At 40.1% G+C, this 576,716-nt stretch overlaps 6 protein-coding genes and 3 long non-coding RNA genes across 21 annotated transcripts; 6 read left to right on the top strand and 3 right to left on the bottom strand.

Moving 5' to 3' along the window:
* The first annotated feature begins 11,364 nt into the window (after nt 1-11,364).
* GABRP (gamma-aminobutyric acid type A receptor subunit pi) lies at nt 11,365-39,185 on the top strand. The gene is made up of 10 exons (XM_082378784.1): nt 11,365-13,321; nt 15,990-16,085; nt 16,555-16,673; nt 20,909-20,976; nt 21,749-21,966; nt 23,598-23,680; nt 27,077-27,214; nt 27,697-27,849; nt 28,678-28,865; nt 37,406-39,185. Exons 2-10 carry the CDS (start codon nt 16,033-16,035, stop codon nt 37,706-37,708), a joined length of 1,323 nt encoding a protein of 440 aa, XP_082234910.1. The 5' UTR covers nt 11,365-13,321; nt 15,990-16,032; the 3' UTR covers nt 37,709-39,185.
* A 21,248-nt stretch (nt 39,186-60,433) lies between these two features.
* On the top strand, nt 60,434-81,231 carry LOC309623500 (kazal-type serine protease inhibitor domain-containing protein 1-like; the record flags this gene model as incomplete). The annotated part of the gene is made up of 3 exons (XM_082380448.1): nt 60,434-60,639; nt 62,304-62,391; nt 67,697-81,231. Coding segments are annotated over 3 exons (510 nt in total), but the record flags the coding sequence as incomplete, so codon positions are not given.
* Nucleotides 81,232-81,389: 158 nt separating this feature from the next.
* Nucleotides 81,390-397,168, top strand: RANBP17 (RAN binding protein 17). 8 transcript variants are annotated; one of them, XM_082380852.1, is made up of 29 exons: nt 81,390-81,563; nt 91,305-91,451; nt 96,174-96,264; nt 104,227-104,393; nt 107,824-107,889; nt 112,919-113,023; nt 114,403-114,568; nt 117,320-117,393; nt 119,618-119,737; nt 121,528-121,674; nt 122,207-122,379; nt 124,413-124,606; nt 152,698-152,803; nt 161,869-162,004; nt 290,508-290,567; nt 298,522-298,595; nt 299,625-299,705; nt 308,900-308,963; nt 309,055-309,163; nt 322,464-322,567; nt 328,292-328,380; nt 335,706-335,813; nt 338,373-338,455; nt 353,449-353,663; nt 355,812-355,950; nt 367,783-367,949; nt 391,169-391,267; nt 393,167-393,294; nt 395,316-397,168. In XM_082380852.1, the coding sequence occupies exons 1-29, from the start codon at nt 81,546-81,548 to the stop codon at nt 395,410-395,412; spliced, it is 3,327 nt and encodes a 1,108-aa protein (XP_082236978.1). In that variant the 5' UTR covers nt 81,390-81,545; the 3' UTR covers nt 395,413-397,168. The 8 variants fall into 8 exon arrangements, 7 of the variants coding, with proteins under 7 accessions (XP_082236978.1, XP_082236981.1, XP_082236980.1 ...); XM_082380855.1 differs by lacking the exon at nt 96,174-96,264; XM_082380854.1 differs by lacking the exon at nt 290,508-290,567 and having other exon boundaries at nt 81,392-81,563.
* On the bottom strand, nt 225,676-247,000 carry LOC309623746. Its single transcript, XR_014241520.1, has 2 exons — nt 229,507-247,000; nt 225,676-229,132 (listed from the first exon to the last, which is right to left on the bottom strand). It is a non-coding gene; the product is annotated as an uncharacterized lncRNA (long non-coding RNA).
* Nucleotides 276,461-290,498, bottom strand: LOC309623747. The gene is made up of 2 exons (XR_014241521.1): nt 277,264-290,498; nt 276,461-276,965 (listed from the first exon to the last, which is right to left on the bottom strand). It is a non-coding gene; the product is annotated as an uncharacterized lncRNA (long non-coding RNA).
* Nucleotides 397,169-404,860: 7,692 nt separating the features above from the next.
* TLX3 (T cell leukemia homeobox 3) lies at nt 404,861-411,886 on the top strand. Its single transcript, XM_082380877.1, has 3 exons — nt 404,861-406,137; nt 406,493-406,736; nt 407,666-411,886. The coding sequence occupies exons 1-3, from the start codon at nt 405,576-405,578 to the stop codon at nt 407,874-407,876; spliced, it is 1,017 nt and encodes a 338-aa protein (XP_082237003.1). The 5' UTR covers nt 404,861-405,575; the 3' UTR covers nt 407,877-411,886.
* Nucleotides 411,887-413,842: 1,956 nt separating this feature from the next.
* LOC309623745 lies at nt 413,843-459,952 on the bottom strand. The gene is made up of 3 exons (XR_014241519.1): nt 454,211-459,952; nt 416,365-416,991; nt 413,843-415,201 (listed from the first exon to the last, which is right to left on the bottom strand). It is a non-coding gene; the product is annotated as an uncharacterized lncRNA (long non-coding RNA).
* Nucleotides 459,953-467,150: 7,198 nt separating this feature from the next.
* On the top strand, nt 467,151-482,590 carry NPM1 (nucleophosmin 1). 6 transcript variants are annotated; one of them, XM_082380880.1, is made up of 11 exons: nt 467,157-467,354; nt 469,330-469,409; nt 469,907-470,026; nt 470,363-470,456; nt 470,800-470,906; nt 470,982-471,073; nt 475,427-475,484; nt 475,834-475,917; nt 476,769-476,870; nt 479,158-479,232; nt 482,234-482,590. In XM_082380880.1, exons 1-11 carry the CDS (start codon nt 467,297-467,299, stop codon nt 482,270-482,272), a joined length of 909 nt encoding a protein of 302 aa, XP_082237006.1. In that variant the 5' UTR covers nt 467,157-467,296; the 3' UTR covers nt 482,273-482,590. The 6 variants fall into 6 exon arrangements, with proteins under 6 accessions (XP_082237004.1, XP_082237006.1, XP_082237005.1 ...); XM_082380881.1 differs by having other exon boundaries at nt 467,160-467,354; nt 471,006-471,073; XM_082380878.1 differs by lacking the exon at nt 482,234-482,590 and having other exon boundaries at nt 467,151-467,354; nt 479,158-479,319.
* A 7,880-nt stretch (nt 482,591-490,470) lies between these two features.
* On the top strand, nt 490,471-525,548 carry FGF18 (fibroblast growth factor 18). Its single transcript, XM_082380887.1, has 5 exons — nt 490,471-491,155; nt 491,327-491,363; nt 505,669-505,849; nt 517,385-517,491; nt 524,397-525,548. The coding sequence occupies exons 1-5, from the start codon at nt 491,124-491,126 to the stop codon at nt 524,661-524,663; spliced, it is 624 nt and encodes a 207-aa protein (XP_082237013.1). The 5' UTR covers nt 490,471-491,123; the 3' UTR covers nt 524,664-525,548.
* Nucleotides 525,549-576,716: the final 51,168 nt, after the last annotated feature.

Genomic DNA, 576,716 nt, shown 5'->3' on the forward strand with positions numbered 1-576,716 from the left:
GTCATCCATGGAATATAGGGGAGAAGTGACAACCCTGAGACTGTATCCTCAGGGAGGCGGGGAAGGGGTTAAGAAAAGAAATAAGGAAAGTTGATTGGAAGGCCTTGGGGAACAAATCTAATGGGAATTTATATTAAAGAAAGAGGGAACAGTTGTTGATTTGGTGGGGAGAGTCGCAGAAATGAATTCAGTTTTCAAACGCTTAATTTCAAAGGAACACAATCACCGCAAGTGGGCAGAGCTCCAGGCACATGCTCGGGTTCATGACTCATCACCAGTCTAGAGACGAGGTCCGCAAATTGCAGGCCGTGGGCCAAATCCTGCCCAGCGCCTGTTTTTGTAAATAAGGTTTCATTGGAACGTCACCTCGCCCATTCATTTCCCTAATACCTGTGACTGTTTCTGTGCTACAACATCAGGGTTGAGTAGTCACAGCATGTCTCAAAGCCTTAAATAATGCACTACCTGACCCTTCACAGAAAACATTTGCTGACTTCTGACCTAGAACCTAGCAAGGGGCCCAACCCAATCAAGGAATGTGAAATAATTGAAAGCAAGCAGCAAGATGTGGTCATTGAGAGAATGACCAGAGGTCAGACAGTCTGGTCACCATGTTCAAGGCAAAATAATGAATTAAGCAAATATCAGGTCAGAATGTTCCTGAAGTTCAAGACCAGAATGGATACCAGTGGAAAATAGAGCAGGGCCATGTATTTAAGGTGGTGGCCAGGGAATCCCCAAGGCCAAGTCTGGTCTTCAGTCAATGTGGTCCACATAGATGATCCTTTAGGATCTAGGTAGCAGCAATATGGACAGCTCCGATGCCTGCCTTTGTCCTCGGATCTGGGTGGCCTCCAGGTGGGCTCCACCTGGCTTGGCAAATGCCCTCTAACTTAATATGGTCTCAGTTCTAGCCAACCAGGACCCACAGCACATCTCAAATTGGGTCATCAGGAAAAAGGTCTCGGTCAGCTGGGAGGGGTTTGAACAGAGCTGCAGATGTGCAGGCCCAGGCCCCAGACCTTCACCTGGAGACATAGGTCTGCAGAGGAGACTCAGGAAGGGAGACAGACAGCATTAGACAGGAGAACAAGGAGAAAACAGAGGAAAGAAAACCTAAGAAGACAGTGGAGAGAAAGAGACATTGCTTGGGAGAAAAAGGCTGGATCTAGTTTTCCTGCTGAATAAAATAAGCCATGCTGGACGGGCTCAATAAGGTGACAGAGAACAAATTCTTTTCTCCCTTCATTAATTCATTCAGCACCTACTGAGTATCTGGTTCTATGCTGGGCATTAAAGGTGAAGAGTTTCTCTAGAAGCTCATAGTCTGGTGTGGGGGCCAGGCAAGAATACAAGCGATGTATTCTTTGGTTTATGGTGTGGTACCTGCTATGAGAGAGGTCAGCACAGAGGGTGGGGAGAAAACCAGGTAGAACAGGAAGGACTCTGAGGGATTTCTTGGGGTTGGCCTGATGGGTAGGAGGGAGAAGACAAAGGATGTTCCAGGCAGGGGAACAGTATGTGCAAAGATGGATAAGGGAAGGAAGGGGAGAGGGAAAGAGTGCAAGAGACCTCCTGGGGGCATTTGGATGCCTGTAAGCCAGTCAGTGTGGAAGGACAATTGCAGAATAAGGGAGTGATGGAGGGTGAGTATCTTGGAGGCCAGATCCTGAAGGCATTTGAATGCTATGCCAAAAGGGCTTTTTGTTTTTGTTTTTTTTTAACTTTTTATTTTATATTGGAGTATAGCCGATTAACAATGCTGTGATAGTTTCAGCTTTATCTAGAAAAAAATCCACTGAAGGATTTTTAAACAGGGAAGACATCTGATTGTAATAGAATTTCAGAAAGAGTATTGACAAGAGGGAATTGACCAGAGGTTGGAGGAGGGAAGCTGGAATGGGGCAGCATCCCTTCCTTTAGGGGCTCCCTCTAACATCACCTCCTCAGAGAGGCCTTCCTTGATCACCCCATATAAAATAGAACCCTTACCACCCCCATCCCCTTTAGCATCTACATATGGGTTTATTTATTTTCTGTTTGTGTCCCCCTCATTAGAACAGAAGTTTCATGAAAGCAAGGACTTTGCCTGTTTGTTCACAGCTGCATCCCCAACACCTAGAAGAGCATCTGACACATTGTAGGCTCTCAAATTCTGTTGGAAGGATGAAGGAAAAGTAATAAAAGTCCTATCTTTCTAAGAATTAGGAAACTTAGCTGTGGGCCTGCTTTTATCTGAAGCAGTGAGCTGACTAGACTTGGGCTGGCCTTGAGGGTAGTAATGAGCTGCTCTGCAGGTCACTGAAGTAAATCCCAAGCATGTGAGAGCTGTATCCCAAGGCCTCAGACATGCCCTGGCAGGCCACTGTCACTGCAGAACTCTGAGAACCAGGTCCTGCAAAGATCCCTTCCATGTATGCTGATCCTAGTGCTTCAGGCTGGGAGGCTTCTGGCACTAGGCAGGGAGGCTGCCACTGGCCACTCAGGGTCTTGGGTCTGAAATGACAGCTAAAAAATGTTTATTAAGCACCACCTGTGTGCCAGGCATAGGGCAAGGTATTCTACATATGCTAATGCCACAAAGTAGGTACTATTATCCCCATTTCACAGATGAAAAACTAAAGCTCAAAATGATTAGGTGATCGACCAAGATCACAGAGTAGGAAGCGTCGGAGCCAAGATATCGGAATCCAGGTTTGACTCTAATACCTGGGCTCTGTTCTACAAAGCCATGTAAACTGAAACTTCTAATCCCAAACCAGACCCAGTGCCCCAAGCTCTGCTGGCCTCACCCCAGAGACTTTTCATCCCCTTGTGATAAACAGACCCTCGAGCCCTTCTCAAATTCCTCATGACTTCTGGGGAAGATGCCAGGGATCCAGGGTGGGCAGGGGCAAGTTGGTAAATGAAATAGAGTTGCCGGATAGAAAAAAACTTTTCCTCTATCCTCTTATGTTAGTGTTTGGGGGCCTGTGAATTAAACTGACAAAAGACAGATTAACAAGAGAAAAGACAGATTTTTTTTTATTCACATACATATGGGAGTTCACAAAGAAATAGGACTCAAAGAGGCAGTTAGAACTGGGGGTTTATATAACATCTTAATAGGGGAAGGGGAGGAGGAGAAGGGCATTTACAGAAAAAGAGTGACTTCTTAGAAGTGTGGAGGACAGGGAGAAAAGGCACTTATGGGAAAACAAATGACTTTTAGGAAAGATAAATAGCCCTTAGGAGAATAGATGGGAGACGTAATAGTTTTTATAACAATGCCTGTTTAGGTGTGATGTGAAACTTCTTATATCTGGCGGTAAGAATTAATCTCCCTGGTTGTTCTGAGGGAAGGGCTTTAGGATAATTAAGTTTTTTGAATTGTTTTGGGAAGCAATGCTTTTAGGCAGATAAGACACTTTTTATCAGGAACCCAAATGCCTTCTGCTGAAAATAACTTTTATGCCATTGTGCCATATTCTGGACCCCTTTACAGCAATGAGAGGCCCCACTGGGCTCTGGAACATGGGCAATGTTGCAGGGAATGCAGATGAATATTTGGGTTCAAGGACCCCCAGAAACTGACCAGGGACTCATATTGACAAACAAAGGTAATGTACTATATATACAGCCTGACCCTCTGGCAATGACATTAAGGTTTTGTCTGCGTTTTCTTGGTTTCATTTTTTGTGTGGAGGGAATATGGTAAGGCTGGGTGCACTGGGCATGAGCTCTTTACAATAAAGTGATGGCAGAGGCTTGGTGAGACAGCTTGCCCTCTTCTGGCTCTGAAGCTCCATTGCCATGGCACACACTGTCTGCAACAAATCTTTCCTCCAGCCACTTTCCCAGGGGGAGCAGCTTCCCAGGGTGCACAGTAACGGGCGTGGATGGTCCCCTCACTGGGACTGCTTCCTGGTCAGTCCAGCCCACCTTTCTCCACCTGCCCTATAGCCAACAGTGCCAGTGATTGTGTTTGTGGCTTGGGAGTGATTTCTAAGGTCTTTAATACTCTCAACTTCTGGCACAGTCTTCTAAAGGTGTCGGTGACCTAGCCACTCAGAAGAAAAGGCTGATTGAGGGAACAAGAACAAAGAAGCCAGGGGTGGAGAGAGGGAGTGGAACATCCCCCTGGCTTCTGGGATTATTGGACAATGGGAGTCTGGCTGAACCCCAGGAGATGTGAAGGATCAAAGTCAAAGCTAGTGTGTATGTTACTGCAGATATTACAGTTTCCAAGAGTTGAGATGGGAAGGTGCCTGAGGAGGTGTGAGGCCAGCCCTCAGCTTCTCCAGTCCAAACTCATTTCCCTGGACCAGGCGCTCCCACAGGTATCCTCCCAGCCCCCACCCTGCCTCCTGTGCCCTCCCAACTCCTTCCCATCCTCTGGGGATCAGCTTAAATGTCAAACTCTCAAAGGGACATTTCCTCCTTAATCCCTATTATTACAGCCTGTTTATTTCCTTCACAGCTTTTATCACAAGTTGTAGTGAATATGTTCCTTTACTTCTTTATTGTCTGTCTCCATCTCTAAACTGTGAGCTTTAAAAGAGGAAGGAGCAGGTGTGATTGAGTCAGCAAGCAATATTCCACCCGCACTTAGCACAGTGCCTGGCACAGGCTTAGTAGGTATTGAGTAATACCGAATCAATGAGTGAATGAGATGGGAGCTCTACCTGACAGCAGTAGTCTTCAAATTTTAGAATGAATAAGAATTACCTGGGGAGCTTATTAAAATTCAGATTCCTTGGCCTTATTTCTTGAGATTCCAATTCAGCAGATCTGGGGAGAGGCCCGGGAAGGTGTGTTTTTAACCCCTGTTAAAACGTGTTGTAATCACCCCTGGTGATTCTGACACAGGAACCACTGATACAGGAACCACTGTCTTGGATTCAAGCTTTGTCTCCACTGCAGAGACAATGCCGAGAAAGGAACTTTCACCACTTGCCTTTTTGCTTTTTTCCAGTCCTTTAAGCATATAAAGTCTGAAAGTTTATACCTTGGAGATGAGGGGGGTTGCAGGGAGAGGGTGAAAGGGTGAAAGGGTGAAAGAAGAAGGTATGTATTTATTATTATTAGAAATTAGAAGTACTACAAAGCTACAGTAATCAAGACAGTAAGGTACTGGCACAAAAACAGAAACATAGATCAATGGAACAGGATAGAAAGCCCAGAGATAAACCCACGCACATATGGTCACCTTATCTTTGATAAAGGAGGCAAGCATATACAGTGGAGAAAAGACAGCCTCTTCAATAAGTGGTGCTGGGAAAACTGGACAGGTACCTGTAGAAGTATGAAATTAGAACACACCCTAACACCACACACAAAAATAAACTCAAAATGGATTAAAGACCTAAATGTAAGGCCAGACACTATCAAACTGTTAGAGGAAAACATAGGCAGAACACTGTATGACATAAATCACAGCAAGATCCTTTTTGACCCAGCTCCTAGAGAAATGGAAATAAAAACAAAAATAAACAAATGGGACCTAATGAAACTTAAAAGCTTTTGCACAGCAAAGGAAACCATAAACAAGACCAAAAGACAACCCTCAGAATGGGAGAAAATATTTGCAAATGAAGCAACTGACAAAGGATTAATCTCCAAGATTTACAAGCAGCTCATGCAGCTCAACAACAAAAAAACAAACAACCCAATCCAAAAATGGGCAGAAGACCTAAATAGACATTTCTCCAAAGGAGATATACAGATTGCCAACAAACACATGAAAGAATGCTCAACATCATTAATCATTAGAGAAATGCAAATCAAAACTACAATGAGATATCATCTCACACCGGTCAGAATGGCCATCATCAAAAAATCTAGAAACAATAAATGCTGGAGAGGGCGTGGAGAAAAGGGAACACTCTTGCACTGTTGGTGGGAATGTAAATTGATACAGCCACTATGGAGAACAGTATGGAGGTTCCTTAAAAAACTAAAAATAGAACTACCATACGACCCAGCAATCCCACTACTGGGCATATACCCTGAGAAAACCATAATTCAAAAAGAGTCATGTACCAAAATGTTCATTGCAGCTCTATTTACAATAGCCAGGACATGGAAGCAACCTAAATGTCCAACATCGGATGAATGGATAAAGAAGATGTGGCACATATATACAATGGAATATTACTCAGCCATAAAAAGAAACGAAATGGAGTTATTTGTAGTGAGGTGGATGGAGTTAGAGTCTGTCCTACAGAGTGAAGTAAGTCAGAAAGAGAAAAACAAATACAGTATGCTAACACATATATATGGAATCTAAGGGAAAAAAAAAAAAAAGGTCATGAAGAACCTAGTGGCAAGATGGGAATAAAGACACAGACCTACTAGAGAATGGACTTGAGGATATGGGGAGGGGGAAGGGTAAGATGTGACAAAGTGAGAGAGTGGCATGGACATATATACACCACCAAACGTGAAATAGATAGCTAGTGGGAAGCAACCGCATGGCACAGGGAGATCAGCTCTGTGCTTTGTGACCGCCTAGAGGGGTGGGATAGGGAGGGTGGGAGGGAGGGAGATGCAAGAGGGAAGAGATATGGGAACATATGTATATGTATAACTGATTCACTTTGTTATAAAGCAGAAACTAACACACCATTGTAAAGCAGTTTTACTCCAATAAAGATGTTAAAAAAAAAAAAGAAATTAGAAGTAAATATTAAAGCTGATAATACATTGCTGTTACCCAGTATACAGGTGCCATTGTTTGCATTCATTCATTGGCTCAGCAGACTTTTCGAGAACCCACTATGTGACCAAGGCACTGGCCTTGATATTGGGGATGCACCAGTTAAGAAGACAAAGAACCTGACCTTAGGGAGCACCAACTTAGTGATGGAGACAGGCAGGTTATCGACATGTTGAGAACAATAAACCCCAACAAAAGTAACCTGTGAGGGCAGCTCCAGGGAGGAAAAGTCAAGGAGCTCCAAAGAGGAGATGGAATCAGGCTTATTTAACTAAAGCTTACTTGGCCAGGAGGAGGGAATAGCACAGGGCAAAGATCAGCACGAATTAGCAATGACCACAATGTAGAAAGCATCTGGGAGGATGCAGCAAGAGACGGACAGCATTTTCCAAGGTCAGCCTTCACCTGTTCAGGGGGTCACAATTCTCTTGTCTGTCCAATTTTTTAAGTTGAAATGTCTTTAGGCAAAGAACTCTCCTGCTCACCATGGTTCCCACCATGCCTTACACTCAGCCTGTCTTCTTACATCAAGTTACCTGCCCAGCCCCTGAAGGTATGCAGGGCTGCCACTCTTTCTAGGAGAGGGAGGCTCAACAGAGAGCAGAAATCAGAGTAGTAATTTGATCTCTTCTGGGTTTTTATGAAGACCAGTCTGGTGATATGTGGTAGACAAAACTCAATTAGAAGCTGAAAGAATAGCCTGGCCCAACTGTCTCCATACCTTCTTGATCCTATACCCTCCATATACATACACTTAGTTACTTAGAAACCATATACACATCTTACTTCCTAATATACTAATATATGTTACATATGTTTAAGTAATGACTGCACCCAATTCCTGTGAGTGGGTTTTTTCCCCCACACCAACGAGCAAATTTCTGACACCAACTAGGTATCCTACAATTCAACTCAATTTTGATATTATCTGCCTGGAGATAGCATCACATCCCACAGGTTAAGGACTCAGTCCCACAAGACTGCCCACCCTCCCCTGCCTTCAGATGCCAATCTCAAGTCCAGATTGTCACCTGTGCTTCTGACCAACCAGCTATAGATCAGAGGTTCCAATGGGCTCCCTCCCATTCGGTTAATTTGCTAGAACAGCTCACAGAACTCAGAGAAATATTTTACTTACTAGATTACTGGTTTATTATAAAAGGATATAACTAGTAACAGCCAGATAGAAGAGATGCATAGGGCAAGGCATGGGGAAAGGATGGGAAGCTTCCCTCTCCTCTCCTAGCATGCCACTCTCCCCAATCTCCAAGTGTTCACCAACCCAGCTTTCTGAACCCTGTCCCTTTGAGGTTTTATGGAGGCTTCATTACTTAAATATGATTGACTAAATCTTTAGCTACTGGTGACTGATTCAACCTCCAGCCTCTTTTCCCTCCCTGGAAGTCCAGGGTGGGACTGAAAGTTCCAAATCTCTAATCACATAGTTGTCTCCTCTGGCAACCAGCCCTCATCCCTAGGTGACCTAGGGTCAGTCCAAAAGTCACCTCATAACAAAAGATACCATTTATAGCTCTTATCACTTAAGGAATTCCAACGCTTTTAGGAGCTCCGTGCCAGGAACGGGATGAAGACCAAATACATATTTCTTATTATAAATCACAATATCACAGTAAGACATAGAAAGGTATTTAAATGGATGTGCTAGAGATGAAATTACACTACTTTTTAGGCTCTGATTTTGTTAACCATACAGAAAAACTTTTCACTGAAAGGAATTATTATGAATACTAATATTTGCAGTGAGTGCAACGTGGTTGATATGTTTTATTATGTTTGTTTTATCTTCATATTAACATTCTGCCATTCGATATTTAGACCATCTGGTTTTAAGCTCAAATTATTTTAAATATTTATTTATTTATTTATTTTTGGCTGCGTTGGGTCTTCATTGCTGCTCACGGGCTTTCTCTAGTTGCGGCGAGCGGGGGCTACTCTTTGTTGAGGTGCACGGGCTTCTCATTGCGGGGGCTTCTCTTGTTGCAGAGCACGGGCTCTAGAGTGCAGGCTCAGTAGTTGTGGTGCATAGGCTTAGTTGCTCCGCGGCATGTGGGATCTTCCCAGACCAGGGCTCGAACCCGTGTCCCCTGCATTGGCAGGCGGATTCTTAACCACTGTGCCACCAGGGAAGCCTTAAGCTCAAATTATTTTGATACTTGGCTCTCATAGTTTTCAGAATTGAAAAAAGATATCTCACTAAGGTTCAGAGAGGTATCACAAATGGAAATGTGATAACGTATCGCAGTAATGGCTGTGCTTACTAACATACAAAATTTTCAGTCTTACCAACTATGCAAAGGCTTTTGTTTAAATTCAGCTGGTAACTTCCTATCTTCTCTGAGGTTGATCAATCGTTCTTGCAAACTGATTATTGCATTTTTTATATTTTTAACAAAAGGCTTGAAAACCACTAAAACTCTTCATTTGTTTTTTTTTTAATTTTTATTGGAGTACAGTTGATTTACCATGTTGTGTTAGTTTCAGGTGTGCAGCACAGTGAATCAGTTATACATATACATATATCCACTCTTTTTTAGATTATTTTCCCATATAGGTCATTACAGAGTACTGAATACAGTTCTCTGTGCAATTAGCTTGTTCTTCATTCCCACACTCAAGAGCACAATAACCACTTAGAGTGTTCAGGAGTATGTAGGACATCCCCTTGTCCATACAAGGGCAGCCTTGGGCATCCAGGAGTCTCCCTGGATGCACAAATAAAATTGGGTGCTAATTATTCACACATATAAAATTCACACATGTAAAATGAGGCGGTAAGCACCTTGCGGCTTTTTATCCTCCAAGCAAGAACTTTCAGGAATACGAACCTTGGACCACGTGTGAGGAGGTGGGTCTATTGTGAATGTAAGAGTATGGGTCCTGGAGTCAGACAGCTTGGTGTGGACCTGCTGACTGTGACCTAGGACAGGGGTCAGCAAAGTCCTTAAAGGGCCAGGCAGTGAAAAGAATTGCAGGCCACCTGGACTCACAACTACTCACTCTGTCCTTGTGCAAAAGCAGCCACAGACAACATGTAAACAAACGTGCAAGCTGTATGCGAACAAAACTTTACTTATAGAAAAAGGTATTTCTTGAAACTCATAAAACTTCATTTGCAAGATGTTTAATTAGGGTAGGCATTAGGTAGGCGAAGTGTCAACACTACCATTTTCTTGCCGTTTGCTTCTGTTTGCGTTATTAATGCTATCTTCTTTCAGTAGTTTCTTTTTGCAGGACTCATTTTTAAGCCACGTGTCCATTTCTTTAGGGTTAATTTAGTGAAAACAAATCGTAAATCCATTTAACCTGGCCGACATATACTGCAGAAGGTCAAGTTATGCTGAAAGAAAAGGAGTGATGGATAAGCACTCCATATTTAGAGACCCTGCCCCATCCTCAGGCTTGTGTGACCTTGGTATGTGACCTCAGACAGTCTGACCAACAGAGCAGTGAGAGGGCAGTATCCATCTACATAGTAAATATTTACTAAAGTGCAATGTTTTTCCCATTGTTTGAAGCCATAGAAGTTCTAAAATCTTCTCCCTACACCTCAGAGGCTTGTTTTGCACAGGACCTGGTACATGGAGGCCTCGTTTTGGAGACCACAGTCTCCAAGGTAAGGCAATCCTGAGCCAGGCACTGGCAGATGAGACCTTTTCAAAACGAAAAGGTGCCTGGGGTAGGGATCAATCAGGTGTTGACAAGGGGGAGGCGAGAGGGAAACTAAAGGGGTGAAGGTTGCCTAGAGTTTCCAGCTGGGGCTGCAGGTCACTGGGGTATTCAGTCTGACAAGCAAGTGCAAGGTAGCCTTGTCCCACCATGGCCTCCTAGGCCAGGGGAAGATGCAAAGGCTGTTTGCATCCCAAGCTTCACTTGAACTCTGCCCCTCTGTACTCCCCATCATCATTGAACAGATGTGTGAGGTAAGCAGCTGACTCAGAATCCTAAGACCTGGGTTCTAGTCCAAGTTGGCCTACTGCTTAGTAGCTGCGTGGCTCTTGGGCACAGATTCCTCATCTGCAAATTGAGAATAAGGGAACATATCCTGTCTGCTTCACCGAATTATAATGTGGCTGGAATAAGATAAGGCGCAGGCATGTGAAAAGGCTCTGAAAACTGCAAAGCACTATATAAACGCACAGCATTATTATGACTTATTAGTATCCTATGTGCATAGTGATCAAGGTCCCAGGCAAGGCACTCTGGCCTTTGTTTTTCTGGGACACGTTCTAGGAGGGTGTATAGCCAGGTGATGTAAGAGGTGGACACCAGGATGAGTAACCCATGGGCAATGTGTCTGCATAGCTGGACATACTGAAATACCACTGACCTCAGGCATCCGGAGACTAGAGGTCACACTTGGAAACTAGGAGGCCTGGATGGTGAAGAGGATGCTGGCTCTTCTGCAGACCCAGCAGAAGACCCCAGAACTTGGCTTTCCTGGAAACTCCCCACTCTAAGCATTTCTTCAGTTGATCTGAAAGAAATCAAAGAAAGAAGCTGGCACTAGATTGAAGCATTGTTTGAAGCTGCGAGATAAGAAGCCTTATCATACCTACTTTATTAACTTGAGGTCTGGCTTGCCCTGACCCTGATATAATCAGTCTATTAAAATACTTACTGAATGCTTACATAGAAGTACAATATAAGCCCATGCAATGAAAGCATTAACAATCTGATTGGGAAGATTAAATACTGGATGGTTGGGTAAATGATAGATAGATAGATAGATACTTAGATGGATGGAGGATTAAATAGGTAAGTACAAACATGAGAAGATACTAACAACATCAGATAAAAAGAACAACTTATTGAGTATCTACAATGTGCCAGGTACAAAATGCCAGGTGATTTCGGATATGATATCAAACCTATCATTGCTGAATGATAGGCAATGATATCATCCCCATTTGTCAGATAAGGAAACTGAGGTACAGAGAGGTTAAGTAACTTGGCAAAGCCACCCAGCTAGCTGCCCAATGTTCTTTTGTCTCACTGTTCCTGAGCCAGAGGATACCCACTCCTCCCATCCCCATCTCCCAGCCCCAAACTGTCTTTGTTACTTTTGAGCCTTTGTTTTATGTAAGAACATCTTGGAAATTCTGAGAAAAGCCCCAAACTACTTTCCATTCATTGAGAACCTGAAACTGGATCCTCAGCCATTCCTTTTCCAGATGCCTTCAAGTTTCTCAGGTGAAAGTGAGGCCTCTCAGGAGAAATCAAAGAGCTTTCTCTTCAGGCACCTACTCCCCACCAACCAGCACAGAAATGTTTGTGAGGCTGGCCGGGCTCCAGGGGCACACTAAGGAAACTAGTTTGGAGCCAAAGGCATCTATGGGGCATTGTACATGGAGGCCCACTTCATCCTTCCTACCTCCTTTCACTTCCTGAAGCTCCATTTGCTCCCTCTTCTACTGTCTCCCTATCTCCCCACCTTCCCATCTCCAGGACAGGCAGGGGTCTGGGCAGGAGCTCAGCAATGATGTCAAGAGGGTAGGAGGTGCTGCAGGGCCTCTTGCCACAAACTCAGCTCTCTCCTGGGCCTCTCCATCTGACTCCCTTCCTGGCTCCCAGCTCTCTCAGGGTGCAAGGCCAAGCCTCCAGGGAATTCCTTGTGCCTTCCCACAGGGCTGGAGCCAAGAGTGAGTTTTGAGGCCACTGGCTATAGTGACAGGGAGGACTCAGGGCTCATAGAACACTGTGAAGCACTTCTGTTAGGAGGTTCAACTGGCCATGGAAGAAGGATGCTCCTAAAATGGACTTTGTGGGGAATAGAAAATCCTCTGTGTGAGGGGTAGGGATGGGGAAGGGGGAGCAACCTAGAAATCTAGCCAAATTTCTCCCAGAGTCTCTCCTACCTCTTCCTGGGTTGGCCTCCTCAGCCTCTATCCCCCATTCTCTTGACCCCTATGTCTCTTTTTGAAACTTCCCAGAGTGGAAAGCACGAGGTCCTGGCATTTGCAAGTCTCCTTTTACATAGACAAGGCTCTCTATTGATCCCAAAGAAGCTTTTCAAATACGTAACCAGGAATCAGAATTTTAGAAATGGTCAAGTTCTATTTTATGGATGGGAAGCTGAGGACTAGGGAGGTGGAGTGGCTTGTCCAAGGTCATACGCACTGCAAACCCCCATTCCATTATACCAGGACAGAGGGGTGTCCTCCAAATTCAGAACTGGAGACTCATCTTCCAGACATGATGGGTGGTATTACCCATTTTATTTGACTTTCATGGGTCTTTGATCTTAAGAGTCTTTTCTGGCTGTGGTCCAGGAGTATGGCTGAGACACAACTCAGAATCAAACGCTTGGCAGCCAGCAGCCCTAGCCGGAGCTGAGGATTCCCACAGACACCCAGAACCTGGTCAGAGCTCCACCCAGAGGAGGAGCTGGCAGAGGCTCCACCCACCTGTCTGCCTGGCTGGTCTTGCAGCTCTGTCTTTCCCACAGAGAGATCCACTCCATCAGAGAGTGACTGTGTGCCTGCATCCAGGGGGTCAGGGCTGATGATGGGGAGAATCTCGGGGACCCAGAAGACCATGCCCTACCTGAAAGCCCAGCGTGAAGACCTGAAGGACCTGTCCTAACAGAGCCTTGGCAGCTGTCTGGTAAGGGAACTGCTGGCCCCTCCCGGTGCCTGAAGGGAGGCAAGGGAAGGGGATCCAAATATAAGCCCTGCTGGGACTGAGGGAAGGGGGCCGGGTCTGGAATTTGCTGAGCACCTACTTTGTATCAGGTCTCACCATCATCTGAAGAACTATTGATTCCTATCCCTTTTACAGTGGAGGGAACTGAACCTCAGGGAGAAGTAATACAATCTCAGAGCAAGCGCAGAGTAAGAGTAGAGCACCTTCTGTCTGATACTCGAGCCACAGGTGCCCCTGTCTGTGTTGCCACCCAGGACACACACCGCACACCTTCACCTTCTGTGATTTTCTCAAGGTGGACGCATGGTAATAATGCCTTTCCTCACCTCAACCTAATTCAGGCTCCACTCCTGCTTCCCCGTAAGTGTTTTTGTCTATACTGAAGAGACTGATGACAGGGGAACAGTGCCTGTGTAGAAAGGAGGCTAATATGACAAGTTTGGAGCTCACAGTATTTATGTGATGGCGATTCTGGGAATGGGAGTGGAAACCTGCACATGTCGGAACTACCTCTGCTTCTTAAACTCGATGCTGGGGATAATGGGAAGGACAAGGGTTGAGGAAATGAACTAAAGGGAGAAAGTTTGATTAAGACCATTGGTGGATTGAAAATGGTATTGTTGATGCGTGAGAAGGAAAAGACTGAGGTAGAGAAACATGACAGAGTGCAGAATTACAGGAGCTTACATATGTGCAAAGATGTTCATTACTGATTTTGTAACAGTAAAAAATTTGGAAATAACTTAGTGTCTATATAGGACATGTGTTATATAAATGTTAGTACATTGATCTTATGAAATACCTTGCTGCCATCAGAAAGAATGAGGCAGATCTATAGGAACTGACATGGAAAGGTCCCACTGACATTGGGAAAGAGCATGTGTCAGGTGCAGTGATTAAAAGTACTTGTAAATCAAGTATACTTCAATTTTTTTAAAAAAAGGTGCAAGTGAAATAAACAAAACCATTAAAATGCTAAAAAAAAAAAAAAAAAAGCTCTTGGCTCAGCTTACCTGGATTCACTTCTGCCCCTCACGTGCTATGTAACCTTGGGACTTTTCTTATTCTCTCTAAGCCTCAGTTTCTTCATCTGTAAAATGAGAATGGTAGTTACTACTTCAAAAATTTGTTGTGAGGACAGGAGAGGTTCTTGGCACAGTACAAGCATGCATTCAATATTCAATAAAGATTTGCTTTTATTATTAAGTGAAAATGTAAATAGCAAAAAAATATGCAGGCTATCATCCCAATTTTGCTGTTAAATATTTTTCTTCCTGCAAAGGTATATGTGTATATATAAACATAGTGGATGTTTGGATAAAACAACTGTTAACAGTGATCATCTCGGAGGTATGAGACTAGAGAGAAGTGAGGGAGGGATTTACACTGTTTTTTTTAAGAGAGTTTACTTTTCAGAGAAGTTTTAAGTTCACAGCAAAACTGAGTCCCATACACGTGCGCGGCCTCCTGCACCATCAACGTGCCCCACCAGAGTGTACGTTCGTTAAATTGATAACCCTACAATGACACATCACTGAGATTTACACTTCTGACTGTATACACCTCTACCTCATTTCCATTTCTACAATAAGCATGTGTATGTTTTGTAAGTAAAATAATGTTAATTAATGGCTGAATTGCACCCTAAGCCCCAGAATGGCAAGACTCCAGAAAGTGGCCTGGTTCACAGAAGCTACCAAAGCGGAGGGGATGACCCAACCTGGATCTGCCTGGGAATGGGACCTGAGCCCTCACCCCCACCCTGAGAACCTCCACTCTGCTGTCACCAGCATGACGGGTCACAGGCTCGCCTGCCTGGCTGTCTGGTGCTCTCTCAGAGACATCTGACAGCAGCTCCCAAACCTGAGGAGGCCATGCCCCTGGGCCATGCCTACCCTGACAGTCCGCACGCATACAGTGCTCACCCACAGCAGCTGAACTGCTTCAAAGCACCCAGGGAGCAGGTCCAGGAGGCTGGGAGAGCAGCCAGTGTGACTGGGTCTTGAGGCGGCCAGCCCTGGCTTCAGAGTCTCCTCTGACATTCACTGGCACAGTGACCTTTCCGTGAGTTCTGTTTCCTCAACACAATGCAGGGGTTAACCTGCCCATCTCACAAGGCCGTTGTGAGGATAGAGCAAGAAGATCTGTGGGAAAGTACCTAACACATTCCTTGGCACATGGAGGTCCTTGGGAAGTTTTCATTTCCTGTCTACGTGACCTGCTTAACAGGCCTAGACCCTCAGATACATGGCATGGTCGGGGGGAGTGTGTAGTCGAGGATGTCCTTCCTGGCAAAGTCAGGACAAGGACAGGGTGAGGACAGTCCTGGGGCTCCCCAGATATGCAGCTCAGGATGGACCAGCTACATTTCTGCTCTGGTGAACCACTCTCTAAACAAGTCCTCAGCCTTTATTTGGGCTAGATTTAAAATATGATCCTTCAAAATGAAGTCACTCCTTGATGACACTCAGTGGGCAGGAGCTGAAACGGAAAGGTGTGGGAAGAGGCTGCTCCCCACAGACGTGGAGAAAATGCTGTAACTGACACCCCACAGGACAGAGAAGCTGGGCTGGGAGGAGGTGAGCCTTTTGGGTTGTCTGCCTCTCACCTACCCCATCTGTTTCCCCAGGTATTTCTACTTCAGCCCCTCTCTGCATAAGCAGCTCCTCAACATGAGGCACAGTCTCCACTTGACCTTCATGTGTCTGAGTCTCCTCACTGGAAGGTGAGCTTTGCTACCCCACGGTGGCTTTGAGCTGAACTGCTTTGGGTTTTGCATGTGGTGGGAGGGGCAGCAGCGCTTTCTACTTAGCAACGGTGAGACAGAACGTCAGGCCTTCACCTCCCTGACGCACCAGGACAAATGCAACTTCTTGCCAGTTATTCTATCTGGAGAAGTCAAGCTTCCAAAACGGTCATAGATGGATGAACCCCTTGGGTTTGGGGAGAAGGTGCTTGGAGTGTTCCCAAATTAGCACGACACTGTGATATATAGTAAATGGGTAATAAAATGAAGTGGGATAGGGACATGTTAATTCAGCAGCTGAAAATCAGAGATTTCTCTTTGGGGAAGTTACTGCTCGTATCTGAGTACAACCACACACAGACATGCAAACACAAGCTCAAGTCTGTGTGTAGGCATGTTTATCCACACGTAAACAAGCATGTGCACCGAAACCCGTTTTCTTTTACAGGATGTGCATCCAGGGGAATCAGTTTAACATCAAGGCCAGCAGAAGTGACAAGCTGTCCCTGCCTGGCTTTGAGAATCTCACAGCAGGATATAACAAGTTTCTCAGGCCCAACTTTGGTGGTAGGTCATTCTTTTTGCCCAGGACATCAATTCAAAAAGATAGGAACAGAGACAATATGCAGACGAGGGTTTCAGGAGGTCTTAGTCGACTGCGTTTTCTGACCTGCAACCTGTTAAGGAGTGGCAGTGATGGATACAAACAGCTGCCAATGATTTTTCACGCTACCTTGGAGAAAGCACTTTCTCTGGTCTCTCCACCTGCAGGATACAGAAATACTCCTCCCCACTGAGGAGGTTACTAGAGCCTCCTCACAACCTCACACAAGCTGTCCGCCTTCTGCCCACACCTCCAGTGTCATTATTCAAGGAACCCACCATGCCTCACCAGGACTACTCCACCTGGTCCTCCTGCCTCAGCCTGCTTCCTCAAGGCTAACCCTCTACTCTGCCACCTGGATGACCCCCTGGGTCCTTTGCCTGCTCAGAATACCTGCCTGCTTCCCAGCATCCTCAGCCTACAGTCCAGAGCCCTTTGCATGGCACACCAGGCGCTTCCCAGCCCAGCCTCTATCTGTCTGTCAGTCTCATCTCCCCAACTTCTCCCCACTATGCCCTGCTACAAATGCGCCCCCTGACCTCCTTGGCCTCCCTGGTCTCCATGCTTTTTGCTGAGACTGTTAACCTGTTAAGAATGGCTTGTTCCAATTTGACTCCCTGGTGAAATGCCAGTTTTCCTCATGTCTTAGATCAAAGGCTTCCTCTTCTGAGCAGCCCACCCAGATTCCTCCAGGCCCCATCCCCTTTCGTCACACTTTGTTTTGAACATATCTCCAAATCATAGCCATTACCGGGTGATACTGTCACTGGCTTTATGTCTGTCTCAGCTCTAGGCTGCAGTCCCCTGGGGAAGTCTTGCTTTATTTACCTCACCAACCCCAGCAGCATCTCGGTACTTAACAGATAGCAAGTTATCAATTAATATTTGTTGAAAGAATGAGGCAAGGAGGGAAAGAATGAGGCCACCACATACCTTCTCACAGGGTCTCAGCCTCTCTGTCTGTAAAATGCAAGACTGAACCCACATGGTCACTAACGTCTTAATTACCTCGAGCAGAAACTAGTAGAAAGAGCCTTGGAGTGGAACAAACCTAAGTTTGGCTCCTGGCTTTACTGCTGGGCAAGCATCTTAGCTTTCTGAGCCTCAGTTTCCCTTTCTGTAATTGGGGGGCATATCATCTGCCTCACAGGGAGGACTGAATGAAATGAAGTGTGTAAATACAGCATCAGGATGCAGTCTATTTTAATCCCTTTCCTTCTTGCTCCTCCCTTCACATGATAAAATTCTCTGGTCAGATCTAGGATTAGTGGGTCAGTCCAGGTCCTCTGAGGAACAGACACTGGGAGGGGATTATCTGTGCAAGATATTTATTGGGGCCATATCTATGACAAAATATGGGGCAGGAAGAGAAGGAAGCTGGAGAGCTGTCAGACCGCAATGCAGGTCTGACCCCAGTGGAAGGAGGGAGGGAGGGAAGGAAGGCTGGTGGAGGAGTCTTAGACTACAGTGTAATTCTAAGTGTGTTTGGAAAGGCCACCAGGGAGTTCTTGAGCTAAAGTTCCCATCAGAGGAGTCTCCCATCTCTGTGCCTCCCAGGAACAGGCCTGCCTTAGTATTGCTGCCACACTCAGTCCCTGGTGGGATGCAGCCCATGGGAAGCATGGCCTCCGAACCAGTGTGGTGGAAGATTTCAGAGCACAGCATCTGGGGCCAATCACACCCCCTTCGGTTGGAGATCTGAGAGATGCATCTTCCTGGCCACACAATTAGGATTTGAGGTCCTTATGTTAAGGGACCTTGGGGGGCTTCAACCTCCTCTGGTTTTCCCAGGACCAACTGAACACTAATGACAAGCACATGAGTCTCCACATCTGGTTGGGTCCACCCAACAATTTCTCTGCCTCCCAGATCCCAAACAATTAGGCCAGGACACTGCCCTTTTTGTTGCTTGCTCACGGGCCAACAAGGTGCAGAGTCCTAGGGCAAGGTGCCCATTCTGAGCCTGGAATGGACCTAAGGGGACGTGAGGCCCAGATCCACCTGGGGCAAAAATGGGGCAAGGGGTCGTCAGTCAAAAGGAGGGGAAGGCACAACCCCCACCCCTTGTCACGAGCCTGTGGCACTCTGCCTTCTACAGAACCTACATTTACAAGGCAGCCTTGAGGCCCACGGAGGGAGTGTTGCTCTCCGTAATGTCTGTCCACCCAGTTCTCGGACCCTGATGTCCTTGAGCGACAAGACCTCTATAGGGTTTTTCAGGGACTGAGCTGGACAGCACAGGTTTGCAAACAGGCCCTCCTGAACTCTGCCCAGAACCTGGCTTTGACCTCTTTCCTAGGAGAAAGCTGCCCTCTGGTGGCACAGCTAACTTTTATAACTCAAGGGAAAGAAGGAGCAAACTCCGGTCCATAAAAAAGCCAACTGAAGCAAGGCCTAGACTAGACTACCTAGAAACAAACTAAACAAACAAACAAAAACCCACACTGAGGCTGGAGCTCTTGTGTGTTTTCCATTCTCCATGTTTCTCAAGGGGCGGGGAGGGGGGCAACCAGCACTGACCCATTGCCCACTGTGTTCCAGGCACATAAAATAGATCCTGTAACCTTCCCAACCCAACCCTTGATGGCTAGCATTAGTAGCTCTATTTTACAGGTAAGAAACTGTAGAACAGAGAGGTTTAGCAATTTGTTCAAGGTCACACTGCTATGATGTGGCCAGCAGAGGTTTCAAACACTCTGACTCTAAGCTCCTCTTCTTAACGCTGCACCTTGCTGCCTTGAGGGGCAGAAAGCCACTTAGCACCATAACTCCTTCAGCACCTGCCAGGGTCTGCCCTCAAAGATCTCCCCCTTTCCCACCAAGTATTAACACTAAGTATTAAGTTAATTATTGTTAATTGCATTGGCTTTAAAACTCCCCTTCCAAATTCTTACCTATATCCTGTGGCTTGGTTTCCTTCAATCGATAATTAGGCTGCTCTGTCTGATTCCCCCCAGTTTGCTGTTTCTAAGTGTCCTTTGAATTTGGCCTCTCCTTTTCCTGGTTAATGCGTTGTCGGAGTTCCCTGAGGCGCCCCCAGTTATCTTGCAAGTGAATGCTACTCCATCTGTTAACCTGGTGAGGAAAGTTTTTCCTTTTCCAGAATTAGCTAAGATCACAGAGGAGAGGGGAAGGGAAGGGAAATGCTGTTTACTGAGTGCCTGGAAGGATGTGACAGGAACAATGCTGGGGGCTTTGTACAGATAATTATTTTTGAGCACCTTCTAGATGTCCAGCTAGGCAGGCACTTCATGTCCATTCTCGCTTGCCACCACCCTGCAAAGAAGCTGTCACACACCTAGTCTCATTTAACCCTGTCCGTGACCCTCTGAGGTCATTAGCATTATATTCAAACCTGCAGGTGAGAAAACTGCAGTTCTGAAGGATCTGGTAACTTTTCCCAGATCGACGAAACTCACATCTTTCTGACTCCTGGGCTTTTGTTCCACATGTCCAGTCTAAGGAGGAGTAAACGTCCCTGGCCTGGCCTGGCCGCCGAGAATGGAGGCTCCCAAACCTCAGTCCTGAGAGCTAAGACAGGCACTCTCAGGAGTTTGGCCCATCTGCTGGGACTCCAGGATTGAGGCCCAACATCTGCACACCAGACGAAACGTGGACAGCTCTGCAGTTCTAAATAGTTTAGGGTTCCTGGAGAATAAAGGAAGAGGAGGGAAGTGTCAGGAGGTGAGCGGGAGCTCAACCATGAGCAGTCTTGAATGCCACCTTGTGGTAAATTTACTTGGTTGGGGAGGGGGGGGAAATATATTTGTGTACAAATTCCCAAATCTCTACTACATTTCTAATGAGTCCCTTGCAAGCACCATAGGAAAAAATCCTCCAAGTAAGAAGTAGCAAAAAAACCAAAAAAACAAAAAGAAGTAGCAAATACCGCTACATTCTTTAAAATACACACTAATTAATACAGTGTGGTCTCTCTCTTATGTATTTAGCTAACTACATATTTGTGCATTTTTTTCATACAAAAGGGAGGCACACTCTACGTAGTGGTTCCTCCTGAGATGGGGAGGATAGAAATTAACCTTTTATTTAGAAGTATTTTATATACTTCTAAATTGTTTAAAAGTTTCCAATAGGCATAATTTTCTAATATATGCATATTTTTAAATTGTGCTAATGTAGGGTTAGGAAATCTGTTTGTGTTTCTATGGAGGTCTTTCTGGTTTTTCTTCATTCTTAGGAGAACCTGTTCAGATAGCACTGACTCTGGACATTGCAAGTATTTCCAGTATTTCAGAGAGTAACATGGTAAGTGTGGCCCCCTCGTCTTCCACCCAAGGAGCCCCTCTCCTGTGTTTTATGAGGATACATGTTCTAGCTACTCAAAGCAGAACAGAGACTTACTTGGAATGGCAGAAGCTGGAGACCTATCCTGAAACCCAAGACAGTGGAAGATGCTTGTAAAACAGATCTTCTGAGTATCAGAAGGAAAGTGGATTCAAAGGCTAGGAGGGGAGAAATGAGGGAGTGGAGTGGGTGTATTTGGTGAGGGATAAAAGTGGGGGAAAAGAATAAAAGTGCAGGGGGGAAGCCTGAATGTCACATGGTCCCTCACAGAGTGGGAGACAAGCTGATGAAAACCAACAATCACATAACTGCTTTCAACCATCCTCTCACTTAAGACAACACATTATAGATAAGGTGACACTAAAGGCAGTTTGCCAAGAGGGTCCACTGTGGACTCTGGGTAAATCCTGGACAACCGAAGCACCTTGCTCACCAAAACCTTCAACAATTTGGTGTGGCCTTTGTGATGGAGGGCAAGTAAGTTAAGACCCTGAACATGCTCCTGTGGGGCCCCCTTTTGGCAGTGGGCGTTACTATCCAGAATCAATGAGGTGCTTTGTTCTCCTATAGCTACAGGCCACCACCTCAAGACAAACTTTATTTACCCATGTCTACTGTAGTATGTGCTCTTGACCTCAGTGGAGGGGGGTAGGGGAGTAATACTTGACCCTTCTCCTTCCCTTTTCTGAGCTTTCTCCCTCCATCCATTTCCTCCCCCTGGCTGCCCCCTCAGGACTACACAGCCACCATATACCTCAGACAGCGCTGGACGGACAAGCGGCTGGTGTTCGAAGGCAACAAGAGCTTCACTCTGGATGCACGCCTAGTGGAGTTCCTCTGGGTGCCCGACACTTACATCGTGGAGTCCAAAAAGTCCTTCCTCCATGAAGTGACTGTGGGAAATAGGCTCATCCGCCTCTTCTCCAACGGCACAGTCCTGTATGCTCTCAGGTAATTGGGCACCTGCGACCTCAGGGCTGGAGGGAAAGAGCTGGGAGGAAAGGCAAAGGTATTCTGAACAGCGCTCGAATAACCACCTACCCTTCTCACGTGCCTGCCTTCTTAGATCCCTGTCCCCAGAGCAGAAGGGCCCTTTCTCAGTCCAGTTTGGCTCAACAAGAATCTACTGAGAATGTGTGCTCTGTGCCAGGCCCGTGCTGGACACTGAGGATATGGAGCCGAATAAGACGTTGTCCTGACACAGACACATAAGGAAAGGAAGTCAGGGCGCTGGGGCCCCAAGGTGGAGAGTAGGTTAGTGATTTGGGGTGATGTTAGAGGATGCTTTCACAGGACTCTGAGCTGAATCTTAAAGAGTTAAAGGAAGTTAGCCAAGAAGAGGTAAGGGGAACAGCAAGAGCAAACAGAGAGGTAATACAAAGAACTTTCCTTTCATGGGGCTCAGCGGGGTGGCGGTGGCTCCAGAATACATCTTTACTTAGCTGAGTCATTCTTGTACAGACGGAGAAGCAAAGCATAGTCCTCCAAGCCTCACCACCTGTAGTCACAGGCTCCCCTTTGCCCCTTCTACAAATCCCTGAGGCCAAAACTTCCTCCCACCCAATTGTTCATCAAGCCGCTGGTTGGCAGGAACAGGAAAGATGCCCCCAAAGTGCTATGTAAGGCAGCCCACAGGCGGAGGACTCATCGCTGCCTGTGCCAGGGCTGGACCAGGACTGCAAACACTGCTAGAGGCCTTCAGCAGAAGGCCAGGAACCAAATATTCATGAGGCTGATCTTAAATCCCAAGTGAGAGGCTGAAGTTATAAAACAAGGACTGAGCTAAGCAATGAACTGAACTTTTGGACCGCTTATCTGACACTCCTCAGCTGCACTGAATTTTGCAAAGTACAGCCAGAACCCCAGCACCTCTTTCAAGAAGTCCAACAGACCTCTCCTTTGACCCCAACTCCAGTCAATATTAAGGTGCCCTTTCCTTGTATTCCCACAGCACGTGTGTGTGTGTGTGCATGTGCATGTGCGTGTGTGTCTGTCTGTATTATGGCACATAACACAGTATCCTGTACAAGGATTACAAATGATGGATGATGACTAATAGCCTGGCTCTAGAGTCAGACAGATTTGGGGGCAAGTTCTTGCTCTGTGACCTTAGGCAAGTTACTTGACTCTCTGAGCTCCAGTTTCCTCAGCAGCAAAAGGAGAATAATAATATTTCCTACCTAGTAAAGCTACTTTAAAAATTCAAAGGGATAATTCATGTGAAGCATTTTGCATAGGGACGGACTCCTCATGGGTCTCTCCTGAAGAATAAATTTAAAAACTGGATGCAAAAGCATCTCAAACAAGCCAGTGAATGATTCTGTTCTGCAATGTTGTTGCAAGTTTGCCTCTGAATTGCCAACATTCCAACTTCCTCCACTCTGGACCCCAAGCTTTAACTGAGTCTCACAAATGTCACTTAGCACAGGAAAACTCAGGACTGCTTTGAACGCAGGCATCAAGTCACACATTCACTGTAAGAGTCAAGGTGAAAGTTCTCTTGGAGTGGCCCTTAAGAGGGAGTGTATACTTTCTATAGCATCCTCATAACACTCTCTATGAATCCATTTTTCCTTTCTTAGAATCACAACAACCGTTGCATGTAACATGGACCTGTCTAAATACCCCATGGACACACAGACATGCAAGTTGCAACTTGAAAGCTGTGAGTATACATCATGTGGGCCCCTTAGATGATTTTCTGGGGTGACTTAGATCTGTGCTTTCATGAAGAGTGTCCTATACATAGTGGCCTTTCTCTCCTTGATGTTGATTACAATGGGTTCAGACCTTCTGGGTGTACATCCAGAGAGATTTGGAGACTGCTCAAAAACAAACCTTACAGTATTACATCTTTGGGAGAGGACCACTGTGCATTGGCACCAAATATTTCCACCTAAAAGTGGATAAGACAGCCAAGCAAACAGGGGTCAATAGGACTAGGAGGGGGCCTCAGAATCTGCTAACTCATGGAAGCCAGAAAGAACACAGCAGAAGTTAGAAATGGCAAGTATACAAAACAATCATTGACATTTATTGCAAGACTGCTTCCAACTTCTAAAAGAAATTGTTTGATATATATATAAAGCTTAATCTAGTAATGTCAGCAAGTGGGCATCTAAACTGCAATCTGGGGGTTTGCTTGTGATGAGGAAGGAGGATTTACTCTAAGTTGATGTGTGTCAAATGAACTCCTGGCACCGTGAGTGATCTCCATGATTCCTTAGTAAACCACTGTGAAATGCCCACCATGGGGAGGTGGCACCTGTCATACGTGTTCTGGGAAGAAAATGCCACGTGTAGGAGTTATCAAGGTATCAAGGCATGGCTCGTGCAAGAAGGAAAACCTACAGTCAAGCGCTGGAAACCACTGGGCACTTCTTACATAAGGACACAAGTGGCTAACATCCAAGAAACACAACCATTATGAGGCAGCATTTTTCAGAGGTAGACATTTAATTAAAGACTCAGGCAGGCAGATTAATTACCTTATTGATTAAATGCATGCAAAACCTTCTTGAAGCAATACAGCTGTTTGGGGGCAGACTAAAACTTGAGGTTATCAAAAAGAGAACTCATTTTCAGCCCCACATAGAAAAAGAAATTGCCCTCCATGGGTGGCTGTGCTCATCTCAAATCCCAGGAGTGAGATTCTTCTGGAAACTTCAGCACTCTGCTTGCACAAATATCGTCCCCAGTGAGCAGGGGAAGCTTTCATTGAATGTTTATCAGAAGTTATTTGGGTACAGAAACCTCACCAAGGGCATTTTTCCTGAACACCATCCCTAGACAAGAATTGATACCATCCCACAATTCCCCATATCCACTCAGGGACAGAGCAGTGAGAATGTAATGACTGTGAACATTTACCAGTTGTAATAGCAAAGTATCTAAGTAGAGGCTTGTACAACTCACTTTTTTAGATATATTTCTTTTGGGATTCTAGGCCTATTTGGACAGCTGGCTTCAGTAAATGAGGGGGTGCTTCCAAGGGAAAGCGCACAGACAATTTTTACCTGGAAATCCTCTAAGAGCTCATGACTACTTCTCCCCGCTATGGAGGGGGAGATAACCACAGACAGACAGTGGATACCATAGGTTAAGACTTAACAAAATGTTAGTCCCAACACTGGCATCCCATTTCCCAGTAGCCTTGGAAAATGAAGTTCCAGGTTTAAGATCACAGGTACCAGAACCACTGGGCTTTTCCATTCACTGGCTGGGTGACTTTGGGTGAGTAGAATTAACCTCAGTTTCCTCATCAGTGAAGTAGGAAAAATAATAGTATTTGACTCGAAGAGTTATTTTTAACAGCTTTATTGAGGTATAAATTACATACCATAAAATCCAACCATTTTAAGTGTACAATTCAAAGGTTTTTAGTAAATTTTCTGAGTTGTGCAACCGTTGCCACATTCCATTGTTAGAACATTTCCATCACCCCAAAGAGACTCCTAGTGCCCATTTACAGTCACTCCCCATTGCCACCACCAGCTCCCAGACCACCACTAATACACCTTTTGTCTCTATGAATATGTCTTTTCTAGATGCATATAAATGGAATCATACCACATGTGGTCTTTTGCATCCAGCTTCTTTCACTTAGCATAATGTTTTTTAGTTCATATATGATGAAGCATATATCAGTACTTTATTCCTTTTTACTGCTTTATTCCTTTTTATTCCAGGCAAAAGAATACAAGTAGAACAAGTCTCTTTGGCTTGTTTCCGCCTTTCAGCTGTTATGAATAACGCTGCTGTAACATTTGTGTACAGGTCCTTTTGTGGACATGATTTGATTCTGTTGGACAGATACTTAGGACTGAAATGCTGGGTTAAATTTATGTTTAAGTCTTCAAGAAACTGCCAAACTGTTTTCCAAAGTGGTTGCACCGTTTTACATTTCCACCAGCAATGTTCCAGCTTCTCCACATTCTCACCATCTGTTGCTGTCTGTCTTTTTAATTACAGCCATTCTAGTGGATGTGAAGTGGTATCTTACTGTGGTTTCGATTTGCATTTCCCTAATGACTAATGATTTTGAGCATCTTTTCATGTGCTTATTAACCATTCATCTATCTTCTCAAAGGTATCATTGGAGGATTAAATGATATGATAATGTTGTAAAGCACTTAGAAAGGTAATTGCTTACTAAATGATAGATATTATTATTATCATCATCTATGGGCTTTGGTATTAAACTTTCTTGAGGTACAATCCTGGTTTGTTTTTCATTTGCACTGGTATCCTGAGAAACTTATGCAACCTCTCAGAATCTGATAATTTTCATGTATAAAATGGGCAAAACATTATAGTTCCTCAATCCTAAGGCACAGCATTTATTGAATAATAACATTTGAGGAAAAATGTAAGCTCTACTTTACATATATCAAGTATAAGATTCATTTCTATTTTATTTTTTAAAAAAGCTTTAAATAATGAAGAAATATGCAGGTCTACCTTGCAAGCTCACGAGAACCTTAGAGACATAATGTGTAAAGGACATAAATGTTTAATAAAAGGTAGCTATTATTACTATCATCAGCTATATTGGTAAAACTGCTTTGGGATTTATCAAGCACCTATGTTTACATACATCAATAAAGTGGCTGGCTTAAGGTTTTTTGTTTTTGTTTTTGCATTTATGCCAATATGAAAATATGAATAGACCAACTGTAAAGTCCCTGAGAACCCCCTCCGAGGTGTTAGACTGTCCTGAAAAGCAATGTCTAGCACAGGCCTTTGTGGGTTCACAGATACGTGTTCAAAAATATCATTTAAATAATGATAGAGGCCATTTCTAGTTGCTTATCATCTACCAGGTCTATTCGATGCTTAGCATAGAAACGGTTCTCAGTTGATGGTGAAAAGCCCTAGCAGGTCATCTCATTCTGAGTAGACACTGCAATTACACTTGAGAAATCATGCCAAATTTTGCATGGGATCATCCTTGGACTTAGCACCATCAAGACAGAGCTTCTGTTTCCTCCATATCACAGCATTTTCCAGACCAGTTCAATCTGCTACCTTCTGCTGATCAGGACACTGTTTCACTTGCCAGGGGGCTATGATGGGAATGACGTGGAGTTCAGCTGGCTGAGAGGGAACGACTCTGTGCGCGGGCTGGAGAACCTGCGGCTTGCTCAGTACACCATACAACAATATTTCACATTAGTTACCAGATCGCAGCAGGAAACAGGTAACTCATGGGACAAACTGCACAAAAGCAAAATAGCTGAGTTGTTTTCTGAGTCAGAAATATCATCTTTTTTCCTCTTGGTCCCTTTGGGGCCCAGGAACCCCTCTGAGGTGCGGTGGGGCAGTAGGGTTTGGGCTTGGCACTTTTACCTGCTCCACACCTACTACCGAAAAGGTCCCTAAGGGGCTCACAGTCTAGTGAAGTAGATGTCAAGGAAACCAGCAGTTACGATGCTGCAGGAATACTATGACAGAGAAAGGCACAAGAAGAGGATCCTGGGTGGGGGCATCAGCACTCCCATAAATCCCATTCTCTACAACTGCAATTTCTTTCATTGAAACTATAATGACAGTTCATGATTAACTATGTTTTGGTGAACAACAGATGGCTTAATGTGAATATAGTGAAGTTAAACATTCCACAGGGAAACCACTCTGCTAGGTGAGCAGGCATGATTTCCTATCCCTTGTTCACCCTATCAGGAAATTACACACGATTGGTCTTGCAATTTGAGCTTCAGAGGAATGTCCTGTATTTCATTCTGGAAACCTATGTTCCTTCCACTTTCCTGGTGGTGTTATCCTGGGTTTCGTTTTGGATCTCCCTTGATTCAGTTCCTGCAAGAACCTGCATTGGTAAGTAGCTCCAACGGGAGATTTCTAAGAACTGGGTTATTAGGTCCTTATTTTTTTTTACCTTCTACCATTGTTTTCATTGATATTCCCAGGGCAGTTCCAGGAGCTGGTTTCTTGAGAGACTTTTACAGAGAGAGAAAGAGAGATGGAGAGACTACTTTAGGAATAATGCATTTTTTTTTTTAAAGGGAAGTCTTTTTTTTTTCTTTTTTATTTATTTATTTATTTATTTTATGGCTGTGTTAGGTCTTCGTTTCTGTGCGAGGGCTTTCTCTAGTTGTGGCAAGCGGGGGCCACTCTTCATCGCGGTGCGCGGGCTTCCCACTATCGCAGCCTCCCCCGTTGCGGAGCACAGGCTCCAGACGCGCAGGCTCAGTAGTTGTGGCTCACGGGCCCAGTCGCTCCGCAGCATGTGGGATCCTCCCAGACCAGGGCTCGAACCCGTGTCCCCTGCATTGGCAGGCAGATTCTCAACCACTGCGCCACCAGGGAAGCCCAGGAATAATGCATTTTTAAACTTGTGCTTGACAGTGACAGATAAGGGAGAATTGTGATTCGATGGTCTATTGTCTGTTATTTGTTTACTGAACTCCTCCCTCCAGTGAGAAGACAGAAGGCGAAACATTTAGAAAATCATATCACTCATATCTGTACAAAATAGACAAATCAACCCTTTTCCAGAAGGCCACAGACTTTTCAGAATGAGCTATGCTCTATTTCTGAGTCCTGTCCTCACCTTGCCAAGTCTTGAAGGGAGACAGTCTGCCAGTGGGTGATGGAAGGTTCACTGCCCACTGACGTGGGTACATTGCTTACTTTTTTTCCCAGGAGTGACCACTGTATTGTCAATGACCACACTGATGATTGGGTCCCGCACTTCTCTTCCGAACACCAACTGCTTCATAAAGGCCATTGACGTGTACCTGGGGATCTGCTTTAGCTTCGTGTTTGGGGCCCTCCTGGAATATGCAGTTGCCCACTACAGCTCCCTACAGCAGATGGCAGCCAAAGATAGGGTAAGAATTTTGAGGGCCCTATATGTGATTCATCACCTGTGCCTGGTCTGTAGAGATGACCTGGACCTGGTTCCTGACCCCCAGTGATTCAGTTTGCACCAGTGATTGTCATCCTTGTTCAGTTGGGGGAATCTGGAAGTCATGACACCTTTTAAAAAAGACTGCTCTTTTCACCAAATACAGTGAGATATTAATATGTTTAAATTTCCAGCAGAAAATAATGGTGTTATCTGTATGCAACATAAAATCACAACCGCAAGAACAAGCATCCAGGAAAAACCCAGTATCAAACCTAACATGATCAGCTGCTTATGTTGCAGATTAATATGTATTTAATATTTATTCTTTTGTCGCATTTTTGTTTTCCTAAGTTATACAAGTAATGGTTTACTGAAAAATGTATGGAAAAATTAAATTGTGGCAAATTTTGTAATTAGCATATTTTTCTGCTAACAGGGAAAGACTTATTATCTGACTTAGCTGTGAAACACCATGGTCCAGCTCTCAGAATAATAATAATGATTATTATCAATTGAGCATGTATGTGCCAGACACAGTCACAAGCTCTTTGAAAATATTATATCATTTAAAATGCCCATAACCACCCAGTAAGGCTATCTCCATTTTTATAGTTGTGGGATCCGAGTATGGGAAGATAAGTGACTTATCCAAGGGGACACAGGCCGTAAGAGGCAGAGCTGGGATTCGCACCAGCCAAATCTGCTTGGCTCCAAAGCCTGACACTTACCTGTTATTCCCACTTGAAGTGGGCAACGGGCCATGCCCTTAACTATTATTCTCTGCAGGCCTACGGAACCCTGGGATTCTCTGGAAGCCCAATTTGATAGATGTTAGCATACTAAAGCTCCTGCTAAAAAAATGATAGGGATCCAGTGCAGAAGAGCTGCCCTACTTCAGCAAAGTGCCAGGACTGCACAGGGTCCAGTGGTGAGGAAATGAGGATTCAGAATAGCCCAAAGATCCAGTTGCCTTTTCTCTTGTGTTTAACTATTGTGAACAAGGTTTCACAGTTATATTACTCAAGTACCAAAGGCAAATGATCATATGTGCCAGCCAAAGAATATGTATTTCATTTATTTTACTCCCTGTAGGCTTCCTTTTTTTAAAAAGTATTTATTTTTTAAATTAAATTTATTTTTTAATTGAAGTAGAGTTGATTTACAATATTATATTAGTTTCAGGTGTACAGCATAATGATTCGGTATTTTTATACATTATACTCCATTAAAAGTTATTACAAAATAATGGCTAATATTCCCTGTTCTGTACAATATATCCTCGCTGCTTATCTATTTTATACACAGTAGTTTATATCACTTTATCCCATACTCCTATCTTGCCCCTTCCCCTTTCTTTCTCCCCTCTCATAACCACTAATTTGTTTTCTATATCTGTGAATCTGTTTCTGTTTTGCTATTTACATTCGTTTGTTTTATTTTTTAGATTCCACATATAAGTGATATCACACAGTATTTGTCTCTCTGTCTGACTTATTCCACTAAGCATAATATTCTCTAGATCCATCCACATTACTGCAAATGACAAAATTTCATTCATTTTTATGGCTGGCTAATATTTCATATATATATATATATATCTCACATATTCTTTATCCATTTGTCTGTTGAGGGACACTTGGGTTGCTTCCATATCTTGGCTATTGTAAATAGTGCATCTGTGAACATTGGAATACATGTATCTTTTTGAATTAGTGCTTTCATTTTTACCTGGATATATACCCAGGAGTGCAACTGCTAGATCATATGGTAGTTCTATTTTCAGTTTTTTGAGGAACCTCCATACTGTTTTCCATAATGGCTGCACCAACTTACATTCCCACCAACAGTGTACAAGGATTCCCTTTTCTCCATATCCTAGCCAATATTTGTTATTTGTAGACTTTTTGATGATAGCTGTTTTGACAGATGTGAGGTGATATCTCATTGTTGTTTTGATTTGCATTTTTCTAATAATTAGATATGTTGAGTATCTTTTCATTTTCCTGTTAGTCATCTTTTTGTCTTCTTTGGAAAAATGTCTGTTCAGGTCCTCTGCCCATTTTTTTGATTGGGTTGTTTGTTTTTTTTGATATTGAGTTGTATGAGCTGTTTATATATTTTGGGTTTTTTTGTTGTTGTTTTATTTTGGTTTTTTAGCTTACTTTTTTAAAAAATTTATTTATTTATTTATTTATTTTAGGCTGTATTGGGTCTTCATTGCTGCGTGCAGGCTTTCTCTAGTTGTGGCGAGGAGGGGCTGTTCTTCATTGCGGTGCGTGGGCTTCTCATTGCCGTGGCTTCTCTTGTTGCAGAGCATGGGCTCTAGGTGTGTGGGCTTCAGTAGCTGTGGCTCGCAGACTCTAGAGCGCAGCTCAGTAGTTGTGGCACACGGGCTTAGTTGCTCCGCGGCATGTGGGATCTTCCTGGACCAGGGTTTGAACCCGTGTCCCCTGCATTGGCAGGTGGATTCTTAACCACTGTGCCACCAGGGAAGTCCCTGTTTATGTATTTTGGATACTAACCCCTTGTTGTTCATATCATTTGGAAATATTATCTCCCATTCAGTAAGTTATCTTTTCATTTTATTGATAGCTTCCTTTGCTGTGCAAAAGCTTTTAATTTCAGGCCCCACTTGTTTAATTTTTGCTTTTGTTTCTTTTTGTCTTAGGAAAGTGATCCAAAAAATATTGCTATGATTTATGTCAAAGAGTTTTCTGCCTATGTTCTCTTCTAGGAGTTTTATGGTTTCAGGTCTTACATTTAGGTCTTTAATCCATTTTGAGTTTATTTTTGTGTATGGTGTGACAAAATGTTCTAATTTCATTCTTTTAAATGTAGTGGTACAGTTTTCCCAGCACCACTTATTGAAGTAACTGTCTTTTCTCCATTATATATTCTTTTCTCCTTTGTCATAGATTAATTAACCATAGGTAAGTGGGTTTATTCCTGGGGTCTCTGTTCTGGTCTATTGATCTGTGTGTCTGTTTTTGTGCCAGTGCTATTTTGATTACTGTAGCTTTATAATAGTATAGTCTAAAGTCAGAGAGGGTGATACCTCAAGCTTTGTTCATTTTTCTCAAGATTGCTTTGGCAATTTGGGGTCTTTTTTGTTCCATATGAATTTTAGGATTATTTGTTCTAGTTCTGTGAAAAACGTCATGGGTATTTTGATAGGGATTGCATTAAATACGTAGATTGCTTTAGGTAATATGGACATTTTAGCAATATTATGTCTTCCAATTCATGAACATGGGATATTTTTCCATTTCTTTGTATCATATTTAGTTTTCTTCATCAGTGTTTTATAGTTTTCAGAGTATAGGTCTTTCACCTCCTTGGTTAAGTTTATTCCTAGGTATTTTACTCTTTTTGATGCCATTTTAAATGGGATGGCTTTCTTGCTTTCTCTTTCTGATAGTTCATTATTAGTGCATAGAAAAGCAACAAATTTCTGTGTATTAATCTTGTATCCTGCAACTTTACTAAATTCATTAGTTCTAATAATTTTTTGGTGGAGATTTTAGGGTTTTCTATATAAAGTATCATGACATCTGCAAGTAGTGACAGTTTTACTTCTTCTCTTCCAATTTGGATGTCTTTTATTTATGTTAAATAGAAGTGGTAAGAGTGGGCATCCTTATCTTGTTCCTAAATTTAGAGGAAAGTCTTTCAGCTTTTCATCATTGAGTATGATGTTAGCTGTAGGTTTGTAAAAATTGGCCTTTATTATTTTGAAATATGTTCCTTCTATACCAACTTTGATGAGAGTTTTTATCATGAATGGATGTTTTATCACATGATTTTTCTGCATCTATTGAGATGATCATGTGATATTTATCATTCTTTTTATTAATGTGGTGTATTACATTGATTGATTTGCAAACACTGAACCATCGTTGCATCCCTGGAATAAATCCCACTTGATCATGGTATATGATCCTTTTTATATATTGTTGGATTTGGTTTGCTAATATTTTCTTGAGGATTTTTGCATCTATATTCATCAGAGATATTGGACTGTAATTTTTTTTGTAGTGTCTTTGCCTGGTTTTGGTATCAGGGTAATGGTGGCCTCATAAAATAAAATAGGGGGTGTTCTGTCCTCTTCAGTTTATTTGGAATAGTTTGTAAAGGATAGGTATTAGCTCTTCTTTATATGTTTGGTAGAATTCCCCTGTGAAGCAGTCTGATCCTGGACTGTTGTTTGCTGGGAGGTTTTTTAGTTTAGTTTTGTTTGTTTGTTTTTTACAAATTCAATTTCACTACTAGTGATTGGTCTGTTCAAATTATCTGTTTCTTCTTGATTCAGTCTTGGCAGGCTGGATGTTTCTAGAAATTTGTCCATTTCTTCTAGGTTGTCCAATTTGTTGGCATATAACTGTTTGTAGTATTCTCTTACGATTTTTTGTATCTCTGTGCTATCAGTTATTATTTCTCCTCTTTCATTTATTTTATTTGGGTTCTCTCTCTTTTCTTTTTGGTGAGCTTGGCTAAAAGGTTTATATCAATTTTGTTTATCTTTTTAAAAAAAAACAGCTCTTGGTTTCATTGATCTTTCCTATTATTTTTTTGGCCTCTATTTTATTTATTTCCTCTCTGATCTTTATTATCTCCTTCCTTCTGCTAACTTTAGGCTTTGCTTGTTCATCTTTTTCTAATTCCTTTAGATGGTAGGTTAGATTGTTTATCTGAGACTTTTCTTGTATCTTGAGAAAGGCCTGTATTGCTATAAACTTCATTCTTAGAACTGCTTTTGCTGCATCCCATAGATTTTGGAAAGTTTTGTTTCCATTTTCATTTGTCTTGAGGTATTTTCTGACTTCTTCTTAAATGTATCCATTGACCCATTGGTTTTCTAGTGGCATTTTGTTTAGTCTTCAAATGTTTTTGTTTTTTTCCAATTTTCTTCCTGTAATTAGTTTCTAGTTTCATACTGTTGCGGTTGGAAAAACTGCTTGATATAAGTTCTGTCCTCTTAAATTTACTGAGACTTGTTTTGTGGCCTAGCATATGATCTATCCTGGAGAATGTTCCATGTGCACATGAAAAGAAGGTTTATTGTCCTGTTTTTGGATGGAATGTCCCGTAGATATCTATTAAGTCTAACTGTTCTAATGTGTCATTTAAGACCACTGTTTCCTTACTGATTTTCTGTCTGGATGATTTGTCCATTGGTGTAAATGGGGTGTTAAAGTCCCCCATTATTATTGTATTACTGTCAATTTCTCCCTTTATGTCTGTTAGTATTTGCTTTATATATTTTGGTGCTTCTGTATTAGGTGCATTTATGCTAACGAGTGTAATATCCTCTTCTTGTATTGATCCCTTTATCATTATATAATATCCTTCTTTGTCTTTCGTTATGGACTTTGTTTTAAAGTCTATTTTGTTTGATATGAGTATTGCTACCCTGGCTTTCTTGTCATTTCTGTGTGCATGAAATATCTTTTTCCATTCCTTCACTTTCAGTCTGTCTGTATTTAGCTCGTTTGTAGGCAGCATATAGGTGGGTCTTGTTTTTTAATCCAATCAGCCACCTTATGTCTTTTGATTGAAGCATTTAGTCCACTGACATTTAAAGTAACTACTGATAGGTATGTACTTATTACCATTTTATTACTTCTTTTCCAGTTGTTTTTCTAGTTCTTCTCAGTTCTTCTTTTTGTTTCTTCCCTTGTGGTTTGATGATTTCCTTTAATAATATGCTTATGTTCCTTTCTTTTTAGTTTTTGTGTATCTATTGTAGGTTTTTGACTTGTAGCAACCATGGGGTTCATATATATTGACCTATAACTATACCTACTTGTTTTAAACTGGTAGTCACTTAAGTTCAAACACATTGTAAAAGATCTACATTTTTTACTCCCCTCCCCCACATTTTGTGTTTCTGATGTCATATTTTACATCTCATGTTTATCCTTCAACTGTTTTTTGCAGTTATAGTTGCTTTTACAATTTTTTGTCTTTTAATCTTCGCACTGGCTTAAGTGGTTGATCCTCAATTCTTACTATATATTTGCCTTTCCTAGTGGGATTTTCCCTTTCCTGTAGATTCTTCTTTTTCACTTAGAGAAGACCCTTTAACATTTCCTCTAGGGTAGGCTTATTATTAATTGTTTTAGTTTTTGCTTGTCTTAGAAGTTCTTTATCTCTTCTTCAATTCTAAATAATAATCCTGCTGGGTAATATAACCTAAGTTGCAGGTTTTTCCCTTTCAGCACATTGACTATATTATACCACACCCTTCTGGCCTGCAAAGTTTCTGCAGAGAAATCAGCTGATAGCCTTATGTGGGTTCCATTGTATATGATTCTTTGTTTTTCTCGTTGCCTTTAGAATTCTCTCTTTAACATTTGGAATTTTAATTATGTCTTGGTGTGAGTTTGTTTGAGTTCAGTTTGCTTGGGACCCTCTGTATTCCCTGTACCTGGATATTTGGTCCTTCTTTGGGTTTGGGAAGTTTTTAGTCATAATTTCATCAAATACATTTTCCATCCCCTTCTCTTTTTCTCTTCTCCTTCTGGGACCCCTATAATGTGAACATTGATACACTTGATGTTATCCCAGAGATCTCTCAAAGTATTCTAATTTTTTTTTAATTTGTTTTTCTTTTTGCTGTTCTGATCGGGTAATTTCCATTTTCTATCTTCTAGACCACTTCTGCATTTTTCTGTATCATTTAGTCTGCTTCATTCCTTCTAGTGTGAGTTTTATTTCAGTATTGAATTCTTCATTTCTGATTGGGTCTTTTTTTGGCCATGCCATGTGGCCTGTGGGATCTTAGTTCCCTGACCAGGGATTGAATCTGGGCCCCCAGCAGTGGAAGCATGGACTCTTAACCACTGGACCACCAGGAAATTCCCAAGATTGGGTCTTTCTTTACATTTTTTAAGTTCCTTGTTAAAATTCTCACCACGTTCATCTATTCTTTTCCCTAATTCAGTTAACATTCTTATTACCAACGTTATGAATTCTTTATCTGGTATTGTTTATTTCTGTTTCATTATTTATTTTTTCAGGGGGTTTCTCTTGCTCTTTCAACAGAGACCAGTTCCTTTGCCTTTTCATTTTGCTTAAATTTCTCTGCCTCTATGAGTTTAGGTGAAACAGTTACCTACTGCAGTCTTGCATGGGCGTCCTTATGTGGATGTGTCCCTATACAGAGTGCATGCACCCACTGCTTTTGCTGGATTTGGTGTTGATGCATGTCATGTCTTTCCTCAGGGTGTGCTGGCAGCTATCACCTTGGCAGAAGGTGGGACTGGAAATGGAGGGGCTAAAAGCTAGAGCTTGTTGTGAAGTGTGACTTCCCTTCTGCTCAGTGGCCATCACCACCCTATTGGTGGTGGAATCTGATCCCAAGTTGCTGGAGCAGAAGCCCTGAGGGTTGGGCCCATGCTGGTTCTGTCCCCTTTAAATGTATGTTTTCCCCTCTCCCAGCACTGGGGAAGTCCTGAAGCAAGGGAGGCCTGTGGGGGCTCTCGGCTTGGGTAGGCTGCAGAGAGAGGGCCGAGTGTACTGCCCTCCGATGTACTTGCCTGTGCAGGCACCAGCAATTGTTGGCCTTACTCTGCTCAGATGAAGCCTTGAGTCCAAGTTCCCTCTGTCCTTCATAGCTGATCATTCCCCCAGCCTGCCACCCCCGCCCTGTCGGGGAGCCAAACAACAGGGCAAGCAGGACTTGTGTGGACTCTCTGTGTGTATGGGGTATGGTGGTGAGCTATGGTGGATCAGCCACTGTCAGAGTCCTGGGCTGCTTCTGATGTGCTGCTTGAGTAAGAGTCAACAATGGCTGCCGCCACCCCACCCAGACTCTGCCCTGGCACCAGGTTGCCTCTGTGTCCCATGGAGTTTTCTTCCCAGACCAGGTTGTCTCTGCGTACTGTGGAGTTTTCTTCCAAGTCTATGTTGTCCCAGCCATGGTGGAGAATGGCAACTCCATGGGATTGCAAGGAGCATCACTATTTCTGTTTGTGTGGCAAAGACCTGAAGACACTGCTGATTTCTATTAACTCTCATAATCAATAACTCCCTCCTCCCAGGAATAGAATGGAATTCATCAAACACCTACTAAACGCTCTACATAATTTATGCCATTTAATCTTCCCATCAGTCTCAAGAGGTAGTATTAATGTCATCAACATTTTGCAGGCAAGGAAATTGAGTTCTAAAGGGATTAAGGTGACTAAAATTTCACAATAGTGAGAGGCAGAATGGGATTTGAACCCAGGTCAGCTAGCTTCAAGGTCTGAGCAATTAACATTTACCACACGGCTCTGCACACCTAGAATGGGCAATGGTTATTCTTCCCATTATACAAGCTGATGACCTAGGGACAGGTGCCTATAAACAGGATAATAGGACTACCAAATCTTGCTTACCAGCCAATTTATGAGGCACTCAGTACTGGTCTCTCCTAAACCTAATTATTCAATACTAAGGCCTCTAAGTATATAAATACCCACTTATTTATTTTGCTGAGTCAAGTCTATCAATCTAACTGCCCTGTTTATGAACTAGGGGAAGGCGAAGGAAGTGGAAGAAGTCAACATCACTAACATCATCAACAGCTCCATCTCCAGCTTTAAACGGAAGATCAGCTTTGCCAGCATTGAAATTTCCAGCGATAACGCTGACTACAGTGACCTGACAATGAAAACTAGTGACAAGTTCAAGTTTATCTTCCGAGATAAGATGGGCAGGATTGTTGATTATTTCACAATTCAAAACCCCAGTAATGTTGATCGATATTCCAAACTACTATTTCCTTTGATTTTTATGCTAGCCAATGTATTTTACTGGGCATACTACATGTATTTTTAAGAGTATGCTGAATTGTTTGCATGCCATAGGTCTTCAACAGAACAAAGTAATGATGTAAACGATATTCTAAGCCAAGTGTGCACCCTAATCCAATGGTGCCACAAGTGACTAAAATAACATTTGAGCATTTCTCCTCAAACAATGAACCCCCCTCCAACCATTATTTAAGCTGTGTAGAAGTCCTAGCATTACAGAATCTTTTAATAGAAACATCAACCCATTCCTTTTTTATTTTTATGAAAGATATTCCCATGGAGCCCAAGATTACAAACCTACTCAGGACTGACTGCCCAGTGGCTCCCTGGTCTGCATTTAACTCATATAAAAAATGAAAAGGAAGCTATTACATGTATTGAGTCAAGTGTCAGAGGTTGTTTCTAAATTAATCACACATGCTATTTACTAAATCTCTACAGTGCTTGTAAAATAAAATACATTGTTGCCTATTTAGGGAATAACATTTTCTAGTTTTTGGTTTTGATTAAAATGAAATGTGGGCTTATAAAAAGAAACAAAATTGAGTTATTTGTAGTGAGGTGGATGGACCTAGAGTCTGTCATACAGAGTGAAGTAAGTCAGAAAGAGAAAAACAAATACCATATGCTAACACATATATATGGAATCTAAAAAAAAAGAAAAAAAGTGGTTCTCATGAACCTAGGGACAGGACAGGAATAAAGATGCAGACGTAGAGAATGGACTTGAGGACATGGGGAGGGGGAAGGGTAAGCTGGGATGAAGTGAGAGAGTGGCAAGGACATATATACACTACCAAATGTAAAACAGATAGCTAGTGGGAAGCAGCCGCATAGCACAGGGAGATCAGCTCGGTGCTTTGTGACCACCTAGAGGGGTGGGATAGGGAGGGTGGGAGGGAGATGCAAGAGGGAGGGGATATGGGGATATATGTATAAGTATAGCTGATTCACTTTGTTATAAAGCAGAAACTAACACACCATTGTGAAGCAGTTATACTCCAATAAAGATGTTTAAAAAAATAAAATAAAATAAAATGAAATGTGGGCTTAAGTAAATTCCCTGGAAGTCAGTGCACTAAATACCAAGGTGAGTTTTTAATATAGTATTTAATGTCACAGCAGAACTGTCCCCATTTCCCAATAAGTCCAACCTTTGAAAAATCAAATGTAAGTGAAGAAAAATTTAGTGGATCAGTAATCTTAAACATAAATCTCTTGTTTCTAAGATATAATGGATTCCCCAAACTGGGAGAGCTCTGGGGTTTATTCCCCCATTTGACATGTCTTATCATTTTACTATTATATGCAAGCCAGTCCTAAACAATGCTGAAGCCCTTTCCCCATAACATGGGAAGAAATGGAGGAACTTTTTAAAAAACTTATTCTAAGAGTCTTTATACTGACTATTGTCATGAAGCCTTGCAGAATCAAGTCCAATTCTATCTGCTACTCTGACACTGAGCAACACTTTGCCAGCAGCAGATCCCCTGGATCCTTCCAAGAGGAGCTTTTATCCCTATGCTTTAATGATCAGGAATGATGCTTATTAGATAATGAGCTGTATTACCCAGAAACAAGTGGCTTATCACAAGTCAACTTGGCCTTGCTCAGATACCTGATCTTTCTAGCTGGACTACTTTGAGTGACTTATCCTGCATGAGTAGGAGAATGTTGATCCTGGGTCCTGAGCTTTCTGAGTAACAGTGGGACTTCTTACAGAATTTACATTCAGGCTGCAGGCGAGCTATCTTTTCCAAGTCCAGCCACTCTCACCCTAACATAAGAAGCACCTTATGTGCATCCCTGTCACTTGGCCAAGCTCAGCCTACAGTACCATAAATGGCAATTGGTGAGAGTGCCATGATAAAGGCTTTCAGTTCAGGCTCAATCTTTTAAAAGAATCTTGCCATCTTTATTCTTTAGCTTCCTTTTCTAATAAATGTATCCCTTTACCCTTCCTTTCAGAAGTAAACTATGGCTTTCTATAATCCCCTATACCATAGGCTCTCATTCTTTTCCCCTTATGATACTTCTCACAATTCAGTTTCTATGGGTTTGATCACCTAAGCTTTTAACAAAATGTTTCTGGTGGGAATGGGAGAATTAAGAGCTGGAATGTGACTCTATGGTTCAATCATATTTGTGATTCTTTTTAAAAAGGATTGAAAGGAAATATCTGCCCTGAAACTCCATTCAAGAATTATATTTTTTAAAAAACTATAAAGATGTGAAACTGTGAAATAAATATACCATATTAGCTGCCCAAATCAAGTGGTCATCTATAGGATATGTGTTTTAAGATCCCATTTGGAAAAGGTATACATCATAACATAAACTCAGTGGGCTCACACTCTTCCATCCTCATGTTCCACTCACCCCAGACAGTATACATATATATTCACAGACACACACACACACACACGTACCCCTACTATTCCCAACTGAGGAAGATAAACACTGGTGACATAATGTCATTCTTTGACACCACTGTACCACAATACTTGCCTTGCAATTAAACAGCTAGGCCTGGTGGTATTGAAAGATCCACTTTTCAAAAAACGTCCCAGATTCCCTTTCAAGCCTTCTTCATTGTTTTGGAATTCTCTTTTGTTTTTGTTGAATGATATTTTTATAGTTTGAGAATATACTTTGGGGAAAAAAAATCTCGGATTTTTGTATCACTCTGAAATTTATGTAGGCTACAACACTAGACTTCTCAGTAGAAACTCCTAATACTCTAGATCTGTCCCATGTATCCTACCTACCCAGATCAGTCCCTGACTCGCTTTATTCAAAATATTTATTTCTTGGGTGAAAATATCAAGACCTACCTCACCAAATTTCTCAAAGTCGTGAAACTAGGTAAAGTTGAGAACATCCTTAGTTATGGAAATACAATTTTAAATTATTTTGATTTTGAGAATATCAATATTTAATATCAATATCAATATTCTCAATATAGGAAGGAAGATATATAGATATATTCAATAACAAGCTGATGACAGAGGGTTTTCAAATGAAAGACAGGGAGAAATGGAGAAATGAGCATAGCAAAAAAGAGCTAGAGATTACAGTGGACCAAGCTGAAAATAAGTTGGCAACGCAAAGGAGTACTATTAGGAGAAAAAACACAGTATGGGCTTTCAGTGACAGGCAAGTATAGTGACAATCTGTAGTTAGGGAAAGTTTGACAACCGGGATTGAGGTGTGGTCTTTCCTCAGTGCTGTGCATTACTCTTACACATACAGAGCTGTTCTTCTCAGCTACTTGCTTATAGTTAATTTTGACCAGTTAGTAATGTATTTACTGCCAAAGACCCTTGCTTCTTAATATACATTTTTAAAATTGAGTCCTAACAGACAGGGAATTATGCCCCAATATATGGTCAATATAATTTATGTGTTTTACCAATGAATTTAAAGAAGGAAAGAACATATGAATACATGTTTCATGTTTTTAAAATAATTTTAAAAATATATAATATACATCTTTTTCAAGTTTTTGTAGAGAATTTATATATATCAGACTGTAGTATATTTGTGTTGAAAAACATTGAGTCCAATTTTGGCCACCACACTTTTAAGAAGGATGTACAGAAATGGAAAAAGAGTCAGAGAAAAGTGGTTAAAATCATGGAAGTGATTAAAATCATGGAAAACAGGTCCAATAAGAAGGAGCTTTTGCACCTTGAAAAGCAAGGCTGAATAATGACTGTCATTAGGTTCAAGAAGGTTTTGTACATGAGACATGCTGTGCCACTATTCACCTGAATAAGTGAACTGAATAAAATAAATAGACAGAAACGAACTTAAAAGAAAGTTTAATTGTTTTGAAGAAAGAAAATGTGCAAATTGAATAATGAAATACCGTTGAATAATGAAATGCTCGGATAAACATCTAGTCTCCATCTGGAAATTTCCCATGAGAATAAATAATCTTGTCTCCCCTTTGATTTTGCCATCCACCTACCTGAAAGCAGAAGGTTCTGATAGGTAATCTTGGGAGGTTGTAGATACCGGGAGATGCCCCTGGCTGCACAAAACTAAAGTGTCATACCAAGTATTGCTAACAAAGAATGTATGCCTAAGAATATTCCTGGTGGCCCACAAGGTTGAGTTCCAAAATTACGGTTTCTCTGGGGGCATTTGAAGGGGAGTCATGTGACCCACAGCTTTCAGTGACTTGGATGTGAGATAGGCTTTGATCACCCAATCTCATTACTTAAAATTGTGCCTTTCCAGAAATTAGAGAAGAAGCAATCCCATTTGGAAAACTGGAAAGGGGAATAGAACATAAAAAGTGAGTGAATAGCTGCATGTTGATCCAATGTCTCTGTGATCTTTGAGGACATCTGCACCTACAAGCCAGCTATCTCTTCTTTAATAAGCCCAGACTAGAGCCATGGCCTAACTGGTCTTGGAGAGTCAAGTGGTCCATACCCTGCATTCATGATGGCCTGCTTCCTATTCAAGTCAGGGCATGAATTTTACTAAAATCCTTAAGGAATAGGATATCACACTTCATCACCATGAAAATCTCCATTCTCATCTGGACGTTTTTCCTCCTACCCAATACAGAAACTTGGTTCACTTACTGTGTAGAAAATCATTAACATAAGAGGCCCGAGACTGCTATCCTTAAGAATGGTCTCCGGATGAATGGATAAAGAAGATGTGGCACATATATACAATGGAATATTACTCAGCCATAAAAAGAAATGAAATGGAGGTATTTGTAATGAGGTGGATGGAGTTAGAGTCTGTCATACAGAGTGAAGTAAGTCAGAAAGAGAAAAACAAATACAGTATGCTAACACATATATATGGAATCTAAGGAAAAAAAAAAAAGGTCATGAAGAACCTAGTGGCAAGATGGGAATAAAGACACAGACCTACTAAAGAATGGACTTGAGGATATGGGGAGGGGGAGGGGTGAGATGTGACAGGGTGAGAGAGTGTCATGGACATATATACACTACCAAATGTAAAAATAGATAGCTAGTGGGAAGCAGCCACATAGCACAGGGAGATCAGCTCGGTGCTTTGTGACCACCTGGGGGAGTGGGATGGGGAGGGTGGGAGGGAGGGAGATGCGGGAGGGAGGAGATATGGGAACGTGTGTATATGTGTAGCTGATTCACTTTGTTATAAAGCAGAAACTAACACACCATTGTGAAGCAATTATACTTCAATAAAGATGTTAAAAAAAAAAAAAAAAAAAAGAATGGTCTCTTTGCAAGGTTGGCCCTTAGCCAGCATCTGGGAATTTGGATTTGGGGAGAGTTCCCATCATTCCCTAATTGCTAAGGGTGGCTCATTGGGCCTAACCTATTTGCACAAACAATGTGGTTTATGCTGAACACCTGCTTCTCTTCTGGGAGTCTGCAATTTTGGATCATGCTAAGCAGGGGGTGCCTATGTGACCAGCCCCCAATAAAAATCTTGGACACTGAGTCTCTGGTGAGCTTCTTGGTAGACAGCATTCCGCACTTGTCTCAATTCCATGCTAGGAAAAATTAAGCATGGCCTAGGGAGGACACAGGGAGAATACTCTTGCAAGTCCATGCCTGGTTTCCTCCAGACTTCACGCCACGTGCTTTTCTTTTCCCTTAGCTGATTGTTCTTTATATCCTTTCCCTATAATATATCATAGTCATGAGTACCACTGTATGCTGAGTCCTGTGAGTTCTCCTAGAGAATCACTGAACCTGTGAGTGGTTTTAGGGACTCCCAACACACATGCTTTGGAACAGTGGTTCCTAAATCTGGCTGATCATAAGATTCACTGGTAGAGCTTTATAAACAAAAGATTCCAGAGTCTCACCCTAGACCTATGGACTCAAGATCTATATTTTTCAAAACTCTCCAGATGTTTTCGATGTCAAGTCAGAAGGGAAAACAGATGCCAAATTCCTTGGTGGAAAAGATAACAGCTGCATTAAAGCTATATTTTCTAGGAAAAAAAATAATACAGTGTGTTTGCCACATGGAAAGGAAAAGTCCAACTCAATATGATTACTGAATATGAATAATGTATACAGCGGACAGAAAGCAAAATTTTTCTTTTGTTGCATTGAATCTTCTACGTTGGTGCCAAGAAGGAACAGGACAGCTATTCTTTCTGATATGGCCGCAACATGACAAAAAGGCATCTAATAAAAAACATGTGGTTGAAGAGTTAGGAAGGTGTATGGGGATGCAGCAGTTCTTCATTGCAATTCCTGGTTTGTGAAACACTAAACTTTAACAGGCATTGAAATGAACTAAAAACCTTCACAGGAAAGCAGAAAGTTATACTCTATGCAACCAAAGACTTTGGCTTCTGCAGTGGGTAGGAGGGGCAGTTGGCTTGAATGAGGCTTGAAGGTAGCTCTCAAGGAGGCTAGGGGTATGACCCCAAAGTTTCATTAAGAACTCTCAGAATGACAAAAGGAGAAGATTCAGTTGAGAAGTATGAGATTATCAAAGTTGTGACATAAAATGGCATCTCCAAATTCAAATTTCTTTCTCATTCTTAGGGCCTCTTTCAGTCTGGCTCACCAACTTATTCTGCAACTGCACAAAAAGCAGGCCTTGCAAGTTTAGCCAGAATCCAAATTACAGCTGTACTTATTATCTTATGGAGTAAGACACTTGTTTAATTTCCAAATTTTAGAAGTAGTCTTGAAAGCTGGCTTTTTAGGTTGAAACTTTTATGGACATATTCAACAAACAAAAAATGTGGGTATGTCCTCATAACATACAGAAATGTGGCATGACTGATGAATAACAGTTGATTTTGATGAGAGATTTCTCTTTAGGGGAAGTAGGCAAATACGTCCCTGATGGGTTTTGCTTTTCAATAACAAGTTATTGAACCAATTCGCCAAAATATATCTTGAAGCATCTAAAGCTTTCATTCATATATCAAATCGTATCTATGGAACAAAACAAAGGAAATGGGAGAGGATGACAGTGGAAAGTGATAAACACAGATATCACCAATAAAAGTTAGACTCAGATGCCGTGGCATTTAAAGGCACAAACCTTAGAATGTAATAATAAAGTGAATTTTCAGAACGTAAAGGAGTCCCAGGAGAAACTATCCATTTAAAAGAATATGAGATGTACCTTTCCTGGGTTTGTATATTTCTTACATCCTAACAGAACATTCTAATCCATTTCACAGAGGGAATCAAAGGCAAATTCTCAACAAGGGAAATAGAACTTTGTTTTATCTGCTCCTGTAGTAATTTAACATAACTTATCCAGTTATTTTTTTTCCACAAAGAATCCAATTGCATACTCTTTTATACGTATCATAAAAGACTAACCCAGTTTCATTTGGTGTAAGAGTCCAGGAATGAAAGTCAAGAGATCTGGGCTCTGCCATTACCTTAATCTCTATTTGCCGAAATTCACTAATATGTCAAGTGGAACAAAAATATTTGCCCTTCCTATCTCACAGGTTTGTGATAGGGTTAAAAATGAGATTATAAATATGAAAGTGTTTTGGAAATGTGTAATAGAAGTGGGTCCTAATTAATTTGACATATGATTATGCATGCATACATACCCCTAGAAAATCAGAACTGGGATGCAGCTGGGACATCAAGACATTCAACCAGCTTATATGCCATTTTAGTAGATAAGGATCAAAGGCATCAGAGAATGCGTCAGAGATCAAACACAGTACACAGCCAAGACTAGAAGCCATGTCTTCTAAGCCCAGTGTTCTCTTTGCTGATTCTATTACCTCCTCCAATGGTTCTGTGCACGCAACTTCATGCTCTGCTTGTGCAGAAGCAGCACAGCAAGATTACAACATCTACAGCATTGTTATAAAAAGCCACAACCCTGTTCAGATTTAAAGTCATTATCTGTGGCCTATGTTTTGAAGATCTCTCTCAAACTGCCAGGACTGTTCCACCCCCAGAAATTTTAGGCAGAGTATCTCTGGAATCTTTGCTGCCAAATACGATCATTCTTCCCCAGAAAAGACTTTTGAAGCCATTTTTTAGCACATAGGACCCAGCTTTTCACCAATTCCTTCTCGAAGCCCCCTGCAGGGAAGATCACAAAAGCTGGCATCCTGCCCACACAACATATCTGACCTGGCTAGCTGCTCCCCGAATGCAGTTAGCAAGAAAATCCTATTTCATTTCTGCAAAGGTGAAAGATCTCAGATCATGAATCCTCTCAGCACTACACAGGTGAATTGTTTTAAAAATGCATTTGTGTGTATAAGCCATACCTTTCATTGCAATCAATCTTTTGCATTTTTAAAGGTAAGTTGTATGTTCTGACACTATAAATGGTAGAAAAGGTATTTCAAATTATCTCCCATTTGCTTACTTTATTAATCAAGAGAGTACATAAAGGGCAATAAAGTTATATCTTTATCAAAAAAGCATACGGTGCTTTGGTAAGCACTGTGCTATAACCACTGTTGTCTACTCAAAGTTTTATAATGTTTTCCAAATAGGACAGAGGCATAAAATAACTCTAATTCAATCTTCTTGGAAAAATTAAGAATAATTACCACAATGCAGTCCATCAGTGGTTTTCTCATTTCTCATTTTTGTCATTTCTCTTCTTCACAGATACTTTAGATAGACTTGATGTTATGAGTCACATAAAAGGACAGGAGCTCATGGTGTGTAAATGAGAGTCAATAGCCACAATTTATTAAGTGTCAGTCATATACTAAGCACCTGACCTACCCTGTCTCTCATCCTGACAATAGTCCTATGAGGTAAATGCTGTTAACCCATTTTGCAGATAAGAAAAACAATGATTCAATGAGATTGTCTGCCTGGCTCAATGTTACACAGTTGGTAAGTGGCAGAGCTGAGGTCTGAATCCAAGGTCTATTTGGTCTCAGGACCATGCTTTATCCATTACACCATACTGCCTCCCTCTTACAATGAGCTATTAGAAGTATCGAGAATCTGGATCTAAGTTAGATGATACTGTGGAATGAAACAAATGCAAACAGTGAGAACATGTCTCCTTCATCCACTGAATATCCACTGAAATTTCCATCTCCAAAGCCAGTAACTCACAAGGGTGAGAAAAAGCAAACTGACCCTGTGAGAAATCCAAGCAGTGCACTGGATAGGTTAGGAGCTACAGCTTTGTACTGAGTCAACTTGGGTTTGAGCCCTAGCTCTGCCTGTTTCCAGCTACTTGTGTGACCCCACCCACTTAACCTCTTTGAACCTATTTCCTTCTCTGTAAAACAGGAAAACATCCTTGTGGGCTTCAATGACACAAAGTGTACAGCATACTTAACACCATAACTGGCATATATTGTTGCATGCTCAATAAACGCCATCTATATTTTATTAGAACTTTTAGCTGTTAGGTTGCTGTATAAAAATAAAAGACACATTATTGGTTAAAAAAATTACAGTTTCTGGTTTAACTGGTTTTTGTTGGCACCTAATGGTTCTACACTTATTGATTTAAGAGAGACTTAAAAACAAAGAGTGGGTATCAAGCACTGGGTTTCTACTTTCAAGAACAGATGCTCTTGTTTAGGCTCAGCTAACACTGAAGTTTAGTTGGATAGCTCAAAATAGAACCCACTTGATTTCTCCTGCCAGTTTATGTAGGAAACTGGTGCTCCTAAGAGTGTGAAGATAGAGTCTCTAGAATTTCTGATTAATATGTCAGACCCTAAAATGCACATCCTGTCCTTTCTTATTTCTACATAATAAAGTTTTAGCTCTTATTTCCACCATTCCCACACTCTTTTTAAAAAAAAAATTGGCCTAAATAGGATTACGTACTGAAAATAAAGTAGCAGCCTGGCTATATGTCATGCTGAAATGAAGACCACCTCTCAATAGGGCTCCTGCCCAAGGAAGCTCTCTCTACTAGACCTGCAGTCTTTTCGCTTATGACTTAATCCAAGAGAAAATGTACCTGTCTCCTTGGAAAGATAACCCTTAAAACATTTAACTCAGGATGAATGAAGAATGGGAGACACTTAAACAGGGAAGTGGGAAGGAGCATGAGGCTGCTGGGAACCTTGGGATCTGGAAGTGACAATTTGACCAAGGGCTGGCACCACATAAAGTTTCATTTTAAGGTTAAAACCCATAGTTTCAGATAAGCAAAAGTAAAACAAGTCTTTATGGGAGTTTTCACCAAATATCACCCACAGGGCTGGGTCCTTATAGAATTACTTTTAGGCTTAATTTTCACCTCCCTCTCTCTCTGAACAGCTCAAGTCTCCATATATTGTAGCAGTATATGCCTTTCATTAAAAAGCCCCGTAACTTGATCACAACTGAAATTTTACACCTATTTGAAACATTCGTTGGTTACTGTCATTCCATGAGATATAAACTTCCTACAGGCAAGAACTCTCTCTGCTTTTATTCGCTGAGCATCCACAGTGTCTAGCAGAGTGGCTCCCACATAAAAAGTGTCCTGTGAACACTTGTTGAGTGAATGAATACATTCATTGAATCCAAGAATACTGAAACAAATTCTGTCCCTGTAGATTAGGGCAGTTTCCCCAAGCATCCCTCCCTGGAGTCAGAATGCCTGGTTTTGAGACTTGGCTGAGGTTTATTAGCTGTGTGATCTTAGTCAGATTAATCCCTCTCTCTGTGCCTCATCTGTCAATTGGGGATAATAAAGTCCAAGATCAAGGGGACCACAGGGTTGGTTTCTTCTGAGATCTCTCTCCTTGGCTTATAGGTGGCTGTCTTCTCCCTACGTCTGCACATGGTCTTCCCTCTGTACATGTCTGTGTTGTGATTTCCTCTTCTTATAAGGATACCCATCATATTGGATTTGGGACCACCCAAATGACCTCATTTTAACTAAATCACCTCTCTAAAGACCTTATCTCCAAAGACAGTGCTACTCTGAGGTAGTAGGGGTTAGGGATTCAACTAATGAATTTTGGGTTGGGATTGGGGGGATGACCCAACGCATCCCGTAACACCGGCATAACTCCCCTCACAGGCCTTCTAAAAATGTAAGGGGTTACTATGTGTGTCCTGTTCAATTTCCTGTATTACAAATACAAAAAGGAAAAAATGTAACCACTCTGCTAAATCTATCACCCTCATTAACTGCCCAGTTTTTCTCCAACCATCTAGCTATTAGTCCGCTTCCCCCAAACCAAGAGAGCCCCTGTGAATGGGGCCCTTGTGTGTCATCCAGTGTCCCTTTGAGAACAGCTACAGTGATATGATGTTTCCCTGATGATTCCCAGCACGCATCCTTAAAGAGTTTTTGTACCACCCTACCCACTCATCTTTTCCAGACCCAACTGCCGAGGATCTCCCATCACATTGCAAGGATTTAAAACCCTTAGACTCTGGAAGATATGCCCAGGTGGTGTTAAAATGGGGTAGTATTCTTTTACAACCGAGGAAACAGAGGACACTCATGATTCGATGACAGTTTCTAGGTCTGAGAACAGCACTATGTCAGCAGAAGCCTCAGTTCCTAACACAGCAAAGACCATTGTCTTGAAAGGGTGCAGAATGGACTTCACCAGCTCACCTCAGAGCTGGGACCTGGATGGAGGGCATGGCAAGGTGTTTGGTTTCTGTAATGGAAAGCAGAAAACTTTTTTTCCTTTTTAATTACCTTGTTATGTGATAGAGGTCATAAGGTAAAAGAAAAGTATGAAAAGTTGCTTTTTTTATACCTGACTTTCTGATAGCCTATATGTTTTAGGGACAGATAACTTCCTAATGAGACTTTTTATAATAAAGCTTTCATTGCTTTGAAAAATATTAACTTTTCCAGTTCTTCCGGGTAGATCAAACAGACCCTGCAGTTATAGTTACAATATCCTAAAGATTTAGCTTCTCAGTAATAATGGGTAACAGCCTTCGCATTGCCACGGGCCAAAACTATATTATTTGAAATGAAACCTCTCATAAATATCCAACTATGAAGTCACTATCTATCAACTGCTGTTATATAAACAGGACAGAGCTAAATCCCCCATCTGCCAATATCAGAGCTGCCACAGAGAATGATTTTGTGTCCAGAACTCACATATGAAACAGGCTCTTGCTCTGTCAGCCAATTCGAGGAAGCCAGTTTTGGTTTGGGTAGCCACAGTGTAGGACGGCCTGAAAGTGTCTGAATTCTTCATGCATTTCCTTTTTTCCAAGAGCTTGGACCACCCTCAGCCCCAGTTGCTCTCTTCTGGGTGGTATAAAAGATGTGACCAATTCTTTAGAAAGAATACTGCAGTTCCCAGCGTCCCACTTACTACCGCTCTTTTTCTATACCTTTCTCCATACCCTTGTGATAGTGTCGAGCCCTAGACTTCTGCCCTCACTCTATTCTGAACACTAATAATGGGAAGTCTGTGGACCAAGTTCTGAGAAACACTGCTAGAAACAATGTGAAGCCATCAATAGAAGGCGCTGCTGCATTTACCTTTTCACAACTTCTGTTCCAGAGCCTGGAACATGACAGTCACATGATATACGTGTGATAATCTGAACTCAAGCCAAGAATTTTTTTGAAGCCTAAGATTTTTAAGCAGGGAAGTAATATGATTTAGGTTTTAGAAACTGAATAAGAGTAGCTTAGGAGCTGGAGAAAAAGGAGTAGAGATCAGAATCAAGGGGATTAATTGTGCTTCCTCTAATTAAAATTTTAAAACACATAATAATAATAGCCAAGACTGACATAACACTTATGATGTACCAGACCCTATTATAAAAGTTTTCCTTATATTAACTCATTTAATCCTCACTACAACCAAAAGGTAGGAACTATCATTATCCTCATTTCAAGACGAGGAAATGCAGATCCAGAGAGGGTAAGCCACTTTCCCAGGGTCACACAGACAGCGACTGGCAGAGGTGTGATTCCAACTGGCCATGTAGCTTCCTAGTCCAGTGTGCAAATCACCTCCATGTGCATTATCTCAGTTAGTCCTCATCTCCCACCCACCCAGCCCGCCAGCGACAGACCTAAGTGAGGTAGTGGCCAGTGCACTGGCTCCTCCCACTGGCCTGTCCTACCTAACTTCACCTAGGTCTGGCTTACACTTCTCTGCTTACAGCCACCAAAACTTATCTGATCTCTGTCTTATTCCAGGGGCTCTGGGTCAATTTACTGTCTTTAATAGCTTAATGTGTTGTTCATGCCAGGATGACTCATTCACTCTTTCAGCAAATATGTATTGAGCAACCACTATATGCCAGGCTCTGTGCTAGATGCAGAGGAAATACAGTGAACAGACCATCAAAGAAATAACTACACACAAAAAATTCAATAATTATAGATCCTGATTAATGCCATCAAGAAAATAAATAGGATTGCATCTATAGGACAATGACCCACAGGAGTGCTTCTTTGGTATTGAGAATTTCAGGTACTGTGGCAAATCACATAGGGAAGATATTTTAGGACATTGGTGATCTTTCTATTGGGCCCCTAAATATACCACCTTGTTTGTAAGAAATAAAATGGATCTCACCATTCCCCAGCCTAGAATCCTTCAGTGGTTCCTTTGAGCCTTTAGGATAAAGTCCAAATCCCTTAGCATGACTCATATGGCCCTCCAACATTGGCCTCCTGCTCACCTTCCAGATTCAACATTGTGTCAATCCATTCCCCGACCCATTTCACACTCAGGTCCGGCCATACTCAAGACTAATCATCACATGTTGCCCTATCCATCTAGATTGCCTATCCTCCTTCCCCATACATCATCTGAGTGACCCCTATTTATCTTTCAACACTCGGACTTCAAGAAGCCTTCCCTGGGCTTCCCTGGTGGTGCCAGGGAAGTGGTTGAGAATCTACCTGCCAATGCAGGGGCCACGGGTTCGAGCCCTGGTCTGGGAAGATCCCACATGCCGCGGAGCAACTAGGCCCGTGTGCCACAACTACTGAGCCTGCGCGTCTGGAGCCTGTGCTCCGCAACAAGAGAGGCCGCGATAGTGAGAGGCCCGCGCACCGCGATGAAGAGTGGCCCCCGCTTGCCGCAACTAGAGAAAGCCCTCGCACAGAAACGAAGACCCAACACAGCCAAAAATAAATAACTCTAGGCTGAGCTGGGTAATGGTGATCCCTTAGTGTTACTGACTGAATTGTGTCCCTCCCCCAAAATCATATGTTGAAGTCTTAACTCGCAGTACATCAGATTGGGATGATATTTGGGGACAGGAGTCTTTAAAGAGGTAATTAAGTTAAAATGAAGTCATTCTGGTGGGCCCTATCCAGTATGACTGGAGTTCTTATAAGAAGAGATTAGAACACAGACACACACAGAGGAAAGACTATGTGAAGAAACAGCAAGAAGGTGGCCATTAGCAAGCCACCTTGCTGACCACCTGAGTAAGGTCTCAGAAGAAATCAACCCTGCGGTCACCTTGATTTTGGACTTCCAGCCTCCAGATTTCCAGAAAATAAATTTCTGTTGATTAAGTAACCCAGTCTGTGGCAACTTATGATAGCCCTAACAAACTAATACACTGTGTAAGCCTTGGTGATACGCTTGATTCACAGACCTAAGTCAAGAAGTCTCATCTTTTTAAGTCCTTATACCCCGAGTGTTAAGCTCAGGGCTGGGAATGTGGTAAACTCTCAATAAGGGTTTGCTGAATGAATGAACCTCTCATTCTTCTTGTGTGGAGGGCATCTTCAATGCAATGTTACTTCTAAAAACTGGAAAACCAGCTGGAACAGGGAAACCATCTGAGAAAGGTTGGTTCCCTCTGAGGGAGAATAAAGGAAAGCAGCACTACAGTTCCCACTGCAACAATCAGGATTTGGAAAACCAGAAGGTTACAGAGGCACCCCCCGAGGCACAGATCTGTGGTATTTCCCAGGTCTTTCAAACACATTTAATTGTGCACAAGGAAAAGAATGGCACCATTATTTAATCCAAAATATAATAACAATAGATTGCTCATGTAGGCGCATAAGTCCCCTGCAGAGAATTTAATGTGCATGTTGCCTTACCCACGCATACAGCCAAGGCAGTGAGAATGGAAGCCAGCCCATTCTGGGAAGAGAGAACATGGATGCCTGTGGTTGTTATAACAGCAAAAGGGGGGAAAACAAAAGAAAGCCCAAGGGTATAGCTGCAACTCCACTTAAGACTAATGCACATCTTCATTTTCGTCCTCAGCAATAATCCAAAGAAATATCTGATGCTTCTGAAAGACTACTGTCATCCCTGGTAGATACTCATCAATTATTATTAAGCATTGCACGGTTCAGGTCTAGATATAATATGTCTGAGAAAAACCGTGGCACCTCCTTTTAATCTTGCGTAGAAAACAATTAAAGTATCTAAAGCGCATTATTAAAATATGTAAAATTTATAATTTAATTATAAGATTGCAAAGCTTTATGATCTAATAGTTCTGCTGTATTTTGCATATTAGTGAACAATTGCTTTCTTAAAGCACACAGTAGAATCATTTACTTGATGCTGGAGAATAAGTTAATTATGGATTCCCTGTATATGACTAATGGATTTAATAATCACTTTACTGTAGAATTAACTTATACTTCCCTGTGCTTATAGCACTAATGATGATATTCATAAAAGTTATATTTTTTAAAAACTGTAAGATTGGCACAAAAAGAGAAACCAATGTACAACTTGGTTTTAGAACCAGCAGTTCTAATAGATAGTTCAGAGCCATCAAGGCCCTCTCCTTGCTCCATAATAAATCATACACACCCTCTCCGCCCCCCACCCCTGCCACCAACCCTGCCTCCATTGGCTTTATTAAGGGAATTTATTTTATTTAAGGGAAGACGAAATGCTTGCCAGATGCATTTAGTGGAGCTCCTGATTTTTTTAACCTCGGTCGTGGGTTACAATAAGGATTATTCACTTACAGCCACTTCACAGAGCTCTGGGAAGCCCCATATATGCTGAGATCACATTGGGATGTCCAAGTCCCTCTTTTCGTCCTCAGTTTTAGTCCCTTGAAGCCACTCATTTTTCTCCTTCAGCCAGAACAAACAACATTGGTGGCAAAAGTAACAGGAATGCCTTTTGTTTAAGAAGGAGAGTCTTTAGCAATGCTTTTCTCAACTTTTATATCCTTCCTTACCACTAAGAACAGAACTAACACCATATTGAAACTGCCTCCCTCGTTCTTTAGCTTATATATTCTATTATTTTAGCCCTGCACGGCAAGAGTTAAACATTAGAGAAATGTTGCTTGTGCCCAAATGGCTCACTAGGTTCCCTGAAGAAAGTTCTCATCCCACTTTCCGGGTTGTAGATAAGTTCACTTTCAGCCTAGAAACCTTGCAAATAATCAGAGATAAGAATGGTAAAGTAAAAATAACTGCTAACGACTTGAGGTTTTGCAGGAGCCTTGTGATTGAGCCTACGTGAGCAAGCAGAAAGACAAAGAAATGTTATGATTTCCTTGAAGGCCAGGTGGCTCCAAGAAGTCTGCAATCCACCTTTACTCTTTAACCTTGAACGCTCCTGCTTCCCCTTTTCCCGTAGCATAAAAGAAGCCTGAATTCTACGCTGAGATAAAATGGTTCTTTAAGACATTAGTCTGCCATCTTCCCAGTTTGCTGGCTTTCCGAATAAAGTCACTATTCCTTGTCGTAACACCTTGTCTCTCGACCTACTGGCTTGTAGAGCTGCAAGCGGTACGAGCTTGGACTCGGTGACACCACCATCACCATCATCACCATTATCATCATCATCAACACTACCATCATCACCATCATCACCACCACCACCACTACCGTCATCATCATCATTACCATCACCATCATCACCATCATCCTCTGGGTTATTCTTCCTCATGGAATTAGCAATGGAAGATCTGGATTTTATTTCCAGCTCTGTCAGCTTGCAGATGACCTTGGATGGGTCACTAAACCTCTTCAAACGTGTTTGCATAGCTCTAAAAAGTGAAAACTGACTACTACTGACTCTGAATGCGCTTTGTCTACTGTCAAGTCCTAAATACAGGCCTAAATACGGTGCCCCCTCCTAACCAAATGCACATCACCCACCCCTCCATGAATTACTTTGCCAATTCTGTCATGGAAATTTGAAGATTCTGGAAGAAAAGAACTATGGCTTATACTTTGATATACTGCGCAGAGCTGTTCACAAAGTATGTGCTTACTAAATACCTGTTAATGAATTGATTGAAGGAGTGTAAATTCTTAATTTGCTCCCTGAGGACTTGAGGGATTGTAATTTCCTTTAGGTCAGATACCTGAAGCTATAACGGTGAATCCTTGAATCTCTGTCCCCCTGCCTCACGTCTCCACCAATCTCTTCCAGTATAATGCTCTGCTGAGAGTGCAGAGTCATAAATGGTAATGACAGGCTGCCAGGAAATGTGACCTATCCCCTAGTGGGGACTCAGGAGATCTAAGCGTACCACTTCCTGCTCCATTCCTGGGTTCTTCACAAAGTGCCAGATACCTTTTCCCTCCTCCTTAGCACACTATGGGAGTAAACTAAACTTCTTTAGGAAATGCTGAATTGCTTTGACAAGCAAGAAATCCAGGAAGTTTTGCTTTTATTTTACTCATAACATATATAACATTATTAGAGGTAAATTTTTAAGCTAAATTTTCAAGATTTCATTTAAGTTCTTCTCAGCTCATTAAAACGTAGCTGGTAAATGGTAGGCTGAATTAAATGTTCCAATCCCTTTTCATACCCAAACATTTTGTTTGTTTGTTTAATGAACTTTATTTACACTATAACTTCCCTCCATACCACCACTCCCCAGCCACAGTCATTTTTGTGGCAATTGGAGTGATTTGTTTATACTGATTAGTCATAAAAAATACTCAAGATACTCCCTGAAATTCATTTTTCTCACAAAAAATATGTAACCCTACAAACTCCTTGCCCAAATTTATACCCTTTTCTCTTCATCCACAGTCTTTGGCTTTTGACCTGAAGCAATGCTTCTGAGACTGAAATGTGCACACATATCACCTGGGGGTCTCGGTGATCAGATGGGCCCAGATTCTGCATTTCTAACAAACTCCCAGGTGAGGTAGGTGAGCTGCCAGTCCCGAGATACACTTTAAGTAGCAAGGACCTAACAGTTTTGTGGATCAGCCTTGGAAAAACAACCTTTTTAATTTTATACCCAGAAAATTCATACTATGTAATTTTTTATGCAAGAAACAAATGTTTAAATTGAGCAATTTCTACTACTCGGAAATAATTGTATTATTCTTTTTCTCTTGAAATACTAAAATGTACCACCTTTCATCTCTATCTCCACTTCCTCTCCATTTTGGCCTCATATTCCCATCTCTTTTTACAACCTGCTCCACAAACTAAAATACACCAAGCGCTACACAAGTACAAACTGCTTCTCTGGTTTCCAGGTGTCTTTTGCCTTCCATATGTTAAATAATATTTAAAATATATTGGATTTATATAATACTTTATGCCTTACAAAAGGCTTGCATGTACTTATTTCATAAAAATAACTTCATATCTAGAGAGAGAGAGAATGACAGAATGAAAAAAGTAGATGGACTTTGAAGTGAGATTCACCTGGGTACAGATCCTGGCTCTGCTAAATATTCAGTGTTGGGCAAATTATTTAACCTCTTTGCTTAAGTTTTCTCATTTGTCAAAGTGGGGGAGGGGAGTATAAATAGCCACATCATGAGCTAGTTATTTGGGTTAAGGTTGGGGTTATGAGATTTCAAAGGAAGCTGACTAGCCAAGACTGGAAACACAAAGGACACTTCGTATGTGTCCCCTCCACACTCACATCCAGCTGCCCCTCTAATCCTACTTCGTTGTTTAGGGATCTCTCAATGCCCCCTGTCCTGTGATAGCTGTCCTTCTCTAGGATGGCAACTGGCATCAGACACTATCTCCTCCTTTCCTCTTTACTTCCTAAACCTTTCAGATTCTTCTATAAAACCTGATGCTTTTGTAAAGCATGCAGCTGGTATTTGACACCTAGATTTCAAGTGATCAAACAAGACATGATGACAAATCTAAGAAAAATGACACCAGCCCTTCGAACAAAACCAAAATCAATTCCCTTCCCACCCCCCTTCCTTTTCCAGCTGCTATCTTGCCTCATCTATCATACTTAGACAAAAATCCATATGTCTAGTTTAAATGACTGTTTCTCAGGCAACAGCCAGGCCACTTAGCAAGAGTCTAAAGCAAGCCAATATAATATTCTGCCCAGAGTGATATTCGGCCAGAGGTTACTGTGCCAGAGTAGGTTAATTATTCTAAGAAGACTTACTTTTACTATAATTATTGATTGCCATGAACTAATGAAAAAAGAAAAGCTGCTATTTATTAAGTGCCTCTGTATCCCCTAGAAGTTTTTACATATGTATCTTATTTTCTCTTCAACACAACTCTGAAAAATGTTTTCCAATTTTAAGAAAATTTTAGGACCAAGTTGGTGAAATAACTTGCCCAAGGTCATGAGCTGGTGATGGGCAGAGCCAAGATTCAAAGCCATAAGCGATTATCTGACTGTGTTCTGTTACTATTACCTTTAATTTAAACTTCACGTTTAGCCAAGAATATTGAAGAGTTCCACAAGACTTCAAACAAACAGCAACAGTTCCTTGCACCATCCCTCCCCAACTCTAATTCTCATTCCCCAGAGCAAACCTCTTTCGACTACTTCTTCTGCTATTTACCTCCTACCACATTTTCTTTTAAAATATGCTTAATTGCTCTTTCTTGATTTAAAAATTTTTGAATTATAATTGACTACTATGAAAGATGAGGATTAACTCTCAATCACCTCCCCAACTCTCAATGTCCTCCCCACAACTCCCCTCTTCTTCCTTCTAATATAAAAATATAAGAATTTTTGGCTAAACCAATAGTCAATATTTACATTGATTTAGACATAGAAATATTATTCACAGATGAGCAACAGTAATAGCATATCTTGATAATGTTTCTTTTCTCGTATAACAGTTTTCCCTGGAATTAATAATTGCATTACCTTTCCATTTCTTTAGTATTTTATGTTTCTATTACTAATCCATCCTTAGCTCTCTGCCAGAACCATAAAACTCTCAGTATGGTCAGTCAAATGTATCAAGTGATTTATCATTTTTCTGTGAGTGCATGCTTTGTTTTGTTTTTCCCCAACATTCATCCTGGAACCACAAACTGCCCCAAACCACACTGATCACTCTTGAAGCTGGCCTCATTTGTTGTGCTGGGATCTTAGGAGGCCATTTGACCTAGAGATGCATGGCATTCAGTTCTGGAAAGTTTTCCTGTATGGTTCTTACATAATTTCCTTCCCTGTGATAATTCTCTGTTCTCTATTTCTGTAACTCTTACTAGTTAGATATTGGAACTCAAGAATTAAGATCCTTGGGGAAGCTGGGACAAAGTGAGAGAGTAGCATTGACATATACACACTACCAAATGTAAAACAGATAGCTAGTGGGAAGCAGCTGCATAGCACAGGGAGATCAGCTTGGTGCTTTGTGACCACCTAGAGGGGTGGGATAGGGAGGGTCGGAGGGAGGCTCAAGAGGCAGGGGATATGGGGATATGTGTATACATATAGCTGATTCACTTTGTTATACAGCAGAAACTAACACACAATTGTAAAGCAATTATACTCCAACAAAGAAGTAAAAAAAAAAAAAAGAATTAAGATCCTCTATCTCATCTTTTCTTGCCTATTTTTTTTTTTTTTTGCCTTTTTAATTTTGATTTTGGATGATTTCTTCAACTTTTCCTTCAAACTAGTGGGTTTTTTATTTTTGGCATTTTATTTTTCATTTCTGAGGTCTATTTCTTCTTCTCTGAATGTTTATTATGGCATCTTGTGCTTGTTCCAGGGATGCAAAATTTCCTTTTCTCTCTCTAAAGATACAGTTTAAAAAGAAAAAATTTTCTTCTACTCCCTAAATTGTCGATTTCCTACAAGTAGTATTTTTCTATTTGCTTATTTGATTCTCATCTTTCTTATCAGAGGCTTTTCCTCTTGCCTGCATCACTCTGAAGCACTCTTAAATATGACACAGGAAGTTCTGTATGTGGACAGAACATCCAACTGGTAAGCTTTTAAAGAGAGTGATAAAAGGGTGATGAGATGGTGGGTCAGCTTTTTCATTGGTTAGTACCCAAAGACATCACCCAAAGGTTATATTTCCCATAGATCAGCTTCCCCATAGAAGGACCCTCCCATTTCTTCCTCGGAAGGTATAAACCTGGCTGCCAGCATCCTGGGAGCCCAGAGGGAAAATGGGCATGAGGTGTTGCTGTTCAGTAAACTGACTTTCAGTAAGTCTCCTGGCCACAGCTGAGCAAGCCTTACAAGATTTAACTCCTGGATTTTTTTTAACCAGCTACCCTGGAAGGGATCTTACTGTCCTATAGACCAGCAGTCCCCAACCTTTTTGGCACCAGGGACCAGTTCCATGGAAGAAAATTTTTCCACAGACTGGGGGGGGGGGGAGGGGAAAGGTCCAGGCGGTAATGCGAGCTATGGGACGTGGCAGATGAAGCTTCACTCGCCCGCCACTCACCTCCTGCTGTGTGGCCCGGTTCCTAACAGGCCTGGGGGTTGGGGGCCCCTGCTATAGACTAATTTTCAAAACATCCCGTTTTCAGCCCCACTCTACAACTTGGTCTCCAGAGGTTCCTACTGCTTTCAAGTCTTGACATTCTGGAGTTCTGCAGTACAACATGGCTGGCTTCTTGTCACCTTCTCCCACTACAGATATCTAGGGTTCTATTCCCTCTGATGTGCTAAATCAGTTACCACCTGTTCATTTGCTTCCCAGCTTCCAACATTGTGTTGATTTTCTCATTTGCTATGGAGTCCTCTCCTGTTTTTCTTGGTCCTTGTTAGTGTGTGTTTTCCAAATTTCTTCACTGTCATTTTAGTGGGATTGGAGGAGGGAACATGTGAGAACTAATTTACCATGTTTAACTAGAACGCACATGCTTTATTCTTGTTTAGCAGTTATTTTAGAATCAGAGTGTGTTAAATAACGGCCTAAAACCTCACTTGACCCTCAAATAAACAGAGACCAATTAGGTTGGGCCACAGATATTCTCTAGTATTTTATAAAATAGTAGCCTAGGTGTATTGAATGTTAGTCTAACTCTTATGACGAGAACAGAAGGAAGAAAAGAAAGGAGGAAGGCAGGGAGGGAGGGAGGGAAAAAGGGAGGGAGGGAGAGAGAAAAGAAGGAAGGAAAGTAAGGAGAGAAAAAAGAAAGAAATTCCTTAAATTTAAAAAAAAATCACACATGATAATAAACTTTATACTTTACATAATTTTTCTTCATTAATACTTCTTGGGCTTTACCATTAAGTGGTATAAAACAATTCTATTCTCATACAATAACTGTCTCAGGATTTGGCTTCCAGAACCAACAGGAAGCAAAACTACACTTCTATTGCCAAGAGTGTAGTTTGTTTTAAACCCAAAAACTGCTCTTATAAAAATTGCATCCCAGAAGAGCATTTGTGGATGTTTAAATACCCTATTTATCTTCTCTAGACTTGGAATCTGATGTCAATATTGGCTTGAAACCATCTGTGGCAGATTTGTGATTTTTTGGTTTTTTGGAGGGGAAAGAGGAAAAAGAAAAAGAAGAAATGGGTACATTTTTCCCCCTCTTGGCTTAAAACTAAACATTCAAGGCTCATGTTCATTGCCTGGAATGAAGCCTCTGGTAAGCATAGTGATGTTTGCAGCCCGACTACATGTTTTGCAAAGTCTCCCCACTTTGCATCATGAGAGCTGACTGAGATTATTCAGGGGAGGTGGTGACTGAGGAAAATATGATTTAGAACTCTGCTCCCAGCCTGCAAACTGCTTGTCTGGGACTGTGTGGGATCAATGTGGCTTCTTCTCAGAAAGTGGGAATGTAGAAGGTCAGCTCTGTGACTTGGACAGAAATAGTTATCTCTATGGTCAGTGTAGGCACTACCTGGCATGTGTCCTGGATGAAGAGGTGCTGATGGATGGAAAAATCCCCAAGCCATGATGCATCTGTGTGACCTAGGGAAGCACTGGTGGGCTGAAAGGAAAGACCTATGAGAATGTTTGCCAGTTCAGGAAGCTAAACTCTCAGCAGAGCACCAATATTAGCACGAAACACAAAGGACCTTGTGAATCAGGTAACACAGAATCCCCATACCATTCAGTAGAATTTTTAAAGAATAAAGGATATAGGACTCTGCGTATGTTTTTCTATTTCTAACATTGACAAATGATATAAGAGCCTGGTATCTATTTGTGGTCATAATCTGACTTAATTTCTGGGTAATGTGACCTCCAGGCATGTGGAGTTAGTTGTCCAGGGCTTGATTTAGTGGTGCTCTGTAGATAAAATTACACAAGAATCAAAAAATTAACTATAATAGAATTCCACTATGTGACTTCACCAAGTAATAGCAAATGTTTCTGTTTATATATTTCATTAACAATAATAGTATTTTCTTTGTCTTTTCTATAGTTATCATGCAAAATTAACTAAATTTTAATTTAGTGATATCTACATGGAGTTAAAATAAGATAAATGCAAAAAGGTAAATGCCTTGATAATTATGAATTATATCTGTGCTGGATTCAATAATTTTTAAAAGTAAGGACATGGCACATAATCAGTTGGATGAAATTTCATTTTAGTGTGAGAGTCAAAACCTACATCATTTGAAAGAACTACATGTAAATAGACTATAAATCTACATTACTTGATAAGTAAGTAGAAAAGACTTCCTATGTCAATGGGAAATCATTTGCTTTTATTTCAGTGCTCTTAAGAGCCATAATAAGACAAAGTTCTTATAAGGCTGCATTTTCCTTGCTAGGAGAAAGAAACCAATGTAAACATAAAACTACTATACTCATTGGGAAAGATGAAGAAAAATAAAGCAACTACAACAGTAACTTTCACAGAGATAGTTTTGCAGCCCCATATTAATATAATTCATTCTTCAAAAATGAGTCATTGCAATTTCTTATAGATTTTCAAATGTCCTAATGCATGCTCTCCAGAGCTCTAAATTGCTCACTAAACACTTCAAAATATAGTTCTGGAAATAGCTATTAATGAAATAGGGCAAGTTCAACAGTTATCTCAGTACCTAGAATCCACTGTGTTATCATATGCTCACACTATAAACACTTGCATTTCAGAATATGATCATTCCACTTAGTTTTCAAAAGTCCATAGGTACAGTTTTCTTTACTACATTTGTTTCTGACAGGTAAAACCTTGAGATCTCAAGAAGCAGATTCCTAGAATGAAATAAAGCTTAACCAGCAATGCCCCTACTGTAATAATGTCAACCCATTCTAACACAGTATTAGAATTGCAGATACAGATGCAGTTTGCAGAGTGCTGCAGTACTGGATGTGCTGAAACTCAAAACTCCTGAGAATTACATAGCTTAGCAAAGAGAATATTTTTGCCTCAGATCCACGTGTTCAAAATAATTTCTCCAATCAGCTCTAACCTATTATTGTGAAAGTATTCTGTTGTAAATGAGAAACAATAGTTGTTTTCTTCAGAGTACTAGAACCACAGCGACACGTGAAGTGTAGTGATCCTGATATCATTATCATATTTATTATTAATGGGTATTCATAAGACTAAGCTTTCCAGAGTCCACTTAAAATTTTTTTTTTACTTAGGGTAGCTCTTCTAGTATCATTCTTCAGGTCATCAAAGCTAGTTTTCAGGAATCTTCTACATCATTTCTAATCACTGATTCACAACTTTTCAGGGTAATTTGTGGGTTCCTGAGGCTGAGAATATGAGTCTAAAAGGACTGGTAATGTCAGTGATTTGGGCATATAAAATCTTCCATTCTTGATTTGGTTACTCCCTCCACATTCTAATTTCTACATGAATAATAGCACTATTTGAAGGTAAAGTATAAGAAAATTAATTCAGCAAGTAGGATTCTTTCAGAATCTTGTGACAAGCCTTTAACAATTCACCACATTTACAAAAACAGAGTTAACCGTTACTGTTAATTTATGTTAATACCGTCCTGTAATGGTCTGAATTCACATGCTTTGCAAAATGACCAATTTGCCAACATAATTATGATTTTCTTACATTCATAAGAAACAATTTGCACTTATTTTAACATACTGATATATACACTTACCAGAAACAACAAGCCAATCCTTTAACATACTTTCAAAGCTGTATTTTACTTAACTCTGACTCAATGTTCTTGAGCTAAATAATACAAACCTAATGTGGTTTAACAGTCCATTGGGTACGATTTTCTTTGGGGTTTTGGCAGATAATATGATAGATTGAGTTTGAACTTTGATCGTGCTTGGGCTATGGAAAGTCTGTGAGACCTTTTGCGGACAAGACAGGTAGATTTATCATGAGTGATATTAGCACAGGTTATTGTGAGTAGATTAAGTTTGTAATACACAGGAAAATTAAAGGGCCAACTTCGCTGATTAATATGTGGCATTAGCTGGAACAGTGAAGTCATATTAGAGTTTCCTTTAGCCAAGAATGGAGTAATTGATTTGTGGACAATTCAAGGATTAAAACTAAATATGTTTGATTCATTTAAGTCCAAGAAAAGGTTACTATTGTTAGCAATCATAAAGTACTCCCAAAAGAGAAAAAACAAAAATGAAAAGTATTACCAAATATTGGAAGCTTTCAGCACAAGCTAGGACAGAAAATTTGGTGGTTAGGAGAGCTAAGCTAAATCATCTATTCTTTATGAGTTTCTTGATATAAGATGTACTCCCTAATGCTGAGAAGCAACAATTTAACACTAGTTCACTTTTTGTTTTATTTCTTATCTCATTTATTTTTGATTGGATGTTCACAAGCTAATACTTCCAAGGGCCACATAGAGTAGTTTTGCCTGTGATTTATGTGATTTCTGGTTTTTTATTCTGGTGCTCTTGGCATTGACATTCTTGCCTTCTCAGAACAAAAAAGAAAAACTACTTTAATGTTAAATTGACTGATAGCCCATTCTGATTCCCTGAGATTACTCTAATGAAAAAATACTTCAAATTAAGAAATAGAAGCTACAGAATATAAAATTTATAAAAGCTATCTGCCTTTATAGGACTATATCAGCCATTAAATAACCATACAATGTCGGCTTGTTCAACTGCTATAGATACTAAAAACAAACAGTTAAATAAGGGGGCAAGAAAATTCACACAGCTGGACTAAAGATGACTCAATTTTTGTACCCTGGGCCATAAAAGTCAATTTTCAAGATGCTGTATCACTTATGCAACGATGATATTTCATTATGTTTCAGAAAGAATTTTTAGCACACATAATTTAGTAATACAAATATTAATACATATATTTAAAATTTTATCCTCTAAATGGATAAAAATGTCCTCTGAGGCAACTCGTACAAGTTTAGGATATTTTTATGTGATTTTTAAAAAAGAAAAATAACACCACAATAGAATTTACCATATTCTTAATTGTTTTACTTCTTTTCTGAATAAAGAGTCTATTTTAGATTTAGTTCCATTGTTGAAATAAAATTATAAAGCTAGTTATGGTATAATGGGGCAAATGGTGTAATGGGAAAAACAGTTACTTTGCAGACAGACAAACCTTATTTAATTCTGGGCTCTGTCACTTAACTATGTAACTGACCTTGGGCAAGGTGCTTAAAATCTTTGAAGTCGCCTATAAACTAAGAAAATACCTACCTTGCCAACTGGTAGTGTTAAATAAGAATTGTACAAAGCTTGGTATGTAAGCATTCAAATATATTTTTTTTCTTTTCCCAACCACAAAGTGAAAATGAGATCCTGGAGTAATGACTACTTTTATCCCTTATATTATAAAAAACGGCTTTTGTATTTTTTGACATGGTGCTTTTTTTTTAAACAGTTTTAATTGAGATATAATTCCCATACTGTACAATTCACCCATCTAAAGTATACAACGTAATGGCTTTTAGTATATTCACAGAGCTGTGCATCCATCACCACAATCAATTTTATTCACCACAATCAATTTTATATGTTCATTGCCCCAAAGAAGAAGCCCCCCTCCTCTTAGTCATCACCCTCCAATCATCCCATCCTGTCCAGACCTAGACAATCGCTAATGTCCTTTCAGTCCCTATAGGCTTTCTTATTCTAGACAGTTTATGTAAATGGAATCATGCAATATGTGGTCCTTTGTGAATGACTTCTTTCCTTAACATGATATTTTCAAGGTTCATCCATGTTGGAGCATGTGTTAGTACTTCATTCCTTTCTATTGCTGACTATTATTCCATTGTATGTATATACTGCATTTTAAAAATCATTCTTCAGTTGATGGGCGTTTGGGCTGTTTCCACTTTTTGGTTATTAGGAATAATGCTACTATGAACACTAGTGTACAAGTTTTTGTAGGGACGTGCTTTCATTCCTCTTGGGTATGTGCCTACAGATAGAAATCCTGCATCATATGGCAACTCTTTGTTTAACGACTTGAGGAATTTCTAGACTGTTCTCCAAAGCACCTGCAACATTTTACATTCCTACCAGAAGGTTGTAAGGGTTCCAGTTGCTCAACATCCTCACCAACACTTGTTATTATCTTTTAATTGTTTAAATTATAGCCCTTCTAGTGTATTTGAAAATGGTATCTCATAGTAGTTTTTTTTTTTAATTAATTAATTAATTTATTTATTTTTGGCTGCATTGGGTCTTCGTTGCTGCACGCGGGCTTTCTCTAGTTGTGGCGAGCGGGGGCTACCCTTCGTTGAGGTGCGTGGACTTCTCATTGCGGTGGCTTCTCTTGTTGCGGGGCACAGGCTCTAGGCGCATGGGCTTCAGTAGTTGTGGTTTGCAGTGTCTAGAGCACAGGCTCAGTAGTTGTGGTGTACGGGCTTAGCTGCTCCACAGCATGTGGGATCTTCTCAGACCAGGGATCGAACCCATGTCCCCTGCATTGGCAGGCAGATTCTTAACCACTGTGCCACCAGGGAAGTCCTCATAGTAGTTTGGACTTGCATTTCCCAATGGCCCATGATACTGAGCATCTTTTCATGTGCCTATTGGCCACTTGCCTTTCTTCTCTGAAGGAATGTCTGTCTATTCAGATTCTTTGTCCATTTTTAATTGGATTGTCCTTCATTATTGAATTGTAATAGTTCTTTATATATTCTAGATAGAAGTGCCTTATCAGATATTTGGGCCCTTTTCCTCCATTATTTTCCTATTTTTCTCCTCCTCAGCATCCCCCACCCGACTTAGTACAACACTCTTCACAGTTTTCATGTTTACCAAGTCTTTTTAGAAATTTAGGCAAAAATTTTTCCCATCCTAAGTAGTCCATATTCATTTAAATGACAAGCATCTCTGAATAAGTTTATAATGCAAGGTTTCTTTGTCATTGCAGTTCCCCTTTCCATGCTGCATAAACACCATGCATATTTTTTTAAATTGCAGTATAGTTGATTTACAATGTTGTGTTAGTTTCAGGTGTATAGCAAAATGATTCAGTTTTACACATACATACATATGTACATATATATATATTCTAGTTATATATATATTCTTATTCAGATTCTTTTCCTTTATAGGTTATTACAAGATTTTGAATACAGTTCCCTGTGCTATACAGTAGGTCCTTGTTGTTTATCTATTTTATATATAGCAATATGCATATGTTAATCCCAAACTCCTAATTTGTCCGTCCCCCCTTTCCCCTTTGGTAACAATAAGTTTATTTTCTACATCTGTGAGTCCATTTCTGTTTTGTAAATAGTTCATTTTTATCATTTTTTTTTTTAGATTCCATGTATAAGTGATATCATATGATGCTTGTCTTTGTCTCACTTCACTTAATATGATAATCTCTAGGTCCATCCATGTTGCTGCAAATGGTACTATTTTATTCTTTTTTATGGCTCAGTAATATTTCATTATATATATTCATATATATATATATATACACATACACACACACACATATATATACCACATCTTTATCCATACATCTGTCCATGAATAGACATTTAGGTTGCTTCCGTGTCTTGGCTATTAGACACTTAGGTTGCTTCCATGTCTTAGCTATTGCACATAGTGCTGCTATGAACATTGGGGTGCATGTATCTTTTTGAATTAGAGTTTTCTCTGGATATATGCCCAGGAATGGGATTGCTGGATCATGCAATAACTCTATTTTCAGTTTTTTAAGGAAATTCTATACCATTCTCCATAGTGGCTGCACCAATTTACATTCCCACCAACAGTGTAGGAGGGTTCCTTTTTCTCCACACCCTCTCCAGCATTTATTATTTGTAGTGATGATGGCCATGCTGACTGGTATGAGGTGATACCTCACTGTAGTTTTGATTTGCATTTCTCTAATAATTAGCGATACTGAGCACCTCTTCATGTGCCTGTTGGCCATCTGCATGTCTTCTTTTGGAGAAATGTCTATTTAGATCTTCTGCCCATTTTTTGATTGGGTTGTTTGTTTTTTTGATACTGACCTGTATGAGCTGTTTGTATATTTTTGGAAATTAAGCCCATGTCAGTCGCATCATTTGCAAATATTTTCTCCCATTCCATAGGTTGTCTTTTCGTCTTGTTTATGGTTTCCTTTGCTGTGCAAACCCTTTTAAGTTTCATTAGGTCCCATTTGTTTATTTTTGTTTTTATTTCCATTACTCTAGGAGAGAGACCCAAAAAAATATTGCTGCGATTTATGTCAAAGAGTGTTCTGCCTATGATTTCCTCTAGGACTTTTAGAGTATCTGGTCTTACATGTAGGTCTTTAATGCATTTTGAATTTATTTTTGTATATGGTGTTAGAGAATGTTCTAATTTCATTCTTTTACATGTAGCTATCCAGCTTTCCCAGCACCACTTATTGAAGAGACTGTCTTTTCTCCATTGTATATTCTTGCCTCCTTTGTCATAGATTAATTGACCATAAGCGCACCACATGTATTTTTGTAGCAATTTTGGCTGAAAGACTACTGACTATTTATATGATTTTTAAAAGCCCTCAATTATTTTGTGCCAATTGAATTTATACATGCACAAATTATTTCCAAAAACATTTTAGATACTAGAGCCATTTTTTAACACAAATTTCTCACTTAATTATTTTTTTCTTGTAGGTCCTATTATTTCTTTGCCTCCTCAAAATACAGAGAACTTCACTCAAAATGATGTCACTTTTGCTTGTGAAGTTTCAGCCTATCCAATACCACATCTGGAGTGGAGGAAAAAGGCAGACAAAATGATCCTTCATGTTGATAATTTCAATGCAAGTATGTGAATTATTTGCACAGTTCACACATTCAGTATATTTGTTGATAATGTTAATGAATTCTCTCCTTCAGATTACATTTTAAAATGCAGGTTTGAAATATTAAAACATTTTCATTGTAATCATGTCAAGCAAAACAATAATACCTTACATATTTAATGTGTTAGAAGATTTACAAAACCGTTTCATGTGTATGATCTCATCAATATGACTTAGAGGTCTGCACATAGTGATAGAGAAAAAGGATGGTGCTGCAGTGTTTCTCAAAGTGTGCCTCAAAGACCACAAGTTATAGAATCATCTTGACACCCTGGTGAAACAACAAACTGCAGGACCCAAATGTAGTCAAAAATGATCAGGATACAGGGGGTGTGCCTCATGAACCTGCACTTTTTAAAAATAATTGTTCCAGATGACCTCAATTCATTCTAAAGTTTGACAATCACTGGTATAGTTAAATAAATAGATAACTAGCATAATACGCTTCAGAATGAAAAAGACTGTGAGCAAATTACTTCACTTCTTTGGTCCTGTTGCCTTACCTTCTCAGGAATATCACAGCATAGTTTAATAATGAATATATGTCAATCACCCAGCACACTGCCTTGCTCAGAGTAGGCACTCAATAAATACAAGCATACCTCCTTCTGTTGAGCTTTGCTTCAGTGCACTTCACACATAGTGTGTTGTTTACAAATTGAAGGTTTGTGGTAAGTCTGTGCCCAACATCTTATCAGCACCATTTTTCCGATAGCATTTGCTCACTTTATGTCTCTGTGTCACACAGATTCAAAATCTGTATACAAAAATCAGTTGTATTTCTAAATATTTACAAGAAACTATAAGAAAAAGAAGTTGCAAAAACAATCCCACTTACAGTAGCATCAAAAAGAATAAAATACTTAGGAGTAAATTTAACCAAGGAGGTGAAAGATCTGTACACTGACAACTACAAAACACTGATGAAAGAAACTAAAGAAGACACAAATAAGTGGGAAAATATTCCAATAGTCCATGTTCATGGGTTGGAAGAATTAATATTGTTTAAATGTCCAAATTACCCAAAGCAATCTACAGATTCAATGCAATTCCTATCAAACTTCCAATGGAATTTTTCACAGAAATAGAAAAAAAAATCCTAAAATTTGTGTGGAGCCACAAAAGAACCCAAATTAACCAAAGCATTATTGAAAAAGAAAAACAAAGCTGGAAGCATCACACATCCTGATTCAAGCTATATTACAAAACTATAGTAATCAAAATGGTATGGTATTGGCACAAAAAGAGACACATAGATCAATGGAACAGAATAGAGCACCCAGAAATAAAGCCACGTATGTATGGTCAATTAATTTTTGACAAACCAAGAATATTCAGTGGGGAAAGGATAGTTTCTTCAGTAAATGATTCTGGGAAAATGGATATCCACAAACAAAAGAATGAAACTGGACCTCTATCGCCCACCACACACAAAAATCAATTCAAAATGGATTAAAGACTCAAATTTAAGACCTGTAATGGTAAAATTCCTAGAAGAAAAATAGGGAGTAAGTTCATTGACTTCAGTCTTGGCGATGATGTTTTGGATCTGACACCAAAAGCAAAGGCAACAAAAGCAAAAATAAACAAGTGCAACTACATCAAGCTAAAAAGCTTCTACACAGCAAAGGAAACCATCAACAAAATAAAAAAACAACCTACAGAATCAGAGAAAATATTTGCAAATCACATATCTGATAAGGGGGTTAATATCCAAAATATATAAGGAACTCATACAACTCAACAGCAAAAACCCCCAAACAATCCAACTAATAAATGGGGAGAAGATCTGAATAGACATTTTTTCAAAAAAGACATACAGATGGACAACAAGTACATTAAAGGTGCTCAATACCACTAATTATCAGGCAAATGCAAATCAAAACCACGATGAGATATTACCTTACACCTGGTATAATGGCTGTCATCAAAAAGACAAGAGGTAAGTGTTGGGAGGATGTGGAGAAAAAGGCACTGTTGGTGGGAATGTAAATTGGTGCAGCCACCTTGGAAAACAGTATGGAGGTTCCTCAAAAAAATAAAAACAGAACTATTATGTGATCCAGCAATCTCACTTCTGGATATATACCCAAAGGAAAGAATATCACTATCTTAAAGGTATATCTGCACTCCCATGTTCACTGCAGCATTATTTACAATAGCCAAGATATGGAAACAACCTAAGTATCCATCAATGCATGAATGGATAAATAAGATACATATATGAATATAATACATATGAATATTATTCAACCATGAGAAAGAAGAAAATCCTGTCATTTGTGACAGCATGGATGGACCTTGAGGGCATTATGCTAAGTGACATAAGCCAGACAGAGACAAATACTACATGGTATTACTTATCTGTAGAATCTTTTAAAAAAAGCCAAACTCACAGAAATAGAGAGTGGAAAAGTGGTTGCCAGGGGCTTGTGGGGTGGAGGAAGTAGGAAGTAGTCGGTAAAAGGATACAAACTTTCAGTTATAAGGTGAATAATGCCCTTAACAGATTCTAAACTGAAAAGACAGAGTAGAACTTGGCCACTTAGGAGCACAGTTCTTTGTATATCAAATAAAAATAAATAATATTATTATGTGTGGCGCATATTTAATTCAAATACTTTGCGAGATCTAGTAATAATATAAAGTAATCCAAGCTTGCACGTGGTTGAATTCTGGGCTTGATGAGTACCAGTATATATGGAGAAGAGTGTATATTGGGAGGAAGGGCGGAACAGGGGTGTCTAAGTCTGCTCAGGCTGTCATAATAAAATACCATGGACAGTGTGGCTTAAATAACAGAAATTTGTTTTCTCATAGATCTGGAGGCTGTAAAGTCCATGATCAAGGTCTGGCAGGGTTCAGTTTCTGGATTAGGGCTCTCTTCGCAGTTTGCAGATGGCCCTCTTCTGTGTCCTCACGTGGTTGAAAGGAGAGAGAGCTCTGGTGTCTCTTACTTTTCTCATAACGGCACCTGCCCTATCAGATTAGAGCACTACCCTTATGACTTCATTTAACCTTTATCACCTCCTCACAGGCCCTGTTCCAAATACAGTTATGTTGGGGTTAGGGTTTCAACATATGAATTTTTGCAGAACACAAAGAGTCCATAACAAGGGGTAAAGAGACGGGGGTGTGTGGGTAAGTATAGCACTGAAAGGTCTACTCGCACTGAAAGGTCTACTTGCAGGCCAACAGTTATTAAATACATTGCATTTTTCACTTATGTAAACTCTAACTTGTTGCCTCTATAGGTTCTTCATTTACATATCAAATTCCTGCAAGGAACCAAATCACAAAAAATAATACGAATTATGGAGACTACACTGAAGAAGATGAAGAATATGAATCCAGTGACTATGAGAAAGGAAACATATTTATATAGGAATGTAGACGTTTCACATAAAATGTCACCTATATTTACTTGTATAATTACAAAGCATTTTGAAAGTCAAATTTTCTGTCAAAATTTCAGGTATAATGAATCACTCTTTCCAGACAAACTAGGATCTAGTTTGTTTTTTTTTTTAACAGTATTCTCCTACCTTAAGAGCTTGCCTTATTCATATAATGACCAAATATCATCTCAGTTGACAAGAATAATCAAATGATACTGTAAGCATTTCTCTGTACTAAACTTTCTGATAGGCATCATGGAGGAAGTAAAAGAGGCTGAATGCATGATTCATGCACTGAAGAAGATTAAAATTTTAAACGAATTTAACCTTCTATTTCACAAAGAGATAACTTAGCATAACATTCCTTACATATTCTAAGAATCAATAAAATCATTTGCAATTGGATACTATTTGCAAAAAAAATTGCCTACAGGTAACCATCAGCCAAAGATCAGGAGTTGGTGAACCAGTTTGAGAAATGACTAAGGCTTTTCCATCTATGATTGCATTGCAGCAGACAGCTGTAAAATGGCATACACCATCCCAGTTTTAAACAGATTGTCTAAGTATGTGTTTGAGGATGAATGTAGAGCAGTAGAAAGAAAGGAAGAAAGCTTGATTAGGATAGCTCATTTAAGATATGCCTTGGCTTGGCGCATTTTCAAAATTCTGGTGTCTCTTGAAAATGGTCATCACCAGGCTGTTTGGAGGTGAGGTAGTCCAAGAGGGCCTGTGTATGAAATGTCCAATGCTACGAACACACAAAGGGCTCGTTTACAAAATGGCCAATTCTGGGCCATTGCTGAAGGTGCTAAGCCTGTGGCAGTCCCTTTGTGAAGTGTCTCTGGTATAGTCCATGTTCAAATTATCTGGTTTCAAGTTGGGCTTTTGGACATGCCATATGTTCTTTTCCAGTTTCAAATATGCTAGTTCTATCTCGAAATAGAAACCACTAGCCAAATATATACTCTGATCATTTTGTAAGTGGGCTTCTCCAGAGGTTTTTAGTATCACTCTATAGAGTGGTGGCCCACTATACTTTGGTCCAGAAAGTGGTTCAATGTTGTTTTTAGCGCTATGATTACGTGACCTCTCTTCTTAGGCAGGGTGACCGATGCTTTACCCAGCCATTGTCTCCTTTTAACACTCTAAAATTTAGTTGTACATCCATCATTCAGACAGATCCCCCTGGACTCCTGAGGCCAACATATTGACTTCTCAGATTACCACCCAATGAGATCTTATTAGTGAATTCACGGCAAGTGTTACTGGCATGTGCCTAGAATGTATTTTCATTTTTTCCACAGTAAAACAGGAACCCAAGTATGTTCCTAGTGATGCAGACATGGTGGGCTCTGCTTTAGGCCTTCTAGGTAAAGACAGTCTCTCAGAAGATTTATTTTCTCAGAATGATTTCTGCCATTACAAGGAACCAGTCCTAGGGGTCTTGGAATATTTTACAGATTATTGTCTGTATGGATAGAACATGCAACTATTTAAGTGATGTTGCCTCAAGGATAATAAAAATTGTCATTGACTGAACTTCCTCAAACCTAAGACACATATCAATTGTAAGAAGCACAATTATCTTATCCCCGGATACACCATGTTGATTTTCTGTAACCAAGGGCATTCTCTTGCATAACTGCAATACAACCATGAAATCGGGAAATTAACATTGATATATTATTACCTTCTAATTCTTAGATCTCATTCAAGTTTTGCCAAGTATCCCCAAAATGTCCTTTATTGTAAAATTATACAGTTCAAATCATGCATTGCATTTAAATTATTGTTTCTCTTTTAGTTTTCTTAGTGGATCAGCCTTTCCTTGACTTTCACTACCCTGGTATTTGTAGAATGTCTCTCAATTTGAGTTTGTATGATGTTAATCATAGTGTTTCAAGGTTAGATTCAGCATATGCATCTTCTGTGAGACTATCACAGAGATGATGCTGTGTTATTACTGCATTCTGTCAAATGGCACATGATTTACATTTGTCCCATTACTAATATTACCTACATTAATCACACAATCAAGGTGGTGAATGACATTTTTGCACTGAAAAGTTACTCTTTTTTGCTTTCTTTAAGTAGTATTTTATGAGGAACTACAATGAGACTATGTAAATATTCCATTCTTCATCAAATTTTCAATTTATTCATTTATTTACTTATATTAGCATGGACTAATATTAGTATATTATTAAGGTTTCTTATTTTATTCAATGAGCTATAATCTATTACTATCATTATTTATTATGATGCCCAACTCTTCCTAGATTTGGCAAGTGGGAGTCCGTTCAAGCTGGCTCCTATGTCCTTTTGACTGGCCCCCTTCATTCTTTGAAGATTTCCTTACTTTCTGGCGCCCCAAAATGTTCCAAACATATTCTGTACTTACATACCCCAACTTGGAATCAGCTGTTTCTCCAAGTGGCTGGTTCCTATAAGTGGAAAATAATATTTAGAGGCCAAGTTCTGGATGTTAGGTGTTCTCATTATTATTGGGGTGTTGCTGAACTCAGGAACTCTCAGTAGGGCATATATGTAGGCATACACACACACCTAAACTTATTTCTATATTTATCTCTACATTCTGAAAACCATGAATTTTCACTGATACTTCTAATTCCAATCCAACACCACAGGGTTCATTCTAGTTTTCCCCCCTTTCCATATTTGTAACTCCCTTTTCCCACAGTGAAAAATCTGGCTTCCAGTATTATTAATGTATTTATTTCCTCAATTTCCCAGTATGCAATCAGTTTCCCAACTCCACTGCCAACTCCTCCCCTGCACTGATATCCTCTTTCCCTACTTGTGCTCTGACACCCCTTATAGAACACCACTCCATATGAACACCCTCTCCTCACCCTACTCAGGTTCTGACTCCCCATGCCTAGCTAGCCCCTAACCCACCCCTGTATAGATGCCTTTCTCGGGCCTGTTGAACTTCAAAATCCTGCACTGTGCCCCCAACCCATGCCCTCAATGCACAGATACCCTTGGTATCTGGGCTCCAAACCCCCACAAGAGGCCAAAACTCTGTATGGATACTGTCCTCCCCTGCTAGTCTCTGACACTCCAAGAAGGACCACTCTCATGACGGGATGCTCTCCTCACCCCATTCAGGCTCTGACAGGCTTGCCAACTAGCCCTCTACACAGAAGTCCTCTTCACCCTGCTGGGCCCACAGTGGCTCCCCCAACATTCTTTTGCCACAGCTGGTATAAACCTTGCTTTACCCTACTGGATGGCTTCAGGACTAGCACAGAGTATGCATTAATAGTTCCCCCTTTTATTCTCAGAAGTGTTCTTGGTGAACAATGAACTATATGTATAAGTCAACATACAACATAAGACTCTACGTATAATCAACTTATGTACAAGTCAACCTGGGAAGGCTTTTTTGGAGCAGTGTTTTTAGATGTCCTGAGGGCAAAATTTTGTCTTTTCTGCCTCTCCTAGTTATAAAGAATATTGATAGTTCACTTAACATTGCTACTATATGCTTTAGTTATGATAGTAAAAAGAATCATACAAACCTAAATTTCTCTCAGTAGAGGACTGATTAAATAAATCATAGTATATACATATGGAGGAATACAGAGTTGTTAAAAAAGAAATGAGGTTGATCTATAATACTGACATTGAAAAATACCTAAAATGCATATATTGTTAAGCAGAAAAATCAAGGTACAAACCAGTTTTATAGCATGATCTCAGAAATTTTTTTTGCCCACATATCTATGTGTAGAGACAGAGGCATGGAAGGACATATGCTGCTATATTAAGATAGGTTATTTCTGAGAGGCTGCTATTCTTGGTAATTTTTACTTTTGATTTTATACAATTCTGTACCATGATATTTTATACAAAAATCATGGATTTCTTCTATAGTCAGGAGAAAATGATAGAAATACTCTTTTAAAATAAATTTCGGCAATTTGAAAGGATTTAATATGGGTATCATCTTTCCTAAGCTCCTCAGTATGACATATGCTGCTCATGCGGAAGGTGTTAATGTGTGTTGGAGCAGGGGAGATGGGAGGCAGAAAAAGAAAGGAGAAAGAAGAAAGTTCACAACTTGGTTTTCCTTGAGATATTCTTAGGTGTTTTTGTTTTTCCTTATAGTAAGAGACTTGCCTGCTCAGCTTGGTATCCTCACAGTAAATTTAAAACATAACTCTTAGCAAAAGGAAAATGTTGACCCTTAAGGAAGGGGCTTGGGTTGTAAGAAATGGTATAGCTTTTGCCTGCTCAAAGTAATATTAGTATGTGAAGGACCTAATTTTATATTTTAGTCCAAATTAATTTTACTCTAAAAACAATTAAAACAGTATTGCTCTCATTGATACAGCCTTAAACGTATTTTATGGATATCTTTTAGAAAAAATCACTTGAAATGGGGACATGCCTATTTCTGGGAAGTAGCTATGTGCATAAAATGGGCTATGACTGGTGATAGCTCTTTTTTTCTGCCCTATTCCCCTAGGATTTACACATTTTATATTTTCCATTTCAATTTAAGATTGCATTATTTAAAAAAAAGTTACATGCACACACATACCACATCCACACTTTGCCTTATTCCAAAAAAGATTTGTGGCAGTAGTGCCTGGTCAACTTCAGCTTTTCTGATTGGTCTTTCTTCCAAATATATACACCTGCCGTCAACACTTCTTTAGTAAGTACTTCCTTAATGAGATTAACAGTCATCTATTTTGGTGTCACTTTTTGTTATACCATAAGTTTTCCTCTCATTATAAAAATGAATAATGTACCTTTTAGAAAATCTTGAAAACACAGAAACATGATGAAGAAGAAAAAAAATCACCTGTTAATTCTACCATTTGTAAGATAGCACTGTTAATATTTGTTTGTATTCTGTTCCATTCATTTTTTTCTATGCCTTTTTTCATTTGATTGAAATGATAAATTGTTCCATTTTTCCTTTTACACTTAACCTTGTAAGACAGCATTTTCCATATTTTTTTTATAAAACTCTCCATAAATATAATTCTTCATGACTGTATAGGATTCTGCCATATGATGTACCATAGTTTACTTAAGCTTTTCTGCTTTTTCCTATTGTAAATCATGCTATAATAAATATCTTGGCATATAAAACTTTAAAAAAATTTAGGCTTTTTTGTTAGAATCACTTTCTAGAAGTTGGGTGAAGATGAACATGTTCAAGGTTCTTGATACATATTGCAAAATTGCTTTTCAGAAAGGTTATACTGCTTTATTAATCCAATAGCACTGCATATCAGGTCACATTTTATCATGATCCTGCTTAGCAGTAACTTTAAGATGCATATTAAGTAATGCTACTATCTTGCTTACATAATCAATGCCTTAAACTCCTTATTATTATGTGGAGGAATTAATATGCAAGTAATATAAGGCAATGTACAGAATGAGAAACATTAATTTTTATTTGTCAAAATAATGGCATTATTAATACACAGCAGTATACCCTTATTATTGGCAGTGAGTTAAAAGTAAAAATCATTTAAAGAAAAAGTATGTATAGTTTTTAATATATATGTAGTAGTCAAGATTATAAAATAACTCATATCCATATCATTAGTGAAGAAAAAAATTATTTTTGTTACTCTGGTTTCACACTGGCTATTTAAATAAATGGAGTTTAAAGTTAATGACTTAACAAAACAAAAATATAGTTGAAATCAACCAACATGAAATAAATATACACAGGTAAATATTTTATATAACTGTTGTCTTTGAAGGGGTTTTACGTAAATTTGAATTTATTGGATTCATTCTCCTCCTATTTCTCTTACCTGCCTGCCCTCTGCTGGATTCCCCAAACTTATTGACGTATTAAGTAATCTTACTCAGTGTATTTAGTAAAATTACATTTGTAGAATAAGTTAAGGGAAATGTGTACTAATGCTTCCTATATTTTGTTTATATGTTACTAAAGTAAATGATTGATCATAGGCTTTACATTTTAAGTATTCATAAAGTGAGAATTTTAGTTGGATATTTGGAAGTTTCAGTCGCACCATTTATGAAAACATGAGATAGAAATGCTGTTAATGTAGGTAATGTCAGAGCCTTCAAAAATTTTCAGGATTGAGAAGCTGGGTGGGGCAAGAGGGACAATGAGGAAATATCCAATTTGATAGTAAATTCACAAAGTAAAAAAGTGTAGAATAATTTACTCTGTTTGATTAAAATTATAATGCTACTCCATTAAAAATATTGATTTAAATATGATATTCAGAGAATATGAATTTACTTGATAATAAAATTAGTATTTATGTAGCACTTATTATTTACCACACACTAAGTACTTTATATATATTAACTCATGTAGTCATCACAGCAATCTATGAGATATATACTATTAGTCTCCATTTTACAGTTGAGGAAATGAAGGCATGGCGAGGTTAAGTAACTTCACCAAGTTTACCAGCTAGTAAGTGAGGCAGCTGGTATCCTAACCCAGGCTGTTTGGCTCCATGTTCTTTTCCTAACTGCTATGCTTGACTGTCTCATCTCAATATTACTTCTTGTAAAATTTTTGAATTATAGACTTACTGTTATCCTGACCTTAGAAATAACAAATCAAAACTCAGAGTTGTTAGGTGAATTTCCTAAAGCACCAGAATTACAAATGCTAATTGAATCACCTAAAAAGATACAAAGATTAAAGACCCATCTGTCTTTTTTAGAAGGCTAGTTGCTATAAAGGAAGATAATTTTGTAATTCCTAAGGGCTCTAAATGTCCCTCCATTAATTGAGTTTTGTGACAGAAATGAATTATTTGACATCCTGGAGCATCTTCTGTGCTAATTTTAATAGCTGTAGTGACACAATTCTATCTTAAATTTTGTTAATTGACAAAAAAAGATATGGAGTTGTGTGCATATTCTGCTGATAGAAAATCATGGAAGGGAGTGTTAATTAAACAGAAATCTTATGTGGTCACTCAAATTTAAAAGGAAAAAAATAATTGGCTTCTCATTTCCAGAATTACCTGGTGAATCCACAGAGCAGTCAGCCGCTGTTCCTGTCACAATCTCATATTTGCCCCAAGGATATTCTGGAGTGGGAAAAAATGCCAAATGATCAAATCTCAAGTAATTGTTCCTCTCTTAATGACCTAAAAATTGAGGTAACAGAAGTGCTACTTTAAAACTATAGCTTTAAAATGTGGTTGGGATCTAGAAGTTAGGCAAAGGCAATAGTCAGTTAAAATAATGGGGTATTTATTGTGTGGCAGGTGCAGTAGGGAGGTCAGAAATTAACACTGGTGCTTTGGATGTGAGAGTCGGAAATGTTGGAATGTGAAAATCACAAACGAGATTGGATATCAAAAGTCTTGGGACATGGAAATGAAAGTTAAAATATAGGAATCAAAATCTTTAGGAATTAGGAGCACAAAATGGCAGGATGAAGGTATCAAAGATTTTAAAGTTTAGGAGTTGAGCTGTGGGGATGAGGATTCATGGGCTGTGGATGAGCTATGAAAATCAAGGGTGAAGAATGGAAGATGCAAAGAGCCTGGTCATAATGAATTAGGTTATGCTGGATTAGACCTCCCACTGAAAACAATTATAAAAACAGGACAAATAAATATAAATATACATACATATTTAACAACTATATTACATATATAACAACTATAAAGAAATAAATATGTATTTAACAATAATTTAACATATATAAACAACCATATCACACAACAAATATATATGTGTGTGTATATATATATATATATATATATTTAACAACTGCTTGAAGGTACTAGAGAACAACCAACAAAGGCAGGACTTAATTGGCTTCAATCCTTGAGAGCATGAAAGCACTAAGGGCAAGATCCACATTTACTTCAGCTTTTCCCATCCCTTCCCCTCCCACCCCAAAAGCATTTTCCAGTTGGCACAAGGAGTAACAGAGCTAAATAGACAGCAGCGATCTCAATAGTCCAGGAGCAGACATGGGAGTCTGGGAACAAAAGCAGCTGAGATTCCAGGGACAAAATTCTAGAGAGGAGCAAACCGCAGAGATGTGAGCCCCAAAATCTGTGTACAGATTTCCCCCAAATCATCAGTCAGTTCTTAAGATGTATACCTGTAGGGAGAGACTTTAAGAAACTCAGCAGAAGAGCAGCATCTAAAGAGTCGAACAGAGATTTTAGCAGCTGCACAGTGATGGGGAGACAGGGATTAAGAGTTCAAGCCAACAGGGTGAAGGTGTCTTAGTAAACATCCCAGGCTTTTAGTTGTAAGATCTATTGAGGACCATGACCCAGGAATAAGGGTAAAACGGAAATAATCCTGAATTTAAAAGCCTAAAGCCAAGTCTTATAGGATTGAAGTTATCCTCTGGTATTCTATCTGCCAACTACAATAGAAATTTTTAAAAAACCTTCTTTGGAGAAAGCTGATATCGTCCTCTACAGTTTTTCTTCCACACTGCCTGATATTCAATAAGAAATTATTGAGGCACACTTGAAAAAAATAGGACCAAATACTAAAAGCCAGGAGGACCCACAGCTGATTCAGATATTGGAGTTATGAGTCACAGGCTTTACATAATATAATTAAAATGTTCAAGAAAATAGAGGAATGATAAAGAATTTCACCAGAGCCTTGGAATCTATTCAAAGAATGGAAAGGGAGGAGTCAAATGAAAATTCTGGAACTGAAAATATTATAACTAAAATTAAGAATTCAACAGAGGGGTTGTATACCAGCTCAGACACAGCAGAAGAGAGTTTCTACTGACTTGGGTGAAAGGTCAGTAAAAAATATGTGGATTAAAGCATGACAAGAAAAAAAGACAAAATATACAGAAAAGAGTATGAGACATATGGAAAACTCTAAAAGGTTTAACACACATGTACTTGGGGTTTCAGAAGGAGAAGAGAGAGAGAAAGGGACAGAAGCAGTATTTAAAGAAATACTGACTGGGAATTTTCAGACATTGATTAAAAAAACCATTAGATCTCATATTTAAGAAGCTTTATGAACCCCAAGCAGGAACACACACACACACACACACACACACACACACACACACACACAGAGTTATATCACACTCAAACTGCTAAAGACCAAAGGAAAGAGAAAAATTTTAAAGCAGCCAGGGGTGGGAGAAGGAGACATATTACCTTCAGAGGAGCAGCAATCAAACTGATGGCTAACTTCTGAACAGAAACAATGGTAACCAGAAATCAAGAGAAAGGCATCTTTTAAATGCTGAAAAAAAAATTTAAAAAGCCAAAATAGAATTCTATACCCAACAAAACTATCCTTTAAAAATGTAAGTGAAATAAAGACGTTTTCATGTTAACAAAAGCTGAGAGAATCTGCCACTAGTAAACATGAACTCTAAGAGGTATTAAAGGAATTTTTCACACTAAAGTACAATGACCCCAACTGGAAGTGTCAAACTTCAAGAGGAACTCCTTCAGAAAGGAGTGACTTTGACCTACTTCTCCTCAAATAAATTCTCATTCCAATGGAATCATTCAGTGTAAAATATAAGTTCATGTTAAGTGAAATCTAGACAAGAAGTGAACTAGAATTTTATAACTTAACGATATGTAGTAGATACTGTCAGTTTAATTTTAACCAAAATAAAGTTTTTAAAAAAGTGAAAGCTGGGTTCTGGGAGTCAGGGATCAAGGACAGCAGCTGGCATGTAGGAGTCAAAGGTTATGGCTTATCTGTCATTGGCAAGTGGGTGTTGGGGGACAAGAAATGTTGTGGAGATGGGGGAGTTAGAAGGCGTGGGCAATAGCTATGCTCTAGGGGTTAGAGGTCAAGAGAGTCTGTGGGAGATGTAAGGCCAGGGGTCATGGCTGACAGTTGGGTGGTGGTGGTTGCCTCAAGGGCCGGAGGTCTGAAGTCACGACTCACCTGTGGCAGTTGAAGCATGAGAACGGGGAGGGGTGGTGGGGGTGGTGGCGGTTGAGATTCCTGGCCCCCGGCCCCGCCCCTCTTGGGCCCGCCCCGCGCGCGCCGCCTCCGTCACCCCGTCCCGCCCCGTCAGCCCCGCCCAGTCCGGAGCTTCGAACGCGACAGCAGCTGGGCCGAGGCGACGAGCGAGCTAGCGAGTGGCGCAGGGACCCAGCGGGCTGCTGGGGCTTCTGCGGCGCCCGCCTACGCTCCCTCCCCTCGGGCGCTCGGGGCGCCGACTGGCGCCGCCTCCCGGGAAGATGGCGCTGCACTTTCAGGTCAGTGCGCTCTGCGCCGCGGGTTCTCGCTCCTCCGGTCAGCCGCCCCGGGAACCCGGCGGGACGCTGGGGTCTGGAGACTGAGGGCCGAGGCTGGTGGCGGAGGCCGCGGGGTCGCGGGCCGGTGCCTCGGAGCCCCAACCCCCGTCCCCGGCCAGGGACCCACGCACTGGCTTGGGCTGAACACCCCGGGCCCGGGCCCGAAGAAGGGGCAGGCAGAGCTTGGGGTTGACGGGTGGAGGGGCAGGGGCCAGGCTGGAGCTCGCTCCTCGGGGGAGGTGCGGATGCTGAGGACCGGCGGCGTGGGAGCCCGCTCTCCCCGGTGCCGCCGCACGGCGCGCACGGAGGCTTCGGCGGCGCCCTAGCAGGTGGGAGCCCGGCCGGACCAGCCTTCCCGCCGCGTCGTGGGCCGCGGTTCCATCGTCTGCCTCCACACAGTTCGTACGGAGCTCGAGAAGGGGGCCTGGGTCCGCCGATGGAGGGCGCAGCAGTTGGACTTTAATTGGCCAGAGCGGCCAGGGGCTGTGTATATGGGGAGTTGCGAAGGAGGGCTCTGCAGCAGCTTCATTGGAGGAGGAAACGGGGGCAGGACGCGCGCTAGGAGCGCAGAGATGGTCTGGATGGGACGCGGGCTGGAGGAAGGCTAACGTATTCTCGGGCACTCTAGCATATGCATCCAGTTATTCATACAACAAACATTTATAGAGCTTCCCCCCGCCCCCCACGTGTCTCATGCCCGGTGCAAAGTTCTGGGATAAAGGATTACGTCATCTTACCATACTTGCCCTCATGGAATTCACGGATAATTATAGTACATGTGAAAAATGATATGATAGAATTAATCACAGGATATCATAGGAACATTGAAAAGGGGCAGTCAACCGTGTGTGTGTGTGTTGGGAAGGAGTGAGGCAGAGCTGCTGTGCTTCTCAGGCAAGCTTTTTTGAGCTTCTCTTCATCCACTAATTTATTGTAGTTCCTACTTTGCTAGGCCCTTAAGATATAGCTCTAGCAAAACTTTATGATTTGTACACTCAGGAAACTTGCAGTCTAGTGGATACTGAAAGAATTGTAGGAGTTGGCCAGGCGAAGAGGAAGGGAAGGGTATAGAGGCAAAACGGCAGTGTGAGCCAAGTCAAAGAATTGTGGAAGAACATGGCACACTGCAGGAAGTTCGGTTTGGCTGGAGCTTAAGGTTCATATAAAAGGGAAGGGAGCAGGGAAGCCTGTGGAGGCAGGAGATGACCTTGGAGAGGTAGGCAATCTCATAATATGGTGACAGTGTATCTAAGTGTCCCAACGCTTTGTAGATTTCTTTGGATCCCCTGTGACTACAGTGACTCATTACTTAATTATTGATTCTTCCAAAGGGTCTTTTCTTTTCAACCAGCCACTCTCCTATCAAGTAATTGACAACTCAGGAGGTAGTAAGCCTGACACATTACCTTTTGACTCCTTGCCATTTCTAAGGGTCTCCAGGTCAAAATAATGTTATTTATTACCACTTTAGTAAATATGCCCTTTGGAAATCTTCACAGGAGGAATTTCACAGGGAGGACTTTGGGATTGTAAATAGGTAAACAGATGTTCATAATTCAGGTGTAAATCTTGAGGGCAATTAAAAACTGTGGTGGAAGTTTTGGGGATTTCCCTGACGGTCCAGTGGTTAAGATCTGCCTTCCAATGCAGGGGATGCAGGTTTGATCCCTGGTTAGGGAACGAAGATCCCACATGCAACTAAGCCCGTGCACCGCATCAAAGACCCAGCGCAGCCAAAAAAAAAAAAAACTATGGTGGAAGTTTGGAACGGTTTCAGACTTGGAAAGATGATGCATAATAGTAAATTACCCAGCCTGGAAGATTTCTTCATACTTAGGTAGTGGTGGAAAAATTAGCTGCTAATGCCAAAACTACCTAAATCGGTTTGCTAGGAATGTATTTCACAGCAGTTCTGGGAAGCTTAAAAGTGGAGTTGGACAAATAAAAGACCTGATGATTGGGGGGCCAGAATTAAGCTCTGAACCTTCTCAGTTTGAATTGTTTTCAGCATATGGATCATATTGTTACCTAGTTAACTCAAGGAGCATTTATTACTAATGATTACTGGTACCTAGCATTTTGAATTTTCACATGCTCTTTGTAGATGTTCAGCCCCACAACTAGCTTGAGAGGTGTGCATATACAGTCGGCTTGCTGTATCCCTGAGTTTTGCATCTGTGGATTCAACTAACTGTAGATTGAAAATATTTTAAAAATTCCAGAAAGCTCCAAAAAACTTCCATTTGCTGCACACTGACAACTATTTGCATAGCATTTACATTGAATTTACAATTATTTACATAGCATTTACATTGTATTAGGTATTATAAGTAATCTAGAGATGATTTAAAGTATTTGAGAAGATGTATAGAGGTTATAGGCAAATACTATGCCATTTTATATAAGGTACATGAACATCTTTGGGGTTTGGTATCTGCAGGGTGTCCTGGAGCCAGTCCCCCTACTTATGTGCATATATACATTTTATCCCTGAAGACACTGAGTCTTAGAACAATTGTGACTTGCCCAAGGCTACAGAATTAGAGTAGTCTTAATAACTCATGATTCCACATTCTTTCATACCAATATCTTACTGTCATCTACCCAACAGGGTAGTTAGTGAAAAATTATACCATTTTGATAAGTAAATAAGTGGATTTATGTAAGGGGAAGTTAGGTCACTGCTTCACAATCTTTTTCACATCATGGCATACATAAAAAATGGTAATTGTGTGGTTCATTGACGTAAACTGCTCATAACCAAAAGCCTGACTGCCTGGAGGACAAGGGGATCAATGTCCCTGACGTACTATAACCCATTCAAGGCACACGCATTCTGGTTAGGAAGCTGTGGGTTAGGGTACTCTGTCCCAAAGGAAGAAATGGGTCTGGATTATCTGAGAGGAGACAGTCCAGATTAGAGGGTAGGGGACAGAGTGAGGAAAGATATTTCTGGGACCAAGTAGGAGGTAGGCACTTTAGATTTAACAGAAGGACCTTGATGAGAATCAAGAGATAACATTAGGAAAAATTTAGGAGATGCAGTTTGGTCGATCTTTTTAGCTTTCAGGATTATTCCAGAACCTGGGACTATAGTCATGCTTAATAGCCAGCCAGGCTACCTGATATGATCTAGATGTGATTGTGAACTATTCTAGTTGAATACGATGGTAACATGATGAGAAAGGGGTTTGGAAAAGATCATCCTGTATGGAGTTGAATGGGAGAAACTATAGACGGTAGACCAATGTGGTGTTTTATAATTAACTGAAGAGATTATTTACAATTTGTGTAGATCTGCTGTGTGCCAGGAGCTGGATTAAGCTTTCTCTCGTCTTTTCTGTCTTAATCTTCACAATTATTTTAGATGGTGGATATTACTACCTGCAGTTTCAAAAGTGAGGTTTAGAAAACTTAAGTAATTTGCTTGAGGTCACTTAATAAGTAATTGGACAGATTCCAAAGCTTCCACTCTGATTCCCAAAGAAGCCCCTAAAGAAATCCTGGGCACTGTAGCCCACAGTTGGAAAATACTCTTCTATTGGTCTACTGTCTATGAATATCATGTAAAGGTGTTGAGTCTGAGTCTTTTTTTAAAAGAATTGGTAGGACTTTGTGATAAATTAGGTAGGTACCTGGAATTAGCCAAACCGCGAGGTTTGAGGGCACAGTTCGCAAGACTGTTCTCACTTCTGACACCACCTGCATATTTGGGGGGTTCCCAGTACCACTCTCAGGTTTGATAGTTTAACAGAAGAACTCACAGAATTCACTGAAAGCTACCATACTCAGTTTATTATCAGGAAAGTACGAAGATTAAAACTGATTAAAGAAGAGATACATAAGGCAGAATCTGGGAAGGTTCTCAAACAAAGCTTTTGTTGTCCTCAGGACATGTTAGTCTCCCAGCATATATGTGTGGTAGTAAGCACCAAGTATTGCAAACCAGGGAAGTGCACCTGAGCTTTGAGTTCTGGAGTTTTTATTGGGGCTTCTTTATGTAGTCATTGATAGACTGGTCAGTTGCCACATGATTGAGCTCAGTCTTTAGGTCAGATGATACTGAGCAATCTAAAGTCCCCACCCTAAAACACACGGTTGGTCTTTGGTGTGGCCAGCCACCAATTTACGACTATGGGGTGTGGTCTGCTACACCCCCCCCCACCCCCGGCCCCGCCCTGAACAAAAACATTCCTATCATAGACGTAGATTACCTCCCAGAATCTGAGGGCAAAGACCAGACTTTTTCTTTGGGCAAGGCCAAACTCTTAACTATATAGGAGGGACTAAGGAGAAGGAAAAGTAAAAGATAACATCAAGATTGTAAGTCTAGATTCTGGTCTACACCTCTGAAACCACTGAAAACAAAGGGACACTTGATGTGAAAATCTGTGGGAAATATGTTCAATTCAGTTCCTGACATTTTGGGGCTGTTTTCAACATCTTTCTGGATTTCCAAGAAGAAGAAGTTTGTAGATAAATATAAAGGTGGTGAATAGACAGTTGAAAGTGTGGACTAGGACATCACCTGCAGGTACATGATGACTGAAGTAAAGGGTGGTAAGATGGCAAGGTGCTGAGGAGACAACATGTGCTTGGGGCCCACAGATTTGTATGTGGCTCAGAATTGACCATTTACTCTTATCTTGAGCAACATATGTGTGTGTGTGTGTAAATATATATATGTGTGTATATATATGTATTTGATCTCTCAGCCTCAGTTCTTTTTTTTGTCTATAAAACGGGTGTGCTAAAAATATGTACTTTACAGGAGTCTACTTTTTAGAATTGGTTTAAAAAATAGAAGATGGAAATACTTTTGTAAACCTATAAAGCACTAAAACAAATATCCAATTCATTGTAGAAGGAAGAGTACTAAGAGGCCCAGAAATAAGCCCTCAGGTATGCTCAGGAAAAGGTAGTAAAGGGAGGAAAAAACAAAGAGTTTATGGAAAATGAGTAACTTTAAGATAAAGACACTTTCTATTAATGGTAGTCAAGAAGCTTAATTCCAGAAGGCAGGAAAGATACAGGGAAGTAGTAGAAAGGAGTTTAAATTTAATTGAGCTGGGAATTTTTTGTGGTTCATCGATTTATTGTTTTATTATTAGGGGACATTTTTCCCTAGGACAAAAAACCTTCATTTTTTCCCAGCTTTCTTGAGGTATAATTGACAAATAATAAACTGTACATACTTAAAATGTCCTTTTGGATGAATTTTGACATAAGTATATTAACTGTGAAACCATCTCAGAAAACAAGATAATGACCATATCTATCAGCCCCCAAAGTTTCCTTATGCTCCTTTGTAATCCCCCCTTGCTGCTTCCCTGTCCTTTCCTCCCACTCTCTCCTCCCCCCGCAGCCTGAAACCGCTGATCTGCTTTCTTTTACTATAGAACCATACAATATATACTCTTTTTGTCTTGCTTATTTTACTAGGCATTTACCTGTTGATGGATACATGATGGGAATTACTGTATAGAAAGAAGTCACATCATTTACTGGTTAATTGTATGTCAAGTGCAAAGTGCAGAAATGAGTCCAGAATAACTTGGAAGATATTTAGACTGTAGGCAGGATTATGTCATTGTCTCCTAGGCTATGGAAGTTGGGTGCTGTCTGTTTATGTTTGGTTTATCGATGGGAGTTAGGTGATATCCAATTCTACTTGTTTTACCTGTTATTTATTTATATGGGCTTCTTATGGTGATATGAAGCCATGTAGAAGCTTTAATAACTCAAACCCTATTTGTCAACAAGTTGAGAAGGGATCCATTTCTCTGAGGCATTCTTATGTTAACCATATTCTCAGACATCAGTTTATAAAACTAAGATGCAGTTTATCAGTTCACTATGAAAAATAGTCTCTCTTTATAGACAGATTTTCTGGAAAATCAAATGCTAATCAGAAGATTGCTTGGTCACTCAGCAGTCATCACAAGTTTAACTACTTGAAGTGTTTAGATAATGCTTTTCCAACAGGGTAAGGATCTTTGTGTATGTATCCTTTTCTCTAAAAAGATTTATCAATAGTATGCCAGGCATTTATTTAATAGTTATCATTACAGTGAAAGAATAACTTAATTTTTTCCACTTTGTTTCAGTCTTTCTTAAGAGAAAGTTCAAACCTTTTTTGTCTTGCACTGCCTTTCGGTGGTTAATAATTTGAAAGACATTTGGGACATTGTTGTAAACAAATACTTTTTAAATACATTTCAGACTTGTTCTCTGTTGGAGTTCACTAAATCAGTATAGCAAAAAAGACAAAATTCCAGAACTTTTTCAGAATCTTTCCAAATAGATTTACTTAGGTACCACTGAATTGATTAATATTAATGTTTGTGTTAGTTTCTTGGGGCTGTTGTGACAAATTACCACAAACTGGGTGGGTTAAAACAACGAAAATTTATTCTTTTTTTTTTTAGAAGCTATTTTAGTTTTATATTTTTATTTTATTTTATTTATTATTATTTTCTTTATTTTTGGGGGCTGCGTCGGGCCTTAGTTGCAGCATGCGGGATCTCATTGCAGCTTGCAGGCTTCTCTCTAGTTGTGGCGTGCAGGTTTTCTCTCTCTAGTTGTGGTGTGCAAGCTCCAGGGTGCGTGGGCTCTGTAGTTGTGGTGCTCGGGCTTAGTTGACCCGCAGCCTGTGGGATCTTAGTTCCCCGACCAGGGATCAAACCCATGTCCCCTGCATTGGAAGGTGGATTCTTTACTACTGGACCACCAGGGAAGTCCCAGAAAATTTATTCTTTTATACTTAATGGAGGCCAGAGTCTGAAATTAATGTGCTGACAGGGTTAGTCTCTTCTTGGAGGCCTTGAGGGAGAAACTGTTCTATGCTTTGTCCCTGGTTTCTGATAGCTGCTTGCAGTCCATGGTCCATTGGCTTGTAGATGCATCACTCCAATCTTTGCCTCCTTTGTATGACCTTTTCTCTTGTGTCGCTGCATCTCAAATGTCCCTCTCTCTTATCAATCATTAGATTTAGAGCCCACCCTAAATCCAGGATGATCTCATCCCTAGATCCTTAATTAAGGATTTGCAAAGACGCTATTTCCAAATAATTCAAAGGTACTGGTGGTTAGGACTTGGATATATCTTTTAGGAGGATACAATTCCACCTATTACAATATTCTTATTAGGTGATACTAATAATAAACAACTAACGTTTATAGTGTGTAATGTGTGCCAGAAGTTATGTGGCCCTAACTCATTTAATCCTCCCAGCTGACCTTTTGTTTTTCAGCAGTTAGGTTTTCTCAGTATTTCTGGCTTTGTTCTTTTTTATACTCAAAAAGTCTACTTCTTCAGAGACTCGTAGGCCTAGATGAATGCATGACAGCAGGATCAGTTTATCATTAAATTATTCTGGGTATTATCAGCTCTAAAATTTAGCCCTTCAAATTTATTAGATGAAGGAAAAGATTTCTGAGGTTGATCATGAGTCACGAGAGGGAAAAAGGTAACTCTTTTCATTTTTGTGTTTCTTACCCTTGGAGGAAATATGGGAATTCATATGTATTCATGATCCATAAATTTTCTATGCATTTTAATATGATGAACAGTATGTAGTAGCACTCCGAGGGCTTCTTGGGCCAATCTAGGTAGAGGAAATGTTTAAAATGTGGTTCATTTTTGCCGTCCTTTATCCTACTTTATCCTTTTGAAACCTTTCTTTTGTACTTTTATTTTTGCTCTAGCAAAAAATTCCCTAGTCTGAGATGTTGGGCTCTGAGCTGGATAGAGAAGTGGAAAATGCCATAAAGAAACTAAGGAGAGAGAAGTAGAAAGAATAAAGGGAGCTAGAGGAGGTTTCATTTCAGTGTTTCTTATGTATTCCTGTTAGGCAAAGATATATGCATTTCACGGAATGTTTAGACTAGTGTAGCTGTAAGGCTGCCACATAAAAATTCAGGTCAGAAAAGGATAAAAAATAGTATTTCTTTATGAATATCCCATTACCTTCATATGCCCACCTGACGTTGAAATCTGTGCCAGTTTTTTTTTGTCCTCCAAAGAATAATTCTCTTAAGTTCAAACTGAAGTAGTTTTAGTAAGATACCTTTAACAAAAATTCTCTGAAGCTGAGAGGAATACTGAACTCATTTAGAATTTTTTCTTTCACGTTTTATCCACGTGTCCTATATCTTCAGATTAGATTATATTTATAAACAGAATGAATTATTCTTTTTTATTTTTATTTTTAAAATTGGCTTGTTTGTCCTCCCTATATATTTTTAATACAATTTTTTAAAGATTACACTTCGCTTACAGTTATTATAAAATATTGGCTATATTCCCTGTGTTGTACAACATACCATTGTAGCCTATCTTACACCCAAGAATTTGTACCTCCCACTCCCCCACCCCTATATTACCTCTCTCCACGCCACAGGTAACCACTGCTTTGTTCTCTGTATCTGTGAGTCTGTTTCTTTTTTGTTATATTCACTAGTATGTTGTATTTTTTAGATTCCACATATAAGTGATATCATACAGTATTTGTCTTTCTCTGTATGACTTATTTCACTTAGCGTATTGCCCTCCAAGTCCATCCATGTTACTGCAAGTGGCAAAATTTCATTCTTTTTTATGGTTGAGGGATATTCCATTGTATATATATACCACATCTTCTTGATCCATTCATCTGTTGATGGACACTTAGGTTTCTTCCATATCTTGGCAATTGTAAATAATGTTGCTGTGACTATTGGGGCACATGTATCTTTTTGAATTAGTGTTTTTGGTGGTTTTTTTTTTTTTGGATATATACCCAGGAGTGGAATTGCTGGGTCGTAAGGTAGTTCTCCTTTTAGTTTTTTGAGGAACCTCCATACTGTTTTCCACAGTGGCTGCACCACTTTACATTCCCACCAACAGTGTATGAGAGTTCCCTTTTCTCCACATCCTTGCCAACATTTGTTATTTGTGTTCTTTCTGATGATAGCCAGAATGAATTATTCTTTATATCTGTAAAATATACAGCCTACAAGATGATAGCTAGTCATTACACTGCTGTAAGTAACATGGGGTCAAGTCATAGTTCCTGAGAATCATGCCATAGTTCACCTGCAGCACTATGAGTCATTAGTTCTGAAGACCCACATCAGCATATATTTATATCTTTTCTTTTATATAGATGGAACCATTGAAGTTCTTATAATCTGAAAAAGAATGTAAATTGGCATAATGTCTGCAACTTGCACATGATAATTCCCCTTACCCATCTCTTTAGCTTCTTTTGGCAACTCCTCCTGGCTGTCTGTCTACCATTCATACTGACCTTTTAATGCCTTGAAATGTGTAAGCTCTATTCTGGCCTCTGGTAAATGCTGTTTCTTTGCCTGAACTGCTGTCTAGTCTTTTTCATATGGCTTACCCTTTCAGGTCAGCATAAATGTTACTATATACTTTAGGCCAGCCTTTTTAAACCCCTTGGATTAGACAAGTCCTCCTCTTTCTGTACTCTTACTTTTCCATCACAGAACTATCAATTTAAATAATTTAGAGGTAGGAGATTTGCCTTTTTTTGTTCACCACTGTGACCCCTAGTAAGTAGTTGTAGCTCAATAAGCATTTATTGATTTGATGAATACACACATGATATTTGCATCCCTTGTTTCCTGTGATTAATATATTTACCTTATTTTTTTTCACTCAAGTAAAATGTTAATTTTTTTTTTTTTTCTTCTTAAGAGTTTGGCTGAATTGGAAGTATTATGTACTCATCTCTACATAGGGACTGATCTTACACAAAGAATAGAGGCTGAGAAAGCACTCCTGGAACTTATTGACAGCCCAGAATGTCTCAGCAAGTGTCAACTTTTATTAGAACAAGGAACAGTAAGTATCTGATAACAGCAATTAACAATGAAAGATCGGTAGGTATATGTCAGTGTTAATGAATGCATGTAGGTTAGCAATATAGGTTAACTGATAGGTATTACCATATGTCTTTTTACTGTAGTTTATTTCACTGTTAAAGAATTGGAAAGCCTGGAAAGAAAACTTAGGGAAGAGGCCAGGAGGTGAAAATAGGCATGAATCAAAATACATTCTTGATTCCTCTTGGCCCCTTTTTATGTCTTCTACCAGTGGCAAAAGTTATATTTTTAGAAAGTTGGAATTAAAAATCTAGGTGGGAGAGGCAGATTGTAATTAACTTTGAAATGTGAAGGAATGATTCAGAGGAATGCTGATTACTTCTTGCCTGCCTCTCTTCTAGAGATTCATTTGCCTGCCTCTCTTCTAGAGATTCATAGCCATTCATTCAACATCATTTAGCAAGTATTTAAATGTAAAACCAGGCACTGTACTACCTACCTGCTTTATTTACAAGCATTAAAGTAACTCATAGTTTAGTTGGGAAGGCATAGATGTATCACTATAAATAAAGAGCTATGGAATGATATGGTAAGCACTACAGTAGGGAACTGTAGGATCTATAGAGCAGAGGTGGACAAACTTTTTCTGTAAAGGGCCAGATTGTAAATATTTTAGACTTTGTGGGCCAAGAGGCAAAATCAAGGATGTTTTGTAAATATACCTATTAGAAGAGAGAAAACAAATTTCCACAAAGTTTTATTTATGAATTTTAAAATATAATAATTGAGTACAGTTTTTCTGTAGTATAAGTCTACTGATGAAAAGAATGGAATTATTCTTTTGGGGATGACATTTTGCTTAACTGGGGTTCAGAGTTAGTATTTCCTATCATTAGCATTGATTACAAATGTTCATATGTTAATACTGATCGGTAATGAGATTTAACAAATTTCATCTTTGGAAATGTCTCTTCACACAGATAGGTACTACCAAATGTTGATATCAGCTGATGAGCATATGATTTTAATTAAGCATATTCATCACTTAGAAGGCATGTATAGAGTTCTATTAAAACTTCTCTTGATATTTGTCTTTTAGGATATCATTACGTTCTAGATTAATCACTTCCAATTGAAGGTTAGGTGGAGGCTCCTCAATTGCTCAGTTAAATGGATTTTGAAATATGGAGATTTCCTTTGCATTTGCAACAAGGTCTGAAAAAAAGTGCTGCTGGAACATAGTTTGAGCTCAGAAAATATACTCAGCAATAGAGATCTTGCTACTTGTTTTAATATTTGACGTGTGGAAAGTATATAAAGCAGCTTGATATTACTTGTGATTCAATCAGTATTAGTTGTGATTAGATTAACTTTATTGCATTATAAGTTTCACATTAGTACTAAGCACTGTTTGCCTTTTAGACAATTTTGTAACTTTAGGTTGAATTCATTAAGAGACATTATCAAGTTTGAAGCAAAAACTAACTTCAAAAGCTATTTAATGTTCAACAATAGTGGATAAAAATGGTTCTTCTCATTCAGAAAAATTTCCGTCTCAGTCCTGAGCAAGAAAAAATTGCAGTAAAACTTTACCACTGCCAAGCTATTGAACTACTGTGCAGTGGGGCAAGTCAGAATTTTCAGCTTCTATTTCTAACAGAAATTTCCAGAACTGAAGATGAATTCATGAAAGTGAATTGAAGTCCACTGTTTTTTTGTTTTGTTTTTAGATTTTTTTTTTTGATGTGGACCATTTTTAAAGTCTTTATTGAAGTTGTTACAATATTGTTTCTGTTTTATGTTCTGGGTTTTTGGCCGCAAGGCATGTGGGATCTTAGCTCCCCGACCAGGGATCGAACCCGCACCCCCTGCATTGGAAGGCGAAGTCTTTTTTTTTTTTTTAAATTAATTAATTAATTTAGTTTTGGCTGCATTGGGTCTTCGTTGCTGCGCACGGGCTTTGTCTAGTTGCGGCGAGTGGGGGCTATTCTTCATTGTGGTGCGCAGGCTTCTCATTGCGGTGGCTTCTCTTCTTGCGGAGCATGGGCTCTAGGTGCGCGGGCTTCAGTAGTTGTGGCACGTGGGCTCAGTAGTTGTGGCTCGCGGGCTCTAGAGCACAGGTTCAGTAGTTGTGGTGCACGGGCTTAGTTGCTCTGTGGCATGTGGGATCTTCCCAGACCAGGACTTGAACCCTGTCCCCTGCATTGGCAGGTGGATTCATAACCACTGCACCACCAGGGAAGTCCCTGGAAGGCGAAGTCTTAAGCACTGGACCGCCAGGGAAGTCCCTGAAGTCCACTGTTAACACTACTGATTCATTAACACATGATAAATTCAAATATTTACTACAAAGTACCTACTGATGAATAATAAAATGAATAACCACAGACTTTAGTCTCTTACATTTTTACAAGCTTTGTAAATTTGTCCACTTAAGTCTTTTCTTTTTACCACCACTTGTGGCACATTTTAGCAACTACTTCAGGTTGTACAGAATTAGTATTTTCTCAACTTCTTTCAAAATATTCTGACCAGTAATTGCGTGCAGACTCTTCATAGAGATTAATTCTTTTTTTTTTTTTAATTATTTATTTATTTATTTATGGCTGTGTTGGGTCTTCGTTTCTGCGCGAGGGCTTTCTCCAGTTGCGGCAAGCGAGGGCCACTCCCCATCGCGGTGCGCGGGCCTCTCACTATCGTGGCCTCTCTTGTTGCGGAGCACAGGCTCCAGATGCGCAGGCTCAGCATTTGTGGCTCACGGGCCTAGTTGCTCCACGGCATGCGGGATCCCCCCAGACCAGGGCTCGAACCCGTGTCCCCCGCACCGGCAGGCAGACTCTCAACCACTGCGCCACCAAGGAAGCCCGAGATTAATTCTTTATTCACTTCAAATTTAGCATTGACTTCTGGAATAAACAGATAATGTCGGTAACAGTATGAGCAGTACATGTTGGTAACATCTGTAACTCATCAAGAACTAGGGAGAACCTCCAGATCATTCGCCTGGTTTGAAATTGAATTTTGATGTTGCTCTAGTATCTTCAACTATCTGGGCCTTATTCTCTCTGAAAGGCTAGTAGTCTGAAGTTTATGTTCTCTGCATGTGTAACTTTGGCTACTGCAATAAAATAATGGTGATTTAATTAACTCTCTGTTGGTAAGTGATTTTCCTTACTTGGCTAACAAATGAGCTATTTCAAAACCTAACTTCGGTTGCAGCCTCACTTTATTTTTTTTGTGGAGAAATTTCACTGTTATAGATATTCTGTCTTAAATTTTCTCCTTTTTTCTGACTATTGATTACCTGTGAGTTAGGAATACTGACATGAGTGCTTGGTATGATATGGTCAACATATGTTGTATTCTTTTAGGACAGCTATAGTACACTTGCATAAAAAGCACATTGCTTTGCTATCTGATTCAATAACAAAATGATCCACATTCCACTGTGCCTTAAAAGTTAGACATTTGAAGTGCCTTTCTATCTTTTCTTGTTTTGACATAACAGATATGCACTGGTAATAATATAAGGTGCGTGTCATGTCGTGGTGATACTTATGGCACTCGGTGCTGTGAAGTTAGTAAGTACATCACTGCGGTTTATAGTGCACTGAGCAGCAGTAGGAGGCAGTGAGTGCCATATGCTGTTTTAACTATTTGACTCTGCTCTCATAGTCTGAAAGCAGACTATGTGCATGTGGCTGTGTTCTAATAAACTTTATTTATGGACACTGAAATTTGGATTTCATGTACTTTTCACATGTCACAAAATATTATTATTTTGATTTTTTTCCCAACTGTTTAAAATAGTAAAATCCATACATAGCTCATGGGCCTTGCAAAAACAGGCTGGATTTGGTCCACAGGCCTTAGTTTGCTGACCTCTGGTCTAGAGAAAAAAAAATAGGACTATCTTTACAAGAGATTGCTAGGGGTAGAGTGAATAACTGAATCAGATTTTGAAGGATTGAGTACGCTATTAAGTTAAGACAATTGGTGGTCAGAGTGAATACAACCAGCATGGATCTGAAGGAGTGGGGAGATCAGGGTGGGAAAGGCATTGAAAGGAACTGAAAGAGGGCTGTTGTGGTCAGAGGATAGCAAAGAGTGGAACCAGATGAATTTGAAGAGATAATCAGAGGGCAGAACATGCAGGACTATGTAGACATGGTAACTGTATTTTATTTGGACTTGCTCATAATCATTTTTTTCCTCTCGACTGCTTGCCGTTTGAAAAGGCTACCTATACCTTCCTCAACTGCCCCACCCTCATGAGAGATTTTATGTGAGTGTGTGTGTGTGTATTTTATCCCTTGTAAATCTGCCAGTTTGGAAAACCAGAAAAATTCCCAATATTGCTTAGGAAAAGTTCCTATCATAGTATTTTTTTTTGGCTGCATTGGGTCTTTGTTGTTGCGTGCGGGCTTTCTCTAGTTGCGGCGAGCTGGGTGGCTTCTCATGTTGTGGAGCACGGGCTCTAGGTGCGCGGGCTTCAGTAGCGGCGGCACGTGGGCCCTGGAGCGTGCAGGCTTACTAGTTGTGGCTCGCTGGCTCTAGGGCGCAGGCTCAGTAGTTGTGGCACATGGACTTAGTTGCTCCGCGGCATGTGGGATCTTCCCGTACCAGGGATCGAACCCATGTCCCCTGCATTGGCAGGCAGATTCTTAACCACTCCTCCACCAGGGAAGTCCCCTTATCATAGTATTTTGATTAATCTATTAAAATTTATATTTCTTTACAGACATCCTATGCTCAACTCCTTGCAGCAACATGTCTTTCAAAACTTATTAGCCGAGTCAGTCCTTTGCCGATTGAACAAAGAATAGATATCAGTAAGTGGTTTATTATGCTTTTTATCAAACTGCACTTTAAAAATAATTTTTGCTTTTAAATATGCTAAACTGTTAACAGGCATGCAAGTTATTTTATTGTCATTTTTAAAGATGAATAGTCAAGTCTCCTTTACACATGTAGTGATAAACAACGATGTGTTATACAAAAATGTGTTGTCAGAAAAACATTTGTTTAGTTTGATAATAAATAATAACTAGCATTTTATTGTCTATACTATTTACTAAGATTTGCACTATCTCATTTTATCTACCAAACTTCTGAGATGGGCACTATTGTTATCCTCATTTTATAAATGAGGAAATTAGATTTGATAGGCTCTATATTGTGCCCAAGATCATCACACATCTAGCAAGAAGTAGAGCTGTGATTCAAACTTACACAATTTTTGTGGAGTCTATGCTCTTAGCAATTATCTTAACTTCATATACAACTAAATGATGGGAAAGAAGTCTACTCTCCAGCATTTCTCAGGATCCTATATCAAAATCATATGGGATGCATACAAAATCAAAAGCAGATTCCTACTTATTAGGAAAATAATGTGTATATGGATGAACAGTGCTTGGAACTTAGTGTAGTTGGAAAATTGATTCTATAAAGTACCAATATGCTTTCAGAAGTAATGTATTTTCAGATTTTAAGTGTGTGAGTTTGTTTTTCATATGGACAAAACTCTTGATAGTTGAGGTATGGGAATTTTTTTGTTATCTTTGTTGATAATAGACTGTTGACTCATTTCTGCTGTCCAGCCTCAAGGTTTACATGATTCATATTTGTGTAACAGAAAAGTTAAAGTGTAGTATTATATTTGATGGTTCTTTAAGCTCAGTTTTTGAATGGTCAGATCCCACAGTGATTTGTCATTTGCCTCATATGTTTGACTGATATTTCTCTTAAGTACCTAATAACAGAGGGGAACTCCTTCAACTTGATAAAGAACATCTACCAAAAAAAAAACCTACCAGGCTGAAGAAAATCTAGAGGAGAATTTATCCATGTTCTCATGGACTTGTGTGCTTCAGAAAGCAAAAGAGAAATTTACAGTTTAAAAAATAAGGGTTCAAACATTAATAAACCTGTCATAAAACATTGTGATTTTGTTTGTTTGACTTTTATACACATAAACACACATATTTTATTTTATTTTTTATTTTATTTTTTTTTAAACACACATATTTTAGATAGACTTTATTTTTTTAGAGCACTTTTAGGTTCACAGCAAAATTGAGCAAAAAGTACAGAGAATTCCCATATACCCCCTGGCCCCGCACATGAATACCCTTCCCCAGTATTAGCATACTGCACCAGAGTGGGTACATTTGTAACAGTTGATTAACCTACATTGACACATCATCATCACCCGAAGTCCATAGTTTATATTAGAGTTCACTCTTGGTGTTGTGCATTCCGTGGGTTTGGATAAATGTATAAATGACACATATCCCCCGTTACAGTATTATACAGAATAGTTTCACTGCCCTAAAAAGCCACTGTGTTGCAACTATTCATCCCTCCCTCCCCTCTAACTCCTGGCGACCACTGATCTTTTTTACTGTTTCCATAGTTTTGCCTTTTCCAGAATGCATGTAGTTGAAATTATACAGTGTGTAGCCTTTTCAGATTGGCTTCTTTTACTTAGTAATATGCATTTAAGGTTCTCCATGTTTTATCATGGCTTGGTAGATGATTTCTTTTCTTTCTTTTTTTTAAAAAATTTATTTATTTTATTTATTTTATTTTTGGCTGCACTGGGTCTTTGTTGCTGCACCTGGGCTTTTCTCTTTTTGCGGCGAGCGGTGGCTACTCTTTGCTGTGGTGCCCAGGCTTCTCATCACGGTGGCTTCTCTTGTTGCGGAGCGCAAGCTCTAGGCACGTGAGCTCTAGAGTGCAGGCTCAGTAGTTGTGGCACACAGACTTAGTTGTTTGCAGCATGTGGGATCTTCCCGGGCTAGGGCTCGAACCCGTGTACCCTGCATTGGCAGGCGGATTCTTAACCACTGCGCCACCAGGGAAGCCCGATCATTTCTTTTTTAATGCTGACCGATGTGCCATTGTCTGGATGTACCACAGTTTATCTGTTCACCTTTTGAAGTACGCCTTCATTGCTTCCAAGTTTTGGCAATTACGAATAAAGCTGCTATAAAGCCGGTTTTTTGTGTGGACATAAGTTCTCATTTGGGTAAATACCAAGGAGAGTGATTGCTGGATTGTATGGTAAGAGTATGTTTAGATTTGTAAGAAATCACCAAACTGCCTTCCAAAGGGGCTGTACCAGTTTTGCATTCCCATCAGCAATGAATGAGAGTTCCTGTTCTTCCACATCCTTGCTAACATTTGGTGTTTCCATTGTTTTGGATTTTGACCATTCTTATAGGTGTGTAGTAGAATCTTACTGTTTTTAATTTGCAGTTTCCTAATGACATATGGTGTTGAACATCTTTTCATATGCTTATTTGTTGTCTGTATATTTTCTTTAATGAGGTGTCTGTTTAGGTCTTTTGCTTATTTTTAAATCAGGTTGTTTGTTTTCTTATTCTCTGTATATTTTAGTAAATGGTCCTTTATCAGATAGGTCTTTTGCAAAGATTTTCTGCCAGTTTGTGGCTTGTCTTCTCATTCTCTTGGGCAGAAGCTTTTAATTGTAATGAAGTCCACCTTATCAAGTATTTCTTTCATGGATTGTGCCTTCGTTGTTGTTTGTAAAAAGTCATCACCAAACCCAAGGTCATCTAGATTTTATTCCTGTTGTCTTTTAGGAGTTTTTATAGTTTTGCATTTTATATTTAGAGCTGTGATCATTTTGAATTAATTTTTGTGAAGAGTGTAAGTTCTGTGTTTAGATTCATTTTTTTGCATGTGGAGGTCCAGTTCTGCCACCATTTGTTGAAAAGACTATCTTTACTCTGTTTTATTACCTTTGCTCCTTTGTCAAAGATCAGTTGACTGGATATATGGGAGTCTCTTTCTGGGTTCTCTATTCTGTTCCATTGATCTATTTGTTCTTTCACCAGTACCACACTGTCTTGATTATTATAGTTTTATAAAAATTAAAGTTAGGTAGTGTCAGACCTCCAACTTTGTCCTTCTCCTTTAGTATTATGTAGGCTATTCTGGGTCTTTTGCCTCTCTATATAAACTTTAGAATCAATTAGTCAACATCCAAAAAATAACTTTCTGGGATTTTGGTTGGGATTGCATTGAATCTATAGATCAGTTCTGGAAGAACTGACATCTCAACAACATTGAGTCTTCCTATCCATGCACATGGAATATCTCTCCATTTATTTATTTCTTTGATTTTATTCATCAGCTGTGGTTTTTTTGTAGATGTTCTTTATGAAGTTGAGGAAGTTCCCCTCTGTTCCTTGTTTGTTGAGAGTTTTTGTCATGAATGGCTGTTGGATTTTTGAAATCCTTTTTTTGTATCTATTATGATCATGTGATTTTTCTTCTTTAGCCTATTGATGTGATGGACTACATTAATTGATTTTAAAATGTTGAACAATGCTTGCATACCTGGGATAAATGCCACTTGGTTGTGGTATATAACTTTTTATACATTGTTGGATTTGCTTTGCTAATAATTTGTTGAGGATTTTTGTTTCTATATTGATGAGAGATATTGGCTCAACTACAAGTTTTCTTGTAATGTTTTTGTCTGGTTTTGGTGTTAAGGTAATGCTGACCTCATAGAATGAGTTAGGAGGAATTCCCTCTCCTTCTTTTTCCTGGAAGAGATTGTAGAGAATTGGTAGAATTTCTTTCTTAAATGTTTGGTAGAAATCATCAGTGAACCCATCTGGGCCTGGTGCTTGCTGTTTTGGAAGGTTATTAATTATTGACTCAATTAATTTAATAGATATGGGCCTATTCAGATTGTCTCTTTCACTTATCTTTTTTAAATGGATACTTAAAAAAAAAGACGTACACTCATTAAAGGAAATTCGGAAAAAAGAGAAAAGTAGAAACCTACCGCACAATTTCAAGCAACGAATGATGTGTTTCCTTTATGAGTTTCTTGGGTTTGACTTACTACTCTTGCTTCTGCAAGTAGATTAGAATGTTATGACATGTCTGACATGTGTCAGTAGAATAATTGGTATGTCAGTTAAAATGGAAAATGTGAAGATTGCCTCAAAGTCACATTGCATTTATTACATCAACTCCAAAATTCTCATTCTTTCATGATATGGTCCCAAACTACATGTTTCATTATTTCCCAACATTAACTCTGTTGCCTGTTCTCTGTGTCCAGTACACTGTTTTCTACCTTTATTAGCATAATTAATGATGGCTTACCATTGCTCATCAATTAAATACCATTTCCTCAGCCTGGCATTCGAGTCCTTTCATGAGCTTGTAATTGATGGATCGTCCCATCCTTGTAGTCTTATATCTCGTTGGTACTAGCCTGTTTGTACCAGAAGGTATTTTCCTCATGCCATGTTATTTCTGCCTTGGTGCCTTTTCTTATGTTGTTTCTCTAGCCTGGAATGCTGTCCTTTTAATCTTCTATTCAAATAAAAGTGTAGCTTAAGTTTAATTACCTATATAAATCAATCAATTCTCCTTCCCTTTCTCTGTCCTTCACTCCATCCCTCCCTCTCTCTTTCCTTCCTTGCTAACTCCCCTTCAGAAAGCTTTATTGAGATATAATTTATATACCATTAAGTTAACTTGTTTTAAGTGTACAATTTTTGATTTTTAGTAAATTTACAGAGTTGTGTGAACATTTCCATCATCCCTCCCAAAATCCCCATGCTGATTTACAGTTAGTCCTGCTCCCATACCACCAACCTCTAAGATGTTTTCTGCCTGTATAGATGGACCTTCTGTGGATATTTCATATAAATAAAATCTTATCATGTGTAGTTTTTTTACGTCTGACTTCTTTCACTTAGCAAAATGTTTTTGAGGTTCATCCATGTTGTAGCATGTGTCAGTATTTCATTTTTTTAATTATAGAATAATATTCCCTTGTATAGATGTGTGACATTTTGTTATCCATTCACCACCTGATGGACATATGGGTTGTTTTTGCTTTTTGGCCACTGTGAATAATGCTACCATGAACATTGACTTACAAGTCTTTGTGTGGATATACGTTTTCATTTCTCTTGAGTAGATACCTAGGAGTGAAATTGCTGGGTCATAGGTAAGTTTATGCTTAACTTTTAAAAAAACTGCCCAACTATGTTTCAAAGTGCCTATACCATTTTGCGTTCTCAGCAGCAATGTGTGAACGTTGCAGTTTCTCCACATCTTCACCTCATAAGTCTTACCTTGATCTTCTTGTGGTAGTTTCTTTTTGTCTGTCTCTCCAAATATTTTATAAGCTAGCTCTCAAGGCATAGATTATAGCTCAAATTTTTGTGTTCACAGCATTTGGAATTGTTTCCATCAAAGCATTTGTAGTTAAATGTTGAGGTATTTACCTTCTCTTCACTTTTTTCCCGAATAACATGCTAGTCTTTGGGACCAAAGTAGAGATTGAGTCTTTCCCCTTTTCTTTTATATTCTTTTTGTATGTTTTCTGATAGACTTTGCGGCATATTTTTACTTGACTTCAATTAATCAGCCAAAAATATTTCATATTAAATTTCTATAATGTGTAATACCTAAAGTTTCAGTCTAATGATAGTAAACTCCAAAAGACTGTCTACAAGTTTGGACTTAGTAGAGTTTTTGAATTACTAATTATTACTAAAATATATGGTTTGACCGGTATTTGAAAGCAGGAAACAAACAAACTCAAACAAAAACAACCTGACTCAAAGTCCCAGTTTGGCCACTGTGACAAGTTGTTTCACCTCTTTGACCTTGATATTTTTTTGCCTAGGAAACAGAATAATAGTGATAGTAATATAGTAGCAATATCTTCATATTGCTGTGAGAGCTGCATAAAGCTTTTTTTCTGGGAAGCACTTTTAATTTCTAACTTGTTTAATAAATGCTAAATATTGTTGTTATCATATGGGCATTTGACACTCAAAGAGCCTCTAGTGCATAGCTTTCCAAGTTTCTGTTAACTTTTGTCGGGGACTTTTTGCAGCTGTTTATTTCATTCTCCCATGTGTCTTTCTGAACATTTCATTTTCTTCTTGGTATGGCTTTTCCCTATTATCTTGGGCTGGTGATGATGAGATTGCTGTTGTTTTACTTGATTGTTATCATTGGCTCTTGCTTATTAAACTGGAACACTATTATAGGTCATGTAATAAGCATAACGTGAGAATATTTTATGTAAAACATTCAACTAAAGTAACAGGAATACAGTCTGTTAAATTTTTTTGCCTTAGATAATAAACTTATTAGCTAGTATCTTTGCTCAGGGAGTTTGGGAAGGTGTGCTTAAGGTACCTAGCTTAAATGTGAAACTTGGTTTTTCTCCTGTTTTGTTGTTTTATTATTTTTGAGATTACCCTCCCAGTGGTTACCACTACCTACATATAGATTCCTCACATTCCCTCCAGGTTAAAATTTTTCAAGATACTAAAAATAAAAATAATAGAAGTAAATAAACCAGATTTTCTTTTATGTTCAGGAGGCAGTGTCATTTTCATAAGTTTTGTTATTGAAATAAAAGATTACATGTAATGAAGCTTAAGAGAACCATATTACTTTAATCCATAGCAGAAACCTCTTTCAGATTTATCTTAATGCTAGGAAAATCTGTGCTTTTTAATATTATTTTTATTTGTATAACTGTGTATTTTTAATGTTAATAAAAATTAAGGTTGAAATGTGCTAGTCGTGAGAACTTTTCTTTTTTATATCAAGGTTCTCATTACAGTTGTCAAGAACAGCTGTTGAAAGTGTTCTTGGATTTTGGGATTGTTTCCATTAAAGCTATTTTTAGTTAAATAGTGAAGTATTAATATTTACTTTTTCTTCACTCTTTTCCCAAATGGTATGCTGACCTTCGGGGCCAAAGTAGAAATGGAATCTTTTCCCTTTAAAACATTTTTTTCTTCTGTTTTTCTGATAGACTTTTGTGGCCCATTTGTTACCTCAGTCACTCCTCCATTGGGAAGCTCATAGCTGAATTTGCTACCCACTTTTAATGATTTGGGTATATTAACTTTATTCCAGGCTTTACTCTTCTGTTCGTACTTTCTTTAACTTATGTACTTATTTTATCACATTATATTATTTGTATTTTTTTCTGCCACTTAAACAGCCATATAGTGTGTAGTCAGTTTTGCTATAACATGACATATGTATTCCTAAAAGTGACTATGCTGTGCAGTGATATGTAGTAAAACCACAGGGCTTATGAGAGAAGTGGGATTATGGAAATAAAATTGAAACATTTTGTCAGTGACACATTAAAAAAAGGATAGAAATCTAATAAAAGACATGGTAGAGTTTTACACATGTTAAATGGTTAAGAAATACTAAATAGTAGAATAAATACAGCATTTTATGTTGAAGAAGACCTGAAGTTTGTGGAAGGGGACCCACTTCAACAAATAACTCACAAATAACTCATTGTGTTGAAATTTGTGAGTTACTATGAAGGTAGAAGGAAGGTGATCGGAAATAGGATGGAAATTGTAACACCAAAAGGGATGAGTCTGATAACACATGAGATGAACTGAAATAGCTAGTAGATATATGCATTTTGAGTATGGCTTGGTTCGTTTGGCTTGGTTGCCATTTTCCTTATTCACCTAGTGTTTCTTTCTAAATGAAATTATGCAAAAATGAAAGTGACATTCGCATTATACTCATATTATCCCCTAATATATCAATTGAATTGGAACAAATTTGCTTTTTTCAAATAACCCTTATAGGAGAACTGATTGTATAAATAAGTACATATCTTGGAGAAAGGGATTAACTTTTTGTCAAAGAATGTGTTGTCATCACTACCTGTTTTTACATTATTCACTTTAAGTTACTGAAAAGTCCAAATGATCACAATATTTTTTTTACAGGAAACTACATTCTTAATTATGTGGCATCACAACCCAAGCTGGCTCCCTTTGTCATCCAAGCTCTACTTCAAGTCATTGCTAAAATTACTAAATTGGGGTGGTTTGAGGTTCAGAAAGACCAGTTTGTCTTCAGAGAAATTATTGCTGATGTGAAGAAGTTTCTTCAGGTAAGAAGGCATTATTACATTATAAGAATATCAGTAGTTGTTTTTTTGGTTTAGAAAACTGCTTTTCTTAAAGTTGTATGGTTTGTTTTGTGGCTATCAGAACCATATTAATTATGGTTTATTATTTATCCTCTGGAGCCTGTATTTTTTATTGCCAGGAAAAGAGGATCATGTCATATAACTTCCAAACCAGAAGAATGCAAATTATAATGTTTTATAATTTCAAAAATATATGTTGTCATTTCTAACCACGTGTGTCTATGTATTGCATATATGCAAAACATGTATATAATGTTTTTCATGTATTATCTAATTTAATGCTAATTACATCTCTGTGAAGGGAATTACATTTTGTAAATGAGAAGACTGAGGCTTAGAAAAGTTAGGTAATTTGTATAGGATTGCATAGTGATCTAGTAAAGCATAGCACTCGTACTTCAACAGGTTTTCTAACTTAAGATATATATATTTAAAAATTTTTTTACATTATACCACATTGAGTCATACTAAATTCTCAAGAATGTTTTTAACCTAAATGATTAAAGTTATAACATACTCACATTTAACTTACACAAATTCAGGTATTTGGACTAAAAAAAAAAAAAAGAAAGAAAAGAAAAAAGAAAAGCAAGAGGACACTAATTTAAACTGTGCCAGTGATTCCACTTGCCATTCCACATAGTATTTTGTGTTGTGGGGTGTGATATGGGAAACTTAAATCTGCTCTTTTCTGTTCCTGTATGCCTCTTAGGATGACCACCATGCCCTGCTCAGTATGATTCAGATATTTAAAGATACATACTTTTTCATGCAAGTGTTATCCCTAATCGCAGGAAAAGTACTTTAGTTGGTGCTCTGCTGAAGAAGCAGTGATCTGTTACAGTTCTCAAGGAAAAACTGGCAGTTTGGATTAATAGATGTTCAGTGTTGGTTTATTGGCAATTAGGGGGCTATTTGGACTTTCTGAGATGTTATTGCTTATACAGTAACTGTCAGATTTAATCCCTATGTAAGATGTAACTCCATCATACATTGTAATGCTAGAAACCTCAGAATATGAAACACTAGACTATACTGCTTCTCTTTTATTCGTATTGTTAAAATCCTGGTTAACAAATATTTGATTATCTAAAATATCACAAGAATAAGTGTATTTTTAGCCCTGAGGAGATCTGCTGTGGGACAGAGGGATAGTTTATTCAGTGACATATGAGTTTCTCACTTTATAGTTGTGCATATAATTTTGACTAACACAATAGCACCCCTCTCTTGTCATTTACTAAGATTGTACACAGCTCATCAAGAATCATTAGTGTAAATAAGAATAGATTTCAGAGTTCTTTTAAAATAAAATCAAGGTTGAAAACTGAATGAAATGAAATCATTCTTGTTGGCTAAGATTTCTCAAGCTCCCTTTTCAATGGCTGATAAGTTGAGCTTAAGTTGGGCTTTAGTGTGCTTTTGTCAGTTTTGGAAGACCAGAAGAAACAGAAAATGTTTTATCTTCAAAGTTTATTACAGTATCACAAAAAAAGCACTTGCTTTCTGGGTATATGACTTAACCTAACCTTGAGTCATGAGAAAGACAGCTGACTTAGTGTTTTAGTACTCTAAAATAGTACCGCATGGTTCCTTTGGGTAATAACAGCTTCTGTGAATTTTGTACTAAAAATTATTTTAAGTTTGTTAAATTTTTAATGGCCTGAAATTTTGTATATCTTCTTTTCTCTGTTATTGTAACCTTATTGCTGCCACACTTCTAACATTTACATGCCTCGTTTCTACATACATACCCAGGAGATACTACTATCATCTAGGACAGTGCTATTCAGATTGCTGGTTCACAGCAAGATAAGGAGTTTATGTCAGAATGTAAATCAACATGGTGCTTCCATCATCAAGAGAGACTTGCTATGAAAAAAATGCCAGCTGAACTAAACAGTGTACTTAGTGACTTATCTGTTTTATATTTTGGTGCAATCTCTTGTCATGGACCAGTATCAAACCATTCTCAGATTAGAATCAAATTTGCAGACTACCAGCAGATTCATGGACTAACAGTTGGTCAGGGAATGACACGTTAAGGAGCATTGGTCTGGTTTACACAGAAGATGGATGCTTCAGTAATGTGAAATCTGTAGTTTATCATAGAGTTCCGATTGTCCTAAAGGGCCATAAAGAGTTAAAATGCAAAAATTGGACTTCCCTGTTGGGGCAGTGGTTAAGAATCTGCCTGCCAACGCAGGGGATATGGGTTCGATCCCTGGTCTGGGAAGATCCCACATGCCACGGAGCAACTAAGCCCGTGCACCACAACTACTGAGCCTGTGCTCTAGAGTCCACGTGCTGCAACTACTGAGCCCACGTGCCGCAACCACTGAAGCCCGCGCGCCTAGAGCCCATGCTGCACAACAAGAGGAGCCACCGCAATGAAAAGCCCGCACACCGCAACGAAGAGTAGCCCCTGCTCGGCGCAGCTAGAGAAAGCCCACGCACAGCAACGAAGACCCAGTGCAGTCAAAAAAAAAAAAGCAAAAATTATGGATGTTTCTTTTATTTTTTTATTCTGAGATAATTTGAATTTAATTACACCTAGTGACCCATTGTTAGTGGAATTCTGTGATAGTTAGAAGGAATGACCAGCTATAAAATTAAGGCTTGAAAAGTGTATCATCTGTATTCCTTTTTAAAAATTATTATACTGTAATTGGATGTTAGATTTTTTTATTTTCATACTTCCAGTGTGATTTTGCAGTTGGGTAATTTGTTAGTAATGTGCATATAAAATCTGAATTTTGATTTGAAGGAAGTTATTGAGATTAAATTGGAAGCTGATTACATTAAAGCATCATACTGTATTGATAGTCATGTATTTACCCAGTGCATTGGGCAGTTCACAAGCCTTCATTACAGATCCATAGTAAATGCATATACATGCACTATTAAATAATATTAAAAAAGCCTAAGTGATCTTATCTGGTGTTAGGTTGAGGGATTTAAATTAGTTCCTAAGTTATTAATTATTTACTGAATGCATCTATCTTCAAGCAAATTTACAGAGCTAAAAATTGTTTTTTGTTCTTTCTTATTTGTGGTCTTATGAAAAGGATTAAACTACACTCCTGTATTTTGAGGTTTAGTTTATTGTAAGTCCTACGTGCTGAAAACATTTTATAGGGTATCATGAAGTTCTAAGGTAGGTGAGCTTTTTTCCCACTCAACTCTATACCTAAATTTATCCTTCAAAAAAATGAACTTGACATTATTTTTATTTGTGGACCTCATAGTGATTTTTCTATATATTTTAATAGATCTATTTTAAGAAAATGTGATGTTTCAGTATTTAATTACTTGTAAATGTTACCTGGTTTACACATTAAGAACCAATCATTTGTCTCCATTTAGGCTAAACTTGGTTTTTTCTCCAAAGGGTACTGTGGAACACTGCATAATTGGAGTAATAATCCTCTCAGAATTGACTCAGGAAATGAACCTGGTAAGCCTTTCCATCTAATGGTGACATGAAGTTTGCTAAGTAATGTCATTTCTTTGATGTAAAATCTTTGTGTGGCTTAAAACTCTGAATAAGCAAGTCTTTTTTTTGGGGGGGGGTGTCTATTTTATTGGTGGGATAATTAAGTATTGGAATACTTTTATTGTTACTGAAAATGACAGTAACAATATAAAGTACTGCAAAGAACAAGAAATTAGACATGGTCCTCTCTCCATGGCAATTGGAGAACCATCCTTTTATCCTCTGTATATATAGTAATATACTAATCATAAAAATAAATTATATGCAAAAGTGGAACAAGCCTTTATTTGCTTACACATAAAAGACAAGCAGTTTAGCAGTTTGGTGAATTGATTCTCAATAATGGATACACAGCATGACTCAACAAAGAACAGGCTACTTGTTAGCATGGGTTTCACCCATACAAGGAGAGTTTGCAGAAGCTATGCTTCCCCCCAACCAGCGCCTTTAGGAACTCAGCAGCTGAGCACATCCTCACCTGCTCCTGTTCATTTTTGTATTTAACATGGTTCTAAACAGAACAAAAGCAGAAGTTGGGTTTTACATGGAGTAATGTTATAATAAAGGGGAATGTATTGTTTATATTTAAGAACTTTTATCTTTTTTTAAAAATTGAAGTACAGTTGGCATACAATATTATATTAGTTTCAAGTGTATAACATAATGATTTGACATTTATACATATATATATATGAATTGATCACCACGTAAGTCTAGTAACCATCTGTCACCATACAAAGTTATTAAAATATTATTGACTATATTCCTCATGCTGTACATTATATCCCCGAGACTTATTTATTTTATAACTGGAAGTTTGTACCCCTTAATCCTCTTCACCTATTTCATCCAGCCCCCATCCCCCTCCTCTCTGGCAACCACCAGTTTGTTCTCTGTATCTGTGAGTCTTTCTGTTTTGTTTTCTAGATTTCACATATAAGTGAAATCAGATGGTATTTGTCTTTCTCTATCTGACTTATTTCATTTAGCATAATACCTTCTAGGTCCACCCATGTTATTGCAGACAGCATGATTTCATTCTTTTTTAATGCCTGAGTAATTCCATTGTGTGTATTTATACTACATACTCTATTCATTGATCTATTGATAGACACTTAGGTAGCTTCCATATCTTGGCTATTGTAATTGATGTTGCAGTGAACATAGGGGTGCATATATCTTTTTGAATTAGTGTTTTTGTTTTCTTTGGGTAAATACCCAGAAGTGGAATTGCTGGACCATATGGTAGTGCTATTGGGTTCGCCAAAAAGTTCGTTCGGGTTTTTCCACGGAAAAACCCGAACGAACTTTTTGCCCCAAAAAAAAAAATCTTACGGAAAAACCCAAACAAACTTTTTGCCCAACCCAATATTTTTAATTTTTTGAGGACCTTCCATACTATTTTCCATAGCAGCCATACTAATTTACATTCCCACCAACAGTGCACAAGGGTTCCCTTTTTGCCACGTCCTTGCCAATACTTATTTGTTGTCTATTTAATAATAGCCATTCTGAAAGATGTGAGGTGATATCTCACTGTGGTTTTGAGTTGCATTTCCCTGAGGATTAGTGATTTTGAACATCTTTTCATGCATCTGTTGGCCATCCGTGTGTCTTCCTTAGAAAAATGTCTATTCAGGTCCTCTGCCTATTTTTTATTCAGATTTTTTTTTGATACTGAGGGTAGGGAAGTTTTCAGCAATTATGGCTTCAAATACATTCTGTGCTCTTTTCTTTCTCTCTTCTCCTTCTGGGACCCCTATAATAATGCAAATGTTAGTACGCTTGTTGTTGTCTTAGAGGTCCCTTAAGCTATCCTCATTTTTTAAAAATTCTTTTTTCTTTTTGCAGTTACAGTTGGGTTATTTTGACTACCCTGTCTTCCAGATTGCTGATCCATTCCTTTGCTTCCTCTAGTCTGCTGTTGATTCCCTCTAGTATATTTTTCATTTCAGTTATTGTATTCTTCAGTTCTGATTGGTTCTTTTTTATATTTTCTATTTCTTTGTTGAATTTCTCACTGAGTTCATCCATTTGTCTCCCGATTTTGGTGAGCATCTTTATCACTTACTTTGAACTCTTTATCTGGTAAGTTGCTTATCTGCATTTTGTTTAGTTCCTTTCCTGGGGTTTTGTCTCATTCTTTCAATTGGAAGGTATTCCTTTGCCTCCTCATTTTGTCTGACTCTCTGTGTTTGTTTCTGTGTAGTAGGTGTATCAGCTACATCTCCTGGTCTTCAAACAGTGGTCTTAACATAAAAGGTGTTCTGTGGGGCCCGGTGGTACCATCTCCCTGGTCACCAGAGCCGGGTGCTCCAGGTGCTCCTCCTCCTTTGTGTGGGCTGCCTGTGCCCTCCTGTTGTGGTTGGGCCAAGATTGCTGCAGGCGTACTGGTTGTCGGGGCTGGTCCTCGCCCAGCTGGCTGAGAGGTCTGGCTCTGAGTGCTGCAGGTGGGCTGATGTGCTGATCTGTGGTTTTCTCGTTGCCTCCTCTCAGGAAGCACATGATTTGATTTGTTACGTCACTAATGATGTTCACTTTGGTCACTTGACTAAGATGGTCTCTACCAGGCTTCTCCAACTGTACATTGATTCTTTCCCCCTTTGTAAATAATGAGTATTTTGTGGGCAGGTAGTTTAAGACTCTGAAAATACCTTATTCCTCATTAAACTTTTAATTTATTCATTTATTATTTCTATCAGTTTGGATTCCTGGTTTCTAACTTTGTTTAATAGGTTATAGTTTGTTACTTACAGTATATTTTGATGCCCAAATTTTCCCAAATTTGGCCATTAGGAACCCTTTCAGGCTAGCATCTCTGTTCATTTGACATTTATTCACCATCCTTTGAATATTTTCTTACTTTTCTGTCACAAGATGTTCCACGCTTATCTTGTGTAGAACTAGGTACCTTTTGAAAAAAGCTTCAAGCTCTGAAGTGTGATTTTGACTTTGTATGGTAAAAAATACATGGCTTCTGTGGAGACATTTTTACTTAGCCTAATTTTAGAGCATTAACAATTTCAACTAGCATTTCTTAAGTACTTCTGAACCAGGCAATAGGGAGATCTACAATGCATAATGAAAATCAAACATTATAATTGTCAAATGTGAGCCAGGTAAATTCATGTAGGGTCAACAACAGGATGTATCTTCTAAGAAAAAGATCTAAACTTGAGGTTTCTTAAAAGTTTAGAATTACATGTTATCATGCTTTTGTAGAAGCTAAGTCTAGTGTTCCTGCAGTATATTCAATATATAATCATCAAGAAGTAAAATATTCTTTGCCTACATGGTAGAGACATAGTTATGCAGTAGAAAATGGATGTATAATCCCTCTTCTCAAAAAAATTGGATATCTAAATAAGTAACCCAAGTAGAATAAGCATGTATGCCTTGAAGATAACTCTGAAATAAGACCTGGATTTGTGTTTTAGCTCTAATGCCTACTGCTTTGTCCAAACTTCTTAATGTCTTTAAACTTACATATCACTATCTGTAAAGCAATCATGACACTTTCCTTGGGTCTTATTAAGATTAGATAAGTTACTAGCACAGGTCCTAGTACATACAAGTGCTCAATAAACCCAAGGTTCTTCCCTCAGTGTTATAGATATGGTGTGCCTGTGAGCTTTAATTTTCTCTTATGTGAAAAGAGAATAATATATATCTCACAGGTTAGTTTTGAGGATTTAGTGAAATAATATGTGAATATTATTATTATTAATTAATATATATTAATATATAATAATAATATATATGTAATATGTATTATTATATATTAATATATATAAGTTGAGATTATAATGCTATATGCTATTATTAATTTGTATTAAGGAGAAATTTTTATATATTGAGGGAAACTGAAGAGACAGACCAATTGAAGGAGAGAGAGATGGCCGTTTGATTTAAAAGAAGGGGAGAATGCTGGAAATGCTAACTTGGATCTTACATAGTAGGTAGAGATTCCAGTAACTGCTTTCTGTAATCACTTTGGGCTTCTGTTATGTTTCATGTTTCTATAACTAAATGTGGCATTTAAGTATAATATGATGGAGCTTAGGAAGTATCAGATAATTTTGATCTCACTACTTTTTTCAAGTCTATAAATATCAGGAAGGAAAATGGTTTATTTTCATCTTTCAGATACCAAAAGGAATGCTATAGCCGCTGTAGCCTGTGGTATTAATAATTGTTTGGGTATCAGATTTCAGCTTTGTTTGCTGTTTCCTAGTGATAAATGGAAATATTAATGGTACTAATAGTATAGTTTTTGCCATATTGTATTTTAGATTAGAGGCTCAAGGACTAGTCTTAGTAAACTTATTCTTAAAAATTATTTATTATTAACTAATAAAATATTCGGGGGAATATACTATTGCTTATGTAATAAATCAAATTTCTGATTATTTATAATTTCTGCCTTGGTTTTTTTTTTTTTTAGAATATCAAAATACATGAATCAGTGACATATCTGATATATATATAGAAATATCACTTTCATATAGAAGAATCTTCTGTAACTGATTCAGTTTGCTGATTCACAGAAAGTTAGAATTTGAGGATTATCTCAGAGATTTCCCATTTTATAGGTGGAGCCTGAGGAACAAGGAAGCTATTACTTGCCTAATGCGAAATGTGATGCATGACTCAGGAGTTGACAGTATCTATCTATTATTTTATAATCTGTGTTTATATTGCCTCTGAAAGTATGATCAATTCTGCTTTTCAATTTTGGCATCAGTATAGTTTGTAGAGAGAGCACTGAATTAAAACAGTACAGAAACTTGGGTTCTAGTCATGGCTCTGCCATTATTAGCTCTTTGAGTAACCGTAAACAAATCACTTATACTAGTAGATTTTTAAAAGCTGTTTTAGCTCTATACTTTATGATTCTTTAATCATTATTTTCATTCCTTTTCTTACATAGTAAATTTTTGCTTTGCTGTTTGGTAAGTCTGGTTAAATAAATTCATCTTGAACTTTCTAGGTCGATTATTCTAGACCTTCAGCAAAACACAGGAAAATAGCTACCTCATTTCGTGACACTTCTCTTAAAGACATTTTAGTGCTAGCATGCTCTCTTCTAAAAGAGGTAAGTTACTTAATAATTCAGCATCCTGTTTCAGAAGAATTTCAGATGAATTCCCCTGTGCCCATTTAATTTAAGTACAAATTAATTTGCACAAATCTGTAAGCGGTTCCAAAAAATTCACTTTTATTTAGTCGGGATATAATAAAGTAAGATCCAAAGGGAATTTAGTAACTTGTCTTTAGACAGTAGTTTCATTATCTTCCTACTGTAGATTACTTATTGCAGAAGCTAATTAAGAATTTCTATATTGCCCTGCCCATATTTTAATGGGGTGCAGATGAACAATGAAATGATGGCAAGTTTTCCTAATTCATCATTGATCAATATTTTTTCAGAGTTGAGCCAAGATAGTTGACTTTAATAATTTCTTTAGGAAATAATATTTTCCCGTTTGCTACTTAGTGCCCTATTGAACATTAGGGATAGTATGATTCATAATTATATTGTGTTCTCTTGTAATATAGGGACTCCCTCATTCTGCTCAAGCTTGTTAATTGGTGTAGTAGAGCATTTCCCAAAGTATGTTCCACTAATCACTAGTTTCTACTTATTTAAGTTCTGTGGTATAGTAACATGGTAACTGCCACACTAGGCCAAACTAAAAGTTCCTCTATTATTTAAACATTTTTCTTTTAGTATGAAAAATTTTAACATATACACAAGAAGATGGAATAGTATAATAAACTCCCTTAGACCCAGCAACCAGTTAAGCATTAACAACTCGTGACCAATCTTGTTTCATCTCTATCCTTAACTAACCACTTTATTTCTTTCTGTGTTTTTCTTGAAGCAGAATCCCAAGCTTCTTATCATTTCCTCCACAAATATTTCACATTGTATCTCTAGGAGATATAATCTATTCTGGTTGTGTCAGAATGAACATTTTGAGGGGGTCGGGATTGTTCTCCAGGAGCTTGTGAGTGTCCTTCCACATTCAAACAGCTCTGAGAACCTTTGTTAGCTGAATGTGTATCGTTTATGCATGAAGCTCCCCTACTTTTTCTTGAAGAATATTATATTTTCAGCTTGTTCCAATTGCTCCTTGAGCTAACGAATCCTGTACATTTATACATTTGTGCTGTGTAAAGTATTTGTCCTAAAGTTACTTCTTACAACTTTAGAAGGTGACCTCCAGTTTGCATTTAAATGTGAAAGGTTTTAACCCCATTTTACAAGATTAAATTTGAAAATTTAATCTACTATTGTAGATTTTTGTTGATAGTGATATTACAGTTTTTTTCTAATATATACAACATAACTTTGCAAATTTTTTTTAACTTATTTTAATTTGTCACTGAAGAATTATTTAAATTAGCTGAGTAAAATTCTTTTAATTGACATATGTCATAATGTTTCATTTGACTCTGAACCTCTTTCAGGTGTTGGCCAAGCCTTTAAACCTTCAGGACCAAGGTCAGCAAAACCTAGTAATGCAAGTCTTGAAACTGGTCCTCAACTGCCTTAACTTTGACTTCATTGGCAGTTCAGCAGATGAATCTGCAGATGATCTTTGTACAGTACAGATTCCAACAACTTGGAGAACAAGTAAGAAAAAAGTTTAGTGTAAGGAATGGTCAACATAAAATACACAGGATTAGCAGTATAGTTGCTTTATGTGCAATTATCTCTGTTTTTTACTTGGCAATCAAAAAGTTCAAAAAAATTTGTAACCTAATGTAGCTGCTGATACCCAATGTTGAAATCTGTTTTCCTCAGTTCATATCATAGTAACCTCTATATTTTGATTTTGGAAAAAAGAAAAGACAACTCTAGATTTGGAGGACGACCAGTTTAGGTGGGGAAATGAAGAGCTCTGTTTTGAAATTTTCAGATAAACAGTAGGAGAGGATATAAACTTGGCAGGAGATATCAACATATTTTTCAAAGTTATAAAGAGAATGAATTAGAGTAGCTAACTTAGCAGAGCAGAATTGCAATTTACTTTCTTACAGAGAAGGACACCAAAAAAGAGCAAACTCACTTGCTCTCACACATCCCAGAAAGATGATGGCAATAGGGCTTTCCTATTGAAGTCAGAGGTAGGGAATTGGGCTGAAAGGACTTGGTAAAAAGTCTATGTTCTGCACAAACACCCCCGGGATCTTCTCTACCACCTCTGTGCAGCTCTGTGACTGCCCTTTTCCCTTCCTTCCCTATGTGTACTTCCCCCTCCATTCCCAAGACCAGAGCTTTTTTCCCTTGAGAAATTAAACTGGAGAGGTTTCGCATTCAGGGGTATCAGATATAGTAGAGAAACACCATACATTTGGTGAAAACTTCTAATATGGAAGTCAGAGACTAAAAGAAACAATTAAAAGGGACTTTGTATCTTGATAGTAGTGATGAATGCGTGAACCAACACATGTAGTAAAAATTGCACAGACTAAATACACATACACACACACACACACGAGTACATGTAAAACTGGGAAAGCCAAATAAGATTGGTGGATTGGATTTTATCAGTGTGCCTTCTTGATTGTGATATTGTGCTTTAGTTTTGCAAGAACTTACCATTTGTGGAAATGGGGTCAACAATACATGGGATCTCTCTGTATTATTTCTTGCAACTGCATATAAATCTGATTATCTCAAGAAATCTTTTTTTAAAAAGAGAGAGTTAGTAGAAACAGAGACAAAGTGAAGAGTCGAAGTAAATTTCAAAAAGGTTTAATTACTATCCTCAGAGAGATAAGAAAAGGTAATGCACTCCTGAAACATGAATAGGATATTGTTTCAAAAACGAAAGTTAAGACAGTGTTCCAAATATACAGGTTGCCCAGATAAGACATTCAGTAAAAGAGTTGGAAGATAAAGTTAAGGAAATATCCCAGAAAGTAGAACAAAAAAAGCAAGAAGAGATTTGATAGGAGAAAAAAATGCAAGAATATTGAAGCATGAAACTAGGAGGCTTGGCATCTGACTATTAGGAGTTCAAGAAAGGACAGGAAAAAACAGAAGGCAATTTGCAAACAATACCAAAAAAAATTCTCAGCAATGAGACACATAAATTTTCAGATTGAAAGATCCCATAAGTACCCAACATAATGAAAAAAAATACACTAAGCTTCATAATCATGACATTTCAGAATAACAAGGACAAAGAGAACCTAAAATCTACCAGAAGGAAAGTCACCTACAAAGCACTGGGATCAAGAATGGTATTAGATTTCTCAACAGTAGTACTGGAAGCTAGAGAACAATGGAGTAATATCCTCAGACTTCGCTGAGTGAAAATAATTTTCAAACTAGACTGAAATTACCAAGTATAAAAGAATAAAGATATTTTCAGACATGTAAATCGTTCTGAAATTTATCCCTTATGTACTTGCTCTTATGAAGCTACTTGACATACAAGCAAGAAAATAGAGGATATGGAGTTCAGGAAAGCTTTAACACAAGATGACTATCAGCAGACATTAAAAGGAGATAATTATGTAACACATTTTGGAACAGCCAGTCTAAGTTGAAGAAGGCTTCAGGAGGAAGGGGTGGGAAGATGGAAGTGATACGTTATTTGATGCTATTGACCAGGTGGAAAATGGCATGAAGAACATTTTGCAAATCTGTCAGAGCATTTGGAAAGAATTAGTGACAGATATCGATCTACACAACTAAGCACAGAAAAGATGCTGTGATTAAATCCAGGGAGTGTTGGAAATGTGATATAGTATACTTGGCTTAGCTGTTAACATTATTTACATAGTCATAATAAGGTAAACACTTAGAATTGATTTAATTCCAAATTGTTACAACAGTGGATAGATTTTTGAGAGAGGATGGATTGTAGAAAGAGTGGTGGGAGTAGAGGGGAGAGTGTACCGTAACAAGGTCATTTGAGACCTAAAATAAAACAGTCAAAGACATGTAATACAGCATGTAATTTGGAAACATGTATTTAAATATAGCTAAGAGTTGAAAGGCAGTTGGAATGGAGTAGGGTACAGCTGTTTTTTACTATATACTTTTTAGTACTATTTACTTTTTGATACTATTTGAATTTTTAAATGTTTTTATTACCTTAATGTAAATGAAAATAATGAGAAGGTTCTCTAGGTAAGAACTGTAGGTGCTACATGGAAATAAGGAACATCTTAGCTAATTAATTTCTATCTTTGTATTATTTCATATTTCAAAGGAAAATAGCTAGGAATTAAAAAGGAATTAAGCCTAACTGCAAAGAAAGATTGGCCACATGCAGAGGTCTTGGAGTTTTTGGTTTGTATGATAATGTCTTACTATGTGAAGATCACTGAATTGAAAGTAATGGTGTTAGAATTTTTTTTTTTTTTCCAGTTTTCCTGGAACCAGAAACATTGGATCTTTTCTTTAATTTGTATCATTCACTTCCACCACTCCTATCTCAGTTAGTAAGTAAAACTCATTCATTATTTCATTAAAAAGTACCTGTGATATTTATATAAGGGTGGTACATATTTACTTTATTTATATTCTTGATTAGGTTTACCTCTTATAAGAGATTCTTACATCATCTGGGATTTGTATTATGTAAGCTATTTTTCAGTTTCTATTTATAGTCCATAGTTCCCGTCATTTCACTGGTGAGCCCAAAACCCATAACTGGTGATTTAGTTCCTGCCTGTAGCCAAGACAACCTATCAACCTCTACGTATCTTTTTTCCTACTCAGTCCCCAGCTCTTCTTCTGGGCCTCAGTCCAGTAGTTTGCCACCCCACCTGTTACCTTCCCTTTTCTTAACCTCTCTAACTCTTTCTCCACTTTGCTTGGCTGCATGTCAGGCTTGCCGTGTGGCCCCCCATCAGATGTCTCCAAATGAGAAACAAAGGGGATCTGCTCACTTGATTTTGTGCTCATCACTCCAGTTGTTCATTTACTTTTTGAATCAAATTCTGTTGTGTGCTAAAAGATTCTTGAAACTCTTTGGTTATAGTATGGAACTTTGAGACTCTGTATCCCATCTTTGTGGAATCTAAAACAGAGACCAGGCAAGATTGAAAAAAAAAAGAAAGTTGTTAGTTTAATATCTAAGCTTGTAGAAGTGAAGTTGGGGAATTCTTATATTGTCATTTCCTGAAAAAAAGATGTTCCACATTTAAAGTACATATCAGCAGTATGTTTGTTTAGATATGTTATCACCTAGAAGGGAGGAATAGGTTCACAAAAATACTCCCTCCCTTTCTTAGAAAACATGTTTGCTCTCAAATCGAGGGTTTTAAGGTGGTGGTTTTTAAACTGGGTTTCACAGGACACTCATGTTTCCAGGTGGTGCCACAGAACTTCAGCCTTCTGTCTTTTAACCAGAAGAGTCTTGTCTTTAGTTATTTAAAAACCATGGTTTCATGTACAGTTATGTTTTGGGATAAAACAAACAAGCTACTGGTGCTTAAAAAGTAGAGTGGAAAGCAACTGCTTTAAGAGAATGTAACTGACATTTATTGGGCATGCCCTATCCTATGATGCTTATCTCACTTCATCCTCACAGTGGCCCTGCAAGGTAACTATTGTTATCTTCCCTATGTAGACAAGGAAACAGATCCAGAATGGCCTAAGTGACTTTCTTCAGGGCAGTGAACTAAATTTTGGAGTTGAGATTCAAACGCAGGTGGTTTTGACCCCAAACCCCTGGATATTTTTATTACGCTAATGGTTCCTGAACCTTCTACACATCAGAAGGGAGTTTTGTTTTTTGGGTTGTTTGCTTGTTTTTTGTTTTTAACATTAAGGACTGTGGCCAACTGAGTAACATCTAAAAAGGCTATCCTCTGATTTTTGTCCCTATTCTCACCCTTGCCAAGAGAGCCAGACATTTTGTGTGAAATCTCCTAACTGGAATATTTAAATATTGACAGATAATTCTTTTTTTTTTTTTTTTTTTTTAAAGTGGGCAAGTTTACATATGTGGGCCAGTTTGGCCTAAAAGTTGCCAGTTTTGGGCCTCTCAGTTAATGAACAAACAGGCTTCAGTGGGTTCCAGTAGTAGAATTAAGAACCCAAGAAGTGAAATTGGCTGATTAAGTATTAACTTCAGAAAGATAACTAGGCCACAGACACTTTGCAGGAATTTTTATACTGTATCTAACTTTTTCAGTAGCATTTTCCAAATTGTTCCTCAAGATATTAATAAATGGTGTGGGCAAGATGTTTTATCACCAGATAAATTTGGGACATGCTGGATTAAGTAAAGTTAAAGGATTTTTCCCACTTGTAGGATAGCGCAGTGCATATTGTACAGTAGTTTCCAAATGTATTCTACAACAAAACCATATTTTCTTTTTGATGAAACACCTGGTTCGTTGGTTTACAAACAGATTAGGCATCAAAAGCAATTGGGAGCCTTTGAGTGTATGCAGGTCCCGGCTCTGCTCTGGTGTATTTAATATATACAAAAATATTAGAGGAATTTTACACAGAAATAGGAATTCTAGTGGTGGGATTGACGGGTTATGGGTGGTGGTAATTATTGATGATGTTTAGCTTTCATTGTTTTTGGATTCTATAACACTATTTTATCATTAAAATTTTTAAAAATTTAAATGTAAAGAGTAGTGTTCCTTACATGTGGCCTTACATTAATTTTAAAGTTGAAATGAATTTTGTTGTTCCTGTTTTTAGGCACTTTCATGTTTAGTTCAGTTTGCTTCTACAAGAAGGTCCTTATTTAGCAGTCCTGAACGTGCCAAGTACCTTGGTAATTTAATCAAGGGAGTAAAAAGGATACTTGAAAACCCTCAGGTATTTTTGAAATAATTTAATTAATACTTACCATATTTAAATACAGTTTTTCTGCTGAAAGGTGCATAATAAACTTATGACTTTATTACGATTCTGGAAGAAAATAAGTATCATATTCTACTTTCTTGGATCTCATTTGTAGTATAAATGGGAAGTTTTTAAAAGTGAATGTTTTCCTGACTGACTGCTGTGTTGTTCTTTTTATTTTTCCTGTTCTTTTAGGTAAATATGAATAGAGGTTGTATATCTTATTATGCTTCTGCTTTTTACCATTGTACTTTGCTTGCACGTCTTAAATTACTGAAGTAATTAATTCAGAGTCATATCTACCTTCTAAACTAGAAGACAGTATAAATCTGGATGTTAATATTGGAATAAGTGGTTTTAAATTATGAAATAATATCTTTTTTGCCCTCTTGTGGACAATAAAAGTTTGTAGATTTTTAAATCTACTCTCTAACTGCAAATCTTCAGTGGCTGTGTTCATTTCAGAGAATTGCACAGCCATTATAAATTAGTGATTTTGGATGCCTAGATAAAATTTGTTTCACTTTTGGTTTTGGTTTAAAATATCTGTAATGAAAGTACAAATTGTAAAAGGTTAAATGATGATTTAAGGAGGTTTATCTAAGTCTCTTGGTTATTAATAACTTAGGGGGGACATATAATATCTATACCTAAAGAAAACATTCTTACTCTTTAAAGAACAGTCGTTTTTGCACATTAAGAGGTATTTTATGTGTTGTGCATTCGTTTTATCTTTTCACTGTTGGCATATCTGAAATTTTTGTGTTTTGCTGATAAATGGGATTTTTACCAATATATCGATACTTTAAAATTTTTAGTTGTTCAGCTCACTATCATCAGTCAGTATGTGGAAGATAATATGCTAATATCAGATAATTCTCTTAATTGATTTTCCAATATCCTCATGTCGATGTTTTATGGCTCTAAAAGTTAATTTGAATATTATATATATTTTTAGAATTATAAGTATGTATTAAAAGACCCATGAATACAAAATATATTTTTAAATTAGTCCTTAATAATTAGAAACTATGTGATATTTTTTCATGGGTTGAAATTTTTTACAAACTCTTTCAGTATTAAACAGATACTGAAAGATACTTGAATTCTGTTTCATGCCAGCTATAGTGCAGAGTTCTCAAACTATAAAGATAATAACACACATGTCCTATCTTCAAGGAGCTCACTGGGGGCGCCTTTCTTGGTCTTTCCTTTTAACCTGTCCTCCCCACAAAGTTACCTCTGTGTCTTGTAGTACTTTTTTTAAACTTTCTGCTCTACATTGCAGCAGTTTATTTGAGTGTCTTAAGAGACAAGGAGTTGCTTGAGGACATAATGCCTCTAGGTACTCAATAAATATTTGTTGAATTAAAAGATGTTTCTGTTGTTTGTGGGTACACATTTAATGTAAGTCTAGTGGTATTGCTCTTTTCCAGGATTTCAAGAGCCAATTCTTACTTTCCATCTTAAATATTTTTCAGGTCTTGTGTTGACTTCTGTTTAAGTCACAAGATACACTCTCTCTCTCTCTCTCTCCCCACCCTTTTCTCCTCTCTTTTCTGTCTCTCATGCAAATTTTTTTGGGCTAATATAATGGTTCCCAAACGTTATGATTTAGTCATCATGGTCAAAGCTTCCTCCAAAGCCTCTAGTTCGGATTCCTTATTATTAATCATTTAGGACAACATTAAGTCGAGTAGGAATCATTTGGTTTTTTGTTTTTAAGATTTTTAAAAAGCCTTTCTTTTTGTCTCATAATTTAGGGTTTGTCCAATCCAGGTAATTATCATGAATTTTGTCGATTTTTGGCTCGTTTAAAGACAAATTACCAGCTGGGAGAATTAGTTATGGTGAAGGAGTATCCTGAAGTTATCAGATTGATTGCTAATTTTACCATTACTAGCCTACAGGTAAATAAAAATATATAGTTGATGTTAAACTGTAGATAGTTTTAAAACCCTTTCTTGGTAAGATTTGGTAGGGATTTTTAAAAACATTTATTAGAGCACTTTGCTAAAAATGTTCATTGCAAGATTTTAGGTAAAAAACTTCTTTGTAACAAATTTTATAATAATAAAAATTTAGAGGCCATCTAAATATCTAATAATTAAAGACCGAATTGAGACGCTGTAGCAAAATCTATGTGGAGAAATGAAATAAAGTTTTACAGATTAGTTTTTGGAAAAATTCTTTTTATAAGTTTGGGGGAAAGTTTTAAAACCATATTTTCCACATGATATCAACTCTGTGAAAAAATATTCCTGGAAAGATTAGAAGGAAGTTCACAAACATTTAACAGAATTTGCTATTTTAAATGTTCATTGGTTATAATCGGAATAAGAGTTTATTTTGAACTGTATGTTTACTAATTTTGCCTCTGCATTTCTTATTCTAGGAAGACATAATGTCATTTTAAATAACGTTTGCTTTATTTTTTTGTAGCATTGGGAATTTGCTCCCAACAGTGTTCATTATTTATTAACTCTCTGGCAAAGGATGGTAGCATCAGTTCCTTTTGTGAAATCAACTGAACCCCACTTATTAGACACTTATGCACCAGAAATCACGAAGGCCTTTATCACTTCTCGGTTGGAATCTGTTGCCATAGTTGTGAGGTATTGAAAACTAAATGTTTTTGTTGTATTTTCATCTTCTGCATCTTGGAATTTTTTTTAAATGGAGGTATAATTTACCTATGGTAAAATTCACCTTTTTTAGTATACAGTTCTCTGAGCTCTGACAAGTGTATGCCGTTGTGTTTAACAACACAATCAAGATATAAAATAATTCCATCACCCCAAAAAGTTTTTTTAGGTTCCTTTGTAGTCAGACCTTTCCCCATCCTCAGCATCTGGCAATTATTGATGTTTTGTTCCCTAAAATTTTTGTCTTTTTTGGATGTTATTACATAAATGAAATCATACAGTATGTAGCCCTTTAGTCTGGCTTCTGTCACTTAGCATAATGCATTTGAGATTCTTCCATTTTGTGTCAGTAGTTCTTTACTTTTTATTGCTGAATAGTATACCATTTTATGGATATATCACAGTTATTAGTCCACTCACCTATTGGTGGACATTTGGGTTCTTTCTGTTTTTGCCTTTATGAGTAAAATAGCTGTAAGTGTTCCTATACAGATTTTTGTATGAATTTAAGTTTTTATTTCTCTTGGATAAATTCCTAGGTGTGAGATTTCTGGGTTGCCTGGTAAGTGTATATTTTACTTTATAAGAAATTGCCAAACTGTTTTCCAAAGTGGCTGTATCATTTCATGTTCCCACCAGCAGTGTATGAAAAATCCAATTGCTCTGCATCCTCACCAGCACTTGATATTGTCAGTTTTAAAAAATTTTAGTCATTCTAATAGGTGTGGTGCCTCATTGTGGTTTCAAATTGCATTCCCTTAATAACTAACAATGTTGAGGATCTTTTTATGTGCTTATTTACCATTTGTATATACTCTTTGGTAAAATGCCTGTCAAATATGTTCCCATTTTTTTATTGGGTTGTTTATTTTCTTATATTGAGATTAGAGAGGTCTGTATATTCTGGTCACAAGTCTTTTTATCATATGTGTTTTGCAAATATTTTTTCCCAGTCCTTTGCTTGCCTCTTCATTTCCTTAACAGAGTGTTTCAAAGAGCAGGAGTTTTAAAGTTTAATGAAGTCCAATTTATCCTTTATTTTTTTCTTCTAGAAGTTTTATAATTTAAATTTAGGTCCATAATCCATTTTGAGTTAATTTTTATATGATATGAGGTTTAGACTCAATGTTCTTTTTCTTTCCTTTTTTTCTTTTTTGCATAGGGAAGACCAGTTATCCCCAACACCATTTGTGGAAAAGACTGTCCTTTCTCCATTGAATTGTCTTTACTCTGTTTTCAAAAATTAATTGACCACATATGTATGGTTCTATTTTTGGACTCTATTCTCATTAGTCTATGTGTTTCTCCTTCTGCCAGTAGCCCCTGCCTTGAGTACTGTAGCCTTATAATAAGCTTTGAAATCAGGTAGTGTGAATTTTCATCTTGGTTTTCCCTTTTTAAAGGGCTCTTTTGTTTTGGCTCTTTTACTTCCTTTGCTTTTCTGTATAAATGTTAGAATCATCTTGTCAGTATCTACAAAAAAAAGTCCTGCTGGAATTTTGACTAGAATTGCATTGAATTTGTAGATTAATTTGGAGGAAGAATTGACATCTCAGCAATATTGAGTCTTTTAGCCAATGAGCATGTTTATCTTTTAATTTATTTAGTTCTTCTGTGATTCCTTTCATCACTGTTTTGTATTATTCAGTCTTTAGATCTTACATATATTTAAGATTTAATTAGTGTTTTATGTTTTCTGGTGCCTTTGGAGATACTGTTTTTTAAATTTAAATTTCCAATTCATGTTAGTATATAGTAATGAATTCTATACATTGACCTGTATTGCTAGCACCTTGGAAATACACTCAGCTGTTAGTACTAGTAGCTTTCTTGTGGTTCACATTTTCAAATATAGACATTTTATTTCTTACCTTCCAGTCTATGTCTTTTATTTCTTTATCCATGATAGAATTTTTATTTAACATAAATAAAGCTTATTTGTGGTGAATAAAAGTACATCTCATTCTAATGTCATCTGCAATCCTTTTCTTATATATTTGCAGAGATAATTTAGATGATCCACTGGATGATACCGCCACTGTGTTTCAGCAGTTGGAGCAGTTGTGCACTGTTAGCAGATGTGAATATGAGAAGACATGCACTCTTCTTGTACAGTTGTTTGATCAAAATGCACAGAATTACCAAAAGCTTCTGCATTCAGCTTCTGGAATAACTGTGGACATGGCAATTCAGGAAGGTCAGTAAATTTTATATGACCATATAAATAATATAATAATATGGTAGTATGTTGAATTTTAAGTAGCTTCATTAATCAATTTATTTAATAATTTTACTGCAACGTATTTTTGTTTATTTCCCCCAATTCTATTCCTCTAATAATCCATTAATTTTATTAACCTTCTGGGTATTTTGGTGGCTTGATGGTTTTAGTTCTTTATAAGATTCACAGGGAATATTTCTCTCTGGCTTCAGTATCAAAAAAAGCTGATAATGATCTTTGAGTAGAGTTTATTAACTTATAACTATCCTTTAACTAATCATGTTTCCTTCTTTGCTATATCTGACTGCAAATTCAGAGCCCAGTTTTAGCCAGTAAAAATTTACTGAAGACCTCATTGTGGTTTTGCATTTGTTCACTTGCCTTCACCATGGCTTTATTTTATTATTATATTTTAATTTCTCAATTTCCTCTTTATTTTTCATTCTTTACTGTAGGAGAATTTATCTATTTCTGTATATTTCCTTAATACGAAAGGATTTTCAGGAACATAGGGAATTAAATACACTTTTCAGATTTTAAGTGGGATAACTTATGAGAATGGAACTGGCTATATACATTTCTAATAGGAGGCAGTTTAATTACAGTTCCAGGATGTTTTTTTCTTTCATATTTGTTTGGAAAGTGAGTGGTAAGGGATGATAGTCAAACTTTGAGTGATTTTCCATTTAAACTCTTTTAAAAAATTTCTTTAAAAATTATCCTATACATTTACGTACTGTCTTCTAAAAATACCTTTTATTCATTATCTGTTTTTTTGGTTTTTGTTTGTTTTCTGAGTCACACAATACTGCTCAGCGGCGGGTAGAGGAATAGTTAACCTTCTTGAAATGTTCTCTTTTATTAGTATCTCATTATTTATAAGTTAGATGGAGGAGAACTAACATTTTGCTTGGTAGCATCTTGTTGTCATGACTGATTTCTTTCTTTAGCACAAAAGGGTATTTATATGTTTTGAGACATAGTAACTAGCAGTAACAAACACCGTCACATAGCAGCTTAAAGAACAGGTCAATACCAATATCTTTGCTGTTCCCTTTTTCCTACCAGCAAAAAATTCTTGATGTTTGTTTGTTAATTGATGCCTCTTCTTCACAGTTTTACTGCATATGTATGTACTCTGAAAATAATGCATGGTTTTGCATATTTTTGAACTTTATACAAATAGAATCAAATTATTTATTCTTTTACAACTTGCTTCATTATTTTTTCTCAATGTTGCCTTCGTGAGAGTTTGTGTTGATGCTGTAGCTATAGTTCCTTCATTTGTACTGCTGCAGTTCTGTTGTTTGAATACACTGCAATTTATTGATGAATTTTCTTGTCAATGGGTATTTGTGTTTTCTGTTTTCTGCTAATGCAATGAATGCTGCTGTAAAGATTGTTATATATATTAATTACATAGTCAGCTTCAGTAGACAATGCCAAACTATATTTTACAAAGTGATTGTACTACTTTATATCCCAACCACTCTGATCTAGATCCTCACCAATGGCTCATAATGTTAGACTTTTTGTCAGGCTAGTTGAGGTAATATACCTCATGCATATTTTACTTTTCACTCTCATGATTATTAATGAAGTTTAGTGTTTATGTTTATGTTCTTTCATCATCAGTGATATATATGTTCATGACTTTTGTTCATTTCCTCCTCGCCATTTGGATTATTTTGTTCTTTTTTTTTTTTTACTAATGGAGCTCTTTATAATATTTTAACACTAATCCTTTAGTTGTTTGAATTGTAAATATTGTCCTCAAGTTTGTGACCTGTTTTTACATGTAACTTTAATGTGTCTGTTCTCTTAGTTTTCATATCAAATTTTATTTTAATTAATTCACCCAATCTTTTGAAGAGGTATTATATTTACGTTGTCCAGAAAAGAGAAATTAAAATGTGTTCTGTTCCAGTCCTATAATCTGTCCTACTATTCTTCACTCTAACAAATAACGATTCTTATTGGTTTTGCATCTTTCCAAATTTTCTGTATGCATGTACAATTAGGAATATATAAGTTCTTATCCCCTTTTATTTACATGGAATGTGGCATACCACACTCACATTCTACTCCTTGCTTTTTCTCATTTAACAATGTATTTTATAGCTATTCTCAAATCAGTATACAAAGAATACTTAATTTTTATAGATGAATAATATTTATTTTTTGAATGTATCATAATTTATTTAACTATTCTCTCCATTGTTGAGAGTCATTTGAGTTGTTTGCCATCTTCTGCTATTAAAAGTAATGCTGTACAGATTAACCTTGTACTTGTCATTTTATATTTATGCAAGTATATCTGTAGGATACATTTCCAGAAGCAGAATTACTGTTGGGTAGAAGGGTTAATGTGTTTGTAATTTTTATAAATATTTCCAAATTACTCTCTGTAAGGACTGCACCAATTTACTTGTCCACCAGCAGTCTATGAGAGTTCCATGTTATTGCCTTCACAGGACAGTATTACCAAGCTTTTGAATTTTTGGCAATCCTATAGGTGAAAAATGATTTCTCAGTATAATTTAACATTCTCATATCAGTGAGGTTAAGCATTGTTTATTTAAGAGCTATTTGGTCTTCTTTTTATGTAAAAGAATTACTCATTTTTTTGGCTTATTTTTTTGTTGTTGGGTTTATTGGTTCTTTTTTTCTCATTGATTTTTTTTTTCTTATTGACTTTTAAGAACCCTTTATATGAGCCCCTTGTCTGTGTTGAGTTGCAAATATCTTTTTTCTTTTTTTTGAGTGTACAGTTTGAATTTAGTAGATACATAGCCATGTAACTACCACCACATTCAAGACAGAGAACCTTATAAATAATTTTCTCATGCCCTTTGATCCATTTTCCTAACTCTTTATCCAGGTAACCACTGGTTTTTGTCACTATGGTTCATCTCTTTTGGGTTTCTGTGTAAATGAAATCATACAATAACTAGTCTTTTGTGTTTGACTTTGTTTGCTTAGGATAATGTTTTTGAGAGTCAAACATACTGTATATATAAATATTTTGTTCCTTTTTATTGCTATGTAGTATTCCATAGTATGGCTTTTTCTTTAGTTTGTCTAGCTGTTTACCACTTAATGGACATTTGAGTTATACTTGCAGTTTTTACCTGTTATGAATAATGATGTTGTGAATATTTGCAGACAAATCTCTGTATGTACTTAAATTGTCATTTCTCTTGGGTAAATACCTGTGACAGTTTGCTGGGTCATATGAGAAATGTGTGTATAATATTATAAGATACTACTACGCTATTTTACAAAGTGTACCATTTTTCATTCCCATTAAGAATGATCCACATCTTCATCATCATTTGATATTGTCTTGTTAACTTTAGCCATTCTACTGGGTATCTAGTAGTAGTATCACATTGTGGTTATACTTTGAATTTCCTTGATAATTAATGAAGTTGTGCTTTTTTGGCCATTCTTATATCTTCCTTTGTGAAATGTCTGTTCACATTTTTTGCCCATTTTTATATTGGGTTGTTTGTTCTTTTGTACATAGTCTTATTATTGAAATTGTAAGTGTTTTATATATTCTGTATACAGTCCCTTTTTCACATACATGTTGCAGATATTTTCTTCCTGTCTGTTGTTTGTCTTTTCAACTGTCTTTCAAAGGGCAGAGTTTTAAATTTTGATGATCTGCCTTTTCAATTTTTTCTTCATGGCTTATGCTTTTTATATTTAAGAAATCTTCTGTAACTGAAGTCACGAATATGTTCTATATTTTTCTTCTAGAAGTTTAATAGTTTTAGCTATTATGTTTAAGTCTGTGATCCACTTTGGGTTAATTTTTGTGAATGATGTGAGGTAAGGATAAGGTCCCCTCCCCAACATGTACAGTTACCAAGTTGTTCTAGCACTGTTTGCTGAAAAGACTATCTTTTTTCCTATTGAATTATCATGTACCTTTGTCAAAAATCGGTTGACCGTAAAAGGCTAAGGTCTGTTACTAGACTCTATTCTGTACCATTGATCTAAATGTCTATCCTTATGCCAATGTTATACTGTCTTGGTTACTATAACTTTATAAGTCTTGAAATCAGGTAATTTAAGTCTTTCAGTCTTGTTCTTCTTTCTCAAAATAGTTTTGTGTTCTACATCTTTTGCTTTTCTGTATTAATTTTAGCAGCAACTTGTCAGTTTCTTTAAAAAAAAAAACTCATTAGAGTTTTGATTGAGGTTGCCTCAATCTATATATCAGTATGGTCCATCTTAATATCCAGTTGATGGACATGATATATTGCTCCACTTATGTAGGTGTTTTAAAGTTTTCTTTGCAATGTTTTATTGTTTTCAGTTCATAGGTATTAAAACTCTTTCACAAAATTTATTCCTATATAGTTTGGTGCTGTTGTAAATTTTGATTACTCTTTGCTATTTTATATAAGACCAGAATTGATTTTTGTCTTTGTGTCCTGTGATTTTGCTAAATTTACTGATTAGTTCTAATAGCTTTTTTTGTAGATTCTTTAGGATTGTTTTATATGATCATGTCACCTAAAATACAGTTTTATGTCTTGTCTTCATGCCTTTTATTTCTTTTTCTTTCCTTATTCCACTGGTAGGACCTTTAGTACAATGTTGAACAAAAGCGATAAGAATGGATATTCTGGCCTTGTTTCTGTTTGTACATAGAAAGCATTGAGCCTTTTACCATTGGTAATACATTTGATGAAGTTCCCTTCTGTTTCTCAGGCTATTTATAATGAGTGGGGCATTGATTTCTTTGAATGCTTTTTTATGTACCTACTCAAATGACCTTTGTTTTCTTTTTTATTTTACTAATATAATGAATTATATTGGTTGATTTTTCTGTTAAACCAGCTTTCCATTCCTAGGATAAATCCTGCTTGGTTACGATACTGTTCCTTTATATAGTGTTAGAGTCAGTTTGCAGAAGTTTTATTTTACATTGATGTTCATGAAGGATATTTTTCTGTAGTTTTCTTTTTTTGTGATGACTTTGGTTTTGGTAACAGGATAATACTGGCCTCATAAAATGAGTCAAGAAGTGTTTCTTCCTCCTTCTTTACACTCTGAAAGAGTTTGTGTTGTATTGGTATTATTTCTTTCTTAAGAGTTTGATAGGATTCATCAGTGAAGCCAGTGGGCCTGCAGGGTTTATTGTTATGAATGAAATTTTGTTAATTGGTATAGGACTATTCAAATGTTCTCTTTCACCTGGGGTCAAATTTAGTCATTTGTGTCTTTCAAGGAATTGGTCCTATTTTTAAATTTACTGGAATAAAGTTATTTCTAATATTTCATTATTATTCTTTTAATGTCTGTAGGATCTGAAGTGATGTCTTTTCTTTTATTCTTCCTATTTTAAAAATTGAAGTATACTTGCCACATAATATTATTTTCAGATGTACAACAATAATTTGGTATTTGTATATATTAGGAAATGATCACCACAAAAAGTCTAGTTAACATCCATCACTATACATAGTTAAACATTTTTTTTCTTGTGATGAGGACTTTTGAGATCTACTATCTTAGCAACTTTCAAATAATGCAATACAGCATTATTAACTATAGTCACCATGCTGTACATTACATCTCCATGACGTTTATTTTATAACTGGAAGTTTGTACCTTTTGACCCCCCTTCATCCATTTGATAATTTTTGCCCTTTTTCTTTTTTCCCCTGATAGACTAACTAGATATTTATCAACTTTGTTAATCTTTTCAAGAAATCAACTTTTAGTTTCACTGATTTTCTTTCTTTTTTTTTGGTTTGTTCATTTTTTATTTCATAAGTTTTTTGGGGGGGCTTTATTATGTTCTGCCTTATACTTGATTTTATTTGGTCTTTTTTTCTAATTTTGGATGGAGGCATCACATCTTTAATTTTTAGATTTTTTTGTATTCTAATAAAAACATTTAAAGCTATAAATTCATGAATTTTGGTCTTTTATTTTCATTATGATTTAGTTAAAAATATTTTCTAGTCTGTTATTTCTTTGTTAGTTTATGGATTATTCGAAGTATGCTTTTATTTCCAAATATTTGGGGTTTTCCTAGTTGTCTTATTGTTTCTGATTTCTAATTTAATTCTACCTTCGGCAAATATCATTTTGTATGATTTCAGACTTTAAGTTTATTGAGACTTGTTTTATGACCCAGCATATGGTCTTTCGTGACAAACAGACCATGTACGCTTGAAAAGAATATGTATTTTACCATAGCCATAGTTGGGTATAGTAGTATGTAAATAGAAATTAAGTCAAGATGATTAATAGTATTGTGCAGATATTCTTTGTTTTTACTGATTTTTTTCTGTTTTTTTTGGGGGGGGCCTATTTCTAGTATTTACAGAGAAAGAGGTATTAAATCTCCAAATATGATTGTGGAATAGTCTGTACTACTTTTTATTTTTTTAATTAAAAAATTTTTTTTTCTTTTTGCCTGTGTTGGGTCTTCGTTGCTGTGCGTGGGCTTTCTCTGGTTGTGGTGGCTTCTCTTGTTGCGGAGCACAGGCTCTAGGCACACGGGCTTCAGTAGTTGCAGCACACGGGCTCAGTAGTTGCAGCACACAGGCCCTAGAGCGCACGGGTTTCAGTAGTTGTGGCACGCGGGCTCAATAGTCGTGGCTCGCAGGCTCTAGAGCACAGGCTCGGTAGTTGTGGCACACAGGCTTAGTTGCTCCGCGGCATGTGGGATCTTCCCGGGCCAGGGATCGAACCCGTGTCCCCTGCACTGGCAGGTGGATTCTTAACCACTGCACCACCAGGGAAGTCCCATATACTACTTTTAATTTTCAATTTTTGCTTCATTTAGACATTTATAATTTTTTGTTTTCCTTGTTAATTGATCCTTTTATCTTAAAATCCACCACATTTGATATTACTGTAGCCAGTGCCATCTTATGCTTTCTGTTTACATGGGATATCCTTCACCATCCATTTACTTCCAGTCTGTCTGTGTCTTTGTTTTTAAAGTGTGTCTCTTGTAGACAGTGTATAGTTCTTCCTTTAAAAAAAAAATCACTGCTGACCATCTCTGTCCTTTAATTGAAATGTTTGGTCCATCTACTAAATGGGGTGGAGGAGGACTATCAACTCAATACCATTTAAACTGCTTCCTTAGAATAAGGTTTTTCATATCACATTGGTAGTCTGTATTTAGGCCACTCGCTGTGTGAGGTCTGAATTGAGGGATTTTTCCTTCTTTCCTGTGACTAACATGGAAATCAAGTTAGACAATTTTCTGTTTTGTCTTTCTTTGTCTAGGGCAGACAGTTCACTTTCTTGCTAAGGGTGTAAGAGTTTCTTGTTGGAGTCCTCTTATTGGGCATGCCCTAGGCTTTGTCCTTTGTCCTTCAAACAAGAAGCTCAAGTTCTCTAGTTGTTTCTATGCATATATCTCTCAGTTTCAGCCCAGACATCTATTTGGGCCTTTGCGGATTTATTTTACTTTCTTACCAACTCAGTAATATATTTGGTGCCTTTGTGCAAATTAGAAAAAGCACCCAGGCAGGTATAATATGCTAGTATGGTGAGTAGAGTACAGGCTGGATTTCAGTCCCCGCTTGTCCCTTCAGTTCTTTTTGTAGATATGTGGCTGCCCTGTAAGCCTGTCTTATAGTGTTTTGGGTTTTGTTTTTTTGTTTTTTTTTGTTTTTCCTGATGACACAATGGCAGCCTTATATAATATCTTTTCTGATTCATTTTTTATATTAATTCAGATTATGTTATAATTTGGTTCATGTTTAACCAACTACCTATAAAAATCACATTTTTTGTTTTTGGTTTTATATCACAATTAGTGTTTGCTTCTTAAAAGTAAAGAATTAGTAGTAACTTTCACTTCAATGTGGTCAACTACATGCTCTGAAAGGCCTTTGAGCTGCAAACAGTCAGATCCTGCATTGCTTGGCTTGAAATAAGTATATGAAATTTCTGAGGTTCCTACTCCTCCAGTCTGCTCTCCTCCACTTCTCTGTCCCTCTCTCTTCTGACTACTTCCCCCTCAAAAAATGAACTTTAACCAGAATGAACTGATGGGTAGCAAACAAGGGCAAAAAAGGCAGTGTTGCCTTTAAAGGCAAATTATCAATGATTAAATTGGTGACAAAACCTTAGCCTAGTAGCAAAGTCAGCGTACTGAACTTGGGATTCTTATATTAAGTTGAGCCCTTGAGAGGGGATATACTGGTCTGAAACTGGTAGATCCCCTTGCCTTCCAGCAAAAAAGTAAATTAAAATCTTCTGTAAAGAATAGCAACCATACTTTAGTGCCATAAGAATCCTGCAGATTAAGAGCAGTCAATTAACTCTTCATGATTTCAAAAATAACCAGCACACAAACAACAAAACAAGGTACCATGACTGAGCACTAACAAAAACAGTGAATGGTTTATTTGATTCAGATCTCCTCAAGGACTTAAGATACTGGAATTTTATAGGAATATAAAATAATTATGTATGAAATGTTTAAAGGAAAAAGAACTACAGATGAGCAAACAAGAGAATGAAAAATGACCAGGCAGATTGAAGAAGACTCAAATGAAACTTTTATTATTGAAAAAAATATTTTTTGTGATCTAAAATTTAATGAATTTTTTAAACAGTAAATTAGAGCCTGCTGAGGAAAGAATTAGAAAATTGGCAGTTAGATTTGAAGAAATTTTTAAGAATGTGGGGAAACAAGGAAAGTAACTTTTTTTTTTTTTTAAACTGGTGAAGGATTTATTTTTCTATTTTTTATTAAAAAAAATTTTTTTGGCCGCACCTCACGTTACGTGGGAATCTTTCTTCCCCGACCAGGCATCAAACCCGTGCTCTCTGGAAGTGGAAGTGTGGAATCTTAACCACTGGACCACCAGGCAAGTCAAAAGTAGCTATTAAAAGAGAAGTTAAAGGATGGAATGAAAAGGTCAGATATGTCAAATTGGATCCCAGAAGATGGAATAGAGAGAATGGAACAGAAGCAATAACGGAAAACATTCTTTCTCAGAATTCTTTAGAATTAATGAAAGATGACATGCATCTGTCAATAACAGCAAATCCAAAATGTACCAGTCAAAAAAAAACAGCACTTTAGTCAAACTGTGTAGCTCCAAAGACAGAAAATCTCAAAAGCAGCTTAAAGAGTGTAAAATAGAGTGAAAAACTCACTTCTCAACAGTAAAAATGTAAGCCAGAAGATTGTGGAATATTATTCTCAAAAAATTGAGTCAAAGTAATGGCCATCGTATAACTGTATGTCAGCAAAAGTATCTTTCATGAACAAAGATACTGAAACCACTTTTGGACAAGTGAAAACAGAATTTTTACTACCAGTAGATCTTTACTGAGGTTCTTTATTAAAAGTTTTCATTAAATGTTCTAAAGATTATTTTTCAGGAAGAAGGGACATGATTCCAGAAGGAAGGAAAGGAACACACAGAAATTGGTAAACACACAAATCTTAACAAACATAGCCTTATATTTTTAAAAAAGTTATTGTTTTTAACTTGTGAAATTAAAAAAGAAACTACCATAAACAGTAGTACATGAGAGAGGGATGTGATAAGAATTAAAATTGTCTTAATGCTTTGTTTTATTTTGGAAGAGAATTAAGATGGTAAAATTTCAAGAGTAACAAAAGTGTAAGATATGTGATTAACTTCCATCACACAGTAGAGGAAAAGTAATGAAATAGGTAAACATGCAAACTCAGTGTTTTAAAAAGCCAAGAAAAGAAAAGAGAGACAAAAAGAAAGACAATAATAGAAAATAAAATAGTAGGAGCATTCCACATACATTATTAATCTAATAAACATAAATGAATTAAATTTACAATCAAGCCAGATTATAAAGTTGAATATTTAAAGAATTATTCCAGTGAGCCAAATGCCCATTATAAGAGACATACTCAAAACTTTAAAACATAGAAAGTTGAAAGTAAAAGGATAAAAAAAATGTGCTGTGTAAATACGAACCTAAAAGAAGTTGGGGTAGTTATATTAATATCAAACAAGACTGTAAGATAAAAAGCATTACTAGAACTGGAGATAATCGTTTGTATACTAAGAAGGTATAACAATTTCAAATATCTAGTACCTTGAAATAGTCTCAAAACGTCAAGCAAAGGATGGTAATCCTATGGGAGAAATTGGCATATGTACCATTATAATGAGGAGTTGCAGTACTTTTCTGCAAATTGTTGATAAATCAAATATGGAAGTCAAAAGGATTTGAACAATATGATTAACAGACTTTATTGAATTGATGTATATAAAATGCTGGAACCAACAATTAGAAAATATTAATAGGACACGTGGCATGTTTTTAAAAAAATTGACCAAGAAGAACAAAGCTGGAGGCATCACGCTTCTTGACTCTGAACTATATTACAAAGCTATAGTGATCAAAACAGTATGGCATTGGCATAGAAACAGATACATAAATCAGTGGAACAGTATAGAGAGCCGAGAAATAAACCCATGTCCACATGGTCAGTTAATTTATGACATAGAGCTAAGAATATACAATGGGGAAAGGACAGTCTCTTCAATAAATGGTGTTGGGAAAACTATATAGCCACATGCAAAAGAATGAAACTCTACCCCTATCTTGCACTACACACAAACATAACTCAAATCGATAAAAGACTTGAACATAAGACCTGAAACCATAAAACACCTAGAAGAAAACATAGGTAGTAAGCTTCTAGACATTGGTCTTTGCTGTGATTTTTTGGATTTGACACCAAAAGCAAAGGCAACAAAAGCAAAAATAGGTAAGTGGTAAGTAGGACTATATCAATAAAAAGTTTCTGCACAGCAAAGGAAACCATCAACAACATGAAACGGCAACCTACCAAATGGGAGAAAATATTTGTAAGTCACATATTGATAAAGGGCTAATATCTAAAATATGTAAAGAACTCACAGAGCTCAATAGCAAAAAAATAAACAACCCAATTAAAAAATGACCAGGGGATCTGAATAGATATGTTTCCAAAGAAGACATGTGAATGGCTTTCAGGTACGTGAAAAGGTGCTGAACATCACTGATTCTCAGGGAAATGCAAATCAAAAACACCATGATATATCACCTCACACCTATTAGAATGTCTTAAAGACAAGATATAACAACTGTTTGCAAGGATGTGGAGAAAAGGGAACCCTGTGCACTGTTGGTGGGAATGTAAATTGGTACAACCAATATGGAAAACAATATGGAGGGTCCTCAAAAAGTTAAAAACAGAACTACCATATCATCTAGCAATTCCACTTCTGAGTATTTGAAGAAAATGAAAATACTAACTCAAAAGGATATCTACACCCCCATGTTCATTGCAGCCTTGTTTACAATAGTCAAGACATTGAAGCAACCTAAGTATCCATTGCTGGAGGAGTGGATAAGAAAGTGTGGGGTGTGTGTGTGTACACAAAAACATATATATGTAAAATTATTATACATTATATAGTATATAAGGAATATTATTCAGTCATAAAAAAGAATGACATCTTGCCATTTCTGACAACACGGATTGACCTTGAGAGCATTTTAAGTGAACTAAGACAGAGAAAGACAAATACTGTATGATTTCATTGTATGTGGAATCTGAAAAACAAAGCAAAACAAACTCGTAGATACAGAGAACAGATTGGTGGTTGCTATGGTGGGGTTGGGGAGTGGGTGAAATGGGTAAAGGTGGTCAAAAGGTATAAACTTCCAGTTATAAAATAAATAAATCATGGAGATGTAATATACAGCATGGAAACTATAGTTAATAATACTGTATTGCATATTTGAAAGTTGCTGAGAGAGTAGATTTTGAAAGTTCTCACCACAAGAAAATAAAATTTGTGACTGTGTGGTGGTGGATGTTAACTAGACTTATTGTGGTGATCATTTCCCAATATATACAAATATCAAATCATTTTGTTGTACACCTGAAACTAATATGTTATATGTCAATTATATCTCAGTTTTAAAAAGTTTACCAAGTATTAGTACATAAAGCGAGTCTCAACAAATTTCAATGACAGTATCATAGAGTCCAGATTTTCTTACCAATTTGTGATTAAATTAAAACTAACCTGTAAAAATAACAAAATCCATAAAGTTGGTAATTTTATAAACATACTTCTAAGTAATTATGGAGTAAACGAAGAAGTCTTAGGGAAATTAAAAAACAAAGAAAAGTGGAAATACAACATGTTTGGAATTCAGTAGGAAATTTATTTCACAACAACAAGAAAGGCTGAAATGTTGTGACTTAAGCATCCAAGTTGAGAGGTTAGAATGAGAGGAGCAGATCAAACCCAAAGAAAGGAGAAAGAAGGAAACAAAGAGCAGAAATTAAGGAACTAAAAGACAAAGATTCAGTAATATCAAAAAAATCAAAAGTTAATTCTTTAAAAGTACTAATAAAATTGACAAACCTCTCATGAGATAAGAAGAAAAGAGAATTCACAGATAACATTAGGATCAAGAGGGGAAATACAGTTACAGATACAGCAAAGGTTTAAAATATAAAATTATGCGTAGTATTTTTTGAAGTCAACAAATTAGACAACTCAAAATCAGTAAATTCCTAGAAAAATAACTTAAAAACACAAGATTAAAAAAAAAAAATACCAGAAGTCGAAGAAGATATTTGCAACACATACACACACACTAACCCAAGCAAGGATCACCATCTAGAAGAACCTGGAAATAAATCCTAGAAATCAATAAAACAAGCAATTCTTTAGGGAAATGATCAATACCTACAAATAAGCATGTCACTGCTCATAAGAGAAAGGGAAATCAAGGCACATGAGATACCATTTTACTTCCAGTAGATTGGCAAAAGTAAATCTTCCAGGAGAATGTAGATCAAAGGGAATTTTTACATCCTTCTGGTAGGAGTATAAAGTATAGTCATTTGGAAATAGAATGGAAATCACTTTGGTGTTATCTTGAAAAGTGGGACATTTGAATACCTTCTGACCTGGCACTTCCACTCTTAGATATGTCCTTTAGAAAAGCTCTTCTAAACAAGGGGACATGGCATGAGAATGTTCATAGCCTTAGTGTTATTAAAGGCAAAAAAATGGAAAAAGTTCAAGTGTCCATCAACATGAAAATGGATAAACAGATCATAATATAATTATACAATGGAATATTATATAACATTTAAAAATGAACTACAGGTATACTTAAAGATGAATTTCAGAAATAATTAGTGGAAAAAAAACCAATTTTCAGAAAACTATATATAGTATGAAACGCTTAATTAAAGCCCCGAAACAAGTGAGACTAAAAATATATTGTTTAAGAATATATCTGTAAGTGATAAAAAGATGTCAAGAAGATAGTAAGCGTCAAATACAGTCATGGTTACTTCTAGGGTGCAAGGTAAGGGGAGAAGCTAGGTTCGGGTTATGGAGGTAGGTGTGACAGTATTGGTAATGCCTTGGTTGTTAAATTGGATAGGGGGTTCACAGGAGTTTGTTTTATTATACAGTCATCCCCCTGTATCTGAGGTTTCTGCACTTGTTAATTCAACCAACCACAGAAAATACTCCCCGCAAAATAAAATTCCAGAAAGTTCCAAAAAGCCAGACTTGAATTTGCCATGTGCCAGCAACTGTTTACTTAGCATTTACATTGTATTTACAACTCTTTACCTAGACTTTACATTGTATTAGGTTTATAAGTAATCTAGAGATGATTTAAAGCATATGGAGGTTACGAATAGGTTATATGCAAGTACTGTGCCATTTTATATAAGGGACTTGAGCATCTGCAGATTTTTGTATCCATAGGGATCCTGGAAATAATCCCCTGTGGATACTGAGAGAAGACTGTACTTTATATACATTACATATATTCTTTCATATGTATCAAATATTAGTTACAGTGTAAAAAGATTCAGTTGTAAAATCAAAGACTTGTTTTCCTACAAAAGGGTACTGAAAGAAAGTATAGCTGTTCTAAGATACATGAATGGAATTAACTGAAATGTAATAGTTTATTGGTATTAAATAGGTCTATCTATTGAATAAAATGTCAGACCCGATTTTTTTTTTTTTTTTTTTTGACTGTGTTGGGTTTTTGTTGCTGCGCGCGGGCTTTCTCTAGTTGTGGCGAGTGGGGGCTACTCTTCGTTGCGGTGTGTGGGCTTCTCATTGGGGTGGCCTCTCGTTGTGGAGCATGGGCTCTAGGCATGCGGGCTTCAGTAGTTGTGGCGTGCAGGCTTCAGTAGTTGTGGTGCGTGGGCCCAGCAGCTGTGGCTCACAGGCTCTAGAGCGCAGGCTCAGTAATTGTGGCGCACGGGCTCAGTTGCCCCGTGGCATGTGGGATCTTCCTGGACCAGGGCTTGAACCCATGTACCCTGCATTGGCAGGCAGATTCTTAACCACTGCGCCACCAGGGAAGCCCCAGACCTGGTTCTTGATTAATACAAATTCAGGGAGTTTTTGTAGTTGTAGTTTTAATAAAACATCATTTCAAAGTTTCTAATATAATGCCTGATACATAGAAATGTTTAATAGATATGTTTTTTTCCTTTCTTCTAGTCAGAAGGTTAGTGAGAAGGAGTCTGTCTGCCCTTTAAAAATATCTGTGGTCTATTCAAAAATAATTGTTTTATATTATGAAAAATGCCTAGTTGGTTCTAGTTTGTACTGCTGTATATGGTAGTGTTCAATTTCTTTTGTGTGAAGACTTCAGTTGGTGTTGAACAAAGAAAATTATATGCTCTCGTTATGTGTGCTTTAATTTAGATGCTTAATGGCTTTTAATGTTACAAAATAAGTTTATTATTATATTATGATCTCATTTGTATTATATTGTCTTGCTCTTCCATATTTGTGGTGATATGGTCATGGTTTACGAAAACAATAATCCCTAAGAAATAGGTCATTAACAGTAGTTAACAATTACTTGTGATCTAGGGTAATGACTGATTTCTTTGGGATTATTGCAGTTATAAACCATAATTACAGATTATTACAGCAATAATTATTTTGTTAAAGGAAAAATTGTTCTGTTCTTGAACAGCTGCTAAAACAAGTGCCTTGAACGTTTCAGAATAAATCGAAAAATGAAAAACTATAGTGGAAATGTAATCTAAGATGAGATTTAAAAAAAAATTATAGATAGGAAACTCATGTATAGGATATTTAAATTTCTAAATGCAATTTAGATTTATGGATTTACATGGTTCTTTAAACTTTGTGGATATAATTCCGTAACCAATGTAACTTTTTAACATCTATTATTCTGAACGCTGTAACTCTAATATTCTAGAGTTTTAGGGTAAGGTTTAATGTGTATGAGAAATATCACTCATTCAGTGAAATAGGAAAATTGTATTTGATAGATTAATTTAAATGCCTTTATATTTCATTGCATTGTTCATTTCTAACACTAATCCTAATTTATTCAGTTAGTAGTTGTTAATTTTTAGAGTTAAAAATTCATGCTTTTCTGTCTCGTACAATAGAAATCACTGCTTTCTAAAACAGAACAGGGAAAGAGTAAATATACATCCTACTTCTCTCTGAATAAACTTCCTTCAAAATTTACCATAATTTTAGAAAAAATGCTCACAATTGATCACATGCTATCTTTGCATAGCATTCTTTGATATCAAAGCCTTAATTTCAAGGTCACAAAATAAAATGAATTAAAGAATAAAAAATTAAAATTTGAGAAATTCTTGTCCTATATTTAATATTTATTATTAGACAGTGATACTCATCACACTGCATTGAAAAATCATTTTTTCACTTTTCTCTCTCTCACCAGGTTCAATCTGTTGGGCATAGGGTCTCTTTCTCCCTTCTCACCCTGCCTCATACATGTTTAGTTATATCCCAGTGGATGGAACATGGCACATAGCAGATATTCAGCAAATGAATTTTCTGAAAATTCTTGAGAGTTTTTTTCAGTTCAGGGTTTTTGTTTGTAGACACAGCTAACTGTAAGTAGCTTTAATTGCGACAAGCCTCTTTGGTAGAGAGGGAAGAACTTAAAAATTCTTAAATATTGTGTGACTTCATTTTCTTGAGCAGCTTTAAAGTAAAACTTAGAATGGACATATAAATATTCCATATTGATATGTTTTATGGCTTTTGTAGCTATGATATAGAAGAACTAAAAACGGTATAGCTATTTAATAATAATAATAATAGCCAACATTTAGTCAGCCCTTGTAGCAGGAATTATTATGAGTACTTTACGTGCAGAATACCATTCAGTGCTGTCAGAAGCCTATGAGCCAATTATTATTATCATCTTCATATTTATAAATGAGGAAATTAAAGCCAAAAAGATTGAGTAACAAGCATAATAAATAGTAGAGGCAGAATTTGAATCCAAGTTGTGCTCTTGGTAGCTAAATTGTACTGCCTCCATTTTTAAATATTGATCTTCCAACAGAGAAATATAAAAGTTTCATGTATAATCAGTGTCTGTTTTCAAGATGGCTTGTTTTATGAAGAGCTAGTAGACAGGTGTTTCTACATTTACATTAGTTATAAACTCCAAAAGTAAGTTTGCTTATTTTAAATTCAGCTATTCAACAAATGTTAATTTCATGTGTCACATATACTTGGTTTTAGGGTGGCTGGTTTGGGAATCGAAAGAAGTATGAATGCCCTAGAAATGATCCCAAAGGGAGATGCAGTCTCATCTGTAGTAAAAATCTGGGAGACAGGTAGAGAACAGTCAGGATTAGGAATTAAAATGTATTAAATAAACACTTAAGAGGTTGTTGGATCATCAAGGTCTGTCTAGCTGATTGACCACTGTGTTGTTCAAATACTTCCTTTAATCAGTCTTGAGAGGAAGTGGTACATATCTCATAATGGTATGAGAATGGACTCTTGGAAATCCATTGCCTATATTTGAATCATATACTTCTTAATAGGGATTTGTGACACTAAATAAATATAGGTACAGATAATACATATAATGTTTAAAATAGTACTTAGTGCATGGTAAGTACTATTTAAATGTTTGCTATTATTTTTAGTAATAAATAGTGAAGCTTACTTTAAGCAAAATTAGTATCTAAGAATCTAAATAGATAAAATATATAAAGAAGGTTATTATTTAGATTTAAATAATATTTTTCATTTTGAGAAATAATTTGCAGTAAGATATTTTAAAAATAATGACTCTTATAGGGCAGGTAAGTTATTATACTACATTCACCAAAGATTATGGTCACAATGTTTTAGATTCGTATCAATTATATAAAATGTGTATGCCCCACACACATTGGAGCACAATCTATTAATGATAACCTTTGTAAGATTCTGAGAAATACAGTCGATTCTCCTTATTTGGTATTTAATGTTCTATAAAGTTTCTGTGAACACTGAATTAGCAAATATTAAACCATTGCTCCTAGGGGAAATACAGGTTGGGTTCCTGCAGGCTTCTGGTCACATTTTCATCGACTGATCAACATATAACCTTGTGTTATGTGTTCCTGCTTAAAGACACTTTACATTAATATATATCATTGATTCGTTAACATTGAACTCACAGCCAACAGCACTACAACCCATGCCTGGACGAAGCTTAACACGTGTATTTTCTCTACAAGGTACATAATAGCTTTTTTTTTCACTTAGGAACACTAGGCAACACATTAGCACTACTCTTGTTGACTATTTTAAACAGTGAAATTATAAACAAGGAGCACAAAAGTGCAAAAACAATGTGATACCAAAAAGATACCAAAAAGGGATACTTAGCTGTTTATAGTATGAGAGATGAAACAAGAAAGCAGATTGTTGCTTTGTTGTACCTAATCGTGGAATGTGAACATTGGGCAACTTAAATTATTTGCTGTTCTGCATCTGTCCATGAATGATCACAAGTATTGATTTGGGGGATTACAAATAAATTTTACCAAGTAGATGAATTTGCAAATAGCGGGATAGACTAGATCATACCTTGTATTGAATGTGCGTTAAGAAGCTGCTTTTATATAAGCAATAGAAATGTAACTACCATTAACATTCATTTTTAATAACGGCTCTACATTTTAATGTTTACTAAATTGATAATAAGCTGTTAACTTCTTCTTGCCTGTTTCATGCTGTATTTTCTATGTAGTGATTTCTTTTTTTTTTTTTTTTTTTTTTAGAAATTTCATGTAATGTCTGAAACATTTATATTAACATATTTCCATACAAATAACCCAATGAAAGTTTAGTATTAGTTGTTTTGTTTGTTTTTTTATACTGCAGGTTCTTATTAGGCATCAATTTTATACACATCAGTGTATACATGTCAATCCTAATCGCCCAATTCAGCACACCACCATCCCCACCCCACCGCAGTTTTCCCCCCTTGGTGTCCATATGTCCATTCTCTACATCTGTGTCTCAACTTCTGCCCTGCAAACTGGCTCATCTGTACCATTTTTCTAGGTTCCACATACATGCATTAATATACGATATTTGTTTTTCTCTTTCTGACTTACTTCACTCTGTATGACAGTCTCTAGATCCATCCACGTCTCAACAAATGACTCAATTTCGTTCCTTTTTATGGCTGAGTAATATTCCATTGTATATATGTACCACATCTTCTTTATCCATTCGTCTGTTGATGGGCATTTAGGTTGCTTCCATGACCTGGCTATTGTAAATAGTGCTGCAATGAACATTCGGGTGCATGTGTCTTTTTGAATTACGGTTTTCTCTGGGTATATGTCCAGTAGTGGGATTGCTGGGTCATATGGTAATTCTATTTTTAGTTTTTTTAAGGAACCTCCATATTGTTCTCCATAGTGGCTGTATCAATTTACATTCCCACCAACAGTGCAAGAGGGTTCCCTTTTCTCCACACCCTCTCCAGCATTTGTTGTTTGTAGATTTTCTGATGATGCCCATTCTAACAGGAGTGAGGTGATACCTCATTGTAGTTTTGATTTGCATTTCTCTAATAATTAGTGATGTTGAGCATCTTTTCATGTGCTTCGTGGCCGTCTGTATGTCTTCTTTGGAGAAATGTCTATTTAGGTCTTCTGCCCATTTTTGGATTGGGGTGTTTGTTTCTTTAATAATGAGCTGAATGAGCTGTTTATATATTTTGGAGATTAATCCTTTGTCCGTTGATTTGTTTGCAAATATTTTCTCCCATTCTGAGGGTTGTCTTTTCGTCTTGTTTATGGTTTCCTTTGCTGTGCAAAAGCTTTGAAGTTTCATTAGGTCCCACTTGTTTATTTTTGTTTTTATTTCCATTACTCTAGGAGGTGGATCAAAAAAGATCTTGCTGTGATTTATGTCAAAGAGTGTTCTTCCTATGTTTTCCTCTAAGAGTTTTATAGTGTCCAGTCTTAGATTTAGGTCTCGAATCCATTTTGAGTTTATTTTTGTGTATGGTGTTAGGGAGTATTCTAATTTCATTCTTTTACATGTAGCTGTCCAGTTTTCCCAGCACCACTTATTGAAGAGACTGTCTTTTCTCCATTGTATATCTTTGCCTCCTTTGTCATAGATTAGTTGACCATAGGTGCGTGGGTTAATCTCTGGGCTTTCTATCTTGTTCCATTGATCTATGTTTCTGTTTTTGTGCCAGTACCATATTGTCTTGATTACTGTAGCTTTGTAGTATAGTCTGAAGTCAGGGAGTCTGATTCCTCCAGCTCCATTTTTTTCCCTCAAGACTGCTTTGGCTATTCGGGGTCTTTTGTGTCTCCATACAAATTTTAAGATGATTTGTTCTAGCTCCGTAAAAAATGCCATTGGTAATTTGATAGGGATTGCATTGAATCTGTAGATTGCTTTGGGTAGTATACTCATTTTCACAATGTTGATTCTTCCAATCCAAGAACATGGTATATCTCTCCATCTGTTGGTATCATCTTTAATTTCTTTCATCAGTGTCTTATAGTTTTCTGCATACAGGTCTTTTGTCTCCCTAGGTAGGTTTATTCCTAGGTATTTTATTCATTTTGTTGCAATGGTAAATGGGAGTGTTTCCTTAATTTCTCTTTCAGATTTTTCATCATTAGTGTATAGGAATGCAAGAGATTTCTGTGCATTAATTTTGTATCCTGCAACTTTACCATATTCATTGATTAGCTTTAGCAGTTTTCTGGTGGCAGTTTTAGGATTCTCTATGTATAGTATCATGTCATCCGCAAACAGTGACAGTTTTACTTCTTCTTTTCCAATTTGTATTCCTTTTATTTCTTTTTCTTCTCTGATTGCCGTGGCTAGGACTTCCAGAACTATGTTGAATAATAGTGGTGAGAGTGGACATCCTTGTCTCATTCCTGATCTTAGAGGAAATGCTTTCAGTTTTTCACCATTGAGAATGATGTTTGCTGTGGGTTTGTCATATATGGCCTTTATTATGTTGAGATAGGTTCCCTCTATGCCCACTTTCTGGAGAGTTTTTATCAGAAATGGGTGTTGAATTTTGTCAAAAGCTTTTTCTGCATCTATTGAGATGATCATATGGTTTTTATTCTTCAATTTGTTAATATGGTGTATCACATTGATTGATTTGCGTATATTGAAGAATCCTTGCATCCCTGGGATAAATCCCACTTGATCGTGGTGTATGATCCTTTTAATGTGTTGTTGGATTCTGTTTGCTAGTATTTTGTTGAGGATTTTTGCATCTATATTCATCAGTGATATTGGTCTGTAATTTTCTTTTTTTGTAGTGTCTTTGTCTGGTTTTGGTATCAGGGTGATGGTGGCCTCATAGAATGAGTTTGGGAGTGTTCCTTCCTCTGCAATTTTTTGGAAGCGTTTGAGAAGGATGGGTGTTAGCTCTTCTCTAAATGTTTGATAGAATTCACCTGTGAAGCCATCTGGTCCTGGACTTTTGTTTGTTGGAAGATTTTTAATCACAGTTTCAATTTCATTACTTGTGATTGGTCTGTTCATATTTTCTGTTTCTTCCTGGTTCAGTCTTGGAAGGTTATACCTTTCTAAGAATTTGTCCATTTCTTCCAGGTTGTCCATTTTATTGGCATAAAGTTGCTTGTAGTAGTCTCTTAGGATGCTTTGTATTTCTGCGGTGTCTGTTGTAACTTCTCCTTTTTCATTTCTGATTTTATTGATTTGAGTCCTCTCCCTCTTTTTCTTGATGAGTCTGGCTAATGGCTTATCAATTTTGTTTATCTTCTCAAAGAACCAGCTTTTAGTTTTATTGATCTTTGCTATTGTTTTCTTTGTTTCTATTTCATTTATTTCTGCTCTGATCTTTATGATTTCTTTCCTTCTGCTAACTTTGGGTTTTGTTTGTTCTTCTTTCTCTAGTTTCTTTAGGTGTAAGGTTAGATTGTTTACTTGAGATTTTTCTTGTTTCTTTAGGTAGGCTTGTATAGCTATAAACTTCCCTCTTAGAACTGCTTTTGCTGCATCCCATAGGTTTTGGGTCATCGTGTTTTCATTGCCATTTGTCTCTAGGTATTTTTTGATTTCCTCTTTGATTTCTTCAGTGATCTCTTGGTTATTTAGTAACGTATTGTTTAGCCTCCATGTGTTTGTCTTTTTTACGTTTTTTTCCCTGTAATTCATTTCTAATCTCATAGCGTTGTGGTCAGAAAAGATGCTTGATATGATTTCAATTTTCTTAAATTTACTGAGGCTTGATTTGTGACCCAAGATGTGATCTATCCTGGAGAATGTTCCGTGCGCACTTGAGAAGAACGTGTAATCTGCTGTTTTTGGATGGAATGTCCTATATATATCAATTAAATCTATCTGGTCTATTGTGTCATTTAAAGCTTCTGTTTCCTTATTTATTTTCATTTTGGATGATCTGTCCATTGGTGTAAGTGAGGTGTTAAAGTCCCCCACTATTACTGTGTTACTGTCGATTTCCTCTTTTATAGCTGTTAGCAGTTGCCTTATGTATTGAGGTGCTCCTATGTTGGGTGCATATATATTTATAATTGTTATATCTTCTTCTTGGATTGATCCCTGGGTCATTATGTAGTGTCCTTCCTTGTCTCTTGTAACATTCTTTATTTTAAAGTCTATTTTATCTGATATGAGTATAGCTACTCCAGCTTTCTTTTGATTTCCATTTGCATGGAATATCTTTTTCCATCCCCTCACTTTCAGTCTGTATGTGTCCCTAGGTCTAAAGTGGGTCTCTTGTAGACAGCATATATATGGGTCTTGTTTTTGTATCCATTCAGCCAGTCTATGTCTTTTGGTTGGGGCATTTAATCCATTCACGTTTAAGGTAATTATCGATATGTATGTTCCTATGACCATTTTCTTAATTGTTTTGGGTTTGTTTTTGTAGGTCCTTTTCTTCTCTTGTGTTTCCCACTTAGAGAAGTTCCTTTAGCATTTGTTGTAGAGCTGTTTTGGTGGTGCTGAATTCTCTTAGCTTTTGCTTGTCTGTAAAGCTTTTGATTTCTCCATCAAATCTAAATGAGATCCTTGCTGGGTAGAGTAATCTTGGTTGTAGGTTCTTCCCTTTCATCACTTTAAGTATATCATGCCACTCCCTTCTGGCTTGCAGAGTTTCTGCTGAGAAATCAGCTGTTAACCTTATGGGAGTTCCCTTGTATGTTATTTGTCGTTTTTCCCTTGCTGCTTTCAATAATTTTTCTTTGTCTTTAATTTTTGCCACTTTGATTACTATGTGTCTCGGCGTGTTTCTCCTTGGGTTTATTCTGTATGGGACTCTCTGCGCTTCCTGGACTTGGGTGGCTATTTCCCTTCCCATGTTAGGGAAGTTTTCGACTATAATCTCTTCAAATATTTTCTCTGGTCCTTTCTCTCTCTCTCTTCTCCTTCTGGGACCCCTATAATGCGAATGTTGTTGCGTTTCATGTTGTCCCAGAGGTCTCTTAGGCTGTCTTCATTTCTTTTCATTCTTTTTTCTGTAGTCTGTTCCGCAGCAGTGAATTCCACCATTCTGTCTTCCAGGTCACTTATCCGTTCTTCTGCCTCAGTTATTCTGCTATTGATTCCTTCTAGTGTAGTTTTCATTTCAGTTATTGTATTGGTCATCTCTGTTTGTTTGTTCTTTAATTCTTCTAGGTCTTTGTTAATCATTTCTTGCATCTTCTCAATCTTTGCCTCCATTCTTATTCCGAGGTCCTGGATCATCTTCACTATCATTATTCTGAATTCTTTTTCTGGAAGGTTGCCTATCTCCACTTCATTTAGTTGTTTTTCTGGGGTTTTTTCTTGTTCCTTCATCTGGTACATAGCCCTCTGCCTTTTCATCTTCTCTATCTTTCTGTAACTGTGGTTTTTGGTCCACAGGCTGCAGGATTGTAGTTTTTCTTGCTTCTGCTGTCTGCCCTCTGGTGGTTCTGTAATGATTTCTTAATAACCCATGTCTATTTGATAACTTATGTATGCCAGGCACTGTTTCAGGCTCTGGATATGCACTAGACAACCAAACAGAAAAAATAACAGCTATCATGCAGTTTACATTCTATTGGAATAGACAAGTAACAAAGCAAGATAAATAATAAAATATATATTATGTTAGAAAGTGATAAGTGCTAAAATTTAAAAAAATAATGAATCAGGAAAGGTGGATATGAAATGTTGGCAGATTGTATTCTGGTTATCTTTTGCCCAAAACTTAGTGGTTTATCAAATAACAATTTTATTCTTATCTCTCAGTGTTCTCTGGGATTGATAAGTTTCAACTGGATGGTTCTCCTTTGGAGCCTTTCAGGTGCTGTAATCAGGTGACAGCTGCAGCTGGCATCACCTGAATGATTCTTTACTCACAAGTCTGTTCTCTTTGCTGGAATGTTTGATGAATGGGCTATAGTTGGGCATTTCTCTCTCCATGTAGTCTCTCTACATGGCTAGCCTTTAGGTCCCAGGGTATGTGGTCTTCTTACATGGTGAATGGCTTCCCCTAAGTGAACATTCCCTGAGAGACTGGAGGAAGCTGCCAGTTCTCTTAAAGGCTAAGCCCAGTACTGGAATAAATGTCACTTCTACCATATTCTTTTAGTCAAAGCAGTCACAGTCCAGCCCAGACTTACAAAGGATTGGAAAAATAAACTCTACTTCCTGATGGCAATTTCATACATGGAGGGAAGGAATTGATGGGTGTCTTGAAGACACGCTACCATACTCTAGGTATTGAAAATTGATAGGATAGCTGTGTAAGACCTGACTGAGAAGGTGCATTCAAAGTGAGACTAGTCAACATGGTTGTATCTTTTTGCAGGTACATTAAGCTGTGTGAGGATAGGCAAAGAGTAGGTGGGGATTTGGATTTAAACAATTACGGTTTCGTAAGATGGGTATGTCGGAGGAAGAGAGAAATTGACATTGTATGCAAGACAGAGATTATAATGATTGACAGTAGAACTGGAGGTAGGTAAGCAGGGTAGAGAAGACATGAAGGGTGTAAGAAAGTGAAAAAAATGACAGATCCCAAAAAACTATTAGAACTGATAAAAGAGTAACAAAGTTGCAGGATACAAGATCAATAGACAGAAATCAACAGTGGGTTTATATATTATCAATGAACAATCAAAAATGAAGTGAAGATAGCAAGTCCACTTACAATAGCATTAAAAAGAATAAACTACTTAGGTAAAAACTTTACAAAAGAAGTGTTAAGTCTTGTACACTGACACTGTAAAACATTATTAAATCAAAGATCTAAATAAATTGGAAGACATCATGGTCATGGTTCAGAAGACTTAATATTGTTAAGAAGACAGTATTCCTCAAATTGACTTAATGGATTCAGTGTAATCTCTGTCAAAATCCCAACTGGCTTCTTCTCAGGAATTGACAAGCTGATCCTTAAATTAATGTGGAAATCCAGAAGACCCAGGATATCCAAAATAATCTTGAAAAAAAAAACAAAGTTGAAAGACTCACACTTCCTGATTTCAAAATATACGACAGAGCAATAGTAATCAAGACAGTGTGGTATTGGTGTAAAGGTAGATACTAGATCAGTGAGATGTAGTTGAGAGTTAAGGTATAAACCCTCCAATTTGTAATCAGTTGATTTTTGACTGTGGTAGGAAGACAGTTCAATGACAGAAGGATTGTGTTTTCAACAAATGATGCTGGGACAGCTGGATGTCCACATGCAAAAGAATGAAGTTGGAACCCTATATTTACACAAAAATTAAATCAAAATGAATCATAGACCTAAATGTAAGAGTTAAAGCTATGAAACTCTTAGAAGAAAACATAGGACTAAATCTTCATGACTTTGATTTGGGCAATGGTTTCTTAGATTTGACAGCAAAAGCTGAAATAACAAAGGAAAAATTAGCAATATGTACCACATGAGAATTAAACATTTCTGTGCATCAGAGGACACCATGAAGAAAATGAAAACAACCCACAGAATGGGAGAAAATATTTGCTAATCATATGTCTGACAAGAGACTTGTATCTAGAATATATAAAGAACTCTTACAACTCAATAATAAAAAAGATAAATAACCCAATTTTAAACTGAGCCAAGGATTTAAATAGACATTTCTCCAAAGAAGACATACAAATGGCCAATAAGCACATGGAAAATGCTCAACATTGTTGGTCATTAGGGAAAGACATGTCAGAATTACAACATACCACTTCATACCCACTAGGACAGATACATTAAAAAGATAATAACAAGTGTTGGCAAGGATTTGGAGAAGTTGGGCTTTCATACATAGCTGGTTGGAATGTATTGATAAAATGGTACAGCTGCTTTTGGAAAGCAGTTTGGCAGTTCCTCAAAATGTTAAAATATAGGTATCATATGACCCACCAATTCCAATTCTAGGTATATCTGAGAGAAATGAAAACATACCTGCATTAAAAACTGTACACAAATGTTCATAGAAGCACTATTTACAAAGCCAAAGGGTGGAAACAGCCCAAATGCCCATCAACTTTGGAGTAGATAAACAAAACGTGATATACCCAAACAATGGAATGTTATTTGGCCATAAAAACGAATGAAGTACCAATACAGGCTATAACATGGATGATCTTTACACATTACACTAAGTGAAAGAAGACAGTCACAAAGATCACATATTTTATGATTCTATTCATATGAAATAGAATGGGAAAAATCTAAGGAGACATAAAGTAGATTAGTGGTTGCTTAGGGCTGGAGAGAGTGGGTACAGAGTAGGATTTCTTTTGAGAGGGATGAATATGTTCTAAAACTAGAATGTGGTGGTGGTTGTACAACCCTGTGAATTTATTAGAAAATGTTGAATTGTATACTTTAAGTGAGTGAATCGTATGGTATGTGAATTATATTTCAGTAAAGTTGTTTAGGTGATAGGTTCAAGTGACTGGAGGTTCCCAGTAGAACAAAGAAGGATTGTTGGAGTTGGAAGATTCATTTTTGTAGATATTGAAATCATTACTGGTTATGATAAAAAAAAAATACTGTTGGAAAGAGTGGCAGTGAACCAGCAGCCAACACGGTCAAAAAAATAAGGAGTAACAACCTGAAGGAGAGTAGATAATTGCAATAAGAAAGAGAATTTGGTAGTATGATGACATAGGATGTAAAGCTGAGTGCTTTTACAATGGAGAGAGAGGAGACTGTTCTGGAGGTAAAAATGAGGAACATCAAGTGAACATCTGGGTTCAAGGCCCAAGTTACAAGAGGTGTGGAAGAGAAATCAGCTACCACTTGAGAGGGTCCACAGAAGGAAGCGGGGTCATCAGGGGAGAGCATTATGTTATTAATAGGCGTTTATATTGATCATAAAATACATTTCAACTGCATATGGTAACTTAATATTGCTATCTTCAGTTTCCTACATGGGCCTTTTTTTGTGTTACTTTTTTCACTAATTATACATGTCTTGAAGCTTGAGTCTGTTTTATGAATTACTTGATCAAATTAGTGTTCTGTTTTACATTGGTAATGTAGAAGGCTACATACTTAAGTCAGTTCTGATTTATTTATGGCTTTGTGATAGGTTAAGGGATGTGGATACTTACCAGGTTATATTTCTGCCTTACAGGAAGTTTGTCACCTCAAGAGACTTATGTCTCTCCAGAAGTTTGAAGGAATTGTTGATTAGTTGTAGTGACTGGTAGAATCCACAGGAATATAGGAAGAATGTGTTTTTCTTCCCACATTTATTTATCCTTCCTAGGTCTTCTAACAAGCATGGGCAGTCTCTTTTCAATACCTTGTAAAAAACACTTCAGTTCACTTGAAAAAGTTTCCCAATACAGAAACATAGTTGATTTTAGTATTATAAAATAGCCGGCTCATCTTTGAAAAGTCAGTCCCCAAGATTAGCACAAAGTTTCTTTTTAGAAAAATAATTGGTTTGTTGTTAATTATTCATAAATGTCTCAAAAATCCTGGAGAATTTGATACATAGATCAATGAATCTAGAGAAGTAAAGTAATGTACCTAAACAAAAATTATTCAATAAATACCTCCATTTCTAAATTAGTCAATTTTGGCTGCCCCCAAAGTAAGATTTCTGAAAACTATAAGGCGTTGCCATTTGTGCCACTGTTATAAAGTTATTTAGTCCTTTGCTACTACTGCCTGTGAGGTTAATCTGGTTGTCAAACAATGTAATTTGCATAGTGAAAATTTTGGATTTTTAAAAAATTATGCATAAACATGTAAAGGGAGTAAATGTATACCATCCATTATCTTCCAAGCCTGGGCAATTTAAAAAATGATCAGACTGGTACTACCATGATATTGACTATTCAGAGAAGGTACTGGTCATTGGATCATACTGGTACTTAATAACAGCCCTTGATGTTGACATAACATTTGGTGTTTTGTTATCAAATTTATGTTAATCAAACCTTCATGGTAGATATTATTTTCTCCATTTTGCAAATGAAAATCCTAAGCCCTAAAGAGGTAAGTAACTTATGCAAGATCACATAGCAGATTGGTAGAGCTGGGATTCATAGTTGTATCAGACTCTAAAATGTGTCATTTTCACTATTATACTACCTTGGTGAACTTACAATCCAACTCTTCACGCTGTCAAGAACTGAGTTCACAGTAGTTTATCACTTGTTTGGAAGAACTTTTGCTAATTTTAGAATATTGTGAAAAATAAGCTTTGTTTCTATCAATACTTTCTAAACGATTTTTTCCTTGTTATATATTAGGACGTCTTGCCTGGCTGGTATACTTGGTTGGGACAGTTGTTGGAGGAAGATTAACATATACCAGTACAGATGAACATGATGCTATGGATGGAGAATTATCCTGTCGGTAAGTAGTAGCCATATAATTTACAGAAATTTATGAAGTACTTAGAAATTTAGTTACTGAGCTGCTATTATGAGCTAAAGCATTTTGTACTTGGCCTTTTGGAGAAGGTATTATTTTCCTTTTTACTGATGAGAAAACCAAGGCTTAAGTGATTTGTAAAAGTTATATCTCTAATAAGTAGTATAGTCAAATATATTCATATGAATAATATGAGCTGGTTTTCCATATATTTTAATTCATTTTTAATAACATCTTTATAACAAAGTAATACATGTTTTTGTTGAACACTAAAGATTCAAATGAAAACAAAGTTATATATTAATTTGGAAATAACTACTTTCATTTGGTAAAGATCTTTGAGTCTTTTTAATTAATGTTTGAGAGTATATGTACATTACATGTGTATTTTTCAACTTTTTTTCAACAAAAGGTATACTGTAATATTGTTTTGTAAACTAAAATGGGGATACTAGTACTATATCTAATTCATTTTGGGCTGTTATAAGGATTAAATGAGTTAATAATTTTAAAATAATTTTAAAGTGCTTAGGACAATGCCTGGCAAATAGTAACACTATATTACCAGAAAAAAACCCCAAATAATTCTTTTTTAAAAACTCAAACATAACAATTATATAAACATCTTATCTAGACATGAAATATTCTAAGCTATACCATAATTTAAATAGATCCTTGCTTTGGGAATTTTAGGTTGTTTCTCAATTTTTCCTTATTATAAAGGTGAATATTCTTTTAGCTGTATCTTTGTGTAGATCAAAATAATTTTATTAGAGTTAAGTCCTAAAAGCTGAATAGCTGGTTGAATAGTATATAGCACTTTAAAGACTTTCAATACACATTACCAAATGGCCTTCTGGAAAAGTTGTACCAGTTTATCCTCTGAACCCAAAGGCCATGAGAAGCTATTGTTGTTGTTTTTTTTCTTTTTGATTGATTGATTGATTGCTATGTTGGGTCTTCGTTTCTGTGCGAGGGCTTTCTCTAGTTGCGGCAAGCGGGGGCCACTCTTCATCGCGGTGCGTGGGCCTCTCACTATCATGGCTTCTCTTGTTGCGGAGCACAGGCTCCAGACGCGCAGGCTCAGTAGTTGTGGCTCACGGGCCTAGTTGCTCCGTGGCATGTGGGATCTTCCCAGACCAGGGCTCGAACCCGTGTCCCCTGCATTAGCAGGCAGATTCTCAACCACTGCGCCACCAGGGAAGCCCCTGTTGTTTTTTTTTTTTGCAATTGAACACTAGGTGGTAGGATTCTTATCTTTGCCAGTTCATAGGTAACTAATGTCTCATTTTAATTTGTATTTCTTTGTTTACAAGTGGTGTCAAACATTCTTTTCCATTCCTTTTCTTGCCCTTTCTGTTTTCTCTTTGTGATTTTTTATTATATATAGATTGTATCATTCACCCGGTTTTCTTTTATGATTATCTTTCCTAATCCGTAAGAACTCAGTATATATCAAAGATTGTAATATTTTGCTATTCATTTTGAATACGTTTTCTCCATATGTTTTAATTTGTTTTAGAAATTGCTTTTTTACTGGCTTTAAATATTTATATATTAAGATCTATGAATTTTTTCTTTCATATTTTTTTCAATGCTCATGTTTAGGGAGGTTGTTCCACACCTGGATAATAAAAATATTCTGCTATATTTTCTCCTGGATCTTTTATGGTTTCAGCTTCTTATATTTAATTTTTAATATATCCAACATTTATTTTGTTATGTACTTTTTCGACAGTTTCCACGTGTTAACCAGTTAATGTCAAACCCCACCCTCTACTGATTTGAAATGCTGCATATATCTTACACAAAATTCTCATGTCTTTTTCTAGGCCTTTCATTCTTCTCCACTGATCTTGGAAGTCTATTTGTACACCACTGTCACCCTACTGAAGTCTTTAGTGTGATATTCTCCCTCATTATTATTCTTAAATATATTCCTAACTGTTTAATAAATTTGTTGCCATTTTGAATAGAAATTTCTCTCATTTCATACCCTTTTCAACCTTTAAACTACCTCATTTCAATGAAATTTGAATCTGAATGGAACATAAATATTTTTAGTTTTTCCTAAGATTTATTATTTCCAATATCAAACCACTTTAAAATATGACTGGGGCATTCTCAAAATGCTTTGATTAATTTTAAACCAAGTGAACAATGTGCTTCTGTACCATCTTTTAATATAACATTACATATTTAGTAAAGTGGGAATTAAGAATAATTTTTGCTATAGTTAGTCTGATTTTTTTTTTAATGTTTTCATCATCAAGTAGAGAATTACCCACTGGCACTATTTTCCTGAAAAATATATATAACAGGAAATAAACAAAAGTGGTGTGTATTTGCCAAGTAGAAAATTTTAATTTTTTCTTTAAGCGGCAAACATATTTAGCTCTAAGTAAGATTTGTTTTGTGTTTAGCCTGTTTTCCCTAGGAAACAAAGTCTTAGTTGAAGTTTATGGGCTAAGATTTTTTTGTGGGGTGGGAAAAAGGATACATTTTCAGGGAAGAAAGAATGAAGGAAAAGTGAGTAAAAGATAAAACAGGTTATGTGTTGATTAGTTGATGAAAATATTGTGACCAGAGTTCCTCGGGAACCTATTCCTGTATTACCTCTAGGAGCAGTGGTTCAGTATTTGCTAATTCAGTTTTTATGGCCATTTTGCAGCACATAACTACCATAAATAATGAGAATCAACTATAGAAGGTGGTGTATTACACACCTGGTTGCTCACTTTTACAGTTTTCCCCAGAAACCACATGGAACAGCTGTGCTTCAAAGCAGTCCATCTTGGTGGTGGGGGGGAATGGGGACTGAGGGCAAGTGGTTTATCTGTTCACTTATTTCTGCGTCCCATTTTTTTAGTGGTTGAAATCTACTCCCGGAGTGTATAACTTTTCCATACTTCTTAGTTGTGTCCCCTGGCCTCTTTGAGGAGCTGCTGGGGAAGCCAGAGCTACTATTGGTCCTGTTGGTTGGAGGTAGGGGCTGGCTGGAGCTATGGTAGGCCTTTCCTCCCCCTGAGTGAGGATTTATAACTGCAGGAGCTGTGCGAGTCTTTACTGGGACTACAAGGCAAGTGGTTGAGCCCAGGGACAGGAGGAGAGGTGGTGGGGTTGGTGGGGGGTTAAACAGGGCCGAGTAGATTCAAGGTGGGGTATGTACCAGGACTTACATAATTTGCCTAGAAAAAACATAAATATATGTGTTTTAACATACTGAGATTTTAAATTAAATAAGAATGATGTTTTATGTAAAATTTTAAAATATCAATTTCACATGGAGAAATTCTAGGTAACTGGAACTGTCATACTAGTGCCGTCTGGTGTTGTTATATGATAACCTTTTTAACTCCTGGGAGGATGCTACCAAATTAGAAGTTGAGAAGCTCCTGCCAAAAATCTATGTGTTATTTTATCAGAAAAAGGTTGATATTCATAAAAACTTCCAATATTGTGATAATGATATTTAAAACATGTTACTTTAACATTTTTAAATATGCTGCTTTAACTTAGCAAATAAGTATATTTGTGCTCGGGCCACACAATTCTGATTAAATAAAGATAATTTTATAGTCATTTCAGTTTCATTCATCATGACCAGAATGTAAACCTCTTGAGAGATTTCCCAGGGATTTTGTCTTATCCTGTATCCTCTCTAATTTGCTGGTGGCTGCTTCTTTTCGGCTCATTCCTCTCAGTTAGGCCACCCTCTGTTTCTGTTTCTTCATGTTGCTCTCACCTGGTCATCTCCCAATCATTCCTCATTATTCATTGAAGACTTTTGCAGCTAGCTCAGTGTTTTGCTCTCTGCCCCAAACCCTGCTGTGATATAGATGACTTCAACTTCTTTCCCATCCGGTAGTGTTGCTTCCTCTTCTCTACACAAGAAACTTCCAGTGGCTTCCTGTCACACGTGAAACAAATTCCAAATTCTTGCCATAGCCCAAAGTGTACTGTGCTACTTCTCAGACCTTATTTCCTATCCCTTTTCATTCACCTCAGCTACATACACTGACCTCCTTGCTACTGAGTATTACCAATATGTTTTCGCTTTAGGGCCTTCGCGCTTCTCTTCTGCTAGGCGTGCTTTCTCCCAGATGTTTGTGTAGTACTCCGTCACTTCAGTCAGGTCTGTACCCAGATGTCTCTACCTCTTTTGACCTCCCTATCCAAAATAACATCCTTATCCTACTTTATTTTTCTTCATAGTACTTATTACCTCTTGATGTTTGTTTGTTTATTCCACTAGAATAGGGAAGGAATAAGCTTTATCTGCTTTGTTCACTGCTGTATCTTTATCTCATCTGCCTGGCAAAACCTAAACTCTGAAGGAATTCAGAGTTTTCTCTTAATTTGTCGAGTGATAAAAGAAATTGCACACTTCTTTAGATAGGTACCATTGCCAACTAAGATATCTTTTTTTTTTTTTAACCTTAACTGAGCCCTCAGCATGGCTCAGTGATTTGTGTTATTTTAGTAATTCTTATCTTCTGACTTCCAAACACTTACTGAACTGTTTTCCTTGCATGTTTTGTCCCACATGTACCTCTAATTCAGTGACTAAACTTAAACTCGTCTCTTCCATCTACTCCCAACCCTGACTCTCTTTGTGTGTCTCATCACTGTCAACTCAATTGCCTAGGCTTGAATCCTGGGACTTCTCCTTAACTTTTTCTTTTTACTCTCACCAACATCCGTATAGTCATCAAATTCTGTCACTTCTACCTTCTGCTTATCCCAATTAGTCCAGTTATTTCTGTTACCCTTGCTGTTTTAACTCCTGTCATCATTTGCCCGGATTCATGCTACAGTTTTACTTGGGCACCTTGTTTCCTCTCTGGCTTTCTAAAATAAAGATGTGATTATGTCTGTGCTTTGCTTAAAGTCTGCAATGACTTTCATTGCTATTGGGATTAAAATCAGCGTGATTTATCAGGCTCTTCGTAATCTGGGTCCTGCCTGTTTCAGTAGCCTCATCTCGTGCCACTGTCTTATAGCCATATAGAACTTTTTTCAGCTCTTAAATGAGCCGTGCTTTCCCCGCCCCCCTCGCCCCACCCTGTCTAGAAAGCTGCACATGCTTTCCCCTTTCTCTTGACATTCTCTGCTCTGTTCCATCCTAGAATATTAGGAACTCTCGCTAATTTCTTTGTAGTGTTTATTATAGCACTTGTCATTCCTTATTCTAATTGCTTGTTTTACTGCCTTTCCCTGCGTAGGCTATAGATTTCTGGAGGACTGGGAATATATATGTTTCGCTCAGTATTGTATTCTGAACTCCTAATATCTACCTGCCATATTATAGGCCTTCAAATATTTGTTGACTGAATAAATACGTATGGAATTGGATATTAAGGGGAATATAAAAGAACTGATTATCCAAAAATTCATTTCTTTATACTTGAAATGGTGTACTTATACTTGGATCAAAATTATTTAATATTTATCTTTTTATTCCCTCCATGCTCCAAAGATAATTTAAGATAAAGGTAAAAATAAATGTAAGCCAATAAATTGAAACACAAGTGAATATTGTATATACAATATAAGCTTTGGTCTTATGCACTTATTAGAGGTGACCACAGATCTTTGAAGGGCACTGTGGCAGAGACTACTAGTTGTCCTGTATCTCTTCTTTCCTTCTTTTGCAGTAATAGCATACCTGAAATGTTTTGCTGGGCATTGGCCACCTGAATAAGACTAGATTTACTAGAATCTCTTGCAGCTAGGTATGGTTAAGTGATTATGTTCTGGGCAATTGAATGTGAGTGAATGTGGTATGTGTAACATATATGCACATGGGTGGAGCTGAAGAAGCCATCTTAGACCATAAAGTGATTGGGTGAGTGGAGGCAAGTGTAACAACAAGATGGAAGGAACCTGAGTCCCTGATACACCGTGGAACACCAACTAGTCCTAGAGCATTGCCTTGAATTTTTGCTTGAGAGAAAAATAAACATCTATATTGTTTAAGCCATTGTTTTTGGATTTCAGTCACTTGCAGCTGAACTTCTTTTACAACTATCAAAGCTTATTTGACAGATGGATCATGTATCCTTCTGGGAACTCTTTCTTACTCTCCTGCTGGGGATTGTTGGGATGCCTTTGCAATTCATATCAAGCTGGTGATTTGCATTGCCTCTTAAGCAAATGCAAATCACCAGCTTGATATGAGTTGTAAAGGCACCCCAACAAACTTGGCTATTGGTTTCATGTCTTCCTCAGATTTTTGGAATGTATGTTATTAAAAGGAAATAAAAGTAAACAAGCAATTGCATAGAATCAACAAAGAACCAGAGTAGGAAAAAGTAGGTCCTACTCATAAAGAATTTAAAAGCAGGATATGCTTTAAGTCACTTAAGAGGATCCAGAGATGAAGTTTGGTGTGTGTGTCTATTTATTTAACTAAAAATTACTTCAGGAGTCTGTGCGTTCACAAATACACAGACTTTAAAAGTGAGCTTTGTCCCTCCTTTCAAAATCAGAGAATAAACACATCTTTTTAGGAAAAACAAACAAACCTGGTTGACTGATTCTTAAATTTGATCTTTATAAGCTTTCCTTCATGAATTTTAATAGCATTAAAGATATTTAGTAAGTGAAGGTACTTTTAAATAAGTAGCTTAATTTAGGAATTAATAACTATAAAAATGGTTACCAAAATATTATCTCATAACACTTTGGCAATAAATACCAAGTTTTTTAAAGAAGTTCATTCGCTGTAACATAGACATTTTGTTCCTAGAACTCTTTGCTGGTAGGGAATAGGACAGTAATTATATTTCACTGAAATGTGAGTTTGTATTCAAAATGGGATTATTAAAATTTGGTGTAGCCTTAATTTTATACAATGTTTTGGAAAGTTATTTAATAATATGAAAAAAATAATTGGGCAAGATATGTTTAGTGAGACAGTTCAATGGAATAAAATAAAAGGTCCAGGAAGTAATATGAATGCATAAATGGACCTAATGTATGTGATAAGGGGTAATTCAAAATAGTGGGCAAAAGACAGACTATACAAGAAAGAAATGGTGTTGAAGCAGCTTGGGTAGCCATCTGCGAAAAAATGTTGATCCATATCTCACCAGATAGGTTCAAGATTAATTTCACTGTATCATACAGGTGAATGTAAAAAGATGGAACAAACACACCTCAAATTTGGGTAAGACCTTGTTATTATATAAAATCCATAAGAGAAAAATTGGTAAGGTTTTCTGCAGAAGAAAAAGAAGAAAAACATGCATGATATTAAAAAAACACCATAATCAAAGTCAAGAGACAAATGAAAAAGTGGAGAAAAATATTTACATCTCAATCACAGGCAAAGGGCTCAGTTTTGTAATATATAAAGAATTCGTAGAAATTAGCAATAAAAAAATAACCCAACAGAAAAATCAAAAAAGGATATGAGCAAAAAGGGCACACAGAAGGACATATGTATGACTTAAAAATATGGAAAATTTTGACTTTACATTCATGAGAGAAAAACAAATTAAAACTTCACTGAGATACCATTTTTCAGATTCCAGTAAATTGTAAAGTTTAATATCACCCTGAATTATCTATATGTATATAGACACTCATTTACTGATGATGGGAGTATAAATTGTTTCAATTTCATTGGGAGGCAATTTTGTAATAGCTATCAACATTGTAAATTCATATTCTTTAGTAATTTGATTTATATTGGTGTATATTATAACTGAACATGTGTGCAGTGATGTGTACAAGATTGTTAATTGCAGCATTTTTGTAACAGCAAAAAATTATAAACAACCTTAGTGTCCATCAGTGGGGGAAAGTATGAAAATAATGTGGTATGTTCATATAATGATGTTCAGCAGCTGTAAAAAGAGAATAAGGAAGCTCTTTATATCTGACATGAAAAGATCTATAAGGTATATTATTAAATGAAAACAGCTAGGTTTAACAATATAACAGTGTAGTATGCTCCATATGTGTAAAAGAGTTGGGAGGAGAATGTATAGTCATACATACATTTAAAAAGTCTCTGGAATGACACAAACTGTTAACAGCGTGTGTGTGTATGTTATTGTGTGCATACATGGAAGAGTTGGGAGGAGAATGTATAGTCATACATACATTTAAAAGTCTCTGGAATGACACAAACTTAACAGCGTGTGTGTGTGGGTGGGTTAGGGCTAGGCATAGCCGCCTTTGCACAATGAGAAAAAAGAGGAATAGGTGCTGTTTCCTCCAGAACTTCTACTTCTGTTTCTTAAAAATTTTATTATGATATGGTAATTTTGTTAGCACCAGGCAGTTGGCAACCATTCACTGGAAAATTTTAATGAAAATAGATAGATAACAGAAGGATTTGGGGGTGGGGGGAAATTCTAGACTAAGCTTTTTATTCTATTAAGCTTTTTCTCTAGGAAATTTAATTTAACCTTTAGTTCATTTATGATTTTTTGATAATAATAGTTGCATACTTGTATTAAAAATATTTGATTTTGTTAAGATCATCTTGTAATTTATTTCAGGTAAAATTTTATTACTCATTAAGAAAGTGATACAGCTTGATGGGTGTACCTCTTTTTTTTGTATTTTGAACCATATGACCCCATATGAAAATATGTTGTAATGAAAAAGTAAAATACAAAACTACACATTCAATATCATTCTTCTTTTACTAAAATATTCTATATACATAAATATATAAGTTAATACCTGTGTTTATAAAACAGTTATAATTGTAGATATTTACTATATCTATATATATTATATATGTATATGTCATATATCTATATATAAATGTTTAGTAAAATAATAAATGTATGTCCATGTAGGTTTGTATGCATGTATATGAAGTGCATGTGTTAGGAAAAAGAGCTAGAAGGAGTTAGACCAAATTGTAGTATCTCTTCGTGGTAGGATTTCAGATGATTTTTAAAAATATTTTCTTTATAAGCATTTGTATTTTTCCACTTTTTATATTATGTAAAATTGATGATAAATGTTTTAATGGTATTTCTCTAAGAATTTTTACTGAAGCTTCTTTTTTCCTTCATGAAAAGAGTTTTTCAGCTTATATCTTTAATGGATACCGGATTGCCTCAGTGTTCTAATGAGAAAATAGAACTTGCAATTCTGTGGTTCTTGGATCAGTTTCGTAAAACATATGTTGGTGATCAACTTCAACGAACCTCAAAGGTAGGTTTTTACTAGAGATTAAAATTAATGTTATTGAAGATGAATAAAGGTGTTCACATATAACAGCTTTAAGCTGAATGATATATTTGGGCAATTTCTACATAAGAAATTTAGTTGATCAATTGAAGTCAATTGATTAATTGGTATTGAAAGCAATGTGAGATTGCTTGTTTTATGCCTAGATTTACCGTTGTCTTTGAAGATTGATTGGCAGAGTTAGTGAATGTTTTTTTATGTGGTTAGTCAAGGTTTAAAACATACGATTTACTCTTTTAGTAGTTCTGAGGGTTTTGTGGGTTTTTTTGATACTTATTTATGTGGTTTCCAGTGTATTTTCCACTCATTCCTTGGCATTTTTACATGATAAAGGATGAGGACAAGAAGAGTAAGACATGCCTTTGAGAGGCTGCAGTTAACTTAGTGAAGGGAGCACTTCTACTATGGTAATTGAAAGTTTAGCATTAGCAAGTTCAGGTGAATTGATCTTAAGGCATTAAGGTATTATTGAGGGCATTTATGTGAACCCTAATCAGATATTTAGTAGTACTTGGACACTGAGTAAGATCTATGAGGTTTTTTTTTTTTCTTTTCTTCCTAGAATAATAACTCTTTCCAAAACCTTCTCTGTTGGAAGTCCTAAGGATATTCTTGTCTCCTTTGGATTTATAGTTTGTATTAGTAATGTTAAGAGATTAAGTTCTAGAATAAGCTTTTTATATTGAACTGAGCTTTTTTTTCCCTGGGAAATTTAGCTTAACCTTCAGTTCATTTATGGTTTTCTGTTAATAGTAGTTGTATAGTAGTATGAAAAGTATTTGATTTTGTTAAGATCATCCTTTAGTTTACTTCAGGTAAAATTTTCTCTGCTTTTTAAGAAGGTGATATAGTTTGATGCCTTCTTTGTGAAATACATTGTGATATTTTATTGCCATTTAGGATTTTTTTTCATTCAGGATTAATATCAAAAAAATTTTCTTAGAATTAAGCGGACATTGAATGAGACCACTAGGGAGAAAAAGGAGTAGCTAGATATAACTGTTTTAGGTTGACAGTAAGACAAATTAGAATCAGACAAAAATTACATGGTATAAAATTTATACAGGATACACACTGAATTATGATAAACTGTCTTGTTTTAAATGTACCCAGAGAGTTTATTTTGCTTTTGCAAAAGTGAATACTCTTGAAACATTGCTTATCTAATACCCATTTGGTCTGGGTCCTAAATCAGAACAGTGTAATATGGAGTGGAAAAGCCTTAAAATTATTGTGGTTAAAGCACTTGGAAATAATTATGTAAAATGAAATCAATTGTTTTAGGGCAGTGGGTTTGAGAAGTTTTTTTTCTGAAGATTCTTGTATGTATATAACTTTTAATATAAGGTAATTGTGAAAAAAGTGAATTATAAAAGATAAGTTTTTCTTTTTTTAAATTGCTTACATATTAGGAAAAAATAAACACATCATCAGACTGGTGTTGATTCTTTTTATTTTAATTTTGCTCTAACATTTTTGGTGCATCTTATCCTATATTCAAAGAGAATAACGTGATTTTATTTCTGAGGCATTCCTACTGCATAACCTTGAAGTGAAGCCAAAGCTTTCCACTTTTCTTTTCTTTTTTTTTGGCTTGTCTGCTGATCTGCCTTAGTAGGAACTGTTTTGGGGGTCCTTATTGTGTGCCCTGGCACTCTTCTAGGAACTCTTCACATTCTCTCTAGGTCTTATAACAAGCCTGCAAGTTTGGTATTATTGTTCCCATTTTACAAATGAAAGAACAGACTGTCTAAGACATTTATAAGTTCTCTACATACTGTTTTTCTGTCAACCAACTAAGGAGGACTAGATGGAAAATATTTTTTGGTGAGAGCATTCCGGATTATGGCAAAAAAAGGTAGAGCATTAGGTTAAAGTAAGCGAATAATGTTCAGTGTGTACTTATTTTGTACCAGGAACTTTCCTAAGCTCTCCTAAGCATTATGTCATTTAATTGGATCATATAGAGTATGACTTAAAGTTCTTCCCAGTCTCTTTTCTATGTATGTCATCAGTTTCATGCTTCACTACTCCATACTTGTATTGCATACTTTTATGTGTACTAAATTTTTTTCAGCTCCTTTAACAGTCTACATTCTCTTTCAATTCTGGACCTTTGAAAAAAAAATGTTTCCTTTGCCTGGGACACTATTTTTTTAAATTCAGCTTCCACTTCCCTACCTTACTTAGCTAACTTCTACTTTTCTTTCACATCAGATACCCCATCCTTTAGGATGCTCTTCTTAACTTAAATTCTGGGAGAGTTCCTTTTCTCCTACTTTCCTTTCACATCAGATACCCCATCCTTTAGGATGCTCTTCTTAACTTAAATTCTGGGAGAGTTCCTTTTTTCTGTCCCCTATTTTAGGATTATTATACTGCATTGTAATTATTTCTTAGCAAAACATATAGAGACTATAATTTGGGTTAGGACTGTTCTGTCTTCTTTATTATCACCTCCACATGCTTGGCATATTGCTTGTATGCTTTCTACTAGATAATGGTTGAATGTATATATTTAGTAGAATTTCATAGGAATTGGGTCTAGATATCATGTATAATACTTTCAGGTAACAAAGGGTATGTTCTTGAGTTGGAAAATGATGCTGACTTTAGTGAAATTGTTTGACAGGTTTTTTTAAAGATATATTAATTTATTTATTTTTAATTTATTTATTTTATTTATTTATTTTTGGCTGCATTGGGTCTTTGTTGCTGCACACGGGCCTTCTCTAGTTGCGGTGAGTGGGGGCTACTCTTTGTTGTGCTTTGCGGCCTTCTCATTATGGTGGCTCCTCTAGGCACGGGCTCTAGGCACGTGGGCTTCAGTAGTTGTGGCTCATGGGCTCTAGAGCACAGGCTCAGTAGTTGTGGCGCACGGGCTTAGTTGCTCCCCGGCATGTGGGATCTTCCCGGACCAGGGCTCGAACCCGTGTCCCCTGCATTGGCAGGCGGATTCTTAACCACTGCGCCACCAGGGAAGCCCTGTTTGACAATTTTAAGTAAGGTATACAATTAATAAGCATCTTAAAAATTCTATAAAAGCCTTCATATGCAAAATAATATAATTTATAGAAATAAATGCTCCAGGAACCAAGGTGGGAATCATTGAAGTGATTGTATAGAAGTATGTCCTATAAGTGAGAAAGAGAAATCATAAATAGTGTCTGTAGACATTAATTGAGCAATTAGTCTGTGCCAAAGACGTTGCTCAGCACTTGACAGGCATCTAATTTCATCTCACAAAAACTCCATGGAAATAGTTATCTTTATTAACATCCCCACCACTTTTTACAGATATGGAAACTGAGGCTTGGAATAGTTAATTAATGTGATTAAGTGGTTGAATCTGGATTTGAACCCAGGACATCTGATAGAGCCTTTGCTGCTAACCACTTTGCTGTATTGCCTCCTGTTGGATCTTTGACTGGGATATTGAATGGACCTTTCAAGCTCAACAGGTTCTAAAAAGAAACATTGTCTTCTAAAATGCTTTCTACCTACTTTTCTATTTTGAGGAAGAATGACTTTGAACCCAAAATTTCCACTTGGTTCTTATTTCTTATGTCTAATCTGTCACCTATTCTTGCTGATTTTATTTCCTAAATATCTCTCAGTTCCACTCTTTTCTCAGGGCCCTTCCTTTTTATTCTTGTTACTGCTTACATTTCACTAGATTTCAGAAGTCTTCTGGTTGTACTTTTGTTTCCTTTTTGCCTTCTTCCAGCCCATTTTCCATACTGCCACCAGAGTAATCTTTTCTTCGGTAGAAAACCAGAGAGGATAGTGTAATGAATAGTCACACATCCATCTTCCAGCTTTGTCAAATCTGAATGCTTTGCCATATTTACTTCAGATCTGTATATTTTAAAATTAAATATTGAAAACATATTGCTCTGATTCTATTTGCCTCACTTCTTGCCCAAAAGTAACTACTACCCTAAATTTAGTGTGATTTTCATGTACGATATTGTTCTTTCCCACATTTCTATATATTTATTAACAAAACATAGTATTATTAACTTTATAGAAAATTATTAGGTAGAAACTTGCCTTTTTTGATCAACATTGTTTTTGAGATTTATCCATGATGATACATATAGTTTTTGTTTGTTTGTTTGTTTGTTTTAAAGAACAGGTGTCATTCTTTTTTTTTTAATTAATTTATTTTATTTAGTCATTTTTGCCTACATTGGGTCTTCGTTGCTGCACACAGGCTTTCTCTAGTTGCGGTGAGTGGGGGCTACCCTTCGTTGCGGTGCATGGACTTCTCATTGCAGTGGCTTCTCTTGTTGCAGAGCACAGGCTCTAGGCGCACGAGCTTCAGTAGTTGCAGTGCATGGGCTCAGTAATTGTGGCTCGCAGGCTCTAGAGCACAGGCTCAGTAGTTGTGGCGCACGGGCTTAGTTGCTCTGTTGCATGTGGCATATTCCTGGACCAGGGCTCGAACCCGTGTGCCCTGCGTTGGCAGGCAGATTCTTAACCACTGCGCCACTAGGGAAGCCCTGATACATATAGTTTTAAGTATTTTAATTATTTAATGGTATTACAATATATTACTGTGCCATTATATATTCTTTTTTTTTTAAATATAGATTAGGTGTTTCCAGTTTTAACATTTACAAAAAATACTGCAGTATGTATACTAATACCTATTTCCTCATGCATATGTATGAGTTTCTTGAAGGTAAATACTAGGAGTGGAATTGCTGGGTTGTGGAATGTTCATATCTTCAGCTTTACAAGATATTATCAGGTTGCCCTCCTAAGTGTTGTAACAGTTTATTCTTCTTCCCCCAGCAGAGTAGGTGTGTGTTGCTGTATATTGTCATAATACTTGCTTTTGTCAGTCTTTAAATTTTGCCAGTCTTCAGGGAACACATTTCTTCCTGTGCCATTTCTCTGCTTAAAATTATTATTGATTTCCCATTATTTACAAAATAAATTTCTTCTTATGGTCAAACTTCACCTACCTTTGCAACTTTTTCTTTTGATACTGCATTCTATTCTATGACATGATGTATATGTGCTGCTGTGTATTTATTTCCTGCTTGCATATTTCAGTTATCCAATGAATATTAATAAGTAACTACTATATATTAAGGCCAGGGATACAAAGGCAAATAGGATGGTCCATCTCCCCAGTAAGTTTATTAATTAAAGAGGGAAGATAGCAAATAAAGAAAAAAAATAGAAAATTTATCCATGTTTATATTGAAACAGTATATAAATAAGGAAAAGACAAACTTTTAAATAAATGCTGCTGGGATATTTTGTTATATCTATGTAAAAATTGTATTATTCATAGCATATAAATATCAAATCCAACTAAGTTAGAGGACTCTTAGTGTGAAAAGTAGAAGATTATGATTTAGGGATAGGGAAGGATTTTTTTAAGACATAAAAAGCCCAAAGTGTAGATACAAAGGTTGATAAATTCTACCCATTTTAAAAGTAAAAACTTCTGTGGATAAAAAAGATACAATAAATAAAGTAAAAAGACAACCTGTAGACAGGTTGTAAGATATTTGTAATACATGTAACTTAAAGAGAGTCAATATTCAGTTATATAAACAATTTCTATGAATCAACAAGAGAAAAACAACTCAGTAGAAAAATGGGCAAAAGATGTGAATTCACAGAAGAGGAAATCACAATTGCCGATAAATATGAAGAAATGTTCATCCTTTTGCGGACTCGGGAATGCAAATTAAAGCTACAGTGAGTTACCATATTATACCTGTTAGCTGGAAACAGTTACAAAGTCTGACAAGTGTTAAGTATTTGTCAGGAAGTAAAATAGCAAACACTCTACACTGCTGGTGGAATCCAAATCGGTAAAATTGCTTTGGAAAACAGTTTAGCAATATTTAAGAAAGTTAAAAATGCATATACTCTTGGATCAGGGAACAGAAGTTCTAAGAACATACTTTAAAGATGCTCACATGTGTATGGATGACATATTTAAGAATATTTTGGATACAACATTGTAAATCAACTGTACTTCAATAAAATTAAAAAAAAAATATTTCAGGTATACAAACAATTGGAAAACTTAATTTTAAAAATACCACCTACTTTAATACCCCAAAAGCCCTTCATAAAATAGGAATAAATCTAATGAAAGATGTACAAGACCTGTACAGTGTAAACTCTAAAACATTGTTGAAAAAAATTAAATGAGGCCCAAATAAATGGACATATATGTACTATGTTTATGAATTGGAGACTCAGTATCATTAAGGTCACTTAAGTAAAGTAAGTGGTAACAATGTTTCATGAAATAGAGAATATCGGTAAAGAAATGGAAATTTTTTAAAAAAGAAACAAATAGAAATTCTGTAGTTGAAAAGTACAATAATTGGTATGAAAAGTATACTAGAGGGGCTCAACAATATATTTAAACTCGCAGAAGAAAGAGTTAGCAAACTTGAAGATTGACTATGTCTTAGTTTGGGCTACTATAATAAATACCATTGACTGGGTGGCTTAAACAACAAAATATTATTTCTCACAGTTTTGGGGGCTGGTAGCCGAGATTAGGGTGCCAGTGTGGTTAGGTTCTTGGTGAGGGCCCTCTTCCTGATAGTGTACTCACATGTCCTTCCTTGCTCCATGCCAAAAATGAGAGAGTGGTTCTTTGTCTGCTCCTCTTTTTATAAGGGCATTAATCTCACCATGAGGGCCCCACCCTCATGACCTCACCTAACCTTCGTTACTTCCCCCAAACCCCACTTACTAATACCATTCCTTTGGGAGTTAAAGATTTAACATATGAATCTGGGGGGAACACAAACATGTAGCCCATAACAGATGGCTAGAGATTGTAGTATTCAAAAAACAGACAAAAAAGAATGAAGGAAAATGAACAGAGCCTGAGAGAACTGTAGATCACCGTTAAGTACACCAACAAACATATGGAGTACCTGGTAGGAGGAGTAACAAAGAGGACAACAAGAAAGGAGCAGAAAAATATATTTAAAGCAATAATGGCTTAAAAATTACCACATTTGTTGAAAAACATTACCCATCAAAGAAGTGTAACAAAAAAGGTCCACACTAAAATCACACCATAGTAAAAATGCTGAAAGACAGACAAAGAGAAAAATTTGAAAGCAACGAGAGAAAAACTACTCCTCACATACAAGGGAACTCCAATAAGATTAATAGCTGACTTCTTTTTAGAAACAGTGAAGGCCAGAAGACATTTGGATGTCATATTCAAAATGCTGAAAGAAACTGGTAACCAAGAATTCCATATCCAGCAAAACTATCTTTAGAAATGAAAGGAGAATTAAAGACATTTTCAGATAAACAAAAACTGAGAGAATGCATTGCTATCAGAGCTGCCTTATAAGAAATGCTAAATGAGGTACTGCAGGCTGAAAGCAAGTGATGTCAGACAAATTCGTACAGATCCACGGAAAAAGCCAAGAGCACTAATGAAGCTAATTAAGCAATTAAAAAATAGAGTACTTCTTCTCTTAACTGATTGAAAAGCAATTGTATATAACAGTTACATATTTTATATACATATACACTGTATCGATAGCATATAACATGTAGAGATGTCGATAGCAGCACACAGAAGGTGGGTGGGGAACAAAGAAAAAAGAAGGTGGGTGGAAGCAAAGTTGTGGAAATGACACAAGATGGTAACTCAAATATAAGAATCAATAAAGAGAACTAGAAATGGTAAATAAGAATGTTTATCTAGCAAACACTTTAAACATTTTCTTGCTTTTTTTTCTCTCAACTTCTTTAAGAGACAAAATTATGTAAAGAAATAATTACCATAATTTATTGTTGGGTTTGTAATATGTAGTTGTAATATGTTATAACATACAATAACAATATTACAAAAGGGGAGCAAAAAGAATAGAGCTATGTAGGAGCAACATTTCTTTATCTCATTGGAACTAAGTTAGTATAAATCTGAGGTAGATTCTATTAAGATGTATATATTGAGCCCAAAGGCAACCACCCAGAAAGTTACCAAAAAAATGTATAGTGAAAAGAGTCATTAAAGTTTTTTAAATGTTACATTAGAAAATATTCGCTTAATGCAAAAGCAAGCAGTACAGGAAAGCTAGAGGAACAAAAAAGACAGTAGACATTTTTTAAAAAGTAAAACGGCTGACATAAATCTAACAATATCAATAATAGCATTACATTTAGAATGGATTATATAATCTAACCAATAGGCAGAGATTGTCAGATTAAAAAAAAAAACAATGTCCAACATGCTATTTACAGAACACACTTTTTTAAATTCAAAGATACAAGTAGATTGAAAGTAAAGGGATGGCAAAAGATATACAGACAGCAACCATAAAAAAGCTGGAATGACTATACTAATATCGAACAAAATAGACTTTAAAACAAAAAATGTCACTAAGGATGAAGAGGGACATTTTATAATGATAAAATAATCAACCCATGAGGAAGATATAACAGTTACAAACATATTACTACCTAAGAACAGAGGCAAAAACTGAAGTTTCTGTTTTTTACATGAAGCAGAAACTGACAGAAATAACAACATTAGTTGAAGAATATAATGCCCTAGCTTCAATAATGAATGGAACAACTAGACAGAAGATCTATAAGGAAGTAGTAGACTTGAACAGCACTATAAACTAACTGGACCACAGACAACTATAGAACACTCCACCCAACAACAACAGAATATACTTTCTTCCCATGTACACACAGAACATTGTCCAGGATGGACTATGTGCTTTACCATAGAACAAAACTCAGTAAATTTAAGAGGATTGAAATAATACAAAGTATGTTCTCCAACCACAGTGGAATGAATAGAATTCAGTAAAAGAGAAATTTGGGAAACACATATATGTGGAAATTAAACAACACTTCTAAATAACAAATGAGTCAAAGAAGAAATAAGAAGGGAAATTAGGAAATACTTCTAGGTGAAAGAAAATGAAGACACAATATACCCTAACTTATAAGATTCATTTAAAGTAGTACTTAGGGCTAGCTTTATAGCTATAAACACCTACATTAAAAAAGAAGAAACATCTTGAATAGCCTAACCTTCTACCTTAACACACTGGAAAAAGAAGAAGCTAAACCTAAAGTAAGCAGAAGGAAGGATATAATAAAGTAAGAATAGAAATTAATGTAATAGAAATTATAATTCATCAGAAATTAAATCACTATAATTCAGGAAAATTCATTTCAATACTATAATGACATACCACTTCACTCACCCCTAGGATGGATATAATCATAAAGACAGATAATAACATATTGGTAAAGATGTGGAGAAATTCGACCTTCATACACTGTTGGAATGTAAAATGGTGCAACTAGTTGGGAAAACAGACTGGAAGTTCTTCAAAAAGTTGAACATAGAGTTGCCATATGATCCAGTAATTCCAGTCCTCTGTATATATCCAAGAGAAATGAAAGCACACATCCACATAAAAACTTTACACACTATTCATAGAAGCATTCCTAGTAGTCATTAAGTCAAAAAAAATCCAAATAACCATCAACTGAAGAGAGGATAAATAAAATGTGGTATATCCCTAAATGGAATATTATTCAGTCATAAAAAGGAGTGAAATATTGATACATGCTACACCATGGATCATCCTTGAAAACATTACACTAAGTGAAAGAAGCCAGTCACAGAAGAACAAATATTGTGTGATTCTACTTACAGGAAATTTCCAGAATAGACATATCTATAGAAACAGAATGTAGATTATTGTCTAGTAAAGGTTTCTTTTTGTGGTGTTGAAAATATTCAAAAATTGATAGTGGTGATGGTTGCAAATATCTGTTAATATACTAAAAACCAATTAATTGTACACTTTAAATGTGTGATTGTATGAATGTCTCAACTACTACCAAAAAAGGACTAAAGCTCACTTTTAAAATGGGGAAAAGATTTAAACAAGTGCAACTAAAGAAGATATCTAAATGGCCAATAATCACATAAAAAAATGCTCAACATTGTTAATCATCAGAGAAATATGAAAGAAGTATCATTTCACACCTGCCAAAATGGCTAAAAATGAAGACTGATAAACCCAAGCCTTGACGATGATGTGGAATATATGAAACTATGGTATGTTGCTGATGGCAGTGTAAATTGATGTATCCATTTTGGAAAACTATTTGATGAGTCTACTAAAGCTGAACAGAGCTTACCCTATAGTTCATCAGTTTCACTCTTAGGTATTTACCCAGAAGAAATAAGTTTATATATCCAAGTGACTTATATAGGAATGTTCATAGTAGCTTCATTTATAATGTCCCCAAACTGGAAACCTGTGTTCACTAACAGTCTAATGGATAGATAAATTAATGTGTACCACATGGCAGTAAAAGAAAAGAAAAATATTATGATACATGCAAAAATGTGGGTAAATTGATGATAATCAATTTAGGCATGATGATGAATGAAAAATTAGACACAAAGTATACATTATGATTCTGTTTAACAATTTAATGTGCTATTGATTGATTTGTGAATATCAGTCCATCCTTAAGTCCCTGGAATAAATCCCACTTGATCATGGTGTATGATCCTTTTTATATATTGTTGGATTCAGTTTGCTAAAATTTTGTTGAGGATTTTTACACCTGTATTCATCAGAGATATTGGCCTGTAAAAAAATTTTTTTGTAGTGTCTTTGACTGGTTTTGGTATTAGAGTAATGGTGGCTTTATAGAATGAATTTGGGAGTGTTCTGTCCAGTTCAGTCGTTTGGAGTAGTTTATGAAGGATCAGTATTAGCTCTTTGGTAGAATTCCCCTGTGAAGCCATTCGGTCTTGGACTTTTGTTTGCTGGGATTTTTTTTATTACAAATTCAATTTCACTTCTAGTGATTAATCTGTTCAGATTATCTGTTTCTGATTCAGTCATGGAAGGTTGTATGTTTCTAGAAATTTGTCCATTTCTTCTAGGTTGTCCAGTTTGTTGACATATAACTATAGAATTCTCTTAAAAGTTTTGTATCTCTGTGGTATTGTTTATTTCTCCTCTTTCATTTCTTATTTTGTTTATTTGTGTCCTCGTTTTTTCTTGAGGAGTCTGGCTAAAGGCTTATCAATTTTGTTTATCTTTTCAAAAACCAGCCCTTTGTTTCATTGATTTTTTTTCTATTGTTATTTTTGTCTCTATTTTATTTTTTTCCTCTCTGATTTTTATTATTTTCTTTCTTCTGCTGACTTTGGGCTTTGTTTGTTCTTCATTTTCTAATTCCTGTAGGTGGTAGGTTAGGTTGTTTATTTGAGATTTTTCTTGTTTCTTGAGGAAGCCCTGTGTTTCTATAAACTTCCCTATTAGAACTGCTTTTGTTGGTATCTTATAGATTTTGGAAAGTTGTGTTTCCACTTTCATTTGTCTTGATGTATTTTCTGATTTCCTCTTTCATTTCTTTATTGACCCATTGGTTTTTTAGTAGCATGTTGTTTAGTCTCCATGTGTTTGTTTTTCCCAATTTTCTTCCCATAATTGGTTTCTAGTTTCATACTGTTTTGGTTGGAAAAAGTGCTTGATGTAATTTCTGTTTTCTTAAATTTGTAGAGACTTGTTTTGTGGCCAGCATGTGATCTATCCTGGAGAACATCCCATGCGCACTTGAAAAGAACGTATTTTCTGCTGTTTTGGGATGGAATGTCCTGTAGATATCTGCTAATTAAGTCCGACTGATCTAATGTGTCATTTAAGACCACTGTTGCCTTACTGATTTTCTGTCTGGATGATTGTCCATTGATGTAATGGGGCATTAAAATTTCCTACAATTATTGTGTTATTGTCACCTTCTCCTTGTATGTCTATTAATATTCACTTTATATATTTAGGTGCTCCTGTCTTAGTTGCATATATGTTAACGAGTGTTATATCTGCTTCTTATATTGATCTGTTTATCATTTTATAATGCCCTTCTTTGTCTTTTGGTATAGTCTTTGTTTTAAAGTGTATTTTGTCTGCTGTGAGTATTGCTACCCTGGCTTTCTTGCTTTTATTTGCATGAAATATCTTTTTTCCATCCCCTCATGCTCAGTCTGTGTGTGTCTGTAGCTCTGAAGTGAGTCTCTTATAAGCAGCATAGAGATGGGTCTTATTTTTTTATGTAGTCAGCTACCCTGTGTCTTTTTTTTTTTTTTTTTTAATTTATTTATTTATTTATTTTTGGCTATGTTGGGTCTTCGTTTCTGTGCGAGGGCTTTCTCCCGTTGTGGAGAGCGGGGGCCACTCTTCATCGCAGTGCGCGGGCCTCTCACTGTCGTGGCCTCTCTTGTTGCGGAGCACAGGCTCCAGACGCGCAGGCTCAGTAGTTGTGGCTCACGGGCTTAGTTGCTCCGCAGCATGTGGGCTCTTCCCAGACCAGGGCTCGAACCCGTTTCCCCTGCATTGGCAGGCAGATTCTTAACCACTGCGCCACCAGGGAAGCCCTACCCTGTGTCTTTTGATTGGAGCATTTAGTTCTTTGACAAAGTGATTATTGATAGGTATGTACTTATTGCCAGTTTGTTACTTGTTTTCTGGTTGTTTTTGTAGTTCTCTTTTCTTTTTTTCTGTTCTTTTCTGGTTTGATGATTTTTTTTGTTTGTTTGTTTTAGTGGTATGCCTGTATCCCTTTCTCTCTAGTTTTTGTTTATCTATTGGAGGTTTTTGACTCGTGGTCATCGTGGGGTTCATATGTGTTGGCCTATAACTATATCTACTTGTTTTAAACTGGTATTCATATAAGTTCAAACTCATTCTAAAAGATCTATATTTCTTTACTCTCCTCTCCCATATTTTGTGCTTGTGATGTTGTATTTTACAGCTTCATGTTTATCCCTTTAATGTTTATTGTAGTTATAGTTGATTTTACAATATTTTGTCCTTTGATCTTTGTACTAGCTTATTTAAGTTGTTGATCTCCAGCCTTTACTGTATATTTGCCTTTACTAGTGAGTTTTTTTTTTTTCCTATCCTATAGATACTTAATTCTTGTTATATCCTTTTCTTTGCACTTTAGAGAAGACCCTTTACATTTCTTTTATGGGAGGTTTAGTATTGTTGGTGATGGGGTCTTTTAGGGTTTTTTTTCTCCTCTGCTCAGTGGCTGTCACCACCCTACTGGGGGCAGGGGCAGGTTTCAAGTTGCTGAAATAGAAGCCCTGAGGATCAGGTCTGAGCTGGCTCTGTTCCCTCTGTGTGTGTGCTCTCCCTCCTCCCAGCACTGGCACCCTTGCCCTAGAGGGGAGCAGTGCTGGAGCAGCAGGGGCTGGAGCAGGCGCTTGGTGTGGATCTGGGCACAGGATTGTGGCAGTCCCAGCTGTAGTCAGAGTCCTAGACCACTTATGTCAAGCTGCTTCCGTAAATGCCAGTAATGCCTGCCCATGTCCCATTCGGGTTTTGTTCAGGGTTCAAGCCACCTTTGTCCCTCACAACTGAGCACTCCCCTTAGCCACTGCAGCCCTAGCCCTAGTGTGGAACCATGTCGCAAAGCAAGCAGGGCCAACATGGGCGCTTAACTGAGGTTGGGCCTTGCGTTGGGACGATCACAGGAAATTTGTAGGCGTCTAGGGCAGTTTCACTCTGCTTTCTCCACTTTATTTCAAGAGTAACCAAGTGTGTGCATGCCCTTCACCAGCAGAATCTAGGTTTCTTACAACCTTCCTGTTATTCCCACTGGTTTTCTAACCAGCTAAGGGAACTTGTATTGGTGGTGTCAGACTGCAGGGCTGGAGCACCCAGTATGTGACTTGAACCTCTCACTCCCTAGAGAGGATCCCCCTCCTATTCTTTGTCCCCTCCCAGGGACCCAGGTCCTGACCTGATCGTTTCTCTTTCCTTCCTACTGGATCCCATGTGGATCTTTCTTACAGCCTTGGTTGTACAAGAGTCAGCAACTCTCCAGTTATTTTAGTTTTCAGTGAGAATTTCTCGAATGTAGATGTATTTTTTATGTGTTCGTAAGTCCCATGTCCTCCTGCTCCACCATCTTGATCTGAATCCCCCATTGTAATTTTTAATCCAGTTAAAATTGAATTGTAAATTTTAAAATGGGATATGGAAGAACCTTTTTTATAGACACATACACACACAGAGAGATCTTGGCTTCTGAATATTTATCAGTAGGTGGAAATTTTGAACTTTGTTTTTAATTCCCTTTATTTATTCAAGCCAACCCTACCCATAAACATCAGTTTTGCTTTTGTTGGTTACAGAAATCTCACCAGTAAGTTGAATTGCAAAAGTTAGTTAAATTGTGGTTGTTTAGATCTTGGAATGTACTTTCCTTTAAAAATAGATCTACAAAGAACTATTTAATCAATGACACTGATAAGTCATAGTATTAATAGAAGTTTCCTGAATTTTGGCCTCCTAAACTAGCACACCAGAAGTTGAGGAGGAAGCAAGTTCCCTTTCCCTTTTAGGATTTAAATTTTCAAATAGACAAGTTAGTCTTAGAGTTTTTCTCTCCTTTTCTTCACTCCCAGTTTTGACATCCTATACAGTCAGTCACCACCAGAGGGATTTCATTCTTTGAAATGATCTGTAACTCTCTTTTCTCCATCACCACACTACGCACAGCAACACACATGCGCACAGCAACACACAAACACACACCTCACAAATTTCATTTTTTTCTAAACACTTGGCATCTGCTAGGTGTCAAAAGGGAAGACTCCCAATTAATGGATGAATGAATTATCCTAGGAAGGATTTGCCTTTTCTAAAGAAGATATTTATTAGTGCCAAAGAATTTCAAATAGTATAACAAAGTGAAGTAAGTAAAAAAATCACTCTGTTTGAGGTAGTTACTTAGATTGAGGCATTATATGGTCTGGGAATGCACTCTCATCTTATTTCTACTTCCATCTCCCCTTTTTTTGCCTTCATCCTCCTGAATTAGCTATTTTCTAAAAATTTGCAAATTGCTTTTCAGGAAGGGTCTCAGGGCATTGTTATGAAGCCAAAGGGAATAAAGGCAACATAGTAATTTATAAATAGGTGACCATGCATTCAGATTTGCCTAGGATTGTCCCAGTTCACACTTGTTGTGCTAGCATAATTGATAGTTAATTGCTCCATCTTTTGTTCTCAGAAGTGTCCCTGTTTGGATAATAAGTTATATGGTCCCTTTATGTACAAGCCATATGCTCATAAATAGGATATTGTAGTAATTCATAAATGGGAAATAACTTTATTAAGGTCAGGCAAAGTGATCCTTTTCTTTTGCTTCTCTGGCTCTCCATACCTGAGTAAAAGCCTTATTTATAATCATCATGAACTAGTGATATATAAGCACATTGTATCCTTGTAATTCTGTGGAACACTTGGAATTTGTACTAAGACAGTAAATGACTGTTGATTGTATTTTCAAGTTATCCAAAATAGAAATGGGAATATTTCAACTTTCAAGTATCATCTTTGTATATGGATTTCTAAATTGTGTTTTGTAATTACTTTACCTGTTATCCAGCTTTTCTCCTGTTGAGTACCACATGAAGCAGCAGATGGCATTCTCTCTCTACAACTGTTAGATCCTCCTGTGTAGAATGTTAGTAACAGTTACTGGTAAATTGAGTAGGGAAGCACGTAAATAAAAGAAAAACATAATCATAACGGTAACTGAAGTAGACTGCTGTAACTATAATTGCAATCCAATGTTGAAATAACGTACTTGCTGCTTTTCCAGGTAACTTGGATATATTTCAACTTTTGGCAAAACAATTTTTGTATATGTATTTAATAACAGTTTTAGGAGAAAGTATTTAAGAAATCACATGAAAACTGTTTTGTGCATAGGATTTTCACTTTGGTGAAAAATAGGTAACAGCTTTAAAACATTTAAACAGTAAACATTTAACATTAAAAAAATATTCTAGTATAACAAGTATATCATGCAGGTTGTAGGGGGAAGAAAGTACCTTCAAAAGTCGATTGTTTTTTTTGAAGTTTGAGTAGAGAGAATAATGATCATTGACTTTGGGATTTTTAGAGAATAATGATCATTGACTTGGGGATTTTTTTTTCTGTTAAGTGTTTTAAAACTTTTTAAAAAGTTTCGAACTTTCATTTTGAGTTGCTTTCACATTTCCTGTGTAAATGTATCATAATTTGTCTCTGTGATAGAGTGTTTTCAGAGCTAACTACGTTTTCCTTCTTGGAGAATGGTTAGTGCTTATAGTCCTAGTTAATGCTTATAGTGCTGGATTGTTTTATTGCTCAAGGATTTTTTCTTTCAATTGTCATATAATACATCTAATACCTATATAATACATCAGAATTCAGACAGACCCTTTTTTAAAAAACATGATTTCTCTACCCCCATTCCCATGTAATTCATCTTACTTGATAATATTTATTAACTATTGAAAAAACACATTCTATGTCTCTGCTTAATAGAAAGTTGAGCAAAGCAGCCTAAGGCCTAATTTTTTTTTTTAATGTTTTTGCTTTATAAATGGATTTGCCAAGTTATGCTTGGCACTCCACTCCCTAAGTGCATTTAAGTGTTCATTCAAGAGCATTAAGTACTAGACAAGGAGGTTTGCAGCAGAAAAATCTAAAGTTAAAATCTTAGCAGCTGTTAATAATTGAAATTATGATGTAATTTGGAGAAATACAGGATTTAAATTGGAAAAATAATGGGCTTAGTTTATTATTTTTAAACTGACTCCTATGTATTATTTATCTTACCAAATCAAATATACCATTATTTGGCATATGTAATCATGTAATTCTTTATACATGTATTCCTTAAACACTTATTGTCTTCCTTGTGCTTAGCACTATGCCAAATCCTGGAATACAAAGATAATGATTATTTGTAAAAACTTGATAAAGTATATGCTTATACACAGAGTATTTTAAATCTATATTTTCTTATTTTTTCCATTTATTTTAAATGATTATAAATTCTGAAGCATTTATAGAATTTGACATTTGTGGACAAAATGCACAAAGTAAAACTACATGTGCATTTGGATTATGAATGACATATTTTGGATTGTTCTCTTCATTAATTTTTTAAAAGGCAGAAGATAATACTTTCTTTTGGTGGTGATTTTTTTGCCTCAGATACATTTATCTGGACATCTTTTGATGTTTGAAGTTTTCCTAATGATTCTAAGAAATTGTTGTGATAAAAATAATAAATGAAATAGTATGTGGATGTGACTAAGATGTATCTTTGAAGCGTTTTCAGCACTAAAAAACACTCAGTTTAAAGAGGTTTTAGTTTTTAAATTTTACAACTAAAAAATTTCTTTTCTCCCCACATTGGTCTGTAGTTTTTCTGAATAGGCATTGGGTCTTGTGGAAATCATACACAAGATGATCTTTCCCTACAAATCAAAAGGTGAGGCATGCAAATCTACTGAATTTACACTAGAAATGTGTTCACCTGTGATGGTGTTGCTAAAATTGGTTATGTTCTTTATTATTTAGTGTCAAAGTAGTTATCAGTGAGAATCTCCTACTTCATTCCAGAAAGTATTTTCTTTTCTTCTGTTGATAATTGCTTTAAGTGGCTTGCTTGAAGGGAATCCGGATGAGAGAGGATCCATCCTACTTCTGCTGCAGAAACCCTGAAGCTACGTAATATTTGTAAATAATCCATCCCACATCTTTGTTTCTTTTAGCTTCAAGGAATGCTTAACACCTATTATATATTATAATGACTGGACGATCAACTGGAATGATAAGAAAAGTTATCTTAGCTACAAGTTTGTAACTAAATATGGTTAAAATATTTCCAAAAGAGTTTTAGGCTTTAAGATGGTGATTCTGTCGCATCAAATGTTTTCTACAAATCTGAATGAGGAATATCGTGGATCATTCTTTAATCGTGTATTTAATAATTCTTTAAAAGTTCTCTATATTAATTATGTAATCATTTATTTACTGATATGTTATTCTTTTTTGGTAGTATAAGAAAGTAATCGTATTATTTCCAAGGCATGTTAGTATTTGGAGAATAGGTATGTTTAGCCTGAGAGCGAGCCTGATATTAAGTAGTTAAACATTTTAATAATATATTCGTGTGTATGTTTGTATTTTTCTTCCTCAAATATATATTGTTCGTTGCTAATTCATGTTCTTATCTGATAACTAGGAAGAAAAATTAACAAGGTAAGCTTATTGAAATATATACATGAATGACAATCCAGAATTGCAGGCTATTTATTAACTTAATAGTGTGATTACAATGATGTAAAACAAACAAAAAACAAGTATTAGAAAAGACAGAAGAAATGTAATTAAAAATTGCTGTCTCTTAATATTTAAATGGCAAGCAGTGTTTTCTTTTTGTTTTTTTTTTGATAGTTTTGAATGTTTCCTACTGGTTATGTTATATATATTTGGAAAATCTAGTAAAGTCCAATTAAACATGCTTAACTATGTTTGTCTAAGTCTGAATGACACTGTCTTTGTTCAAATGATACTTTTAGGCAATAATTTAATGCAGAACATAGTAGGCGGTTTATTGGATGAATTTGTTTAAATGTGTTGTCAAAACTTATCCATTTATACTGTATTCTAAATAATATAAATTTAGTTTCTACTATATATAGATGGATGCAGTGTGCATTTATTAGATTCCTACTGATTTTAGAGAATGTTGTGTGCTTATTATATTCCCGCTTAGTTCTATCAAACTAGCTATCTGCAAGTTATGTAATGTTAAGCCTCTTACCACCATGTGGCTGTAAACCAGATAAATAGAAATGTCAGTAGCATGGATTATAATAGCTAATGTTTATATTCCATCTGGTACATTTATTTTTTTCTCTCTGTGGAAAGGCCAAAAAAATTTTTTTAGCTTAAACAAAGGATAAATGAGCATTCTGAATAAGGCTCCTTTACTGTCCTCATGATTAATGATCACTGAACACTTTTGAAAGATTAGCATTTTTTTAGAGCTGCTAAAAAAATATACTGTTTTATTTAATTACAAGAAAGTAAAGGCTCTTCACACTGACAGGTGGTGGAAATTAGCAGGCAGTTTTGAAATTGTGCTGTGCACGAGAAATTAGATCTCATTTTAATTCTGCTTTTCTCAACTAGCAAATGAGGTTAATGCCATACATATTCAGCTGATATGGATGAAGAAATTGATATAAAGTAGATCAACATAGCTACAGGGCTAGATTAATTTATAGGTAAAGAGGCAGTGATAAATGAAAGTAATGTAGTAGTGGTCACTAAACTCCTCTGCCATGAGGGATTCAATAGTGTTAGTTGCTCATTAAAGGCATTGTTGGGGTGCATCAAGTAGAAATTTGAAAAGGAATAACCAACTAACCTCTAATTATCAAAATACAGAAAATACTAATTATACCTTAATTAGCTTTTCTTTTAATGTACTGAAATTTGTTACTTTTTGTGTGGCACAAATGGATAGTTATATCAACAATAAATAGGTTGTTTTAATAACTTTCTTTTACCTCTGGGAAAACTACACTCCAATTTTTAATATGCAATAATGCTTCTCTCTAGCCTGTAGGAGATGAAAATTATTAAGTAGCTTTATTTTTTTGAAGATTTTACAGCAGCTTTGGGAAAAATTATTTCACTATGCATCAATTACTTTTAATTGAACTGAATATTTTTCAGATTGCACCGAATGCCTCTCATTTAAGTTTAGCAGTTAGAGTTTAAGAAAGCATCATAATGAGAACTGCATATATCCTCTGTCATGTGTTATAATAAGATAAAGATGATTATTTATTTTGAATTTTTAAAAAGCGTCCCAATTAGAAATTATCAAGGTAGTCACGTTATTTTTTTCTGGTAGGCAGTGTTAGAGAAATAGAGCTATGTATTTTAGACACTTAACTTTTGTGATTTTTTTTTTTTCTTCCCCAAAATAAGGTAGCTATCAAACAATCCAGTTGAGAAAGGATTTATCTATTTAGAATAAAGATGCAGTGCTGGAGTGGGAAGCAGCTTGGGCTTTTAGTCAAATAGGCCTCAGACCTGATCTGTGCTCCTCCTGCTATCTCTTAACTACCCTTGGAAAATCCATTAACTTTTCTACGTATCAGTTTCCTCATCTATCAGCAGGAGAGATACCTTTTACAGAGAATTGTGAAGATGAAGTAAGATATGTGAGAAGTATTTAGCATAGAATTTAATACAATGCAGATACTTGAAAGAAAAAAATTTGTTATTGATAAGAAGATAGGGCTAAATTTTAAAAAATTATCTCTATAAATTCATGTAATGGGGAAATTCTCCATGAAAGAATTTAATGTAATCAAATCTTTAGAATATATAACATAATTTCTGACCTTTTTCAGAATATGACTGACGTATCACAGATTGATTTTTTTGTATGTGGAGAATTTGGAAATAGTTTGGCTTTGGGGCACATAGTTACAGTCATTGTAATATTGGCAGATAATCTAAGTTCATGTTTTTTTCCTAACACCAGGCAGAACTGGGAATTAAAACCACACAGTCTGATTCTGAAATCCCTCTAGAAGGAGACAAAGGTGTGACTTCTGGCCTAAATCAAATCTATAATTTGTTCAAAATCTCTATTTTTCTATCCTCTTTTGCTTTTGATACTTGTGTTGGATTTGTGTTTCTCCCTCCCTCTTTTGCTTTTCCTCCACTATCCTTTTTGGGTCATAGTCATTCAATACACTGACCATTAACTAGGTCTGTGACACTAAGCTTCTCCAACTTTGTTCTCCCTGTTAGTAAAATAAGAATAATAGTATTCATTGGTCTTTTTGGTAATGAATTATATCAATATGTTATGCCAATATCAATTATATTGTATCTTTTGTCAGAAAAATCAAATAAACAATTCAAATAGGCATAAAAGAATGGATCACCAGAAGAGAAGAGAGCCGGAGGAGCATTTTACAATTTATCAAGATATGGATTCTAGTACTGCCTTAAAACATAAGCACTGTCAGCCTACATTTTAGAATTATGAGCGCTAACTAAATTAATATATATGAAAGTAAGTTGTAAACTATGAAGCGTTCTGTATATCTCCATATTACATGAAAAATGACAATACTACCTTTCACCTGCTTACCTGCTCTCAAACTAACCAAAAAGAACAATTCAAGTGTGATTGTGATGAGAAGGAAAATGAATGGGTTTGTTTTCATGGAGGGTTAGGGGAGTGAGAGAAAATGTCAGAATGGAACAAAGGAGGTGAGATTTTTATGTTCATCAAAAGAGGAAAGGATTTTAAAGGTTAGAAATAGAGAATTACAGCAGTGGTCTCAAACTGAGACCCCAAATCAGGAGCAATAGTCCACCTGAAAACATGTTAGAAATGCAAATTCTTGGGCCCTACTGTACCTGACCTAATGAATCTGAAGCTCTGAGCGTGGGCCCAAGCAATCTTCGTTGTAACAAGCTCTTTAGGTGATTCTGATGTTCACTAGTTTGAGAACCACTGAATTATTTGCTTGAAGACAGATGCTCTCTTAATTTCTATTTTTAATCATCATAAGGACCTAGGTTTGTTTGCAACTCATCCCCACCCCTGCCTCTTTTAACCTGAATATGTGGTCTTTTCTTGCTTTTATTTTAACCTAAGCTCTAAAGAAGGGTAAGGGGGAAATGACCGCTAGTCCATTATCTGTTAAACGTTGTGCTAAAATAATCTAGGGGAATGTATAAGTCAATAGGATCTACGTTCTCCTCTCCCAAGAACTAAAATATATACTTATACATTGTTATACAAGGTACATATGTAATAAACCATGAGTATTCCTAATCTTATCCCTATTTTCAACATTTCTTTTAATATTATAATTAATGCTAAAATGAACATTTTTTAAAATATATTTTTGAAGATAAAATTATTTTTAAATAAAATTTCTCTTAATATATTGATTTTTTTTTTTTTTAAAGAAAACTACAGTCTGAACTAATGCCTTGAACATAGTTCTCAAATGTTGTGACTCTTCCCTCTTGGCATTTTATGTATATTATATTGCTGGTGATCTATGGGCTCATTAAATTTTTAAAATTAATACGTTTTAAGAAAAGTCCTTCAGACACTAGCCAGATTAGGTCAGAAGTCACACTCTTTTCTGCTTCTAGAATCAGATAGTTTGGATTTAATTCACAGTCCTGTCTCTTAATAGCCTTGTAATTTTTGATGAATATATAATCTCTCTAAGCCATTCTTTCTTCATCTGGAAAATGATAATAATAGTACCTACCTCTTAGGAAAGTTTTGAGATTAAATGAGAGTGTGTATAAAATAGTTGGCACAGTGCCTGATACATAGTGCCCAGTAAATAGTAACTGCTATGATAATGATGATGATGGCAACTACAACAGCAATGTGACTCTCACTTTTCTGCTCCAATTTGAACGGTACACAGTGTTTTTAGAGTTACAAAATGTTAGAGTCTGGAAGAGACTACAGATATAATTTAAATGAGCACTTTCTAAGATGTTTTCTACAGATCACAAGGGTCTTGATAAAAGAATTTAACAAGTTAATAGCACTTAAAAGGATTTTTTGCCATAGAAATTTGGAAAAGCCCATGTACTATATATTTCTCTCAGAAATTTATAATACATGTTAGCATATTAAAGGTTCTAAGAAGGCCTTGCCTTAAATGATCCTTAGCATTTATCAGAATTACTTAACCATAGAAACCTTTTCTATGGGGAATACCTACTTAGGTTTTACAGAATACATTCTGGGAAATGCTTTCTAGACCAACCACTTTTATAGATAAAGAAGCATCTCCTCGACCCCATTCTATAGGAATTGATGACTTACCTAAGGTCACACAGCTATAGACTGAGTTTGGAACCCAAAACTCTTTCTAGTCATGTTCACTTGTTTTTCTAATCCGGTTTGGATGTAGAAAGGAAAGTGTTTTGAGTAGAAAATTGGAAATGATTTTGTTATATGGGATGGCAAGGAAAGAGGAATGGGAGATAATTCTAATATAGTGCCTCTCATGTGTCTCTGATTTTAAGAGAATTCAGGATACTTGTTAAAAATACAGATTCTCATACTCCCGGGCACTTTGATTTATAGGTATGAGGTAGGTTATCATTACTAGGTCATATGTTAATAGATTTAGGATTTCCAGACATGAAAATTTCCAGATTGGTAAGTGTTATCTTTCTATATTGGCAGAAAGATGATTAAAAATAGACCAGATTCTGTGACAAGAAAGGCACATAAACCTCACTTCCTGTCCACTTACATCTTAAAGTCATGTATGTTTGGGAAGAATGTTATTGGTTTATTTATTGCTTTCCCCTTAAATACTCTCTAGTAGTCATTTCATTAAGGAGTTATAGAAATCTGTTTCTTAAGGTAGCTGTGGAGTCATTCAAAGCCTAGCAGATTATCGGTAAACTATATTAAGTTCTCTATAATAAATTAGTGATTCATTAAATTTATTTACTTTTTGACCACAACCCTGTTGGATTCACCTCCAAGGGACAGACTATAATTTAAAGTTAAACCTAGGCCTTCTTATGTCAGAAAACATCTAAAAATTTCTACATGGAAAATTTTGGGAAAATACGGATAATATTTGGAGTAATAGCACAGCCTTTATAGCTGATACCTAGACATGTCCTATAAAGACACTAAGAATTCTCAGTGAAATAAGAATTAGTTCTGGTATGTCTGCTTTCCAATAAATATTCATAGTTAAATCAGCCAATTTCAGGAAGTCAGACATTATTTGGAATAAATATATATAAACTGTATATTGTCATAAACAAAGATTTTGATGATCTTCTTTGGGGATTTTATGTATTACAGGTGAAATGTTTCTGAAATTTGTTATATGCATACCTTTTCTTTAAGACCTTGAAGTTTATGACCAAGTTACATAAACATGTTTGCATTTAGCATTTTTATTATCAATACAAGTTGTCAATTAGAATAGATTCTCGAGGTATTAAAGTGAAGGTATGTTTGTGAAATTTGACTTTCAGAGTAATAATGCTGTTACCTGTTGTTCTCCAGCTTATTTTGCAACCTACTTTTCCTTCATGTTCTGCTTCAGAGAAACCAAATAAAATATAATTACAATATCAAGGTCCTTAAAAATGTTCACATCTGTTGACCCAGTGTTTTATGTACAGAAGTGTAGCCTGAGGAAATAATCTGAAATGCAGGCAAAACTTTGTGTACCAAGGTATTGATCCCAGTAATGTTTGAAAGAGTAGAAGATTGATTAAATAAGTTATGATACAGCATTTGATAAAATATTGATCAGACAATGGAATTTGTTTAGACTGAAAGTTAAAAGTTTTTGTAGACCCCTGTACTCCCTCTTTCTAGGCATAACCACTGTATCATTCCATACTTTTTTCTTTTCTGAAAAATTTTATTGACATGATATGCTTTTGATAAAATGTTACACTTTTTATAGGACAACAAATTATAAATACATAAATATTTTAAAAATTCATCCAAAAAGAGTAGAAGAAAATATATTAAAATGTTAATTAATAATGCTTGTCTCTGGGTCTGTATACTTTCTTTTTTTTTTAAATAAATTTATTTATTTATTTATGGCTGCATTGGGTGTTTGCTGCATGCAGGCTTTCTCTAGTTGAGACGAGCGGGGGCTACTTTTCATTGTGGTGCACAGGCTTCTCATTGCGGTGGCTTCTCTTGTTGCGGAACACGGGCTCTAGGCACGCAGGCTTCAGTAGTTGTGGCATACGGGCTCAGTAGTTGTGGCTCGCAGGCTCTAGAGCTCAGACTCAGTAGCTGTGGCGCACGGGCTTAGTTGCTCCATGGCATATGGAATCTTCCCAGACCAGGGCTCGAACCCGTGTCCCCTGCATTGGCAGGCAGATTCTCAACCACTGCACCACCAGGGAAGCCTCTGTATACTTTCAATTACCCTCCACAGCCCCTCAAGTAATTTAAAAAAGCTTATGGATAAAAATAATCTTTCTATGTCAGAAGCGCTGGGAATCTAAAAGTCTGAAAGATAGGGTGCTTGAAGGACCCTCTTTCTCATTCTTACTAAATTAAGATGATAGTTGAAGTTATTTTCTCCTAAAAAGCAAGGCAATGAGTGAAAAGATAAGGGCACTACTAGTAGACATGATGACAGTGAAAGAAAAGAGGAGTGGAAAAATCTTTTATGGAAATGTGAATTCATAGAGTGGTTGTAATAATACCTGAACTTCAGAGAAAGCAAAAGTGATCTTCATGAGATTGGTTAGTTTGGTCATTTGAAATCAGGAATTTATTTCATTCATGCTCTGCTAAACAACTTTCAACCACTATACTAAGTGAATATGAAGAAAAGTTTCTTTTCTGGAGGATTTTGATGTCATAATTATATTGGGTTGGCCAAAAAGTTCGTTCAGTTAGTGACTACGTTGTTCAATAAAGTTCTTCGTGAAAATGAAAAATGTCTTTTATTTTTACTTAAAACCGAACAAACTTTTTGGCTAACCCAATAACATGCCAAAGGTTTTCACAAATAGAAAGTGGTGAAGCCAGAATTCAGACCTAGGTTGGTCAACCCCCAAATTACTTGCTCTATATGTAGATGTATCATGTTTAGGATTCTAATTTCCACCTAGGACATACTGTCTGATTGTGGAACTAAAAATATGTATCCAGGCTTCCCTGGTTGGGCAGTGGTTAAGGCTCTGCGCTTCCACTGCAGGGGTATGGGTTTGATCCCTGGTCAGGGAAGTTCCTTCCGCATGCCACGAAGTGCGGCCAAAAAGAAAAAAAGAGAAAAAATAAAAGATGTATCTCAAGTTACATTGTCATTATTACTACTCTTCTGATTGGAAAGGGATACTTTATCTTTTGCTAGCTTTACTAAAGAGAATAAGATTTCTCTGTGTTCCTATTTATTCAGTAGCTTCTAAAAAATGGAAAAGTTAGTTGCTAAGCAAAAGAAAAAAAGAACAATTTGATTTAAGTCCAAAAATCCTCAATATGATGTTTCTGGAAAGGTAGTTCCTCAAATTGTGGTGTACATAAGAATCCTGTTGTGTGAGTTTGTTAAATGCAGATTCCTCTACCTCTCAAAGATTCTGATACAGTAAATTTGGGGCAGGATCCAGAAATCTCTATTTTAATAAGTACTCCTACTAATTTTGATGTAGGTGATCCATGAACTACACTTTAAACAACTGTCGTTCAGAAGTTCTACCTCCTAGTCCTTACTCTGGATATACTTTTTATGTCTTTACAATTAACTTGATTAGTACAGATGAAAGTTGAGGGTTTTCACATTACTTTCTTATTTGCAGTATGCTATGAAGTCTGCCAAATGCACATAAATTTGCTGTATTAAATCTTATGCTGTTTATCATTTCTTAGTTCTTCATTGACTTTGGAGAATTTTATTGCTGTGTGCATACATTTTTGAATATAGCATTTTGAACATAATTGTCAGGTTGGAGGAACTGCCATTTCAAATAATTAGGAACACTCAGACCATTTTGGGGTGGAGCCCATTTATAAACCTTGGGCTTTTGGCTTTTTAAAAAACTATTTCATTCTTAGGCATATCCATGTAAAATTACCAAAATGATTATGATTAGACTTTACATTGTCATGGTATTTAAATGTGTGTGTTCATATAATGTGAAAAGTGTATATTCACATAAAAATAGCATCAGTACTAAAAGTAGTATAGGTCTTTGATAGCAATATTAATTTAGTTTTAAGCCCTTCTCGTTCAACAGTTTAATAGTCTTCTTGAGGTCCTTGAGGCAGTTTAACTACTACTAATTAAAAATGGACCTCCTGACTGGTCTGTTTTATTGTGCTTTTACTTGTGTCTTAGATGTCTATCCAGATGCTTTTGCTGATGGGAAATTAAATCATCTATTACAGTTTTCAATGAAAAAAAATGTCAGTGGGGCACAGGTCTTGGAGCTGTGGTTTTTAATTTGTATAAAATATTTTTTTATTTTGGATTGGAAATTCCAAGTTTTTTAAAAAAAATTATCATTTGTGAGTATTTTTTTAGATACAGAAATGTTCATGAACCTAGATAGAATATAACATATTAGAATACTTTCAGGTTTTTATTTAATATTTATATACTGTAATGGCATTGTAAAGTTTAGAACTGGAAAGGCTCTTGATAAATCATCTGCTACCTTGAGGCAGTTAAATTTTGTTTAACCCTATTTTAATAGTGAGGCCCTGTGAGAGTAAATGACTTGCCCAACGTCTCATAGCTAGCAAGTGTTAGAGAGAAAACTAGCATCTAGGCTTTTATTTTTCGAATGTAATGATTTTATCTAATTATTTTCTTGGATCATTACATTAATACATTTTCACAACTTCAGCTTATGTCAATGTTCACCATCATTAAGTTTTTAAAGATATTTCTATAATTGTAAATAAAATGCTAGTATTTATTGTAGGTTTCACTTTTTGCCATTTGATAATATTCTTCAATAAAATTAAGTAATTATAAAAATAGCCTGTTTTGTCAGTTGGATAAGCTGGCTTTATTTTATACTGCTGGTAAAGGCACATTACATTCAAGCATTGCAATTATCACTGAAATGCGCATCCATTAACTGAAACATTAGGCTGAGTATATAATTACTGTCCAGAGCCAATATCTTTGAAGCTGCATCTACACAATGCTATTAAGCTATAAGCAATATTTGTAAACTAATATTTAAATGATTCAGAACTGATACCATCTTTTTCAAACATAAAAATGAAAACTGTATATTCAGTTTGGTTTCTCATGTGCTTAGAAAAATATGATGGGAATTCTTAAAGGTGATTGAAATATGTGACTTGAGGTAGATGAATTTTAATACAGTTGCTATAACCTAATACATATTAATGTTACTGACATCATCTTTTTCCCAAGTTTTTTTATTGTGATAAAATATACATAACATAAAATTTACTATCTTAACCATTTTAAGTGTACAGTGGTATTAGATACATTCATATTGTTGTGCAAACGTCACCGCAGTCTGTCTCCAGAACTTTTTTCAGCTTGCAAAACTGAAATTCTGTACCCATTAAACAGTAACTCTTCATTCTCCCCTACCCCTAGCCCTGGCAACATCTGTTCCACTTTCTGTCCATGTGATTTTGACTAGTCTAAGTACTTCATATAAGTGGAGTCATACATTTGTTTTTCTGTGACTGGCTTATTTCACTTAGTTAATGTCCTCAAGGTTCATCGATGTTGTAGCGTGTGTCAGAATTTCCTTCCTTTTTAAAACTGAATAATATTCCATTGTGAGTGTGAACCACATTTTGCTTATCCATTCATCTGTTGATGGACACTTGGATTGCTTCCACATTTTAGCTATTGTGAATAATGCTGCTATGACCATGGGTATACTAATATCTCTTCTAGACCCTGCTTTGAATTCTTTTGAGTGTATACTCAGAAGTGCAATGGCTGGATCATATGGTAATTCTATTTTTAATTTTTCGAGGAACTGCCATACTGTTTTCCACAGTGGCTCTACCATTTTAGACAAGATCGGGCACGTTCAGGGTGGTATGGCCGTAGACTGATTCTGCCGTTTTACAGTCCCAGCATCAGTGGACAAGGGTTTCAGTTTCTCCATATCCTTGCCAACATTTGTTATTTTTTTAAATTGAAGTCTTTTATCCATATAAAATAAAATATATGTATATTCTATTCACAGTAAAACTGAAGTGGCTATGTAATCAAGCTTTTTAACTCAGAAGGTCTTTTTGGGGCTTATCATTGCAAAATTGCTTTTAAATCTGAATATTTATGTTTACTATTGAAATCTATCTGAACTTGTATTTCCAACAATAAGTACCACTTTTCTTTACTGTTACAACATTTAGAAGGGTGTTTTGACAACTGTTGCATATAGATGCTTGACAGTATCCTACAATGTACCTTTACAATTTGTGTAATTTGTATGTTGCAGTATGACATTACTTAATTTATTTGGCCCTACTAAATTCTCTTGTCAGCATCTTGGCTTAGACATACATATCTAAACCATATGACGAGGAGGACAGAGTCAAGAGACTTGCTGTCTAGTTTTGTCTCTACCATTAATGCCACATTTTGTGGTGAAAAATATTGTAGTTTTAAAATCTGGTTAACTTGGTTTTAATGCCTGTCTTTATCATTTAGTAGGTCTGTGGCCTTAGGCAATTTACCTAACTTCTTTAGATACCAGTTTTCCTAAATAAAACACTATAAAGCGCTCTGCAGGGTTGTTTTGAGGGTTAGAGATAATAAGTATAGAGATTCACACAGAATTGGCGTTCCCTAAATCATACCTATTAACATTGGTTTAGTTGGGTAAGTTATAGTCTAAATCTCAAATTTAGCCCATGTGAAATGAAACAATTAAACTGGACAAAGAGAAATGAGTCTGAAGATCCTTGAAATAATATGCTAATATTTTCATTTTGTATACTTCTGTGAAAAGATTTGTAGTGTTCATCAGATTATTAAAGCAGTTTATGAATCTCCCAAAAGGATAAATATTAAAGTAGGTGATCTCCAAATTATCTTCTAGTGATAAAATTTTGATTATATGCTACACAGCCCACCTCAGTGTGGCGAGAGTTAGGGAAATTCTTTCTAAAAAATTTTTTTTACTCAAGACCTTTGTTGTCAGAGGTAATTATTGTAGTTTACCTTAGATTAGCAAATTATACCCAAAGTAAGTAGAGAAAAGGAAATCATTAAAATATGAGTAGAAATCAATGAAATATAAAACAGGCAATCAATGGGGAGCACCAATGACATGACAAGATGGTTATTTGAAAAGACTAATAAAATATATTAAATTCTGCAAGACAGATTAAGGAACAAAAAAAGAGAACCCCCCCCCCCCGACACACACACGAAGTACCAATATCAGGAATGAAAACGGGCATCATTATAGATCCTACACACATTAAAAGGATAATTATGGAACCTTACAAGTAAGTTTATGCCAATAAATTTGACAGCTGAGAGACAATGACAAATTCTTTTAAAAACAGAACTTACCAAAACTAACAAAAGAAGAAATGTGAAATCTAAATAGCTTAATATCTAATAAAGTGAATAAAATTTATAATTAAAAATCTATTCACAGAGGACATTCCAGGCACAGATGGTGACCTCCATGAAACACTGGGGAAGGAAATAAAACCACTCTAACACAAACTTTCAGGAAAGAGAGGAGGAGAATAAATTCCCCATTTCTTTTATGAGTCTCATATAGCCTTAATATCAAAATCCAGCAAGGAAATTTCAGAAAAAGAAGATTGCAGACCAACATGCCTCATGAATATGGACACAAAAGCCCCCAGTAATTTCTAACTTTATACCAGTTACTGTACCTAAAAAGGGTTTAATCAATTTAAGGTTAATTCAATTAATAGTAGATAATATATTTCATATATTTGTTTATTTAATTTGCCATTACATAGGAATGTGAATAACTATTGATGTTATTACCCAGTTGGTAATCAGAAATGACCAGGGTGTTATATGAGGATAGTTACTTAGTATAGTTTTTGGCTTCTGTTGTCTCCCTTAGTACTGTTCTAATAGGCAACTACTTCTGTTTCTTTTTATATTATTCATCAAAAAGGAATTGAATAGATAGCTAGTGGGAAGCAGTCGCATAGCACAGGGAGATCAGCTCGGTGCTTTGTGGCCAGCTGGAAGGGTGGGATAGGGAGGGGGGGAGGGAGACGCAAGAGGGAGGAGATATGGAGATGTATGTATATGTATAACTGATTCACTTCGTTATAAAGCAGAAACTAACACCCCATTGTAAAGCAATTATACTCCGATAAAAACGTTAAAAAATTTTTTTTTAATTTTAAAAAAAGGAATTGAATTTTAAAAAAGTTTTTCATGATAATTATGGGAAATTATTTTTTAATTACACATTTAACAAAATTTCAAATCTACAGAAAAGTTTAAAGAATATTATAACAAATGCCTTTATACCATACATTTTGCCACATTTGTTTTATCTCTCGTTCTATGTCTGTATGACACATTTATGTACACATTACATATAAACTTTTTTCTGAACCATTTGAATATGTTACACACATCAGGACCATGAACCCTTAAGAATACTTTTCATGTATCTCCTGAGAAGAGGGATGTTCTCATATATGAAAATACCATTATCACACTCAAATATAATAATGATATAAGAACATTTAATATATGGTCCATATTTAAGTTTTTCCACTTGTCTCAATAATGTCCTGTATAGCTTTTTTCTAATGCTAGAAACAATGATCATGTGTTGAATTTACTTTTTTCTCTTTAATATAAAATCTTTTTGCCACCTTTCTTTTTTCATGATATTGACATTTTTGAGAACTTCAAGCCAGCTGTTTTGTAAAAATTCCTGCAGTTTGTATTTTTCTGGTTATTGCCTTAGTGTTAGATTTGTTTAAACAATATTGCCAAGAATACTACACAGCTGAAGAAATAAAATTCTTAGTAGAATATTTGCAAAAAGAGCACTTTAGACCAACAGTGAACTATGGAACAAATAGATAAAATGACAGAAATGGCAAAGTTTACAAGATTATACTGCAGACACCAATTCTGCATTACAGTGTTCTTGCCTGCCTTCACTTACCTTATGAATGTTCCAGTTACTCCACATCTTTGCCAACATTGTCAATCTGGTATTGTCAGCCTTTTAAATTTTAACCATTATAGTGTATGGTGGGATTTTACTATAGTACTAATTTGTATTTTCCTAATGACTAATGATATGGAGCATCTTTTCATGGACTTGTTGGCCTTTCATATATCTCACTTTGTGAAGTGTCTCTTCACCTCTTTTGCCTATTTCTTATTGAGATATTTATTTCTTATCATAGAGTGTTGTTTATAAATTCTGTATTCCAGTCCTTTGTCAGACATATTTATTGCATTTTCTCCCCCTCTGTGATTTGTGTTTGTGATTTACTATTTGCTTTCTTAATGATGTTCTTTGAATAAATATTTTTAATTTTGATGAAGTCCAGTTTATCTTTTTTTTTTCTTTTTTGTTTCTTACTTTTTGTGTCCTAAGAAATCTTTACCTTTGCAAGGTCACAACTCTTCTCTCCTATGTTTTCTTCTAGAAGTATTATATTTTTAGTTTGTACATTTGTATCTATGATCCATTTCAAGTTAATTTTTGTCTGTGGTGTGAGATAGAGTAGAGGTTCATTTTTTTTCCCATATGGATATCAGGTTGTTTCAGCACCAGTTTCTGAAAAGACTGTCCTTTCTTCCATTGAATTATCTTGAGCCCTTAGTAGAAAATTAATTGGTTATATATCTTTACATCTATTTCTGAAGTCTCTATTCTGTCCTATGGTGATCTATAAGACTATTCTATGCCAGTATTATAGTGTTTTGATTACTGTAGCTTTTATTGTCTTAAAATCACATAGTGTAAGTCCTCTAAATTTGATATTGTTTTAAAACATTGCCTTGGCTATTCTGGTTTTTGTCTCTCTTTACAAATTTTACAATCGGCTTATCCATCACTAAAATATAACACTATGTTTTGGAATTGCATTAAATGTATAGATCTATTCAAGGAGAACTGACGTTTTAATAGTATTGAGATTTTCTATATTCTTCCTGATTTTCTGGCTCCTTGGTTTTATTGGTTATTGAGAGAGAACTGTTGAAATCACTGACATATATTTATTTCCTCTTGCAGTTCTAGCTGTTCTGGCTTCATGTATTTTGAAACTCTGTTATTAGGTCCATAAACTTTTAGGATTGTTATGTCCTCTTTTTTTTTTTTTTGACTCTTCTATTTATTTTTGTTGTTGTTGTTGAAGTATAGTTGATTTAAAATGTTGTTTAAAAGGAATGTGTATATATATGTATATGTATAACTGAATCACTTTTCTGTACTACAGAAACAGAAATTAACACAACATTGTTATGTCCTCTTGATGAATTGACCCCTTTATCATTATAAAATGACCCTCATTCATGGCAATATTCTTTGCTTTGAAATCTACTTAGTTTGATATTGATATGGCTACTTTTACTTTCTTTTGATTACTGATACCATTCTTTTACTTTTAACCTTACTATGTCTTTATTTTTTATATAAATAAGTTTGTAGGCAGCATATGGTTCAATTTTTTTTTTAATCCTAGATGGTAATCTCTACCACTTAATTGAGCTGTTTAGACCATTTACATTTAATGTAGTTATTGATATGGTTGGATTTAATGCATTATCTTGCTTTTTTTCCTGTTTGCTTCAACTGGTTTTGTTCCCCTTTTTTCTTTGTTTTACTTTTTTGGCCTTCTTTTGGATTGCTTTTTATTATTCCATGTTATCTCCTGTTTTGACTTATTAGCTATAACTTCTGTTTAGTAGTCATTGATCAGGATTTTATAGAACAAATAGAATGCATCTTTAGTTCATCATAGTTCCCTTTCAAGTTATAGCACACAACAGTGTACTTCCATTTTCCCCCTTTTGGCCTTATGCTATTGTTGTCATACATTTTACTTCTACTTATATTATAAGCCCCACAATACCTTGATACTATTTTTGCTTTGAGCAGTCAATTATCTTTTCAAGAGATTTAAATAATAAGAAAACAAGTCTTTTATATTTATCCATGTAGTTACCATTTCCAATGCTTTTGATTCCTTTGTGTAAATCCAGATTTCCATGTGACATCATTTTCTTTCTGTCTGAAAGATTTCTCATAAAATTTTATGTAGCACAGAAATCCTGATAAAAGATTCTTTCAGCTTTTGTATGTCTGAAAAAGCATGTATTTTGTTTTCTGTTTTGAAGGATATTTCCACTGGAAATATCATTCTAGGTTGACAGTTTTTTTCTTTTTAATACATTGAAGAAGTTGTGCCACTGCCATCTCACTTGTCATGTTTATAATGAATAATCTGCTGTAATTCTTTTCTCTTCCTGTGTATGCAATTTGTCCTTTTTCTTGCCTTCTTTTAAGATTTTATCTTTATCACTGGTTTTAAGCAATTTGATTATCATGTGCCTTGCTGTTGCTTTCTTCATGTTTCTGTGTTTGGGATTTGTTGAGCTTCTTAAATCTGTGAAATTTTAGTTTCTTAGAATTGGGAAAACTTTAGACTTTTATTTCTTCAGGTATATTTTTCTGTCCCTCCCTTTTCTCTCTTTTGAGGACTCCAGTTATACATGTTTTAGGCCACTTAGAGTTGTCCAACAGCTTACTGATGTCTTTTTTTCTCTATTTTATTTTGGATTATTTCTATTGCTGTCTTCAAGTTCACTAATATTTTCTTCCACAATGTCTGATATGTTATTAATCACAGACAGTGTATTTTTCAGCTCAGACATTTTAGTTTTCTTCTCTGTACAGTTTGGGACTTCTGTGTATTTTTTTATGTCTCTGCTTAACATCTTTAACTTTTTGAACATATTATATATGTTATCGTAACTCTTTTTTGTCTTTGTCTACTGATTCTGCGTTTATAGAATTTTTTTCTTTGCATTCCTAATAATTTTTTTTATTGGATGGCAGACATTTTTGTGTTTCTATAAATACTGTTGAATTTGGTCTGGGAAGCAATTAAAGTACTTGGAAACAGTGTGATTCTTTCAGATCTTGCTTTTAAGCTTTGTTATGCAGAGCCAGAAAAGCATGTTGTCTAGGACTAATTTTGCCTCAATGCTAAAACAAAACCTTTCTGAGTAGTCTACTCAATGTACCATGAATTATAAGGTTTTCAACTGTGGCTGTTGGGTATAGGACCTATTTTGGGGCCCTCTGTGAACCCCAGGTACTATTCTCTCTAGTCCTTTTAGTGTTGTGTTTTTTTTTTCTTTGACATCAGATAGTTTCCTCAAATGCATATATGGATTGATAAGTACTCAGTTGAAGATTCAGTCCTCTACACATCTCTGAAGTTCTTTCTCTTTATAGCTCTCTCTTTTCCAGTACTCTTTCCTGCAAACTCAAAACTCTAGCTGCTCTGGCCTTTTGGACTATCATTTTCTCCCTCAACCTGGGGAGTCTTCTGGGCTGCACCAAGCTTCCACCTCCCTGGGCCAATCCCAGGGATCCCTGTTTTTTGCTTCCTGACTCTAATGTCTTGAAAATTATTGTTCCATATATTTAAATTGTCTGGATTTTTAGTTATTTCAGGCAGGGGGGTGAATATAATCCCCATTACTCCATGTTGGCAGAAGTCCTGGATTTTATTTTTTCTGTATTTTTTTTCTTTTAATCTATCTGTTTCTTTATATTTAAAGTGGTTTTCTCACAGGCAGTATCCTATCTCACAGTCACTGCATTATACTTAATGTGTTTAGACTAGATATCAGTAAACCTTTTCTGTAAAGGGCCAGATAGTAAATATTTTAGGCCTTACAGGCAGTTTGTGTCACAACTGCTCCACTATGCTATTTAGTAAAAAGCAGCCATAGACAATATGTAAATGATTTGACATGGTTGTGTTCCAATAAAGCTATACTTATGGATATTGAAATTTGAATTCCAGAAATTGTCATGTGTCATGAAATACTATTATTAAATTTTTTTTCAACCATTTATAAGTGTAAATGCCATTTCTAGCTCATAGGCCGTAAAAAAATAGGTGGCAAGCTGGATTTGGCCTGTGATCTGTAGATCACTGACCCTGGTTTAGACTATTTCTCTTTAATATAATTATCGATATTACTGTTATCTTGCTGCTTGTTCCATCTTTTTTTTGTCCCTTTTTTCCCCCTTTCCTGACAGTTTTGGATTAATTGAGTATTTTAAAATTATTCCACTTTATCTTTACTATTGGTGTGTTAGCTATACCTCTTTGTTTTATTTAACAGTTTTTCTGTGGTTTATAAAATGCATTTCTAATTTACCTACCCTGAAATGATATTATAACACTTCATATATAATATAAGAACTTTATAACAATATACTTACATTTAAACCCTTCTGTTCTTTAACTTCTACATTTATAAACCTCTCAATACATTGTTATTATTTTTCAGTTGTTGTCTTTCAGAGAAATTGAAGAATGAAGGGGAAAGTTTTTATATATACCTACATATGTGCTATTTGACACTTTTTTTCTGTAGTTCTAGATTTCTTTATGGTATCTTCTTTATTTTCCATGTGAAAAACTTTTTTTTTTTTTTTAACATTTCTTGTAGTTCAGGTCTGATGGAAACTAATTCTCTCAGCTTCTTTTCTTTTGCCTGAAAAATTCTTTGCCTTTACCTTTAAAAGATATTTTTACTGGGTATAGAATTCTGGTTTGACATTTTCTTTCCTTCTGCTATTTAAAAATGTGTTTCATTGCCTTCTGGCTGTTGTGGTCTCTGACATGAAGTCTGTGAACATTCTGAAACTTCTTCTGGAACTCTGCCCTGAAGGTTCAAGTTACTTCAGATTCTGAACTCTTGTATTTGCCTCCTCAACTCAGTGAGACTGTTGTACTATACTTACAATCCCCCCTCCTTCTCTACAGTCCAGAACGCTTGTTTGTTTCCTTCTTATAGGAATCCAAGTCCTGTACTGCCTGTTTTCCATTTTCTCAAAACTGTTGCTTATTATATTTAATCTAGTTCTCTTGCTGCTTAAGGTAGAAGGGTGAGCCGGGTGCCTGTTACTGCATCATGGCTAGAAGAGCAAGTTCATTCTTTTGGGAGGAAAAAAAAAAAAAATTCATTGAACTGGGAACAACATCTCTGCTTTAGATACTAGAGATTTAAAAATGTGAACTGTACAGGCTTGATCTCTAGTCTCATGAAACTTACATTCCAGAGGAAGCAGAGAGAAATATTTAATAACTAAGCAAATCCGAAAGGTAATTTAAGATACTAGATAAGCACTGTGAAGACAGTAATGCAGGATGGTATGATAGAAAGATGGAAAGAAGAGTCTACTTTAGATTGGAAGAACATGAAAGGCCTTGCTGAAGTAGTTAATGTTTGACATGAGGCTTGATTGATAATAAGAATTGTCAAACTATGGTCTGAGAGCCAGTGCCTGTTTTGTAAATAAAGTTTTATTGGAAAACAGCCACACCTATTCCTTTATGTATTGGCTGTGGTTGCTTTTGGGCAACAATGGCAAAGGTAGTAGTTGGCCCATAAGCCTAAAATATTTATTATCTGATCTTTTAAGAAAAAGTTTGCCACACCTGACCTAAAAGAACTACCCATTTATTGCTTGAGCTGAGATCACCAATGACAGTAGTATTTATAAAGCTGGTATATACTTTTTTAGCCTTATCTTAATGAACTTTAAATGAATGAGCATTCAACATAAGTGACCACTTTCTCCTTCTTGAAACAATTTTTCTTTTTCCTTAGCTTCTCTGACACCGTGCTTTCTTGTTTTAATCTCTCTCATAATTCCTTCTCAGCTTCTTTGTATACTAACTTTCCTAAATCTGACCTTTAAACATTGTTTCTTAGGGCTGGGCTTAGGTCTTCATATCTGTCTTCTCCGTTCTCTCCCTAGTCTCATCGCCTGTGTCTTTAATTACCATTTATTTACTGAAGAGCCCAAATACATATCTCTAGCTGGGCCTGTCCTCTGAACTTTAGACTTGCGCATCCAGCTGTCTACTTGACATCTGTTTATCATCTTAAATTCAGGAGCCTCTAAACAGAATTCATGACATCCCCTGAAAAAGCTGCTTTACTTTTAGATTTCTCTATTCAGTAAATGGCATCTGATGCTCACGTCTGTAACCTAGAACTCACTGTAGCCATTAAAACCTTTCAGTTCTCTGTCCTAAGTATTTGATTTTATATAATTTTATATGTATTAGCATGTTACTAGTCAAGGCCACATCTCCATGACCTCTGTGGCGATTTTCTAATGGTCTGCCCATATCTATTCTTGCATCCCCCAAAATTATTCATCATATACGTTAGCCAAAGTGATTGTTTTACAATGAAAATTAGTGTTTCCCATTGTTACTAGGATAAAGACCAAATCTTTTACATGGCTTATAGCATCTGCTGAAGAAACTCTCTGTCTCCCTCTCCAGTCCTATCCTATACCAGTTTCCTTTTCTTTTTTAATTTCTTTTCTCTAGGTACTCTGGCATTTTTTCAGTTCCAAAATTCTCCAGATACTTTACCAGGGCCTTTGCACGTATTGTTTCTTCTCCCTGGAATGATCTTTCTCTGTTCTTTGCCTTGCTAATTCCTACACTGTTTTCTCTGGACTGCCTTCCCTCATCCTTCCTTCCTATCTTAGGGCCTCCAGTTATATGAAGTCATATTACTTAGTCTTTAGTCTTCAACGCACTTATCACACTGTGATTATTCACAGCTAAAATTAATGTAATTATGTGTCTGTCTTGTTCACCATTGTGTTCTCAGCACCAAGCATATTTTGTGACAGTCAGTAAATATTTGTGAAATGAAATAATAAATGTGTATATTATGTCTTTCAATTATCACAAAACCCCTGAAATTTATAATTTCTCTTTGAGAGGCTATTAAATTCCTTGGGAAAAATTTAGTAAAGAATAATGATAATAGTTGCCATTTATTGAGCAACTTTCATGTGTTTCCTATTCACTATGCTACCCTACAATGTAGAGGTAGACTTATCCTAATTTTTATGTGGGGAAACTGAGGCTCACAAGGGTTATTTCACTTGCCAAGAGTCATACAGCTAGTACATGGGAGAGCCATGATTCAGACCCAATTGATCTTTCTCTAGAGGCTCTTATGTTCTTACACTTTGTGTTACAGCCTCCTAACCAGATTATTACTGGGAAAACTGCAATTTGTAACTTTACCACAGGCTTCCAACTAATTTTTCCTTTTTACTCCAAAGGGATTAAAGTTAGTATCTATACATACTAGCTCATATATTCATTATTTGTTAATATTTACATAATGATTGTGAAAATACATGTACTTCTTGGATTAACAAACATCTATAAAATACTGAATGCTGAAATTTAGTAATTTGGTTTGGATCTTTGAAGGCATGCTCTAGAATAGTTATGCAAAAATTACACCAAGGCTACAAATGAACTTACTCCATTTGGCATTCAATTTTTTTCTTAGTTGTCGTAGTTTTGATCCTAAGTTGAGAAATTACTCACATATTCGAATTAAATTATGGAATGTTTCACATTTTCTCTACCTTAGAACATGTAGTAAAATTTGGATGGATCTTTAAGAGTCTGTTTCTTAAAGAGTTTATCATATAGGGCAAGGCACTGCTTTGAGAAACTGCAGCTTAGCTTCATTCTGTTATTACTGCATGGTTTAGGAGTCTTAAAGATTCTGCTATTTCTATGATAAATCAGTATCATGAAAAATTGATTTTTGTCTTTTCTTTCAACATTGGTAAACTCATTTCTGCCATGAAGCATCTTATCTCCTTGTAATGCTCTTAAAGGGAATTACCCTTGATATTTTGGTAGATCTAAACACTTTCCCCCTTCTCCTATTTGTGAGCTTTGCAGAGAGTATTATAGCTCTTTTCTGGAATTTTCTACATTTTAAAAATCCCCTTTATAAAAAACTCATCTACTTGTACATACAATATAAATCTGTAACAGAAAGACAAATATCACATTATATCACTTATATGTGGGGTCAAAAAAAGATACAAATGAACTTATTTACAAAACAGAAATAGACCCACAGACATAGAAAACAAACTTATGGTTACCAAAGGGAAAAGGGGGGAGGGATAAATTAAGAGGTTGGGATTAACACATACACACTACTATATATAAAATAGATACCCAACAAGGACCTACTGTATACCACAGGGAACTATACTCACTATTTTGTAATAACCTATAAAGGAAAAGAATCTAAAAAAGAATATATATATGTTCATATATATATATGTATTACTGAATCACTGTGCTGTACACCTGGAACTGATGTGACATTGTAAATCAACTACACTTCAGTAATGTTTTTTAAAAATAAAAAATAAGAAAAACAACAAAAAAAAAACCTAGAATCTGAAAAAAAAGAGTCTGTAAAGCATTTGAACTAACCCCAGTAAGATCATATTATAATTAATAATAATAATAATATTTTGGTCATCAAGCCTTGCTTCATAATAATTTCACACTTAAGTTTAAGTGCTAAACTTTGTAGCTTCATATAGTGATTTTCATTACAGAGATCATTTTTATTATTTGCCATTTGAGCTATATAGAAATATAGACTACTAGACCTAGTAATTCCTGTTTATTTTGTAGAATGGGAGGTGAGAACTAGAATTGAGGAAGGGATTTTGATTTCATATAAATTTATCAGCTATTAATTAGTTAGCCTATAGATTTTTATAGTAGCTATTGAACTTTTGCAGCCAGTCTTATTTTGAGTATATTTTTAAGGTAGCATTTATTAGCTTCTATATCATCTCACCCTATCATCTCATTCATGTGAAATGGAGTTTTTTGCTTATTGATTTTTTAAAAATAAAAACTAAGTGATACCCATACATACAGAACATTGAAATTCTAGTCTTGCCCATGAAGAAAAACAGTTAAATTAATATTAGACATATATGGCACTGCAAATAAAGCTAAACAAATTTTTATAAATAAAAAACAAAAATTTACTGTGTTTATTTAGTAGGGCAAAATAGACATCATGAAATCCTGGAGTTTGCTAATTATCTAAAATAAAACTTTGTGTATCTATAAAAAAGACTAACATGATATTTTTGAGTATAGATTCTTAAAAGAAGTAAATCAGTCTTGGAGAAAATAGTATTTTTAGAATTCTTTTTTGAAAACATCAATAAAGATATTTTATACCTATGGAAAACTTGATTGGAACATGTTAGAGACGTATCAAATACTGGTCTTTGGAATGCCAGATAATTTGGGCTCCAGAAAGATATATTCTTTTAAATCACCATTAGAGTAGCTATAATATCTGAAAATAATTTAATGATTTGGATTGACACTGCATTGTTGACATCCTCCTTATCTACTCTTAAGCATTTTTAGAAATATTCTAGAACTAACTACTTTGCCCATGAAAACAAACTTTTGATCATTGATCTTCCCCAAATCAAATTCAGCGGGGCCATGAAAATAATCAGTTGTAATTAGCATCTTTATTATTATAATATCTATTCCAAAATGATTTAGACTTTTGATACCTTTGTCTCTCCCACTTTTGCAGAGACTTTCTTTGCCTTGTGTACAGAAAAGAGGTAGCTAAGTGGAGAATATGCATACCTGACTTTTTTTCCTCTCCTAAGAAAGGAGAATTCATCCACTGCCACTGTACCTTTTTTTTCTTTTCTTTTTTGTCTTGCACAGAAGACTGACATCTTCCTGTGAAGGGCTTGTGGCAAACCTATCCAAGTCGGGTTTCTTCCTCCTTGAGAACGATCTGACCCATCATCATCTGAACCAGGGATCACACTCTAAGGGTCCAGGTGAGGGCAAGTCAGTCTATATGTTAAGCCAATTTCTTTTCTGGTCAGGTAAGTCACACTCAGGCATTATCTCACTCAGCATCAGTCAGCCTTAGTTTTTTGAAGCTTCCTAGACCTCAGAGAGATATACAACTCATCTATCCATTAATTCTAGGACCCACCTAAACTATTAATGATTAATCACATCATTTAAAAATTCTCTTTGCTGAATAATGTAATCATTTCAGGATACTTACTCATTTTAAATTCCAGAAATCTTAAAAGGAGTATGTGTGTATGGTGAGAGAGAAAGACATATTGAAACAGGTATTTCTAGTTGCAGTTTTAGTGCTGATCCTTGTTTCCATTTTTATTGAACTTGTAAGAGTTTAGAGCAACTTAAAATCAATCTAGCAGATATAATCTTGTACCTTTGTAATTTTAATAGCTTTTAACTGTGTTTGTAGATGTCTTGAATCCAGCGGCGGATTCAGAATATTAGAGCTAACCTTTACATGCATGGTCATCATGAAAGTCTTCATTGGTTTGCCATGGATTCTTTCACTTAATGTCAGAACGATTAAGGGCAAAGACAAGAATTTCCCTGTTCTGTATCCAATTTCCATAAGCTAGTTATAAGCAGAAATTTATGATTGCTCCTCAGGCAAGTGGTCTTAGCTAATTGAAGTCTGACTTTGCACCTTGATGCTATATTTTAAGCTGGGAGGTGAATTAGGTCTGTGGCTATGAGGCTATTTTCAAGACAACTCATTTTTCAAAAGCTTTTTTTAATTGGGGGGAAAAGATCTTCCTTGTATTCTGACACTGATAATCTATCCTTCAAAATGCACTTGTAGGGACTTCACTGGTAGTCCAGTGAGACTTCGCCTTCCAGTGCAGGGGGCGTGGGTTTGATCCCTGCTCGGGGAGCTAAGATCCCACATGCCTCATGGCCAAAAAAAAACCCAAAACATAAAATGGAAGCAATATTGTAACAAATTCATAAAGACTTTAAAAATGGTCCACATCAAAAAAATCTTTTAAAAAAAAAAAGAATACAATTAAAATAAAAATCTAAAAAACAAAATGCACTTGTACATTATATATAATTTGTTTTATAGGTGACCCTTTATATACTATAATAAATTACTTGTCAATCTTATAAAACATTAATTTGTTGCATCTTGATAATGACACTCTGTGCATTTAATTGTGAGGAAAACAGAAGTAGTTCTACTCTGATATACCTTGTCTCTGCCGTTTGCCAACACAAAGATAGGAATAAATTGGGCTTTTATTTCCTTCCATTGGCTAACTCTCCAGGTGACTCATAAGTTATAAACTGAAGTTAATATACTTCAGTGAAGTTAATACACTTCAGTTTGCTACAGTAAAGAATGATTCCTACTTAGTGGGAAAAAGCAGTTGTCTTCCTCTCTGAAATTTTGTCAGCCAAGAAGCTAAATGGTTGTATTACCCTTTAATATTGGCTTTTTGAGATGCATTTTTTGGTGTTTATTACTCAAAAATGTCAGTACTAGTTTTGAGCAAGAGAACTTTTCTTTGGCTGGGAAAGCAACTTTTTCAAGCATTTATTATTCAGAACCACCTGATATTTTATGACTGGAACCTAAATAAAGTAGTTGTTTACTTGATTCTATAGCAGTACAATTAAATTAGTATGGGCTTACACACAGAATTTGTTGAATACAGATCCTCTGTTTTTTAATCCCCTTATGTTTAGTGTAACGTGTGCGGAAGAACTGAAAATATTCACTGGTGTTAAAAAATATTTCCAAGATAATCTGTCTTGAACAGGAAAGTTATTTATTTAACTCTGCTTCAGATGCTAACAAAAAGTTATTTCCCACTAGATCGTAAATGTTAATATGATTAGGTTCCTATATGTGCACTATATGAGTACATGAACATATCCTAACCCAATCCTATAAATCCATAAATTAACTTAAATATTTAGAAATCTGAATTACCTTACTTAACCAGGAATGTCATACACATTAAAATGTTTATTAAGTCTTAGAATCTGCATTGTAATGAAGTCAGTGGCCATGTTTCAAAAGGTTAGGGAGTAACACAGATTTCCCATGCTGCTCTTGGGCTGGGATAATCAACTACATTGTTGAGGAATTGTAATTTTGAAGAAATAGCAAACTATGAATGAAACTTGAGTATTTGACTGCCTTTAGAAGTATGTATATATCTAAAGAGTATAAGTTTTAAAATAATACCTTATATTTACCCTTCTCTTACTCTTTTACTTATGTAACCAGTAGTTTTTTATGTAGATGCATATGTGAATTTTAGACATTTCCATATTTATATCAGTGAAATCATTGCAACATCTGTTTTAATAAACAAATGAACTGAGATTTAGAGATTTAAAAGACCAGTTTTTAGTCTTTAAAATATCATAATGGTGTCAGCTCTTAATTATCTACACAGAGATTTAAAGAATTAAATGTATAGATTTAGATTACCCATGATAACATTTCCATTCTACACCAGTTAACATATTTCAGACACCTGGTATGTGTAATAAGGGACATGCTAGCTCATTTCCCTTACTATAAGCAAAACAAAATTAGAAAGGCAAATGTGCTATGAAAAATAAGTAATTGATGAATTCCAGAACCACATAATGTGACTTTTAGATTCTTCCGTGCATTGATAGGATTGTTCTGCCCTTTCTAAGAAGAAGGCATGCTACTGACCCCACTATAAGCTTCAAGTTATCTTTTAAGTAAAGTATGTTAAGTTTGGAACAAAGCATAGCTTAGACATAGGCATTATAGAGATTACATACTGAAATTGGGGGTTCCTTTCCTTATTCTCCCTTCCCAGTTAAGATTTGATTGCATTACTCAAATAAGTTTTAACAGTAAAATCATGTTTTGTGTTTCTTTGTTTCCATTTTCTGTGTCCTCTGTAGGACCAAAAAACAAAAACAAAACAAACAAAAAACAATGAATGTCATTCTTCTAAGAAACCCTTTTAATGCATCCAAGATGTCAGAAATAGTCCTTTCATGCCTCCTGAAGAGTGGCAGCATGAAATTGTATAGGAATATTCTACCTAGCTTTTCTTTTGGTGATGTCTTGCCATTAACTCATAGAAATATGTATTGTACTATTATCCCTACTGTACCTTCAAGTAATTGATTGGATTGCCTGTTGGCTACTAATGTCTTACATTAATAACCAGAGAATATTTCAGAAAGGTGGTGCCTGCTTCATAAAATGTATCTGTGGTTGCTAAAATCTTATTTGGCTTGAAACAACTAAATTTAGTAGACTCTAAAATTGTATATTGTTAGAATATGATACTTCAAAAAACTATGATTTACTTTCAGTTCTGAAAATATTCAGAAGGGTTTGTTATCTCTTGCAGACCTTTCTGCAAACTACTAATGGGATGAACACAATATATCACTTTTATAATAGTGAGCTATTAAAGGCAAGCATAAAGCAGTCTGAAGCCCATAAGTGCTGCCAACAGCTCCTGCTTTAATGAATTCCCTTTTAGATGTCCATTAAATGCTCGTGGCAAATGTACTCATAATGGAAATGGCAAATCTAAATGGGTAGATATGAATAATCCATGGAGTTTAAATTCTGTTTATGATCATCTTCACATTTAGTTTTCAAGACAACGCAGTTTAGTTTTCATTACAGTTTGGAATAAAGAGGACAGGGAGTAATTGATTGCTTCAAGCAGATTAAAACCAATGGTTTTCTTTTCAAAGAACCAGTTCAATGCAGTAATTCCAACTTTAAACATTGATTTAGGGTACTCAACACAAAATGTTTTGTGCTGTGTGAACTTTTATATAGAAAGACTAGTATTACTTTTATTTCCCTATATATCTATACAGTGAAATATAGAGGTTGTTAGTAGCATGTGCATGACTTAATAGTGATCTATATTAAGTCATTTTGATATTATTGCAGTCATATAATGAATCAATGAGATTCCCGTCATCACTGTAATATTGTTTGTAACCCATTAGCACAGAGAAATTACAGCCCATCGTACATCATTACTGTGATTGAGGCTTTAGTACCATATTCTCAAATTGCTTGCTTGCTATAAAACTAAATAGACACAAGACAACTATAGGTGGGTATAGGCTACGCGTTATTGTGCTACAGTAATGAGGGATTATTGTACAATAAATGGGTGAAACTTATGAGGAAAATAAACTTAGTAGTAATAGAAAACTGGAGACTCTTTTTGCTTTTTTTATTACTTAAAAGGTCAAATATATTTGTTACGCTCACGTTATTGTTTATATATTACATGAATCGTAGCCTTTAAATGTTTTGTAAAGATTTTTTTTTCCAAATGTATCTTTTCGAAGTCTGTAGTCTAACGCACTTCCAGCGCTCAGGGCTGGACTTGGAATCTGCCTTTTGTCACTTGCGAGATTAGAAATTTTACTGCTGCTAAGCTTGACATTTTTGTGGGTGGGTAATACCCTTTAAACTTCAGACTATTTTTCAGTACTCTATATATTTTATTAATAGTGTGAATAGGTCAGTAGTCTTCTGACTCTTCAGTTGAAATAATAAATGTATGAATGCAACAATATTCTAAGCAATGAAGAGAGGTAAAATATGGAACAATTGCCTGGGGCCTGATTGTAAAAGACCTTTGATGTCTCAAAGAGGGAAATGGAAGAAATATATTGTCTCTATATTAAAGAAAAAAAATCCCACGACACTAAAACTTGTTAGTTAAATTGTGCATATGTTCATCCTCTCTCTGTTGAGTCTTGTTTATGAGTTATAACATTGAGACCATTATTTAGAACAGTAAAAAGCCCAGTGCATTGACTTTTGGGCTAAGATCATTGCTTGGATTGAAAGTTTTGCTCAATGCAGAGTGGCTTTCTGATCTCAGCTTCATTGTGATTTGGCACCATGACAATTTAAATAACAAATAACAGTATAAAACAAAAAACAGAAGCTGGCATAAATATATTCATGATTATAAAGCACTATACCTATAAATTCTTAGCTAAATCAATAATAACCACCTGCAAAGTTAGAAATGACAACATATTCTTCCAAGAGAGATAACTCTGTTCTTAGGTTATAATATTCTCACAAGCCACTTAGGCATTACTCTAATGCCTATCATTATGTAATTACCACCCTCTTTGTAAGTCATAGTTTTTATTTATAACACATATAGTGGTTGTGGTGGTATAAAAACTGAACACTTGTCAAAGTATGTCTTAACTGCAGTGAGACATACTCCGTGAAACGAGAGTTCAGAATTGGCTGAGGGGACATAGGCCTAAACTGTGCCTCACCTAACTCTAGTATATTCTTAAAATGTAAGAAACTGAAAAGCCTCCTAAATAACTGACTTCATTCCCTGCTTGCCAGGTTACACAGCCATTTTGAACTATATGAATATTTTTGTGACTTTCTCTTGATTCACGTCATCACTTCTTGGGAGCACTTTCTATGTTAAAAACAAAGCGAAGAAGCAATACAAAAGCAAAATGCCAGAAATAAGAGAGAGGTAACGTTTAGAGACGTTAGAAAGATGTATTTTAAATCTTTGAAATCATCTATCTGTGACTCATTTTACACTTAACATAATTTCAAGCAGGATTTGAAGTTGTATTAAATTTGTTACCTGCTTCCAAATCTTTTGGGGAACATGGGAGAACATGAATAAAATAACTTTTGTTGGTTTTAATAGTCTAGTTGGAGAGATACTAATAAATAAAAAATTACAAAAATAATAGTAAACAATAAAAATAAGCATTAAGAGCTAAGAAGAAAAAGTGAGATATGGGAGATAGGGAGTGCTAGGTGGGGTTGTTTTAATATAGGATATTTATAGAAGGCCTTTTTTTTTTAATTAACTTATTTTTTTGGCTGTGTTGGGTCTTCGTTGCTGTGCGCGGGCTTTCTCTAGTTGTGGAGAGCGAGGGCTACCCTTCGTCGCGGTGCACGGGCTTCTCATTGCAGTGGCTTCTCTTTGTTGCGGAGCATGGGCTCTAGGCGGCACGGGCTCAGTAGTTGTGGCTCATGGGCTCAGTAGTTGTGGCTTGCGGGCTCTAGAGCACAGGCTCGGTATTTGTGGCACACTGGCTTAGTTGCTCAGCGGCATGTGGGATCTTCCTGGACCAGGGCTCGAGCCCGTGTCCCCTGCATTGGCAGGCAGATTCTTAACCACTGTGCCACCAGGGAGGTCCCCAGAAGGCCTTTCTAATGAAGTGACGTTTTAGCAAAAATCTCAATAAATTGCAGAACTACCATAATGGTATCTGTGATAAAATACCCCAGAACAGTGAATACAAAGTTCTAAGACAGAAGCATGTTTGGTGTGTTTGCACAACAGCAAGGCCAGTGTGGCTCAGCGAAGTAAGTAAGGGACAAACAATGAGAAATTAAAAACAATGCCTTAGTAATTTTTAAGATTTATAATAATGAATTTAATACCATTAAAGATTTTTTCTTTGGCTAGGTTTTTGCTCTTAGAGAGGTAGTTCAGACTCAAATGATGCTTTCAATAGCTTTCTTAATATATTGTAAATGACTTACTTTTTAACTGTTTAAATATACTTTTAACATATTCAGTCTATCACATATATCTTCTGTGGGGATCTAGATATTTTTGATAAGTTATGTCAGACTCTCAGAGTGTGAGCCATGGACTACCCTATATATTTAAGAGCTTATAATTTGGGAATATTTGTACTTTTCATGCTGGTATAGATAGGTTTTCAATTTATTTCTAGCACTCAGTAAAAACAAACATTATTTAATGGCCCTTCCAAAGTAGTCCAGAGCTCCATTAAAGCTTGTGAAGTCTTGCTATTTTATTTATTTGAGTTATAGACAAATTGAAATAGATGAGATGTAGAGTTTGGGGGATCTTTAATCCTGTAAAAGGGGTCCTTGAATTGAAAAAAGTTTTGAGAATCATTTGCCTTTTTCTAAGGCAGAAGGTGTGGAAGAAAAGGAACCAAACATGGGAAAACTGAGGTAAAAAGAAGACTCTAAGAGAAGTCTGAGGTTCCAAGAGAGAGAAGAAGCTAAAGATGTATATAAGTTAAGTTTTGACACAGAGAAGAGGAAGCTGCTAAGAATTTTTCTAGTTGTATCCTGCATTAGTTATGGGTTGCTGTGTAACAGATTACACATGTAATTACTAAAAACTTTTATGAATCTAAGGACTTAAAAATCCCTTCTAACTGATGGATTAATGGATGGATAGAAGGATGGCAAGGTATGTAATAATGCAAAATACAGCAACTCTTTAATTATAAAATCTAGAATGTGGATATATGGCTGTTTATTGTACAGTTCTTTCAACTTTTCTATATGTTACAAATTCTCATAATAAAATGTTATCCTTATAATACTACTTCTAGCTACTGCTTTTCCAAATGCAAAGTGACATTTTGTAGTGGCAAAGAATTGGTAACTTTTTCTCCCCAGCCTAAACAACATGCACAAGTTATTGTTAGTAGTTAGCATCTTAGCAAGCCTAATAGCATCTAGCTCTTTCTGTCCGTATAATATGCTTCCTTTTATAGGGAAGCAATGATTATACCTCTGGCATACTCCTGTATATGACAAGAGCCTGAATCACAAAACATATTTAAACAAAATATTTGTTATGTAACAGCAGCTACCAATTACTTAGTGTCTGCAGTGTTTCAGGCGCTGTGCTAGGTACTTCTGTTCTCACTTTAATCCATATAAAAATCCAAAACTGTAGGAAATTACGGATGAGGAAACTCTGCTGTAATATTTTTGCTTCTTAGTGGTGGTTCTTGTAAAAGTCTGTTTAGTATTGAAAATCAGTATATATAGTTTTGGATTCTAGTGTATTATCATCATTAATTAGTATAGTCTATGAAAAATGCCTATCATTTTTGCTTAGACCATTTGAAAAGGCCATTTTGCAGTGATCTTTCATAGGGTCTTATAATTTCTTGAACCTCCCATGACTCATGTGTAATTGAAAGAGCCATATCATTTGGAATCAGAAAGCTATGTTTTAGGTCCCAGCCACATCTCTTAAAAGCTTTGTGACCATATAGAGAATGTGAGTGAAGAATATATACAAATTCTTTTTAACTATTTTTGCAGTTATTCTGTAAATCTGAAATTATTTGTAGATAAAACAGAAAATAAATAGCTTTGTCACTCCTCTAAGCCTTAGTATACTATTTTTGAAAGTAGGAAGACCTGTACCTAATAATACCAGAGGAACCTAAAGAGAGCCTGAAGTGTGAATGCAGATACAGATATCTCAAACAATTTTCAGCCCTATTGTAGGTGTTCAGTAATTTTCACACATAGTTAAATGCACAGCACGTGTTCATTGAGAGCGGCAATATGATCTTGTAAGAATATCCTCAGTCTTGAAAAGCCAGCTAATTAGATTCGGATATTAATTCTCTCACTGGATGACATTGAGCAATTGACTCAATCCTGTCATTCCTCAATTCTTCCTACAATGGTATGAAATAGTGGAAAATATTCAATATCTAAAGGCATTCAAGCTATCCCCTAGAAAGCTACTGTAAAAATTCAGGGTAATATATTACATAATATTTACTAAGCAGCGAGCCATTTCAGTAATTGTTGTCACCCATTTGCTTCATTTATGTACTGTGATTTCTCAGTTTTTTTAATCATCACTGGGCACAAAGCAGCATCTCCCAGAAACAAATAAAGAAGCCAAACTACCACCCCGCCTTTCACAATCTAACTTGTGATAAAATATGAGAACATATTTTTATTTGTTGAAGGAAGTCTTATATATCCCAATTGAAATCATTTTTGAAGTACATCATCACATACAGATGCTATACTTAAATACATTTGTTGTTTTCAGTATTATTGAAATATTTGTGGTGAAAGAGATGATTGATTAATGCTGGTGAGTTGTTTGGATCAAAGAGGAGTTCTCCCTTTGCTAATATTTTGAGGATGAGCAGGAACATCAAGAATGATTTTAGTACAGTAGCACTCACATTTGAATCATCTTTGGATTAAAAGGTTCTAACTAGTGTCTTTTTTGCATTGCTTTTCTTAATTGTAACTATAAATCAAAACCATATAAAATTACAGAGAGCTAAATGTTTTGTAAGAACCATTTAATGACTGTAATAACCAATCTAGAGGGAGGCATCATCTTTTTGTCAGGGAAACCAAAGTCACAGAAAGACCCCTACTCTTAAATTTTTGCTTTGTCTGAAGGGAGTATATATTAAGATGTTTGGAGAAATAGTTACATAAAGTCTTTTCTGCAATATTTTACAAGAGGATATAGTACTTTGCTTAATATAAACTAATAATAAGACTGTAGCTAATGGACACAAAAGTGGATAAATATGGGATGACTTCAAAAAAGAGATATAGTTGATGTTATATATTGACTGGTGACTGCTTTCCTGTACTTAGCATTAAACAGTTTGTACCATGCAAATATCGACCTCTATCAAATGAGTGACTACAGTATTTTCATACAGATGTTCCTATAATTACTTTGTAATAAGTAAATCTTTTTGAGGCAAATACATAAAATGAAGTATTCTTCTTAAAAACCAAAAAACCTAAGGTCACTCTTTTCTTAAAACATTTTATTCTGAAGATTTCAGGAATATACATAGGATAAGATAATGGTTTCAAACTGGTTTATAATTAACTGTTTCTTAAATAAATCTTACACAGAAGTAAATAGTTCTGATGGAAATGAGGATACAGTGATTGCAGGGAGCCAGATGTTCCAGTGGCTCATTTCTTACTGTTTCTGTGGTGACCCTGACGTGTCTCTCTGGCATCCTAAGCCTCTGAAGAGTGCATTTTGAGAACTGTGGACATATGTAGGAATTTGTAATTCTTAGGCCATATGCTATTCCTTGGGCTATTGAACAACTCTGCCTTGCTGTCACTGTTAGATTACATAGGCTAGCCACTAGCAGCTATAGTTGTTCAACAGGAATATGTATATTGCATAAACAAGTTATTGTTAGTCAGCATGTTTGTCTAATCAGTACTAGTAATTAGGTATGTCATATGGGCTCAGACACTTCTGATTCTCAATTTCTTTATTGTATGTAGTGAGAGAGGATTGGGTTAGGACAAATCAGAAGCTCCTTCCAAGCACCTACCATTCTGTCATTCGATAGAGAGTCTAGAACTTCCCTTACATGAGGTAGAGAATAAGTCTTAGCCATAGACCATAACTCTGAGGGATTTAAACTCAAATTGGCGAGATAAACCTATCTGACATAAAATGAACAGAGACAATCTAGTAACAAAATGTTAATAAATTGTTTTGGACTTTAAGAGCCAAAATTATAAAGAGACAAATGTATGTAGAAAGGATCTATTTTTAAATTCTTAGATTAAAAAAAAATCCTGTTTGAGGATTAAGTTAAATAAGTTATCTAAGTTAGATAAACCAGCAAATTATGCACTTACGTATTTCCTACTAAGAATTAGAAATCAGTGCTGTTGCTCTGTTTTGATCTTAAACATGGTCTTCCAAGCAGGTGTAGGAAGGTGTTATTTTTTCTCATGCTGTCTATGAATATTAATATTATGACATTTTTACTTTAATGCCTGCTGTGAAACCTGTATTCTTACACATCTGATGAGCCAAACTATAGCTTTAATAGCTCATATAAATTCAATTGGCATATGGCTTGAACATCAAGATTATAGAGTGACAAATTTTTCCTAGTTGTTTGTGAGTACAAATTAGTATTTTCTTAAGTCCATTCTTAAAATGTATTTTTAATATAGCTATAAGGTCATATAGATATATTTCAGCATATTAAAGAAATATTTTAGTAATTTTTATGTTGAAATTTTATTTTACTTTACTAGCAGTTTTAATTCATTAACTCTTATTTTTCCTTGCAATAATAATGTATTTCCAAACCATTATAAAATTTATAGAGAATCTTATATTTAATATTTGACTGTAATACCCAATTTGGGTTTTGCTTTGCTCACAAAGGTAGAGAGAAATCCAAATTTACTCATAATAAAAGTATTAGAGAAACTGTCAATAAATTTACTGTTATAATTGAATCATACGATATCCAAATTGTTGATAATATGATCTGCTCGTTAAACAATAGTGTCTGGAGAAAATGATGGATTAATTGACTGATGGCTAAAGTTTCCCTCAAATATAATGGTTTACCCAGTTTGATTTGATTTGTGTAAAATAACTTTCTCTAATAAACAATTTGCTCAGAGGCAATAGAAGAAATGAATGGTTATCAAACCAAACTTAATTAGTCTATCCTAGATTGATATTACTTGGGGAGTCTTCGTTTTAATTGTGGAGGGCTGGATACAAAGAGTTTGGTTCATTATTTTTTCCTGTATAAACACTATTGTGTAACTACCTATGGAATAATAACATGTGAATTCATTTTAATAAATGCTTGTAAAGTGAATTAGCTAATTATGCCAGGCTAAAAATGATTCCTTTAATTATTTTGGATATTTAACTGGTACTTCAATTTTATTATTGTTAGTCTGTAAATGTGATTTGTATTAGCTCTGCCAAACTAATTATAATGTATAACTTAACAATTTAAACAGTTTTATAATGCTTATAATGTTCTCTTGTGCAAGAGAAAACATTATTTCTAGTTTGCATGAAGACAAAGGTCTGACACAAATTTAGACCAAAAGAATGGCTGTTTGTGTTTAAATAGAGAATTTTTAAAAACCCTAAATATCCAATATAGTGACTGACATCATTATATGTATGAGAAGAAAGAACATAGTTCATTCAGGAGAAGATAAAACCAGTGAAACCAGTGACTCGGTTTATCTTAAGATGGTATTAGTTTGGCACTTGAAGACATGATATAGCATAAGAGATTTGATTATTATTTTACAAGGTAGAAGCATTTTCTTCATGACTTTACCATAGACAGAAAGAAGAACTCTATCCACATTCTCAGAAAGATTTATACTAACAACTCATTATGAATGTTAAAAACAATATACTTCTTTTTTTAATTTAATTTTTATTTTATATTGGAGTATATAGTTGATTTACAATGTTGTGTTAGTTTCAGGTGTACAGCAAAGTGATTCAGTTATATATATTACATATATCCATTCTTTTTCAGATTCTTTTCCCATATAGGTTATTTATTACAGAATATTGAGTAGAGTTCCCTGTGCTATACATTAGGTCCTTGTCGATTATCTATTTTATATATAGTAGTGTGTATATGTTAGTCCCAAACTCCTAATTTATCCCTGTCCCCACCTTTCCCCTTTGGTAACCATAAGCTTGTTTTCGAAAAGTCAATATACTTTGTAATCACTTCCACTTAGCAAGCTAATTCTAATTGTCTTTGAATCAGAAGTGAATCAGAATTTTTAAAAAGGCCTTAGTAGTGAAAAATATAGCATTTTTATTTAGTTTTTCTGGGAAAAAAGCAACTACCATGATCAGGACACAGAATAGTTCCATCACCTAAGAAAAACTTTCCTCATGCTGCCATACCCTCTCCCATTCCTAACCCCTGGCAACCACTGATGTGTTCTCACTCACTATAGTTTTACCTTTTTCCAGAATGTCATATAAATGGAATCATATAGTGTTTGACCTTTTGAAACTGGCTTCTTTCACTCAGCATAATGCCTTTGAGATTCATGCATGTTTTTGTAGTATCAGTAATTTGTTTCCTTTCTGCCCCTCCCCAAATTAGCAACACTAATATCAGGTTGTCAGGTTAATATAAATGATCTACCCATATGGAAACTTAGTTTCTCCTTCAGCATATCCCCATCATAACTAGAATTTGATTTTTGCCCTTATTCATGCATATAGTTCTGTCTTTTTTAATGTCTGTATTGTAATTTTATGGATGCATTATAGTTTGTTTAACCTGTCTCCAACACAGATGCATAGATTTTTTAAGATATTATATTCAAGGCTACAGTAGGCATTCTTGTGCATGTCTTTTCTGCATGTATATCTTCCAGTAATTCCTAGAAATGAAATTTCTGGGTAAAAGAATGAACACAAAAATTTGTATGGATTAACAGTTTGCCTTCCCAAAAATGTTGAACCTATTTGTACACGCTCTTATTTTGCTCTGTCGTTATCCTTCTTTGTAATCTTTGCAAGTCTAGTAATTGAAAATATCTCACTTTTAAATTGTATTTCATTAAATATTAGTGCATTTGAACTCAATATTGTTTAAATGTCAGTTGTCTCCAATTTGATCTCTATATTCAGTCCAATACTAATTTAAAAAAAAAAATCCCAGCAAGGTTTTTTTGTTTGGTAGTTTTTTTGTTTTGGGTGGTTTTGTGGGGGTGTTTTTAGGGTCTGTTGTTATTTGCCATTTTAATAGGATTATAGTGTATCTCACTTTAGTTTTAATTTGTATTTTCTTAATGGGTAATGATGCTGAACATTATTTCTTGTACTTAATTGTCTTCCATGTGTCCTCTTTGGAAAAATGTCTGTTCAAGTCTTTTGCCCATTTTAAAATCAGGTCATTTGTTTTCATACTGTTAAATTTTGAGGGTACTTTATAGATTTTGGATACAAGTTCTTTGCTGGATATGTGATTAACAAATGTTTTCCCTCAATGTATAGCTTGTCTTTTCATTTTTTAAGTGTCCATTAAAGAGCAACTGCTTTTAATTTTGGTGAAATCTAATTTACCTTTTTTTTTTTTTATGGATTATGTTTTTAGTGTCATGCATAGTTAAATGAGCAATGTGAAAGAATTCTTTGCCTAATCCCAGGACATGAAAATAGTCTCCTAAAAGTTGTATAGTTTTGGGATACAAAACTTTTGGGATATCTTTTTTCCATCTTTTGCTTTAACCTGTATTTAAATGTAAATGCATTTTACCTTAATATGGGTTTCTAGTAGACAGCATATCATTGAGTCCTGATTTTTTTGTCCATTTTCAGAAGCTCTGTCTTTTAATAGGTATATTTAAACCATTTACACTTATTGATATTTGGATTTAGGTCTACCCTTTTCTTGTTTTATGTTTGTTTCCTCTACTTTTAATTCTGTTTCTTCTTTCCTGCCTACTTTCAGATTATTTAAATATTTATAGTATTCCATTTTATTTTATCTATTGAGTTTTTTATTATAGCTTTTCAAATTTGTTTTCATGATTACTCTAAGGATTATAATATGCATATTTAACTTTTCACAATCTATTTAGAATTAATATTTTACCACTTAAAGTGGAACGTAGGTCCTTTTATCCTCCACTGTTTGTGTTGTAGTTGCATTACGTATTACATCTACATACATTGAAAACCCCTAAGATAATGTTATAATTTTTGCTTTGAACCATTAAACATATTTTATAGAATATAAGAGGAAAATTCTGTTTATCTTGATATTTACTCTCTCTTCTTTCGTTCGTGATGTTCCAGGTCTCTCTCATATCATTTCCCTTCTATCTGAAAAACTTCCTTTTACTTTTCTTACAGAGCAGTTCTACTGACAATGAATTCTCTTAGTTTTCTATCATCTGAGAATGTCATTTTCACCTTTTTTCATAAAGAAATTTTTTTTCTGGACATAGAATTCTAGGTTGGCAGTTTTAGCACTTTAAAAATGTTTCACTTTCATCAGACTGCATGGTTTCTGATGAAAATTCCACAGTCATTTAAATTGCTATTCCCCATCATTTTATGTGCTATTTTTCTCTGGCTGCTTTCAGAATTTTTTTCTTGGCCTTCAGTTTTCGCAGTTTGGTTATAATTGTATAGGCGTGAATTTCTTTATGTTTATTCTTCATAAATGTGTAGGTCTGTGTTTTTTGCCAAATTTGGGAAGTTGTCAACCATTACTTTCATTTTTTTCTTTCTTTTTTCATTGAGGTAAAATTCACATGACGTACAATTGAGCGTTTTAAAGTGTACAATTCAGTGGCATTTAGTGCATTCAGAATGTGCAAATACTACCTCTCTTTAGTTTCAAATATTTTTCATTGCCTCAGAAGAATATTCTGTACCCATTAACTCACTCTCCATTCTCCCCTCTCCCATCCTGTGGCGATAACTCTAATCTGGTTTCTGTCTCTGGATTTGACTATTCTGGTTATTTCATATGAAAAGAACCATGCAATATGTGTGACCTTTTATGACCGGCTTCTTTCCCTTAGCATAATGTTTTCAAGGATCATCCAAGTTGTAGGATGTGTCAGTACTTTGTTTCTTTTTATGACTGAATAATACTCTGTTTTATGGATATGTATATACACCACATTTTATTTATCTCTTTATCAGTTGACAGACATTTGTGTTTCCTTCTTTTGACTGTTATGAATAGTGCTGCTATAAACATTTATGTACAAGTTTCTGTGTGGATATCTCAGAGAGAAATAAAATGTATATATAAAATATAAAATAAAATTATATATATATATATATATATATATGGAGTTGCTAAGTCATATGGTAATTTTTATGTTTAACTTTTTGAGTTACTGCCAAATTGTTTTGCACAATGGCTGCACCATTTTACATTTCCACCAGCAATGTGCGAGGGTTTCTTTTTCTCCATATCCTCATTAACACTTTTAATTTTCTGGTTTTTTTATGTATACATGTATATTTGGATTATATATTATGTATGTAAGTAATTATAACCATCTGGTGTGTGTGAAGTGATCTCACTGTGGTTTTGATTTTCATTTTCTTAGTGACAAATCATGTTGGACATAGTTTCTTGTGCTTGTTTATCTTCCTTGGATAAGTACATTCAAGTCTTTGCCCACTTTTTAATTGGGTGGTCTTTTTCTTGTTGAGTTGCAAGAATTCTTTAAATAATCTTGATACTAAACCCTTATCAGGTACATGATTTGCAAATATTTTCTCCTTTTCTGTAGGTTGTCTTTTCACTTTCTTGATGATGTCCTTTGAAGCACAAGTTCTTAATTTTGTTGATGTTCAGTTTATCTATTTCTTCTTTTGTTGCTCTTGCTTTTGTGTGAAATCTAACAATTCATTGCCAAATTCTGAGGTCATTAATATTCTGTGTTTTCTTCTAATAATTTTATAGTTTTAGCTCTTATATTTAGCTTATTGCTCCATTTTGACATAATGGTGTAATCCAACTTCATTCTTTTGCATGTGGTTAACCATTTATCCCAGCACTATTTGTTGCAGATATTATTTTTTCCCCTTTGAATGACCTTAGCACCCTTGTCAAAAATCATCTATCCATAGATTTTTGGGTTTATTTCTAACTCTAAATTCTATACCCTTGGTCTATGCTATGGTCTGAATGTTTGTGTCCCCCCAAAATTCATATGTTGAAATCCTCATCTCCAAAGGTGGTAGTATTGGCAGGTGGGACTTTTAGAAAATACTTAAGTTCTGAAGACAGAGCCATCATGCATGGGATTAGTGCATTCTAAAACAGCCTCCACAGAGATCCGTAACCACTGCTGCCATATGAGGATCTGGAAGAGAGCCCTCATCAACCCATGCTTGCACACTGATCTTGGACTCCTCCCTGGAAGCCTCCAGAACGGTGAGAAATAAATTTCTGTTGATTATAAGCTACCCAGCCTGTGATAAAAGCCCAAACAGACTAAGACAGTCTATACGTCTCTCCTTGTGCCAGTACTGTACTGTTTTGATTATTGTGGCTTTGGGGTAAGTTGTGAGATTGGGAAGTGTGAGTCCTCCAACTTTGTTTTTCAATATTGTTTTTGCTATTCAGAGGCCCTTGCAATCTTATATGAATTTAAAGATCATCTTTTCCATTTCTGCAAATGAAGGCAATTGGAAATTGTATTGAATCTGTTTCTTAACAATATTAAATCTTTTAATCCATTAGCATGGAATGGCTTTCCATTTAATTAGGTATGTAATCTCTTTCAGCATTGTCTTGTGATTTTCAGTGTACACATCTTTCACCTCCTTGGTTAAATCTATTCCAAGATATTTTATTCTTTTGGATGCTATTGTAAATGGAATTATTATCTTTATTTCCTCTTTGCATTGTTCATTGCTGGTGTATAGAAACCTAACTGATTTTTGTGTATTGATTGTGTACCCTGCAACTTTGTTGAATTTGTTTAGTAGCTAGTATATGTTTTCTGAACACTGTAGTATGTTCTCTTTATAGAATCATGTCATCTAAAAATAGAGATAGTTTTATTTTTTCCCTTTGCAATTTGGATGTCTTATATTTCTTTCTCTTACCTAATTTCTGTAGGTAAAACTTTCAGTACAGTGTTGAATAGTAGTGGTAAAAGTGGGATCCTTGTCTCATTCCTGATCTTAGGGGGAAAGCTTTTAGCCTTTCACCATTGAGTATGATGCTAACTATTTTCCCCTTTGATTCTGTCAGTGTTTGCTTCATATATTTTGAAGCTGTTGTATGGTGCATATGTGTTTATAGTTTTTATATCTTCTTGTTGATTTGACCCTTTAATCAATATATAATGTCTGTCTTTGTCTCTTGTAGCAATATTTTGATTTAAAATCTATTTTATCTGATATTGGTATAGCCACTCCAGCTATCTTTTGATTATTGTTTGTATGGAATATCTTTTTCCATCCTTTCACTTTCAATCTATTTGTGTCTTTGGGTCTAAAGTGAATTGCCTGTAGGCAGCATGTAGTTGGATCATTTAAAGTCATTCTGGCAGTCTCTGTCTTTTAATAGGTGAGTTTAATCTATTTACGTTTAAAGTTGTTACTAATAATGAAAGACTTAGTTCTGCCACTTTGCTGTTTGTTTTCTATATATCTTATACCTTTTTTGTTCCTTAATTCCTTCCATACTGCCTTCTTATGCATTTTATTGATTTTTTCTAGTGTCAGTTTTGACTCCCTCTTCAATTCTTTTTCTGTAAATTTTTTATTTTCTTAGTGATTGTCATGAGGATTACAGTTAACATCCTGAATTTATAACAATCTAGTTTGAATTGATACCAAGTTAACTTCAATACCATACATGAACTCTTCTCTTATTCAGCAGCTCATGCCTTTTATGTTGCTGTTGTCACAAAATACACAAAATCTGTATAGAATATGCCCATTCACATAGATTTATAATTATTTTTTAGGCTTGTTTCTTTTAAATCATATAGACAATAAAAAAGAAGAGTTACAAACTGAAAATAAAATAATATTAGCTTTTATGTATATACCTATGTGATTAACTTTACCAGGGATCTCTATTTCTTTATATAGCTTTGAGTTGTGGTCTAGTATCCTTTCAGTTAAGCCTGGAGGAATTTCTTTAGTATTTCTTGTAGGGCAGGTCTACTAGTGATGGCTTTTTATTTTTTTTAAATCTGGGAATGTCTTAATTCCTCCTGAATTTTTGGAGGACAGTTTTGCTAGATATAGAATTCTTGGTTGACAGCTTTTTTTTTTTTTTTGCTGCATTGGGTCTTTGTTGCTGTGCTTGGGCTTTCTCTAGTTGCGGCAAGCGGGAGCTACTCTTCATTGCAGGGCACAGGCTTCTCATTGCGGTGGCTTCTTTTGTTGTGGAACACGGGCTCTAGGCATGCTGGCTTCAGTAGTTGGCAGCACACAGGCTCAGTTGTTGCAGCACGTGGGCCCTAGAGCATGCAGGCTTCACTAGTTGCAGCATGCAGGCTCAGTAGTTGCAGCTCACAGGCTCTAGAGCGCAGGCTCAGTAGTTGTGGTACGCGGGTTTAGTTGGTCCATGGCATGCGGGATCTTCCTGGACCAGGGATTGAACCCGAGTCCCCTGCATTGGCAGGCAGATTCTTAATCACTGCGCCACCAGGGAAGTCCCTGTTTGACAGCTTTTTTCTTTCAACATTTTAAATACATAATCCCAGTGTCTTCTGGCCTCCATGGTTTTTGATGAGAGATCAGATGTTAATCTTACTGAGGATGTCTCATACTTGACAAGTTATTTTCTCTTACTGCTTTCAGGATTTTTTTCTTTGTCATTGTCTTTTGACAGTTTGACATAATAATGTGTCTCATGGTGAATCTCTGTTAGTTTATCCTGCTTCAAGTTCATTGAGCTTCTTGGATATATAGATTTGTGTGTTTCATCAAATGTTGGAAGTTTGGGGCCATTATTTTTTCCAGTATTTTTTCTGCCCTTTTCTCTTTCTCTCTTCCTTCAGAGACTTCTATAATGTGTATGTTGATATGCTTAATGGTTTCTCATAGGTCCCTTAGGTGTTGTTCATCTTTCTGTGTTCTTTTTCTTTCTGCTCCTTAGACTGAGTACTTTCCAATTGCCCTATTCTCAAGTTTACTGAGTCTTTCTTCTGCCTGCTCAGATCTGCTATTGAACCTCTACTGAATTTTTTCATTTCAGTATTGTACTTCTCAGCTCCAGAATTTCTATTTGGTTCCATTTTACAATCTCCCTTTTCTAAATTAACAGTCCCTACCTAAGTGTTTATATAGTGTTCTCCTGATTTCTTTTAGTTTTTTATCCATGCTTTCTTTTAGCACTTTGAGCATATTTTAAGACAGTTAATTTAAGTCTTCATCAAATAAGACCAATGAATGGGCTTTCCTCATGGATTGTTTCTGTCAGTTTATCTTTTTCCTATGAATGGATCATACTTTCCTGTTTGTGTGTTTTGTGGTTTTGGTTTGCTAGTACTTTGAATACTGGTCTACTTCTCTAATCTGCCCACTATCCTTTACTTTGCAAAGTCTTCAAATAGCTTCTCCATGCTTTCTGTGCAGGATTTATATTTGTACTCAGTGGGAGAGACAGGTTATAGTTTGCTTATTTCATCTTGCCAGGATCCAGAACCTCTCTAAACCATTCTTTTTTTTTTTTTATAAAGATGAGTATTTAATAGTGATGAAAGGTACAATCCACAAAGAAGATAAAATCATCATAAACATTTACATTTCAAAAATATCAGAGAAATTTATAAAGTAAAATCTATTATATAAACACAAAGACGCACTGAGAAAGCCTCAATAATAGTGGAGATTTCCCCTTGCCCTTCAAAAAATCAGTAGGTGAAATAGATAACAAATAGATAGGGATATGGCAGATATGAAAAACCATTGCAAGTCCAATTTAATAAATGTGCTTTGAACTTTTAAAAATATAGAACGTATTGCATATTTTGAATTACATATTTGAAATTCTTTTTAAACCATTCTTATTGTAAGCTATATGTCTGCCTGCTCTAGAAAAAGCATACTTGATTTTTACAGACTGTTTGGAATATAGTATGTGCCCAACTAAGTATTTACTGATTGATTATACCACCCAGTTGTTAAGGGCATGTGATGTTAATAAAGAGATTTATCTGCAGTTTTAGGTAAATGTGCATTAACAAAAGCAGGTAGCTTTCTGAGCTTCCATTTGAAATGAACATCATACTTGCATGTGTATGTATCTTTGTATATCTCTATGTCTTTGTAATGATATGTACCATCTTGTAGCATCTAGATTTATAAGTATCTTATTATTATTTGTATACATTTTCTTCTAAAAACTAAAAAGCCATCATAAGATTTTTTTTATGAATAATGACTAATGGAAATATCATTTGATGTTTAGTAAAAATGAATCGTCTTGAAATTTATATGCTCACAATAAACATGACCATTTAAGCTTCATTTCATTTGAATAAGCACTTTAAAAGTTTGAGTGCTTATTCTATTAAAGAAATCATGTATATATATTTATATCCCAGGGACAGAGAATAGTGAAAGTATTTTATGACCATTTTTAAAGAATTACGTGATTTTTTTTTTTTTTGGTAGAGCATAGAAAAGTTTATCTTATCCACTAGAACATAAGTACAAGTTGTAAATTGATGTTAAAATTAAAAGCTCATTAGATTACAGATTTAGGTATTCATGGCCCCATTAATGGAACTTTGGGATCAAGAAAGAAATATATGCTCTAGTCCCATTGCATAAAAAGTGGGACACATTTTATACAGTCTGATATTCCTTTTTTTGGGGGGGGGCTCTGTTGGGTCTTCGTTGCTGTGTGTGGGCTTTCTCTAGTTGCGGCAAGTGAGGGCTACTCTTCGTTGTGGTATGCGGGCTCCTCAATGTGGTGGCTTCTCTTGTTGCGGAGCACAGGCTCTAGGCATGTGGACTTCAGTAGTTGCAGCACATGGGCTCAATAGTTGTGGCCCACAGGCTCTAGAGCACAGGCTCAGTAGTTGTGGCGCACGGGCTTAGTTGCTCCGTGGCTTGTAGAATCTTCCCGGACCAGGGATCGAACCCATGTCCGCTGCATTGGAAGGCGGATTCTTAACCACTTCGCCACCAGGGAAGTCCCTATACAGTCTGATATTCTAAAAGGCTTTACAAATTTCAATACTATCTCTAATCTTAAAATTAGTTTGATTATGTTGGATGTATAGTCATGAGGAAATGGTTCAGATAGTCATAGAAACTTGAGGTGGAATCTTCCTTAAAAATCCCCTAGGATATGGTACCAAGCCAGGGGTCTTCCCTTAGTCTGCAATTCCATTAATGTTTGAATTTAGCATTTTGATGTTCTAAGTGATGGCATTTCTTCAACTTCCCCAGATGATTTCTCATAACTTAATATATTTTCCTGGCATCTAGCTTTCTCTAGTAAATCAACTCTTGACTATTTAGAAAACAAATTTATTTAAACTTTTTTCTTTCTCCTCTAGCTCTAGAATTACTGTTGAGCTGTTGCACAGTTTCTTAGCACACCATTAAACATGCAGTTCAAACCACTGTATTCCAATATTCAGTTTGGTTTAATTCATTCTTTATTGGGCACTAATATTGTGTCAAGCCCTATGTTCTAGATACCAGTGAAATAGGAAATGCGATTTCATACCAGATCCTGAGAAATTCTGGTTAATAAGTGAGACATACACACAAATAGTTATAAACATTCCATGCAACACATACAGTGGCATCAAGATTGGATGTTGTACAGAGGAGATGGTTTATTCTGTCTGGGTCAGGAATGGGGGATGGATTCGTGATCTAAATTCTGAAAAGCCACAGAAGAAAATGGAAATAAAGCCAAATATAAAGTAATTTTGAAAAAGCATCATGGTGATAGAGTGATTAAATAGAAAAGGAGATAAGAATAGGCAGATTTACCATGATGCTGTTGAAGCTTAAGCTTTGCAAAAGGGCCTACCAAACCTGCTCTGCCCCTCCTTATAAGAGATAAGTAACAATATTTTTGTCAGGGATATAAAATAAAAGAGAGGAAAAATCTTACAACTTAGTAGATAGACAAAATTTCTAAAAGATGACTTGAAAAGCTGAAGCATATTGGTATTTCTCCTTTCTGTCTTTACCAAAAAAAAAAAAAAAAATAGCCCTTATGTATGCCAAAGCAAGCAAATTCTATTTATTAGAAAACCAAATTTCAATAAGATAGATTATCTTAGAATGTTCATATTTGTAGGGGACTTTAAATGAAATTTGGTTAGTTCAGTCCTATCATTTTACGGGTGAGGAAACCAAGATCCAACAAGATTAATTAAAGAAAACAAATCTGTTTGCCATTTTTGTTCTTTTTTCAGTATACTCAGCATCCCTCTCTCTTGGGTATTTCAAAAGAAACTGTTAGGGCAAATATATTCTCTTTTTTGGAATTACCTCTACTGTTTGCTTGTATCTGTAATCTGAATAAATATAATGTTGAAGCTGGAAAAAGTCATGGAGATCAGCTGTTCTTAAACTTTTGAGGAGCAGAAATCATTTTGAAGATTGGATAAAGTTCATTCCCTATGCCCCATTCATTGCCCCCGGACTTAGGTGAGTAAATAATTCCTGCCATAGATGGAGAAACCTAAGATTCAGAAACAGAGAGAATGATTTTTTTTCAAAATCCCAAAGTGGCCAATAGCAGACAAAATTAGAATGGTCTACTTATACATTACCCCTAACAGTTAACTTTTTCAAATTGTAATAAATTGATAAAATAGTAGTTTGTTTCCTGTTTGTCTCACCTCTCCCCTCCCCCACAAATTGAATGTAGAAATACTAGTATACCTATCTGGAGAGTTAGTTTCTTCTTCAGAATATCGCCAACATAATTAGAACTTGATTTTCACTCTTATTCACACATGTATTTTTGCCTTTTTAATGGCTACATTTTATTCCAGTTTACGGATGCATCATACAGTTTAACCTGTCTCTAATATAGATACTTAGATTTTTAAAAATATTATATTCAGTGCTGCAATAAACATTTTTGTGCTTATCTGTTCTATAAGTATATCTCCAACAATTTCTAAAAATTAAATTGCTAGATGAAAGAATAAACATGAAAAAATTTTTATGGACTGCAATTTGCCTTCCAAAAAGATATAACCAATTTGTACCTCACCAAAAAAATAAACAGTTGTTATTTTTCTGTAACTTTGCAATTTTTATAGTTCTTTGTAATCTTTGCCAATCTAGTAATTGAAAAGATTTTACTTTTATTTAATTTATATTTTATTAATTATTAATGCACTTGAACTTAATATATTTCAAACAGCACAGTGTGACATTTAGATTCAATGCAGTCATGGTCCAAATCTTAGCAAGGTTTTTTTGTCGTTATTGACAAGCTGATTCAAAAATTTTGTGGAAAGGCAAATGAACCCTTTCAGTTTCAGAAAAAATTGAAAAAGAAAAAGTTGAAAACTGATACTACCCAATTTTAAGACTTAATATAAAGCTACAGATGGCAAGCCAGTGTATACTGGCTAAAGGATAAGCATGTAGTTCAATGGGATAAAGAGCCCAGAAATTGACCCACTGATAGGTCAACTGATTTTTGGCAGAGGTTAAAGAGAAATTTAATAGCAAAAGGATAGTCTTTTCAATAAAATGGTGCTGGAACAGCTGGACATCCATACGCAAAAAGAACCTTGACACATACCTCACACCTTATACAAAAATCAATTCAGAATGGATCATAGACCTAAATGTAAAATGTAAAACTATAAAACTTCTAGAAGAAAACATAGGAGGAAATTTGTGTAACCTTGAATTAGGTGATGAATGCTTAAAACTGACACCAAAAACACAATCCATAAAATAAGAAAAAGTTGATAAATTGTACTTTAAAATGTTTACTCTGTGAAAGACACTGTTCTAACAAGAGAGAGCCACAGAATGGGAGAAAATATTTGGAAATTGAATGTCAGACAAAGAACTTGTATTCAGAATATACATAGAACTCTAAAAATTCAACAGTAAGTGTAGTAGGCAGAATAACGGCCACCCCAACCATGATCTACGTTCCTAATTCCTGAAACTTGTGAATATGTTGCTTTATATGGCAAAGAATTATGGTTGCAGATGGAAATAAGTTTGATCATCTGACTATAAGATAGGGAGAAGACCCTGGGTTATCTGACTGGGCCCAATATAATCACAAGTGTTCCTAGGTTCTTAAAAATGGAATGATGATGCAGAAGAAGCAGTCAGAGTGATGTGATGTGGAAAGGACTCAATCCACTGTTGCTAGTTTTGAAAATGAGGGGTGAGGGCTATGAGCCAAGGACCACTTGCAGTCCTTGAAATCTATAGAAGGCAAGAAAATAAATTTTTCCCTAGAATCTCCAGAAAGAAATGTAGGCCTGCTGATTCCTTGACTTTAGCCCAGTGAGACCTGATTTGGACTTCTAACCTACAGAAATGTAAGATAGTAAGTTTGTGTTGTTTTAAGCCATTACATTTGTGATATTTTGATACAGCAGTAAAAAACTAATACAGTAAAATAATAATAATAATAATAATAAAATGGGCAGTAGATCTGAATAGATAATTCACCAGAGAAGATATGTGGATGGCAGATAATGATATGAAAATATACTCAACATCATTTATCATTAGAGAATGCAAATTAAAACTAATGAGATACCACTACAAACTTGTTAGAATTGTTAAAAGCAAACAAAAAATTTGACAGTACTAAATACTGACAAGAATCTGGAGCAACAGAGACTCATTCATTGCCAGTGGGATTGCAAAATGATATGGCCACTTTTGGAAGATAGTTTGACAGTTTCTTATACATCACTCCTAGGTATTTATCCAAGTGAATTGAAAACTTATGTTCACATAGAAACCAGTATGCTAATATTTATAGCAGCTTTATTCATAATCACCATAATGCAGGAACGAACAAGATGTCCTTCAGTACGTGAATGGATAAACAACAGGTGAGTCGTACATCATACAATGGAATAGTACTCAACAATAAAATGGAGTGAACTGCTTATTCTTACAACAACATGGATGAATATTGGATGCATTTTGCTGAAAACAAAGCCATAACTTAAAGGCTATGTATTGTATGAGTCCATTCATATGACTTCTGGAAAATGCAAAGCTAATAAATGGAAAACAGATCAGTGGGTTACCCAGGGGGCAGGGAAAAGGAGGAATGGTTGACTACAAAAGGGGCACACAGAGGAATTTTTAAAGTGATGGAACTGTTGTATATGGTACTAAGATGTTGGATGTGTGACTCTATGCATTTGTTAAAAGCCACTGAACTTCAACTGATATAGATTAAAAAGTCAGCCAAGATGTCAGGGGATCCCAGGCTAGAATTGAGACTTTCTAGTGAACTTTACAGTGAAGAAACTGGGTCAAACTCTACCTTACTCAAATAATCAAGGTTAAAATCAACAATGATAAGTCAAGTGGTAGTACATCTGTAGTGTTCTTCCCATAACCCATAACCCCTGTCTGATCATAAGAAAACATCAGATAAACCCAAAATGAAGGAAATTCTGCAAAATACCTGACTAGTGGGCTTCCCTGGTGGCGCAGTGGTTAAGAATCCGCCTGCCAATGCAGGGGACACGGGTTCAAGCCCTGGTCCGGGAAGATCCCACATGCCGCGGAGCAACTAAGCCCGTGCGCCACAACTACTGAGCCTGCACTCTAGAGCCTGCGAGCCACAACTACTGAGCCCACGAGCCACAACTACTGAAGCCCGCACGCCTAGGGCCCGTGCTCTGCAACAAGAGAAGCCACTGCAGTGAGAAGCCCGCGCACCGCAACGAAGAGTAGCCCCCGCTCTCCACAACTAGAGAAAGCCCTCGGGCAGCAACAAAGATCCAACCCAGCCAAAAATGAATAAATAAATAAATTAATTAAAAAAAAAAAAAATACCTGACTAGTGCTCTTCAAAAGTATCAAGGACATGAAAAGCAAAGGAAGTCTGAGAAACTGTCACATACCGGAGAGACCAAGGAAATATAATGACTCAGTACAAGTGAAGTCGACTGATTCCTTCCTATAGCAAATAAAAGTCATTAGTGGGAAAACTCGTGAAATACAAATCAAGTCTGTAGTTCAGTTGATAGTGTTACTGTAACAATGGTAATTTTTTAATTTTGACAAATGTACCTTGATTATATCAGATGCTACCATTTGAAGCTGGATGAAGGATATCTGAGAACTCTGTACTATATTTGCAACTTTCCTATAATCTTAAAATTATTCCGAGATAGGGCTTCCCTGGTGGCGCAGTGGTTAGAAATCCGCCTGCCAATGCAGGGGACACGGGTTCGTGCCCCGGTCCGGGAAGATCCCACATGCCGCGGAGCGGCTAGGCCCGTGAGCCACAACTACTGAGCCTGCGCGTCTGGAGCCTGTGCTCCGCAACGGGAGAGGCCGCGACAGTGAGAGGCCCGTGCACCACGATGAAGAGTGGCCCCCGCTCGCCGCAACTGGAGAAAGCCCTTGCACAGAAACTAAGACCCAACACATCCAAAAATAAATAAATAAATAAATTTATAAAAAAAAAAAATTATTCCGAGATAAAGATGTTTGTTTACAAAGTATACATTCTTTCAAAATATATATTTATGCAGGTGAACATCTCTTTGTTTGTTGATCATTTTTTTGGTGAGTTGCCTATTATAATCTTTGCCCACGTTTTGTTTAGGTACACTTTTTATATGTGATTGCAATTGCTACATCGACTTGTTTTAGGCTCTGTATAAATTTTATCAGTAACTAAAAAAGCTTGTGTTTTTATTCATTTTCACACTTTTTTTGAGACTGTGTTCTAATAGGAAGACTGATTGTAAATGTTTCCTTTTGTTGTCTTCTCTGCCTTAGATGCTGGAAGCTTTTTCATACACTGTCATTTAATCCTTGTTAAATAATATCCTTGTTAAAAAAAATACCTACTTTTCAGGTAAGAAAACCAAGGCTTGGAGGTTAATAACTGGTCAAAAATTAAAAGCGAGGTGGAGATTTAAATTTAGGTCTTGCTCTAGTTCCCTTTCTTTCCCATATGATAAATTGCCTTTTCTGCAGTATAGTAGGAAAACTTCAGGAAAAAATGTTTTGACTTCTTAAAATCAAATAACATACATTACAAAATGTAAAACCAAAACCCATATCTTCTATTCTACTTGTAAATATGGGTATTTTGTTAAAGAAGGTATATTAGAGAAAATTACAAACTAGATTGGTCAAATGAACAAATTGTTCATGTATCAGAAAATCCACTGTAGTCTTTACTTTTCATTAGGAAGCAAAATACCAGTAAAATAATATACCTCTGGGTTTTAAGGAGTTTGAACAGCATGATCATTCATTGCAGTTTGTTGAATTTCAGGAAAGACTGTAATAATGCTTCTAAATTTGGACATAGACTTTTAAGACTGTGATTATACTTATTTTATCAGTTCAAGTAAAGCCACCCTTGAGTTTAAGATATTTTCTTTGCTAAAAGGCAGTTTGGGTAGGCTTCAGAACCAGCCATTTGGTTTGAGTACCAGCTCTGCTTTTTATTTAATTGTGTTATTTTAATCTCCATGTATATAGCATATTATGTATCTCATCCTTATAAGTTATGTTAGTATATCTGCATAAACTACCATGTTGAAAATCTGATAACATAAATGCCTTTATATACTTTAATCCTTTGTCTGCGACTCCAAAGGAAAAAAAAGACTTTCAATCTCAATGTAATATAATGAAATAATCTCTAAGAATCTCTCCTTGATACCTAGAATCTGTTTCCACTGATAAAAGACAATCTTTACTGTTGAAAACCCATAGTCAGAGAGGAGCTTCATATGCTCATACAATAATATCAACTAAATATAGATCACATTTTTAAAACTTAAAGAAATAAACATCAGAGTATCTAACATAGAGATTACTGGTTCAATAGTATTTTCTTATTTTGGCAGCTGCAAAAATTCACTTAACTGTCTTGGATCCTAAATATCTTCCTATGGATAAAGTATAGCACTGCCTTCCCTGGGATACACTAAATAGCTTTTTCCTTCTATTAATTATTAAGGACTGACTTAAGCGTCAGCTTCAAATAATCAGGATAATCTGGTGTCCTAGATGCCAAAGGAGATTGCAAGAAGAGTGTTAAAGATGGGGTGTCAGGTAGCCTTGAATATCAAAATAAAATGAAACCTGAGATTAAGGTTGTTAAATCTGCCTGTGAGGGGTTCTTTGAAGTGATGGTGCAGACAGCAAATGACATATTACATTGTAATTGTTTGTTCACATCTGTCTACCCTTACAGACTGAGTTCTATTATAGAATGGCCTGTTTCTTTTAAATCTGTATTGGCAGCACCTAATATTGGGCCTAAGCTTAAGTGTAACATTAATTTTTGAGAAGGGAAAGTGTCTTGGAAAAGCTCCATTTTTTTCTTTACTCTTACGTTACACTTCACTTCATCCTTACAGTTCAATTCAGTTCTGACACTATCTACTTGGAGTTAGCATCAGATTCCCCAAGTTAAGGGCTCAGTCCCACAAGACTGCCCCCTCCCTTCAGACGCCAATGGCAAGTCCCATGTAATCACCTGTACTTCTGACTGAAATGGAGGTTCCCATGACCCCTTCTTTGGGTTTGATAATTTGCCAGAATGGCTTACAGAACTCAGAGAAGCACTTAGGTTTACCAGTTTATTATAAAGGATATAATAAAGAATACAGATGAAGAGACACCATATGGCAGGGTATCGGAAAGCAGGGTGGAGCTTCCATGCCCTCTTTGGCCATGCCACCCTCCCAGAACCTCCATGTGTTTGGCATCCTGGAAGCTCTCCAAACCCCGTGTTTTTGGTACTTTTATGGAGACTTCATCACTTCGACATGACTAATCATTAACTCAGTAACTCAATATCCACCCTCTCATTCCTGGAGGATGGGGAGTAGGGCTGAAAGTTGCAAGCTTTTAATCACGTCTTGATCTTTCTGGTGACCGGCAGCCATTCTGAAGCTCTCCAGAAACCTAGCAAGATTTGCCCAATTAAAACAAAAGACATCCCTATCACCCAGGAAATTCCAAGGGATTTAGGAGCTCTGTGTCAGGAACCAGGGTCAAAGGCCAAATATTAGAACAAAAGATGCCCCTAGTGCTCTTATCATCTAGGAAACTTCAAGGGTTTTAGGAGCTCAGTTCCAGGAACTTGGGGCAGAGACCAATATGTATGTATTTTCTGTTATTTCACAAGAGAGGAAGGAAAGAAAACGGATAGTAGCTTGTGGGGAACTAAGGTCATCACAAAGATTTTTGTTTCTTTATTTGTTTTTATAATAGGTGACAGGATATTGAGAGGGGGAAGGGAGAGATGAAGAAAAGTCATAGGGCCTTGATTATCTCAGCCAAGTGGGAGGCATTCAGTCCTCCACTGAAAATAAAGGGCACCAGACTGGAGTGAGGACATTGAAGAAAGTGGAGAAAGGTTAGAACAGAAAGTAAATTATGGTTTAAAAAATAAATAAATTGCAGGTAGCTGTAAGGACCCAGCTGAGGTGAGAGCACTAATGAAACACTCAAGCCCATTTTAGAGCTGAGTGTCTAAATAATAATGTGAGAATAATATTAGAATAACTATTATTGCTGTACCTCAGGAGATTCTGTGTCTTTTACTCTCCAGCATAATATTTCATATTTTATAAATTATATTAATTTTATAAAAAATTATATATTTTTTTATTTTTATAAGTTGCTGTCTTCTTTCCTCGAAAGTAATCCTACTGATAGTTGTGCTATCTCTGTGAAGGTATGACTGATGAGGTCATATCTAAGCAACATTACCCATGTGGTCCATAAAGCTCACCTGTGGATTATTTTCTGCTTTATGACTATGGAGCCTTTAGTGTGATTTAGGGTTCATTTCACTCAGCATATACTACCTAGACACTATGTGTCTGGCACTGCCTTAGTCACACAATGCTAAACCTCCAGAACTGACAGTCTAGTGAGGAAGAGAAAATATATACACAGTTGCAATGTTATCTAAGGAGTGCCTTCAGGTAGTATTTTATTTTAAAAGCATGTGATGGGTAACCCAAGGCACTGAATTTCTAATGCTGGAATACCAAGGAGTTCAGGAAGTGCTACTGGACAACTTGGAGGAGGTGGGGAAAGCTGTAACAAATGATACTTAATTTGCATCTTCAAAGCCTAGTTTACCGGGGTAACCTGGGAGAGAAGGGATTACATACTAGTATTTCTCAACCTTTTTAAATCCATGACCCTCCTTTGATTAAAAAAAAAGTTCATGTCTGTCTTCCACATTATTTTGAAATTTCAACTCAAATGAAATATAGCTAAAAATAAATCAAAACAAGGACTAAACAATTGAACAAAAATGTTCAAACTATAAATTCACTTCCCCTCTCCCTACTCTTCCTGTGTCACCCATCATGCTTTAGATGGGAGGGAGTTTATTGATGCATCTATAATTACTTGATAAGCAGGTATGGCACCTCTGTGGTATATATACCACTACTACATGATCATAAGGTTTCTCTCAGAAGGCAGAGGTTTAAACACCATAATTGGCATTTATGAAGGCCAATTGTATATATGAGTTCCTTGTGCAATATGCCTCTAATACAGGATCACAGAGTATTGCTTTCCATTCTGCTTTTGACCTCTAAGTTGGTTTTCCGTAGACTGACATTTTACATTAAGCCTTCCTTGACTACTCCTTCCTGTGCCCAGAGTGGTTCAGCTTCCTTTAATGTGCCTTCTTAGAAACCTGTGCTACAGATTTGGGCACTTATCATTTTTACTAATAATTGCCCTTTTCATCTGTGTCCCTAAAAGCTTGTAAACTAATAGAGAGCAGAAATTGTGTTTTTCCTACCACCGTTTATTTCCCAGAATACTGTCATTGCCAAGTAGGCAATGAATATATATTTGTTAAATGAGTAAATATAATTAAAAGTCATATTAGCATTAAACAAAATTATACAATGAGACAAGTTTATCTGTAGTTTTTCTTGCCCACCTCTATCACTCTAGCATCTCTAAGTTTTTCCTCCCGCTTTTTTTTTCCTTCAGGGAACCTACGTCTACATATTGCCTTGAGCCCCCGGGTATCAAGGCGATGGTGGAAGGGTGAGGATCTGATTAACATTCTAGTACAGAATAAAAGTTTGCTTCTGTATTTTACATGTGTCATTATAGTGTTTTCAGGTGTCTTTTTAAAAATGTTTGTTTATAGAAAAAGTAATATAGTCATTTGGTACAAAAATGCAAAATACAGAGAGGAATGCACTGTGACAAGTGATTTCCCTGTCCCCTCCATCCCTCAGCCATCAAATTCTGGCTCCTAGAAACCATACTTACCAGTTTCTTGTGTATTTTTATGGAGCTATTCTATACATATTCATATTGTATGTCTTCTAACTTGTAATATCTTCTTTTAAAGGTGTTTCAAATATGTATGTAATCAAAAAGCCAGGTGGTTTGTCCTGTAAAATTTCTCACAGTCTAGATATTGCTGATTATATTTTGGTATATTCTTCTGTCCCTGTATTTCTTGTATATTAGTAGTAAGATACAGAGACCTCAGGCTTGATTTTTTCTTTGTTTTGTTTTGTTTTTGGTCAAGACTGCTTCATAAGTTAGGTTGTATACTTACCATACTTACTTTGCCTATTCTGGATGTTTCATATAAATGGAGTCTACACAATATGTAATCCTTTGTAACTGACCTGTTTCATTTAGTATATTTTCAAGGTTCATCTGTGTTATAGCATGTATCAATATTTCGTCTCTCTTTATTGTTGAATAATACTCCTTTGTATGAATACACCACATTTTATTTGTTCGTTCATTCATGGAGGGACATTAGGATTGTTCCTAATTTTGGCTATTAGGAATAATGCCATGAACATTCATGTACAAGTTTTTGTGTGGATATATATTTTAATTTCTCTTGGGTACATACCTAGGAGTAGAATTACTCAGTCAGATTGTAGCTCTATGTTTAACATTTTAAGGAACTGCCAAACTGTTTTCCAAAGTAGCTGCACCATTTTACATTCCCACCAGAGGTGTATGAGGGCTCCTGTTTGTCCAAAACCTTGCCAACATGTGTTGTTACCTGCCTTTTTTATTCTATTCATCCTAGTGGATTTGGAGAGGTATCTCATTGTGGTTTTGACTTACATTTTCCTGATGGCTGATGATATTGAGCATCTTTTCATATGCTCATTGTCCGCTTTTATATCGTCAGAGAAATATGTTTTCAGATCCTTTGCCCATTTTAAAATTGGGTTATTTGCTTTTTTATTATTGGGTGTTAAGTGTTCTTTATATAACCAGGTACAGGTCTCTTTTCAGATATATAACTGTGTAGATATTTTCCTTCATTCTTTGAGTTGTCGTTTCACTTTCTTGGTGGTGTCCTTTGAAGCATAATAGTTTTTAATTTTGATGATGACCAGTTTTAATTTTTCTTTTGTTGCGTGATCTTTTGATGTTGTAACTAAGAAGTCACTGCCTAATCCAAGGTATTGAAGATTTACTCCTATGTTTTCTTCTAAGATTTTTGTAGTTTTAACTCTTACATTTAGGTCTTTGATTCATTTTGACTTAATTTTTGTGTATAGTATGAGGTGTAAGGGTCCACTTTCATTCATTCATTTTTCCTAATACCACTTGTTGAAAAGAGTATTTTTTTGCCCACTGGATGGTCTTGGCACTCTTGTTGACAATCAGTTGATTGTAAATATGAGGACTTATTTCTAGAATCTAAATTTTGTTCCACTGACCTATATGTCTGTTCTTATACCAGTACCAAACTGTCTTGACTGCTGTAGCTTTGTCATAAGCTTTGAAATCAGGAAGGAATTGTTATTCTTTTTCAAGATTATTTTGACTATTCTAGATCCCTTGGATTTTCATGTGATTTTTAGGACAACTTGTCAATTTCTGCAAAGAAGTCAGCTGTGATTTTGAGAGCGACTGCACTGAATCTGTAGATTAATTAGGGGATTATTGCCATCTTAACAATATTGTCTTCCAGTCTGTGAACATGGAATGTCTTTTCATTTATTTAGGTCATTTATTAGTTCTAATAGCTTTCAGTGGATTCCTTTTCTACATGCAAGATCTTGTCATCAGCATGAAGCGATTTAATCTTTGTGTTAACAGTGTCTGTCAGTAATAGTCAAGGACAGTTTCATTCCCTTAAGCCCCTTCTCCTTCATGTTTTCTTTCTAGTTCTTTTTTCTCCTTACAATACTGTCTGCCTTCTTTCTTTGTAGCTCCTTCTTAGTCCATCTCCTTTCTGCATTTGGGCTTTTCTCTAATAATCCGAATTCACCTCTTCTTTCCTCCTTTGTGTTCTCTCTGCTGGAATCCTTATCCTTATGGCTTTTCCTCTTCTCCTCTACTTAACCTCTTTTTCTTGCACTTGGCACTTTTTTTCTCTCTAGTGTCTATCTTTATTGCCTGCCTGATGGACATTGACACTGTTCTCTCAGGAGAGGTGATTGGAGTTATTTCTGAGGTCTAGACTATGTTTACCAGAGTTATTTTCTTATGGAAGTAGTTGTAGCAGCTATTTTTAGCTTTATTGAGATATATGTTACTTACAATAAAATAAACAGATTTTAAGCATTCAATCTGGTGAGTTTTAACAAATGTATACATCAGTGTTTACATGGTTTTAACACCAAGGAAATTTCCTCATTTCTCTTTCTAGTTAATGTCCCTCTTCCGCCAGCCCATGAGAGGAACACTTTCTAATTTTTATCACCATAGATTGTTACCTGTTTTTAGATTTTATATGAATGAAAACATACAGTATGTGCTCTTTCAAATCTGACGTTTTTTCACTCAATAAGGATTCATCCGTGTTGACATGCATGTAGTAGTTCGTTCCTTCCTTTTAATTACTGAGTAGTATTCTGTTATATGAATATAACACAATTTGTTTATTCATTCTCCTGCTGATGGACACTTGAGTTGTTTTCACTGGTTATGTTTTTAAAAATAATAGTAATGTTTTAAAATTTGTTTTTAAAAAGACAAAGGAAAAATATCGAAAAGTGAAAGCTCAGCTCCCTCCCTGCAGAGGTAACCTCAACATACAGTTTCATATTTTCTTTCAGACAGTCATATGTATATCCGAGTATTTTTATATGTCTTTGTACTTATTTTCATACAAATGGAATCATCTGTGTATATAGTCCTGAACCTCAATTTTTTTCCCACGTAATATTTCTTAAACATCATTCTGTATTAACACATGTGTATTACTTCATTCATATTCTTAATTGTCAAATAGTATATATGTAATATACTTCTTTCCCATTGTACAGATATACAATAAATTCTTTAACCAGTCATATTTAACTAATGGATAATCAAGTTGTTTCTTTTTTTGCTCTTACAAATATTTCTACATTGAACATCCTTATATTTATATATTTGTGCTATTTGCTCAGTACATAAATGCTGTAAGATAACTATTACATAAGAGGAATTGCTATGTCAAACAATATGTACATTTAAAATTTTGATAGAAATTGCCAAATTGCTCTCCAAAAGTGTTGTATTAAATCTCAGCAACATTGCCCTTTCTATACAACACTTAAGGACTGTTTTTCATATGTGATTATGGAGACTTTCATCTGTTTACAGTTTATTTAACAATTATTGAAGACCACCAACCGTGTCTGACAGTTTTTGTTCCCACACAACTTGTAAATATCAGGTCATGTTTATCTTGCCAATCTTACCGATGAAAAATATTATCTTACAGATACTTTAATTGCATTTCTATACTTATGAATATTCTTTCATATCTTTATTCTTCATGTAGTTTTCTTTTGTCTGTAAACTACCTAGTTTGTATTGTTTGCCCATTTTTCTATCTCATTTTTGTCCTTTTTCATGCTGATCTATAAGAGCTCTTTGTCATGTGTTATAGTTTTTCCTAGTTTGTTGTTAGGGTCTTGAATTTGTTTATGGTGGTTTTTTTAAAAAAGAAAATATCCTCTGTTCCTTGATGGTGTTTATATTTTTAAAGTAAACTGTTGTTTAACCCAAAAGAATAATTCTAAAGAATTAATGGGATCCTAGCAGTTGAGTGAGAAAATTATTTTGGTTGGCAGAAGGGATACCGAGAAATCTGGGAATTTCATCTCTCTAAATGAACTCTTCCTTCAAAGACCTGTCTCTACAATAGTGGAATATTTGATATACTGTCAGTTTTTATGCTGTGAGGATAAAGTTTGTCTTCACTTTATTTCTAAATATATAACAATATGTTATATGTAAATGTCAGCATATATACATTTTTTTCTGTAATGGTGCAATTGGTTATTTTGTCATTTGTGATACTGCAGATCCATCACTCACGTCTACTGAGTTTATTCTTCATTTGGGTAATGACTTCAGAGAATTTTTTTTTTTTAATTAATTTATTTATTTATTTTTGGCTGTGTTGGGTCTTCGTTTTCTATGCGAGGGCTTTCTCTAGTTGCGGCAAGCGGGGACCACTCCTCATCGCGGTGTGCGTGCCTCTCACTGTCGCGGCCTCTCCCGTTGCGGAGCACAGGCTCCAGACGCGCAGCCTCAGCAGTTGTGGCTCACGGGCCCAGCCGCTCCGCGGCATGTGGGATCCTCCCAGACCAGGGCTCAAACCCGTGTCCCCTGCACTGGCAGGCGGACTCTCAACCACTGCGCCACCAGGGAAGCCCTCAAAGAATTTTAATATCCTAGAACTGTAGCATTGGAAGGATTCTCATCATAAATTTCAGGACAACTAAGAAGTTGTCTGCATTCACCCATCAAGGCACATAAATAGAGACTTTTGCTTAATTCATAAGTAAAATAAACTCAAGTATTGTCAATGCTTTATTTTCTTCTCTTGAATATTTATTGAGACTCCGGCTAAGATCTTATCTGAAGGAATGTGAAAATAAAAAACCTGAAAGACCTGCTTAATGGATACTCATCGCGTAACAGACATGACACTGAGTTGCTAATATTACCACATCTTCTAGTTGGTCCAGTTCTACATAGAAGGTGAATGCTTTCTATGAGTTAGACACAAAACTAAGTGCTTTACCTATGCATTTAAATCTCTGAAAGTAGGTCCTATCATCTCTATTTGAAAGTTGAAGAATCTGAGGCTCCAAGAAGTAAAATATCTTGCCAAAGTAACAAATGATAACTATAACCTCCTGTTGGTCCCATCAGAAACTTTAGAGTTATGCACTGGCTTCTTTTATCAAGTAAATTCCACGCTGTGTCTACTACTCTTAGTCCATGGGGAACTGACCCCATTTCCTGGCCTCAGGAATGCAGACTTGACATAGCCCTGGCCAGTCAGATCACTGTATTCCCCTGGCCACGATTATTGGTTTAATATGAGCATATGAAACAAGCCAAGTCCAAGGTCAGTGAGGTTTAATTTCTGAGACCTTTTGAAACTATTTGGAAAAAGAAGCTCTCTTTCCACTGAATTTGTAGCTAGGAAAATTTAAGTCTTAAGATGTTAAGGGCTACTATGTTCAAAAAGCCAGTTTGAGAGTGAATGAAAGGAGTGAAAAGAAACACTGAGTTATGAAGAGAGACCAGATTCTGACACTATTTCTTTAGCCCCTGGATCCAAGGATTCAAATACGCTTACAAGAAGATCTAGCAATGTTTATTTCAGATACTGAGCAAATACTCCCTCCATCCATGCTCCCTGCTTTAAAACCAAAGACCATGCTGAAGTTGTAGAACCAATTGGCTCCTAAAGATTTGAAGTGATATTGGTAATATTCTCTCTCTGTCTCTGTCACTGTCTCTCTCTCCCCTATTCCTCCTCCTTTTTTCTCTCTCTTCCCCTCTCCCCCTCTTTCCCTCCCTCCTTTTCCCCCTTCTCATTTCTCCTCTCTTCCATTCCCCCTCCTTTTTCCCCTCCTTCCCTTCCTCCCTCCTTCCTGCCTTCTCTCTGTCTCTCTTTGCCTCTCTCTGTCTCTCTCTCTCTCTCTCTCACACACACATACACACACACACACACACACAGACTTATGTCCAGCTTGACCACTAATTCTAAAATAGGAAATGACAACGAATATGCCAGGAGGAAGGGGGAGTGTTCTGACCTGTTGCCAAACCTTTTTTTTTGCACCTCTACACTGCACCTGTATTCTGTAATGGTCACTGCAACCCTTTTTTAAAAACTGTTTACATGTCTGACTTCTTGTTTGGATTTTACTTGGTGATTTGATATGAATTTTTAATGTAAAAGCACTTAGCATTAGGAGTTTGACATTTTGTCTGACCTTAATCACCAGGAGGATCATGAGAGGTTTATTCAGTGGGAAGAGAACTGTTACAGCCCTGACAGAAATGATGGGAAATAAGTAAACAGACTTTTAAATCTTCACCAGAAATCAATAGGGTTTAAAGATGATGGACGTTGGTGTTTTTTGCTGCTTAAGGACTTCAGCCTTTTACGGGAAGATATCCTCTCAACGTGTCAGCAGTTTTTTCCCTGTACACAATGAATCACTGCTGCAAATAGAGCATTCTGCATAGCACACTCTTCATCATTATTATATGGAAGAAACTGTATATTCCTGCCCATGGTAACATAGAGCCTTTTGGGGCATTTTTGTATGAAAAAAGAGGGCCGTTTCTCACCATTTTGTTTTTTGTCTTATGTGTAATTCATGCTCCAAACTTTTTTCCTCAACACAATAATAGCAGTTTTTATTTATTGAGTACCTTTTAGCTATGTGATATGAAGGTAGATGATATGATTCCATTTTATAGATGATGAAATTGAGGCCCAGAGGCTCTGCGTAAGGTCATCCAACTAGTGATATAACTGGTATTTAAAATCTTGGTCCATAGTATTTGAAGCTTATGTTTTTACCACTCTTTGAACTGCATCTCTGAAGACACTCAGTAGGTATTCTCACCTTTGACTCTAATTCTTTAGCAGTGGTATCTCTTATTTCTTTCTTTCATCTTTTCCCTCAGTCAGTAAAACTGACTTAAGTGACAGATCTCCGCATCATTTAATAAGATGGTAAGAGCTATACCATGGTCATTGAATAAAGAGATATGGGTTGAGAACTGCTTCCCAATATACTCTGCAGATCTGTTTTTCATGAATGATTTACAAGATATTAGATTGATATAGCATTTAGCAGTATACTCACAATAAACAGAATCCGATGAAAGTGTTCAAATATTAACAAAACATGTCATGCAGTGTCCTTTTTTTCAAGGTATAGAATTATATATTTCATTTTTAAAATGTTTTTATTCTAAATACTTTAAAACATGGAAAACTTGCCATTATAGAACAGCTGACTTTCCAGGTATTTGAGAAACTAAGATATTTATTTTGTAATTTGGAAATATTCTTTCTAATTCAAACTAAGAATACTAACTCAATTTTTTAATAATAAGTAATCATGAAATATATATTGGTACATAAAAATTTTTACATAACATTTCCTGATTTGATGTGAATTTAGCTTTAAAGACACATTACTTTAGTTAATTGGAATTTTAAAAAGAAAAGATGAGATAGCTCTTTACCAGTTCATTGTAATACATGTTAGATATGTTGAATGCAAATACCGTCTTATGAAACGTGCAACAGTCTCTTAACTTTTGGAATCCTCCATTTCCTTATTTAGAAGCTGAAATAAACTAAAATTTTTGAGGATCCTTCTAACTCTAAAGTTCTATAACTCCTTAGGTTTAGAATATTGGTTTGAAGTCATTTTTTTTCTATCACATAAAGTAATGTATGATTTTTCACAATGTTCGAAGTAATTTTTGCTGTAGCATTTTAAAATGTTCCACCCTCACCCCTTAAAAGCTGATCTTTTTCTAATATCTAATTATCTTCTCTGAATTGGTATAGTGTGTTGCTCCCCTGACTTGTTCTTACCTCAAGAAGAGTGACTTGAAACCTTTGTTTCTCATATGAAAAAAAGATAAACTATTGTTACTCCAGGCCTTCTAAAGGTGCTGATCAAGGAATAACTGATCAACCATTTTCTTATGTTCTCTTTACACTGACTTGGGACCTCATAAAAGAGTGTTAGTAGAAATCAAGAACGCTTCGTTCTAGTCTGACCCTTATCCCTAATTTTTTGGTCATATAACCTCTTGAGGCCCCAGTTTTCTTGTCTGCAAAATGGGGATAATAGGACCTACTAAACAGGATTATTGTGAAAATTATTTGAATTAACATATATGGAAGCATTTGAACTCCTAAATAAGCTGCTTTGTCAGACAACAGTTTATTTAGGTGTTTTGCTAGTACAAGTTCTTGTTACCTGGGTTTGATATATAACCTCAAATTCTTATACTGCAATTTTTTGGGTGTGACCAGATGTAACTTCTAAAAATAAAAAGTACTGCTGAGTTTATTTATTCACTTAAATAAACTCTCATGGTTTTTATCCTTGCCCCTGTTATTAAGTAAGCATGTCCATTTTTTAAAAGGCTATAGCTTCCTCAACATGACAGGGATTACAGATTAAACAAATGAAGAGAGGGCTTTTCAGTATAGGGTGTTCTGTTTATCAAGTTCCTTTTCTTGTTTGTCTTTGAACTTTTAATCCTCTCATTAAATATAAAGTCATTTCCTAGTTACTTTGCATTTAAATTTTGCATTGGTTACTATAGGTTTGTATGTTTAAATATTTGATTTTGATGAGGTCATCTTTAATCATTCATTTTATTAACATCTGTTTTGGGGACCAGAAATTTTGCCAAAGAACGTGCTTTAAATTTATTGAAGTCAGTGGGAAAATATGATTTGATACCTAAAAAAGTAAAGCAAAACCAATTTTTTTTGCTCCAAAATCTTACTGAATGTTAAGTCATGGTCAACCATGATTATGCCTGTGTTGGTCCTACCTACATACATTTGTTCCTTTTAAAGAACACATATGTTTCCTCTTTTCTAATACTTCATTCTTAAGTTATGTAAAATAGTTTTCATCCCTAATTAAATGACTTAATAACAGTCATCAATTCCTATCAAAACAGAAGTTATTTTCCCCAGAATTATTATCAATTTTTTTCTCTTTTCATGACTCTTTGTACATTCTTTTATTGCAACAATTATATTGCACATTTATGTGTCCGACCTACACACCATCAGGAGTTTCTTACGTTGTGAAATCTTATTTACCTTTGATATCTAGTCCTTAAGCTCTGTGTTGGGCATTTAGTGAACTCCCAATAATATATTGAATGATACTTCAAATTTTGTTGAAGATCCAAAAATGCTTAGCCAAATTGATCTATGACTATATAGACAAGTTCTGTTACCATGATTCTTAAAACAAAAATGTTCCCAATTTGTGACTGATGGTCTATAATGTCATATTTACTTCCATAATAAATAGTCACCTTTCATAATAGTGTCACCATAATAAACTAAGATTAAAAGGATCTGTTGAGACTTCTCTCCCAACCATTAGGATAAACCAGGTATAAGGTTCTACCTCGGGTTAGCTACGTGACCTTATCCTGTTAAGGTTTTATTTATAAAATGACGGCTTATACTGGATTATTGCTAAGGTCTGTCGAGCTAAAGAAATTCTCAACCAGAAGAGCTTAACAGTATCTGTCACCTACACTTATTTTTGCTAAGAGGCTTTTTTCCATCATAGTGACACAGTTATTCTGAAACTCATCTAGCTTCTGAAAAAACCTAGGAAGCCCAGCTTGTTCTTAGCCCCACAGTAGGAGTGCTTGAGGAACCTCAACTGCATACTACCAGGTGCTTTTTACATCCTGAGAAAAATTGTTATTCACTTTTGATCTCTAGTCCTTAAACTCAGTGCTTGGCATTTAGTGAATGCCTAGTAATGCTTAGTTTGTTTTGGTTCCATATAATGGAAAGTACTTATCTGTATGTAATGTATACGTTTCTGTCTTTGAATTTGTGGGAAGGCACGTGTATTGTAAAGTCAGCTTCCTGCCATCCCTACTCTCAGCCAACATCTAAATCCCTGCCACTGTGGTTTAGTCCCCAAAATTTGTTACAGAAGGTATAAACACTTTTTTAATATATCATAGACAGCTAATATGTGTTTATATATGGCCTTGTCCCTGAAAGACTATAAGCTACTTGAGGTCAGAAGCTCTACTTTATTAATTTTTTATCTCCTTCTAGTGTTTATTACTATTTAGTACATATTGGTCAATTTTGTTTACTAATTTGATGATTATACAGAATTGCAGAATTATACAGAATTTTCAGAATTATTACTGAAAAAAGATCACTGCCTTTATAATGATCCCTCCCTACAAGAAGGAACATCCACAACTCAGTTTTGTGTGATAGCTTTTGTAAGAGGGGAACTTCTGGAGAAGCACCTGATGATTGTCATTGTCTATTATGTTATTTCAGGGATAAAGGACAAATATAGTCATAATTGCTATAATTTTCATGAACCCTAAACAGTTCTATATTTTTTAAATGACTGTAGAAATTTATTGGTTATTTTCAGTTTAGTTTTTATGCAGTCTAGCAATGTGATCAGATTAAGTGTGTATGTGTCATGCATTTTTTCACTTGTAGCAATAATCCCCTATCTGCATCAGTCTAATTTAGTGCTTTGGGCAATGAAGTAATGCAGACTAAATCAAAGCTGAGCTTGAGCCAAGATGATGAGTTGGAAAGATTCCTGGTTTTGTAATTATATAGACCTGAATCTCCACTAATTGAGGTATAACATACATAAAACCCTAAACATGGTACTTGATTATGGTAAGTTGCTGCATAAAAGGTAGCTAATGTTATTTTAGTTTAGCAAGTATATTGCTAAAAATAGTCATTAGGTGTGAAAAGTATTTTAAAGACGTGAAGTTCACTGCCTTCAAAGTACAGATTACCAGCATATAACATATCTTGGCATATGTTAGCTCCATAGTAGGTTCTGAAACAGACCAAGGAATGAAAGAACCAACTAACTTTGTTGCAAGGCTGTGTGCTTTTTTATTTAATGGGAGATGATGGTCATCAGATGCCAATCTAGATGGTGGCAGCCAGCATGTGTGTGATTTTTAATTGTGTATGTTAGGTGATTAGAGATTTCTGCCTTAGGCAAGTCACTGAGTACTAGATGAATTCAACTTCTGTTAAATTTTCTCTAGTGAAAATAAGGCCAATAATGACTATGTTGCAACGTTATTATGAGGATTAGTGATTATATCTAAAAAATAACTACAAGTGGCTAGCATTTTGTAAATTTTTCTATAAATTGAACGTTTTATTTTTATTCTCATTATTGCTGACATTGCTGTTGCCATCATCATCATCTTTATGTAATGATCTGTGTGTTTAAGGTGGGTTTCTGCCTTTGTGGATCCTCCCACTATTTCTCTGTTCCTTAGAAACAGATCCTTTAAATAATCACAGAAACTCTAGGCATCTGAGAGCAAAAATACTTCATCAGATTCTGAAGGCTCTTAACTTTATACCATTCTACCTAAGCCTGCCTTCTAACACTGATTCTTCTGATCTTTCAGAACTATGCTCTCTTGACATAGAGGAATTACAGAAGTTTACTATCTGGCTGATCTTGGTATATGGTACTAGCTGCAATTTACCCAAGAGAAATACATTCACTTTTGCAGTCTTTATCTGATTGTCAATCCTACTTTACTCATATTGGCGATTTTCTTTGTATTCTGTCCCTACTTTTCTTTTCCTCATGATAATTTCATTTAATTTCACATTCTTTTATTATTTTTTCAAAATTCATTAACCCCTAGTAAGGTCAGTTATGTGAATTACAAATTCTCACTAAGTTGTTCATAATGCTGTGGAGGTGTGTTATTTACTCCATCTTGTTTTCTTTACTCTCTGTCCTCTTGATGTACTTGTTGTGATGACCTTAATCATGTTTAGAATGGCTCATGGAAAAGAGAAGGTTGTGACTGGAACTGACATGGGCCATAGACTTTATTTATATGCTTGTGTAAGTCTTTTCTATTTTATCATCTTGAAGCTGAACTTATTTAAGACATTGCTAGCTATAAATAAAAAGCACAGTTCTTTTCATCTGGTAGGTGTATAGTGCACCAAAGGAAATCCATTGTGGATACTGATAAGGAAATACATAGAAATTGAGAAGGGTTTTGGTAGTCCAGTTACCTTTGACAAGTCATAAGCTTTCTGGGCCTTAGTTTTCTCCAGTCCAAAATGGACATGTTAACTGCCTTTTCTATTTCAGTGGATTGTGTAAAGATCAGATGAAATAATGTGAAGTGCATGTAAAAGGACTTTCTTTGTCATTCATGAAAAGTGTTAAGCTCTTTATGATTATACAGTGTTGTTGTCTTGAATACTTTGAGGAAAGAGAATAAGTGTTGGTATATTTATTAACTTTTTTTTTTTTAATATTTATTTATTTATTTTTGCCTGTGTTGGGTCTTCGTTTCTGTGCGAGTGCTTTCTCCAGTTGCGGCGAGCGGGGGCCACTCTTCATCGCGGTGCGCGGGCCTCTCACTGTCGCGGCCTCTCCCGTTGCAGAGCACGGGCTCCAGACGCGCAGGCTCAGTAGTTGTGGCTCACGGGCTTAGTTGCTCCGTGGCATGTGGAATCCTCCCAGACCAGGGCTCGAACCCGTGTCCCTTGCATTGGCAGGCAGACTCCCAACCACTGCGCCACCAGGGAAGCCCTATTAACTTGTTTTTGCCTCTCTTCTTCCAAAAAAGATTTGAAGCAGAGGTCACTAATGAAGTCGTTGAATTGAAGATACTATTATTGGCAAGAGGAATGAAGTGAAAGGAAATCTGAGGAGGAAAATATTTTGTAAAGGTGTTGAATTAGTTTGCTGCATAGGCAATAAATATTTAGGAGGCACATCCTCAGAGATAGAATTAAAGTACAAATTGGATTGTTATTGTTGGCAGATAGGAGTGGTTTTTAAAAGAGTAGTAATATGTTGTAGATCTGGAGCAATATTTTCTATAAAATGGTAAGATCTTAAAAAGAAGAAGTAAAGATTAGATATGATGAGAAATTGTTAGTTAATTTCAATTTGAGTACTTGGAGGAAATGCTTCAACTTAACAGGGAAAGAGTAATTTTAGGAAAATAATAATGTGACCAGGATAGGGCCTGAATTTTGAATCTGTAAAGAGGCTAAGTTCTTATTAACTTTTTTTTTTTTTTTTCTTATTAACATTTTTACAGGTCAGTGTCTACCTTAAAACGCTAGTTTACCAACAAAAAAAAGTTACGGGTGGAGGAGAGCGAAGAGGGATATTTATGAATTATTTCTGAGATCTAGTGAAAATTCTAAGTATGTGGTAGAACTTTTTGAGATTCATACCGTAGCACAAAAGGAATTATGATGGTTTTAGATAATGTTTTGAAACATTAATTGTGACCATGTAATTAAAGTTTATGATTCTTGACCTCGTATCTTATTTTGTAAACTGATGTTTTATAAAAGACTATATTACTTTCTGCTTCAAGTTGCTACTGAATCATGTTAACTCCTTTTTTATCAATAGTTTCTCTCTCTTTAGTTCTTTCCTCCCAAACTATGTTAAACAGAGTACCTATACCACTACTTCCTAGCTCTTTTTCTTTAGGCAAGTTCCTAAGCTCTCTGAGCTTTAGTTTTGTCATAAAATGTGGATAATAATACGTACTTTTTATAGAGTTGAAGCAAGGATTGAGATAATATTCTTAGCATGATAAACTGACACATAGAAAGTACTCATTAAGAATTAGATGCTTCTACTGTTGTTGGTGGTGGTATTGCTATAATTATTACAACTGTTCTTATTATCATCGTTGAATACAGTTATTTTTTCCCTAGTGGTCTACTAAATCAAAGAAAAATCATTGGGAAATAATCACAGGGGATGTGTTTATATAAGTGGTGGCCACGTATTATATTTTACAGGTTAGTAAACTTTGCTTCTTAGCATGTTATGAATATCTTTGAACTAAAACGTTCGGAGAGGAAAGAAAGATTTTCTTTATTTGAAAACATCCTTCTGTTTTACATCTTAGAATAGCAAAAACCTGTATGTACTTTTTAGAATCAGTCTCTCTAAATGATAGCCCGATACAGAAACCAGGGTTCTTTACAGCAGGCCATTCTGAGGTTGGAGGTATCGTTGGAAAAAAATGTAATTAGGATTCACCACAAATTCTTACATTTCTCAGTATTTTATCTATTAAGCAGTCATCCCCTGCTTGTTGCCCTTTAGGCATTCAGTTGAGGTGCATTAGTAAGCTGGGTGAGCAAACTGTTGAGCATATCTAATTGGGCTCCTAGAGAAAATGGCTGACCAACGGTTTTGAATACTCAAGAATTCACATATTGAATGCCTGTCGAGGACCAAATCTGTTGTGAAATCATCATTACCCTTAGAATCTTGTATTTAATGATGAGACTGGTAAGAAATGGTACAGGGAGATAAACCTGTGACCGAGGTAAAGACAGGCCTGTAGCAGCCCTTAAGAGGGACACCTGCCTTGGGCTTGAGGAGAGCAGGACTCGGGAGAGAGGAACCAGAGGACTTAATGATGGTAATATCTGGGCTTTGAGGCCAAATGGGAGGTGGCTGGGTAGGGAGGTGGTAAGGGTCCAGGAGGGGATAAATTTTCCATTTGGGGAACTATTAGATGGCAGAGTAAAGATGAAAATATAGGCCATGAAGGGAGAAATGAGATTTTTCTGCTGTGACCTTGGAGGGTCTCTTTTGTGCAAGAACTAGTCAGTTCAAAGGAGGAAATGATTAAAATGGAATTCACTAAACTATTTTATTCTGTTGACTTGATCAGTCAGTTTCAGTAAAAATGCTTGCGCCTCATAATCCATTTGGGCATGGATTTGTTTTTGTTACTCTTTTATAATGTGGAAGATACTTTCAAATTTCTCATGTGGTTCTCGATAGTGGTTGTACAATATAATCACATGGGGATTTTTTTTTTAAATGCCAGTGTAGATTTGTTGTAATGATTCCAACAGAAATTTTTAAATGTTGGGGGATGGGGAAATAGATTATATAAGACTAGCAAAATATTGATAATCATTGAAGCTTGGTAATGGATACCTGAGGTTTATTAAAGTATTCATTATGTTTGTGTATGTTTGAATATTTCCATACTAAAATAATTTTTAAGTAAATTTAGAAGAAGTTTTTCTCAACAACCACCACCAAAAAAATACTCGTGCCTGGGCTGCTCCCTAAACCAATTAAATAAGAATTTCTTGAGATAGGACTAAGGTATCTTTTTTCTTTTTTATTGAAGTATAGTTGATTTACAATATTGTGTTAGTTTCAGGCGTACAGAAAAGTGCTTCGGTTATAATATATATATATATATGTATGTATATATCTATATTCTTTTTTTCAATTCTTTTCCATTATAGGTTATTACAGAATACTGAATATAGTTCCCTGTGCTATACAGTAACTTCTTGTTATTTATCTATTTTATATAAAGTAGTGTGTATCTGTTAATCCCATACTCCTAATTTATCCCTTCCTCCCCTTCCCCTTTGGTAACCATAAGTTTGTTTTCTATGTCTGTGAGTCTGTGAGTCTGTTTCTGTTTTGTAAATAAGTTCATTTATACTATTTCTTTTAGATTCCACATATAAGTGATATCATATGTTTGTATTTCTCTGTCTGACTTACTTCACTTAATATGATAATCTCTAGGTCCATCCATGTTGCTGCAAATGGCATTATTTCATTCTTTTGTTTTTTTAAGTTCAACATGATCCTCGTATGTAGCTATGGTTGAAAAACCTCTGCTTTATGAGATAAACTAAGCAGGAATTATTGTTCTTATTTTACAGGTAGAGAAACTGAGACCCAGAAAGGCTAAATGTTTTGTTACAAGGCCACATAGATAGTAAAGAGCACAGCAATTGCATTGTCAACCTCATATATTCTAGTGCTCATTTTATTATACCACTCTGCTTCTACATTGCCCATCGAAGGAATGATTTCATTGCTAGTAATTGTCATATGGTCTGTTCAAACCTATGCTGTATTGAAGATATCTTAGTCCTACCACTCTGTTTTAGAACACACTAGCTCCTCTTCCTCACACTGGCAATGAGTATTGGGTGCAAGCAGTGACGGTTGCTAAATTGGTTTTATTTGTGAGTAGGTGCTCATAATTCAGCCTGCCATTTTCTTTTCTTTTCCTGCAAATATGGGGACAGTGTAAGTACCTCTTGGAAAGAAAAGATGCTGATAGTTTTCTAACGCCCTGTGCACTGGGGCAGTAAATCTACATACAAATTAAAGATTTTGGTGACAAATGATAACTCTCATCATCACTCTAATCTCTTCTTAACTTTCCTGGGTATTGTTAATTCATAACGTAGTTTGAATTGACTTACTACTATTGATTTCATATTCATTAGAATGAAAAGAGAAATCTTGCCTTTGCAAGGGAAATACAGTTATCAGACACTTTTTTTCTCAGAGAATAAAAGGACCTGGCGGGATATAAACTGTGAGAATGACAGTTAAATTGACGTGAAGGTTAATGCTTGCTTGCTACATTGATGTTGGAGGATCAGTCGCTTGTCAGTATGCTGCTATAATACATGCAGTACATCTTCATTAGGAAGGCATATAGCAATCAGTTTCAGGTTTCCGGATGAGCCTGTGGCCAGGCCATAATTAACCTTTTGAACCTGGAATTGTAACAGAATGTACTATTGGCTTGGGTTATCAATTATGGTCAGAGTCAATTGATACTTACTCAAAGAAGGCTTATTGGTGATGGATATTATAATCTACTCATTTTCCATTGTTTGATTAAAAAATAAAATTGACATGACAGAATATTCCATTTTTTACTTTTGGAGAGACCAATTTTTGTAAGCCAGATGCTTTGCCAAACAAACAGTTATATTAGTAACAGTTTGGATTTTCTTGGTTTTGATTTGGTTTTCGGTCTCAATTTTCAGTATTGTTTTCAATTTCTTAAGCATGAAGCAGTGTAACTGCTAAGGAGGACTTTTTAAATACCTTATCTGTCAAAGTATAATAGAAAAGACTCAGATCGCATTTCATCATACTTTAAACATAAGTTTAAAAGATTAAAGTTCAGGTGCAATCATGTTATTAAGTTTTTTGTGTCTTGTACTTCTTTTTCAATATTTCACTCAAATTAAATAGTATTATCAGAAAAATGGCTGACCAAGTTTCACTTATTTTGGAAAAACTTAACAGAATATTTGTTAATCAAATAAAACTGAAAATAATATTTGCCAATCCAAATCAAGGGAATGTTGCTATTTTAATGTATTTCAAATTGCCTATTACAGTTTAAATATAACTGCTCAAATTTAAAAGCTATGTGCTTTTTAGCTATATTTCCATTTATTATATGTTATTTTTATTGTCTAAGTTTTCAAAATAATTTTCAATTAAAGTTATGCAGTGCTAATATGTTTGAGAAGTTATTTCTAGAAAAAAGTTACACTTAGGTTTTACTTGTAGTTGCTGCTGTCTATGCATATTGTTTTGAAATTGTCATCTGTGAATCTGTCTTGAGACAATTTATTTTTATTTATTTATTTATTAACATCTTTATTGGACTATAATTGCTTTACAATCGTGTGTTAGTTTCTGCTTTGTAACAAAGTGAATCAGCTATACATATACATATATCCCCATATCTCCTCCCTCTTGGCATCTCCCTCCCACCCTCCCTATCCCACCCCTCTAGGTGGTCACAAAGCACCGAGCTGATCTCCCTGTGCTACGTGGCTGCTTCCCACTAGCTATCTGTTGCACACAATGCTCTTTCTGCCCATAATTAATTTTAAAATAAATTGTCTCGTAGAGAATGGAATTGAGGACACAGGGAGGGGGAAGGGTAAACTGGGACGAAGTGAGAGAGTGGCATGGGCTTATATATGTAGTATATATAAGTAGTATATATAAGTAGTATATATGTAGTATGTATAAGTAGTATGTATGTAGTATATATATGTAGTATATATAATTAGTATATATGTAGTATGTATAAGTAGTATATATGTAGTATGTACAAGTAGTATGTATGTAGTATATATATGTAGTATATATAATTAGTATATATGTAGTATGTATAAGTAGTATATATGTAGTATGTACAAGTAGTATGTATGTAGTATATATATGTAGTATATATAAGTAGTATATATGTAGTATATATAAGTAGTATATATGTAGTATGTATAAATAGTGTATATGTAGTATGTACAAGTAGTATATATGTAGTATATATAAGTCCATGCCACTCTCTCACTTCGTCCCAGTTTACCCTTCCCCCTCCCCGTGTCCTCAGTTCCATTTTCTATGAGACAGTTTATTTTAAAATTAATTATGGGCAGAAAGAGCATTGTGTGCAAAGGTGTTTTTTGCAATATTTTTATAATAGTGAGAAATTGAGAAAAACATAAATGTCCAATACTAAGACATTGGTTGAGCACATTGTGTATATCCGTTTGAAGAATTAACATAATCATAGGGTAGAAATTTTAATATTCTGAGGAAATAGTTATGTTATCTTAAATTTTTAAAAGTAGGCTAAAAAAATTGTGTCCCTAAGGGTAACAGGAGGGTTTTTTTATCCTGGAAAGAAATATACTAAAATGTGAAGAGTAGTTGCCTTGAGGTGGTAGTATTACACGCCTTTTTTCTTATTTATATATTTTATTATATAAAATATTTATTATAGTATTTATATAAATTATATTTTAAAGTAAATTATATTTTTATAAGTAGAACTGTTTCTGAGTATTATTATTCTTATCTATCAGGAAAACAATAGTTTAAAAATTAATTATAGGTCTCTAAAATTAATGTTTTTGTAATCTGTTCGTCTGTAGCACAAGATAGTATGTAAGGCCTGACTGCCTGGTTCAAATTCCAACTCTTACTTTCAAGCTGCGTGACTTTGGATAAATTTTTAATACGTCTTTATGCTTCAATGTCCTCATCTATAATAGGATAATAAAGTACCTATCTTGTAGGGTTTCTATAAGATTAAATTAGTTACTGTATGTGAAGTTAAAATAAGTAAACACAGTCTTCTGGGCACTGACCCTCTAGTGCTATACACACAGCCTGCTGCTTTACTAATAGCTGATCGCTAGCTCTTTAGCTTTCATATCTATCTTCCTTCTGTAAATCTCTACTTATTTATGTCTCATGGGCTCTTTCAAACTCACCATTCACCTTCTCCCCAAACATCTGTCACTCCTGCTAGTGAATCATTGTCACCTCAGTCACAATATGAAAGATGTGAAAGTCATTTGGACTCTTCTTCTCTCTTCCTAAATTTTCTTGAATATTTTTGCTTTTTTTCTTTCCCTTCTGCCACATTCAGACCATCTTTACTTCTCATCTGCTAATTCCAGTCTTGACTTTCCTATCCCCAAACATCCTAGACAACACTGCTAGGGCATTCTTTCTGAAGTGTCAGTCTTCCGTAATTCCCCAAGCTTTCAAGGTGAAATCTAGAGCCCTAGGGACCTAACCTCTCCTCTGGACTATATTCATTTCACCTCACACTGGCTTTCCTGAATTATTTGCAATTCTTTGAACATGCTTTGCTCCTTCAGTACTTCTGTGTCCTCATGCATGCGCTTCCCTTTCTATGGAATGCTCTCCAACCTTCTATAATAACTCTGGATTAGATATTCCTCCAAATGGACTTAGCACATGGCACAAAGCAGTAAAAGCATTTATCATACTTTATGTGAATTGTCTGTGTCCTTTTCTCTGATACCCTTTAGATTGTGAGCCTCTTACATTTAGGGACCAAGCCTTATTCTATATGTCTTTTTAATATGCATGGACCTAGAGATTATCATACTAGGTGAAGTAAGTCAGACAGAGAAAGACAAATACCATATGATATCATTTGTATGTGGAATCTAAAATATGATACAAATGAACTTACTTGTAAAAGAGAAACAGACTCACAGACATAGAAAACAAACTTAACGGTTTCCAAATGGGAAAGTGGGTAAGGGAGGGATAAATTAGGAGTTTAGAAATAGCAGATACAAACTACTATCTATAAAATAGATGAACAACAAGGTCCTACTGTATAACACAAGGAACTATATATTCAGTATTCTGTAATAAGCCATAACGGAAAAGAATATGAAGAAGAATATGTATATGCCTAAAACTGAATTGGATTTCTCCTCAGTAGTTTTTAAAAGTGTACAAGAGTCTAGAGATCAAAAAGTTTGAGAAATATTATCCTATACTGTTATCCCCAGATTTCAGAAGAACCTTCCTTTTAGTATACATTTGGGGCCTTTTAAATTGACCTCCCAATTTCAGAGAATCCTACAATTCTGTATAAGAATAATACTTTCTTATAAGTTGTCAAAATTGTTAGCAGTAATACTTGAGACCTTTGTTTATTCTTTGACCCTGTTTGCCTTCTCAAACAGCTTACAGAACAAAATACCAGGATATCATGATTCTGGTGTACTTGAATCAGATTTCCAAAGTTAGCTTTTATGAAATATGGAGAATAATTACATTATAATTAAAGCAGATTGTGTTTTAATGTTAACCATTAAATTTTAGTATATGACTGGTATTGCAACTAGAATGTTACCACTTCCAGAAGTTTATCCAACCACAAAAAGCAAATATCCTCTTTTTTATCTTATATAATGAAATTGCTGAATGTTTTAAATAGGATTTATCTATTGTGTATTTTCCAGTATTTTAGAAGCATGATAGAGTACAGACACACTAAATGGTTTCTAAAAGAACTGTTTATTTCTTTCATTTAACAGTTATTAAGCATGTATCAACTCTGTGTTTAAATACTAGGGGAAAGACTAGCTGTAGTCTTGGTTCTTAAGTTAGATGGGGGAGGTAGAAAAGAGAACAAATGAAAGATATTTTTGCCAAGCTAGTGTGAAACTTCTCAAAAATAACATCTTTTTTTATTCTTGATGAATGATGTTTGTCATTGATTTTATGTAAATTGAAGGTTGTAGCCTATTTTATGAGTATAATTTAATCAGTAATAAAATCTTACTTCCACTATGAAATAGAATTTGAAATTTAATACAATATTAAAGTATTTTTAAAACAATGATTAAATGTTCTTTATCTAATCTCCCTCAAGTTACAAAGAGGTAGTATTGCTTACTTTATTTATATAGTGGAGCCGGAAAATGTTTGCCAGAAGACAAAATTGATTGCCAGGTTGAGCTGTACATATGATCATCAAAAGAGAACAATATCCTAAATATCCCAGAAAGTTGAAAAACATTTAGGTATAGATTTTACATATCCATGTATTACAGTGAGTACCCCACTTATGCTGGGAGAAGTGGTTTCAGTTTTCATTTTTGCAGCTAGGAATGTTTTATAGGTCTACCTACTTACATACTTACTGCTCAACCTAACAGTATTCCAACAAGCCTTACTAGTGTTTCATGGTCAGAGGGACGTGGGACTCCTGTATGGCAAATACCATTTGCCTAAACATAGGTGACAGTTTGCCTAGGAACAAAATTCAAAATCTTTTAAAACCTGCTAGTTTTTACTATTACAAATTTTATTCTAATGAAATGAGAGCTAAGACTAGCTAACATCTTTTGAGGTACACAGAGTCAAGCTAACCTAGGACAGCATCTGAACCCTGGCATTATCATCCAGGATATATAGAGTTTCTAGAGCCCAGTAAAAATGAACAGAGGTACCTTTTAATGAAATCATGGCTTTAATATGAATTTTTTAATGCCATGTGGATTTATAGTTTAACTTCTTACAGAGAGTATTAAAGGCAAGTAAACTTAAAATTTCTTGGCTTGGTGTCACTGTTACAGGAGGAGATACAGTTAGAAAAGTATTCCATATCATATTGCTAATTGTGGGGAAATTTTCTTTTAGAAAAGAACATTTGTTTTCTATAACGCCATCTACTACTGAAAGAAAGCTCAATAAAATCTTGACTCATAAAAATAGTGTTATCCCCCCCCCAACCCCAACCTTGGAAGAATGGCAAGTTCTCCCCCACCCCCTTCTACTAAACAGAGAGTGTCTGGGGTGACTTGAGAACTTATGTTTATCAAAATGGTAATGGAAGGTGGAAGGAGGGGGAGAAGTGTGACAAGCATGAGAATGATAGCTAACACTAGTGTAATGGCCAGAATGGATTCCAGTCCTGAACACTGTCACTAACTGGCCTGTGAATTTTAAGAAAAACTTAGAAAGTGAATCGCAATGATGAGAACTCTGCCTTCTAAACTCATAAATGTAGCAGTGAATATCATGTTTGCTGACTTATTGTTTCAGCAGGTGTTTTTTGATTCTTTAATTAGCCCTGGCCCTGCCTTCAGTGAGTTTATAATCTAGTTTGAAGAGATTAGATTTTTACACTAGTGGATAGTCTCAAAAACAGATGTCTCTGTCTCTCTATCCCTCTTCTCTAGCACAGAGCCTATTCTGTGTCATAAAGGTGTTTCTTTTGTTTTTTAAATCACTCACCACATGGTGATGGAAAGGGGGAAGAGGGAGGAATAGATAGAGAAACATAAAGCGAAAAGCCTAGCAGTCCTTGTTTCTGAAAAGTAATCAAAGCGAAAATGCAATTTATCAACCTCACCTCTGAAATTACAATGTAAGTCAGTAGAAATCAATGCATAATTCTCTTGCCACACATTTCTTGCAAAAATGAGATATAGCTCTGCTTGTGCCTGGCTCACATAGCTGGGTCATAATTAAGGAAACCTGTGTGGGCTTAAAACCTAGAGGAGAGTTTCCCTTCCTTCTACTTCAACCTCCTCTTGCCCCAAACCTGTCTCCACCAGTTACTTCAGTCTGGCACTGCTGTTGAACCCATAGCACCATCTAGGGGTCAGGGGAGGTGATGGAGAGCAGTATTTCTGTGCCTAGGCATTCTCAAGAGCTTACAGCCTTAGTACTTTTAGAACTCTTCTCCCAGTTTCCAGTTAACAATTCTGTAAAATTATGTCAGAAATAGATGAATATGAGGTTTATAGAGTTTTCTCCTCATGGCAATCTAAGAAAGAAAGTTTACACACATGTCAGAAGACAGTATTGTACAATGAATAATATCATACAAGCTTTATTCCAAATCGACTTGGGTTCAGATCCACCATCTGGGCTTGTAAGGGTTTTTCTATTATAATGTGTAAAGTGGTTTGGACATAGTAGGCCCCTAGAAGTGAGTCATATTATTATGTTTCAGAATCATATGGATGGAATTAGATGGAGCCAAAAAAAAAAAAAAAAAGGTCAAATTCTACTAAAATAATGAAACTATTTTATTCAACATAAGGAAAGAAAATGAACATTAAGCAAATGTATTTGGTGTCAGGGCTCTACTTTTTTTTAAATTTATTTATTTATTTATTTTTGTCTGTGTTGGGTCTTCGTTTCTGTGCGAGGGCTTTCTCCAGCTGCGGCGAGCGGGGGCCACTCTTCATCGCGGTGCGCGGGCCTCTTACTGTCGCGGCCTCTCCCGTTGCGGAGCACAGGCTCCAGACACGCAGGCTCAGTAGTTGTGGCTCACGGGCTTAGTTGCTCCGTGGCATGTGGGATCTTCCCAGACAAGGGCTCGAACCCGTGTCCCCTGCATTGGCAGGCAGATTCTTAACCACTGCGCCACCAGGAAAGCCCAGGGCTCTACTTTTTAAAAGAATAATCATATGTATAATTGAATCACTTTGCTGTACACCTGAAACTATCACAACATTGTTAATCAACTGCAATATAAAATAAAAAGTTAAAAGATAAAAAATTCAAAAAACAAAAATAAAAGAAGAATCGTAGGCTGTGGTCTATATCTAAATCACGAAAGGTGTTAAAATCACATTAATAAGTATTCTGGTTACAACAGAGTAGAACTATGTCATCGTCAAAGTAAAGCTGACTGAGGCTTCAGCGTGTAATTAAATTGCACTTTGCACAAGAGCATTAAAACAATTCTTGTAACACTCTCCTCCTCCACCACTTTTCTCCTATCAAAACACAAGAAGCCAGTAAGAAACATCATTCCCTTCTTGGAATAAGCAACAAGGGAACCTGCAAACAGATGATAAGAAAATGTCATTCATCATTTTCATTTTCTTTGGAAATTGTGCTTCTCTTCTGAATATACCATAATTTTTTTCTTTTCCTTACCTTTTTATGCTCAATCAAAATACTTTAAAATACTGTTTTGTTTGTGGAAAAACACCCTTCTGTCTCTTAAACATATCTTGTGCTTTTTAGTAAGAACCAGTTGGGGGATGCAGATGCATCATCGTAAGCAACTGTTACCTTGGCACAACTGTATTACAAATTATGTTGTGAAGTTGATAAGCTAGTTTCCCTACTATCCGTTTCTTTTGCAACTAGAATGCTAATTTAAATTAGCAGTGTGATACCATTTTATTGATACTGGAGATACAGTATGCATGTTTTTATTCATACAACTTTTTTGAGAAGTCTATAATGTTGCGTATGTTCTTAGACTTCTATCTCCAAAATCCTCTTGCTAACTCTGCTAGTTACAAGGGCATGCAGTTTTCAGCTATACAGTCTTGGGTTCTACCATTTAGTGGCCTTTGGGCAGATGTCTCAAACTCTCAGACCCTCCCTCAGCTTTCTTCTTTCTAAAGTTAGAATAATAGTTAATTCATAAGACTGTTGTAAGGATTAAAGGAGATTACATATGATAAGCTCTCAAAAAATATTAGGTCTCTTTCCCTATAAAATAAAACATTCCCCTAAAAAATATTATGTCCCTTTTTTTCTTGACTACCTTCACCCATTCTGCCTTCCCCCATCCTATCCTCCACCTCTGGCAACCACCAATTTGTTCTCTATATCTTTGAGGTTTTTTTGTTTTAGATTCTACATATATGTGAGATTGATCATACAGTACTTGTCTTTTTCTGTCTGACTTACTTCACTTAGTGTGGTTCCCTCAAAGGCCCACTCATGTTGCTGCAAATGGCAACATTTCATTGTTCTTTATGGCTGAATAATATTCCACTGTGTGTATATACCTCATTTTCTTTATCCATTCCCCATTTATGAACACTTAGCTTGTTTCCATGTCTTAGGTATTGTAAATAATGCTGCAGTGAACATTGGGGTGCATATATTTTTTTTTTTTCAAGTTAGTGTTTTTTTTTCCTTCAGGTAGATATCTGGAAGTAGAATTGCTGGGTCATATGGTAGTTCTATTTTTGATTTTTTGAGGAACCTCCATACTGTTTTCCATAGTGGCTGCACCAATTTATATTCCCAGCAACAGTGCACAACAAACAGAACAGTGCACCTTTTTTCCACATCCTCGCCAATACTTGTTATTTCTTGTCTTTTTGATAATAGTAATTCTTACAGGTGTGAAGTGATACCTTGGTGTAGTTTTGATTTGCACTTGCCTGTTGGTTAGTGATATTGAGCACCTTTTCATGTACCTGTTGGACATATGTGTGTTTTCTTTGGAAAAATGTCTATTTGGATCCTCTGCCATTTTTTAATTGGATTGTTTCGTTTTATTTTCTACTGATTTGTGTATGAGTTCTTTATATATATTGGATATCAGATATACGATTTGGAAATATTTTCTCCCATTCTGTAGGTTGCGTTTTCATTTTGTAGATGGCTTCCTTAAATGTTGCTAGGCATTTGAAGTGATTCTAATTTATATCTAGTACTACTGTTTTCTAGATCCAGGAATGGCTTCCAATTAATATTCCTTTAAGTGGAATAACGTTAATTTGTCTAGCTCACTGCTACTATATTGTACATGTACAGCTTGGGAAAATGTGCTGTTTTTGCACATTTTCTGTTCATTCAAATGGTTTATGAATCAAAAAACAGAGGCCTATCATGTTCTAAGATCCTGTAATTATTACAAAATAAAGTATCCATTTATTAGGCAAGAATTGTCTACAGTGTCTGCAAGAGTAAACAGACCCACTCACAAGAATAAGTGTTGCCTTCAAATTTATACTAAAGTATGCTGAAAAACATGTATACTATAGCTGTGATAATGAGCAGTACAGTAGAGAGAGGTGATTTATGATACCTGTTTCTGACAACTATAGTGCTGAGATTCCCAGGGTATCTGATCATGGCATTAGCATGCTGACAGCTCAGCATTTAGAACATTATGGTAATTTATCCTGCCTATGCTGTCACCTGCACTGTCAGAGTTTCTTTTTAATGATGGTATAACTATTTTGTTTGTTTGTACTGCATTCTTTTCATTTGGCTAATGCTTTCTCATTAGATTGAACCTAGTAAATGAGAGTAATTAAGTGCTTCCTATAGCTCAGATGCAATGATTAAGTTGCAGAGCTGCTACTGATTATGTTTTGTCATTTATCTCTATTAATCTGAGAATAATCCAGATGATAAACACATGTAATTTTTTGCTAATGTTCAATAGATGAAATTTATAGTTTCTCAGTGGAGCCAAGCAGTAAGTGTATATTCATATATAAATGATAAGTTGTTACATGTGAACTTGCTTTTAATCAGCATACAAGTTACAACTAGAATTAATAAAAAGGGAAAGATACTTTTTAATTGTCACACTGAATTTACTTTTTCCTGAAATGTCTTTTATTCCAAAAAAAGAAAAAAGAGAGAGAGAGAAAGAAAGCAGGCTTAAATCTTTGTTACAGAGCAAGTGGTCTCTAACTTTTCCTTTCTTTGAGTTATATGCAGGGGCAAGACTAAAATTTGTTTTAATGTAGTGTATTTGAACTCATGGGATTAATCAGGTTTTGCCTTTTAATAAATTAAGCTAAAATGTGGAAATAATGTGGAGCACATATATATTTTTTGAAAGATAATACACAGTTATATATTATTTATTTATATCTGACAGTATTTGCTGTAAGGAGCTATACAGTTTTCATAGCTCTGAAATATTATGAATATTATAGTTAATCCTACTAGCTTTTTAAAGTTTTTGTAAACAATGCCAAACCAACTGATATTTTGTTTGTAATTGAGACAGTATATGTTGAGACAGTATATGCCAAATTCATGCATTTTAATGTAATTATTTGCAAAAATGTATTCCTAACTCTTTACAATTTACTTACAAAATGATAGTTCCAACAAACTTTCAGATGTACTAAGAGAAAACAGTATTGTTTTTAGGAAATTAGATTTTTGTGACACTGTTTTCATAAATGCTTTAAAAGATCATAGACTCGCTTAATCTGTGAATATTTGTGTGCATAGGCTACCCTTAATCTTCAGTTCATATACGGACGGTAGAAAAATTGACAGGAACCTGGTTATGGTATTTAACAGTTTGTGCTTAAGTGTATGACCGGAATCTGGTTAGACTGTGATTTATCATACATTGGAATAAGAACATTAACAGTTCTTTTTTTAAAAAACGAACATTGTTGTCCTTGAGCTTTCAGCATGTTCCCAGGCACTGTAGTGCTGGGAACAACACTCTTATAATTCACTTAAGAAAAAGGTCTTTTAAGCATCCATACACATAATGCCTACACATTTAGATCATTTGAGGAATTTCGTATGAACGAATGGTATCACCTAAAATTAAATTTGTGAAACCTTGGTGTTAGGCCTACTTCAGTGAGTTAGTTTTAATAGAATATTATTTTTTGAAAATAAAGACATTGTATAATTCTTAAATGGAATTTGATATTTTTAATGATTATTCATGTATTCTTTGGATTCCTTTCTAAAAGAATAAATGATTTTTAAAAGGTGGGTTTAGGCTAAACAGAGAAACGTTCCTCCCCTTTAGGTATAGAAATGGCTTCCATGCAGACTAATTGGAAATTGAGACTATCATAAATATTGGACATTAAGTTCTCTAGCAGTCTATTCAAATTGGTTTTCCCTCATTTTTAGAAGATTTAATATTTAGCCTCATAGAGATGGTCACCTTTTAGGGATTACGTTTTTAATTCTATACTTAAGGCTAGATAATTTGTTAATGTTAGTATAATAGAGGAATCTGTGTTTTTGAAATTGTGGAAAATGTCTCTGATAGACATTGTCAGTTAAGTAAAGGACCAAAAGCAGAAAGTCCAAAGTTCTTTCTAACTCAGACAATGTTCCCTAGTAGTTATTTCATCGGATAAATCTCTCTTTCTTCTGCACACTGAGATATTAGGATGAATAATGGTAAGTATTAGGCCAATGAAATGCTCTTTGAATGTTAAATTATAAAATAATAAGCCCCAAAAGAATAAGCTTTAAATGTCATAATAGGTTTCCTATCACTGTGTACTGATTTTTTTTAAAAAACACAATTTGAATAATATTTAGGAAGGATTGTTAATTACTTTAGAAGGTATTTCTTTTTCACTAAAGGATGGGAATGATAGTTTTGATGTAAGAATCTTTTCATTGACGTGAATGTTTTCAGTTCACTAATATAAATTAAATATCTATTTGCTCTTTCCGTATTCCTGACGGTGGATTCCTAAATGCCCTTTCTTTAAGATCCTGGTTTTTAAAATTATAATTCTTAATCAGTCCCCACCCCCACCCCTTGTCCCCACAACAAACAAAGAAAAAGTCTATTTGAGTTGTTAATGTTGAAATCACAAGTTGTAACTGTTCCTTTCTCCTTGGTTAAAAAATAATTATAAAAATAGGGTAAAGAGAAAATTCCTTTTTTCCCCTTGTTGGTCAGTTCTGTAGAAGTAATTTAAAATACCGTGTATTGAATTCTTTGATCATTTCTCCTGGGTGGATAGGGAAAGAAGTCAAAGCTGAGGCAATTGCTTCTGGGCTCTCTTTCTGTGTGCCTGGTAAATGAAACACAAGGAACCTCACCAAACTACATGACTAATGGCAACCTCCAGTGCCGCCTGCAATCAAAGATTAATTTGCTTTATCAAGTTTAAAGAATACTGGGTGATAAATCATGTCAAAAAGAAATAATCAGTCAAAGGCTGATGTTCTTTTCTACATGTGAGGACAGGTGCTATGAGGCAGGCATTTGCCATGTACAGTTAATTTTGTTCTTGTGCATTTATGTTCATTTTAGTTTCTATTCAGTTGATTCTTGAATCAAATAATTTCTCTCATTAAGATCAACTAACATTCCAACTGGAAGACTATCGGATTATGGATCCAAAATAACATTCTTCCCCTTTAATTTGTATAAATATTTTCTCATGTGAGGATTATTAATAAATGTTTACTTTTTTCAAACATGAGTTAGCTGATGCCAAATGAGTAGTGAAATTGTTTTCTCCTTGTCAAGATGGCCAAGAATATTAACTGAGTGTTCATATTTGTAATAGATATCTGTATATAACATATCTACATATTTATATAAAATTTTCGTTTTACCCAAATCTCCACACCCTTTTCTTCTTCTTTTTTTTTTAGAGAGAGGGAGAGAGAGCTGGAGTCTCTCTTTAATCCTGTCCTCTGGGTCCATAATGTAGGATCCATTTTAGGTAAGATTGTATTATAAAGAGGTGGTCTTCCCAGCACTTTTAGCACATGCATTTTGAACAGTATCTAAAACCAGTCTTGTGTTTATTCAGAGGCTGTCAGGACTCTTCTTAAAGTGAGACTCAGAGTATCATTTTAGAAGGGTTTTTTATTTCTAGTTATAGTCACGTTCAACTAGAGTCTCTTTAAATGTTTTGGTGTATGTAGATATGTATTACTTCCTACCCTAGGTCGTTTCTACTCCCTCTACCTTCAGTGACTAATTAGAAATGGAGAAATTATTAATTTTGCATTTGATGTATAGAAAATAGAAATGTATCGTAGGCTTGAAACTTGGGGCTGTGAAGTTATATAGTTTGAGCAGTTGTAGGAAATCTTATTCCTGACATGACTCTTCATTTTCTTTTTCCTCATGGTTTCTCCCAGTCTTTCACTCCAGTCTTTCTAGATTTTGACCCTTTTTCACTCCAATAAATTCTTGGCAGTGCAGGCAGACTTATGGCTTTTGTTTTTCTTTTCTTTGGTTTCTGATTCCTAGGAATTATTTTAAAATATTTATAAAGTTCCCTTTTCAGCATCAATAGTATCCTAAAGAGAAAATATCTTGTCAGCTTAGCTGGGTTTTTTTAAACTTCTTTTTAAACTGAGTAGGCATTTAACTTGCCTATACTTATATTTTTCATAAGAAAGTATTTATCATGATCTAATTTATATCTAAAATGAGAATGGGACAAGGTAATGAGGACCCTTCTAATTGGAAAGAATTTTGTAACCTAGGACATACCTATTTTGGTGTTAACTGAGTCATCAGTGATCATTAATAGTTTGTATAATAGCACTCTATGCTAGCAAATTGCTATAGAATGAACTGCATAGCAGAGTAAAAATAGGGTTAGATTTGAAGACTGAACAGTTCTAGCTAAGGTCTAACTTCAGCATTTGTGTAAAACCTGATAATTGTAGTTGCTTTAGGGGTGCTGTTGAGACTAACAATTGTATTTCTCAGTGGTCCCTATATGAAACCACATGAGAGAAATTTCTTTTGAAATTTAGCACTAGGATATGACTCTGTGCTTAGGAAATGCATATATATTCCTCTAATGGATAATAAAGACTATAAAATAATATTTACTTTTCACTTTGGACATCTGGAAATTTGGCCCCAACTTATGGCTCAACTATACCATTGTGTGAAACCTTATAATCTGCTTTTATGAATTTTGATAATTCTCCTCCCTCACCCCCCCATCTACACTCTAATACAACTTTATATTATACCAGGTCCTCATGTTTCATTTTAATTCCTCTTTTACTTTTTTAATGTCTGGTTTTCCTATATATCACTCCAAATACTATATATAATGAGTTACTGTGTAAATAAGTAAAGCTGCCCTGACTCTGTCACTAAATGTCCGAAGAAGTCATTTCTTTTCTTTTAGAGTTTCAGTATTCTCATTTGTAAAATAAATTAATGAATCAGATTGCCTCTGAGGCCATTTTGACTCAAATTCTAGGAGTAAAAGCAATAGGCTTTTAGCTTCTGTTTGGGACTGTAGAAAGCAGGAAGATGCATCACTCCCACCCTGACAACAACAAAAAAGCTGGACAAACTGCAAGTTTATGACTTTTCTTGAACCTGTCAGAGAGCTGAGGTTGCAGAGCAACCAAACAACCTAAAATCTAAGAAGAGATAGGTGCCTACTAGGAGAGAAAGAACACAAGTACTCTTTTACCTGAGGCACATACAATGAACACCATTAAGAATGATTGGGATAGAATAGTTCAAAGAATTGATGGAGGTACACACTATTATACATAAAATAGTTAACTGATAAGGACCTACTGTGTAGCACAGGAAACTCTGCTCAATACTCTGTAAGGACCTATATGGGAAAAGAATCTTAAAAAGAGTGGATATATGTATATGTATAACTGATTCACTTTGCTGTATAGCAGAAAGCAACACAATGTTGTAAATCAACTATACTCCAATAAAAATTAATTTTAAAAAATTAAATTAAAAAAAAAAGAATTGGGGAAGGCCCAGTATGGACTGGCAAGAGAAAGTAGAGCCCCCAACAGCCTTAGATATATGTAGACTTTGTACCCTCTTTCAGGTTCTTTCTTCACACACCCCACCAGACAATCCCTCCTACCCCAAAAAGATATTGGCAAGAGTCCTGAGAAAGCATCCTTCAAAGTGCAGCCCTAGATGAGGGGAATAACAGTAGGAGGGGCACAAAACTTAACCTGAACCCTTCTCCCCCCTACCAAAAAAAGGTATTAATTTACAAAGTAAGAAAGGCAACCAGTGAAAACTTTTGGGGCGGGGGTGGGGGGGGGCGGACAACTCTGCTCAGTCAGAGAACAGGGACAGGAATATGTGCTGGGCCCAGAACCACAGCTGCAGGAGAGGCAGGAGCACTGTGAAGGTCATATCCCCGTGACCCAGAGACACAGTGCCTGCCCAAGACTGACACCTAATCAAAACAACACAGAACACTCTCACCCATTCCCTATCAGCAGACTAACAAGTGTCAGTTAACAAGTAATAATGGAATATTGCTAGGAGAGTTACAAGAACATTAAGACAGATAATATCTGAGGCACAGCACAAAGGAGAAACCTAATACTAGGGGTGGAGCAGACATTGAGAAAATCCCTCTTTGAGAGCCAGCTCCCACTCTAAATAAAAGGTATCACTAGAGTAATTTGAAGCCTATGATACACTGTGGGTAATTATACAACAAAAAACTCAGACTTAACCCAGCTTCTAACTATTAAAGCTCCACACAAAAGGCCTAGCAGAAAGACACACGCATTTCCAGAAGCAAAAAAAATCACAAAAAGTCTGACTTTAAACAAAAAGTTACAAGAAAGGAGAAAAAAGAAGCAGCCTACAGCCAAGAGACAAAGCAAAGAACAAAGCGAGACTCAGCTATGATGCAGACATTAAAACTCTATAACAAGGAATCTAAGGTAACTATGATTAATATGTTAAAGATTCTAATGACAACATGCAAGATCAGATGGGTAATTTCAGCAGAGTTGAAAATTTTAAGAAAGCACTAAGTATAAATGCTAAAAATGGAAAATTCTTTAACAGAGATGAAAAATGCCTTCAAAGGCCTTATCAGCACCCTTGACACAATTGAGGAAAGAATCAGTAAACTTGAAGATTGGTCACGAGAGATTACCCAAACTAAAACACAAATAGAAAAAAGCATGGAAAAAAATTAAAAGAACAAGCCATGGCTTTTGAATGGTTGTTCTTTTACTTTTTTTCATGAATAATACTGTCAGCCAAGTTGACCTAATTGACATTTATAGAACACTTCATCTAACAACAGAAGAGTATACATTCTCTCACATGCACATGATATATTCAGCAAGATAGATTGTATTTTGGGCCATAAAACAAATGTTAACACATTGAAAGGAATAGGAATCCTGTAAAGTATGTTTTCAGACCAGAAAAAAAATTAAACTTGAAGTTAATAACAGAAGGCTATCTGGAAAATTACCAAATATTTAGAAATAAAACAACTACTTCTAAGTAGTCCATGGATCAAAGAGGAACTCTCAATGTAAAAAATATTTTGGACGGAATGAAAATGAAAATATAATCTAAAATACTGTAATTTGTGGGATACTGCTAAAGAAGTACTTAGAGTGAAATTTATAGCATTAAATGATCATATTAGAAAAAGAAGAAAGGATTCAAATCAGTAATCTAGAACAGGAGTTAACACTTTTTCTGTCAAAATCCAGATAGTAAATATTTTAGGCTTTGAAGGCCATATATGGTCTCTGACACATGTTGTTCTTTTTTTTTGTTCTTGTTTTGTTTTTACAACTTTTTAAAAATGTGAAAACCATTCTTAGTTCAAAAGCTATTAAAAAAAGGTCACAGGCCAGGTTTGGTCCTTAGACCATAGGTTGCGTACCTCTGATTTAGAAAATGAGTAAATTAAATTCAAAGCAAGGAGAAGGGAGAAAATAATAACGATAAGAGCACGAATAAATTAAATTGAAAACAAAAACAATGGAGAAAATCATTGACACCAAAATCTAGTTGAAAAGACAAAGCTAATAAATATAATTCTAAACTGTCCAAGGGGGAAAAAAAGACAAATTAACATCAAGAATGAAAGCACGAAGGAACTCCCTGGTGGTCCAGTGATTAGGACTTGGTGCTTTCACTGCTGTGGCCCAGGTTCAATCCCTGGTCGGGGAACTAAGATCCCACAAGCCACGCAGCATGGCCAAAAGAAAAAAGAAAAAGAAAAGGAATGAAAGAAAGTATGGATATCAATACAGATTCCACAGACATTTAAAAAGGTAATAAAGTAAAACAACATGTAAGGAAAAAATAATCCTAATTTTACACAATCTCTTCCAGAAAATAGAAGAGAAAGGAATACTTCCCAACTTATTTTATAAGGCCCGATTCCAAAACCAGACAAAAATACTACAAAAGAAGAAAACCAATGATCAATATTCTTCATGATCATAGACTCAGAAATTCTCAACAAAACATTTGTAAATCAATACAACAGTGTATTAAAAGGTTAATAACAGCACAACTAAATGGAATCATCCCAGGAGTTCATGGTTGGTTCAACATTTAAAAATCAAAGTAATTCACCTTCTTAAGCTAAAGAAGAAAGACCATATGATCATCTCAGCAAATGCAGAAAAAGTTTTTAACACCCATTCTTAGTGAAAATGCAGTCATCCAGGAATAGAAGGGACCTTCCTTATTCTGGTCAAGGCAGCCAATGAAAACCAACATCATACTTAATACTGAAAGACTGAATGCTTTCCCTCTAAGATCAGTAACAAGCAAGTCCAAGTTACTATCTATCTGTTTACTTGGGCTCTTACATTACCCTCCTAACTTGAATCCTCACTCTATTCTTGTCCTCCCACCCCATGCTTTCAGCCTATTTTATACATTGTACCCAGAGTAGTCTTTTCCAAAAAATTAATCTGATTCTATCTTTCCATCTATTTAAATAGCTTTACATTGTTTGGGGGATAAAAACCAACTTCACAATGCTACATGCCCTTATTAATCTAGCCCCAGCCTACCTTTTTAACTTCATGTAATCCCTACTTTCCTAGCCAGCCCAATGGCCTTCTTTAAGACCCTCAGAAGTACCATACTCATATAACTCCAGGCCTTTGTGCATGTCACTTCTCTTGTCTGAAACACTCTTTTCTGTGTCTCCCAACCTCATTTTCACCCAGTTTATGCCTACTCACCCCTCAGCTCTCAGCTTAAATATCTCTTCATCATAGAAGTCCTCCCTCATCTCCCAGACCAGGTGGTTACCTTTTTTGTATACTGTCAGAACATTTGACACTTCCATTATAGCAGCTCTCACAGTTTGTAATAATGTTTATATGTGTGATTATCTGATTACTATCTGACTCTTTCACTAGAACTGTAACCTCAGTGAGGATGGGGATGTGTTTGATTTTGTTCATACCAGCATCTAGCACAGTGCCTGACACATGCTGGAATATTCGTCAAGCTCACATACATCAAATTCAGTTGAACATTTATTAAATGAATAAAAGAATAAGCTATATGTACTGTGCTAAGTGGTGGAACTGGAACTGTGGCTGAATACACATGCCCAACATTAGATTAGTTATTTCTTCTGTGAGCAGAGTTTGGGCTATAAACAGCAGATGTCGTATTATGTCCTAGTTTAAGAAACCCTAATCCAAATACCTTTCGACGGTCAGTCTTCTGTTTCTCTGTTTGATACAAGTCCTGTTGGACTCAAGGATCCCTAAGTAGAGGTATTAGAGTTTGGTTGACTACAGTGAGGCCCAGAGGAATTTTTTGGAGTGACGGAAATGATTGATATAGATATACTGATATATATATCTTGATTGTGGTGGCAGTTACACAACTATTGCATTTGTCAAAACTCATAAAACTGTATGTTTTTGAAAAGGGTATATTTTATAGTATGTAAATTATACCCAATTAAAAAAAAATTCCTGAATATTTTGAGGCAGGCGTTTGCTCTGTACCCAAGAACCTCTTCATCATGTCCTTACCTTACTGTGGAAGTTGCATTCACGTGTCATGAAGATATGAAAACCAATTCCAAGTCCAGAATATTCCTCACAACCTGTGTCTTCCCCCTGCCTTCTATCCCAGTCTCGTTTCATAAAATTGAATGAATGAATGAAAAGCAGAAATTATTGTTGGCTACTTGATTGTGTTAGGACAGCTCTCATGCCATTCTCTGCCCATGACGGGCTGTCCTTGCTCATCTCCACCTGATTCTTCCTCCTATCATTCATTTAAGAAATATTGGCAAAGTTCCCCAAAAGTGTTTCTTTGCTTTCCCTCCTATTTCCTCTACTGGAACACCCACTTACTGAAAATGAATGTATCAGAGAGGCCCTTTTATTGATGATTTCCTGAATGAAGCCCAAGACAAGATCCCTTCCCAGTGAAAAGAAATATTCAGACATAGGAGTTCAACTAAGGAAGGTTGTGTTTAAAGGTGGTTTATCAAGGATGAAGCCAAAAAGTGCAAAGATATATACTTTGATCTAGCAAAAAGCCTAAACTGGAGAATTGGTTAAATTAATTCAGAGAAGACTAAAATCAAAATAATTATTTTGCAGGACTAATTTGCAGGAATATCTATTTTAACTTTTGCTACTGCCAACCCTGAATCCAGTCACCCAATTTTTTAAAGGTTGTGTGCTTAATTCAGGAATTCATTTTAAAAATTATGAATGAAGACCTAATGCTGAATAATACCTGCGTCATAAATAGTTGGCATATTCATCATGCATTTTATATACTTCCATTTTTTGCTAACTCTTTAGTTTCTTTTCTATTTAGTATATATTGTGTAAAAATGTATAATATATATTGCTTTGGAGTAAAATCAAGACTAAAAAATTCAAATTTATTGGTGAAATATCAAACGGTTGTAAGTTGTTTCAAATATACAAGGTCATCATTAGTGTAGAATCTTTCTTATATATTGATATTGGAAATAGAGGTGTTAAATTCCTCCATGATATGGCCATTAGTTTGCTTCTGGTTTTTAATGATAATAGAGCTGCTATTTTTGGTTTCTGTGCTCTGTATCTCTATTAGAATGTTTGTAGAGACTCTCTTTTAAGGTAATAGGTGATTCTTGAAAGCAAGACTGATCTCTTTTTTCATATAATTTTCTGTTAAAAAGTAGTTTCAATTGTTCAGACTGTAATTGAGGAAAAAATATTGTTAGAGGCCAGCTATACAGCACTATGTCACTAACTGAATGTCTAGTAAATGTATGCTCCTGTTGTGTGGTGAGGCCTTGGAATCCAGACCATGATCGCTGTTGGTGTAGTCTGAACCAAATGTTTTACCTGCTGCTTATAGAAAGGATAATGTTTTATGCCCATCATGAATATGGAATTATTTTGAATTTGCTTTTTCAGTTATAATGCAAATTTTGGGTATATTCAGTCGTAGTCTTTTCATATTAATAAATTGCCAGTGGTAAGATGGGTGGTACTGAGTGTTACCTGTGACCAAATAAGTGACTTTTTTTCTTAGAACTCTAGAAAAGCTTGTCTTTTATAGTTTATTAGTATTCATTAGGGAATGAAATGTAGACTGTTTTTAGAGGCCTACCATGTGCCAGTCAGTATGCTAGATACTTTATTTACTTTGGTCCTTCTAACAACTATGTGAAGCAAGTATTATACCAGTTTTAGAGATGAGGAAATTAAGCCTCAATAAATGACCGTCACTGATAGCTAATGAAACATACAGCAGTGTTTCAGACCTAGAGCTCTTAACTACAAAGAAAGGCACATGACTGAAATTTTTATAGGTGTTTACCTTTTCTTTCCAGGCGTAAGTAATAAAGGCCTGGTTTCTTAAAAGACTATTAAACAATTCATTTTTTATTTTTAAAATTTATTTGCTCAATTGCAACATTTTGTGTTTAAAATGAATGATTGTCGCAAATAACCTGATTTTATCTAGTAATCTAGTAGGGTAAATGGCTCCATAATTACTCAGTTTTGTAGCACAGTTAGTGAGTCCAGATTTGCTGTACCTACAAAATAATTCACTATGGGAAAATACGGTTCCAAATTGAGTTTTTTGTTCCTAAAGGACAGTAGAACAATGGAATTTTTCTACTTAATAATCTTTGTATGTGCTGCTTTGAAAAACTGAATAACATCATAGAATAATAGAATATTAAAACTGGAAGAAAACATAAAATGTGTAGTCCACAAGTTTTCCAGCTTGCTTTGTGCAAAGTTTCCAGCAATGGGAGGAGGAGCTTGGCAAGTCACCTTCCCCTGCATGAAACAGCACTCTGCTTTAATCTGTCTCTCATGTTAGTCTTCCAGGTAAGCTCTTATTTGAGGAAATGGTTTCATATCTTTAAAACATTTTTTTGCCATTCCCTAATTTTACAAACGGCAGTTTAAGGCCCAGAGAAGCAAATTACCTTTCCAAGGTAATGTCCCTTGCTGGACTAGTTTATTCATTCCTTCAGTAAAATTTAGAATATCTGCTATGTTCCAGTCACTATGCTTAGAGCTCACAGACTAGTGGAAGAAAGAGATGGACAAACAAATAATTGACAACACAGTATGACAAAGGAAGTTTATGAAGTGCCATATGAAAGAAGTCAAGAGAAGCATCCCATGAGAAATTACATTTGAACTGGCTCTTAAAGATGGAGATGATTTTGCCAGGTTGAAAAGGGAAGGATGACTATTCCCGACCGAGGCAACAGTGTATAAAAAGCCGTGGAGGTATGAAAGCACGACATGATCAGCCCATGTCACGATGCTTGGTGGGGTAAAATTCCACACTAAATAATAGAAGTTAGGGGAAAGGTTATTACCATAGTTGGGAAGGGCCAGATTAGGAAGAGTGCTCCACAGCAAGTTAAGGAAAGAAAGTTTTATCCTGTAGGGAAGTGTGCCTTTGAAGGCTTTTAATTAGGTAAGAGGAGTGATTGATCATTCATGTATTTCAAAAACGTTATTCTGGGGGCTGTTTCTTAATCCTAGAGGGAAAAAGATACAAACTATGTGTTGCCTTTTAGCCATCTCAGCCTCTTTCACTTACTGGTACCTGCAGATGGTGCCCTCAGCCTCTCCCCCAATGGCAACAAGAGTTCATTATATGTTTTGTTAATGGCGTTTTGTCCTTTAGAGTATCTGCCTGCCACAACACAGCATAGATGAGATTTGGAGGACCTTTTCTGAGTGTTTGACTCTCTGTGAAATCTCTTTCTGTGTTTTGCTTCACTTTGAAATGACGTTATCACTTACTGTGAGACAGGATAATTTGTAGTTGCCTTTGTCATCATCTTTTTTGGATGTCACAGACCATGGAGTGCTCTGCGTTGGTTCATAGAAACTAAGAATGGGAAGGACACATGATTTTTATATTATTACTTCTCTTGAGTATTCTCACTTGTGATGGATTTTGGCTCCAGGCTTAGATGGAGAAGTGGCCTGTTGGGAGAACATTTCATGTTTCACTTGGCTTTTTCTGTGATTAAATACACTATTAAATGATTTGCGTGATGCTTGCATGATATTGAATCAGAAGGGCTATTGTTTTATCAAGAGATGCTTTAGCATATACTGTGAAGACTGGACATTAAATACCTGGGCTTCTATAGCATGTGAAGAAAAGTCAAGCCAGATTTCTTAGTAACCTTAGCAATGGCTCTTAAGAAACCTGAGGCTTTCTTTCTCATCAGAAGCCTCAAACAGGTTTCCTTTGGGGGTCATTTTTCCTGGCATTATATTCTGGATTCAGCCAGCATTCTGGGCTGGGTAAGCTAGCATCTTACCATCCTCTGTCTCCAAGCCTATAATCCTCTCTTAGGCCATCTGTGCTTTAAAATAAAATCTATATTTCTTTTTACTTTGTCCTAAGCCAGAGTCCTTTGTCTCTCTCTAATGAAAAGCAGAAGAGGAGCTGAAACTTTTCTTTGGTATAAATTCCTAGGGACAAACTCATATCCTAAAAGCCTCAGGAATTGACTTGCCCTTATTTCTGTCCAGGATTCCTCTGTTCCCTGGCCCTCCAAACTTTTTCAGCAGCCCTTTTCGGGATTTCTATATGTTTTGATACTACCAAAAATAAAGAAATGGCCTTTTTATCAGAGTGACGGAGAAAGATTGGATAAAATAACATGAAAGAACCAATTATACAACTTTAGGAAGTCTCACACCAGAAGTTGCCCATGACAGTGATGCAATTGTAAATGGGATGGGCCCCGAGTACATGTCATATTTATTCTTCTGAAAGCTGCATGGTGGGCTCTATACTTCATTCCCTAGAAATAGTGTTTCTAGGCTGCATAATGCCTTACCTTTCCTTAAAAAACTAACACAAAAAAAGTAGGGAAAAGCATTACTTTAATTACTAAGGTGGATTTTTAAGTACTCAAAGGACATTTCAGAGAAGCCCCCCTATTGTGTCTAATAGCCCACGAGGAAGAATAAACATTTATCAGTCACCTATAATATGCAATGCCAAACATTTCACAAAGATTTCCCTTATTCCTTGCAGCAATCTCATGAGATTCTACCTCTGACATTGGAAAGGAAATGCATCCAAGGAGATTTCCTTCTCTTTCTTCCCCTTTACCTTGAGCATTAGGGTGAGGTGAAAAAGTAGTAATAACAAATACAGCTGAAGAGCAGATTTGTATGACGTGCATAAAATAATTGAAGGAAGACATAGATGATGAGCACTATGCCCCCGAAAGTCTAGAGCATATTGAAAAGTAGATGAGGCTTTCTTTGATAGAGAGAGCAGAACAAGAAAACAGAATTATCAAGAGGAGGAATGCCATTTATTGTGTAGCTTCTAGGTGCCAGTACGCTGCTAGGTGCTTCACGCATGTAATCAATTTAAGCCTCACAACAATCATGTAGGGTGAGTGATCTTTTCCTCATTTTACAGGGGAAATCTGGGGAGCAGCATGGTTAAATAACTTCAAGCAGGTCGTACAGCTAGTGAGTTTTGGGACAGGGATTAAACTCAGGTTCTATGTGTAAAATCCTCTAAAACTAAAAAGAAAAAGTATGTAAAATTTTGTACATGTACATTTTCCTGGGAGATGCCCCCTCCCCCAAAGCTAAGAACTTCGTCTAAATTATGCCACTTTAAGAAGAGCCGGCTGAGGAAATTGGAGCTGTGCGAGCCTTGTTTTATGTTCCCCATTTAAATGTTTTCCCAGGTGATAGTAGTAAGTTAAACCAGGAAAAAAAATTCTTACAATTCTTTAGGCCTGAGAAAGCTAATTTATTTTGCTAGAGAAGTAGCATAATGTACTGGATAAGAGCACAGGTTCTAGAGTCACATTGCTTAAATTTAAACCCTAACTCTACCACTTATTTGTTCTTTTGCCTCAAATACACCTAATCGCTCCATCTCAATTTCCTCATTATAAAACTAGAATAGTTGTAGAAGTACCTACCTCATGGTAGATGGAAGCGTTAAATTAGTAAATATATGTAAAGTGCTTATTAGCACAGTGGTTCTTTCCAGGGGTGGTTTTATCTTCCAGAGGACATTTGACAAAAAGACATTTTTGGTTGCCACGATTTGCGGGAGGGGTGCTACTGGCATCTAGTGAATAGAGGCCAGAGATGAGGCTCAACATTTTACAATGCACAGGACAGCCCCACACAACAAAAACATCAGTAGTGCTGAGGTTGAGAACCCTGTTTTAACGCAATGACTGACATATACATTTCAGTAAATATTTGCTATTATTTTGCGTTAATGTTTAAGAAAAACAGGGAAGAGCAAGTGAAATTACGATTCATTCATCTTTTCTGAGCAGCTGAAGAAAAGTAAAAAAAAGTTAATATCAGGTAATAAACTACTCTACCCAATTAATAGTCATAAATTCAATATTATATGGAAAAAACCACTTAAAGAATATGATTTTATGATAACATAAATGAATATGAAGCCATGTTTGAGGCTCTCATGTGTGCTTTGTGAAGAGTTCTATAGTTTAATACTATTTGGTATTGATGTAACTATATATTTTTAGAGCAGTTCATGATCATATATAAAAAATAATTGGGGGGCTTCCCTGGTGGCACAGTGGTTGAGAATCTGCCTGCCAATGCAGGGAACACGGGTTCGAGCCCTGGTCTGGGAAGATCCCACATGCCGCGGAGCAACTAGGCCCGTGAGCCACAACTACTGAGCCTGTGCGACTGGAGCCTGTGCTCCGCAACGAGAGGCCGCGATAGTGAGAGGCCCGCGCACCACGATGAAGAGTGGCCCCCGCTTGCCACAACTAGATAAAGCCCTCGCACAGAAACGAAGACCCAACACAGCCAAAAATTAATTAATTAATTAATTTAAAAAAGCAGGAGGAAGAGGAGGAGAATGCCAATAGTCAAAATTCTGGCTGAAAATTAACCTTAAAATCCTATAATTCTATACGAGGAATAATGTCATGTCTCTGAATTTATAGCAAGTGCCCTGGAGGTGGTGCTTAAGAGGCTAGAATTAAAAAAAAAAAAAAAAAAAAAAATTGGTTAAGAGTGTGGTCTTTGGCATTATTCTTACTTGGGTTCAGATCCCTCCTCTGTCAAATACAAACTGTCTGACTCCATAGACACATCACTTCTTTGAGCCTCAGTTTCTTTAGTGGTAAAATTATGATATTGATGCCTACCGGCTTCATTGAGTTATCATATTGATTAAATGAGATAGAGCATATAAAGTACTTGGCATAGTCCCTAGCAGATATTAAGCACTCAGTAAGTGATAGTTGCTCATATTATCTTCATCATCATTGTCATCATCCCTGTCCCTGGAACTTTAGTACCCACCATTGGTGGGATAAAAACTAGGCTTCCCTGGTGGCGCAGTGGTTGAGAATCTGCCTGCCAATGCAGGGGACACGGGTTCGAGCCCTGGTCTGGGAAGATCCCACATGCCACGGAGCAACTGGGCCCGTGAGCCACAATTACTGAGCCTGCGCGTCTGGAGCCTGTGCTCCGCAACAAGAGAGGCCGCGATGGTGAGAGGCCCGCGCACCGCGATGAAGAGTGGTCCCCACTTGCTGCAACTAGAGAAAGCCCTCGCACAGAAACGAAGACTCAACACAGTCATAAATAAATTAAAAAAAAAAAACAAAAAAAAAACTGGAGTGACCAACTAGGAGGCTGTTAGCAAAGTAAACCTGACCATGGGTTCTGTAACTAGCATGTGCAAGCCATCTGACTTGACATGCTGCCTTTACCAATTCCATAAAATCACCCTCAACTTCCCTCACCACTCTACAAGGGCTCTTTCCTAGTTTGATACCTACCAACATCCGTTTCCAGCATCCCTGACCCCTTTTGGAGATACCCTGGATCTTCTACTCCTTTTTATTGATGTTTAAGTTGTGATATTTTTCACAGGTGTCCATTGAAGTGCCAAGTAATTACATAGTTTTGGTTTTTGTTTTGTTTTTTTCAAAACCCCACATCACACCGTTAAGGGAATCTGAACTCTATTTCCTGTCTGGCTCCTCTCACCATATGACTGTTCATTTTATTTTTTTTAACTTACTGTATTTTTAGCCTTCTTCTAAATTATATTCTCCTTTGAAGTTCCTAGCTTAGTTTGTTCAAGGCAAAACAAAAGTGATATTTTGTGAAAAATAATGTGTAGTTTGGTTCTGCATGTGATAAAGAGACACTGTGATTGCTTTCTTTCTGTTCCTAGAAGCTAATTTATTGTTAATTAACTTATTTAGAAGCTAATTTAAGGTTCTTCTTTTACTGTACTTGGGCAGTAGAGAGTATAGTCTGCAAACATGGTTTAAGATTTGGGTTAGATTGCATACATCTGTATTAATGTGTTCCATAAGCCAAGTTTTAATATCCTTTTATTGTGCTGTTGTTAAAAGAATTTTCTTAAATCTAAGGGATGTGTCTTTATCTTGAAGAAAGATAATTTTTCCACCTCTCTGAGTTTAAAATAGTGAGAGGAACCTGCAAAGAAAAGGAAATTGCATTTTTAAACAACAGATCTCAGTAGTCTCTGGATTTGCAGGTTGTTGCTCTTCATCCTGTGAGCCAATTGAATGTATCACATGGGCACCAGTGAGCAGATGTGGGGAGGACGCAAGCAGGATGTGGAAGCAGGAGCCAGCAGCGCTGGCAGACTGGCAAATGCTTCTGTTTTGCTAAGCACCTGCTTTTTTGTATTCAGACTATCCGAACCATCTGCTTTTATATTCTCTTTACTTACTGTCAGCCATTTTGGAGTTTTTAAAAAGCTTCAATAGTGACTGGGAATTTTTCACAGTAAGCTAGGAATCCATACCACTCTTTTAAAAACTTGTGCTTTTAGGATATTCCTATTTAATTCTCAAGACATAGTTGCTTTTTAATTTAGGTACAGTGTGTTATGTGTTGTATAATTAAAATGTTTTTCTCCCTTCCCAATTACTTACTCTCAGACATCAGTATTTGAATTGCCTAAACAGATAGTTGACCGTCATACGATACATTAACAACAAGATACGTAGTGATTGAATGTAAGTGATTGTTTACTTACCCCTTCTCATTAAAAAAAAAAGAAGAAAGAAAAACGTTGTACAGTTTAATGAAAATTCCTAATTCTTTATAAGCTTAACTGTTTTCTAATATGCAGCTGATGTCCTCACTAGAAATAGTATTTATAGAGTACCTATTGTGCACCAAATACTGTGCTAGGCATTTTGTCCAAATTATTGCTAATCCTCTCTACAGCCTTACAAGGTAAATATTATTACCTTCATTTTGTGAATGAAGAAATTTATTCTTAGAGAAATTGAGAAAGTTGTTTAGGGCCACACTTGAGACTGGGGATTTGAGCTCTAGCTTCTCTAGCTCTTCTACACTGTTCTTCAAAAATGTTGTCATGTCAAAGATATGATACAGTATGTGATAGAGGGCCTCAGCATAAGGAATCAGGGATTTTATTTAGCTGCAGGTGAGTATGCTTCATTTGGTTTGTGAAGTTCAGAAACTCTTTCTAGCCTTTGATAGTCTGTAGACATTTTATTTTCTTCTCTAGTCATTGAGAAGTATTGTTGGCACTTGGTCCTCTGCTTCTGCTTTTTTTAAGGTTTTTAAAAAATGCTTTTACTTAAAAAGAAAGAAAAGGAACACGTGTAGCCTGTTTCTAAAAACTTAAAACAGCTAATTTGTTTTTTCCTTGAGCTTTCTGCCTGTCAACATTAAGCCCTCTAGTAGCCTTTTAAGATGGTAATCAGAATTGAATGGCAATGTTGTTACATGTTTTTTGACCTTTATCACTACCCAAAAATGTGGTCTGTACAAAACAGACCCCAAAGATGCAATAGTTCAAATGATTTAAAAGCACAGTCAATAGACATAACCTCTATTTATATTTCACTTTTTTTAGATCACAGCTCACATATACACTGTAGAAATCAACAGTATGAAAGTATTAGGCCTCTTCAGCCTAGAAAGTTAAACACTTAAGAGAAAAGATCAGGTTTTTGGCTTTTTAAATCAATATTGGTAGAACTTGAAAATTTTGTAAATATTTAAATTCAAGAGTACCCTTAGCCTTACATTAAGTTCAGGGTAAATAAGAAGAAGTTCTGCTTTCTTTGGTGGATAATGAAATCTTATAGGACTTATTTTTCCAGGGAGTGCCACAAAATGAAAATACAAATAGGTCGGTAAGTCCATGAATGAAAGATTCTCAACTACTTAAGGAAAGATAGAAACTTCTGGGCTCCATCTCTAACCTTCTGAGGTTAATGGTCATCGTTGGAGGCTAAGTCACTGGAGTCATAATCAGAGACAGTAAAGAACCAAATGAGCCTTTAGCTGATATGCTGTGTTCTTATATAATTAACAGAGGCAGTAATCTCCTTCCTGGCCTACCTCAGACTTTCCTCTTGTTCAAGTAAATAGAGCCAAAATTGTCACAATTTTGCCACCTTGGCCTTTCTTTTCAATTCCCAACCCTAACTACTTTTCTTTAGTAATACAGATGAGGTAGAGAGGAATTTCTTTTCCACATTCAGTACTTACTTTTGGAACTATGGATTTAGAGTTTTGGGGGGTACATATTTAATTGAAACCTTGTGAACAGATGAACCTCCCCCAAGGAACTGGGTATATAAGGATGAAGGGCGCTGTCAGCTCAAAGATGTGGAAAATAAACATTTCTAACGGAAAATAAAGAATTGAAAAGTGAGAAGCCCAAGAATACTGTGTCCATGAAGGTAAAAATATCAAGAAGAGGGAACACATGATGTCAGAGACAACAAAGGGTTCAAGAAAAATAAAAGCTAGACCTCTCTGGCTGTGGTCCATCACACACACTGTAGTCAGACAAATCTTAAACACCACTTTTATCATAGGGCCCTTCCCACTTCAGAGACCTCTCTGTTGCTTTCATCTAGCCAACAGTCCTCAGCTTCTAAGGTCCTCCAGAATCTAGCTCCACCTACTAGCCAATTTTAGTTTTCACAGATCCCCTCTATCAAGCTGACTCTCACCATCTTTATCTTAGATTACATTGTTCTCTTTTTTCTCCTCCCCATTCCCCCTGCTTACCCCACAGCAATCTCCATCCTTCAGTGTTCTATTCCAGCATGCACTCTTACAGTTCTTAATACCTGGATCATATTCATTAAAACTTAGTTAAATAATAATGATAATGGCAATGCTAGCACTCGTTTATTGTTTATTATATGCCATGCACTATGATAATAAGCTTTTACATACATTATATCTTGTAGGCCTCAAAATAATCTTATGATAAAGGTGTTCTTAACCCCAGTTCTGCCACAAAGTAACTTGACTAAGAACACAGTGGTAGGAAGGGGCATGCACAAGATTTGACCTTTAAATCTAACTCTGAATTCACTAAATGACTAACTGATTCCCAGTCTTGCTCCTTAAGTGTTCTGCTCTGTGTCCTTATTTTCTTAACAAAGTTTGAGATTCTTGAGGACAGAGGCAATATCCTAGGTATAAGATACGTATCGTATATCTGTCGCTATTGATTGAATATGGGTTAGGTAGGGTGAGATGGTCAAATTTCATGGTGACAAAAACAGAAATTTTATTCTGATTCTAGTCATTTTTTTGAAGTAGGTGTTGTTAATTAGAGCAGTGTTTTATTAGGAGACAGTGGATTGGAACCAGCTAATGTTCCGTTTTTAAGGATTGTAAATTAGAAAAGGATCTGCACCCCTTCCCACATACCTTGCTCTAAGCATCTCTTCCATCTGGATGTTCCTGAGTTACATCCTTCCATAATATCCCAGTAATCTAGTAAATAAAGTGTTTCTTTGAGTTCTTTGAGCCACTCTAGCAAATTAATCAAACCCAAGGAAGAAGTCCCTGGAACCTTCGATCTGTAGCTAGTTGGTCAGAAGCACAGGTGACTACCTGGACTTTCTTACTTTCTTTTTTTGGGGACTTTCAATTGGTGTTTGAAAATTAGGAGCAGTCTTGTGTGACAGAGCCCTTAATTGGATGTGAGACATCCAAGTAGTGTCCCCTGAGAACTGCTTGGTGGTGTTGGAAAAAACATGTAGACATTACAAATACATGTAATTGCCTACTATGTGCTAAACAATGGGCCATAATATTGACTATTATTATAAAGAGAGATAGTCCTGCCATCATAGACAGGTGGAGAACACAGACAGAGCTGACAGGCATCATTGTTTGATATGATAAGGCCCATATTTGATATGCAGAACAACAGTGGGAACGTATAGGAAAATACCTAATGTAATCTTGGGAAAGTCCAGGAAGGATTCCTGGGGGGATGCTTGGGGTTTATTTCAGTGTCGTTCAGTTCTGTGCATTAAATAAACAGGTCAGTAAACTAGAACGAGGAGTTGCATATTGGTGCAAAAAGAGACCAGAGGAGTCCAGCTTTATGTTTTCCACTTTCCTATTCAAGATTGCAAAACAAGACCAAGAAATCTAAGTATCAGTACACTTCAGACAGTTTAACAAATTGGTGACAGTGTAAATGTTCCATCCCTGATAGGATGGTAATTAGTAAAACAAATGAGTTCCTCTACCCCTCTCAGTTGGCACCAAGAACCACCCACCACTCCTCCTCTGTCAAATAGGTGCCAGATATAAGGCAGGGTTGTTCTCCATGCATTGAATAAAATAGCACCCAGTAGAAAGTTTAATTTGGATTTTCTACGATAAATATCCATGAATACATATTTTTTCCTAGTAGCTAGGAAGCACTGTTGTCAATTAGTGAAATCCATTGAGTAGGAAGTTGGAGAACAAGCCATTTCACTGGGTAGCCTTCTTGAGCAGTCTTCTAAACCCCATCTAAAAAAAAATGGAGTTCATGATACCTGCCCTACCTGCTTTGAATGCACAATCTTAGTGATCTAAGGGAGACACTACATTGAATGAGCTCTTTCCCAGCCAAAAGGGATAATTCAAGTAACTAAAGATTTAAAATGAAATTTTGTCAATGAGATATAGGAGGGAGAGAAGAGGGCCATAGAGAAAGTTCATATTTTGTCAGCTATTTTTCTTGGTTGCTAATTAAGAATTTTATCATTGTACGTCAGCTACAGTGTGGGGAAAGGTCATGATTTCAATAAACATGAGTAATACTATTAAAAAGAAACAGAAGATAAGGAAATATACCTGGGTTCTCTACATGTAAAGATATGTGGTTTATAGAACATTAGTTATTTATGGTGGTAATGATTCCCCTCTAAAAAGTCTGTGAAAATGAAATAAAATTATTTCATTGAACTTTTCAAAAAACATATCTTCCACGAATTCCTAATTGTTAATCATCATCATCAAGCTGATTTCAAAAGAAAGGGAGAAAAAGTAGATCTGAATGGAGAAATGGAGTGCTAGAGAATATAGAATTTTTATTCATTTGTATGGTGGACCGTCATCTTGAAGTAAATATGAAATGGATCAAAGTTGTTTGTGCTTTGAATATTGAAGCAGTGTTCATCATACATAATTGAACAAAGTTGAAATTTTGTAGGTATAAGACAAAAAAAAAAGCCACAGCTATAATAGCTATTACAGGAAATGGAGGAAATTAATAATAAAAGACAATACACTACCTCATAAATTCATGCTCATCATGAGATTAGAGGGTGAGAGCATTAAGCAAATACCCTGATTAATTTAACAGTTTAACCCTGGAATTAGAGTACAGACTGTTCAAAATTCATTTGTACATAAACCAACCAGAAAAACAAACAGCTTACTTTCTTTCATAAAGTAAGGTTTTTCGGCAGTTCTTTTGGATACGTGAAGATAATATTCTCTTAAAAGAAAGATTATTACTTAACAAGACATGTTTGTTTGATGTGAGTATTTCTTAAATAAGTTTCTATATCTTTTTTTAAGAAAATATATTAAGGAACAGATTGAGGGCATTTTTACCTTACATCCAGTGATCTTGCCTTTTATAACTTGTCCTCAAGTAATTCCTAGGAGCTATGATTTTTAAGACTGAATGATACTAGGAACATAAATTAGGCAGGAAAAGGGTACTTTCATAGGTCTCTGTATTCACTGAGTAAAGTTTAAATTAACCTTGACTAGAACATCTTTGAGTACCTTTTTGATGCATAAAATAGTTTATCAAAACATATTTTAAAATGAATTTTGGAGGATTTTTAGAAGTGCAAACAGCAAAAGAGTAGCTTACTACAAAGGCTTTTATTTTATATCACGTCGACATTTGTGAATCACTGTGTTTTTTCTATCACCTATTTGGTAAAAGTCCACAATTTGCCAAAATGGTTAATAGAACACAAATACAGACATTTCATGTGATGTACCATGTAAATGTAAACCTTTGTAGTTACATGTTTTTGTAGCAAGAGAATTGTTTTAAAAGGCACGTAATTTATTAGCTATCGGTAGCTTCTTTATTGCCTTGCCGCGCTGCAGTAATAAATAAAAAAAAGTGAACTGATTTTACAAATGGCACACAAGGTGCACATTTTGTGGGGGAAAAAAGTCTTTTTTTAAAGAATTGGCATTAAATCCTTTTTTTGTGATGACAAAGAGGCTAAGAGTGCAAACTGTATTTTCTGTTTATCGAAAACAGTCTTTTTTCTCGGGGGCATTTTTTCCTATGATCATCAAGGGATTTCAAAAGCAATAAAGTGTGGAATCATTGTTCGACTTGAACAGTATTAAAACTTAGGTTTTAATTTCAGTGAAGTAATAAGATTTGAACCTGTCTCACATTACAGCACTGTAAGGCATTTAGCAATTGTATTTTAAAAGAGGTTTTTAAGATGCAGCTCACTTGTAAGCTCACTCTCTGTCAGTAATTAATAGTTTTTCTTCAGCATAGGCTGTTGTGATCAAACCAAGAAATATCTGGGTTTTCAGTAACACATTGTGATAATTGTGAGTGTTTATTCCTGATTAGTCTAAATGTCTAATAATTGTCAGCTTGCTTCCCTGGCTGCTTAAAAAGAAAAAAAAGAGTGACATTTAAAGCTACAGTGTGTCTTTGGGCTTTTAAAAATATGAACGTAGATGTACATGTATATTTCAATAAGCTTTACACCCAGCAAGATTATATGTCAGTTGACTCATTCATTAACCAAGTATTTTATCCTTCAATATCATTTCCTAGTTTTTAGACGTTACATCATCTGTGTACGTAAAAAAAAAAATGTTTCCAGATACAGTATTATGTGTACAGCTAAACCCAAACTGACAATCTGGATTCTTCAGTACTCATCGCTGAAACTTACCTTTACTTCTCAAAAAAGCTCTTAAAATATGAGCATTTCTGTTAGATCAATGTGGCAACATACTTGCTGATGAAAGATTGTAGTTACCATTTTGAATTGCTATTGAAAATAATTGCCTCTACAAAAGGAAACATCTGTATGATAGCACATGGTTAAAGCTGCCATCAATTTTTAACATTTGAGGGTTGAGCTATGACCTTTTATGATGACTGTGAACAGTAACTGCCTCCATTAGCCATAAGTTTTGTTTCTTTATTTTAGTAGATGGCCTAGGCTGTAAATATTAGAGAATCTAAAATAAATCAACATATTATCCTAAGGATACAAAACGTAAGAGCTATTTGTGGTTGGGAACCCTTGACAGATAGTTTGGATGAAGCAGATGATTGCCTGCCTAGCGTATCTGGTCTGCATTGCTGTGCCTGCAGGCAGTTTAGTGCTATGGTTGTATATTGATGTCAGGGTTAGTACTGAGTGGCTAGCAGTGACAGATGTCTATAATTACAGGCACTGCTTCCAGTATTTCTGAAAAGCCAGCCTATGTTGAACAATTATCTTATTTCTGCCTTGCCAAAGAGCGTGTCCCAATTGCTAGTATTAGCAGTAGTGAATATAGCGCTTCATCTGCTGCCTTGGGACAAATGTGGGAAAAGCACTTGGTTATAAAACATAAATGCAAAATATTTTTTTAACACTTTGAATCAGTTCAGTTCAGTGTTTTCCTAATTTTTATCTTCCCATAATGTTTCTGTTGAAGGAATCTTGAAATAATAGAAGCACATTTGGCTACTTATTGGGATTTTGTTTTCCCTTAAGCCTGTGTGTCTCCCCAGCGCCAGTATCCCTTGCTTTACTGAATAGATGTGTTTAAGCAAAGTTGGCTTTGAAACGACTTTCTCCAACGTGGATTACATTTTCTGATTGACTCGCATTACAAAATTGGAAATGCATTTCCATGGACAACCTCCCACACCTTTTGATGAGGAAAATTGTAAAAGGATAGACAGTGCTGAAATGTGCGAAATACCTTAGTGCACTGGTGCCTTTACATTTACTGAGAAATTGCAATGTTCAACTTTTGTTTTAACCCTTTTTTTTAAGCCTTCAGCCACTTAATTTTCCTTTCCTATCTCCAAGTGTACATGACCACTTCCTTCCATATTGCCTCTTAGCCCACTTTAGTGACTCATTAGAAATGCTTTCATGCTTGTTGGTCCCAGTTCTCAACTGTCCTTTTTTTCTGGTTATTTGCATTTCTGAGACATGGGCTGTAATACCACTCTCCCCAGCAGATGCAGCTGCCTTACTTATACGATACTCTCCAACCTTAACATTCCTGAAGTTCCTAAAGTTCAGGGCACTGGGTACTAAAACATCATCCATGCTGTAAGTGACAAATTCTGTATTTTCAGGTAATGTAGACTGAGAAATGCCTAGGAAATAGCATTTGAGGTCATGTTTCTTTCCAACCTTAATCTAACCTGTATTGGGTTTCTTCTTTGTGCTTCACTCCACTTTGTGGCATTATTTATTACATTTTCTCAGTTAGTCTTCTCAGCAATATTCCCTTTAGTAGGTAGGAGTACCTTCATTTTGCAGAATATGAAAAAAGATTTCAGGAAGGTTAAAAACTTGTTTGGTGTCCTGGGTTTTTGACCAAATCATCATGCCCTAAACCCAAGTGTGCTTTCCAGTGTATCACATTACCTATGTAGGTATTTAGACATGAGTCCAGATATGATCAGTTTTAAGTGTAATGATTGATAAGACCATCATCACAAGCTTCATCCCCATATTTGCTATTTTACTTCCCAAGGAAAAATCTCATCACTACAACCACAGATTGGACCTCTAGTTCTGGCTAGCCATCAGTCACAAGAGAATCGAGCTAGATCCTAGATATCTGCTAAAATCCACCCTACTGTAGGAGAAGCAACTCAACCCATGGTCTAGTGTCAGAGATCAATATTATATTTATATATGAAAGGCAGCCCCTTTCTGTTCTTACTGGGCCTATCACACAAAAACTTTTTTGATAACTTAAAACTCTAATGATGATGTTCTGGAACCCCTTGTCTGTGTGCATTTAATTTAGCAAAGAAAACTCAGAGAATCGGATGGACTTGTTTACCTGAATTGGGAAGACTTTGATAATTTATTGGACACAGGGATGTAAATCATCTACTTAACCCAGAGATGAGAACTTATCCTGCAGACAGGAAACAGGAACTTGTGATGACTCCAAAAAGGAAGATGAGGGCTTTGAAATCAGGAACTTAGGTTGTACAGAGCCCTTGGGATAAAACATCACCTGCTACCACACAGCATTCTGTTTTCCTCCTGTCTCCTTTCCCATCACATTTACTGTTCCTCCTCTGTAAAATAGAAGTTATAGGTAGAAGACAGAAGATTAGGAGTTAGTCTGTCTTTCACTGCGGCTCTCTTCCCTCTAATCACTCTTCTTTAACCACTATTAAAGCTACTCACATGCCAGTTTAGAAGAAATATTTATTTTCCGCCATCTAGGCCAAATAAAGCACAAATAAAAGGGACCGTCATCTTGGTGCATGCCTCATAATCTTAATGCCAGACTAATGTTTGACTATCTTACTTAATAATAATAGTGGCCATTTAGTGACCACATATTCTAATGGCTAATAGCTAATGTTTATTTGGTGCATACTGTGTGCTAAAAACTTTCCAAGTGTTCCTGACACTGTGCTGGCAGTGCTGTATATAATACAGCATTTGATGACAATAATATTGGGTTGGCCGAAAGGTTCCTTTGGTTTTTAAGTAAAAATAAAAGACACATTTTTCATTTTCACCAAGAACTTTATTGAACAACCTATTCATTGCTTTGTTCCACTACCTTCTGCCGTTTTTCAGGCAACTTCATAATTCCATCTTCCCAAAACCTTTGATCTTTTTGAGCAAAGAACTGTTCCAGGTGCCTTTTACAGTCTTCCAGGCAATGGAAATGTTTTTCATTAAGAGAATTTTGTAAAGACCTAAATAAATGGAAATCTGAAGGTGCAATGTCTGGTGAATATGGCGGATGAATCAGAACTTCCCAGCCAAGCTGTAACAGTTTTTGCCTGGTCATCAAAGAAACATGCGGTCTTATGTTATCGTGATGGAAGATTATGCGTTTTCTGTTCGCTAATTCTGGATGCTTTTCGATGAGTGCCGCTTTCAAGTGGTCTAACTGGGAGCAGTACTTGTTGGAATTAACCGTTTGGTTTTCCAGAAGGAGCTCATTAGTAGAGGGCTCCCTTCCAATCCCACCATATACACATCACCTTCTTTGGATGAAGACCAGCCTTTGGTGTGGTTGGTGGTGGTTCATTTCGCTTGCCCCACGATCTCTTCGGTTCCACATTATTGTACAGTATCCACTTTTCATTGCCATCACAATTTGTTTTAAAAACGGAATGTTTTTATTACATTTCATTACATTTAAGTAGAGAATCGCATGAGGAAATATGGTTAGGAAGGTTTTTTCGCTTAACTTACGTAGAACCCAAACATCAAAGCGATTAACATAACCAAGCTGGTGCAAATGATTTTCAACACTTGATTTGGATACTTTGAGTATGTCACCTATCTCCCATGTTCTGATTGTTCTCAGTTAATGTCTTGATTTGCTCGCTATCAACTTCAACTGGTCTACCCGACCATGGAGCATCGTCCAGCAAGAAATCTCCAGCACGAAACTTCGCAAGCCACTTTTCACACGTTCGAACAGTCACAGCACCTTCTGCATACACTGCACAAATCTTTTTTTTGCGCTCCAGTTGTGTTTTTACCTTTCGTGAAATAATAAAGCATAATATGCTGAAAATGTTGCTTTTTTTCTTCCATCTTCAATATTAAAGTGGCTACACAAAAATTCACCAATTTTGATAAGTTTTTGTTTAAATGCACGCTCATATGACAGCTGCCACATACAATCTAACAAAATTGTTTCGAATGAAGTTAAAGACAACTAAGTGCTACTAGAGCCATCTTACAGAAAAAACTGAACAAACTTTTTTGCCAGCCCAATAATAATAGCCAGTACTTTATGGAAATTTTACCATGTACCAGGACAGTTGTAAGTGCTTTCTTTACATATGTTAACTGCTTTAATCCTCTCAAAGATTCTGTAAATTAGGTCCAGCTATCAACCTCATTTTATATTTGAGAAAACTAAGGTGTAGAGGGTAAGCAGTTTGCTCAAAATCACTCAGTAAGTGGTGGAATCCAACTTGTCTTGGGCTTCAGAATCTATCTTTAACCACTTCACTAGACTGCCTTCTACTTTGTGATATTATTCTTTCCATTTTACAGATGAAGAAACTGAGACTCTTAGAGGCTAACTAATTTTACTAGAATTATAGAGTTAATTTATTAAAAAGAATATTTATTGAATGTCTGTTATCTGCCAAGCACTGTGCTAGGCTAGCAAGTAGTAGTCTCACTCAGTATCCCATGTGCATTGCACTAGACATGCATTCTCTGTTTCCTCCTAGTTGAAATTATCTGAAATATATACTCAACTTGCTCATTTCTGTCTTCTTATTGAAAGAAGACTATGCTTCCTGGGCAACTGCATGTTGTCTTTGTTCACCAGTTAGACTTTTGCATATGTTGTAGCTAATTTTCAACATAAAAGTATTCAGTAGGAAGACTAGGATGGAAGCGGTACTTAGCCTATTGCTGCATATATTGCCTCCTCAGAGAAAGTTTGAAGTGTTTATTAGTGTTTGAAGATACTAGTGCTTGAAGACATCAGTAGGCCATCGGAAGGTGAACTCTGATCCTTTGCATTTAGGGTAAGTTAAAGGTTTCACTAACTAGGCTAGTGTGAGAGACAGAAAGTAAAAGCTACAAAGGACTATAGGATCAACGTTTTTGAGTAAAGTTTGAGAATATAATGAAAATAGCAGATTTGACAGAATAGTAGAAATATGCACAATGTCATTGGCAGCCCTTTTTTCATTCCATGGGCCATTATTCCTTTACTCTTTTTGTCAGGTTGTCCTTCCTAAAGGGATAGAGAGTTGAGTGGCTCATAGGAGGAAGGTACAGCAGTTGTTTTGGATGTAGGAAATGGGACATGTTTCAGAGAGGCAGGTTGGAGGCAGAGTGTGTGTGCAAGAGTTAGATTAAGTGGTGGAAGACTCAATGTGATTTGCTTAACCTTCTGAGTGACGACAGAAATGAGTTTCATTTATTGAGCATGTACTTTTACCCTTCAAAAGTTGACTTGGCCTACTTATATCATTAGCCCCAGTTGCCACACTTGCATAATGAGAGTGCCTCATGGGAAACAGCAGTATTAAGAGATTCTTAAAAATAGTTCTGTTAGGTGTTATTTATAATTTGTTCTTTTTCAGGGCTATCCTTTAGTAATTGGTTTCTTGAATTATATCATGGAAGCAAACCCATTGTAATCCATATAACCACATCCAGGCTTTGAACGGCACTTCACTATGCCTCTGATCCTAGCCTCCAGAATAAAATCAAAGTCCTATGAATATTTTAAGTGACAACCACAAAGATCCTGAGCCACGTTCTCCCTGTATCGCAAGTTGGGAAGGACTTCTGCTCTTCCCTTATCCCTGACGCCAGGTGGCAGGTCCCTAAACTCTGTGCTTTTTAGGATGTACGCCTGAGGAGTGATGTGTCCAGAGTTCCAGAGAAGGCTTGGAAAATAGTTCAGGTGAGTTGAGCTGCTGGTTATTGTGGTGGATCACCAGTCTTTATGCTTGTCTCACCACAGCCCCAGATTCCTATGATTAAAATAGGCACGTGCACAGGGATAAGTGTAGGGGTGCATTTTTCTTGATTCCCTTTTTTATGCACTGTGGAATCCTACAGTGTGCGTGTTTTATAATGAAATGTTCGATAGTCAGCTAATGTTCGGTAGTATTAACAGCAAAGCCTCTGTTTAGTGTGATTGCATAGTATGAAAGCAGCCTAGGTTTCTTGATTATAACGTTTCTAACCAGCTATTCATACCTGAAAGGAGAAAGTTGTATTTGGCTACAATGAATAGCATCTGTTATTGAACAGTATCTAGAGCACATGTATCTCTTGTGCCAGAATATGTTTCTGGCAGACACCTTTGAGAGGTGTAAAGGATTAAACAAAATCTCTTACTTCGCAGTTCCCCACCTCTACCATCACTCTCTCACAAACTTCACCCCACATCAATTCTTTGCTCTAAAATGTAATCATGTCGTCTTATAAATTGGGTATTGCAAAGAGTTATGAATCAAATGCCTGAAATGACCCTTCAAACCATGATCTCAAAACCTTCTACCAAAATTAATCAAACCTTCTTGCAGTAGTCCTGTGCCATAGCCATGGTTCGCTTCTTACTGTATGAGCTTGGAAAGATAATATATTTACCCAAGACTTTACCATGGCTTTAGCCACAGAAGACTAGTTTAACAGAAGCTTGGCCCCAGATATGGAGTGAATTGGCAGCCAGCGGGAACAAAGCTGTGTCAGGACAAATGTACACTCCCCATCTTCTCTAGTTGGCTTTCAGCTGGTTGCACCACAGGAGTCTTTCTATGGATTGTGTATCCTGTGACCAATAACTGGTGCTCTCGACCCAGGTCCCTCTTGGCTAGTGAAGGCCTGTCGGGAGACATTAGATTCATGCTGGTGGAGATCCTTAGTCAGTGGCTCCCTGAAGGAAAATGGGGCAAATGGCCAGCTTCTGTTGAACAGGTGGTAGTTAGACCTTAGATCTGGTCGGGGCAGGAGGGAAAGAATCTCTCCAAAATTACCAGTATTGTTGGTTTTCACACTGTACCTGTACTCCTCTTTCTAGTAAATGATTGTTTAGAAACTAATCCAAAAATATATCTGGCGGCATCTGGAGCCCTTCCTTAGCAGTCTGGATTTGGGCCCAAGTGAGGAATGGAAACCCCACTGGGGTGCAAGCAAAAGAGGAAGCATGTTCTTAGCCATGCATCAGTGGAGGCCCCTACTGGGAGAGGGGATTATCACAAGGCAGCAGGCAGCCCTGTACCCCAGCCTGCTGAGTTCATGCTTTGTGCCACAGGATGTGGAGCGAAGGAAATGTGAGGCCAAAGTGGTCGCTCCAAGTTTTCTTATACAATAGCTTATTCAAGCAGATTGGGAACGCCTCTTAAGAGATTTGTTAGGTACATGTCCCCTTAGCAAGATGGCCACCACAGATGGTAGGTTCAGATATTCTAATTGAAATAAATACTTAACATTCATATTTATTTTATATCTCCATAGCCAGCTTTTCTTTATCAGATGTTATTCTGTATTCCACTGAATGAGGCAGGCAGATTCCTAACCTTTTACCGCTTGGTTTCCAAAGTAAATTATGGTCTAAATTAAATTTTAGCAAAAGATTTTTTTACCTGATTTTGGTCCTGTATTTTGTGATGTTATTTTAAATGATATGGAAAAATTAGTCAGCCAAGATTAATGTAGATCTATTCATTATCACTTAAGTTTATGTATTTAATATGCAACAATGATGTCTGTACTATTAATTCTCTTGATGTGGTCACAAGTTAATTGTGACGATCATGTTTTATTCTGCTTCAAACGTTAATGAGAGAGCTCAATATCTTTAGGTCCAAACTGTTTAGATCCAAGTCATTAAATGCTCTGTTAGTTTCCTCTTACACCTTTCCTTTTTCTCCCTCCCCTCCCTTTCTCTTTAATGGATCTCATATAGAGAGCACTGCATTGGCTTCAAGGGCACTTGAAGCCTAAGACAAAAATATGGAAATTGGTTTCTTACTCATGATAAGTGAGTTCACACTCCGTTCCAAAATTATTTTCCTAAGGAACATGAATGCTTTTATTATATTGAATGCTTTCCAGTGACAGGTTTTGCTTTACCAAATTACATTCAGTTAAAAATCTTGGACACCAAAGGGGGAAAGTGGTGGGGGGTGGGTGGTGGTGGTGGGATGAATTGGGAGATTGGGATTGACATATATACAGTAATATGTATAAAATGGATAACTAATGAGAACCTGCTGTATAAAAAAATAAATAAAATAAAATTCAAAAAATAAAGAATAAAAATCTTGATTTATAAGTCATTTCAATAGATTAAAACAATACTTTAAAATTCATAATTGTTGAGTTTTTAAATTTTTATGGTATCAATTTTGTATTATTGGATGTGAATTTTTTTACACTAAATTGGTTCAGGAAAGTATATCATCTGATGGCAAAATACTTTGTTGTTGATTTCCACAGCACTGCTAATTTTCTGCACTGAGCCTGCTTATAAAAGCTCTTTGAGAAGTTATAACATCTTAAACATTTATAGAAGGCCTAAGGGTATTAACTTATTGTAATTTTCTGAAGATTCATTATCCAAAATCTTAATTCATTGTAACAACTCTTATGAAAACCTATAGAACCAGTGTTTTCTCTTATTTTCTTATTTGCACACAATGAGAGATTCATTGTTCTTTTTAATTTGTTTCATGCGGTGCTTTTGAGTACATTTCATAGAGGGCTGTTATTGAATTTCTGTGACTGTCATTATCTATCCATACAACCTTTAGGAACTAATATTCTGGGTTTCCCAGTTCTGTAATCTACTTCAAATTTAAGGATTGACATAATTAGTTTCTTCAAAGTTATAACCAGAATGTTAGAGACAACACTGCAGATACCCAAGACCAAGGATTAGGATTGGAAAAAGAAAGCAATTTTAAAAATTATCACAGCACATGCTTTTGTTCTTTATTAAATTAAATTTACAGCTCAAAACCTTATTGCTGTTTGTATGTGTATTCCCTTGTCTGGTTTTCTTATCTTGTCTGGCTTCTTTTTTAAAAACCAGATATAAGATCATTTCAACTACCTGCATATGCTCAGACATTATTTGTCACTTGATTAGTTTAGAAGTTAAAGAAGAGAAGTGGGTCACTGAAGTGTTATATACATATCCAAATGCTCTTTTCTGAAGTTTAAAAGAAGCTTCACAGTAGAATGACTAGAGATAAGAAAACATATTAAGACAGTTTTTTAGGAGCATGCCTTCTTATGTCTGTAATAATGATAATTTCTTACATTTCTGATGACTTCCTGTATTTCAAGAGCCAGAGAGATGGATGACTGGCTAAAATGGGTAATTTTTCTACCTTCTAAGACAATAACTATTTAGAAGTAGAAAGAATTTGGTTTTGTATCATGCAATTTTGAAGCTTTATGCCTTTAACAAATGCCGTTTCTGACCATGATTAGCAAGATTTCAAAGTTAATACAAATTTAGGGTTTTGTTTGTTTTAACCTTTTTTCTGTGTGAAAGTCTTCAAGGTAAGCCCTTTCTTACCCTTCTGTTATTTTTTATGTAATGAGCTTTCTCTTGGAAAGGTAGTAGCTGACAATACTAGCACCTACTATTAGAAAGGGTCCATGAAAGGGGGTAGGAAGGGAAGCAGCATTTGTTGAGTAGCTGCTAAATGTCAGGTTCTGTGTTAGGTATCATCATTTAATCTTCCCAAAAGCCCATAAAGTAGGTTTTATTATTATTCCTGTTTTTCAGATAGGAAACCAAGATTCAGAGACTTTAAGTAACACCTAGTTAGTGGCAGAATTCAAATCCAGTTATCTTTGGGACCAAAACCTGTGCTTTTTCTATGTTGCTAAGTTTATCGAGATAGTGTTCTGAGTACTTCTGGAGATGTAAAGAGAAATAGACATTTCCCTGCCCTCAGGCAGCACGTGCTTGAAGTAATGGAGGAAACACATATAAACATAGAAAATTAGTGCTATAACAAGATAATATGCTATTACATGAGAAGTGCCACTAACAGGCCAGCAACAATGGATGCTCTGAGTATCCAAAGGAGGAGAGAGAGCTCCTCTTACTGAATCTACAGGGAGAGCTTCTTCCAGAAATATTTAAGCATTGAAACTACATATTTTTATATATAAAATAGATAAACAACAAGGACCTACTGTACAGCACAGGGAACTATATTCAATATCTTGTAATAACCTATAATGGAAAAGAATCTGAAAAAGAATAGATATATATATATATACATAACTGAATCACTTTGCTGTATACCTGAAACTAACACAACATTGTAAATCAACTGTACTTCAATTAAAAAATAATAATAATTTTAAAGAACTATATCTTTTTAAATAACAAAACTTTACCAGTGGTCACCTGAATGAGTAGAATTTGGAATATATTATTTTTACAGGAAAAAAAATTCTTCGTAAAAAAACACACCACTTATTGGTTGTTTTCCTTTTGTTACAAAATTATGAATGAAATGGAATCAGCCAAAATACACATTTTAACATTACATTCTTGTTATTCAGTTAACAAACATTTATTGAGTATTAGGCATGGGAGATAAAAGACAGAGCATCATCTCCACCCTCAGGGAGTTTGTAGCCTAACAGAAAGACAGGCATATTAAAAAAAAAAAAGAAGAAGAAGAAGAAAGGGAGGAAGGCACAGGCTGACAGGCAAAAACTAGGTTATGTGAAACACATAACCAAAAGCATAACGATTTATTCAACTTCATTGTATGCTTCAGAGAAGGATAACACAAATGGGCTTATTAGTCTCTTATTTCTTAGATTTTTGCTTATTTTTCACTATGATCAAATTATCTTAATTGATTATGAAATAAAAGATTAGGAATCTTATGAACTGAAAGTGAGCTTTTTTCCTTTTCTTGCATTCTTACGCCAACTCCTATATCTTTCCCTAAAATGAGTATGTATTGTGATGTAGTTTCTTCTTGCTGTCATAAAAATTATTTTTGGTAAAGTGATAGAAGTTTTGGAAAATGTTGAAAACCCCTAAATATTGTGTAAGAATTTTTTCTGTAGAAAACTTTCATTGACTTGTGCTTTATGATAAATAATCTTATAGATATTTCCTCACTGGACAGATTAGTCCTCACCCCCAAATTATGTGTATCTATGGTATAACTACATTTCAGATGTTCGAAGACATTTTCGTATTATCTGCATGCTCTCTGAATGATAAGGTGCCTTGGAAAATGTGAGCCGGTCTTTTAAAAGAAATGCAGTAATCATACATTGATTTTAAATGACCCTGTCACACGTGAAAACAAATCAGATTGTTGCTCTTAATGAGCTTTTCAATTTACTATTCAGTAGATCAGATAAGTGGATTTAAGAGGTAATGATCCTGTTTAGTACTCAAGCTTGGCTGTCAGATCCTAGTAGTGGAGAGAAATCCCGAGGGACACAAGCGTTGACACAGTTCTAGATGGGATAATGGGAATCAAAGCTAATGGATGATAAAAGGAATGGTGCAAGTTACAAGGATAATTGTGGATTAAAGCACTGCCATGTGTCAATGTTGACTGTTTTTTCCAGTATCTTATTGGGTCAAATCTGATGCTTTGAGAAGCTGTTTTGACAGCAGAGCACAACAGACCTGCCTGCTTAGATTCCTTCTTTCTTGAATGCCAGAGACACAACAGAAAACTTCCTTGCAGGGACTATCAATTTAAAAAATATTTTTAATATGTTTAAATGTCTTAATGTTTAAAATCACATTTTTGTTACATTTCTGTTATTCAGTGTGGCATGGGCAAAATCAAAATTAGATTAATTTGATCTTTGCCATAAAAAATAGCATTTGTAAAGTCTTGAAAGTGTAAAATTTTATTTTATAAAAATACAGTGTAGTAGGGGAGATGGACACCCAAACAATTACAATGTGAAAAGCACCATGCTAGAGGAATGGACCAGACGCTATAGGAACATAAAGGAGAGCACAACTTACCTTACCTGGAAATGGAAGGAAGGCTTCAGAGATGACTTTTGAATGAGAATCAGGGCAAGAGGAGGAAGAAGGCTGATTCAGGAAAAATGAACAGCACATGAACTCATAGAGATCTGTAATTGCATGAGAAGCCTCAGTATTTCATGAGTATTTCATTTTGGCTTCAGGTTGAGGGAAATGATAGATGAGGAGGTAGGTTGGCACCAAGTTGTGAAGAGCCTTGTGTGCTATAGTCATATCAATATCAGATTTTCCAAGGGGCCCGACTTACTCCCATTCATGAGAGAGCTTTTGGAGCATGTTGAGATAAGGGAAACTTCCCTTTTTACAACCATTCTTCCTTTGAACCTTCTATGGGCTTAAAGGTTTCTGATGATTGAGGATTTGGTGGTAACTAACCTCCCTAGGTTCTTTCTCCCTAGCTCCCTCTTCGCAGCAGACATCTTACAAAAACAGTGATAGCTTTGATCTTACAAGAGATAAAGGCCTACTCTCATGAGCCAAGTCACAGATACTGGAATTGAAATGCTTTTCAATTAGGGCTCAGAAGTTAGCAGGAGAAGCAACAGGAACTTGAATCTCAATCTTCCTTTCTTTCTCTCTCCCCCAGCTTCTCCCCTCTACCCTTCTGCCCCTTCTTTCACCTGCCCCTTCCTTTCCCTCTCTTTCTCCCTCTGATTCACTCTACTGGCCTGAGGAGCTCCTGGTCGTAGGACTTAAGTCAAAAGCCTGGAACACAAGCTTCTGGTTGAATAGTGTTTAAAATCCAAACATGAGATCTCTGCAATGAACAGCTTTCCTCCCCTGTATCACCATGTAACTCTGGATGATTTGTGGTGTCCTGTGATTTTTATCTCACCTTCACAACCTATGACATTATATCAAGGTAGTGTTTACATATGAAAAAAAGGCAGAGGGAGTGAAAGCTAAGTTGCCATACCATAGGAAATAGGCAGATCAGGAGAGAGTAAGAGAACACAATCACAGGGAATCAAATCAGAGAAGAGAAATCCCATACAGCTGGTGTCTGGCAGAGATAACCTGGAATCATACCAGAGCATCAGGGAGTATGAAGGTGTCAACCCACCTCTCAGCTTTGCCAGGCTATTAGAGGGAATATTCCACTGGCTGCCAGTGGCATTTTCCCACTTGTAGTGGGATATGTGTTTATAAGCTCAATGTGGCTTAGGTTGGAACTGAAATGTTACACCCCAAACTCTGCAACCATCACTCCCTAATGGGAAGCTTAGTGGATTCCCAGGCCCCGATGTATTCAGCAGAGAATCCCTGAGCCTGGGATTTCAGTTTCAGCATGGAAAGTAAGACCTATCTGTATATTTGGGGGAGCTTATTGAGAGATACTTGAGGAGACTTTCTATGAATTCTTTAACTTCCTCGTATTTTTGAAATCCTTATTTTTATAGCTGCCTAACATAATCCTGAATTATTTGATGGCTTGCTAAAATCTGGAATAGATGGAAATTTTTTAAATGTTGGAATCTTTTATTGAGGCACTCCACTTTCCAGCCCTTTACATGCATACGCCTGCCTTTGAGAAAGGGGTGCTTTATTACCACTTTGAGAAAAAAAAAAAGTTATGTGGTATGCTGGGAATAAAATGAGTATGTGAATGTGGGTTTATGTGGGTGTGTATATATTTCAAAATAAGGGAGGTGCTTCCTGGAAGAGAAAGAGGAGGGTAAATTTTTAAATTACAGGAATTTTTTTAAATTCTTAATTTGTTCTCCCCACTCGTTCCCTACATCAGTGTGGATGCAACAATGCATTAAATCTTTACATTTGTTCAATTTGAATAGTCTTTTGAAAATATATGTTAAGGATAAAGTTTTTAACAATAAATGTTTTCATGCAGGTATATGCCCGTATGTCAGAAGTCTTAGGAATAACAGATGACAACCATGTTCTAGAAACATTCATGACGAAAATGTGAGTTCCTGCTTTGGTTCTTTGATTTTTCTGTTGTTGTGTTGCTTTGACCTTTGTACTGTGCTTAAATCTCTCCAGAAATATTAATTTTTAATAAGAGACTTTTTAAATTATGCTTTAATTCTTAGAATGGTAGCATTGTTCTTATCTGAAACTTAATTTCACGTATTTAAAATTCACCATCCAAAAGATGTTATTTGTCAAGGTATCCGTACTACTGCAGCATGCAGTATCAAAACATGGTTTTGAAAAGTTTACAGACTTTGACTCTTCAGTTCAATTGGACCGCCTTTTTTAATTAAAAAGAAAATACTCAATTTTAAAGACCAACTCAAGAGATTCTTGCAAATTGGAATCATTGAGAGAGATTTGGTTGCCTTCAGACAGGGCATTCATTGATTCCAGTAGAAACCTATGGCTATCAGAGACATATTCATGGAAACTGTCCTTAAATTATCCTTACAATATTAGCAAAATTAACTAGTTTATGGTCATAGACATAACTTTGTACACTTAGCCTAAACTTCTATGCCTCCACTTGACATCTTTCTTCATCTGTGTAACAGATAGGTAGCACTGTCTTACTTGCAGAGAACAAAGCTAGATATACAATCATGATCATAGGAAGTGAGTTTTGGAACCACAAATTTGATGGTTCACTTCTTGGCAGTAACTGTGAGTCTCTATTTGACTTCCTTTGTAACTCCTGTTGTCACTCCCTACTATGTTTATTTTGGATACAAACTTAATGTTTCTTCTGTGAAACATTTAGGCAACTTTTTAATTTATAAAACTGTATTTATAGAATAATACACCATTTGGAGAGCAGTGTTCATTGTGCATTGCTTGTATATAATTTTGAATATGCTATGAAAAGAATAGAAAATGTTCCATTGATATTTAAACCCACTTTATGAGATGTTTGTGATTTAGGTCATTTAACTGACATAAGTGTATGTGTATTTCCATGTTCTCCCTACACAAACAAATAACCTTCATTATAATTAAAAACTTTTTTTTCATATTTAGTGTTACAAACCTTAAATACTGGGGAAGATGTGAGCCTGTCATTTCAAGGACTCTTCAGTTCCTAAATGACCTTTCTGTTGGATATCCTTTTTACTATATCTGATAATGTACATAAACAACCTAACAAGTGCATTCTATTGGCCAGGTATTTTTCTTATTTATAATTTTTCAAGTGTTCTTTTTTTTTTTTTTTTAATAAAAAGCCTTTCATTTAGCCTTATCTGTAAATGTGTAATTTTGAAAGATTTATATTAGCTATATAATATGAAAATTTTATTCAGAGTCACAATTGAATTTATATGGATATACAGATTTCTAACTAGTTAAAATTATGTTTATACCCATCCAGGTTTATAAATGGATATATAAGAAAGTACGCAAACCACATATGTTTTAATCCATAATTTTTCATAATTGTCAGGACGTTCTTGTTTTAAAAAAAATGTAACTAAGTTTAAGAATGTCAAAATGTTCCAAAAATATTATTTTATAAAAGCTGAATTCCTAAGAATCAGTATTTCTTCATTGTTCTTCAGTTGAAACAAATATTATTTTCACTAGTTAAGAGGCACAAAGGAGTAATAGAAAGGGAATTACAAGGTTTTTGACCTCTTCTTTGATTATTTCCTCTACCAAATCAACATCTTATTTACTCTAAATTAAGATTTCCCATTACACATTAAATGTTTAGATTTCTCTTTAGCAGATTCTTAAAATCTAAAACCAGAATCATCCTTTCTTATTAGATTATAGTTGATACTATTATAATGTTTCTACCAATGCGAGAGAAGTATGTAGATTGTCTTTTATATGTTAGCTATCAAATATATAGGAGTTGTGAAAAATAAGTGTTGGTTTAGTTAACCACTAAGATTAGCTGATATTTTAACATGAGGACAACATTCTGAAAATGGGTGGCATTGGATGGAAATCTTTAATGTAGGTTCACTCCAGGAATATGTTTATATTAGTTAAGTTTAAAATTGTGTTCCTTGGCAAACCATAAAAGATTTCCAAAGTATTAGACACCCACTTTTGTGCTGGAATTTAATATGCAACTTTTTATTGGAAAATAATCGTCCTTGTCTGGCAAAATCCACCATGCAATATTTCTGTTAGTAGGTATAATGCAATAAAGACAGGGAGGGCTATTTATCACTACAAATTTTGAGGATTTCAGGATTCTTTTTATTATTTTAATATATTTCTTTGATATTAAATCAGAAAAATGATAAATTACACCTGTCCAGGCTGTTTTTCCTTTTTACTGGAAAGTGATGTACAACCCAATTCCAGTGGTCATTTTGGCTTTTTAAGATATGTATTTTTTCTTATTAAAAAAAAAAACTCAACCTGTATTTTTTTTTAATAATAATGCTGAAATGCTCTTTATTTCCAACATATGAAGTGGTTTATAAGTACTTCCTAGTATTGCAAACTCTGGCCTTTTCACAATGTATTATTTTGAGAACATATTATCTGGAAAGAAGCCTATATTATTTTATAGCACATATCTCTGTTTCGATTTCCCCTATTTTTTAGGTTGAAATTGAAATCTAATATAAAATTAATTTGATTTGTATTGTTTTTTGTATGATTTACATAATGCCTAATTTATTTGTATCTGCTATTAAAGATCCTTTCCTATCACTTATACCTTTTATATATTCTTTAATCCTAAGATTATAACCATTTATTTTACAAGTCACTTACTGCTTTTGAGCACTCCTTTTTTTGAAGTTAATAAAAGAATCGTATTTTCAGAAAGCTTATTAGATAAAAGTTTAAAAGCTAGCGTTTTAAACCAAGGGATAGGCATAATTTCAACTTGGGTACATTGATTTATACTTTTTAACAATTATTTCAGGTTTGCATATTTAGAAATATATATTAACTCAATTTGATTTCACTGCTCAGTTATTTGAATTATAAATCATTATGTCCCTTCTAGCTGATCAGTCATGAAATATCTTTGAATTCATTTACATAATGGAATATGTGAGTGGTGTATCTATTTCAGTGCAGTTGCTGGTTACTTAATGCATGTTTTGTTGTTTCTAATCGATTTCTTTATTGTAATGTGTTTTTAAATCCTGATTTTTAAAGCAATACATTATTTCTGTGTTAAAAATAAGGTGACACTCTTCAGCAGTAGGAACAGTTATGCAAGATAAAAATCATCACCATTTGGCCTCTATAAATGGAAGTATGTTTATATATTAATATTCAAAATATTTGTATTTAAAATACTAGTAACAAATAAATGAAAAGCATGTTATCTTACTATAAAATTTCAAAATGTTCCTTATTACTTTTATAATGCATGTCTTCGAATACTTATTTTTTTGTTTTTTCTATTTTTGTCTTCTCCAGAGTGAATCTTACTCATTATTTATGGTCCTCACAGCCAGTCTCTGAACTTGGTGGTCTTGTATCTGACTGCTTGTTTGGAAATTGAAATCACAAAAGATCCTCATTTTTAGGAAGCGCTAAAAAGCCGTGTGTTTACTTGCCTAAGGCAGAGTAACCTGGAATGAATGGTAACCTGGCCCCAATGGTTACTGTCTCAAACTTTAGTGATACTCAGAATCACTGGAGTTCTTGTTAAAATACAAATTCCTGGACCCCACCCCCACCCCCAGAGTTTCTGTTTTAGGAGGGGTCAGACTGAGACCTGAGAATTTGCATTTTCATCAACTCCCAGGTGATGCTGGGGGCTCAAGGACTATACTTTGAGGACTTCTGCCTTAAGTTAATCAGAAAATAGAACTGAATGTCCTAAACAGAAAAGTCAGGTATTTCCCCCAGAAGCTCTTCTCTAAGGGAATTTGTCTTCACTTGGAAAAGGCGGACTTGACGTTTTTAGAAATAATCTAGTTTTCCAAATAATAATGTGTGTGAGGAGGATACCATTACGTTAAGTCCCTAGATTTTAACTGGAAAGCCCTTGTTGCATTTACCCCAAGGTTTCTGTTGGTAAATTTGAAGCTTTCTAAGTTGGTAAGATTATTGTAATTTTAAAATCCAGTGGCCTTTTTGAGAGAAAGTTTGTTTTCCCGGCAGATTCATTACATGTGGCATATATGATACATTTAGCAAACATATCTAGTAACTTTTTAATGTACTTTTTAAATTTCAAGAATTCCAGATTCTAAATAGCTTTCTCTAACAGGCACAGAGTTGAAATGACTCTGTCCTGGGGCAGCCCTCCACAGTTAGGTTTAATACTTGGGGGTCTTTTTCCTGCTTTGAAATTATTTCCAGTCATAAATTCTAGTTTCTATCTAATTGGGAAAGGAGTAAGATTGTTTAAGTGATTAGGACAAGGAAGCTGCCAGGAAAACTGGAGCAAGAATAAGGGTCATACAGAGCTATCAAATAAACTTACTTATTTTAAATGCTGAGAAAGAGGGAGGGAAGTATCACATTTCATCCAAAATTCTGTTTGTTTATTAATCATTATTTCAAATTTTTCTTCCTTTGAAAAATAATTGATCAGTATTTCTACTGCAATTCATTGTTTACTAAAATTTATAGCATTTACATGTCTCTGGGTTTCAGATAGATAATAATGAGAAAGGTAATTTCATTTTCTGTTAGGCCCTCTGTTGGTAGCTGCCCTTATTACATCATCCTCAAAGGTTTGAGAAAACCCAAAATATCTTTAGCTTTTAAAAAACAGACCCCATTAAAGGGTTCTACATAAATTCATGAATTTATCCAAACTCACTTTACCCTATTGATAATGTTAACTTCAACAATTCTTAGAATTAATAACTTCATCATGTTATTGCAAGACCACATACATAATTCACGGGGCCCAGTACGAAGTGAAAATGTGGGGTGCCTTGTTCATAAATGATTAAGAATTTCAAGTCCTCAGCAGCAGAGCACTGAACCAAGCAGAGGCCTTTATAAGCAGAGGCCCCTGTGCAAGTGCATAGTCTGGACGCCCGTGAAGCTGTGGCTCAGGTTATCTGTTAAAGAAAGAATTCCTTCCATTTGGCTTCAGACTAACTCTCTAAGACTGGGACTATCTCCCATAGTTCCTGTACACCAGGATTTGGTGAATCCTGAATGAGGTGGGGGGGTTAGGAAAGACTAAAGGATGAAAGATGAAACAAGGGTCTAGAATGAAATAAGGGTGAAGGATGGAAGTAAAATCGAGTATGTCTGTTACAGGAAATATTTAGTAATAAACCGTAGTAATTCTGCTTTTGTGAAATAGTATTAAAATGTATTGCTTTATTTCAGCGAATATCACCATCTCCAGATGGTTTTCAGAATGTTAAATAAAACTGGTTTCAGCTACATCCCTCAGGCATACTTCTATTAACATTTCTCATCAAAAGAAACGTTGATTTATTTCTTTGTTTGCTGTCTCTATCATCTTTGGAAAAGTCATCTCGTAATTTATCTGCTCTATTTGTTTGTTTTTGTGCTGGCATCAAGGGTGAGAATCTTCTACTCCTCTTCTGTAGCCCACTTATGCAGGCCTTCTCTCAGTTCTTTATCTATTCTTGCTTCACAGGATTACCTTCCTCGAGTATTGTTTTGATCTGATCATTTTTCTTCCCAAAAGCCGAGAGTCACTTCCACTTGCTTCTTGGGTCAAAGTAAAATTATTGATTTAAACTTGAGTTCTTTAATGGTACTTGACTTATTGAGTTCCCATAACTAATTTCCTGATCCACCACTCAACCACAATTTGTACTTTATACTTGGGCCAAGGAAATTTATTTTTGCCTTCCCCTTGACACCCTTCATTATCTTTCACTGAATTACCACATGTGCTGTTCTCTTCATTTGATCCATTGTAACTCACTTAGGTCTCTTCTAATTTTCAGGTTTAGCTAAAAACTTGGTAGAGCCATCCTGAAGTAGTTATAATCCTTAGCCACTATGTTAACTGAAAGAACATGAATGAGTCATTTAATTTCTCTGAGACTCAGTTTCTTCATCTGTAGAAAGGGAATATTACCTATCTCTTAGGATTTTGTAAGGATTAAATAAGATAATAAATACATAACAGTATATCTATGTTATCTAACAATAATAAAGCACCTGGTTCTACTCATCCAGTCACATAGTAGGTGCTACTAAATACTTCATTTTCGTTCCTTTTCTTTTTCTTCATGTTCTTGGACACCTAGTTCTTATCTATATTTCTGGTGATTAATATAATATAGCCTAGTATTGGCTAGTCCTCTCTCCTATTAAGTTGTAAATTATTAGGGATTAGGACTCTTGTTTCCTTTCTCTATAGTTTTAAAACTTCATCACATAGCAGGCCTTTTGAACATACTGTTACCTCTCCTACTGAGATACTAAACCTTAACTCTTATTCCTTATAAGTAGTTATTAGTATCCCTTAAGATGTTTCATTTTGGTTATACCTGTTTGGATTTTTTTAGTCTAGTAGGGTTCATGAGCATAATTCTACTTTTGAAATAGCTAAATTAATATTTCAGTAATTATACTATATACCTACAGTATATTTATACTATATTACCTACAGTAATTTCCAACAGGTAATTTTCTTATCTGTGAACTTTCTTCTATCATCAGGATCTAATTCTATCTATAATATTTGGAAATATGTATGGCTTTTACATAATTGCCTAGATCAATACCATTATCCATCCTCTTGTGCTTAGTGAATATCATGCACCTAATATACTACTTCTTTGATTCTAAAACAGAAATTTCGTCACATTTTAACACTTCTGTAAATAAACTGTTTTATAGTTGATGATACTTTAAAATACTTTTTCTTTCATAGTAGCTCATATAATAAGGATGTTTTTTATAATCAGTGGTGGTTTAGGATTGATGAAATATGGTGTTCCTCAGCAAAGACTTGATAGCATGAATTGAAGTCATACTTGGTGCTCCTGTGCCCCTTAGCTGCTAAAGTGTGTGGTACCTGTAACTTAAGAAACCAGGGCATTCTCAATTTGGTTATCCTTCTTTTCAAAGGATCCAGTTTTCAAAATTTTGACCATCTCTAAGATATACCATTCTTTCAACTTTTTCTTGCCTTTCTCCATTTGTCATGCTAACTATCAGTAAGGCCATCTTCACCTTCGTCAGTGGTTTCATAACCACGTGGATACAGACAGAAATTTTATGAGCATTTTGTTTGTAAGTTAGTATCGGCCAGGTTATGGAGTTTGCTCAGTCCTGGATGTGATGAAGGCTCACTAATGAGTTGATGCATCCTAAAAGAACAGTTTCCCTGTCGCTTCTGGGACCTAGTTCCAGTTTCAGTTGTATCTCAAGAAGCTAGTGATCTCTGTAGAATCATTTGGCATCTTTAAAATCAAATGGATATGAGATAGCCTAGTAAAAAGAGCTTATACTTTCAAGTCACACAGACCTTTGAACTTTGGATTTGAATCTTGGCTCTACCATTTATAAGTTCCATGTGGGACCTTTATTAAGTTCTCTTACTCTACTGGACTTCTACTACTGTTGTTACTGTTAACCACCATTACCACGCGTACTGTTAAAAACTGTTGTCAACAGGCCTCTGAAATCTAACCTGGTACTGCCACCCAACTAAAATGGTGCAACTTACAAGAACCCTAGTCTCTTAGAGAAGAATGAAGATTATAATGATGATGTATCCATTTACCTTTTTAAAAAAATTACAGATCCTCTTAAGGACCATAACTAGCTTTGAATTGAATTCCTATAGGGGAATATAAATATTCAGATGAACGCTCATTTTTTTCTTTATTGAAAAAAGTTAAAAAATTCACTCTTAATCTTTTTTTTTTTTCTTTAGAAGGTAATTAAAAGGCCGTGAGGCTGGCCTTGGTACAAAGTGCACAGATGCAATTCTGCAGAAAATGTGTCTTTGGCATATGAGATTCTTCCTGTAAATGTTCTGTTTATTGCTACCATAAATATTCTATTGTCAAAACATGACTTGCTGTTTATTAGCAGCACTGACAGGAAGATTCCTGTTAATGGCAGCATTCTTATTACCCATAGACCCTGTCACTTTTAACTTTGCAATTGTAAGAGAATTGTATTTGGTAATTACTTAAGATATTTCTTAGCTTATTGATCCCCACCGCTGTTTAACCGAGTGAAGTTTGAGTGGCAATTCTTCTACTCAGTGATTTACACTGGAAAAAATCATCAAATCTGCATCTTTGTAAGCAGGGAAAGACTTGCTACCTATCAGCCCTGATCTTGTTTCAACCTTCCAGAAACACATGGTGCATCGAGCACCCACTGAGAGCAGTGTACTGAGGAAAATGCATACATGCGGCCACTGCCCTTAGAAAGTTTACAGTATAATGTACAAATAAGCAAAATATACAGTTGCTTACTGTGCAACTGGAATGGGTTGCCTTAGAGTCAGAGGGGCTTGAATGTAAATCATCCTAATTGCCTGTCTTTTGGAAAGTTTTATTTCATTGTTTGAGTTTGTTTCCTCATTTGAAAAATAGAATCTATCTCATGGGATTGTGAGAATTAACCTTGCAAGTAGTAAGCATTCTGTAAATGTTCATTCTCTGCTTCTTTTTTTTTTTAATTTTATTAATTAATTAATTTATTTATTTATTTATGGCTGTGTTGGGTCTTCGTTTCTGTGCGAGGGCTTTCTCTAGTTGCGGCAAGTGGGGGCCACTCTTCATCGCGGTGCGCGGGCCTCTCACTATCGTGGCCTCTCTTGTTGCGGAGCACAGGCTCCAGACGCGCAGGCCCAGTAGTTGTGGCTCACGGGCCTAGTTGCCCCGCGGCATGTGAGATCCTCCCAGACCAGGGCTCGAACCCGTGTCCCCTGCATTGGCAGGCAGATTCTCAACCACTGCGTCACCAGGGAAGCCCTCATTCTCTGCTTCTTTGTATCTCCTCTCTCATTTACAGTTAGCAAAGACATCTGCATCATCTGATCCTTACAACAGGCCTCACAACCCAAGATAGCTTGGGTATATCCTCGTTTGCTGAAGAGGAAAACTAAGGCTAAGAGTTGCTGAGTATAGTACTCAGACTCTCATCCAGCTGATTGAATGGTATAGTCAAGCTGAAAGCCCAGGTTTCCTAACTTTTGTTGCAGTGCATTTTCTACTCTTTTACACCCACACCTGAGTGACTAAAATTTTAAATTAGGCTTATCAGCCCCACTGTAGAGAGTTAATATACATCTGCATTTGGGGATGATGTGAAGGAAAAGAGCCAGTGTTTTCATTGGGACATAAATGGAACCATGTAAGATTATTATGGCTTGAAGAAAGGTGTGAGTAAGTATGTAGGGAATGCCCAAGAGGTGCCCTAGCTAGAGTAGGAGACACATGACTAGAAAACACTTAGGGTAAACCCTAAGTAAGAGCAGAGGGTGTCTGTGTCCTGAATAGATGTTCTTAGAACCCACTTCAGCCCTTCTTTGATGATGGCATTAACCAGAAATTATTTAGGCTTTGTGATCATGTTTGTGATTTTTCAACTCTATTCTCATTCTGAGTTGAACTGTTCAGGTGATAATGTGGTACAGTAGAAAGAACACAGCCTTTGTAATCAAACCTCAGGTCAAATGTCAGCACTCTCAGTCCATAGATGTGTAATCTTGGGCAAGTAACTTAATTTCTCTGAGCTTCTGTTTTCTTATCCACAGATTAGACATAATAAATAATATTTAACAATGTAATTATGAAGATTAGGTGGGTTAACAAATATAAAATGCCTTACAGCTAGTAGGCACTTGAGAAGTATTAGGCCCTTTAAACCTGTCCTTCAACACTTGAGGACATGCAATCTGCTACATTCTCCTAATTGTATTCTGATTTTCTTCATCTAAAACAGAACTTCCTTAGATTTCTACTAACTGAGCTCATGTTTCTTAGAATTGAATAATTTTCTCTTTCTTGATAGCCAATATATTATGGATCTTTCATAATTATTTTTTATAAAATAATATTAAGTGAAAAGAAGTTCCAAGTTACACCCAAAATGTAAAAAGGGTCAGTTTTAATTTTCCACTATCAAGGCTTTAATAGTAAAGTTTTTGTCTTAATTATAAAAGTCATTCTTGCTTTCCATAACTAGAATATGTATAAGACAGGAAAAGTAATTGCACTGGTTAATAATGGATTATCATTCTTAACAGAATGTAAGGCATTTCTATAGGAGTAATACTCTTTAGAAAAAATATTTTTTCTTCATAAATAGAAACTGATGCCATTATAGTTCAGTGTTATTTTTTGATCTATTACTTATTGATAAGACAATTGTATTTCCCCAGATTCCTTAACTTCTATTACCTATATCCTTTTAAAAAAACTTGTGAAGATAGATGCCGTGAAATTCATGTTAAAAAATCACACGGTGAGTCTTATTTCCTTTAATTAATGACTAGAGTTTTCCGGGTAGTTTAGGTAAAGCTTAGTAACTTTGGATGCTCTCTTGCTTTCATCAGAGTGAACACTTCCCCTTTCTTGGCATCAGTGACAGTTACAGTCTCAGTGACTTCAGGTGCCGAACAACCTTCTACACAGCCCTCACTCGTCTTCTGATGGTAGATCTAGGTAAGGTTAAGAATTTAAGCTTAATTAATAAGGGGTCAACAGTATACTTGTGTGAATAAAGAAGTGTCATATTTGTGAGTACCGCATTTAACTTATTGGAATTTGCCATCTTTGACAGTTTTCTACAACTTTCCGAGATTTGAGCATTCACTTGTTAGCATTAGAGCCAAAAGGCAAATTTTTGTATATAAGATGGTGTTTTTCACTTCAAATAGTACTTGTATTAACTCTTTACTTCAAAACTGATTTTCTGGGTATCCTTTGATCCATTAATTGTACTGCTACAAAATCAAAGAATAATCGTAAATACAGAAAAGCTTTATAAACAAGGAGTTTCTTTGTAATGCCATTTAATCTAGAAGAAAAATGGCAATGATGTAAATGTCCAACAACAGGGAATTATAAAATTATGGCATATCTACTTGATGGAATAGTCTGTAGTCATTAAAAATTATGACTTGAAGACAAAGTAATACATGAAGTTTTATGTTATAATATTAAGCAAAAAAGTAAGCTATTGAACTGTGCAAATGATTATGAGCATGCCCATTGGGAGGGAAAAAACAACGCATCAAAAAAAAAAGCTTAAATGAAATTCTTCAAAAATGTTAAATGTTGTCTTTGAGTAGTGCACTATAGGTGACTTTCCTCATTTCTGGTTATTTGAAATTTTCCTTACTGTATTACTTTTCTAATGGGAAAAATTAGCTTGTTTTTGTTTCATTGAAAAGCTGAAGTTAGCCAGAAGTATCCACAGGTAGATAGCTAGCTACCTTAAAATGGGCACTTAAGCCTCTCTGTGTTGAGCACGTTGTTCTGGATTCCCATTTTCCCCCATGTTTGGATACTGCAGGTTAAATTAATCGGTTTATAGACATATGAGAGAATTCAATCAATGACAATATGATATCATCCTTAGAAAATGTAAGACTGGTGATACTTTTTCTTCCTTTCTCTTGCAATGTATTAATTGATCTATCAACTTAAACATGATTTTTTTTAAAACATGATCATACATAAGGAAAAGGGATAAATAATTTCATTTTGTATGTAAAAGGCATTGACCCTTGTAATGGAAAGGTGACTAAACCCTTCTCTGCTCCATATGTATGTTATTTTCATGCATTTCAACAGAATAAGTCACCAGAAAGACAAACAGCCAAAAGTTGAGAAAAATACAACTAGAATGACTAAGGAGCTTAGTGGGATTGATTTCTAAAGAAAGATTAAAAGAACCATGTATGTAAAATTTGGCTAAGTGACAAGTAGAGCTTGAGGCAAAGAAAACTGTCTATAAATATTTGAAGAGTGTAAACCAGGCATGCAAAACCCAATCATCTGCTACCTTAGGCAAATGGAGGATCTGAGTGACAGCTTTGCATGCTGCACACTGGCCTGTATTACCTCTCAGCTGCTGCCTTGGAGAGCAGAAGAGCATCCCAGACTCTTTGTCATCGTCCTCCATAATCATTTAGAGAGCACCCTGTGCTGAGGTCTGAGGGCAAGACAAAGACCAGTCAGGCATACTGGCCCCTGCCCTCAAGGAGCTAGCCTTCTTGCTTTCCCTGTTGTCCAAGCATTAAAGGAGATAGTAACACCCTTGTCTAGACTTAATTTGTTGACTAAGCCTTAAAAATGCTCTTCTAATGACCTGTCAAACAGAGTGAAAGAAGCAGGGAGACCAAAGTTAAACAGAACTAGCTAAAGGAAATTTCCTAGAAGGAGGTTCATGTCACGCACATCTTCAGGACCTGGAAATGGAATGAGTCAAGATCCTTTTTTGTACGGCCATTATGGACAAAAGGAGCCCTCATAAATCTGTGGTAGCTTAAACAACAGGATAGCACTGTCAGTATTTACAGCACTACTGCACTTATCTTTGCATTGATAATTGATAGTCACGATGATGCCCAGAAAGACCCTGCATTGCACGCTGCCTTTTTGAAGACTACTTTTATTTAGTATTGCTTAATGTAAGCTGTGAGGTATGAGAAACTGAAGTAAAAATATGTAATTGAATAATAGGGTTTTATTAGGTTTTGCACGATTAGATTCCTTTGAAATATTTAACCCAAGAACATATAAAGTATAAATTGAAATTTTTTGGTTCAGAGCTTTTTTTTTTTTTAATTTATTTATTTATTTATCTATGGCTGTGTTGGGTCTTCGTCTCTGTGCGAGGGCTTTCTCTAGTTGCGGCAAGTGGGGGGCACTCCTCATCGCGGTGCGCAGGCCTCTTATTACCGCGGCCTCTCTTGTTGCGGAGCACAGGCTCCAAACGCGCAGGCTCAGCAATTGTGGCCCACGGGCCCAGCCGCTCCGCGGCATGTGGGATCCTCCCAGACCAGGGCTCAAACCCGTGTGCCCTGCATTGGCAGGCAGACTCTCAACCACTGCGCCACCAGGGAAGCCCCAGAGCCTTTTTTTAAAGGTAAATATCTGTTACACTGAAAGCAGTTTTTAGATACCTTGGGAAAAAGGAAAGACAGGCTGTATGGAAGTACCTGGTACATGGTAGATGCTCAATGTAAGTAAATTGAATCTGGGAATAGATAAAAGTAAAAACAGTAGCAGCTACACTCATGGAACTTGTACACTGAAAAGAAACTTTTTTATTTATTAGTGTTTTTCACTTTTAAAAATAAACGTGTATGGTAAGCATCAAGTGACGATTTGTGGTATATATTATCAGAGCTTCCTTCCCCTGTTACGAACCAGAGTTGCTCTTCTTCCCAAAATATGTTAAGCTCCTTTAGGGTATAGACTTTGCCTTCTTCATATTTTCTAGTACCAATCCCAGTATCTCTACATTGTAGGTGCTCAGTTAGTATTTGGCGAATGAATGACACACAAGTATACTGTAACCAGAATGCCATAATCATGGCTCCTGAAATCAGCTCAGCCTGCTGTGTTCTCTCTAGGAGTAGTCTGATCATTGGGCTCTCCAAGAAAAAAATCAAGTGGCTGATTACTTTCGCAAGTGATTAGCTACACTTGGCCACTCTTGTGCTCGATTAGTCACTTGTTGCTCTCTGTTCAAGTTATTACTTTACAGACAATCATTTGTTGAGTGCTGCTGAACACAGTTTTATTATTTGAAGCCTTGTCTCACAAACTAGATTGACTGGATGTTGCTGTCAGAATTCCTATATAGATGGCTCTATAGTTTTCTATTGGGTGTTCACTGTCATGGAAACAAGGAAAGAAGAGGTAGTGATGTTGTCAAAAGAAGCACAGATCCATGTATTAAGTGAGAGAAATACTAGATCGTGAGAATTCTTCTCAAATTAAACAAGTTTGAAGAGGAACTTTTTATATCAGTGATTTTTTTTTTTGGTAAGAATCACATAGAAAAAACATCTAACCAGCCTGCTTGCAAAGCATTGGATGTGATTCTTGGATTGAAATATAAAGCATATTCTAATTGAATCCTACAAAAGAAATTGAATATGCTTTGTGTATAAGCCCTGCACATTGGAGTGATTAAAAAAGGTGAAGAAATTGGGTGTCACATTAATTGCTATTTACTTTGAAATGCATTTTGGTTTCTATTCAATAATTTGTACTTTGTATGAATTTAATTAGAGGCTATGTGCCCCAGGTTGTATTTCAGATTAAAATGGGGGGGGGGTGTTGACAATAAACAGTTGTACCACTTTATCAAATTGCTCCTTGGCTAAACTAGACGAAATGTTCACTTGTATAAAGAACAGAATTGAAAGCATTTCATCGTCAGAATGATGATGTTTCATGTTGGCCACATATTTTTTGTATTCTAAGAAATTATAAAAATTAATGCAGGGCTTCCCTGGTGGCGCAGTGGTTAAGAATCCGCCTGCCAATGCAGGGGACACGGGTTCGAGCCCTGGTCGGGGAAGATCCCACATGCCGCGGAGCAACTAAGGCCGTGCGCGACAACTACTGAGCCTGCGCTGTAGGGCCCGCGAGCCACAACTACTGAAGCCCACGCGCCTAGAGCCCGTGCTCCGCAACAAGAGAAGCCACCGCAATGAGAAGCCCGTGCACCGCAACGAAGAGTAGCCCCCGCTTGCCGCAACTAGAGAAAAGCCTGCACGCAGCAACAAAGACCCAACGCGGCCAAAAATAAATTAATTTTAAAAAAAAAGAGAGAGAGAGAAAGAAAAAAAAATTAATGCAAAAAAATCCCTTCATGAGATAGCATACATACAGGAGAAAATAGTGACTGACCAAGAATCACTTAAAGTTCCCAAGGTTATTTTTAAATTAACTTTGTCAATCTAATAAACTAAAGGAAAGATAGTATTACCCAAGTCAGTAAATGGTGAACAGCTCCAGGGAGCTGTTCAGTGTAAAATACTTGAATAAATAAAAACCTTCTATTTTGTTTAATTTGAATGGAGGTGATTCAGTTGACAAATATTGCAGAGGGGAAGTGTGGGAAAGAGCTACAACAAAGCATTTTGTTTTGTAGAGAACTAAATGTTGTTAGTTGCAAATTAAGTTTTTACCAACCACAGATTTAGAATTGCTCGGTGTCATAGTTTATTTTCCTTGGACATTTTATGATTGCACCTTATCTTGAACTACTCAGATGAGAAGCATGTTGATGGGATCTGAGTAGTACCTTCCTCAGATATTCAAACTCTAACAAGCAGTCATACTTTTAATGATCACGGGGATACTAATATTAAAATGGTGTTTATAGACATTAGGAGAGAGTCTCTCTTTAGGGATGAAGGTAGCATAGTATCCATCTACTTTTGTGGCTTATAATAGGTAATTGGCACCTGAAGATACCTCTAGCTTAAATTTGAAAAATTTTAAATAGCAAGTAAATGACTTGAATAAAAAGGGAAGAGTATTCTAGAAATAGCTACTAAAGATAGAAGTAAAAATAGCTGAGGAAAGAAACTTCCTTTTCTTTATCAATAATAACTAACGTTTGTTTACAAAGTTATAGTTTGCAGACCACTTTGACATACATTTTCCTATTTGATCTTCAGGACAGCCCACATGAAATAGGTATTATTGCATTGTTTATCCGTTAGAAAAGTGAGGTGTGGAGAGATTAAATGACTTGCGGAAGGTCAGTCATATAACTTGTAGCCCTCTGACCACATATTCTCATTCACTTCTGCTAAACTGTTACTTTGCCTTTCACATTCTCAATCAATTAGGCAGTGTAACTTTTTCTTCTTCATTTGTATTTGAACTATTTGGACTGAATGATTGATTTGAGGTTCCGGCGGGGGGCAGTGAGAAGAAGGGAGAAGGGATTACTTTCCAAACTTCTATCAAACAAATAAGATTCATGTTTATTATTTGTATATTACAGTTCTGTGGTCAGTGAAAGTCAAATGTAGTTTTTGAAATTTGTTCTTATGTCTAATAATTGGCTAAAGCATATTTCTTCTCATGGAAAAAAGAACACAGAGGTAGATATCCCAGGAGGATTTAGAAAGTGAGAAGCTTGATCAGAAATAGCTGATGTTCTGATAAATAGGAAGAATACATCAATATATCACCTGTGTCCATGACTTGGCACAGACTATCTGGAAAATAGACATTTGGTGGGGGGAGGGGAAGTGGGCAATAGGGGTAAAAAAGCAGCTGGAAATACTTAGAATCTGTAATGAGATAATTAAGACTAATTAGCTGGCCCTGTAGGCAGAAAGCAGCCCATTAAGTCCAGATCCAGTGTTAATAACTTACCTGGTTTTGAGGGTAGAGAGTCCAGAGCACCCCAGGGAATGAGATGCTTCAGGGATGAAACTTTGAGGATAGGTTTGCTAGAAAAGGAGTAAGTAGTCTGCAGTAGGCAGTGTATTTTTCTTCTGGGAACTAAAATAAACATTCTGGTTCCCTAGGGAGAGGAATTAAAGGGTGCCTCAATTTTCTCATCTATTAAATGGAGATATCTACTTTGAAGAGCTGTCATGTGGCTTAAATAAGATAAACATGTGTGAAAGGGCCTGGAACAATTCCTTTCACAAAACAAGTACTCAGTATGTATTAATCATGACAGATATTTGATTAAATACACTGTTAGGGGCACTGACTGACACTGGGTCCTCAAAATGAGGCAGATCCAATACCCTTTACGCAGCTACTCTACCTTTAGAATTTGGGCTATTATTTTCCTGTAGAAGCAAGAGCTGATGACACTTCATGACTGATACTAAAACATCCTGCCCTGCCCAAAACCATAAGTTACTTCAAAGCCAGCTAAAACTCCTAGGCAGTTTAGAGGGAAACTGAAATGAAAACCAAATTTGGGCCCAAGTGAAATCTAGCTATGCACATTTCTCAAGCCTTTTTCTAATAGAAATTTATTTATTTTTATTTTTGGCTGCGTTGGGTCTTTGTTGCTGCACTTGGGCTTTCTCTAGTTGCGGCGAGCGGGGGCTACTGTTCGTTGCGGTGCGCAGGCTTCTCATTGTGGTGGCTTCTCTCGTTGCAGAGCACAGGCTCTAGGTGCGCAGGCTTCAGGCTTCAGTAGTTGTGGCTCGTGGGCTGAGTTGCTCCGCGGCATGTGGGATCTTCCTGGACCAGGGCTCAAACCCGTGTCCCCTGCATTGGCAGACGGATTCTCAACCACTGCACCGCCAGGGAAGCCCCTCTAATAGAACTTTAGAAGTGCTATCCTAATAAAGTGCTGGGGAACAGCAGATGATATGGGCCTAGACCTGCAGAAGTCACTGGCTCTTACGAGATTACCCATTGGTACTTGGTTTTAAACGGGTTACAGTTGTCCCTCAGTATACACAGGGGCTTAGTTCCAGGACACCCCGCCCCCCCATACCAAAATTTGCATTTGCTCAAGTCCCTTATATAAAATGTCGTAGTTTTGCAAATAACCTACACACATCCTCCCGTATACTTTCAGTCATCTCTAGGTTAATTATAATACCTAATACGATGTAAATGCTAGGTAAATAGTTGCCAGCCATGGCAGATTCAAGTTTTGCTTTTTGGAACTTTCTAGAATTTTTTTTTCCTGAATATTTCTGGTCTCTGGTAGGTTGAATCTGAGGATGTGGAACTTATGGATATGGAGGGTCAGCTGTATTTTCTTCACTCACTGTCTCTGTATCTCCTTGTTTGCCTCTCCTCTTAATTCTCATTAAGAGCTTCATGGCATTAGACCTGATCTTTACTGATGTATTAGTTTCCTATTACTATTTTAACAAATTACCACAAACTTAATGGCTTAAATATTACAGATTTATTATTTTGTAATTCTGGGGGTCGGAAGTCCCAAATGGGTCTCATTGGGCTAAAATCAAGCTATTAGCAGGGCAGTGTTCCTTTCTGGAGGCTCTGAGGAAGAATCTGTCCCCTTGCCTTTTGCAACTTAAGGTTACCTGCTTTCCTTGGCTCATGGCCCCCTTTTCCAAGATTGGTCAAATTCTTCTCATGCTGCCATCTCTCTGATTTTCCCCTTCTGCTTCTCTCTAACACTTTCACGGACCTTTGCGATTACATTGGACCCACCTGGATAACCCAGAATAATCTTCTATTTTTAAGTCAGTTGATTGCAACCTTAATTCTCCTTTGTCATATAACCTAGCATACTCACAGATTCCAAGGATTAGGATGTAGACATCTTTGGAGGGCCATTATTCAGCCTACTATACTGACCTATCACTAATATCGAAGTATTTCACACGATACGTATCGTACAATAAATCCTCAGTAACTGTTGGCTACCATCATTTATTACTAGCTTCTCCTTGGCCACTCCCCCAACCCCCCAGTAACCCAGCTGCAATTAGCATTTGAATTTGAGGAAATGAGAAGTTGCACTGTTTACATTTAAGGGGGGGAGGTGGGAAGCAAACCCAGATTTTTGGTGGTGGTGGTTTTGGGAGGGCGGTGACATTCTCATACCATAAAATTCATCCTGTGAAAGTGTATAATTCAGTGGTATTTAGAATATTCACAAGGTGTGCAACTGTCACCATTATCTGATTCCATAATATGTTCATCACCCCAGAAAGAAAGCCTGTACCTTAAAGTAGTCACTCCTCATTACCCCTACCCCCAGCTCCTGGCAGCCATTAATCTACTATCTGTCTCTATGGATTTGCCCATTCTAGACATTAAGTGTGAGTGCAATCATATAATATGTGACCTTTGTATCTGGCTTCTTTCATGTACCATAATGTTTTTGAGGCTTATCCATATTTTAGCATACATCAGTACTTCATTTCTTTTTCTGGCTGACTAATATTCCATTGTACAGATATACCACATTTTGTTTATCCATTTATCAGTTGATGAACAGTTGGGTTGTTTCCACCTTTTGGCTATTATGATAATGATGCTCTGAGCATTCGTATGTTAAGTTTTTGTATGGACATATGCTTTCAGTTCTCTTGGGCATATACCTAGGAATAAAACTGCTGGGTCATATGACAACTCTGTGTTTAACTTTTTGACTAACTACCAAACTGCTTTCCACAGTGGCTGCATCATATTATATTGGCTTCACCATTATACATTCCCTCCAACCTAGATTTTAAGTTATACAAAATAACAAATGAAGTGTCCTACAAATAAAATATCTGAGAGCCAACATACTAAAATAGTTACTATTTGTATTTTAATGTGACTTCTCTGAAGGAAAAAAAACTGAAATTCATAAAATGAATAACTTTTCTGTTGAATCAGATCCTCAGAAATCCAGTAGAGGGGATTTAGCTTTGGGTTTTCCCTAAAAGCTGATGTCAATTACAGATTGGCACTTGCCGTTGGCACTTGCCATCTACCTCTACAAGGATTAAATCATGAGCTGCTGCAGCTGCTGACTTTCAACAGCCCCTGAAAGGAGTTCAAGGTGGAGAGCAGAGATGAGGCGCTCTGTGCACTGGAAAAAACTGGCAGAACAGGTCTTCAGATAGTTAGATATTTTCAGGAGACAATTTTATGAGCCCAATTCTTGTATCTCCTCATATCTAGAAAAGCACTAAAATCCTTCATGGTGACGTCTGCTCCTTGTGACTAGCAGTAACCTTCACAAGACTGGCAAAAACCTTCTGCAAAAAATGTGTTTGATTGCATGTACTCCCCCTTCACCAAAATCACATGTATACTGACCTTCCCCCCAACCTCTTTAGGGCAGTTTCTCAGAGCTATCTGAAATGCTGTCTCCCGGACTGTAGTCCTCATTTTGCCCCAAATAAAACATAACTCGCAATTCTCATGTTGTGCATTTTTTTAAGTCGACACTGAGGAATATTATTTTTATCTATGCATGACTGAGAACTTAGGATGTTACGTTAGTATTTACTTTCTGATGCCAATGAAAATAGTAGCCTGTAAATTGGCACTTCACCTTCAAATTATACTGGTGTCTGGGCCCTCGTCTTGTTAGAAAAAAAAACTGGCAGCTTCCATTATTATTCATAAAATGATCACATGTAGATTCGGCATACTAAATATAATATATGACTGCATACTTGAATGTAAAGTTGTAAGAGCACATGTTTTCTCTTTTCGTATCAGAAACAGTAAATGATACCTCCGTGGGTAATACAAATGAGGAAAAAATCCTTAATAGATATTGTATAAAGTTGTTTGCATGAGATAAAAAAAAAATGACCAGTTTTCTAGCTTAGATGATACAACATATCACATTACAGTAATAGGAACAGTGCTAACTGAAACATAAACATTTTTATAGGAATAATGCACCAGTGTCTCTCGTTTGCCTACCTTAAACTCAAGTGATTGCTGAGGAATTCCTTTCTCCTCACCAGAGCCAAGCTAATTGTTCTTCACCCTCTTCTGACTTCATGCAACTGCAAAGTCAAGATTTTGTGACCCTGACTTCAGTCCCTACCTCTGACACCTTCCACCCCATCAGAGACATGGAGGGAGGAACATGAAGTTGGGGGGTAAAGCAGAACTAATTGGAGACCCTGGTTCACTGACATTTACCAGGCAGAGGATGTTGGACAAACAACTTAACTCCTTCAACCTCTCTGTTCACATGTAAAATGAAGGAAATCATCATACTAGTTTACGGGATTGTTGTGACTGGTAATGACTTACAACAGTGCTTTGAAGGTAGTAAGAGCTACATAGGTGTTTGTTAAGTAAATTAAGTACCACATTCATTGACTGCACATAAAAAGTACTCAAGAAATAACTACTGTTATTCAGTCACTACACAAATATTACTTGACCACCAGACCCTCCTCTAGGCACTGGGGATACAGTCGTGATCAAAACAGACCAAGTTCCTTCTCCAAGGAGCTTACATTCTAGTAGGAAAGACAATGAATAAATATGTAAATTAATAGCCAGTCATAGTAAGCCCCATAAGAAAAGTGAAGTAGTTTGTGGGGTGGGAAAGTAGGTGAGGGGGGAGGGCACACACTGTGGTACTGTTTTAGAGTGGTCAGTGAAGTCCTTTCTGAGGAAGTGACATTTAAGTAGAATTGCCGCTCACCTTGCTTTCTTTAGTATTTGCTCCTTGACTTCTCCCTTCACATTTTGGTGACCTTCTCTTGTGCTCCTGATGTCCCTATTTGCCTCAAAATTTGATTGAGGAAAGAGATGGAATCAGGAAGTTTTTTTGATCTGTAGCTCAGTATACTAAGGAAGGGTTTAAATGTTCAAGTTCTGAGTTTGTCTTTGTTCTGAGTAAACGTCCTTACCTTGCTCCCAGAGGACGGGTATTGGTCTGGCAACCTCGTGGTCACACTTTATTTGACCACCATAATCACCTCTGTTAAGTTCATGTTAAACTCAAAACAACAAAAATGCTCCTGGCTATCATTTATTAAGTGCCAGGCACTGAGCAAGGGGGCTTACAAGTGTTTTGCCATTTATCCTCACAGCTAACTTTATGAAGTAAATATTATGTCTCTTAATTACAGATGAGTGAAGAGACTTTATCCAAAAGCAGACAGCTAATAGTAGCAGAACCAGGATTCAAGCGTAGAACTTTCAAAGCATCCACTCTGTCTAGCACCCTTATCTGCCTGCAGTGATCATTATCACTGTTCTCATTAATTCCATACAAGAAGAGTAAAATTACATGGTTTAAAATATAATGTATTATATATTTAAGGATTTGATGTTTGCTTCAGTTAGTAATTTTTCTATATTAGGTATTAAGAAAATAAGGTATTTTTAAAATTTACCTTTAATTGAGCAACTACTTTTCACTCAAATACAGTATTTCCCTAATATGTACCAGGCACTGTTCTAGGTGCATCATCTATTTTTCCTGTGTTAAAACATTTAATATACACAATAATCCGCAAAGATAGGTATTTATCCTTATTTTATAGATGAGAAAACTGAGACACAAAGTGATCAGCTAAGTATCCAAAGTTAAACAGTACATGGTGGAGCCAGACACTGGGTCTGTTTATTGCAGGGGCTTAACCTACATCATTCTCCTTCACAGAGAAATGAAAAGATGCAGTCTCGGTTCTCCAGAAGCAAAGCCAAAGATACTATCAGTGTAGGCTGATAGATCTAATAATTTACACATACACGTTATAAATTTTATCTCATTTAATCCCCACAGTAACCTTCATCAAATGGTGGTAGTGGTAGAATGATATAGGTGGTATTATTAAGTGTTAGTATTAGCTATCTGCTAAAATATCTGCCATTCACAGCAGACTGATAAATGCTATCTAAAGGATCAGACAAAGGTGAAGAATCAGACAAAATGCTGTGAGAACCCAAAGGGAGAAGGGGAATACTTGCAGTAGGATCTTAGTACTTGAAGGGGAGCTTAGCTCAGACATTAGGAACGCTATCATTTGACCTGGGCTTTGAAAAATAAAACTGGCTCCAATAAAGGTCTCTAATGTTATCCACAGTTGACAGAGGGTGTATCTAAGAGGAGTAACTTGGTCGCATAGCTAGTTGACAGGGCAGGGATCATAATTTGGAGTCAGACATACTACCATTGCACCACGAGGTCACTATAATTTGGTTTACCTTCCCCTTCACCTAGCACCCTGATCCTTGTGTCAAACAGCATACTAGGAAAGACTCATTGGCCTTTTGACATCTCTTTCTGAAGAAAGCTAAGTCCCTGAATCTGTTGGACTCCAGAAACAAAGTATGTGAGGTTAAAGGGAAAAGAGAAGTCACAAAAGATCAGGGTCAGCCAGATCAGCCACTCCTTAAGAGTCAAAAGATCCTGATTCTGCCATTGATTTTCTGTGTATGTGGCCTTGGACCTCGCTCTCCTTATCTGTAGAATAATATATAGGCCAGTGTTTCTCAAACATTTGCATGCATCTGAGTTACCTGGAGGGCTTCTTAAAACAAAAATTGCTGGATCTGGGATGAAACCCGGGATTTTATATCTAACATGTTCCCAGGTGATGCTGATGCTGCTAGGTCAAGGACCAAACTTCTTCGAGAACCACTGACCTCTTCTCTGAGATCTGGTCTCCTCTCTAATCCTCTATTTAAAAACTGCTAGCATAGAAATCAGGAGGTCTGGACAGTATAGTTACACCTCCAACTAAGTATGCTACCTTGAGCAAGTCGCTTAACATTTCTCTGCCTGTTTCTTCATCAGTAAAGTGGGACTCACAATTCCCTGTGGCATAGGATGAATGAGAAAACTTTCTCATTTGAAGGAAACCCCTTTTGAAAAGGATGAATTATCAATTGTGTAACATATCCATATGTTAAATGAAGATTCTACCTTCAAAGTGAAAAAACAATAGAAAATGTCTCTTTTCCCCTTCTTATATAAAGAAAAAGAAGCTTATTGCAAAAGGAAGTGTACTCATGGAGAATGCACTTAAAATCCAAATGACCCATGAGGGACCCCATCCCCTTTGGAGATAAAAGTTTCCCTGACATCTATTTAACAAATTAATAAAAAAGAACATAAATAAAAGAGAATAATAACTTAGGGCTATCTGGGCACCTGAGTCTGTGAGCCCTTTAGGGCCTTGGCACCTAAAGAGAAAGGGAAAAAAGATCCTGTTCTCTGAGGCTTTGAAAGTGCCTTTCCTTGAGGCATTAGGGAAGCTCTGGGGGCCCTAAGAGCTGAAGGGCTGAGAAGCCTGGGGCATAAGTCTATTTGATCCAATAAAGAGCCAGGAAAAAAAAATGGCTGGTAAGTAATTCTGCTATTTCATTTGGTGCAAAAGAGAAGGCAAAACACCAGAATATTCAATGAGCCAAAGCACAAAATGTGGTATGGATGTGAATGCAGGCTGACCCCTCCTCAAGAACGTTTCTAAGCCTGAATGAAGCACTCACTGTGGAGGCTAATGGACAGTAGCATGCATCTTAAACCGTGATGACCCTTTTGTTTTTCTGATAGGCGAAGATGAGGACGAATTTGAGAATTTCATGCTGCCTCTTACAGTCTCTTTTGAAACAGTGTTACAGATATTCAGTAACAACTTTAAACAAGAAGATGTAAAGGTGGGTTTGTTTCCGAACATGAGAAAAGACGATTTTGTTCATTCTAGGATGTATAGATTCAGAAAAAGGTCTGCATATTTGTGTGTGCTTTGTGCTTCATCAATCTTAATTTCCCAATTGCATGTGTCTTTGAGTTGTACTTTTCATATAAGTACTTTTCTAGTTTCTTATACAAATGGACTTTGAGGTTATCGAATGATTTCAGATAGCTTATGGTTAGATGATGCATTTGTCTCTCGTGGCAGTATCTTTTAAAAGAACATTTCTCGTGGGTACACCACTTTAAACGTCCCTATTCCCTCATCTACCCCGCACTGTATGTTTCAACATATTTATATGGAGGAATGCACAAATGTACACATGCTAAAATACTACATCTCTAAATATTTTTAAACAAGAATTTGTATAAATCAAGACTTTATTAAATGGCTAGGCATATATGTATAAATAGGAGCTGGTCTTGAAGTATTGCATTCTTAAACTGAACAAAGTGATTAGGATAACTGATAGCTAAATAAGGTTTTTATGTGCCTGTGGGAGCCATATTAGGATTGATTTGACAAGTCAGTTCAGCTGTGGCAACAGTCATAATATCTAAGACAACATTATGTTTTATTAGTAAAATCCTTAAGTGTAGCAAGCTGTTTGTGACAAAACAGCCCCATATTTTAATGTGGGGGATGGGGAGCACAAGATCTGCTAAATAGGAATAACATCTTCTGAAATTCTAATGTATCAGGGCTGTATTAAATAGATTGACACTGGTTATTATTCTTAAAAGACTAATAAATATATACCGAGAATGTAGGCACCTTTGTTGGTGGTACTTGAGTCATGTTTCATTGTTATTTGAAATGTGTTGAAAATATTGATGGTCATTTTGCATGGCTCCTCTTCTCTCTACCAAAAAAAAAAAAAAAAAAAAAAAAAATTAGCAGTAAGAAGCCAAATAGAAGAATGATGGCCTTTGGTGATTATTTAGTGTAATTCTTGTACTAAAAAATAATTAACCAAATACTATACCTTTTATTTTGACATAGAGTTTTTGAAATGAATGTTTATAACCTGCAATAGTCATAGAATTTTTAAAACCAAAAAAGGATCTTAGAGATTTTCTTTGTGTTTATAGTGTTGCTGAAATTCTTCACCAGAGTTTCTACTCAGGTTAGCTGTATTTTTTAGATGTCTCCCAAATATTTTTAATGACCAAAAAAATCTTTGCAACTTTAAGGTGGTTATTGCTGCCCTTTATATCAAAAAGAAGCCGTGAGGTTGAAAAACATTATCTGTATAAAAATTACATTTGTCTCATTTGAAGATTTCATTATACTCCAAGCCCATTTTGTTGTAATCCCATCTAGTTTGATAGAAACCATCTTCCTAGAGTCATTTTTAATGGAGTTCCAGTGATATATCCCTAAACCAGCAAGTTCTTAACGACCCTGGAAAGTGACTGCTTGATTACACTTTAACGGTATTTGCAAATAAAATCACAAGTAATTAAGGGGAAATCTCCAGGCTTTTGAGCAAGTTTGATGCATGATAACTGCCTGATTCAGCTTCATCTAGAGTAATGCTGTGTAGGCAACAGCTACTGAGATCAATAGCAACGTAATGATAGTGGCAGAATTAAGTGAGTAACCTGAGAACTGTGCCTCAGAATGCATGCAGCTGCCACGAACCAAGGCCACACAGTGCACTCCGTGCTTCCGTCCTAAATGTTCATCAAAAGACGCCCTGCAGGAAAATGGAGTTAGATGCTCTTTATTGCTGATCGTGTCTCTTGCCACATTTATCAGGGAAATTGGATTAGCAGTTGGCAGCTGCAGGTAGACAAGATTCTGCAGTGATTAAATATGCAGCTTGGCTGCATTTGTTGTGACAGACCTTTAGTAAATTCTACTGTAAGCACCATCTGTCTAATTTGTATAAAGAAAACTTGGTGCTTTAAGCTACCGATAAAGAACTAAATCTGTTGCTTTATCATAAACAAAACTTTTGCACTAAATGCTTTTAAATGTAATTTATTAGGTTAAGGCTATTTTTCTATCATGATGAATAAATAATACATGCAGAAGTGCTTTCAGGTACTTCATTTTGCAAGTACTAGAGATAAAAACAGTTCTGTTTTGTTCTCCAATAAAGTATTTAGTATTCCAATCCACAGGAGGTGATGCCGTTAAAATATCTCTATGAAAATGCCGCAGGACTGCCAAATTCATTTAATTTGCAACCCTTACCAGGATTTTCTTACTGCCTATTGATAGATATTTTTCAAATGCGGATTTCAGGATAAACATAAGCATTAAGGACCTACATTGCCAAACTGAAATATGGTTGTGAGAGGAGGAAATGCTGTAAAACTCTTAAATTTATAGCTTTGTTTTCTTACTTAGTCCTAATAAAATTGAAGAGAACATTGAATTTTTGTCTTGGGTTTCTCTTTTCAAAGGAAAGGAAAAAAGAAAGAAATTGCTGTGACAAACCCTGGCTCTAAAGCGTTAGTTCACAGTACATGTTTCCCCCCTGTGATTGTACCCACAGTAAAATATAGTCCAGTACTCTGACTCCGCATGCATCATTTTTGTTTTGGCCATGACGTCATCAGTTTTAAGGGAAATGAATGAAAACTTGTAGGAGGAAGAGGAGCAGTTAAATAGGAACCTGCTATCTTTAGTCCCTTCGTAAAAACTCCACAATGTTAAATTATTTAAAATCCTAGATTTTCAGCATGCGCACATTAAAAGTTTTCGCACTAAGTGCCAAATGTTGCAAACAGCACTTTAACAGAATGATTTTGCTTTGATCCCTGTAGCAGTTCCTGAATAATTTATCACAGGTTATTGCCTTAATTCTGGAGAGGGATAGAGCAATAAAGGCAGATGAAAACACTCCAGTTGAAACACCTTGGGGCCTGCTCATTCCTCTGACACGGCTCTTTTGTTGGAACTATTTAGAGGTTATTAAGATGTGTCTCCAGAATTAAGAGTATGCTGTAAGGATGAAGACAGCCATCTTAATTCTAAAGACAAAGCACAATGACCCTTCACCTTCTTTTTCTTTGTTGTTATTATATAGTAGAATTATGAGGATAATATTATAGCTGCCCCCAGTAGTGCCACTACAGTAAAGGGTCTGTCAGACTTTCCATTAGAAACCCTGTTTTGGAGGTCAGGGTGGAAGGAGCCGCATTTCAACTGTTTCCCAGCCCATCCGTCTCACACTTGGCACACAGACGGCCGTTCACCATGCAGGAGACTGCAGCACTGAGCAGTTTCTCCTTGGACTATCCAAAAAAGGAATCCTTAGGATTAGATACCCCAGACCTGCCCAGTCCCCAAAACAGCCTCACTTTATAAGGACCTCTCATTTTTCAGGTCAGTCAAGTGTTGACTAACTGTAGGAGAAAGGCAACTTTTGGAATAAACCTCTTTGTACTGTTTTAAGTGAGATGGTAAATTGTGGCTCTTCCTCCCCTAAATTTCAGATCATCCCTTGATCTCTGAGATTGTTTGATAACCTGGTTGAGCTCCTTGTTAACAGTTTTCCTGGTCTCGTACCAGAACTGGGTATGTTTTGACTGTCAAGAAAGTACTTCCTTAGTGTTGTTTGAGTGTCTGTATAGATTATTACAGTTCTCTTGCTGCTTTGAGATAAAAGATTGTTTGAGCATGAGAGATCTGTTTCTCACATTAACACTGCATTTTCCTGCTCAGTCGAATCTTTTGAAAACATATTTAGTTATTATATTGTCATATGCTTCCTCTGCTTTGGAGTAACATTTTCTAAAATTGATATAATTTCATAGATTTGAGTCAGTTAGAGCCCTTCTATTAACTTGGTGTCTTTTAAGAAAAAAATTTGTGGTGAAATAAATATTAACCTTTTTGTGTAATAAGGATAGTCTAAAATATTTTAAGAGCCTTTTGCACTAGACACAAAGTAAAACTTATTGTTCCTGTTGACTGATTTAGAGTTGAATGGTGATGAGTACCTTATGTATATGTGAAAACTGAAGATTATTTGAAGAGTAGCCTGTAATTTGTAAGTGTACATAATAAAAATAGAATCAAAAAAGGCCACTTTAAGAGAAAGACTACAAAGAGAATTAGTCAGAATAGAATTGTTCAAAGACTTCTTAGAAGACATATTCTGTTCTGGAAGCTACAGGAAACGTGGAAAGCTGAGAAAGAGTAGAATAGGTTCCAGGTGATGAAAACAGGTTACATAAAAGGCAAAATGGTTTAAAAAAAAATAGCAGTCACATAAGAGAACTACACAGAGAGACTAGCCAATTATAGAAAAACAAGGACTGGTGAGATTATGAAAGGAAAAAGAATAAGTTACTTAAAGAAGCAGAAACAAAAGTTCAGGGCTTACAGATTCAGAAATTCAGATTACCATCATTCTATAAGCTGTTACACAGTATAGAAACTGAATATTCTTATAAACAGCTTCCAGTTATATTGAGTCACCTTTTAGGTATGGGGCATCGGGGAAGGGGGATCAAAAATAACAGATACTTGTGACATAAACTATTTCCTACTTTGAAATTTTTTTAGTCATTAAGATGAGGGTCAGCATTCACTTCCAAGTCCTTAATGATAATTTAAATGCCTTCCTAAAGAGATTTTCATTTATTACCAAAGTGTGCGGAAAAGAAAATCTGATAAAATAGTTCAGAGACCATTTTCTGGCAGAATATTTCCACTGAAAACAGTATCTTCAGAAATCACAGTTGCATATCTCAATTATCCCACCCCCTTGTTTTTCAATTATGTTTATTTGTACCCTTTGTTCTGACATTCTAGCATCTGTTCATGGGTTTTCTTTTTCACTTCCCAAGCATCTTCCTAAGGACAGCTTAATTAAGAGTCCAGAGTACAAGTCAGATCTCTTCTATTTAAGAGTCAAGTTTTCATTTTGTTTTGTTTTGTTTTCTCTAAAACTAAGTATTTATGGAACACTTATATATGTATCAGGCTCTTGTTAGGCATTTTTATATAAATTTATTAAATTTATTCCTGACAGCGCCTCTGTGAGAGAGGCATTATTAGCCCCTTTTAGAGATGAGAAAATTGAGACTGATAATTTGCCTTGCCTTAAGTCTTATAGTTAAGAAGTAAAGCTGGGTTTAAATTCAAGTCTTTGATATTGAGTGTAGAAGAACTCTTTTCCTTATATCTCTTCCTTGCTTGGGGAATGTGAATGCCATTCTGGGTATGCCACGGTACCAATAGGTCATCTGGCCAGTTTCATTTTGTCCTAAGTTACTAAAGATATTCCTTAGGGATCTTTAAATGCCAGTGTGCTTTCAGGTTAGACTCCAAATTGCATAGTGGGACTGATTTCTTGCAAGCCAATGTGGTTAAGATTTGTTGTTATTAAATAATGTCTAGACCCTGTACATTTTTGTTTCGTGGAATTATCAATACTCTTTTTTTTCTAATTTGGCATTATTCAGAAACAAAGTATTTTAGGAATCTAAATGTTTCTAAGCTATTGGAATTATGACTCAGCTCAATTTATAAGAAGCAGAGTTGGTCAGCAGATTTGATGGTCTGTTTGCTTAAAAAGTCTATGACTTTCTATAGAGAGAGATCTGAGCGAGACATTTTAGCTAATGAATCAAAATCAGATATGTGGTCATTATTGCCTGATTATTACTCCATCTGCTCTGTGCTAACGTGAAAATCAATTACTGTGTCTCTTTCCCACTGACAGCGTATGTTGATCGGGCTGGCAAGAGATCTTCGAGGGATTGCCTTTGCACTGAACACAAAGACCAGCTACACCATGCTGTTTGACTGGATGTATCCTTATTACACTGTGACAATACCAGCTCTGTGCACAGAGGGATGCCAGGCCCCTGGCTTTCGTTTAATAGTATGGCACAGTAGGGAAGAGGAAACAAAGCTAAATGAACTAATGTGTAATCAGCTAAAAATTACAGCACAGTGGCAGCAGTACAGATAACTGAGCACAGCATTTGGAGACCCAGCTCAGAGAGGTCACTTTTTTGGTGCCATTAAATATTGACACCTTAAAAAATCACATCCCCAAATGATTGTTTATGTTGGGGTTGCAGGGATAATTGGGCTGACGTCTCTAACTCAAGATCAATGGATCCTACCATTTGGCACTTTCGAGGAGATTTGGATTCCTACTCTATCTCAAATAGCAGAGCTGAGGTCACTTTATCTCTTTGAGGCTCAGTTTATCATGCTGTAGTTTTTCATCATCATGAAAATATTAATGGACATGAAAAGGGGAAAATAAATCGTTAGGATTTTCATTTGATATAAAATTTGAATTTACCTTTGCCAAGGCTTAGTACAGACAGCAAAATAAATAAACAAGGAAACAAACATCCCCCCACAGAAATGCCTCATCATTAATAGTAAAAAGATTTGGTGTTAGGCAGACCTGGCTTGAATTCCTAGCTCTCCATTTGCCGTGTAAACTTTGGCAAGTCTTTTCACCTCTCTGAGTTTCCTCATCTAAAATAAGAGACATCCAGTATCATGGCCTATTGTAACCATTGAAATAGGTAACGCACTTTGTATAATGTCTAGAACATAATAGGTAGTCATAAATGATTACTATTAATATTGTTTTAACAATATTGTACAAATCCTCTTTGATCTTAACAGAAAGTGATAGTTTATGCAAGTCATGTAAGTGTAACATATGTTTTCATGCCTTTATACATGAAACCATCAGAGCACGTAAGAAAATTCTGTAACCTTAAAGTTATTTTTTAAGTTACATTGTCAGTTGCTCTTTTCAAACCCTTCTTATCATAAGTAAGAACTTCCCTCATGAATTGAATTACAAAAGAAACTTCTTAAAGGTAATCTTCAAGTACTGATGGCACAGTTATGGCCAAAAACATAACTAACAGGATCTGGGCATGTTTCAGGGAGAATGCTACACATTAAAGAAATCGTTTAACATTAATTTTGAATACTTACTTACATTTTTACTTACTATTAAAACCTACCTCATCAGATTTATGTGCCCATAGAAGGGTTAGAGATAAGAATTTTCCATGCCGTTTAGAAATCATGTATGTCTTTATATCAGCATACAAAGTACATGTACAGAGATCGTAGATTTTAACATGGAAAGTCATACAACTCTTTTAACTATGCAGAATAAACTGGAATTACATATGACCCTTTCATTTCTCTAAACATAAATAGAAGCTCACAAAGCAAAAACTTTCATTTATTTGAAATATTGTAAAGACCTAATTTTAGCACTTTAAAATTGATGGTGATCTTTAAACCAACCTACAACTCTAGGAGGTCCAGCAATTGATGCTTCACGTTTTCCTCAGCAACAATCTTAACTAAGAGTTTAGATAAGAACTTTCCCCTTAGCATCAAAGAATAGAAATATCTGTCATAATTGATACTGCCTAAAATTTATAGAACATATTGTAATTTAAGTTTTTAATTAAGTCTGTTTTCCATTTCCTCACTTTGCTCCTTCTTTTGGGCACCTATCTGAAATGAAACTTTTGTCCAGCAGATGGCAGAAAATAGCAAATGGAAAACCTTGGGACTTAACTGTTTTGTTTTGGACTAGAAACCACTGTCTCCTCCATCTGACTGTAGACATTGATGTTATTAGGGTCAGAGACGGAGGGCGAAGTGTCAGTTATGCAGGAAGTTATGTTAGATTGCCAAACAGGATGGCTTGCTACTGGCCTTGCTTATAATAATTGAGTTTCAGTAGCAAATCAGCTTCCTTGGGAAAAGGCCAAAGGCTTTTCATAATTGTATTGACAACAAAATGAATATGATAAATGGTGTTCATTCAGTTGAGGCAAGATTTATAGTTTTCCTTTGGGCAAGGGATAAAAGAGCAAATATTTATAATAATAGTAAAATTTGTTTAAAAGTTGCATTATTTGATAATTCAAAGAGCTTTATTAAAATATTTCAAAATACTTTAAGCAGTTTCAGGTGATAGAGTACAGATTCTTTCCAAAGTATTCTAGTAATGTAAAAATGAGCAAGTGTATGATTAAAAAAAAAAAAACATGGATATGAAAGTCATTTATTCTTCCTAAAATATTGATATGTCAAACCGTCAGTGATGATTCTCATATTACTGCTGGAGAAAGTTTATTTGCCTTTTATCCACATAAATGTGTGTTCTTTAATTTGCTGTATAGTCCTTAGCATACAGAAGAAACATCCTATAAGAGCACATGTCATCTTAAAGTCAAAATGCATTTTATTTATCGTGATTATTTGATAAAATGCTTTTTTAGTGGTTAGCTATTTAATTTAAAAACATTTCTATAAACACTGACTGCATTAACTGGTACACGAACTACATTGCTTATCACTCTGTCCTTCCAAACCTAAATTGCCTGAAACTACACAGCAACCATGTTGATAAATTGTCCCACTACTGGAGAACAGAAGAAGAATCACTGCTATTTCTTTGCCCCTGTAGTGAGAATGCAACAATATAAAAGCACCTTACCTTGCACTGTATTTAGTCGCCTTGTTTAAACTTTTTCCAGATCATACTTACACTTAAGTATCAAAAACCCAGCGGGAAATTGAAAAAAATAAAAATAAAAGAATGTGTATGATGCTGTTTCCTCACACTCATTCTTTTAATTGTCATAATCCTGATCTTTGAGTACACTGTTTTTCAGTCACGCAGTCAGTGCTGTTGTTTAATATGCATAAGCACATTTTACAAAGACAAGGCAAGACAGTGAGATTTGTAGGGAAAAGAAAAAGAACTTTGGAATAGGACAGTCTTAGGTTCCAGTCCTGGGTTCCCCACTTAACAACCTGTGGGGTTTTGGGTAAATTACTTAATGTCTCAGAATCACAGTTTTCTCCTCCATAAAACAGGGCTAATAATACTTGTATCACAGGTATGTTGTAAGAAGTGAGTGAACTGACATATATAAAGGGCCTAGTACAGTGTCTGGCACAAAGTAAATATACCCCTCCACTGTTGTTAGTTCCTTTCCCTAATATGGAATGAGACAAAGGAATCCGATTTGCTCACTTGTTCACCAAATTTGGCTAAGGACTATCCTAGGATTCATGAGGGATGTAGATTTCTTAGACTCAAGTCCCACCCCAAAATGAGCTTACAGTTTAATAGAGTCAGTTAGGTATCTACCTAAACAACTGTAATAAAATACAGAAGGTGATAAGTGCCATAACAAAGATAGAAATAAAGTGATTGCATTTCGCTGGAGCATCAGGAAAGGCTCTGTAAAGGTGAAGATATTTCTTTGGATCTTATCACATAAGTAGGATTGGACTATTGGAACTGTGAAGTAAGAGGTTTTCAGTTGGTCTAAGCACAGGTTTAGGAAGGAGAGTAGTAGAGAAGATGTTTTGTTAAAGATACACTTACTTTATGGTTGGACACGCAGATTGTCTGGGACCCTTGAATATCAGGCTAAGGAACTGAGACCCTTATTCCATAGATGGTATAAAGCAATTGATGATTTTGACTGACTAACAGAATCAGAATTGTATTTCAAGAAGAGAATAGTCAGCAGTATGTTGGACAAACAAATAGGGAAGAAAGTAAACCTGAAAAATTGCTGTTCAACAGGCATATTTTGAGTGCATTGTGCCAGGCATGAGAAATGAATAAAATGATTGCTTTTTATAAGAATGAATAAAATGGATCGCTCCTTAGAAGCTCATAATCTAGTGGCCATAACAAATAACTAATAAACCTCTAATCTAGTAGCCATAACAAATAACTAATAAACCATCAATGTATTGTAACAAAGATGCATGCAAAGGACCATATGAACATTTAAGAGGAAGAGATTGGTATTTGGGGCAAAAAGTAGGCTTCCCAGGGAAGTAAAAGTTGAGCTAGGTGTTGGAAGATGAATAGGCATTTGCCAGATGGAAAGAGAGAAGGCTTCCCAGCGGCATTTGCCTCCGTGAACAAAGGTATAGATGTTTCACATTCAAGGAATACCTTTCAACTAAGCTCTGAACTAGCAGGCTATTTCTGTTCTGGAACCACATCCTCACACTCTTATCTCCTAAAATTTTTAACGAAAACCTCTTTTGTTGCCTTCTAGTATATTAGAATGCTTTCTCTACTGTGAAATCTCAGAGGAAAAGAATTACTTTTTTACTCATTTATGCTTTCTTGGGGTCCAGCACATAGTAAGTAACTATTGGATGGATGGATGGATGGATGGATGGATGTCGTCAAAAAGGAAACCTCATTCTTTTCAGTTTTTCATATTTAGCATCTTATAAGGCAATAGCATATCATTAATTTTTTTATTTTTTATTTATCTGGTGTTGACCTGAGGAATCCATTGAGGAGATGTAGGTGAAAGCAATTAGATCTGTGCCACTTCTACCTAAGGTCTCCCACTGTCTTCCTCCTATCCATATATACATAGTTCTCACAAGGCCACTGGAAAATTAAACTCCTAGAGTGGGTTCTGATTCTCACCGTGTAATCTGAGTCTGGCACTCTCACTCTGAAACCCTTTTAACCTCCCTGCTTGGTAGACCTCTACTCTGCTTTCCAGTAATCACTCATTTTCTCTGTGGCAGTCACCTCCGTCAGAAGCATATTAGAGTTGGCACCACTCTCATTCCACACAGAAAAGGGAGCATCCCCTCATATCCCAGGCCTTATCCCCTAGTGAATACAGTGTGCTCTGAAAAATATGATGGTCCTGATGTCTTTAGAATGCCTTGCAAAGGGGCTTCTGTGTGCTTATGATATTCTTAGATTCTGAGATTTGGGTCTTTTCAGTCTCCTGATGAGTCTTCCAGATGCTTTCCCACTCGTGATCACTGAGTTTGTACTCAGATCTCTTGGTGGAATATTTTCTCACCTGTGCTCCTCTGGCACTGTTTCAGAATTTTGGTACTCAGAGCATTACTATTACGTGTGCACCACCCAGACTCAAGCATGAATTCACCAAGAAAAAAAGCCATGTCTTACTTACCACGGGACCCCTGGCACAGTACATAGCACAGAGTATCTACCGTCTATCACAAATAACAGCTTTTCTAGTCCACAGGAAAAATAAAACAATAAGTTATCTGACAAAATAGAGTTAATAATCAAGTTTATTGATTTTATAGTTTTCATTTTCATCCAACTGAAACCTCATTCACACATATGCACTCACTTCTCATCTCCTCTCTCTGCCTTATTTCCTTTGTAGCACTTTCTAAAAGATCATATATCTATTTTATTTTCTGTCTTATTAGAATATAAATTCCACGAGGGCAGGGATTTTTTTAATGTTTGGTTCACTGATGGGTCCAGAGAGTCTATAACAGTGAGAAGACATTTATAGAATAGGCCTTCAATAAATACTTAAGTAAATTGTTCCTATATATTCAAATACAGCCTTAACATGGTATATCTAGGGGGACAAAAGTATTGCTTTTTGCACTTTTAGGGAGCCTGACACTCTTAAGGTAGTTAAGGGCTTATTTTCACTGAATGTTATGTGAATTATTTCGTGAAGCTTCAAAGTGAAATGCATAGCTTAAAAGAATCAAATAGGTAGGTCTAATCAAGTATGCTACACCTCATTTTTAGGTTGGCAGGTTTACCACAACAAATACTTATTGAAATCTATTTTGTGCCAGGTCCATGCATACAATAAGTACCTATGCTGTGCTCTCAAAAAGTGTGTAATAGGAGAGATAAGGTGCTATGATAGCACTAACACAGGATACCAGAGCCTTACACAGGAGACACACTTAGTCATGCGGGATTAGGGGAGGTGTCACGGAGGCGTCTCGGAATAATTGACATGTATATTGAAATATGAGGGACAAATAGGAATTAACAAGGTCGTAGTAGGGAAGCACAGGTCTTTGCCCTTGAGAAACTCACTATCTAATGGGGCAGACGGGTAACACAATCAACCAACCATAATACAGTTTGTTATAAGAGAGACGTGGTCAAAGTGCTCATTGAACTTAGATGAGGAAGAGATTGGTTCCTTTTGACAAAAAAGAGAAAGTTTCACCATTCCAGGGGAAGTAAAACTTGAGCTAGATGTTGAAATACAGTTTGGAATGTGTTAAGCAGACAAAGCAGCGTATAGAGGAATAGAGACAAGAGAGAGTCGGCATCAGTGGATTTGCAGAGAATTAAGAATGGCCAAACCATAGATAAGAGCAGGAGCACTAAGAGACGAGACTGGAGGTAGGCAGGGACCAGATATTAAGGACCTTGTTTGCCATGCTAAGGAACTTGAAATTTATTCTAAGAGCAGGGAAGAAAATTGTGATCTTTCTCACCATAGAGATCACTACCCATACCACACAGGAAAGGAACAACATGAGCTGATTCAGTTCAGCACTTTCCTCTGAAACAAAAAGACAAGTACGTTGAAAAACATCAGAAAGAGACAGATTTAGGGATTAGGAAAAGAAAAAGGAAATGAAGGTAGTGGCATAGGAAGGGTTTTTTCTGCTGCAGCTTTAGGCCTTAATTTTATATTTCTGTGTCCATTTGTTAGGAGGAGGCCAGTTATGGGTTAAAGGGTCAGTGGAGCTGAGTCAGAGTTTTCCAGGTTCTGGTGGTCTCAGCCATTAACTTAACAGAGGCATGCACTCCTTGGTATTGATGGGGATGTTTGAGAATTTCTCCTTGAGTGTACAAGGGACTACCTTTTAGCAAACTGACCTTGAGTTGAGATTAAAAATTACCCAAAGCTTTCTTCTTCAGGCTATCATCCCCAGCGTTCCTTGGGGCTATAGTGGGACTAAGCAGAGTTAAGTCAACAACTTAAAAGAATGTAGATAATTTCTAAGCTGGGAGATAAATACATGGGGTTTACTATTTCCCTCTACTTTTATGTGTTTTAAAAGTTACATAGTAAACAACATTTTTTTCTTAAGTAGTTTGATGCCCAACAAACTCTGATAATAGCAATTCAAATTTTTTACCCTTATTAACTAAACTTATTTTCCTTTCCTGCAATATTAAGCATAATTCTTTAAATATGTTACATGATACTTCATAAGTATGCTAAACAGAACAAATGTGGATTCCTTTTTTTTCTTTTTAAGTGACACCAATTTTCGGAAACAATATTTCTTTTGACCCTTAAATTCTTTAACAGGCTTCATAAAAGGTACCCAACATATATTCCCATTCTTCAGAGGGCTGTTGAGCAGTGGTATGGAGAGCCAGCATGTACAACTCCCATCTTAAAACTTATGGCAGAACTGATGCAAAACAGGTAAGAGGTAGGATAGGCGAGTGAAAAGGTAATCTGCTATTTGGTAGCACTCTTTGGAGGTCAGACTTTCCTGCCTGGTGTCTGTATATGTAAGGCTTAGCAAGAACCCAGGAACCAAAACTTAAGATGATCCAGTTGAAGGCAGTAGAATGAAAGATATAAGGTTGAGACTTTGGGCGAGAAAGAATTTAGTATACTTAGGTGTATATGGGGACTATGGGAACTGGGAAAAAAAATGGAAGACTACAGCCACCATTATTTAAAAGATTCAAAAGCACAAAATGAAGGAAGGTAGGTTTTTATTTTGTTTTGTTTATAAATTTATTTATTTATTTTTGGCTGCATTGGGTCTTCGATGCTACGCGCGGGCTTTCTCTAGTTGCAGCGAGCGGGGGCTACCCTTCATTGCGGTGCACGGGCTTCTCACTGCGGTAGCTTCTCTTGTTGCAGACCGCAGGTTCTAGGTGTGTGGGCTTCAGTAGTTGTGGCTCGCGGGCTCTAGAGCGCAGGCTCCGTAGTTGTGGCGCACGGGCTTAGTTGCTCGGCGACATGTGGGATCTTCCTGGACCAGGGCTCAAACCTGTGTCCCCTGCATTGGCAGGCGGATTCTTAACCACTGTGCCACCAGGAAAGTCCCAGGGCAGTTTTAACTGTTTCATCGCTTAACTGCAGTTCTGTAGAGGAGGAAAGGAGTTTAGAGGTCTCTGAGTTGAGATGCTTTATTTTATGGATAAGGGAACTGAGTCCCAGAGCAATTCATGGACACATAGTTTGTCTCAGAAGCCCTGGGCATTGTCCCTGCCTTGACTTCTAAGTTATCCTTCTTCCTCTGTGCCAAGATGCACATATGTGGATGATTTATGCACTCACAATTTTTATTTAAATAGCAACTACCACACTTCTCAGAAATTGCCTAGGTGACCTTATAATTTGCATAGACAAGCAGAGGTTCAGGTTCTTCGTATATAAATATTAACGAAGGTGTAGCTAAAAGAGAAAAACTGCAATAAGCTGATTAGTTTTACCTCTTTAAAATAAGTCATTATGAATATGGCTTAGCACCAAATTACCTGTCACTTAGCCATCCTCTTTCATCAGTTCCTCTTTGTAAATTGCGTGTTGGAAGGGAGATATCCAGACAGGGAAGGAGTATGGATTGCAACTCTAATTTGATCTATGGTGCTGAGTTTTTCACAGCAATAATTTAAAATTTTTTAAACAAGAGGTAGGAAAAGACCTGGCAAATAAATAAATGTGAGTATTCTTTTGAAAGCTGTTAGTTTTTTTAAAACTGTTCTCTAGGTGCCTTAAATACTAAACGAAGGGTGGCTATATATTTTATATTAGAAATTTAGTTTTTATTAAATTACAGTTTTTTCAGCCAGATAATTAGTAGTTCATATTACTGATATAACATTTAATACTAAAGGAAAAAATCATTACATTGTATATTGTAAAGTATTTTATATCTGCCATAGGTGGATAATTCATATCTAGCACAGTTGTCCAAAGAACTACCTGGTAAAAATTCGTAATCCCAGAAAATGTTATCTTGTCTATATTTCTCTGGAACCTAATGTGAATTATGTATATACATTTCTTTAATCGGAATTCTATGCCAACAATCAAGTGTTTCTAGTAGTATTTCTAATAAGTTATAATTGCACTTAATTCTGAAGCATTTTGAAAAAGCATAGAGAAGCAGCAATTTATTCTATTCGTAGCAGTTTATTCTGTTCCTTGGCAAATATCTTTGCTTTCTGGGGTTTCTTTGCTATGACCTATTTCATATTTTTGCATATCCTTTTAAAAATATACCGTTATTTCTTAAAAGCAGAGCAACAAGGTATATTGGAGCCAACTAAAACCAAAGTGATGTTAAAAAAGCAAATATTATGTCAGGATGGCATGTCAGTCCTTTACACTTTTCAGACTGTTCCCCAACCTGTTAGGAACTAGGGAAATAGAACTGTTCTTATTTAGAACTTCTGGGATTTGATTCTCTTTACTTGAGCTATGTTCAATGGAAACTATAGTCTGTATGTAATTTAATGTGTTTGAAATATGCTTGAAGTATCAGGTGATTCATTATGCATATGAGCAGTATTAAAGGTACTTAGATTTACTGTTATTTTATAATTTGTTTTAATGATGTGTATTAGGCACTACAGGAGATCTCAAATGTAAATCTCTATCCAAGTAACTATATAAACTTATACATACTTGGAGTTTTCTTTATTATTATCTATCAACCACTTTGCATGAAAGGAGAGGGGTATAAGAGGTCTGTGATGTAGGATGTCAGGATATTGTTTTGACAGATAAAAAGTGAATTCTTTGAATCAGCAAATAAATGAAAATAATTTTATTGTTCTAGTATCTTTATAGTGAGAAAATTAGCACACACATTTTATCAATACTTGTTTAATGGAATGACACTTTAAAAAAGGGATAATTGTACTGTTGCTACTTCTAATAAATGAAAATTCTGGGTATTTTAAACCTATATTTGGTTTCTTTATCTGCATATATAGTCTAAATTTTTGCTGTATTTCTTAGATCCCAGCGTTTGAACTTTGATGTATCATCTCCTAATGGAATTCTTCTCTTCAGAGAAGCTAGTAAAATGATTTGCACTTATGGTGAGTATCCTTTTCCATATTTGTCTCTGCAATATAAATTTTATCTCTTTGGAGGAAAGAAAGATGTTAGTTATTTTGTTCTTTTGAAGCTTCATATCTGTATGAATTTGTGAAGTGGGTAATAGGGGTGCAAAAAGCCAGGTAGCTATCATATTGACATCAAGAGAAATAAGCAACATGCCTTTGACTACAGATCATGCCTGACCAACTTGATGAATTTCTTTTAGATGAAATTGCAGTGTCAGTAGGTGAAGGGAATACACTACAGATAGAATATTGAAAATTTATAGCATATTGAAAATTGCTAAAAGTTACATCAGGGAGTTTAGTGTATTGGGTCAAAGGATACTTAAACCAGTATGTCACCGGCACTGAATTTTGGAAAAATATCCTGGTAAAGAGTAGTAAATATTTTATTGTAGGAAATTTGGGGGCACTGCACCCTAAGAATCAGAGTTCTACAGTAATGATTGTTCTATTCAATTATAGTAAAAAAAATGTGGTTAGTAGTTAGAAATGAGCCTTAGAACTACCATAAACCCTAATATTTGCCAATGCTGACAGCTTCATCACTGAAATTCTCAACTCTCTGAGACCTTTATGTAGCCAGGGAATGAGGATACGATACAACAGATAAGAATCCTCTGTTAGTTTGCCACACACTGACTGAATACTAACTACAGGCTGGACGCTTTGCATTGTTCTTCTTGAGAGATGTCTCTCTGTGTCCTCCTTTCCTTTGTCCTCTTCTTTTTTGCCTGTCTGGTCTTACTTTCCCAAATCAACAGCCAACTCTATGTTTGGCCTCAAAAATTGCCTGTGATTCTCATACTTCTTTTTGAGTACCTAGAAACAGATTTTACAAAATTTTGTAAAGCTTCTTTAAGTGAGTGTGTGTATGTAGGAACAGCCATTAAGAGCGTATTAGTTTATTTTGTGTATGGTGTTAGGGAGTGTTCTAATGTCATTGTTTTACATGTTGCTGTCCAGTTTTCCCAGCACCACTTATTGAAGAGGCTGTCTTTTCTGCATTGTATATTCTTGCCTCCTTTATCAAAGATAAGGTGACCATAGGTGCGTGGGTTTATCTCTGGGCTTTCTATCCTGTTCCATTGATCTGTATTTCTGTTTTTGTGCCAGTACCATACTGTCTTGATTACTGTAGCTTTGTAGTATAGTCTGAAGTCAGGGAGCCTGATTCCTCCAGCTCCGTTTTTCTTTCTCAAGATTGCTTTGGCCATTCAGGGTCTTTTGTGTTTCCGTACAAATTGTGAAATTTTTTTGTTCTAGTTCTGTGAAAAATGCCACTGGTAGTTTGATAGGGATTGCGTTGAATCTGTAGATTGCTTTGGGTAGTATAGTCATTTTCACAGTGTTGATTCTTCCAATCCAAGAACATGGTATATCTCTCCATCTGTTGTATCATCTTTAATTTCTTTCATCAGTGTCTTATAGTTTTCTGATAGTTTTCTGCATACAGGTCTTTTGTCTCCTTAGGTAGGTTTATTCCTAGGTATTTTCTACAGCAGAAACTAACACAACATTGTAAAGCAACTGTACTCCAATTAAAAAAAATAAAAAAGCATATTACTTTTTAAAAAGTAAAACCTATTTTAAAAAGCAGAAAAACAGTTCTTTTAAATTGTTTTTACTTCAACTCAAAATATTCTGGGACTCTGTTCTGTATGCACTGTAGGCCTCTGTTAAAAATGCTTAGTTTTAATTGTACATTTGATTTTTAGAGTTTGAGATCATAAGTGTATAGCAACTACAGAAAGCACCTATTTAAGACAGTAAACTTAAACTCTCCTATTTTCATCTGTACCAGCAACTATATTGCCACAACTTTTGCATCTGTTGAAAATGGATACATTAGAATCATATAAAGTAGAAATGCTTTGCCTCCCAAAGGTAAAAATGGACCCCTTTTTAAATATTCTCAGTACAGTTTCTTGTGTTTCCAGGGTATATCTAACTCCTTTCAGTGTCTTATCATACAAAGACATATGACTGGAGCTTTCTCCAAAAGCATGATATCTTTTAAAAAACATAGTTTTTGGCAATTAAAAGATGTGAGTACGGGGCTTCCCTGGTGGCTCAGTGATTGAGAATCTGCCTGCCAATGCAGGGAACACGGGTTCGAGCCCTGGTCTGGGAAGATCCCACATGCCGCGGAGCGACTAGGCCCGTGAGCCACAATTGCTGAGCCTGCGCGTCTGGAGCCTGTGCTCCGCAACAAGAGAGGCTGCGATAGTGAGAGGCCCGCGCACCGCGATGAAGAGTGGCCCGCACTTGCCGCAACTAGAGAAAGCCCTCGCACAGAAACGAAGACCCAACACAGCCATAAATAAAATAAAATAAATAAATTAAAAAAAAAAAAAAAAAGATCTGAGTACCAATTCTAGTACCCACCCATATCAACTCCATGACCTTCAAATTCCATTGCTGCCTAGTTTTCTCATATGTAAAATTAGAAATAATGAATACCTACTGACCTACCTGTCTAGTTAGGATTAGAGGTGGTTAATTGAGCTACTCTGGGTAAAGAGCTTGGCACAGGTTGTGACATGGCTTAGGTACTCAGTGAATATGCCTTTCCTTGATCCAGAGCCATTCTCTTACACTCACAGAACCAGCCTCCTTTGGATAGGGGTTCACTGACCTCATCACTTTTTTATTCAGGAATGCCTTCTGCTTGGACCATGCTGTCCTGCTTCCTTCTGCCTGTAACAAGTGCTAAGCGTCTATTTCCTCACTTTTTAAAAAGAAATACTTCCCCATTATGAAACAATGCACGTATAAGAATTTCTTAGTAGTCAATAGACCTTTAACTATACAAATGTTAGTTTCCTGTTACCAACCACAGTTGTATCTTTCCTTCCCCCTTTTCTGGATCCAGTTTCTCTTACTAAGTGAGGCTTACTCACTCTTGCAGTAGGGCTGATAAGAGCAGCAACTTCTTCCTCTTCCAGGATCTCTGAATCTCTAGTATAGGACAGAATGTATGTCCAGCAAGTGATACCAAAAGGAATCTCAGAACAACGCCAAGTCTATGGGCTTCAAAAGCTATTCAGTCCTCTGTCAGGTTGTTTGACATAGACAAAAGCATTGCAGCAAAAGCTGAGAAAGAAAACTGTGAGGATTATATTGGAGGAAGAAGAAGAGGAGGAGGCAGAGGGAGAGAGAGGAAGAAAAGAAAAAGAAAAGCAGAAAAAAGAAAAAGAAAAGAGAAAGCCTTCAAAGCATTCTTGAGAAGAAAAGCCAATAAGGAGTTTTCTTACTCTGAAGAAAGACTAGGAGATTAGGGTAAGGTTCTTCTCCTTAGTTTGGACTAATAATAATGGTTGCTTCCATTTTTTAATCAGCTATTATGTGCCTGCTCCTATACTAGACCATTAATCATACATTAGCCCATTGAATCCTTAAGGTAAGTATTATTATCTGCCACTCACTAGTCACTTGGCCTTGGTTAAGTTGCTAAGCCTCTCTTGCTTCACTTTCTTGTTAAACAGAGAAAATAATACCTACTTCATAGGGTGGTTATGAGGATTCAATTACATAGTGCATGGAAAGCCCTTAGATCACTTAACTACTGTGATTACTGTTATGAAGAAATTGAAGCTCATAGAAGTTAAAGATTTGCCAAATATTACATAGTTAGCCAATAGTCAAATTGGAATTTCATTCAAAGTCTGTATAACTTCAGACAGTAGTCTTTCCATGTTCCTTTCTGCCACTTGAGAGTTGCCACACAAAGTTGGGTATTTTTGATGAAGTACTGTTCTTTAAGTATGGTGATTTCTATCCTAAAACTTAAGGAAAATGAAGGCTCAATGGAAAAATGTCCTTCAACTTTGTCACCAGTGACTTTGACACATACGCTTTACATAGAATAATAGAAAAATCTTTTTCAGCCTTCACTGATTCCACATGCTGACCTCAATCAGCCAAGCTGATTTTGTCTGTCTTTACCTGTGTAATGTTTTATTACCCATGCTTTTACCTCTGGAGATTCTAATATGCTCACTGAAGGGAGAGCCTATGGTTGCCATCCAGGAGTCTAGAAGATGAGGAAAAGAATGACTAGGAGGGTACAGAAGAGCCAACATTATTTATTTCTGTGGTAAGCCAAGGTGAAGGAAGGGAGAGCCCATGGAAGAAAGGGGCCAGAACATTCTCTGATCCCTTCTGTTCCCATCCTCACTGGGTTCCTTCTCTGCTCACCTGTCGTGGGCAGTATTTGTGTAATCAATGATTGGGGCAGTTCAGAGGGGGAAGAACTCATTTCCACATGCGCCTGATTCGTTATATATTTTATGAAATACCTCCACCTCGCTACTCAATGAGACTGGCAGAAAAATAATACTTTTGATATGCTGTTTTATTTATCTACATTCTGTCATGATATACTTTGATGTAAGTTTTTAATTTTGCCTCAGCTCTCAGCTGCTCTCGCCGTTACAGCTCAGGGTCAGCAATGAGGTTAGCCACAGTAGCACAAAACAATTTCCTGTTTGTGCAGCCCAGGTAACATTTGGATGAGGATTAGATTTTACCACATTTTCTACTAGCCCAAGCCTATTATTTCTAATGAGTTTTAAATTGCTTCAAGAACATGTATTTCAGAATTTAGTGCTATGATCCGTTCAGCCTGAGCAACTTAATAAAAGAAATTTCTTTCTTAAATTTTTGGTTAAAATGTTGCATGCAGTGTAATAAATGTTGTTACTTTGGAAACCTACTTCTCAGTTTTAAGAACTGGGTGTTTTTTATGCTCAATTTCCATTTGTCTAATCTTTTCTTCCCTTTGCCCCTGGGTAATGGTATCTTTAGTGACATCTGTTGGTTAAAGAGTGCGCAGAAGGGAGAAATAGTGGTTGTTTTTATAAGGCGCAGAAGGGAGAAATAGTGGTTGTTTTTATAAGGCGCAGAAGGGAGAAATAGTGGTTGTTTTTATAAGACTGGCAAAAATGGAGCTGCTTTTATTCCTTCCTTAGGTACCTGATTTAAAGAAAGCTCAATGTGTGAAAAAGCTAAACTTTAATAGTGGATAGAACAACTATGATTATTCACTATACATAAGAATTTACATCAGGGTTCTTTTGAGCAATATATGCTCCAGGTGCATTTAAGGTATGATCTAATAATATGCTTAAATTGAATTTGTAAACTGATATACAAGCCACTGTTTTTTACTGTGACCTAGAAAACAAACCAGTGGTTTTCCAACTAGGTTTTTCAGAGCTCTAGAGATCTGTGAAAGTACCACAGAGCCTCACCAGAGAGGGGGGAGGAGGGGACCCTTCTGCCACTTTGACCAGAACCACCCGGCTATATATAGTTGCACGAGATTTATTTGTAATAGGGGTCACCTGCTTAAAGATTTTTTTTTTAATAAAAGAGCTTGAAAATTACTGTTATGTATTGATACTATTAGAAGCATTGTAAGAATGAAGGATTATGATTTCTATTTATATTTAAATGATTACAAAAAGATAGCTGAACAATGTGTTGGACTTGAAATAACTAGAGACTTAATAAAATGTTATCAGGAAATAACAGTTCTGGAAAACAGATCATCCAGGAACCATGGACATAACCTTAGATTGTATCAGAAACGTGGTCAGGGACATAGAATTGTATCAGAAACGTGGTCAGGGACATAGGACAACAAAGTAGTAGAGTAAGCTCACAAAAATCTTCTTAAGGCGATGGAATGATCAACACCTTGAGGATCCCAGGCCTTGAGGAATACATTTCACAGTGAATCCACACATGTTGGACTTGGCCACTTCTGCACGCAAGCAAAAACTGCTAAACAAGCTGTTAAGTAAGCGTGATCTCCAAACAAGTGGCTTAGAGTTCAGTAGATTCTTTCATCCATGCAGCTAACGTTTATTGAGCATTTACTATGTGTTTGAGAGTTACAAGGGATAGGAAGAGAAATAAGACACGCAAAAAAGAATCTTACTGATTCTTCTCTTAGTGGAGTCCAGCAGTGGATTCAGACAAGTAAATAAAGAACTATAATGTGTTGTGCTCACTTTTATGCTTAAGAAGCATACAGAGTGCTATGGGAGCCCGGAAGTTTCTAACTCAAAACTGAGGAGCCAGAGAAGGAAATAAGAATAGGGCCTGGAAATTTGAGGAGGGCATTTCAAGCAGGCAATAGCTTTTACAAAATCATATAAATATAAAACATTAGCATGGTCTGTCAGTAAACTGAAGGATTTCATAATTGCTGGAGAAAGTAGAAAGTGAAAATTCCTGATTATCTCATCACTCAAAGATAACCGTCATTGACAGTTTATTGTGTGCTCATTCATACTTTTTTATGTGTACATATACATATATTATTCCAAAAGTGGTATTATAATATACTTGCGAGAAGCAAGAAAAACTATAATCCTGCAGCCTGTGGACCAAAAACCACAGTTACAGAAAGATAGAGAAGATGAAAAGGCAGAGGGCTATGTACCAGATGAAGGAACAAGAAAAAACCCCAGAAAAACAACTAAATGAAGTGGAGATAGGCAACCTTCCAGAAAAAGAATTCAGAATAATGATAGTGAAGATGATCCAGGACCTCGGAATAAGAATGGAGGCAAAGATTGAGAAGATGCAAGAAATGATTAACAAAGACCTAGAAGAATTAAAGAACAAACAAACAGAGATGACCAATACAATAACTGAAATGAAAACTACACTAGAAGGAATCAATAGCAGAATAACTGAGGCAGAAGAACGGATAAGTGACCTGGAAGACAGAATGGTGGAATTCACTGCTGCGGAACAGACTACAGAAAAAAGAATGAAAAGAAATGAAGACAGCCTAAGAGACCTCTGGGACAACATTAAACGCAACAACATTCGTATTATAGGGGTCCCAGAAGGAGAAGAGAGAGAGAAAGGACCAGAGAAAATATTTGAAGAGATTATAGTCGAAAACTTCCCTAACATGGGAAAGGAAATAGCCACCCAAGTCCAGGAAGCGCAGAGAGTCCCATACAGAATAAACCCAAGGAGAAACACACCGAGACACATAGTAATCAAAGTGGCAAAAATTAAAGACAAAGAAAAATTATTGAAAGCAGCAAGGGAAAAACGACAAATAACATACAAGGGAACTCCCATAAGGTTAACAGCTGATTTCTCAGCAGAAACTCTGCAAGCCAGAAGGGAGTGGCATGATATACTTAAAGTGATGAAAGGGAAGAACCTACAACCAAGATTACTCTACCCGGCAAGGATCTCATTTAGATTTGATGGAGAAATCAAAAGCTTTACAGACAACCAAAAGCTAAGAGAATTCAGCACCACCAAACCAGCTCTACAACAAATGCTAAAGGAACTTCTCTAAGTGGGAAACACAAGAGAAGAAAAGGACCTACAAAAACAAACCCAAAACAATTAAGAAAATGGTCATAGGAACATACATATCGATAATTACCTTAAACGTGAATGGATTAAATGCCCCAACCAAAAGACATAGACTGGCTGAATGGATACAAAAACAAGACCTATATATATGCTGTCTACAAGAGACCCACTTTAGACCTAGGGACACATACAGACTGAAAGTGAGGGGATGGAAAAAGATATTCCATGCAAATGGAAATCAAAAGAAAGCTGGAGTAGCTATACTCATATCAGATAAAATAGACTTTAAAATAAAGAATGTTACAAGAAACAAGGAAGGACACTACATAATGATCCGGGGATCAATCCAAGAAGAAGATATAACAATTATAAATATATATGCACCCAACATAGGAGCACCTCAATACATAAGGCAACTGCTAACAGCTATAAAAGAGGAAATCGACAGTAACACAATAATAGTGGGGGACTTTAACACCTCACTTACACCAATGGTCAGATCATCCAAAATGAAAATAAATAAGGAAACAGAAGCTTTAAATGACACAATAGACCAGATAGATTTAATTGATATATATAGGACATTCCATCCAAAAACAGCAGATTACACGTTCTTCTCAAGTGCGCACGGAACATTCTCCAGGATCACATCTTGGGTCACAAATCAAGCCTCAGTAAATTTAAGAAAATTGAAATCATATCAAGCATCTTTTCTGACCACAACGCTATGAGATTAGAAATGAATTACAGGGAAAAAAACGTAAAAAGGACAAACACATGGAGGCTAAACAATACGTTACTAAATAACCAAGAGATCACTGACGAAATCAAAGAGGAAATATAATATACTTGCTAATCTGTAATTTGCTATTTTTTACTTATATCATGGCCATCACTTCATATTAATACATATATAAATCTACCATATCTTTTTTCCTTTGGTTTTTCATAATTTTTTTCTACCATATCTTTTAAAATAGCTGTAAAGCATTCCATTTTATGGTCATACTATAATTTATTTAATTATTCACCTTTTGATAAATGTAATTTTTATAAACATGTAATTTTCACTATCATACACTGTTGCAGCAAGTACATACACTGTACATTCAGCTTCGTGAGCTTCACTCAGTCAACAAATATATATATTGAGAGCAGCAGGTGCTGTTCAAGACTCTGGACATATCAGTGAGCAAAACTGAAAAAGAAATTATTTTGTATGTCAGAAGGTAATAAGTGCTATGGGGAAAAAAAAAAAGAAAGAAAGCAAATCAAGATGGGAGCATTAGAAGTACCAGGGATTGGGAAACATGTTGCATTATTAAGTAAAGTGATCGAGGTAGGCCTTATTGAGAAAATGACATTTGAGCAAAGACTTGCAGTAAATAAGGGAGTTAATTATGCAGATATCTTGGGGAAAAGTATTCCAGGCTGAAGGAACACCAAGTTTTAGGGTCCTAAGGTGAGAGTGTATCTGGCATGTCTGAAGAACAGCAAGGACATTGGTTGCTGGAACAGAGTGAACAAAAGAGAGTAATAACAAAAGCAATGTCATGTAATGTCATATCCTGTAAAGATTATCAGGACTTTGACTTTAACTCCAAGTGAAGGAGAAGGACTTTAGAATGTTTTGGGCAGAGGGCTGACATGATTTGATATTGGCTTTGACCAAGGTGATAGCAGTGGGAGTAGTGAGAAGTGGTTAGATTCTGGATATATCTTGAAGGTAAAACAAATCAAATTTCTTGATGGCTTGGATATATGGTATGAGAGAGAAAATGTAATCAAGGGATTTTGGCATAAACAACTGGAAGGATGAAGTTACCATTAACTGAGATGGAAAACGCTGAGAATGGGTGTGAGGGGGATCTCAAAAGTTCCATTTTGGTTGTGTTGAGCTTGAGGTGTTGATTAGACATTCAAGTGGAGGTGTTGAATACGGAGTTGGATATACAAGTATGAGGATTGGAAGAGGTCTGGTCTAGAGAAACAAATATGGGAGTCATTAACTCTTAGACGGTATTTAAAGCTGCAAAACTAGATAAGATCACCGGGGTGGGGGTATGAATTTAAATGTAAAAGATTTAGGTTTGAGTTCAGGGGTATTCTGTTTTAGGAGGAAAAGGAGAAGAGGAGGAACCAGCAAAGGAGAGAATGAGCAAACACTGAAGTAAGAGAAAATCAGGAGAGTGTGTGTCTTGGAAGGCAAGGAAGAAGAGGTAGTCAGCTGTGTCAAAAGCTGTCAGTGAATCAAATAAGATGCGGACTAAGAGTCGACCATTACGTTTAGGGACAAGGAGGTCATTGGGAACCTTGAAAAGAGCACTTTCAGTGGAGTGGGTGTAAAAGAGAATCAGAGGAGAAGAAATGAAGACAGTGAAGGTCACAGTTCTTTTAAGGAGTTTTGTTACAAAGGGGAGTAATATCAGGCAGGGAAGTAGGGCCAAGAGAAAGTTTTGTTTAAAAAAAAAAAAGATTGCATAGGAGAGAAAGGGGGAAATTGCTGTGCTTTGTTCTCAAGCACATAAGAGGAGATGGGAGCTAGTTCAACATACTGAGGGGCTGGCTTTTATAGAAGACTGTGTGTAAGTGCAAACGCTAAGAGATAGGTAGATATGGTAGTGAACATTTGGAATTAGAATATATTCCCAAAAGTGGATTTACGCATTTTTAGTATTTTTAATAAATTTTACCAAATTACCCTCTAGAATCGTTATACTAATTCACATTCCCAACAATTTCCTTAATTTCCCACATGCTTATCAGTGCTGCATTGTTTTAATCTTTTTCAACCTGAAAGGGAAATGTTATATTCCTTTCCAGTCTCCACGGCTTCATTTCTGTCCCAAACCATTTACGTCCAGGGGCCTTGGCTGGTTTGCACAGAGACATAGTGGGTTGAGTGACCTGAAGTAAAGGAATGTCAGGAAGCTTGCACTTCTTTTCCCATAATTGTTCTGATGACGAATGAAGACATTCAACCTGTAGAGCTGTCAGCTAAATATCAAATTCACTTTAAAATTTTAGAGATTAAAAGGGAAAAAGAAAAGGTAAATCAATGTAATGGATTGCTTTGTAAACCAGGAAGTGACATTGTTCATACTGTTAGTTCTTCCTGGTATAAAATACAACTACAGTATATCTTATCCCTTGCACCTTTTTTAAAAGGTATTCTTTTGAGGGCACAGAGAACTGGTAGATTGTGGGCCAAAGACCCCCTGCAGCCAGTTCTCTTTTGAAGGAATAAAGGGAAAGTGGTCAAAGATATAGTATTGACCTTACTTTGAATTACGTGTTAGAAGGAAGTGACATTATTTTACGCCAAACACACCCAGCCTTACCTCCTCCTCTTTTTCAGGCCATAGCTCCCCATGTATGAATTTACAGGCTAGTAGGCTGGAGAAAGAAATGAACGCCTAGTACTGTGTATTGTTATAGTTTACATGAGCACCGTGCCAGTTACTGTGGTAAGCGCGTTACGTATGCTGTCTCCTTTACTCCACATAAGAGCCTTGTGAGTTATAAGTACTGTTATTGTCCTCGTTTTACAGATGAGGAAACTGACTTACAGAGATTAATAATCTGTTCAGACACCCAGGTAGTGAGCAAAGAAGTAGGATTCAAACCCCAGGTCGGTATGACTCAGAAGCCCACCTGGTTCATCACTACCTTATGCACTATACGTTTGTTTTCTGTTAGACTACTATCTTGTTATACAGTTCTCCAGCTGAGGCCTTTGAAGGAAGGCCACTTCTTTTTGGGTGTAGGGAGCCTCTTCTGTAGAGGACATCATGGAGTCAGTCATCAGGGAAGAGATAGGGTCTCAGAAGGGGAAAAAGTTTTTTAAAAAGTAGGTCTGAAAGTAGATACCAGATAAACAGAAAAGGAGATTTTGCATCTTCTTATATATCCTTCTCTAAATCTAGTTATTGAGAGTTGTCTAGAAGGGTACTTCTGAATGCTGGAAGCTAACCAAACACACACACACACACACACACACACACACACACACACACACACACACACACAAAAGGGGGGCTTCTCCAAAAAAGACAGAATAGAGGTTAAGAAAGAGGAACCCAAGCAGTTAATGTAAGCTAATAATGAGGGAAATATATGTAATAAGCAAAATTATAGCAGGAGTCTTCTATGCTTATTTCCCAGGTTTTTTCCCCTTATTATTTAGTGAGATTTCTTTTCCTGTTATAGCATATACAACAGTAAGAATGGCAGTTCCATAACACTTGTGCTTCCCTTCCCCAGTCATTGCCCTTAGCCAGGTAAACCATTCAATTCACAGCATCCTTTTCCGGAGCCCCAGCATAGCCTCAACATCTGTCTTACCCAGGTCTGATGTTAAGGTTGTAACAGCATCTCATTCCCCTGCTCCCAGTTATGGCAGATATAATCAGTGGGAAACAATCAGAGATTTTCCTTTTGATTCTAAACTTTGGAATTCTCTTATTTCATTAAAGAAAGTATCATTTCCTTTTGTACAAGTGGCAACTGCTACTGGCTTCAGTGGCTGCCAGCCTGGCAATGCCTTCATCTCCCAGCGGTCCATCAGTGTAATAAAGATCTCCGTCTTAGGAAGGAAATTCTGAGAAGGAAGGAAATGGGACTTTATGGGTTTGGGGTGGATTAAGGAAGTCAAGGAGGGTTGCCATACCTATAGAGGAACATCAAAACCAAACCTCAGCTCAGTCACTTTTGTTTACAGCAATGTGAGTCTAACTGCTAGATTTTAAGCTTTTTGAGGGCAGAGCCTCCAATTTTAGTAAGTGTTGTTGAATAACATAGACTGAATAAAGCTGATTGGAGTGAATAACGATGTGGCCACGTCTTCTCTTCCATAGTCTTACAGCCACCACGGAATGCGGAGCCACTTGAGCACAATGAAATATAGTTTCCTCTTTCAAAAGTATTACTTTTTCAAGATCATAATGGTATACTAATTACTGTTTTAATTAACACAGATGTGTCTGAAACAGTCCAAAAAAACAAGTATGCCAGATTGCAGCTTTAACACAACGATAAAAGTTGTGATTCTAAATAATTAATCCTTCTTGATGATAGGTTATCCAGTCCTTTAGAATCAAACATTTTTCCCCATCACAGTTCTTCATCTGCCTATTCCATCTTGTGCTGAAGAATATAGGATCTTTACTTCCCCCATAAGGACATCAGCATAAGAAGTCCCCGAAAGATGACCCAGTTTTCTCTGTTTGCCCCCGGCCTCCTTAACAGACCCAAAATGTGTAAACCACCACCACTACCACCAAATTACCCTAGCTTTTTCCATCACATGTAAGCAGTGCTTTTCTTTCTTGGGAAAGGGAAGTGGGGGGAAATGTCTACCTTGATTTATATTGAATTGGAGGCAAAGGTAGAAAAGCAGTGGTTGAAAACTGCCCTCTCCTGCAGTACCCTGCTTTTTCAGACCTTCATGCCTGTGCACATAATCATTCTGGAATACTCTTCTCTCCCTTCAAGTCCACCTGAGAAACTGTGATTGATCCTTGAGAAGTAACCTGCTCTGTGAAGCCTTTCCCACACTGCTCTCCTGCCCAAGCAAAGTCAGTCTCTTCTATTCCTATAAAATCTTGACAGACCTCTCTGATAGTGTTTGTCACATTGTATGGAATTATTTATTTACAAATCTACTTCTCCCAGCAGACTGAACTCCTTCAGAGCAAAGATTTTGTTTTGTTCGTTTATCCTAGCACCTCACACAGAGTAGCTATTAAGTGAACGCTATCGTATTGAGTTGAATCTTTATGAAACTTACAATATCTTTCTAAGGTAAGTTAGGATGAGATCCTGAGAGAGAGTACAGAATGTGGTATGGAGTAAATTCCAAGATGTGCTTCAGCCGACACAATGGTGTTATCATTCTAATGTACAAATTATAAGCAAAGCCACATGGGCTTCAAAGGATGCACAGAAGAAAACCTGTGTGTGGAAATGTTTCAGTAAGGCAGAGAAAGGGGAGAAAACCTTCACCCTGGGTGAGTCCTGTTTCATGCTCTGCCAGAATTATTGGTCCTCCTTAACCTCTTTAGTAAACATGTGGTTTTCATAATATACCTATCAGTCAGGATTCAAACAGGGGAAAACAAACACTGTGACACTGATGGAACAGGGAATTTATTTTAGGAATTAGACCTGGTACAATCTTGGGTGAAGATGGGAAAATAGGTCCAAGGGGGAGAGTTGGAAGTTCAGGAGAAAAATCATTAATAGGCCCTCCTGAAATAATGGCATGGATGGACAAGTTGGAGCTTGCAGGGAAAGCTAAAAGCTAGAGACATCCAGCTGCTGGGGTGGGACCCCGAAAGGATGTGGGGTGAGAGGGGGGACTTGTGTAGTGGTAAAGAAGCAATGGAAGACTGTTGCCTCTGCACAGCTCCTGCTCTGTACATCTGCTGCCAAGCACTTGGTGGTAGGCTTGGGGTCACTGGTCAACAGGGCTTGTAGTTCTAGACACAGAGCAGGAAGGAACAAGGAGAAACTAAAACCCAGCGGTATTTCTACATCTTTTTCTCACACCTCTAATCACAACAACCTTCAGAAAGTCATGGCTGCTACTTCACTTCCACCTTCTAAATCTCATATAGATTTCTGTTTTGCTCAATTCTAGCCCACAACCATACAGGGAAATGAGTTCTGGGAAACTTAATTCTTATTTAGCCCAATAGACACAGTACAAAACCACAACAATATGCTTCTAAATTTTGTAAATTGAATTTAGTTTCAATTTTAGAAGCAGTACTCACTTGAACAGGAAAAAGCAGAGCTAAGAAACATGTATGACTTTATAATTTTTTACAAAGCATTCTTAGGTATTGCCTAGTAACATACCTTACTAACACACATTTCAGAAAGAGAAATTGTTAGTTGTAAATGCTAACTATAAAAAACTATAAGGTGATTATGTAAACATTTCTTCATCTTTTGATGGTCAGACATAGAATTTAAGTACGGTTTTTAAACAGTCATCTCTTTAGATCTTCTGAAAAAATGTCTAAGGAGAAAAAGGAAGTAACATTTATTGTGCACTATGCCAAGAATTTCTTATGTGTCTTATTTCATTTAACTCATGTACCAAACCTGTGAGGCTCCTAAGAGTGAAGTAACTCAATACCAAATTCATGTGAAAAGGTTGAAAATTCATCCCACAATTCAGAGTAACTTATATCTCTAAGTTATCTTTTTCTCTTGACTTAGTTTGTTATTTACTCCTACTTTTTTTAACTTCTTTTTGAAGAAGAGATAACATATATATTAAAGTACATAAGGTGAACTAATCTTAGGAGTACAACTCAATGAATTTTTGTGCATCTACATATATAGTCATGTAATCACCATCCAGATAAAAATATCAAACTTTTCCAGTACCCCTTGATTGATTTTCCTTGAGCCATTTGTACTTCCCAGGTAAACTGCCTTATGTATTTATATTTTTCATTATATGGATGATGTAATTCCTGGAACAATGATAGGGGGAAGTGAACAATAGCAGTAAAGTGAAAATGTTGAATAATGTGCCTCATAACTGCTTTGAATTACATCTACTTATGTCACTTTCTCATTCTGCTTTTACCCTAAAACAGGTAATCAGATCCTGTCTCTTGGGAGCCTCTCAAAAGATCAGATTTATCCAATGAAACTCAAGGGCATCTCCATCTGCTATTCAGCTCTCAAATCTGCCTTGTGTGGAAATTATGTCAGCTTTGGCGTCTTCAAGTTGTATGGGGACAACCATTTTGACAATGTACTCCAGGCCTTTGTCAAAATGCTGCTGTCAGTGTCCCACAGTGACTTGCTAGTAAGCAATCATGCGTCATGGGAGTCTTTGTATGAAACGTGAAGTAACACCACCACAGGGTTGGAATTGTTATAATGAAGCCCAAGGAGTTAGAATAGCACCAGATCATTTTATGTTTTAGGACAGCTTCTTGATTTAACTTACAGGGTTTGAATAACTATAGTGGCTGTGTTTATATAATTAAATGTGCAGTTTTGAAAACTGCAGCTACCATCTTGTGATAAATTGGTCATCTCAAGTGTTCCAGGTTCTGTGTCTAGAGAAAATATAATTAGCAATTTCAACTAATTGCTTACAACTATACTCATAATTCAGAGAAGGTCTGTGTTTCCTGGAGCAGAAAATGCAGAATGACTATAGGATCTTCTCCTTCCTTCATTTCTCCTCTGTGTACTCCTCTTGCTGTTTGGCCTTGCTTTCCATTAAAATTCAGGTGTGGTGGACAGAGTGCTAAACTGGAAGTTGAGTGGCCTGGTATGTAGTCTCAACTCTGCCACTTGCTGGTCATTTACCTTGAATAAATCACCTTCTCTATTTCTCCAGGCTTCAATTTCCTCACCTTTAAAATGAGTAAATTAAACAAAGTGATCTCTAAGTCCCTTTTCTACTCTACCATCTAGTCTCTGTGATTTATGTCTCTTGTTTTCAAACTTTGAGGCCCATCAGAATCACCTGGGGTGCTTGTTGGAATTCAGATTTCCAGGCTCCTCCACTGAGCTGAGTCTGAGTCATTATCAGACTTTTTAAAAAATATCTCAGCCTGATTACACAAAAGCTAATATATGCCCAATGTGGTTGCAGTAATTACTTCAGTAACACAGCCAAATTCATGCTCAGGCTTAGTTTAGGCTTTCCCACCTGCTCCCAGCCCAAGGTTACAAGTAAGATCTGGGGGCCTTCATTAGTCAGCCTGTATGAGAAATGCTCCTTTGACATTCTAATGCACTAGAGGTACCCTCTTCCACCTTTCTAAGCTAGTCTTCATAAAACCACATCTCGGGAGTTCTCTGGCAGTCCAGTGGTTAGACTGCAATTTCACTGCCAGGGACCCAGGTTCAATCCCTGGTCGGGGAACTAAGATCACACAAGCTGCGCGGCGTGGCCAAAAAATACAAAAAACAAAAAAAAAACACATCTCAAGCCAAAGTTGTCAAGCCTCTTTGCAGTAGAATGGAATGCTCATTGAAGGCTGCCTGTACAACAGAAATTACAAAGTGGAAACTTGAGTCAGATCAGCCATGTGTTACAGCCTCCTCATTGAGGGAACTCTTCACTACAGTTGAGGCCCACCAAAAAAAACCTGATATGGTTCTAGGAATTTCTCTAATCTTTTTTCTAGTAGACAAGCAAACCTCTAACTCAGTAATCTCAAAATTGAGGGTGCATAAGACTCCCTTAGTGTACATTTTTAAAATGCACATTTCAGGACCTCATTCCAGAGGTTTTCATTTTGTAAGTCTGAATTGGGAATCAGAAAACTGCATCTTTAACAAGCACCCCATGTGATTCTTATGGAGATAGTCAATCTCACTTTAATAAATATCGATATGGTTTATTTCTCTTATAAGTGTTGTGCTTCTTTGATACTGGTTTGGGTTTCATTTGAGGTTTTCCAAGTATCTTTCTCATGTACTTATCCTTTGCCTGCTGTATATGGTAAATATTAAGCCATTTACCAAGTTATGATTTAATTAGATGGGTTGGCATTGTGTAAATATAGCAGACTATGATGCCAAATGCTATTATAACAGCAAATTTCTTTGTGTTAAAAAAAAAGGTTGCCTAGCCACTATTAAGCACTGTTCAGTGTTACAATATTCCAGCCCAGAAAAATCATTCAGTCTTCTATACTGCAGCGATTTTAATTGCACTTAAGTGTTAACCACATAAGGCAAAATTGAAATTACTTACTAGGGTATGCTGTAGCTTCAAATTAGGATTTCTAGAGATCAAGAGATTTTTATTAGAACCCCTTTAAATACTGAATTGAGAATCATTATGTCATTTGTTCCATGTATTTATATTTATGTTTATTTTATGTATTTATGTGTAAGGTCACAATTTCTGATATTATAAATGGCAATTTTCACTGAGCTGTGACACATCTTTTGCTTCTCTGTGGCTTGACATTTAGTATTTCTGTTATAGCAATATCGGAAACTGAGCCAGTCTTATTATCCACTCCTGGAATGTCTCACCCAGGACCACATGAGCTTCGTCACCAACTTAGAGCCTCCTGTACTCCTGTATGTTCTCACATCTATCTCAGAGGGACTCAGTACTCTTGGTGAGTATCATAGAGAACATTGTTTTCAGAGGAAAGACTTGATTGTGGTCTCTTAATGTATGTGCTTTTGAGATGATCATCCTACAAAGGGGGAAAGATTATTTATCCAAACTGAAAGATTATTTTATAACTATTACCTGCAAGAGAGAAAAATGCCCTTTTTTCATATTTTGATATAGTTTATTTTTTAATCAGCTTAATTAAAGTATAATTTACACACAGTAAAAATTATTGATTTTAAGTGAACATTTCAGTGAGTCCTTACAAACATATATACAGTCATGAACCACCACAGCCAAGATACAGAACATCTTCATCACCGCAGAAAGCTCCCTCCTGACCCCTTCTAATCAATCCCTTTCCCCTAGTCCCAGCCCCAAGGAACCACTATCTACTTTCTCTCACTGTAGTTTGCCTTTTCCAGAATTTCATATAAGTGAAATCATATAACCTGTAGTCCTTTGTGTGTGACTTCTTTCGTTTAGCATAATGCCTCTGAGATTTATCCACGTTTTGCGAAACAGTTTTTATCTTTCTATTGCTGAGTGTTATTCTACTGTATGGATTACCACGTTTGTTAATATGTTCATCAACCAATAACATTTGGGTTGTTTCCATTATTTGGTTGTTTTGAATAATGCTACTATGAACATTCATGTACAAGTCTTTCTGTGGACAAATATTTCTCTTGAGTAAATACCAGAGTGGAATTTCTGGGTTGTACGCTAAGTGTATATTTAACATTATTAAAAACTGCCAAACTCATGGACATATATACACTACCAAATGTAAAATAGATAGCTAGTGGGAAGCAGCCGCATAGCACAGGGAGATCATCTCGGTGCTTTGTGACCACCTAGAGGGGTGGGATAGGGAGGGTGGGAGGGAGACGCAAGAGGGAGGAGATAATGGGGATATATGTATATGTATAGCTGATTCACTTTGTTATAAAGCAGAAACTAACGCACCATTGTAAAGCAATTATACTCCAATAAAGATGTTTAAAAACAAAAAAACAAGAAACTGCCGAACTGTTTCCCAAAGTGATTGTACCATTTCACTCCCCCAAGCAATGTATGAGAACTCCAGTTGCCCTATATCTTCCCTAACACTTGCTATTATCAGTCTTTTTAATCTTAGCCATCCTCGTGGGTGTGAAGTGGAATCTCCTTGAGTTTTTAATTTGCGTTTCACTAATGAATGATGATTTGAGCATCTTTTCTTGCTTATTTGCCATTCATCTATCTTCTTGGTAAAATATTTGTTCAAATCTTCTACCCAATTTTGTTGACTGGGTTGTTTTATCTTGGAAGTTTGTTATATATTCTGGATACAAATCTTTTATCAGATCTATGTTTTGCACGTATTTTTTCAGCCTTGGCTTGTCTTTTTTATTTTCTTAACAGTATCTTCTGAAGAATAAAAGTTTTCAGTTTTGAGGAAGTCCAATTATTTTTTTCTCTTACAGTTCATGTCTTTTTGGTCCTATCCTAAGAAATCTTTGCTTATTAACCCAAGGCCATAACGGCTTTTTCTATGTTTTCTTCTAAAAGTTTTATAGTTTTAGCTCTTATGGTTAGGTCTATGATCCATTTCAATTTAATTTTTGTATGTAGTATTATGAGGTAAAAGCTGGGATTCCTCTTTTAACGTGGATATTCAGTTGTTCTAGCATCTTTTGTTGAAGAATATCCTTTATTTGTTAGACTACTTTGTGCCATTTCTATACTGTCCTAATTTTATAGTAAGTCTTAAAATCAGATAGTATAGCCCTCTGATTTTGTTTTTCTCTTTTTAAATTGTCTTGGCTATTCTGGGTCCTTTCCCTTTTTTATAAATTTAGAGTCAACTTGTCAGTTTCTCTTGTTAGAAAAAAAATGAACAGGGGAATTATTATTGGGTTACATTGAATCTCTAGCCCAGTTTGGGGAAAACTGACATCTTAGCAATATTGAGTGTTCAATTCCTGGCAATGGCATATCTTTCCATTTATTTAGATCTTCTTTACCTTTTCTCAACAGCATTTTTGAAGTTTTGAATATATAAGTCTTGTCCATATGTTGTTGTATTTATAACTATTTTTTGTTTTTATGCTGTTGTAAATGGTATTGAGTTCAATTTCTATTGTTTTTGCTACCATGTAGAATTGCAATTGATTTCTTTGTACGCTGACCATGTATCCTGTAACTTTGCTAAACTGACTTATTAATTCTGGTAGCCTTTTGTAGATTTCTTAAGATTTTCTACATAAATGTGTCTGCAAATAAAGATAGTTTTACCTCTTCCTTTCCAATCTGTATGGCTTTTTTTTGGCCACACGGCACGCAGAACTTCCCCAACCAGGGATTGAACCCGTGCTCCCTGCATTGGAAGTGTAGAGTCTTAACCACTGGACCACGAGGGAAGTCCCTGTATGGCTTTTGTAATATTTCTTACCCTGTCACACTGGCTGGAACCTACAGTACAACGTTGGATGGAAGTGATGGTAGCGAGCATTCTTTCCTTGTCTCCAGTGTTATGGAGCAAACATTCATTCTTTTTCACCATTCAGTATAATATTAGCTCTAGGTTTTCTGTAGGTTTCTGTAGGTTTATCTTGTTAAGGAAATTCTCTTCTTTTCTAGTTTTCTGAGAGTATTATCATGAATGGGTGTTGAATTTTATCAAATTCTTTTTCTACATATACTGAGATAATCATATGGTTTTTCTTTTTTGGTCTGTTAATACATTACATGATATTAGTCACCACATTGATGGATATTTGAATGTTAAAACAACTTTGCATTCCACACTTGGTTACAATGTATTGTCCTTCTTATATATTACTAGATTCAACTTTCTGTAATTTTGATACAGATTTTTACATCTATGTTCATGACAGCTATCGATGTATTCTTCTATGGTTCTTCTTTTATAGTTTTCTGTTCTTCTCATATCTTTGCCTTGTTTTAGTGTTGGTCTAGGGCCCTCATGAAATGAGTTGGGAAATGTTCCCCCCTCTCTTATTTTCTTAAAGAGTTTGTGTAGAATTGTTATCAGTTCTTCCTGAAATGTTTGGTAGAATTCCCTAGTGAAACCACTAGGCCTAGATTTTTTCTTTGTTAGAAGGTTTTTAACTATAAATTAAATTTCTTTAGTGGATATAGGACTATTCCAGTCTCCTATTACATCTTTCTTTTTTTAATTAATTAATTTATTTATTTGGTTGCGCTGGTTCTTAGTGGCGGCAGGCGGGCTCCTTAGTTGTGGCTCGCCTGCTCCTTAGCTGTGGCTCATGTGCTCCTTAGTTGTGGCTCACGGGCTGCTTAGTTGCAGCTCACCAGCTCCTTAGTTGTGAGCATGTGAACTCTTAGTTGCGGCATGCATGTGAGATCTAGTTCCCTGACCAGGGATCGAACCCAGGCCCCCTGCGTTGGGAGTGCAGAGTCTTAACCACTGCACCACCAGGGAAGTCCCTCCTATTACATCTTGAGAAGCATTTGATAGTTTGTGTCTTTAAAGGAAATTGTCCATTTCATCTAAAGTTCATCTGACATTACTGACATAAAATTGTTCATAATATCCTCTTGTTATACAATTTGATTTCTGTAGGATCTCTAGTAGTATTCCCTCTTTAATCCCTGACATTGGCAATTTGTGTCTTTTTTTTTTTTTCTTTATCATTCTGGCTCCAGGTTTATCAATTTTATGCAGAGAACCAGCTTTCAGTTTTCATTGATTTCTCTATTATTTTTCCATGTTTTTATTTCATTGACTTAAGGTATGATCTTCATAACTTCCTTCCTTCAGTTTCAGGCAGAAGCTTAGGTTGTGGATCTTAGACCTTTCTTCTTTTCTAATGTACACATTTAATGCTTTTATCTAAGCACTACTGTGGCTATAACTGATAAAATTTTTATATATTTGGGGGCTTTTTTTTTTTTAAAGATTTAATTTTATTTATTTTTGGCTGCATTGGGTCTTCGTTGCTGTGTGCAGGCTTTCTCTTTGTGGTGAGCAGGGGCTACTCTTCCTTGTGGTGCACGGGCTTCTCATTGCAGTGGCTTCTCTTGTTGTGGAACACGGGCTCTAGACACGCGGTCTTCAGTAGTTGTGGCTTGCGGGCTCTAGAGCACAGGCTCGGTAGTTCTGGCACATGGGCTTAGTTGCTCCGCGGCATGTGGGATCTTCCTGGACCAGGGATCAAACCCGTGTCCCCTGCATTGGCAGGCGGATTCTTATCCACTGCGCCACCAGGGAAGTCCCAGGGACTTTTTCTATTCAGTTTTAAAATATTTTCTTATTGCCTTAGTGATTTCTTCTTTTACCAATGAGTTATTACTTAGAAGCACATTGTTTAATTTCTGATCTTTCTGTTATTGATTCTAGTTTAATTCCATTGTAGTCATATCAGAGGTTGTTATAACTTTTATATTTATTGAATCTTTTTTATAATCCAAAATATGGTGAATGTTCCATGGGCACTTGAAATGAATGTATGTTCCATTGTTGTTGGGAAGAATGTTCTCTAAGTGTCAGGTCTAATTGCTTGATAATGTGCACATTTTATATATTTTTACTGGTTTTTTGTCTGTTTGTTTTCTACTTGTCCTATGAATTATCAAGAGAGAAGTGCTGAAGCCTCTAACTATAATTATAGGTTTGTCCATTTCTCCTTTTAATTCTATCAGTCTCTGTATAAATTATTTTGAAGCTCTGTTATCAAGTAAATATATATTTAGGATTGTTATGTCCCCTTGATTAATTTACCCCTTTATCCTTATGAAGTGATGCTCTTTATTTCTTTAATATTCTTTCCTCTGAAATCTACTTTGTCTGATATTACTTGCCTCTCCAGCATTCTTTTGATTAGAATTAGCCTCTTTTTCCATCATTTCACTTTTATTCTTTCTGTGTCTTTATATTTAAAGTTGGTTTCTTGAAGACAGCAGATATTTTCTATTGCTGTTTTAACAAATTCTTACAAACTTGGTGACTTAAAACAATGTAAATTTACTGTCATATAGTTCTTTAGGTCATAAATCTGACATGGGTCTCACCAGACTAAAATCAAGGTGTCAGCAGAGCCATTTTTCTTTCAAGGAGCAAATCTATTTCCTTTCCTCCTCCAGCCTCTAGAGATCACCTACATCCCTTGGCTCATGGCTGCTGTCCCTCCATCTTCAAAGATAGCAACATTGAATATCTCTGACCATTCTTCCGTAGATACATGTCCCATTGATTCTGATGTCTTCTGCCTCTCTCTTTCACTTTTAAGGACCCTTGGAATTACCTTGGACCTATCCAGATAATCAAGGATGATCTTCCTATTTTTGGTTCAACTGCTTAGCAACCTTAATCCATCTGCAACCATAGTTATTCTTTCCTGTGTAACCTAACACGTTCACAGGTTCTGGGGATTAGGATATGGACATATTTGCCTAACATACAGCATATAGTTGCGTCATATTTTTATATCGAATCTGACTGTCTCTGCCTTCTAAATAGTGTTTCAGCCATTTACATTTAATATAACTACCAGTATATTTGAGTTTAAATTTATAATATTGCTATTTGTTTTTTTTTTATCCTATCTGGGTTTTGTTTCTTTTTCCTGCCTTCTTTTGGTTTGGATTAATTAAATGTTTTTCTAATGAGTTCATTTTATATCCCCTGTGAGTTTATTAGTCATACTTTTTAATTTTTAGTGGTACTCTAAGGTTTACAGTCTACACCATCAAATAATATAATCATAGTTTGCATTCAAATAATTACAGTCTACCTCTCTCCATCTCCATTCCTTCTGGAACTCCAGTTACACATATGTTATGTATATCTGTTATATTGTTCAAAGACTGGCGAGAACTCCTCTGCAGATCTCCAGAGCTCTCTTCTTATATAGTTCCCACTCTCTGATACTCTGTCCCACAAGTTCTAGCTGCCTCAGCCTCCCCAAATTCAACTCAGTGAGACCACTTGGCTTTGTTTGGGTTCCCCTTTCCTGGCCAGTAGCCTGGAAACTGCTTTGCGCAGTAAGCTTGAGCAGTTGGGTAGGTATTATTACCTCATTTGTTTCCCTCCTCTCCGGTTTCATAGTCCTATACTGCTTCTTGTGCAACAATTGAAAACCGTTGTTTCATATATTTTGTCCTGTTTTCTAGTTGTTTATGGCAGAAGGAAAAATTCTCGTAGCAGTTAATCCTTCATGGACAGAGACCGAAGTCTTTTATTATTACAGTTTGTCTTGACATTCTTTTATCTCATATTATAGTAATACTTTAAGATTCTGAATTAGTTGTGGATGGCTGTGTTGTTCTCAACGTGTGATCTTAGGCCTGAAATCTGCATTTTAACAAGTCTCCAAAGGAATCTTGACAAAGTGGCATAATGCAGGGAATACTGAACTTGAATTTAAGTCCCAGTGCTGCCACTTATGAATGTATGACCATGGACACAGACTCCGTGCCTGATGCTGCCATAGGTGTTTTCATATGTGTACTTTACTCATTTCATTCTCAGAACCACTCTGCATACCAAAACTAGGTTAAATATGCTAATAGCACTGTTTGTCCTTATTTCCTAGTTGATTGTAGGCTTCCTACTTGACAGGAACAGTGTGTCTTTTTTTTTTTTTTTGAACAGTGTGTCTTAATCACGAATTTTTTCCCTGTGCCTAGCATGTGGTAAGTACTCAATAAGTATATATTGAATGAATTAATTAGGTAATATTATTTTCACTATACAGAAGAGTAAGCTGCTGCCCAGAGAGGTGAAACAGCTTGCCTAAGGTCATACAACTAATAAGTGCCTGATCTAGGAGTTTTTCTAACTCTAAAACCCATTCCTCTTCACCTCACCACCCTGCTGGATCCATCTGATAAAGGTCACAATTTGGCAGGTTAATTGTGCCCTGTGTCTTCAAGAAAGAGGATTATTTAGACTGTTGAACATAACCACTTGGGTTTCTCCTTTTCCAACAATGAAAAATTTGCAAAGAGGCATTAATTGGGTTACAGGCAGGCTTCAGTTCTACTATAGCCTCAGTGGGAAAAATGAGAGGGAGGTACAGAAAAGTTGAACCAATGATAGATAATATGCTTAACATGATATTAAATGTTTTTAGTCAATCATTCACTAGCATTTTTAGTTTCAGGCCAGCTATAATTTGTAAAAAGAAAAAGTGATTGTATTTATATATTATATTTTCCATCTTTTTAATCACCCACCACCACCACCACCCGCTACCCCCATACTCTTACATACAGAGACCAAGCACAGGGCTTACAAAAAGCTGCTCTTAATAATGACTCTCGACTCATTCATTTAGTATACATCAGCTGTGCACATGCTATGTACCAGGTTCCATTCTAGACCTTGAGAGTACTGCAGAGAATAAGATAGATAAGGTCTCTGCTCATGTGAAGTTTATATTCTAGTGAGGAGAGATAACAGTAAACACACACACACACACACACACACACACACACACACACACACAAGAAAATGTCAAGTCATGATAAGTGCTAAACAAAGACTTAAAATAGGATAATGAAGAAGGAATGATTGTATGGCTTTTTTAGAAGTGATCAGGGAAGGCCTCTGAAGATGAGCCCTGGCAGGAATGGGGGTGCCTTCCAGGAAAGCAAAGGATGGCACAGAAGGCAAGACAAGGGAAGGTGGGGGCAAGCTAAAAGTTGAACCAACTGGAAACCACCAGAAATTTCCCCATCAAGTCCATTATTAATAAAATTTTTATTATTAATAAAGGGTATATGTTATTGTCATGAACACATTCTTGAATTGGATGGAGTAAATATTATAAATGTAATATAGAAATAAAACATCCAGGAAGTACGTAGAAACTTAGAGACCTTGTTCATTAGTTTCTCCCACCAAAAACATGCTAAAGAGAGAAGAAAGCTATGGATTGGCTAAATAGAATGATAGGCTTGGTGTTTCAGGAATTGAAATAGCCAGGAAAACAAATGGGAAGTGAAAAGGGGAAAACCTACTAGTGTTGGGCACTATGTTACAATCTTTACACATTTTATCTCTTAAGTCTTTAATTTCTCAAAACAAAGTAGGTGGTATTAAGCACATTTTACAGAGGTGCAAATTGAATCTTCGTGTAGTCAAACATCTAGAAGATACAGATTCAACCCTAAACTGCTGCACCACCCAAATAGGCCTTTTGTTTCTGAATTTGCCTTTCACACTATGTTTTTCCAAGACCTTCATCCTCCCCTCTGCTATGGTGAGAAATTTTGAGTCAAAGCCAAATGTAATTTCAACCCCATTATCATTCTTCTGACTCTCAGTTAAGCAACTCTTTCCTATACAGTTAACTTTACAGAACAGCTTTCTGTGATGGGTCTTAGTAAACAAGAGGGCTATTAATGTAGCATATGCTTCCCATGGAGACTAGTTGCAGAAGAAAAGGGGCATTTGGTTGTTTCAGTGCCAAACAGTAAGTTGCTAGAGAAGACAAAGTGCCTGTTGGGCTTAAAAAATCTGTCCAAAATTGTCTAAATCATGGATGATAAACACCAAGAGCTAAGACAAAATATGAAAATTCATGACTTCTGCTCATTCTTTTATTTCAGGAGAGTTTCATTGTTTGAATTTCACACAGTAGCTTGAGCTGCAAATAAAGAAAACCAAAAATAATACATAGTCCTCAGCACTATTCATTCTGTTTGTGATCAAATGGCCCATGATCCTTATGATTCCACACTTTTCAGTCTACCCTGAAATAACATTTGTCCTTTTCAAAGCCCCCAACAATAGATGAGCCATAATGAAAGCTCTTCTTCTTGCTTTTACTGCAAGTATATATGCTCCAACCTTCATGTCTAAAGTGTTTACCTGGCTTTTTCATAGCTGACTCAGTAGATTGGAACCTTTTAATGCAACCTTCATGGCATGTGGTCACCAAATCTATGTGAAGTTGTTATAATTTTTATATGATAGCATATTGCTCTTCACTGGTGAGGGGAACCATATCTATTTCCTGCTTGCTTCCTTTTGTAGATGTTAAGTTACTTAATCCATTTACTTTCATGATTGGGACTTCAAAGGTAGAAATGTGAAGGAAAAGAGAAGAGCAAACAAGTTCAGCAAGTCTGTGCCTGACTCTTAGGCCTAAATGTTTTCTACTACATTATATACTACCTCCCAGGGTTATAAAAACCAAAGCTTCCTTTTCTGCAAAGTAACCCAGTTAGTGGGGAGAGGTAATCAATCAATCAGTCAATCAATCAACTGCCATAGCTTTAGAAGGAAATAAAAGCTCCTTTCTCAAAAGCCTATAGCTCCACAGTTTCCCAAAACTATTGTCCATGCCCATCTTTTAGACCTTCATTCAACCCCTCATGATCCTGTATCAGCTACCATTATCGTCTATTTTAAATGCATACTTCTATATTTCAAAACCTGCCCCCAAACCTACCTCTATTTACTATGTCATTCCTCTCTAAAACAATGTATGTGAAAGAGTTTTTTAAATTGTAGTGTTACAACAATTCTAGTATTATTACTAAACAAAACTCAAGACTTTTTTTAAAAAACTTTCTCAGATTAGCTTTGCCTACCCATTCTTTAATTAAATCAACTAATATTTCACCTCTAATCTATGACAAGCACACATATGTCTCAGAACCTTAGAGATGAGTAAAATGAATAAGAAAGTAACTATTGCCTTAGGAAGTTTATAATCTGCTGCTTCCCAGCCCTACTCTCCCAATCTACTTCTCTTCGGAATCTACTAAATTTGCCGTTTTTTGAGTGCCCATCACGTTTTTGTTTGTCTTGTTGTTTCTGTTATTAATCATAAACTCCCCAGAATTGTGTCCGTATGTTACCATTAGCCAAAAAATCTGGGCACTGTCATGCTCTGAATCAAAACCATGAACTTTGGATAAGCTAATTATCTCTGAGCTTCATTTTTCTCATTTGAAAAATGCAAACAACAGTACCTACTGTATACAGAAGTGGTTATTAGAGGTATATGAAATGATATTTAGTGTACAAAGAAATCATGTCATTACTTGCTAAAAAAAAATCCTTCAATAACACCTCTGTTGCCTTTCAAATTACATGTAAATGTCTTGACCTACTACTGGATGCCCTCAAGGAAGATCCCAAACTATTTTGTCAGCCTTCTCTCTTATGATTCCTCTACACATTCTTTTACTCACACCAAAAGGTCCTGCTCCCCTTTTTTCACTATGAGGGAAAATTAGTAGTAACTACCATATTTTTTTCCTTCCAGTTTTATTGAGACACAATCGACACTATACATATTTAAGGTGTACAACGTACTGATTTGACTTACGTACATCCCGAAATGATTACCGCAGTAAGTTTAGTGAACATCCATCACCGCATATAGGTACAAAATAAAAGAAAAAGAAAAAAATGTTTTTCCTTGTGATGAGTATTCTTAGAATTTACTCTCTTAACTTTCACACATAATATACAGCAGTGTTAGTATATTAATCATGTTGTACATTACACTCCTAGTACTTATTTATCTTATAACGAGAGCTTTATACCTTTTGACCACCTTCATCCAGTTCCCCCTCCTACTAACCCCTGCCTCTGATAACCACAAATATGATCTCTTCTTCTGTGAGTTTGTTCGTTTGTTTGTTTGTTTTTAAAGTATAATTGACCTACAACACTATGTTAGTCCCTGGTGCCCAACATATTCATTCAATATTTCTATACATTAGATAATGATAAAATACTGTGGTAAGTCTAGTTACCATCTGTCACCATACTAAGATATTATTATTGGCTATATTCCCCACACTGTACAGTTCGTCCCCATGACTCATTTATTTTGTAACTGGAAGTTTGTACCTCTTCATCTCCCTCACCTATTTCTCTCATCCCCCCCACACTCCTCTCCTCTGGCAACCACCTGTTTGTTCTCTGTGTCTATGACTGTTTCTCTTTTGTTATGTTTGTTCATTTGTTTTTTTCTTTAGATTTCACGTATAAGTGAAATCATATGGTATTTGGCTTTCTCTGTCTGACTTATTTCACTTAGCATAATACCCTCTAGGTCAGTTATTTTTACTGTGAGAATTTCTAGTTATTTTTCTCCTCATTCAACTCTGCAGCATATTTTATAAACGATAAGAGAGGTTAATTGGCTCCTTCACAGTAACAACACAGCAAATAACTGGAAAAGATGGAATTTGAAACCAGAGCTGTCTGGCTTCAAAATCCATACCTTTTCACCCTACTATGTACATTGTGCAAAATGTGAAAAATGTCCTTCCTTATGTTTAACTGGAATAAGTTTTCCAAGCCCATCTCAGGTGCTACCTCCTTCACCAAACTGTCCTTGATCCTCATCCAAATACAATATCTCCCTCAAATTTCTCACAGCAGTGTGTCACTCATTTTTGCGCAGCGCTGTGCTAGTGACTTACGTACTAAATCATGAGCTCTTTGACACCAGGGTGAGGGTTTCCCCTGAAGCAGAGTACTTTGCACCAAGTTTACACCCTGTTTCCCCTGAAGCAGAGCAGTTTGCGCCAAGTAGATATTTAATAAAGTCACTTCAATTGAACAGAGGGTCATTAAGGTCACATATGGAAAATTCTGTCCAATGCAATCCAGGAATCATTTACTTACTAACATGTCTCTATTCCAGGTCCTGTAGTAGACATTGGGTTTAAAGAGATAAAAGCAAGGCAAAAATCCCTGCCCTCAAGGAGTTTACAGTTTGATTAAAGTTCTTTGAAACCAGAAAGTTGTTTTTTTTTTTTAATTTAGGCATTATAGTGAGATGAAACAAACACTTTAGTAATACAAATGAATTCTCATTTGTTGTTCACACAGATACAGTTGTCTCCTCCAGCTGCTGTACCAGTTTAGACTACATCGTCACCTACCTCTTCAAGCACATAGCAAAAGAGGGCAGGAAGCCACTTCGATGCAGAGAGGCTGCCCAGGCTGGTCAGAGACTATTACATTTTATGCAGCAAAATCCAGAGGTCCTGCAGCAGGTAACTGGTGGTTGCTTATCTAGCTTAAGAGAGAAGAGTTTCCCAACAGCCAGTCTGGTCTCTGAATATCCCTTAGAGCAGCTGGTCTTGCCAAGACTCTTTACTGGGTCTTCTCTAGGAGTATTTTCCCTGTAGGTAGGATAGTACACTGGCCTCAGGATTACCCACCCTCCAGAAATCTCTAAGTCATTCATCTCACCTCAGTGAAGCTAGAATTCAAAAAGAGGATAACTCTTCCAGAGACAAGAGAAATAAAAGTCAAAGCTGGAACTAGAAACAGTCAACCTCTGATTTCTTTCCCAGAGCCTCTAATAACGTCATCTTAGGTTTGCCTTGTGAATACTCTGGTATGTTGGGAAACTACCATTTTCTGGGCTCCTGGTCTGTGCCAGGCAACTTGCTGGGAACTTTCCCTTCATCGTATCATTTTCCCCATTTTAAGATGAGAAATCAAGGTTCAGATAGGTCATATTCCCAAGAACATTTAAATAATAAGTAACAAAGCCACGATTTGTTTATTTTCAAATGTTTTCTGACTAGCTAATATGAATTAGGTCCAAGTTTAATATTTTTTAAAAACTCACTTCTGCAAATCACAGTAACAGCATGCATAAAATTAAATATATATGCCAGAAATGTTTCAAAGAGAATAATACCATTTTACTGTGGAGATAGCATCACTATGATATATTCCAGTTCTACTAAATTTGGAAAGTGATATCTTTATACTGCTTCCAGTTGTCTTATTTTGCCAAATTATCTCCATAATAGTCTGTGGTTTGCAAATGTAAACACTTTAACCTGGTCATTTAGCCAGCAAATAAGTCGCCTGCAATCAGCATAAAAATGTCAGTCTGAGTAAATAAATGATGAAAATGAATAAGACAGCCATGGAAGAGGTTTTCTTCCTAGCTGTCATTTTTTTGCCAATATTTAAATGACATTAAGTAAACTTTATTTGTGGTGATGTTTCAGTTAACCAGTTATTTTCCTGGCAGGGAGGTGTGTGATTAAGATTTTGTGTAAATAAGCAAAGGGCTCTGGGCCTATAACTATTTGGTATGACCCTGGAATTGTTACAACATGTTGGTGATTAAACAGGAGGAAGGTAACTCACATTTATTGAGGACTTCCTATGTACAAGGTGCAAGAGCCATTAAGACCCATGAGACATAATTTCTCTCCTTAGATAAGTGTTTCCTGCCAGGTGGTGAGGAGAGACAAGTAACTAACTAATTATGTGATAATTGGATTAACATAGTGATGACAGGAGGAGAGGACTTGCAGAGACATCTCCTCATTTAGACCCCACAACAACCCTGCAATGTGGATATAACCATCCCCATTTTTCAAATGAATAAATTGAAGCACAGAGAGATCAACTGGAAAGTGGAATGTGAACCAAGGTCTGTTTGGCTCAAAAGCCCAAGTCCTTACCACTTACTTACACCATTGATTCTCAGGAGACTAGTTGCCGGATAAGATCTCAGATTCACCTGGAATGCCTTTTCAGAATAACACATTCTATCAAGATTTGGATGCACTGCTCCTCACCCATCCTTCTGCAGTAGCCACTGGTACTGCCGGGAGTGTGGCGTAGCCCTCGGGTGTTTTGCAACAAGAAGGCTGAGAACCACAGAATTAGAGCATGTAGCCAGTGGAGAAAATAAATAACCATGGATTGGCCAGTAATCAGACCCAGCCCTCACCCCACCGGGGCAAGTGACAGGTCTGCCACCTGCCAGTGCTCAACCATGATCACAATATTGTCCCATAAACTTTGGCAGGAACTTTTAAGTGGGTAGAAAATTTTAGCAAAAATCAATAGGCTATGGTCCTAGACAAATACCATCCGACTGTGCAGAACAAGTAATGTGGTTGTGCAGAAGACATTCAAGTTTGTCTTTACTCAGAATTACCATGTGTTTGTTGGTTTAAGTAATTTCTATGTGTTAATAATACTTGGTAATCCTTTACTTTATAGCATATGACTAAGTAGTGATATATCTTTATTAACAGTGGAATACATTCTATTTATTTGGAATGTAGGCTTTCAGATAGCGTTTTAAATATTAATGACTGGTCTCGGGTAGTCAGCATAAATATGATTTGCATTAGCACTAGGTTATATCATCTTGAGTGCCTCTGATGTCAACGATTGGGTATAGTAGTATCTGACATCATCTCCTTAGGTCACTGACAACTTTGACCTCTATTCTTATGCACAGTTTCTGTCGTCTCAAAAGCTCTTTTGAATTGATTTGAAATTTTGACTCTTCCCTTTATGAGGCAGTAAAATTGATAATTATTCAGATGGGAACTGAGCACTGAGTGAAAAATCAATTCCACCCGCTCTCTGCCGCGTATAAAATTACTTCTGAGTCGGCTGGACTGAACGGATGGCCAGAGTAAAAGCAGCAGGCAGGAGTAGTGGGAAGAATTAGCTGGACACAGCTAATAGCCTGAAGGGATAGACTTGGAAAAGAGGGAGTGGGCCAGTTGGGGGTTATTATGAGCAAGGATGGGTCCCATTGATCATCTGTTTGCATCAGCTTTCCAAGACCTTATAAATCAACCCTGAAGAGCAGCAGAATCCAAGATTCAGCCTCTTTCCAGAGGGAATTTATATTAGATTATTCTCATTTTCACACTCAGATGAAAAGTGAGCCATTGATTATTCATTGGTTGCCCATCAAATGCTGTTTTTTTAGATGATTTGCCTATCAGAGGAGGTAATGAACAAGGTTGCTGCTTCATAACTCAAGGTTTCAGTTTTCAAGGCATCTGTGTCAGTTAAGTAATGCCTAACCCTATTAAAAGGAATGGGTTACAAATTGCTTAACAGTGCTGAAAAACTAGACCCTAATGACTAATTGTGCTTGGAGTTTAGAGAGGGTTTGTCAGCTCTTTAAACTAAACTGATGCAATGATACTGCAATTATTTACTAGTTTGAACTGTTCTCCCCCACCCCCCCAACCTGGACCTATATCACTGGAAGCATAGTTGCATGAAGAGTGTCAATTCTAAATTGCAAAAGTTATCTCCTCAAGCTTCCACAGCAAATGAAGCATGAACCCACACAAAGGGTCTTCTGACATTCTTAGAGGCCTTTCCTATAAGACATTTTAAGTGCCTCTCACCTGAAAATGCGTTTATTATGACTTGCTGTGTGGCTTTAGATCTTCAGTGTTTTTAAAAACATTCTCCAAATAAGCCATCCTCCATATTTTGCAAACAAATCTAAATTTGCAAAGCATTAAATTTAATCCATTTGAAGATCTGTTATAATTAAGTGAATCTATTTTAAGTAAGAATTATTGTCTAACCAGCATTGCCCAGTTTACGTATATTAAGCAAAAAAAAAAGAAAAGTTGCCATGTTTTTATGTCATTAGAGAGATAAACTAAAGTTTTAAGAACAGGCCAATAGTAACAGTGATTAGGCATTGATCTGCTATAGTAATTTGGAAGATAAAATTTCTACGTGAAACGTTTTCAGTTTTATCCCTGGTCATGTTAAGTGTTTGTATCTATAACTCGAAGGTCAGCATTCATTTAGTTATATCACAGAATGAAAGAAGGATCTACCCAAATTAGGTAGATGAAAGAGCGTGTTTTATAAGAGTAGAAGGGCATTTCAAAGATGGGACTCATTCTCTTTCAGATTATAATAGGACACTGAGGCTGAATGCTTCTCTAAAGCAGAACTTTTATTAAAACTACCTGCTCTAGATAGAGTAGCAACTTCCATATAAGTAGAAAAAGAATTATGTGATGGTTAGCATTACTGATTAGATTATGCAATTAACTTATTAACAAGGTATTTTTAGCAATTATGTTCTCTAAAATTTAAATACACTGAATGGAGGAATTAGAACATTTAGGTTTTAATTTATCTTAACCTCTTCTATTTAACTATTTGGCTCAAGTGAGCTGTACTAAAAACCAGAAAAAGTTCTAATTATAATTATTTCTCTCTCCCTCCCTCTCTCTCCCCCTCCCTCCCACTTTGAGCTAACCTGACATTTAACTACAAATTGTGAAGAGCTGTCAGGAGTTATAAGAATCATACTTCAGTAGGGACGTAAGCTGGAAAGAACATTCACCCTTTTCCTCAATCAGTCAGTCAATCAATGAAAATTGCTTTTGTATAGTGCTCTTCGTGACATGCATCCCAAAGTGAATTACAGCAAAAGGGAAATCATCTGCTCTTTTTTCATTTCTGTGTTTAGATTGAAAGGATATTGCTCAACATTTTGACATACTATACAAGACATCTTTCATACTTAAGATACCATCCCATAGTACTAAGTAGGAGAAAGTGCAGTCACATATTTAACTGATGTTGAGATTTTGGCCTATAGAACCTCAACAAGACTCTCACAGTGGGAAACACTTTAGCAGATGAAATATATTAATGTCTCTTATGCTCTTAAAAAAATTAACCAGGCTTTCTAATGTTATTATAGACATTTCTAGTGAACCCTAAATAGAAAGTATGCTCATGACCCACTAGCTCAGTCTGGTTAATTTGCAGCTATTATCAAAAGTATGGCAGTAGATTGATGTCAAAAACACATGCTGAAAGAACATTCACAACTGGATCAGAGGATAACATGGATTTAAAGGGAAGCCAGGGATAGGTCATTAGACATGGCAAGTAAAAAAGAAGAATAATAGAATTGTGTTTTTGCACATGCTGCTGCAGTCTTGGTCGTCTTCACAGCAACATATGTATGTACTTTGTATTTATTTCTAGGAAAAAAATAGTACTGGCAAAATATTGCAGACACTAGCTTAAGCTTTTTACATATGCATTTAATCTGATTTAATCACCACAGTATCTCTGTGAAGCTGTAGTATTATGAGCACCATTTTACAGATACAGAAACCAAGGTATAAAAAGATTAAGTAACTTTCCCAAGTTACGAGTGGTCAATAAGATCATGTAGTCCATAAGCGGAAAGACTAAAATTTTACCTTGATGTGTTTAGCTCCAGCATTCACATGCTTAACCACAAAGCTATAATTTGTTGGCGGCTGCTAATTTGAAGTAGTATGTATGTTTTGAGCACTTACAATGAGGCAAGTTGAGCTTCCAATAAGTCCCACTGGGGCCATCCTTAAGGTAGAATGATTTAGAGCAGTCATCCTATACCCCAACTTTGTGCTGCAGCCGGAATGAAACAGATGGGCAGTGACCCAAAGAGGCAATGGGCAAGGGAGAGGGAGGTTGCTTTGCCAGCTGGTATAGAAAAGCGCTGTGGCTCCCACCATCACTGACAGAGCTAACAGAGCTTCCTCTCTCTTATTCTACACCCATACCCAATCATTAATTCTGTAGCCAGAAATTGAAGGTATAAAATTTAGCAGGACATGTATCCTTGAGAAGGTCAGAGTCTAATAGTGCAACTGTCTCGTGATGTTCCTTTGTGACTATCCTTTAATTCCTCTGAGGTAGCTCTTGAGGTTTACTCTAACCTGATTTTTCTAGGATAGAATCAATATGGCGGCTGTGAAATGAAGTTGGGGAAGCAACAAGTGCTTTGCATCCATCCCCCATACCCTGCGCGTCTCTAGGCTTTGTCCTGACTCTCACCACTGATTCATCAGTGTTGAATGTCATTTTTCACCTCTTTCTGATTGTAAACAGCTTCTCTTTTTTAAAAGAGGCTTCTACTACTGAGTACCATTAGCTCCACTGAAGTTCCTTCTTAAGGGCCTCTCACATGGGCAAGTCTGAAACTGACTCCTTTGAGCATCCCTCTCCTTCTCCTTTTCATTCTGTAAGGTACTACAGACTAAGGTGCCTATAGAGCCAAGTAGGAAACTTGACTGAGGTAGACAGGAACGACAAACTGTGTTCAGTATACATCCCTGTATAAAGGGGGCAGCCTCCAAAGAGCTCCAGCTAATTGTTGCCCTGTAAGGTGGTAAGACCCAGTGTTGCCAGATATATTGAGATTTCCCCCCGGAGAGAAGCCAGAAATCCAGTTTTGTAAATGTTGGCCACTGATTGAAAATTTAAAATAAAAATACTCTGCAGTTCAGCACTGTATGTCTGGTTACCAGTTTCCCGCCTTTGTATTCTGTACTCTTAGAGAATTTCAGAACTCAGATCTCTTAACGCATGATCCCTTGCATTTCTCATAGCCATCCCATGTGGCCTTGCAACAGTGATATTTTTATTTGTCTCTGATGTTTTGATAATTCTTAAAGCACACTTTTTTAATTTGTTGTTTTAAGAGGATGTCATTATTTTGCTTTTACATATGACTCTATACTTAGGTCTTTAATGAAACTTAAAGAGGGCATTTTATCACATTTGAGTTGTGTCTTTGCATACAGAAGGGGTGCAGTAAACAGGCAATGAAACTCAGTTAACATCTCCCAAACATTTTTTTTTAATTTTCAAAATAACAAGATTTGTTTGAGGCAGAAATAAAGTTCACTTTGGTCAAGTGTGTGTGTGTGTGTGTGTGTGTGTTTGTGTGTGTGTGTGTGAGATCTAATTACTAAGGATCAAATCAGAGTATCTAAGAGGACCAGGGCTGCGCAAAAGTATCTAGTTAATAGCCAGGTAACAAAAGTCCAAAAGGGAGTAAAACTCTTAAGAACGATCAATGTGTGACCACCACCCCTAAAGATCAGTTTAGAAAGTTAAAATATATAATTTTAAAAATGGAAAAACACTAATTTTTAATTAAAATGGCTTTTATCTGTGATATAATAAAATCATTTGTCCATCTTTAGAAGGATGATTCTTGTCCAAATCCTTTGTTATATTCCATATCTTTGCCATTTTGATTTCATTTTTGTTATAGAGATATTTGTTGAATGACTGTTTCAACTGTAACAAAAAATGGTATTTTAAAACAAAACCCTTTTAAAACAAACCTATTCTTGATTTATAAATCATCAAATTAGTGTTATAACCCTATCACCTATCTTTACACGTACCTTTTTTTCCCCAAAGATCACCTCCATCTTGATACTTGTCCCAGCACCTAGCAGAGCCTGAAACCTTGTGATGGTCAATGAATGTCTGCAAAACAAACCAAAAAAATTAATTTTTAAAAGTGCAATCTACAGGCAGTGACTTCAGGTATCAAATCTAACATGGTCATAGACTAATACATAATAAAATAAATGGTAATGCCAAGATAAGATTATATCGTCATATACTATATAATAACCCTGCTGAAATTCCGTAAGAAAATTTTATTCTAAACATGGACGAAGAAAGAAATAAGTACTTCAAATATTGTTTCAAATGGTAACAGAACAGAGAAGGTTTGTGGTGAGGTTTTTTTTTTTTTGTCTGTTTGTTTGTTTGTTTGTTTTTTCCACTGGGACATGTGTTTTTCTACCTCTAAGCACAGTTTAAAGATGTAATCCATTGATAGCGTAACTTGCCTTATTAATTGAAAGGGATGGAATCCACCAGATGTAGCCCAAACCAGCAGAGAGTTAGGTGACTAAGCAACAGCAAAGACACCATATTGAGTGAGCCAGATTTCAGTCTCCAAGTCATTTATTTCAACCGGTGACAATACATTTAAACTCCTGTGCCTCAGCAGTGATTGATGGTTTAATATCATATATAATTTTTTTAATGAAGGAAAACCATTTAAATATGTTACCATTTGCACTGGTATTCTCCTATGTACATAACTGCATTTAATCATTATGGGGATTGTTTTTATACTTGTGTAATTTGTATCCAAGAAATAACTGTCAAAACCATCTCATGCTGTTGCTGGAAATGGTACAATGTGCTTCATACTTGAATAGATTCATTCTTCCCTGCACATAATTAAGAGTGTTGGAGCTTTCACTGCTACCACATAGGAATTCCATGTTTACATTTCTGAGAATGAAAAATTAGCCACAATTTGCTTTTTCGGGCTCCCATTTTCTGGGGCTGTGATATTTAAGTACCTTAGTTCTGTACCAGTATATGATTTGAAGAGTTTGATTTTAAGACTTTTAATATTAAAATACATAATAAAATTTTATTATCTAGTTATAAGAGGGTTTAGCCTCTTATTAAAGTTGCTAAATCAGACCTGGATTAGCATCATAATGGCACAGTTTGATATGGAATACTCAAAAGTCAAGTTCGAGGGAAGGGATGGGTTTTGTTGTTGTTGTTGTTTTGGGGGTTTTCTCCTATACCCACCCCTTGCACAAAATAACAAGGATGAAATGCATGTATGGAAACAAACAAGGAGCAATTTGGGATGCTGGAGAAGGAGTGGAGGTGTCAGCCTAGGATGGTACCCTTAGGCGAGGCAGCTGGTATATGTAGCCTTTTGTTTATCTGCTACTGGTTTATGTAGCCTTTAGGCCGGCACCAGAAACAATCACTCCTACAGGGTCAGCTGCTGGTCAGAAGCAAAGTAAGAAAAGATTTTGCGTTCAAATGCGCAGCCATAATTTCTGTACAGCTGGCACCTGCTACTGGTGCACAGCATGAAGGTGAAAGGTCAAAGAGGCAGTTGTTCAAAACTCAAGAATGGCTTAAAGGGACTTGTAGATTAATCTGCTTTATTAACTTCTGTATATTAGATAACTATTGCTATGAATGACAGTACATCTTTTTGAATAAGTCGCATCTCTTTCTCTTTTAAATTAGCTTTTGAGTAATGAATATTAAATAGAAAGCATTTCAGGGGTAATTAAATGAAAACAGAATGATGTCATTTTACAATTATATTTGTGTGTTTATAGAATAGGGGAATTATAATGTTTTCCAAGGAGCTAAAAAAAAAGAGCCGGCTTCATAAAGAAGAATTTGAAATAAATAAGTTAGATGTCCATTAGCCTTTGTGTTTAAACTAAAAAATATGATGTAGTTTGCGACTTAACATAGAGTCACTGGGTGCCAGTGGCTTGATTTGGCATTCCCAGGGGCTCCAAGTGTTTTCTTTATGAATTAAAGTGACTGCAATCCGTCATTGTTCTTTTATCTACAGTTTAGCACAGTCAGTTTTGCTATTACTCTGCAGCAAATGTTCTCAGAATAGCAAAGGAGTAGTAAAAAACAACAGCCATACCTTTTCCTTCGCACTCATGTAAAGCAGATAAAGAGCATTTCATAAGGAAAAAAACGCACGGTTTTACACAGGTTTAGCCCAATGATAATTAGGCGTGCTTTGTAACAGTCTCTCACCCGGTATGGCAAATGGCAAACAAGATGGTTTTTAGCCTCTTCATTAATAGTGATTGGCGCAGTTAGCTATCATTATAAATTAAGGGTAAAAAGAGTTCACTTACATGCGTTCTTTTTTAAAGCCTCTGCAAGGAAAATTTCTAATCCATAGATAAAAGACTGACACCAACTCTGGGAACGTGTTTAACAATCTGTCTTCTAAAAGGACGATTTTTTTTCTGCTGACTCTCAGTGATTTTTGTTTTTGTTCTTTTAAGAATTCTCAGAAAAAGCATAGCAGATGACATCTGCCTTTTTCATGCTAACACAGCACAGATAGTAGCATTTATCCATATTTCACAAATGGAAGGCATTTGGGATTTCATTTGCACTCCTGAGTTTTAACACGAGTTCAGTCTTTCTACTCTGAGCAGTGTTTCTGTGACATGTGAAGATGACACCTGAGATCACCTTCCTGTGTCACATCCAAGCCAGCCCAGGGCTCACCAGAAGGATCCTAAACTTGCATGGGTGTCACAAAGGAGCAGACTACCTTGACCAGAAAAGATTGGGTTAGGAGTATTTCCACATCCTTACACTCCAAAGTGGAAGAACCTTTACACCTCCTTCTTAAAGATCTAGACTTTTCCTCCGTCCTGTAACAGAAGCCTTATTTACTGTAGGGTTGCTAGGACCTAAGAAGTCACTATAAAAGGGCGATCTCAGGTTCAAACATAATTTTGATGATGAATGATAATGATGAAAAAGAAGTAGAAATAATTATTATATGCTAGGCTTGTGTGCTCTAAGTGCTTTATATATATGTACACAGACATGGGCAATGGGCAAGGGAGAGGGAGGTTGCTTTGCCAGCTGGTATAGAAAAGCCCTGTGGCTCCCACCATCACTGACAGAGCTAACAGAGCTTCCTCTCTGTTAGAATAGGGGAGAAGTCCCTGGCACACAAATAAATTCCAGTGTGTGTGTGTGTGTGTGTGTGTGTGTGTGTGTGTGTGTGTGTACATATATATATATATATATATATATATATATATATATATATATTTCTATTTAAGTCTCACTACTCTGTGGGGCAGATATTTTTATCTCCATTTTATTATCAAAATACTGTAATTGCAGCTCTAGTAAGATAGTAACTAACCCAATACCATACAGCTAATAAGTAGCAGAACCCATGCTCTTAACCAAAATACAGTACAACTTTTAAATGGGCTAGAAACAGGATTGGGAGGGATGGAGGATAAGCAAGGGGAGACGCATACCATTCATTCATTCATAAATCCTTCATTGAGCCAGGGGCCCCTTTCTTTGAGAACTGATTGGACAAGAGGTAAACACTTGACCTAAGCTGGCTTTTCTTCCCTGGATTTAGAAACGAGCATTTAAAAGATACTGGTCAGCCTCGTCTGAATTGAAGACTTGAAAAATCAAGAGCCATGGGGCAGCCATTCCCTGCCATATGCTCAGAGAAGTAGCCAGTCTGCAGCGAGAGAAAAGAGCATCAGGCATGCTAAAAGGATCTCGAGAGACCAGGCAGGCCCACAGAGAGAGACTGAGAAGGATCCCACCAGCGTTCTTGTCCCTGGTTCTAAGCCCTTGAGAGGCCTGACCATGCTGCCTAGTGTAGGGATCACCCCTTTGAGGCCTACGTTTTGTCTGCGATAGTTGCTGTCCTCATAGCCAAAGGATTCTTGACTCAGGGAAGCTGTGAGGACAAAGTGAACCAATGAGTATAGACTCACCTAGCCCAGAGAAGGTATTCAATAAATGTGTAACAGTAGCCTTCACTTTGAAAAACAGTATGCAGGTACCACTTTTTAATGTCCCTGTCCTTGTCCATATCCCTGCCGTTCATAATTATAAATGTGAGAAAAGTATCCTGTCCAGGAAATCCAAGGCCCAAGACTTCATTTCACAAGATGATTTGATTCTGCCATGACTTCAGCCAGATTACTTACCTCTACCTGGTCCCATCCATGTGTTCTGCCTTTCTTAGAGTTCTTTCTGTGACAAGCATTCTTAATATCACGCTCACTCACTGGACTGGATGGGGCATGGTGTGATTTTATTCTTGGGCCCAAACTGACTTTTTCTCACTTATTCTTCCTGCATACTCCAGGCATTACCTTGCAATGGCAAGAATGAAAATAAATGCCATAACTCTTTCCATTTGTATAATGTCTTCATACCTTATGTCTCTTCTGACTCTCACAAAAACCCTGATGGGTAGACAGGGCCAATGTGAATATTTTTTTAACTTGAGAGTACGGGTACATCAACACATTTAATCCCACAGTACCTGTATGGGTAAAGTACGCAGAGGTTCAGAGGGACGAAATAACTTGCCCCAAGACACAGAGCCACTAAATAGCAGTGCCTAGAATATAACTAAGGCTTTCTTGTCTCTAGATTTTACAGTTTTCTTGTCTCTAGATTTTACCATACCAAGGCTTCCCAGGGCCTTAACCTACCCTTCCTTCCTGGCATTTCTTCTTATCCGTTCATCCCTATTCAAGGGAGACAGCAAGATAAATGACAGGGTTCCCCTGCCTTCATTTCTCTGAGTGGCACTGTGGATGGTATAAGAAGCTCTTTGAGTTTCTTGAAAGAATGGCACAGGATAAAGTGAGGGTTGGTTTAATGATGGCATGATTTATTCATTTCACAGTTATTACTGATTTTTCACATAGTACTTGAAGGGTAAATTATGTGAAATTTTCCCAAAGTATATTAATGTACTGGAGATGTGACTTCCACCTTCATATTCATTTGTCTTGACCCTTGGAAATTTTAACTAGCAGTAGCCATTCGTGCAGCTGTGAGCTTACATAGTGTGTTAAGGAAGACTTCTTATTTGGTTGCAATCTAATCACTACTTGAAGAACAAGGTAAAGGTTCCCTCATCCTCTGACCTTTCATGAGTTAATGCTGCTTTGTATGCTTTGCAACCCAGAAGAACTCTTGCATGTTAATTCTGTATCCCTTGTCATGCTTAGGAAAATACAGACGTAAGTGCTTTCAGACTGATGAAATTCTGTCCTCCTTTCATAGTTGTTTAATTGCAAATTCTCTATTTGTGGAGGACTTTCTACTTTACAACAATCAGAGCTGACAGATTTTACAGTCAACATACCTGGTTTTGGCATACCAGTTATGCTACTTCCTGTGTCCTTGGAATAGTTACCTCACCTCTTTGAGGATAGCAGCCCTTCAACAGGGGGAGTTCTTTACCTTACTTGAACTGGCCCCTGGGATCAGGTGGCTGAACTACTCCCTCCTGTGGTCTCATGCCCAGACTCCCCAAGACTAGCCAAGACCTAGATGTCTCCCATTCCATCACTCCCTCAGCCAGTTACCCCATAACGCGGAACACTGGTATCATGGAAAAGAAAAACATTCAAGTGCATGTTTAGTTGAGGTCACGTGAACATAGAATGCTAAGAAGGAGCGATGGGAAGCTCAAGTCCTGAAGAGAAATCTCTTAGGCCCCAAAGAGACCCACCAGAAAGAAAACACTAAGCAAGAGCTCTGTGTTAATGCCCATACTTAATGTGGCATCTCATTTTAGATGGGACAAAGAAGTTCCACTCAGGGAACTAAAAGCGTCAATTAGAGTTAAGTGCATTTAGGGATGATTTCTCTGAGACCCTTAAGATTGGAAGGAAACAACTTGATGGGTGCGCAATAAGAGATTAATAAATACTTAGGCTGCATGAGCTCTTTTAGGCCACAGGGACCACATTTTATTCAATTCTATACCACAGTGCCTGACACATAGTAGGAGTTCAGTAATTCTTTGAGCAAAGAATAAGTCCAAAAAAATGCAGAGGGAGGGAGAAAAGAAAGAAGGAGAAGTCCCTAGCACAGTACCTGACACATAGTAGGTACTCATCACGGATGTGTTACATGTGTGCACCTAGCACGTAAGAGTTGATAATAGAATATTATTGACTTGAAATATGTGCAGGTGAAACAAGTAGATAACAAGAGGGCTTTAGAGCTTCTCTAGCAGCCTGGCCTGTTTTGGAATCTGTACTTTAAGAGAGAAGTTCCACCCTCAGCAAATGATGGCCTCTTCTTATCCCACAGAAGGAGCAGGCCCTCCCTCCCCAACCCCATCTTTCTCCTGAGCCCCCTGCATTACTGAGAGGCTGGAAACAAATTGACAGAAACCTGGAGAAAAATAACTCAAGTGATTTAGGAGAATGGAAGGGCTGGCTTATGGGGCCAGATTAAAGAAGCTAAATATGTATAGCCTGCCTAAGTGACAACTAAATGGGGCATTTGATAAGTCTATAAATACTTGGAAGATGTAAACGCCAAGGAGGAAAGGGAATTACTTAGCATAGCACAATGGAGTATTGGCGTAATGGGATAATACTAAGAAAGGGAAAATGAAGGTTGAACATCAATAAAAAGCTTCCTGACAAAGAGAACCATTCCTGACAGAGGACACTATTAAGTTATGTGCTGTGGGCCAAGGGAAGTAATGGCAGTGCCATTTCTCAGGGTACTGGCAACAGAGCCAGCAAGACAGGGCCCGAGATATGTCCTGACTGAGGCACAGGAGCCAAGCAAGTAACCTTCTGTGTCTGTGGCCTCCGAATCCTAGAAACAGGAAAAAAGCTGCATCTTCTTGGGAGAACTCAGATGGCTCAGCCTCCTAAAGGGTCAGACCCTGTGGAGGATGGTTATACCAGTCGTTCGCCCTTCCACGCCACTGCCCAAAAGAAGTCATCCAACTAAAATGGTACCCCATTTCCTCCAAGATAAAGCCCACATTCTCTAGCATGCAGTAGTAGGCCCTTCACAAGATGGGGCCTCTGCCTACCTAATCAGCCTCCTCCGCCACCACCGCTCCCCACGCACCCTCTCAGGTCCCACAAAGCTGCTCGTCATTCCCCGGACACTTCTCCAAACCCTGGCACCTGCTTGCTCCTCTTCCTACCTTACTACTGTCAGACTTTGCTTGTTCTCTACAACAGATCCAGGTGTCACCTGTGAAGCCTTCCCTGCCTGCCCCCCACACCTAGGCAGAGTTAGTCAGCCTCTTGTGGTCTCTCAGAGCCTCCTGTGCAGGCTTCTGTTTGTGGCACTTGCTAGAGTGTGTTGTCATGTAAACAGTGTATTGCCTCCCCTACTTGAGTTCTTTGAGGGCTGGGACTGTGCCTCATTCATCGGTATGTCCTCAGGGTCTAACACAGAGCCTGGCACAAAGTAGGTGGCAGTAAAGTCTGAATAAATCAAGGAACGAGGTTCTATTCCCAGCACTTTCAGTCAGTATCGTTCCTTAGGCTCCCTATGTAATGATTAGGGTGAAAGAGCTTCCAAATCTCAGTAACATCTTTGAATCATCTCCCCAACCGCTTGGCCAGCACTCTATGCCATTTAGACAACTATAAATAAAAACGCTCAAATCTGAAAGGCAGCAGGCCATCCTCTGTGGTTTAAACGTTAAACTCGAGACTGACCTGTAATGGAAAGTGCTTCTGAGGGCCGAGTGAATTTTCCAAAAAAAATGTTTTTCTCCTCACACAAAATCATTCGAACATGATAAGTAAAATAATCCTCCTCTGTTGGTTATGAAGATTTTTAGGTCCATCTAACCAAATCCCTTCGGGAAGTCAGGGAGAATATAGTGACAGATGATAGGCAATGAAACTTTGAACCTCCTACTGTAAGGATAATATGTTTATTATGAAATACAATATTCATTGCACTCTGCTCTGAGGACCGCATGAGATGCCCTCATGCCATTATGCCTTATGTTGTTCTGTTGTGAAATAAGATATTCATTGGGAAATGTTGTGATGACTGTTCAATAAAGTAGCATGCTGTTTCCCGCTCCCTTCCTTGATTTTGAATGGCCTCAGTTAGAGTTTACTTTATCACTGAATATTTAACATAAACATGTGCTTGTAGTCGTCTCTGTCATGCATGTATATGTACACTGGGTGGGGTTCATTTCGCTGCTCCTTATCCCCTGAGCTCACTGTCGGACTGTGGGCCTGCTAGACGGCAGCCGCCCTCCGCCACATGCAGCACTGCTGGGGCCGCCTAGCCTCCAGCCCCTTCGCTCATTGGCAGTCTTGAAGTTGAGGCCATGTTCTTAAAGCTCTGAATTTACCTGTAGCTTCAGTATCAGGTTGTAGTTCTTCGAAAGATTTCTTTAACTGGGAAGAAAATGGGATACGCAGTCAAGGATTCTGACCATTTCTCTCTGTCTCTGCTACCACAGCCTTGCGGACGCCCTCATCGTTTCTCCTCTGGACTTGTGCAGTAGTACCTAAACATGTTGCCTTGCTTCCAGTACCTACCCATCATTGCCATTCTGCAGTTTCCCATAAGTTTTGTTCTAAATCACAGATCTCATCATTATTCGGAAGTCCTTTGAAGGCTATGCTTTGTGTACTGGCATTTCTGCATTCAGCCTGACATGAAAGACCTTTTATAGCCTGGACTCAGCCCAGTCTTCTCCTCACCCTCAGCTCTACTCCTTTCCACTCAAAAGAAGGTCTCTCTCAAAAGCCTCCTATACAGAGGCTGATTATTCCTCACATATGCCAAGCCCTGTCCCCTGTGCCTTTTCTCATTTTATTTTTCTCTTCCTAGTGTATCCTTTCCCAGTGATGTTATATGTGTCTTTTAAGATTCAAGTTAAATATTAGCTATCCTGTATAGATAGGCTGATTTTTTTAGACAGAAAACGTAGCACATATGCCTTTGTTAGTCTCTCTTGAGCTTACACACGTTTTCTAATTTGGGGACCCCCAGAGGCTAGTGTAGGACATTTGAGGTTCTAGAACCTGATTGTATGTCAGTCATTTGGGCAGTATACCATGAACTAGAAATAACAGTATCACTTGAAAAAAATGAGAGGAAAATGGCTTTGGAGTTGAAAGCCATTCCTTTACATACAAGTTTTCCCAACATTCCTACCTAGAGGAAATTTAGATAATGTTTTTGACAAGGGATGGTTAATTTTTACATCAAATCGAAAACTGTTCCGTTTGTTTTTGGCCAGAGAAGAGTGAGAAAGAGTTTCCCAAATAGTGCGGAGTGGCAAATCCTTCAGCCTCCCAGTGCCCCAGGTTTTCTGGTTTTCTTTTAATGCAGCAAGCTGCTTTATGAGATGTGCAGCCACTTGAAATATGAGTTACTACTCGTAAAAAGTTTCAAGTGGATAATGAAGATTCAAGAATGAGACTCACAGTGTAGCGCAGTCAATTTTGTTGCTACTGCTTTCCAGTACATCTCTGCCATTGAAATGAATTATTTATTGTAATTTATTTCAGCCATGGAAAATAAAACTGTTTTCATTGTGATGTGCACTGTAACATTCAGAATAGACACATCACATGCAGTACTCTCAATTAATTAATTCTGAAGTTTCATTCCAACTTTATCTTCTTTATGATAAGCTATGAGACTGGCAGGTAATTCTTTCCCCAATAAACTATGATTAAAATGAATGTTTTGAGAACTAGGGGTAATGTTGGTAATGGAGAAAATTGAAACAACAGCAAAACTAGGTTGTGTATTTCCTTAGATTTTACAGTGGATGGAAGGGTTTTTAAATATTCTAGGCAATTTATCACTTGGAGGAAAACTTTTTCTCCCTTAACTTTTTGTAAGGAGTGGGTGGAAGAGGAGGGTGCCCTTAGTTTAGATGTGGAACCGTGCAATGCTAATGTATGACCAAAGCCAGCTGAGTTAACCAGTCCTGCAGTACCTTTATTGGTAAGAAGTTTTTTTGCCGTTTTTTGTTTTTTGGTTTTTTTTAAAAGCAAAGTTAGCATTGTACAAAGGCCAAGAGGCAGGACTCCCAAATGATTTTTCAGAGGAGAATGGGTCACCTGTAATTGATTGCAATCTTGTTTCTTCTAAAAAGAGGCTCGCCTCATGCATTTCATTTGATTTTTTTTTTTTCATTTAAAGTGCTAAATAGTTGCTTCTGTTATGAGACTGCAAAGACACTATGAGAACTTAGGAATGTGCTTAATATGTACAGATATTAAAAGATTTAATATAACTTAGGTGGTGGGGCTTAGTCCAGGCAGAAAAATATTTGCTTATCTGTCCATTACTTTCATTTTTCATAACATTCCACTAATATCACGTTGCTAGACAGCAGACAAAGAAACAATTGATTCCTTTTCCCTAAAGATGACCAGTATCTAATTTGAGGAGGATCACATTTCAATATCTGCTATGCACATGGCCTAAGAACAGCGCTTGGTAATGACAGCAACTCGCTTACTTCCACAAGCACTGAAAATCTGGAAGCTTTTCCTCCTTTGGCAGCATTCAGATTCTTCCAGATCGTAGATCTTCAACCAGGGCATGGGGCTCTGGAGAAATTGCTGTGGAGATGGGTAGAAGGTTTCTCTGCTTTTTCAGGTTCTACTACACTATCGTTTTTGTTTTGTTGTTTTTATTGCTGTTGCTAGGGCCAGCCTTCCTCCTCCTCTCCTAACTGGCCTTCTGAAAAGCCAGTTACAGGTGCCAGAGGGTTCTTGAGACTCAGAAGCATCTCTCAAGTGTTTGGTGCATTTATCGGTTGTTCTCAAAACATCAGCAACTCATTGCATCAAAAAGCAATCGAGCTTGGTCAGCAGTACATATAATTGTGTATCCTACCCCCTCTTCTCATTAAGGGCCCCCACCAAGCAGATTAAGGCACCCCATTCCACAGACACACCCTCTTGGGCACAGCCCTGATCATCTTTGCTTTGTCCTCCTCTCCCCACCTCTGTCTGGATCTAGGTACAGGGACGCTTTGTCTTTGGTCTCTCATCTCTTCTTTGGTCCATCCTTCTTCTATATAAACCAAAGCCTCCTTCTCAGCCCCTCCTTCCACCACCTTTTGGAGAAGACAGATTGCTCTTGCCCCATTCCCATTTTCCATTTCCCTGGTCAACAGGGAGCAAAGTTGCAGTGTAACTAAAAGGTCATTCAGCCCTGAGCAAAGAGGCCAGGATAGAGAGGGAAGAGCTGAAGTTCCCTAAACATGTTAAGGATTTGATCCCCATAGATCAGAGTTCATATCATCACTTCAGGTTCAGTTTTGTTTTTCTGAATCAGATGGGGAGCAGGAGGGAGGAGTTGGAATTTTTTTTCACCTATTTCTTAGACTTTGTGGAATATTTTTTAGTTTTTTTAATCAATATGTTCGAAGAACATTAACAATGAAAAGTGCTCACTTTATAGGGAGTATTGTAACTCGAAGAAAATTAGCTTAATTAACTAATGTTTTCTATGATGTTAATTTAAATTGCCATATACTTTTGGTGGGAGGGAAACCAGTGGTTCATTGGACCATGTTCCAGAGACAATCTATTAATTATGTCTACTGCTGTTCATCTTGAGAGGCTGAAAATATGTTAACCAAATTTATAAAAGCTCTAGGTGGGAGGCAAGAAGGTCTGCTGCGAACTCACCAGGAACCTCTGCCCTGGATTCCAATCACAGGGATTTCAGTAGCTGCCCGACTCTTGATCAGGTGGCAGAGTGGCCGAACAGAGGAGATACACATGGGCAGCATAGCTGGGAGGCTCACTGAAGGTGGAAGAATGAGCCACGCCCAGAAACGAGCCTTTCCTTTCACACCATGAATCCGCTAGAAGTCTACAGTGGGGGCCAGACACACTGCCGCGACCACCACTGCGGCAGTCCTGGTCCTCACCCACAGGCAGCCTGAGGGTGGCAGGCAACAGCCTCCGGACTCAGGCGGACCTGTGCACATGTCCTGGTTCCACTTCACATGGTGGTAGCTGATAGCTGTGATGCCTTGAGCAAGTGACTGACTTGCTCAGGACTTCAGATCCCTAGTCTATGAAATGGGGATAATACCTACCTCAGGGTTAGCTGAGAGTTACAGACAGTGTGTGCCTAACAGAGTGCTGAGCACCCAAGGGCTCTCCGTAAACGTATCTTTTCCCGCTGGGCAGTGAGAAAACTCAGGCACAGCTTACTCTTAGGTGGAAGTGCTTGTCATTAGAAAAGATGGTGCCTCAGCCTTTGGCTTGGTGACCTGAAAGGCCCTAGGGAGCTCTTCCCGGCAGCTGCTGGCTAGAGAGGCAACAGTGGCTTAGAAGAGTTCTCAGGATCTGCACACAAAAGCAAGATCCTTGGAAATGAACAATGTATTAATTTACATATTTACCCATTTCAGGTTTTAGCCATAGAATGAGGCCAGAACTTCTCTGTTTTCTGTACAATTCCCTTTCGGCTCTTTAGCTCTTTATACTTTAGTTGATATTTCACTCATCCTTTCCCATTCATTCATTTATTCATTTATGTATTCATTCTGTCTTCCAGTAGCTATTTCCTGAGCCTCTGATCGGTGCCAGATGCCATACTAGGCACTAGGGATACAGAGAAAAGTCCCCCATGGTCCCAGCCCCGCAGAAGTTTACAGACCAGTCTCCCGACCCCACCCCATTGCAGTCATCACCCTGTACGCACTCAAGCCACACCTCTCCAGCCATCCTTCTTCACTCAGCTTCTAGACCCATTGAGCCTCCAGCCTCCTTAGAAAGAGTACATACTCACCGTGTAGCAGTAAAGCATCCAGCACAAACCACACCTTTGCTTATTCTACACAGGCAGAAGATAGAACAGGAAGCATCTGAAGTGAGAGCATGTAGTTACCACCTTGCTGTAGGGGAAGAGTGACCCAGCATATTGGAGTAGGCGAGTCCACTGTGCTTTGTGCTTGTGCTTTACATGCCATTTTAGGGTGGAAACATAGGAGAGGAGCTGAGGAGCAAACAGAGACCCATGTAGCACAACATTGCTTTGTCTTATTTTTCCAGATCAGATATTTGTAGCCTAGCTTCGTGTTTTATTTAGAAGATTACAAGATTTCAGAACAACAGAAATACTGTCATTCAAAATCCATACTAATACATGTGCCAGACCAAATAGGACTGATTTTTGGACTGCTTTCTATTTTAGGGTTTTTTTGCTTGTTTGTTTGCTTATTGCAACTCCCAATGAGGGTAGCTGATAGTCAGAATATAATCTCGTTTATCTGTCCATAAGCAAGACATGAAATGGGGTGCTTCCCGGAGCCATGAGATGCCACTGGGCCAGATCAGGCAGGGGTAACCATAGTTGGAGTAGAGGAGCGCTGGTAACGATCTGAGTGCCTGTGGGAGCAGTCAGTCCTCACAGCAGCCCTTCAGAGTAGTTGCCGTAATCCTTCACTTTATGTGTGAAGAAATAAGGGCTCAGAGAAGTGAAACAACTTGCCCAGCATCCCAGGTTACAGAAGTGGCAGGGCCAGGTTTGGCCTTAGTTCTGCCTGTCTCCAAAGTCTGTCCCTGTCAAACCATGTTGGTTTTGCTTCACTGAGAGAAATTTTCTACAAACTCATGCCAGAGCCCTTTGGGAAGGAGGAAGGAGAACAAGGAAGCACCACCTGAGACAGTGTGGTGTCTGGTTTTCCTTAAGTGGACTAAGCCTCACGACTCCCCTTCCCAAGTGGTCCATTCCCTGGTTGGGCAGAATAACTGCTTAGGATAATACAGTGGATAATGTGTGTGTTTCTTGGACGTAGGCTCTGGAAACTGTAGCCTGGGTTGGGCAAATTTGAAATGGCCACTCCAGCCATGCCTGTAACAGTGCAGGAAGTGAGCAGAGGTTGGGGGAGTGGGGGCCCCGCTCATGCAGCATTCCTTATACTGAACGCTGATGGCGCTTTGTGACTCAGTGCAGGCTGGGGTGGGCCACTGCAGAGTCGCCAAGGGCTCTCTCCTTTCAGTCTTGACTTGTTCGCATCGATAACCACCAGAGATTTCACATTCCCTGCAACAGGATTCTGTACTTAGGCATTTCACCCAGTATTCTTCCATATGGGGGGGCCTTTCTCCAGAGGGGCTTGCCACACTGGTTGAACTGTTTCCCCATATCCTCTAGGAGTATTAGAAATAAGAACTCTGGAAATGAGTTGCCACGTCAGTACCCTTTGAGCGGATTTGCTCACTAATTTCCATTTTTCTGGAAGAGTAAAAGAGAAAAAAAAAAATCCTCCATTTTAGCCAACTTTATTTTTAGAAAAGTATTTTATTCAAACATCCCCTTACTTATTACAGACATAAATACATGCATTCAGACAAATGAATCCACGAGAGGACCGTATAAAGTAATTGGCACGTCACTTCAGCATGCTTTGTCAGTTAGTGGAGGACTTCGGTGCCTCTAACTTTAATCTTTTCCATTAAAATATCCATTCTGCCTTCAGATTGTGAAACCCATAATATTTTAGGCTGTCTCCGTGGATCTGTTAGTTTTGCTTGTCAGACTAATTTAATTTGTGGCTCTATGACTTTGGGTGGCTTGTTAAATTGTACATGGGAACATGTGATCTGCAAATGATGTTCAACATGCCAGGCTTAAGACCTAGTTTCTCCCCAGAGACACTGGACATACAGTAAATGTGTATTGGCAGATTTCATTTGCAACCAGCCTAACTGTTAGGATGATGATGATGTGTGAAATGGCAGATGTTTAAGCGCATTACTGTTGCTTTTATATACCTTAAATGTTTATAACACTTTTTGAAGCACTTTTTATATCCACCGTCTCATTTGATTCTCTGAGCTTCCTTGGTACTGGGTTATCATTTCCCTCTTTATAGCTAATGAAACTGAGACACAGAGAGAAAGGTTCAGTGACTTGCCTGAGAACACAGGGTAAATTGGATTGCAAAAATGCCAGAGGACAAAGCCAGATGTCACCAAAGCCTAGTCAGGGCGGTGTGTGTAGTAGACTTTGCCACATAATTGCCATTTTCCCCTGCCCTCCTTTGAGGAAAGGAGCTCTGAAGCGGCGAAAACAGGAAGGGCTAGAGATGGGAGGTAAAGAGTCCAAGAAGCAGAAACTGTAGCATCAGCTCCATATGGATGGCCACAGCTTGCTTGCTTCACGGCTCTTTGCCTGGACTGTTGCAGCAGCCTCATCTCTGGTCTCCCTCCTTGACTGTCACCTGCACAGTACACGTTCCAAATGTCCCCAGAGAGAGCTTTCTTAAGTACAAATCGGAGCATGTCTCTCTTTTGCTGCAAACCCATCACTGGCTCCCACTGCCAGATTCTTCATCGCGGTCTTCCAGCCTACACTGGGGTCTTGCTTCTGGCCCGCCTCTCTTCTGCCACACTGCATTCCTCACCACTGTAGAACCCACTGTGTTCTTTCCCAACCTCCTTTTTTGCTGCTGTCTCTGCTTAGAACACATTTATGGTGAACTCCGTAAACATGACCTTCTCTGTGGAGCCTCCCCTGATTCTCAGGGACCCAGAAGCATCCCTCTTTCCGCTGCATGCCCACAGCAACTTAGCCCAGCCTAGTGCCCCTTATCTCTGTGCGGAGTAGTCTGCCCCAGGGAGTTTTTAGCTCCTCAAGGACGGAGGTTGTGGTAGATGCCTGTGTTCTCTTACCGCCTCCCAGGTGTCTTGCAGAATTGGAACTTAAGAAAATGGATGAGTATGAAATGTAAGAGTGAAGTGAGTACATGAGTGAATTAGTGTATGAGGAATGAGTGAGAAGACTTTAACAGCCTGAGCCAGCAGGAAACTTGACTTCCAGCGTTACCTGGCATGTGCCCCATTTCTCCCTCTTGTCTGAGAGGAGTCATGGAGAGATATTGCCCCTCCATAGCTTGACGTCTTTGGTGAAATGAGAGGCAGGAAGAAAGGTGAGCTGGGTTTTTGCCTGGTGACCTAGTATAGAGGAAAGCACATCAGGGTTGAGAGGCAGGGACTGATCCTCTTGGCTCTGTGGCCTCTGACTTCTGCCCACCCAGAAGGTTCTCACCAGAGGTTTTGGTGGTGGGAACTCTTCCTCAGGGAGCTGAGAGTCTTTGCCAAGAGTTCCTATGGCAGCATCATAGGCTTCCAGAGTCAAAGCTGTTTTTTTGTCCAGGAAGCACCTTCATGTCTGATGGCAAGATGTGGGGATAGAAGGTGAGCACATAGAAGGCCTGGGACGGGGGGGAACTCTGAGCCAGGGCATCAGTGTCTCACGTGACTCTGTCTTCTAGATGATGTCTGTCCTCATGAATACCATTGTCTTTGAAGACTGTCGGAACCAGTGGTCAGTATCCAGGCCTCTCCTGGGGCTCATCCTGCTCAACGCGAAGGTGAGTGCAGTTGCAGGAAGGTCCACAGGAGGCGACCACTGGGAAGAGGGAGCAGCTGTACACCAGGCCAAGCTGTGACGAAGACAGGGAAGCCAACCGAGCTCGAGCTGGGACCTTGAGCACCCAGGACAAGGCCGTATTCCCCCAGAAGGCCCTTCCCCAGAGGCCTCAGATCTCCTTCAGTTAAGTAGAGGCCTCACACTAGCTTTTCTGGCACCTGGAGCGCTGCACTGGACGGGAGGTTTGCTCAGCAGTGCTTCCAGCTCCCCCCCACTCCCTTCCCTGTTCCAGGAGATTGTGGGCAACAACCCCTTTTGCCCCTTCCTAGGCCTCCTTTCCTTTGTGGGATCCCCACTGCCCTCAGTGGTAGCAGTAGCCCCTCAGGGCCAAACACAGAGGCAGCACCCTTCATCCGGAGCACGAGTCTCCAGTCCTTAAGTGCACGCACCACTGTGGGCTGCCTCCCAAGTTCTCCAGCTTCCCCTTGAACCCACCCCTGTTTCCCCAGCAGTCAGTAGGAACAGCGCATTACTGCTCGGGAGAATGAATTGTCTATACAATCAGAGAGTACTGGGGAAGAAGACAGTGAGATTAGAGGCAGCCGCGTACATTAAAATTCAAACTGAAATCCCAGCCTTGGAAGGAAACTAATAGAAGAAGAAAATATATCAAAAAGAGAAGAGCTGTCTCATCATTCACCTGTGCTGAAGTATCCAATTTTAGCCACATTCAGTAGCACTGTCATTCATCTTCCCTCAGTGTTATTGTGATTTAAATCCAAGCTGTATAAAAGAGAGCAGTTCTTTTAAAATGATTGAGAGGGAATAAGGGCAAATTCAGTGTTTAGAAAAAGCTTATGACATCACAATATTATACTTTACTGATGGAGGCAATATTTCATGGTTTGGGATGAAAAACTAATAATTTTCTATTTGGTGTGAGTCACTGCATCATTATAAAAGGGAAAAATAAGTAGTTTTGTGCATTCCCAGTCTTGTTCGGGAAGACATTGTGGTTTAAGTGTAATGCCTCTGATATATAGTATTTAAGTATTAGTCTGACTACATATTAATTATGTTTGTTTTTGATGTGAGCTGTTTTAATGTATGATGGAAATTAAATATCATGCTGTTTGGGCTTGGAAGGATAAACACATGACTGGCAGAATGTTGTCTTTGTGCTGAAATTAGGCTGTTTCCAATGATTAGGAGCTGCTTTTAGCATAAGAGTTTGTGTGTGTAAAAGCCCACAGACATCAGCAGAGAAGAAAGGGCTGTGCAGTTCTTTGTGACCAGGTGTGACAGGTGTTTTTCTTAGTGCCAGAAAGCTCTCCCAGAGCTAAGCAAGTCCCTGTAGTACCCCACCTCAGCAGAACAGACCCATCCTAACTCAGGAGGACACGGACTTGGAACAGAGCCTGGGGTCGTTTGAGGGGTAGTTCACTGAAGCCACCGAAGACGAAGAGGCCTTAGGAGGGACCCTGGACTTGGTCGCCCAAAGTGCTCCTTGGGCATTTTTGGTTCAGTTCTTCCCCTCAGCCTAAGAGGTCCTTCCTCTTTCAGCCTTTCTGTGACTATTGTTGATGAGACTCAGGAAGACCTTTATGTGCTTGGTCCCCCACAGAGGAGGCGAGGACTCCATCAGCCTAAACTGTTCCGTGACAATAAAGCAACTATAGGAAGAGGTTTTTATGAGAAGGGATAATACAGTTTATACTCAGGAATGTCTCTGTTGCTTTGGTTTTCCCTAAAGGCTTAAAGTTCAGAGGGGACCTGGACCAAAGCCCCTTTGAGAGTTAGGAGCCCTGAGCACTTTGGAGTCGGTCTAGCCCTCCCCTACAGCTCTCCTCAGGCCCCAGATTGGAGCCAGTGTTCTGACACTTGTTCTGTCTCCCAACAGTATTTCAGTGAACTGAGGGCAAGTCTGATAAACAGCCAGCCTCTCCCCAAGCAGGAGGTCCTTGCCCAGTGCTTCAGGAACCTAATGGAAGGAGTGGAGCAGAACCTGTCTGTCAAGAACAGAGACAGGTAAGCAGCGCCCCATAGTTTAGCATCTCTGGGGTAGGTGGACGTTCCGGGATTGTGCTTAACACATCTCACATACTGATGTGGCTTTTCTATTACACCTTGTAATCCTAGACTCAATTTAGTTCCATCCAGTAAATATGAATGGGTAGTTGCTTTCTTCCAAGCATCACACTAGGTACTGTAGAGCAGCGGTCCCCAACCTTTTTGGCACCAGGGACCAGTTTCGTGGAAGACAATTTTTCCAGGGGGCGGGGCGGGGTGGGGTGTTCAGGCGGTAATGTGAGCGATGGGGATAATGGGGATGAGCGATGGGGATCGGCAGACGAAGCTTCAGTCGCCCGCGGCCCAGGGGTTGGGGACCCCTGCTATAGAGGATGCAGAGATGAATAAAATGCAGCCTTTGCCCTTAAGCAGTTTATAATCCAACAGGAGGGAGAGAAAAAAAATAACTAATTGAAAAGGTTAAAAGAAGGAAAGTTTAGATCTGCTATGAAGGACAAAGACAGGCCTCCTGGCATTTGAACAGGCGTAGGCTTTGAGGTCAGACAGACTCCAATTTAAATTTTATCCCTGCCCTTTATAGGCTGTGTGGCAGTGAGTAAGGTAGTCAAGTTCTCTGATCCTCAGTTTTCTCACCAGTAAAACAGAGATGATGATAATTGATTGTGACCTTTAAATGACAGAATATAGTAAACATGGTACCCAGGACATATGATGCACAGTAAGTAGTTCCTTCCTCTGTCTGACCTTTAAAAGTGGTTGGTTTTGCAAGAACAGAGACAGGTAAGTTGCCAGTGAGATCTTGATGAGGAACCCAAACTTATCACCTATGCCTGAATTCATTCATTCATTCATTCATTCATTTAGTTCATAAAATTTTATTAAGAATCTGCTATGTGCCAGGCACTGGGGATACCACTGAGGAACTAATTGTTCCAGGTTTTTGCCCTCACGGAGCTTCTAGTGGAAGAGACAGGCATAACGAATGATGGAGAGAGAAAATGTTTTCAGGGAAAAAAAAAAAAAAAAAATACTTGCCTCATCCGTTTATAAAAGTGGTAGCGTTCAAACACTGCGCCATTTGAAATGCATATTAATCATCCCGATAGCCGCAAGCCAAAACCTGGGCTTTGGTAATACAAGGCCAAGTCAGATGGGCTCTGTGGACATGTTCCCTTGACTGCTTGTTCCGAGCCAAGATCCTCTATCAGGCAAAAAAGGGCAGCCTCCAGGGCTAGCAGGAGAAGAGACTTCGTGAAGGAAGAGGGGACCCTTCCCTACATGCTTCGGGGGGAAATTGCTTCACCTGAGGCTTGGGAATTTGAGTACCGCCTCCTGAGCCGCTCTGTGAAATGGTGTCAGACAAGCTCTCGTTTAGTGAGAGTACTAGCTAGCAAGGACTGGGTGTTTTCCATGTGCCAGGCAGGATGTTGAGCACTTAACACGCATCGTCTCACCTGACTCAGTAAATTCTCACTTCCCACAATCCCATAAGCTAGCTACTCATGTGGGGCACCAAGACAAGAGATCACCCAGCTTAGAAGTGATGGAGCCAGGATTTGAACCCAGGTAGTCTTACCCAGTGCCCCCTCTTTTTGAAGCACTTAGTTTGGTTTCCTTATCTGCAAATGAGGATACTGACACCTACTTTGGAGAAGACTTGTGATGATTAAATGAATTTATATGTAAACTCAACCAGTGCCAGGCACATAAGCTTTTGTTCTTTTCTTTATATTCCGTACCATCTATAACGTAATTTGACTTTTAAAAATAATTTTTAAATAGTATAACCACAGAATACACCCCTCGAAATGGTCAGAGTGTATTTGCTGGTAACCCTTGTTTTCCGGGAGGGGAAGGAGGAGGGCCTGCTGCTGGCAGAGCAGTAGTGGTCGGTGAAATGGGAGGAAGGAGCTCAGCCAGGACCTAGGGCCGTCTCCAGGGTCCTGAACTCCGCCACCAGAGCTTCACACAGCCTCAGCCTTGCCACTGCCCTCAGCCCTTTCTTACTCTTTCCACAGGTTCACCCAGAACCTCTCCGTCTTCAGAAGAGATGTGGCAGAGGCCCTGCGCAGTGATGGCAGCACCGAACCGTGCAGTCTGGACATGATGAGCTGACCCGACTTCTGACCATGTGCCGAGCAACTTTTATCAAGAGACTTGTGGGTCTGGATCCCAGGACAGTGATGTTGGCTAGCCCAGGGGAATCTATTTTTCAAAACAAACAAACAACAACAACAAAAGCCCTACCTTTTTATAAGCCTGGCCTAATTATAAGAATTTATAATAGCGCACAAACAATGTAAATTCTCAATCTTTGCACTGAAAAAGCAAAAGATGTGTTCTCAGTCTTTCTATAAAATATCATTTATCTTTGTTCTTACAATGCTCTGAAAGGGTGTAGAGACAATATTTAACCAAAGAATATAATAAACCAGGTTTACACCTAAGTGTGTACTAGTTAATGGTTCTGCAGTCAAGGTTGTGAATTTGTGAGAGATGCAGCCTTCAACATAGATCCCGGATTGAAACAAATATACCATTTGAACCTGTTAAATTAGTAGTTTGTTATGAGTCTGGAAAAAGCAGCACTGGGGACTCTGAGCTGTGGGCACTTAGAACGAGCCTGGGAGCTCTCCAGAGCATGCCACAGGACTGCACACAGCCCTCTCCGCCTCAGCAGCGTCTGATAAAGTTGAGAGACAGTAACACAATTAAATGACTTACAAACAACGTTTGCTCTTCACTGGCATAAATCTGAAGTGGTTTAGTCTAGAAGAATTAAGCTGTGCAATTCCTGCCTGCAGAGATATTTCTTCAGAAGGAGTAGGTAGCCCCAGCAAGTAGCTCTGGGTGCTACCAGCACCCAGGCCTGCCTCCATTTAATTTTTAAGAGAAGCTGAGGGTGTCCAGTCAAAATACAGATTCAAAGCAGCTCTGCCTTCTTGGGCCACCCAGAACAGTGCTAGGTGCTAAAGTATAGATTTTCAGAGGATGAGGATCAGCTGGTGTTCATCCTTCCACACAAACTCTTACTACTGTGGGGACTGCAGCTCAACCCAAACCCAGGACAAGGAGGAAGCCTTTACAGTTTGTGAGGGGCTGGAACTAGGCTATTAATTTGAGATTGCCACTGTCAGATGGCTTTGGTGTCTCGCTGCTCCGTCTTCATGGTTCAGGCTTGTAGTAAATATTGTTCCCTTTATTTCTGATAAGACATGAAAGGTTGGCCTTACTGTTGAAGAAGAAGTAAATCTACAAGCTCCTGTTATAATCTCGTTTCTCAGACTAGTATTTCTTGAAAACTTTCTTGATAGCTGAGTTTTACAACAGGCTTGTCACAGAAAAGCAAAGTCACCCAAGTTTATCTCAAAATGTTTGTCTTCCATGTGTGAACCCAGGAAATCAGGGAAAAGTATGTTCTAGGTAGGGTTACTTCTGGTATCTAATGGAGAAGGAAGCCTCAACCTTACACTATGTTTCATTAGCAGTGGGAGAAATAATTTTCCACAAGAAGGCAAATTCTGAACTTCATAAAACCTCAGCTGTTTAGAGAATTCTGACTTGAGAAGTTTCTCTTTCTCATGGGCTTATTACTGTGCACTACTCCTCCCCCAAAAATCCTTCATCAAGACCTGTCCCCTTCTGACACTGTTTTTTGGTTTGTTTGTTTTTTGTTTTTGTTTTTTTTTTTTGAAAAAAGTCCAAGACCTGGGAGTTCCCTGGTGGCCTAGTGGTTAGGATTCCGGGCTTTCACTGCCATGGCCCGGCTTCAACCCCTGGTCGGGGAACTAAGATCCTGCAAGCCGCGTGGCGTGGCCAAAATAAATAAATAAATAAATAATAAAAAGGTCCAAGACCTAAAAGCACCGTATTATTTGCATTTAAATACTCACAAGAAAATCACCATGTATACTTGCTTTTCTTGACCACATCGCCAAAGGTCGCCTGGTGGTTTCTCCCCAGCCAGGAAAGGCTCTGTCTTGGCCTTGGAGAGCTGCTGTGGGGGAGGACTTGTCAGGCCTGCCCCAGCCCCACTTCAGCAGGGCCTGCTCATGGCGCCGGGTGGGCAGAGCACATGGAGAGGCGGCGCGCACAGCGGGGAACAGACTCAGCAGAGCGGCGGAACGTCTGCCGTGCCCCCCCCCATCTGACCCCTCACCTAGTCCTCACAACAGCCCTGTGAAGGTGGACAGCACTCCTCCCACTTTTCAGGCGAGGAAGCTGAGGCTCAAAGGTGGTACACAGCTTACACTGGTCACACAGGCAGGATTTGACCCCAGGTCTGTGTCACCGCAAAGGAATTCCCGGCCTCTCCAAGACCTGTATTTGAGAATGATGAGTTGAAACCAGTTAATGTTTACATCCAGTACCATGTGTTTTTCAGAACTCTGTTGCTGTGTAACAAATGACCCCGACATGCAGTGGCTTAGAGCAACACTGCTCATCTCACAGTTCCGGTGAGTGCTCTGCCTCAGGGTCTCCCAGGCTGCAGCCGGCGTTGTGGGCCAGGGCCCTGATCATCACCAGGCTTGCCGGGAAAGGACCTGCTTCCAGCCTCCTCGCGGCTCTTGGCAGGAGTCGGCTCCTCGCAGGTTGGTGGACCGAGCCTCAGCTCCTCGCCAAGTGGCCTGTCCACAGGGCGGCTCACAACTTGGCATCTCGCTTCAGCAGAGCAAGAGGGAGAGAAGCACAGCAGTCTGGAAGTCACAGCCTCTCATAACCTAATCGCAGAGGGGCCACGCATCATTTTCCCTGTATTCTCTTCATTGGAAGTAAATCACTGGACCAGCCCACACCCAAGGGGAGGGGTTATACAAAGGCGGGAGGCAGGGGTCTTCGGGAGCCATGTTCAAAGCCACCTGCCACGACTCTTACCTGGCCTTTGCTGGAGAGGTTGAGTTTGGCTACAGGTTTCTCCCCTGAGACCTGGAAAGGAATCCTGATTCTCCTTGGAGAGCTAAGTTCCATTCTGTGCCCTTTCTCAGGGAAGAGGAGGGAGTGGGGAAGCTGGGGTGTTTGCAGAGCACATCAGACTGCACGCTCACCGCCCCCCCCCCCGACCCAGTGGGTCCTGGTTTGGAACTGCGCCCCACCCGCTTAGGCCAGCCTTGCCAGAGTCGGCCTTGGTAAGGGATTGCGGGGGCTCCGGGGGAAAGCTGGAGTCCCCCGTGGGAGTTCTCTGCAGGGCCATCCTATCCCAAGGGTAAAGCAAGCACTCAAGGACACACCCAATCTTGCGGAGCCTGCACGAAAGAGAGCTAGTTGGATCTGTTACAGCAGCGGTCCCCAACCTTTTTGGCACCAGGGACCGGTTTCGTGGAAGACAGTTTTTCCACCGTCGGGGGTTGCAGGGGGGCGTGGGGGGATGTTTCAGGCAGTAACGCGAGCGATGGGGGGCGGCAGAGGAAGTTTCGCTCGCTCCCCCGCCACTCACCTCCTGCTGTGCGGCCGGGTTCCTAACAGGCTGCAGGCCCGACCGGTATTGGTCCGCGGCCTGGGGGTTGGGGACCCCTGTGTTACATGCTCCAGTCAGATCGCAGGTGTATGTGACTTACACTCAGCAACAGGAAAAAATAAATGATCCTGGCAGTTCCTCGGGGTCTACCACCTACCCAGCATCTGGCCCAGAGTGAGCAGGAGAGGAATGATCGGGCCGCTGCCGGTGCACCTCGCCCTCCTGATGAGCTCCTGGCAGGCGAACGGGTCTTGTCCACCAGTGCGGGGCTCTAGGTCAAGCCAACAGCTTCAGCTGATAGTCAAGCAAGAAACAGTTTGAAGGTATTATGACCGCAGGACTTTTGCCTTCGCCACTGACTTAAGAACCGGACCCCTGAGAGCTGTATCCTGTTTGTGTTCTAGATGTTTCTGTGTTTTCTGTGCTTTCCAATCAGGCTTCTCTAGAACAGGGGATGAGGGTGCTGTACCATGTGATGATCGGAGCAGCCAGAAAAGCCCTGTTGGCCCCTGGCCTCCCTTCCACTGGCCCTGCCAACCTAGAAGTGCCTTTGGGTTATGGTACTGGAAGCCCCTGTCGACACGCGCAACTGACCTGGCATTGGCTGTGAGCTGAGCTCAGTGACTGAGTTAACTACCAACAGAGCTGAGCGTGAGAGCAAAGAACAGGGTAGGTTTGGTGAGAGAAACTGGGGAAAGTGGAAGAGCTGGCATACGGGAGCCTTGTCTAGACGGAGGCCAGTCCAGCAGCGTAGGCGAGGCAGCATTTGAGAGAACCCAGCACCTTATGGTGAGGAGGGAAAGAGCGCCTGAAGATCAGGGCGGGGCAGAGTAGAGAGGGAGACAGTGAAAGTCCCAAGATGAACACTAAACAACTAGAACCACTATCATTTAATGAGCACCCACGAAGCACTGCAAATCATGATCTCATTTAAATGTAATGCTTACCAATAAGAAAATCAAGTAAGTATTGATATTATCCTCATTTTAGAGATGAAAAAACTGAGACTAAAAGACTGACCCGAGCCACACAGCTAAAAAGTGGACGAGCCAGGATTCAAAGTCAGGTCATCCTGACTACAAAACTCATGTTTCTTTTCCACTAACATCCCTTAAGCTAGGTACTTCACCACAGGGCTTTGGAGACAGTTGGGTGGGGAGGTGCATATGGACCCACTGGGACCCCCAGATGGGGCTGGTCACTCCCCAAGAAAGGGCAGTCCCACAGGGCCCCTTGTGTGCTGTGTCTGTGGCTTCTGCCACTGATTCGTCCTCCTCCCTGAACTTTATAAAATCATTCTTGAGACTTTTTAATGTTTTATTGAGGTGTAAGTTTACAATGACAGCAAACCTTTCAAACTACAGCAAGAGTAACCTGCCTCCTTGGCATATTAAAAAATAATGTTAGTGTGGGTTTTTACATCCCATAGTTTGGATTGCTGATACGAGTGCTTCCTTGACAAGATTCTTTTTGAGGTTTACAGAAAGCGTAATAAAATATGTAAGTTACATTTCCACAAACAAAAGCTATAACATAAGTTATTTATAAGCGTGAGATACAAACAGTATCACGATAAATAAACCATAAGGGTACCTGCAACATCCATCTTAATGTAATTTGCCCAACAAAAGTGTTGAAACGAAGTCAAATTTAGTAGAGAAATCTGTCAGGAAGAAAGGAAAGTTGTAAAACACAAAATGGGGGAATTGGCTGATGGGGTGGGAGCAAACAAGGGCACGAGATCGGGTGTGAAGGCACCTCAGAAGGCCACGGCCTGTGCCTGCCCTCGGTGCCTGCCCTCGCCCCCTGAGCCTGCGTCCTCCCAGCAAGCCCTGCTACCTGCAGGCGCATGTGTCACCAGCCCGCACGAGGGAAGGACTCTCCCCTCCCCTCCCCCTTCCTGTCTTACACCCTCTCTCCTAACCCCCAGCCCTTTGGCAGCTCCCTCAGGCTGCTGCCAGCCTCCCTGCCAGGCTGGGCCATCCTCAAGGCCAGGGCCTGGGTCTGACTCAGCACAAGGATCCTGGAGATCATTCGTTCACTCATTCATTCACCTACCACAGATAAAGCAGTGAATGAGGCAAAGTCTCTGCCTTCAGAGAGCTGGTGAGCAGGGGAAATAAGATGGGTTCCAAAGGCAACGAGGCAATGATGAAAATAAACAGGGATAGACAGTGGCTGGGGGAGAGGAGGGCTGCTTTAGAGGATGGGCAGAGAGGCAAGAGGTGGCCTGGGCCTTAAAAGGTGGAAAGGCACCAGCCGTGGGCGGAGCTGGGGGAGGCGAATGCTGAACTGAGTACACGCGAATTACTGGACACACTTCTGACCCCTTCTTCCTTATCCCTCGTCTGACCTTGCTGTGTGCTATTCAGTTTAATACCGCAAACTCTTAATGACCATCCAGTGGGCCTTGGGCCAGCCCCAGGACATGAACTTGAACGCCACCAACACCGTTCTGCCCTGGAGGCACTCCCGGAACAGTGGGGGAGACAGAAGTGAGCCCACTGCGGGCAGCCGCTGCTCCGGGGCTCCTTCCCCTGGACCACCCACTGATTTCCTATGACTTAGAATCCTTACTACCTGCTCCCAGAGCAAAAATGGGTGTGTGAGGTAAAGGGAAAAGCATGGGCTTTGGAGTCAAGACAGTCCTGGGTTCCAATCCCAGCTTCAGCCCTTCCCCACCACATGCCCTCTAGTCCTCCCCGTCGGGGGAGGCAGCGATGAAGAGCTCAGACTGCATTACTCCCACTATCAGATGGGGAAATGGAGGCCCAAAGTTGGGACATGGTCCAGAAAATTGGAGTATGTGCTCAGTAAATACTTGAATAAATGAATGGATGAGTGAATAAGTTTGGGCAGGTGTCTTTAGAGCCTTCCATCACGAGAAATAGAAGGGCCCCTAGAGACTCCCAACTAGGGGCTGTGAACCAAGGATGGAGGGTGGGCAGGTATGCAACCTGGGGTTTGTGTCTTTGTCTATGGAAGTGGTCCATAATATTTTCATCAATCTTGCAAATTCGGTTGCTGACCCAAATATCTTTAAGAGCCCTGATTCAAACCCTACCCCATTTTACAGACAGGGAAATTGAGTCCCAGTTTACACAGGAAGTCGGTGGTAGAGTGAGCCTGAACTGGGTCCTCCTGCATGTGGACAACTGGAAATGCCGACATCCTGACTCTCATCCCTAAAGCCCCCCCCTCTGTCTCCTATATGACACCCAGCAAGACCTCCAGCAGCGCTATCCCTTCTCCCACCTTCTCCATCGGGAGGAGGAGAGGATGCACTACATCCTGGAAGTCTTTCTGGCCTCATGAGTCTGGGCCACCAGCTCCCAGTTGTTAGAGGTTTTCTCATCTCTCTCTCTGTGTGCGTGTGTGTGTGTGTGTGTATGTGTGTGTGTATCTCCATCTCTGTCATTGTTCAATTGATAGCAGGTAAGAATGAACAGCAAAAAATTACAATTTCAGGAACACCGAATACATATCAAACAATATTTGGCCAAAACAGTGCTCAGAGGAGAATGTCTGGCCTTAAATGTATTTAATAAAAAACAAGGAAGATTGACCAAAAGGAACTAAAATTTCACCTCAACAAACAAAGAAGAAATTAATAAAAATAAAACAAACCATTCCTGAAGGAGATGATATTTTAAAAGAGGATAATGAAATAAAAGTCTTTTCTTTAAGACCAATAAAATAGACAAACCTTTGGCAAATTAGTATCAAAAGACACAACTGAGTAACAGTGAGAACGAAATGCAGAGGATGTTAACACAGATTCAACATGGGAGTTTCAAAATAGGAGAGAATCTTCCCACAATGTTACAACAATGAATTTGAAAACTTGGATGAAATGGGCAATATTCTGGGCACTGGCTTCTGAATTTGAGCAGGCGTCTCAATCACCTGGGGGGCTTGTTAAACACAGAGCGCTGAACCCAACCCCAGGGTTTCTGATTCAGCAGGTCTGGGCTAGGGTCCAAGAATGCGCATTCCTAACGAATTCCCAGGTGATGCTGGTGCTGCTGGTCGGAACACACATTGAAAACGCTGTCCCGGGAACTGCTACCCGCGCCATTTACTCCTTTTCCTGAGCTGCCTAACAGCTCTGTTCTGTCTGGGTTGGGAAAGAAGGGGGGTTTGTGCCCAGTGGCCCAAAGCGCCTACTGCTGGATGCCTGAGAAGCCCAGGGTCCCAGGCAGCGGGGCACAGTGAGGTGGAGCCCTTCCCTACCCCAGGCACTGTGCCGAATGCTTACTTGAATGAGCTCATTCAATCCCACGACGTTGGTACTGGTGCTTTACCGGATGGGGAAACTGAGGCACAAAGAGAATTCCCTAGCCCACAGCTGATAAACAGAGGTGGGAATCCAATTCTTAAGCACTGGGCCACTCACCATGCCCTGGGAGCAATGTTGGTCACACCACCCGCATCTTCTCCCTATCTCTGTGCCCGCCCACCTACCTGTGCAGCGTGGGCCTTGCTGTTCAATTGTAACAGAGCCAGCAAGCGGCAAAGACAGGCCTGGGATCCAGGGCTCTGGAAGCCAGGAAGGAAGCGGAGCTGCTGGTGGAGAGCCTTCACCGGCCTCTGAGTCGGCGTGAGTCTCAGAACTCTGAGCCTCAGTCCCCTCATCAGGCACAAGACGGGGTTAAGAGCAGCCCTCTCCACGCAGGGTTGTCGTGAGGAACAAATAAGTGCCCCAGCCCTTGCCTGGCACGTGCTAAGTTCTCAACTCACAGTTGCTCTACTGTTGCCATTAAAGTTATTATTACATAACCGCCAGAGTGTCTCCCAGGCAATTCCACAGACCTTCTCTCATTTACTTCTCACAGCCACCCTGGGGGTAGCTATTACCCTTTCTGTTTTACAAATAAGGAAAATGAGGCTCCAGGAGATGCAAGAGGGACCCCACAACCCCCAGGCCCCCCAGTGGCAGAGCCTGAATTAGAAGCAGGAGGCCCCCAGCCCAGAGCAATGGCGAGACTCCATCTGAAGGTCCTGGTCCGCAGAGGGCAGTGGAGGAGGGCTTGCCCAGGGCCCAGGCGCCCTGCTCTCCTCACCCCTCTCTGCCCAGACGCCTCATTCTCCCCACCCAACACTGAGGTTCTGCCAGGGCCAGAGACTCGCCCAAGGTCACAGAGGGGGTGTTGACTCAGGGTTCCAGGCCTTAAGATTGTAAGTCCTGAGGCCTCTCCTCGTTGGGGGCAGATTACTAGGAAGAATCTAGTAATTCTGCCGCCCCCTGCCCTTCCTGGCCCCCTGAGACTGACCCCACGGTAGACAAATACACCTCTCTCTCCAAGATACTGAGCCTCCGCAAATAAAATAAAACTGCAAACAAATAAACAGGAATCTTAAGAATAACACATCAACTGTCACGCTGGGGGGCTGGGGGGAGTGGTGGTGGGAGGGCAGCCGCAGCTTCCTGTTGCCTACTACCTGCCAGGCCCTAACCCCGTGCGCTCTCCACATCTCACTCGCTGCTCGGGACCATCTCGCAATTCACGCATTCCGTTTTACAAACGAGGAAACCAAAGCCTAAAGCTATGAGTCCCTTGCTCAAGGTCACTCAGCTAGGATGTGACCTGGCCCAAATACGAACACCCTTCTGCCAATGGAGCATTCCAGCTCTCACCACGTTGGCAAGACGAGGAGCGCAAGGGAGGCCCTGCCAAGGGGTCAGCAGTCCTTTATCCTTTGCACCTAACGATTTTAGAATTAGCAGGTAGAGAACGATTCTGTAAACCTCCCCTGGGGAGACAGCTGAGACTGGAGGCGGGGGGAAGGTGGGTTGACCGCCCTGCACGCCGTCCTGTCACCGGTGCCCCTTGGCCCGCCTGCACAGCCTCCGAGGGCGCGGGCAAAGCAAGGAGTGGTCTCAGCGCCCAGGGTTACCCAAAGAAATCCCGCTATTTGCTCTAAATATGAGCCTCCTCCGCCCTTGCCCCTCGGGAACCCCAGGTCTCGACACCTGCCGCGCCACGGGCAGGTCTCCCCGCGGGTCCACAGTCCCGTCCATCCTGCAACGAATTTCGAGGGACCGGATCTCGCTCCCCACCGTGCGACCCCGGGTCCCGTTCAGCTGGGCCTGGCACGCGTGGGCACCTGAGAGTCTCGCCTCGGTCCGCTTGCCGGGTGGGTGCCAGGGAGCGTCTCTAAAGTGGCCGCGACGCCGCGGCCGAAGCCCGGGCGGGGGCGAATTCTCCCCACGCGGGTCGGTGTCCTCGGGAGCGCGGGGCATGCTCCGGTGCTGTCCTCACCCCGCGCGCAGGCAGCGCACAGCTTGCGCCCCACGGTGCGCCCCTTTCGTTGCTCCCGAGGCGGTGGGGTGTCCAGGACGCTGCCGCAGATTCCGCAGGGTCGTTCCGGAGTTGCAACTCCATTGTAATTGAAAGGATTCATATGGTTTGGTTTTTGCTCAGATGAAAAAAAAAATTTTGGAAGAAAACGAAACCCCCCTCAGCAAACGACAATTTCACCAGCGGAACGCCCTGCCCGCCCCGCGCGGCGGCCGGGAAGCGGCCCCAGCCGGGAGGAGCGGGGAACGTCTCCTAATTGCAGCTTCGTTAGATTTCGGGTTTGGGAGGCTGTGGTTCGGGCGCTAATATCCGCCGCCCATTATCCCGGCTAATAAATTTGACCTATTGTTCGTTTGTTAAAATGATGTCACCTTGGAACAGTCCCTAAGCTCCTATTTCCATGAATTAGGCCTTTATTGAAAGCCAGGAGCCAATGGGAGGAGAGAGGCTTGTTGATCGCAGCCAATGGCTGCGGCGGGAGAGGAATTAGCAGCGGAAACTCCAGGTTCGGTTCAAGAAAGATGACACAGAGCCTGTCGGGCCCGCGCACTCTTGGCAAAGTTTCAGTGCGACGAGAGGCGCCGGGCGCTCCATGGCCGCGCCGTAACGGGGACCCAGCCGCCTCCCCGCCCAGCCCAGCCCAGCCCTTCCGCCCGCCCAGGATGGAGGCGCCCGCCAGCGCGCAGACCCCGCACCCGCACGAGCCCATCAGCTTCGGCATCGACCAGATCCTCAACAGCCCGGACCAGGACAGCGCACCAGCCCCGCGGGGCCCCGACGGCGCCAACTACCTGGGAGGGCCCCCCGGGGGCCGTCCGGGCGCCACATACCCGTCTCTGCCCACCTCCTTTGCTGGCCTCGGCGCGCCCTTCGAGGACGCGGGATCTTACAGTGTCAACCTGAGCCTGGCGCCCGCCGGCGTGATCCGAGTGCCAGCGCACAGGCCGCTGCCTGGGGCCGTGCCGCCGCCTCTGCCTAGCGCGCTGCCTGCCATGCCCTCCGTGCCCACGGTCTCCAGCCTGGGCGGCCTCAATTTCCCCTGGATGGAGAGCAGCCGCCGCTTCGTAAAAGACCGTTTCACAGGTGAGCAGGGTGTCCAAACAGGCGCCGGGCCTCGGCCCTCCCGGGGCCAGAGGCGCCGCGCCCTACGTGCTTCACTCGGGGAAACGGTTCCGGAGGCCCAAGTGCGGTGGAGGCCTCAGCGCCCAGGGCCCCGGGCAACCATAGAGGGGAGAAAAATCAGAGAGTTTGGGGGAAATAAGCCTGTGCCCGGGGGAAGAGGGGGGCATCTCCCAACCGGCTTGGTGCCGCTGGGGACCCTCGGGACCAACGAAATAGCGTAGTACTCTGCGCCCCACCGGGCGGCACCGGGTCCGCATGGTGCCTGAACGGCAGTCGAGCTGGGCCGGGCTTCAGGGGGCCTCGTGTGTCTCCGCAGCGGCGGCGGCGCTCACGCCCTTCACCGTGACCCGGCGCATCGGCCACCCTTACCAGAACAGGACGCCGCCCAAGCGTAAGAAGCCGCGCACGTCCTTTTCTCGGGTGCAGATCTGCGAGCTGGAAAAGCGCTTCCACCGCCAGAAGTATCTGGCCTCGGCCGAGAGGGCGGCGCTCGCTAAGTCCCTCAAAATGACGGATGCGCAGGTCAAGACCTGGTTCCAAAACCGGAGGACCAAGTGGCGGTGAGAGAGGCCCGGCCCGGCCTACCTTGCACCGGCCCTTCGCCCACCCCGTGCCGGAGCCTCGCGTTCTCCCCACCCTGCGCTACCCCCTACTCGCCCTCCTAGGGCTGCACCTCCCCCCTCCTTCCCAGGTTTTATCTCCCAGCTCGCCCTCCCGCGCGCCCGTCCTCACCCGCGTCTGGAATTCTCCTCCATTCCCATCCCTGTGTCGCTTTCTTGAGCCTCTCCAACTCTCTCGGTGTTTTATTCGGTCTCCTGCGCTCGCTCGGTTTCCTCTCACCTGCCCCCCCCCCAACACCCCACCCCATCCCGGGCCTCTCGCGCTCCGCTAAACCCTCCCGCTTGCCCCCTGCCTTTCCGATTCCCGACAATCCGCGCGGGGCTCCGGGTTCCCGCTCTAGCTCCCCTTCCCGACTCCAGCCCTGTTTTTATCCGATCGCTCTTTCGATCCAACCCGTGAACGGCGAAGCGATCGCGTCCTGCAAGAGGGGTTTGAGACAGAGCCTGGGAGAACCGGATGAGGCTGACCGGACCCGGGGACACCGCGAGGTGCAGAGCCTGCCCGCCCACCCGCGGACCCCAGTGACCCGGCTGCCTGTAGGGCCTAGTCAGTTACACACACGCCCTGCCCTTGTTACCCCGCAAAGAAACAATCTTTGTTGTTGGCGAAGCCACAATACCCGGGTGTGCAAGTGGGCGGCGGGCGGAGTTTCCTCCCGGCGATCTCCCCGCGCACAACAAAAACAAACGATCCCAACCCACTCCCCGGACCCGCGGGTCCCCGGCGCACAACGCCGGCGGGGAGGCAGACTGACTCTGCGCCTCAAGGCTCCCGGCTGGCCTTGGCTCCCGGGCGGGTGGGGGCCCCGCCGGCGGCCCCGCGGTGCCGGGTGCCTGACGGTGCTGTCCCTCTCCCTCCCCCGGTGCAGGCGGCAGACGGCGGAGGAGCGGGAGGCGGAGCGGCAGCAGGCGAGTCGGCTCATGCTGCAGCTGCAACACGACGCCTTCCAAAAGAGCCTCAACGACTCTATCCAGCCCGACCCGCTCTGTCTGCACAACTCTTCGCTCTTTGCTCTGCAGAATCTGCAGCCCTGGGAGGAGGATAGCTCCAAGGTCCCCGCCGTCACCTCTCTGGTGTGAGCCGCCAGCGCGCACCGTCACCAAGTATCGCCGCCCCGACCCGGCGGGGCGCCCAGGCCCCCCAGCCGGGCTGGGGGGGAATAGAGGCCGAGACGGGAAGGGCCAGCCAAGCTCAAGTAGGCCCCGGGGCGCGGCCGCATCCCCGCCGCCTGCGCAGGGGGGGCTGGGCCCGGGCTCCGCGCGACTGCACAATCCGAGCCCCCGCCCCGCGCCCAGTCCCGCCGCAGGCCCGGGCCTGACAAAGAAAGCGCCTTACGTTTCTCCGCCCCTCGCCCGCAGCCCCCGGGCCGGGCGCCTGTATTATACTTTGTACTTTTGCCCAAACGTGTAAATAATAAAAGTTTTGGCTTTTTTCTTTAGAAACCGGCCACCTGCTTCCCCCGCGGGGGCCACTGGAGGAGGGGCGGCCGATCAGGCGACTGGGGGAAGCGCCAGGGGCTGGGGCACCCTGCGTTGAGGCTGGGTCCACCCTTCTCCTTTTCCGTTCCTTTTATTTAAGTCGTTTTATTTAATAAAAAAGTTAGCTATTTCACTTAACGCCGCTTTTATTTCGTTTTCGTTCCAATAATGCTCGGCGACCCCCGACCCTGCGCCCCACCCCTGCGGCGGTAGAGGCCGAGCGGCGGTGTGCGGGCGCGCGTCCACTTCTCCGAGCCTCGTCGGTATTCGCCTCAGCTCGAACCCCGGCTCGGGGCCCCGCGGAGGATCCGCGGTGCAGGTCAGTGCGTGCCGGCCGCCCGCAGTCCGGGTGCCCGCGGGATGGGGTGGACGTGGGAAGGGCACTCTAGGCTCAGAGGTCGCAGAGCAGTGCCATGCAGAGCTGGGAAGTGAAAGGCCCCGCCTGGACGGGTACTTAGGCCGTCCCAAGTCAAACCCACCTAAGGGGTGGGAGGCACGGTGACCTCGAACTTCCTGGGACGCGAAGCCCACGCCTCCTCCCTCCCACAGCCCACAACCCACTGTCCTCTCTCTTTCTCTAGAGAGGCCCTGGGCGGGCCCCTCCGACCGGTTTGAGAGGGTCTGGGCGCACTGCGCGCGCGCGGGCTGTGCACGCAGAGCAGGCGCGCTTCCTGGCTCTCCAAACGGTCGGCGTCTGGGGAGCAAGTGTAGCGCACAACCCCGGGACACCCTCGCCCTTCTGGGTTGCGTGGGACCGCAGGTGGAGCGTGATGTCATGTGACTTCACTGCCGCCGTGGTGGCGTCACTAGACAGGAGGGGGCGGGGCGCCCGGAACGCCCAGTACCCCAAGCCCAGGTGTGAAAGCGGCGTGGCCCAGTACACCCGCTTTACCTCGGCTCAAAAGCTAGAAGTTTCGGGATCACGAGATCTGGAGCAGGTGGCCCCTTATGACAACGACAAACACACACTCGCAGCGTCTGTGAACATTTCATCTTGCTCGTTGATTTTTTTTCCTTTTATCATTCTCCCTTTCAGTCTTTTAAAAACTTTTCTTATTTTCTGGCCTCTCCATTTCTTTCTCCACAATATTCAGTTTCCTCCTCTATTTGGTACTCTTGGTCTCTGTTACTATATCTTTTTAACTTTTCTTTCCAGTTTTATGTTCCTCTGTATAGTTCGTTCTCTATTGCTTTCAGTTTTTCATCTTTCTTTGTCCTATCCTTTCTCCCATTTCCGACTCTCGCGTCCTCTCTCCTTATTTCCCTCCTCTCTTTTTGTCCTTGTTTTCCCCTTCTTGTCTTCCAAAATCTCTTTGCCTCTGCCTCTCTCCGTCCCGGTCTCTGTCTCTCTCCTTCCCTCCTCCAGGCCGAGCTCCCCGGTGCTCCTTAAGGCTAAACCCTTCTGGGTGCGATCCCAGAGGCCCTGTAGCAGCCCCGCCAGCCTCATCGCCCTGCCTCCCTCGGGGCCTCGCGGCACCCTGCGGGCTCGGGTATTTGGACGCCTTCGTTGCAGGCGGGCAGCGGAATTGTCTGCACTGGCAGGCCTCTAGGAAGGGGAGGGAGTCTAAGAAAGAGCTGGAGCTGCAGCGTTTCTGCCCTCATCCCCACCTCCAAGCCCTGGGGACTCACAGACACCCCAGCGAAGAACTAGGGTGACTCAGAGCTTCAGGTCTCTTCCTTGGGTGTTTTCCTGAAATGCTTCTATTTTCTCCGCTAAAAAAAAAAAAATCGTAGTAAACGCCGTCATCAGGATGGGAAAGGTTGGCCCTTCGGCTGGGGACTTGAATATCTAAAAACCAGAGCGATCTTCTTTGCCTTTGCTGAACAAGCAGCCCATCCCTCGGGCACTGGCATCGCTTTCTATTTTCCCTCACTTTTATTCTATTCCTCCATAACAGGGCTTAGTGGTTTTTGTTTTTTTCTAAATTATGTTTGTTGTTCTACCAGAGGGACCCTCGATTCTCGGGCCTTTTTGGGGAATGCACACACATCTTTTTCCCTCTCTGGTGCCTGACTTTGCGCAAAGGTCTCTGAACGAGAGGCCCGCCGGGGTGGGCTTTCAGGCAGGCCCGGGACAGGGACCCAGTGCCGCTGCGGCCCGAGGGAGGAGGGGGCAGTTTTTCCCCAACCAGTGACTCCGCGGGCGTTTGCTCTCCCTGAGCGCTTTGTCCCAGCGAAGCCTTGCCCAGCCAGAGAACGGCTAGGGGTCTCTTCAAGTTAGGGGGGCTCAGCCCACTTGTGTGTGGCCGGGTGGCGACTGTCTCCCAACCACGCGCACCCAGGGCAGTGAGGACGCCCCCAACAGGTGGGAGGAATTGCTGAGCCAAGCCAGGGCTTTTAGCGCCTACCGCCCTCCTCCCGCTGTGCAAAGCCAGGAGGTCGCCGCCGTTTCCACTGCGGCTGCGCCGGATGAGAGCCCGAGGACGCCCCGCTAAGGGGCACAGCTCCCAGTCCCCACACCAGGAGGACGGTGAGGCACAGTCGCGGCGCGGAAATACCCGGACCAGGCACGCGCCCCTGAAGCTGAGTTTAGGAGAACGGGAATCGAGTAGGCTGGGAGGCCCACATGGGCGCCTCCTTCTGGATCGTCTCCCAACATGAGGCCCCACCTCGGCCGGAGGAAGCGCCTGAGGCTCTGGAGGCAGGCGGGTGAGTGTGGATGTTCAGCCCGGCCAACGTCCCCGGAGGGAAGTGAGGACAAGAAGCAGCCGGCCTTGGGCAAGGGCTGGAGACTTCGCCTCGTCGCCCTTCCCCGCGGCCTTCCGTAGTCTCGTTTGGAGGGTCTCTGAAGCTGCACCCATTTTACAGATGCCGGACAAGGAGGCAAGAGGCAGCTTCGCGACCCAGGCGGACTGGTCGCGGGAGCTCTCCCCGAGCGCCGGTTGCTGGGATCCACCCGCGGGCAGGGTGGAGGCGGGGGTTGGGCCCCAGGCTTCCGCAAAGAGGGGCGAGGCTGCCCCGCCCAGGCACGCGGAGTTAGGCCTGACCGCAGCCGGTGGCGTCTGGGGTTGGGCGATGCAGTGGGGACCCGGGCGGGTCAGACCCGGGGAGGGAGGAGGGAGAGAGAGACAGGAACTCTGGGGCTGGCCGCTCGCTTCCCGAAAGAGGGAGTGATTCCCCTTCAGCAGCTCCCTGTACAACGCCGGCCGCGGACCGCGAGCTGTGCACGCAGTGTGTGGTTGACGATGACCCGCACCACGTCTCTGCGAGGGTTGGATGCCCCTCCCCATTTTGCAGTTGACAAAACTAAGGCTCAAAGAAGTCAGAAATTAGTTCTGGGTCGCGCATCGCCGGCGGACTGGCGCTCCCTCCCCACCCCCAAACAGAGCGCTCTAATACTTGGGAGGACTTTGCTTAGCGAAGGATAGGAAGGCGGCCTAGGGGACACCTGCAGACACCCTGACACCAGGCCCAGCGGTCACAGTGAGGCAGAAGGGCCTTCCTGCTCCGGCTTGCGTGGTGGACTCGGGCTCTGAGTTCCAAGGGCGCCAGCGCCTATCGCCTCCCAGGCTTGCGAGCGTTTGCCGTCGGTGCAGGAGCTGGGAGACGAGCTGAGGTCGCCCCAGCTCATCGGTAAGACCGGAGTCCACACTGCACCCTTGGGCCGGGCAACCTCCGCCCGCCCGCCCGCCTGCCTCGGCAGTTCCTCGAGCAGTTGGGGCCTGCGGCCCTTCTCTCGGACTTGAGGCCTAAGGACGCGCAGCCTGGCCCAGGAGGGTCCGGCCACCAACTGCGCCGTTTCAGCGGCCGGCCCTGGGCTGCAGCAGGCGGTGCGCATCTGTTCGCCGCGCAGCTAGGCGCTCCGGTTAGGGACCTCGGGATGTGGCCTCGGACTGCCCGCCGAGACCTCCAGGCCAAGGACCGGGCCTAGGTTGCGAGAGCGCTGAAGGGGACCTTCGCCAAAATCCCAGTCTCAGCCTCAGCGCAAACGCAAGCAGAACAAGGCCAGAGAAGGGCCGGCGTGGTGCAGGGGCCCGCGTTCTGGAGAGCGAGGGTTTCGCAACACCGAAGGCGACTTTCCTTTTACGAAATCTTCCGGCTCGCGGCGCCGAGGCCCCCCACGTTTCCAAGCACCTACCCGGTTATGAGCGGTTTCTCTCAGCGAAGTCCAGACTCAGTAGCGCACTTTCTTGGTTCAGACACTCGCAAAATCCTCCTGGAATTGCCACAGTGATCCGTGCCTTCCCTCGTGCCACCCAGCCGGTGGTGGCACGGATTTCTCTGCTCAGTTTTGTCACTCCCTTGCTGTGTGGCCCTGCGAACGTGGCTTTGGTTTCTGCATCTGTAAAATTAGGGCTACATAGTCATTAAGGAGTCTTCCAGGGAAAATGAAAAAAAACCATGGCTTATGGTACAGCTGATCTTCAATTTATTATGAGAATAGAAGCATTTAAAAATATACTAATGGATGAGGAATCTAATTAAACACCTAACTGCGTAGGGGTTTATTCAGAGTTGTTGCTATTTTGGACGAAAGAGCAGGAATGGGGCAGGACCCCACTGAGGTCAATTCTCCTGCAGTCACTGAAGGTGGAGAGTTGGTGGAGAAGTAATCTGGGAAACTGGGCCTGGGTTGATCTGGTTAGAGGTTGCAGTATCCTGGTGTTACCCTGAGATCCGTAGCCATATCTGCCTCTCACTTGAGTTGAAATGACTGGACAAAGTTGTTCTTGTGTCAGACTGGCTGCCAATTAATGAGTTACTTATTAAACCCTTTTAATATGCTCCCAACTGGTGTGGAGAGGAAGAAGAAAAACCATATTTGAACAGAATATTTGTTCAGAGGTTTTCATACCGTCCACCATCCCCCTGAATCCCCAAAAGAGTCTCGTGTTCCCATTCTAAATAAGGAAACTGGGGAGCAGAAAAGGCAGCTGACCTGCACAGGTTCAACCCGCGCCTTAACTGAGCTCCGACTCAAACTCCCAGTCTGCCGGCTGGGCTCCCTGTGTGTCCCCACCCAACCACAGATCAAAGACTGCAAAAGCTCCACCGGCCGCGGGGTCATTAGAGAAATTTGTGCTGACCCAGACTCCCCTGATTTTAAAGAAACCAAATCTTCAAATGGAGCAGAGTCTTAGACTGGCTTTAAAAGCCTCCAGACCCCGCGCAGCTCCCGTGGTGGCCCGCTCCCTGGAATGTACTGGCTTTGCTATCAAGCCCTATTGATGGATGGATTTATCTGGGACGCACTGAAACTCTCAAAAGCTTGCAACCTGGGTCGGCAGCACAACCTTTGCCGCTTCATCCCCCATCCAGGAAAAATCCACTCCCTCCTGCCAGTGTAGACCAGCCAGCAGAAACTCAGCCAGCAGGAGTGATGCGGAGCAGTGCTCAAGGAAAAGACCAGCCCTCTCAGGAAGGTCTGCCCTCGGGGGTAATAGTGGGCAAGCCCCGCTGAGACCCTGGGGCTAGAGAAGGTGGTGCTGGGCTCAGAGGGGCGCCAGTGAATAGCCAGTATGCTAAACAGCACGCACTCGCATCTGCTGTCTGGGCCGCCACAGCTGGGACACTTTTGTTCTTCGGAAGTAGTGGGACTAAGGAGGAGGGGGTTGCGGAGAGCAGAGAGGAAACTCAACCCCGAGAAATCAGAGGGAGAGGGCCCTGGGAGGGGGTCCTGCTTATTATCACCTGCAGTTTCAAGTTCGTTTGTTGGAGGAGCCGCTATGGGCAGGGATGGGCCTGTGCACCCAGACCCCAGCTCCCAGTGGATCTGGAGCCCAGAGCCCAGGCTCTGGCCACAAAGCAGTTACCATGTGTCGAGAGCATCTGCACAATCTTATGTAATCCTCACAATGGCTCTCTCGGAGATAGGTACTATTGCAATCCCCATTTTACAGATGAGGAAACTGAGGCTCTGAGACATGACACAATATCCCCAAGGCCATCTGGCTTTAAAGGCCAGGACTTCAACCCAAGTGCACTGACTCTGCCTCATGGGATTTTACCCATTGAGGCTCCTCAAACCTACTTGTTATTAAAGCCAGTCTCTTTGTGTGACTGCCAGAGGGAATTCTGAATGGTTTGGAGATTATCATCCCCAGCAACTTCGGACACAAACCAGAACATCTTGGGTTGTATCTACAACATTATTGTTGTTGCTGCTGCTACCATTACTGTCCCCTGTTATTTCTCTTCTGAGACCCCTGCAGGTGGTTGGAAGGTGCTTGGCCTTGCGCTCTATCTAAGGGATTCAGGGGTCTTCTACTGCCCTCTGCCCAAGCCCAAGCTAACGAACAGGCTCTAGTGAGCCCCTGTGGGTACTGATGAGTCATGGTGTAGCCCTCAGCCTCCAGACCCTTAGGATTTTCAGCTCAGGGCAGGAAGATGGTACTTAAATGCTGCTTGCCTCCAGGCCAAAATTCCTGCAACATGTATGGAGTGTAAAGAGGCCTGGGTTAAAATCCAACTTCACCACTCACCAGCTGTGTGGCCTTGGAAAAGTCACATTGCCTCTCTGAGCCTTTGGGTCCTCATCTGTACTCTGTAAGGATAGATCTTCCTCACAGGGTTGTCCGAGGATTAAATGACATAATCCTTTGTGCACTTCACCAGGAGCCTGATGCACGATAAGTACTATGATACATTTACTGCTCTTATTAGTGGTAGATTAATTTTCATAAGATAAATTGTTCTGGTTCTCCTCATAGAGAGAAGGAAGCAAACCCAGAGAAGATGAGTAACTTGCTCACAGTCAGACATTAAGTGGTAGAGCAGAAATTCAAACCCAGTTATGTCAGAGTTTAGAGTCCTGATTTACCTCAGTCTGCACTGTCTCCGCCGAAGAGAATCTTCTCGAAATGGTTGTTGACTAGGTGTGGAAAATCTAGATTATTCTAAGTCAGTGGAACCAGGTGTTCTGTTGCCTTCTGGGGCTTCCATTTACTTTGGTTGCTGATGTGTGGCACACTGCAACTGCTAAGTACCTGTTTATTAAATAAAAATAATACTAAGTAGCATTTCTAGAACATCTGCTGTGGGCTAGACAGTGACAGTGGACCAGGTGTTTTACCCAAGTGATCGCATTTAACCCTTAAAACAATCCTAGGAAGTAAATCTCATTCTGAAGATGAGAAATTTGAGGTTTGGGGACTTTAAATAACATAGCAACACAGGGTATGAATTGGAATCTAGATGTTCTGACTCCAGAGAGGGGAAAACCTAATATGAGCTGAGCAGTGTACTTGGGACATTATGTATATTTTCTCGCTCAGTCCTCTTAATCTTATAAAACAGTTTTTTTTTTAATTTTTAAAAAATTTATTTATTTAATTTATTTATTTTTGGCTGCGTTGGGTCTTCGTTGCTGCGCGCGGGCTTTCTCTAGTTGCAGTGAACAGGGGCTACTCTTCATTGAGGTGCGTAGGCAGTGGCTTCTCTTATTGCAGAGCACGGGCTCTAGGCGCGCGGGCTTCAGTAGTTGTGGCACGCGGGTTCAGTAGTTATGGCTCGTGGGCTCTAGAGCACAGGCTCTGTACTTGTGGCACACGGGCTTAGTTGCTCCGTGGCATGTGGGATCTTCCCGGACCAGGGCTCGAACCCATGTCCCCTGCACTGGCAGGCGGATTCTTAACCACTGCACCACCAGGGAAGCCCATAAAACAGTTTTGAAAGAAAACACTAAGCCTCGGCAACTTTAAAGTGTAATTTGCCCAAGTTTACATAGATGTCTGCAGACAACAGTTCTCCATCTACCAGCCCAGGGTACTCCAATCTGCTTCCAAAGCTGAGCTCTTCAACCAAGGTTGGGGTAGCTCTGCAGAGACGGGGCAGACATGCTTATGGGCGGTGAGTTCGCACACAAAATGTGACTTCTCCCATGAGGAGGCCAGGCAAACTTGATATCTCCTGGTCTCTCTGAGGGAGGGAACATCAGTGATATTTAGTGAGAGGACAATGATGTGTCTGCAGGTAAGATGAACACAAAGAGATAAACCAGGGTTGAGATGGTCAGAAGGCCTGCAAGCCTGCTCTCTGCCTGCAAGCATGCAGGAAAGAGCCTGGCCTCCCTCCCTCAGAGAGAGTCCAGGAAATATCTCCTCTGCTTGCCTCCCTCCCGGCTGCACTACTGGAGTCCGTCCCCACCTACCTCCAGAAGGAGCTGCTTTTGATGAAGACCTCACGCCTGTTATACATTCATGTTCCAAAGCAGGAGAGGGTGGGCATCTGTGTTACTCAGTTGCATCTGAGACTTGAAGATGAAGTAAGGTGGATTGTTCTGTTTGTCCTCAAATCCATCAGATGAAAAGCAGAAGACCTTGAACCTGGAGCTACTGAATCCTGAAGGGCAGGGTGTGGGGTGACGTCTTGGGTTTGTTCCCCGACAGAAGCCAGGTTTTGCCAGCCTGGCCATGCGCTGCAGTAGACAAGCTTCTGCTGGGCCCCATGATGCTCAGCGCGCTGGGCGCTTAGTAGGTGGTTCAGTGAGTCCTGGCGACTGTCCGACCTACAGCTTGGGCTGCTCGGCTTGAGCTCTGCAGCTGCCAGCCACGCTACCCTGTCGGGCTGTGCTTGGTCAGTAGAGGTCAGGGTCTGAGGCTTCTCTGCAGGCGGGTTGCTTGGGCACCCTGAAGAGAAGACTGAACCTGCACTCTGTATAGTTTAAAAATGATTTGTCAATGGCGACAATTTACAAAAGTATATTTCTGTTGCGGCATCTTCCAATCGCTGGGATTTATGGCTTCATCTCTCGGATTTGAAAGCACACCCGCACACTCTGGCAAATGAGAAAATGTATGAACAATTTGTTGGCTTTTTTTTTTTTTTTATCAAGTTTCCCCAAATATGTAAACTCTGAGAGCACCTTATTCTTTTTAAATGATCATTCATTTGTCTCCAGACTCTATCTTTTGGCACAATTTATTATTCTCTATTTCAAAAAACTTAAATGCATTTTGCATATTAGCACGTAACTCTTGTTCCTGTCTCCTCAGTTGTGGAAAGGGCTGGATTGCTTTTATAAAGAAAAAAATGGCTAATAAAATTGGCCTCAGCACCATTGCTCTGCAATTCTTATGAACAGTAAAGTGGTACTTACCGTCATTGATGTTAAAAGCTATTTCTAAATTATGGTGCCATTTATTATCTCTAGTGTCCAAAGTAAGTTTAAATGATGCTTATAATTCATGTTTTACCAAATTTCCTTTTCCCCCCGAGGATACCTCTGATTAACTTATGCACATTAAAGCGCTTTTTAAATTCTTCTTTTATTGCCATTATGCTCTGAAAATCTCAGCGATTCTCAAAAATGGGTAATAAACTTGAGATAAAATGCTGCAGTTTTAGATCAATGCTGACATATCACTGTGGTGATTTCTACAGAGCTAAAGTGATAATGCTTCATATTTACGGAATATATACTAGGTTATTACTACAGTATTACCATTTTGTTCTAAGATGAAATGAGTAATTTACCAATTTATTAAACAGTTACATTTAAGTATTGCTTAGGACATTACCACCCCAATCTGTTTACTTAGCTTGAAGAGTTACCATTAAGATACCCTGTTTATTTAGGTAAAATTTGTAATCATCATGCCTTCCATTAACCAACTTATTTTTCTGCAAGGCTAATTGTCTGGAAATGAGTTTCTTCTTATTTACTGTGCTACATTCTGCTTAGCTGGCTAAAAACATCACCCCAGCAAGAAGTGCTAGGGAAATTAATAATACATACAGAGAACAGTTTTAATTAGTATAATACCAAATGTTAATAAAAGATTTATGACACCGTTGAAAAATTCTAACAGAAGAGATCTTAACAGCTTCGGGCTCAGTTTATCAGGAGAGGACGACCGTGGTGCGACCTTTTGTGGGAGGCCAGTTTGGGTGGTTCTCAGGAGCTTCTGGGGCTCCTGGGAGCACGGGCTGGAGGTGAGAGGCTCTGCCTCTAGAAGAGGTTTGCTGGGTGCTGAATAGAGAGCTCACACCAAGGAAGGGGAATTGGGGACGTAGATGTAGACTGCCAATTCTAACTCGAAAGATACCAAGGTTTCTGCAAAGTAGGAGAGGAACACCGGCCAGCCTGAGGCCCCCCTGAGACATTTCCAGAGGCACCACTGGTCTTCAGTCCCAGATGAGAGCAGGACTTTGAGAGTCTGGACTGCTGTTAACTCAGAAGCTATGGGGACAATGGATCGACATGGAACTGGGGGAAGAATGCGTATTCACTGAGTACTTATTATGCGCCATTTGCTTACACACATCTATTTTAATCTGCACAGCCGAGAGCTAGCACTGTCCTCATTCTGCAGGTCAGGAAGCCCTTGGAAGGGTAAGGCCCTTGCTTGAGGTTATGCAGCTAGTGAGTGGAGCAGAATTTGAACCCAGGTCTGTGGAAACCTCAGAGCATTGTCTCCTGCAAGGCAGTACCGACGTGAAGAGAAAACAAGCAACCCCATTATTGACTTGCACCCTTGTCCATGATGTCAAGCCAAGTAGGCACTCAGACAAGCATTTGGATGCTTCCATTCTCATCTGGATGGATTGGTGCATTCCCATCCTTCCACTGTCCTGCTTGCCCCAAAGGGGTAACGTTCTTTCTTTATGTGTCCATCTACCTTCTGTGACATGAACTCACAAGTGCAGGGGTCATTTCTTACCTTCTTTAGATCCTTGGTGCCTGGCACATAGTAGGCCCTTTTTAAAAGATTTAAAAGACCAAGGAATAAGGAAGTGAAAAGGAAAGACAAATACAGCTTCTGTTTGCAGTGTTTGGGAGAAAAACTGACCCTAGATAGATTCATTTTGTTTGTAGGAAGTCATCCCCCTCCCTGCCACCAAGCCCACACAACCCTGGCTGAAGTATAGGGTTATTATTATTGCCATCTTTTCTAGCCCCCAAGGGCCAGGTCTTAGGAGCAGCAGGAATCCTTTGTACCGTGAGCTGATTTTTTCCAGGCATGTGTAATAAAAACTGACCAAGCCAGTTACTTTCTCAATTTCTCTCCAATTTGAGAAACTCCATATTATGAGGCACTTGAGGGCTGATGAGTCTTTTATCCTACTCTTGATTAAAAGGTAAAAGAAAAAAACAAAACTAACAAAAGTTCTTGGGCTTCCCTGGTGGCGCAGTGGTTGAGAATCTGCCTGCCAATGCAGGGGACACGGGTTCAAGCCCTGGTCTGGGAGGATCCCACATGCCGCGGAGCAACTGGGCCCGTGAGCCACAACTGCTGAGCCTGCGCGTCTGGAGCCTGTGCTCCGCAACAAGAGAGGCCGCGATAGTGAGAGGCCCGCGCACCGCGATGAAGAGTGGCCCCCGCTTGCCGCAACTAGAGAAAGCCCTTGCACAGAAACGAAGACCCAACACAGCCAAAAATAAATTAATTAATTAATTAATTAAAAAAAAAAAACAGAACAAACAAACAAAAACCTATTTAAAAAGAGCAATCTTTAAAAAAAAAAAAAAAAGTTCTTGGACCGAAGATCTCCAGGATATGCGGCAAAATGGCCAGGCTGCTTCTTGAAGAACAAAAGTAGTGCCTGTGCCCAGGGCCACCTTTGCTGCTCTCTGAACACCTTGCTCTTCCTGACTGTGCCCTCCGAGAAGGAATTTTAGTCCTTCAGTGGATGAATGGATAAACAAATTGTGGTCTATACATACAATGGAATATTATTCAGCCGTAAGAAGTAAGGAAGTACCCATACATACATACAACTTGGATGAGCCTCACAAACATTATGCTAAGTGAAAGAAGCCAGGCACAAAAGGCCACATATTGTATGATTCCATTTATATGAAGTGTCCAGAAAAGGTAAACCCATAGAGACAGAAGAGAGATTAATAATCCTAGGGGACAAGGTAAGGGAGGAATTCGGGGTGTTTTTCTGGGGTGATGAAAAAGTTTTGAAACTAAGATCTGGTGGTTGCACAACATGGTGAATACACTAAATGCCACTGAATTGTACATATTAAAACAGTTAATTATATGTTATGTGAATTTCACCTCAATTTTTAAAAAAGGCATTTTAGGAATACTAGCATAAGTGTCCAAAGCTACATATACCTGGGTGTTCATCACAGCAGTGGCTATAAGAAGGAAAAATTGGAGATAACTGTCTGTCCAGCATTTAGAGATTGGTCTCATAAAATAAAACCATTCATACAATGGAATGAAAAGTAACCATCCAAAAGAATGAGAGTGGGACGTCGGGACTTGGGAGCTGCTCTGTGGTGCTAGGAACAATGGCTTTCGGTGTAACAGAGCTGTTATGTGGAGAGGCTAAGCTTCTTTTTTCAGATGCAAAGAAAAGTTCCAAAACATATGGGAAAATGTTTGCTGTAAAATGACTTGGTTAAAACCTGACAATCTTACCAGCATCCTGCAGGTTGATGAATACTAATGAAGCTATGAATGTCACCGATTGATGAACAGCTTCATTTTAAATGAGGAGTCACTGTCTGCCTATTGAAAGAGGCCAGTTTGCTATGAAGTTCCTAAGATGTAAACATTTCTGGCTAGTGCCATGAGATTTACTTGTCTGTTGTATGAAAAACTGGTGATCAGGAAAAGCTCTTCATTTTATGGACACGGAAAGAAAACAAAACTCAAGACAGATTTTTTTTTTTAATTTTGAAATTGCACTTGTGAATAGATTTCTGAGCCAACATCGAATCTAGATTAATGCATCCTTAAGATTCAAGCCATTTCTGTTTAATCATGTCACTGCCCTAGAGTCATAACCTGTTAGCCAGTATATTATTGATACTTTCTAGCTCTGAAACTGTTTTTAATGGAAAATTCCTTTTCAGTTATCCAGCCTTGTAATTAAATAATTTCGAATGAAAAAAAAAAATGAATGGGGGTGGGAATTCCCTGGCGGTCCAGTGGCTAGGCCTCGGTGCTTTCACTGCTGGGGTCAGAGTTCAGTCCCTGGAACGATGTCCTCGATGCATTATTGAGTAAAACAATTTACTTGCAAAGATATATATATATATATACACACACACACACACGTATATATATCTCATATCCCACACACAAACACGTGTGCCTCGTTCTGTCATAGGACAAGAAATAGAAAGGATAGACAGCAACCAAATGATTTGCTCAGGTTACTACTGAGAAAAGAATGCTGGAGTGAGTGGAGGCTTTCACTTTTTACTGTGTCATGTGGTCATTTGTCAAAATTAAAGATTTTTTTAAAATAAATGAATATGTTTTGAATTAAGGCAAAAGTTATAATAACGTTTAAGATGTGGTAGAGGAGTGAAGGGAAAAAGAAAGTGATCCATAGTCCTGCCACCAATGTAGTGTACACGGCTCAAAAAAAAAATTTTTTTTAACACATAGGACACCAACATTAAAAGGAAACAACAGCACTAAAAAATTCTGTTAAGACATTGAAAGATGAAACTTTAGACTCAGCAGGTCCTTACTTAGACTGCTTTGTGTTTCTTCTGCTGCCCAGCACCACACCTTGGAAGTGATAGGAACTCACTACGTTCTCAACACCCACTTTCTTAAGGATTGTAAAATGTACTGCATTTTCCTACAGTTTTCAGTATCCAGCATGGAGACGCGGAACCTAATAGGTTTATAAGACAAAATGGCTGTTATGTGTGCAAAACGCAAGGGCACTTTTTAGCTAAGCAACTCTAGAGGATGAACGCCAAGGGAAAACTTTTGATCTCAATTATTGGGATGCTTCAGAGGTATTTTTACCCTGAATGATTTGGAGAATTATCTCAACCTTTCACTTTGTTTTGACTAGCTCTGCAGACTGCTTTGAATTCAGGAGGGGTATCAGTTACTTCAACTAAATATTCTTTCAAATTCATAATGCCAACCCATGATTTTTTTTTGTTTTTCAATGGCTTTTCTCAAACACAGCCAACATTTTTTTAAAAATTTAATTTATTTATTTTTGGCTCCGTTGGGTCTTTGTTGCGGTGCGCGGGCTTCTCATTGCGGTGGCTTCTCTTGTTGCGGAGCACGGGCTCTAGGCACGCGGGCTTCAGTAGTCGTGGCACATGGGCTCAGTAGTTGTGGCTCGCGGGCTCTAGAGCACAGGCTCAGTAGTTGTGGTGCACAGGCTTAGTTGCTCCGCGGCATGTGGAATCTTCCCGGGCCAGGACTCGAACCCGTGGGCCCTGCCTTGGCAGGCAGATTCTTAACCACTGCGCCACCAGGGAAGTCCCACAACCAACATTTTAATTTCTGCTGTTTTATCCCTTTTCAAAAGGGAGCATTCTTAGAAGCTGGAAGAATGGAATCAAAGTGATGAGTGGACCTGAGTATTTGTGTGTTTGTGTGTGTGTGTGTGTGTGTGTGTGTGTGTGTGTGTGTGTGTGTGTGATTTTGTGTTCGTGTGTGAGTGTACATATTCTGTGACAGGGCCTGAGTCAAATTTTCAAGGCAGAGGACAGAACTAATTTTTCTCTCTTATTTTCAGTGGATTATTTTCTGTGGGTTCTAAATAATTGATAAGGAGGTCCCTTTCTGTAATTAAAATGGATGTCCGGACACGTCAACACCGATAGCTTTTCCAGTAATGAGTGAATTTAGATACACGTAAAGTACAGGCTATATTTACTCCCCCTGACGGGTTGCAGTGTAGAGTGTGTGGGTGGGGAACGGGGGCTGGTGGGAGACACAAGCTGGTTTCAGTGGAGATGACAAGAGAGCAGGAAGGACGGAAGCCTGGGAGATTACCTGGACAAAAGCCCCTGCCTGGCCCCAAGGTGCACCTTGGACAAGCAGGTGAGCCAGGCACAGAAAGGCAACATAGGGCAGGAAGTCTGGAGACGTACTTCGTGCCGTTTGGAATCTGTTGAGTTTTCTTTGTCTTTTCTGCCAACCCTAATGTCCTCTCCGTCTCTCACCTTCTTAGTGACATCTCCTGGCTGCCCCTTTCCTTGATGAAAACCTATCAAAGCCTTCCCTGCCAAGGAGAGAGGGGTCATTGGAAGCCTTCCAGGTGTGGTTACCTTCTTACAAGCATCAAAGTCAGTTCATTCACCTTTGGGTCCAACAGACTCTCTCTCATCGCCTATCATGGGCCCTACTCCATGGCCGGTGCTGGGGACACTGCAGTAAAAGGCTGCCTGTGCTGGAGGAACTCACACAGGGCGCTGAGCAGATGGTTGTCTACCTACAGGGAGGCAGGTGCAGGGATCGGGCGCAGAGGGGCCGTGGGAGGAGGGACAGTCCATCTCAGGGGCCTGTGCAGACTGTGCAGGTGAGGCTGGGGTCAGGGGCGGGAGGAGGAAAGGCTTCCCAATGGAGAAGTCGCACCAAGAATGGGGAGAGGGACAGACGCTGGGGCGGGAGGACAGCATGTGAGAGGTTTAGATAGATGGCAGAGCAGCCTCATGGATGAGGGCCCACTCCTTGGGGGTTGAATTCCTTGTCGAGGAGCTCAGCTGTCATCCTGTGGTGATGCTGGGGCACCGAAAAGCTTTATGCAAGCCTGTGTGTGAGGGGGTGGGGGGTGATGCTGAATTTTAGGGAAGTCCCTCTGGTGGCCACGGAGGAGGAGAGTCCCGAAGGGAGGAGAGTCCCGAAGGGAGACAAGAAGCAGGACTAAAGATTCAGGGCGTAAGAGAGGGGTTCCCAGAAGGGTGAGGGGGGATGGTGCTGGGCTCTAGAAACCTCCTCCAAAGTGAGGCAAGGAGAAGGGAGGGGTGGTGGCCTGGGTGACAGAGACCAGGGGACTGAAGAGGGCAATGTGCCACCCAGAATGCTCAAGTCACCCCTGACAGGGAGGCAGGGGTGAGAATGAGACCTGGCAAGTTCAAATCCCAGTGCCCCTGCCTGGTAGCTCTGTGACCTGGGGTAAGTTACACAACCCCTCTGAAGCAGATTCCTTTCCTATTATTTGGGCATAATGATATCTGCTTCACTTGTATCTATCCACCACATCCTAGCTGCTCGATAATAGCAGGGCCGATTATTAGCTAGGGGTGGAATGGGCCATCCACAAGTGTCCTTGCAAGAGGGAGCACACCCAGAGCTGCACTGACACACAGCCCTGGGCGCAAGAAACTGAGTGTGGGCTGGGGCCCTGGGGAGTTCATCACCGAGCCCTCCTGAATGAGGACACCTTTGAACAAGGGGAAGAGAGAGCCACAGACCGGTGTGGGTGCATTCATTTCCAAGCAGACTCTTGTCAAGAAAAAAAAAAAAAAAAGGCGGCAGAGTGTCGGTTCTGGCAGAAATACCCGAGACCACAGATGCATTTGCCCGCCCGCCCCCGCTGTTCTCTCTGTCTGTCTCCCTCTGGCCTCTTTCATTCCGTCTTGGCTTTGATACTGCCAGCTGACTCCAGAGAGGCGACAGGCAACCGGGAGGAGAGCACCATCAGGGAAGGAGCCGGTGGATAACTCTGGAAAGGGGGACCCACTCTTGAAAGGTAGCAAGTTTTCAGCTCCCAAGAACGAACAGGGCTAACGCTGATCCAACCTTAAAAAAAAATTTTTTTTTTTAAAGCAGCCTTGCTGACACGTTAAAGACGCATATCTGTTTGATTCATTTAAAACGCGCTCAATGCTTAAAAGTCCTTAGAAAGATTTTTGCCAATTAAAAAAAAAAACATTTAAAACGAACTCTAGCATCCAAATACTTCCTTTGAGGAAAAAGCCAAAGAATTTCTTGCTTTCCACCAGAAGTGGGGAATAGGGGGGCTTGCGAGGGATGACACACTACCTCTGAATGAATGAGCCTGCAGGCACCGTGGAGAGGATGGAAGGGCCATTATCATGGGCGGATTACTCACCGAGAGGTCAGTTGACTAACACTCTGAGAAACAGGGGCTTTGTGTGAGCGGGAGACTACAGCATCTTGTTTTAACTTAACAGTTAGAAAGGGGGAAATCCTCATGTCTGCACCGACCAAGCTCTGTGTAATACGTGGCCTACTTGCAAAACACCGCACAAGAATTCTGGCAGAGACTCCCGGATACCCTGGTCCCCAGGCTGCTCCTTCCTTCCTTGGTCCTGTGTACAGGCTCCCCGAGCTCGGCACCCCTGCCTCGGCCAGCAGCAGCAGGCACATTCTGAGTCTCCCTTTCCTAAGGCAGCACCAACTGTGTTTACCGTAAACTTAGTTTTGGGGGCAGTCAACCCAAAGGATGCTTGCTCTGATGACTTACGACACTGTGCTTCTGTTCCTTGAGTCAGTGCTAATGCGGAAGCTGCCGCCTTTGTGAGCTTATCTGTACCCATGGTGGCTGGACCTTTCAAGTGACTATGGTCGTGGGCACAGGGAGGTGAGCACCCAGGAGACTGCACTTGGCGTGGGGACACCAACAGCTGCGCTGTAGAATCCTTCTCCTTGGGGTCCACACTTGTGCCTCTTGGCCTGTGGGCTTTTCCCCTGGCCATGGGAGCACATGCTCTGTTGCCTTCCAAGCAGAGAGGTATTGCTTATTGCCCTCAACCCGTGATGGGCAGGGAGCTGGCGGATTACTACTCCAGCTGCCTGGTCCTGGGTGGAGAGGTGTATTCTCACAGCTCCTAGACAATGAATTCCAGTTGCCCACAGTGGGAACCAGCTTGAAAACCCACTTTTTATTGGCCGCCCTCTCTTCCGTCTCCCTTACCCACTCTCATGCCATTGCCTCCTGGGATCACTGCCAAGTAACTACTTCCACCCAAATCCGTGTCTCAGTGTCTGCTTTTGGGGGAACCTGAACAGAGCAAGGTGGGTTAGCTATATAGAACCCTATGAAATTGCCACCTCTAACCAGAGCAAGTTCATATGGTTTAACTAACAATTCTTGGTGCCTCAGCTGTATTTCCTGATATGCCAAAACAACACACGTCTGGCCTCTGTAAACTCAGGGATATACATGTCTGTGAAACTACAGGCTACGTGTAAGAACAGTCTGATATTTTCTTTTTCACATAAGCTTTCCTGTCCTGATGGATGTCTCAGGCTTGTCATTTTTTAATGATTACCTGATATTCCATTGTTCCTTTCTACCCATATGCAGGACCAGATTTGTGGGTGTGTAACTTGTATAGCTGCACAGGGCGCCACATTCTGAAGAGTCCTGCACTTGGTTTAATGCTCTGTTGTTGCCATCAAGGTAATTCATTGCAGTACCACTTAAAAAAGCAATCCGTTTTAAATAACCGAAATGAATATCAGTAGGGGACTTCCAATAACACAAAGAAAAACTATGTCATGGAATACTATGCAACCATTAAAAAAATAGACTGACACGTAACAATCTCCAGATCGATTGCAAAGTGAAAAAGCAAGGCACAGAATGGTGTGCATAGTAACTTACAGTTGTATAAAAAAAACATGAGATGGGCTAAAGACTCTTAACTCATGCACAGATCAACTCTGGAAGGGAGGACGGAAGAACTGGCTTCAAGACTGCTGTAGGGAGGGGAGTTGGAGGTTGGGAGACAAGGATGGAGGGTGACAGATTTTTCACCACTGTGCTCTTTTGGTATTTGAATTTTCTTGTTTTTCTGCCCCAGTATATTTTTTAAAAAATCAATTGCAGGGCTTCCCTGGTGGTGCAGTGGTTAAGAATCCACCTGCCAATGCAGGGGACACGGGTTCGAGCCCTGGTCCGGGAAGATCCCACATGCCGTGGAGCAACTTAGCTCATGCGCCACAACTACTGAGCCTGTGCTCTAGAGCCCACGAGCCACAACTACTGAGCCCACGTGCCACAACTACTGAAGCCCACACGCTTAGAGCCCATGCTCCTCAACAAGAGAAGCCACCGCAATGAGAAGCCTGTGCACTGCAACAAAGAGTAGTATCCACTCGCCGCAACTAGAGAAAAGCCCACACGCAGCAACGAAGACCCAATGCAGCCAAAACCAATAAATAAATAAAATAAAATAATAAAATAAATTTATATTAAAAAAAATCAATTGCAAACATTTAATATTTTAAAATATTTCTTAAAAAGGGAATAAGAGAGAAACAAAAGAAGGAAGGAAGGGAGGGAGGGAGGAAAGAAAGAAAGAAAAAGAAAGAGCAAGCCAGCTAACATGATGCCAAGCCAGCCAAGCAGCCCTTCTGCTCTGATTTCAAGCTTCTGGTCTGCAGCAACCAGGACTACAGAAAAGCCTGCAGCTCATTTCTGGATTGCCCTGATGTCAACTTCTTCATCTTTCCCCTGGGGCTGCCTTTGCAAGGTCCCAAGTGACAATTCTTTTAAAATCTGGAGCAAAAGAAATCCTCTTTATTTTCTTGATAAATTTGTATATTTTCTCTGTTTTGAAATAAAGTGACTGTGTCTCTTTTTTTTTTTTTCACTTTGGCTGCCAGGAAGCTCAGAGGCAAATTCTAAGCTCAATTATATGTTATCCATGTGAGCTGTAGGTTAAATTCTTTTCTTTCCTCTGGATTTGATTTTCTACTTGTATTACATTTTCTTTGTCCCTGATTATTTATATTTTAATGATTTTATTGTATGTGAACTAAGATAATAATTTGAATTTTCAACTGAGGTTTTTTTCCTCCCTGTATTTCCTTGTACCCTGTCTTCCTCCCTCCTTCATTCAGTCAACAAGACCAGGTGGCATCCTTGCCTCAGGGAAGGGATGTCACAATAGAAGGATGAGAAAAATCTTTTGAGTTTCAAAGCCCAAGCTCTGAGGGACTACAGACCTGAGCAGTAATTTGGGAGAGGAGGTGAAGAGTCACATAGAACAAAGCTGGCTGAAACTTCACAGGCTGGGGAAGAATGGAGCAAAAGGAAATTAAGAATAAGGGAACAGCACAAAACCCAGATTGCTGGGAGAAATCTGTCCCAGGGAAACCTGTGCCCTGCTTCCCATTTAAAGTATAGAGAAAGTACAAGCCCTGTGGCACAAACAGCTGTGTAGTAGACAGATGGGCCTGAGACCACCTCCCAGAGTGTCCTGCACCCCAGAGGGCACAGGAGCTATGTAAGATGACTCCCATATGCCACAGGAGTGGGGTGTCTGGGAGAGCTCAGAGAGATATCCGGAGGGGCCTTGTGGTTGAGAATGACACTGTGGCAGCATCCTTCGTGGACCCAGGACCAAAGTCATCACCCCAGGTGCCAGAATTCATGGACAGGGGATGAGGACAAGTGCCCACCTTGCCTTCATGCTCTGTAGCCTCCCCAAATTGAGAGCCACCCACAGAAACCATGATGTGACTGCGATGAACTTTCTGCCATATGGCAAAATGGTGCTCATAAAAGAAACGGTAGATAAACGGTTATATATCTTATAAACCTGAGTTAGCAAAATGTCCATACCCTGAGCCCCTCAGTGGAATGCAAAGGAGAAACAAATGAAGTAAGCAGTAAAGAACCCTATCCTAAAATTAATTCTTTCCAGACCCTTCTATAAGAGGAACTCCAGGGCAGACTGCCCCCGTATGAGCGCTGGGATGGCCCCTCTGATAAGGATAGCATTTTCGTGCTCGGGACACAACTAGAACCATCTCGCACATTTTGATGGACCGGGAAGGGACCTGACTCACTTCTTACATCTTCCTCTGTAACAGATGCTTTTGGAATAAACTGGAGCTGCCACTGAGCACAGTTAATGGCCTGGAAGCTTCCCAGGTGCTTCAGGAAAGAAGCGGCCTTTTAACCATGGTTTTTGGCCTTCATAACTAATGTCAGCTTTAAATGCTGTTCAGAATAACAAATGATGCTTGTCTGACTCTGAAAGCCTTTGCTAACCGCACTCCCATGCTTTATTATTTCACTGATGGAGACCGCTTTTGTCATCTGGAGCAAGTCATCTTGGCAGTCTGACCGTTAGTTTACCTGTCTTTCAAACGAGCATAAGAATAATTTCTTCGTGGGGGACTGATGCTGACCAGATGTTCACAAATCCCCTTAGGATCGCCGGCGCAGGGCCCTCAGTAGGATTGAGGTTGTTGTTATGTAATAATTTTTCCTTCTAGTTTTGATTAAAAAATGATACATGTCCATCTATGTACAACAAATGTGTCGATGCTAAGGGGACATGCGCACCAGAATCCCCTCCACAGAGATCAGAATGCAAGGAGGGTGTCCCCCAGCCAGGCTCCCTCACAGCACAAAATGACTGGGGTATAAAAATCTTTTCAAAATTAAAAAAAAAAAAATCGAGATGTTCCTGACCTTTGGATGCCACCCATTTGTGGTGAGAGGGCGAGGGCGGTAAAGAGACGGCCTGACTCGGCCTTGCGGTAGACTCTGGTGCCCTCTGCTGTCACTTGGGAAATAAACGTTTCTTCGGGGAGCCTTCAATGTCTACCGCAAGGAAGGAAACCAGCTACTCTCACCTGCTCAGAAGTTTCCACTTGAATTTGGCTCTGTTCTGAGTTATGTGGGTTGGAGGCTAGGTGTCCCTCACAGAGCCTGGGGTGTCCTGTTACATCAGCCTCAGGGTTCATCCCAAAGATGGAACTCAGATGTCTTGGAACAGAAAAGCAAACTGACCGAACCCAAGGATTCCCAGGGATTGAAACAGAGCACCAAAGTGCTTTGAAGAGATCAGTAAGAGGCTCATATGTGCCGGATTTGATGCAGCCCCAAGCTGCTGTGTTCTGAGGGTTGTTTATTCATTTAAAAATTTCCTTTCATTTTATTTTGTGTCCATCAAGCAAGGAAAGGGCTTGAATTTGGTCTGGAGTGTGGCATTCTTCATTGGATGTGCCCGCTCTGTCTGAGCCTCTACGTAGCACCTGGGTATGGCCCAAAGATCGAATGCTCATTTACTCTGTGAGCAAGAAGGATATTTGCCCATTAATTTTAACTCCAGTGCTCCAGGCACCATGTAAGTCTCAGTTAATATCATCTCACTTTAGATGACACTCGGAGGAGCAGGAAGACAATTTGTGGGGGGAAAAGAATAAGAGGCAGCGCACATTTAACCGGAATGTTAATATTTACCCATTGCTGCACTTGGTGTCTGGGAGGCTACACAGTCACTAAGTGGGGATTACATCTTCAATTAAGTAGTGGTAGCGGGGGAGTCTGTGATGTTTCACAGAGGGAAACTGCCGAAATCATACTTTAAGGAGAATAATTTTTTTAAAAGCTACAAAAAAAATTGAAATAAAAGCCTGAGGGGAAAAAATAGAGGGAACATTTCTGTTTAGGGAATCCTAATATTTTGGCTGAACACATTATGTAAAATTAAATACTATTTTAAACCAAGGAGATATAATATCTAATTAAGTTTTTGTAGTTGATGGGCTTAGAGAGGATTGTGAATGTTGCATCCATTGAGCTGAAAGAAGTAGAAAAATTACATAACACTGTTCTATAGTGACTTTCACCCAGACATACAAGCAGTCTTACATATTTTGCTCTTACTCTGCCCCTACCTAGGACTCACTGACGACATGAGAGAGAAAAGGAGAATGAGCACGATGACCTCATTAGGCCTTGTAATGACCCCGAAGCGCAGGCATCAAGAGTTGTCAGCCTCATTTCCAAGCTGCGACCAGAGGCTCCGAGGGGCCAGGGGACTCTCAGAGGGTCATCTTGTGAGTCCAGGGGTGGAGAAGGAACAGAACCACCATCTTCCAACTGCATCTGGAACTTCTTCTGCCTCAGAACGCTCTCTGCTCTACAGTAAGAAGAATGTCAAACTTCGGGATGTGAAGCCTTCTGTTATTGAGCTTAAGTTCCAGGAAGCACCAAGATGTTAAGGCTACTTGAAGTTTTAGGGGAATTTCAATGTAAGGTGTGAAGGAGCCAGACATGGAAGATTAGTTTTAAAAGGATGTTGACTTCTAAGACTAATTATTACACAAAGGCATTTTCAAGTTACTTTATAAAATAATTTTTAAAGACAGGAAATAAAAAGAATACCACATGATTTTTGGTCGGCAATTTTTAAAAACTTAGCTTGAATAGTAGGCTTTCTTAAACTGAGTAAAATCGAAATACCTACAGACACAATCTAGACAAAGACAATACTCCCAGGGCAAGGACTGAATATTTCTATCGTATTTCATTAGTTTTCCCTTTAAATTTACCATCACAGGTGTACAATAAAAGAACTAACCCACCATTCTTAAAAGTTTAAACTCTGGCAATATTTTGTCTATAGTTCCTGACATAAATTAAGCAGGGTCACATTTAATATTTGGGAGGGAAAAAGAACTCTCAGGACATCTTCATAACAAGTTGAAAGAAATTTTGTCAGAAGGCTATTTGAAAAAGTAGAATATTCAAATTATAATTTGGCAATAAGGAAGTAGTTTAAATAATTGAAAATGAGGAATTGAGCTGGGAGAAGTCACTCTTTGGTGGTCGTTTTTGTTTCAGTTGCCACAAGCGAGAAGTAGGTTTTAAAAATAGATCACCAGGGCAGAGCAAGTGTCTCTGACAGGCACTTGAAGGCAGGATTCTAGAAATTCCAATCATTTAACAAATTGCACCATTAAGAGTCATAATAGGTCTAAAAGCCATTCTTGAAAGAACTTACTAAGTAATTTGACCTACAAAATCATCTTGTTAAATTTATTTGATATCATGAGACAGTTAGTGAAATATGCATAGTCCATTATATTAAATAGAAAAGCACCCTGCAATGGGTATCTGATGTGCTCTTTGCAATTGCAGCTATTAGTTGTCTATAAAACTCCTAGACATGATTTGATTTGATTACTGTTATATCATTTTACTTTGTAACATATAGGGGTGGAGATTACAGATCTGCTATTGCTTACTAGGAAATATTTAACGAAGGATGTTTTATTTATTAGCATAAAGAGACACAGTGGATTATTGGGTGATTAAAGTGATAATGTGGCTGCCATACTTGTCAAAAATATAGCTCTAATTCAATAACAAGGCGACAGTCAGTCTCTGAGTTGATCTATGCCTGAGCAAACTGACTCTGAAAGCAGGACACTGCCCACTTAAAAGGATCTTGGTAAATTTCTATAATTGTACGTTATCAAAAACCAACAGCAACAACAACAAACCCGCAGGATGATTTCTCAATTGCAAGTTTACTTTCTCTCTGCCATGAGCTCCTGCATCTTATCTTCTGCATTCCTAACATCCCAAATCAATAGCAGAGAATATTTAATGTTACTAATCTATGTGGGAAGCAATATTTTTATAAGAAGTAAATTGAGAAGAGAATCAGTAAAGGGAGCAAAGGAAGAAAGAACCAGCATTTATTGAGTGCCTGCTGTGTGCCAGGCTCTGTGTTAAGTATTTCACAAATACTAGCAGGCTATCTCATTTAATCCTACGGAAAGCTGCAAAGCGAATGAAGAAATACGTTTATTTTTAAATTTTGAATTGCACATATATTTACTATTTTGTCCTTTGTTCTCCTTTGGTTTAATGTCATTTAAGTCCTACAAGTAGCTTGTATCATCAGAACTACTTCACACCACATTGGGAGGGAAAGATTACTAATATCACTTGTCAATGAACATGTTGACCACAATTAGTGTCCATATTTTATTCTCAGCTCTTGCTTAGAGAATACTTGATCAGAATTTTACTCTGTGTATAGTTAGGCATAAAATAGATCCTCCCTGAAATACCTGCTCTTTGCTAATCATGGCCAATTTAAAGAAATCTTCTAAGATAAACTACATCATGTAAATCAATTTGTTCTTTAATGTTTGTTAATTGTATTATTTGCATTTCAGGACAAAGTTAGTGTTATTTCAAGGTAAACTATTACAGATTCTGATTTCTTTCAGGTTGCAAGCCAAGAAACGGTAGAGACCCTTTCTCGATTATTTTAATATGTCGTAAGCTGAAATTGATCCCGTAGATCATAAACGTTTACTGGGCTTTAGGAGCAGTTTAGTTTCACAGCGCCCTCTGCTGTTGCTCTGTAAGTTTATCACTCTGCTAACTCACTGAGAGAGCAGAGCTCACTCCCCCAGGAAGGGTCATCGCAGGTTGGAGTCAAAGCCTCAGTCTCTGGGTTTCAGAACTTGCATACTGATGGTGAACCCAAATCCGAGCAAGCTCAGGCAACCGATGTGCCCTGATTGAGCCCCCAGGAATTCTCTTTCCATCCCTGTCCTCTCCCCCAAGCTCCAAAGCTCCTACATCTGGCCGCCTCCCGACATCTAATGGGCATTGCACATTTTGCATCTCCAAACAGAGCTCTTGTTTCAGCACTCCAAGTCCGAACATGACTTACCCCCAGGTCTCATCTCTGTCTGTGGACCACCACTCACTCAATCGCCCTCAAACCTAGGAGTTGTCTGTGGTTTCTCTCTCCCTCACACCTGGCACGTAGTAAGCCCTTCATAAATATCTGCTGAATTAATTGAACAAGGAAACAGAATATCAAGGTATTAATTTATAGAAAAGCATCTATGAAAACATCAATAAGATCAACACGTTACTTCCAGATCTCCCTCCGCGGAGAGAGGCTAGCATCAGTTTATATTTCCCAGGCCATCCCTACCTAGGCAGGATATAGAATGCCTTTTAATTCCCACAGCCGCCATCAGGCAGGGCAGGGAATAAAGGATCTGACTTTAGGTTTCTAGGTTATAATCACATTCCTTCCTTACTCTCTGAAACTGTGCACTGGTTCTAGTTCCTTGGAGTGGAACTGGATTGCTGCTAAACCCGCCCATCTGTTAACAAGCCATCTCATGTGTTTCTTGCCCTCAGATAGCTGCACCATCATGTGTGGAGTCTTACTCTTGTCACCTGCTGAGAATAACTTTTTCCTTGTTCTGGGAGACCCTTATGTGTCCCCTTTGGCCATTGATCTTTTTTTTTTTTTTTAATTTATTTATTTTATTTATTTATTTTTGGCTGCATTGGGTCTTTGTTGCTGTGCATGCGCTTTCTCTAGTTGTGGCGAATGGGGGCTACTCTTCATTGCGGTGCACCGGCTTCTCACTGTGGTGGCTTCTCTTGCTGTGGAGCACAGGCTTTAGGTGCACGGGCGTCACTAGTTGTGGCTCACAGGCTCTAGAGCGCAGGCTCGGTAGTTGTGGCGCATGGGCTTAGTTGCTCCGCGGCATGTGGGATCTTCCCGGACCAGGGTTCGAACCTGTCTCCCCTGCATTGGCAGGCGAATTCTTAACCACTGCGCCACCAGGGAAGCCCTGGCCATTGATCCTTATCAGTCAAACTTGATAAACAGAATTTGGCATTCTTGCAAATCAAAGTATTTTCTAAATTATCTTGGTTAGTTTGATTTAAACCGAGACTCTTTGCTTTAATAAATATAACACACAATTTAATAACACATATATAGTTCAAAAAATTAACATCAGGCTAATCCCACAACCCAGAGGTAACTTCTATTAGCATTTTGATGTATTTTTTTAAAAAATAGAGTTTATATTTTAGAGAAGTTTTAGGTTCACAGCAAAATTGAATGAGAAATACAGAGATTTCCCATATACACCCTGCCCTCACACATGCATCATATCGAGAGTGGGATGTTTCTTATAATCCGTGAACCTACATTGGCACACCATCACCCACAGCCCATGGTTTACATTATGATTTATTCTTGGTGTTGTACATTCTATAAGTTTGGACAAATGTATAAAGCCAAGTATCTATCATCACAGTATCACACACAGAATGGTTTCACTACCCTAAAAATCTGTGCTAGGCCTAGTCATCCCTTCCTCCCCGCTTAATGCCTAGCAACCACTGATATTTTCATATAGATGTCTCTTTTCTATGTGTGTGTGTATATTAATATTATAAAACTGGGCACATACTATGCATATCATTTTATTTTCTGTTTTGTTTTCATTTTAAAGTTTAAACACTTCATGTTATGGAAATTCTCAAATGTACATAAGAAGTAGAGTGAAAACTATCATGAATCTCCATGTGCCCAACACTGGGCTTCAGTAATTATCAATATTTTTGCCCGTTGTGTTTCATCTGTCTCCCCCAACTGCTTTTATTTCTTTTTTTGCTGAAGTATCTTCAACAAATTCAAGGTATCATGTCATTTCATCCATAATACAGAAATATTACATAGACTGCCTTTTTCATTTAACATGACGTCATGAATATTTCCCATATCATTCACTATGGTTTGAAACATTGTTTTTAACAACTGCCAAATATTGTCATTGTTTATACGTATTACAAACCTTTGAGTGCATCTCTGATTATTTCTTTAGGAAACATCTCTAGAAGTAAATTACAGGATCAAAGGGTAAGAATTTTAAAGATATAAAAAACATCATAAATGATTAATCAATTTATACTCCAATCAGTGGAATGTGAAAAGGTCTGTTTCTTTGAACCCCTACTGACTCTGGGTATTACCAATTGTATGGGCCAATGTTTCATTGCAGATAGCAGAATCCACTCTAGCTGGAAGCAGAAGAGTTATTATTACCAGTTATTAGGAAATCATTAGAAGATTTGGAAGAGCTGATTGAGCTCCCAGGAATGAATTCTGAGCCACATGGCAGAGCTGGCTCACCAAGGGAGCAGCCTCTGGCACAGTGGGGAAGCTGGGAATAAGAAAGTTGTCATCACAATTGCAGGCTCTAAGGTCACAGCGCCTTTGTCATGACTTAACACTGTCAAAGTGATGCCTTGCAACCCCATGAAACTGGAACTGGACCCCACTCCCAATACCTCTATGACCTTGCTTGCTAGCACAAACAGCAGAATTATGACTTGTGCCTCATAATATTTCCACTGTCCAAATTGCATATGGGCACACTGCTAGATAGATCATCTGAAAAATTCCAGCTGTAAGGGAGTCTGGGAAATGCGATGTTTTGCTTTCCAGCTTTTAGCAGGCAGCAAGACATAATACAAAGTGCTTGGAATGGAGCTGAATGAGCCAATCTGTAATACCTACTACAATCCACCCCTTTGGTAAAGCAGCATCCATTGTCTTCTGTCAATAAGTCTTGCAAACAAAAATAATAGCCAAAACCAACATACTCTCCTAACGGACTCATACCTCATACAAACAAAAATGAGCTTATCCTAAAAAGGAGACCCAAATCTCACTGCATTCATCTCTAAGTGATGTTCATTCTTCTTCTAGTATAACCACATATTGATACCCTGCAATCTAGGTACTAAATTATAAAGTTTACTACAACTCTGTATCAGATATCTTAACTTACTCTATATAGTATAGTAGGTGAAAGAGAGAAGGAGAAAAAAAGAAATAGTATTATGTATAAAACTTGTGATCATGGATCTCATTTCTTCAGTTAGTCATAAGGTATCCAATATCAGTCCATAGTCAAAGAAGCTGTTTTACAGCTGGTTTATTTGATTCAGAATCCAAACAAGGCCCACATATTTGGTTGTTTTTGTCTCATAAAGTCCCTTTTATTCAACACACTCCCCACCTTTCGTTTTCATGCTTTGGTTTGTTGGAGAAACCAAATTATCTTTTAAGTGTAGAATGGATTTGGTTGGCTGCTTTCTCTTGATATCATCTAACTTGTTCTACTATTCCCTATGTTTCCTGAAAACTGGTAGTTATTCTAAAGACCTGATTAGATTCAGGCTCTGTTTGTGTGTTGGCGATGGGAGCTCATGGGCATCTTTGTGTACTATTGCATCACATCGTGATGCATACAATGTCTGTTATCTACTTTCAGAGAATCTAAGATTGATCAGTGGGTTCAGGTGGTGTGGCCCTGGTCCCTCTATTATAAAGATTCTCACTAACTTTTCACCTAATGATATGAGTGTCCTTTGAGATTATGACCTGGATCTATTACTTCATTAGGGATCAAAAATTGATAATTTTTCTAATTCTACCAAACAACTAGATATCCATGAATCATTGTAGGTCTGTACCCCAGGTCACCTCTTTTTCTAGGTAGGATGAATGACCAGGTACTTATATATATAATCCTATGTAATATAATATAGGAGACATCACTGCTTGTTATTCCTCAATTAAAACTGCCAGATTTAGCAAATAAAAATACAGACATCCAGTTAAATTTAAGTTTCAGAAACAATAAATAAATTTTCAATATGTGTGTTTGAAATGTTAAAAGATAAGCTGAGTCATACTAAAAACTACCACAGTTCACCCCATGTCTCTTAACCATATTTATCTTCCAAATAAAGACAACAGTAAAATCATACTTTTGGCTAACATGTTGCAACTACCCCTCATACAATGAAAAGCATGCTAACCCTCTTTCAAAAAGAAGATACCGAGGGCTTCCCTGGTGGCGCAGTGGTTAAGAATCCACCTGCCGGGCTTCCCTGGTGGTGCAGTGGTTGAGAATCTGCCTGCCAGTGCAGGGGACACGGGTTCGAGCCCTGGTCTGGGAAGATCCCACATGCCACGGAGCAACTGGGCCCGTGAGCCACAATTACTGAGCCTGCGCGTCTGGAGCCTGTGCTCTGCAACAAGAGAGGCCGCGATGGTGAGAGGCCCGCGCACAGCGATGAAGAGTGGTCCCCACTTGCCGCAACTAGAGAAAGCCCTCGCACAGAAACGAAGACTCAACACAGTCATAAATAAATAAATAAATAAATAAATAAAAGAACGTGAATTTCTTTAAAAAAAAAAAAAAAAAAAGAATCCACCTGCCAATGCAGGGCACACGGGTTCGAGTCCTGGCCCGGGAAGATCCCACATGCCACGGAGCAACTAAGCCCGTGCACCACAACTACTGAGCCTGTGCTCTAGAGCCCGTGAGCCACAACTACTGAAGCCCATGCACTTAGGGCCTGTGCTCTGCAACAAGAGAAGCCACCACAATGAGAAGCCCATGCACTGCAACGAAGAGTAGCCCCTGCTCGCCGCAACTAGAGAAAAGCCCTTGCGCAGCAATGAAGACCAAACGCAGCCAAAAATAAATAAATAAATAAAATTTAAAAAAAAGAAGATACCGAGGCCCATCTTTTGGATTACTAGCTAAGTCAAGCTCTACCTTTGATATCCTGTAATGTAAATACTGAGTTATTGAGTTGTGGTACCTTTTCATAGGACATGCTAAGATGCTTCCCAGGGGAATGATTGCATTCCAGACATAGTCTTCCTTACTTTATTGTGTACTAGCAACCCAATTTCCCTTTGACAGTCAAGATCGATCACCCTAGCCAGTACAGAAACTCCTGTTTTGCCTGAGGAACCCTCAGTGGCCAGGCAGCAGTCTCAATATCCAGTTTAATGGAATCATTGCTATGTACCCTGGTGGAAGCATTCCTTCCTTAGGAACTAAGACCTCTAGACCAGCAAAACCCAAAGTTAAGGGAATGATAAACAAAAAATTTATTAGGGATCACTAGGGGTAGAAATGGGAGTGGTTCTTCTCGTGATTATCATTTTCATTTTCACTCCTGGATTTCCACAAATCCTGGCTATATATTAATCATTGATTGGGCACATTTACCGCATCATGGAGTGCATTTCTCCAGCCCCACAAGATGTTGCCATCTAGTTGGGAATGTAAATGAATCTTCACAGGGCCACATGATGCCAAACAAGGGACCAGTGAGTTCCACGGGCATGGATCCATTGCCACACTTCCTTAGCTGTAATGTAAGTTCCTTGGTCTGAAGCAATGCATTATGGAATGCTATGACAGTGAAAAGGTCTGTTAAGTCCATGGAGGTTGATTTGGGCAGAAGCATTGTAGGCAGGGAAGGCAAATCTATATACAAAGTTAAGTGTCCAATCCAGTGAGAACAAAGTGCTATCCCTTTCAATATGGAAGTGACCCAGTAAAAACAATGTAAATTATTTCTAACATCATGTGACTTGTTCATCCCTCTGGGAAGTGGGACCACATAAGAAGCTCATTGCTGATCTTTGTTACTGGCAGTTTGGGCTGGAGAAGTCCCTGTTGCTAAGCCCATGCATAAACTCTGTTTCTGCCAGTTTGGCCATTTTTTTTTTTTTTATGAGCTTTTTCAGCAGGGATAGGGGTCACTGGATAAAGAGGCTGACTGATGTTGGCAGAAGTCATATAATAATATGACCCATATGATAATTAATATTCTTCTTTGCTTAGGTTACTCTTTGGTAAGTATTCACCTGAAATACAAATATCTTCATATCCTGTGCCCATTCAGAGAGGTCTGTCCACACACCTCTTCCCCAGACCTCCCTGGCACCAACTTTCTAATTGCCCTTCCTCCAAGTCCCTGACCATCCAGCCAAACAATTACCCATGAATCATTGTAGATCTGCACCCCAGCCATCTCTTTTTTTAGGCAGAATGAACAACCAGGTACACTACTCAGAGGTCTGCCTGCTGAGAGGATGTCCCTTCTCCATGGTCCTTCAGGGCCAGAGATGAGTATAGCAGTTATCTACTGGTATGTAAGTAACCACGCCAAAATTTAGTGGCTTAAAATTACAATAATCATTTATTTTTCTCATGATTTGCTCTTTGGGCCAGGCTCAGTAAGGATGGCTCATCTCTATTCCATGTTGGAAGAGTCAGTTGGGAAACTTGACTGGGGCCTGGAGGATGAACTTTCAATTTGGCTCTTTCACATGGCTGGCAAGTTGGTGCTTGCTGTTGGCTGAAGCATAGACAGGACTATGGGCCAGTTCTCTGTTCTTCTCCATGTAGGCCTTTCCACAGGCCCCTGGGCTTTCTCACAGTATGGTGGCAAGGTTCCAAGAGCGAGAACCCCAAGACCCTTGGGAGTCACATAACATCACTCCTGCCCTACTCCACTGGTCAAGGTGCAGGTTCAAGGTGTGGGGGAACATAGACTCTACTTCCTGAAGGGGGAGCGCCAAAGTTTATAGAAGAGCAGATGAGGCAAGAGATATAATTGTGTCCTTCTTCAGAAATATAGTGTCCATAATGCAGATTGAGAGAAAGGAGCAATGAAGTGGGAGTAGGGACCATTGGCCTCTGCGCCCCTTGTCCAGGAAACTTACTTGTGTCTTCTGAATTTATCCGAACATGATCTCATATATATATATATATATATATCCCACTTCCACCTGAAAAGGAAGTGCTGCTGTGCATGCCTAACTTTACGACTGGATGAATGGGACAACACTCAGTTTATGATGGGCAGCTCAGGTCACATGGTAACTTGATGACCTATAGTCAAGTGTTTGGTTGCCACCACTGCCCATTAGCAAGCCATCTCAAAAGGAGAATAGTTATCTGTAGAGGATGACATAACTCTGGTCCAAAATCCTAAATGTCTAAGCAGAGAATCATCTATGGGGGCTTGCCAAAGTCTCCACATAGATCCCTATGTTCCACAGACACTTCAAGCACCACTAGATCTTCTGGGTCACATGGCCCAAATGGTAGAACAGCATCGTAGCCTGGACTTGCTGCAGAGCTTTCACTTGTTCCAGGACCTACTGAAACCTGGTAGCCTTTTGGGTCACTCAGTAAATAAGTTAGAACAGCATGGCCAAATGAGATACACTTTGCCTCCCAAATCCGAAGAGGTTCACTAAGCCTTGTGCTTCTTTCTTGGTGGTAGAAGGGGACAGATATAGAAACTTGTCTTTCATCTTGGAAGGGATATCTCAAGATGTCCCAGACCACTGGACCCCTAGAAATTTCGCCACGGTGGCAAACCCCTGAATTTTGTGGGATTTGTTTCCTATGCTCTCGTATGTGTCTCACCAAAATATCTAGAGTAGTTGCTACTTCACGTTCACCAGGTCCAATCAGCATGATATCACTGATGCAACAAACCAGCTTAACATCCTGCGCAAAGGCGATCAAGTTCCTTCCAGACTAGATCATGACAGAGGTCCCAAAGGTTGATACAGCCCTGAGGTAGGACATCGAATGTGCCTTGCCAGCTGAAAATAAACTGTGTCTGACGGTCTTAATTAACAGATATAGGCAGGAAAAGAGCATTCTCCAGATCAATGGCTTAATAGCAGGTCCTGAGGATGTGTTGATTTACTCTAGAATTAAACCATATCTGGCAGCAATGCAATAGGAGTCACTACTGAATAAGTTTATGATAATCCACTGTCATTCTCCAAGATCCATTTGTCTTCTGCATGGGCCAAAAAAGGCAAGACGAAGAGGGAATGGGGGGCTTCCCTGGTGGCACAGTGGATAAGAATCTGCCTGCCAATGCAGGGGACATGGGTTCGATTCCTGGTCTGGGAAGATCCCACATGCCGCGGAGCAATTAAGCCCATGCGCCACAACTACTGAGCCTGCGCTCTAGAGCCCGTGAGCCACAACTACTGAAGCCCGCGTGCCACAACTACTGAAGCTTGCATGCCTAGAGCCCGTGCTCTGCAACAAGAGAAGCCACTGCAATGAGAAGCCCACGCACCGCAACAAAGAGTAGCCCCCACTCACTGCAACTAGAGAAAGCCCGCGTGCAGCAACAAAGACCCAACACAGCCAAAAATAAAAAAATAAATAAAAATTAAATTAAAAAAAAAAAAAAGAGGGAATGGGGTAGGAATCACCACCTCTTCATCTTCTTCCAAGTCCTTGATCGTGGCAATCCCTCCAGGAATGTGGTATTGCTTTTGGTTTACTATTTTCATAGGTAACCATAAGTAGAGGCAGTTATGATGGCTTCCACTTGGTCTTTTCTCCTATAATAGTCCTCATTCCACAGGTCAGGGAACCAATGTGGGGACTCTGCCAGCTGATGAATATGTCTATGCCAATTATGCATTCTGAAGGAAGAAAATGGCAACCTCAGATTGACCAACTACCAATTCAGGACATGGTGAGAGTCAGAAAGCCTCCACGGTGAGGTTTAAAGGCAACTTCATCCAGAGGACAAACCATGCTAAAAATTGGGTCTAGGCCTTAGTAATAACAGAACTACAGAGGAGCCTGAATTTGTAGACTCTGTAAGTTTCTTATGCCATGAGAGGGAAGAAATGGGCCCTGAGACCTGGAATGGTGATATCTGAGGAGATTTTGTTTGACCTCATAGAAACTCCAGCTTTCTCTGAAACTGTGAGCCTGCAGGAGTGGTCCACAGCCCCTTGCCTGAAGATTACATAGGTTCCAACCAAGGTGGATGCCTTTCAAGATGATAGTTGCCATCCCCAAGATCTGTTCGCACCTTCCTTACTGGTTATTAGACCAGTAACTAGAGTCAAGTCAGAGCATGGTCCAGACCTGCTAGGAAAGAAAAGGGATTATTCCCTAAAGAAGTTACAGGGCCTAGAACTGGGAAAAAATATCGACTGACAATGATTTTAAGGAATGAGAGGTGAATATAAGGTTTGTTGATAAGGAGGATCCTTTCATAGTCTAGGAGTCAGTACCTTAGCAAGGGTTCCTGCTGCAGCTCCAGCTGGGGTGGCTCCTGAAACCTTGGAAAAAATGATGGCTTACATAAAGGTAGATGTGCTAAAAGGATGATGCTGAAGAAGAGATCACAAAGCTCATTACGTAAGACCCAAGAATCCACCAGATGATCAGGTGAAAGAGAGGGCAGAGGTTCTTCCTCTCATTAACTGATACAGAATGTCTTAGTAAGGGAGCCATTGTCATCACTAAGAAACTCAGTATTGGCTGTTCTACACGGCCAGGCAGTGATGCCAAAGGCAAGGTGAATGGAATTACCCTAATGGGCAGTAAGCCTAGAGTACCATCTGTGGTATAGAAAGACACAAATGAGAAGTTTCTGTCAAGCCTTATGGGTGAACCACAATGCAGACCCCTAGGGTGATGGAGCAAGGGCGTGCAGTCTCCAGTAGGGAGCTACTCAAAGAATGGCTTCTGGAGTGTTACTGTGTCCTGGTAAAGACTGTGTACCTGACCGCAGGGTCAAGTCACTGTCAGACCCACTAAATCATAAGACTGGGGAGACACAGCAGCATTCCACTGTACGGTGAAAGTAATACATCCAGGATTAGGCTGAAGTGGGCCCAAGGGGCACAAGCAAGTAATATGAACAGGTGGCCCATACTCCACATCTTCTACTTCCATTGTGCCAATGCTTAGACCTATGGCCTCATGGGAGGTTCCCTAAAACCAGCTGACTAAGAGAGAAAACCCTGGGCTGGTTCATAGATGGGTCAGTTTAACATGTTAGTGCAAGCTGGAAATGGATGCTGTCACACAACACCCACACTCAGAGGTGGCCCTGAAAGACAGTGGGGGAGGAGAATCCTCCCAAAGGGAAGATCTTTGGATGGTGCCCTTAGTCATCCACTTTATGTGGACAACAAAGTGGTCTCATGTAAGGAAATACACAGAGTCATGGGCAGTGACAAATGGCTGATTGGCCAGGGACTAGAAGGAACAAGAATGAAAGATCAGAGACAAGGAGGTCTGATAAGGGCATGTGGATAGACCTACAGAGTAGATACCAAGTGTGCAGATCTTTGAGTTACACATTGATGCCCACCAGAGAGTATCTACTGCAGAAATGGAACTAAACAACCTATGAACAGGAGATGTCAGCCAGCCTCTGCCCCCATTCCAGTGCTCACATAGTGGCTCAAGAGTGGAGTAATCATGGTGGCAGAGATGGATACAAATAGCATAGGCTTGCTCTCACTAAGGCTAATGTGTCACTGCCAAATGTCCAATCTGTCAGCAGCAGAAGTCAGTGTTGAAAGACTAGTAGGAACCATTCAATATGGTACCATTTGTAGAGGAGACCAACCAGCTACTTGGTGGCAATTTCTTAATAATGGATCCTTTTCACTATGGAAAGGATAGTGACTCATCCTGCCAAAATCTCAAAAAGTATTGATTTACTGACACAGCATCCCACGTAACATCACCTTGGACCAAACAGTCCACTTTATGAAACTGGGGGAGTACTGATGGACATGTAACCATGGGATCTATGGTCATAGCATATATCACATCATTCAAAAGCTTCCAGACTAACAGAACATTGGAATGACCTCTGCCTGACACAGCTAAGTCTGAAGGTGACCCCCTGTAGGGTTGGGGTGCTACCTTCAAGAAGTGATGTACACTGCTATTATATGGTGCTGTTTTCCCATTAGATTGCACAGGTCCATGAACCAAGGAATGGTGGTAAGAATGGCCCTCCATCCATCACTCCCAGTGACCTTCTTAGGGACTTGGAACTTCCCATCTTCTGCACCTTTATGTTAGGTACATCTAGAGGCCCTGCCCTTTGACTGGAGGGTGCAGTAAGTCGAGATGCTTCCACCAGTGGACAATAAATATTCTACTGAACTTAAAGCTATGGCTGCTACCTGAAGACCAACAGAAACAGAAAGGAGTTATATTTCCAGGAGTAATTGACCTTTTCTTTTCCTAGAAGGAGGTAAAATTGCTTTGACCTAATGAAGGAAGAGAGGAATATGTCTGGAACTAGGGAATCCATTGGACATCTCTTGATGCTGCCATGCCTGGTTTTAACTATGACAATTCAGGAACCATGGCCTGACAAGTACATAGTAACTGGAGGCCTAAGCCACTTAGAGTGAAGGTCTACATTGTCCCAACAAGCAAGCAACCCAGACCAACAGAAGTGCTAGCTGAGGTGAGGGGGAATCTAGAACAGTGGGTGGTAGAGGACGGAGACATTAACTGTCAACTATAGCCTCAGGACCAATTACAGCAGCAGGGGTGGTAGCTCATTCCATGTCTCTCCTCTTGTACCTCTCTTTGGCTAGGAATTGTGATGATCCATCCTCTTGGAGAATCACTGGTTTGGACCTAATGTAAGGCACAAGAGTAGTGCAAGTTCTCGGTACTCTGCTCAATTCCTCTCAGTTTCCTGGCACACCATCTCTCCAAGTGCTTTTCCTTCCAACAGCCAGCACCTGCATCCCTTTGTCAAAGGGCTGCTCTCAGGCTGCTGGCACCACTGCGCCTGTGGGCACAGAGGGTCAAAAGTGTTTGCAAATTTACAGTTCCCACTCCTGTTCCACATCCCTGACATACACTCCCAGCCTTAAACAATCACTGAAGGACGTGGAGGTATACTCAGGATTTCTTGCCCGCCCCCCAATCAGGACAGTGTAAGTCTTGTCTACACTGTTCAGAGCTCCCCTGTGGAACTGAGCCAAAGTTATCCTCCATGGCACTTCACTAGATATCACACCCTCACTTCGCTTCATTTCCTTCCCAACTCACTTCCCCACACCCCTGCCTGATTTTCCTGGGAGCACTTCTTAATCAATCACTTTTACAGGAATTCTTGTCTCAGGCCTGCTCCCAGGGCAAGCCTATACTATTAGGAGGTTGGAATAGGGTTGAATAAGCTGATCTACATGTTTTCTACCCCCATTGTATGTAATGATTTCTTGTGGCTCCTAAACTTCAGTGGCCCAATCCTGATTACCTAATAAACCCTAAATGAATAACCCCTAATAAAAAATTTGAGCAGAGGGCAGACAGCAGAAGCAAGAAGAACTATAATTCTGCAGCCTGTGGAAGGAAAACCACATTCACAGAAAGATAGACAAAATGAAAAGGCAGAGGAATTTGTACCAGATGAAGGAACAAGATAAAACCCCAGAAAAACAACTAAATGAAGTGGAGATAGGCAACCTTCCAGAAAAAGAATTCAGAGTAATGACAGTGAAGATGATCCAGGACCTTGGAAAAAGAAGGGAGGCAAAGATCAAGAAGATGCAAGAAATGTTTAACAAAGATCTAGAAGAATTAAAGAACAACACCTAGAAGAATTAAAGAACAAACAAACAGAGATGAACAATACAATAAATGAAATGAAAAGTACACTAGAAGGAATCAATAGCAGAATAACTGAGGCAGAAGAACGGATAAGTGACCTGGAAGACAGAATGGTGGAATTCACTGCCACAGAACAGAATAAAGAAAAGAGAATGAAAAGAAATGAAGACAGCCTAAGAGACCTCTGGGACAACATTAAACACAACAACATTCGTATTATATGTGTCCCAGAAGGAGAAGAGAGAGAGAAAGGACCTGAGAAAATATTTGAAGAGATTATAGTCGAAAACTTCCCTAACATGGGAAAGGAAATAGGCACCCAAGTCCAGGAAGCACAGAGAGTCCCAGGCAGGATAAACCCAAGGAGAAACATGCTGAGACACATAGTAAACAAACTGACAAAAATTAAAGACAAAGAAAAATTATTGAAAGCAACAAGGGAAAAATGACAAATAACATACAAGGGAAATTCCATAAGGTTAACAGCTGATTTCTCAGCAGAAACTCTACAAGCCAGAAAGGAGTGGCACAATATATTTAAAGTGATGAAGGGAAGGACCTACAACAAAGATTACTCTACCCAGCAAGGATCTCATTTAGATTCGATGGAGAAATCAAAAGCTTTACAGACAAACAAAAGCTAAGAGAATTCAGCACCACCAAACCAGCTCTACAACAAATGCTAAAGGAACTTCTTTAAGTGGGAAATACAAGAGAAGAAAAGGACCTATAAAAACAAACGCATAACAATTAAGAAAATGGTAATAGGAACATACATATCAATAATTACCTTAAACGTGAATGGATTAAATGCTCCAACCAAAAGACACAGGCTTGCTGAATGGACACAAAAACAAGACCCATATATATGCTGTCTACAAGAGACCCACTTCTGACCTAGGGACATATACAGACTGAAAGTGAGGGGATGGAAAAAGATATTCCACGCAAATAGAAATCAAAAGAAAGCTGGAGTAGCAACACTCATATCAGATAAAATAGACTTTAAAATAAAGAATGTTACAAGAGACAAGGAAGGACGCTACATAATGATGAAGGGATCAATCCAAGAAGAAGATATAACAATTATAAATATATATGCACCCAACATAGGAGCACCTCAATACATAAGCTAACAGTTATAAAAGAGGAAATCGACAGTAACACAATAATAGTGGGGGACTTTAACACCTCACTTACACCAATGGACAGATCATCCAGACAGAAAATTAATAAGGAAACACAAGCTTTGAATGACACAATAGACCAGATAGATTTAATTGATGTTTATAGGACATTCCATCCAAAAACAGCAGATTACACTTTCTTCTCAAGTGCACACAGAACATTCTCCAGGATAGATCACATCTTGGGTCACAAATCAAGCCTCGGTAAATTTAAGAAAATTGAAATCATATCAAGCATCTTTTCCAACCACAATGCTATTAGATTAGAAATCAGTTACAGGGAAAAAAAATGTAAAAATCACGAACACATGGAGGCTAAACAATACGTTACTAATAACTAAGAGATCACTGAAGAAATCAAAGAGGAAATCAAAAAATACCTAGAGACAAATGACAACGAAAACACAACGATCCAAAACCTATGGGATGCAGCAAAAACAGTTCTAAGAGGGAAGTTTATAGCAACACAAGCCTACCTCAAGAAACAAGAAAAATCTCAAATAAACAATCTAACCTTACACCTAAAGGAACTGGAGGAGGAAGAAAAAACAAAACCCAAAGTTAGCAGAAGGAAAGAAATCATAAATATCAGAGCAGAAATAAATGAAATAGAAACAAAGAAAACAATAGCAAGAATCAATAAAACTAAAAGCTGGTTCTTTGAGAAGATAAACAAAATTGATAAACCTTTAGCCAGACTCATCAAGAAAAAGAGGGAGAGGACTCAAATCAATAAAATTAGAAATGAAAAAGGAGAAGTTACAACGGACACTGCAGAAATACAAAGCATCCACTACTACAAGCAACCCTATGCCAATAAAATGGACAACCTGGAAGAAATGGACAAATTCTTAGAAAGGTATAACCTTCCAAGACTGAATCAGGAAGAAATAGAAAATATGAACAGACCAATCACAAGTAATGAAATTGTAACTGTGATTAAAAATCTTCCAACAAACAAAAGTCCAGGACCAGATGGCTTCACAGGTGAATTCTATCAAACATTTAGAGAAGAGCTAACACCCATCCTTCTCAAACTCTTCCAAAAAATTGCAGAGGAAGGACACTCCCAAACTCATTCTATGAGGCCATCATCACCCTGATACCAAACCAGACAAGATACTACAAAAAAAGAAAATTACAGTCCAATATCACTGCTGAATATAGATGCAAAAATCCTCAACAAAATACTAGCAAACAGAATCCAGCAACACATTAAAAGGATCATACATCATGATCAAGTGGGATTTATCCCAGGAATGCAAGGAGTCTTCAATATATGCAAATCAATCAATGTGATACAGCATATTAACAAACTGAAGAATAAAAACCATATGATCATCTCAATAGATGCAGAAAAAGCTTTTGACAAAATTCAACACTCATTTATGATAAAAAACTCTCCAGAAAGTGGGCATAGAGGGAACCTACCTCAACATAATAAAGGTCATATACGACAAACCCACAGCAAACATCATTCTCAATGGTGAAAAACTGAAAGCATTTCCTCTAAGATCAGGAACAAGACAAGGATGTCCACTCTCGCCACTATTATTCAACATAGTTTTGGAAGTCCTAGCCATGGCAATCAGAGAAGAAAAAGAAATAAAAGGAATACAAATTGGAAAAGAAAAAGTGAAACTGTCACTGTTTGCGGATGACATGATACTATACATAGATAATCCTAAAGATGCCACCAGAAAACTACTAGAGCTAATCAATGAATTCAGTAAAGTTGCAGGACACAAAATTAATGCACAGAAATCTCTTGCATTCCTATACACTAACAACAAAAGATCAGAAAGAGAAATTAAAGAAACAATCCCATTCACCACTGCAACAAAAAGAATAAAATACCTAGGTATAAACCTACCTAAGGAGGTAAAAGACCTGTACTCAGAAAACTATAAGACACTGATGAAAGAAATCAAAGATGACACAAACAGATGGAGAGATATACCATGTTCTTGGATTGGAAGAATCAATATTATGAAAATGAGTATACTACCCAAAGCAATCTACAGATTCAATGTAATCCCTATCAAATTACCAGTGGCATTTTTTACAGAACTAAAACAAAAAATCTTAAAATTTGTATGGAGACACAAAAGACCCCGAATAGCCAAAGCAGTCTTGAGGGAAAAAAATGGAGCTGGAAGAATCAGATGCCCTGACTTCAGACTATACTACAAAGCTACCATAATCAAGACAATATGGTACTGGCACAAAAACAGAAATATAGATCAATGGAACAGGATAGAAAGCCCAGAAATAAACCCACGCACCTATGCTCAACTAATCTATGACAAAGGAGGCAAGGATATACAATGGAGAAAAGACAGTCTCTTCAATAAGTGGTGCTGGGAAAACTGGACAGCTACATGTAAAAGAATGAAATTAGAACACTCCCTAACACCATACACAAAAATCAACTCAAAATGGATTAGAGACCTAAATGTAAGACCGGACACTATAAAACTCTTAGAGGAAAACATAGGAAGAACACTCTTTGACATAAATCACAGCAAGATCTTTTCTGATCCACCTCCTAGAGTAATGGAAATAAAAACAAAAATAAACAATTGGGACTTAATGAAACTTAAAAGCTTTTGCAAAGCATAGCAAACTACAAACAAGACAAAAAGGCAGCCCTCAGAATGGGAGAAAATATTTGCAAATGAATTAACAGACAGAGAATTAATTTCCAAAATATATAAACAGCTCATGCAGCTCAATATTAAAAAAACAAACAACCCAATCCAAAAATGGGCAGAAGACCTAAATAGACATTTCTCCAAAGAAGACATACAGATGGCCAAGAATCACATGGAAAGCTGCTCAACATCACTAATTATTAAAGAAAAGCACATCAAAACTACAATGAGGTATCATCTCACACCAGTTAGAATGGGCATCATCAGAAAATCTACAAACAACACATGCTGGAGAGGATGTGGAGAAAAGGGAACTCTCTTGCATTGTTGTTGGGAATGTAAACTGATACAGCCACTATCGAGAACAGTATGGAAGTTCCTTAAAAAACTAAAACTAGAATTACCATATGACCCAGCAATCCCACTACTGGGCATATACCCAGAGGAAACCATAATTCAAAAAGACACATGCACCCCAATGTTCACTGCAGCACTATTTACAATAGCCATGTCATGGAAGCAACCTAAATGCCCCTCAACAGGCGAATGGATAAAGAAGATGTGGTACATACATACAATGGAATATTACTCAGCCATAAAAAGGAACAAAATTGGGTCATTTGTAGAGACGTGGATGGATCTAGAGACTGTCATACAGAGTGAAGTAAGTCAGAAAGAGAAAAACAAATATCATATATTAACGCATATACGTGGAACCTACAAAAATGGTACAGATGAACCAGTTTGCAGGGCAGAAATTGAAACACAGATGTAGAGAACAAACGTATGGACAACAATGGGGGAAAGCAGCGGGGGGGATGGTAAAAAAAAAATTTGAGGGTAAATACTTTCTAAGTACACTATCATTCTCACTGCTCACTAATTCTACTTATACCACCATCCCTAAAAGATAATAATAATTTTTTAGCGTAATATTCTTTTTTTTAACTTAATTAATTTTTATTTTTGGCTGCGTTGGGTCTTCGTTGCTGCACATGGGCTTTCTCTAGTTGCAGCGAGTGGGGGCCACTCTTTGTTGCAGTGCACGGGCTTCTCACTGCGGTGGCCTCTCGCTGCGGAGCACAGGCTCCAGGCGCGTGGGCTTCAGTAGTTGTGGCACACAGGCTCAGTAGCTGTGGCACGTGGGCTCAGCAGTTGTGGTTCGTGGGCTCTAGAGCACAGGCTCAGTAGTTGTGGTGCACGGGCTTAGTTGCTCTGCAGCATGTGGGATCTTCCCAGACCAGGGCTGGAACCCATGCCCCCTTCATTGGCAGGCAGACTCTTAACCACTGCACCACCAGGGAAGTCCCAAAACAGGTGATATCTTGAAAAGTTGTTAGTTTCTGGATGTTATTATTAATTCTCCTAAGTATTGTCATATGGTAAACCAGGAAAAAAAAAACAGGAAAAAATGATCAGACCTAGAAAACAGATAGAGGATTCAAATAGTATGAGCTGCTCTAATGAAATCCTAATGTAGAGGCATTAATATTTCCTAGCCCTTCCTTCCCTTCCTTCCTTCTTTCATTGCAGTCATTAGATTTGGGGAGCACACAAAATTAGAATTAGTTCCTTACCCACAAGGAACTCACAGTGCGAAATTATGTAAACCCAATGAAACACGCCAAAGTTTAATAGTGGAGGTCAATGAAAGAAAATTCCTTTCTTCTATCTAGTGTAAGCCTCAGCTGCAGCAAAGTTTCTCCATCCAGAAGGACTGTTTGAGCACATCTTGAAACCCATAGCACACCTTAGTCACTTAATCATCACCCCTACCTGTGGTGGTCCTTACATTGTCTTTCATTGAACTCTGCCCTCTCTTCTCTAAAGGTGGAAGTTTCTTATTTGCAAACGAAGTGACCAACAAGGGATTAATCTCCAAAACATACAAACACTCATGCAGCTCAATATCAAAAAAACAAACAATCCAATCAAAAAATGGGCAGAAGATCTAAATAGATGTTTCTCCAAAGAAGACATACAGATGGGCAAGAGGCACATGAAAAGATGCTCAACATCACTAATTATCAGAGAGATGCAACTCAAAACTACAATGAGATATTACCTCACACTGGTAAGAATGGCCATCATCAAAAAATCTACAAACAATAAATGCTGGAGAGGGTGTGGAGGAAAGGGAACCCTCCTACACTGTTGGTGGGAATGTATCAATAAATCGGTACAGCCACTATGGAGAACAGTATGGAGTTTCCTTAAAAAACTAAAAATAGAGCTACCATGTGATCCAGCAATCCCACTGCTGGGCATATATTCGGAGAAAACCATAATTCAAAAAGATACATGTACCCCAATGTTCATTGCAGCACTATTTACAATAGCCAGGACACAGAAGCAAACTAAATGTCCATTGACGGAGGAATGGATAAAGAAGATGTGGTAAATATATATATATATATATATATATATATATATATATATATAATGAACTATTACTCAGCCATAAAAAAGAATGAAATAATGCCATTTGCAGCGCCATGGATGGACCTAGAGATTGTCATACTGAGTGAAGTAAGTCAGAGAAAGACAAATATATGATATCACATACACATGGAATCTAAAAATATGGCACAAGTGAACCTATTTACAAAACAGAAATAGAGTCACAGATGTAGAAAACAAATTTATGGCTACCAAGGGGGAAAAGGGGGGAGGGATAAATTGGGAGACTGGGACTGACATATACACACTACTATATATAAAAATATAAGAACCTACTGTATGGCACAGGGAACTCTACTCAGTACTCTGTGATGACCTACATGGGAGTAGAATCTAAAAAAGAGTGGATATATGTATATGTATAACGGATTCACTTTGCTGTACAGCAGAAACTAATACAACATTTTAAATCAACTATACTCCAATAAAAATTAATTTAAAATAAAAACAAAAAAATAAAGGTGGAAGTTTCAAGCAACGACATAATGAGAGGATGGATTTAAAATATCGGATAATAGAAGGGTAGAGGGGAAGATGGCAGTTTAGGCTTATCCCTATATCAACCTCCCATTTTATATTGCACAGTCTTTGCATGGTGTCTTTTTTGATGAAATATAGTTCAACAAAATATATAAATGAAAGCAATTCAAATCTTCATTAAGTCTCTTTAGATAATGCCAAAGTGACACAGTGAGAAGTAAATTTCTTAGTGTAAAGAAAAGTTATATCAAAATCTTCTTTGGGCAGAAAGAAGATTTCTGCCCAAAGAAATCTTTGGACTGGGAATGTAGGAGGAAGGTGGGGGAGAGGCAGTGAGTACCAATAAATCAATTATATGTATCCCTACCCTATGCATTTATAAAAAATTATCTTTCTTCATTTCTAATAGGTGAACATGAGAGAAGTATGTGCTGAGTTAAATGGTCCCACTCCCTACACAGAAAGCATAGTTTCTTGGGCGATGATTATCTGTAGGCAGCACAACAGCGAAGAGGTGAATGCATAGGCATTGGAGGCAGGCAGAGGTCTGTCTCTCCCTTTTACTGGCTATGGGTTTTGGGGAAGTTACTTAACCTATTTAATCTTATATTCACATCTGCAAAATGAGAAGTGTTACGGACTGAATTGTGTCCTCCCAGAACTCACATGTCAAAGTCTTAGCCGCCAGTACTTCAGAATGGGACCTTATCTGGTAATATAAGTGTTGCAGATGTACTTAGTTAAGTTAAAATGAGGTCAAACTGGAGTAGGGTGGGTCTCTAATCCAACACGACTGCTGTCCTTATTAAAAAGGGAAATTTGGACACAGAAACGTACAAGGGAGTATGCCATGTGAAGATGAAGGCAGAGATCAGGATGATGCTTCTAAAAGCCAAGGAACCAGCCCTGCCAACACCCTGATCTTAGACGTCCAGCCTCCAGAACTGTGAGACAGTGAATTTCTCCTGTTGAAGCATGGTATTTTGTTACAGCAGCCCTTGCGAACTAATACATTGATTAAAATAGTTACCAGCCCCATAGAATGGTACTGAGGATTAAATGAGGTGATGCACAGGAAGTGTTTAATATGGTGATTGGCACATAGAAAGTACTTAAAAACTGGTTGCTGTTGTTATTGTTTAGAGTAGGTTAATAGACTCAGCCAACAATAAGCATATCTACTGAGATAAGACATACCCTGAAGTTGCCTCCCCAATATCCACCCCATGTCCTGGAGGATCCTGAATTTTCCAGTCACATGACACAGGTAGGACTGACTCTTCCCTCAATTCCAGGATGTACCCTGAGTGGCCTAAACCCTTCACTGTAACCTCCCTTCCTCTCCCACAGGAACTGGATGGCAGATGAACAAGTAACCTAAGCCTGAACGAATTATCACATAGCATTTCTCAGGCCATAGATGGGGGACCCTGAGGGAACCTATGACCGAAGATAATTCAATCAGGGAGAATCTCTAGACTTTACTTTGACAGTTTGAAGAAAGATAGGTCTCCCACCCCTCCTACCCTTCAGGCTTGGAAATGAACAGAAAGAATGTAAATATTGGTCCTTTGAGGGAATTCAAACTGGGAACAGAGCTGATGAAGGTAGAGGTGAGAGAATTTCAGAGTCATCATGGCCCTGGTGACACCCTACAACCACTGTATAGCAAATCCCATCAGCCTTACCTTTTTCCAGCTAGTTTGAGTTTGAGTTGGGTTCTCTTGTGAACGTGGCATATATAGCAGGCAGGACTTCGTAGGAGAAAAGCAGGAAACAGCTTTATTCTTTTTCACTACTGCTCTTTAAATTTACCTGGTCAATTCTCCCTTCTCTATCCATTGCAGTATACTGAGCAGACCACTTAGCTTTTCTGTCATTTTCAAGGTATTAGAATAGTCCTGTTTTCAGGTGCCAAAAGTCCAGGTTGATTTAAGTAAGAGCTTCCATTTCTGGCGTAGTTGAAAGCTTCTCAGGCCCATCTGGGCTTGGAAATCTGCAGGAGTGAAGGAGAATCATGGTCGTTTCTCTATTTCTTTACCTTGTTTTCCCCTCCTCCTCTATGCATCCTGCTGCTTTTGGGTGCCCCAGGGTCAGGATGGAAAGGAGAAATGGGAGGAAAAAATTAGGGTCTAACTTGATGGTAATGGTTTAATCCAGCATCAGTGCTCTCCTGTGGCTGATGTCCAAATGCTGGCCTTTGGTCTCATGGGATATTTTCATGACCTCTTCACAAACTTGCCTCTGACAGGGCACAATTGCTAGGTTGGGCATTGTGCCCTATGGCTGACCTTTCAGAGATCATTACCTTCAGCATCTCTGAACTTCTCTATGAACTGACATGGAGTAATTTCCAGGACGAAAAATGCATAGTGTGAAAAGAGTGCCCATAGTATGCTACTTTTTGTATAATAAAGAAGAGGAAATAAGAAACTACACATGTAGTATCTGCTCAACAGTGCTCTGTGAGCCTAAGACACCCTTGGCTCTAATGGAAGCAAAGTCATGAATAATATTTTCAATATCTACTTCTTTGCTTATATTGTTTTCAGTTGAGACAATTACTGTGTTTGTTCATTTCTTTTGACCAAGAGGCGATCTTAAATAATTTTTAATTAAGCTGAAGTAAAATTACAGTAGTCTGTTTTAGGATAAATACAATATTTAAATTTAAAATAATGTCATGAGTATTAATCTACCTACTTTTCAATTTTTCAATTTTTTTCAACTGCCTTACAGTCCTAGGAGAAAATTTGCCATTAAAAACTACTTAAAGGGCTTCCCTGGTGGCGCAGTGGTTGGGAGTCCGCCTGCCGATGCAGGGGACACGGGTTCGATCCCTGGTCTGGGGGGATCCCACATGCTGCGGAGCAACGAGGCCCATGTGCAACTACTGAGCCTGCGCTCTAGAGCCCGTGAGCCACAACTACTGAGCCCATGTGCCACAACTACTGAAGCCCACGTGCCACAACTACTGAAGCCCGCGCGCCTGGAGCCCATGCTCCGCGACAAGAGGGGCCGCCGCAGTGAGAGGCCTGGGCACCGCGACGAGGGGTGCCCCTGCTGGCCGCAACTGAAGAAAGCCCGCGCGTAGCAGCCAAAGCAGCCAAAAAAAAAAAAAAAAAAAAACCTACTTAAAAACAGGTACATAGCGTGCTCATTTTTATTGCCTCAGGTTCCAATATGGCTCAGCCTTACAATCATGGTTATTTAAAAATTTGATATTTTGTCAGATTTTTGTATTAATTTTTATTTTTAAAATATTGCATTAAAATACTATTTATCTTAACTACTGATTTTTTTGTGCACCTTCCTCCCTTTTTTGTGCCCAGGGTGAACTCCTCACACTCCTCATGCTAGTCTGGTCCTTGCAGCTTAACTGTGCAAAAAGAAACATAAAAATGACAAACCAGAAATAATATGATTGATTACCTACAGGCAGTGGATGGAATGAGGGTAGAAAGGATAAGGAGGACTGACACCTTTCTGAGCAATCCTTTTCATATATTTTTGACTTTTAGAGTCATGCAAATGTTTCACATAGTAAAAAAATGAATAAAATATAATCAACAGGGATGGGATAGAGCCCCAAATTGAATACACACAAAACAGATGAACTGGACTGTTTCACAAATGAACAACATAACCATACTGGAGTGGGAGCAGAAAAGAACCAGCCCAAGCAACTTTGGAAAATAGTACTTTGACTATATACTGAAAGGGCAAAGAAAAAAATGAGCACAAATATTGCACTTTACTTACTAGTTTGTTTTTCTCACAGATATGGATTAGCACTTCTGAAACTACTTTATGTGTATTGGAGTCAATAAGTAAATATACTGTGGATAATGAGACCCAGGTTTTTCACTGTCAGAGAAAGCAGTTAAAATAAAGGGAAAGGCTGAATGAAATCTATGCTGTTGGTTTGGAATTGGAGATATGAACTAATGGTACGTGTGCATGTAAACACACAATACACATGCACATATATACGTATGCACACATACAGATAGATGGCATCCTACTACCAATGAGCACATCTAGCACCCAGCTCTTCATTTTTAAATGCCATTATCCAATGAAAGGAATTAGGGCTGATTCCAGAGCTGGGGCAGGAAAGTACAAGATGAATGTAAAACAAAATAGGAACTGCACACACAAAAAATGATGGGATAAGCAAAAGGTCACAGGAGTTCATTTGAAGAGGCTCCAATGTCCAAATGTGGTACAATCTGAGTAAGAAAATAAATACTAAGAGTAATGGATTATAACCCATAGCATAAAATAAGAATCATGAGTCCATACTGATATAAATAATTGAATAAATAAATACATAGATGAAAAGGAAAAGCTCTTCTTTACAGAATTCTAACTAGTACATGGAAATAGATAAACGTTATTTGGCAAACACTTTGGTAATAACTTTTTAGGTAAAATTCATGAACGGAAGCTAGAATGAGTGGGTAAAATTAGAGAAACGGTATGTTTACTTAGTCTCAAAGATCTCCCCACAGGATATTTATTAATTACAAAGGAAAAAAGAGTAACTTTAGTGGAAGAACCTGGCAAACATCCCTCTAATCAAGTGATCAAAGTGAACATCATCAGAAATGGGAAAAACATCATGTGGCTCCTGATATGATGCACTGAGAAGGACACAGCATTGCTTCTGTGATATTCTTAACAAGAATGCATAACTTAAATTTAATCATGAGGAAATCTCAGCCCAACTCCAGACAAAGAATATTCTACAAGATATCTGGTCTGAGGAACTGTTTCATATTGAAGGAGAATGAGGAGATATGACATCTAAATGTGCGGTGTGATTCTGCATTGAACCCTGGACCAGAAAAGGGATATTAGTAGGACAATTGGTGAAATTTGTATGAGGCCTATAGATTAGATAATAGTATTGTACCACTGCTAATCTCCTGGCTTTGACAATTATATTGCAGTTATGTAAGATGTTAACATTTGAGGAAGCGAGATGAAAGGTATGCAAAAATTCTTTGTACTAGTTTTGCCATGTATTTGAATCCGGAAAAAAAATCAGTCTTTGTAGTCTGGGGTTGCCTCACCACAGCAGGCAAAGTCCTCTTGGAAAAGTCCTTTTAAGACTTCTCTATGCCCATCGAGAGATGAATGGATAAAGAAGATGTGGTTCATATATACAATGGAATATTACTCAGCCATAAAAAGGAACAAAATTGGGTCATTTGTAGAGACGTGGATGGATCTAGAGACTGTCATACAGAGTGAAGTAAGTCAGAAAGAGAAAAACAAATATCGTATATTAACACATATATGTGGAACCTAGAAAAATGGTACAGGTGAACCAGTTTGCAAGGCAGAAATAGAGACACAGATGTAGAGAACAAACGTATGGACACGAACGGGGGAAAGCAGCGGGGGGTGGGGGTGGTGGTGGGATGAATTGGGAGATTGGGATTGACATGTATATACTGATATGTATAAAATGGATGACTAATAAGAAAATAAATAAAGAAAAAAAAAAGACTTCTCTAGTTTGGCTACTTCTGGATGTGCCAACTTCTAGAAGTGTAAGCCAAGCCCACCACAAGTCTCTTTGCTTTGCCATCATAGGCAGCTCAAGCCAGGTTCTAGACGTCATACTTTTCCAGGCAAGAGTCAGGCAGCAGTCTCTGGAGTCACCTAAAGTCTGGGGCACATAGGTCAAGTTTTTCAGAACTCTCCACCACACTTTGCTCCAATCCATGGGGCTAGTGGAACTTCCTGACTTGGCTTGAGGTAAAGGCAGAGAATAACCCTCACTCTAGGCCAACAGCTCCTTTCAAAGAAATCCTCTCTCTCCTCTCCTCGAGGACTTTCTTGGTTGCTTTTCTCTAGTCTGGAGATGTCTGATGGGCTATAGTCCATAGGACTGGTGTAGCTACCTCCTAGTAAGTTTGACATGGACAATAATACACTTTGTCATCTGACTGGAGGCTGAACCCAAAGCCTGAGAAAATGATTAAAATCCCATTTAACATCTTTTAACACCTGCAACTAAAAACATTCTCAAACATTTTCAAATGAAAAAGAAATGGTGACATTCCCTACCAAACCTTTCTTTTGTTTTGTTTGAAGAGACTCAATGGCACCCTTGTAAGGGATTAGTGCAAATACTCCTGAAAGTAAATGGAGCTGCTGAGCTGCCTACCAGCTGCCTCTTGATTAGAAACACTAGACCGTGAATTTCAGCAAGGTAGACATGAAACAGCATCTTACTTAAGAAAGCATATTTGCAATCAAATAATTTACCTAAAAGAAGAGGTTCTATATAAGATATTAAATATCACTGTATCATTGTACTACTTAATATAGTTCTGTATCATTTAGGAATGTGTTAAGCTTAGTGAAAGTGGCCAAGAAGCAGATGGGGTTTTCTTCTTTCTCATATAGTAAGTTCAGAGGAGGCATTGCTTATATTGGTTCAGTGGCTCCACAACACTATGGAGAACCAGTTCTTTCTATTTTTAACTCTGTCATCTTTAGCATATTAGCTTTCATCCTTATCATTTTTGTCTTATGGACATAAAATATCTACTCCAACTTCAGAAATCTTATTCCAGGTAGGAAAAAAAGAGATAGGGTGAGGGGATTTTGAACGTCTCTCTCCTCATCGGATTCCTAATTACTTGTCTTACCCAGAATATATCACATAGCTACCGCTAACCATGAGGGATGCTGGGATTTAGAGTGTTAGCTTTCCATTCTGTAGAGGAGAAGGGCAAGGGGGTCAGGACTGGGTGCTGAGTAAGTAAAATTACAGTGTCTGACACGGGTGCTTTGCATATACTTGTCATTCAATAAAATTATGTACATAGAACAAATGTGCAAAGAATTATCCATATTAAAATGGCCAATGAAAAGTGGCTTTTAAAATAATAACAATACAATAAACAGGTGTTTTTGTTCTGCTGAAAAATTTTAGTGGAAACTGCAGCTTCAAACCTTAGGTTAAAAAGCAACAGACTGTATGAAATGGGAGAAAATATTTGCAAATCATATATCTTATAAGGGGTTAATATCCAAAATACATAAAGAACTCATACGACTCAACAGCAAAACAAAAACACAAACCCAAACAATCCGATTAAAAAATGGGCAGAGGGGCTTCCCTGGTGGCGCAGTGGTTAAGAGTCTGCCTGCCAATGCAGGGGACACGGGTTCGAGCCCTGGTCTGGGAAGATCCCACATGCCGCGGAGCAACTGGGCCCGTGAGCCACAACTACTGAGCCTGCGCGTCTGGATCCTGTGCTCCGCAACAAGAGAGGCCGCGATAGTGAGAGGCCCGCGCACCGCGATGAAGAGTGGCCCCCGCTCGCCGCAACTAGAGAAAGCCCTCACACAGAAACGAAGACCCAACACAGCCAAAATAAATAAATAAATTTATAAAAAAAAAAAAAAAGTGGGCAGAGGATCTGAATAGATATTTTTCCAAAGAACACAGACAGATGGCCAACAGACACGTGAAAAGATGCTCAACATCACGAATCATCAGGGGAATGGAAATCAAAACCACAATGAGATATCATTTCACACCTGTTAGAATGGCTAACATCAAAAAGACAAGAAATAACAAGTTTAGGAGAGGTTATGGAGAAAAGGGAACACTTGTGCACTATTGGTGGGGATGTAAATTGCTATAGCTATTTATGGAGGTTCCTCAAAAAATTAAAAATAGAACTACCATATGATTCAGCAATTCTACTTCTGGGTATTTATCTGAAGAAAATGAAAACACTAAGTCGAAAAGATATCTGCACCCCCATGTTCATTGCAGGATTACTTACAATAGCCAAGACATGGAAGCAACGTAAGTATCTATCAACAGATAGATGCATAAAGAAAATGTGATACATATATCACAGGTGGAGCAGTTGCAGGCCTGGACTTTGCCCCATGCCAAACTGGTGAGCCAGCAAATAAGCCACCATGAGCGTGAGCCACAAAAGTACTGGCCCCAATCTTCTAGGCGTAAAAACCAAAATGCCTGCTTCTTCTCTTCTGCCTACCAAATTTCATGTGAAAATATCTCTTGTCAACCACCCTAACCAAAATAAACGCTGAGGAAAGTTCAGCCTAGCCAAGTTGACCCATTATAATGCTACCCAAACCTAGTAAAAACACAAAGTGATGCATGCACGAGGCTGTTCATTGCTGTACTGATTGTAATAGCACAAGACTGGAAACAGCCCAGATGTCCATTAATAGGGAACTAGATAAATAAACTAGGGTACATCTACACTGTGCAGCTGTAAAATCGGATGTGAAAAAAAAGTTTTTATATGCTGCCATGGAGTGATGTCCAAGATATATTGCTAAGTGAGGGAAAAAGAAAAAGGAAGATGCAAAACAATGAGGATAGTATATTATCTTTCATCTAAGGGAGTATTTCCTAGCTCTGTCCATTAAAAAGTCCTAGAAAAACAACTAACTAAATAGCAATGAGCACCTTTCACAACCACAATGCTGTATCTAACACTTCCCACTAAAGGATTCAGTGGGTCCTTAAAGAAATGGCTGAATCTATCTCCAGGACAGGAAATGTATAATGTTAACCTGGAATATTCTATTGAGGCAGGAGATAGATGGGCCCAGGTCAAACAGCTGAAGTTCATAGTTCGTCCCCTGTGGCCAGAAACTCCATAATAGCAGAAACTCCATAAAAGCAGGATGATGGAGGAGGCTGGGCTCTGCCCAGATAAGAGATAAAAGACCACATATTCCTCATTCTCGAAGTCAAGGAGACCTTCCCGATTACACATGCACAGAAAGGCTCCTTGGAGGTCAAAATGGAGGGGGCGCCACCCCATAGTAAGTGATGTCAACTACCTATAGGTCTCTTTGCTAGAATCCATCTTAGCTAAGAGATGCGCACACACACAGGGGAGGACCTTGAGATATACTAAATACGGACTCAGAACCAGGCAAAGCAAGATGACTGGTCAAAGGAAACCTGGAAGAAATACCCCATAAATGTAATTCAAACTACCATGAGGGCGCGACTCTCTCTCTGAGCCCACCCGTGTGTCTATCCACACGTACTGTACTCTTGTTCCTCCTAATAAACGCTTTACTTGCTTCACTACTTTCCGTCTCTATGTGGAAATTCATTTCTACACAGCTGACGGGCCAGGGCCTTGTCACTGGTCACTGGTCCCTGGTGGTCTGGTGGCTAGGATTCAGCGCTCTCACTGCCACTGCCCAAACTCAATCTCTGGCCGGAAATCGAAATCCTGCTTCAAGCCACTGCAGGCCGAGGCCACCCAAGATCACTATCATAGCAGAAAGTAAGAAAGCTATCAAAGACTACTGGAGTCATTTCACAAAGAATCAAAGCCAACTTGAAGGGACTCTCGCTGCCCAAACTGGGCCATTATGAGCATCCCTTCCCCCACAAAAAGGGAAGAAAGATTGAAACACTGGTTATATTTAAATTCATGTGCACATAAAGATACTAAAAAAAGAAAAAATACAGGGTACCACCTACTATTCTGAAAACAAGTAAATAAAAGGAGAGATGCAATCATTTATGAACTATTTTTCTAGTTTTCAGGGTAACCAAATAGTTGACAAGGGAAAAGTCTCCTTTACAGAAGAATTCCAGCCAATAATTGTAGAGGGAATGATAAAATTAGAAGGAAGGAAGCAGCTTAGAAAAATGGAAGGAAGCAATGGTCAGTTAAAACTCTTAGGTGAATGGAAGACTTTATAAAGGAAGAATCCAGCTGATAATACCTGAACTTGACATCACAAAAAGAGAGACAACCAGACATTATGTATACCCTGACACAACATGAGGTATTCTAGGCACCTATGTATGAAGTATTCTTGCCCAGAAAGTGAACACGATCTTGGTGAAGCCTCTACATCAGAACTGTCCAACACAAATTTCTGCAATGATGGAAATGTTTTTGTGTGCTATCCAATACTATATCTAATACCATAGCCATTAGCCAATAGCCACTTGGCTATTGAGCACTTAACCTGTGAGACTGAGAAACTGACTTTTAAATTTTAGTTAATTTCAATTACAGTAAGTCCCCTACAAACAAGTTCCCTTCTGAGAGCATGTTTGTAAGTCCAATTTGTTTGTAAGTCCAACAATGTTAGCCTAGGTACCCAACTAACACAATCGGCTATATAGTACTGTACTGTAATAGGTTTATAATACTTTTCACACAAATGATACATAAAAAAAACACAAAACATAAAGAAAGCATTTTTAATCTTACAGTACAGCACCTTGAAAAGAACAGTAGTAGAGTACAACAGCTGGCGCTTCTTAGCTGTACCCGCTACATCACCTCTGCTTTTACGCTTGTTTCTGGACATCCTGGGCTTGAAATAAAGATACTGTACTACTGTACTCTATACAGTAAAGTACACAAAAGCACAACCACTTGTAGAGGATGCACACACATGACAATGTACGTGAAACACGTGAACTAACGTGATTGGACATGTGAACGCAGTTCGCATCTTTGAAAGTTTGCAACTTGAAGGTTCATATGTAGGGGACTTACTGAAATTTAAATTTAAGTAGCCACATGTAGTTAGTGGCAACCACACTTGACAGAGCAGCTGTAGGTCTACTAATTTATAGAAAGGACAGGGGATATGTTAAATGATAACACATCTCAGTGTATAACGTGTAGACCTTGTTTGGATCCTTATTCAAACAAATCAAACATAAGAGACAACTGGGGAAATCTGAACTGGATAATTCATAATATTAGGAATTATTTAAAATTTTTACGTGTATCAATGATATTATGTTTAAGCTTTAAAAAATTGTTCTCTCTCCAAGATTCATACTTCAGTATATAAGATGAAAATGTATATGTCTGGGATTTTCTTTAAAGAATCCATCAGAGGGACTTCTCTGGTGGCACAGTGGTTAAGAATCTGTCTGCCAATGCAGGGGGCATGGGTTTGAGCCCTGGTCCGGGAAGATCCCACATGCCGCGGAGCAACTAAGGCCGTGTGCCACAACTACTGTGCCTGCGCTCTAGAGCCCGCGAGCCACAACTACTGAAGCCCTAGAGCCCGTGCTCTGCAACAAGAGAAGCCACCGCAATGAGAAGCCCGCGCACCGCAACGAAGGGTAGCCCCTGCTCGCCGCAACTAGGGAAAGCCTGAACGCAGCAACGAAGACCCAACGCAGCCAAAAATATAAATAAATAAATAAATTTATTAAAAAAAAAAAAAGAATCCAGCGGAGGTGGAGGGGGAAGGGTGGTGGGAGGGTATACATGAAACAAGCTTAGCTATATGTTGATAACTGTTGAAGCTGGGTGATGGGTATATGGTGTTCATCATAATATTCTTTCTATTTCTGTGCATGTTTGAAAATTTCCATCACAGAATGTGTTAACAAATGAAGAGATAAATAAAACCTAGAATTAAAAGAATAGTATATAGTTTTTCCTATGGAATATTATACAACTCCTAAAAAGAATTCAATGGGCCTCTATATATTATACTATGGAAAGAAAGCTAAACCATGTGAGATGAAGAAGGGAAGTTGCATAACAATTGCTATGGTCTAAATGTTTGTATCCCCTACTCCAAATACATGTTGAAATCTTAACCTCCAATAGTAATAATATTAGTAGGTGGGGCCTTTGGGAGGTGATTAGGTCATGAAGGTGGAGCCCTTGTGAATGGGATTAGTGCTTCTATGAGATTCTGCAGAGCTCCCCCTAGCCCTTTTCAACGATGTGAGGATACAGTAAGAGGTTTGCAACCTGGAAGAGAGTCTTCACTTGACCATTCTGGCACTCTGATCTTGACTACCAGCCTCCAGAACTGCGAGAAATAAATTTCTGTTGTGTATAAGCTACCCAGTCTCTTCTGATAGCAGTCTGAATGGACTAAGACAGCAATATAGAAAGTATGATCCTATTTATGTAAACAATAAAAAGATGCATTTATATGTATATATATTTGTAAGTAAATACCTGCCCTTTAATGTACAAGTCCATTTCTTAGAACATATTTACAAAATTATTTTTAGACATCCAAAAGGATATATGTACAGATACTTAACTGTAGTGGTCTGCTTGGGCTGCCATAACGAAATACCACAGACTTGGTGGCTTAAACAATAGAAATTTCTCACAGTTTTGGATGCTGCGAAGTCCAAGATGAAAGTGCCAGCGGATTCGACTCCTGGTAAGGGCTTTCTTCTGGTTTGCAGATGGCCTCCTTCTCACTATGTCTTCACACAGAGGAGAGAGAGAAAGCTCTGGTGTCTCTTCCTTTATAAGGGCACTAGCTTATAGATTAAGGCCCATCCTTGTGACCTCATTTAACCTTTATCACCTTTTCCATGTTCTATCTCCAAATAGTCACATTGAAGATTAGGTTTTCAACTATGATTTTGGGGGGAACACAAATATTCAGTCCATAACATTTACGAAAGCATTATCTCTTATAGCAAAATTATGGAGACAATTTTTGTGTCCATCTATGGCGAAATGGATAGTTAAATTATAACATATCCATATTATGACTAGTTTGGACAAATGTCCAAAATATATTTTTGAGTATAAAAAGCAAGTTGAACAATATATGAATCACACACATTAAAAAAATACCAAAAAACCCCTCTAACTATATAATCCCCGCCCCCGGTTATATATAGTCTGGAAGTATAGTCATTCAACTACTAACAGTGATTAACCTTAAGGAATAGGAATGGGGATATGAAAAGAGGGGCATTTAATTTTTTCACTTGTATAAGCCTAAATACTTCTAATTTATTTAAAAGATAATGGGCATTCATTACATTTGTAAATCTGAAAAATGCAAAAAGTGGTTGTTTTTTAAACCACTTGATTCCATGAGATAATATCTAAGTGCCTGAAATATTAAAACAGCAAATGTATTTATATAACATGAGCTATGCCTCTCAAATGATTCCGGCTCTGTGCAGAGCTGCATTGAATAATCATGGTCCAGAATCCAGAAACGTATTACAAAGTAGTCTCAACTTTTACTTGCATGGGCTCAAAGAACATTAGCCCCTTCTCCACTATCCTGTAGCTCCTCTCTTGAGACTTTCTCATTCTAAACGTCTAAATCTTCCTCAGCCACAGTCCTGTCCTCTTTTTTTTTATCAGCCTTCCTCAGTTCCTTTAAATAGATATCCTTCCAAGACTCTGTTTTTTCTCTAGCAATTGGTCACACTCTGCGTTTTAAAAGATCCAAGAACCAGGCTGGTGAAGACTTTCCTTCAATTGGGGGAAGGGAAAAGGTGAGGAACAGCTTAGTCTATTCACATATTGCAAGCATTGATTTCTCCAAATTTAGAACTGTCATTCTGTTAACTAATAATTGGGTCATGTGTATTATGGTTTATCTCAAGTAGATTGTATTCGGGTAGGGAATTACTGTCACTATTTTTATTCCTTACAGTACTTCTTTAATTTATTGTTTGGTCCATTGATGTAAAAAAGATACCTAGGGGAATCATCGGCACCAGGGCCCCGGGGCTGCGGTTGGGGGAGGGATGGTCCTCAGTTTGTCAAAGTGTAGCTTAAGTTGCTCACTTCCAAACAGTCTAATTAAGGTTTATGCATTTCTTACAAGTCATATGCCTTCTTTACAGGTCAGAACATTCTTAGAAATCCTGAGGATTCAGAACTGCACTGCCTCAGACACTGGACCCTCATATAATCCTCTGAGCTCTTTTAGTTGGATGTTGGTATTGGACTTCGAACTAGAGAACCCTGTCTATAATCACTTCATCTGTTTGGGCACCTTCCTCGCGGCCCGTTTCCTTGTCTGCAAAGCGGGGATAGTCGTGATATGCCTCACAGGACGTTACGTGGGGACATGTTGTGGATATATAGCCCTTTTAAAATCTTCTGTCTGGAGAAATCACCCAGGCTTGGTTCCTGCCCTGCTCATGTGGAAGAGGCCGACTTAGTCCCCTTTTGCCCCCAAATGACATAATGAGGAAGGATTTCAATTTCGAAGATGTTTGCTCAGAAACGACAGAGCGATAAAAACAGAGTTGAATAAGTCTGGCCAGCAGCTACATCTTTTCTCTCCAACAGATAATAATGCGTATAGTCCACTGTCTCTGGCACCTCAAGCTTTAACTTTGGGGAAACAATGAATTCTGCGCCCAGGCCTTCAGGCGAGTCAAAAAACCCGAAGTGGTTATGCTTGTTTGGAGGCCTGCGAGGCACGAGGGGACGGAGAAAGGTGAATCGAGTTGCTCTCTGACTCACAACCGGCTCGCCCTCCGTACCTAACACAGCTAAGTGTTGTCGTCGCCATTTTGCAGGGTGGGCTGCGCAGTCTCCTGCCGCAAGGCCCGCGCGCCTGGGCCGGAGAGGACGTGGAAGGCTAGAAGGCGGGGAACGCGCGCTACCCGGAGGAAGCACGCGTGCGCACAGGCGGCGGCTGCGGCGGAGGGGTGGGGCCGGGGTACGAGTGCGCGTGCTCGGTGGGAGCCCGCGAAGTACCTGGAGGAGGTGGGGGGAGAGGTAGAAAGGAGTGAGGTTGAAGAGCGCTTGCGCGGGAGGGCGACCGTGCGGGGAGGGGGGCTCCGGAGCACGCGCGCGGAGACGGGACTTAAGGAGCTCTCGCGAGATCTCCAGGTTGCTATATATGTGCGCAGGGAGCCCGCGTCCTTTCCCTGGTCTGATTCCGTCCTGCGCGACTGTTCTTTCGAACGGTAGTCTTTTATCTCCGTCCACTTTCTCTCCTACCGAAGTGCGTGCCACCAACCCATGGAAGATTCGATGGACATGGACATGAGCCCACTGAGGCCCCAGAACTATCTTTTCGGTAACTGCTGGGGGGTTGGAGCGAGGCCGAGCAGGGCCTTCAGGCTTTGGTGGGGGGGCGGGATCCCACTGAGGCCTGGGTTAGCGGGGAAAGCTAAGCAGGCTGGAGGCCTGAGGGGGTGGGAAGCGAGCAGACGGGGTCCTGCCGCCTGCAGGATGGGGACCCAGGAGGGGCGAGCCGGAAGCACGGAGGGGGGTGGGAAGGAGGGGCGGCCTGAAGGTTGAGGCGTCAGCGGTCCGAGGCCCAGGGCCTGAGGTAACGTGGAACCGACCGGCTGAGGGTTCGGCGTTACGCGGGGCCCATGGTGGAGCTCTGGGCACAATTATTTTCTGAGGTTTTGTGAGTTGGTAGGCTTCTGATTCCGGGCGGGTGCCTGAGGCTAAGCTCCGCGATGGTGGTGCAGGAGGTTTTGTGGGTTCGGGGTGTGAGGAGGCTTGGGCCTCCTTTCTGGACGAGAGGATCGATTGAGCATGGCGTTGTCCTCGGGCCTCAGGGTCAGGAGCTCTCGACCGAGAATCGGCCCCGGTGCCTCGGCTGGTTGCTGGGGGCAAGGGAGGTGCGGCCCGGCCCGGCGTGAGGAGGCCGCGACCGCTGGGGAGCACGTGGTTGCCACGTGGTTGGGGGAAGGAGGGGGGTGTGGGCGCTGCATCCGGGGCTCACTGGCGTCTTGTCACCTCCGAGCCTGGGGTCCTGGGGCTTGATTGAGGCTGGTGGGCCGGAAATGTTAGGTGAAGTGGTTGGTAGCTCCAGGACTCTTGGAGGTCTTTTGTTCGGTGCTTAACATCTATGCTGGTAGTTCTCATTTAGAGAATCCTCTTTCTGTCTCACCGCGTCCATCTCGCAGAGGAGGTACTGCCGCTCAGAGAACCGAAGTGGCTTAAAGAAGTTGCACTTGTAGGAAGAGACTAGATCTAACCCCATGACCCTTGCTTCCAGAGCTGGTGCATTACAAATGATTTGGGGTGGGGGGTGGCGAGGGAGGGAGACTGGCGGAGGCAGCCTTCTGTTAAAACTTGTAATTCTATACCAGGGTTTTGGGATTTCCCCCTCGAGCACACCAAGTACCATACTAAGGGGCCTGCGTTGGTTTTTCAGTCTCACTAAACTGAATTGTTGAAGCCTTTGTGTCAGGCTTTAAAAAATCCTGCCTCAAATTAATTTTGTTTCCTTATATACCATGCTGAGATTTGTTAATTGAACAATAACCGTTAAGCATCTATTCCAGTAACTATTAGATGGCAACTAAATGGGACTATTTAAATAAAGTTTAATTCTGATGGTATTTAAGACAGTTTGCTTATTCATGAATGGTAGTAGTAACATGCACTATGCATTAAGGCTTTTATTCCTAGCATTTTGAAAAGCTGGCGTTTCTGATCAATTTATATCAAAATTTTTGCTTTAACTCTTGCTATTGGAAGTATCCCTAGGATATTTCTATTGTCTTAAACATAATTTCTGAACAATTTAATGTACATCATTTCTGTAACTTCGAAGATGGAATGTTGACCCCTGTAACGAGTTTTAGTTCTTTTACATTTGTAGTTTTTCTGTTGTGAATACAAGCTGTTGATGTAGGTGTTTGTGTAACCATTGTCATTTCTAAATTTGGCACCTGGGAGTTTTGGCAGGTAATTTCAACTTTAAAATAGTGGGATTTTATCAACATTGTATGTTAGGGTTGGTTTCAGTTCTAGCTTTACTAAATTTTTGATCCTGTTTCTACATGAGAATAGTAGTATAGTTGAGCATAAAATAATGTAGTGGGAAGTGGAATTTATAAAGCTCTGTATGGATGTTATTTGATGTTTATAGACTTTTGTGTTCAAGAAATCCAGGAAGAGGTACTTCTGCCTTGCCTTTTGGTAGCTATAATAGTAAAAATTAGTTCACAAGTTAACTTTTTGGTTACCCACACTGAATTTTCAGTGTTATTTTTCTCCTTGTTATAGTTGAATTTTTTCTTCATTTACAGGTTGTGAACTAAAGGCCGACAAAGATTATCACTTTAAGGTGGATAATGATGAAAATGAGCACCAGTTATCTTTAAGAACGGTACTTAAACTTTTCAAAATAAACTACTTAACATTTCTTGATTTCAGTCTCTTAGTTCCTATTCGTGTGGATTAATACTTATTTTACAGCAGTATTTTTCTTTCCTTATTTACGTTCTTCGCTTCTACAGTTGTATTAAAAAGCCCTTTAGGGTAGTGATAAATATAAATCTTATTTGTTCTCCACAGACACTAGCCTATAGCCTACTACTTAACTTCTAGGTGGCCAGTAGATGTTAGGTGGTTTGTACTTAGGCGTGGGTGATGACATAACCATCTTTGTCATCAAATGCATTTTTATGTAATTGTTAAGATTCACCAAATATGAGAAATTGTCAAAGTCACATAAAACTTGAAGACAACATTGTGCTCAAGTCAGTTTCCCACCAGTGGTAATAACGAAAGGTTTATAATTGTTCTGATTTTTTAAAACAACTGGTTGGGGGGGGTTGTAAAATGGTGGAAACTTAAGTTGAAGTACTGTTTTTCTATTAACAGGTCAGTTTAGGGGCTGGCGCAAAGGATGAATTGCACATTGTCGAAGCAGAGGCGATGAATTATGAAGGCAGTCCAATTAAAGTAACACTGGCAACTTTGAAAATGTCTGTGCAGCCAACGGTAAGGGCTCTTTTACACTTTGGATTTTATGTCAAAGTCTAATTCTGTTGCCTTAAGGTGAGTGTCATTTAGGTTACAACAGAGAGATTGGGGAATTTGGTTTGGTTTTTTCCCTAGTAGTCACAGCTGCATATTCTGTCACTGGTGTTGACTGATCACCGTGGTGGTAGCTGCTTGTTTATCAGAGGTGAAAAAAACAGGTTCACCGATTTGTTCATTTGGCTGATGGGTTTGCTTGTTCAGAAACATTTTTAAGTTATGAACAGATTTTATACCAAACATGTAACCATTTTTTTCCCCCACAATATTTAGTGATTTATAATTTCTTCTTTTTAGGTTTCCCTTGGGGGCTTTGAAATAACACCACCTGTGGTCTTACGGTTGAAGTGTGGTTCAGGGCCTGTGCATATTAGTGGACAGCACTTAGTAGGTATGTTATTTTTATATGTTATGATGCTTATTTTTAGTGCAGTTACTTTGTTCCCAATTTGGACTTTATAAAGTATGCTTAGTTCTAGTACTGCTGTCTGTAATAGGTTCAAATGGGAATCTAGTAATTTATAACTAAAAAAGCCTGGTGTTTTGCATGTAAAACCTAGTAATGAGTATTAGTCCATTAAATTCCTTTTAAAAAATTTTGTTCTCTTTTTACTCTTTTTCTAATAGAATCTGAGTTTTAAAATACTTATTACTGTGTCTTATCAGTGCCCTTTTTTCTGAGTTCTTGCTGTTGGTTGAGTTTTAGTGGTGGCTAATAAAGAATTTTATTTTAGCTGTGGAGGAAGATGCAGAGTCAGAAGATGAAGAGGAGGAGGATGTGAAACTCCTAAGTATATCTGGAAAGCGTTCTGCCCCTGGAAGTGGTAGCAAGGTTCCACAGGTACAGATGCAATTTACTATACATAATTTATTCTGGCCTTTAGTTTGGTACTTTGGATTAGCACTTCCTTACCAGTGTGTGTCCAATTATTTTTTTAAGAAAAAAGTAAAACTTGCTGCTGATGAAGATGATGATGATGATGATGACGACGACGATGATGATGAAGAGTAAGTAGTATGCCCTTAGAAACCTGACATTGTCGTATGGGGGGTTATGAAAACGATTTACCAAAATCATGATTAGTGGTTGTCAGTTTGTGTTAAATGAGCTGAGTTAAAGGATGCAGTATGCAGCATTTCCCAGATGTATTTGACTAGGTGCCTTTTTTCTGAGGAAGATTTAGTGGACACATTACTGTATGCTAAGTCTGGTGTATTTTACACTGAACAGTTTATAATAAATGGATTGGGCATAAAGAGAATCTGAATATCTCCAGCTATATTCATTTTGTAAGTTGTCACTTGAGGATTTTTTTTCCCCACAAAGGATTTTGGCATATGGTTGTCCTGGTCCTTATGAGAAAATTAGATTCTAAAAGAGAATAGAATTTTGCTGGAGAATTTAAAATTTGGTTGTAAACAAGATTTGATATGTTTGTTAAACTAGGTCAGACTATGGTAAAGTTATAAACATGCTATGGAATAAAATGCTACTCATGATTAGTCTTTCCTATATGCAGCCATATCAAAAATTTATTAATATTGAATTTTTAATTGCTTGTCAACTTTGTTCTTGAGTTCTCAGGTTGGTCCATTGTATATTTACTGAAAACAATTGAAATGGAATCTAAGACAGACTCTGAGAGAACATGCACTAATTTAACGATCAGATCTGCAAAGTAGGTTTTCAGTGACCTCAACTAGCCAAGCTGGTAGCGCTTTAAAAAGGCCTTTGAGCATGACAGTGGAAGCAGAAAATAGGAAAGAGTTGAATGCTTAAAAAATTCAAAATTACCTGCATGTCAAACTTATAAACAAACTCAATATAGTTGGTGTTTGTTACTACTTAATTATGCCTGGGCTTTGGAAGATTTCCTGTCTTTAAAATGGGGATAATTCCTGATGTAACTACAATGTAAATAGTTTACATTCTTGTCTTCCATGTCTCCTCTAAGTTGTCTTTAAGTTAGGTGGTGAGGGAGGAATGAAAAGTGTAGATGGTAACAAGGTCCAAATCGGTAAGTTTTCGTAAAAGGGTAGTCAGATACATGTATAAGTAGAGGCAGTTAATGGATCCCTTGAGGATAGCAAGTCTTAGAAGATTCCATTGGTTAGGGGGCAATGAAAATGTTAAGAGGTGCCCCAAGGTTTGTTAGTTAAAAGTAGTTATTATGTAGAAATTGTAAGCCATAATCTCAGAAGGCTTGGAACCCACAAAATAAAAGGCAGATCAGTGGGTCTGTTTTGGGGATGGAAGGGGTATGGTGTGGGGTTGGTTGACTGCTGTTGCTGTAAGCAAGAAAAGCTGAAGACTATGTAGTACATTAAAAGTTAGTATGACCAGCACAACATTGTTAATCAACTATACTCCAATATAAAATAAAAAGTTAAAAAAAAAAGTTAGTATGGCTTACAGATACATCCTGGGTGGATTATTCTGGGTGGCCAGGGAACTATAGGGGGTGACTTTGGAGGACAGTTTTTAGGGGGCCCTGAAAATGTTAGGCGCTCAAGCATGTCCGGCATGGGGCCCCCATGGGGCCGGAGTGGCCATTCCCCAAGTGGCTCATGGTTATGGCTGGGTCCTGGGGCAGCATGGGCTGTGCTTCCTTCCAAGTTCAGTGTTGTTTCCCACAGGGGCCAGGTCAGGTGAGGGGGTGGTGGAGAGTGTTCCTTGTTCTTCATTGAGGTGGTAATGGGATTTGCCTAGGTGCCACCCAGGAAAATATCTGTTACTTAAAAAGTAAAAAAAAGGGTGCTTCTCCATAAACACCCTTTTCCCCTATATTATTAGGGAATATCCTAATAAAACTGCTTACAATAGTGGTTTTATAAAAACCATTGTCATCTTTTTTTTAGTATGGGGTAGCCTATGCAGGTATTGGGTGATAGGGCCAAAATTGACAAATCACTGTTAAAAATTACTTAAAAGACGTTAATATGCCTTTAAATGTATACTACACGGTATTTTATCCAGTTAACATAGCAGATTTTTTACCCCTGTATTGGAAAGAAGTGTTTCTTTGGTTGCACATGGATGAAGTTACTCCTGTTTTTTATTTAGACTATGTAGTGTGGAAGAGAAACCATTTTGTTTGGTTTGTGAAGTAATTACAAGTTAAACCAATTCCACCATTTGCTGATTCGTACTTATTCGTGGACTTCTCCATTGATTGGATTTTTTTCCCCCCAGTTCCCCCATTTAGAGTGAACAGTTTGGTACTTTATAGTGTATGTGCACAGTTGTGCAGCCAATTTCAGAATATTTCATCACCTCAAAAAGAAACTGCTATAATCCCTCATCTTCCCCAGCTCTAGTCAATAACTAATGTACTTTGTTTTTTATAGATTTGCCTGTTCTGGATATTTCATATAAATGGAATCATGCAATATGTGCTCTTTTGTGGCTGGTTTGTTTAACTTATCACAATATTTTTTTTTTTTTTTTTTTAAGATATGAATTACTTAGCCACAACAAGACATGGAGGAATCTTTTTTTTTTTTTATCATTTTGACTCTTAATTTATTTTTTTTATTTTTACTTTTGGGTGTGTTGGGTCTTCGTTTCTGTGCGAGGGCTTTCTCTAGTTGTGGCAAGTGGGGGCCACTCTTCATCACGGTGCGCGGGCCTCCCACTATCGCGGCCTCTCTTGTTGCGGAGCACAGGCTCCAGACGCGCAGGCTCAGTAATTGTGGCTCACGGGCCCAGTTGCTCTGCAGCATGTGGGATCTTCCCAGACCAGGGCTCGAACCCGTGTCCCCTGCATTGGCAGGCAGATTCTCAACCACTGCGCCACCAGGGAAGCCCTTATCACAATATTTTTAAGATCCTTGTAGCATGTAGCAGTACTTGTACTCGTTTTATATTATTGAACTATAAGAACTTTTTATATATTTTGGAAACAAATCCCTTATCAGGTAGAATTTACAAACATTTTCTCCCATTCCATGGGTTGTCTTTATACTCTGTTGGTGGTCCTTTACAGAAAAGCTTTTAGATTTCATAGTTTGGTTTATTTCTTTTATTGTGTTTTCGGTGTCAAACCTAAGAAACCATTGCCAAATCTTCAAAAAGTTCTATAGTTTCAGCTCTTACCTTTTATCCGTTTTGAATTGATTTTTGTATCAATTGTGAGGTAAGAGCCAGTTTCATTTTTTTTGATTGTGGATATCCAGTAGTCCCAGCACCATTTGTGAAAGACTTTTCCCCATTGAATGGTCTTTGCCCCCTTTTTGAAAATAGTTACCATAAATGTATATTTATTTTTGGACTCTTCAGTTCCATGTCTATCCTTCTGCCAGTGAAACATTATTCTGATTTCTGTTGCTTTGCACTTTTTATAGATTTTAGTTTGTAATTAATGTGAATGCTTCACCTTTGTTCTTCTTCAAGATTGATTTTGGCTACTTTGGGTTCCTAGAGTTTCAGTGTGAGTTTTAGGATCAGTTTCTATGGAGATACCAGCTAGGATTCTTTTAGGGGTTATGTTAAATCTGTAGATTAATTTGGAGAGTTGCCACCTTAATATTTACTGGTCCATGAATTTGCAATGTTTCTATTTTAATTTCTTTAAATAACTCCATTTTCATTTTCAAAAATTTACTTTCAGTTGTAAAAAACATAACACCATATTTACCATCTTAACTATTTTTTAAGTGTGCAGTTCAGTAGTGTTAATCATAATCACATTGTTGTGTAACATCTCAAGCTCATCTAGTTATACTGAAAACCATAACCGTTGAACAAAAAGTCCCCATTTCCACCTCTCCCCTGCCAGCCACCAATCTTACTTTTGGTTTCTATAAAGACTCATTCCTTTAGATACCTCATATAAGTGGAATCATACAGTATTTGTCTTTTTGTGACTGTTCTTTCACTTAGCATAATGTTCTTAAGGTTCATCCATGTGCTACATTTGAGGATTTCCCTAAGACTGCATATTCCCTGATATATATACACGTGTATGACATTTTCCCTACAATTAGTTTATGGACATTTGGGTTGCTTCTTTTGGGGGGGGGGGTGCGAGTTGGCTCACACCATGCTGCCTGCGGGATCTCTTAGTTCCCCAACCAGGGATTGAACCTGTGCCCCACTGCAGTGGAAGTGCGGAGTCCTGACCACTGGACTGCCAGGGAATTCCCTGGGTTGCTTCTACTGCTTGGTAATTGTGAATAATGTTGCAGTGAAAATGAATTTGTGTTCAAGATTGTGCTCTCAGTTCTTTTGTCAACCCGCAAAAGTTTGAAAGCTCTTCATGCTTTGATTGACTAAACTTTTAGGTTCATCCACTTTCTGGATAAGCTTTCTAGATTTGTTGAGTGCATTGAATCAGTAATAAGGACTTATCTCATTTGTAGTGATGATGATGATGACTTTGATGATGAGGAAACTGAAGAAAAAGCTCCAGTAAAGAAAGTAAGTAAGATACAGTAGTAGAAGATTATCAGAAATAGCTAATAACAAAATGATGGGAATTTTTGCCATTGGCTTGTTTTGTGGTTATTGAAAATTGCCTTAGGAGAAGATGATCTCATACTTGAAATTTTTCTTGAGTAGGGCTATCTTGGAAACTTCTAATAGTAGGGAATTATCTGTTTTCTTTATATAGCCTTCTGTCTGTTAACCCTTTTGCAACCTTTTGTCAAAATGATTGTTTCATCTTAGCCTGACTGCTGCTTTTGCCATGGTTTGGGGCAGTTTTATTTGTACTAATATGTCTGTTATGTAGGGAGGGGCATTGATTAAGATTCATTTCTAATTGCAGTCTGTACGAGATACTCCAGCCAAAAATGCACAAAAATCAAACCAGAATGGAAAAGACTCAAAACCATCAACACCAAGATCAAAAGTAAGTGGTAACATATAAATACAAGCTCCACTGAAGTAGTTAGGTTCTTCTGTGGAAGAATCTACTTTAAAAATTTGATAGGTCTTTGGAGAACGCCTGTAGTTGGTGTCGAAGAGCTAAGATGTGCTTATTTTATTGGTAATCACTGTCATATAGTTAGACAGTTGACCCTTGAACAACATAGGAACTGCATGGGTCCATTTATCACGGTTTTTTTTTTTTTGTAAATGCTACAGTACTGCATATCCACGGTTGGTTGAATCTGGATGCAGAGGAACCACAGATGTGGAGGGCCGACAAGTTATACACAGATTTTTGGCCACGTGGAGGGCTGGCGTCACCTGTTGACATTCAAGGGTCAACTGTATATTGCCGTGGCTTTCTAATGGGGGAGAAAGCTGACAAAAAGATTGTTATTGTGATACAAACAGTTGTGTCATGTAAGGGTTCTTACTTGTTGAAAGGTATGTTTATCGCATAGTGCAGTTTCTCAGTGCTGGCCGAATGTTGGGAGATTATCATTTAAATGCTATGGAATGGGCCCCAGGCATCAAGCTGCATTAACTTTGTAGCTTCATTCTTGGGGACCTTCTGGTTTCGTTTTTTTGATAGTATCCTTTAAGTGTAGGACTGACCTGGTGTTGAATATAAATGCAGGCTCAAACTATTTCCTATTCCTTTCTTAAGCAATAATATAAAAATAATTGTTGAGACACGAATTCATTTATAATGGTAACTCAGTTCTGGTGTATATTTGTTTTTACAAAGGACTGTAAGAATTTTATTGAGAAAATCCAGGTAGGGTGGGTCTTAAGAGTTCTTATGATGTTAAAATTCGCCTTTTTTCCCAGGGTCAAGAATCCTTCAAAAAACAGGAAAAAACTCCTAAAACACCGAAAGGACCTAGCTCTGTAGAAGACATTAAAGCAAAAATGCAAGCAAGTATAGAAAAAGTGAGTAAAATTGTCTTCCTTAAAGGAACTAAATAGGTAATTTTACCTTTCTGGGGTTTGGAACAGGAATCGTCCTCATTTTTTATAGTTAATATACCTGCCCCTTTGTGGTGTGAAATTATCTCAAAAATGGATTACTAGTTACTTAAATTAATTTATAGTCTCTGTTGATTTTTTTGCATATTTGAAGTTAAATATGCTTTATTTTCCATTATAAAAGGAATACAAGTAAGTTGATTGTAAGATATATTCTTACCTTAGATGTTAAAATGAGAGCATTTCCCTTCACCTGTTCTGGTCATGAGATGCCACAGTACCAGCAGAGGGCGTATGAGTCTTCTAAAATTGCAAACAGCTGGAAAAGTAGTCTTTGGCTGCTTGGTGTTGTAGTTTTTAAAAAATTTACTCGTGTTTGACTGTAGTCAGAAACATTCTCCGACAAATTGAGTCATTTCTATTTGCCATTTGCACCAAGATGTCACCAGGCAATACGTGTGATAATATCTTGAATTCTTGAGTGACTTAACATGTTTACATTTAGTTTTGTCTTAGTGGAAATGTGTGAGAAGAGGATTAGCTTTTGTCCTACTTGCTTGATTTGGGGTGGGGGGGGTGCACTTAATAAACTTCAGTGAACTCTGGAGCATGGAGTAATTGGTTTTAATGCCTTGAAACACATTTGAGAGAAACTTTAAAATTCTGTGAATATTCTCAGACCCCAATTATTGAGAATAAATGTGGGATGGTGAGGAAAAGTTACTGACTCCCTTTCCCTGTGTTTTTTCTGTGCTCTCTAGGTTCTACATGGCTTCCGTAGATTTCCTTTCATTGTGCAGTTATGAGTCAATTGGAAAACTAACATTTTAGAACCAGAATGTATTTCTTGATTTTGCTTTAGTACTACTGTAAACCTTTTAGCCTTCCTGGTATCGCTGCTTTATTTTTATCCCTTGCGTACCGTTCTAAAATGACATTTTAGATACCCCTCCCCCTAATTTTAATATGGTCCTATCTCCTTGGTTTAATTGCAGGCGCATTGAACAATCCTGGGCACTACTGGTAAATTAAGCCCAAAGATGGGGAGAGAGGAAAAGGAGAGACAAATATAGTCCAAACTGAGTATCATCAACAATCCAGACTGAAGTCTTCTATTTTAACTCAATCCCCTTTCCTGATTTGCCACCCACCCATGCCCCCCTTCCAGGCTGGAAGCAATCTCTTGATCTCCTAAAACACTTTCTTTTGACTGCTGTGATTCAGTGAACCTTATACTTTGCTTTCTATTACTTGTGCATTTGCCTCACCTCTTTGACCATATTTTAATCACCTTTGTATCTCCCTAGCTGCTCAATAAATATTTGAATCAAATAAGAATGTATGTGACAATAATTTAAAAGTGTAAAATTATAGTGAGGTTTATTTTCTAGGTGATGAGGCAGCTAAGTATCTTACACCATACTTGAAGCCTTCTTGATCTTTTTAAAGTGCGCAGAAGATTCAGGTTACAAGGAAAATCAAAATTTAGTTATCAAAGTAGGAAACAAAAGTGAAAAAATTAGTGTGTTAAGGTAATTCCAGAGCAGAGATAAATATAAACGTTTCAAGATTTTTGAAAATATTTGGTGACATATACTTTGAAAATAATTTGGTGTTACTACTATTGCGCTTTCTTCCCTGTGTCCATAATTGAAAGGAATGGCGAATTTTAAGAGTGTAGTGAAATGTAATAAAGTCTTCCCCCCCATTTGACTTCATATACCCCCTGAATTGACTCCCAGGTTAGCACCGTGCTGGACCTGGGTTTTTGGTACATATTAAGTGATCTTTTTAACAATTTTCGTCACTTGTATACATGATACCCAAAGGGGCTATACTTTTTTTTTGTATTTGGTCCTGGGTGGTGGAGAATGGTGGTAAAGCCGACTTGTTAGATAAATACAGTAGGCAGTCAAGTTGATGGTCGAATGCCTGAAGAATCACAAGCATAGCTTATACTTTGTGTTTTTAGAGTGGCTGGGTGGGGGCAGGGAATTTGAAACTTGGACAAACCTTATTCAGTATGAGAGTACCTGTGGAAGACCTAGGTCCTAATATGTTGTACAAACATGTCTTTCTAGGCCTAAAAAAGGATTTATTCAGTATTAAAATGAAGGAGTTGAGGAGACAAGGAATGAATCACAATGATCCATATAATAAACAGCACTCAAATCTTTGAGGAATTTCATAACAATCTCCCTCAAAAACAGTGTTTCTATACTTACCCTTAATAATGCTTTTGTCTCAATAGGGTGGTTCCCTTCCCAAAGTGGAAGCCAAATTCATCAATTATGTGAAGAATTGTTTCCGGATGACTGACCAGGAGGTAACTGAACTTTGTTGGAGACATGATCAAATCCAAAATTTTTATTGTGACTTATTATGGTTATTTGTTTAGTCTCTCTAGGTGTTGGCTTCTTTTAAAATGTTCCTAACCACAGACAATACTTCAGATTAAATACATGGAAACTCTTAAGAATTTAGTTGGCAGAGACTGAGAAGATAACTTTTTTAGTACATTTTTCCCACTTTTATATAGTTGGTAAATTATCTCTTGGTTACTGAACTCAGTTTTGCTTTTGGTACTATGTTGGCTAAGGAAATGAGCTGTGGTTTTCCTTGCTGCTCCATTTGGCTACTTGGGTCAGTCTGTTCTTTGCTTTCTTGTGAGTTGGCAGAGACGATTTTCTCCATAGATGTTATGGGAAGCACATTTTGCTGAAATCAACCTAAGTGTAAAATCAGTTGAGTTAGATTTTGTATTTCCTAATGTGAAGAAGGTGTTTTGTCAATAGAAGAAAAATCACGCATTTATTTTTACTGTCGTATTTATAGTTGCTGACTCGCAGATTGTAAAGGAAAGTGTAAAAGCAGTTGCCCAGGGCTGCTAGGCATCTCGTACATACAGGACATGCTCTGTGTTTAATGGTTTTTGTCAGCGCTCCCTAAGTCTCCTGTATTCAGCTTCCTTCAGTAAATTAAATTTGTTATTTAGAGATCTTTTTCTACCACAATATTTAGTACTTAAATCACTTAAATGGCAGCACTATTTTTCTCAGGTTTGAAACCCTTTCAGTGGTTTAATACTCTTCGTGGTGGTTTATTGTGAGTTCAGCCTTCCTTGCCATGGCCACGAGATGACCAGTTTGAATCTTTTCGATTCTTTTGGTTGCTATTCTGTTTTTTGTGTATATTTGGATCCCAAAAAGCCAGTGTAAATTGTGTGAATTTTCTGCGGACATTTAGTAAACATAAAAGTCCTTTTAAAACTATGCAGTGTGTAATTGTTAATTCAGTATCGAAAATGGTAGAAAGTGAGATATATAAACCATCATCTATAACAGGTAAGCATAAGAGATATATAATTTTTTCAGCTAATACCAAAGGAAGTGGTAAAATAAAATTTTTGATTAAGAAAAATTCAGGTGAAGATAAAGTAACAACTAAAGTTGCAAGGGCCTTCCAAACAGCATAACGTCAGTCTTGCAGCTGAAAATGACTGAATTCACTGCTATCAGAAATATTTTCTGACTTAAAAACTGAAAGCTGTTTTCAAGTGCCAGGATGAAATTTCTGCAATAATAAAAAATATATCTCAGTTTACTATTATGAAATTATCAAAACACTGAATGTGTCACATTTTTATGGCATAGCTGCAGATGTAAGTAATTACAATGTGTAAAATATCTTCCCATTACTTGTACAGTTTTTCTTCTGAAAAAGTTGTTTATGAAGATTTGGCTAATAAAATCCAGATGGAACCTGAGAAATAATAGCAAATTTTTGCAGAAACTCTTGAATTAAAGAGTTAATGAAAAAAATTGTACTGCCTTTTGTGGAAAGACTACAGATAAAATCCTTGCTGAATGTTTGTATAAAGGTGCAAACAGTGTTTACTCAAAGTTGAAGCAAAACATGAAGTTTTCGAAGGTGTTTTCTGTCCCATTCAATATTCTATATAATACGTAAGTCAAGTAGCATCTGGTTTTTTTTTTTTTTTTTTTACATTAGAGTGTCATGAAAATGTTCTTCAGTATTTGTATTCAACTTAATGATTAGCGAATGACTGGTATTTGTTGACATGGTATTCAGTTCCCTTGCATTTGAAATCCAATGGCTGTGTTTAAAAACAGTATTTGAGAAAATGCTATTTATTTGAAGCACTGAAACACTTTGAAGAAAAGGCCCCCAAAGTTCTTTTAAATAATCCATTGAGTGAAACCTGCTTATTTAAATGTCTCTTCAGCAGTAGGACCATGTAAATTAAAAGAAGAGCGAAGTCATTGAAGTGCTCCATTGCTTTAAAAGAACTTGTTGAATCCTTTGAAGAGTTGACAAAAACATCAAGACTATTTTTTTTTAAGAGGCATTATTCATGAATAGGAAAAGAAACACCAACTTGAAGTAGATAATTAATACTGCACTTACATGATTGTCATTTGAAATGTTTTTTATCACTTGAAGATTTTAGCTCTTTTACATGGATGTTACTAAATACCAGCATGAGAACAAGTGGAATGAGTTATATGTTGAAGAGGGATGTAGAAATTGATGAGGGATCTCTTTTTTTTGGTCATTGGACAATATTTTAAATCATTAGACTTGAAGAATGGAAAAGCAAGTTAGTCATGGAAGATGGTGTTCTGTGTTTCAACAAACCAGAAGAGCTTGTCTGAGTAGGTAATATGGCAGAACATGTTAGATATATATAGTGTCTCATAATGCTAATGCTAGCATGTGTTCTCATTAATGAAATAATTTGGATGTGACCACTGTAGAAACTTAAAATGTAAACAAAATATAAGACTGTAATTAAGGAATTTTATAAGCAAATTATGCAAAATAAGGAACTGTTGAGATCCCACATCATCAGGGAAATATAATTAGAGGTAAAGAAAGATGTAACTTTGGTATATTTATATAGTTTATTTCAGATAAATGTACTAATTTTATGTGTCCCGTGTACAGGTGCATGTTTTTCTCTAAATCTGGCAGCCCTAAAGCAGATAACATGGAGGCAACATTGGCCAAACTGGTCTTCGTTTCCTTAACTAAATATCTTAAGTTGTTAAATGTATATTAGCATAAAAGTGACTTTGTGTACAAAAATCACATGATTTTATGTCTGAATCGAAGTATTTGAAATTAAATTATGCCTGAGTATAAATTTCCTTGAAATCAGTTCTTAATTATCTAGAGTGAACCTTTTTGGTGGTAGAATGAAAAATAGATACGTTGAATTGTACAGAGAGACGTGGTTTAATTTATTGGTGTGTATGAAGTGTTGTGGTTTTTTAACCACATTTTTTTTCTCTTTTTTTTTCCAGGCTATTCAAGATCTCTGGCAGTGGAGGAAGTCTCTTTAAGAAAATAGTTTAAACAGTTTGTTAAAATTTTCCGTCTTATTTCATTTCTGTAACAGTTGATATCTGGCTGTCCTTTTTATAATGCAGAGTGAGAACTTTCCCTACCGTGTCTGATAAATGTTGTCCAGGTTCCATTGCCAAGAATGTGTTGTCCAAAATGCCTGTTTAGTTTTTAAAGTTGGAACTCCACCCTTTGCTTGGTTTTAAGTATGTATGGAATGTTATGATAGGACATAGTAGTAGTGGTGGTCAGACAAATGGAAATGGTGGGGAGACAAAAATATACATGTGAAATAAACTCAGTATTTTAATACAGTAGCACTGTTTCTCTTTCTGTTATCCTCTTTATACTTTGTCAGGGAAATACATGTACATAGTAAAAGTGTCAAATAGTATTCCAAAATCTCTAAAATAGTATCCTGCCCTACCCATCCAAATAGTTCTGCTTCTCAGAGTTAACCGATCTATTTTTCATCAAGAGGGCTTAGTGCTTTTACCTTACCACCTCTTGATAATAGTTAATTATAATCAAGTGTTCATCAGACCTTCTTATCCACCTGTCCTAGCCTTTTCACTCCCAAAGAAAATCTGGCATGTTAAATAGCCTGCAGCAGCCTTTCTCAACCTGGGTTCTTTATCTGAACCAGAACACAAAATTATTTCTGTGACTATTTTCTTAATTTATCCAAAATAGTACATATTTGAGATCCATGGGGGTAGTTAATTTATTGCATGTGGTGGTTATGTGAGGACATTCAGGGACTAATCCTTGGGACCCCTTCATCTGTTAGACCAAGATTCAATTGCATGATGGTCAGGGCTAGATTCCTGTTCTGCTTGTTTTGCTGTGGTATATCCTCCAGTAGTTTCCCAATAGATGGGGGAAGTATTCTGATTTTTTTGCATACCTGAAAACATCTTGATTTTTGACATCAAATTATATGCTGCCTTGTAAGCTGAATCTTTTTCTCAGAATTTTAGGTGTGAGCTGCCTTTTTTGGCCTAGTCTATTCCATTTTTGTGTATTCTTTGTATATGACCAGTTTTTCTGAGAGCTAATTAAGATTGCTTTACTGGAATTTTATGTGTCTTGTAGTCTTGTTCCTGGGCCCTGGGTGGACTGTGGGTCTATTCTCCAGAGACTCTTCTCTGGTCTGGGCCTTTTACTTGGGAGGTTTCACCCTCCTACTTAACTCCCATCCATTCTTAGGCCTTCTGTTTGATTCTCTTGGATGTTTTTCTTCATTCCTTTTTGTTTAAACTTTAGGAGAGAGACTTTATTTTCTGTCTTCAAATTTGTGTTGGTTTTATTTTTTTTAACTTCCAAATGCTCTTGCTTGGTTCTTGGGACGTAGTATGTAGAGTCTGAAGAAACTTTTTCTCATTCCATGCATTGTTTACTTGTTTCCCTCCCGCACCCGCCTGTTTATTTTATCTTTTATATTGATTAGGAGGGTGGTACTTGTTGACTGGGCTCTAGTTGCAGATATTTTGATGGGGGTCTGCAGATTTTAAGCCTTTCTGTTTCTGGGGTGGTTTTCCAGAGTAAACTAGTTTTGGAGGGTGGGGGAAAATACTGGTGCAGTACTGTCTTGTCTAATCTCAAGTTTCCAGGTGTTGGGTTCTTCTAGTCATTTACACTGTGGTTTTCTTCATTGATTATTCAGTCTCTTTTCTCCAGGCCATGTCTGTCTTTGTAGCTTATCTCTTTATGTCTTTATTTTAATGGAGGCACAGTAGGAGATGGTAAATGTTCAGTGTTCTTTGTTTTTATGTACTTCAGATATAAAACATCATCTACTTTAAATAGATAGAACAATCCCAAATCACTTAACCATCCTGTACATTAATTTGAAAAGTTATTGGTGTTCACATAATGCAACTACATTGAAGTTGAGTCATTCCTTCCCTAGATAGTGTTTTTTATTATACTATGTGATGTAGGAGTGTGGTAATTATTAGTAGTAGTCCCTTAACATGTTCAGAAGTAGAAATATACTTGCTGCATAATACTGTCTTAAATAGTAAGTCTGAAATTTTTTTTCTTGAACATTTGTTACTTTTTTCTTTTTTTAAATTAATTATTTATTTTTGGCTGTGTTGGGTCTTCGTTTGTGCGAGGGCTTTCTCTAGCTGTGGCAAGCGGGGGCCACTCTTCATCGCGGTGCGCGGGCCTCTCACTATCGCAGCCTCTCTTGTGGTGGAGCACAGGCTCCAGACGCGCAGGCTCAGTAATTGTGGCTCACGGGCCCAGTTGCTCTGCGGCATGTGGGATCTTCCCAGACCAGGGCTCGAACCCGTGTTCCCTGCATTAGCAGGCAGACTCTCAACCACTGCGCCACCAGGGAAGCCCCTGAAATTTTTAATATTTGAGTTGCTTTGTGTGGAAGTTAAACCTTAACTTTGGTTTACCTGATGGGCACTTTTATGTGGCAGGAAACCCAAAAGGACTTCTCACCATTCTGAGGGAAAGCAATTGGCCTTACTGGTTGTCCTGTTCCCAGCTCATTAAATAGAGCTAATCAAATCCAGATAGGGCTTCTGTTTTGGAAGGGCAGGAATTAAAGATTTCCCTATGCCTCAGAAGTCACTAATAGTGCTAGTTATTAGACATCAGCTAACTAAACATGGTAGTAATCTGGAAGTTGAACTACTCCTAGGCTTGTGACTTAGGAAATTCCTCTTCTAAAGACACTGACTTCCTGAAAGTAAAAAGTGAGTGTCCTGAATTCAGATTTTCTTTTTTTTGGGTAACTTACAGTATTTAAAAAAAATTTTTTTTTAATTGAAGTATAGTTGATTTACAGTGTGTTAATCTCTGCTGTACATAAGAGTGACTCAGTTATACACATATAGACATTCTTTTTTATTCTTTTCCATTTGGTTTATCACAGGATATTGAATATAGTTTGCTGTGCTATACAGTAGGACCTTGTTTATCCATCCTATATATAATAGTTGACCTCTGCTAATCCCAAACTCTCTGTCCTTCCCTCCCCCCTCCCCCCTCCCCCCTCCCCCTCGGCAGCCACAAGGCTGTTCTCTATGTGAGCCTGTTTCTGTTTTGTAAATAAGTTCATTTGTGTCATATTTTAGATTCCACATATGGTATTTGTCTTTCTCTGACTTAGTATGATAATCTCTAGGTCCATCCATGTTGCTACAAATGGCATTATTTCATTCTTTTTATGGCTGAGTAGTATTCCATTGTATATATGTACCACATCTTTATCCATTCATCTGTTCATGAATGTTTAGGTTGCTTCCATTTCTTGGCTATTGTGAATAGTGCTGCTGTGAACATCGGGGTGCATGTATCTTTTTGAATTATAGTTTTGTCAGGTAACTTTAGTTTTCTGCGGAACCTCCACACTTTTCCATAGTGGCTGCACCAATTTACATTCCCATCAACAGTGTAGGAGGGTTCCCTTTTCTCCACCCTTTCCAGCATTTGTTATTTGTAGACTTTTTAATGATGGCCACTGAATTCAGATTTTTATATATTTGTATTTCAATCCACTGTGTTGTATCTTTTTGGCCAACGGAATCCTTTTCAAGCTTGTTCCTACCATCCCTGACTCCAGTAAGTAGTCTTTGATATGAAGGTTTTTGTTTTCTAGTGTGACAGAATGTTCCAGGCTTATCTTGAACAAGATAAACAGATTTTCTTTCTAGACCTGGAATGATCCGTTTTTCCAAGGAGCTCTGGTTCCTTATTTAAAAATAAAAGGAATGGCGTTTAGAGACCACAGCCCTGGTGGGAGTGATACTCATTAATACTGAACCCGGTATTGTTCAGCAGACTTAACCTGGATGATCAGATCAGACCCTTTGGAAAAGCAAGAGGAACGTTTTGAGCACTAGGAGGGCAGAGACACACTTGTCGGCTGTCTGCAGGAAGCTTCTTTTCATTTGGTATCTTAGTATCTTTATCACATATGGTTAGGTTGTGGGTGAGAACTTAACAACAGAGTTATCTTCAACCTGAACCAGAGGACAAAATAGGTTGATAAAGTAAGGCCATTTGGGGAGAGCAGATCAGGCTGTCCAAATTACCGGATCATGCACATGATGATAAAATGAGGTTTATAGTGGTGTGTAAAGCTTGCCTGCCGAAGCTATTAACTGGATAATGGGGGTGGGGTGGGGAGGTATGTTTAGATTGCCTGGGGGGGTGTTTTTCTTTGAAATTATCCAAGAGAAAAGGTTGAGGGTCACAGAAAATACCCTATTAAGGGTTAGTTAGTAGTCTGCACTGTGGAGATGCAGGGTTAAAGTTATTTCAGAAAGTGTAAGGCCACCTTCCAGCCAGATCTTAACGAAGAGCCAGTTGCTCCTTGACTCCTGAACTTGGCAGTAGACATCCCTTTTTAATCTGAAAGTTCCAAGAGCTGATTTTGTGCTACTTTGTGTCTACTTTTCTGATTAAGCTACTTCATCCTATTGAAGACTTGAGGCTGCATTTGTCCTATGTACTTAGGCTGGAGGTTCTCTCATCTTTAAAATATTTGTATTCTATAGACTCCCTGAATTTTGTGATTCTTAAGATTGGAGAGAGGTGGAAAACGAGTGTCAGATTGCAGTGCTTTTAGTGTACTTTCACTTGAAAATGAGGTAGGAAGAATCTATAAACATTTAAGTACTGTGTCCCAAAGTATGTATTTAAGGCTTAGGATTAATCAGCAAGCAAAACCGGTAACTGCCCTCCAGGGCTTGCATTCCACTGGGGAAGCAGTCAACATACATTCTCAGCTACCCTTCAGACAACCAGGAATTTTACAGATGAGAATTTGCTCAGGAAATTGTGAATTTGCCAGCCGAGAGCTAGGAATTGAATGTAGTTGTGTCTGACTCCCAACACCAAACTAGCACATAGCCACCTGGCCCCAACTACCATACTTTTGCCTGGACTGGTAACAGCTTTTTTGCTGGCCTCCTTACTGCCACTGTCACACCGTTCCAATGTATTCTTACCAGCTGCAGTAAGCTTTAAAAACAAACTGGAGGGGCTTCCCTGGTGGCGCAGTGGTTGAGAATCTGCCTGCCAATGCAGGGGACACGGGTTCGAGCCCTGGTCTGGGAGGATCCCACATGCCGCGGAGCAACTGGGCCCGTGAGCCACAATTACTGAGCCTGCGCGTCTGGAGCCTGTGCTCCACAACAGGAGAGGCCGCCATAGTGAGAGGCCCGCGCACCGCGATGAAGAGGGGCCCCCACTTGCCACAACTGGAGAAAGCCCTCACACAGAAACGAAGACCCAACACAGCCATAAATAAATAAAAAAAAAAACAAAAACAAACAAAACTGGATTTTGACCCTTAGTTTCAAAGCCTTTGATAAATTGCCAAACAAATGGGTATATCCACGCTGAGTACTGCTTGGCAATAAATAGGAACAATGATAAAAACAACAAGGGATGAGGCTGAATTTCAAACATGCTGAGCAAAAGAAGCCAGACACAAAAGAGCACATATTATATGGTTCCATTTCTGTGAAACTAGAATCTAGTGCCAGCAGACTAATGGTAACTTGAGACTAGTGATGGGTGTGGTGGGAGGTTGCCTGAGAAAGGTGTTTACAGAAGTAAAAACATTTGTCAAACTCCAAGCATTTAAAAATTGTACATAAATAGTGCCTTAAAAGGCCTTTGAAGGTTTCTGACAGGTACCTATTGCCTGTTTTCACCCTCTCGCCACTCTTGGCTAACCCTGCCTGTCACCTAGCATTTTCCCACTTGCAGGCAATTGACATCTTTTGCCTGGAATATTCCCTTGTGTGGCTGGCTCTCCCACTTTTGGGTCTTAGCCTAAGTATTGCTAATTGGTGTTCTCTATCCCACTGTTTTCCTTCAAAGTGCCGATAAGCTTGAATTTATCTCTTGGCTTATTTGCTTATTGCTCATCTTCCTTAGTAGAAGTAAAATGCTTTTTCAAAGCAGGGGGTTTGTGTGTCTTCACCCAGGGCCTGACACAATAAATAGTGATTGAATGAATTGGTGAGAAGTGACTACCAAATTAGTGACCCATATTAAGTGCTATATGAACATGTCAAATTTGAATAGAAAAAGCTCATTTCAGATTCATCTGTATGGTAATAAGTTTGCAGGTGTGAACGATGGAAAGGAAGAATGTTAAAATGACAGGATTTAGAGTCAAAAGATTCTTTTCAGTAAATTAAGAATGATCCTGCTTCCCTACTTCATGAAATGGTGAAGAAAAAGATAATGTGATAACCTGAAAACCATAATTAGGACTGTTAATAATAGCTAAAATCTTTGGAGCCTTCATTGTGAGCCAGACTGAATGATCTCATTTGGTAACTCGCAGCAACTTAACACCTGGTACTGTTGGAAGCTTGCTGGAATTTATAAGTAAATGTTGGAGGCAATATTCAAATCCAGGACCTCTAACTTGAGTTTATGCTCTTACTAAGAACTTCACTTGACAGGACTTCTGGGTGAATCTTACTTGGGTGATAGCTTTATTTGTGAAATCAACAAACATTATCTGAGCCTTGAAAAAAATTGCAAGCATTTTAGAATATAAATAATTATGGACCCATTTCATTCAAAAGTAATAGGAAACAGTACAGGAAATTGGAAGTCTGATTATTAGCCAGGAGATACTTCAAACACCCCACTTTAGCAGGTAGTAGGCCAAACCCACCTCTTGACTTGGCTGTCAGAGGTCTTTATAAAGTAAGATCAAGCATGGTGATGTCACAGGACCCAAGGGAAGCATATCTGTTTTGTGGTTGGGCATTGCATGCTGTCTTGGGATTTGCCGGTTCTGGCAATGAGAATGTCTAAGTAAATTCAGCCCAGCGCTTCACACAAGAACTTTCTCCGTCGCTCAGCACCTAGCTTTGAAAAGGTTTTCTGCACTTGTGTCCAGTGCTGAAACAGAGGCTGTTTAAGATAGCCTCAGCTTTGAAAGGGAACTTAAATAAAATAGCTTGCAGGGAAGCCTGATAATCGGAACAATTGCTGATAGTTCATATTCCATGACTCTAGGAAGTAGCACTGTTTGACAGTGTCTACCTCAGTTTCACTATATGTGAAATGGGGAATATCAGCCATAGCCAGTGACACAGGAAGTTTTTAACCAAATAGTCCGGATTCCTGAGTTTTGCTTTTTGAGCTTGTTCAGTTTCTTTCCCTCTATGACAAACCCTTAGCATCAGGCCAAAGCAGAGCCCAGCTGTCTGGAGCTCTAGACAGTGTGAGACAGTTAATGTGTGACAAGAACACCTACATTTTGAGGTTGGTGGCAAGGACAGGAGTGATTCCTCTGAAGGGGCGGAGGGGATTAGAAGAGATGCCCTTAGAAGGGACCTGGTTAAAAGAGTCAAACTGCTTAGTGTGCAAAGAGTGGCAAATCTCAGCCTGGAGGCCGGCAAAGGGCCTAGAGTGGTCGCTGACCATAGTCCTGCTGGCTCCTCCCGGGCCTGTATAGCCTGACCGGGCTGGGCTGCAGTGAAGCCTTGGGGACGCTAGGTGGCAGCCGTGCGTTTCCAAAGCTGGCTCACCTACCGGAGAGCCCAGCTGGGATCTCGGGAACCGACCCGGGAGCCCTGGAAGGGGGGCGGTGGGGGTAGGGGGGTGCTTAAGAGACGCCCTCGAGATCCCCTCCCCTCAACGGCAGGGACGGAGATTGAAAGGGGGCTCACATACGGTGGCCAGCCGTCCGAGAGGGCGCCTGGGACATGCCACGATCCTGCGTGGACTCACAGAGCGGGTAAAAGCGACCCCCTTAAGTGGAGCCGCCCCGAGGGCTGGGCCTGACCCGCCCCTTCCCTGCTCCCCACTCAAGCGCTGGTGGGTGTGAGTGCGAGTAGCGAATGTGGGAGAGTAAGGACGTTCAGCACCTAGCTGCGTTCTTGGGGACCGCAGCCTGTCCAGTTCCGGCAGCGTTTGCGCCGTGGCGCGGGGTCATTGCGCCCAGGCGCAGAATTCCGACGGCTTCGAGCGCTCACCAGCTCCAGCCTAGCTGCTGGCTCTGCTCCTTCGGAGCTGCCGGTCCCGTCGCCGAGAGTCTGAGCGCCTCCCTCCAACCCGGAGCCTCCAGGAGAAGGAGGAGGAGGCAGTGGAGAGGCTGCGGCAGGCAGGCAAGCAGGCAGGGCCGCCTTTGATGTGGGCGCGGCGCAACCAGGCTAGCTGAGCGCCCGTCCGGCCGCGCCCCGAGGGGGGAGCCCCCGGGCCCCGCATCCTCATTGTGCCGGCTCGGGCCCGGGCCCGCCCCCGGCCCCCCGCCCCCTCGCCGCCCGCGCGTAGAAAACGCCCCGGCCGCCGCCAGTGGTGGGAGGTGGCGATGCGCACGGCCGGAGAGACGCGGAGGAGGAGACATGAGCCGGCGGGCGCTCAGACGGAGCGGCCGTGACGCGTTCGTGCTGCAGCCGCGCGCCCCGGCCCCGGAGCGCTGACCCCTTGCCCCGCGCAGCCCCGCGTCTCGCCTGGAGAGCGCGCCCCAGCTTCCAGCCCCGCCGCGCATGCTGCCCCTGGAGTAAGCCGGGCAGCCAGCCTCCCGCAGACGCCCGGACGGCCGGCCGGCCGGCAGTGAGCAAGCTTTCTCGCACCGGCCGGTGCCTCCTGCACAGCGGCGGCCGCCCCGCAGACCCCGCTCCAGCCCGGAGGGCGCAGCGCTCGGGAGGAGCCGCGCGGGGCGCTGATGCCGCAGGGCGCGCCGCGGAGCGCCCCGGAGCAGCAGAGTCTGCAGCAGCAGCAGCCGGCGAGGAGGGAGCAGCAGCAGCGGCGGCGGCGGCGGCGGCGGCGGCGGAGGCGCCCGGTCCCGGCCGCGCGAAGGGGACATGTGCAGGCTGGGCTAGGAGCCGCCGCCTCCCCCCCCGCCCAGCGATGTATTCAGCGCCCTCCGCCTGCACTTGCCTGTAAGCGCCCGCGTGCGGGGCTGCCCACCCTGCCTGGATGTCTGTCCGTGTGCCTGTGGCTCTGTCTGCCCGCCCGGCCGTTCTTCTGACTTTCCGACTGCGTATCTGTCTATACGCGGGTTCCCCTCCCTCCAGTCCCACTGACTGCCTCTCCATCTCTCTCTCCCGCAGGTGTTTACACTTCCTGCTGCTGTGCTTCCAGGTACAGGTACGTGGGCTCCTGACTCTGACCTCCCCCCCACCCGCCCCTGTCTCCCGGTACGTGTCTACCCACCCTCCCCCGGGCCGCGCCCCCTCCCTGTGCCCCACCCCTCCTGGGCGCTGAGCCCAGTGCACCTGTTCCCAGGGCGCGGAAGGGTGGCTCCGAATGCGCCCAGCGCGGGCGGGGGACCGGCCAAGGGCAAGGGGCTCTGTTGCGGGACTCAGGCTGGCGCGGGCTGCCACGGTCCCTGTCGGCTTCGGCTGGGAGAAGATGCTCGGAGCCGGCGGCCTCAGCCGCTACAATGTGCCCGGCTCCAAAACCCCCCCAGCCCCCCGCCCCCCCCCTCCGCCTCCCCGCCCGGCCCGTAGCCGGTGAGGAGTCAGAACGTAGGGATTTTCTCTGCCAACCGTCCCTTAACATCTCCGCTCGCTCTTCCAAACAAAAAGGCTCCTTTCAACCGAGTGGATTTGGAGTCCAGGGAGAAAGCTTCAGTTGTAAATTACTCTGTGGTTTCAAAGGCGTTTGCAGCATTGAGAGAAAGACAGAGAGAGAGGGAGAGAGAGAGAGAGAGAGATGTTGTGCTAGGAGGGGAGACTGGGGTGAGAGCGAGCAGAGTGGGGCGCCTGGGCCGAGGGACCACTGCCTGCGAGGCGGCTCCGTAACGGGCCGCGCTCCGCAACGCACACCCTTGCCCAAGGTAGTGCAGCCCTCAGCTGGTTCCCCGCCTCGCTCTCTGCTCGCTCGCTCTCCTGAATCAGAAGAGGGCTTGGCGCTCAGCCTGGAAAGCACTTGCTAAAATCTGATCTGTTACTTCAGCAGCTTTCAGACTCGGGAAGGTCTTGGCACGCAGACAGTTGGAACACTGGGGCTTCCAAAGCCGTGGAAATGAAGGAAAAGGGTTGGGGGGCGGGGGGAGGGAAAGAGAAGAGGGACTGAGGGAGCTGACTTCAGCCCCGATTAGAACCAGACCAGGCTGCCTCAGCTTGGAGGGGGGGCGCAAAGGGAAAGGGAATAGGAAGTGCCAGCTGCCCTAGCCCTCCACCACCTAGTGCTCTGACGGAGGCGCCCTAGGAGGAGCTGGGCTGGGGCCAAAAGAGATTATCTGCCCCTTCCCCCTCTGGGTTGAAGGCAGGTGTCCTCATAGGGTTCGAGAGGATGCTTGGGCCTTAGCTTTCTGGATTCCCGAGGTGCCCAGAGAGAGCACGGAGCAGGCAAAGTGGTGGTTCTCCCAGGTGTGTGTGTTGAGTGCTGTTGAGACTCACGGGTCTCTTGCGGAGGGCGGCGGCGGTGGTGGTGGTGAGTCTGCTTATCTCCCCTCCCACTCCTAAGAGAGAGCTGTTACCATCGGGATGGACATTGAGGTGAGGGCAACTAGTTGGGACTGGGGGCTGGAAGGATGGATGGACAGACTGATGGGTTCTTTCTTTCTGTTGGCCAGGCTGGGGTCCCCGGTGACTCCTTGAATCAATACAACTGGAGTCAGTAACTTAAGACTGGCCGTTTGCCAAAGCAGATGTGACCCTGTGTGGTTGCAGAGGGCAGGGTGGGGAATGGCTGGTGTCAGAGAGAGAGGCCAATGCCAGGCATGGCCTGCTTGGTTTGCAGCTGAGTCCCCAAGCAGAGGGCAGGCCCCAGGGTCACCCCGGGGGACTGCTTGTCTGACCTGGGTGAGAACTCTTTTCCTGAGTGCTGAGCCTGGGTCCGGGGACGATGAAATGGGCATAAAGTAGAGAACTGGTTTCAGACTTTGTTGCCCAGGCCTCTTGTTGCCTGCTGCCTCTTGGTCCTTGAAGTGGGGCCCAGGAGGGGCTGCTGTGTGGTCTTTGTGTTCTCGGGGGGAGGGGGTCGGGGGGGCGGAATGTGAGGGAGGGAACCTGGACTCTGCATCCCACCTCCACGTCCTGGCCAGAGCTAGAGCCAGCCTGTGGGGGGGAGGGGCGGGGAGGCGAAAGCTGGATGGGCCGTCTGGGTTCGGTCCATTGGGGTTATGCCTTCAAGCAGGTGAGGGAGCCTCCTCTCCCCGCCCCCTCCCCCACCTCCCCTTTCCTTTGCAGCCTTTCCCGTTGCAAACTGCCTTAGGACTGACTGATGTTTTTAACCCATGATCCATGCACCCTTAGGATATCTAAGGATGGGATTATGGGGGAGGGGTGGTCCCTGAAACACTGTGTGCAAAACGGTGCCCATATATGCAGTGTATGTGAGATGGTTCTCAGCTCCCCACAGATTTTTGAAAGCACCCATGATTGCTGAAAGATAAAGCAACGCTACCCTGGGGAGTTATAGACAATGTTGGCAGGCTCACATCCTCCTTTATGCTCGAGGGACAAGGTGGAGTGTTCGTTAGAGGTAAAGATGAGGGGTGGGACCCTTGTGCTAGTTGCGGGAGTCTGGAGTCTGCTCCCCACTGAGGTGATGGGCCAACACCGGGAGAGCAGCTACTTCCTGGACAGGGTGCATTTGGAGGGTGGTAATGAGAGTGCCCTTGGTGAGCAGGGCCCAGGGGAGGCTCCCTGCACCGTAGGAAGGGCTCAGGGCTTTGCCATCCTGTGGACTGCGCCTGAACCCCAGCTCCATCTTTCCCTATATGTAGACCTCTGCGAGACTTAGCTTCATCATTTGTGACATGGGTGGCCCCGAGGATGAATGGTATACTATAGGCGTGGAAGAGGTTTTGCGAATTCTCATCCCCCAGGAGCACATTGCTCTGCTGGGAACTCTGTACACCTATGCCCTTCCTTCCCCCGCCTCCGTGTTTTGGGGAACTGGTCCAGTCCTAGCAACAGAGTTTCTGGGCTCCTCCCCTCTTTCCATCCATCATCAGCCATCAAACCCCAAATGGGCCCCTTGCCCCCAGCCACATTTCTGTGAACACAGTCAATGCCAGACACTGCCCGCACCGCCCCCCCCCCCCCCGACAATGTGGTGAGCCCCGCCCTCCCCTGCCGGCAACCCTGGGAGCGGGAAGCTGGGAATTTAATAAAATCCCTTCTCCACACGACTTGGGACACCGTGGATAGCTCAAATCGGAAGAATTTTAAAAATTTCCAAGGGGAGCAAGCGGCGTGACCAGTAAATTGCTTTTCTGCACTTGGCTGAGCGCTGACAATGACACCGGGCTGGGCCTTTCACGCAGCTCGGCCGGCACCTGCCTGACATTGTTCCTGCCGCCAGGCTCGGCTAGGTCCTGGCCTTCCCCAGACAGGCCAGGCGTGAGGCGGGCCAGGGCAGGGGGGCCTTCCACTGGCCCCTCAGTCCCTCCCTCCCACAGCGCTGCTTCCTCTCTCACCGCACTTGCTCAAGTTTGGAAGTTTCCTTCCATGCCTTCTCTAAGGCTGACCACCCCCATGCCTGGCCTCTTCAGTGAGGTGTAGAACCTCTCTTCAAGCTTGCTAGGATGGGGAAGCCAGAGACAGAGTCCTTTGGGACTTGAAGAGGATGGGATGCTGTCCTATTGGATTGTACTTTTAATTTCTTGAAGAAGCCACCTCATCCATCCATTCGTCCATCCAGTCAGGTATTTGTTCATCAAATACTTGCTGGGAGCCTGCTTCTTGCTGCCCCTGGAACAAGACTAGTCCGTTCCTGGCCTCAAGGAGCTCCCAGTCTAGAGAGGGAGAGTGCCAGATAAACAGGAGTTCCTTCAGCCCCGCCCCTCCTGTCCCAGGCTGTGAAGCATTGAGAGGTAGGGAGCATCCTGCAGCCTGATGGGGGTGGGGACAGGGGAGGGGGCGGGGCGGGAGGGGGGAAGCCAAGGCTGGGGAGAAGTGACCTGCATTTGGTGAGAAAGTGCTACTTGTATGAATTTCCAAGTGGCTCTTGCATCAGGAAGTTCCTTTCATCCTTTCTACCATTCTACAAGGGAGACTGGAGTAGGAGGAACATTATCATATTCCTACCTCACAGATGGAGAAACTGAGGTACAGAGCGGGGAAGGGATTTTTCAAGGCCATGGCTAAGACCCAAGACTCTGAAATCAAGACCTTGTATCCTTTCCAGCACACCAGGCAGACTTTTTCAGAAACACTGCAGTTGTTCAGAAAGAATACTGATGGGGAAATGGAGTCTCAAGAGGCATGCTAGGGGCCCTTAGTGAGAGATCCGGTTGGATCCCCCTGATAGGATCCCTTATTAGGGGATGATCACAGAGTCCAGGTGGGCGTCTCTGTGGTTGAGGGCATCTGACTTGGTGTCTGCAGGCCCTGATCTTCCTGGAATGTTCTGGTGTAAAAGGGTTTCAGAGCCAGAGGTGGATGTTTTTGGGGGTGTAGCGGGGCCTGGAGGATTCAGCACTCTCCTTCCAGCTTCTTTCCCAGCATGGAAGGAGATGGGGGCACCCTGCCAGCCTTCCTGCAGCCCAGGTGTGTCACCTGCTCTGAGGCAAGGAGGTGGGTTTTGAACATTTCTTGTGGTTGGTGCAGCCAATGTCCAGCAGGCTCTGGGCAGCGTGTCAGGGCCACAGCGTTGCCTCCTCCCAGCCCTGGGTGGCTGAGAGGGCACATTGGACCCCCAAAGGGAGATGGATGGGGAAAGGGAGAAGACTTTCTGTCCTCAGCAGGATCTTTTGGTTCTGACCTTGTCCTGTAGCAGGGAAGTGGTTGGTGTGGGAAATCAGGGTGTAGGCCCATCAGGGTAACAACTATACTGGTAGCTGCTGCCGGGTAATGCGGGCTCGTTCCGTGGCTGACGCTTTCTCACAGCATCTAGGCTGTGCCTCACAACCAGCCTGGAATTAGGGAATTCTACAGATGAAGAAAGTGAGGCTCAGAGGCATGAAATAATCTGCCTTTGGTTGCGCAGCAGGAAAGAGAGGCAGAGTGGGACTCAACTCTAGCTTGCCCACTCTAGGACCCAGGCTTATTAAACAGCACTTTAAAGGCTCTGGAATCTGCCAGGCTGGTTCAAAGAGTCGCTCTGTCTTGTCTTTGCTGTGTGACCCTGAACAAGTTACTTAACCTCCCTGGGTCTCAGCTTCTGCACGCATAAAATGGGAAGAAAACAACCAAGAAAACAGCTCCGACTTCCTAAGGGTGTGGAGCACGGAGAGTGCAGAACCCAGGGCTCTGAAATCTTGTCTGCCTTTCAAGACTTAGTCCCTGTGTCTCTTGTTCTGGGAGGACTCCCTTGGTTCCACCCCTCTGTCAGTGGATTAAGCTCCCCTCGCCCATGGCACTGCCACCTCCTGGTGACTGGGGAGAGGGAAGGTGTTGTTTCCTTTCTGAGGGCCGGGGTTGCCTGATGAACATCTGTGTGCCCCATATTTTGTGTTGGGTTGGGTTTCCTCCCTACTCACAAGGACCCATGGCTGAGCACTTAGGGAAGGGCAATGCCAAGGGCCCTGTCAGTGTGGCCCAGGCTGGAGGAGAGCCACTGGGCCTCCGGAAGGGCTGAGGCCTGCTGTTGGCACCTTGGGTCTGACAGTAGGGATTTGTTCTGGAACATCAGTGTGTAAGCGGGCCCCTCAGGCTTTAGTCAGTCTTGCTGGTAGGGCCTGGGAGATGACTGGGTTTTGTTTGCTCCGACATCTAAACGGCATAAGGCCTCAGGCCCATTTAAAATGCTGCTATGCCAAGGCTGGGGCCAAAGACAAACCCCCCATAGGTCACAGAGCAGAAAGACTCTCAGGATGCCTGGGTTGGAGTCCTGGCTCTGTCACTGGCTCATTGTGTGCCTCAGTTTCTCCACCTGGGTATCAGTGAAGTGAGCTAGGCGGCTTCTGTGGTGCTTGAATGTGTGGGCTTTGGCATAGGAGAGACCTTGGTTTGAATCCTATCTGTGCTGCTGAGCAACTGTTCAGCAAATTTCTTAACCTTCCACCCTCTGCACCTTGGTTTTCCCCATCCGTATAATGGGGTAATGAAAGGTACCTACTTCTTAAGGGTTATGGTGAGGACTAAATAGGATAATGCACACAGAGTAGCTAGCACTGTGGTTGACACTCAGTAAATAATTGAGTAATAGTAATTGCTTGATCAATTATATGCTCTGTGTGTGTGTTAACATGCTGCAGTGTGCTGAAGAAAGCTAGGAAGGCTGTGCTTCTTGCATCGGTGACATCAGGCCCCCTCTAGTCTGAGCATAGATCTTGGATTTAGGTCTGAATTTTATCCTTATTGCACCACTCACAGGCTGTGTGCCCTTGGGAAAGATCCTTAACCTCTCTGAGTCTCTACCTCCTCATCAGTTGAGAAATAGGAATAATAATACCATTCCTAGGGCCTGTTGGGAGGATTAATTGAAGCCATGTCTTGGACCTGGTATGCAGTAGGCATTCAATTATGGTGCTGCTCCTCATTAGCAATCAGCAAACATGGCTGGCCCTGGACTGGGTTTTGAGCGGGATGAAGAAGACATCTAAGGCTTCAGCTCTTTTCCTCCATGATCCCTGTGAAGAGATGGCAGGTGCTTTGGCAGCTTTGTTTACCACTCTCCCCATCCCCCCTCTGCCTTGGAACCTCTTAGCACTTTGTCATTGCTCTGTGACCCAGTGCGTTCTCTGCTGGGGCTCACAGGGATGTATAGGGGCTCAGGCTCTGGACGCAACCCACCTGGGTCATACCCCGCCTCGGCCACTTGGTAGCTGCATGACTGAGTGAATTCTCGGCTTCTCTGTGGTTCATCTTTAATATAGGCATCAGGATGGACCCTCCCTCTTGGGGTTGCTATAGGGGGTGAACTGTGGTCACTTGGGGGGAAGCACTTGGCCCAGCACATGGCTCATTATAAGTGCTGAGTAACTGTGAGCTGCAGTTATACATTTGACTCTGGTGTGCCTAGAGGCCTGCTTGTCTGCCAGCTCCTGGTTCCTGGAAGTCAAAGGAGGCCTGGCCCATCCCATGGGCCCTGTGGCACCTGGCATGGACCTGGCATGCAGCATGAATGTCAGCAAGTGGAGGGGTGGGGAGAACAGCTTCTCTGAGGGCCGGGCATCTGTATGGAGCCCCCCAACCCTGTACCAGGTGTGGGGCACGGGGTGCTCAGGACCTGTCCCAGCCCTCAGGGATTTGAGAGAAATCTGAGGGATCTCTGCAGGGGGCAGGGGCCCAAGGATGCAGAGGGTATTCTGATGAAGGGCCCTGAAACCAGACTCAGGGCAGGAGGATCTTGCCTGGGAAGGTGCGCCATTTGAATCTTGAAATAGGAACAAGCTGGGTGAAGACTCTGAGCGTCTCTCTCTGCGTGTGTGTGTGTGTGTGTGTGTGTGTGTGTGTGTGTGAAAAAGCCTTTGCAGGCACATGGACCATTTCTACATGGAGCAGGGAACAGCTTGATGTGCTCAGGGGACTCCAAGCAGTTTGGGATGGCTGGCGCATCAAGTTCAGGAATGGGGGTGATATAAAAGGCCATGGTGGGCATTGAATGCCAGAATAAAGGGCTTGTTTATTACCTTTTTGACATGCATGACCCCTCTCCCCACCCAGGGGCTTCAAGGGAGAGGGATTGGAAGGAAGGAGAAAAGGAGGAAAGAAGGGAGCATGGGTCTTTAGGAGTCCTGCCCCCTCCCTCAGGCTGGCTGCAGGGTTGACGGGCCGCGGCACCCATATTGACAATCTGTACAGAGCAGGCTGATGTATGGGGAGGAGGAGCTCCCGGTCAGCGCCTTGGGTGGCAGCACCCCCCTCCCATGCTGATGGCTCAGCCCTGCCAATCAATACATTGACAGCCCCAGGAGCTTAATGGACAGGTTGGGGGTGGGGAAGGGCCCTTTGGAGCATCACTCTGCCCTGGCTGGGATGGATGTGGGGAGTGTGACAGAAGAGAGGGGAGGAACCTGGGGCTAAGTGGTGACTGGGGGCATCAGTCTGAGTGAACCAAGCTCCGATTCAGGGGTGGGCCCAGCCTCCCTCCTCCGCTTTCTGTCCAGGGGTGTCAGCTAGGGGAAACTGATGGACTCCGGAGCCAGAGGTGGGTTCAGTTCTTGGCTGCATCAGTTTCTGTACAACTTAGGCAAATCCCTTAGCCTCTCTGTGTCTCCCTTTATCATGGGGATGGTAATCGTTCTGACCTGCCCAGGTCCGGCGAGGAGCGAGGAGATAGTGCCTGGAAAGTGCTTAGCTTGGACCCTGGCACTGAGCGAACGCCCACTAAGTGGGAGCCAGCGTTAGTTTTGTGCTCAACGACAGTAATAATCCACGGAACACTATGACTGGCATCAACTCCTGGGCCTGAGTCCAGGCTTGCTCTTGAGGAAGAGTTTGGGAGCTGCATTTCAGGGTGGAGGGGGTGCTGACTCTACAAGGGGCCACTCCTAGAATGGGGTGCAGGTCTCAGGTTTGAATCCAGAATTTGGAGAAGCTCTGAAAGCCCTTGGCATGGCTGGCCCCAGTGCTGCTTCTGGAGGGGGAGGCAGGCAGTGGTGGAATGTGGCGGGAAGTCTGTGGGCTGCCTCTCCTGGGACCAGGGAGACCCTCCCTTTCTGGGCAGGCTGCCTGGAGACAGGGGCGCGGATTCTCTGAAGCCTCGAGGATGGTACCTGGGCGGGAGGGGCAGTCTGACCCCTTCCTCCTCTCTTGGGTAGGGGGTGAGCTCAAGGCCTCAGTCCTTTCATGTTTAATCCTCCACCTCAGTCCCTGCCCCACATATGGCTTGTGGCCGGAGCCAGTTACTTTCCTGAATGGGGGAAAGGAGGTGGGTGACAGAGAGAAGGGAGAATAGAGCAGGAGAGGGTGAAGAGATGGGGAGCAGAGGTTCTAGGCTGAGCTGGATTTGAATCTTGATTCTTTTTTGCACCAATTTTGTGCCTTTGGATAAGCAATGTAACCTCTCTGAGCCTCAGTTTCCTCATCTGTAAAATGGGGATAATAATCATACCAACTCATAGGGCTGCTCTGGGGATGACGTAAGATAAGTTACTTAAGGTACTTCTTAGTACGGAGAACATGCTCCATAAGTAGTGACTGTTTAGAAAATAAGAAAAAAGAAAAAGAAAAAAAAAGTGGCTCTTCTTACTTATGTTTTTCTGAGATAAATAATTGTAAACAATCTAATTCTGCTGATGAGAAAACTGAGGGTTAAAGAAATCAAGTAAGTTGGTGATTTTGGGGTGGAGCCAGGTCACACCCGAGGTCAGTGAGTGCTATTGTTGAACGTGTGTGGTGTGGGTGTGCTGATGTAACGTGTGTATTAGGTGATGTGTGATGTGGCAGATGTTGGTGTGAGGCGGGCCCAGGAAGAAATAGGAAGCCACTTCAGACATGACTTCAGAGCCAGGAGTGGATGGGTGAGGTTGAAACCTTCGGTCAGAGGGAGCAACTGTGGCTATTGGATTCCCTGGCGGGAGGGGGAACCTGGGTTGACGTCTGGAAGCTGGCCCTGGGGTTGGAGCGGGGCTCACCCCAACCTCTTTTCACCCCACGGTAGTTTCCCCCCAAGGTGCCTAAGAGAGGGGGCTTGGAAGCTAGGCGGGGGCTGGATGGTAAAGGACCACATGCGGGCGCTGTGCAATGGGTAGTGGGGAGCAGGGCAGATTTGGGAGCAGGAAAACCCCTCACCTCGTGCACTGGAGCCTGAGACTGCAGGCGGAAGGTGGCGGGCTCTGTCCCGCTAAGCACCACGTCTGTGCTGGGATCTCGGGGGACAGTTGGACCCGTTGGGCCCTTGCAGCCCCCCTGTGCAATTCCTGGATCAGGGAGTGAATCTTTCCACCAGAGTGCAAGCCTCTCAGAGAAGGGGTGGGTCCCCCTGGGGGGTAACAGGGGTCTCAGCCAGACTGCAGGGGGACCCCACCGTAGGCTACCCTGCTGCGGGAAAAGCTATCTCGACCTCAAAGATAATCCGTGAGTATGGGGTGGGGGAAGGAGAGCCTTTTGTAAGGCACCTTGCTCTGCCCCAGGAGACACCCTGGAGCAGTGCCAGCCCTGCTCGCCTTTCGAGAGCCGCAGCATTTTGATTTTTGTCACACTGCAGCTTTTCAGTGCCCCTGATGATTATGCACCTGGATGGGTGTAGAGAGCAGTTCTGACTGGTCTAGGAAGTCCTGGAAGACAGGCCCCCTCTTGGGCAGCGAGGCCAAGTAGCAGGAAAGGAGGAGTGAGAGGATTTTCCTGAGCGGCCCCGCTCTGCATGTGCTCTGCAGGCAGGCCCCGGAGCTCGGTGGCCCCGGAGCTCGGTGGCCCCGGAGAGGTGCCTCAGAGGTCCAGTCTGTGAAATGCACTCTAACTGGTGCCTACCTCCCCGGGGGCTTAAGGAATTTGACGAGGTACCATGTCTTGAGGGCTTCTTAGCAGAGTGCCTGGAACAGAGGAAAGCTTAGCAATTGATGGCTTTAAAAACCCTCTCTTGGGCACTCTGCTCATCTGGGTAGTAAGTGATGGGGCTGATTTTGGCTGCCAGATTTTCCTCATCCTAGCCACAGTTATTTAGCAAACATTTGCCAGGTGCCTTCTGGGGGCAGAGCTGGAGGTTCAGGGATGAACCAGGCAAACTGGACTCTGGAGACAGTACGCCATTACAGTAGTGTCCGGAGGCTGTAAGCCAGCCTGAGGTCGGAGGGCAGGAAGTACTTCCAGAGGAGGTACCTGAGGGCAGGTGTCATCCGGGCAGAGGGGCTGTGCAAAGACCTGGAGTCCCCCAGAGGTCTTGCCCAGGAAGCCCAGGGGTCTTCCTGCCTTTTCAAAAGGACAGACTCTGTTTCCATGTCCGATGCCACCCCTGTTACCGCCCTCGGGATTGATGTGCCCACAGAGTATGGCTTAAATGGTGGACGCTGGGCAAGATGGATTATTCCCCCGCATCCTGGGGAAGGGCCACTGGGTAGCCCCTGCTGACCCTGGGTCACCCATGCTGCCTCTGTCCAGTGGGCCAGGGAGAAAATCGTTAATGGGAGGCTGGCTTCTCTAGGCTGGTCCCCTAGGGGACCTGGGGTGAGGAGATTGGTTTGACCTCTGGTCAATAAGGTCTCCTGTGAGCAGGAGGAGATCTGGAGGACAGGGAGGGAGGCCGGAGGCCTGGCCTTGGGGGCGGGGACAGGGCCAGGCCACCTCGGGAAGTCATTCCAGGAAGGTTGAGGGCCACGGGCGGGGGTTCTTCAGAACACATGCCCTGTGCCAGCCCAGGTGTGGACCTCAGGGGGCACTGGAGCTCTATCCTCCCTAAGCATTAGGATGTGAGATGAAGCAAGTCCCAGGTGTGAGATTGGGCTGTGAACGGGCTGGCCATTTAGGGTAGTGGAAGTGAAGAGTGTGCACTCTTGGTGCACCAGCGGCCAGGCCCTGCGCCACCGGGCTGTGCAGCTCAAAGCAACCGACTTAACTTTTCTGAGCCTTAGTTTCTACATCTGTTAAATGGGGGTGATAAGCATTCCCATGTTCTAGGGTTGTCGGGATGATCAAAAACAATAACATCTTCCCAAACTGTAATCTGAGCAGCAGAAGTGCCTCGTCTCGAAGGATGTGAGAGTGTGATCCACTTGTGTCCTGGGGAGGCTTCTGTTTGCAGGGCTTCACCAAGAGCCTCTTAAAGGGCTCCCTTGTATCCTCTCAGTAGTTATTTATGTCTGCTGAGCACTTAAATCTGTACCAGGCAACTGTTCTAAGACTATATGTTTAATATTCACAGCAACCCACAAGATGGGTGCCATTGTCACCACTCTCAGTAACTTGCCTGGGGACCCTTAGCTAGGGAGTGGCTAACCCTGGGTTTTTTTTTGTTTTTTTTTTTTAAGAGTATAGTTGATTTACAATGTTGCATTAATTTCTGCTGTACAGCAAAGTGTATCAGTTATACGTATACATATATCCACCCTTTTTTAGATTCTTTTCCCATATAGGTCATTACAGAGTATTGAGAAGAGTTCCCTGTGCTATACAGTAGGTCCTTATTAGTTATCTATTTTATATATAGTGGTGTGTATATGTCAATCCTGGTCTCCCAATTTATCCCCCCGCCCCTTTCCCCTGTGGTAACCATAAGTTTGTTTTCTACATCTGTAACTCTATTTATCTTTTGTAAATAAGTTCCTTTGTACCATTTTTTTAGATTCCACGTATAAGTGATATCATATGATATTTGTCTTTCTCTGTCTGACTTATTTCACTCAGTATGACATTCTCTAGGTCCATCCATGTTGCTGCAAATGGTATTATTTCATTCTTTTTTATGGCTGAGTAATAGTCCATTGTATATATATGAACCACATCTTCTTTATTCATTCCTCTGTTGATGGACATTTAGGTGGCTTTCATGTCCTGGCTATTGTAGATAGTGCTGCAGTGAACGCTGGGGTGCGAGTATCACTTCGAATTATCGTCTTCTCTGGATATATGCTCAGGACTGGGTTTTGAACCTGGATCCTGCTCCCCACTGTCCTGGTGAGACAGGCGGGGCCCACTTAGGTGGAGCTGAAAGCGGCGCTTTGGGGCCACATGGCCTGGGGCTAACTCTGCCATTGCCTGCTCTGTGACCTTGTTGGTTCAGCTTCAGAGCCTCAGTTTCCTCATCTGTAATGTGGCATAATGTTTCCACCCTGAGGATGATAGTGAAAGTTCAATAATGTGGTGCAGGTGAAGTGCCTGTGGAGCCTAGGTTGGGATTGGAGGACATGTGCAGGTCAGTGGGGGGACAGAGACCCTGGCCTGGGCATGGGGTGTAGCAATGAGGAAAAATGGTCCCTACTCTGGAGAGCTCACAGCTGAGGGCTGAGACAGATGCTTGGGCAGCCCCAATTCCAAGAGCCCCATCATGGGCTGAGTGGGGTCATGCTCTTGTGGGAATGGGGTCCTGCAAGCCCAGTGTGCCTAGAACAAACCCAGAACGCTGTCTGGACTTCAAGAATTGTTCAGCTTTCTGGTTAAGATGGGCTGGGACAGGCATACAATTATCAGGGCGTAGGAAAACCTAATTTAATGCTAAATGGGATGACAGACTCTAGATCTTTTCAATGTTCACTTGTTCATTCATACATTTGACAAATGTTTGAGTTCCTACTATGCTGTGTGCTGGGGATATAGCAGCAAACAAGTGGGGGAGACAGACAAAAACTAGATAAAGAGATGTTATATCAGGTTGATCAATGCTAGAAAGAAAATCAAAGCATGGTAGAGAGTTGAGGAGTGACAGAAGTGGGGGCTGCCTCAGAGAAGCAGTCAGGGAAGTCCTGTCTCAGGACATGACATGTGAGCAGAGGCTCGAATGAATTAGAGGAGCCAGAGTGCAAAAATCTGGGAAAGAGCACTGAAGCAGAGGGAAGAGCAAGTGCAAAGGCCCTGAGGCATGTGTGTATATTGTGTTTGCTCAGAGCCCTAATAAGACAGCCAGTGTAACTGGTGGGGAGGGAGTGGTAGAAGATGAAGGTGGAAAGCAGTTGGGGGCTCATCTTGCAGGGCCCTGAGGCCCTGGTGGGGACATTTATCTAAATGCGATGGGAAGCCCTGGAGAGTTTGGAGGGGAGGGTTACACAAGGTGTTTGGGTTTGGTGGAAGATGGACTACCAGGGGGAAAGAGTAGAAGCAGGAGGCTGGTGAGGAGGTGGGTGCAAGTTGTCTAGGTGAGAGGCCGTGTTCAGGGAAAGGAGACGGGAGAGATACGTGCTGGCGTAGCCAGAGGTGGCTTCCTGGAGAGTGTGGTCAGACATGAGCTAAACCTCCAGGGATACAGGGAATTTTGATGAGAGATGCTAAGCAAAGGCTTCTCCACGAGGGGCTAGGGATGTGGGCAAATGCTTGGTGGTGGAGGCGAGCATGAGGACACTTGGGGTGTGGAGAGGAGACCGCCCCCAGCATCAGCTCCAGGGGGAGAAGTGACAGTGGGCTCTGGTTCATTCGTTCCCAGGAAGAAATTTGCCAGGTCTCCTTCCTTCCCCGCTGAGGACCTAAACAGGAATTATATGCCCCCCATCCATTTCCCATCTCCATATTGATTTTGGTGCTTTTCTTCCCATTTGCTCACTGTATCCTAACAGCCACCCTGGGGTGTAGTCAGGCCAGAGGCTCTGCCCCACTGTTTTACTGGGGAAGAACCTGAGGCAGAACAAACCATGGGCCCAAGGTCACATGGGAAACTCAGCTCCATACTTCTTGCTTTAATTTGGGGGTGTGGTGGAAAGATAGCAAACTTTGCTGTCAAATAGACCTAGACCTGATTCTTAGCTTTGCTGCTTCCTGGCTGGGCCACCTTGGGCAACTTGCCTCATCTCTCTGAGCCTCAGTTGCCTCATCTGTGAAATGGGGGTGATAACGGCAATTATGAGCGTGTGCTGATGCCTGACCCAGAGCTGGTGTAGAGGAGACCCTGGCTCTTTGTTGTGAATGTGGTTCCTGCACGCAGGGACTCTGGACTTCCAGGGTAGCTCACTGTCACCCCTTTCCCTGCTCAGGTGCTGGTGGCCGAGGAGAACGTGGACTTCCGCATCCATGTGGAGAACCAGACGCGGGCTCGGGACGATGTGAGCCGTAAGCAGCTGCGGCTGTACCAGCTCTACAGCCGGACCAGCGGGAAGCACATTCAGGTCCTGGGCCGTAGGATCAGCGCCCGCGGCGAGGACGGGGACAAGTATGGTAAGTGTCAACCCCCTCCTCCCCGACCATGTACACGTTCTTCCCGGCCTCTGAGACCTCAGGTTCAAATCCCAGCTCTGCCGTGTCCTGGCTGTGTGATCTTGCACCTGGCGCTGAGCCTTTCTGGGCCTCAGTTTCCTCATCTATAAAATGGGGATGCAGTAGTGCATCCCTGAGAGCCTTATTGGGAGTAGTAACTGAAGACATGAATAAAGCATGCTCTTGCTGGTAAATGCCTCATAAATGCCAGTCGTCATGGGTATCCGTGGCAACCTGCTCCCCACGGCATTGCTTCCCCAGGTTCAGATGCTCGGAGGGGTGGGAACCTCTGGGGCACGCTTTTTGGATGCTCATGGTGGTGGTGGAAATTGGCCTCATGTGAGTGTGTGTGCGCATACGTGCATATGTGTGTGAGAGTGTGTGCATGTGCACGGGGACAGGCCTGTGTGTGTGTGCTCTGCGGGCTTGAGCTTGTGCACCTATGAGGCATGGGCACTCACAGCACCTTGGGCCATGGTCCCCATGACCTGCCCTTGACCCTGGAACTGCCCAGCTCTCTTCTGGGGTGTTTAGGAAGCATCACCTGCCCCAAGCTGCCTCTGCAAAGGGGCTGAGAGGAGTGAAATAACCCTGACTCCCTTCCCTCCCTAAGCCTCCAACCCACAAAGACCCTCAGCAGTGAGTGAAGCAGGCAGGACTCCTCCCTCCCAGAGCCTGGAGGGGATTTAGGGGCCAGACTCTGAGCAAATACTGACCACACCTCCATCGCTTCCTACCTTCTCAGGCCCAGGTTCTGGGAGGTGTCCCAGGCCCCAGCCTTGGGTTGGGGGGAGCTGGGGTGGTAGGTGGCCACAGTACGTGCGTGCATGCGGCCGAGCCTGCCGGCCTGGGCTTCTCTGAGATGATGCTCCGCCTGCCCGCCAGCCCCTGCCCATTGCAGTCAAGACATGACAACAAGACAAATAATTTCTTGGATCTTTTATCTTGGACACCATTTATTTTCCCTCAGCCCCGGGGCAGGACTGACCTCATGGTAGGGCCCAAGTGTGGCAGCTGCACCGTCACTGGGGGCTGGGCCAGGCCAGGCTGGGCAGGGCTGGGCCATGCTGGGCTCCTGCTTCTCCAGGCCAGCTGCCTCCCCTCCCTTCTCCTGCCCCATCACTCTTTACTGCCTCCATCCCTCCCTCCCTCGTCCCCCTTCTTCCTTTCTCAGTCTGGCTGCTTCTCCTTTTAGCTGGGCATCTCTCTCTCTGAGTCCTTCTCCCCTCCTTCTGGTTGTTTCTGTCTGTCTCTCTGTCTCCCCCCTCCTCACCACGTCTGTCTTTCTCTCTGCTTCCCTCCCTCCGACCACAGCTTTCCGTCCCTCCTCCCCACCTCTCCCAGGCCCTCTGCTGGCCGCCTCTCTGGGGCCTCGTCTCTCTGTGCCCCCCCTCCGTGGACGCCTGGCTGTGCTGGGCAGACCCAGGTGCTGGTTTTCCCTGGGATCTGCTGTCCAGTTGCTGCCAGGGAAGGGGCAGCTGGCTGGCTGGGGCGGGAGGGAGGTGCCCTCCTGGGGAGTCCCCGGAGCTCTGGATGGCCCCTCCAGGCTGGGAGAGTACAGGGGGGTCAGACTCTGGTCTGAACCATCTGTCCAGGCTCTGAGATAGGAGTCGAGAGCTTGGGAGGGAGAGGAGGCTGGGAATGGCCGGCCCCTCCCTCCAGAAGCCACTTGTCCTCTCATTTCCTCTGCCTGGACTGCAGACTCAGGGGGTCTCACCTGCTGTGTAACCTTGCCTTCTCTGAGCCTCAGTTTCCCTCTGTACATTACAAGGGCTGGACTAGAGCAGGGCTTCTTAGACACTAACATGCGTCGGAATCACTGAGGGTTCTTGTTAAAATGCTGATGTTGATTCAGAGGGTCTGGGTTGGGGCCTTGAGCTCTGCATGTCTAACAAGCGCCCTGGTGGTGCTGTGGGACCACCCCTGGAGTATCCAGGGACTCGCCCATCTTGGCTTCTCCTCCAGCTCCACAAACTCTAGATTTAATGAGTCTCTGTCAAGGAATATGTTTATCACTCCTCCAATCCCCCAACACCCAGGGCAGCCAGGGGCCTTGCTGGCCGCTGAGGCTGCTCTATTTAAATGTCGCATTAGAAACGCAGATGAGGCGAAGGGATCCCATCTGTGAGCCCTGGGAGAGGAAGTGAGACAATGGAGCCAATTGAGGCTTCCAATCTAGATAATCAATACAAATATTATTGGGAGGGTGATTTATGTGGCCAAGCCGGGCAGGAGGATGGGGCTGTGTTAGAAGCCTGCCCTGCCTGTGGAGGAGGGGCAGCCAGTAGTCCTCAGTCAGGCCAGGGGGCCCAGGATGGTCTGAGATCCTGCTCCCTCCTTCTCAGGGCTCCATCCAGCTGAAGGAATGGTGTCTTCTGAGACTTGCATTCATACACAGTTAGAATGCAGTCTGGGAATTTCAGCAAACACCAAGTATAAACAATCCCTATAAATGCCTGGAGTCTGGAATCCCCAGAAACGCCCGGAATCTCAGATTTGAGTCTGTAAAACACTCAGAATCTCAGATTTGACAGCGTCCCGAGGCGCTGGACCCCACAGGCAGGTAGGTGCAAGATGCAGGCCCACCTTTGTCTGGGTGCCCTGCCCAGGAGCTCTTGGCCGGCTTTGCAGCAGTGAGCAGTCTTCGGTGCAATCTGCATATAGATGTCAGCCAGGCTTCTACACCAGGCTGTTCTGCAAGAGTTTCTCCCCATGGCTCCCTGAAGCTTTCCCAGAGCACTCTGAGGGCCCTGAGGTTGGCTGTTCCAGGAATGCAGGACTTTCTTAGCTTTAGGTTCGGCTCTGGAGGGAGAGGTATGCTGGCCAGGGGGCTAAAGGCTTAGGTCGTGGGACACCTGGCAGGCCAGGAACTGGGGGAGGGCCACCCTGCCCAGCCGGGATTATTACATCAGCCCCTCCCCTTCCTGCCCTTGGTCCTGGTCACCTTTGTCCTGCAGGTAGTTGCCACCTTGAAGAAACAGCACTGGGCCAGGAGGCAGGACCCCTGGGTTCCAGGGGCAGCTTGGTCGCTGAGCAGCCCCCAGTGCTGGGGAAAAGCATGTCTGGCTCTGGGCCTAGTTTCTTCACCTGCCAAGCAAGGATGAGAAGGCCCCACTCTACCTGCCTCCAAGGTTGATGCCCTTCAGCTGGGATGTGGAGGTGTCAGCACCCCCTGGCTACAGGAAGCAGGGTTGCTGGGTGGTGGGACTTGAGTCTCAGCAGAGGAGCACCTGGGGTCAGCTGAGCCAGCCCTCAGGGAGGCGGAGGGGCCCCAGCATCAGGGATGGCGGTGTGGGAGCAACTCTGCTTTTATAAGCCACGTGGTTGGATCTTCCTGCCTATTTTCATTTGCAGAAAAGGGCTCCTCTACTTGATTAAGAAAAAATGCCCAGAACACCCAAGGTTTTGCAGTAGGTTTTCCAGCCTCCCAGGACTGACAGTGCCCAGAACAACCCCGAGCAGGCCTCCGGAGGGGCTGTGATAGCCAGGGAGGTGGTCTTCTGAGAGGGTGGGCATGTGGACTCCGGAGTCGGATGGAATTGGGATCTCAGTTCCACCACTTACGAGCTGGAGACCTTAGGTGTGTGTTAGCCTTTCTGATCCTGTTTACTCTTTTGTAAAATGGGGTAATTGAAATGAGAGAATATCTTATTCTCAAAGAGTATATGATTATTAAAGCAAGAATATTCATAATAACCAGCTGAACTCTGTGCTGTTGTACGGCGGCAGGGGCATACCGTCATGGGCTCAGGTGAAGGTTTCCCCCCTCGAGAACTGATTCGTGGGGCTTCCAGAAGGGGTACTGCTTCTCTCCCCTTAGTGGGGCCCTGGCATATCAGCTACAGTTTAGAAGAGGCTTCTTCAGCATGATTCTAAGCAGCAGGGCGGACTGGCCATGCTCTGGCTGCTGTCTCAGGCTGGATGTGGAAGGGTATCTGGACCCTTCTATTGCGCGCGGTCCGGTCTCTCAGTGCACACCTGGTCCCTCCCTCACTGGGCGATACAGCGGTGAGTGAGACAACCCAGGCCCAACCCTCAAGGAGCTCCCAGGCGAGAGCCCCTTCTCCTTTCTAGGGGCTGACTCTGAGTAGGAAGAGCCTGGGCACCTCGCTCTCTGTGTCCCCTTGGGCGCTTTCCATCCCCTCCCTGCACCAGTGGGTTTCCTCACAATTGTGGGAAGGCACGGGCAGGGCACGGAGTTTGTACTGTGTGGGCTTGTTCCAGTTAGGCATGGATTAGTCTGTGATTCCAGCTGTGTCACCACTGCCCAGGGTCACAGGGAGTCAGCCTGCCCCAGCATGGGCTCTGCCCCTCTAGGCAGCTCCCCCGCTCACCCTTGCCCCTCTGAGAACGTGAGCTCCTTGAAAGCAGTGACCTTTCTGCCTGTCTGCATGTCTAGTACATGTCCTGAAAGCAGGCCCCCCTTAAAGGTTACTGGATAAATGAATAAAATAATTACGGGGCCATGCAAAGCACAATCAGGGGCTGACTTGCATGACTCACCTAGGAAAGTATGTGGGGTCTTCCAGGGCTTTTTGTTGGAAGTGGGAGGGGGCCTTCTGGTCCCCATTTCTCTCATTCTGGTACCTGCTGCAGGGCTGTGCTGGAGCAAGGAGCTAGGTCCTTTGGGCTGGCTGGTGTGGCTGAGGCAGCAGAGACTCTTTTCTCTGAGTCTGACGGCCCACAGTCCATTCTCCATACCACAGTCCAAAACGTGAGACTGTGTCACTCTGTTAGTCAAAGGCTCTCAGCTCATTTAGAATGCAATCCAAGTCCTTGGATCGGCAGGAAGGCCTGGTGTAGCCTGACTCCTGACTAGCACCCTAACATCGGGCTCCACTGCCCCGTCCTTGCCCGCTCTGCTCCAGCCCCAGCGAGCTTCCTGCCGCCCTTGGAACACGCCAAGCATGTCCCCAGCTAAGGGCCTTTGCTGTGTCCTCAGCCTGGGGATGCCCTTCTCCCAGATGTCCCCATGGCTTTTGCTCCCTCGCCTCACTCAGACTACTGTTCAGTTGTCCCCTTATCAGGGAATTCCTGTCTCTGTCCCCTCGTGGGTATGTTTCTCTTCCTAGCGCTTACTGCTACCTGAGGTTCTGGTATGTATTTAGTTATTCGCTCTCCGTGTCTCCTGTTATAGTGCAAACTCTAAGGCTAGGCGGCTTCTGTCTATTGTGTTCACTGCTGTATCCCCTGCACAGAGCCAGCCACAAACAACAGTTCAATACATGCTTGGGCCAGTGAATACATGGGTGACCCATGTGTGCGTCCGGGAGTGTAGATGGGACCACTCCCCCGGGGCGGGGGCAAGTGCCTGGCACAGAGCCCAGCACACAGTAGGTACCTGGGGAATCCGTGCTCCCTCCCTCCTCTTCTCCTGTCCTCCTCTCCCGTCCTTCCTTCCAGCCAGCCTTGCATCTTGCAGCAAGGATACAGTGAGCGACAGGACCAGCTTCCCCGAGGGGTGCTCCCAGCTGGGAAGGGGCATTAATATCTCCGTCTAAACCCCCTGCCCTCTGAGCTCATGTTCCACGACTTCTGTCCCCAGTGAGGAGTGGCCACCCACACCTCGCTGACTCTGCAGCTCAAATGGCCACATGAGAGGTACAGCTAGGATTAAATATAGCTCCCGATCGATCCTATTGATTCTTTCTCTCTTCCTTTCCGGCTCGCCCACGTGGCCTGCGAACCTCCTTGGGGGACTTTAGGAGAAGGGGAACCATGGGCACCTTTGGGGAGAGGCCACAGTGGGTGTGTGTGGGTGTGTGAGGATAGTGATGCTGAAAGGTCAGAAAGGGCTCCTTCCCCCCACCCCCGCTTCTTTCCCCTCCCCTCGACCTGGTCCACCTTCAGAGGGGAGGAAGGGAGTGTGATTTGGTGTGACCTCCCAGTGCCTCTTGTGGCAAGGACGTTTCCTCGCTGGAAGATGATGCCTGGAGAGTGGCCAGCCTCACTGTCAGCACTGGAATTGTAGCGGCTGCTGGCCACTCCGTGCGGGGTCTGGGTGCGGCCAGCTCTGCCCAGCCTCTCGCTGGCTCCCAGCTCCCCCCACTGCTTTCTCAGGTCTTGGAGATTTTACCCCAAGGCTTGGGGGAAAAGAAACCAATTCTCCTGCTTAGTTGTTTCCAGTTCTCTTTCTCTGGGTCTTCTGTGTCCCTCTTTGTATGTGTCTCTCTGGGTCTCTGTCTGCCTCTTGGTCTTTCCCTGTCGTTTCCTACCCTTCAAACCAAAAGTCTTTAAAGTGAGGCTATGGATTGCCCGCAGGGAAGCCCAGCTAGGGAATCACACTGGAATCAGTCAATCAATCCATCCATCAAAGTCATTTCTTTTTTCTCTGCCATGGCTGATCTGCCTGATGTCTGTCCTGCTCTGCTCACCTCTGTCTGAATCTCTCTGTCTCAGGCTAGCTCCGGGGTTACTCTGCCTGTGTTCAAATCCTGGTCCTACTGCGTGACTCTGGCAAGTAACTTAACTGCTCAGGGCCTCAGTTTCTTCATCTGTAAAATGGGTGTAATAGTTCCTACCTCATGGGGTTGTTGTGAGGATCGAATGAGACATTCCACATTCAGACTCCAAGCACAGTGCCTGACAGATGGTAAATGCTCAAATAAGTATTAGCCGTTTTGTTTTGTTTTGTTTTTTTAATTGTCATTGTTACTCCATGCATTTAAGAGAAACGGGGAAAAAAAGACAGCATGAGTTTTTATTGAAAGGGCTTTCTTTCCGGCTCCTTTTTCTTCCACTTTCTCATTTTCCTTTTCTGCTTTCCTCTCTCAGTGCTGGAGAAGGGATTGGGTCCTTCGAGCTCCTGACCCCCAGCCATGGGCAGGCGCTGGGCTCCTGCTCTGTGCTGGGCCCTGGTAAGACTGGCTCTGTGGACTTTGCCTTCAGGGGAGCTGGGTTGTGGGACCCCCCCACCCCATCCTGCACTCACCCTCTGGTGCGTGCAGCCTTTCCTTCTAGTCAAAACCAGATCTGAAGTCATTTCATGCCTCTCTGGCTGCGGTTTGAACCCAGACTTGGGTGCTCCTATGGGCTCCCCCACCTCCCAGAATCAGCTCGAAGGTATTTTCCTTAGGGTGACCGTTGGCACCCCTTCCTCCCTCAAGGTCATTTGGAAGTGGAGCTGAGGAGGGATGGGCCCCAACTTTTGGGTCTTTGGGCATCCCAACCCACAGACCTCTGCCCCAAGAAGGTGAGGTCAAGCGAAGACCTTCCCTGCCTGCCTTTGGTGTTCGTTCACTCACTAACTCCCCCAGGAAAGGGACTGACATGGAGGAGAAGTGACCGGTGGGGGAGACAGGCTAAGACCCAGACTTCCGTGTTAGCCTGCCTGGGTTTGAATCCTGCCTGCCTTTTAACTCCATCCCTGTCTGACCTTGGGACTCAATTTTCTCACCTGTAAAATGGGGATAATAAAAAAATAGTTCTAATCTCCTGGGATTGTTGTAAGGATGGGTGGGTAGGAGCTCAGAGTTCTAGTGAGTGGCAGGAGTAACACGGGGGGGTGGGGAGGTAGAGAGAAGAGTTGCTAAGGGCATTGACCTGGAATCAGAGACTTGGTTTGAACTTCTACCCTGCTTTTACTAGCTGTGTACCATTAGGTAAGTCCCTTTACCTCCCCGAATCTCGTTTGCTTTAACTTTTAAATAGCTTTATTCATACCTACCTCACCAAGCCCTTTATGCACTTACTAAAATTTACTTATTGGTCATTTGCTGTGAGCCAGGTATGGGCTAGGTGCTGGAAACCACAGTGGTGAATGAGACAGGTAAGGGCCTGCCTTCATGGAGCTTACCTTCCAGTGGATAGAGACAGACAATAGAAAAGGTAGCAAATAAAACAACTTGGAGAAGAGCTCTGAGGGCAGTGGAGCAGGGGGTGGCTAGAGCTGAACTGGGAGGGTAGTACGACATTGGACAGCATGGCCAGGGAAGGCCTCTCTGAGGAGGTGGCATCTGAGCTGAGATGTCAACCTAGGAAGTGAGAAGCCACTATGGGAAGCTCTGGGCAGAGCAATCTCCAGGCAGAGGAAAAGTGCAAAGGCCCTGAGGTGGGAGTGTGCTTGGTGTCTTAGAGCAAGAACAGTAAGGAGGCTTGTGTGGCTGGAGGGCTGTGAGTGAGGGAGGGAGGTGGGAGCAGGCAGCAGGGGCCAGACCACGTGCCCCTTCCGGGTCCCCGTAAAGAGTCTGGATTTTTAGTGGGTTGGAGATCCATAGGAGGCTTTGGCAGGGACGAGGCACAATTAATTTTATATTTTAAAAGGATCCCTCTGGCTGCTGTGTAGAGAAGAGACTGCTGGGGACAAGAGTGGCAGAGAGAGGATGGGGGCATGCCAGGGTGGTGAGGGGAGAGATACTATCCTCAACCCCTCCCGCCTGGCCTGGGACAGAGGCGAGAGTGGAACTGAGCGGAGATGAGGCTCCTAGCTCCTGAGAGCTGCATCTTGGGGGCTTGGGGCTTGAGTCAGGAGAAGGGGCAGCGTGCTACTGAGGACCAGGCAGGCAGGCTCTGGGGCAAACCTGGTCTGAGCGGGCGGAGTCTCTCTTTCTGTCTTTCTGAGAAATGCTGCTGCTATTACTCCCCAAAGACTTTACATAATCCTGGCCCGGCTCGCTCCTCATTATGTCATGTGCTGAGTGGAGTCTAGGTCACTCCATGGCTTGTTGCAGTCGGGGAAGAACAGACTTCTGGCTCCCTGGGCACAGAGGCTGGTGCAGACCCTGCCCTCGCTGGGGTGAGGGTGACTGGCTTGCAGGGGTGGAGGTGCAGTCCAGCCCCAGCCCCAGGCCCTTTGGATGGCTTAGGCAGAGGCCAGGGCTTCCTGAGATGGGCTGTGGTTAATGAGAGATGGGGGTTGTGCTTTGAGCCAAGTCTTCCCCAGAGCTGGGGGCCCTCCTCTGGGACCCAGGCCCCAGCAGGAAGAGCCAGGCAGACCTGACGTCAGCCCTTCCTGCTGGGTTGCTTCTCTGAACCTCAGTTTCCTACACTGTAAAAAGGGGACAAAGGTACCCAACCTTGTGGGGATGTGTGACTTTAGCAGGCTCACATGGGAGCCAGATCCAGCGTGTAGTAGGAGCTCTTCTGAGGACAGAGGCCCAGGCATGTGCTGGGGGAGGGCAGACAGAGCAGTTTTCCCCTCGGACTCACTCGGGGTTGCCTGGGCCCCAGCCCTGTGGCCTCACCCTCTTCTTACGGTTTCCCATGCCTGCCCCTCTCCAATGCCAGAGACATTCAGAATAGGGTCAAGCCCCATTCCCACTGCATGGGTAAGGAAACTGGGGCTCAGAGGGTTGTGTGGCTTACTCAAGGTCACACTCCCAGGATGGCAATTCCAGAAATGGAGTCAGACCCCATGAATCCCAGTCTAAGGCATTTTCTGATGCACTCACAGTGTGGGGTGCCTGCGACCCTGGAGGATGCTGAGGAAGTTCAGGACAGAGGGCACACCTTGGGGAGGCAAGTTCTGCTCCATCTCTGCCCTTTTACACACATCTGATATTTTTTCCACTACTTTTCTTTTTTTCTGGGAAAACATTTTTGTTTTGCAGTTATTAGGAAACTTAAACAATAGTTACTAAGTTTCCCCTACCCAGCCTCTGAGAACAGGGTGCTAGGCCCTTTACAGCATCATTTTGTATAATCCTCACCATAACTGTTGAAGACTGGAGATGTCTATTCCCATTTTACAGATGAAGAAACTAAGGCCCAAGGTCATACAGTGGCAAGTGGGGCCAGGGATTCATATCCATATCTGTGCATTTCAAAGCTCTCACCTATCCCCTTACACATGCTACCTTCGTCAGAAGCTCCTAGAGTTGGGGACCCTCCTGACCCCCCAACAACCCCCATCCCGTGTGGGGCCTGAGCTTTGTGAGGAGATAGAGAAAGCAAGTCCCAGAGCTGCTGTGATGTTTGGCCCTTGGTTCCCAGGAACCAAGGTAAGAGGAGAGTTAATGGGGAATTTGAGTTAAGGGGAACAGGGAACAGGAAGGGCTTATAACCCCCTATCTCAGTGTTGGTTAATATTCTCAACTCAGTGATTACTAGGGATGGGGGAAGGTGGAGAGAAGAATGTGCCCCCCACCCTTGTTCCTAGAATTACTAAATTCTTGTTAGATCTTTAAATTTTATATAAATTCTTCTTTTTTTCCTTGGAAAGGTGGGTATCATATTTTAATTAGTAGTGGTGTCAAAGGAAGGCTAGATTAATTATTTGGAAATCCTGAGTTCCAGATGGTTTTAATTTTCACAGCAGGGCATCAGGGTATTTATTTAAAATTTTTTTATTAAAATCATACCTAGTGTATTTTAGGGGCACTGAGGTACACTCTTTGTGGCTCCAAGGATACTGTATTTAGGGCTATGATTTTTGTTATTGAGAAGCAAGTCCCTTGTCACTGAAATAAAAATATTTTGGGTGAGGGAGGGGCAGGTGCTGGGAAGCAAAGAGTGAGGGGAGGGAGGGTGAGAATGGGGGGGTGGTCATAGGCAAAGAAGGGGGTGGTGGTGGTGGGAAATCCAGGCACAGGGATTCAGGTTCAGAGAGGGCACATGACCTGCCAAAGTCACACAGCACCCTACTGGGGAGAAAATGTGGACTGGAGGGGTCTCACAGTATGCCTAATCAAGAGACAGTCACCCTTTGGCCACTTGATGTCCTTGTTTAGTCAGGCCTTTGGGGATCAGCTCTGGACACCCCCATCCTGAGGGAGGCTCTGTGGAGCATAGATGGTTTAGCATGGGGCCTCCCACTCCTGACCAGGGGGTATTGGGTCCTGGTTGGGACTTCCCGGCTCCTGGGAGGTAGTTATTCTTCAGCCTTGGTGGCCTTGATCGAGGAAGGTGAAGTATTATGCAGATAGCCTCCTTTCCCCAGGGACTCGAAACACCCCTCCCTGACCCTTCCCCACTTCAAGTGGCCAGGGCACTCCCTCACCCATATCCCCAGAGGGGAGGGGACTCTCCAGATGTTGTTTTCCCTGGAGGAAGGGGCCTGTGACCTAAATTTTGGAGGAAGCAGCTTGGCATTCCACAAGGCAAGGTGTGTGTGTGTGTGTTTTGTGTGCGTGTGCGTAGTGTGCATGCCTGTGTGAGCTCACGTGCCTCTGAATGTCTGACCCCTTAGTTCAGAGACTGCTGCTTTTCTGGGGTTATTTGTGTGGCTGTCTGTCCTGCCTTGGGGAAGGGTGTTGGCGGGGGAGGGTAAGCGGATGACGAGGGGAGGAGAAGGCACACTGGTCTTCAGCCACAAGGGGCGATCTGGGTCCCAAGTGGAGTCAAGAGAGGCTGGGAGTCGGGGAACAGGTGTCAGACAGCTTCTCTCCCTGCCTAAGGGGCAGGCTGCTCCAGAGAGACCTGTCAGAGGCATCCCCCATGCCTGATTTTGGGGGCAGTGGGAGGTCTGGGGACAGGGTCAGGGATCATGTCGCTGAGTCTTTAGGCCAGCCATTGCCCCTGGTAAAAAAATGTGTCTTGTTCTCCTTCTGCCTTTCGAAGCCCAGCTCCTAGTGGAGACAGATACCTTCGGTAGTCAAGTCCGGATCAAGGGCAAGGAGACGGAATTCTACCTGTGTATGAACCGGAAAGGCAAGCTTGTGGGGAAGGTAAGTGATGGTCTGGATTGGGTGGGTCCCCCGGCAGCTCTGGGTAGATGGAACAGTATGTCCAGGGCCCTATCAGCCCCAAATGGAAAACAGGCCCCATGAATGTGTGTGTGTGTGTGTGTGTGTGTGCGTGTGTGTATGTGTATGTGTGAGATTCCCATTGTGATCTCTTCCTTTCACCACCCCACTTCTTCTCTGTCCCCACACCTGCAGCCTGCCAGGCCGAGGTATCTGTGGCTGTGACTTTCGTGAGCACACAGGGCCCTGATCTCTCCTGGTGGATGTGGAGCTCTGGCTTGCTTGGTAGTGGGAGAATCCTCGAGGGGTTCTGAGGCCCCCTGCCTGAATGTACCTGATGTCTGGGAACAGGGAACCATTAGGCCAAGGGCAGGGGCTGCAGCATTGTTTTAACAATCACCAGGGGTTTACGACTCCTCAAAGCAGCGCCTCTGGAACCCAGCAGCCTTGTCAGCTCTGGGCCTCATGATTCTAGCATTTCAGGAAGATTTTATTACTTTGGAATAGGCAAGAGAGCTGCATGTAACAAATTAGGGCAGGGGTGGGGTGTGGACCCACATGCCAGGGGTTCTGAGCCTCCACTGATGCTGCATTTTGATGCTGCCCCCCTTTTTCCTAGTGTCTGTTTGTGAAGTTCATACACTTGCTTCCTTTGGATGTTCCAGTGGAAAGCATTACTGGTGGTAGCTCTATAGTGGCATGCTCCGTGTTCCCTTCTCTCTGCAGGGACCCGACTCACCCCCTATCCACCTTCTATAATGGAGGGGGGTGGTGGCTTCTGCTGAACAGGTGGAGTGGGGGGTGGAGGGCAGACCCAGATTCCAAGGAGGATGGCTTCTTCGACTTGGCGGCAAGACCTTGGGTGATGATTTGCATTTATTACACCTTGTTGGGGAGAAGGAAGCATGACCTCAACTCCTGTTTAAGCCATGGTTTTGACTTCCTGAATCCCCCAATTCTTATCTGTCTCCCCTCCCCCATTCCCAAGTGCCTGTAGAGAAGGTAACAGGCCAGGGACCTGTTACCTGGCTGGACAGAGCCAGGGTATTGTTGCTTATTATTTGTTAATAACAACGGTACCAATAGCCTCTGTTAATTGAGCACCTGCTTTCTGCTGGGCACTGAGCAAAAATGCTCCAAAATAATCCCAAGAGGTTGGTACTGCCACCATCCCCATTTCACAGATGAGAAAGCTGAGGCTTGGCCACATCCGGGCACTTGTCCCAGGTCCCACGCTAGAGGTAGGCGGGCTTCAAAGCCCGGTTTGGAAGGCAAAGGAATCCAGCTGCACTGCCCACACCGACTGGAGCTTCTCAAAGAGCAAAATACTAGTAATCCGTGTAGCGCGGCCCCGGTATGCCAAGGAGTGGTTTTAATTAGTGATTCACTTTCCGCGTCCCGAGGCCGGCCGGCCAGCCAGCGAGGGGGTCCGGGGCAGGGGCGGCGGGCAGGCCGGGCGCCGGGTGCCCTGGCCTGGCCGTGCGTTTCCTGTGGCGGCGCGGCAAGCACCGCGTCAGGCGCTTTGTTCTCCTGCCCGCCTGGGCCGCCTCCCAGGCCCAACCTGCTTGCAGCTGTGGGCTCGGCTTTCTCCCCCCCACCACCTTTTTTTTTTTCTGTTTAAAGGAGGGGCCGCGCTGCAGCCCGCCGTGCTCAGTGCCTGCGCGCCCCTCCCTCCCCGTCTACGCGGTTCCCGGCATCTTGACCCCAGGAGGGCCGTCTTGGGGTCAAAAGAACAGCCCCGTCCCTTCGGGCCGCTCCCCGCCGCCGGCCGCCCTCCGCCCGCCCGCCGGCTGGCCGCTGAGTCACCGCTTCCACAGGAGCCGGCTCCGATTTCCTGCCCCCTCGCCCTCTCTCCCGTCATTAATATTGGGGATGGTTCAGCTGGCGGCGAGGCTTCGCGTAGCCCAGGGAGGCTCGCCCCCACCCGCCCCCACCCGCCCCCTCCTCTCCTCTCCCCTCCCCTCCCCTCCCTTCGCTCCGCCCCGCTTGCTGCAGCTCCCCCCATCATCTCTTTCCGGTCTTCTGGGCTGACCTGGGAGGCTCCAAGGGCGCTCCACCAACCCACCCCACCCTAGTCCCCCTGTCCTGACTTTGCCCTGGGCAGGTCCCCCTGTTGGCCTCTGCCTAGCCCAGCGCCCCTCACTCTCTCTGGCTCCTGCAGCTGGAACCCCAGGCCCTTGGGTTGCTGTTCCATCACAGACTCCCCAGCCAGTCAGACCCCGGTCCTGGAATTACTCTTGGTAGCCCGTGTGTCTGCTCCATCCCTAACTCCTGCCTCTGTTCTGGCCTCATACCTTCTCCGGAATAATGTTCCTCAGCGGCCTCAGGCTCCACCTCCAGGCCTTTCCCCAGTGCCCACCCTCAGCTTTCTAAAGCACAAAAGGGATCAGGTCTTCCCCATCCTCTGTCCCCAGCTCAGCTCAGAACCAGTCCCTGGGTCCTCACCATCTACCCAAGAAAGGCTACACTCCTTGGGGAGAGCTTCCCTGCCCTCGTGGTCCTTGTGTCACGGACACATGGCACTGCCAGCCTCTACTACCTGATGGCGCCTTCAGGCTTTGTGCATGCTGTACCCTCTGCCAGGACTGCCCTTCCCTTGACCATCCGCCTGGATGAGTCCTGGCTCATCCTGCCGTAGCCTCTGGCTTCACTGACTGCTCAGTCAGCGCACCCGCCCTGGAGCCCATAGCCCATCGCACAGCCGTCTCTCTCCGGTCTGCTTACCTGGGTTGTCACTGTCTGTCTTCGTGCCTGCATCCCCCGCTGCATCCAATTGTGGATCCATCCATCATGCTTCTTGTACCTGCCCAAAGGGCTGCAGGGGCACCAAAGAAATAGAAATGTGGGTGCTTGCTTTCTGAGGATTGATTCTTAACCTACAGCCAGAATTAGCCACATGAGGCCCAGGAATCCAAGTGCCCTGACCTCACTGAGCCTCAGTGTCCTCACCTGTAAAATGGGAAGATAACGCTGGCACTTAGTAGGCACTTACTTGCTGAACATGAGTTACCTTCCTTTTTGAAGCCAGGTCCTTCACCTGTGGGAATCCTTGACCTCAGCTTAGGCTCTGGATCCTTTGGCTCAACGGGATAGCTTCCTTGGATGGTCTAGACCCTGGGTGTCAATCTTCTACATTTCTGGCCACAGCTGGACACATCTGCTGAGCCCCCAGCAGAGCCTTTGCCAATGTTCCAGACCCTTGGCTGTGCTACTCCCTCTGCTGCATTGTACCCATCTTATGCCAGAGCTCTTCTCCCGAGCCCCTGAGAGAGAAGTAGCCCCGCTTCTCCTTGCCACCTCTCTGGACCCTACGTCCACCTGACCTAGGAGATAGCACTTCCTTTCATTCCATAAAGAGTTGTTGAGTGTCAAACACTATGTACCAGGCAGTTTTTCCCCATTTGTGGAGATTCAACCCAGATGGATTTTTCTCATCTGCCCCCTCCTGTGTGATTACTGGTGTTTCCTCTTTGGGGCAACATAGGGCCCCAGACCCTTTCAGGGCAGAGGGTACCCTGCCTACCACTGTATCTTTGTGAAGACTGCTTTGGTTGGAAGTGACTGAAACCCAATTCAAAATGCCTTGAAGCAAAAAAGGACTTTTTTGCCTATGTAACCAGGGGGTAGTTCTAGTTTCATGGAAGACTAGATCTAGGAGCCAAATGATGTGATCTGGTTTCAGTCTTCAGGTCAAATAGAAGGAATAGGACTCCAGTTTGGAAAGAAGGAGGTTGGAGGTGGTAGAGGGGGAGAGATGATCAAATTCTACTAAATCACCAAGGTTCTGGGATGGGCTATTCACTTACTCTCTAAATATTGATGATCTGCCTTGCCTGAACTGATTGAGTCAGCATTTTCAGGGGTGAGGCCCATGCATATGTGTTTTTTTAAATCTCTGCGGGCCATAAGCAGGGTTATAGAGGTAGTCAGCAGAGGTGAGGGTCAAGCCCCGGGACAGCCTACTGTTAGCTTCTTATCCACTGGGTCTGAGTTCATGGTGGGGAACTTGTGACCATCATAGGCCCCATGGCTCCTCCCAAGGGGCTCCTGACCTCTGGAGTGCCAGGAATCTCAGCCTGAAGCCCAGATCCTCAACCCAGACGTGGATGAGCACGTGTGCCAGGCGGTGTGCTGGCCCTTGAACCTCCGAGTTCTTGCTTCATGCCCACGGTGGCTCTGTGGGCCTGGGGGAGAGGAGGTGTTTTGATGGGCAGTGCCCACTCTTCCATACCCTTTCTCCTCATGGGCCTGTCTGGCACTAGACAGCAGAGAAGCGAGCTACACGTGGCAAACACAGGTTCAAATCCTGGCTCTGCCACTTAACAAGCTCCGTGACCTTGGGAAAGCCATTTTTGCCTCTTTGAACTGTTTTCTTCTACCAGGTAGAGTCTACCTTAGCAAGTTGAGAGGATTAAATGAGGTAATGCATGTGGAAATGTCTGGCCTATAGTTGGCAATCAATAAATTCTGAATGATTGAGTGAATGGATGAGGAGGGAGCCCAAGGCTGGCAGGCAGGGAGCTCCAGCCCTCTCCTCACTCTTCTTAGCACATCCCCCAGGGGAGGGGCCTCTCATAGCTCATGACTGTCTCTGGGGCCTTAGTAAGGGATCCAGGAGACAGAGTCCATTTTCTTTCGGAGGAAAACCCATTCATGTGTCAACCCCACCGTTTCTATCCGAGCAGAACTCTCATCCATTTAACCACAAATGCTCTGGGCACCCCTGTCTTGGGCTAAGATTTGTGCCGAGCCAGGAGAGCAACTGAGAAGCAGTCCTGACCTCCTGAAGCTCTTGGGCTGATGAAGAGGCAGGCAGATACAGAATTGCTCTGTTGGGGGATGGCGGGAGAAGGAATGGGTGTTGAGGTGTTTCGGAAGATGGAGTATGTGAGTTCAGTAAAGCCTGGTGTTTAAATGGAGTCTTGAAGGAAGAGGAGGAAATATCCAGGGAGCTAGATGGCAGTCAGGGAAGGCTTCCCAGGGGAGGTGGTTACTGAACTGAGCCTTGAAGGTTGAAAGCAGTTTTCCAGGCAGATGCTCTAGGGTGGGGAAACAGCCATGGTGTAGGCTTTATTCAGTTTGCTCTGACCGTTCCATCGAAACCAGCGAAGGGACCTGGACTCAGGTTGGATAGGCAGCTTCCAGAATTATTCATGGGGGACTCAGAGCCCAGAGACCACTCCTTCCTATCAGCCTTGCACATATGCCCGGCTTCCCTCACAATTGTCCCTCACTCCTCACCCAGCCCCTAATGTCCTCTGGGTCCTGTATGTGTCTCCCAGGCCACCCCCCCCAACCCCGCCCACTCTGCAGCCTCCTCAAAAGATCTCTCCTCCAGAGAATGTTTTCTTACCCTGCCTGTCCCGTTCTGCGAAGTTCAACATTTTGTCTGCAGGGCCCAAGCTTGCCCTCTGCTCAAAGGTGAACGTTCCTGGAAGCTCCGGCCCATTTTCCACTTCAAACAAAAGGCTGGAACTCGCACCTCAGTCTCCATGAACAGCCAGACCGCTGGGCTTCCAACTTGGCTGGGCATCCGTCTGTAACGAGGAGTGGGCCCGGCCTAAATTTGGAGATGTTAGCTGGAAACTCGAGTGCTGCTAATTCAGGCCTTCCAACTTTGTGTGTTTCCCACTCTTCCACACAGAGCAATTCGACTTTCTCAAGGAGGAGATTCAAAGCCTGCTTCGCACCACTCTTTGTCCAGATCCAAGGAGGGAGGCCAGACTGTCCGAACCACCTGCTCTTCAGGAATAATTTAACAAGTTCCTACTGTGTGCCAGCCTCGTTTATAAGCGTCATTCCTCGTAACATCTCTATGACGCAGGAGTCGTTTTCCCTATTTGATCCGGGCGAGGAATCCAAAGTTTAGAGAGTGGAATTAACTAGCCTGAGGTCACATAAGGAAGTGTTAGAGTTGATTCAACTTCTGACTCTGAATCTAGCGCTCCTTGCCTAGCATAGTCTCCCAGGGAGCTCACCTGGGACCCTGAAGTCTCAGAACCAGAGGTAGAGGCTTTGGAGTTTGGCCATGCCAAAACTCTTATTTTTAGAGGTTCCCACCACTCTTCACACCAAACATTAAGATGTACCACATCCCACATGTAATGGAGTTTATGTTTAACTATATAACAGTGGAGTTGATTGGCAGTTGAGTAGTTGGCTTCATCTCAGGTTTAGTGCATGTTAGTTGGGACTCCTTTCTGTTGCATGTGGTAGGACACAGTCTCAACTGTTTTAAAGGACATGAGATATTATTGGCCCACATAACAGTGAGGTAACTTGAGTTTCAGATGCAGCTCGGTCCAGAAGCTAAAAGATGTGAGGAGGAATCGGTTTCTGTCATTCTCTTCCTCTTGGCTTTCCTTGCTCCAAGCTGGCTTTGTCGTCAAACAGAATTTCCCCTCATGGTGGTACGATGGCTGCCTTCGCTTCAGCATTACATGGTTCCCAAGTGTAAATCGGCTTGTGATTTTGGGGATTACGTACACAAGAGTCTCAGGGAACACTGATGGGATGGCTCAGGCCACATGCTGTGCTCTGCACCAGTCATGGGAAATAATGTTTTGATTGGTCAGGTCTAGGTCTCTTGTTCTAGTAGAGCTGAGGTGGAAGCCCCTGGTTACAGGGTGGAGAGTGGAAGAGATGGATCCCTGAGTGGTAATGGGAGGATGTTACCTAATTGGTGAGTAGGGAAGGATGCAGGGGCTAGTATGACAAATCCACTCCATAGATCCAGGGAGTGAAATTGCTGAGGCCAGAGCTTGGGTCAGGCCCTCTCTACTCCGCTACCCCAAGCCTTGACCACCTGCCCATGCCCTCTCTACATAGCTCTGTCCCTTGCGCCTGCCCTCCCACTTCTCACCTCCTCCTTCTCTCTCTTCCTGCAGCCCGATGGCACCAGCAAAGAGTGTGTGTTCATCGAGAAGGTCCTGGAGAACAACTACACAGCCCTGATGTCGGCCAAGTACTCTGGCTGGTACGTGGGCTTCACCAAGAAGGGGCGACCACGGAAAGGCCCCAAGACCCGGGAGAACCAGCAGGACGTCCACTTCATGAAGCGCTACCCCAAGGGACAGGCAGAGCTGCAGAAGCCCTTCAAGTACACCACAGTGACCAAGCGGTCCCGGCGGATCCGCCCCACACACCCCGGCTAGGCTGGCCCCGCTGTGGCCCCGCCAGGCTTCCCCAGCCCACACTCACACTCACAGAGAACTGCAATCAGAGGAATATTTTTACATGAAAAATAAGGAAGAATTTCTATTTTTGTATATTGTGTTTAAAAGAAGACAAAAAACTGAACCAAAATTCTTGGGGGAGGGGAGCGATAAGGATTTTATTGTTGACTTGAAACTCCCTATGACAAAAGACTCACACCAAGGGACTGTTGTCAACACACAGGTGCTTGTGTCTCTCTAGGAACAGACAACTCTAAACTTGTCCCCAGAGGAGGACTTGAATGAGGAAAACGACACTCTGAGAAACCAAAGTCCTTTTTCCCAAAGGTTCTGAAAGCAAAAAAAAAAAAAAAAAAAAAAAAAAAAGAAAGAAAGACAAAAAAAAGACAAAAAAAAGCAAAAAAAACAAAAAAGAGAGAGAGAAAAACAAAGAGAAAGTAGTATCCCCTCACCCCCAACATACTCCCCCTCTTTCCCAATCCCCTGTCCCTGCCCCAAACTCCAACAAAAATCGCTCTCTGGTTTGCAGTCATTTATTTATTGTCTGCTGCAAGCTGCCCCGAGACACCGCGCAGGGAAGGTGTGCCCCTCGGAATTCTCGGCGCCTCGACTTCCGACGACAGACGGCCTCGTCCAATCATGGTGACCCTGCATTACTCACAGTTCTGGAGGATGCTGCTATCAACCTTCCATGACTCACGTGACCTAGTACACCAATGAATAAGGGAATATTTTAAAACCAGCTATATTATATATATTATATATATATAAGCTATTTATTTCACCTCTCTGTATATTGCAGTTTCATGAACCAAGTATTACTGCCTCAACAATTAAAAACAATCGACAAATTATTTAAAAAACCATGAGGCGAGTGGTGGCCGGGGGCGGGGCTCAGGTGCCCTTTGTGTTTCATTCTTCTCAGTCTGAGGTCATTGGGCTGAGAGCTGGGGCCTTGCTTATTCATTCATTCATTCATTCATTCATTCGACATGGGCACTGTTGTAGGCACTGAGAATGCATCCTTAAACAAAGCAGATGGAAACCCTTGCCTCCAGAAAGATTAAATTCTAGTGAGTCATGATTCAGTGGTTTACTCAGTCATATGTTCACATACATGTGCTCTCACATACATTTACTCTGCACCTCCTATGTTCCAAGGCCTTTCAAGGCCCTGGGGCTTTATCAAAGAACACAAGACAAAAAAATCCCAGCCCGCAGGGGACTTCACTTATAGTAATTCTCTTGATAGCAATGATTCTTTGCTTCATTCATTGACTTATTACTGGAATCACTTATTCAACATATATTTATTTAGCCCTTACTAAATGCCAGGCACTCTTTTAGGTATTGAAAATTCATCAAAGAACAAAACAGACAAAAAAAAAAAAATCATGCTTCATGGAATTTGCAGTCTAGGGATTATTGATTGAGTCATTTGTGGAGTCGGCACCTGGGTTTTGCCAGGCACAGGCTGAACAAGGCAGTGGTGGTCCCCACTCTCCTTCTTCTGGTGGTGGAGGGGGTCAGAGGGCCCAGGTCAGGAGGGGACCTGGTGTTTCTCTCCTCAGACTCTCACGGGCTGGATCATGAGTGTGTTTGGCATCGTGAACTTCCAGGGGCCTTTTCTCCTACGTCTTCTTTCCCAGGGCCTGTCCCAGGATGTGGAGGTGGAAAGCAGATTGGGCTTGAGGTTGACTGAGGCAAAGGTGCCTCTTATAAGTGTCCTGCTGCTGTCACCTGCCTCCCTTGAAAACGCCGCTTGCCAAGAATGGCCAGAAGAGGTCCCCCGTGAGGCCCTACGGAGAAGGAAGGGGCAGGGCTGGGGGGTGGCGTGGGGGACAGTAGCACCTTCTCTGCAGAGAGCTCCTGGACAGGGACGGAGCTTGGCTTCTTCCGAGCTCCCTCTATGACCCGCCTCTGAGCTCAGGCCGAGCACAATGCTTGGTTCGGTCTTTCTTTATCCCTGGGCCCCATCCTGCGTCCTGTGTGTCTGTGGCTCACTCTCCTGCCTGTCACATCACATCTCCTGAGGGCTTTGTGAAGCCCTGTCAGGTGCGCAATCTCATTGTGACCTCCTGATAACTTGCGAAGAAGGTACTATCATTATCCCCATCTTATAGATGAGGAAAAGTTTGGCTGCTTCCCTGCGGTCACGGAAAAAGTGGTGGGGCCGGTATCCAAATCCTAGACTCTCTAGGACTGCAGTAGCTGCCACTTGGTGAGTGCTTACTGGGTGTCAGACCCCCTGCTAGGTGCTTCACGTCCACCGCCCAGGCATCCAGCAAACATCCCTTGTGTGGGACAGAGTTTGACAGGTGAACAGACTGGGGCTCAGAGAGATCACTGACATGCCCAAGACCTCAGGGAGCAGGTGACTGAGTTTGAGATCCTTGGTGATAATAATTGTGATGATGGTTGTCATTTATTGGGCACCTATTATGTGTCAGTTCCTTTCACCCTCTATTATTTTATTGAAACAATTACCCTATGAGATGGATATGTACTATCTTTTGCATTGGAGGTTTCAGAGAAGTGAAATGATCTGCCCAAAGCAATCCAAGCCAGAAAATCGTGGCACCAGAATTCAATCAACCAATCATTCATTCACCTGATAAATATGTATTGTTTACTCTGTGCCAGATGCTGGAGATACCGCAATGAGCTGAGCAGAGCCCTTGCCCTCATGGAGCTTACATTCCATTGGGGAAGATACAGTAAGCCAAATAAATATAAAATATGTCAGGTAGCGGTAAATCATAAGGTAAAAGAAAATAGGGTGAGGGGTTAGAGGTGATGGGGCTACTATTTTAGATAGAATGGTCAGGGAAGGCCTCTGGAGGGGGGACCCATGCAAACACTGAGGGGAAGAGCATTCCAGGCAGAGGGAAGAGAGAGTGCCAAGGCCTGGAGGCCTGTCAACGGAGTAAGGAGGGGCAGGTGGGGCTATTGCAGAATGGACGAGGGAGGCTGAGTTTTGGAGGGGGCCAGACTTGAACTTTTTTATTTGGAGTGAGATGGGGAGCCACATGTGATGTGCCTTACACTTGAAAGGGACTGCTCTGGCTACTGCATGGAGAAGGGCGGGCAGACTCCAGCCTGGGGCTGCCTGAGGCCATGACGACCCTGCCCTACCTCCTGCTGCTGGCTATGCCTGCCTCTTCCCCCCAGCACATCCTCAGGCCTCCATCCTCGTCCCACAGGCTGCTGGCACCTCCCACACCCAACTCCTTGCCTTTGCTCCCTCTCAGGGGCCATGGGGCCAGTGGTGATTTCCTTTCCTTGGCCCTCTAGAGCAGCGGTCCCCAACCTTTCTGGCACCAGGGACCGGTTTCATGGAAGACAATTGTTTTCATGGACCAGTGTTGGGGGGGTATGGTTTGGGGATGATTCAAGTGCATTACATTTATTGTGCACTTTATTTCTATTATTATTACCCTGTAATATATATTGAAATAATTATACAACTCACCATAATGCAGGATCAGTGGGAGCCCTGAGCTTGTTTTCCTGCAACTAGATGGGCCCCTCTGGGGGTGATGGGAGACAGTGACACCCGAAGTGTGTTGCTTACGTCCAGCCTACTCCGTAAGATGCAGCTTAATTGTCACTTGCCACTCACTGATAGGGTTTTGATATGTCTGCAAGCAATTGATTGATTATGGTCTCTGTGCAGTCAAACCTCTCTGCTAATGATAATGTGTATTTGCAGCCGCTCCCCAGCACTTGCATCACCGCCTCGGCTCCCCCTCAGATCATCAGGCATTAGATTCTCATAGGGAGCTCGCAACCTAAATCCCTTGCAGGCGCAGTTCACAGTAGGGTTCGTGCTCCTGTGAGAATCTAATGCCGCCGCTGATCTGACAGGAGGCAGAGCTCAGGCGGTAGTGTGAGCAATAGGGAGCGGCTGTAAATACAGATGAAGCTGCGCTCGCTTGCCTGCCGCTCACCTCCTGCTGTGCTGCCTGGTTCCTAACACGCCATGGATCGCTACTGGTCCGTGGCCTGGGGTTTGGAGACCCCTGATGTAGAGACTTGCTGTGTGCCCTGGAGCGAGTCACTTCCCCTCTCGGGGTCTGACTTTGGAAGATGTGGACAGAGCTTTCTGGATATTTCCTGAGCTATGAGAAATACGTTAATGATAAGTGCAGTGGACTGGCAAGAAGATTTCTCAGCCAAGGATGATGTCTTAGGATGCTTGCTTAAGGGGAGAACTGAATGAGTGTTTCCACAGTCCAGCTGAGTAGAACCCCAGTAATAACAGCCATCGCTTTTGTAGCACCTACTATGTACCAAGCATGATCTTATTGAATCCATCCAACCAGCCTTTGGGGTGGGCATTTTGATTTTTTAAAATTATTGTTTATTTATTTTTGCCACGCTGCGCGGCTTGCAGGATGTGGGATCTTAGTTCCCCAACCAGGGATGGAACCCCAGCCCTTGGCAATGAAACTGCGGAGTCCTAACCAATGAACAGCCAGGGAATTCCCTGGGGTGGGCATTTTTAGCCTCACTTTATAGAGCAGGCTCAGAGAGGTGAAGTCACTTGCCTGAGGTCACATAGATAGTCAGTAGAGGAGCTGGGATTTGAACCCAAGTCCGCCTGTTCCTAGAGCTACGGCTTGACGCCAGCCTGGATGCTTGGAGCAGTCAGCCTCTGTCCAGAGTTTCAGTCTTTCCCCCCAGCCCACTGATCCTGCCTCTACGTCCATCATCTCCCACCGCCCCCGGAGGAAGGAGGCAGGTATAAACCACATTTCCAGGTGCCTAATGTTGGCCCATCCCTGAGCCTCTGGATCCTGCCCAAGATATCAGTGTCCCAGAGGTCACAGATATCTGGGACCTAAGGTACCTGAGTTTGTTTTCCTCTTGGCCACTTTGCCAGCTGTGTGACACTGGGCACATCATGTCTTTTCTGTGAGACAATATCCTTCATTAATCCAACTGTTTTTTACCTTGCAGGGCACATGTAATGTTTAAAAGAGATAGGAGAGCGAATAATTGGGGATTATTCCTGCCTAGTAAGAGCTGGAAGGCACCCATGCAAGTGTTTTATCCTCAGTCTTTTCTCTCCGCCTCCCTTCAACTTTTTTTTTTTTTTGGCCATGCCCCCAGCAGCATGCGGGACCTTAGTTCCCTGACCAGGGATCAAACCCATGCCCCCTGCAGTGGAAGCGCAGAGTCTTAACCACTGGACCACCAGGGGAGTCCCAACCTCATCACTTTAGAGAGGAAGGAACCACGACTCAGACAGGGGAAGTGACTTGCTCCAGGGCACCCAGCAAGTTAATGACAGAGCCCATTAGATGACCAATGAATAGAGATGATGCTGATAATAAACCAGCAGGGTGTAGCAAAGGGAGGTGAGTCAGGGCTCTTCCAGGGAGGTCAAGGGTCAGAGGGCCCCTTCAATGGCCCGCCAGGTCCCTCTTAGCACCCTTCCAAAATTTGCTTCTCTGACCCAAAGAAGTAGAGGGCGGAAGGAGATGGTTGAGGTCTCTTGATCCCAGACCCTCACCCTCTTGCCCCTCACCCCTACGGTGGTGCTCTGTGCCAGAAGTGAATAAAGATGGACCCTTGCCTAGCATTTCAAGGGGTCAGTGAGCAAGAAGAATAGGATCTGTCCCCACCTCGGGAGAGAAGTGGGTTTGGGGACGAGAGCGAGCTCTCTACCTACCCACCCCACCCTTGGGCATTGTTTGGATTCAGTCTCCTCCCACTATGGCCACCCCTCCCCTGACCACTGGGGTAGGAGAGGGAAGTGACGTCTATCAGGCACCTATTCTAGACCGACCCTTATGATCACAGTGATGTGCACACACCTTGTTCAGGATGGTGCCTGGTGCAGAGTAAGCTCTTGGTACCTTAGCTATTACTATCATCACATTTGATTGGCACAAGGACATCGCAAGATAGGTGTTAGAAGGCCCATTTTGTAGACAGGGAAACTGAGACCCACAGAAGAATGCAACTGGCCGTGGGTTTCATGATAGAAAGTGACAGAGCCAGATTTGAATCCAGGCTTCCCTGTTTCTACTTTCCACTTCCCCACCATTCCTCCTCATCCCTGCTTTTGTTGGGGGTGGAGAGGGGAATAAAACACCAAAATTTGGGGCAAGAGAAGGAAAGTGTCCCTACTGGGTGGGTGGGGAGGACATGACAACAAGGAGAGGCTGGGTCTGGGGGTTTTCCTACCAACCAGGTAAGCTGAGGGGTGGGGCAGGGGGTAAAGCCCCAGGCTGAGTGTGGGAATGAGATGCTCTCCTGGCTGCCTGCCCAGCTGGAGCCTAACAAGGGATGCTCGGGGCTTGAAAGCCTCATAAATGGGCAGAGGCCTCCTTCCACAGCCCCAGGATTGGGGCTTCCAAAGAAACAGTAGTGAATTAAGTGCTAAAGATGTGAAGGCTGCCCCCGCAGCCATGCAATTAGGTAGTGGGTCTGTTACAAACATCAGGTGGGGAGTTGGGGACCAGATGGCGGCGAGGCTCACCCTTGCTATCCTGTCTGGAGCTGCCTGGCCCCCTGGCTGAGGTTTCCAGCTCTGGCAAGGAGAGAAGGCGGCGGGAAGCCACGGTGTGTGGCCCCCTGCAGAGCAGGCCATTAATGGACCAGGCATTCCTCCCGTCCCTTGGGCAGCTTCACGGACCTATTTAGCACTTGCTAGAATTTCTGCCCAGCTCCTCCACTTGTGGAAGGAGCAACTCTTTGAATGTTCCAGTCTGCCAGACTGACCACTGCAGCTGCAGGACCTGTTGTGGCCCCTAGGGTGGGTCAGAGGTGCTGACTAATTTTAAAAGACTGTCAGACTGAAATTTCATTTGCCTGAGCCACGCAGGGCTAATTGTCACCTACTGAGCACCAGCTCTGTGTGGGCATTTTTTTTTTTAAATTAATTAATTAATTTATTTTTGGCTGCATTGGGTCTTCGCTGCTGTGCACGGGCTTTCTCTAGTTGCGGCGAGCGGGGGCTACTCTTCCTTGCGGTGCGCGGGCTTCTCATTGCAGTGGCTTCTCTTGTTGCAGAGCACAGGGGCTAGGTGTACAGGCTTTAGTAGTTGTGGCTCGCGGGCTCTAGAGCACAGGCTCAGTAGTTGTGGCGCACGGGCTTCGTTGCTCCGTGGCATGTGGGATCTTCCCGGACCAGGACTCGAACCCATGTTCACTGCATTGGCAGGCGGATTCTTAACCACTGCACCATCAGGGAAGTCCCTGTGTGGGCATTTTATCCAATTCTCTTATTTAAGTCTCACCATAATCCTCTGAGATAGTTATTTTTATCTGCTTCCTACCAACGAGGAAACTGAGGCTCCGAAAAGGTCAAGGTCAAGTAGGTCAAGGCTTGGTTAAAGTCATCCATCAGACTCCTGGAATCTTGCACATGACTCTTATTACCACAAAGCAGCCCCCCAGGGAGTTGGTCTTAACCTGTTCTATCCAAGGACAGAGGATCCAAGAAGCAAAGTGATATGCTCAAAATCACTCATTTATTAAGCAGTGAAGCCAGGATTTGAAACTAGGTCCATCGGGTTTTAGAATCTTACCTCTCTACTCCTGCCAAATCTCCACTTCTCTCTCTGTTTCTGGGTTCTTTGGCTACAATGGACAGAAACACATGAAATCTGACTTAAGCTTATAAGGAAATTTATTGGCTTGTATAACAGAAAAGTACATAGGCACTGCCTTCAGGCAAAGCTGGATCCAGGTGCTCAGTCTCCTCTCCCAGCTTCTGCTATGTTGGCTTCATTCTCAGGAAGATTTTCCCTGTAGTTCCTTACATCTTACTGACTTAATCACTTCAGAGAAAATGGAACATACCTTTTTCAGAGGCTTCAGTAAAAGTCCCAGGGCTGATTCTGATTGGATCAGTTCTCTCTATTCTTGAGCCAATCACTGTGATCAGGGAGACAGAATCTTTCAGTGACAAGACCTAGGTCATGGGCAAGTCCTTGGAGCTGGAGTCGGGGGCGGCCATTGGCCAGTTCCACCAACTGTAAGGTCTGAAAGGGGCACAGGGGTGGTTTCCCAAAGGAATATGGAAGTGTTATTACCAGAATAAAGGGGCAAAAGCAATAAAAGTCTGCTCCAGTGTTCTCCACTTGGGTGTGCATCAGAATCTCCAGAAGGGCTTGTTAACACACAGACTGCCAGGCTTCACCCCTATGCGTTCTGCTTCAATAGGTCTGGGGTGGGCCCAAGAATGTGCAAGTTCCCAGTGGATACTGCTGCTGCTCTGGGGGCCACACTTAGAGAACCACTGATCTGTACCTTTCTCTTACCCTCATTCTCTTCTCCCTCATCTTATCCTACCGTGTAAGGGCATCTGTACCCATCCAGGCCCTTCAGACTGGGGATGTATACACCTTGTACTATGTGAGGTCTTTCCGAGAGGCCCATGGGTACAATAACCTTACAGGAATCAGGAATCGATTGACAGATCCTCAACTTTCCTGAGTGCTCTTTCCTAAACTGATCTGCTAGAGAACTTCCCTGTGGTCCCTGGCTCCCTTCCTGCCGCACATTCCACAAAGTCCCTCCTCCACTTTACAGTAGAGCGGTACGCCTCTTGCCCTCCCTGCATCTCACTGCAGGCATTGCCTGGGATGTAGAAAACTCTAGCTCACAGAATGAAGGCATGATATCAGTGTGGGGAGCTCCCTTTAATCATGGTGCCATGAATCTACTGTAAGGCCTCAGGCTTTCCCTTGTCTTGATATTGATCTGTTCTGTAAGGGCAAAATGTGGATCCTGTTTTGGTCCAGGTGGGGTTATTCTGAATTCAGGTGCTGTGGGAGTATTGACAATTTTTCTTTAATTACCTTGCCTCTTTTATTCATTCCCCCAATATTATCTGGAATGCATTCACTACTAAGGGATGGTCTTATGAAAACAAAAGAAGTATCAATGGTGGGAGTAATTTATTTTATTTAGGGGACACAAACTCATGGCTAAATTCCATGCTTTACCTATCCATCTGTCTACCTACCTACCTACCTATCAAACCATCTTGGAATGACAATATTCAAGATTTTGAAAATGCATTCTTTGAAATACCAGTCTGGGTCCTGCTGCACTGTCACCATCCTCTGAGATGAGAAAGAGCCTGGTGTGTTTCTCATCCATCCGTTCCTTGGTCCATGTCTCTGTGGAATATTTTGCCCAGTTTCAAGAAGGAGGAGATGAAACCTTCCAAAATTACTTCCTACAGGTCATATTTGAGTAAAAGATCTTGTAGCAGAGGAAAGTTAGTATTTTATCTTTTCTTGAACATTTATTAAGACTTGCAGGGGAAATATTTTCATTTAACTTTTGCAAAACGTTGACTGGCTACCCTAAATCCACGTTCGTTTTTCATTTGGGTGGAAATCTCTTATATGCTGTCACTTGTCACTGCTCATTTATTCATTCTTATTGTGTATTTATTAGAATTAGAAGAACTTACTTGTGAATGACATGGTTTCTACTGAAAAGATATTCTCTTCAAAATTATTTAAGGGGGTTCATGAGAAAAAAGTGTGAAGACCCCAATCTAGTTCAATTCGGGCATCCGTACACTCTACAGTCAGGCACAGATATACAATCAGAAAACATTCCCCAGGGCACTGGCTGCTTGCCTGCCTTCCGCAGCTGGGAGCACAGAGGTACCTCAGCTTGGTCTCATGGGGAGACCCCAAGAGGCAGCCCTTGGGGAGCTTGCACACAGTTGAACGTTGTGAACAGATGGACTATAAAACAGTAAGAGAAGAGCATGTAGATAGAGGCCCCAAAACTCTGGATGCACAGAGGATGAGAGGACTAACTGGGAAAGAAGTGAGGGGTCAGGAGACTCTGGAAGGCTGAATGAAATTTAACTGCAAGGAGAAAGCAGGGAAGGGCAGTCCAGGCAGAAGGAACAGCAAGGAGAAGGTGGAAAGAAGCAAAAATATATGAAGATTTACAGAATATGGCATGGCAGGAGCTAGGAAGCGCAAGGTGGAGCGATGGGAGATGCAGCTGGGATGGGAGAGAGAGAGAGACAGTCAAGGCTGTGGCTTTCATAGCCCCCATTTTTTGCACGCCACTCCTGCATTGTGCACATATGTCCAAGTTCACACGCACCCTGCTCTGCACATGCAGGAACAGTCAGTCACACTCTGACGCTCAGCCAAGTGTACACACCAGCACTAAGATAGCGCAGGGTCATGCCTCCCTCCTGCCCTCCTTTCTCCTTCCTTCCTGCCTGTAACATTTTCTGAGTGCCCACTCTATACTGGATTCCTTGGAGATAAAGCAGTAAATCTCTGCCATCTCTGCCCCCCAGAGGCTTATTGAGGTGACAGACAGTTAAAAATGACCACACACTGTGATTAGTGACACAATGGGCCAGGATAGTACCAAGGGGGAGTCAGTGAGGACTTCCTGGAGGAAGAGTCCTGGAAGCTGAGACCTGAAAGAATGAGGAAGCATTGGCAAGAATAGAAGGGGGTGGGAGGGGTGAAACATTCTAGGTAGAAGAAGCAGCATTTGCAAAGACCTGGCTAAGAGAGCATAGCCTCCAGGAAAACACAGAAAGGGGGCCAGGGGAGGATTTATGATTTCAACACAGGAGTGGCAACTTGGTTGGCAAAAATGGGGGAGGGGATGTTACTAGAGGACTCTCCTCGGGTTTCTGTTTTGTTGGGGAGGCTGGGGCTTGGGCTGATGGACGAGGATGATGGTCGTGGGTACCACACCTTCCTCAGGCACCTCTGGGGACTGCTTTAGAGTCAGATGTGGTTCCATTCCTCATCAGCTTTCACCTCATGGTTTTAGCAGTCATTGAGGATCATGGCCTGCATCAGTGGTTCCCAACCAGGGTGACTTCAGGACACTTGGCCGTGTGCGGGGATGTTTTGGTTGTCACAACTGGGGGGCAGCTACTGGCGTCTAGTAGGTAGAGTCTAGGGATGCAGCTAAACATCATACCATGTACAGAACAGGCCCTACAACAAAGAATTATTTGGTCCAAAGTGTCAATTGTGCTGAGGCTGGAAAACCTTGGCCCAGATCCATTTTTCAGGAGAGTGGCAAAATGGTGATTTTCTACTTCTATCATTTCTTCTGCAGTGGTTGACTGGGATTCTTCTGTAAACAAGAACTCTTCCCCATCAACTATTCAGTTACCCCAAGAGATAATTCACACAGGAAAGACAAGTACTTGATTCTTTATTTACTAGTTTTCAGAATAATTCATCAACTAGCATTCTCCAAAGATGACCAATGCACTTTTTTAGTATCTCCATGAGAATTTTAAGAAACTTAATGTCTTGCAATCCATGGAAGTGATTAATCTTTGTGAAGGTCAGATTCCTCCATCTTTGGCCAGTGAGGACTCCTTCGGTTGGCTCTTGTGTCCTTTTGTCACTGCCTTAGTGTTCTGATAGCTTCTTTGCTTCCTGGTGTGACAAGTTGTCCCTGGTTCATCTTGTACATTTTAAAGCTCTTAGCACAGTGCCTGGTACATAACGAGTGCTCATCTAATGCTATGATTATTGTGAGGACAGAAATCAGCTCCTCCAAGTTGCTTTCCCTCAACCCCCAGTGCATTCTGACGCTTGCTTTCTGTACCTCCAGACGGTCTGGGGCAGGTCCTGAGAGTAATGAAGGTTCAGGTTAGCCAGAGACAGCTGCAAACCGTGGCTCTGTTGGACAGAGGGACCTGCCAGCCAAGAGTGCACGTCTATTAGAGGCCAGGGTAAGCCGGCAGAAGAGAGGGGCAAATTAGCTAATTCAGGAGTCAAGGCCTTGCTTTTGTTTTCACTGTCAATTTTAATCCTGCAATAACCTTTGACCTAAGCCTTGGGGCAATTAGTGCCTGCAAGTGAAGCAGTGGTGGGTTTGAACTTCTGCCTTCCTCCCAGGCTAAGTCAATACCTTTGTATTCTGTTACATGTAATTGAGGCAAAAGGGTTTATTTAAGCTAACAAATGATTATTTCCCACAATAGAACCTCCATCCCAGTTAGCGAATTGGCTCTTCCAGGCATCCTATGTTTTGTCTGCAACCAAAGCCTGTATTTCACTGACTGCTTTGTCCTCTTTTCTCCTTTTTCCTTGCTTCTCTCTCCTACCCCTCCCCTTTGCCCTCACAATTCAATTGAGTAAATTCAATGTAACTAGCATTCACACTGAGCCTCCCCTGTTAGGTTTAGGCATTAGGCAGGCCAAGCCCTTAGATCCCAGTACAATTCTGGGCCACCCCAGAAGGATCTCACAGCCTAGTGACAAAGACAGACCCGTAAACAGATAAATTATAAATTATTACTGTGGTGTGATAAGTGCAAAGTAATTCAACAAGTCTAGGCAAAGAAGATAGATGGTGTGGAGGGGTCTTTGTGCAGAATCTAGAAGGGAGACAAGACTGGGGACATTTGAACCATTAGACATGAGGCTTCCATAGACCAAAGAGGGATTTTATCCAAGTGACTTGAGGGTAGTTATTTAAAAGAATGTGGCACTACAGAACACAGATTTTGTTCGGGTTCCCTGCTTCCCTATGGTGTCATGTACTTCAGAGAAGGCTTGTGCCAATCTCATCCTTGGGGTGAACCTTGATTCATCAAAGCCCGTCATGCTAACTGCACTTCCCTTGCCAGTGATTGGCTTAAGACAGGTGCATATGACTCTATTTTGGCCAATGAGCTATGAGGGGAAGTCTGGGGTAGTGGTGGTGGGGGCATGTTTCTATGGAAGTTTTTTAACCCTTAAAAACAGACACAAGGAAATTATGATCACTTTTCTGAGTCTGGATTTTGGTGAGGATGTGATGGCTGGAGCTGTTGTAGCCTTCTTGCAACCATGAGGAGAACCAGCTGTTATACTGAGGGTGGTAGAGAAAAGAGAAGGCAGGAACCTGGGTCCTTGTTCAGCTACTGAATAAAGCAACATGGGACCTTCCTGCCTTGAGACTTCTCACTGTCTGAGATAACAAAATGTTCTTGTATGTAAGTCTGTTTCAGTTGGGTTTTCTGTTACGTGTTGCTGAAAGCTTCCCAACTAATAATACAGAAAAGGAGGTAGAATTTGAAGAATGAGTCATGAGAAAGAAAAGAGCATTTCGGGAAGGGGATACAGCCCAGACGAAGGTGCTGAGACAATAGGAAATGTACATTTTAAGTGCACGGAGGCTTAGTTCTGAGAGGTGAGGTCAGATAGGGTTCGGCCAGGTTAGGCAGCATCCCATTTCCCCCTCTCTCTGCCTCCCTCTTTTCCTCCATTCCTCCTGAGTGGTTCCTCCTCTTCAGCCAGTCTCCTCTCCAAAGGTACACGGGAGGGAGATGCAGGTAGCAACAATCTTAGCCTAGATATAAAATGTTTACTGAGTATTCACTCTGTGCCAGGCCTTGTGCTGGGCTGAAATGGTCCCTCTGAACAGATTGCCTGGTCCAGGGACAGAGACAAAAACGTAAACCTATGTTTCTAAACATGTGATCAGTTTTAGATGGTTCATGAGCTAATATTTTTTTTTATTTGAACAGTTATGAATTTATTTTAATGATCAATTTCTATACATGGCAGAAATATACATTTTCCTTTCAAATATATTAAAGCATAGGAAAAAAAGGGTCAGTTTAAGGAAAACTAGTTAGTAATGTTACAGGCAGTATGGGGATGTGGTAAAACTTGTGCAATGAGAATTGAATAACATGTACATGCACATGTGTGCATGTGCGTTTGTGTGTGTTAGTCTGCTCAGTTTTGTTTTTTGTTTTTTCTAGTCATTTGAGAATAGACTTCTGTTCTTTCAGGAACTTCTGTTTCTGTGTTTTATGTGGTTTCACTGGGAGATGCCATATACATATATGACCATCCCTACTCCCACCATATTCAATTGGTCCAGGATTTTCTCTCAGGATTTGTCAAACCGTGAAAAGCCTCTTTCTAGTGGTAGAAGCTTTGAGACATGAGACTTGGGAACTGTTGGCCTGTTCCTTGCCCTACAAGGACCCTGACCTGGAGTGAGGGAGGAAGGAAGGAAAAGAGAAGGAGAAAAAGAAGATACAATTCATTCTCGTTATTCATGGTAGTTATGTTCTATAAAGTGACCACAAACTGAACTAGTGAATATCCAACCGTTGCTCCTGGGGGAAATACAGGGTTAGGTTCCTGTGAGCCCCTGGTCACAACATTTTCATCAACTGATCAGTGTATAACTTTGTTTTACTTGTGTTCCTGTTTAAAGACACCTTATTTAACATACATTGTTGATTCATTAGCATTAAACTCACAGCCAGCAGCGCTATAACTCACTCCTGAATGAACCTTATCCAACACACATGTTTTCTCCATAAGTCACATCACAGCCTTCTTGCACTTAGGAGCACTAGACAGCACCTCAGCGCTATGCTTGGGGGGTCGTTTTCAACAGTGAAATCACCAACAAAAAGCACTAAAATGAGAAAAAATATGGCATTAAATAGACTTACAAAAAGGACACTTTTTCATAACATGGGAGCTGAGACCAGAAAACAGAGTGTCGCCTAGTTTGACCTTAGCTGGGAACATGTGTGTCGGATGACTCAAGTTTTTCACCACTCTGTGCGTGTCCACAAATGACTGTGAAAATGCCACAAATATTGATCTAGGGTTTGCAAATAAATTTTAGCAAGTAGACAAATTTACAAATACAGAATCCATGAAAAATGAGAATTGATTATGAGAGAGAGAGGGAGAGAGTGCTTGCTCAGCTCTGCTGGAATTTGAGTCACTGGCTCTAGCTACTTCCCTGCCCTTCTTTTTTTTTTTTAATTTATTTTTTGGCTGCGTTGAGTCTTCATTGCTGAGCACAGGCTTTCTCTAGCTGCAGTGAGCAGGGGCTACTCTTCATTGTGGTGCACAGGCTTCTCATTGCAGTGGCTTCTCTTGTTGCAGAGCACGGGCTCTAGGCATGCGGCGGGCTTCAGTAGTTGCAGCACTCGGGCTCAGTAGTTGCAACACGTGGGCTCAGTAGTTGCAACACGTGGGCTCAGTAGTTGTGGCTCGCGGGCTCCAGAGCGCAGGCTCAGTAGCTGTGGTGCACAGGCTTTGCTGCTCCGTGGCACATGGGATCTTCCCAGACCAGGGATCAAACCTGCGTCCCCTGCATTGGCAGGTGGATTCTTAACCACTGTGCCACCAGGGAAGTCCCATTCCCTGACCTTCTTATGGCTTGAATGTTCAATTTTGTTTGATTGTATGAGATATTTCAAGGTCCTTTCTATGCCCCACCCCTTTTTGTTTTACCCTAAGCTGATTCAGTTGGAGTTCTGTTGCTTGCAACCAAGAGTTCAGACTTAGTATATAAAGCCCTTGGCACATAGTAGGTCCTCGGTGAATGTGGGTCCCTTCCCTCATAGAATGCAGGATTGGCTAAAGGTAACCAATGAACGTGTGTCCTAGGGAGAGACAGTGGTTAAGGAAAAAGGGCTTTATAATAAAAAAAATAGGTAGCAACATATTTCCAACTCTTCCTTTTACCCTTAGCAGCAGCAGTCACTTCTTGCCATGTTCCAGTACAGATGGAAAAGTCACTGAATTACAAACCCAGTTGCAAGCTATTTTTGGTGTAATTGTGGTGTGTGTGTGTGTGTGTGTGTGTGTGTGTGTGCGTGCGTGCGCACGCGCAATGTATGCATTGAGATTCTTGGCCACAGCCTCTGTTTGTATCAGCTGTCAGCAAATCAGAGGCACCATACACGTTTGTCATAATTCATTACATTAATTAACCATGTTTGAGAACTGGGCACAGGCCAGAGGGGATGCGGGGGAGGGAAGCCTCCACATTGTTTTGTCTGAACCTCCCGGGTCAGAATTTCCACGGTTTGATGGGCTGCCATCGCCTGCACATGTGTCCCCTGACACGCGGACCTTGATGAAATCATCATGTTTACATCTTTGAATATTCTCTGCAGATGATGCCTGTGGCGGGAAGCCAGAGGCAGAGAGCATCCCAGAACTTGGCTCTGGAGGCCCATCTCTGTACCCAAAAAGAGTTTGGAATTACCCTGACGTCCGGTACCAAACTGGGCACCCTCCACTAGCCCATCTCTCTTTGGCCAGTTCTCTGGGCAGGCTGCCTGGGTTAGGCCTTCTGCAGGACAAATGGCGCCGGCCGTACCATCCCCACTCAAGGCGCGGTGGGGGTGAAGGCGTTCTCTCTCCACATCCCCCAGTTCAGTGAACGCCAGCTGCCACGCTCGGAACTTGCAGATAATTCTTGATTCTTTTACCATATCCAGTCTCCCTCCACATCCTATTCATTCCCCTTTATTACCGTTTCTCAGGTCCTTGGACTTCAGCGCTACTTCACCACGATTCCATCTGGGCCTCCATCGCCTCCTCTCACCTGGACCACAGCAAGAGTCTCATCTCTGGCCTCCTTTTTCCCCGTCTCTTCCTTCCATCTTTCCTGCAGCCTGCAGCCACAGGGAGTTTTCTACAATGTAAATAGAAGCATATCACTCTCCCAGTTCCTCCATACTTCCCATTGACCTTGGGATTCTTTATGATGGCTTACAAGGCCCTTCCTGACCTGGCCCTGCCAATCATTGATTTCTGTCCATTTTCAAGCCTTATTCTCCAGCCTCCCTGCAGTTCTTCTAGTAAGTTTCTTTTGCCTATATTAGTTTATTTTGTATGCACCCACAGACCCTGACTCCTGAATCATCAAAGTTTATATTTGTTCTGTATGTCAGATTAAGGACAATTAAAAACATTTTTTTTCAATAAAAATGTCCTATGTTCTTACCATGTGCTCAGTAACTGGGCCTCTGACTGGTGTTTATCACTGAGTCTTTGGTGTTTAGAAACTAGGTCCTTAATGACATCATTTAAACTACTGGATTGAACCTTGCCTGAAGCCAGTACCACGCATTTCCCAGTTTCGGGGGGTTTTTTTGGTTGCGTGGTACGGCTTGCGGGATCTTAGTTCCCCTACCAGGGATTGAACCTGGGCCATGGCAGTCAAAGCTTCGAGTCCTAACCACTGGACCACAAAGGATCTCCTTTCCCAATTTTTTTAGTCAACAGATTCTCCTTATGTTTGATTATTTATTTATTTTTGGCTGTGTTGGGTCTTTGTTGCTGTGCATGGGCTTTCTCTAGTTGCAGCCAGCAGGGGCTACTCTTCCTACTCTTCGTTGTGGTGCGCGGGCTTCTCATTGAGGTGGCTTCTCTTGTTGTGGAGCACGGGCTTTGGGTGCGCGGGCTTCAGTAGTTGTGGCACCCGGGCTTAGTTGCTCCGCGGCATGTGGGATCTTCCCGGACCAGGAATCGAATCCGTGTCCCCTGCATTGGCAGGCGGATTCTTAACCACTGCGCCACCAGGGAAGTCCCTCTCCTTATGTTTGAATTAAATTTTCTGAGACTTTCAACTTGACACAGACATTGAGTTACACATTGTTTTTGGACAAGGACGATGCCTGCTTCATCTTGACTGTAATTATCTGCTAGGGTGGATTTTTTATTTGTATTATCCAGGCTTATTATTAACCTCTTCCCTTCCTTGGTGTAATTACCCTCTGCACATCACTTGCAGTTTATAAAGCACTCTCACATCCATTATCTCATTTAAACCTGCCAACAATCCTGGGAGGTATGTGTAACTGCATCCATTTTACATATGAGAGAACTGAGGTTCAGAGAAGTAACAGGCTTGCCCAAGCTCGCATGGTTAGTAAAAAGCAGGGCTAGCTTTTAAATCCTGCCCTCTGATTCAGAACTTGTATATTTTCTTACATTTGTGTGTTCATTAATTCATTTGAGAACAACAAAAATGACTGAATGTCAACTATGTTAGAGATCTTGCCAGGCTTTGGAAATACACCAGTGAACAAGGCAGAGTCCCTGTCGTTGAGGAACTTACTGACCAGCAGGAGACACAGACCATGGCAGTGATCTGTGATGGGGGCCCTGATTCATTCTGAGCCTGAATAGCTAGCTGATCAGCAAGCCACCACTGGAGGGGACAAGCCTCCACCATTTCCAGTCTCTGTCTCCCTGCGTAAGATTCAAATTCCAGGCTTGGGTGGGATGGGGGGGGGTGGTGCTGGTTAAAATAGACGCAATAGATTGTGTGCAGTGGGGAACAGGTAATTCTGCAAGAGGAAGTTGAGACATCATTAGGGAGGAGACATAGGAACAACAAATGTTCACTATAATTCGGGACACTTGAGTCACTTACTGGATTCCAAGGTTATTGTGCCTGGGTGATGATCAAGAGTTACAATTGCTACACCCTGGCTTTTAATACGTGATTTCCCAATTTGGGACATTAGGTTTTTTCCCTTAAGTCCTTTTGACTTATTTTGGAACCACCTTCTATGAATAAGAATGTTGCTAAGCCCTTTAGGGAAAAGGTAGATGTTGGTGAGCGGGGCCAATGCATTTTTTCATCTTCTTCTGTAGTAATGTAAATACCTCCTCTGTACTTTCTCAACCCAAGGCAGACGTGACTAATGGAGCCTGGAATTCTTTCCCACTGAGCCCAGATAAAGCCTCAGAAATCTTATTACAGCCACAACCAATTTACCAGAGTTGGCACATGGAGTGACATCTATTTGCCAGTCCTGTTTTGGAGACCGTGGGACCTTGGGAAAATCTCCTTCCTTTCTCTGGGCCTCAGTTTCCCCATCTGTTAAATAGTGGCAGGTGCCTTCCAATTCTGACCATGTTAGAATGGAAGATCTTCGAGGTGGAAAGACATCTCTGTAGGGCAGGCTTTTAGGCTCTAGATGAAGTTTGCTCCCTCTCTTTCCCCATCCTCCTAGGACCTTCAGGACTGGGAAGTAGGTGGGAATCATATCATGTGCTGGGACACAGACCAAATATTTCCCTCACAATCTGTGCAGGTAACACCGCTAGAGAACGCCTGAGACTCAGGGGTGTGTAGTCTAGGAGCGAAGTGGCAAGGTCACCATTTTTTGAGTGCCTCCTGTGTATGCCCGGCCCCACCTCTAATCTCCAGCACAACCCTCCGAGGTAACGTTCTTATTCTTTTTTTTACTGAAGTATAGTTGATTTACAATATTGTGTTATTTTCAGGTGTACAGCAAAGCAACTCAGTTATTTTTTTTCAGATTATTTTCCATTATAGGTTATTACAAGATACTGAATATTGTCCCCTGTGCTATACAGTAAATCCTTGTGCCTATCTACCTTATATGTAGTAGTTTGTATCTGTTAATCCCATACTCCTAATTTAACCCTCCTGCATTCTTTTTCCCCTTTGGTAACCGTAAGTTTGTTTTCTATGCCTGTGATTCCTTTGTTTTATAAATAGATTCATTTGTGTTGTTTTAGGTTCCACATATAAGTGATGTCATATAATATTTGTCTTTCTCTGTCTGTACTTACTTCACTAAGTATAATATTCTTTAGGTCCGTCCATGTTGCTGCAAATGGCAATAGTTCATTCTTTTTTATGGCTGATTAATATTTCATACCACATCTTCTTAAGCCAATCTTCTCTTGAGGGACTCTGGTGTTGTTTCCGTGTCTTGGCCATCGTAAACTGCTGCTATGAATATTGGGGTGCCTGTGTCTTTTCAAATTAGAGTTTTTGTCTTTTCTGGATATATACCTAGGAGTGGGATCGCTGGGTCATATGGTAGTTCTATTTTTAGTTTTTTAAAGGAACCTACATACTGTTTTCCACAGTGGCTGCACCAATTTACATTCCCACCAATAGTGTAGGAGGGTTCTCTTTTCTCTACACCCTCTCTTTATTTGTAGACTTTTTGATGATGGCCATTCTGACTAGTGTGACGTGATACTGTATTGTGGTTTTGATTTGCATTTCTTTAATAATTAACCATGCTGAGAATTTTTTCACATGCCGATTGGCCATATGTATGTCTTCTATGGAGAAATGTCTTCTGCTCATTTTTTGATTGGGTTGTTTGTTTTTTTGATATGTTCTCATTCTTATCTTACAGACAAGGGTAATGACCTCTGAGTGCTACCCACACACTCACCCAGTGGCAGAGTCAGGATTAAAGCTCAGGTTCTGTGTCCATTGCTCTTTCAATAATTCCACCTAGTTCGAGCTAGAAAGGCCCTAAGGGTATGATCTTTGGTACTTTTGGGGATTTGCCAGACCCAGTGCCACTCCTGGTCCTCCTCCCCCTGTGGCACCAATCTGTCTCTGCACCCAACACTGTTGCTCTGCTCAGCTCCCCCCATCTTTCCTGGCTTCTGTGTTCTCTGTGCCTATCGGCCTGTGCCTGCACTCTCTTTGCAGGGTTGCCCAGGACTGGAGATGCTTCCCACAGATGCCAAGAGAGGGTCACGCCCAAGGACTTACATTCTCCTTCCACTCTGCTGTTTGGCCAGTGACTGGCTGGTACTGGAGTAGGAAAGCCCAGTGCCCGTGGCTGGAATCTGCACAAACTCTGAGGGGTAATGTCTGCCCCAGAGTCTCCCTGCGGTATCAAGCTGAGGCTACGCCTTTGCCCCAGCTTGCACCCTTGCTTGGCTTCCTTCCCTTCCCTGTTGTCCTTCCCCCACTCTCTGACTGAAAGGAGTTCCTCAGTAAATCACTTGCCCTCAAATACTCAGCTCAAAGTCTGCTCTGGGCAACCTGACCTCAGATACCTTCCTTCCCTCTATTTCTTAGGAAATTAATCATAATAACTGAGATTTTAGAATTCATTGCAAAGCATTTTTAAAAACAATTTATATATTTTATTTATTTTATTTTTGGCTGCATTGGGTCTTCGTTGCTGCGTGTGGGCTTTCTCTAGTTGTGGCGAGCAGGGGCTACTCTTCGTCGCAGAGCACGGGCTTCTCATTGCGGTGGCTTCTCTTGTTGCGGAGCACGAGCTCTCGGCACGCAGGCTTCAGTAGTTGTGGCACGTGGGCTCAGTAGTTGTGGCTCGTGGGCTCCAGAGTGCAGGCTCAGTAGTTGTGGCGCACGAGCTTAGTTGCTCTATGGCACGTGGGATCTTCCCGGACCAGGGCTCTAACCTGTGTCCGCTGCATTGGCAGGCGGATTCTTAACCACTGTGCCATCAGGGAAGGCCCATTGCACAGCTTTTTTTTTTTTTTTTTTTTTTAAACAACAGCTCCTGTTTATTTATTTATTTTATTTATTTATTTATTTTTATTTATTATTTATTTTATTTATGGCTGTGTTGGGTCTTCGTTTCTGTGCGAGGGCTTTCTCTAGTTGCGGCAAGCGGGAGCCACTCTTCATCGCGGTGCGCGGGCCTCTCACCATCGCGGCCTCTCCCGTTGTGGAGCACAGGCTCCAGATGCGCAGGCTCACTAGCTGTGGTGCACGGGCTTAGTTGCTCCGCGGCATGTGGGATCCTCCCAGACCAGGGCTCGAACCCGTGTCCCCTGCATTGGCAGGCAGATTCTCAACCACTGCGCCACCAGGGAAGCCCTGCAAAGCATTTTTGAGAGATGATCTTACATAGTTCTCTCTGCCTGGAATGCCCTCCCACTGCCCACTTCATTGCTGGACCCAGCTCGATCCTCACTTCCTCTGGGAAGCTTCTCTGCTCAGCCGGGTAGGGTGATGTTCTCCTTTCTCTCCCCTATTGTGGCAGAGACCTGCTAGATACAAATCAATCCTGGCTCCTCATTTCCCAGCCTCCTGTGCATTAAGTGGGGGCAGTGAAACTAGTTCTAGCCAACGGAACATGGGCAAGTCAGGTACATGACTTCTGGGCCAGGCCATAGAATGTTCCATACAGTCCTCCATGATGCCACTCTCCTGCTTGTTGGCTGACATCCAGTAGAGGATTCCAGTGGAAGACTCCAAGGAGGCCTGGCTCTCCTGATGATAAGGAGAAGAGCCCCTGCCAATGCATTGCACCGTGTGATATATTATTAAGCCACTGAGATGCTGGGATTATTTGTTAAAGCAGCTTGCATTGAATGCCCTGACCAAGGCACCCAGCATCTTGTAATATATCTATTTTAACAACAATCACCCTACATTATAATTGGTTACTTATCTGTCTCACTGAATGGGCTGGAAGCTCCTTGAGAGCAGATACAAGATTTACCTCTCCGTCTCCAGTGCCCAGTACAAGAAGATGGTCCATATTTGTTTGTCCAATGAACGCATGAAAACATTGTGAGATGCAGCATAATAGTCTAGTCCGTAGAATCTAGAGTTGCAGTGGCTCGGTTGGAATCCTTGCTCTCCCTTTTGTTGCTTGGGTCACCTTGGACAAGTTACTTACTCTCTCTGAGCTTAGTTTCCTAATCTGTAAAGTGGTGATAATTGAAGTACCTACTTCATAGAATTGTCATGAGGATTAAATGAGGTCATGCATTTAGCCAGAGCCTGGCAAGTAGTAAGCACTCCGTAAATATAACTCTTATTATTATCATAGCTCTTATCATCTCCAATGACACTGAAATTCAGAAAGGTGGCTTGACTGACCCAAGATCATTCAGTAAGGGACAGAAGTGATCCTTGCATTCAGAGCTTCCTGTTTCTGCTATGAGGAGTAAGTGGAGAGCTTGTCTGTCATCTTGGGCTTTTCCCCTGCAGTTCTGGGTGACAGCCAGTATCCCCAGCAGGAGTGGTGACCTGGGACTTTTTAACACCTTCAGGTGCTAAGTTGAGGCAAAGGGCCTGAGTGACTTCCCTGGGGAGAATCATGCACTTGGTTGGAAGACCCTCCCGGGTGGAAACCTCCACCTTGGAGGAACCAGGATGCAGCCTGGGGGCACCCCTTGTTGCATGAGACAGGCATCGGCTTACACAGGAGCCCCGGGAACCTGCGGCCAGCTTCCTCCATTGTCCAGGCCCTCTTTTCTTCCCCTCTTAACTTCTATCTCTCCTCCTCTTCCTTCAGAAAAACACTCAGCAGTTTTCCAGCTGCTTTGGCAGTCTCTGAGCTTGAATTTCAAGACCCACGGCCTCTGAGGACAGGAGCCCAGAGGAAGGTTTTTAGCTCTGTGAGGCCCAGACGGCAGGAAGTGCTGGGGTTTCCTGAGGGGTGGGGGGAGAGGGGCACACCAGGGTTTCCCCAGGCTGCGTGGGAGGAGCCCCAGCTGGAGGCCGACTTCAGTCCCCTGGGAAGCAAGGGCCTGGACCCAGCTGGAGAGGGAAGGCCCACATGGAACGCTGAGGAATTCCAGGGGATCCCGGCCCCCTCAGTGGTGAGGGCCCCCAGCAGCCGGGGGAATGTGTGAAGTGCCCTGCTGGGGCCAGAGATGGCCTGTGCTGTGTGCGATGAGCATGGCCCCTTTCCTGGTCTCCTCTCCCCTTTCTGAAACACCATGTTCTTGCCCGCCTCTCTGCCATTTTCTTGGCCTGCCCTCTCCTTCCCCTTTACCACCTGATGCTCTCCACTCACCTTTCCAGATAACCCCTTGTCTGTTAGGTCCTCGCAGCTGACCCACTGACCTCCCACAGCCTCAGGTGGGCTCCCCCTCAGAGACCGCGGAGAGCATGTCCTCTCCTAACCCCAGAATGCCTTGTGGCAGGCTCTGTGACTGTTCACCTTCAAGCAAGTACATCAGTGAATGAATGAATGAATGAACAAATGAACGGAAAAGTGCCTCTCTGTGCTACTGAATGAATGAGTCAATGAGAGCACGAGGGGGTGAATGAACTTGCCTCAATGGGAGTGAGTGGGGAGCTGGGGGGTTCTGGGGTGACCCCTGGGGGCAGAGGCAGCAGCTGCAGGAAAGGAGGCCTTGACGGCTTTGGAAAGGGGCTGCCATGGTTCATCATCCCGGGAGGACCCAGCAGGCCAAGGGGTCCCTTCCCCATGCACAGCCCTCTGTCGTCTCTCCGGGCTCTGGTGTCCCCTCAGGCTTCCATCCTTGGCCATGCTCAGAGGAGAACCCTCCTGGCCCCCCTTGGGTTTTCTTGGCAGGGTCCTCCTTGGAGCATGTTTCTTTTGGACGAAGCCTCTCTCTGACCCTTCCTCCCCTCCCCCAAGTCCCCATTAAGTTTTCAAAGTATTTTCTTTTACTCAATAAAGCAAACAAAGGCGAGGGCAACTTTGAGCCCTGAATCTGCAGCCCTTGGCTTCACTCGGCTGGGGTTCGTAAGCCACCTCCACGCTGGAGTCTCTGGGGACCCTCCCATGTACTCCACTTCCCAGATGGGAAAGCGAGGCTTGGAAGGTGAAGGTCATTCTGCTAAGCGCGGCATGTGGAGACTTGACCTGGGACCGTCTGACTCAGCTCTGGGAGAGCCATCCCCCTCTCGGTGGCCCATCTCCACCTCCCTTTGATTCCAGTGGGTGACAGCTGGCTGGGTGCTAGGTGGCCTCCGTGGTGAGGGTCTGCAGTTCTTTCTGTGATACGCTTCTATATGGTTCTGCACAACCCCGCCGAACGGCCGCTGTACGCAGGCAGGACTGCTGACCGTTGTGAGTGCTGGGAATCCCGCCTGGGGCTCCACGGAGATGGGTGAGACCTGGTGGGTGCGTGGGGCAGGCAGACCCACGGAGAGGAGTGTGAATTGACTGAGCACACTCTACATGCCAAGCCTTTATTACAACAGCCCTCTACGCTGGGTATTATAATCACCATTTTACATATGAGGAAACCAAGGCTGAAGAGGTGACGTGAGTTGTCCCAGATCATGCAGGGGGAAGTGGTGAAGCTGGGATTTGAACCCAGCATTTGTCAGACCCCAAAGCCCAGGGTCTCACATCTTCTCCTAGTTGGGTGAGAGCTTAAGGTAGGAAGGGGGACAAGAACAGGTGTCTTATACAGGTGACTATAACGTACGAGGCCCAGAACAGGTGCTCACCCAGCTTCTGGTTTCATGCCCTCCTGTGATCGATCGAAGGGCAAGTTTGCCCAGGTAGATGGGTTCTTTCTGTTTTTGCACAAGTCTGGACTATCCTTGCTCAATCAGTTCTTCTAGAAACCTACCCGCTTGCTTTGGTCTTCCGTGGAGATAGATGCTCTCCACCCCGCAAGTGTGGGCTGGTCTCCCTTCTGCCTGCCCTAACCCCACAGCCCTGTGGTGGGTGGAGCCAGCTCCTCAGGAAAGGGGTTTCTCTCTAGACAGCCCTGCCCTCCATCCCCCTTTCCATCCCTGGCCCTGGCCGTCCCCCTGGGCCCCGGCTCGAGAACAGACACCCCTTTGCCAAGCACGGAATGGGAAGGGCCGAGCTGCAGCAGCCTCAGCCAGGAGTCCCAGCCAGGGAACGGGATCAAGAGCGGATGGGATGACTGGGGCTGCAGAGGGGCCAGGACCAAGGCACAGGGACCTGGGGCTGCAGCCGGCTGGGGGTGGCCTGGAGGTCAAGGGAGGAGCAGGAAGGCTCCCCATCCCCAGCTCTGCCTGGGTGTGAAAGTCAGAAGTCTTGCAGCTGCAGCTGGAGGGGGCACACAGTGGGAAATGGCCTTGCCCCGGCTCTCTTCTTAAAGGGGCCAGATCTCTTAAAGGGGCATGCTGGGCTGGGCAGGGGCCATGGGAAGTCTCAGCCTCTCAGCTCTGGGGTCAGAGCACAATGCCCTCCCACAGGCAGTGGGGCCGCCCCCTCTAAGGGATGCCTTGGTTTCCTGCTTCCTCACCATAATGGTGTCCAGCTGGGCCTGTTCCCACTTGAGGGGCCACGGGGCTGGGGCCCTTATTTACCTTGCCCTTTGGAGCGAGCCTGGGCCAGGCCCAGAGAAGCACCTCATAATTACTGAGGAGCAGATGACTTGGTGAAAGGACGAGGCTGGAGCTGTGAGCTGGGACCCCAAATGCCCACCAGAGCACTTCCCTGACTCAGTTTCCTCTTGGTCTCCCAGACCCACCTTATCCAGGTGGTCCAAACAGATCCCAGCAGGGATGGGCGCTCCCTACTTGGGCTGTTCTCTGAGTTCCCCCTAGCTCCTTCCCTTCTGGTGACATCACCTCCACTCAACCCCAAAGTACCCAGCCCATCTAACTTCCATGATATGCTTTTCATGCATCATAAGTGGACATCGTAGCTTAGTATTTAAAGGGCCAGAAAGGCAAACCTCCACTCTGCCCATTCCCAGCTGTCTCAGTTTCCTCATCTGTAAATGGAGCCCTCAGTAATACTATGTCAGAGGACTGTTGAAAGGATTCACTCAGTTAATGCAGCTAAAGCGATGAGAACAGGTACGATAGATGGTAGCCAGGATTTGAACTCGGGTTCAGCAGGTGCCAAAGCCTGCTTTCTTTCTGTCACCATGCACCCTGGGATTGCATGCTCACTGGGAGCTGGTGGCAGGTGAGGGCTGGGGTGGGGACTAGAATCTACCCCTCCCTTCCACTAGCCTAATTTCATGGATTCCAAGAATGGTGGACAGTTGTGCAGGGTGGAAATGACCCTGGAGCCCCTCCGTCCCTTTCCCTGCCTGGGCCTCAGCTTCCCCATCTGTAGGTTGGGAAGATGGACAAAGACAGTGTGACTCTCAGCTGAGCTATAATGCGTGAGAAAGGCTTTAGGACACACAGCGGGCGTGGCCTTCCAGGTTGAAGGACAAGAAGGGGGCCTTCGGAGCGGGGGAAGTGAGCTGGCTGTGTCCACAGCCTCGGACCTTGGCTTCCGCCAGCTGCTGGGCCTGGACTCCTGCTCATGGCCTCCCCCTTTCATGGGCCTTTGGTGATTTCCCTGCTCCAGGCTGACCCCTTCTCTGCTGAGGAGGCTTCTGCTGCCCACCCAGGAACTCTGTGCCTGGGTGCTTCTGTATGTGTGAAAGTGGGCGGGGTTCTTGCAGGTGCTGAGACGGACAGGATCCTGAGCTCACACTGTGGCCCACGCACGGAGCCCCCGCGGAGTCAGCCTGGGCCGTCGGCTCAGCCATCCTTCCCGGAGCCTCTGCAGTTCTTCTGGCTGCTGCCGCAGGCAGATTCCCGGTGAATGGTGCTCCTGAGACTGCCACGGCCCCAGGCTGCGTCATTCCCACCCTCCCTGAGCCCTGGGACCAGCTGGGCAGGGCTCCAGCCCTGGGAACTTCGCCTGCTGCTTCTTTTTTTTCTTCTCCTTCGAAACTTCACTCTCTGATTCAATGAAAATGTCCTCTGCTCTCCATGGCCTGGCTTGGCCAAGCTGACCTTGTAGGGTAGAGAACACTGGACCTGGAGTCCAGGCTCTGGTCTGTGTTCTGCCTTGGATGCCCTGTGTGACCTCGGGAGAGTCCCTTCCCCTCTGTGGGCCACAGTTTCTCCATCTGTAAAATGGAGCTGGAGGATGGTGGTGAGGGTGCATCTAGCAATAGAAGAAGGAAAACTGCCTTCGTACCTCCCATGCCTGTCTCCTAGCTCCATGGTGGGCACCGTTCTTTCTTTGCAGAGAAGTTTACCCAGGGGTCCAAGCTGGACCTCTCTACTCTGACCTCCCCACCAAAGCCGCTTACAGATCACTGGTCCCAGGCCCAGCTGTGGTGGCCTTGGGTTGAGACTCATCCCCAGTCCCAAGGAGGTTCACATCTAAGATTTGGCCCCAACTGTCCTCCCTTCCCTGCCCCCTACCCCCTGGCTAGAGGCTAAGGCACCCCTCCATGTGGGGCTCCACCACTAGAGGGCGCCCACCACTCCCCAAACGGTGACTAAAAACCAAACCAAAATGCTTACCTCAACGGAACTTAATGATAACAGCCACTGTTTATTGAGGATTTATACGTGTCAGGTGCCGTACCAGTCCCCACAGGACCCCTAGGAGGTGGATAGTGCCATCATTTCCACTTAACAGATGATAAACTGAGGTGCGGAGAAGTAAAATGACTGACCCAAGATCACCCAGCTGGTAACAAAGCTGGGACCTGCATCCATGTCCAACCAGGGTCAATCTCAGGCCCAGACCTGAAGGCTCAGTGGCCCTCAGAGTCAGTCGTCAGGCTGGGAGATGATGGCTAGGATGGGAACTAGAGATGGGAACTAGGATGAGGTGATCAGAGACCACTAAAGCGAATGGTTGCAAACTTGAACAAAACCATTCAGCAGATCTTTTAAAAACTACACTAGCAGGTAACATCCATGAAGCACCCACCATGTGCCAGGCACATGTGCCAAGTGTTCTACATACATGAGTTCGCCCAATACTTGAAACCACCCCGTGGGCTATGTTCTAGTGTGATTTCCATTTTACAGACGGGGAAACTGAGGCTCAACAAAACCAACTGTCTTGCCCAAGCTTACTCATTTGAAGCCAGGTCGCTTTGTCTCCAGAGTTTGTGACTCTTAACTTCTACACTGTGCTACCTGTCTTGTTTCAGATGAATCTTATCCGGAATCCCAATATTTAAGAGAGGTAAGTGGGTAGAAGCAGAGAAGGCAGGGATCCAGAAGCCTGAGGCTCCCCAGGCCACAGCTGGAAGATCCCTGATCGGATGCATTCCTCTCTGGCTCCCACAGAAGAGCAGAGACTTGGCCGAGGGCACAGAGCTGGTTAAGGGCAGAGCAGGAGAAGAGCCCAGGCCTCCTGGCTCCCGGTCCACTGCTTGCTCACTCTACATGCTGCCCTGACTTTGAGACAAGTACAAGAATCTGTCTAGGTCCAGGCATGGGATGACTGGGGTAGAAGCTTCAGTCCTTGGCTTCAACGACTGGGTAGTGAATGTCTTTCCCCTGGTGAGCAGACCTCAGCCCTGGCTGGAGACCTCTGGGATGCATGGGCTGTCATAGGCAGTGGCAGCCAAGAGGTGGCTTGGGGGATAGATATCTGGGGCCCCCATAATCTCTATCAGTCTTTCCCCTAAGCCATCCCAAACAAGCAACCCCTATCCCACCTCTGACCCGAGTGCAGCCCAGAAGTTGTCCTGGGTAAGATGCTGTAGCAGCCTGTGGTCATGTGAGTAGACTCTGTGGTCTCATGGCAGTTTGTCCAGCACAGGAGCATGAGAGTGGGATATGGTCCCTGCCATGTGTGAGGCTCTCTTTTGGTGTAATGGGATAACTTCCCGATCCCGGGCCCTGCCTTGGGTCCACCTTATTACTTTCAAGAGTTGAATCTTTGGAATTTTCTGAACTCTGCAGCAATGCTGGAGTAACCAAGTTCAACTGCAATATGGACAGCACCTCCCTGCCGCTGGGGAGACTTGTTTGGTGCGTCTGGCTGGGGCTTAGGGCGTCAGAACTAATCATGTGTGCCCTACTGGGGATCAGGCTGGTGCTAAACATGATTGCAGTGAATCCTTACAATGCTGTGAGGTAGGAACACTTGTGCTTTCACCCCCTTTATGCACAGGAGTTAAGCAGAGCTCACAGTCTAGTTAGAGAGACAAAGGCAGAGCAGGGACACACAATGCAAACAGCACAGGGCTTATAAGCCCACATAACGTGGGCCAGATGGGCAAGGTAAATAAGTGAGGGGGCCATGTGTGAGGCAATAGGGAATGGCGGGGATTGTGGTGAACTTCAGAGACACACCTGAGGGAGGGGGGGTGGTGGCTGCTTTCAGCTCTAGTCACTTGGTGCCATGTGGGCCCGATGTGGTCAGAGCCTCTAGTTTTTAAAGGCAAAGCAGGCATTTTGATACTTGTGTCAACTCTTCCATTTTCCAAAACTTGGAGAACTAATTTAAAACTAATTTTTACACATCTGGGGGGAAAAAGCATGAATCAGAAAAATTAAATGTTTTTGTTTTTGTTTTTAAATCTGGACAGCCCAAACAAACCAGGAGACCAGATCTAACCTGATAATATGTTGTGGGATCCTTGAGGCAGGACCCCTAACTCAGCCTAAGAAGGTTCCCCCAGAGAAAGAAAACTTAACCTGAGGGTGAGGAGAGATTAGGGAAGGGAAGCAGTAGAAGATGAAGGGTGAATCGGGCATTGGGACAGCCCGAGCAAACGATGGAGGAGGGAGCTTCAGGGAGTATGGTTTTGTCAACGTGCAACTGTATCATGGCGCCTGTACCACCCTACATTCATTCCAAGGGAAGCTGCCATGTTAGGTGGCCCCAAAGCAGGGGTTTTGGTTCTGGGCAATAAAAGGAGAGGGAAGAAGGGACTCCCCAGAAACATGCAAGAGATTCCCTTTGTTGGGGCAAAGGGTCAACAAACTCTAGGGACAGAATATTTTCTGTCCTTAGTTTTAGACCAAGTTTGGTTCTTTGCAGGAACATCCTTCAGTCATGGGCCCTGTGTTCGGGGTGCTTTGGGGAATGAAGGAGAGAGGACTGCATCCATGCTTGGGGAAAGTAAGGTGGAGAGGGGCCAGCAGCTGGCGGCCGAGGTGACCAGGGAGACAAAGTGACCATAGGACAGTGGGCAGTGGGCTTTTGGAGGAGGAGACAGAAAACATCAAGGGGCAGGTAAGCATCTACTTTGGATCTCTGCTGAAGCAATCAGGAGGGCACCGTGTTTCCTGCAGCCACGTGTAGGGTGGGACTGGAGTGACTGCGTCTGGAGATGGTGGGGAAGGGTGGCCTCCCTGACCTAGGGTTGCACGTGGTGAAATGGTATTTGGTTGAGCTGTTGGAAGGGCTCCAGACAGTGTGGTATAACAGAGCCCCACTCTACACCCGAGCCCAACATCTGCAAGGAAGGTGGTTTGACGCAGATTAAAATGGCAAATATTTTCATCTCATGAGTCAATCCTCACTGACTGGCTGTGGCTTTGCATTAATAAGAATTTCAGGCTGTGATGGTTCAGCCAGGAAGAGTGTGGAGATGGATTAATGATGCCTGCCCAGGGTGCAGAAAGGGGGACAGTTTCTATTCCTGGCTTGTTACTCATGCACCTCCAAAGGAAAAGAAGTTCTTGTCTTTGCTCTACAGTTCTCTTGACCCAGGTTCCCCTCCCTGCATGACTTGAGACATTTCCCCTCAGAGGGCCTGAATCTCATGTGACTTGCTCCCCTCTGGGACCCGGATTCCCCATCTGTAAAAAGCAATGCAATGCAGATAGTGGTAATAATATCCACCCTACCTATCTTGCGAGATGCTGTAGAGGTGAAATGACCTCTTTGTTGCATGATTTCATTCTTATAAATGCTTGTCTACAAGATTAGACTCAATTCTCCAGTTTTAAGTATTGTGACTTCATAATGCATTGTAATATCTGGTAGAATAAGACCTCCCCTATCCCAGTCATTCTTTTTTCCCAAATATTTCGTGGCTTTTTTTTTTCTCTCACAATTATCCTTCCAGAGGAACTCTAGGATCGTTTCATAAAGTTGTGACAAGAAGTAAGATATTCTTTGGTTACTCTATAACCAAGCATGGAGTCTCATGCTTAAGAGTGTGGGCTGTGAAATCAAAGAGCTGGGGTACAAATCCCAGCGCCGCCTCCCCCGGTGGTTTTGGGCAAAGACTTAACATTTCCAGCCTCCATCTCATCATCTGTAAATGGGGCTCATAGTGGTACCAACTTTCTAAAGTTCTTAAGGAAGAGTAAATAATTCATGGGCAGTATTTAGAAACTTGCCACGCACGTGACAAGCATGCAATAACTGAGAGCTAGCGTTAGTGTCATTTGATGTGTCCTCTCTCCCCTCTGCTGTCTGCTCAAGCCTGTGGTGCGCACGTGGTGATGATGGCAGTGGGTGGGGCTTGCATGGGTGTGGGGTACGTGGAGGAGCCAGGGGTTGCTGAGTGACTCCAAACCACACGGCCCATGTCTATGGCACGGGCTGCCATCCAGGACATCAGAATAGATGCCGTATGGTCCCTGACTTCTGGGGCCACAGGGTAAGGTGGAGGCAAACACAACACCCCAGTCACTGTACAGGGTGGTAGAAGGTTCTGTCTGTCCAGAGAGAGGGATGATACCCTGCAGGGTGTCTGGGGGTGTCAGAAAGACTTCCAGGCAGAGGGAGGCGATGAGAAAGCTGAGAGCCTTCCAGAAGTTGGACGCGGCCAGAGCAGCTCCATCAGGAGACAAGTTTGGGGAACCCTGGGCCACACCATGAGCACTTTGAGGGTCAGGCTAGGCGGTTTAGGCTTTATCCCAAGAGCAATGGGGAGTCAGTAAAAGTCTTAAAACGCAGGGAGGGAGGTTGAGACCTGGTGAGAGCCATGTTTGGGAAGTGAGAGCTCTGGGGAGGCACTTGCAGGAAGTCCCTTAGGACGTCCTTTGGCACGTGCTGACCGTGGCCCCGGTGGGCTCCCCAGTATCAGCAGCACCGGGACCCTCTCTTCCGCACCAGCTCTGGGAGCTGTGTTGCAGCCGCCCGTCTGCTCCAACTGATGGCGAAGTATCTTCCGCCTTCCTTCTCTCCCCCAGCCTCTCCCTCCCTCATCCGTGCTTTCTCTTGCTCTCTGCCTCCCATTTACATCACCCACCCGCCTTCCTCTGGTCCTGTTGCCTGGTCCTGACTAAGCTCCACCAACATTTTCCAGCTTCATTTTCCCTTAAAAACGGCACCTCATGTATCAGGACACAGAGGACAACTTGGATGGAAGCAAAAACAAAAGACGTCTGAGCAGCCAAAATAGAAGTCATCAAGTTCATTGTCCCTGCATGTTGGCGAGTCTGCCCACCTGGGATTCTCACTTGGAGCTTAATTCTTACTTCACACGTGATTTGAGCATTATTTCTTACCAAGTTTCCTGATATCACATTTTGAAGCAACACATTATAAGCGCCTCCTAGAATTTTAATATAGCATTATTTATCATTTACTGCATTTTTTTGCTTTTCATTTAGTTTTTTTAGTATTGTTATTTTTCTGATTATAAACACAACAGACAAACTGTAAACATTCTGAGAAAATGCAGACTTGTAAAAGATGGTGTGATGGTTAATTTTATTGTCAACTTGGCTGGGCCACAGTGCCCGGATATGTGGTCAGACATTATTCTGGATGTTTCTGTGAGGGGATTTTTGGGAAGAGGTTAACATTTAAATTATATCCAGTTGATCAATGGTGCTATTGAGTTTGACTGTGTCCTGTCTGATTTTCTGCCTGCTGGATCTGTCTAATGCTGATAGAGGGCTGCAAAAGCCTCCAACTACAGTAGTGGATTCATCTAGTTCTCCTTGCCATCCTATCAGTTTTTGTCTCACATATTTTGATGTTCTGTTATCAGGCACATACACATGAAGGATTGTTTTGTCTTCTTGGAGTATGGACCCCTTTTTCATTGTGTAATGTCCCTCTTTATCCTTTTAAATTGGTGGACTTTGAGTAAAGCAGATTGCCCTCCATAATGTGGGTGGACCTCACCCCATCAGTTGAAGGCCTGAATAGGCCTGAAAAAACTGACCTCCCCAGAGCAAGAGGGAATTCTGCAGCAGATAGCCTTTGGACTTGAATTGCAACATTAGCTCTTATCTGGGTCTCCAGCCTGCTGTCCCATCCTGCAGATTTTGGAGGATACCTAGATGACCTTGGATATGGTGATGGCTTTTTACGTATAACACCAAAGTTATGACGCATGAAAGAAATAATTGATAAGATGGACTTCATTAAAATTAAGAACTTCTGCTCTGGGAAAGACAATGTCAAGAGAACGAGAAGACAAGCCACAGACTGGGAGAAAATCTTTGTAAAAGACACATCTGATAAATGATTGTTATCCAAAATACATGAAGAATTCTTAAAACTCAACAATAAGGAAATGAACAACCCATTTAAAAAATGAGCAAAAGACCTGCTGAACAGACATCTCACCAAAGAGGATATACAGATGGCAAGTAAACATAAAAAGCAGATAAAAAGATGTTCAACATCATATATTGTTAGGGAATTGCAAATTAAGATGACAATGAAATAACACTACACACCTATGAGAATGGCAAAATCTAAAATACTGACAACACCAAATGCTGGTGAGGATGTAAAGCAACAGGAACCCTAATTCACTGCTGCTAAGAATGCAAAATGGTACAGCCACTGTGGAACACAGTTTGGCAGTTTCTTATAAAACTAAACATACTGTTACCATATGATCCAGCAATCGTGCTCCTTGATATTTACCCAAATGAGCTGAAAACACATGCTCACAGGTAAACCTGCATATGGATGTTTATAGAAACTTTATTCATAATTGCCAAAACTTGGAGGTAATCAAGATGTCCTTCAGTAGGTGAATGGATTAATAAACTGTGGTACATCCAGACAATGGAATGTTATTCAGTACTAAAAAGAAATGGGCTATCAAGCCATGAAAAGACGTGGAGGAATTTTAAATGTATATTACTAGGTGAAAGCAATTAATCTGAAAAGGCTACACACTGTATCATCCCAACTATATGGCATACTGGAAAAGGCAAAACTATTAAGACAATAAAAAACTTAGTGATTTCCAGGGGTTAGGGAGATGAGAGGGATGAATAGGTGGAACACAGAGAACTTTTAGGGCAGTGAAACTATTTTGTATGATAGTACAGTGGTGGATACATGTCATTATACATCTGTCCAAACCCATAGAATGTATAACACCAAAAGTGAACCTAATGTAAATTATGGACTTTGGGTGGTAACGACGTGTCAATGTAGTTCATTATTTTAACAAATGCACCGCTCTGGAGCAGGATGTTGAGAGTGGGGAAACTTGTGCCTGTGTGGGGACAGGGGCATGAGAACTCTGTATTTTCTACTCAGTTTTGCTGTGAACCTAAAATTGCTAAAAATAAAGTTTAAAATAAAATAAAAAATAAAGTTTATTGATTTAAGAAAATCATCCCATGAAAAGAAGAGCTATCAACAGCAGCATATGCCTTTGGGATATTTTATAAAATATCTATTTATATTATATATACGTTTATTATTTCTACAACTTTGCTTTATACCTTATTTTGTTTTGGATGTCTTTCATTGCTACTCACATCCCCCTTTGTCTTATTGTACCATAATTTATTTAGTTAATCCTCTTTGATCGTCATTTGTATTATTTTAAATTTCTCACTATAGATGCCATAACAAAATTTCTCTCTTTAGGTGTTTGCCTAAATTTTACTTCAAGGTAAATTCTAGATGTGAACTTGCTCAACCGTCTTCCAAAAATGCTGGTTCAATTTACATTCCCACTAACACTGTATGACAGGGCCCATTTTTTCATACTCTCAGTACTAATATTAACCTTTTTAATCTTTATCAAAAGAAGAGGCAAAAAATTTTCATCTTCCTGTTTAAAGATAGAGTTTTATGATTATTGGTGAGGTGAAGAATTTTTTTCATATATTCAATTTGTAGTTCTCTGTATTGCCTTTAACTGCCGTTTCACATTGTATATTCCCTCAGTATCATTCCTTGATACTGATGTATCTCTTCTAAATATCTGCGGAGAGCTCAGCACCGCAATTAAGGCATAATAAGTGAGTGAGTGAATAAATGAATGAATGAATGAATGAAAAGCAAGACCACTTCAGATCTCAGAAATGGTAAGCGGTATGGAGAAATTCCCCATTTGGTTTCATGATTCAAAAATGAATCTCGGGCTTCCCTGGTGGCGCAGCGCTTGAGAACCTGCCTGCCAATGCAGCCCTGGTCCGGGAAGATCCCACATGCCGCGGAGCAACTAGGCCCGTGAGCCACAAATACTGAGCCTGCGCGTCTGCAGCCTGTGCTCCGCAACAAGAGAGGCCGCGATAGTGAGAGGCCCGCGCACCGCGATGAAGAGTGGCCCCCGCTTGCCACAACTAGAGAAAGCCCTCGCACAGAAACGAAGACCCAACACAGCCATAAATAAATAAATAAATAAATAAATAAATAAATAAATGAACAAACTAAAAAAAAAAAGAATCTCTCTCTGCATCTGGCCAGAGGAGGGGCTGGCAGAGGGAAGTGCCCTATCGCGAGCAGAGCCGGAGGCTCCTCCCGTGAGCAAGGGTCTGGCGTTGGGACCAAGAACACGCTCCCGCCTAACGTGAGAATGTGGAATTCAGCCTCCTCGCAAGCAAGCACAGTCCCACTTCAGTCATCCAAGTGCCCGTTGGGGTAAATAACACAACATTTATGCACTTTGTAAGGGAGATGTGTTTTGGAGGAATTTATCTGCAAAAATTGTAGAGCCGGACACTGGTGAGATTTACTGAGAAAAGATAAAGAACAATAGCCCAGGTATAGTTCCCTGTGCTATACAGTAAGTCCTTGTTGGTTATCTATTTTATATATATTAGTGTGTCTATTTTAATCCCAAACTCCTAACATAGGGAACTATACTCGATATCTTATAACAACCTATAATGGAAGAGAATGTAAAAAAAGAATATATATATATATATATATATATATATATATATATATATATATGTATATATATACACACACACATACATACATATATATGTATATGTAACTGTATCACTTTGCTGTACACCTGAAACTAACATAACATTGTAAATCAACTATATTTCAATAAAAATTGAAAAATATAACACAGGTAAATCCACCATTTGACATCTCTCTCCAACAATTACTGCTGAGTGTGCTCTGGAGAATGGTCCACACCCACTAGTGTTCTAGCCAATCAGAACGTTCAGAGTCCAGGCTAATTCAGCCAATCAGAGCTCAGCATTCTCTGAAGCAGAATCTGGGGCCCCAGCTAGTAATAGATTTCTGCTAGTGACAGAACTTTAGGGGCTCAACTGGAGAAGTGGTTGATGGGTGGGAGGGGGGAACTTTTCAAGAATTACAAGTCGGTTGAAAAAGTAAAGTCCACACAATTACTAACATAATAATTAACATTTACTGAGCACTTACACCTCAGTCGCATTCAAAATGCCCTCAGAGAGGTTAAGTAGTCTGCCTGAGGTCACAAAGTGGTACGGAGCCCATGCCCCTGACTGCTCCACCACTCTGTGAAATAATAATTGTCATCACTAATATTTAATGATTACTTCTGGTGTGCCAGGTACTGTGCTTTTAGACGTGAACGGCACACAAGAACTCTGTGAGGTGGGTGCTCTTACCACTTCATTTTACGTATGACTGATCAAATAATAATAAAAAATCTGAAACCTATCCTAAATATGTCTCTTATTGGGAGAGACTTTGACAAAGGTGGAAAATGTGAATCTTGATTCTTCATGCAAAAACCAAACCAAACCAAAAAACAAAGACTCAAACCCAAAGTCTAGTCCATGTAATTATTTAACAAAGTTTCATTGACTGAATAAATAAGTGAGACCCAGTCACAGGAGACCCAATGGGGACCCACCAAGCGTGATAGATGGCTGTGCACAGTAGGACCCAAAAACGTTGGCTGAGTGCCTCAAGGAAAGGACCAGGAAAGGACTGTGCCTAATTATAATCCAAGGCAGAAGATGTGAGACATGGATTGTGGGACAGTGGGACTTGGGTGCTCCACATCCTTTGTCCTGTCCCAACCTCCCACATGGTCTTCAGAGCATTCAGGGTCTGCTCTGGTACCCTCCAGGTGGCCCCCCCAAAAAAAGGAGGGCTCACATTTACATACAAGGGCGCCAGCACTATCAGGCGGACACACAGACCTAGAGTCACAAGCAGGTGGCATCCCACACAGAGCTGGCTGTGCTTATTATCATGGATACACATGTATGTGGACAGCTGCATGTACACACACACACACACACACACACACACGTTTCTTTGAGGATCTTGTGGAATTCCTAAACAGGGAATTTGTTCCCTACCCGCCTCTTGTTGTTTTTGATGGTTTGATGGCCGAAACCCACACACATTTATTGGGTACCTACAGTGTGCCCAGCATTGTGCTGCACCAGGGGACCTATCCTTGGGGGCCAAGAGGGAGAGGCCCCAACTTAGGAATCAGGAGGACTCAGGTTAAGGCGGGAGAAAGTGTCGGGAAACCCATGGTGGTGCTGGTGGGCCTGCTTGGAAGAGCTTGTCAGAAAAGCTACGGGGAGCTGGCTCCAGTTCAGACATCTTCCAGGAACACAGAAAACAACCACATTTTACTAATTATAGCAAAGGAAAACACGCTGGGATTACAGCTAAATTACATTAAGACATAACTGGCTGGCTCGGCCAGGGCTCTATCTCTCTGGCTCAGGTTTCAGCCAGGCTGGGCGGTGACATGGGTAGGCAGACGGGCAGGCCAGCGAGGCCTTGGCCGGGGAGGGCCCCGCAGCCACGTCCTCTGTGGGGTTGTGACCCTGACATGACTTTTTGGGAGTCCCAGGGCCAGTCCCTATTTGTATGACCAACACCTTCTCCTCCCCAAAAGGGGCTTGCCTGGGCTGGAACAAAGTGCTTAGAGGGTCACGGAGTCATCCAGCCCCTGCTCTCCTTCCCTCTCAGAGCGGAGGGTCAGAGAACTTCAGGGCTCCAAGGAAGCTCGGGGCCAAAGCTTTAGTCATTTAGAAGGTAACTCGAGTGGGTTGTTTTTCTAAACCTTCTCTCCTGTTGCAGCCACCGACTCTGTCTTTTCCTTCCAGGCCCCGTGGTCTGCACCTGCCAAGAAGGGCTTGGCACCTGTTTGGGGACTGGGGGTTTGGACCCTCTACCCCTATTCTCCGTGTAATTATTCCTAGAGGGCCAATGTCTGACTCATGTCTCACTGGTAGGAAGGAGGGAAAGAAGGAAGGACAGAAGGAAGGAGGGAGGGAGGGAAGAAGAAAAGGAGGGAAGAGTCAGGCGGTAATCAACGTAGGGCAGACGACTTACTGAGCATTTGCCAAACACCAGGCATTGTGCATAAAGTATCTCCCTGCATCTTTACAAGAGCCTCAAGGACAGGAACCCAGTCTGAGGCTTCCATGGGTTCTAGAGCTGCACACACTGCAGGTACTCAATAAGCATGTCAATAATTGCTTGAATGACCAAATGAGGCCAGGCAGCTAGGTCACATCGTTATTTGTAGGTGGGGATACTGGAGCTCAGCTGGGACAATGACACCTATGCTAACACAGGGGTGGGGTTCAAATCCAGCTGTTTGGCTCCGAAGCCCACTCACTCACTCCCACACCCAGGCTGATCACCTTTGGGTGCTAATGAAAGTGGTCACTCCAGTGATCACACGGCCCCCAGTTATGATGGCAACTTGGTCTCCAGCCTCAATCTTGTCGAGCTTGGGGCTGAACTGAGGGTATGCTTTTATTCTGCCAGACGCTGTGCTTTATTTATTTATTTATTTGGCCGTACCATGCAGCATGTGGAATCTTAGCTCCCTGACAAGGGATCCAACCCACGCCCCTGCAGTGGAGCACGGAGTCTTAACCACTGGGCTGCCAGGGAAGTCCCCAGACACTGTGCTTTAAAATGCATCATCTCATTTAATCCTCACACCACAATCTGAGGACGGGGTGGTCCTTAAAATTCTCATTTTTTAGATGAGGACCTTGGGGCTCAGAGAAGTAAAGTGACTTGTCCGAGCTCACACAGCTGCTACCTGGGGGTGACGGGGTTCCCATCCTGGTCTGTGTGCTGCGTCAAGCACCACACTGTCAGGGTAGAGTCCCCATGGGGCCTGCTCTCCAGCTACCTCCTCAGGGCCTGCCTGATGGCCAGGCACAGGGGGTGGAGTGGGAGGCCCTCTCCCCTCTGAGGACAGACCCCGTAGCTGTTCCCCAGGCCTTCTGACTATGAGGACAGTGTTTGGCCAGGGCCCCTGGGCTCAGCTCAGGGAAAACACACCGGCCTGTGCCCGGTGGCTGTGGAGCTGGGCCCATCCCAGATCCTGGGGCAGCAGGAGGTGTGGTCTTGGGCATGGGGAACAGCTGGGCTGTGGTCTGGTGGCCACTGTGTCCTGGCCAGTTATGCTGGTGTTTACAATCCACATTTTTAATAATCTGATGTTATGCTTGGCCCTAGATCCCTTCTGCAGGGCCTAAGGCTTGCCTCCAAGATGGTCTTCTAGTTCCTTCCAACTCCTGCCCTGAAATGAGCTGGGAAGAGAGAGAGACATAGGGAGATGGGGACTGGGAGACAGATATAGGAGCAGAGAGAGGGAACTCCACCTGACATTTATGGAGCTCCTGCTGTGTGCCAAGTGGATTTATTTCCATTAGTTTTATTTGATTCCCACAGAAACCCAGTACGGTGTGTTTTCTGTACTCATTCTATGGCTAAAACTGAGGCCTAAAGTCTGAAGCTGCTTGCCCAAGGTCACACAGCCAGGGCGGGTAAGCCTGGGTTTGACCTCGGGTGGGAGCTGCTCCAGAGCTTGGGTCTTTTCCATGATGCTTGTTGAGCTAGAGGTGCACCTGGGAATGCTGCTTCTTTAAGGGGACTCATCCACCTGAGCCCTACACCTTATCCAGGGGTCAAGCAAGCTTTCATTCTAGGTTTGGGGGAGAACAGAGATGAATGGCTATTCTGGGGGCAGGGAAGTCCAGACCTTGGGCTCTCCCTTTCCTCTCTTTTCCCATTCAGTCCTTAGCACGGTCTGCCACCACCCCAGCCTGTGGTGGTGGCCTAACTCAGCCTTGCAGTTCAAGGCAGAACTTTCAGCCTTTCTGCCTGACAGCCCCTCAGGCTCTACTGAGTTAGGAACGGCAAAGCCAGGCCTTTCTGTTTAGGAAAAGGTCCAGTGTGGAGCCAGGCCTGGCTGAAGCTATGAAAGGACTGTAATCTCCAGGCCCCCATCTCTGCCCCTTTCTTGTCTTGCTTCTCTCTGATGTAGTGGGATGGACAGTGAAATCAGATTTCAACACCATGCTTACCAGCTACGCGAGTCATAACTCTAATAATTACGTGATATTGTGTTAATAACTCATAAAAAGTCATAACTCTAATAATTGCATGGTATTAATTATGTTCCAGAGACTAGGCTGAGTACTTTCTACCATTCTCTGCTTGAGAATCCTCAAAAAGCCCTTTTAAGTCGCTAAGATTATTGTTCCCATCATACAGATTTAGAATTTGCTTGTAGTTACACAGCCAGCAAGTGGCAGAGGCACCATTCTTTTTTTTTTTTTTAAAAATATGTTCATTTTCAATTGCTTTTTCCTAACTTTATTTATTTATTTATTAACATCTTTATTGGAGTATAATTGCTTTACAATTGTGTGTTAGTTTCTGCTTTATAACAAAGTGAATCAGCTATACATATACATATATCCCCATATCTCCTCCCTCTTGCATCTCCCTCCCACCCTCCCTATCCCACCCCTCTGCTGTGCGGCATGTAGATCTTAGCTCCCTGACCAGGGACCAAATCCATGCCCCCTACAGTGGAAGCATGGAGTCTTAACCACTGGACCACCAGGGAAGTCCTCAGAGGCTCCACTCCTAACTGCCCTGTCATAGTGCTTTCTATGACTATGGCTTTCTACCTCAGTTTCTTCATCTGTAAAATGGTTCTGCCGGTTCCAACCTCAAAGAACTGGTATGATGATGCAATGAGAAAATGAAGGTAAAGTGCTTAGGACATAGGAGGTGCCTGAAAGATAATTGCCTCAGTTTGTCAGTCATTCAACAAATGTTTAGTGGTTTCCTACCTGGGCCAGGCACTAGGCTAGGTGTTGGGGAGAGAGCAGGAACATGCAGACGAAGTCTTGCCCTCATAGAGCTCACAGGTCAGTGGTGAAGATAAGCAGTAAGCAAATCCCGACACCTAATTGATGAGATGATTTCAAGTGTGCCCTGTGCTGCCAGAGAGAAGTACAGGGTCAGGTAAAGACTGGAAATGGTAAGGATGGCACCCAGGGGAAAGTAAGGTCAGGAAGTCTCTATGCCCTAGGACACTGTGAGGGGTCGTCAGGGCTGAGGAAAGAGGATATCTGAGGGGCAGAGGGGTTCTCCCCCATCTTCTCTGCAGCAGCAGGGCAAGCAGACTCAGGTAAAAATGTGCTGGTTCTACAGGTAAGTGTCACCGCTGGGCAGCTGGGGGGACTTGCGTCTGAGGTCTGTGGAGGCCAAAGCACAGCGTGGCCTGCCTCTTATGGCCTGGCTGTGTGGAGCTGGCCTAGCCCTGCCTGTTGTTGAGCCGACTGGAGCTGGGCCGCTGGTTCAGATCCATCTCTGCTGCTTATTTCCTCTGAGTGACCTCGCTTCTTGGAGCCTCAGTTTATCTGGTCTGTGAAATGGGGATCTTAATGGCCACCTCTCCGTTTTGAGGATTTAATGCAAGCACGAATGAGTTATCATTATGCTTTACTAAAAATCTCTGAGAGCATATCAGTTGCCAGCTTGCACTATGCTAAACATTTGACAAGCATTGGTTCATTTAATTCATATCACAAACCCCTGAAAGAGGTGCCTTCGTTATCCCCATGTTACAGATGGAGAAACTAAGGCTCAGGAAAATTTAAGGAACTTGGTCAAGATCACAGAACTGTGACAGAGTTTACAAAGGGAGAGAAAAACACATCAGGACACGTGCAAATGAATGGAAACCACAACTACAATTTACGGGGTCCCCACTAGGTGCCAGGCGATTTGTGCATGGACCTAGATCTGCTTGCTTCAGAGGTGGCTTCTCTACTTCGACTCCAGGGTCTTTGTGGGGAGGTGGTGGGAATTTGGGGACTCTAGTTCCATTTGGCCCTGGCCTCGCAATCATGCAGGCCTTAGATATAGAAAGAGGTTCAACGGTCTCTTCAAATATGATTACGCATACTGTTAGGATTGCCAGATTTAGGAAATAAAAATGTTTTTAGAAACACAACAAATTTTTTTTAGTGTAAATATGTTCCACATATTCTAGTTCCTTCTAACTCTTAAGCATGATATACCTATATTAAAACATTATTTGCTCTTTATCTGAAATTCGAATTTTACTGGGCATCCTATGTTCTATCTGGCCACCCTACGTTCTGCCCCCAAATCACCCTGAAAGGATTAAGAGAAAACAAGTTTCACCACACAACTTATTACACTGCCTTGCCTGTAGTGTTATACCGACTGATATTTTTAAAAAGTCCTAAAATTATCTTGGGACTATCTTGCATTTTGTGGGTCTAAAAATCTTTTGTGGGTTTGTTCAATGCTAATATTTAAAACAGGCTACCAATAAAAAATAAGGTCCTACTGTACAGCATAGGGAACTATATTCAATATCCTGTGATAAACCATAATGGAGAAGAATATGAAAAAGAATATTATAAATATATATGTATAACTGAATCACTTTGCTGTACAGAAACGAACCCAACATTGTAAATCAACTATACTTCAATAAAATAAATTTTAAAAATAAAATAAAATAAAACAGGCTACAGTGTTTTGTAACCTTAAGTTGATATTTGGGTGGGCAAACTATGGCCTGTGGGCCCAATCCAGTCAAAAATAAAATAAATTTTATTTATACAAATAAAGTTTTATTGGCACACAGCCCCACGCATTTGTTTACAGACTGTCTATTGTCACACCACAATGGCAGAGTGGAATTGTTGGACAAGAGACCATATGGCCCACAAACCCAAGATATTTACTGTCTGCCCTTTACAGAAAGTTTGCTGATCCCTTTGCTGTTATTATTCCTATTGATCAGGGCTTGCATTCTAAGCAGTAGCAACATACAGGTGGGCCTTGCATGTGAAGGTGGTGGAAGGGTAACTGGAGTTTGGAGATGTCATTTGGTAAGCCTCTCACCATCTTACCTGACCCTCGGTGGGTGTCCAGTGGGGGTGAGCCCTCCCCCACCTTTTTTTCTCAAATTTCCTTCACCTTCGTCTCTTGGAAAGGGAGCTCCCCAGTCACCTCCCCTCCACTCTCATGGAGGTCTGCTTTGTAAATTCAAAGCAGGTTTCTGCTGCATTTTGAGCCCTGTCTGCTTTTCACAAATTTCACCTGGCTAAAAATAGTCATGTGCATAATCTCTTGATTCAAGTCTTCAGCCGAGGGGGGAGGTCTGTGCCCTGATCCTGGGCAGCCGTCCTTCTCTGTGCTTGACAACCCCATCTGCCTGTCAGTTGGGGTGCAGAATTTGTCGAGTTCGCATCTCCAGGGCTCAATGTTCAGCTGGGTTTAATCGCAGCCCTCTTTGGAGAGGGCCAGTGTGCAGATTAGAAACAGGAGAAGGGCTGGGTCAGGCAGCAGCAAGTGAGAATTCACCCATCGTCTGCTGCTTCATACCTGCCTCCCTTCCCCAGACCTGCAGAAACAATGTCACCTCTCCTATTTGAACACCTAAGAGGAGTCCTTTCTTTTTTTCTCTATCTGTCCATCCACATAGCCATCCATCTGTCCATCCATCCATCTAAACCTCCAACCTCAGAGCCAGTTTCCCAGGGAAACTGACCTAAGACAAACTCTCTCTTAATATGCAAATAAACTCTTGCCAAGAACTGTAAAGGGTCTGAGACGTTACCTACTTGTAAGCTGACCTGCACGGCTCACAGATGCTGGCAGAAGACATAAGACTCCTGGGTCAGAGACAAAAGACATTATTTTCTATAGCACAGCAGACAGCATGAATTTCACTGACGTGGGGGGATGTGGAGGGCCAGGGGGATGCCGCCCATGCAGTGGGTTTGTGTCACAGCTGAGAGCCCCAAGTTGAGGGAATTGGATCCTTACAATGGGCAGAAACCTTGCCTGACTTTTGCCCTGGAGGAAGACATTTTCTTTGTCATACTGGATAGTAGACAGACTTGCTCACTGCTCTGGAGGGAGACATCACCGATCTTCCAGGGTTGAAAAGGTAATCAGAGAGAGCCTCGGCTCCCAAGATATGAAGAAAAGTGAGAGACCCGTAGAGAGTTGTCTCCCATCAGCTGTCAGTTTTTTAACCTTAACTAACTATCTGAGCTTTCTTACTGATTGTTTTTGCACATAAAATGAACAGCATTCACAACTGTCATATGAGTTATTGCAGGCTTTTATGCTTGTAATGACACATCACCCTTTAACTGACCGGTAAGACATAAAACCTCCAAGGCAATTTTCACTCGGAGTTACATTTGGAATCGTTGCCTATGTTCAGAAACAAACGTTTAGATATTAACATTGGTGTGTCTTCTGTGTATTACTGATGTTGTTACGATGATTGGACATGATGGGAAACCTACACTATTACACGACCATTTATCACACACAGTTTAGGGATGCCAAAAATGACAGCGAAGTTGGCATTTGGCTATTGGCTTTCCAAAGCAGAGACCAAGGCTGAAGCCAAATAGCATATTTGGGCTGAATTCTGAGGCCGAAGTTGAATGTTGAGGCATCTCAAATTATAACACAGAGTGCTATTATAATACCACTCCATTCATTCAGAATAAACTGGCGTGGGGAATCAGGGATGGGACAGAGGGCTGTAGGAGTAGATGAGTGGGGGTCACAACACAAAATCTCCAGTGTCCATGGGTATGCTTCCTGGCAGAGATAAAATCTAAGGTTGGGCTCTGCAGGGTGAGTGGGAGCTAGCTAGGTGGGGCTGGGGAAAGAGCAATTCAGCAAAGGACCAGCATGTGCTGAGGCTCAGAGTGAGAGAGAAAGTGAGTGCCTGGAGTGTTCTGGAAACCAAAAGAAGCTCAGAGTGGCTGGAGCATGAAAAGCAAGTGGTGTGCGGGTGTGTGTGTGTGTGTGTGTGTGTGTGTACTGGGGGGTAAAAAGGGGGTCGGGGCTCAAGATCAGGGTGAATTGTGCAGACTTGCAAGATCTTAGGCTCCACCCTGAACAAGGTGAGGGCCTTGGCAGGGCTTCAGGTAGGGCTGGTAGTCAAGGTTGTGCTTTAGAAGGATCCCCCTGGACAGGAATTGTGGAGAATGGATCAGAGGGGACTGGCTGGAAGCAGGACGACCAGGGAGCAGGCTGATGGCTTCCAGAGGAAGGAGCAGAGCAAACCTCCCGGCCCGTGCCTGGGAGGAGCTGGGTGGAGGTAAAGAGAGAGCTCCCCCGAGCCCCCCGAACCCTCTTCTCTCAACTGAGGATTGAGCAACACAAGTCTTTTCTCACTCTCACCTCCTCTGATAGGAGAGGTAATGATTCCAGATCCCCATTTCCCTGCCTGCCCATCAGCCCTGCCTCAGGTTCCTTCTAGATCTTTCCATCACTGGTATTTCTGGGTTAGGCTACCTGAACTGGTGGGCCAGAGTTGGAATAAGAGTGACGCTAAATGTAAAGATCCCCAGGTGATTCTACGCACAGCTAGGATGAAGATGCATTGAGCTAGTCAATATCCTGGAAGACTTTTACTAATTTCCTGATTGTGAAATCCAACCTAGTGTACTTGTCATATTGTGACTAAGTTAATATCCAAATATGTTTTAACTCAGAAAGACTCAGAAAATAAACTTTGGTTTTGTAGAAAAAAAGAAGAGTGATGCCAAATTATGTGAATCCTTGCTATGCACCAGGCACTGGGTTCAACATGCATGGTCTCATCTTGATTCCATTGAGCCGTGGTCACAGTGCCTGGCTAAGCAAGACAAGGTCAAGGTTAAGTGACTTGAGCAAGGTCACTCAGCTTGCAAAGGGCAGAACCTGGGTTCAGCCCAGAGGGTCTAATTCCAATATCCAGATGCTGAACCACTATGGTGAACCGCCACCCCAAATGGGAAGCATTCTAAGCAGAGTGGTGTTCAATACAGTGAAAGACAGGATGGACTCTGGCCCAGCAAAGTAGCTGTTGGCTGCAAACAGTCCTCTCTACTGGGAGTCCCAGCTGAATGTTAGCTCAGCGCGGAGGCAGGCACCAGTGAGGACTTCCGAGCCCTTAGCTGTGCACCAAGCATAGGGGTGGCCCGGAGGAGGCGTCATTCTGGCTTTCCTGCTCAAAGCCTGGGGCAGAGACTGGCTAACTGTGCCCCAAATCTGTTTCCTCTTATTCCCTGGGCTCACAGCTGCATTACATTTCCTCACTCCCTTGCAGCTAAGTGAGGCCGTGAAGAGATTCAATTCATGGAGTGTGGGTGGGGGTGATGGTGCCACTGCCCTAAAGCCCCCTGCAGGATCCTTTGTGTCTCTCTCTTCTTCCATTTCCTGGCCATTTGCAGACGATCCAGAAGACTCTGAAGCCCTAGGAGATGCTGGAGCCACAAGATGGAAAATCCTGGGTCCCTGAGTGACCCTGTGAAGCAGAGCCACTAACCTCTCCCCATCACGGGACTTGATATGAGTGAGAAATAAGTTTGTCTTTGGTTGAACCACAGGGCATGTGGGGATTTTTAAAAACTTATTATTATTATTTTAAAATTTATTTTATTATTTTTTATTGAAGTACAGTTGCTGTACAATATTATATAAATTACGGGTGTACCAAATGAACTTATCTATGAAAGAGAAACAGACTCATAGACATAGAGAACAGACTTGCAGTTGCCAAGGGGAGGGAAGGATTTGGAGTTTGGGATTAGCAGATGCAAACTTTTATGTATATGTGGAACTGAATCACTTTGCTGTACACCAAATACTAATACAACATTGTAAATCAACTATACTTCAATAAAATAAAATTTTAAAGGAAAAAAAAATTACGGGTGTACAATATAGCGATCCACCATTTTTTAAAGGTTATACTCCATTTATAGTTATTGTAAAATATTGGCTATATTCCCTGTGTTGTATCAATACAATATATCCTTGTAGCTTATTTTATATCAAATAGTTTGTACCTCTTATTGGTACAAACTTGTTTGTACCCCCTACCCCTTTATTGCCCCTCCCCCTACTTCTTCTTCTTCTTCTTACTATTATTACTGTGGTATCTAGTGTCACTTACCTTGACTACTGCAGCCCACCTGGTCCAGCCTAGACTTCAATACTCTAGTCCTCAGCCCACAAGCAATGCTTGCTGAAGCCACGGAAGCTGCCTCCCTCACTCCTCTCTTTCTCCACTCTGAGCTGCGCCGTGATTGCCGAGGCATCCCTGCTGTAGTCCTGGGATGGGTAGCTGTCATTTTCCTTGGGTTTAATGCCATTTGGTCCCATCTCTTGGGTGGTGCAATGGAAAGAACCTTTGGCTCAAACCTGGGTTTGGATCTCTGCTCTGTCATTTATAGTCAGGCGTTTACCATGTGCCAGGTACTGTTCTACGTGCTTTAGATGTACTAAGTCCCTGCAGCCTGGAGGTAGGTACCAATGCCATTCCCACCAAGGTCACAGAGCCGTAAATGATGGAACATGGGTACCCTGTCAGCCTGGCTCCTGAGCTCAGCATGGTAACCACTACTTCCCCTCCTTGCTCACTTCCCGCGCATAGCCCAGCTTCCGTGTCACTTGGTAAATGGATCAGAACAGTATTTCCAAGCGTGAAATGTGCTGCCTCTGGAACCCAGAGTCTTACCAGGCACGTGTGCTCCCTTCTTCATGGTGGGAGCTGTGAGATACAATAAGTTGCTCTTTAGTTTCAAGGGAGTTGACTCAGCATGCCCCAGAATACTGGATCCCTAAAAAGGTCACTCATGTGGTGGGTCCCTGAATCTTCATACAGTTTCTCTCCTGCTCTCTGTAAAGCAGTTTTGTTTGTTGGTTTGTTTGTTTTCCGTGCCGCATGGCTTGTGGGATCTTAATTCCATGACCAGGGATTGAACCCGCGCCCTCAGTAGTGAAAGCACGGCATCCTGACCACTGGACCGCCAGGGAATTTCCCTGTAAAGCAGGTTTCTTACCAAGGTCTCCAATATACCCGCCACTTCTTGTTTGCCTGATCTGATTAACACCCCAATAGCTTTCCAATATCGTGGTCTGACACTTGGCAACAGCCATCTGCTACCAGGGTTGTTGTAATGACTGCTTTCTCCAACTTCTTAAAAAAAGAGTGAAAGTTTATAGAGTTGCACCCCTGCTGCATCGTCAGGGAGTCCTCTGAGGGGGTGAGGAGAGCAGGTCTGGGCAGAGGGAGAAATGGAGCGGAAACCAAGGCCTTCCCAATCCCATGGCGATCTCTGGGGCTGGGATGGCGCTTCCAGGTGGTTGGAATGGAGGAGAGGGGGCCAGTCTTTGGATGGGGGCTGCCCGTTGGGAAGGGTGTAGCCTCGGGTGAAGCAGCTCACTTTGGCTGAGGGCAGTTCCTAGAGAGGGACTCAGCTTTGTGCCATCATCAGATGGCACTGTGGGCGGCTGGGGAATGAGTGTCTTGGGCCTGAAGGGGCAATCTCCACGGTGCATCACAGATTCCTCTACACCTCCTCAACCTTCCATGCTTCTCAGGGTCCCTGCTGTCCACATCAGTGACTTCAATTTCTTAGTATATTGGCTTCCTCCCTCATATTTCTACATATATATGTATGTATATATATGAAGTTTTCTAGAAGAATACACAAAAAACTGTTAATACTGGTTGGAAATTAGGTCGCTGGGAAATTTGGGTGTGAAGGTAGCTGACTTCTCTTGTATACATTCTTAGTTTTGTACCACATGCATTCATTTTTCTGTAGTACACACATTTGTGAAATAAATTCATAAAAATCCTGGGAAAATGAAGTGCAACAAAACATATCATGTCATTTCCCAGGCAGATCACAAAATCATCATTAATCACATTTTCCCTAGTCATCAAAGTGTTAAATGACCATTTTAGTATCCTTTCAACATTTTACAAAGGGAATCGCATATGCTTTTCTTTCAAAAGTCTTTGCTCTAAAGCACTGGATTCTGTACTTTGCTGGCAGTACCTCGTTTAGTATCTTACTTTGTCCACACAGCCCCTTGAGGTAGGTCTTATCATTACCCCAATTTTATAGGTGGAGAAACTGAGGCCCAGAGAGGTTAAACGATGGTGGAGCTTGCTAACGAAATGCCCCTTTCTTTGACACCCACAGTCCCCTCCAGAGGAAAGACAGGGATTCTCGAAGAAAATTTGCTAATAGGAAACTGAGGTACGGACGGGGAGAATGACCTAAGGGGAAATCAGGGCACTGCTGGGTCTTGAACCAGAGCTTCTGACTCCCAGATGGGGTGTGTGTGTCCCTCAGTGTTGCGGGCTTTGAGCAGGCTCAGGAGGCCTTGAAAGGAGAGACATGGTGGGCTGGGAGGCCAGTGGCCCCGGAGTCAGGAGGTCATCACCCTGCCCTGCCCTGCCCTCAGTTGCTCACCCCAACCCAGGGGTCAGGGGGGAAGGGACTTTATGGCCGAGGGGATTTATGGCAGAGACAACAGTTTGTTCTCTGAGCTGCACCAGCCTGAGCCACCCAGGGAGCAGTTTTACACATATCCCTGCAGCCCCCAAATGGGGTTTCCAGCTGGAGCTCTGGGGCCCACCCCTTGGCCGCAGCCTGAGATGGCCCCATTTCCCATCTGTGCAGGAGCCCTATGGGGTCCGTCTGCTCCTGTGAACCCTCCATGAACCCCAGAGAAAGAGGGAACGGCTTGGAGGCCCCCCTGGTAGGGGCCAAACTCCTCCCAGGAGCTCAGAGCAGGGGGAGGTCAGGACCCCAGCCAGGGCAGAAACAAGTCTTCTGGGATCCCCTTGCTGTTCCCCTATAGAAGTCTGTTTATGGCCCTGAGGCCCCTCAGTTCAAATAGGATTGTCACCTACTCATTCCTTCCAACTCAAGCCTCTACCCTCAGTTCTCTGTTCCTTATTCTCCAGCTGATCACATCTCCCCATCTGCTCAGTGTCTCCCCTCAGAGGTTCCCCAGGAACTGCCAACCCATTGTGGCCAAACTTGAACTGTCCGCTGCCTTCCCTTCCTCTCCCATCTCCTTGTTCTCACCTGTGGTACTCCACTTATCTCAGCTCTAAACCACAAACGTAGGATTCTCCTTGACGCGGACATCTTTCAGTCGCCAAGTCTTGCCAAGACTGCTTTCAATATCTCCCAAATCTACAAACCTCAGAATTCCGTCTTCCTCGGGGGACCTCAATGTATTTTCCTCATAAGGCCTTCAACTGATTGGATGTGGCCCACCCACATTATGGAAGGTAATCTGCTTTACTCAAAGTCTACCGATTTAAATGTTAATCTCATTAAAAAATATCTTCACAGCAACATCTTGACTACAGTTTGAACAAATATCTGGGTACCATGGCCTAGCTAACCTGGCACATGAAATTAGCCATCACAGCATGTATGTGTTTTTGTATATGTGGAAAGTGGGTGGCTGGATGGTTGAGTTGATCAAGGAATGAAGAGTGGATGATTGGACATGTCGGTGAATAGTATGTGGTTGGTTATCTGTTTGGATGTGAGGATGAATGAAAGAATGGATGGATGGGTGGATGAATCATGGAATGATTGGTTGAACAAATAGATAGAGGGACAGATAGATAGGTGGATGTGTGTATGAATGGGTAATTAATTGATGTGTGGGTGGGTCAATAAGTCGTTGAATGGTTGGTTGGGTAGTTGGACGTTGTCTAGTGAATCTGTGGTTGGATGCATATATACATGCACTGATGGATGGCTGTGTGAATGCATGTATGAGTGGATGCTAGAATTAGTGGATAATCGAATGGTTAAGTGCATAGATTAGATACAAGTATAAATGGATGGAAGGGTGGATAAATGAGTGGATGGTATGTGAATAGATATATTGGGTAGTGGATTTCTTTGGGAAAATGCTAAATTGGGAAAATCTAAAGATAACAAGACCTTTATTATGGAAGAAAGAGTTGGTAGAAGGAAAGCAACATTATCACGAACCACTTGCGTGATTTATACAAGTTCCTTCATTTCTCTGAGACTCTGTTTCTTTATCTAAAAAACAGGGAAATAGAATTCTATCTACCTGGCAGGGTGCTGTGAAGCTCAAGTGAGATATGTATGCAAGTGTCTGGCACAGTGCCCTGAATATTGTTAAGCTTTCAAAGATGTCAGTTTAATGCATTCCTCTGCCTCTCCCCCTTTTTCTCTCTTACTCTTGGGTGGTAGGTTATGATTTACAGAGCAGAGTCATACTGAGGTCTCTTCTGGATCCTCCCACCCCAGCTTCAATATACACACATCACTGACATTGCTGATACGACCCCCTGAGCCCCACACTGAGGCATAGAATAACCCTCAACCTCCCGTCCCGAAAGAGACACCACTGGCTGAGCTTCTTGCTGCAGCTGGAATGATTTTTTTGTCCTCCATGGACCAAAGACAACATCTGGGCCTGGCTACTGCTTCTCCTTGAATCTTCTCATGATACTTCAAAATGATGAGAAACACATTTCATCCCCTTGCAGAGGCAATGCTTTCTTTCTTTTTTTTTTTTTAAATTATTTAATTATTTATTTATTTTTGGCTGTGTTGGGTCTTCGTTTCTGTGTGAGGGCTTTCTTTGGTTGTGGCGAGTGGGGGCCGCTCTTCATCGCGGTCGCGGGCCTCTCACTGTCGCGGCCTCTCTTGTTGCGGAGCACAGGCTCCAGACGCGCAGGCTCAGTAGTTGTGGCTCACGGGCCTAGTTGCTCCGCGGCATGTGGGATCTTCCCGGACCGGGGCACGAACCCGTGT

The sequence above is a fragment of the Balaenoptera borealis genome (genome assembly GCF_965194805.1).
Source record: "Balaenoptera borealis genome assembly, chromosome: 2".
NCBI classification, from domain to species: Eukaryota; Metazoa; Chordata; class Mammalia; order Artiodactyla; family Balaenopteridae; genus Balaenoptera; species Balaenoptera borealis.

Excerpts from the sequence above, each read along its gene's own strand:
- FGF18 (XM_082380887.1), top strand. The coding sequence starts at position 491,124 with ATGTATTCAGCGCCCTCCGCCTGCACTTGCCT. Across the intron at positions 491,364-505,668 it reads TGCTGTGCTTCCAGGTACAG|GTGCTGGTGGCCGAGGAGAA; the intron begins GTACGTGGGCTC and ends TTCCCTGCTCAG. Across the intron at positions 505,850-517,384 it reads CGAGGACGGGGACAAGTATG|CCCAGCTCCTAGTGGAGACA; the intron begins GTAAGTGTCAAC and ends TGCCTTTCGAAG.
- TLX3 (XM_082380877.1), top strand. The coding sequence starts at position 405,576 with ATGACACAGAGCCTGTCGGGCCCGCGCACTCTTGGCAAAGTTTCAGTG. Across the intron at positions 406,138-406,492 it reads CGTAAAAGACCGTTTCACAG|CGGCGGCGGCGCTCACGCCC; the intron begins GTGAGCAGGGTG and ends GTGTCTCCGCAG. Across the intron at positions 406,737-407,665 it reads AACCGGAGGACCAAGTGGCG|GCGGCAGACGGCGGAGGAGC; the intron begins GTGAGAGAGGCC and ends CCCCCGGTGCAG.
- NPM1 (XM_082380878.1), top strand. The coding sequence starts at position 467,297 with ATGGAAGATTCGATGGACATGGACATGAGCCCACTGAGGCCCCAGAAC. Across the intron at positions 467,355-469,329 it reads GCCCCAGAACTATCTTTTCG|GTTGTGAACTAAAGGCCGAC; the intron begins GTAACTGCTGGG and ends CTTCATTTACAG. Across the intron at positions 475,485-475,833 it reads AAAAAGCTCCAGTAAAGAAA|TCTGTACGAGATACTCCAGC; the intron begins GTAAGTAAGATA and ends TTCTAATTGCAG.
- GABRP (XM_082378784.1), top strand. The coding sequence starts at position 16,033 with ATGAGGCACAGTCTCCACTTGACCTTCATGTGTCTGAGTCTCCTCACT. Across the intron at positions 20,977-21,748 it reads GTATTTCAGAGAGTAACATG|GACTACACAGCCACCATATA; the intron begins GTAAGTGTGGCC and ends CTGCCCCCTCAG. Across the intron at positions 27,850-28,677 it reads TCCTGCAAGAACCTGCATTG|GAGTGACCACTGTATTGTCA; the intron begins GTAAGTAGCTCC and ends TTTTTTTCCCAG.
- RANBP17 (XM_082380851.1), top strand. The coding sequence starts at position 91,275 with ATGTTAATTTTTTTTTTTTTTCTTCTTAAGAGTTTGGCTGAATTGGAA. Across the intron at positions 117,394-119,617 it reads CACCACTCCTATCTCAGTTA|GCACTTTCATGTTTAGTTCA; the intron begins GTAAGTAAAACT and ends TCCTGTTTTTAG. Across the intron at positions 299,706-308,899 it reads CTAAATGACCTTTCTGTTGG|CTATATCCTTTTAAAAAAAC; the intron begins ATATCCTTTTTA and ends AACTTCTATTAC.